This window comes from Columba livia, chromosome 6 (assembly GCF_036013475.1).
Source record: "Columba livia isolate bColLiv1 breed racing homer chromosome 6, bColLiv1.pat.W.v2, whole genome shotgun sequence".
NCBI lineage: Eukaryota > Metazoa > Chordata > Aves > Columbiformes > Columbidae > Columba > Columba livia.
The window spans coordinates 10,592,287-11,145,800 of record NC_088607.1 but is presented as its reverse complement, the minus strand read 5'-3'; the positions used below and the strand labels follow the sequence as shown (position 1 = coordinate 11,145,800).

Genomic DNA, 553,514 nt, shown 5'->3' with positions numbered 1-553,514 from the left:
CAAATATCAGCTCTGCTGACCTCAAACATGCAAAAATCCTGAGTCAACACACATCCCTGTTTCCCTCTGTGCAGGATTTCCATGCAAAGAGAATACATTGGGGTTCTTGTTTCCTTCTTCCATCAAAGCCTTCAGGTGACATGGTTTGCCTTTGTCTTTAACCAAAGCAGCTGCCTTGGGGTAATCTGTAGGACAACAGGAGCTGGGCTTAGAGACCACCTCACAAGCTCTGGCTTAGGCCCTCCTGGCTGGGTCACTGGGATTTTGTGGTTAAATCAGGGTCCCCAAACCCCGCAGCATCAAACAAGAGGACTGGGGCTAAAGCACTGTGCCCAAGTGGAGATGTGATGACGAGAGGACTGGGCAGGGGGGCTTAGTAGGCATCTGGATTTGGATGTGTTGGGGTTTTTTTTTCAGTTTTGTTTTTTTTTTTTCCCTAAGCAAAGATTCCTAATATTTAGGAATGGCTCTCCTATTCAGAAGCTTATCTCAAATGATCTGAGGACCACTTTGATAAATGACCAGCAGAACTTTACTGGAATGTGGAGCAATTCTTTGTAGAACACTCGCCTTCACAATGTGGAGCAATTCTTTGTAGAGCACTTGCCTTCACGGAGAGCACCTTAAATATTTAAATCAGATGTCTTGTGCTTTACAGGGATTCCAGACAGAATCTTAGATGAGAGGTTATAGCATGTGTGATGACTCACAGCTCAGATGGAGAGGAACTTGGGTTTGCCTTGTTGTGTTGTCATGGATGCTGATGGTTTCCAACTGTACCCCACAGTGGGGATCTCTCTTATGGGTTTTTTTTGGTAAGCATAACTTTTTTTACATTTCGTTTTGCAGGTTTGGTGATTTTTTACATTTTTACATTTCCTTTTGCAGGTTTGGTGAAATTCCATTTTTGCTCATACCAGCGTTATCTGATGTGGCTCTACTGCAGTTGACGTTTGTGCTTTGGAACTTTTAAAACAAATATTGCATTATTGCCCAGCCCTTCAACATATCCACCTATATTAGCACCTCCAGGCTGAGTTAACGACAACTTTTATCAGCAAATTCCAGTTTAGTTTCAATTTTGCAGCTGACATTACGCCATGTTGCCAATGATTTCAGAAAGAGCCTTGAGCAGTTTGAGATGAGACCTGTCAAGATACAGTCTTTGTGCTCGGTGCTTTTATGTCTCTGCTCTGTGTTAACCTGTCTGCACCTAGACTGCGAGCCTCTTTATTTACCTCAACCTTTCATTGTGGGATTACTCCTAATGGTGACGGGTCAATAGGGCCTTTGTAACCTTCCACCTTCCTCAGGTGCTCCCCTTTGTTTAATACCAGCTAAAATGTTTCAAACAAAGCACAGAGGCTCAGACCACTTGTACTGGTTGGGTAGGTGCTATGAATTAGTTGGCAGGTTTTAATCCAGTAAAGCCTAGTTAACGCTGTCCTTGTGCAGTAAGCTGATTATGAAAAATAGGCATGCTGTGTCTTAGCAGACGCCTGAGATCAGATCAGCCAAATGCAGTTAGACTGGCCAAGCAACTTTTTTTTTCTTTTTCTTTTTTTTTCTTTCCGCTTTTAACCCCCGCAGTGCTAACACTGCTGTAGCTTTGCAGCCAGGTCAGCTTAGGATGCAGTGATGGCAATTGGCTGCCATCCACCTGCCGAGGTCACTGGGATTAGAGGAGCTTCTGCAGGAATGCTGCGAGCTCACGTGAGCCCTTGGCAGCTGCTCCCTTGCCCTTTGGCTGCAGGGGCCGTGCAGCCCTGGCCGGGGGACAGGGGGTTGGGGTGCACGGAACCAGGGGGAAGGTGGCTGCAGTGAACCCGGATTTGTTCCTGCTGCCCACATTGGTAACACACCCACCACCCCTGCGTATGGGACAGGAGATAAGTGGGGTGCTTTGCTCTCCATCTTCCTGGCTGGCAAGTGTAGGGAAGGTTCTGGCTTCCTAGAGAGCAAAACATCCTCAGGCACCAAGGGTCACACTCTTGCGTTTCACCACCAGTGCTGGAAATGTCCATGTGCCACTGCTCTCCCACACAGGAGACAGGTCAGGACACAAAAGCTGCCCCCATGAACAGGGAGACTCAGTGGGTTTTGGAAGTCCAGTGCTCGAGGGGGACCTCTGAATCCACCCCTGGTTTGGGGTCTGAGAGTGTTTTCTGCGGTTCCCCAGGGTGGATCCAGGACACCTCAAGCCTGCAGGGAAGGTTTCCAGTCCCAAGCATGGCTCCTGAGTGAGTATTTTAGCATTTCACATCTGAATACAGGCTCTGTTGAGCAGTGCGGAGAATAAAGCTCCCATTTAGGATATTGCTGCTGCCTAAGAGGCTTTAGGGATTGTTAAACTCTTGTCTCTCAGGAAATAGTCTGGCTTCATCTGTTGCCAATTAGAGCCACGGGGCAGCGCGGAGGCCTGGGGTGAGTGTTTGCAGCTCACTGACCTCTCTGCCCACCTTTGGAGCTGTGCATGGAGGTAACGTGGGAGCACACAAAGTGGTGAAGCCCCTGCTGCAAGAAGCTGCCAAAGGCCATCTGTGGCTGTGAAGAAATTGGGATGTGGAGGAAGGATTGGGCATCATTCAGCTCAGCACTGGCATGAATTAGTGCTTCCTGTGCACGCACAGATTGGGGCTAAAACATTCCACTTTTTAGATCCGTTTGCTTCAGGGGTATTAAAACAGCTTTAAAATAGGAAATGGGACATCAGCTGGCCAGCAGGACACAACAGACTGTGTCCCCCTGCAATGACCTGTCTGCGCCGGTCTACCTGCACATGCTCCCTCAGTCAGCACCCCAAAGAGTGGGGCTCTTGGGGTAGTTTGGGCATTAAAAGAGACCAACTTGTGTGTGAGTTTTGGGCTGCCAGCAGCTCTGTCATGAGAAGGTGGCCATAACCTCTCAGCATGAAAGAGCACTGAGGACTTGCCAAACAAGAAACGTATAACAAATTCAATCTCCTGTGAGTCTACAGGGGAAACCTCTGAAGTGGTTGTAATCCCGCTCTCGGTTATTGCACAGCGTGTTGCTGGCTCTGTTCCTGGTGAGGGTGAGGAGGGAGCTGGGCAGCCACGTGCTGCACAGGTGGATGTGCAACCGCAACATGGCTCTCGGAGCCGGAGCTGTGTGGAAAGCAGAATATCTTCAGATACTGGGCTAGGGTTTGGCAGAGAACCGCCACTCCATGTCCTGCATCCACCCTGCCCAGGCACCCTGGCATCATGGGTGCATGGAGGGTGCAGCATTCGCTGTCCTTCCCAGCCCTGAACTTGGCAGACTGAGAGCTGCAGCAAAGCAAAGCAAATGCTGGTGTTCCATTTCTGGAACCTTTCGCTACCCAAACCCTGCAGTGTTTGCTTGGTGCTAACCTAAATTAGTGTTCAGCTCTCCTGGAGTACCTCTGAGTGTGTTATGAGTTTGTAGACCCAACTGTCTGGAAACCTGGTACCCCCAGGGGCTTGTTGACTTTGCTTTGTTGCTCATTTTGAATACCAAGTTTGAAAGGCAACCTGTGGCTTTGTACTTATTTCCAGCCTCTGTTGACCTACCACATTCTTCCAGCTCCAAGAGCCTGTGTTTTTTTTCATCTTGATCCACCGGTCTCCAGGTGACAGACTTGCCCCCTGCCATGCTGCCCCTTGCTCTGCTGAGGCAGCCTTTCCTCTGCAGCCACTCGTTTGCCCAGTCATATCTGCTTTCAGGGTCAAGTTCCCAGTTCGCCTCCCCTGGGTCCTATTTGGCTAGTAAGTGTTGACTCATCAGTGGTTTCGCTCCCCTGGTTTCATTCTGTATGAAATCAGGACATGCAGAAGGCTGGGTCACCCAGGAGGTGGGCAGGCTGCCCTCACTGGTCCAAGTGCTGCCCTGGAGAGCTCTTGGTGCAATCCAAAGGGGGTCCAAATATCCCATTTCTGCACACAGCTTTGGGAAGGAGAGTTCCTTGGAGGGACCTGGCTTTTATAGCGTGTTACTCTACCCTTTCCACTGTGCTTTACTAAGAAGGGGGAAAAAACAGAGAGAGGTCTTCTGGATCAGGGAAGGTCCTGAGACATCAGACATGCATTAAACTTTGCAGTGCCTGGGTGCTGGTCAGGTGGCAATACTGTCTTGATGAGTTAGGGAAGGGCAACCTTTGCAAGACATTTCTCTGATATCAAACACCTTTGGGCAGACTAGTCACTGGCCAGCAGAACAGGGGGTCCTGTGGTAGATACATAACGCCAGACACCAGGACTCTGTGTCACCTAAGACCTCAGTGTATAAGGAACATCTTCTCACACTGTACAGCCAGTGAAGTCTACATGGGGTTTCACAGGGGCTTGACTGGAAGAGGACTCAGAAAGTCCTCACAGATGAACTGACCTAAGGCAATGTTGGTTCTCATTCTTGTTTCTACGCACATGAGTGGAGGATCAGTGGGCAGGGGAGAGAACTGGCAGTGGAGAGTCACACATGCAACGGAAAAACACAGATCTCAGCAAAGCCTGATACAGGAATTACTGAAAGGGAATGTGAAGCTTGTTTGTTTTTGGGTTCTTCAGTGCCATGTTTCTCCAGCTAATTAATTACCCTAATGAGTGTGATGCTCTTACCAGACCTGGGAGGCAGTCCACCTGTGGGAGAGTCGGGGAGAAAACGAACAGTAAATTAGAGTACAAAGAGTGGTAGGGAGATGTAAAGTTTGCCATTGACCATGAGCAAATTCAATCAGGCTGTGTCTTTTCCTCCTCGCTTTGATGTTGAGGGGCAGATGCTGCGAGCTGTTTGCTCACTGCAGAGTCGCTGGGAGCATTGCTGAAGGCTGGGGAGGGAGCAGTGTGCACAGCTCCCTCCCACGTTTGCAGCGCTCACCAGGAACGCCATGTCTATACCAGCAGTGTTACCACATCTCTTCTCGCTGAAAACAGGAGTGAAATCTCAGGAGCAGGCGCTGTGACTCCCTGGGCAAAGGAGAGCAAGAACCAAATCTCCTCTGCCTTGAGAGCTGTAAAGCCCAGGTATGAGTGGTGATAGAAGATGCAAGCTCTTTCCACAGATACAGCTGTGAGTGTCAAATGCTCCCAAACCTGCTGATGTTTGTTGATGCTGCAAATGTGATGCTCCCCAGCAGGTCAGGGGCAGAAAATGTAGATGTGAGTGGGTGTATAATGAAACCCCTGCACCCTTGCACCACTGTCAGATTGCATCATGCTTCAAATGAGACAAACAGATTGACAGGCTGGGGAGCCCAGCCGTTCTGCCTGCTGACTAATCTCTCCTCCACACGCCTCTGGCTGCTGAGCCCTGCCGTGGGCTGTTGGTGTGGATGAGCCCTATAGCTTGGTTTGGTAGGGTCTTCAAGTGGCTTGAATGGCAGGAGGAAACCCAAAGCTGGGGACTCTTTACCAAAGCCTTACATCCACAGTGTTTTGAGCAGAGCGTAGCGGCATCGAGCGACTCTCTAGAGCATGTGATGATACAGAATAAAAGTGTGGGTGGCAGGGGATGTTAACATGCTGGCAGTAATTCCCAGCTCCGTGACAATGAACCACCGATATCATCACACATGCTGGGCCAGATCCAGCATTCCTGCTCTTGCCTGAGACCCTGATGAAAGCTATGGGAATTGCTATCTGAGATAATGATTGCAGGATCAGGCACATGATGACACCTTGCTTTTCTTATCTTGTTATCTCTGGCACTGTCTTTCTCTCTCTCGGTCTCTTTCCAATACTTGCAATGTTTCATTCAGTGCTTATGAAGTGAGAGAGTTCTAGAATGCACATGATCCCTGGAAACTCCACAAGCTTATAGGGAAAACGCTCTTCTGCTTTGTTTTCAGCAATTAAATTGCATCAGAAGATGCCCAAATCCATGTAATGTCTTGCTGCTCTTGCCCTGGGCAAGCAATTTCTGGATGATCTGCAGTGAGGAGCCACTGAGGAGGTGGGCTGTGCAGCAGGGCATGGGGAAGGGGTCCAGGGAATGCTCTGCAGTAAGATGTCTTGGAGACCACCTTTGTTTGGAGAATACTTTTGATACCGCACTCTTGACAAAGCCAGATACAGATTACATGGTGAAGAAATCTTATCAAGCATGTTTAGCCAATTCAAGTGTTTGTGTGATTGCTGCTGCCTCTGTTTTCATGCCCTTCTAGGAATCCCCACAGTGCAAGGCATAGCACCTTGGATCCCCACAGGTGGAGCTACACCAGTTCTTTCCCAGAGGATGGCAAAGTGAATTTGTCTTTCCTTCTGCACACTGGGAAGAAATGCAGGAAGCATGACCTGTGTGCACTGTTCACCTTTCAGCCTTCCTGAAAGCTGCAGCCTTGATGAAAGTGAAACATTTCCCTTGCCCAGGAGGGCATCTCTCCCCTGCTGACAGGTACCCTGAATTAAAGTGGGAAGTGTTGGTGTTTGCAGACAACCCCAGAAATGGCCTGGAAGTCTGATACAGCTCTGTAAGTAACACTGAGCACTAGATGAACAATGAAATCCTTCTAAATTTGGGTGAATTCAAAGGTAGTTGGAGTATTGGTCATGGCCTGAACTGGAAGATGTGCTACCGAAGCTGCTGGCGCTGGAGGACTCACACGCTGCTCCCCTCAGGACCGTGTGTCCCCCATGCTCAGGTGCAGCTGGAGCAAGTCTCAAGCTTTGTTGCTGCCTGGCCAGGTGATGAGGAGCACAGCAGCCCTGGGGCAGGGGCCATGCGCCTCCCTCCCAGGCAGATTTGGCAGATGCATTGCCCTTCACAAGAGGCCAGATCCCAATGTGGAGGTTGGCATTTGAAGAGGGATGGAGGAGGCAGAGCTGCTGCTGACCTTCGGGTGGGTCTCAGTCAATACAAAGTTTCCCATTTATCCTGGCTGAGGCTTAATGTAAGCATAACCCAGTTGAGTTTTCTCTTTGTCTCTAGCATAGCAGAAGGAGAGTTTCTCCTGCCCAGTAGAGGAGAAGTTACTGAACTATTTTACTTTGCATCAACCCAAATGGTTAGAAATGGAAAATTAATCTTAATAGTTTGTGCACTGTTGATCTCTCTGCCCACGGACAGGCAGGAGACTTGTGTACTCTTGCATTTGAATGCTCTTCACACCAAATGCAAGAGAAAATGAAGAGAAGTTGTAGATCATTACTTCCCCATAAGGGAAGGTGGTCCCTGGTTTGGGTGAAAGCAGAGATGTACTTCAGAGGCTGTTTTAAACAACTGCTAGTCTCAAGTGGGCTGTAGCCACAGCAGATGTAAATACTCAACTGTCTTCATATTTTTCTGTGTTGCCCAAGGATCCCACCTGTGCTGCACTCCTCATGTTCGGGCTGGAGCATGTACCTACCGGAGCAGATTGAGAGGAACTGTGCCAACAGGGACCCAGCAAGTACAAATCCTGCATCATTCAGAGGTGCTGAGGCTGGAGACATTTTTCAAGCCCGTTGGGTCAGCTTCATGTGAGCTTTATCCTCTGAGGTGACAGTGGCCATAGTGAGGTGAATACTGACTGTGTAGTGGCTTCAAGGACCACCATTCCCACCATCAGGACTGGGAAGGTGGGTTCACTCCTAGAAGAGGGCTGGTGGCACCATCCTGCAGTGCTGCTTGGTGCAGACCCTGGTCTGGGGACCAGGAGCTGTAGCATCCCCAACTTCAGCCCCGCACATGGTCACACAAAAGGGACAGCTCTGCTCCTCCTTCTCTCTATGCTGACAGCATCTTTTTCCTTCTCTGTTTCCCTTCTGTAAGTACTTTGATCTCTGTGTGGATTCAGTGCAAAAGCTGGGTGTTCCCATACACCTCTTTCTCACTTGCCATTGCAAGTATCAGTTGCTTTGATGACATGTTACAATTTTGTCTTTAAAAATACTGATGTAGTTTATGGCTGGTGTTGCAAGCATGCAGGAAGATGTCCTTGTCAGCTTTTAAACACTTATAGCTGTAAAATAGCTTCTTTCGCAGGAGACGACACCAGCTCGCCCATTAAAGGATTCACTCTCCTGCCTGCTCATTTCACAGCAATAAAAGGGCCAGTCTGAACTATTACAAACATGGCACATTTGTAGCTCCAATACAGTGAGTTGCCAGTAGGTTTCAGCCAGTGTGTCTGAACATGGGACAGCCTTGTGATCCCTGTATCTTCACATCACGTATGCAGTTTCATAATTTTTAAGGCGTGACGATCTGATCCAGCAATTCCAAAGCCAAACCCCGTAACTCCTACTTGACTAGAGCATTTTTTTATTTGAAGACCTCAAGCGAGGGGGGAAATTCCACCACTTCCTTCGGTAGTTTGTTCCAGTGGTTAATCATCCTCACTACTAAACATTTAAGTCCTGTTTCTCACATAAACTTGGTTGACTTTTGCTTCCCATCACTGCCTTTTTGTGCTGGTCTCATCCACCATGTACCATGAAAGCGGGTCAGATGGCTGAGAGCATTTAAAGTTCAAGTTCTAGTAACCCTGCAAAACTTTCTGTAAGTCTGAAACTTCTTTTCTCCTGGAAAGTGGTGGGCAAAATATTTTGCAGCAGCTGTTGAGAAATAACCCTTCTGACTTGGAAGAACTGACCTCCACACTCTCCTCCCTCTCTGCCTCTGATTCTGTCACAGATTTTTCTTCTGCAGCTAATTAAAAGGGAATCCCCTGCTGGAGAACGAAACAGAAATAGAAAATCCTTTTTCAGGAATAGGCACTATGTAGCTCATCAAGCTGGGATTGCATTGTTAGGAGGAAACTTTCGTAAATTGGGCCCACAGCACTAGCATCGTTTTTAGTTCTGCAGAATAAGCTGGCTGACAGCCTGCTGTACAGACGCAACCCAGTCCTTATGTGTGATAGCAAAAGAAAATGCCTCAGTATGAGTTTAATTACAGTTGTTTTTATAAATCCTTTGCGACGCACATTTCAGATAAAACAACCTTGCAATTAATCATGTAGACAGAAGCCTGCTGTAACCAAAATCTGACATCAAATCTGTCTCTACTTCCACATCCTTTATTGAACTCTGATATAAAAGGAGAATAAAAGTGTTTGAGGAGCTGCAAGAGAGAATTCCCATATCTGGATGTTTTGCAGTGTGGTAATGAGGCTGAAGTTACAAGCTGGAGCTATTAGCATTTAACAGCAAGGAAATATCAACACAATTGCTGCTTGCTGATGGGCTTCATCTCCCACTGACCTGTGCTCACTGGAGAATTAATGGGATGGTATTTGACGTGACAGCAATGCGCTTGTAATGTCTCGTAATCCCAAATGTCAGGGTCAAAACTCATGTCAATCATTCCTCTGACATGGGTGCCTGAACAGCCTGGAAGGGAGGGAGGGAATCATTTCCAGCAAAGTATTTAATGAGTGTCCATCACAAGACAGGGTTTATTTCTGGCAGTGTGGCCATCTCCTACTGCACTGAGCTCAGCATGTCACATCATCTCCTGCCTCCCCCATCCATGTCGGCGTTGTAGCCAGTGTGACAGACACTCACTGTATCTTCTCCCAGGGTGTCCAAAATGATCTGATTTAGGCTGACAGCTACAATACACAGCAATAAATATGTATTGTAATGGCCCCATCAGTTGTGACTGGACTGGAGAAATGCCTCCTCCCAAGTACTGAATTTGCAAAAAAAAAAAAAAAGAATGGAAGCTGCATAAATGGATAAGATTACTCACTGTGAAAAATGGTGGGTGCTAAATTCTGGCTACAGTTAAGCACTTTGGGGTTGGGGTTTTAATTTGTTTCCATTGTAGCTGACTTTTTGCATGTCTCTGTGCTTGTGTCTAGATACAGCAGCCTGGAAGATGTCAGGACCCACCTGTCCAAGTCATTATCTGGTGAGCTAGAAAACTGCCCTATTTATGGCGGGACTGAGACATTTCTCCCAGCTCTTTCAAGACTCGTGCCAGGTTATATACCTGTGTAGTCCTCATCACAACCTGCCCTGAGCTCCTCCTTCTCTGAGATGTACAAAGTGATCCGTAGTTCCATGTTCCCACCTCCCTCAGACGATGCCACAATTTTTCCTTTATCTTCTTAATTCCAACCCTTTTCAGCTCTATTAACTGAGAGGTTGTGGAACAAGGGATCTTTTCCACAATCCAGGAGGGTAGTCAAAGAATCTTGTCACTGTCGCTGACTGGCACAACTCCTGGGAGACACGGTCCTATTTTTGGTCACAGGTAACTGATGGCTTTGTGCATGGGATCCCTCCTATCTCACTGCAGGTCCTACTCTGGATTCAGAGGGATGTTTGAAAGTCCTCTGTAATTTCTTCCTCAGTTAGGAGTCTCTTGTCTTTTTTGAAGTGCAGAAACCATTTGGAAAGGACAACACACTGTATGTTGTCTTCTATAACAGACAGAGCATTGCCACCATCAGAGGGCTGGAGGATCACAGGTGGCTTTTCCAAACATCAGGCCCCATTGTTCCTCTTGTGCACTAGGGTGGATGTGCAATGTGGGGGCCTTTAACTTAAACGTGAAATGAAACACAAAATTATTATGTTCACATCTGCCTGCAGAGTATCCAGAGTGCTTCTATTGTTGATTTATGCCATGGGAAATGGAGAGGATCGGAGCACTAAGGCCCCTGGTGTCTCCCACTTCCGCACTGTCCCAGAGCACTTCCCACTGAAGGCAGCCAGCCCCGAGCCCAGCTCCGAAATCCCAAGTGTCTCAGATGGCGAGAGCGGACTTTGGCTGCCTCCAGCCCCTTCTTTCACGGGGTAAATTGAGCCTTTGTCCTGCCCAGCATCATGAGGCTGGGCTTCCCGCAGGCAGGGACAATGCCCTCTTGTTCAGGAATAAGGCTTGTAGGGAGGATGCTGAGCCTCACACCACCTTCCAGCACCAGCCCCTGGGGCCTGATCTAAATAGTGCAAAGGTGAGTGTTAAATGAAGGAAAGATGCCTACCTGCTGCTCCCTGCTATCTGCAGCATCTCCCTCTTGCAGGTTTCTGTCCCTGCAGCAAGAGCAGGAGAAGCAGACACATCTACCTCTCACCTGTTCTTTTTCTTTTTTTTTTTTTCACAACCAGGATATTACCTTAAAATAGAGACACCTATGCCACACTGGAGGAGATGACCAGCACTCAGTAGACACATGGTTTCATCTCTCTGGGCTTAAAGCTGCAGCGTGAAAAGGGCAAAGAAGGTCCAAAGTGTGAGCTGGTCGAGTTGAACCCTCTGGAAATTAAGTCTAACCTGTGTCAATCAGGGTAAAATGACACAGTGAAATGCCTTTCCTGTCTAAACTTATCACAGGTGTGCTCTGGGCAGGGAAGATTCATGTCTCTGGTCATGGCCCCTGGAAATAGCACTCTGTGGCTCCAGACCACCTTGAGGAGAGGGCTTGGGCAGGTGGTGGGAAAGAGGAGCAGATACTTAACCTGCCTTTGGGAATGATGTTTGGGATATTGCCAAAATGTGCAAATAGCTCTGCTATTGTTTTCCTGCTGCAGCGAGGGTGGTTTCTTCCCTCTTGAAACACATTAGTAGAAAATGTATGGGCAGGCTTGTCATGCTGCCCTTGTGACAATGTAGAGTCACCATTTGGTGCCACCATATGGGAAATTCATGCTGAGCTGTGACTCTCCAGGCCTGTCTTATCCTGCTGCTGCATTTCTATAGCTACAACTTTCCTCCTCCTTTGCCTTCCAACCATAAGAAGGGAGTGGATAGAGGGAACCCCTGGGAAACTCCATCCCTTCCACATCTCTGGCTGCTTTCCACCCCTGCCTCTGGAGTTTTGTGTTCAGAGGCATCACACCATGTCTGTGCTTCTTGGTGGGACACCTATGTTCTGATGGAATTTCTGGCTAGCTAGCAGCACATGATGCATGGAGGGCGCTGCTGCAATCTATGTGGTATAGGTATAGAAAAGAGAGTCCCCGTCACCATGCATTCGTAACTTATCACAGTCTCAGGCACAGCCCCAGGACCAGGCTGACAACATCACAAATGTTTTTTATTCCTGAAAAAGCTTTAGTTGTTCTTCATGGGTAGTCAGTTCCAAGGGTTGTTATGATAAAAAAAGGAGTGGCAGCTTCAGCAGCTTGTTGTCTGTAGGCTGAGGTGGTACGATAGGAGCACTGCGGCTGTGCAGTGACAAATCCTCTAGGACTGACCTCCCTTTTTGGAAAAGTTTCTAAAGGCAGAGCTGCTTCACGTATCTTGAAGCCCCATGGGTTCAGGTGCCCAAGATCTTTCCAAATCAGTGCAAAAAAATATGGTTTTCCCCTCTCTGGTAGATAAGCGAGGTATTGTAAACAACCAAAAACTGTCAGTGATTCAGACAGTGGAATATGTGTCAGATGTCCCTACTCCCAAAGTAGCACCGCTATGGTCTGAGTGGTGGTGTGTGTCAGCAACCAGCCTTCCCAACTGGGAAGCTGCCCCTCGAGCCACACTTCCCTGAGCGCTGTCTGTCGGGGGTGGCATTCCCAAGAGGTTCTGGGGGTGCAGAAAAGGGAATGAGCATGTCTGCACCACGCTCCTGGAGGAGGAGAGCAGTGGGAACGAGAGCTGAGCATCAGTCATGGAGGGTCGCTTCACCACCCCCTCCCAAATTTGGCTTCCAGTGTCACCACGAGCAATGCTGGACAAATGTTCTGGCAAGTGACAAATTGTTTCCCAGCTCAGCCCTGTTCCCTGCCCACCCCTTTTTCCCTGTGAGTTGACTTCTGCCTACACAGATGCTTCCAGAGCAGCCCGGATGCTGTCTTCATCGCATGCTGATGGAATGGTGAGTTTGCACTGATGAACATTTTCTTCCCCTGGATTTCTAGATTTTCCTGCATGTAGGCAGAGAGCAGCGTGATGCTGTATGACTGAAGCCCCTGCTCACAGTTCATGAATAATAAAGGCTGCCCAAGCTCACAGCCTGAAAGCAGTGTTTTTAAGGCCTTCAGTACACATTCACACAACAAACGTCTGCGGTGGTGTGAAATGTGACAGCTCTGTGCTGATCTTCAGCCAGAGGCTACACTGCCCACCCTGGAGATGGAGGAAGAGATGGTGCAGGATAGTCCAGCCCCCTTCAGCAAAATGACCTCTGGCTCAGGTGGGACCTTTCTGCAGATAAATTAGCAAAGTGAAGCAGAACCCTCTGGGTGCAGGAGGGATGGAGTGAGCAGCAGCTTATAGGGCTAGCATTTTCCTCCTGCTCTGGAGGACTAGCCATTACTCTCTTTATCAGGACCATAGGATGAAACTATCTGGAAGCCATAGGCCATAAGGAAGCCCTAGAGATCCTTCATCATGAGCAGTCCCTGTCGGAAAGGGTATTTCCCAGGACAGACTTGGGAAGGGAGTGGGGAAGGGCCTGGCTTTGAATTTTTTTTTTTTTTTAATTAAACAAGAAAGTCTTAATAGACCTGGAAATCCCCCTTTTAAATTTGATACACCAGCCCCTTGCAGACCCCCAAGCCCTCAGGGAGGAAGCCATAGGAAGTGAGATTAAATGCACATGAAGTTGAGGGACCAGAGAGACAGGGACCCAAGGCATGTCTGCACTTGGGTAAGACAAAGCAGTGACTGAAGGAGCTCATTTGAAATTAAGCCCATAGATGAACAGCCTTTTTCTCAGAGGAGACCACCCTTTCACAGGAATGTGAGATAAATAAAAGACGACTTTGTACCTACAAGGTCTTGCTGGTGGTGCAGTTTGCAAACCGAGGATCAAGGCAGTTTCTGTTGCAAGAGTTCCTGTGCAACAGGCTGTTTGCCGTATCTGCAGAGGAAATCAGCCCTGTCACCCCACGGGCTCTTTTCTGCCAGTAGGAAACTGCAGCGAAGACTCATACTACAAGCAGTAGCGTTGTACTGGAAGGAGTTTCCAATACAAAGTTGACTTAAGAGCAGCCAAGGTGCTGCACTGATTTGGCTGTGTGTTGATAATACCAGTACAAATCATCATGCAGGTCCTGCTGGTCTCAGATCATGCCTTTCCTACAGGACAAAGGTGAGCAAATGCATGGCAGGTATCCTCCAATTTTTGTAATCCTCCTGTTTTCTTAATGAACAGCATTTTTGTTATTATTTGCTTCCATATTTACTTCAGCTTAAATATGCTTACATATTTTATGGGTCAGAGTGTGATACCCTCTTACGTAGGCCTGTGAAATACAGGGGTGGAACATGGTCCTGCTGGCACAAACCAGTTTGGTGCACAGAATGAAAACTATAATGGGCTGAAAGTGATGGGGAAATTTTGTTTTGTAAAGATGCTCAAGTGGGCTATGCCATCAAAAGGATACAAAGTCGAAGCCACATCCTGCTGGCTTGGCTAATCCATAAAAGAGCTTTCAGTGTTTTTCCCTTGGAGTAACAGCTTTAAATTTTAATAAGCTGTAGTGTACTTTCACCGGATGTCATAAGCTGATAGAAAGTTTAAATAGGGTTAAGTAAGTAGGAGCCTAGGAGAAATGAACATAAGAGACATAAATCATTTCCTCTCTTTTACAAGTTTTTTCACTAGGTTTATTTTGGAAAAAAAAAAAAAAACAAATTATTTTTTTCTTTTCAGATGCCAGGGAAGGGAAACAACCCCTGAAGTAACCATAGAGCAACTTCAGCAGAAAGGACACTTGGTAAATGAAAGAAATTAATCAAATGATTACTTCAAGTTACTTTGTCATTTAATAGATTTTAGGATAATTAGCATGTTATAGGCTTGTGTACCTGAATGTGATCCACACAAGCCTGTAAAACAAAGACTTGTAGGAAGACTGCCTTAAAGTTTCTTCAGCCCACTCCTGCTGCAGGGCAGGATCAAGTCTATGTAAGTCTTTCCGGATAGACTTTTGTCCAGCCTATTCTTGGAGCCCTCAGTGCTGGAGAACCACAGCCAGCGACCCCAGCGCCAGCACTCTCTGCTGCCGAGAATCTTCCCTCCGCCTACAGCAGATGTGCCTTCCTTCACTTTAAGCCCATTATCTCTTGAGGTCTGGTTTATCTCCTTCCTCCTCACAGCTCTAAGCAGCATGTTCACAGCCTCCCCCAGCCCCCCCAGCTCCAGCTGTTTCCTCTGTCCAGCCCTGCAGCTGCCTTCTAGGTACCCTGCAGCAGCTCCAAGTACCCTCTGGAAATAGCATCCAGGGTGATAGCCAGGGGGTAGATCAAAGCCTAGATCTCCTTTTCTTTGTTTTCTCTTTAAAAAGGTGAGATAAAGAGCTTTTTGGGCATGGGATGTGCAATGCCATGCCTGTACTGGAGTAAGATACGGAGTTTGCAGTCTGCATCATGACCTACTGGTTGCCCTGCTGGTGCCTGGGGACCCCTGAGAACAAGCAGGGGCTGTGGGGTGGGGTTTTCTTCTGCTACTGGCAGTGATGTCAAAAACAGACATGCAAGGGGTTTTAGTAAATGTGTTTGTTTATATCTGCGTAGCCTACTAAAGTGACTCCAAAACATTCTCAGCTAAAAGCATGAGCTGCTCCATTTTGAGCTTAGAAAGTAATTTCTGTACCCAGGAGCTGTACTCATTCTCAGTGGAGTGGGCATAGTAACCCACACTGTGCAGTGGATTATATTTATATGATTATACCCTTTAGGCAACAACCTGGTACTTAAGAAATGAATCAGTCAGAAAGACCGAGGCAGAGGGAACAGGATTCAGCAATGAGAAGATTTGGTTCCAAAAGACCCGGACCAAAGTAACCAGCATTTCTTCAAGATCTGTTTGTCCTAGTAGTCAATGAAATAACACGTGTAAGAATATCTTATGTCATGTAATGGCTCCCAACAGTCTACAGAAACAGTAACCGCACACAAGGACTAGGATTTGCAGCATCAGATCCAGTTGGGTACCAGTGGGCAGGAATAGCGGTGAGATATGAGTGAGAGCCCAGACGGGCTGACCATGGCTGCTAGTGGGGAGAGATCTGCTGGTGTGGAAGAGGAGCAGGTTCCTGGGAAATATATCCAGGAAAAGGGAAAAGACAGGATGAGAAGGCAAGAAATGCATGTGGGGAAACAGCAGCAGGAAGAGGAAAGAACAAATGAGAACTGGCAAGTTGATAAAATAACAAAAGGGCTTTGTCTCATGTTAAAGGCAGCTAACCACACAAATTATTCTCCCGTGTAAGCAATTACTGCAGCTACCCCGGGGATGGTATGTGGTTGCTAATGGGAAGATGGGTTCTTTACATTCATAACTGGGTCTGGCAAGTGCTCCATCAATGTGTTTCCTGATGCTCTGGGCCATGTCAGGCAAGATGAGAAATTGAAACTTGATTGTGTAAATAGCAGGAATCCCTGTTTTAAAAATTGCCTGTCCATCTGTACACAGCAGTATGTCATCAGCAGTGGAACAGAAAGAACAGTGGCTTCTAAAAGGAGATGGGAGGTTTGCATTATTCCTCTTTCTCTCCTGACAGCGGCTGTTGACAGCAGCTTGCAGCAGTCAGCAGGGTCACGTAGGCGTGAGTCAGGTAAAAATCAGACGTAAGTCTGAGGTTCCTTTTCAGCCTGATTTTCAGAAGTGCTGAGCGCAGGCAACTCCCCTTTAAGCCAACACACCATTTAGCTTAATTCTGTTTTACAGCAGCAGAGCTGGAAATATAAACCAGATATGAGAGACACTGGTGCCACATAAACTAAAATTTGGTTGGTTCTTCCTAATTGTATAGTTTGTGGCACTCTTTTTTTTTTTTTCTATTTCTTTTGGAATAGTCACTTATGATTAATAATTGGTTAGAGAATGTAGAATTAAAGTGAAAAATGTATGAGTTCTTTTTTATTGAAAATGCTCCAGCAGTTACTAATCTTTTTATTAGTTTCCTTGGGGAAAATATATTCCTGTTCAATATCAAATCACATCTATGGAGCCATAAAGTGAGGGGGATGGTTGTCATACCACAGAGTCTGTGTCTGACAGTGCATTTCACCACCTAGCATCAGCTTTTGGTGACAGGTTATTCTGTTGAGACAAATTTGTAAGCAGGCTGTATTAGTTAATGATCTGATTTGTCAGACTTTGTCAAGAGCCACCAAGTCATTATATCGATGAGGTCTCAGCTTGACAATCTCCTGTTGCCGCTGCTCAGCTGTCATTAGCCCTGGCTATAAATTTACCTGTCTTCCAGATCACTCTATTTACTGGCACAAACTTATCTCACTGTTTGAGCTGTAAGTGTTTTGACATCAGCCACTCCAAAATTAGAAACTGATGTTATGGAAAACTTAATAACATTAAAGAAATGCCATCCCCTCTTCTCTGATGTCTTGTGCTATGCTTTGTTCGTCTGAGGAATTTCTTGCATTTCACAACCAACAGGAGGATGCGGATTCAAGATTGTGCCCCAGCAGTCATGATGCAGCTCAAGCCCCAGACTAGGATTCGATGGCATTTAGGTTACTCTCTATATACCACATCCCTGACCAATTCCTGTGTGACATGCCTTCCCCTCGGTCTCCTTTCCAGCAGCCAAAGCTCACTGGCTTTTGCTCACCTTTGGTCTTGCTGAGATTTGGGGTTAGCTCTGTGGAGTGACAAGCACACTTGTAACACCCAGCACAGGGTGTCCTTTGTCTCAATTCAGGCAACTCAAGCCCTAGAAACTTGGCTGATCCTGTCTCTTTTGCTTCCCAGGAAGCATGCATTTATTCACCTAAACCCCTCTTTAAAGCTCCTTTTGTGTTTCATTCTCTCCAAAAGGCAGCATTTTGCTCCTGAGCAAGACCTGCTGGATGCTGCCCCACGGATGCTGTGCCCTGGGGTGGGGGTCCAGCCGTGCCCCCCAGGAGCCGAGGCCACCCCTCCCCAGCTGCAGCAAGAACATTTCCCTTTGCAGCACTGAGAACAGGCAGAAACAAAGAGTCCGGAGGAGGCAGGGAGGGGAGAAGGGAAGAATGAGCTAGGTTAGGGGAAATACAGCCTGGAAGAAAAGGAAAGGACCAGCTGATCTGAAAGCCCCGATAAAAGCCCGAGACAAAGGACGAAAGAGCCTGGGAGATTATCAAGGGGAAGCGGGAGGAGGAGCAGAAAGATGCAGCAGAACCTAAGTGGGAATGATGTAAAGTGCTGCAGGGAGGAGGGGAGTTTCCTACCTAAAGCAGAGGGTGGTTTATGTTACTCAACCACCTCCATTTACAAGAACCGAGCCCCTTTCTCCCTTTTGTCTGAGGGCACCTGACAAACGAAGGAGCTGCTCCGGCGGGGAAAAGTATCCGTGACCATCCCACAGCCCTGACAGCATCAGCCCCGATTGCTCATCTGTTTCCAAGTACAACCGAGTCATTTTGCTGGTGGGCAGAGAAGTCAGGGACACTCTGCGTCCAGTACCCTGCAGCGGAGGAAGCATTAGCACTGCTGTTGTTAGCCTTGTTATTTTCTTCTAATAAAAAGGTGGTCATGACTCACTCCATTAAGAAACAAAAGCAGAGCTGTAATCTACTGAAAGACAGTTGTTTGGATGCTGAGCATTAGGTGTGTAAAAGGAGGAAGGTCAGCTGCAGGTCAGGTCTGGTGATACACATACACCCTGCTGCCACTACAGGCCAAACTTCAGGTATTTCTCAGAGAGGTTATTTTCTGGGCTGGTGTGATTTGCCCCCTCTGTCAGACTAGCACATCACTGGGAGGAGTGTGCGGGGGGTGAAAGCTCTCTTTCCCACCCCTCCACATTTTGCTTGGGTTTCCTGAGAGGAAATGATGCTCTCGTGTGACTGTGCTGGGCCCCCTCCTTCCTCCCAGGAGGGAGAAGCACACCAGCCTCTGCCCACGGCCCCTCTTCCCCTCCCTGTGCTGCACTGGGACCAGTTGGCCAGCTGGGCTGTTACTGGGGGCTGAGCCCCGAGGGAGCCGGGCTGCTTCTTGGGGAGGAAGAAGCAGCTCCTGAAGCTGGGGGCTGGGAGGCAGGAAGGGCAGGTTGTGTTCCAGCAGTGCCAGGGCTTTCCTGTGTGAGCAGGAACAAGTCACTGCACCCCTGCCCGTGCCAGGCTCCCACTTAGTGAAAAATAAAGTGGGGGAATTGGTCTGTCCATGGGTTGATGAGAAGGTTTTCAGCATGGCTGTAGCAATGCTTCTCATGGTGGGGATCCAGTTCTGGTAGGGACCATGCTGGCACATGGGGACAGCCATCCCAGCCGCATGGTCCCAGCCGTGCCCAGCTGCCTCCCAGGGTGGCTGCAGAAAGGATGGAGCGAGGCTGCTGTGATGGTGGTGGCCAGGTGAAGACAACACCCACGCCAAGACGCTCTGCGAACATCTGCCCCTACCCACAATCTATTTCTATTTTTGTTCTGTCTCATACCCTGACTGACTCAGAGGAGGGGTCAGGTTAGAAGGAGCCAGCTGGGGGCTGCAGTGGGGTTGAAAGAGGAAGAGGAGGAGGTGCTTCGAAACCAGTAGTTGCTATTCTTTCGATCAGCTTGAACATTTTCCTCGCAGACTCTCTTTCATGCTTCTCTGTTTCAGCTGCAGGCAATTTGAGGCAGGGATGGCACTTCCTGCCTGCTGTTGAGGTGAACATACTTTCAGGGCCCCATCAGAATAAATGACACCCTGCTCTGAGACAGCACCACTGTAATCTGCCCCGGCTGTAATCCTGCTTTGGCTGGAGCTCATCCTTCTGCCTAACTTCTTCTAGGGATTTCCAGTTCTCTTTTTTAGTCAGTTTGCAAAACTCATCTACAAGGAAAGGGCAAGTGCCAAATTTCCTGATTCCTGTGCGTCTTAGTGTAGAGACTTCTAGACACAGGCTCAGACTGAGGTCTGTACTGTCTCACAGGTCCTCAAGGTATAGTTTTGCGGCTTAGAAATTTACCACAAGGAAAGGGACATAAGATCCCTCAAACAGCCATGCCAGCAGTTTTTCTGTCACAGGTAGCCCTCCCATCCACAACCCCCCCTCCATAGCATTCATTAATTCTGCAGAAATGGCACATCTTGCTTTTTCCCAGGCTGTTACTCCTTGTTTCCTCCTTTGCTGCCAGGCTGTGAACCTTGGGCCAGGTAACCACATCCCCAGAGATGTTCCCCAGGCAGTCCACACTTCTCACTCGGTTACCTTCTTGCCTTGATGCAAACTGCCGCCCAGGCAGGGGCCCCAGCTCTTTCCGAGGGGGTCTAGGAGCAGGCAGCTCCCATTCCCTGAGCAGCGGTGCACTCGCAGGCAGGCCTGCCTGTGCTTGGGCTTTGCTGGGGGCAAGGACATACACAATGAGAGTGGGAATAAGGGGAACTAAAAGCACCTTTGCAACCTGGTGTGAGAAGCCTGTCCAGTGCTGCCCTTCCTCCCCTTTCTCCACCCCCTTCCCTCCCCCGGCACGCTTCCCGGTTTTGACTGGGGGGAGAGGGGTGATGCTGGGATGAGCCTCAGGCCGATGACTGAAGAATTTTTGCGGCATTTTTCAGCTTCCTCTGCCTCCGAGCCTGACTAACACTGCCTGCGCGGCCGCAGCCCCCGCCTGATGCCGGGGAAGGAGGGAGGGGATCCCCGCCAGGGGGCGGTGCGCCTGGCGGCGCGGGGCGGGGGATGCCCATATTTGGAAGGCGGGAGCGTCACTCCCCTTATATGGGCAGTGTCGTCAGGGCCCAGCCTCCCATTCATATAAATGCCCAGTGGCGGCAGCCGGGATTCCCTGCCCGGGCTCGGCGCGGTACCGCGGTGTCTCCGCCTATCTCTCCTGCCGTCGCTGGCCGAAGCGCTGCGGCTCCCGCGCCAGCACCGGGACTCCCCAGCGCGCACCGTCCTTTTCCGCTCTCCCCGCTCCTGCCCCGGCTGCGGCGGGGCGCGACCCGCGGCGGCATGAAAGTCACATCCCTCGACTGCCGCCAGCTGAGGAAGCTCCTGCGGAAGGAGCCCTCCCGCTGCCTGGTGCTGGACTGCCGGCCGTACCTGTCCTACTCGGCCTCCTGCCTCCGCGGCTCGCTCAACGTCAACCTCAACTCGGTGGTGATGCGGCGGGCCCGCGGCGGGGCCGTGCCGCTCCACTTCGTGGTACCCGACGCGGCGGCCCGAGCCCGGCTGCTGCTGGGCGGCGGCGAGGGACCGGCGGCGCCCGGCCGCCTGGCAGCCGTGGTGGTGCTGGACCAGGGCACGGGGCACTGGCAGAAGCTGAAGAAGGACAGCACGGCCCAGATCGTCCTGAACGCTCTGCTCTCCAGCCTGCCGGAGGCCGGGGCCAGGGTCTGCTTTCTGAAAGGTGAGAGGGTCGGCGGGGAAAGCAGGGGGCGGGGGCTGGGGGCAGCGGCGTGGATTGACCCTCGAAACCTCTCCGGGTAACGGCGGCCTCGCCGTACTCCGGTCCCCTCTCCTCCACCGCCACCGTCCTACAGTTAGCCTGATTGTTGGTGCAGGGCAGGGAGGTAACGCCGGGATTTCGTTTCTTTTCCACCCACTAGAAGTAAATCCCGGATAGACTCTGAGGGCTGAGCTCAAATGCCTTTCCGCTCACCCCCGCCGCGCGTTTGAGGCTCACGAAAATCGAACAATATATAGGGAAGAAGAAAAATATTCGAACATTATCAGGAGGGGAGGGGGGCGAGAGGAATTGAGGCTGCTTGAAAAATAAACTCAGCCCCGCAGAAGCGAGGAGCGCTCCTTGCTCTCAGCCCGGTGACACGGGGCGACTCGTATTGGGTGCCCGAACCTGAGGGGTCGGTGCCCGCTCCTCCACCCAGGGCAGGGAGGTTTATCTCTCCATCGGGCAGATCGAGGCTGGAGGGGGAAACCCATAGCGGAAACGCGGGCGCTTCTTGGGGGACATAAATACCTTCTCCCCCACGTCTATTATAGCCCTTTGATTGCCGTTCTCTGTTTTCCTTTCGAGTAACCCGAGGATAATAAAACGATTAAAAAAACAAAACAAAACAGCCCGCCCTTTCTCTGTCCTCCCATCCCTGCTTCCCCTCCATTTCTCCCGGTAGCGCCTTTGTCCTTTCGCCCTCTCTGTTTTCTCAGCCCCGCTCTCTCCGGGACTGCCCGGCCGGGGCCGCTCCCGCCCGCAGCACGGCGCACCCGGCTGCCGGGGCCGCGGGGCCCCCGGAGCGGGTCCACGCCGAAACAGGAGTTCTCAAACACACCCCTCGCCATATCCTGAGGCCATGGGGAGGACAAACGAAGGAGAAAACCAGGCGAGGTTTCTTGAATGAACTGCCCATGCGTCCTCAAGAGCCACGGTTAATTCACTTTTATTAAGTCTTTCATCGCAGTAGTTTTTGTCCTGATGTGCCCACTTTGTAGCTCCTATTACAAACGGTGCCTGGAGGGCTTCCTGCCGGGCAGAGGCACCTTCAGCCTGGGTATTGCCTGGTACCAAGGCGGGGGGAGATTTCCAGGGTGGTTTGCCACCACCCTGGCTCTGTCCGGTCACTGCCAGCCTGCCCTGGGCTCTGATGGTCACCCCAAAACGACCAGTTCTACTGCTGCAGGGCAGAGATATTTGCACTGTACTGGGCCAGGCAAATCCTTGGGGACCCTATTAAAGCAGGGATGAAGAAACATCTCCAGGGTCAGGCTGGGAAAACTGTGGCAAAGCAGGGTCTGCGCTAAGCTCTGCTGACTCCCAGCTTGCTTGTGTAGCCACAAAATCGTCCTTACCTCCTCATGTACCAGCCCCACACTTTGAAGTGGTGATTGTGGCTGTGGGCAGTTTATCTGGGGTAGGGTTTTGATGGAGGCTCTGCTTTCTACCTTGCGCATATTGTGACGTTTCTTATCTTGAAACCTGTTGATTTGAGGCTAAAAAGATTCCCCTTTGGTGGATGAGAAAGTTCTCTCCTTTTCCTGCTGCTCTTCCCCTTTGCTTTGCTGGGAGTGCTCTGGGTCGCAGGATCAGGCCTGCGAAATCCACTGCTCCATTTCAGATCTGGTGTGGTCTGAAGAGCCAGTGACTCACTGGGCAACGCTGGTGATTCACTGGGGCCACAGACCCCCCCAGGAAGCTGATGTGGTCTGGGGGAAGATCTGACAGTGGGAGTATAAATCACCCTGAAGCACTGGGCACTGATCAGAATAAAGAGTCCTTTTGGGGTCTGTAACACCAAACTTGCAAATTATGGGCTGCAAAACTACCAGAAAGAAAAAAATCCTTGAGGTTTCCCCCTTATATTCACATTCTTCCTAGGTGTGTGGGAACTGAGAGGAGGTGCTGGCTACTTAGAAGGTTAACAAGGCCTTGGTCTTGTCTTGGAAGTCTCGGTGATGAGATATCAGTAGGTTGTCCTCATCAGGTCAAGCATCCTGGGGACCTGGTCCCAGGCAGGGAAGCTAGTGCAGAGCAGTTGCACACCAAGTTGCATGCAGGCCGTGTTCCTTCCCCTGCTTTCTGGCTTCCAGGGGCTGAGTGTGTCACATCTTTCATCTGTGTAGGTGCAGTTTCATTCTGGGTGAGCTCAGCCCCAGCAGGGTGAAAGCGGTTGTGTGGCAGAGGAAGAGCTTGCAGAACGATAAAATAACGGATCCTCCCTTGGTGCTGACAATGATTCTATTATTTATTGATTAAAACCGAAGTGCAGCCCAGCTTTCTGTGGTGAGCAGTCTAGTATTTGCAGAAATGACCTCAGGGAAGTTAGGTTGAGTGGGGAGGGGGAAGAGGACATTGCTGGAGGATGGGATGAGAAGATGACTCACGGTAAGAATGGCCTGCAAATATCCTGATCCCCAAGGCTTGTAATTAACCATTCACCAGCTGTGTGCGTTAGGTGCCCCAGAGACATGAGACATGCATGTCTGTTCAAACACACACACTGATTTGGCTCAGGCAGATTTCTATGTTCATTCAGAAGTAAAAAACACAGCACAGGGCACAAATAGGGATAATGGTTATTTATATAAACTGGATATATATTTCCTATATGATGGCAGTGGCTGGGGGGCAGGGGGAGATAAGGTCAGCTATGCAAAAGAAGAGGATTTAAAAGGCCACCCCATGAAGGGCAGTTGGAGATCCGGAGAGCATAGAAACCTGGAGAACTGGTTGTGTTTGTTGGCTTTTCACACTGCAAGTTGATCATTTTATCAACTCAGCTGTTGTGGATAGCATTTTTATCACCCCCGTCATGGTCTCCATGGTCACTTGGCTGCTTGACCCACTCCCTCGCGCTGTGAGCTCTGGGGTGAGCCAGCTGAATGAGGCTCAGGAGTAGGACGAAAGGTGCAGGTGCTGAGTGCCAGCTGACTGTAAAGTCACCCTCCTGCCCTCCGTCATGGAAAACAGAGTTTCATCATGTTCAGTGGGCTTTGGATTGTGCCAGCCACTTGTAACACGAGGACCCCACAGCAGGAGTGAGTGGGCGACAGCAGCACGTCACGAATTTGAGCACACATCTGCTCAAACATTGCAAACCAATGAGACACCCGCGTTAGGGGGCTGAAATGTCAGAGGTAGCTGTACCGGGCTGCCCTGGCAGTGTGGGTGGTGGGGTGTGCGGCTGCTCAGATCTTCAGCACTTCCTTTTGTTTTGAAACCCTTCCTCGCACTGGGGCACCCACATCGACACTGCTTATCAGGGCGAAACAGTTGCAGATGAATGAATCACAGAGGGTTTGCTTTCTGAGCCTTGTTTACTTGAAGGCCACACTCTGAAGGATTATTCAAGAGCTTTTTCTGTTCATTTCTGTTCTGAAAAAGCACAGGTGGTAGACACTTGGCACACCACTGTTTCCAGGCTGCTCCTGCTACCTGACTTGTTCATGTTAATTTTGGAGACTGTGTGCTTTGATGCAGCATATTCCTAGCCTGGAAATAGGCAACGATTTAGCTGACAACAAACTTTGAGTAACGATGTAATAATAGGATTAATTCCTTTTCATTAGCAGTGCATTGAATGAAACGAATGCAGTACTTAACCATCCAGAATAGCTCATGTGGGGCTATTCAGTTGTCAAATGCTGTCACAGGATTTCATTAAGTTTTATAGCTGTTATTTAATAGATTGGTTTCAGTGGGGCTGTCTTCATTACTTCGCTGTCTTGTGCATTGTGGTGATAATTGACACAGTCACAACCATTCCCCTCTTGTGCTTGTGTCCATTCAAAAATGCAAATAAAATATTTCTTATGTTGTCACAGTAATAACAGATTTAGAGAGGATGACTATTGAGTACAAAATCTCCATCTCAACTGCTGGAAATATTGCTCACCTATAAAACCTGAGGGAGGTAGTTTAGCCCCTGCTGTACTGGAGTTAATGGTTGCTAGACTCAACAGAATTATGTTCGCTAACAGTTTTAATCTGGATCCAGTGGCTGTTGGCGAGTTAATAATTGTCAGTACTATCAGACATTTTTCTTCAGCAGTTCCAAGCCTTCTAAACAAACCTTTTTCCCCAGGGGAGCACTATCCCTCATTAACCCCCTGGGGCCCATTGCCGTGCAGCACTATTCCACTGCATTGCAAGTGCCAGAGCTTCATTTCTCCTCCACTTTAATTAAACCAGTTTTTGGAAGGCAAACCATTCATGTCTTTTTTTTTTTTCTCCCTTCCCTAGGGGGATATGAAACCTTTAACTCGCAATATCCTGAGTGCTGTGTGGATGGAAAACTCATTTCCCTGGAGAGAACAGAGGCCGAGAGGAACCTCGCCAACCACTGTGAGAAGCAGAGTGCCAACCACAAACCTGCTTATGACCAGGTGTGTGTCACAGCTGTGGTGGGTCACCTTCCCCTTGCGTCTTGTTCCTCCTGCCACCAGGCTCAGGTGGAGGCTGGCAGGGTGCTGGGGGGGCCCTGGTGCTGGCACAGGCTGTCAGTACATTATCACAGTCCAGGCTGGCAGCCCATGTGTTGAATAAGATGCTCTGTGTTTGCTGTTGGCCAGTGCCTGTGCCCCCGCTTCATAATTTGGCAGTAGAAGGAGGAAAAAAACCTGTCTAGCCCCAAAACTGTATTTATGACTTGTCCTTATCACACAGCCAGGCAGCATGAGCTGTGAGCAGCTCGTGCCTCCCCAAGAGACTTAAAATGGGCAAGAGAGCGTCTGCCAGAAGTGTCCTTTTTCTGGCAGATGTGCTTAGCCCATGCCTCCTCTGGGACCCCAGGAGGGCTCTGGCACTGGCGGAGGGAGGCTGGGGCCATGGGGCTGCTTTTGAAAAGAGGCAGCTGCTCTGGAGAGTTGCCCTCGGCAGGGGGGGAGCGGGGTTTCCACAGGGGAAGTCATCACACCCCCTTGCCTGCCCAGCCTGGGGAACACGAGTGCTCTGAGATGTCACCTGCGGTTGGGCTGCTTCCGCCACGACACCTGTTTCCTGGCACTGGGGGAGGCCCCAGGCAATGCCCCTCTGTTCCCAGGGGACCTCCCACGCCGGGGATATCTCTGTCCCCAGACTCTATCCTGCCACCTCTGTGGTCCCGACTGTCCCCTGTGCATGAGACCTGCAGGCAGCTCGGGGGGTGGAAAGCTGGTTTCTTACAGCCGGGAGCTGGCAGCAGCTCTTGTGCATCATGGAAAGTTACCTGCAATCTCCGAAACCCTTGTGTCAGGCGGTGGCTTTTTTTCTTTTGCGGTCTCGTCACCCAGGCTTTGCTTGCGCTGCGGAAGGAGGAACCGAGATGACATCTCAGGGCGGGTGACGCAGCGGGTGCTGTGTCCCAGGGAGGCGCAGGGGGACAAGGAGCCTTGCTTCAATTTTTTTTTTTAACTTTCCTTCACCTTTAGAGGTGCGAGTGGAGGGGCTGAGTCCTGGACTGAGCTAGAGCAGCCTTTTTCTCCGTCCTCCTCTTCCTCCCTGCTTCCTCCCCACCTTGCCTGTATTTTGGTAAAGCCTCAGAGGGAACGGGCCTCACATATGAAAGCGCTTTGGGGCCGTCCTGAGGGGCAGCGCTTTAAAGAAAGCCAGAAACGTACTGCACGCGAGTGGGCTGGATCTCACTTTGTACCTCACAGATGTGGACAAGAAAATGAAAACCTTTTTCCTGCGTGGGCTTTGACATCACAGTGATTCACTGGTCAGCAGCACTGGGGTCCAAAAATGCCAGCGAGGGAGGGAGAGGGTGCCCACGCAGGCTCCCTTGCTGCTCTCTCGGGTATCAGGAATCAAATACCCTTGAAAAGGAATTACATGCTTCTGTTCCTTTTCTTCCAGGGTGGTCCAGTTGAAATCCTGCCTTTTCTCTACCTTGGTAGTGCCTATCACGCTTCCAAGTGTGAGTTTCTCGCCAACCTGCACATCACGGCCCTGCTGAACGTCTCCAGGAAAAGCTCAGAGTCCTTCAAAGACCAGTACTGCTACAAGTGGATCCCGGTGGAGGACAGTCACACGGCAGACATCAGCTCACACTTCCAGGAAGCCATCGACTTCATTGGTAGGTCCAAATGAACAAATTTCCAGATCTTCATGTATTTTAAATCAATTTAATTTAAATTGATTTAATTCAATATACATGAAGATCCGGAAATTGGCTAATTGTTAAATTGATTTAATATAGAATACACATTGGTGGGAAGGACACATTATCTTCTGTACGCTCCCAGATGTGACAGCAAAAGTATGAGCTCCCTCCCTTCCCCAGCATCTCTCCTGGCAGAGGGATTTCAGCAAGGAAGGAATGAAGTGGGAAATTCAGAGCAAGGTCTTTGTCCTTCTTTCCATGCTGGGAGGCTGAGTGAGAAAAATGCCTCCTCTTGCCTCATGTGCTCAAGCAGTCAAGTGAGATGGTTAGCTTTATTCTCAAAGCAAGCATAAGCTTAACTTCAGCATGACAGGGGACAAAGAAGTATGGTTGAGTAACACTAAAGTCTATTGATTTTTTTGTAAAGGAAAAAAACATATTGGTTCCTTGCACTTGCATGCCAGACCCTGTAAAAGCCAGGTGAAGCAGAGTCAGCTTGTTGCTTTGCTGTGCCGAGATATTCCAGAGCCAGGATCTTAGAAATCCAGTGTCTCCCCTCCTCTCAAGAACTGTTTCCATTTCTGCTTTTGATCATGTTGGTAGCTCACCCTTTAATCAGACAACTCAATGCAAAAGAAAAAGAAAACTTCAAGCCATCCCCTCCCAAATCTTCCCACGCCAGGCTGGGCCAGTGACCAGCACGCTGGCCATGCCAGTTAGCACGAGGAAGAGGCTCAGGGTGGTTTGGTGGGGTGGAACAGCCTGAGCCCGGGTGGAGATGGTGTTGAAATTGGTGCTGTTGCTCTCCAGGAACACTTGAGAGAGAAACAGAACAAAACCCCAGTTACAGACTTGCTGGACTCATTGCTCGGCTGAGTTTGAGTCCTTTGACAGTGCAGGCAGAATTCCAAACACCTGATCTGAGGGTGCCCTCTGAGCCCTTCCTGGTAAGGGACCTCTCACATCTTTCAGGGAAATGCTAATCCACAACACTCCTCTGTCCCATCCCAAACCCCTTCTGATAGTTGTTGAGTCACTTGGAAATTTCCTGGATTTTGAGGATGACTTTAGTTTTCACTTTCTTTTAAAACTGGGCATGTGGTTTAGATGCTGTGTATGACTCAAATCCATGTCTTCTTTATTTTGTGCAGTAGTTAAATATAACTGGTCGTGATGGCACCAGACCCCTGGCAGACAATCGAAGACAGGCAAATGATAACTTGCTCAGCTCTGTGTTGTTTCAGTGCCATGCACTGAGCACTACATTCAGTACAGTTCTCCATAAATTGGAGCTTGAACATATTGCTCAAGGCAATAGAGCAGAGAACATCTATTTTTGAACTGTATTTTTGTGTGGAAAGGGCTTATTTTAAGCACATTCTCTTTAATCTAATAACAATCATTGTGTTGTGTGAGTAACCACAGTGGCTCCTGTTGTGTAAAATGGGTGCTTTGCATAAGCCTTTTATATCCTGACTTAAGTCCAAACGTCCTTTAACCAGGCTGTAATTAGCAACTGCCTACCAGCCCTATGTGCTTTGTGGTGAGCCCCAGGGAGTGAGCTCAGCCTCTCCACCCAAGGGTACCCACCAAGGGCTCAGCTCCTGGCACCACCACTTGCTGTGAACCAGCCGAGCAGGGAGTTGGGTTTGGACTTTAATGAAAAGTCCTGTTTTCTTAGCAAAGCTGATGAGAAGAAGGTAGCCCAGCTGTTCTCACCTTTGAAAGACCTGATGGTGGGAGTGCTGGCAAGGCTGGGCTTGGGTCAGTTCTTTGAGCCATAGGCAGAGAAATGTAGTTACAGCAAACCTGAGCATTGCCCAGATAGCTGATATCTATCTTGCAATGCTCTGCAAAGTGAGTTGTTCCAAAAGAGGAGGAGATAGGGGAAGGACTTTCCTAAAAAAATGCAGAAAGAACCAAATCAGGATACACAAATCCTGAAACCACATGTTATCTGCAGATCAGCTCCACCTCAGACTGGCTTTTGTCCCCCTTTTCTTTTTAATCTCCATGTTACTCTTAGTACCCAACAGAAGAGCAAGCCTCTCCTTGTTAGTGGACTGGCTGTGTGCCATATTCCACCTCCAGTTCTGGGTGTGTGTCACAGTGTCTTCTCCATCCCCAACAACAACTGATGTCTGGAATTACTTTTTTCCCCTAGATTATGTCAGACGAACTGGGGGAAAAATCCTGGTACACTGTGAAGCAGGGATTTCACGCTCTCCCACCATCTGCATGGCGTATCTCATGAAGACGAAGAAGCTCTGCTTGGAGGAAGCCTTCGATTATATCAAGCAGCGCCGGAGCCTGATCTCGCCAAACTTTGGTTTCATGGGCCAGTTGCTACAGTACGAGTCAGAGATCTTGTCTTCCACTCCCAGCCCTCCTGTCACCTCGTGCAAAAGAGAAGCTGCATCTTTTTTTGCAGAAGAACTGACATTAGGCAAAAACTTTGAAGGCTCATGTTTTGCCTTTCCTACCTCAGTGTTGAGTTCTGTCCCCATCCACTCTCCTGTCCACCAGCTGAAACTCAGCCCAATGACAGCATCTTCATCCTGCTGAACATCCCAGGGAGACCAGAGCTGGTGAGGTCCTCTGATCCAAACTGTGACCCCAACAAGAACATTTCATGAACGTGCAATAGAGAAACCTCATCAACTTAGTCTGAGATGGAGTGGTGGTTGTGGGTCATACTTGCCATATGCTGTGACTGTAAGATGCAAGTGCTCTAAGTGTGGCAGGTTTTCTGAATTTTAGTGTCTTTTTTTTTTAAAAAAAGTGCTTTTTTAGGTTTTTAACCACAGAGTGTGTACCTACTACTGTATTTCCAGATTCTTGGGGAACAATGAGAAATCCATTTAGTATGTTCTCAGTTCCTATCTGCTTCCCTTCTTATTTTTTTTAAAGACCCTTATTTAAGGTTTCAAGCAATAAACAGCAGCAGTGGGGAAGAAAGCAAAAGAAAAAGCACCACCTTTGCGATGGCAGAGGTGGTGGGAGTGAATATTCATTCTGCTTTTTCTCTGGCTTTCCTCCTCCCCTCTCCTGTGTCACACTTTCAGGGAGCGAAGGGCTGGGGTGGCGGGAGGGAGCTCCTTTCCCAGGACACCATTGCACAACCAGGTGAAAATCCCCTCCCCTGCTCCAGCCTCTGAAGTGTCAGGTATTGACCACAGCGTAACTGGATACCAAACCAGCCCGTGGATCCATTCAGGTGTGGCATTTCCTGTACGTCTGCATTTGCCTTTGTACTGGATGTGCTTTTAACTAAAGCAGGGAACTTAACTGAAGCTATCAGGCTACCCTGCTGAGCTATTATCCTCCCATCTGTTGTATAAGAACAGCCCTAGAATACTTGAATGTCCTCATACCAGTTACTTCCCATCAGATGATACTGTAACTGATGGATTTTACACCAAAAAAATAAAACCCTGACAAGCTCAGCTCTAAGCCACCTCTTCCTCCATCCCTTCCCAAGTGTTCCCGATCTGTGATCTGTATTGTTTGTGGTCAAGTGGTCTTGTTCAGTGTTATGTGACTTGCTCAGTGTGTGTGGTCCCACCTTCCAGCCAGCCTTCCTCTGTGAAAACTGCTCGCATTGGTTTCTGTGTCTGCAGGGAGTTCAGAACAAGCAGTTCACTTTGTCTTGTTGACCTTTTTATTTTTTTAAATATGTAATATGTATGGGAAATGGCAATAATTTCCAGAAGATCTTGTGAATGTGAAAAAACCTGCAATGGTTTTTATGGAGTGTAAAAAAAAAAATAATAATAATAAAGAGAAAAAAAAAAAAGCCAGGAAACCAAAGCTGTTTGTTGTACTTGGAGTGAGGTGCAGAAGTGCTTTTGCAGAGCTTGGTGGCAGGAGAGGTCACCTGAGAAAAATCCCATGGCCCAAAAGTGATGTATGGGGGGAGAGAAGAGGAGGGTAAGCACCCCTGGGCGCTGTGCTCAAAGCCTCCAAGGTGCATCTCTACAAAGGGGAGAAGGTGAGGGGGAGGATTGTTTTAAACAGCACGACATGAGTCACGGTGGCGTCACTTCCCAGCAGTCAGGCAGGCATTTCTGTTTTGATTCATGCATGTTTTATATAAGATTTACCATCTTGCTAAAGATGAAAATCTGAAGTAGACACAGCCCCCACTTCCTTCCCAAGCACTTGCCATGGGATGTTGCATGCCCTGTGCCACAGGCCACCCACGAGCATCACGCCAGGGACCAGGGCATGTGGGTAATGCTCATATTTTCCCTTTTTTAAATGAAAAAAATTAATTTGAGGTGGCAGCATCGCTGAGCCATTCAATACCCCTTTTCAGCTGGGAGTTTTTAAGCTCTTACTGGCTCATCACTGCAATACATTTTAATTTGCATTTCCAAGTTATCAAGTTGAAAAACTTATGGTAGATGTCTGGTGAGTTACAAAGCATTTCTGCCCTCTGGGGTTCATCCAATTGTAATATCCTCCCCGTGGGAAGCAAATCTCACAGGTGAGAAGCTGTCATTGGAGACAGGCTTTGAATTTTCTCCCTGTGTCGGGGCGCATGGCAGGAGCTCTGCCTGGGCTCTGGGAAACCTGAACACAGGAGCCAGCAGCTGGGGAGGTCAGGCAGGTGATCCAGTAAGAGCTGATCAATTAATTTTCTGGAAGATCTGATTGCTCCCCTTGGGGAGCCCTGGAGAGTGCTCTCTGTTTCTCAGCTCTCACAGCAGAAACGCTGCTAGGCTTAGCAAGAGTGGCCGTGTACTGACCACAGAGACCTGCAACCTTGACAGAAACAGAGCAGCCAACAGCTTTCATTAAACAGCATAAAACATCTTCTGGGGGGATGACCAGCTTTGTTTCTCAAGGATGAGGAGGCTGAAACCCCCTGCAGAGCTGATGTTTGCCATGAGAACCTGCAGAGCACAAGGCAGCAGGCTGAAGGGGTTAACAGAGGGACTGCTGGCCTTGGCAGGTTTGACCACAGCAGCTGGAAAGGATCACAGGCCGGGCGGAGGACCAGGTATTTAGCAGGGAGAGAAGGCAGCTGCTCTGGTTTTGGAGAGGGACTCTGATCCTGGCCTTTAGCACAGTGTGTTGGTGGATAGTGTTGGCAGAGAGAGATGCTGGGCTGGGATGCAGCAAGGATGGAGGATCAGAGCCCTGTGGGAGCCTGAAGTGGGGCTGTAATTCATGCCTGGGCACAGGAGCCTGAGGCTTGTTCTCCTGCCCAGGGCATGGTTCCCTTTGCTTGGCTGGTCCCAACCCACGTCTCCTCCCTGCAGGAGGACACCCTGACATCCAGGGCACTGGGATGTAAATGCTGCCTCCTAGAGGGACATGCTCTTGTGCCTGTTCATGCTTTGCTGTTCTAGTGCTAATGTAAGATTTCTGACCCCTGCTCAGCTCTTCCCTTGGCCAGTTTGGCAGATCTCACCTCTCTGAGAGGACATCACAGCCATCTGACTGCAGGGCTCTGGAGTGAGAGTATGTGCTCTTGTCCCTCCCTGCCCGTGCTGCTTCAACGGGCAGGGTGGAACTGAGGACCCAAGCACCAATGAGTGAAGGTGAGTGTGACAAATCAGGATGGCACTTAACTGGGGGATGTGATGTATGATTTTGAACCTGCATGGACAGGGTAGGAACCCTAATTCTCTGCTTCCAGATACGAGCAGAAAACAGCTGCCTCCGTCCTTAGTGAGAGAAAGAGCTCCAACAGTGTTTTGTGGCTTGTGTGCTGAGCAAATTCATGAGATTGGACAGCCTGGAAGACTTAGACCAGATGGTCTTGGTTCTGGGTAGGTCAGTCCTAGGAAATGGAAGTTCAGATCACGCAGGTGAGTTGGATATGTCAGTGCTGAAGGATGGCGGCTGACATTGACAGAGGCTGAACTGGCTGGTTCAATGTGCCTGGCAGAGGAACAGGGATGTCAAAAACAAAGATGTGATGGAAAACAGAGACACACATAGCTGTAACAGCAAGGGGAAAGCTATGGTACGAAGCTTTCAGACATCAGAAAAAGCAAGTGAGGGAAAGATGCCAGGAATGTTGTACCCTTAGGCAAAGCTTTGATTAGAGCTTATCCTTTATGATACCTGAGTCCAAAGAAGATGAAAGGAAATGTCACAGAAAAGGGGATTTTGCAGGTTCTGCTGCCCTTGGAAGTGCTTGTTCAGGACTGTGCTGGAACGTAAGCATCTCTCACCATTGACACACTTATGTTCTGTACTCCCCAGTGTCAGAAGCTGCTTCAGATCCTGGTGTGGGACTGAAGAGGGCTTGTGCCACATAAGCTTTTGGTCCCATGCTCTTAGGCTTATGAAGAGCATGGTTGTGTTGCAAGAGTGAGCACTGCTGCTCAGTTGGTCTCTGCTTTGCTCAGGCTGCCTTTCCTTTCAGCCTCCAAGACAAACAAATTCCTCAAAAAAAAACTGCCACAAGAAATACATATCTTTACATGACTGCAAATCAGATTGTGAAGTGATCTGAGTTGGGGGTGGATGGGTGGGTGTTGTCCTTAAGTGTCCCTTTGTGTTCTTTTAGTCATTCACTAGTGCGATCTGCAGCCTATGCTGGTTACAATATCTTCTCCTGCTTCTCTGATTAAAGGACTTTCCAAAAGGTAGAAATTACATCCTGACCAGTAAAACCCAGGTAAAATTCACCTGCTTCATGGGGAGTTTATACTGAGATGCCCATCCCTGGCTCCTGAGCAACACTAGGTAGGTAGTTCTTAGCTTCTTGCCTTCTGGTAGCAAGTTTCTTTTTTTCAGAAGACAAAGCCTGAATGAAGAAGGTATTCTGCAGGCGTTGTTATTTGTGTGCTAAAACCAACACTTGCCTTACCAGGAAGTCAAAGATCCAACTGTGCCTGTAACACGGCAAAAGTAAGCGAGGCTCCAGGTGTGGTGAATTTGACCCTACATCTCCATTTTTCACGGCTTCATGCTAATTGGAGAGGAGACACGCTGCCAGCTCACTCTCTGGGGAGACAAAGACAGGAATCAATTTGCAGAGCCACATAAATATGGAAGTAGGATTTTTTTTGGCGTGGGAGGTGTTACCAGTGCCACACATTACGGTTCCTTGGCTTTATCACATCGTAGGCTTTTACCGAGACGTGAGTAACTTCTCTAAATAAGGAATATGAAAATAGCTTGTGAAATAGGTTGAGTCATCAGAGAAAATCAAATTAAGTACCAACACTGGGGCCTCAGCTGTGAAGTCCTACTTTGTTTTACTGTTGCATTATAAACTCTGGGGTCATTTCAATCTGTTTATTTCAGCTTCAAAATTCAAAGTACTCTGACATCTAAATAAGGCTTACCAAATGGGTTCATTTTTCTGTTAGCAGCAGTGCTGCATCCCTATGTGTCCTGCCTATGAACACTTGCAGGGAATGTAAAGATTATCACGAGAAATGGCTTCTGTGGTTAGAGCTGAAATGCTCAGCACTTCTTCCAGCATTGTCTAGTTATTTAAGAGGATTTATGGCCCCTAAATATCCCTTTCAAGTACTAGTCTACCTCATGGAAGTTATTTGTAGCTCCTGGGAACCCTAGCAAGACCTGTTGTGCTGAGAGCTGCACAAACACCAAACCAACCCAGAAAGCCAGTAATTCAGGACCAGAAATGACCATGGTAGATAGAAAGGGAGAAAGAAACACAAAGCCCCAAAGGGATAGCACTGCTGTGGGGCTCTCATGTATCTGTCAAGGATTTTTCTTGGCACACCAGGATAGGACCCATGCTAGGGAGACCACCCATGGAAAGCACCTCTAGGAGAAAAGCTTGCATGGGATCCATGGGAACCATTGGATGTGCTGTATGTGAGAACAAGTGGGAAGCACCCACAGCGTAAATCCTACAGCTACGTGACACGCAGGTCCCCACCCAGGACCAGGCTCACTGCAGTCACAGGATTTCAGGACAGGAAGCACATGAAGGTGCCTGATCTGCTGGGTCTGTTAGATGCTCAAAAATGACAGGCAGACTGATAAAGACCTCAAACCCCTTTGGCATAACCATTTTTCCAGACTTGGTTTTGCTGAGCTGCTCATGTTAGTAAAGTTACTCACATGAGTAAGCGTTCATCAGACAAGACTTAAGTCTCTCAAGTGAAGCGATAAAGGGGTTTTTCATTGGCTCTCTTGTGTGTCAGAATAGTGTTTTATTTCTGTCACACAGATACTCCATTTCTGAGACTCCTTTGTAAAGTAGACAGAGTCTGATAGTGAGTCATCTCTGGTTATTAAATTGTCCATACATTGCAAGCTGCCTCCAGGCCCTGATCCAAAGCCTATTGCCTTCAGTGGGGAGGACAGTTCCTGAATGCAATGGGCTTCGGATCAGGGCCTGGATGAATCTTTGCATAAAATCTTCTAAGGAATCATTTCTTCTAATTGGAACTAGACTTGACGCTGCATTGAAATGGAATATGAGGTCTGCAGGACTCAAACTGGAACAACGGGTATGTCCTCTCTGCTCCGATGCCTCCAATCATGTTAAGTCAAGTTAACTGGAAAATCAATTGACACGAATTCCAGCATGACCATTAACTGCCATCCGGCTGGGCCCTGAGAGGCTGGCCAAGATTAGGCAGATTTCTAACAGGAACGGAGAAGAACTGTGTGCATTCGTCTCCTAGAGATGCTTTCAACCCATGGCCTCCCTAGCAATGTCCGTGTTGCCCCTAGTAATTACTGTGGCTAATGGAGGGACCAGGGGGTCAGGCAGCCTGGGATCGATTGTGGGCTCTGCCCTTGGCTTTCAGGGCAAGTGATGCAGCTGCACTCCTGCTGGCACAGTCACATTTGTCAAAAGCATAAAGGAAGTGAGTGAGAGCTGGACTGACCGAGCTGACCAGAGGGATCCCCTGAGAATATATAGAAAAGAACTGTAGCAGCAAAACTGTGTTTTCCGCAGCACAGATCATTTCTCCCACAGAGGATGTTTCTGCTCTGTTGGTACAAAGCAAAGTTTTGCTGATGTGGCTTTGCTCACACAAGAAGCATTTTGCTGCTAGAGTGGACCTGAATTTCTCTCCAAATGTTTCTTGTAGGCTTATCCATATGTTTTTGCATCCTGCCTTGCATCAGGGATAATGACATCAATCTCATTCTGAGAAAGGCTTTTTTCATATGTTTGCAATGCAAATTAGACCCATGGACAAAGGCTGTCCTAAGCACAAAACCTCATTAACATGATGCATTTATTGTACTGTGCTTGTAGGCCCATATGTTCCCTATTACAAGAGAGTTTTTAGGTGTGTGTTTAGTTTTGGTGTGGTTTTTTTGTGTGGTGTTTTATTTTTTCTCCCCCCAGCCTATAACGTTTTATTTAGTTATAAAAACAAAACCAATCAGACAGTGTTTCAGACAACCATGGTGCACTGGAGCAGCCGCTCTGGCAGGAAGCAGGCGATGGGAGCCCTGGGTGGGTGGCAAGAAAACCATGTGCTACCGAGAGCTAAAGCATTGATATGGTTCAGTTTACTAAATCCAGCTGTGAAGAGCAGCTGGTTTTCTGGCAGCCAGCGTGACATACTCAGGCGGATATGCTTGAGAGGATGGATCAGGGGCCACCAGTGGGGAGAAGGGGAGGGTTCCCTGTGCTACTAAGTGCTAAAGTGGCTTCTGGCAATTCTAATTACCAAACGCAGCTGCAAGGAGATTTTCTGGACCTGAATGTGACATCTGACAGGGATACGCCTCAGCCGTGTGTATGGGGAGGACTGGGTAAGGAGAAGGGTTCTGCATAACCAACTACTGCCCTGCTCGGTGCTTGGGTTTGGGGGATCCTGGGGAAAGGTCATGGGGACAAGTGGAGGATGTCTGCAGACATCAGGGGAGGCTGCCAAGAGGCTTCAGGCAGTGTTCCCATCTTGGTTTCTCGGTTTGTCTTTCCATTTCCTTCCCTTCCAGCCCCCCTACAGGAGGGAGCTGAGGACACGAGGGGAGACAGCAGGCACAGCAGGCTGGGACAAAGGGAGATCAGGTAGAATAAACAGCAAGACACCTCTTTGGGGGGCTGAAAAAGATTAAAAAAAAAAAAAAGATGCCTGTTATCTGGACCAAACTGCGAAAAGCTGCAGCGGTGAAGCCTGCCAGGCTGGGTGTGATAGGAGAAGGATGTCCTGCTGTCCCTGGGCTCAGCCTGGGAACAGCCTGAGAAATGATGCTGAGTGTTAAAACTGGGGGGGAGGTTGGTCGGAGATAATCTCTGGGGTAGTGGTCTTAGTTACCATGATAAAGCTGGAAGTTATCTTTGCTTTCTTTTGATCTTCAAAGGACAGGAGGAAATTTCACACTTAGAGGAGGCCACCCGGTGTCAGGTGAAGTTTCTGCAGCTTGTGAACGTTGGTCAGATGCCGTAAGGCCAGCAACTCACCTGCCTTAGTGTGAAAATGCCCCGTGGAAAGGAATCTGCTTTTTCCTGGGGCTGGTGTTGGTGCCAGAGCTAGAAAAATCACATTTGCTTGTGGGTCCGGAGGCTGCAGACGGGTGGCTCAAATTGAGAGTAAAATCCAGGCAATGTGATTGTGATGTGGTTCATCAGTTTGGATGTGTATTACTTTGTTGGATGGATGTGGTCAGCCAAAATAATTATTTGTGTTCTAATCTAATTACAAATTTACTGCGGCTGTCTCCTTCCAGGTGCTAATGAGCAGTAGAGGCAGGAGGAAAGGGATTTTTCGGTATTTCAGAATGCTCTGTGCAAATCAGATGTCTAGTCTGGCATCTCTGTCAACATAATTTTGTTCATATTGGCCACAAAGACTGAAAAAGCTGCCCTGAAATGAGGTGGCATGGGTCACAGACCCAGGCGGGCTCTTTCTGCCCCTGGCCCCACAGCCTGGCTCACCACACCACGTGTGCCCAGCGCAGGCGTTTGGCCACTTCTCTGCATCCACCCACCAGTTCCCACAGGGAGTCTCTGTGGCTCTCGGTTAGTCTGTGTCCTGGCACTGCTGGGAACTGGTTGCAAAATATCCATTTGGTCAATGATATCATCCAACCAGCAACACCTCTGGGGCCTGGGCAGGCACTGCCACTTCCCCTCGGTCCCTCACCCACTCTTTCACAACAGCAAATAATCAGTTTTTCTGCAGATGCAGCTTTGGAGTGAGCAGCCAGTCCGGCAGATGGGATGTATATATTTATGTCTGAGTGGCTCTCTTACTGCCAAGATCGCATTTACTGCTCTCTTGAACATGAAGAGATTCTTTGGAAGTAAAATTGACTGGTTTTAATTCACCTCCTGATCTCCCAGGCTCGTACTGCTGCCTGAGCTGGAGGTTTTTCATCTAGAGTTTGCATTAGGAAGCTCTCCAGAGGTCACCCTCACTTATGATTTATTTTTACGACAACCAGTTGATCCTGTCCTCCCAGGGCTGTGAGTGGCAGGTGCTTCCACCCCCCCGGCATGTGATGCAGTCCCCAAAAGCAGCCACCCACCTGGCCTGATGCGGGTGAGCTGTTGCCAACCCAGCCCGGCTCCGGGGCAGCATCCACCAAAGCCAAGGGTGCTGGTGGCTGCCACCCTCACTGCTGGGGCAGCCACTGGTGCAAGGGCTCTGCGTGGTCCAGGGTCCCTGATTTGCTTCTCTTTCACACCTGGCCCACCCAAAAACAGGTCTGGGGGTACATCTGGGGGTGTCCTCCAGCACAGCTGACCCCATAAACAGCCCACTGCAGGGCTCTTCCACTGTCTGAGAGCGAAAAAAAAAGAGGAAAAAAGAAACAAACAGAGCAATAGTTTATTTTACAAAATTGCCAAATGCAACAATGCTCTTTGTTGCATCAGAGCAAAGGAAAACATAGAAGGTTTCCACCCTTCGGCAGGATGCAGACCCTCTCGCCCCACAGCAGAGCTCCTGGCACGGCCCTGCTGCAGCACCCGGGTGCGTAAATTCATTTCATGTGTGTGTGATGGCTTGCGTTATAAAATTAGCGAACCAAGTAAAATTAATTCAACCACAACCACATTTTATTCATAGAGAGGCTCAGCTGGAAGATGATGAGCAGAATAACTGCTTTCCCTCAAAAAACCTGCAGCAGATTCATTCATAATTAAACACACCTTTTTTAAAAAGGACCTTTTTCTATTGTCCATTTTATGCCATTGCTTTACCCAGCCACTATCTTCTTGACAAGTATGTTAGCTCTCTTAAAATGTTGGATGAATGGGTTTACGGATGAATACTTAACAGTCAACAATCATTACTTATCTGTACACATTCAGAGAGGATCATAAAGATCAGGAAACTTTTCTTGAAAAGGAAACCTCTGTGTGTCTGACTTGACTGTTTTTCAGAATAAGTGCTCCTTGTTCCTCAAAAGCCTGTCAGGCTCAGCACACTGAGACTGAAGTGTATGCCCAGGCCTGTGAAGAAGGGGCTGCTTTTTCTCATTTCACCTGCTAGCATAACCACTGAATTAAAAGGTGAGAGAAAGATGCACTATGGCCTTGCTGCCTCAGGATTTGTACTTGACCTGGGCAGTTCAGGAGGAGAGGTGTTGCTGGCTGTCCCACTGTTACCCTTCTTGACCTTGTGCAAGACACTTTCTCGCCCTGTTTGTTTCACAAGCTGAAATCAGAATATCAGAATATCTGGCCATGTGTTCAGAGTGCCATTAAAGACCAGTTTCTGCGAGGTCTAACCAAAGTGTCTAACCAGAGGCCTGGTCCTCAGTTTGCTCCTGGGATTTTGCTGTGACACCAACACAAAGGTGAAGTGTCCCCCCAGTGCTCTGCCCCCCCTGCCACTTGCTACCGACTTCAAGTGCTGAAGCACAAGTGACTGATGTTGTGATGAGCCTGCTGATTTCTCCAGTCATTTAAAAAATGGCAGTAAATACCTCAGTGATTGCAGCCATTCATGAATGAAAGCAGCCTACACACATGTTGGTTCACAACTGAAAGTGGTAATAGAAGAGGTTAATAATAGCCTTTAACAGCCTTTTTCCCCATAACACATTTAAAAAGTTTTTTCTAAGATAAATTTTACTATTTGAGAAGAAAAAAAAAAAATAGACTTCAAATCCCATCTATATGTTCCTATTAAGCTTCATGAAAGGAATGCCCAATGTATTTTTATGCCAAAGAAGCCTAGATGAATTAAAGCAATGTTCCCACTTCGTCCTTTCTAATGCTAATGTTTCATTCTAGCATATTTATAGAAAAATGCTGCTTATAAAGCAGAGACATAGAATAAAGCTCTGAAGCACCTACTGAAGCGAGGTGAACTCCATGCACAACAAGTACTGATTATATGTTTCCAGGTTTTGAATAAAGTGAGCTGTTTTACTTGCTGCCAGCTTCCTGCAGTCCCACGGACCTGGCAGCTTGACAGAATAAAGATGACGTGCATTGCCCTGGGGTTGGGTGCATATATTCAGCATGGACTACAAAAATGAAAGAATAACAAAAAATGTAATACCTACCCCACACCCATGCTCCCTCAAATACAAATCTCTAAAAGCTATGTGACAAAACGTCTATGCAGGTGCCTGTATTTGAAGCACCCTTTGAACTAGACAATTGTTTGCCACTTAATCCTTACTGAACGCAGTTGCTATTTTTGCAAGCACATCACACTGGAGGGAAAGTTTGTTGACGAAATATCAGTGAGATATTATTTTATTCCTATGAATAAATATAACCCAGTGTCTGTGCACATCTGTACGCACACATAAGTCATGTCCAAACTGCAAGAGTATGCTGTATATCCAAAGTCTTCAAGAGGGAATGAACACCTACAGATGAAAAAGATCTCAGGTCTTTACTTGTGCCTGTTCATAATACAGAGGGTGATGCACTTCTTGGTACACCTCAACAGCAAGACATCTGGGGCATCAGGCGTGGACCAGCAGGTTGTGGGATCTCAGATCTTAGAGCTTTAACTTGAGCCGGGGTTGTAAGGAGGATTTGGTGCCTCCAGGCACAGTAATGTCAGTGCAGCAGCCAACAGAAAAGGCAACATATTCTTCAGTAGACGGCCACCCTGGTGACTCTGAACTCGCTTTTTAGGGGAGGAAGATTAAATCCATGCTCCGGGAGTCTATGATTAAGTGAAAATAAGTTTCTCAAATACAAAGGAAAGCTCGAAAACATGACTCAAGGCATCCTATACCTCTAAAAGTGGAAGGCAAAGATGAATGAACTTTAAAACAATTTAAAAACATTTCTATGCCTATTACTGCCCTCAGAAACAGATGAGTAGCACAGGGTGGTCCTTCTACCCTTGGCCTTTAGCAGGAGTAGAAGGCTGTTAGTGAGGAGACATCCCAGCTGCTTGTTGTGGCAAAACCTTTGCTGACATGTTTCAGCAGAGGTCAGACTGCACTGCCTGCCGTGCCGTGCCCGTGGCATCTCAAATGCATAAAACATGTTGCTGCTTCCTCTCGCCTGAGTGCTTTATGGGTTGATTTTGAAAATTACAAGTTTATATAGAATTTTTAAATCTGTGCAACTTATTTACACACCAATACTAATACAAAAAATAGATGTAAATAATTATTTTAACCAGATATAGGATTGGTTAAGTGTACTGTGAGGAAAGCAGAGAATTCAACTTCACTTTCTTAACTCTCTTCTCGCCCCTGTCAGTGGGTCCCTTCAGATGGGCCAGGCAGCTGGGGCCCAAAGTACTAGCATCTGTAATTCACTTTGCAGCAGAAAAACTGAGGAGTAAATTCCATTACACAAACCAATCCCAGAGAGATGTTGTGAGACTCATTTAAGGATTTTAAGTTCCCCAAAACACTAAAATGAAAGGGATTTTGAAAATGCAAATGAAGTAAATGTTTTTTCTCTCCCAACTGCTACTGAACCGACCTATTTCAAAATAAATGCACAGCAGTCAGGCAGGAAATTTTGTTTGTGGAACAATCATTAAATACTTTAGTTTTTTAAGTGCTGTGTTTTCTGAAGAAACAATGAACCATTTCTTAAATGGTGCAGGTAAAATCTGTTCCAAAGCCTCCTGATGGGTGCTCAGTTAATACCATTTCATCACATGGCAGTTAAGAATGGTTGGGGCTTTGACATTTTCCCATTAAGCAAGGAAATTAATTCATCCGCTTATTATTCTAGGAGAGGTAGGAACTACACTGTTCTGTTCAAATTTAATTTTTATTAGTGTTAAGACGTTAGGTACAGGAATTCTATCACATGTATAGAAGTGTTGGCCACAGCTGCTTTATTTGACTGTCAAATTGAAAACTGTTTTCTCTGAGATGTTGCGCCTCTGCTGTTGTCACACTAACACCTGAAATTACTGTAACTGAAAGAGAATAGAAGTAAATTAATGTTTCTCTTCCTTCATTTTGCTTATTTTGTGTGTTTGACAGCTCCTTTGGGGAGACGAATGGCGGCTCTCTGGGAGATAAAGGAGTGGGTACAGACTCCAGCTAATCTTTCTGTTTTCCTGAGGTTATTTTGCACCGTTCCTGTTACTCAGCTCATTCTCAGCACATAGTTCGCTTTGCCCAGGCTTTTTGGTGTGGATGCAGAGCTTGGCGCTCAGATCTCGGCCCTCAGAGGCACTGACGCCACCCAGGGTGCCCAGGCCCCTCACAACGGGAGGTGGCTCAGCCTGCTCCAACACCGCGTCAGGTTGCCTGGCTGGAGGGGCTGGAGTCGGCATAGTGGGAACAAAGAGCAAAAAATTGACATAAATAAGCTAAAAATTGGATAAGAGACCGAAATCCGCACCTCCCAGCCCTGGTGGGATGGCTGGGCAAGGGGGCACAGAGGGGCGATGGGGCATACTGGCACCCAGCCAAGGGCCCTAATGCTGCCAACTCCTTTTTTCTTTTTTTTTTTTAATTGATTTTCTATTTTCAGATGCTCGAATAAAAGAGGATCTAAGAGCAAAGTTCTATTTCATGTTTCTGGGCGAGCACCTGTACCTCCCTCCACCTCGGGAGAGGACACTGGGCTGTGTTCTCTGCTTTCCGCACTGGGGTCAAACCTCCGCCATGTCCCGTCCCCGGCCCCCGCGCCGCCACTTTCCCCGCTCCCCTCACACTTGCCTTTGGCGCCCAACCCGCCTCCCAGGGGGAGTAACCACTTTTCCCAAGTCTCTGGGGGGACCCTTGCGGTGAGGGCACGCGCAGTCTCCCGCTTTCCCTTCTTCCGAGCACCTTCAAATGGGCCCATGAGCATTTCAGAAGCTGAAAAAAATTGTACTCTCTACCGTCCCTTGCGGTGTTCCTCTCTGATGGAGCAGGGGCGCGTTCTCTACTCCGCATCTCCCCCTCCAACTGGTGCTGAATGGTTCGCGCCAGGCCGGGATGGGGGAGTCTCCGCCGCCATTTTGTTTGCGTGAGGGGTGAGCGGGGCGCTGTGCTGGGGAGTCTGGCGGGGCTGAAGGGGCGGGAGACGGCGGAGACCCAGGGTCACGCCGAGCACTCGTGCCGGGCAAAGACGGTGAGGGCGGGCTGAGCGACGGCAGGAGGCACCGCTGCGGGCGCCGCCCCCACCCTCCGCAAACATGTACATCAAGCAGGTAAGTCGTCGGGGTCTGAGCCGCCCGCTGTGTGCGGTGTGGCCTGGACCTGACTGGGGCGGTTTGGGCCGGCCCGCTGTGCTTCGCCCCGGCGCCGCGGGGGTCTGCAACCTCTGGACAAGCAGCAGAGTCAGGTCTCGGCCCGCTGGCTGGTGGCGAGACCAAAGGCCTTTCCTTGGTTCGCTGCTGTCCCGGGGGTGAGACCGCGGCCCTTGCTGAGGGGAAGCGGCCCCGGCCCAGCCGCGGAGCTGCTTCGTCGTGCAGGCTGGCGGGTGCCTTTCCTCACACTGCTCCCGTGGCTAGTGTCATTCATTGCAGGTGTGAAGTGGTGGTGGGGAGAGGCCCTCTTGGGCCTGGGACTTGTTGGCGGGCTCTGCGGGGTTCCTTCGGACGGGGCAGCCCCAGTGTCCCGGCCCTCCAGTGGCGGCCGACCCGAGGCCGGGGAGCTGGTACAGAAACAAAAGGCGTTTCTCAGCTGTCAGGCGGCATCTTTCAGCTGTTAAAGTTGTGGGTTCTCTTTTTACTTTTTTTTTTTTTTTTTTAATAAACCTGTTTGTGGTTTTGGTGGAGAAATATGACTGTATTTGGGGTTTCAATTCAAACTGGTTCTATCTGCCCCTTTCCCCGGGAGAAACAGCAGTTACTGTTTGTATTGGGGTGATGCCTTAGGCCCCCGGGCATGGACCATTTAACCTTACACTTCGTGCTTGGCAAGTAGTCTGCAATTAGTTCGGTTAAAAAGGTTCTTTTATGAACCTTTTCCAGACAATTTTTTGGATTTAGATGATCACTAATGTTACTTCCGTATTATATACCTGCAGCTGTACTGCATAGTATGGTTGAATTTTTCTGGTTGATTTTGTACCACTGTCTATGCATGTTAATACAAAGCCTACTAGGATTCTCATTTCTCTCTGAGCTCAAAATTTGCCTGGCTTTCTGACACCCTACATGTGTCTTTACGAAGAAGTATACTTTATAATCTTTAAAAGTGCATGTTCTACAAAGAAATCACGTTCTCATCAGTTCGACTCACTAGGGAGTGTTTCAGTTGCCTTTTGATCGCATTTTAGTAGATCACTGGCGTTGCAGGTGCACACATTACTTCAAAGTCTTTGAATAAGAATTCTTGTTCTCCAGATTTGAATCACACTAAAGTAAACAGTAGTGAAGATATATAGAATCAGAGTAAGAAGTCCAATTCAAGTCAGAACAAGGGAAATGAGTTTCATCTGGAAAAAAATAAATTTAGGTGGTCAGTAACCAGTACTGTTCTAGGACCTATGGAACAGAGCATAACAAGCTATGAACATGATAATAAGGCGGATGAGGGTGAATTTGGTTCCTCCAGTATCTCTAGTTCTGTTGCTCCCCGGAAATCATTCTTGGAGTTTGAAAATTAAAAATATTTAAGTCTGAATCTGAGGCAAGAAAGAGGTTATGATGTTTCAGAATATGAGGGATGGATGAAGTAAGAAGCTATCTAGGAAAAACTTTAATAGGGAGGGAAATGGTGTTCAGAGTCTGCCTGTATGGTGTTCTTGTGGTGCCTGAGTATGTGGGTGGTAAAAGTTTGTCCTGCTATAGTAATATCCAAGAAATAACGATCACTTGGTTTTGCCTTTTTGTAGAGGCATTCAGGTTCTTCTGAGAATAAAGTAGATTAATTATTCAATTCTGTAGGTTTTTTAGAATATTATAGGTAAACTGTAAAAATGATAGAGACCATTTTTTTCCCCATTCTTTTCATTTTTTTTCCTTGAAATCTGATGAATTGGGAAGCAGCATTGTTTGCCAGATTTTTTTTTTTTTCTGTTTTGTTTTTTTTATTTTTCAATATCAGAATGAATTAACATATTTGCTGTGGCCTAGAGTTGTTGGCAAGACCTGAGTAAGATTTACTGTTCCTGTTTTTTAATTTGAGAGCCATTGATACTGAAGCTGAGCTTACTGTTACTGTGAAATCTCTGTCTGACAGATAAGACACGTTGATTTTTCAGGCGAGGTGTGGGTCTGTGTTCACAACCATAGTGACTGGGTAGTCTTCAGTTAATACATTGTCTTAAACTTGCTTTCGGTAGTTTGGACCATGAAATTCTGAAATCCTTAATTACTCCCAGTGCAGGTTCTTTGAATTTAGGTCTGAATACAGTGCAGGCACTTAATGAGGACTGTATCTTGCCTGTGGAGAGGGAGCACAGACAGTTGAAATTTAAAAAAAATGTTTAGATATACAAAGTACTGGAGGAAGTGTCAGAGTATTCCTTTTCCAAAATAGCTGCTGTTACTTACATCAGGTGTTTGACAGTCCAGGATTAGTAATTTTCTGCCTATACGTGTTCTTAGCTTCAGATTCCAGTAATGAAATAGTTTTGCAAAGAGGATTTGACAAGGAATATATAGTGCCTGTGAAGAGAATGACTGTGATTTCTGACTAAAAGTTAGTTAATGCTTTTAAGTTTTAATTCCTTTCAGGTTTATAAACTCAGGTGTTTAGTTTGAAATCTGGCATGGCATTTTCCTTCAGTATTAGTGAGATGGGTTTAGTCCATTAGTATAAACAGGTGGTAAAAGAGTTTTCTGTGGTAATCCCTGACAATGGGCTGTCACATAGTGGGAGAAAGACTTAAGAGTGAACTTGACGTGAATTAATCAAGGCACTTTCTTCTCCCAGTCTTTTATCTAGTAAGTTTTATGGATAGGATTTTTTCCCCACCATTTGTGTAGTGCACTACCAGAATATTACAGAATATGGATGTGGTTCTGAGGGTGATTGTCTCTTGAGCTGCTCAGGTGTACAGTTAATGTAGACTTTCGTAGTAGGGGAGAAAGGCTTGCTTTAATGTTTACAGTACTACTTCTAGGCTTTTTGCTGAAGTTTTGTGTGTGCTTTGCAGATACCAAGTATCATGCTTTTATCTTCTGGAACATGAGCTCTTTTAATACTTGAAGATGTGAGCAAAGGGTTGACGTGTTCAGAAAAACAGACAATGTTGATGGGATCATAGACCTTACAAACAAACCAAAGTCTAAATAATTTCACATTCTGAACTTCAGCAGTAATAATATTGAGAAATATCATGTAAAATGTTTTGCTGTCTTCCTAACAAATAATTCTCATGGTGAGACATTGGCATTATTTCGACAATATCTTGCTTCTGCTGGAGAAGAGCTGGGTGAAAGACATAACTGTTAAATGTCAGCTCTATTCCTTTTGTGAAGTGTTCTTGCTGAAAGACCTGCAAATATTAAAACTTTTCAGGTGGCTGCCGTCTTTTTGCTGTCTTGCTGAACAGAGCAAAGCTGCTGTGTAGTCTTTCAGCATGGATTTAGTGTTTGGAAAGGATTGCTTAATGCTGGAATATGTGTGCTGGAAGTTGTATCAGTTCCACCACTGTGCAGAACTGATGTATTGGAAGAATATTTTTTGCTCTGTAGCTTGTATATTGCTTGGCCTGGCAAACCTCAAATCACTACTGAAATTGAATAGTTGAAATTCAACATGCTGCTTCTAGATGAATGTTTGCTGTGGAGCTTCTGAAGTTAAATGTGAAGGGTTGTATTTGTCTACTTAGGAAGTGAATTCACTAGAACCAAGATAGCATGCATTTTTTACTTTTCCCTTTAGGTTGTGCAGTAAAAATAAGACTGTATTGCATGTAAAATAGGTAAAGTCTGGTTTAGTTTTTGCAGTCTGTAATTGCTCTACTTGAAGAATTTGCAAATAGAATTCTTATGCTCTATGTGGATTGCATTATAAGCATTGAATATAGATCTGGCCCTGCTAGGATAACTGCCCCTTATATTGGGGTTTTCTTTCCCATATGTACTATTTGATGCAAATACACATTTTTGTGTAGTTTGTTACAAAAAGACCCTCAGAATTCTCTTGTTCATTGTGCTTTGGCCTAGAAAATTGCCAACATCTCTTGTGATATGGGTAGAAAATCTGTCCCTAAACTGTTGCTTAGGTTAGGGGCAAGTTTTATGATGTAACCTGCTGATCTTGAGCTGGAAGGTTGAAGTATGTGCAGGAAGGGCAGGGAAAATCAAGTATATTGTGATTGATATAAATATTCTGTAAAATAGATCAAAAAATGGTAAAGAATTGAGAGAACTTTGTTAAAATAACTTGCTCTTCTCATTAGGTTATCATTCAGGGCTTTCGAAGCTACAGAGACCAAACTATTGTGGACCCGTTCAGCTCCAAACACAATGTCATTGGTAAGTTCTGATACTTGTCTTTTAACACTGACAGGAGCTGTAGTGTTATTTCAGATGATGTTCACGTCGGAGTCCTTTATGGTTTTTAGTATCTTGCCTATGTTTGACAGCTTTATTTTCTGTTTCAGAAACTTCTTTACAGTTGTCTGTAACATGTCACAAGGCATACTCTGCTTACAGCAAAGTAATGCTGGCATTCAGTTTTACTGTGGCAATAGTATGACCAAGTCTTCAGTAATTGAGCAATGTCTGTAAACTTCTTCATTGGCATAGATCTCTGTATCAGCCAGACCCCCTTTAAAGGCTGTCCTTGCAGGAACAGCAGCAGAAAATTTGTATAGGATTTTTTTTGTGGTGTGTGTGATCGTTTTTTATAAGTAAACACACTGCTATACGCTGCTGCAGAGATGATCTTCTTTCTTTCAACTTTGGATAAATGAATTTCTGAAATGTGGACTGACAAAAAGTATAATGTAAGTTTCAAAGTGCAGTTTCATAAATGACACCTAATCTAACATTGTGTTGTCATCCACCCTTCTCATGCCTCTTCCTATTTTTGTCCACAGATGCTTTGTCCTGTCTTTTCATTTGCATTGAGTTTAGCGATTATGCAGCAACTCTAAGATTGCTGACCCAACGGAAAACAGTCAATTTTGGACGTAAAAACTTAGTAGCCAGAGGCTAGAAAAAAACGTGCATGTGACTTAAATAGCATGTCTTATCATGTAATGTTACTTCAGCTGAAATTTTATATAGGCATTTCCCTTTTTAAAAGGGGGAAAGAAAAATTAATCTTCGCTGTTTTTTGCCTTTTTAAAGAACTGTTAGGAATCCCAAGTAGTTTTGGGGATGAGGTGAATCTGGAGGGTATGCAGGCAGGAAGAGATTAAAAGCCTGGGATGCTCATTGCTGCTGGAAGGCAAGCAGTTCTGAAATTAATACAGTAGATGCCCATCTTAAAGATAAGGCACTGAGCCTTGCTGAAAAACCCGAGTCAACACTGAGGTTACTGTATGTTAGTGTAGTGCAGCATTCTTATACTTTTATTTTTTTAAATAGAAATAGTACTTTTTCCAGTCTTTTTAAAACAAAGCATTACTGAATTAGTAAGTGGAGTATTAAGAAGTTGAAACTCTACCTGAAGTTCATACAGTCAATCTGAATATACAGGCAAATGATTTCTTTTGGTTAAATATAAAAAATTTATGCTGGCACCAGAATTTTTATCCCACCAATAGATCAGTATTTAAAAGAAAAGTACGTGAATAAACGGGATTGGTTTAACCATTATTCTCATTGTGGAGTAGTATTGGAGTTTGTAAGTCATTGCAATGTGTTTGAGAAAAGACTGCTCTGTTCTCAGGCAGTGACTAAATGATCCACCTGCTAAGTTTGCCTCATTCCACTGAGGTTTTGTTTGTGTTATATTTGGGTTCTGTTCTTGAATATTTATATGCAGAATTTAATGTAAATTGCAATGTTAACTTATGTCAACCTGAGGTCATGCTTTGTGTTTTAATTTTCAGTGGGAAGAAATGGATCTGGAAAAAGCAACTTTTTTTATGGTAAGCGTGAATTTCATCACAAAATATTAATAGCACAGGGATGCTGATGACACCAGGTTTCTTGGTTCATTTTTGCCAGTAGCTGGATTAACAAATGTTCTTCCTCAATAAGGAGTGGCAAACCGAGCATTACTTGATGATGATGAAATGCACTTGTTTGATACTTAACTTTATGTTTTTCCCCAGTACTCAGCTTCTCTTACTAAAGGGCCCTTTAAGATTTTAAAGTGGCAAAAATGTATTTAGAGGAGGAAACTGTTTCTAAAAGTCACCTACCTTGAAAGCTGGTTGTGATATTTGCAGTTCCTTTAGACATTCTTAATGGCTGAATTCTAAGCTGATTCTATAGCAGTATGGCACAGCTTATACAACCCTTTAACATATGGTTATGAAGGGAATTTTGTGGGGTGGGAGCATCAATGGAGGAACAAAGATGGTAGTCAAAGGCGGCCTTTGTGATAGTAGTCTTCATAAATTACCAAGTATTGAAGCAATATTTTTAACCTAAGCTGTGCGCTATGTATTTGTAAAGGAAAGCTCATGAATCCCTACCTGTGCAGCATTGTTGGTGCTTGTACAATGAACTGGCCAGGTGGTGACAATGAGATGCCTTCAGAGAAATTCTAATGTACACCAGACTGAGTCATTAAGATCCAGCGGATTAATGTTTTTAATGAAGAAACATTGTAAGGTATTAGCAGAAGCATATGATACAACAGTAAAACAGTATGTTTGCAGTTTAAAACAGTATGTTTTGAGTTGAAGAAATTGCTGCATATCTCCCTAAAAGAAAGATTAAATCTTGTGTTTCTTTACTATTTTATTACAGCAATTCAGTTTGTCCTCAGTGATGAATTCAGTCATCTTCGCCCAGAGCAGAGACTGGCTTTGTTGCATGTAAGTGAAGGAGTATAACAACAAGAATAAAAATAAGCTAATGGATTTGAATGTTACTAGGAAAACCATAAATTGCTGGGCTGTGGATATTTTAAGCCAATTATTTTGGAAACATTCTTAATTTTTATGTTTCCCTTTGGCAAAAGAAAAAATATTACAAAGTAATAATGTTATGCTGATAATGCACACTAGTGAATGTGTATCCAGGATTTTCAGAAATAAAAATATATGTACTGGATCTAACTTAGATGCTCTTGACTTTCAAATCCTTGGAAGGAAGGGGGAAGTGGGATTGCCAGGGAAAAGGGGAGATGAAAGAGCTCAAGATCTTTTTTAAGGTGGGAATTACCTAACCGCAGTATCTCCTTTCTTAGGAAGGTACAGGTCCTCGTGTCATTTCTGCATTTGTGGAAATTATTTTTGACAATTCAGACAACAGGTTACCGGTAAGTTGAAGGCATTACTTCAGAAATAAATGATCATTTCAGACTGATATCTCAGTATTATAGTAAGTCTTCAGTACGGTAACTGCTTTTGAGTCGGTTCTGGTAAAAAGTGCCATAAGCATTCTGGATTAGTTTTACCTACCTACTGCAAGCAGTTAACCTTACTGGGTTTTGTTTTCTTAAGATTGATAAAGAGGAAGTCTCACTTCGCAGAGTTATTGGAGCCAAGAAGGACCAATATTTCTTGGACAAGAAAATGGTGACGTAGGTACTTCTTTTCCTTAGCTGAATGAGAGTAGTAGTATTTCTGTAATATTAGCTAGTCACATTGAACACTTGAATCTCTACCCTGAAATAAATTCTCATGACTTTCGTGAGCAATGATAATTTAGTTGCATAATATTGAGTACCAGTAGTTTGACAGCAAGGACAACAGTCCTTGTCCTTGTGCAATAGAGAGCAGACTTTGAATTTGCAGTTTAACCCATTCATTAACATTGTGTTTAACTGCTTATATAATAGTTCTTTCAGGGCTTTTTTTTTTTTTAAATAGAAGAGTTACCAGACTTTAGGTTGATTCATATCCTTCCTTGTGATATCTTTACCTGTATTTGTTTCTCTTTGCTTTGAGGTGCTTCTTAATCTTTTTCCAGTGCTGTTGTATTTTTAGATATTTTTCATTTTTTTGGTCTCATTTCATTTTAGAATTAGCTATTAGCGAATAAAGAGGCTTCTTCAAAGAGAGCATGCATTACACATGGTGATTATATTATGTGATGAATAGTTGTGATACTTTACTGAACTTTTACAGCTGTCACTTTTACTGTAAGTGTTTTTAATAGATGCACAATAACATTTCAGGAAAAATGATGTAATGAACCTTCTTGAAAGTGCTGGATTTTCTCGCAGTAATCCCTACTATATTGTCAAACAAGGAAAGGTAAGATTCTTGTTCACAAAGTGGAAGAAATCACTGTTGAGAGCATCATGCTTCCTGGAAAACAAACTTAGTTTAGTTATTGCAGAAGTAAACCAAAGACTAAATAAATCTTAGTCTTAGTTAGAAACAGTTCTTGTAGATGCTGCTTTTGCAAATACTACTGTCTTAGTAGTGTATGTTCACAGTATCACAGTATGATTGGAAGGGACCTCAAAAGATCATGTAGTCCAATCCCCCATGTTGATTTCAAGAAAAAAGTTTTAATGTCTGTAATGTTGATATGTAGAAAAGTGTTTTTTCATGGTAATCTCTGCAATCACATGCTTTTCTTTATACTTAAATACAAAGCACACTTAATTTATATGACCATTTCAGTGTAGATTCGTAGATTCCTGGGCTTTAAGATGGGGTGGTAAAGTCATTCTGCAGAATTTTAAGAGGTTAAAAATACTGTCAATGGAGAGTCAATGGAAACATGTGGAGGCACCAAAACTGAACACACAGCAGGGAAAGGGCTCACAGCATGGCCTGTGTGAACTGGTCTTCAAGACCCAAGTACACTTACCAGACCTTTCAAAGGACACCCAGATCTGGAGAGGAAGGGCAGATTACTTGTAATGGCTCACAGGGTGGGCCACCATGGAGACACTAACTGTTAGCTCCAAAAGATTACTGAAAGGCTAATTAAAAGGGGAATGCAAGAGACTTGTGGAGCACTTGATGGCAGAAATGCTGACCCAGCAGTACAGTCTCTCAAATGTTTAGCAAGATAAATTTTCCTATACAGCTGAATGTGTGTTTTTGGAAAAAAACAACTTCAGCTGGAAAGTTACTTGTGTTTTGAAGAGGGGATTGGTGCACATGACTCTTACAGCCAAAATACACATACTGGTGTTAATTTAATACAAATTAGAAACAGTTACCTTCCTAAAAATGATGCAATTACTGAATTTCTGTTGAAGGAAAGTGAATTTTACGTCAGCTTTAACTGTATGACTGATTTAATGTTTGATTAATGAGTGTTTCATGACCTGATTTACTCTAAGATTTATAACCCGTGCATTTTGGTGTGATTTTTGTGGAGGCATTTAAACTAATAGGTTTAGCACTAGGCCTTGAATTTCTCTAAAAGTAATTTTGAGTGGGTAATGATTTCTTCTGTTTACATAATATTAGTATCTTGAGTTTGGCAATAGCTGGTAGCATTTGAAAACAAAATTTGTTACAAGCAGAGTACTTGCCACCCTAAACTAATTGTCTCAAAAAGAAAGCAGTATGGTATGTACTAGATATCTGAATATTCCTGCCAACACCTGAGGCAAGCAGGCACAGCAAAAAAAATGCAATCTTTGATCTGTTGTGATTAGCCATACATACAGAGCCAGGCTATTGAAATCGTAGATCTTGAATTTTCAGATCAACCAGATGGCCACAGCTCCCGACTCTCAAAGACTGAAGTTACTAAGAGAAGTAGCCGGTACCAGAGTGTACGATGAACGTAAAGAAGAGAGTATTTCACTAATGAAAGAAACAGGTAAAATAGTTTAAGAAAAAATGCTTTACAGTAGTTCTGTTAACTCTAAAGGCTTATGACTTCTTCAATAAAGCTAATTGCTAGATAGATTTTATTTGTGGTATGTTAAACGATACAGAGCATTCATATTTCCTCCTTGAATTTTAGATACCTCAACAGATTTAATAAGTGACTTCATGTGTGTTTTTAGTAATAAAACTTTTTAGCTAGGCTAATTGGGATATTTGTACTGTTCAAAACAGTGAGTGGTGTCAGCTGACAGTGATGCAAAAAAATGGGGATACCTACTGCTATGCAAACACTAAAGTGTGTGTAATATAGTCTATAATTATTTTAAGTGTGTGAGCCAAGAGAGTACCTGTTTGTGTTGCCTTACAGAACAAGAGTTCTGCTGTGGGAGAGTTTTTTGTACAGAGGGGGAACTTGTGGACATGGGTTCTCCTTTTCACATTTCATAACTGTTGACAAATAGTTAATCACTGGAGAACACTGGGTAGCTTTAAGGGTGAGAGAATGTATTACAGTGTTTAACTGAACTTCAATCCTGTCATCTGTTCTAAAGAGGGCAAGCGAGAGAAGATCAATGAGTTGTTGAAATACATTGAAGAGCGACTGCATACCCTAGAAGAGGAGAAAGAAGAGCTTGCTCAGTATCAGAAATGGGATAAAATGAGGAGAGCATTAGAATACACAATTTATAATCAGGAACTTAATGAAACCCGAGCTAAGCTTGATGAGGTAAAGTAGCTTAACCAATACAAAATATAATGTGAGCTGTTGATTTGCTTTTTGCCAACGTCTCCTTGCACTCCTTGATAGAATCCTGTCAATGTTTTTCAGTAATTTAACAAATAATTTTCATTCTTGAACTACTGCAAAACGAGAATCTTGCTACTTAAGCTAATGCTGATATTTCTATACAGCTTTCTGCCAAACGAGAGACAAGTGGAGAGAAATCCAGGCAGCTGAGAGATGCACAGCAAGATGCTAGAGATAAAATGGAGGTAAAAAATACTTTTAACAAGGGCTCTCCAGAGGTGTGTTTTGCTTTGTGGGTTGTTATTTTTTTTTTTTTTTTTTTTTTTTTTTTTTAAACAGTGCTATGCTTTCATCCTGTTTGGAAACAGGAGAAGTTTATCACACTTTTCATGTATCTTGAGCTGTTATTAACGGTCTTGTGAGTTTGGATAGATACTGAAATGTGCATGTGTTATTTAAGATAATACATACTTAAATTTGCATAGGAAATAGAACGGCAAGTTCGAGAACTGAAGACAAAGATTTCGGCAATGAAAGAAGAGAAAGAACAATTAAGTGCTGAAAGACAGGAGCAGATTAAACAGAGAACTAAATTAGAGCTGAAGGCTAAAGACCTGCAGGATGAATTAGCTGGCAACAGTGAACAAAGGGTATGTAATAGCGCTGAAGTCTTAATGTCATTGGCATGAGGTAGTATACTTGTGCGTTGTTTTGATTTTTAGACTGCAGCTTTTCATTATTGCTTAAGGTTTGTTAGATATCTAAGTGTTTGGTGCTTGTAGGGCATGTAAACGTAGACTCGTGTTACAATCCCGTATTTATCACCCTGTGTGTTGCAAAATCGAGCACTTGCAATTCTCTTCATCTTAATTGCTGCAAGTATTGGGATGGAGGGTTTGCACTGACTTGAACTTTGGGCCATACAGACCATCCTTGCTTGCATAGTTTAGCTTCATGAGAATGCTTCATTTCATTCCTCTTTGCTGTCTTGATTGGAATTAAATTCACTTCTGTTAAGTATTGAAACAAGATAGTATCAGATATGCAATGGTATCTTGCAATCTTACAATTTAATTGTTCTTTAGAAACCCATATCTACCTAATAGTCCAGTTGCTTATATTGCCTAACTTTAAATACTGCTTTGTTTGACTTTCAGAAAAGACTGTTAAAAGAAAGACAAAAGCTTCTTGAGAAAATTGAGGAGAAGCAGAAAGAATTAGCAGAAACGGAGCCGAAGTTCAACAGTGTAAAAGAAAAAGAAGAGAGGGGAATCGCTAGGTCTGTGGCATTTTACAACAGGAAGTCAAGCATTTAAAAATAAAGCCAAGATAATAGCAGTACTATCCAAATGTGCAACTAATTTGGAGTGGTACTTGTTGCTGGAGAATGGGGTAGCTATATATATTTAAAGATGGTCTGTAAAAAGCTGCTTTTATTGTTGGGGATAACAGTATTTGGTGAACTTAATTTTTAAACTTAACTTTTGTGGGCTATTGTGGACTTCTGGTTTCATGAAATAATTTGAGTGATTGTATGTATGGTTTGTAGCATGATCCTTTTTGTTATTGGTTTGGTGCTTAAATTTTAGAGGCTGGTTTGACACTTTTTGAAAACTCTTATGGTAATTCTTACTGCTTGCTCTTAATATTTTAATTCAAGGTTTCTTTATAATACAGCATCTCTTTCCTTTCTCAAAATAGACTTGCACAGGCTACACAGGAAAGAACAGATCTTTATGCAAAGCAAGGTCGAGGAAGCCAGTTTACCTCCAAAGAAGAAAGGGATAAGTGGATAAAGAAAGAACTGAAGTCTTTAGATCAAGCCATCAATGACAAGAAGCGGCAGATTGCAGCTATACACAAGGATTTAGAGGATACAGAGGCAAACAAGGAGAAAAATTTGGAGCAGTACAGTGTAAGTTTTCAGCTTATTATTTCCCAGTATTTTTGAGAGAAGAGTTAAACACTCAATCTAATAGGACAATTAGACTTTGGTGCCTGTTTATAAGGAAGATGAGACTTTCTTGTTGGGTGTGATCTTCTAGAAAGAGATGATTGCAAATGTCTGCAGATAAAGTCTAAAGCCCCTTTAGCACTGCATCTTCACTGTATGCTTTCTGGTACTTCGCTGGAGTTTTTGACCTGGGTTTTCAGGTACAGATATAGATCTGCCTTGTTCCTGGTCTATGTTGAACATGGCCGTTTCATATAGGTAATGATTTGTTATGTTTTTGTAGAGGTTTACATTGCATTAAGGAAGCAATGTCTGAAGACAAGAGGCTTCTGAAGTGGTGGGCTAGGGATCCATCAGGATCACCAGACTGTTCAGGAAGTTTCTTTTCCATAGGTTTCCTGATACAGAGACTCAGGCATGGATTCCAAAAATTTCTCTAAAATAATTTATTTATTTGCAAAGTACAGTGTGTAGAGCAGCTTGAGGTAGGTGCCTCTGGTAGAGGGAACCCCAGCTGAGAAATTCTTGGGCAGTTGTACCCTTAAAATCTAAGCTTCACACTCCTCACACATCAGTTCAGGCCAGTTGTAAAATCAGAGACTGGAGTCTCCCCATTTTTATTATTGGGTCTGTTGGTTTTCATGAGGTTGCTTATCTCTGTGGGTAGTTAATTGTCTTTTTTTTCTGAAAATGTGGTGTTGGTTGTTTTTGTGGTGGTAGGTTTTTTTTTTGCACCTGCAGTTGAGGAAAAAAATAAGTTCTTGGCATAACCAAAGCATTCTTCTGTTTGTCCTCTTTTAGAAGCATCGTTCTGTTCCTTTTCTTATCTCTGGGGATACAGCTTCTTTATCCTCTAGATTGAACAGTCTCTGGGTCCTTTTTTGTTTAATGAGTCAGAAAGTTCAAAGGTTCACAGCTTGCAGTCTAAGCAAACTTACTTAGGCTAAGCAAATTCTATTTAAGCAGTTTCTAAACAAGTTCTTTGTGAAGCAGTATACTAAATAATTCAATAAGCTAAGGCAGTCTATTGCCTAGCAGTTGGTTGTTTTCACTCTTTTCTTATATTCCCTAAACAGAGGATCTTTTAAATGGTACTGCAGGTGCTGCACCTTTGCACCACAATTGCAGATGGTTAGAAGCTGCATCCCTATCTGTTTTAGAAGATTAGTTTGTATCAGTATTATCTGCATCACTTTTAGACTTTAATTTCCATTTAGAAACAGCTTTTACACTGCAAATACAGCAGTACAATAAAAAAAAAAAAATCTCTCCTACAGGAGTGAAAACTTGCATTTATGGTGGCAGAGCATCCAGTGCCAATGCTGCTACCCTGCATGTGCTGATAGACAGTGTTGTTTTTTTGTGTAATATATCTACTGAAATCAAGGATCAGTCTGACAAAATCTAGGAATGTAGTTGTACAAAGAAGATGGTGTTCTGCTAAAATACTGTTTTGATCAGGCCCTTGTTAGCAAAATAATGATTCTGTGACTTGGTGGATGAAAGAAATGGCATTTATCACTCACTGGCTGTTTGTAATTGTATTGTTTTGCTCAACAGGAATTCTATAGAATTGAAGAGGTTAAATTTGAGATGGCCTTTGATTCCTCTTAAAACATGTATCGATTTTCTCCTTAAGGAAGGTCGATATATGCTCAGGCTGAGTTTTATATCTTTTGTTGTTCAAAGGGGAGATGTCTTGGGTGAATGTGATAGGGAGCTTGCGAAGTCAGGTTGGAAAAACTTGGCTGTGTTTTGAGAACACAGCCAGTCCTGTACAAGTGGCAAGTGTTAGATGGGCAAGGGGATTGTGTCTGTGCATTGGCTTAAATAGCTTGCTGCTGACAGCAGCTGTGTTAAAGTGCTTGCCCTACTGGAGAGCAGGCTTAAGGTTTTTGATTAATAGCAGCATGGCATGGTATGCAAGACTAGTATGTGTGTTTTTATCACAAGTGTTAGGTCAGAGCATGGTTAAACATAATTATGTGTATGATAGTTACTGCTTTGATTCGGTTTCTTACTGTGACTCAAGAGTGAGTCATTTCACTGTGATGCCCAGATGCACAGTGCAACTTAGTGCCTGCCTTGCAGTGTGTTGGATAAATTCACCTTGTTACTTCTCTGTTACAAAGATGTATTTATTCCTAGAGCTTTTGCAGTTTGTTGTAAATTAGTTAAAATGTTTGTAGGAATTGTTTCTGAATTTTAAGTAGTAACTTAGTATTGAATTAAAAAAAAAAAAAATGAACCTAGAGAGCTGTAGTTTCATGCTGTTCTTTTTTGTGTTAGAAACTGGACCAGGATCTTAATGAAGTGAAGGCTCGTGTTGAAGAACTGGACAGAAAATACTATGAAGTGAAAAATAAAAAGGATGAACTACAGAGCGAAAGAAAGTTAGTAATTAATTGAAATATATCTGAATATCACTTAATGTGAAGGACCCCAACTGTGTAGTTGTTAACATGGCATGTAGGTATGTTTTTTAAAATATAGCCATGTATGAACTCCTGCACTTTGCCTTCCTGATTGTTTATTATTATTACTTTCAAAGACTGCTAATCTATCTTCAGACTTCATTCACTCTTAAAATATTTTAATTATTTTCATTCTTTAGTTATCTATGGAGAGAAGAGAATGCAGAACAACAAGCACTTGCTGCGAAACGGGAGGATTTAGAAAAGAAACAGCAGCTTCTCAGAGCGGCAACTGGAAAGGTAAGATACCTCATGTTTGAGAATTCCTTGTGGAAGCTTTTCTTCTCATTCTTAAAAGACGTCATAGTCTTATCAGAAAGATGTGATAGTTATTTCTTTTGGTTATCATGTTGTTGTCATAATTAATATGGAAAAATTATATTTGTAAGCTGAATTTTTCAAATATTTTTAGCTCTAGGACTACTTGGAAATTAGTTTTGTAGGCTCAAGGTAATTGAGGAAGGGTGAGGAAACCAGGTAGAAATGGAGTAGTTCTAAAATTTCTGGTATCTTCTTGTCTTTTTGTTTTTTTTTTTTTTTAAAAAAAAAAAAGGACCCTGAAGAGTGGCAGACTCAAATATTTAGGTATCATCTCTTACCTGTTAGAGCTGTAGGTTAGTTAGCGGGAACTTGTTGAAAAGATTATGGCTTTCACAGAGTTAAAGTGGATACTACTTCTGCAATACAATAATGATCTGTGTTTTAACAGGCTATTTTGAATGGTATAGACAGCATAAACAAAGTTTTGGAACACTTCCGTCGAAAAGGCATAAACCAGCATGTTCTAAATGGCTATCACGGCATTGTGATGAATAACTTTGAATGCGAACCAGCTTTCTACACCTGCGTTGAAGTTACTGCAGGGAACAGGTAATTACATGCTGTTCAGTGCTAATTAAGTTAAAACAGCTGCAGTGTTACAATTTAGTTGTTGGTGTCAGTTGCTACTCAGTGTTTTATTCTTTTAAACTTGAGCTCCTGTCCTTTTTTTATCAAAGTGCCTTCTATATAGCATGGTCAAACTGCTACTCCTTTGAGACGGAAGAATTCTGCCTATTTAAAAAATAATCGTAGCTGCTCTTGATCTTGTCTAAGACGATCCTAAAAATACAACACAGAGACCACCCAAAAAGACCCCAGACCATTACTCCTGATGTTTACCAGAAAGTTTGGTGGTGAGACTGAGCTATATTGAATAATGTGGACAACATCTTCCAGTATGGAGAATTCTACAGAAAGCGATGATGATGTTTCGATGATAACCACCGATAAGAATTATTTCACTTACACTGGAAAACCTCTTGAGTGAAGGTGGTCTCTAAACTGTCAAAAGCTGGTGTTTAAAAGCTGTCTGAAAAAATGTGGGGCATTAAGGAGTCTGTTTGTAATGTATGTTCTAGAAGAAGTAAATGCCTATTGCATGATCCATCACTTTGTGCAGCATCTGACACTTCAAGTTATATTATTTTTAGTGTGATCAGTCCCCTGTCCTAAATTCATGAGTAGTCATGCAAATTCTTGTTCTAATGAAATGTAGATGGTGGCATAAGGGCAGGAAAGAGGACAGAGGTGACATGATCTCGCAAACCATCACATAAAAATGTTGATGCTACCACAATTTGAAATGCAGTCCCTCCTCTGAAATGTGTGTCTGTGTGAACAAGGGTGTCTCTTCAAAGTTACTTCATAGTTCTGAGTCCTGTTTTATGCCACATAGTTTGGAAGAAGCAGTAACAAGCAAACTAGTTCTACTTGCAAAAGAAAGATCACTTATTTCAATCTGTCTGATGCTAGTCCCAGTCACTGACAGGTAGATAGATGTGGTCTCTGCTTCTGTTGGTTGTGTACAGAGGCATAAGATGCAGACGCTGTAAATCCATGTGAAGAGGGATGAATATTGTATAGTGAAATAGTATGGAGGACAAAGGTTTGCACTTGGACCAAACGGGCTGTGTACACAATGATAGCATATGCATGTTGAGCTGCTCTTGTGACTGGAGGGTGGAATGTAAGATTCTTGTCTGATCCCATTCTAATGAAAGTGAATGGAATGTATCCACTTGCTTATTCTAAGGCACAGAGATGTGCAGATATTTATATTGATATATTACTTCATAATACCTGTATGCTTACTGTTCCCATACAAATATGCTGTTGCTTTTAGCACAGTAAAGTTTTGCTTGTTTGTTGGGCTTGTTAATTAGGTTGTTTTATCACATTGTGGATTCTGATGAGGTCAGCACAAAAATCCTAATGGAATTTAACAAAATGAACCTTCCTGGAGAAGTTACTTTCCTCCCTCTGAACAAGCTGGATGTTAGAGATACTGCTTATCCTGAGACTAATGTGAGTTAGAGTTCCTTTTGAACCTTCCTCTACTTCCTAATTACAAAGCCTAGTGTTTTTAATTGTGTGTGTATATTGCTTATTGCCCACCACTTGCTTTGGTGGGCAGACTGTTGAATGTCTTCTATGAAATGCTACTTCTAATTTATGCTTCTCAACATAAAAACTCTGTTGTAGGAAAGTACTTACTTTCCTGTCAGGCAGTTCCTCTTTGAAGTTTAACTTCACCTTCCAAGTAAATAAGTGATACTAAAAAGAAATAGAATTTTCTTGTAACTAGATAATTGCTGGAATTACTGAATTTTAATTCTTTTAAGTTGAAATTGCTGCCACAGACAAGCTGAAGAGGAAGATAGTGTTATGTTATACCTGTAGACGATTTCTCAAAGTTATTGAAAATGAGTTGTGGTTTTACACTTAAAAATGCGTAAATAAACCTTCAGTGACAATCATTTAAAAAGTAGTTCTGAAATATATTTCAAAAAATATCTGCTCTTATTTGAAATTTCCATAGTGAATTAATTGTGAAAATGTTAACTGCTTTCTACAGTAATCATGGTAGAATAATTTCTTTAAAATTAGATTTATTTTTTTTTCCTCAGATAAACATAGGAAAAATAAACAGGAAACAATCGGACTTTCAGCATGTTTATTTTGGGAGGACTTTACTAGTAAAACAGTGTTAATATTTGCATTCTCTCTGCAGAAACGAGTATTTTTTGGAGGAAAAAAAATGTCTTCCCATTTTATGATACTTATTTGATTTGTTTCAGTAGCAATTTAATACTTAGATGAGATTTCTGGCAGACCCGTAGTTGACTTAAGGCTCAAGCCGAGCTACTAAAAGCTAAAATTGCAAAATCTTGCATTTGATTTTTATGTGCTTGTCAGTCAGAATGTTGTCCTTCCACCAACTGACAGCTTTTAATTTCCAAAGTATCATTCACAATATTGTGCTTTGAGTTCAGGGTTTGACATCCTGGATGCAATTAATGATATACACAGCTCAGGAGTCTTCATTCTGGAAGTTTATTGATTGTGAAGACAATGTTAATATTCAGTGCATTAGAGATGTGCCAGACATTTACAAATTCTTGTTGTGAGACTAGTATGTATTTTGTTTTTACTCTTGATGGTAGTTTCTTTTTTCAGGGCTCTCTTAAATTTTGTGTATTAATTAGTTGCAATATACGTGCCATATTTGTATCAATATGCTCTTCTCATTAAAATCACTGTCACTTCAGGATGCTATTCCCATGATTAGTAAACTGAGATACAATCCAAGATTTGACAAAGCTTTCAAACATGTTTTTGGGAAGACTCTAATTTGTCGTAGCATGGAAGTGTCTACCCAGCTGGCCAGAGCTTTCACTATGGATTGTATTACTCTGGAAGGTAAATATTGCAATTTTATAAATGATTCATTGTGAAAATGGGTTCCCTGGAATGCGAGGCTCATTAAACATAGTCTGTTGGTGTTGTCAAAATAAGTTTATTTTAAATAATAGTATACTTGTCTGAGATGCACAGGGTTGCACTTGTTTAAGTACAGTGCTTAAAAATACAGAATTTCTTCACAAGCCATTGAATTTTCTATGGTCTAAAAGTTAGTAGCTATGTATCTCCATCCTGAGGAGTGGTAAAGCGGATTGGGTTTGTGTTTATCCAGTTTGTTTTATCAAATTTAACAAGCGTTTTCTTTCCTGGAGTGTTGATGGTGTTTTCCACAAACTTAAACCGGTGCCTAGGGAGCAAATGTATATCCTTAATTACTGATAAGTGTAAGGTGAACTCTTCCGCATAACAGACACATTTACATGTTTTAGTGTCTGAAATAATCTATATCTCTTGTTAATTGCCTATTCTTGGAGGGCACATTCCCTGCAGGTTTATTGTAGTCTCTTTGTCTTTTACAGTCAATCTGAAAAAGTTGCTAAGAACATCTGAGGAGGAAATTATTAATTTTTCAGTAACAGGATCCTCTACAAGCCACAGATGCTGCTAATTACTCAGCCTCTATTTTATTTTCTCTCTCATGGAAAATCTGAGGGATTTCTTTTTTTTTAACTGGTTGTTCTAGGTGTGTGCATTTTTCCCTTAATAAATATTTTTTTTTCTTCAAGCTGCATGGTTTCAAAAGTTAATTAAAAACAACAACAACAAAAAAGCTAATGTTTAAAGGAGATCATAGCAGTCTGTGTTGGTCTTGAGAATGGAAATGCACTTTAAGATGAATCCCAAAATAAACATTCCCCTAATTATTGTAAACATACATAGATGGTTCCTGACACTGATGCAGCACTTCCATAGGTTGATTTAAATCTTCTAGTTAATCTGTTAAATTGCATTGTTGAAACTGCTTTGAACATTATGGAGAGCGAATAGTGTGCTGATAGCATGGAACATACAGTCTCTTGCTGTTGTTCTCCTAGGTGACCAAGTCAGCCATCGTGGTGCTTTGACTGGAGGTTATTATGACACAAGGAAGTCTCGTCTTGAGTTGCAAAAAGATGTTAGAAAGGCAGAAGAAGAACTTGGGGAACTCGAAGCTAAACTCAATGAAAACTTACGCAGAAACATTGAAAATATCCTTTTGCTATTCTTGGGGAAAGGTTGTGTGATGACAAAGTTTTTGTTTTGCGGTTACAGGAATAGGTGGAAAACAGTAGACCAACCTAATGTTACATGTTAGCTGTGGCATTTGTTTTGACTGTTGCTTGTGCAACCTGGTTCTATATTTTACTATAGGGATTTTAGTAACAATAAATCAGTGGTGAAACAGAAACAAGCAAAACCCCTGCATGAGAAAATGGGTGTACAACCAGTGAAAATAAGATTTTTTTAAAAACACCCATTGTTTATGTGCTTGATTGCATTACATTTTAAAAATCATTTTTAGATCAATGCAACTTTTTAAGAAATACTTTCTTTACTACTTTTATTTCTTTGGTAAAATGTCCATACTGGGGAAAGTTGACTGAAAAATAGCAATTAAAGCACACCTTGGCTGATAGTTTGCTTCAGAGAGTGGCTGACACTGCAGACTTCAGGAAAAAGGAGCTTTAGTAATCTGTCCCTGTTAAAGTTATATCTTGATCTTTAAAGCTCAGAGGTGGGATTAAACCATAAACTTTGCTTTCTGTTCCTTCTAGAGTTTGTTGTAATAACTACTATAACCAGATATTCTTGTTAACTGTGTTAGTCTTCACTGCCTCTTCTGACTCATGCTGTATTTTTAGTTCTTGTGTCCTGAATTGGTGTGTTACATAGTCCACTTATGCTGTGGGGAGGAGATGCAGCACCTTATATTATAACTAAGCGCTGAGGTGCTTGACAGTCTTGGTCTTTTCAGTCTCTTTGTATGGAAGGTCAAGTAGCTGTCACCTTTTTTCCTAACCTCTTTAACGCTATAATGTCCTTTCGAGATCCAGTATCTAGAATTCAGGGGCAGGGAAGGTTTATACAATTTTCTTCTCCATTATCTAGGTCATTGTGTCCTTGGAACTGAACTGCTTTGGTTTTTGACCCATAGCAGTGCATTAGAGATGTTTCAGGGGCAGCATATGCTTAGAGCCACAGCTGATAAGCAAAACTTTAAAACTATGTGCCTGCATCTTGTTAACTCAGTGGAAGAATATCAAAACAGTATGTTAAATGTGAGTTTAATAAGCTGAATTTGCCAGCGTGCTTTACTTGCACCAACGGTAAAGAATGTCTTCCAGCCTTCTTATTGTTACCTGTAAGTGATACGCAGGACTCCATTTGTGTATCTACAATTAAGTATTTATTAAGTGTTGAATTTTCTCCATACTTACATCTTTTTTAAAACTACAAATATGTAGGCATATGGTTTAAAAGGATTTGTGCAGAAACTAATTTTAACACTAATCCTAGTGTGCGTTGTACAGGCAACCTGCTTTTTGTAACTAGGAATGGCAGCTTGAATTCCTGCTGCTTATAGTTAAGTTCCCCAATTACCTGTTAAACACCTTGGTTTCAGTACAAATTAACTTTTAACCAGGACTACTCTTTTGGAACTGAGGAATCTTTCTTGCTCTCAGTCAAAATCTTTAGGCCTGGGTTTCTTTCTGAGGAGGGATCTATAGGGGATGTAGGCAGAGTGCTCACCTAACTGATAGAAATTCCTATGTGGCATACCCTTCAGCTGTGGTAGGTCAGTGACTGTGATGTGAGCTGTTACTGCAGTCTGACAGTAACTTTGAGAACATACCACAAACAGACCTAGTAGTTTGGAAAATAAAAAATTCTATTCCTGCTACCTTCTGTTCTGTAGCTCATTCAGTTTTTGCAGAATGAGTATGTGGCAAAGTATGTTACTGTAACCTCTGCTTAGGGGAATTACTTAATTTTTAGGGCATTTAAGTTGATGTCATGCTAAAATATACATTGTATTAAGAGTAACATGATGTTAGCAATTCCACATAAATTAAAACTAATCCTCTGCATGCTCTGCACCATGACATAAGCCATTATATCAAAATTAGCACAAACAAATTACACTTTTTGTCTCAGAACTAAGGGATAATTGTATTGTTTTAGTATTTGTTTTTAAATGTAAGCATCTGCTCTTCTATATTTTTGAATATTTTGGGTTTGTCTTTTGGGGTTATTTTTGTCAGTTTTTGGTGGTTTGTGGGTTTTTTGTTTGTGTTTTTGTTTGTTTGGTTTTTTATTTTTTTCTAATGGCAGCTGAATATGCCAAGGGGAATAAAAATTCGAGGTACTAGTAGGTATAAACTGCCTTTTGAAGCAGTAACAGAGTATTCCTTAGCCCACGGTATGGATTAATAATGAGATTGACCAGCTAATGAACCAAATGCAGCAAATTGAGACACAGCAGAGAAAGTTCAAAGCTTCTCGAGACAGTATTTTGTCAGAAATGAAAATGCTGAAGGAGAAGAGACAACAATCTGAAAAGACATTTATGCCTAAGGTATAGTATGTGGATATTGAAAGCTGTTAAGGGTTTTATATTAATTGTATATATTAATATTATTGATAAACTTACATTCCTTTCTGGTTAATGTCGTAATATGAAATATAAAAAAACCCCTAGAGATATGTCACCAAAAATACATAAACAGAAAAGTGAAATTTGTATAAATCTACAGATTGCTCTGAGGAATGATTCTGTCTAATATCTGTTCCATAGCAACGCAGTTTGCAGAGCTTGGAGGCAAGTTTGCACGCTATGGAGTCGACTAGAGAATCATTAAAAGCAGAACTGGGGACTGATTTGTTGTCTCAACTCAGTCTTGAAGATCAGAAACGTGTGGATGCTCTTAATGATGAAATTCGACAACTACAGCAAGTAAGAAAGTGGAAATTTCTTTCCATTGAATGTGATACCTTTCTTCCCCATAAACTTCCTTATGTCCTTTTGTATGAAAAGTCACTCATGATGAATATAGTGTAATTAAAGAAGTGTTACATTGGTAGATGTGTTTGGAGTTTTCTTGTCTGCAAAGTGTGTTTGTATGTTTTTTGCAAATGCTGGGTGAATTTTATTAGCTGTATTGTGTGAGAATTATGGCTATTTGTGTTGGAATCATCAGTTTCCTTGCTTCTTCAACTTCACAACAATAAATGCAAGTGGATATCATCTGAAAGGAATTATGCAGAGTGTGGGGAGATAAAACAATGCCTTTAAACACGTGATAAATGAGACAAAACTACAGTTTTATCTGATACCCATGTTGTTGAAAGAATACTGCTTCTTAAGTATAATCTCTAAAGCTTTTCTGGGTTTAAGAATTGGATTCTTATGCTAATACAGTTCAAGAAACTTACTGATTTGTATGATTGACTTTAAAACTAGACAGACACAAAAGTATTTACTGTTTGGTTCTTCCTACCTGTTAAAATGAGAGCAACAGTCCAGACAGCTGTGTGATATTTAATGCATGGAATTGTGTGAAGAGTGGGGTTTTTTTGTTTGTGTGTCTTATTTTTTTTTTTAAAGAAAAAAAAATAGTTGTTTAGGAGTCAGTTAAGGCAATTAATATACTTTTTTTTTTTTTTCAGGAAAACAGACAGCTTTTGAATGAGAGGATTAAACTAGAAGGCATTATTACAAGAGTTGAAACATATCTCAATGAGAATCTGAGAAAACGCTTAGATCAAGTGGAACAAGTAAGGATTTTCTCTTAAATGTACTTTTGCAATCTGTTTTTGGTTTATTTCTGAGGCTTTAACATACTAATCGTTTGATAAATACTCATTCATTACCCTGTATTATCTGTGGTGGGTTTTGCTTCCCTATATCCAAGCTAAGTGTGTTATTTAAATTTCAGCATAGTATTTTAGACGTACGAATTTTTGACATAAATCCTCCTTTCAATATACAACCTATGGATAAATAGGGCCACCATAATGACAGATTTGTTTGAAGATCTAACTTTTCTAAAACTTCACTAAAATATTTAATATAGTTGTATGTAGAGTAGCAGAAGATAACTTGTTTGTCTGGCTTGTACTTTTGTTCCCCTCCGTGCTGAAGCTTGGTGGCATTTACTTTGTCCCGTAGGAACTGAATGAGCTACGGGAAACAGAAGGTGGCACAGTTCTTACTGCCACCACATCGGAACTTGAGGCCATCAACAAACGAGTGAAAGATACACTGGCACGGTCAGATGGTGGGTAGCATAATTTTTTTTCAAAGAAAAGTCCTGATGGTTTTGGAAGTCCACACACACCACATTTTGGTTGAGAAGTAGACCATTATATGAGAAGTAATAATTAACTTCAGATACAGTTTAGTAGTTACATAGTGTGTAACAGATTTTTGGAACTTACTTCAAAAGATAAGTGATAAGATTTTGTGCATGTTGTACATAAATGAAAGTGTCTACAGCTGCACACTGTAATACCAATAAATATGTGTGGGTTATTACAGACTTAAGGCTTCATGGCATAGTACTTTTGAAGCAACCTTCATACAAGCGTGATGTTATATAGTTGTTCTTGAATTTTGTCTAACCTATCTAAAATTTAAGTTGCTGTCAAATAGGAAATAGCATCTGTATAGCTCAAACTTTTCTTCTCTTTCTAGACTTTAACAATATGACCTTACTTTGTTTAAGGTGTTTTTTAAGCCATATACTCATGAGGAAGAAAAGAGATTTTCAGCTTTTTGTCTTAAAGTTACCTTTCTGTTTCATAACTGATCTTTTTCATTGGATTACCTTTTTGTTTCATAAATACTTGACTGGATAATTGCTGATTTTATGCAGGCGTGTAAGACTTACCATTTTGGGTTTTGTGTTCTCCCTTGATATCTCAGATCTGGATAATTCTATTGACAAAACAGAAGCAGGAATTAAAGAGCTTCAAAAGAGCATGGAACGCTGGAAGAACATGGAAAAGGAGCATATGGATGCCATCAACCATGACACAAAAGAACTTGAAAAAATGACTAACAGGCAAGGCATGCTTCTCAAGAAAAAAGAGGAATGCATGAAGAAAATTCGAGAGTTAGGTTCACTTCCACAGGAGGCTTTTGAAAAGTATCAGACTTTAAGTTTAAAGCAGGTAATAAGTGTACTTGGTTTCATGTTTTATGACTTGAAATTTTAGTGTTGTGTACATCTCAAGTGTCAAATGTGGGTAGAATTGCGAGTCACTTTGATATGTTAATATTTTCCGTTTACAGTTATTCCGCAAACTGGAGCAGTGCAATACGGAACTGAAGAAATACAGTCATGTTAATAAAAAAGCTTTAGATCAGTTTGTGAATTTCTCAGAGCAGAAGGAAAAATTGATAAAAAGACAAGAGGAACTGGACAGGGGCTACAAATCCATTATGGAGCTCATGAATGTCCTTGAGCTCAGGAAATATGAGGCAATTCAGCTGACTTTCAAACAGGTAATAAAATGGCAACAATTGTTAAGACTTGGTGCTGAAATCAAATTGTCCCATTGTGTAGCAGCTATATGGGCAGAAGCAGATATGAAGTACATCTATCCTATATTAATAGAAGGCAATATCATGTGGCTTGAGGTTTGAATTTTGCTTTTAAATTCTAATAAAGAAATAGGTTAGCATTTTAAATAGATGCTCATCTTGGTTGTGTTACAACTCTGGCTTTGCTTTATACCTCTCAAATACTTCTTTCTTTCAAATCTCTTTACAGCCCTTTCTGGGGAATGTCTGGTAATAAGCTCTGTACTAAATCCATCCTCCAGATTTAGTGAAAGTAATTCCTAATGTTAGCAGAGGATCTTAATTACAAAGTATGTGAAGTCTTCTCTTAAAAGATCATTTGATTAGCTGAGATCTCCTCTGATGTTTACTGAAACAAGTAATACTTGCTTTTGCTGCTGTTTTATATTTTAATTCTACCATTTTCTTGAAAAAGTGAAACTTCTCATATTACATAAACAGTTGGCTTAGATGTTTTTAAACCAAACTCTGTATAGCATGTTTCTCATTTGTACTTGTGTTTAAGAATGAATGTGGGAATGCAGATATTTAGTATGATCATGTAAAAACAGCTGTTGTGTGTAATTGATTTCATTATGCAAAAGTGGGCCAGTGTATTGATTGTTTCTTTTTCAGGTTTCAAAAAATTTCAGTGAGGTATTCCAGAAGTTAGTTCCTGGCGGTAAGGCCACGTTAGTGATGAAGAAGGGAGATGTGGAGGGCAATCAGTCCCAGGATGAAGGTGAAGGCAGCACTGAGAGTGAAAGAGGATCTGGATCTCAGAGCAGTGTTCCATCTGTAGACCAGTTCACTGGAGTTGGCATAAGGGTAAAGAAAAATACATGGTTTGCTGCTGGGAATACTCATTTAGATTGCCTTTTAACTCTCTTTTTTTAAAAAGGAACATTTAATTGGTCCTTTTTATTCACTATAAAAGCAAGTGATGCTGTGGCCTGATATTTTGAAATCATCTTGTTCTTGCATTGTTTTCTTTAGGTATCATTCACAGGGAAACAGGGTGAAATGAGAGAAATGCAGCAACTTTCAGGTGGACAGAAGTCCTTAGTGGCCCTAGCCCTGATATTTGCTATCCAGAAATGTGATCCAGCTCCATTCTACTTGTTTGATGAAATCGACCAAGCTTTGGATGCTCAGCACAGAAAAGCTGTTTCAGGTCACTGTCTGCCTTTATTCATAGTCATTTTGATTGAAGGTGACAGTCTGTCTTCTCATCCCTGATATTTAAAATAAAAGCTTTATCCCAAAACATGTATTAGAATTTAACTTTGTGCCTTCTGAAGCTTTCATGGATTTGGTTTTAGCTCTGGGTTTTTTTTGTGTGTGTGTTTGGATTTTGGTTGGGTTTTTTGTTGTTGGTTGGGTTTTCGTTAGGTTTTTTGGGTGGTTTTGTTTGGTTTTGGTTTGGTTGTTGGTCTGGTTTGGTGGTGTTTTGGGTTGTTTGTTTGTTTTTGTGGGTTTTTGTTTAATTAACCAAAACCTCATTTTGAATAAGGAGTAGCAAACTCTTTGCCTGTCTCACATTAAGACCTGTCCTGCTTTATTGAAAAGATTACATTAATAAAGAATTACATTAATAAAGATTACAATAATAAAGAATTTATGTGTTCTTTTTTAGATATGATTATGGAACTAGCTGAACATGCTCAGTTTATTACAACAACTTTTAGGCCTGAACTGCTTGAGTCAGCTGACAAGTTCTATGGAGTAAAATTCAGAAACAAGGTAAACAATATGTTTCAGTTATGGCATTTACTGAGAACCTTAAGTTGTGCATTTGAGACTCCACAAGAGTTGAAAGCGGATCGGTCGTATTTCAAGTAATGGGTTTCTAGTTACATTGCAGTCTTATTTAAAAGTTCTGTCCTTTCTGAGAAAGAATATAAATACAGAGATTTGTTATGTTCTTCTCATATTCTTTAAAGGAAGTTAGAGATTAGTTATAGGCCTGTTGCTGAGTGCTTGAGCCTTTAGAAATAAGGCTGTCTTATTCTGCTGGAGATACTGTAATAACTGTATACTTCTTTTTGTTCCACCAGGTCAGTCATATTGATGTGATCACAGCAGAAATGGCCAAAGACTTTGTAGAAGATGACACCACACATGGTTAAATGAAACTGTACTTACTGTTTGTTTGGAAGATGTGTATAGTGCTATGTTTATGCCAGGGACCTGTAAATTTAAAATATGAAGTATTTAGTCCTTGTTTAAAATAGTTTTGAACATACATTTTAACCAAGATCCCAGAAGGCTTAGTTTCAAAGGAGCTTGAGTATCCATTTTGTCTCTGTTGCTGTATTTTATAAGATAATTGTTAATGTTACCTTTATACAGTAACTGTAGTTTGAAAATTTTATTCTCTTCCCTCAAATATTTTGTAAAGTGTCTGTTGCTGTTTTAAAGCTTTTTGGAAAGTGCTAGCTATTCTTTCTTAAGTATAATTTTATCATTTATATTGCCTCACATGTTTGTTTGGTTTTTTTTAATGGCTTCAATTAAAGGGTTGGTTTTATTGCTGTAACTTTTATATGTTAAGTTTTTGGTTTGTTGTCTTTGTTTTGGGGATTCCACTGAGATGGAATAAATAGTATTTGATCATATTGGAGCTGCATATTTCAGAAGTATGAGACAAAGCCATTCTTTTAAGCCATTTTTACGTCCACATTTTCCCTTTTTTTGCAACATTGCCACTGCCAGTGGAAAACCACCCCAAATCTGTGCTTGTCCAAATTGATAGTATTTTGATTGTTGCACTGAAAAAACCTGTAAGTATCAGAAGATATTGAGAAGTCTGAAAAGACCCTAGAGCTGTATCAAGACAAATCACAGCCCCCTCTTTTTTCCCTGGCATCTTGGCCAATGTAACAATTCCTCCATCATATCCCTTGAACCTGAAGGACCAGCATAACTTGAGACAGGTGACAGTCACCAGTCAAAATGTGAATCTCTTCTTACTGTCTAGACTTTTGGCAAAGGGCTATTGAATAATTTGATATGTTATTCTGGAGAACTTAAGGTTTTACCATGAGCCATACATTTCTTAGGTAGCAAAGCAATTGTAAAACTGAATTTGGTTGGTGTTGCAATAGTATAGATATAAATAAAATAACATTAAACAGTAACTTAGTAACTTTAAATAGTACAGTGAGAAACAGTGAGCTTTTGTATACTGCATTTACTCTGTAGGGCACTTCCAATGAAGCAGAAAAATAGAAGTGTCTTGGGTTTTCATATGCAAGCACCCTTACTCTCCACTGAGAACTTCAGGCAGAGAGTGAACTGATTACAAGTCTCCTGAGCTGAGGAGTGCATGTACTTGCCATACCAGGCAGGGTAAGAGAAGAATACTAAACTTGGTATGGAGTAACTTCCCCAGGGAATTGTAATAATACAGGTAGTAATTTTCTACAGTAAGACTTAAGACAGAAGGAGGAGGATGCTCTGTGTGGCACAACCAAGCTGGCTATAGTTCTTAGGGAGTCACTACCTGCATGGTAGACTTCTCTCAGTGAAGAGAGGTTAAGGTAGAAAACGAATTTGTGAAGCCACGTAACCCCGATGCCTCCAAAAGTTTTAGCAAGTGAATAGATTTTTGAGAACCCCGAAGAATTTGAAATGTGTCCACTGCATGCGGAGCTGTGAATATGCATTTTTGGTGGCTACAGAGCAAAGCATTCCTGAATTACTCACAGGTGAAACAAGTGAGTTCAAAGTTTAGAGAAGGACCTAAAGAATGTAGCCACTGATTCAGACCTACTGTTACTGATTTCATGCCATTTGATCCAGTGTGTCTAAGAACATACTTGAAGTGTCTGTGATCTATGACCATCAAAGGCAGCACTTGCCTGTGGTAACAGCAGGCTGCAGTCTTGGCTAACTCGTTAGGATTGACAGCGCCAGGGCTCCAGCTTGACAGTTTGCATTTTGGAAGATATAAGCAGTGCATAGGCCATGAAGCTAATTACTGTGCTTGTTAAGTGTCATACTAAATTCATCCAAGATTGATAATGAATTTCATCAAATAATCTCATTAAAGTGCAAGTAGCAGAGCAGGAGATTTGTACGGTGCTCAGCATAATAGAGCCTAAATGGAGCTGGATAACTTGAGTAACTTCAGCTGTGTTAGGAATTTTCCTCTGGGTTGAGTCTAGCATTGAGTTAGTTATCAAGCAAAGTAGGAAAATGGGTAAATCTAGCAAGCTGGTGGAACTACAGCTGAATGCTGGGTTGATACTATGCAGGGTAAGAATAGATAAGCTTTTGATAGCTTTTAGCTGTCACAATTTCTTGTCTGCTAAAGACCAAGGTTTAGAACTACTTGCACAAAACTTGGGAGATCTATCAAGACTTTCAGAATCCTTTTTCAAGGTAAGTTTGGGGGGATGGTGGTTAATTTTTTGTTTAAACCCAAGCGACTACTCAACTTTATTCTGCCCTTTAAAAGTGGAATTTCTGGAGAGGCTACTTTCTAAGTTGGTGCCTTGTTTTCCTGTGAGTATACCCAATCTCAGCCTCATTCTCACTGCTGTGATGCAGCCACATACTGCAAGAGTGAAAAAAATGGCATCAGTTCTTTATCTGGTTAACTGAGTGTATTACCAGTGATGCCAGCGTGCTTGGGACTGGAGTGGGAAGTGCTGCAGATGACATACTGGTGCTCTACAGTGAGCTTGAGTTGATGAATGAGAAGCTGTAGTTGGAAGCTTTAGTTAAAATTGAAGGGCTCAGGTATGTAGTAAGGTAGGTTGTTTAGCAAAATCCTTACCAACTCACTACATTGGAAAATAAATTGTATGAGAGAGAACTGCATGAAAGGAAAACCAGAACCTCATCCCTTGCTGTATGTTTTAAGGGAAATCCTTGTACAAAGGAGGAAGAATTGTCTTGATAAATTGCCAATACGCACAACCTAGTGGAGGATTTTGATTTTTTTTTTTTTTTTTTTTTTTCCCCTATCCTGGTTTTGGCCACGATTAAGGTCAGCAGTGGCAGAAAAGTTTCCTGTCTGCCCCCTCATGATTTGCTGACAGGCATTGCAAAAGTCAGTGGCTGGAGTAACAGGTTTCCAAGGTTTTTGTTGTGTTGTTTGTGATGGTTCATATCTGGTCCACTCAGTATCATAGTTCACAAGTTACCTTTTCTGTTTGCCAGTCCTTTACATTCTTCCTTAAAAATAAGCTTTCACATTCTTCCTTAAAAATAAGCTTTGTTGGGAGATACTGTGTCCTTGCGATTCTTCATGTGTGTCCTGTTTTTTTCCACCTGGAAGTTTAAGGCAGAGTTCAGTGAAACTATACACTTGCTCTAAACCGCAGGTCATCCCAGAAATTGTAGAAACCCTGTGTGCCCCGTGGTGCACCTGCTCTTTATGCCCAAGGAGTCTGGGCTTAGATGTATTGACTGCAGGATCTGTATAGTGACTCTGGTAAGTGCTTCTCAGAAACGTGGCAGCGCAGGCTGTGGTTGTGTTCTGGCTCAGAGTCGGGTGTTACAGCTTCTGTTGCCCAAGTGTACTGGGAGAAGATTGCTGGTGGGAAGACCCAGAAATGTGAAACTTAAGAATGTTACCATTTTATTCTCATTTCTCTGGTTATACTTGTTCTTCTAGTAAAACACAACTATTGTTTTCTGGGTGCCCAACTGGGGATGTGTTTCCTACTGTAAGCTTGAAAGTCACCTGGGAAATACTGATATAACTGTTGAATGTCTCCAATACAGGTGTTCAACTGTTCATTTTCTTAATTATCAATATGGAAAACTTTTCAGCTGAATCACTGATAATTTCTGATATTTCAGGAAGTTTTCATCTCTAGTAAACATTCTTCAAAGACTTTGTAACAGTAATGTGTTTGAGTTTTGTATTTTTAATCTTATGTAAATGTTACAAGGTGTAGTTTGTGACTTTGGGCAGCAGGTGGAGCTGAACTGGACTAAAAGCAAAGATGAAATTTGCTTTATTGTTACAAATTGAGGGTATATTCAAAACTTTTTTCGGGAGGCTTTTGGAATCCCAAAGACTGTTTGAATACTCGTGAGGATCCTGAACAAAAAGAGAAATAAAAATAGTTTTACATGGATAAGAATGTAAGTAAATGGGGAATAAATTACATGGTTTGCTTTTAAAAAATTATAAAAGCTCTTAAGATTTTAATAATTTGCTGAAATGTTCTTATTGGGTGGAACTGTGCCATTCCAGGAAAATCTATGCATAAATTTCTGTAAAAATAACCACTGTACAGGTAAAGCAAAGAAAAAAAGCCAAAATTGACACAAAAGTATAAGAATCTAGTTCCTCTGTAGAAATAGCTAATAATTATTAAATTAAGTCATCATTCTGTCCTTGTAGCTGAACTTGTGGGCATGGGAGGTGATGATTCCCACGGCAAGGATGAACAGAGGGGACGAGCGGCTTCTGTTCAAACTCTTCCCCCAGGCTGGAGGTACAAAGTGAGTCGCCCTGACTGCTGAAGCTGGCAGCTGCTGGGACCCTCTCACAGCTCCCGTCGGAGCGCGGTTCTCACAAGAGCACTTCTGAAGAGCAGCTGCCCTGCTTTTGGAGCACGGGGTTCTAACAGATACCAGCTCTTCACCTTGTGGGGAATGGCACATTTTTATTGACTCTTAGTGGAGCCCTGCTGACTTTACAAGCTGAGAGCCTTCGGATATTGTTTCAAAATATTTTCCTAGGGAAAGGTAACCTTAGAACATGGAAGGTCTTTTTTTTCCAGCATCTGCTTTCATTCCTCATTAGACACAATGGGTGATTTTACTATCTCCCTAATAGTCAATAAAAGCATTCCCAGTAACAAAATCTAAATCTTTTCACATGTGCAGTGAAGTTCATTTCAGTAATGATACTGGTTTGTTTTTCAAAGAGAGTTATAATAGAGTGGATTTGGTTTTGTAGAAAAGCAAATATATAACATTTCCTTTTACTGTCATTATAAGCATATTTGGGGATTATTTTAATTGGAGGCATTTTTCACCTCGGTCCTGGCATGATGTCCCTGTTCTCCCTCTTACAGTCAGCTGAAGTGTAGAGAGAAGCCGGTTAGCCTGAGATCCTTATTTGTAGTTATTCTGCCTTGCTCTTCAGTGTAGTTTTTTCTTCTCTTTCATTTGCTGCCTTTGACTGTAACCACGAGGGGGCATCTGTTGTTTTTGTTAACCTTGATTGCCTCAAGTTCAGCTTTTTCATTTTAGTTTTCTGCCTACATAGTTTGTTTCGGACAATCATTTCATACCTAATGCAGCAACAATGATGGACAAAATCCTTATTCAGTAGTCCTTGGATTCCTCTTGCTGCAGTTTGAGCCAAGTGTTATCTGTGTTCAAGGAGGATACATTTAGCATAAAAATCTTTGTAACAACACTGAGCCCGGCATGTTTTCAGTTTTACTTAATCAGCAGCTGCTTCGTGTTGCACTTCACTTCTAGGAGAATTCCATTATTCTTCTGAAATAACTCCTAATGTTTATCTGCTAAGGCAAAGAAGAACTTGTGATTTATTTTTTTACTATAGTCATGGCTTGCATTTGGGATAGCTTTGCTCTTCTGTGTGGAAATATAAAGATGAGAAATGATATGCACGTTCTCGGGTTCCGATGCCTGACAGCTCCCACCATTCTAGAAATGAGATTTACGTTGGGTAGGATAAGCATTTAGGAATCCACTTCTGCAACTACACCCCGAGAGGATGTATCGGTAAAATGGTAAGATGTTTGTTGGGTTACAATGATATGTCGTCTGCATATACTATGCTTTAAATAGGATGCATTCCACACAGAGCGTGTGTGTGAGTCAGAAGTAAAATATCTAATTGCTGTTGAGTTTATTCAAGGTTTTAAGCAGATGCTGCTAGACCCTTGAGCACAATGAAAATCTGCCTCTGACTCTCCAGAAGAGCCCCAGTTTTTCTACTTAAAGTTTAAAGATAAAAATGCATCCATGACCTTTGGTGTTCAGATCACCCAAATAGCATCAAGCCAGCTGGATGCAGGCCCTCAGTGCAGGGAAAACCCTTCACCTCCCCTTGCTTCAACTGCGGGAGTCTGAGCTTGTAAACGAATTTCTGGTCAGTTTTAGAATTCAAGCTTGTAAATGCTGAGTAACTGGAATCTCTCAAGTACAGCTCTAGATAGCAACACTGGCTACTTGGGAATAAATTGCATTCCCATTGCTTTGTAATTGCAGATACTGTAGAACCCAAAACTGTACTAGGGGTCCTCTGTGTAGCTGCCATAACAGCTAAGAGGAAATTCTAAATTTTAGAATATATATGTATATTGTATATAATATACATTACAATATATTTTTAAAATAATGTAATATACAATACAAATAAATATATTTAGGATATAGAAAGACATATATTAAAGAAATACTCTTTCACTTTAAGCTAGTGCTATGTTCAATATTTTGTCTGAATTGAAACCTGAATGGCATGGTTTCTGCTTGCTTACATAATAAAAGCACTGTAACGTAGAGGACATATTTACGCAGTTATTACAGTGCACAGTGGTGGTATCTAATACTTGTTTTTAAAAATAAGGGGTTTTTAATTTTATATGTTCTTTTAAAAAGGTTCAAAACACATGTGCCAGGACAGTTATGGAGTCCTAACCTCTTTTTCCAGTTGTACTTGCCTACAATGCTATAATGCAGATTTGTCACTAGGTAACAGTTTTGAAGTATTTCATGGGTTATGGTGCTGTTTATTTGTCTCAAACTGATAGCAAGTCACCCATCACTTACAGTTGCAGCCTCTTTAAAAACAAAACCAAACAAAACCCCACAGAAACAAACAAACAAAAACACATACAAAACAAAACAAAAACAGTCTTCTGCCAAGCCTCTATGTTTTATGCATGACAATTCTTTAGCCCTCAGGATTTTCCCCTGGCCTTACTGGAGGTGGCAGAGAGCGAGGATGAGGTTCAAGCTGACCTGCCTTGATTTTTGTTGGATCCTGGGCACTATCAGCTTTGTTTTCTGGTTCATTCAGAGAACAGATTTCCAAGAGAAAAACACTCTAGTGGACCAGGCAATGCTCCCAAGGCCAAGCTTAAAATCACATGGTCTCTTTACTTTCGTGAATCCTCTCTGACCCATAAAAAGAATTATCACAGTATCACAGTATGTTTGGGATTGGAAGGGACCTCAAAAGATCATCTAGTCCAATCCCCCTGCTGGAGCAGAAACGCCTAGGTGAGGTCGCACAGGAACATCTCCAGGCGGGTTTTGAATGTCTCCAGAGAAGGAGACTCCACAACCTCCCTGGGCAGCCTGGTCCCGTGTCTGTCACCCTCACTGAGAAGAAGTTTTTTCTCAAATTTAAGTTGAACCTCTTGTGTTCCAGCTTGATCCCATTACCCCTATTATGCTGAAGTTTGTAAGATGGCTCTGATGCTAAAGATTCAGATGGGTACCCAGGTAGGCGGATGGGTACATAAGTTGGAAGCACAGCAACATTAAAGTCTCTTGTTTAATAAGGGATGCTCTAATAGGTGTGTTCATGACCGTACTTATAGAATATTTGTAAAAGCTTTCGTGCACAATGGTCTGTTTATGTAGATGAAGTCTGTAAGAGGTCTGCTGCAAATTTTAAGATAGAGAAGGGAACCTACTCAGCTGTGCTCCTTCAAAAGAGGTGGGGAAATAAAATAACTTGGTGGTGCCGGTGTGTCACCTGAACCCGTAATGAACTTGTGGAGCTGTCTCCTGGGAGACAGCTGGCCATCAGCTATGTAAGACATCAAGGGTTCCGGTTGTAAGAGAATCACACCTAGGTAAGATACTCAAAGTAGATGATGTAAGTATTCCCTCAGTGTCCAGGGTAAAGCAAGGAGATCACAAACTGGATGGAAGAGAAAGACTTTGTTTTCATTAAGTAATAGCCTGATTGGTAGCTGGAGTAAGCTGGGAAAACTGGAGACTGCCTGCTTGCTGCTTTTAGTTCCTCTTCTCCACCTTCCTCAGGAGGTGGGGGCACTCTCTGCATGTAGGGTAGTTTTTCAAACAGCAAGTAAAGTGTTCAGAGTCAGAACGGGGTTCAACTAGCAATATCCAGCACAGTACACTTGTGCTTTGTTGTCTAATTCCTCCTTGTTTGCGAGTGGCTGAGTGAGGCGACTTGGTCTGATTTCTGGAATGTGCAGCGAGATGAGGGGAAAGCATGGACAGAAACAGCTGGCACGATAAAACTAGAGAGGAGGTTCCCAGGACAGCCGGTCTTTTATTGTTTTTGTGTTGGTTTTATCTTGACTATGTAAGAGCTCATGAGAAGTGGCTTCACTGCGAGGCCCTTGGGGACTCTGAGGTAGCAGAAAGGTGTGTTGTGCTGGTTCTCTGGTGTACCACTGGCTTTGAGGAGAGCAACCCAGAATCACAAACGTGGAAGCTTGGCAGTCAGATAAGGATACCTGCATTGTCTGGGGTGTGTGCTTATTGAACCTGCTTGCACAGAACAAGTCCCATCTCGTGTCTGAACCTTCCAAGGTCACCTGGTGATAAAAGGAACGACTGCTCAGTGGGTTGCAGTTTCAGACTGGTGATGAGAATTTGCAGAGTTATTCGTACCACGCATTCCTAAGGAATCCCTGAATGGAACCCTAGGACCTACGTGTGGGTTTTTACACTGGCTGATTGTGGAAATTGTATTAATAACTCTTTGTTGTATAAGTCCATAGATGTTGGCCTGTGCACAAAGGGAGCCAAAGGGCTGGATGAAGGCTGTGATCAGGCTCTCTGGCACTTGCTTTCTGACATTCAGCAACTCAATGGCTGCTGTTGTCTTTGTCTGTAGGGAGGTTGTGCTCACAAAGCTGCTTGAAGCACTCAGCTTATGCTACAAACAGCATGACCAATACCACTCTGTTTCTTTGCTCTCTGTGAATTTCTAGGTGCCAAAAAATCCAAGGCAGGATCCAGGATGCTACTTCATTCTCTTTGCAGAGAAACCAAAGAATGTGGTCTGGGGAAACCTCCACTTGGTCTGCATGCTGTTCCTCCTGAGCAGCGTCACCAGCATTGCCAGTTCCCAGGAGGTACTCTGCTTGGTGACTAGAGAACTTTATTTAGCAGGACACGCAATCGAGCAGCTCCAATTGGGAAACTATTAAGAGCAAAACAAAAAAAAAAAATGGTGTTGTAAGAAGCTAATTAGGTACATAATATCTAGAATCATATCCATGGATAACTTAGTTATGCATTGCATAAACGCATTGTTTATGAATATACTGTAATATCCTGTCAGTCCCTGACTTCTACGTGCTTTTCATTCCACCGGGGCTTGGATAATCATTTTATGAACCAATTTCCTGAGGGCTGAGCTGAGTACCCTCTATGCTTTGTGGTTTCTCCTGACTTCACCTTTCAGGAACCGTGCACAATGACTGCAGTATGGGGCTGTGTATAATGGTTTGGCAGGTCTCCACAGTTGTGGAATTTACAATCATCGCTGTGTGTAATGCTTGGAACAGCTTTTTTTTTATTTCTGGTGGATGATGAATTAGGCCATCTGTCTCCAATGTCTGCTGACCCTTCCCCCCACTCTCCTCTTTCCTGGTATGTTCACACTGTCGCACAGTCAGCCAAGGTCAAGGTCTGGAGCCCAGGTCTGTGACCTTCACCACTGAGACCATGATGGCTCAGTCCTCAGTTTCCTAGGGTAATTCTCCAGTATGTTATGCACCCACAGGTCTGAGATGCCATGCAAGGAGGAGGGATCCATTTACAGTCACATTAAGAATGCGATAATAGGAACTTCCTTCACACGTGTAGCTAGTACATGAATACTACTTTATTTAGACCTAAAGTTAACAAGTGGGCTAGTTTTTCAAAATGTAAATGGAATTTTTCAAAATGTCAATAGAATGCTTCCTGGTTTGCACCAAAAATGGCAGAGGACACACGAAATCAAATGGATCAAACATAGGTCTGAAAATGTTAAATGCAAACACACTTAGACATCACTGAGACAGATGGAGCTTTGACGAAACAGAAACAGCAGGCCAAGTAAATTTGTCATGGCTCATTCCATTTTGCCCCTTGCCTGAAATAAAAATATATGATAGTAGTAATGTAAGTATGGGCAGCCAAACAGATACGAAGGTTTACCCATATAAACCAAGGTAGTATTAGTAACTGTAGAACTTGATCCAAAGCTGTCTGAGATTAATGGGAATTTTTCTACTGAGTTTACTGGGCTTTGGATTAAGTGCATAGATACAAAAGACTTCACGTAACAGCTTGCATTGGTAAAGATCTCTGCAAGCACTTGGGAAACTTTTGGGAAGCTTTTCTGTAAACAGCCAGATCTTTAGCATGAGTGTAAGACTGGAAGGCTTATTTACTGCTGTTGGCAGTCGTCATAGGGATAGATGAGTGCCTGTGCAGCTCCATGGCAATGGGACTTCTGCAGTGTTGCCAGTGGTATTACAAAATGATGAGTCAAGTATATAAAAAAAAGTGAGACTGTATGGAAATCATGGGACTTTGTTTGTTTTTAAATAGAAGGCAGTGGATTCTTTTTGTTTGATGCTTCCATATTGGCCTTTAAAGGTGCATGCACACGATATTTCAAAGCAGTTGTGTGTACCCAGGAAGGGCCAGGAACTCCTTTTTAGTGAAAACCTGAAACTCCCATGCAGTGATATGACTCCATCACACAGGGCTGAAAGATGGTAGAGAGTACAATGAGATTTGCATTAACACCTTTGGAAGAGGTGATACTGCACTAGCAGATGGAGTAACGGAATGAGATTTAAAGGAGTTGACCAGCAATGAGAAAGAAGGGGAAATTCCTACACATGGAAAGTAATCGAAATGCAACATCTGATGGCAGAGCAGATGTAGTATACCTGGAGAAGAGTAACTGTCTTGTGATTCTAGATTGAGATTACCTCTGACGAGGAAAAATTATGAGTAATGCTATGCAAATTCTACACACAATATTATTTAGCCCAACAACTCCAAGGGGTTGTTAGTTTTCCGCTCTTTTTTTCACTTGGCTATTTCAACTATGTAGTTTTGCACTTGTTTGGGCTGCAACGTTCAAAGGTTTGTCTTGTGGGTCCAAGCAGTCCTGTCTGGAGCTGAAGCAGCTGAAGAAGCTAATGCTGAAGGATGATAACTGCAAATATAAATAGCCGTTCTCACTCCTTGAAAAGAATCCAGCCTCTTTAAAAGATCAGAGCATGCCTGGACTCAACTGTGGCTGTCTACTGGCATATGAGATTGCTGCTCTGAGATTAGGCCCTGCCCATGCTGCCCCAAAAGGTTGGTCCTAGGGCGGTCACAGGTACCTGAGTCTCAGCTGGATGCTGTGCTACCCCTCACGTATGGTCCTGAACGTACCTTCACAGGCATTTGCAGGACCACAGAACAGAGAATGAGTAGATCTGCCGTGAGGGAGGCTTGGCCCTCCCATGTGGCCACGTCTGTGCTGCCTCTCAGCTTTTCCTGCTGGGATTTAGCTCAAGAAACCCTGAAATTATTATGGAGTGGCCTGAAGGAAGAGGAAATGAACAGACTGCATGTAAACTCATTGTGAGGAAAAAGGGATGTTGGTGGTGGGAAGACTAATAAAAAGTTTAATGCCACTGTTTTCCTGATGCTTTTATTAGTCTTGAAGTGCTAATGAGCCTTTGAGATTGGGCAACTCTTGATCAGTTGTCAGTGTATACCACAGCATAAGGGATCTCAGTTTCAAGAACAGAGATGGGCTTGTGAGTTGATATGAAAATCAAACATTCCTTTCATTGTTGTTATAATAGTTCCTCTGTCTTAATAATCCTTCAAAGACTGAAGCAGAAAATGGTTTGCTCCTTGTATGGAAGAGAAGTTTGGAACCATAAAATTCAGATTACTTTGAGACTTCTGTCTCTCAGACTTAAACAACTGGCAGAAAATTAGATGACATCAAAGAATCACTGGAAAGGGGCTTATTTAATTTTGAAATTTATTGGAAATCGTCACATGCGGTTGCAATGCTAACAGCTGTTTTCATGTCACTCTACAGCAAAAGAGAGTGGCAGGATGCCTGGATAAGGAACATAGAAGTTGAAGCAGTAGATAGTGATAGAGACATAAATGGAACTTTCTGGGATATACAATCGTATACAATTATGCTGTTTGTACTACACAGGTTCAGGGCTCAAAAGTGCAGGAATTTGATTTTTTTGTTTTGTTTTTAGTAGCGGTACTGTTACAATGAATTAAAATAAGTAATTTTACTTGAAAACCATTCAGATGAGATAGACAAATAACAATCCCATCCTATCAAAGAGTTGGAAAAATACCTTTTTTCCATACTTTTTCTAATCAGATCTCAAAAATACCTCTATTCAATTTGAATTTTCTCTGTGCAAACTTGGGATTTAGGGAAAATACAACCCTTTTTTGAGAACAGAAGTGGGAAAGACAAATCTTCAGGGAAAGTTTGCCTCTAACGAAGCAACAAGATTCAATGCACAGTGTATTTCTGAAGCATTACTGGAGACCTTGTTCATGTGGTGAGATACAAGGCTGTAGGTCAAGAGCTTTCAACCTCTATCAGTGTAATAATCCATACAAAATGTGTCCTTATCCATCTCATTGTAGAATTTGCAGAGAAAGAGAATAAGAAATCAAACCCAAAACTGTCTAGGGCGTATCGATAACCAGTCTTAAAGCCTAAACTGTTCCCAAGTTTTCATATATATTCTATGACCTAAAAGACCAGCTCCTTAAAAAAATACTTTTAAAGCCAACTAAAACTCATGGTGGTTAACAGTTGTCTGTAGTAAGACTCTAACAGAACCCGTGGTACATAAATCATGTTCATTGGGAGGATCCCCTTTGGAGTGTATCAGAAATGGTTATCAGTTTGAGACGCAGGTAGAACTTGTCTTAACCTTCTTTCCACCGATACTGACATCCCTATAACAGCACCAGAAACTATGCCATAATGAAAAATCTTACCATAGATTATTCAAAGGAGTTTTAGGACTAGTCATTTATTGGTCATTTAAAGGAATCCCGTTTATAGCAACAGAAGTCCTTTCTTGTTAGTCCTTGAGCTGTGATGGTGACAAGAGGGAAAGATCTGGCTGCCCAGCCTGTCAGGAAAACTGTCTGGGAGGTGGAATAACAAATGTGGGTTGAGAACAGCCTGGGGGAAGGTTTCCAGCTGGAATGAAATCATAGGCCTGCCCGTCCCTCGCCTGTGTGCATAGGATGTTGTTAGTATTACAGTTTCCACTCAAATTCTTCCGGAATATTCAGTGAAGATGCTGAAAAAACAGCTTCCCCGAGTGTATTATGCAATCTATTATGTGCAATCAGAGCTGAAACAGCCCGTCCTGTGGGAATGTGTTTGTTTTGTGTTATGCTTCCAGCAGGGGTTTATCCATGTGTGCTGGAAATTACAATATTAAATGGTCCAGCATGGAAATTTTGTGTGAGGATTATCAGACTTAAGCTTTCTCAGTGCGTTGCAGCCCAGGCCTCCTGCTGGCACAGGAGTCCTCTGGAGCTTCCAGTGCAAAGGTTTTGCAACACTAATGCCTGAACTCTGCTGAGGAGTAACAGAAGAGAATATACTCTCCGTTTCACTCTTTCTGCATGACAATGCCTATTAAAAACCTTTGCTCTTCTCTCACTTCCCTCAAGCGATTTGTTTTAAGATTCCCTGCTGAAAACAGAGCTGTAGCGTTGTTCCAACTTAGTAGAATTGCCATCTCCTTGAACAGCCAGATGTAAACCCTGGATACCAAGAGTTATCTTTCTATTGCTTTTTTTCCCCTTTTCCAGACTTAAGCATAAAATCTATGTACACAGAAGACTGAGGTGTTGCAGATACTGTGTGATTTAGCACCCTCCATGAGCTGGGTCGAGGATGGTTATCTGCAAATGAAGCAGAGGCAGCTTCCCGGCTGCTGCCTCTTCCAAGCAGAGTTTCAGTCCCTTGCTGGTGCCACCTGCCTTTTGCTGGATACAGCTCAGCATATTTAAGTTCAGTCCTTCCCATTCTCGCTGTGAGCGCTCACATCTGATTCCTTGGGACTGAATCCCTTCTCTAGAGCTGAGACCTGTCCAAGGGTTGACACACATCTATTCTTCAAGTAGATCCACCAGATATTTAATATCTGAGTGCAGTGTGATTATTTAGTCAAGATTATGGGTTTTTGGGCAGCAGCACAACTGCGCTGTATTTTTAATTCTGTGATCATTTCAGTGAGTGCACCCAGTGCTGCAGTGGTGGAAGGCAGTTGTTTCTGACTCCATGTGATGTATCATTACCACGTGCTTGGTGCCTTGCTACCGGCCCGATCCTGTGAGGTGCTCATCACAGTCCAAAAATAAAACTTGCTCACAATGTGATGTATGGAATAGTCTTACAGGGGAAGCTTTATTGCTTGTATCACTTGACATTGGGACTGTGTGAAAACTGGAAAATATTACGCCATAGTAGTAGCCTTTCAAATCACCTTTGGGTTTGCCAGCAGTGATTACAAAGCTTTACAATCCATTATAAAGGGCTTTTTCATCCTTCCATTAGCTTTTGTTTGGAGAACTCCTTTCTTCTAGTGAATGTCAGGTAGTCCTGCAGGCTAAGGGGACTGATTCTGAACAACAGTTGTTCACATTTCTGTCTGATTCTCATGGTGTGTAAAAAGTTATATTAATAAGCAAATGATTGTTAAAACCAAATTAACTTCTGTCATTCGGCTACAGAGACCTAGCGTTTCACTGTGATCAGTTTGAGCCTTCCTCTGCTGAGGCCGCAATGCTCATGCAATAAAACAATTGGTCACACCTCATTATTGAGGTTATTTGCAATACTGTACAAAGGACCAAGTAACAGATGTTTTGAAATGGTTAATCAATTGTTATAGATTTAATTAAGTTGATGCTCACAGATATTTCCATGTGTTTTTTTTAACCAAAGCTGGGGAAAGGATCTTAGTTACACATTCATTCAGGCCTCTCTGAGGCTCAAGCTTCAACTTCCAAGCATAAGTATTGCTTACATACAATTATTACGTTCTATCTTGGCCACTTACACTGGAGTTTTGTGCCTCTGAACTTCACTCTTGGAAAGTTACATTTGGACTTAGATGTATGACACTTGTTTGGAGAGACACACACAAATCCCCATACACCAGAATGAAAATTCAGCCCTAATCATCAAAGGGAAGTGAGGACTAAATGAATGTGTGTCATGCGTATCTGATTTCTCCACTGATCATCCAGAGAAAATAAATCACAGTGGATGTCCTTCCATTTCTTCTTTTTTTAAATAGCTAGAAGGAGCTCTATGTTAAAGTCACTCTAGGTTTCCCCAGGTAATATTAAAATAAATTAATATTGGCTGATTAAATATTTTGACCCATATTAAAGCCACTGGAAAGTGATAGGCCTAGTTTATCATGGCAGCACTCCAGCTTTTTTTGTGTACCACTGGAATCGGAGGATAAAACTGGAGGAGCACATCTCAGTTAAACCAATAACCAATTTCAGTCATTTTTAATAAATCCTTTTTCTGGGACTGTACTCTTAGGTTTCTTGTGCATCAGTCTCTGAGCAATGTCCAGTATCCAGCTGTGCTAGAATCCCATGTCATCTTCCCATTTGCATCAGAAAGGACAGCCAAAGTGCTCCACAGAAAAGACATAAAAATGGGGAAAGGCATTGCAGAAAAGTCTGGCCTGATTAAGGGGATCATTTAAAATGACACAAATTGCAGATAAGTATCCAAGTCACATTGATTTTTTTTTTTTTTCAATGAAAATAGGGTATCTCACAGTCCCTCATCTTTCTGAAATGTTCCCTTGCAGCCTAAGGCAATTCAATTTGGAAAAGATTGTTGGAAGAAATCTGATAGGTGTATAAAATGAGCAGTATAAAAAGCATGCTGTGACAGCAAGGGCCATGCCCTGAGACTCGGAACCTGCTCAGGAGTTAATTGAAATAAATCATAAAGACTTCTGTTGACTTAAATAAGCTCTGGATGAGCTCTTGGGAGAGCTACGTTCAATACCCAGGTTTACTGCAAATATCTTGAATGGTTCAGGGCAAGTCACTGAGGGCCATATCCAGAAAGAAGGACAGGTATTGTGATGGGATTGCTCTAAGTAAGGAGAGCGGGAAGGGTTCTCCACACAGTCTCACACTTCAGGGCTCTTGTCAGAGATGGGGTTATAAACTGCTAATGTAAAACAAATAATAACTTCTGTTTAACCTGTGGTGCTTACTTTTGTAGGATGCTGTCCAGACAACTTAAAAACATTTTGAAAATGAGGATTAGGCATGTAGGATTATAACCTGTAGTCAGATTAGCTTGGATAAAATGTCAGAGCACACCAACCCTCATGTTTCAGAGCATAAACTCGCCACCAGCTGGAATAACAAAGCAGATACCTCAGTGGAATGATGTTAAGCAATTTATGGTATCATTTAGTATGTACTGTCATACAGCCATACCTCTGTGTGGATGTCCCCTTTGAAAAGGGGGTCTGCTCTCACTGCCTTGGAATGGCAGAGCTGTCTGTAACTCGTGTGACTGGGGCCATTTCCTTGAGATTACGCACCTCCATCATCTCATCCTGATGAGTGCTGCACCCTCAGACACACTGGCCTGGATCCTTCTGTCTGCTCTAATCTCTCATAAGCTCTAGCGGTGTTTTTGGTGCTGTCAAGAAGGCTCTGCAAGCTATGGGAGTTGGGCAGTGCCCTCTGTCCTGGTTTAAATATATATATATATATATACATCTGTATGTCTCTCCGGGGTCTTTTGTTGGTATTGCCTGTTTGTGCTGAATTCCAGATCCAGAATGTTGTTTCTGCTGCAATGCTTTGTCTCAGGCCAGGGCCCTTGGGGTTAGTGCTGAATGCCTCTTGAGGCTCTGAGGAGCTCAGCTTCCCTGCCTTCAGTTTGGTTGGCTGATTGCTACTGCTTTGCCCAAAAGTACCCAGGAGACCCCATCCTGGAAGTCCAACCAGTCCTTGGCTCCCTACACCCTTCATCTCCTAACTTCTGTCCTTTTTTAGCCACTGCTGCCTCCCTTCTGGCTCCCAGCCCCACTTTAATCCTTCGTCACTCCAGGCAATAAGGTGCATAAACTGCACCTTTCGATCTTCTCCCCTTCAGAGGGCCCAGCAGGAAGGATGCTCCTGTCAGCAGGAGATGGGCTCGCAGTCACGGTTTGGGAAGCTGGGATGAGTGTTAGCAGCTCTGGGCTGAGCGCACCCGGCACAGGCGGTTACTTGCCTGGGTGTGCATCACCACCAGCTAAATCACTGCTGGCTCAGCCAAATCCTATGTGAAAAAAGCAAGAGATTGTTAAAAACTCTTTTACATAGCACTAATAAGGCAGAAGAATTACCAGGAAAAAGTGGAATTTAAGGTAATGCAACATAGAGATTGGATTTTTTTCCCCAAGCTTTTAGCCACAGAAGACAGGGAGAAAGGACCACCAATTTCTGAAAATATTTGGATCCTCTCTTAGAGAGGATTTTGTTGCTAGGTAAACATTTACTGACATTTCCCTGGGTTGCCTGAGGCTACCTAGTGAGACTGGTGCCAGCTTACTTCAGCATGTCTAACAAATGTTGTCTTCCAGGCTGTGATAATGGCTGTAAGCCCTATGTGTTTAAGTTAATGAAAGTTCAATCAGAGGCTAATTAGGGCTTTTGGCTTTTCCTGCCTACATCAAGAACAGAGCAGAAGAGATTTCTTGGAAAACACAGTTGAGGAAGAGGGGATAAATGTATGTTATCAGACTGCAATGTTTAGTAGACACTTGGAGCATCATGATCTGTGCCAGTGAAGCAGAATTTCTAGGGAGCTCATTGCCTAACTCTGACATGCCTCTGGTGATGACTCCACTGAACCTCAGGTAGCTGGGCCAGGATAAAGATTGAGAGAGATCGTGTATCCTTACCTCATTCCCAGCTCCCCGGAGTATGAGATGCCTGCAGCTGTGTGTGCTGCAGCCCCTGTGAGAGGACCAGCCTTGGTTCCTGCTGCCTACAAACCCCATGTGCCTGTCACAGGGCTTTCTAGGAAGGGTCCATGGCCGACTTGTCTGCTCAGTGTTGATGCTGAGGCAGATAGGGTGTATAATAAAAGCCATGTTGGGCAAACCCCCATCACCTGTTTCTGCTGAAGAGGTCTGCATGCTTGGTTCCATACTGATAGGTGTTTTTTTTTTCCCCACTGCCTCTCCTACTCCATGGTATGCCCTGGAAAAGCAAATATAAGAAGAGCAGCTGGATCTCCTGCCTTCTTCATGTCTCTCTTCCACAACGTGGAGCTGCCAAATTTCTTGATGGAAAGTTGTTTTTCACAATGTGAACCAACTCATATATTGTCCTGTAATTGTGTCCCAGGAAAAGACAAACTTTTTAGCTGGAGACCGTTGAAAATGTCAGCTGGAAGCAAATGCTGCAGCCAAAGAACTGCTTCTGGTCATTGGCCAAACTCCATTTTGTTTCAGCCTGGCCCAAAAAACAACTTTTGTGAGAATATTTTGAGAATAGAAGGGAGTTTTACACTTAGATATTCATTTCAAAACAAAGAGAAAAACCAGTGACCTCTGATCTTGTGAAAGCTTCACGAGAAGTCAGACCTAGGGAGTGGTGATGTGTGTATGAATGTTCTCCCTGCTGCTTTGCCTTTTGTGTGTTTATATTAGCCAAGGTAGCTTTGATACAAAACAAAAACCCCAAAACAAACAAACAAAAACCCCCAACCAACAAAAAAACCCAAAAAACTAGTCCTAGAAATCTAGCAGAAATATCAAGGTATCTTTGGAGAACCCTCAGTTCAAATTCATTCTCTAAAAAGACAAGAGGAAGAGTTGGAACTTCCTGACATTTCTCTTTATGAAGAACATATTTTAGTTATTCACACTTAGATAAAACTAGAACTATTCAAGATTAATATTTTGTTCAGGGGTCTGTCTTACCTCCCCTCTGTCCTTATCCCTGGGCCTTTGTTTCTGTCCCGGGTTTCCTTGAGCAGGTGACCTCACTTGTAATGTCTGTGATGCTGCATAAAGTTTTACTGTCTCTTTTGAAACTGAGCGGGTAAGGACACAACTGCAACTGTCAGAAAAATGAAGATGAATGACATAACTCTTCCAGGAATGTTACCTTGCTCGTGGGCTGAGTTCAACACGAGCTCATTGGTAAGTTTGCCTGAGGCTGCATTTTTTGGCAATTGAACCGCTTACTGGAAAAAATGTGTGAAATGTCAAGTTCTCTATGAAAAAACAAGTGGAAAAGGGAAAGAAAAAAAAAGAAGAGGAAAGGTATGATTTTTAAAATATGCCTTTTTTTTTCAATTGCTTTTCATCCAGCAGGTGCGAAAGGAAAGGAAAGGAAAGGAAAGGAAAGGAAAGGAAAGGAAAGGAAAGGAAAGGAAAGGAAAGGAAAGGAAAGGAAAGGAAAGGAAAGGAAAGGAAAGGAAAGGAAAGGAAAGGAAAGGAAAGGAAAGGAAAGGAAAGGTCTCTATATTGTAACTATAATCTAATTAATTTCCTTGTAAACTACTAAAGCTGAGGGAGCTTTCAGTGCCTAAAGTGGATTGTGTGTTGTTTGGTTCAAGGAAACTATAGTGAGTTTTCCCAGTTCTATAACTGAGCATTTCTGGAAATCAGAATTAATTTCATAGGTGATTTCAGGTAAGAAATTTCCCTGACTGAAGCGTGGTTTTGTTCTTCCTTGAATCCTGAGACTGAACTAATCCAATGGCTTTTTACTTCAGTCTGTTTATGGACTGCAGGGTAGTTCTTGCAGTCCAGATTGTACGTGTGCAATGTTTGGAAGATTAGTAATGACGTGTTATCATAGCCAAGGGCCCAAGTAAAACCTCTGTGGACTGTGACTGATGGGTGGGTTTTATGCCACTCCTTTCACCCCGGGATTACTAGCCACATTCTCATCACACATCTTTTTTTAACAGCGGAGAGAAAAGGGGCTGGGTTTGTGAGCAGATTAAAGCGCCTGGCTCTGTTCAGCCAGGATTCTTTGTAAGCGCAGGGTATCCTGACATGACAGTATTTGTTTTATATTTTGTATGTGCTGGCATGGCTTCTTCAGGGATCTTGCTTAAACAGACACTGCGTATTAGCTGAAATATTTAATAATTTTGACTTGAACAAGTGTCAGTTAAACTAAGCTTTCCTTAAGCTCTGGTTCAGGACTTTCTGGACAGATCTGAATGTAAGACATATTCCACGTGTGAAATCTTGCTGTCTGCTAGTGCCTGTGCCTGGATGAAGGATGCATTTCTTAGAGATGCACCATGACTTACCTTCTCACTAGGTACAAATACAAATATTTAAAATGTTTGGGTGATCTCTGCTTCTGTCTCCCTAATAAACTGTATTTTCCTTACTTCCTACTTTGACTGTATCTATTCATCACCTTCAAGACCCTCTTTAGATGCGTGGTCTTGCTATTTATTAACATCAACTGTTGACCGTCTTAAAACCTCCTGAACCAGGGATTTGTATGGGCTGTGAAGAACTGCTGGAGCCTGCAAACTACATCAACTTCTGCACTTGTTTCCAAGAGATTTTGCGTATTTCATTGCTACCCCAGAGTCTGATCACTCCTGCAGTCATACAAAATGAGGCACCTAGGAGTGATCTAATCCCTCCTCCTGCCCAAAAGGTGGATCATGTTTAAATCATTCCTGACAGATGTTTTGTGCAACCTATTTTTAAAACTGCTAGTGTCTGGGGTTTCAAAATTTGGCATACTTTCTCATTTGCCATTAGGAGGTTTAATCTGAACTTCTGTTGCTGTGATTTAAGCCTGATTTCTTCCATCTTTTCCACCCTGGGTATCGAAAACACTTTATTCCATTCTTCTTTAAAGGTTATTTTCTGCTTCTCCTTTCTGGACTGAACAATTGGCTTTTGACTAGCCCTTGCCTTTCTTCTGAATTGCTCAATCCACTTCCTACTTAAAATCCAACTGCCAGACTGGATGTCGTTTCTTACTGAGGCCTTATCACCACCAAGAGAAATAAGGGCATTACGTCAGACAAAATTCCTATTTGTAGAGCTCAGGTTGATGGATGCCTACTTTGCGACAGCATGATATTGTTGACTCATGTTCAGCTCTGATCCTCTGTAATACTCCCCAGGTCCTATTGAGAACAACTGTTATCTGTCTAGTCATTCCTCATCCTGTACTTTCCCAGACAATACTTTACCTTCCTAAGCAGAGGACTTAGCACCTGTCCTTGCTCAGCCGAATCCTGTGTTTTTCAGACTGTTTCTCTGATCTCTCCAAATCATTCTAAAATCTCTTTCTCTGCTCCAGCTTGCCTATATAGCGCCTTACCCCTCACACAGGTTTCGAATGTGTGATCTGTTCTGTTACTCAGACTGCCAAATAATAATATAGAAAAAGGACTTAACCCTTACAGATTCCCAAATCACACACCTTTCCGGTTTGACAGCAAACTGCTTACACCAGCTGTGAGTGAAGTTTTCCAAAAAGATGTGCATCCATGTTCTTGTAGCTTCAACTACAGTGTGTCACTAGTTTTCTTTTAAGAATTATTTTCTGAGGCAGTGAAGCTTTTGCTGTGTTACCTGTGACCATGAGTTACTGGTCTTCATGGGTTTTATCCCAACATTTGTGCTTGCTGTTCCTTTTCTATATCCTTTCTCACAAGACACTGATAAAGAAAGAGGGAAACTTGCTCCTAAAGTGGGAAGAAAGGAGAAGCGCCCATAGTTCAAGTCAAAGTTCTGTTTATTCTTGTATTTTCCCTATTCTAGATGTCATATGTTTCAATAAACAGATCTCTTGTCACAGATAATACTGGTTATTTTTCTTCTGTGGTTACAATAAAAGGGTTTTTTTTTTTTCCCCTCCACAATCATCTGTCTCTCAAGATTGCTTTGCCATTTTTCAGTCCATGTGATAAATATTTTCCAAATCTAATTTTACAATCCAAAGGAGATTCTTCAGATTCCTGGTAGGAATATGACTTAAAAAACCCTTTTAGCTTTTCTAAAGGGAAAAGACCTGGAGAAAGATTAGTAGCTGTGATAGTTCAGGAACTGTAGGTTCTGAACCGAAAGGCTCATTTTAGAAGACGACCTCCACAGGTGAGCAGATCATTTCGGGTAACTTCAGTGTCTTTTGCTCCTCTGCATTAAATGTCAATGTGAATTTGTCTGTTGACTCTTACCCTGAATATATAGGTCGCAGGAGCTGAGTTAGATTCCAGGTCAGCAAGATCATGTTTTCCACTGGCAGTGTTCCAGATGATGATAAACATCATCAAATAACTTCAGGCTCTGCATGAATGTCGATGAAAGCATACCTCAGACTCCAGGGACATAGAGTCTCACCTACCTTATCTGAATGCCATGCGAGTTGTTTGAAATCAGTGTAGTATCTGTGTAGCAAAGGCCTTGTGGATTTAGCACATTTTTGCAAGGTATCTTCTCTTTCAGCTGTAGATCTGGCTTCACTGCAGTAGTCTGCCTCTCCTTACAGGGCTGTGGGTCAGAACGTGAGAGGATTTCCCGCTCTTCTTGTCCACCCAGGGCCCATGGTTCCCTCAAGAAGGTTGTCTTAATGTAATGGCTCAGCGCCACTGTCTGGCATGCAGAACATTCCTGGTTTGTCTCTGGAGATCCGCAATGCAAGTGCTGACATGTAACACCACAGCTGTGCAATTTGTCAGCAGAGGAGGGGAAGGAGCCCTCCCCGGGTCCCGTCCCTGGGGAGGCGGCGCGGCTGCGGCGTCACGAGCCGTGCACCTTCCCCGAGTCCAGCACCATGGCAGGTCACCCCGGCAGACGGACCTCGGGACAAGTGGCTGTCAAAAACTCAGTCCTGCAGAATGTCTTTTGCAAGTGAGAGGTCCCCGGAATAGATCTGTTTGCCATAGGCCTGACCAGTGTGTGTCAGTCATGTTAGTCCAGACCAGCCTTCCTGACTGGGATATGTCTCATCCCTGGCTGCTTTCAGTGATATTTGTCTTTTCCTACTGTCTGTCACAGGCTGGGCTCTAAGGACACTGAAGCAGAACTTAGGTTTGGTAACTCCATCAGTCACCAGGTTTTAGCAATACGTGCATCTGAGAAAATTTCCATCAGAAAAATAATAGTAAAAAAATAAATCTGAATTTGTTTGTGTTGGGGACAGCATGCCAAGCACAAAACCCACAATGACCATACTTCATAAGGAAATGGGAGATTTTCTTGACAGCTATCCACTCTTCTTTCTTGTTTTAAACCCCAGATGCATTAAGTGCTCAGCTTAGTCCCTGCTGGTGTTCGGCATCAGTAGAAGTGTACAAGAACTGTCAACAATCAAGTGCATCTCTAAGTGAAGAGGGGTTTGGTTTGGATACAAAAATGACTTACAGCAAAATTAATGCAGGATTTTTACAATAAAATTAATATTTTGTTCCGTTAATAAGGACCCAGCTCTACATGATGATAAAATCACCATGGCCAAACACCAGTTATAGGCACATAAGATGTGCAGTTTTTGGTACTGAACTACTCAGGTGTACTTCTAGAAATCAATTGTCTTCATATAATATTGAAAAAGGCCCTACTTTGCATTCATGCATTTGCATTATGTTCAGTTTGTCCTTGAGCATCAGTAGTATTCATCCCTATCAAATGGTACTCAGCAGCTTGGCAAAAATCAATGTTTTTCCATGGAGAAATAAACCATTAAGGTTTAGACTTTGCCTCCAGCTCTGCATATATCCATAAAACTTGCATGCACGTAAAGAAGAATTGGTACTTAAAGGCTTGAAAAAATAAGCTTTTTAAGGGTTGGATACCATTTCAAATCTAATATGCTGAAAAATTAAAAGTGACTGAAGTAAAATCTGTACTAAGTATATTAATTATGGCTATATTCACTAATAGCAAAAGGGTATTAGTTAATACCCACAGCTTTAGGCATGAGAGGGAAAAGTCCCCAATTTAAGTACATATGCATTAGGAAGGGCTGGGGTAAACAAATAAATAAGCAATTATTTTTAATTATGTTGCACTTCTGGGGTCATGAAGGATGAGAACCAGAAGTGAGGATGACTGGAAACAGACCAGTTATGCCATGATAAGAATTCAAGTATGTAATAGTGAAGGCATGGAAAGATAAGTTGGGTCATTAACATGCATATTTTGGTTATCTCAAGAGCTGAAAGTAACATCAAGTTTTATATTCAAAGTACAGTTGTTCTTCACAGTAATAAAACATTCATCCTTTACTGTGCCCTTTATGCTTTTTTTTGCTTCCTTTTTGCTTTTATTCAAGCAGTTCACTACTGTAGTTAAAACAGTAAACTTTCGCCACTTTTGGAGCTAGAAAGGAGCATGACACAAGCCATTAATGACATAAGCCAGTATTTTGGGATCAAACAGCATGTGTAAACATCCAAGGTATGATCAGTTGCACATTCCAATCTTTTCTAAATTTACAGTTTGTGAATTGAGGATTACACTGTCACCGGCTTGAGGTGCTGAGGGGGTATACAGCTTTTTGCAGTAAATGCAAAGGGGCAACGTTAATTTAATCCACATTGTTCCGCATCAGGAATACAATTCTGCAGTGTTTGCCCTTCATCAGCTGGCTGCCCCAGCATATTTGAAAGTCTCAGCTATCCATGGTTGAGTGTTACTAGCTTGTCTCCAAAGGTTATTCTTTTGCATCTTGATCTGATTAAATGTTGAAGGCACACGATCATCAGTGCAGCGGTCAGCCCAGCTCCTGAGTTTTGTCTTTCTCTTTTCACAGATCCGGAAGCAGGCTGTCTTTCTCGGTGTGTTATTCATAAACTTGATTTTCTGGTTGTTTGTGGGATGATTATTCTGCTTCCAATCTAATGTGTTCTGTCAAATTCTTCAAATGATGCCGTTCCCCTATAAAAACATTAACTCTGTAGCCAAATACTTTCAAAGCACTAGATCTCCCCTGTATTTTCCTTTCAAACCATTGGGAAAATTTCTCACACTTTCAAATGTCAGCCAATTTTTTGTTGTTTTTTTCCTTATGAAGAAACCTGCAGCCCTGAGTTAAATTTTACTTGGTCCTTTGTAAATGTACCCTGGTTATTTCTGAACATCACCATCCCACTGACACACAGTTATGGGCAGTGCAGCCCGTGCAGGGGCAGAAAAAGCAAAGCCAGAGTAACCGCAAAAGAACCTGCCAGTTGTGACCACCTGTTTCCATTCACATCCAGTGAAAAGAAAATCACCAAAGAGGAACGAGTGAAAAGTGGTGCTGACTGAAATATTTTTTTCAGGAGAAGCTGATAGCAAAAGGTCATAGAAGCAAATAGAGACTTACCCAGAAGGCAGGTTTTGTATACCCAGGCACTGGAAAATTTTGCTTCAGTCTTCAGCTTCTTTATCCAAACAACGACCGGGGAGAACAAGCAAACGTGCAGAGTGAGCTCCGTAAACAGGCTTCAGCATAACCTGGGGAAAGCTAATGTGTTAATAATCATAATCTACCAGGCCTGAAGTGTTTTTCATCCTTTTCCTGGAATTTGCAGGTATTTTTCTTCGTTAGTTTTGGAAGTTGAGAGTGCTTTCCTGCCTCCCTCCACAGTGCGTTGAGGAGTACGATGTTGCTGTTCTCCCTAGATGAAGTCTTTCATTCCTGCAACTGGATACTTATGTTACTTCAATTCTATTTAAGAGCTGACATCTTATTCTTCTTGAAATTATTTTTGCATTTTAATGACTATTTTATTGATGCTTGCAAAACCATCACAACGCTATCTAGATCACTACATCACACTTTACAAACACGAATTAAAATTCCTGCGCACTGTAGTAACAGTAAAAACCAGAGTTTATTCTCCATTATTTCTGGATGCCTGACTCAGTTTGGGAATAAGCCATGTTAGACTTGCAGTGATGTCTAAACTGGTTCTGCACTTTGCAGCTTAACTGAGCAGGATGTTTACACTGGGGCACAGTGTTTATAAACAGGACAACTCTAGCCCAGAAGTTCTTCTATTATCTAGGTTTTCCATCTTTCAGTTTTTTCAACCCCGTTTCCCCTGATAATGGAGGGATGATTACATATTAATTTCACAGAGGATTACGTTTAGGGTATTTAATTCACAAAAGATTAAATTTCAGGTCACAGAGCAAAAGACAGGTTCAGGCATGGACCAAAGAAAGGCCTTAGCTGGACATATCGACTTGATATAATCTTTTATTCTTAGATGTGTCTCCTTGCTACTGTGTAACTCCATGGTTAATTGAGCTCTTAAAGCAATGAAGTTATAGTTATTTTTGTTATTTGACGCTGAACTATTTGGGGACACAGTATCCTCTGTGTGCCTGGCTCCATCACTTTTCTACTTTACGATCCCTTTCTTTTTCCTGGGTTCTGCCTTTGCCTTTGCTAATCTGCCCTCCTAAAAATTAAATGTTCTGGCTGTGAGTTCATGTATACCAGACAGCTGTTCCTGATTTATACTCATGCAAATTAGAGCAGCAGTCAGATCAGGATTTCAGTGTTAGCATGCAGACTCCTACAACTGGAAACCAAAAAAAGGCATTTTAAAAGGTGGGAGTTGTTTTTAGTCATATTTGGAGATGCAAGTAAGCAAATTAACTGAAATTATTAGTTAGGAGTGGGTTTTGCATGAGTGCTCATTGACAGCCATGGCATAGATACGTTGAAAAAATCAACAGTTTAAATCTAGAATCATAGACATTCAGTAAATTGGACATGAGCAACAGGGAAGTCAGTGTTTTGGCAAGTTTGTTGCCAAAATCACCATTTGCCGACAGTTACACTAACAGAGAATGAAGCTCTAGCCAGGGGAAAACCCTACAGATACAATTTCTCCAGATACAATTTCACCTTCTGTATTAGGAGAATAGGAAGCACTTGTACAGCAGTTTGTGCTTGTTCAGTTCTGTTGCAAAATCCAGACCCTAAAACTACGTATTCTGGCCCACCTGCTGTTCTTCCTCTCTCTCATGGATGGGTTCCAGAAATATCTCAAGGCTTGGACAGCAAACTGTGTTAATGTCTTGAATAAGAAAGTCCATGAAGCCTGTGGTCAGTCTGTGCTCGTTCACAAGCAGTAATACACCTACTCATCTATTTCCACGTAGGACAGCCAGTGAAATACCTTGGCATCTGAGGGAGCCTTGTGTTAGTGTGTTCTGGTAAAACAGGGACAAGCTCAGGGTGGGGGCCATGGGGCAGCACTGGGTTGTGCCAAGTCAAACACTGTGGATGGCAGAAAGAGAGAAAAATCCTGGATGAAAAAGCAGAAGTGGGGATGAGGACTGTGGCTTTAAAGAGAGTGAATGGACAAATCTTTGCAGAGTTTCAAGATGCCATGCTGAGTCTGAATTATACACTGAGTGCGTTAAATGCAGAAATAGTAGTGCCTAGTAAAACACACTCGATCCATTTTTACAAGTGATGTAATGTAACTGTCTGCACAAAGTAACACGTTCTTGTGAGTATCCACCTCCTAATCCAGGGCCACGCGGTGGTGTCATAGCTGTGCTCCTGCTGCCCCTGAGCCATGAGTCACCATCTCTCACTTCCTCACATAATTACAGGCAGCAGAACGTGGCTGTCGCTTCATCTCTCCAGGGCTTCCTCTGTTGCTGTAATGAGAAGGAGCTTCAAGCAGAGCCACTTTTTCTGTGGATGATCAGTGGACACCTGAGACTCATTTTGTACCTCAGGCTAAGTTAGAGCCACATGCTAAACTCATTTCCCTGCATTGCCTCACCTGCCTGCCAGATCTTACCTTTCCTTGAAGATCAGCCATCTAACAGCTCCACAGCTCTGACCACCCCTTGGCTCTTGCTGAACCAGAACACAAGCAATATTGCAAACTTTTCTTCCCCGGGGGAAAGGATGTAAGGTCTTTGTATTTCTCAGAATATTGTGTAACTCAATGTGTATTAACAAGTAGTGACTGCCATTTGTTTTTAGAAGGTGCATTTGGTGTTACACTTGCTACTAAGTAACAGTGCAACCAACATAGGACCTGATTCTCGACTTCCCTGCACCTGGTTACTGTTATCCATCTGCAAAGTACGTGATAAATGCAAATAACTTAAAATTTTCCAGTCACTGATTGTAGTAATTTGTACCCATTTATGAGGCTACATACTTGCAAATGACTATACCAGGTGCACAGGGGAGGAGAACCTGACCCCCTTCAAAATTTATCTTTCCCCTGAATTAGGGTTAATTGTTCAAAGAAGCCAGGATGTTTCTGCTTTCCTCGGTGCGTGTGTGTTGGGGAGAGGGTGCATGGCAGACAGAGGCAGCACAGGATCAAACACTGAAATGGTCTTTGACTCAGTTCTCTCTGACAGAGCACTTTACGAAGAAAGTAACAAGACCTGGAAGGAACGTTTTCAGTGCTCCTTATTTGGTATGAGCAGTGCAGTTTCTGCTCCATCGGTCATCTGAAATGTCCTCCCAAAACATACGCAGGTAACACCTTTTTGTCGCGCTGTATCATCATCCTGTAATTCTAGTCCTTAATCCTGTGTTATTACAGCAGTGGGTAAAGCCCTGTTGGGTAGGTCTTGATCCCGCTAATGTACGTGTTTGGAAGGAGGGAGCCTAAGACTGACAATCCTTTATTAAAAGCAGGTTCTTTGGTTGGGCCCAGACTGGGAATTTGATTTAGGGATGACTCTGTTACCCGAGAAGGTTTATATTGTTGTCTGGGCCATACTCCTCTCTGGTTTTGTATCAGCTGACAGAGCCTATGTCTGATAAATGACTAATAGCATTTCTGCAGAGGTGTTACTGGTGAGGGATTAAAATAATATGCACACTTTTTTCCCCCTGCCCTTGGGGAAAGGGGAAAGATTTTATGGTTGTAAACCACTGCCGGAGCCGCTCACTCTTTACCGCACTGCCCTTTCTGCCCCAAGGGCGAGCCCCGGGCACGGCCAGGTGCACTCCGGCCGGGACACGGAGCGAAACCGCTCGTTCCGGCCGCCGGGCTGCCTGCGGCCGGGACCGGGCTGCCCGGGACCGGGGTCCCTCCCGCGGGGCAGGTGCCGCCGGAGGGAGGGAGGGAACGGACCCGGCGCCCAGGTGGGGCCGGCGGGCGCGGCCCGCGGGGGGGCCGGGCTGGGGGCACCGCCCGCCCCTCCGGCCCCGCCAGCGAAGCTCCCGTGCGGCGCCGGCCGCCCCCGGCCGGTAGCGGCTGCCCTCCCGCAGGGCGGGCTCAGCCACGGCCGCAGCCGCAGGGGGTTGCCTGTCCCGTCGTCGCCAGCCCGGTCGCAGCCCTGCGGGGGGGGCGGCGGGGGGAGCGCGGTTGCCTCCAGGGCTGGTCCTGTGCCCCCTCCCTCCCGCCGCCGCGGCGGAGGGCTGCGCGGTCACCCGCGCCTCCCGCCGCAGGGGCCTCCCCGCATGGTCCCCGCCGCTGCCATGAGCCAGGCCCCGGCCCCCCGCGGCGCTGACCCGCCGGAGAGCGATGCCCGCAGCGGGGCCCCCAGCCGGGGCCCCGGCCGAGGGATGCCGCCGCCGCCCAGCCTGCCCCAGCTCCTCCACAAGTAAGAGCCGCCCCGCGTTCCGCCGGGCCGGGAGGGCGGGCGGGCAGGCGCGGGTCGCTTCCCCTCCCCGGCGGCGATGCCCCCCTTCCCTCCCCCGCGCCCAGACTGACAGCCGGGCGGGCGGAGGGTCGGCCCGGCACCGGCCCTGGCCGAGCGCTGCTTCGCGGGGCTGAGCCTCCTCTTCGGCGCAACGGCCGTCCCCGCTAATGCGGGGCACGTATCCCATTAAAGACCGGCACCGGTCCCGCATCCCAGCAGAAATTTACTGCCCGAAAAGCCGCTCGTGTCGGTCCTCCGGAGGTTCGCCCCGGCACCCCGTCTCCTCCAGGCAGCGGGTCGCTCGGTCGCGAAAGTTTTTCTTCTCCTTCCCGTGGTCGCCGCCGTGTGCCGGGCCCGGCAGCCGCTCCTCTGCTTGCGGGCTCGGGGGTCTCCTGGGGAGAGGGGTCGTGTTGTGCCCGGAGCGATCGCATCTCTGCAAAACTGTCAGAGAAAAAGTATACTGTGCATGCGTGGAAGGCTTATTAACGGGAGCAGTGATGCTAACGGCATTTTGCTGTTTTCGTTTTCTACCTGGAAAGGGAGAGGGAAAAGTACTTTTGCCACATAGATGCAGTAGTGTGAGCGATACTTTTCTGGCTGAGAAGCTTGAAGACAAACCGAATACTCCATAGTTAGTACGTGAAGCCTGAGTAACACATAAGTTGTTCCGTGCTGATTCAAGATGGTTGCATGCACTGTATCTACTTTTTCACAAATCGTAACAGGTTAAAAGAGATAGAGGCTTTTCACAGACCAGTGAATCTACTAACGAACGCCCCGTTATGGAGCCGTTAGAATTTGCCTTCTATTACTTTAAGATTTGCTGCTTGGCTTGATGAGCAGGACGCTGCGCAGTGGCGCAGGTTGAGAAACGCTTTTGTCATGATGTCCCAGGCCACCAACCGGCCTGAGCCTGTGTCCGGCCGCCGAGCAGGGCGACGGTGTGACAAAGCAGGGCCGGGCTGCGGCGGGCTCGCTGCGGGCCTTGCGCCGCTTCACTGCGACAGCCCCTCGGGAAAGGCGCTGCCTGAGGCTTCGCCTTTACCAGTTTGTCAACAAAACCCAGCAATGTGACTAACGGAGGACTTTATTCCAATCCTCTCACTTGTATTTTCAAAATACATACATACATGTATATAAATATATATACGCGTGTGCGCTTTATCTGTACGACAAACTTAGAGTATGACTTATTTTAAGTTAGGAATTGCGTTATCTTATTTATAAATATGTATGAAACTAGACTTTAACACTTTCTGTGGAATGTGGCCCATATATATATTGATGCCTGGTTTTCTTCTTGTATATTTGCTTTTCAATCGTGTTTTTGTAACTTAATCATGAAAACGTTAGCGGTTCTTGTTACCGACGTTTTTGTTCCTAATTGGAAATACAGACTTGGAAGTTTGCATTGAAACTGAAACATTAATGGTTGTTACCTTAGCTTGCTGGGCTCCCACAGGGCTACATATGAATTATTGTGCAGCAGAAGGTAATTTACACTGACTTAAAATCAGTCTTAAACTGTAGTCTCTAAAGATGGCCATTTTTTTACGTTTCAAGACTTTAGGCGGATGTATATTGCAAGTCAGATGGGCAAAGCTGTCAAGACGGCTTCACGATTCTATTTTTATAATAACACGGCGCATGTTACATACAAAGGCGTCACATTTTTGCTGGTCACGGCTGCTAGCAAATTATATGTATATGTAGGAAAACTTGAAATTAGTTTCCTTTTGAGCCTATCTTTACTGGAAGGAGAGAGGTGCCATGTTTTAACCATTCTTTATCAGGGTAATGTGGCGCAGAATGGCAAATGTCGAATGTCTCCATCTAAGCTTCTGTAACTTGATCGTTTGGTTTTGTAACTGTGCGGCACAATTTGATGTGTGTCTCTTTGTTTACCTGATAATTAATACACTTCCACCTTGAATTTAATTTGAACCGTGGGCAAATTATGTTCTGCTTTACTGGTAATAATGTGGTATTTTATTATCTGAATTGGATATTCAGTAATTGTTAGAAACGGAGATGTTAGGGAATATCTTAAATTGCTCTTCTGAATATATTTCTAATATGTTAGAACAGGTATTATGATGGGGAAAATAGGATGGGAAGGAAAGCAGTGATTCTTCTACAAAACAAAGTCATGGTCTCATTACTAGGAAGGAAAACATTGACCTTTTTTCCCAAGCATTTTGATTTTTTTTTTACTTTTTTTGGCCGTGTTTTTGCTTTGTGAGCCGCAGTGAACAAGCGTGCAGTTGCAGGATGCTAATTCAGAGCAGTGTAGGCCAGAATATTGTGTGGCGTTTAACTGTTTCAACACTTCTATTTTTCATTATACCATTGAAACTTTAAAAGCTCTCTGTATTCCTTCTTTCTTCCCTCAGTGCTTTTGTTACAAATATTTGCACATATTAGGTGAGGACCAATATAATTTTGAAAAATGACTTCCTACACGGGCAGCTGGTAAACGTCCACTGTGAACACTGAGCATTGAACAAGTATAAAAATTTGGTGAAACTGGAGATCTGAAATGTTTTTGGTAGCAGCTACATGGGCTGCACTCATTCACTGCAGGTAGCATGTACTGTACTGTTTAAATGTCTATCTGCTTTAACATTTATAATGTAATTTTAGTATTAAAATACAAATGAATACCTAGTTTGAAATTCCTTGCTATTAGTTCCAAAATACAAGAAGATACCAATTGAAATACACTGCGTACATGTTGTATTTTTCACCCCGAGTGACAACGTCATTTCTGTTGATAATAAAGGTCCAATCATAAGATTTACAGAGCAGTTAAAGCTTTCTATCTATGCAAGTTGTTGTGATGTTGGGTGGGAAAAATACTTGTTATTTTCCGAAAGGACAAGCCTTATTGCAGTCACAGCCCTCAGGTTGCAAAGCTGAGAATGAAAAGTGGACAGGGAAGGCAAACTTGAATTTACACCCTACAAGGATGACTTACAAAAATATCCATTTGCGTATGTAATAAAGCAGAAGACTGAGAAGAGGGAGAAAAACATTTGTAATGGTGTTGTTTGGTGTTTGTAACTGGCTTCTACTGCGGTTTTGTGGAAGGAGTGGAAATGTGGGGTAGGGTCTGCAGTATCAGCAAGTGAGACACGTGTGGGAAATCTCTGAGAAGATCTCAAATACCTGTTCTGCACAGAAAGGTTTGAATGTGTGGTTGGAACTGCTGGTTTGTTTTTTCCCCTCTCGGTAAGTTTGCTCTTATGAGAAGATTTTTGTTGATAGTTTGGAGGTTTTGTTTATAATTCGCAATTACATTGCAAAATGTACTTTTCAGCTGACAGCTCAGTGTGTGATGAGTTTTAGCACCTGCTGTTGGATTGACTGGAGTGCCTAAGCAGCGTGAGAGAGTGGAGGGTTCTATTAATAATTCCAGGTGTGTGGTTCGTTGCAGTCGGATGGAGCAACTAGCTGGAAATAAGTGAGATGAAGGACCGAGTGGTGGCTGTGGACTGACTGTAAAGATGTCGCATGAAGAATGATTTCTGTGAAGGCTGTTGCTTAAAACATGCCACAAGTAAACTCCATAATTATAGGAGACCTAATGATGTTGAAATGCAGTCTCTTTGTATGTTTTAATGGCTGGTTGCATGCTTTCAGTTCTAAGGATTTGTCATGGCTAATATCTGTCCAGTGGACACGGAGCTGTTTTTAACTCCCTGTGTTTGATATAGGGGTATGCATTTGTTTTACAAATTGAATAAAGGTGTTTTAAAACAACAGAGAGAAAACCAAAGTGGGCTGCTTTTTTTAATTTCTTCCCTCTTTTTCCTCCTGAGTGGTTGTGTCCTGGAGATTTTCAGTTCCTCTGGAAGGAAGATGGAATTTCCAACATCTGTGCCTGAGTCGTCATCAGCCTGTGCCAGTTTGGGGGCAGACAGGAGTGAGCAGGCTGGTGCTGAGTGCTCTCTGTCCTTCATTTCTATAGCAGTGAGGAGGAAACTTGTCAGGAAATAATAAACAAAATGACCTCCAACTTTTTTTTTAGGGTTAAACCTGTTATGTTTAAGCATGTGCTTTTTTATTTTTTCTTTGTGTAAAGTGTGAGGTTTTCTTTTCTCTTTTTATTTTTCTCCCCCTGCAACTCAAGGTCTCTCAGGAGAGATAAAATATGAAATGTACTCCCATTATATACATTAGTCATGGCAAATAGTTTGGCATATATGGCAAAGGCTAAACTGATACTTAACAAGGGGACATTAGGAGAAACACTGGTTTTACTGTTTCTTGTCTTACTGTTACTGATCCAGGCTTTCCATATTTATTTGCCTTTTAAAGTGCATCTCCAGAATCTGAGTTGTTTCTCTGCCCGACAGAGCCCTCAAAACACATCGAGTTTGTGTTGTAACAGCTGTAACAGCCCTGAAAGGCGATGAAAACAAAACAGAAAGCGCTGTAGCTGTTTTAGCGGAGCAGCCTTAGCAAAACAAGGGACAGGAGCTGACCAAGCCAACTGCGTGGTGTGGGACGCGCCACAGAACGTGGGAACCAAACCCGCCTTATTAAACTCCTCCTTGCGTTTCCCACTCGTCGTCTCTGTACATTATGAAACACACAGTGAGGGAAGATCTGTTTTCTCTGAATTGTCTGCCTCCTTGCTGTGTGGTTATGGAGACTTGTCAGACCTTACCTGACATTAAAATCAGAACTTTAAATCCGGGTACCAAACGTGTCTGTGCACAGGGGACAGGGATGCCTGGGGGTGCCTCACTTTTAAGTTTAGTTGCTTACAAAAAGTAGAATCAGTGATGATAACTACCTTCAAGGCAGGTAGTTGAAATTTCTCTTTTCTCTTAACATTTTCTTTTCTTATCATTTCTCATTTAAAATACTTGTTTTTTTATTGTCTTTTTTAAATGGAAGTCAGCAACTCCTCCTGTATACTGGGTGTGACCCATAGCTTAAAGATGAATTAATCATATGAATGTTCTCTGTTTTAAACAAAAATGACTGAAAGTGTGGGCTGCTTTGTTCTGAAATCTTTTGTTTGTGTCTGTTTTGGTGTTGTGTTACTGACCCCTGCCCAGTATTTTTTGTTTGTTTTGTGTGTGTGTGTTTGTTTCAAACTCTTTTAAAACCCAGCATCTTATTGGGAGAAAAACACAACAAAATTGAATTTAAGGCTTGAAGAGGGAGCACAGAGGTACAAAGTGGAAAGGGATCCGAAAAAAAGAATTTAGAAGGAATGCCTTGCGTGCAAATATCTGCATGTAATCTGGCTTGTATTATTAGTTATCAATCAATTCTTAGTTACTCAGAAATGTCAAAATTATTTCATATATTTTAGTGGAGAGAGAGATAACAGCAGTGATATCAAGTTTAGCAAAATGTTAAATAATACATACCTTATAAGAAGCAACACAAGTGGTTTTTGGACCACAACACATGGCAGTGGAGTCTTCTTTACTGTAACTAAGTTGCTTGGAGGTTGCTGTTGCTCATTTATTGGAAATTTTTTACTCCTATTCCCATCAATGGGAAGACTGGGAAATGTGTTCTTTTGGTTTTCCTCTTAATTCAGCCCGTGTCCATTCAAAGTTGCATGCACCACACAGTGAGTAGTTACGTGTGACCTGCTGCGCTGCTGCGGCTCTGCAGATGATGCTAAAACCTTTCTGACCTCATTTGGAGGAAAGGAAAATGGAGATGGGTAAAAACCTCAATACTTTTTAGTTCTGATCCTTTCCGGGGACTGTCAGAATGGGAGGAACTATGTCTTCAAAGGTAGATTTATACTTCATAGAGAACTTCAGAAATGTATTTAGGAGGGTAAAAAAATGGCTTATTTGCATGAAATAATAGTTTTAGTCACTTTAAAGTACTCCTTCAAATAGAATCTGCTTTTTCTGAAGAGTAAGCTGTCTTGATTATTTTTTTTTTTTTAATTTAAATGAACTGCTTTGATCTGATTTGCAGCTAGACACTTTGTCAGATCGACTTTATTCCCCTGAATATACTCCCCCTGCTATTTCCCCCTCTTCATGCTTTGTAACATTTTATAGTTGATTTAAGGATGTAATCGCTCTGTTAGCCTCTGCCCCTCTATGTCCAGCTGCTCTCTCTTTGTCACACTAATGACCCGTCACAGTGAAGCTGTCACTTGGCACACTGGGGGAAACCAGAAAACCTGTCCTTTTGGGTTTTAGAAACCTTTAATATCTGTCTTGTTCTGACAACTCAAGCTCAGCCTGTTTTACAAATGCCTCTTGCCTATTTAGAAAAAAATGCCAAATAAAAGCACTGGGTATTCTGTTGCAGGAAGGGGCTCAGGCTTGTTTTCTTAAAGGATCAGTGTTTGTGAGTGCACAGGCAGTTATTTTCTTGCAGGCTTACTGCCTTTTTTTTTTTTTTTGATGTGTGTATGTACACTTGTGAAATGTGAGTTTGACTGATGTTAACTGTACCAGAAGCTGCATATTTATCCCGTGCATACAAAGAACTACAAGGAATAGGGATTTGTTGTTAGTTTTCTGCATGTCTGTGTTGGGAGATGAGCTGAACCAGCAGGTGTGCGGCGCTGGGGCGAAGTTGTGCTGAGTGACTGTAGCACTAAATGATGCTGTTCAGATCTGTCCTCCATCATTTAAAGACATGCCGGTGTCTCAGCAGCCTTTGCCTGCCCGTCTTGGGGGTTGATAGGGATCTGTAGCTATATGGGTTGTGAACTGTAGTCCATCTCCTGTGCTGTTGTAACTCTAAAGCCTGTGTTACGGGAAGTGTTAGTGATGATGACTGCTTGAAGAGGGATGGAGTAATTAATATTTTGCTTCATCACTTCTGGATATACTTCTTACTAGGAGAAGGCAGGGACAGGATACAGAAGGGTTTAGCTGCTGTTACCTTGGGGTAATGTGTTCTGCTGGCCAGGATGGACACAGAAAACGGTATTGTGGGCAGGTTCCGAGCCAGCTCCCCGGCTGACTGTGGGTCACCTGCTCCCTTCCCAGGCTTACTGGCTTTTGTGATACTAGAAGCATCTGATGTTGTCTGGTCTTAGCTTTCCTCAACTTGCCATCATTCTTGCGATTCTCTGTACTGCGGGCTGCAGAGTATTAGAATTCAGACAATGTAGAATGTCTTGAGTTTGGCAGTGTCGAAAGCTAGGGTTTTATGTGTTGTGTTTTTTCTCCTGGAGGGGAGAGATTGAGTTGATGGTATCTGGGAGTTAGGGCTGCTTCTTTGGAGACATACAGATGTTGTTGCATTTTTACTTACATTTGAATCTTTGTTTTAAGAAGTAGGTTTTATGTATCTCTGAAACAAGTGACTTGGTGGTTGATGTTTCCTTTACTTAGACAACAAATAAACTTCTGTGGGCAAAGCAGCAGTAAATTGACCACAGTCTGTTTCTGCAGTAAGAAATATTGTTTGTCCCTGTTGATTAACGTGTTCTCATCTTAGGGGAAGATGTGCTAAGTAATTTTATTAGGATGATTAAACACACAATTCATTACACTGACCAACTTTCATTGTTCTCTTTCTGGCCTCATTTTTTTTAAAAAAAAAACCTGTAAAATAAAATTCTGAAATACTATTTGAGAACAAAATGCCATAAAATGCTTTAATAATGTCTTTTTTTAGTCTGTTTTCTGCTGTGCCTGGAACTGGAGTGAGAGCAGATTAACTTCTGGTGCAGAGAAGTTTGCTCCAGTCCCCACAGAGCTGTGTGTGTTTGTGTTGTTTGCAGTCAGAGATTTCCTCTGCTCTCCCCGTCATAAAATTCTTTGTCAGTGATTATGCACAGTTCAGACTGAGGATGGGATTTGGAGAAAAGATGACACTTGTCTCTTAAAACTGTGGAGAGAAATATTAGCAAACTAGGGTGAGGTTATTTTTTTTTTTTTTTTTTTTTTCAGCCCTAGGCTCCTCTTATCTTCCAAACTCTTCTATTAACACATCTTAACATTCACACCCCTGCTATCCATGTGCTCTACACCATCCATTTGTGCCCCACTCATGGCACATTCTTGTAAGGTCACCTACAGCTTTCCACTGTCCTGCCAACCAACAACCAAACATTGGGCTCTTTTCTTTATTTACCATTTATTCAAGGTCACTGTTCTACCCTGTGGCAAGACCTTCTCCTCATGGTACAGGCAGGGCTCACCCTGCTGCTGGCATCTTTCTGTTGACCATTGGAGATGGCCCAAGAGGTTTGCCTCGGGTTACTCTGAGGTGCCTCACGCCGAAAAGAGAGTCATTGATGTGTCTGGAGGTGAACGTGTTTGGGAGTAATACAGAAGAATAGTGGGTGACTGTGATGGTGTTTATAGATACCTCTATTGGCAGCATGGGCAAACAGGTTCTACGAAAGTGATGTAAATAAAAGAATAAAAGTTCTGTGGAACTCGGATCCAGGTCAATCTAGTCTTTCTGCACTGTTTTGGATTTTATTTGAACGGGTCTTTTCTCACTCCTGGAGAAGTAAAAAGCACTAACTACTTCAAATTCGACAATAAAATTTAAGTTATTTACAAATCAGTGTGTATTTTGTAGATCGGACTTCTAAAGGATGTGGGATTGTTACTGTTCAACCTAAGTTTTGTAGGTTTTCTGTATTGCAAAGTGTTAAAGGACTGAATTTCCTTAAAAAAGGAGTAAAATGGAAATTTGCAAGGGCTAGATGTGATTTATTTGGGGTTTTTTTTTGGGTGATTAAAGGATATCTGTGCAAAGTAAACCCAACATACCTTGTACATTACATAAATATGTTAGGTGGCCAAGCCCGTTCACTTGTCAGTGTTAAATAAGACTTAAATTCCTCCTTGGATATAGTGTATATACTATGAGATGGATCTTGCAAAGCCTTATCCATGCACATGAGGATTATTTATGTGTGTAAGGCTTTAGAGGATCAAATCCTATCACCTAAGTCTGTAAGACTTCATGACTATTGCTTATCTTTGCCAGGTCACTAGGAATCCTGCACAGAAATGTAGAGAACAATAATTGCAGATAGCAGAAATCTGATACAGGAGAAGCCAAATAAAATAATAGAAAGTTACCTTGTGTTCTAGCATTGAAATGTCACTTTTTTAAAAGAGAGCATGAAGCTGTGCAAGGAGGAGTATGAATCCATGCTCCTTTGTGCTTCTTAATAGTGTACTAATAGTCTGACATGTTTTAAGACCAATACTCTGTAGTGTTAAAGCCTTACCAGCTGTAGGGATTTGTAGAGTCGGAGGTGGAGAGGGTACAAAGAGCCCATCGTGTCCTCTGCACAGCGTGGCACTCAGACCGGCCATCACTGCTGGCTTCCAGTTTGTGTGGAGCATCTGGGAGAAACAAGGCACTGTCTTACATCCGGCATCTAAGTTGGCTACTTGCTTTGTTTTCTGTGTAGGTTCCCAGGATTTTTGTTGTTGTTGCTATGTTTGCTGCTGGTTTTTAATGTAATACCATGAAAATAACATGTACAGTTTTGTGGTGTTTCCCATTTTATAAGTTTTATGAAGATCCCATCTTACCCTAATCCATATGGCAAGGAAATAAAATATCAGCAACTAAGATAACTTTCTGGATTGCTGGCATAATTTATGGGGGCAATCTGCTCTAGAGAGCCATTTGTAGCCATTTCTGTACAACATATTGTCTCTTACTGTGCGTTTCAGCAGCACTTGGCACTGGTCTGTTTGTAATCTCCCCCTCTGTAGAATCTAAGACTCTTTTACACAAAGGTACAAACACAGAGAAGCAAAACTCCCCCCACATTTCTTAATGATCTGTTTAATATGATAATTTTTTCTTTTGTGTGTCCCTCCTTGAAGCATTAAAATCTACTATTTTGCTTTGGCGATTCTATCATTTCCAGCTGTATTACGTGAAAGTTGGTAGCAGTGTTCCAAAGCTGAGGACTTGATTGGCAAGTTTTAGCTGTGAGTAAATTTTCACAGCTGATCCATAAATCCCCGACAGACCATTAGGAGCTTCAGAGCAGCTCTGGCAAGCTCCCCTACAATAATTGTAGTTTTAAGTTTGTTATATTTAGTTTTCTCACCTCCTAGCTGGATGCCAGAGGGACCTCACTAGCAGTGAATCACTATATCAGGTCTGTATCTACTTTTTCCTCCCAAGTTGGTGGTTTGTATAAACAGCGCAGTGTGGGAGGAGGGCTCACTGCTTGGCTCCCTGTGGACAAGGCAGAGACTGTCCAAGGGTGTCACTTGTGACAAATGGACCCTAGATCTTGGCTTAGACATTTCAGTAATTCGAGGAGACCTGAAGTACATCACTTCTCACCCCCCGTCTCCAGCCCCTGCTTTTAAGAAATAACAGAATCACCAAGGGAGGCAGAAAAAATGCTTAAACATGACAGAGCCGTATATAACTCTGTGAGACAGAGAGATGGCTCTTAATTTAAATTCCCTGAGGTAATTTTACTTATTTATCTGTAGTGAAGCTAGCAGAGTGACCACGGCTCTAAGAACAGAACCGCATGGGTGGCCGCGGTGAGAGCAGCTTCTTTTGGATGCCAGGGTTTGGTGGTAACGATGCTGTCGGAACAGCTGGAATCCTGGCTTGGAGGCCACATCCCTTTCAGGCTCATTGCTCTATACATATGCAGTAGAGCCAGTGCTGTAGCAACTATATTGCATGCCCTGGAGAATGCTTCATATAGACGAGACCCCCACCTGGCTGCCTGATAAAGCTACAGGTGAAGTTCCTGTCGTTCCCCTGGATTTGGATCGTGTTGGATGGGCTCTGGGAGCAAACTCAGACTTGGCTGCTTTTTTGAGCAATTAATGAATATTTTGTACGTTTCCTTCTGAAATCTGAACTGCCTTGCCAAAGATGTACTTACTGGCCACTTGGTGGAGTCTGGTGTGTTACCCTGCTGAAAGGACAAGGGGACTGTAGAAGAAAGGGCTGTGTCTGCACGGTGGACTCTTCCAAAGACATATTTTTTCCCTTTCTATGAGAGGCAAAGATAAATTGAATCTCTATCTCCTGCTACACAAAACCAGCCTCTCATACCTACAGCTCATGAATGATTTCTTTACACAGGAGGGTGACAGAGAAGCACCATTTGAAATATTTTTGAAATGGAAAGGAAGAAGAATTGGTGGTCTATTAATTGAATTTTCAGATTTTTTTTTTTTTTTTTAGAGCAAGAAAAGCAAGAAATTTCACTCATTAAAAGCTCCTTCAAATAAAAACTCCTTCATGTCAAAATTTGAATTTGGGAGGGTCAGAAGCTTTGTTGATTAGGGTCTTGTTAGGATAAGGATAGAGTAAGTAACTATAAATAGTGATACAGTGAGTGATGACCTTGCCCTACAGACTTTGTGTTGAACTTAAGCAGGAGAAGGTGAAAATATCAGCTGACAACCTTCTTGCAAGGAGACATCTGATTAAAATAGAAGGATCTTTGGTAAAAGAAGTAGAATTGGTCACCTCTTCCATCCTTAGTTTCAAGTGCTTTAACTTCATTTGATGCAAGAAGTCAAGTGGAAGATGTCATTCCTGTGGTGGGATAGAGTGCTGTTAGTGCCAGGGTCGGTTTTGGTATCTGACACTTAAACTAGAAATGCTAGGAGTGATAAGAGTAAATGCGCTAATTACATGTGTGCAAATGAAATGCAGAGCATCCTTCAGCTGGAAGAAAAGACAATGCCCTTCAGCTGTATATCATAGTGGAAAAAGGTTTTCAGGACAATAAGAAACTTCTAACATGACTTGGGATCAAGGTAGGATTGGAAAAAATAAAAAGGCAAAATATTTTGAAGATTAAAACCAAAATATATCAGTTAGATAGCTGTAAGCAAACTGCTTCCTAGGTTCACCTGCATAAGTGTTGTGCTCTGCTTTATTTCCTCAGGAACTGAATGGATGGGAAGCAGGTCACTAAGAGGATAGCATGGGCTTCTTAGGCTTTTTGGCCAACGGTTCACCAAGATAGATCAAAATGGCTGGGCATCCTCGCCTGATACTTGCTGACCAACAGGATGTTAATGCAAATTTGCACTAGCTTGCATTGCATCTCCCTGGCAAATAAAATTTGCAAATGCTTATTCACAGAAGCAGCTGGAGAGAATCACTGACCAGTATTCACACATTTAAGAAGTTTACAGGTGAAGCCTGAGATGGATCTGTAATTACAGGCTAAGCATAAGAGGGGGTGGATGGATCCAGAGAGTCTTGCTGCTGACTGTTGCTCTAAAATACAAGTGAGGGAATGCAGCTGTGGAGCACAAGGGGAGAGTTTAGTTGTCTTGTTTTCACCACAGGGTTAACTCAGACTTCTGCCTAGGCTTCAACTGTTACCTTCTATCAAGCAAAAGTAGTCTTTGTTAAAAAGGCACTTCTGAGACAGTTGAGGATTTTGAGAAGAATCAGACCTTCACTTGGATAGCTATCACTTTGGGAAGAATATGTTGGAAAAATGATCTGCATGCTGATTATCCTCCATTTCCACCATTCTCTTAAGGACAGAATAGCTCTTCGTGTGATGCTATGGGCCAGGAAGGGTTTCAGTCCTGCCCTGCTGTAAGAATTTCCCAGACTGAAACAGTGTTGGCTGAGCTGGGATCTGCTCTGGGGAAGCTTGTGTTTGGGTCAGGTTAATCAGAGATGTGTCATGATGGTAAAATGTGTGAGGGAGGCGTACCCAGAAGAACCACCAATCTTTATGCAGAGAAAAGCCCATGTATTTCTCCCCAGCTTCTTTGGGAAAACCCAGACATCATGTTAGCATTACATCAAACAACTCTAATATTTTTTTCCTATCTGCAATGTAGTCTTGGTCTAGCTGGTATCAACATTTTCTTTTCCAGTTATTAATTAAAATAAGAATGAAATTAAATGTATTTCAAGGTGAAAACTCAGTTACTTGCCTTTTCCTCCTCGTGAGAGAAGTGACACATACAGCTTTAGTAATTGCAAGAGGTGACTGATGGGAAAAATAAATGAGTGTCTTGTCCTGTGTGGGTTATTTACCGTGAAGTGGCCGAGGCAGTCAGGAGGTTCTCCAACTCTTAGGTGTGTCTTTGAGAGTACAAGTCATTTGGAGAAACGAACCAGAACTTTTTCCTGATTGTAAGAGTGCCTAGACTTATCTAGGGCTACAGCAGGTTATTAATAGAACATACTGCATTTCCTTCACATAAAAATACGAAGGGCACTTTGCTGAGAAAAAAATCCTGCTGTGCCTTTCTGTCTTTGGGACCAGCTCATCACCCAGCTAAAATTAAAAGGTGAAGTCAGGCAGTTCTTGCTCTCTATTTTTAAACTGCTTCAGCATATGAATGTGAGTGTGAAATCTTTCTTTAGGCTCTCTTAACTTAATTACCTACTTATTCAAAATATTCTCTTCTCCAATTGCTGAGCTATAATTATATTCATCTTTTCTGTAGACACCCTGTAGCTACTTGGTGTTTGTTTAATTAGTTTTATGCTTAATTTGTAGTTCTGTAGTTATTTACAGTGATGGCAGGCTTGTGGCGTTTAGAATGTATTTTGATCTATTAAAAAATTAGCAAGTAGATGATGTTTTTGTATATCTGTTCCATGTTTTTCTTCTGGAAAATACTGTGAGGAAGTCTGCTTAAAAACAAGCAAACAAGATCAGTAAAAAGTTCAAACAAGTAATTTTTCATTTGACCTTAGTAACAGAAAATGGCATAATAAATGAAAATGTTTTGTTACCCTTTTGTTTCTTCAAATCTTTTGTTCTGTGCAGGTTTATTCCTATTTTGTTTATGCCTGTTCTTTTGTTTTTGTGGAAGGGGTGATGTGGCCCCAGTCCAGGAATTGCAGTGGAACTGCTTATAAACTCTCTTTTTTTCTGCTGACTTGGATATGCTGAATCTTCTTCCTGCATTTGAGCGCATCTATGAAAAACCCCTGTCAAGCACCTTTGAAATGAAATTGCGTGCTCTTTGCTTGCACAGAGAAGTAACGTTCTCCAGTCTCTTGGTTTCAGCCTGCAGAGGGTGTGCTTTCCTCCTGCAAACCATCACCTCCCCGCAGTGTCCCCAACACACCATCCCACCGATACTGTGCTGAGAACCTGGCATTGCACCCAGAGGTGTGAAGGGAAAAGGCTGTCTGTCTGTCCTCAGTGACATCTGTCCCTCGAGTTCGGTGACTCTCAGCTGCTTGAAGCACAGGCTGTGGGACCTCTTCCCAGCTGAGCCCTTTCACAGTGGCAAGGACACTCCTGGGGGAACACAGTGTTTCCTCTTTCGGGACTGGCTGTTGATCCTAAGCACAGTAAAAAATGGAGATTTGTGCTCTTTCCTCCTCGGGGTTTTCCTGGTTCCTTTGCTTTTGCCACTGGGAGCAGCTATGGTGTGGGGGATATTGAGAGTTGTCCCTGCAGTTTCCTGTGCTTGGTCAAGCAGTGATCAGGCTCTGCTGTGCCAGGTCACAGAATCACAGAATCGACTGGGTTGGAAAAGACCTCAGAGATCATCAAGTCCAACCCTTGGTCCAACTCTAGTCCGTTTACTAGATCATGGCACTAAGTGCCATGTCCAATCTCAGTTTAAAAACCTCTAGGGACGGCGAGTCCACTACCTCCCTGGGCAGCCATTCCAATGCCTGATCACTCTCTCTGTAAAGAATTTCTTTCTAATATCCAGCCTAAATTTCCCCTGGTAGAGTTTAAGCCCATGCCCCCTTGTCCTGTTGCTAACTGCCTGGGAGAAGAGACCAATCCCCACCTGGCTATAACTTCCCTTCAGGTAGTTATAGAGAGTGATGAGGTCACCTCTAAGCCTCCTCTTCTCTAGACTAAACAACCCCAGCTCCCTCAGCCTCTCCCCATAGGTCTTATGTTCAAGTCCCTTTGTGTCCTTTGTGTCTTGTCAGGTACCTGAAGCTGGGTGAGGTGCTGAGTTTTGAAAGGCGCTTCCTTCAGCATCCACATCCTCCTGGAGCATGCACGTGGGAGTCTAGATGTAGTCCTACCTTTGACAGCTAAATGAGTGAACCGCCTGCTGCAAACTGTCTTAGGGTGGCTGGAACCTGGGGATTTAAGCGTGGTTACATCTCCCCAGGCAAATCCCACATGTTGTTGATCTTACTGGTAAACTTCCACATACCTCCCTCTCCCGCTTACCAGAAATACTAGAGGTTTCACAGGCTTGGGTGTTAGATGACAGCGCATTTATATTGCTGGTGAGAAACATGTTGCTATTCACGGTGTTTAGTGGAAGTGTAGCTGGATAGCTAGACAGTGATGTGAAGTAACACAAACCTGGAGCTATAGTCTTTTGGACACATCTTCCCATGCCAGCCTTGGTGCTTGGAACAGTTTGCCCATTAATTTGCTCCAAGCTTCCACCCCCTCCCTGCCCTCTCCAGAAAACCCTTGGCAAACCTTCTCTTCTGTAAATCCTCCTGCCTGGGCTGGCCACTGCCCCTCTGCTCCTGCTGTCCTCTTGCCCATTTTTCACTTCAGATAGAAAATTTGTCAGCACAGAGATTTATGTGAGCATTTTATGTCCCATAAAGAAATACACAGACCCCATATTATTTTAGAAATGAAGATTTGCATTTTAAGACTGAAGTGTGTGGACATGGTGTTCACCTAGACAGTGGGGTCTTTATAAGGCTAGTTATAGATTTTATTTTCTCCAACTGGAGACTGCAGTCCAATATTAGAAAAATTACACTAACAGTATCCACAAAACTTCTGCTGCTGTCATCTTTGCTTTATCTGCTAATGTTTAGCTTTCAAAACTGATCTTTTTGGCATGTGTTTTCATAAATGAACACAGTTATTATGCATTAGTGAAACATATGCTTGACAAAAGCATAGTGACAAAATCAGCGGGTTTTAATGGTGTTAACATACCTCTGTGCTTGAAATGGAGCCTGAAAAATTTGTCCTCTGGAATGTTACATTATGTTTTGGCCATTGGAAATGGAGCACCTGACAGCATTAAGCTATCAGAAGGATTTCCAGTCATGGGCAAGCAGCCATCGTGTATATGTTAATCCACAGTAGGAGATTTGGACAGCTTTTGATTTACGAGATCTCATCTGTTCAATATAAGCTGGAGATCAGCAGAGCAGTTACCTTTAAAATTCATTGAAAGGCTCTGAAAGGGAAAGGAGAATTTTATGGGTATGATGCAAATCAAGTGGAATTGCTAATTGTGCTTCTAGATAATTTGAACAGTGCATTTCTCAAGGTGGCTAAATGAACTATTTTGTAATTGCTCTTTGTCTTTAAAAATATCTTACCAGCTTTGTCTCATTTTAAAGCAGCCACTAAATTCTCTAATGTTCTTTTCAATAGATTGGATTAAATAAGTGGAGAACTAGAATCTGTATCTGTTTTTTAGCAGCTTGAACATTTCTACATCAGTTTGAATGTTGCAGAATTTACATGAACAGATTTGTTAGCTGAGTTGAACATATGGTTTTAAAACTAGCCTATAAAAATTCCGCAGTTTTCTTCATATTGTGGCTTTAAATAGTTTTAATAGTAGTCTTTATTTGAAGAATTCGAAACATCCTCATTTTTATTTCCAAAAATGGCCCATGGAATGTATTTATTTAAGTGGGTGATAAAACTAAAGAACCAAGTCATAAAGTGGTGTTCACTAAAATGTACTAAATAATACAAAGATTCCTGTCATGGGACCTGTTAATGAAACCAGAGAAAATATCTTTCTTGTGTAGCATATCATGCAGGTAGAATAGAAAACATCTCAACATTAGTAATAAATATATAGGTAATGTATCAACATTTTTATGTGCACATGTGTTTTTTTGTATGTGTTTGTTTGTGCATTTATATACAGTTATACTTATTTAAGGAACTCTTATTTTAGAGATCATTCACAATTTAAGTTATTAATATTGCTAACCTTTCCCAACTTATAAATACCCCGTTGTGGTCTCCCACACATCTGTTGCGTCCTCTAAAAAGACCTGTGCTCCTTTAACCAGGGTATTGTGTAGAAACAGTGTCAGGACGATTATGTGAATTATAAACTGTGTTGTCCAAGAGGTCTGTTGGTTTCTTACTACATTTCTGGGGCAGTCTGGGTCAAAGCATTGGTATGATGGAAACTGTCTTTATATTTTCAAGGCATAATTTTAAAAATAAACCAACCTTAGCAGTTCCAAATTCCTGCCAGCACTTTGGCTTTTCTGTCAGCTGAGATTTCAGATAATTGCATGGCCTCTGGCATGACCTAACTTTTACAGCACCTTCTATGTGGTACTCCTTCTGTAGGTTTTACCACATTGATATTAAATACGTGATGAGGTTAGCGTGATCTGACTGTTTGGATGGCTGAGAATTGCATGGCTTTGTATAGAAAGCGCGTGTGTATGTATGTATACGTATTTATGCATATATACACATACATAAATATGTTTTCTTGAGCTGTGGATAACAACCCTGTTGCATATCTCCTTAGGGATACCAAAGTCTTGAAAGTAAGATGTGAATGGCTGCCTGGGAAAGCCAGCCCAGAGGCTTCATTTGTTGAGCTCTCTACTGGTTGCCCTTTCAAGGGCTTGACTTTGTCTTCCTGAACAAAATATCTCCAGGAACACAGTGGGATGTGTCAGCCCAGGGTTATCTGTGAAGAGGATCCACCATGAAACTAAACTGATGCATGTTGGCCCTTGTTGGCTTTCAGCCATGGAGTAAATTTTACAGAAATGGATCTAAGTGTGGTTGTATAAACTTTGCTTCGCATATTGGAAGTGGTGCTAGATCCTCGCTGGCAAGAGGCGTGTCTGGCCTCTCTGGCAGCGTGAGTGAGCCCTGCAGGATGTGCGTCACGGGCCAGAAGTAACACAGGTTGCTGCGCATTCCCGATGGGAGAAGTCGGTGATGCTAGAGGCAACTGTGACTACACAAAACACAATGCTTGGCTGCTGAGTTGCTCTCCGGTGCATTCTTCAGGCAGCATTTCTCTTCAGCCACTGACTGTGAGCACTGCCCCTACCAGCACAGGAATAATGTATAGCACAGGAATAACCTGTAGCCCCATGACTGCGGTGGCTCTGTCTGCTGCCAGCCTGTCCCACCCGCTCACTGAGCTGTTTGGGGCAGTGACCTTAAATTTCTGTGTTACTGTCAAATGCCATCACACTTTTTGATCTCGCTGCATAACTAATAGAAGTTGTTAACCAGTTACTAGGGAGTCTTCAAATCATTTTGCTGGTCGTGGGGAGCTGTATCCCAGTATGGCTTTGCTGAGCTAACTATTCTACTGCAGGAATAGATTTGAAGAGAATTTATTAGTGAAGATTTGTATCAGTATATAATTGGTTAAAGATATAAGCTGAAATTCAAATTTGTACTTAGATATGTTTTTTATTTAAAACAATATTGTAGTTAAGATTTCAGTAACATATTTTACAAATCATTCTTCAGATGCTCTTTCTGGAGCTCAAGTGGTTGTGTTATAAATGAAGAATGGATTCAGGATACTTCACAGTATTAGTGGTTATCTTATAATGTTTTCCAGATGGCAGAACATGATGTAATCCATACTGCTCAGTTTGTTTCACTGCACTGTATACTGTCATACCCAATAAGTAACCAAGAGACTTTAAGAAGCTCATCAGGCTGTTATGACGATAGCTGGTTAATCCAACTGTTCTTTATTACATTATGAAAACTGCAGATTAACAAATCACTTGTTGGTGAATGTAGGAAGATTGATTGCTACTCAAAGCTCTGCAAAAACTAGATATGCAACTCAGATTAGTTTAGCTCAAGCTACACTTTGGTGAATGAATTCCATTTTCCTCAGGGCTATGAAGTAGTTTACATCTGTTCAATTGTAAATTTCTCTAGCAGAACCAGGTAATGGTGATTCCCCTTTGGAGAAGTGAGTGGAATGTTTGATAGTTGTTGTTTGCATTGGTCTGAAATAAAACCACAGCACTAGCATCACTGGTTGTGTGGGCATGGTGACTAAGGTCAAAGTAATTGCAGCTTGCAGTTGCTCATAATTCTGCCAGTGTTTGTGCAATAATGTTGTTTACTAACTAGTGCTTTTATTAGGCTGACAGACCATCTTTTAAATGGCAAACCCATCAAATTTAAGTAGGTACTTTGCTCAGGATTTTCTCAGCATTAATTGGAGGCGCCAGGCATCCTGCATTGGGACAGGTGCAGTCGTGCTGTGCAGAGGCAGGATTTGAGGAGTACATGGGGCGCAGCAGCTCCCTGTGCATCCCTACATCCAGCTGTGTTGAGTTTCTCATTTGAACCCATGTCCAAGAAGTCTTCAGGGGACATAAAGGCTGGTGTAGTAAATCTATTGACAGTTATCCTGTAGGGTGGGCTTTGTACACACTTTTTTAGGCTATCTTGCCCTTTCGCAAAACCCAGAAAAATGGGATGGAGATAAGAATAATAAGAAGCATAAATACATGGCATTAACTAGCTTCCGAAAAGGAGGTGAAAATTTCCTGAAGTGGGTTTAGTATCTTGTGGTTGTCTCACCATCCATGGAGCAGCTGCCTTTGGTAGGACACACATCTCTGGGCTGGTTGATCTGATCTGGCTTGGCGCTTTCTACCCTGTCTGTATGTGTTCAGGCAAGGAGGGTTGAGCAGGAGCTGAGAAACTCTGGGAAGAAGAGCAGTTTCCAACACAATCGTCATTTTGACAGCTTGTCATGTTTACTTGTCTTACTGTTTTAACCAGTGACTTCCTCATCTGGTTTTTATCATGCCTGGTGTTGCTTGGCTGGAAGCTGTTTTTATTTTTCCTTTACCCTGTCTCTGGGAAATTCCCCAGTTCAGTGTCAAAACACCCCCATGGAGGGGAGGTGGGAAAGAAGAGAGTTTTACTTGATGCACGTCTCTCTTTACAGTTTCCTGATGATCTTCAGCTGCTTTTAAGGAGTATTTGTTGTTCATAGTCAGTCCACGCATGTTTGTTGACTCAGGTTGTCTTTGCTCACTGCAGTGTTGCTGGTGGTTAATGGGCTTTGCTGTTCTGATTTCTATGGCTTGCCCTGTGCAACAAAATAAATGATAGTGGCTTTAGGAAATTGAAGAGTAGCAGAGAGATAATTATATTTTTCATTAAATATTCCTCCAAGTCCAGGGGACTCAGGTCTGCAGAGCCTCTTCGCCTCTTTCTCCACATCTTTTGCAAAGAGTATGTGAACATGGGCTCTCCAGTGAAATAAGGGCTGGGAAAGGGGACAGAGAAGGGGAAAGAGTCTTGAAAGGGTGTTGTTTCCATGCCCTTCTTCCACAGCCCTTCTCCTTTTCCTCCCCTACTCCTCAGTAACTTTTCCTTCATGTTTTCTGCCACACAATATTTTTCTGGTATTCCTGATGCGCTGTTGTGCCCTGATCTGCCTGATCCCTAGTTTCTCCTCTACCAAACCTTTGGTTTTAACGTTTTATGTAAGAATTGTCTGCTTCTTCCTCAGCAGCTTGACCTTGTGTATAAAGCACAAATAAGAATATCCATCACTTTTTCCTGTTTGGAAGAAACACCATAGAGAATCACAGCAGATTTGACACCTGGAGAGGTTTCTGCTCAGGAATCCAGACCACTGACTTGCTTTAAGGTGGTGGGAATGGGAAGTCAACATTTGTTTGTCTGAGAGAAGCCAGAGTTTTTCAGAGTTGATAGAAAGACAAAACTTTATGTACTGGAATTGTGACGTTAATAAAAGGCCTGAAAATGCTCTATTAACGGTGTTTTTCTGGCACTATATGGTCTCTACTCCAAGAAAATTTGACTTTGATGAAGGAGGGAGCGACTATAAAAGACATTGCCTTCCTGGGAGGAGTGGGGAGCCCTTTCCTGTGTTTTAAAGAGCCTGTATAAAACAAGTTGAAATCCTGCCTGGAAGGATTTTTGGCGTGCAGAGCGCTGCTGTAAGCATAGACTTTGTGTTGGCTCAGCGCACAGACCGCGGGTCTCGGAGCCGTTAAGCGCAAAAGGTCAGGATTGCATTTAGCCCATAACTATCAACTCTGTGATACACTATTAGTCATAGAAACTTGAGAAATTTGTTAAGATGTTCCGAGTTTGGTTTCGATATGTTGGGACAGCTTTTTAAATTCCTCTGCAGTTTAAAGCGTCACTGCCAGTAGGAAAGTAAGTCGATCGAAATACAGCGTTTTTAAAAGATTTTACCCCCCTTATGCTTTTTGTGATTTTTACAGTCATCTTCTAATTTTAAGTGAAAGAAGTTGTCTGTAAGTGTAAAGGCTGTCTGGTTAGAAGTAAATTCTTTATGCATAATATGGTTACAGCACTTCCATGCAGCTTTTCACTTGCAGAAGTAGTACAAGATCATTTTAGCAGCAGTTGGTTAAAAAAAATTATTCAGATGCAAGTAAGATTTTTGTAATGTTACAAACATTCCTTTGAAATTCTTAATTATGTTTTTCTTCCTATCTCAGCCCCCAAGTTCTATTTAATTCAATTAGGCAATTTTTGTTAGTCAGTAATGCGGTACTGTATTTTGTCATTGTTTCCTAGGAGCTATGTTTATCTAAATCAACTATGTCAAACCGTAACTTTTATAGGAAAGCTACAGAGTAAACCATAAGCCACTTCTCCTGCATAAATCACTTATTTTAGTCTTTAAACGTCATGTTGTACATATTAATATTGCCCTTTTTCCGTTGAAAGGTGGAGGTCTTTATGAAGTGACGGGGTCTGTTCAGTCTTTTGTTCTACTTACAGAAAAAGAATATTTTTTGCAAAAATCATAGAACATGATATCAGACTCCATTACTTATTTATCCCCATTGATAACAGATAAGAGTAAACTGATAACCATGCATAAGTCTTGTTCTATGCAGAAACTCCTTTGAGTAGGTTATGGTGGAGTGATGGGACAAGCAAAATGGACAATCACTCATGTTTATCCATCGATCAACAATAACATACTGTGGCACATCAGACAATTCTACTGTAATTAAATATTTTCTATTTAGAGATCATTCAGTGAAATAGTATCTCACATTTGTTCATATTATAGCTTTTTCTTGCTTACCATATCAGTGTATTCTGTTCTTGAAGGTGATTGCAAAAATTTCCCATTTTTGTGCTTAATCTCTAGGTATGTTGAGCACAGAAATTGAAGTCATGAGCTCAAGAAGCTATTACCTTCTGAGAGATACTGGCTTACTTTTGGTTTAAATTGTTTCACATTCTTGCATATACGCACATGTAGTGCAGAAGGAAAATACATGTTTTTGCCTGTATCCCATCGAAAGGATTGTGTATCACTGAAAAAACTCCCTATCTTCCAAAAGCAGTTTACTTTTCTGGCAAAGGGAAGTCCCTTCAGGATTAGAATCTGAGATTAGAGACTGGCAGGTGAAATTATTTATCACTTCTAAACTAAAAATATATCATGTGAAAGAGATTTAGGGGTCTCTGAACCTCCATAACCTTGCGCTTTTTTTTTTTTTTAATATTCAATGGTTGTGGTTTGTTGATGTTGTTTGCGGGGGTGTGTGTGTGTTTGGTTTGTTTTGCTTTTGTTTAAATCAGGCTTGGAAATAACTACTTTATTTAAATTTGTGAATACTAATCTTTTAAATAAGAGGATAGACAAATTCAAGAATAAATTTCATGGAATAATGCTAATTTCATCTGGTGTCATAGGGATCCTGTTCTATATGCTGATACTTTGTTAATTGCGACTAGTGACATACAACTGAATAATACCCGTCATTTCATTTACTATATACAGATGATTTTGCCCCTTGATGTAATGAAATTTTGTTCTGTCTGCAACTGTTCAGTACCTCAGAATCCCACTGTACCTGAAGGTATTGAAACTCAAATGTTAGTTATTTTCTAAACCTTTCTGTTTAACATCAAGGTTATTGGTAGAATTCTATTTTACTAAAAATTCTAAGTAAAATGCAAATAGAATTTTTTTCTTGTGCAGTTTTAAAAACCATCTTTCAATATTTCTTATAGTGAAAATATCTCCATGCAACAATGTGATCTAGTAATGATGCAGAATTCTTGAGCTATTACAACTTTGCAAGGTGTTTTTAAAACTTGGTTTCTGACCTTGAATTTAAAAAACATTACAGAAACTGGTTATTGTATAGTCTTCGAGAAAAACCTATCAGTGCTCACTTTATAGAATCTAGAACATCCTATTTTTAAACAAAAGCAAAGGACTTTTCTCAAAAGAGAAAGAAAAAGGTTTCTTGAGGAAGACAATCTTGCAATGGAAAAAGCTTTCTTCTGCTGTTTTGCAAAGAAATCTACATGTTTCAGCTAAAAAGCACACCATCTTTTTATTAGTTAAATTGCGTATCTCAGAAATTAGCTTGTTTAATTTTGTTATGAAATTATAAAACACTGTGGTGAAGAAAATGTGGTCCCAACAACTGCCTGTTTGAAATAGATCAAATGAACTGATTAGTAATTGGTAACATCTAGTGCAACCTGGCATATCGTCTCGTAAATGTATTTACTTGATCGTTAATCTACAACATATAATAAAACATTAATTTACAGACTGTCCTGGCCTTAAGTTGTGTTTCAAGCATCCTGTTCCCTTTCAAAAGATAAACTTTCCATAGGCCAGTGCTTATCTTGCCGGGCTTGCCGGCTGTCGGAGATTTAAGCTATACTGGCTGGGACACCGCGTGCAGTTGAACCTTGCGAACTTACGTGAGCGCTCGGCAAGAACATGGGGAATTACTGAACTTCTGTCAGTAAGAGGAAAAGCTCAAAAGTAAGGATAATGGATCAGAAAAGGTAGCGTATTCATTTAACTTAATGATATTAGTTTGTTGTAATTATTTAGAATAATGTTTAATAGTTAATGAATTTTGTTTCCTATGGAAAGGAGGAGAATGTAGGATATCTTACTGCTGTGCGTAGCTGTTCAATCTTTTGATAGAAGCATTTGTGTCTCCAGTGTGTTATATTATTGTGTTATTAGCAAAGGCAGATAGATGAAGGTTTATGGGTTTTGGTTTTAATTCTTGTGAATGGGATAGCGGTGGCATTGGTAAACACGATATCTATTTCTGTTGAAAGCACAATGCACAGGCATAGGAGAAAGGACTCAGAGGTAGGATTTATTGTTCTTAATTGCTCCTATTGCCCTTGACAAATACGCTTTTTCTCAAGCATGATTCAGAGTTGTTGTTCCCAAGTGGGTTACAGCAGGTAGGGATGCCGTTATGTGAAGTGCTTAATGTGGTTTGCAAAACAACTAACAATGAGATAACTGTGGAAATGTTCTCCACTGCTGTCAGATGCAGACGGTCTATTTTTGACCTGGAGACCAATATCAAGCCCTGGATTTTGTCAGGGCAGGGGGTGGGCACTGAAGACCTTATCTTCTTTTTACCTTTGTTGACAACATATCCTTATCCTTCCCGGGTCTTGGAGTGACTGCTTGATAATGCTGGTATTTAAAACACCGAGATAGGAGAAGTCATGAACTTCTTTTTCTATTTTTAAGGATGCTCATTGAAGTTGCTAGTGAGGCTCAGTGAGCACAGGGCTGTGGGGTGAAACTGGGGGAGGACACGGCTGGTGGGACTGGGAAGCCATAGAAACACATACCGCCTTCCACAGTGCTTTGTTAAATAGAGATGTATTAAAATAATAAATTAGCGTTACATAAGCATAAACAACTTGCAAGTATCAAATATTTGACGCACCTCCTCATTTATGTATTTATTTATTTATTGCTTTTCTTTAATAGGTGTGCTGTCAGGAAAAGTACATTCGGAAAAGTTTTAATTAAACTGTTATTTTGTTTGTTTGTTTTAAGGAGAGCCACTGCAATTACATAGTGTTTTATTTAAGTAAAACTTTTTTACATGCAGTTTTTTTAAAGATTTACTATTAGCTAAGCAGCTAAAATGCAATTCTATGCCTTCCTAAAGGTAAGAAATTGAACGAAACTTCAAAATAGTGAATAGAAGGAGCACACTGAGTTCTGTGCAAACCATTAGAACACATGAAGAGTGCTTGGTGTGTGCTGGAGGCTGGTAGTAGCCAGATTCACTCACATTATGTTAAATTATTTTTTTTATTTAACCATTTAGTGTCTTGGGTGGACATTGACCCCTACCCCAAATTCTTGGAGCCCGCACTGTTGAAAGAGCAAAGCAGTTTAACTGCAGAGTTACTACTCTGTCTTTGTTTGTAACTAACACATTACATATTGTAATTGGCTTTATTTATATTGGGGTTTAAAACAGAACAAAGTAGTGTAAACAAACTGTAACACTGTGAAAATTTAAGAAATCTGCAGCTAAATATAATGCACAGCTTTCCAGAAGAAATTAGTGTCAACTCAAAATTAAAAAACAAACAAAAAAACTCCTAAGGTGTCATGCATAGCCTTTTATTTTTACACTATTACTATGGATAAATATTGGTGGTTTGGGCAGAATGGTAGTTTGTCATCTGTTTTCAGCCTCTTTCATATAATAACAACTCTTCTTTTACTGGAGGTAAGGAGGCAAAGAAAAGAAACAATTTGCTCAATATGGGTGTTTAACTTGTAAATGGTTCCCTATCTAAAGACACATTTGCAAAGATATAGCACGACTTTGAAGGAGAAGGTGCAAATGCATGAGCTTATATGTTAGCAGAAAAAGGAATACTCTTTAGTGCATTCGGTCCATATAAATATGTAATTATTAATAATAGTTAAGTTACCTCTGTCTCTTCAGCTTAATCACACCACGGAGAATATTACAATAATACTTTTCTCATGTAGCAACATGAAGTTTTCTTTCTGTCAGTGGTTACTGAGATTTTTTTTATGCTATTTGTTGGCACGCCTACTGACATGAAAAATCATTGTGTAATCAGCATTAGTGGTGAATTATACCTGAAAAACAAAAGGTGACAAATAATATCTATTTTATAAACTCTTAATTTGAGAAAACATGGTCACCACACTAGCAGTTCACACAGTCCTGTAGCTCATTTATGTCTTCCGTGGATATCTTAGGTGTCTTAACTGATGTATGTCTAAATTTTCATTACCTGCAATATTAGTCTTAGGAGGTTTTGTGTGAACTGGTTTAAAATGTTTGGAAAGAGTTTTATGAGATGTGACTAATGATAATCTGACTCAAAATATTTCTGTAGCAAATGAAAACAAGTGTTACGTGTTGGTATTGAGTAAGATTAAAAGTAGTTAAAGAGCTGAGCAGATATTCCTTGATATTGTACTTCTTATTTTTATCACTATAGATATTTCTTTCAGTTGCAGTCTCAGGTGAAAAACAGGAATTATGTTAAAACTAGAGAACAAATGGCAGCATAATTATGCCCATATTTTCCTGTAGTGGCAAAGATCTTCACATCCTTTAGGAAAATGTTGACAGTGTATCTTATTATTTGCTATAATGATAAATCATTTCTGTTGCAGTCATCCCCATGAGTGCCACTCCTGTATTAAGTAGGATACAATCCTACTTGTGTTAACTAAAACATCCAAATCACACAACTTGGTCACTCCTTGTCCTGGGAGCTTGTAGTTCTGGCTACATAGATTTATTAAATGCTCTTATAAAAATTACAAATTTAGCAGCACAGACTGCTCTGAAGCACTTTTTAATTTTATGGATTTTAAGTGTAGATGAATCCCTGGTGATGCCCAGGGCTAGATGAGTAGATACAAAAATGTTTAAATGCTGAAAAGTGTACTATCTGTTATTCAGAGGATTGTGTGTGTTTTCTGGTTCAAGATCTGCAGAGCTGCCGTATGGAAGTCTTTATCTTCTCTTGGTGTCATTCACCTGTCTTGAAACTCACAAAAAGAAAAAAGTGTAGAGGGGAAAAAGAGAAGCAAAAGGAGCTATGTTAAACAATGAGCTGCTTTGCTCCCAGCTGGATCCTTTCCACCTCTCCACTTGGAGAGCTGCGATCTCTTTAAGCCACCTACCCCTACCTTTGAGGATTAAAACAGCCAAAATGTTCTGTTTGGGTAGTAGAAATGGCTTAACATTCACAACATATCACGGTTGTCTTTGTTAAAATTTGTCATGGTGACTTTTTAAATTTACCAAAACCCAACTTTCAGGCTCTTAATGTATCAAACCAGTAATACAGGTCAGCAGAGTATTAGAATTGTGCTGAATGTGATGGATTACTTCAGTGGTATTTAGCTGTCCCTTCAATAGGAGTTTATTTTCTAAATCAGTGACCGGTGTTTTTTCTAGTTTTTATTTTACCTGAGGCGAAAGCTGTAGAAATTTCTTTTTAATGGATTTTACTGCTGATCTTCAGTATAGTTTGAGTATAAAGTTTCCCAGTAAATGGAGTGGCAAAGAAAATCCAATAATCTTGTTGCTGATGCAGCGTTGTATGTTTTAAGACGGGAGTTGCTAAACTATGAGCTAAAGCTTTCTAGTTCTCGCAGTGACCTGCTGCATACAGCGCCGTAAGGGAACCTGTGAAGGAGTTTCAGCTGCAAAATACTCATTTACGCAATGTATCAACTATCATCTTAATAGGACATGAGGTTTATTAATCTTTTAAAAATACTCTGAAGCCATTGTTAAGGTACACTAGTAAAATCAAGAAGGAATTCTATTCCTCAGGAATAATTAGCTCCGGAACAGTTCTTTACGTACTGGGTCAAAAGATACATGTAGGCATTATAGGCGTACAACTAAGCAAATAATGCAGTTTTAGAAATCTTATTATACCAACAAATATATTCCATCTTACTACCCACAAAAAACATCAAGGAGTGTTAAATCTTCTTTGTCAGCAACCTGCAAATACATTTTATATTCCTCCTTGTCTCTTCATCATGTATCATGGTGGGCTTTTAGAAAACAATATTTTAGAGACTCCTGTTCATTTCTATTAGAATTGTATTAATGTATGAAGTTTGGGGTTTTCTATTTGTTATTTGTTAGTCCTTTTTAGCATTAACAGTTCTTTTTCTGAATCTTTGCTTGAGCGAACATGCCAGGTAACCCTCCCCACACGCCCCAATATCTGAGCAAAATAGATATTAATGTCCACTATTAAGCTTTATTAAACAGCCTGCTACTAAATATCTCAGTAAAATGACTAAAGAAAGAATGGGAATCTTGGCTTTGTTGAGCAGGAAAATAATTGCATTGGATTCAGTTAGTGATTTCAAGTACTACTTTATGAATAAATGACGTGGGAGAATTTGAAGCCCAAGCCCAATTAATTCTCCATATCGGATCTTAAATCTTAGAGCTGTTACCTTAGAGGAAATTTGTTGACTTATATTTTTGGGCTTGAGAGAAAAGCAACAAAAAATGACCTTAAAATCAACCAACTGACGGACTTGTGGAGGTGTTGGTGATCTTGGCCGCTCTTATCAAAAAGTGCCCCTAAAGAGCCTGTGGCATTAGTGATTTTTTTTTTTTTTCATTCGTAGCACAACTGGGACACAGAAACCCCGTTTTCTTTAGCAAGAATACTTGGACGCCCTCCAGTCAAGTGGGAACAAAGAGTTGTCTGTCAGGGTCCCGGGAGCCCCCACATCTGCTTTTTAAAACAGGATGTGGGGAAGGGTAAAAATCCTCTCCATCTGTGATGCCAACACGGCTTTGAGAACACCTGGAATTACCAGACCCAGCATTTGAAGCTTGTCGCTGGAGCTGATTTCTGATCGACTAAATGCCTTTCGGGGCTCAGTTTCCATGTGCTGTGGAAGCAAAGTGTTAGGGCAGATTTTCCACTGAAGGATCTGCACCCTAAAATCTTAACCCATTCCTCCTCTCTTTGGAAAGCTGTAAAATAATTTCAACAAATAACTTCTGGGTGGCTGTTTAGCCTGATTTTTGTTTTTATTTAAAAAAAGTTACCAAAAAATCCTTTGAGTAATTTTTAGTGCATTTCAGTATCCACTCAGAATTTCATAAGCACATGTATATAATTTATGCCTTTATTTTTTGTTAATTGCCTTCAGTTTAAGTTGATTTCACTTGTGTAAATGTCCAACAGAGCAGAGAACACTAAGCACACAACCAGGTTGCTTAAGGAAATGTCGTTCCGTGCTTGAAAATGAACTGCGATAGCCGTGCGTTTTCAGTAGAGCCTGCAAGTGTTTCCTGCAATCAACGTGTGATGCAAATGGCCCAAGTGCATCATACTGTCAGTCAGCTTCTAACAGAATGTGATTCAGCAGTTTCTCAGATAATTGGCCAGCTAATTAAAAGAAGAAGAAATATTTTGGTGGAAAATTCGTGAAAGGAAAATTGTTTCTAGGCTTTGTCATATAAATTATTCATCTCTCTGTTTTCAACTAAAGATACTGTTGGTGAATCCTGTCAACAATTTCAAATGAGTAGTGAGGTTTCATTTGATTAAAGCTGCTTTAGGACTCTGTATATAACGTCAAGAAGATTTGTTTGGTTTCTTTTATTTTGTTTGTTTGATTTGCAATGGGGAAACAATAATGGGCTGCAATGTCCTGACTCTAACACTTCTAGATTTCAGGAACAGCAATAATAAAACTTGTCTGGGCAACTTACAAAAGCTCTGCTTTGTGTTTCAAAGATTGTTTGTTTCAATCAGTGGCCTAACTAGCTGCATATTAATAAGTGTAGAAATTCTTGATATAGACATAAAGAGTCTGGTTCAGAATACATGTTACAATATATTTTTAGAAAGGAGTCATGGTAAAAAAAATGTGGTTACAGTCCTCTTTATTTCTGGAATTTTAAAGTTTGCAGGAAAACACTGAAATGGGAAGGTTGAAGTAATTATGTGTTCTTGAAACTAGGAGGTGAGTATCTTAATGACTGCTTTTTGTATTCACTACTCATGAGTTATTGTAGCACGTAATCTTAAAAGTTCATCAACTCGTGTTTGATGTTTTTAATATTGAAATAAACCCCCTGCCTATTAAGGAGGTTATGCAGCGCGGATTGAGGGGCAACCGAGCGCACTAATTCTTGTTGTTTCATTTTTGTGGTAAATACCAAACGTTAAGGATGTTCATGGCTTTTTTTGGTCTGCTGAGTTTCTGCTGCTTTTTCTCAAATACGAATCTGAACAATGTGTTCAGAATTTTAAAGTTTGGTTGGTTTAGAAGTCAGTTTCGATTATTAAGAATGAAGGTTCAATTTAATCTCTTGTATAATTGTCATATTGAAAGAAAATCTTTAAATTCCCATGAACTACAGTAGAGTTAATGTGTCAGCTGGGCTGGTTACATCCTCCTCAACAGAGAAGTCTGCAAAATACTGAAACTCTAGCACAGGACATTCCTACTTAATCAGTTCAAATAAAGATAACAATAAGTTTGTTTGAAGGGTTGCTTCTAAATTTAAGAAGCAGAGAATATTTTGAATGGAAAAAAACCCTATGAAATTAGGTGGTGGGAGGAAAATCCAGGTGACAAAGCATTTGTGTTAATCTGGCTCACAGTTTGCCTTCACTCTTTCTTTTGACAGTCTTAACACTTTGTAATCCTTTGTAATCTAAAACTGGGTATGCACTGCTTTTTTCTGTGAAACAAAATATCAAGTAGAGAGGGTGTGGGGGGGAAAAGTAACAATTAAAATCCCAAACACTTGTATACAACAGAGATTTTTCTAATTACTTGGCAGACAGTAGCATAGAATATAACTGTATCTATAACTTGCAGAATAATTTTCCATTAGCGTACTGCTTGTATTCTATTCAACATTTAAGAAATTTGATTTTCTATATTGCTGTTCTGAGAGGTTTGAGCTGCACATGTAGTTAGAAGCTGCTACACCGTTGGCTTTTTGGAAAAATGTACAAGGAAATTTCCCCTAGAAGTTCACTGTTATAGAAGAAACAGCTTATTTAAAAGCCATCCCATTCTTTGTGAATACCCTAAAAGTAAATTCTTTATGTTAGAATATTGTTTTTTAAAAATAGTAAGACGTGGCTTGAATTGACACATTTTATTCTTTTCAGTCAAATATTTTTGAAGTAACTTTTTTAGTAGTTTTTAAGTATATTTTTCTATATTTCTAAGAGACACAGTATAACAGAAAGATAGCAAAGGTGAATGATGGTGAGGAAAAACACTGGATCGCTTGAACAGGGCACTTCAGCAGTATATGAGAGTAGTTAAAATGTTACAAAATTTCTGTTTCTTTGAGGTTAATGTGTTCATATTAATGCTGGCAATGAAGTAAATTTTCTTGAAATCCTCACTGAGTTCAGTAAGTCTTTTTCTGTGCTGTCCAGAGGGTACACGCAATGAATGCAAAAGTATTTGGATGTTATAACTCAATGTCAGTATAATACCACAGTTGCACAATATGAGCTTTTAATGTCAGCCAAATCTTTGATGTGTTTGGCATTAGATTTTTTGGGGGTTGTGTAAAAGCTGTATTACATAAATATTGTAAATTATCATTAATCCGCAGAAGTCAGCTAATGTTTATGTTTAGCTATTAAAATGTTTTTAATGTCAAATTTTAAAGGTTAAAAACTTTGTTTAACTTTGCGTGCATTTAAATATATTGAAAGGAGTTTAATTTTCTTTCAATTGTATAGCTATACTTTTCCTTTATGGAGCCAGTTTTGTTCTTCTAACTTAAGGGAAAGCGTTCACCGTACAAAAATTCCATAGTGTGTTACCCGTACCCTTTCAAACGGATTGGGAATACAGAAGCATTGCATGTGTCACGAATTCCCTGTCTAGATACACATATATCATACAATCTCTTCTTTCTTTTGTACGTGATGTTTGTTTTGGGGTTTTTTTGTTTGTTTTTTTTTTTTTTTTGAGGTGAGTTTAGGAGGTTTGGACTAGCTGGCTTATTTTTGAAAAATAGAGTTTGCATTAGATTTCTTTTGATTTTTTTTTTTCTTTTTAATTATTTTGGTTTTAAATATATCCCGACCGATTATCAGTGCTTCTTTTTCTAGTAGTTTTAAGGGATACACAAAACAAAAGTCCCTGGGAAATAGCTGATAACTCCTGTGAAGAGTAATGCCTGGAATATAAAGAATTAGGATATAGAGAGGACAAAATTACAGACAATGCAATAATCTACCATTATACTGCAATAAGTAATTAAAAATGTAATAAATCAGTAAAAATATTATCTTTCCCAGGTTGTTTAGGGGCGGAACAGTCTGTCGATGATAGAAAAAAGTGGGCAGTTGTGACAAACCTGCTGTGTGACCCACCTGGCCATAGGTGTGCGCAGGGGACCCCGGGCACAGGGGCTGCTTGCCCCTCGCTCCACGGCAGCATCGCTTGAGAGGTGCGGGCAGGACAGTCAGGACAGGCAGGGCAGTCGGGCATCCCAGGGCACGGGGCTGCAGCGATGGCCTCACAGCCGGAGCTCTCGGCGTTGCGGGGATGCGGATCTCACCGACGTGAGCGGTGCTGTTCCCGTAGGCGCTGTGCACATCTAGCGGGGGCGGCCGCCTCCACCTCAAAGACTTTGTCAAGGATTAGAAGGCTTTAGCGAGGATCGTGTGGTTTCGTTGCTCCGCGTGTTGGGAAATGCAGTTGTGGCTTTACGCGGGTAGAGGTTACAGTCCGGTTTGAAAGATGAGCTACAAGAGGTTCCCATAATATCAGGAATTAAATAATGCGAGTTGAAACACAATAGAGAAGATAATAAATGTGGAGAGAACAAATGGGAGGAATTACAGTGACAAGTGAACTGGGCTCACAGACTAGTTCTGGGAGTACTCAAGTTGCCTTGAGACAATAGTAAACAATTGAATGGTAATTTGCCAATATATGTATTTGGCTACTGGTAAGGCTCTACAAGATCTTGCATCCTTTTTTGTTTACATATTGATTAAAAAGAGAACATATTACTCTCTCTCACGTGAATGAACTGGGATACTCCCTGAGTGCAGTTTAAAAGATCAGTATTATAATTTAAACTGTAAAAAACACAGGTGCAAAGAACATAAATAAGATTGCACATGCTTTAGCCATTCCATATCATGAGCTGCTTAATTATCCTTCTTTGCTTGTAATTGGATATAGCCAAACCAGTGTCAGGTTTATGAACACCTATAGGTGACATTTCTTAGGAGATTCCTCAATGAGATTGATGAGATTGCCATATCGTCTGACACTCTGGACCAAAAGTCATTTTCTTACCTTCTAGCCTGTCAAGAGCAGCAGACTTTTTTTTTGCAGCTTGAAGACAGATGAAAAGAGTGTTCTGCATATGGGAATCTTCTTTGTGCTAAGATGTAAGTTTTATGGCAGAGAATTAAGAAGGCTTGAAGGCTTGTGCCTCTTGTTTTTGCTTTTTTTTTTTTTTTTTTTCCAGATGAGCATGAAAAGCATTGATGTGGGTCATTAATAGTAATAGTCAGCTCTAAGAAAAAGACACCTGCCTGGATTCTTCATGGGGATAGGGAAATGCTGCCTGTGCTCAGGCCATGGTTTTGAGTGTACAGCCTCATTGGAAATATCTGAGGTTGAGCATTTTGGGTGACTCTTGCACAGCAAACTGATAGGTCTGATTTGGATTCCCAGCAAATGAGCATCTGTGTCACAAAGCCTGGTTATTGGTCTCAGCAAAGGGAGACTGTATTACTTTAATCTCTAGAAGGAGTCAACATTCTCCATTGTGTGGGAATTACTTGTATTTACTTCATTTTCCTGGCTGTGTTGCCTCTGTTTGGTGGATCAGTAGGATCCTGGTGGCCTGGCTGGATTTCCCTGTAGACTGAGTGAGGACCTCTCTATTTCAGCTTTCTAGACAACCAGTATTTACCTTGGTTTTCAGAGGCCTTCTCAAGGTTTTGTTCTGAGGTTGCCCATCTCAGCCAGTCACAACTGGGGGTTCTCCATAACTCATGCAGAAAGTGTTAGGAAGGAAATATGAAAGAGGGATGAAACCCATGTTGAAACTAGTGGACTTCTGAAGTCAGTGTCAGAATTGTGGTCAACTTGCTTACTAGTAATTGAGAGTGACATTTGAGAAATACCCACCCTCCAAAACCAGACCTGCCATCCCAAACAACAATAGAAACATCACCTGTTCTGGAAGTTTGCTACCTGGAGGCAACTTACAGGCTTTTGCATATATTTTTTTTTTTTTTCAGTTTGTGGGAGAGTTAGGTTTATTCAGGCCTGCGTTAGGCTGGAGAGAGGTGTGTGAAGAGGTCACCAAGTTGTTGGGAGAATTACTGTGACATCGCTGCAGTTAATGGGCTTGTCACTTTGGGGCACTGGAGTGACAATGTGGCTGCTTGATCCCTTCCAGAAACCTCTGGACTCCAAGAATAAGTTTAAAGGTGATTATAGTATGTTGTATAATTTACATAACTTACCTATCAGTAACACTTCCCATATTGTCAAATGTGTGTGTTTATACACATCTATGCCTGCTGAAAGGATTGGGTTCAAAGAATAAACTCTGACAATGATGTGGACTCAATTTGACCTCGTACATAGTAAGTATCTCCTCATTGGTTGTACAGCTTTTCTTAAAAGAAAAAGCAAAACCCTGCACTGGCCATTTCTTCTTCCACTGCACAGGCTATGCAGGGCTTCTTGTAAGAAAAAGGAGCAAATCTGATTCTATCCCTTGACTTAAGATTTTGACAGCAATGCTTTGGGTTTTGTTCATAAGCATTTTCTGTTGCTGAAGAGTCATTGCTAGGATAAATGGCTGGAATAACAAGGACTTGGGTTGCTGTTGATAGTCAGCAATGTCCGTAACTGGGGCTTTTCACCCGGCTTCATGCCATATTAATCACAACGTCTGAGAGCAGTGGCGGGACCTGTCTCCTCGCTGTTGGTCCCCGCAGCCTCTGCACTGGATGTGTCAGAACAACAGCACTGGCAGGTGGAAGAGTTGCAGTAAATATGCACAGTTATGGTTTAAGTGAAAAAACTGTGGGAAAGGAAATACATTAATCCATTGCGGCTGGTTTTCTTTTAAGTAAGCCTCTGTAGTAAATTGCAAGTTTTTCCTGGACTTAATATTTCTAGATGCCTTTCTTGCATGGGGGAGGGAATGGAATAGAAATTTAACTGAAGCATTAAAAAATATTAAAATACAGAAGCAACTGAAAATTAAATTGTTGTGCATATGGAAATAAATCCTCACCCCTGTGGTCTCTTTCATGAACACGCTTCAGGAAATCCTGGTCTAGCAAATCATAAAACATGCACTATACATAGGAGTGCATTGTTTGTTCAGGTGGAGGTATGGAGGTGATGTTTAGGAAGTGCTTTAAAGCCACAAAAAAAGGGATCCCCAAATCTGGGAAGAGCTAAACTTAATGAATTATTGAGTGTGGGCTTGCTATTTGAATATACGCTAAACATTTTGTCTTTTCACTCTTTGGGTTTTACAGACTTTCATCCCACATAATCAGGAATTTAATGTCTGATTCCCTTTCTTTGATTTTTGCAGTTTTAAGAGCATTTAGCATATATTTACTCTGCCCAAAAAGGAGAGGATGTTGAGTATTATACAAAACATTTTTTAAAATTAAAAGCAATTAGTATAATTTCAAAAATCCTTTTGTTTCTCAGATGCTGAATTTTCATTTCAATTTTTATGTCATCATTTTGCTATTTTTCCAGTTGTTACAATTTTTATACCCAGAAGATATAAAGAAGAACCAGATATCCAAAGAAGGCACTTTCCTGTGCCATACAGATGGGGAGAAAAAGAATGAATTTTTCTCTCCCATTTCCACATGTCTCTTAGTTGTAAATCACCTTTGAGGTGCATAAAATCTTTAATCCTTACTTTTAAAAATACTGTGACCCCAGCCCAACATGGCAGGGATGCAGGGTGCCCACTGTTCCAGGACAGTGTCCCCATACAGCTCTGTAGTGTCTCCGTAGTGTTACGAGGGAGGGTTCAGGTTCCTGCTCTCTGCAGACACCACAGCTGCTGTCACGGTGTGCGGCACAGGGAACTTGCCTGTTTGATGCTGATGTGTGTGTTGCTGCAAGGGCTGGTGACAAGTGGTTGTGCACTGAGGACGTGGGTAAGCAGGAGTCTGCACTTTCTCTCCAGAAGTGCTGTTAAAGTTGAATAAAATGCCAGCTCGAAGATGGAGTAGGACAGCCAGAGCCTGAGCACAAAGCTGAGCTCAGAGGTGGGCACTGATCCAAGCCTAATGTGACTCCAAGCTGTGCCAGTTGCTTTTGGTCCTTGATGGGGTAGATGGAGGCATGGCAGAACTCCATGTTGTTACCTCTAGACCCATTTCTCGTGCTCAAGCCAGTTTATTTTAAGCTAGCTTGAAATATCTCTGTGCTGCACCATAGTGGGTAATGTATGCAAAGTCATGTATTTCAGTGGTATCAGTTGCAAATTACTCTTCTGTCACATGGAAGTCTTACAGGGAAAAAAAGATAAATACAAGCGAATAGCACAGAACTCCAGCGAAACTGTTGCTGACTCTTAAATACTGGTCTCTTGCTTTCCAGAAATTTTGTGGAAGCTGGAAATACTCTAGGAAAAGGTAGCCAGCTAAGGACACTTGGCTGAATTAAGTCATGGCTTATGTGGGTTCTGTTGTGTCAGTAATTCCATATCCTTCTAAGAGCTGGTTGATCTTCTTACAAGGGTGAACAAAGTTGGGGCAGAAGCTAATGCAAAATATGTATTACACAGCCAAGTCATGCACAGCGAAATGGGTAAACCCACATGCATTTGTCCTGCGGGCGCCTGCTTGTTGGTTAACTGTTATTTTTGCCAGGTCTTTCACGGTACTTATATATGCACGATCAGGTTTTTTTTCACCTTCTGGTGGCTTTCCAACATTGAAAACACGTTGAAAAAGTGTGAATATTACCATAATAATTTAACATTCAGAAAAACTGTAGCAGAGCTGATTTTTTTTTTCTTATGTCATTGAAGTCTTATACATAGTGATCAGTATTGCTTCAAGTTCAACTCTCAAAGCAGCTTTTGTCCTTAGACAAAAAATCCCTTCCAGAGGAAAACTGTGTGCTGGCTAGCGCTAGCTCTAGTGCAGATGTGGCACCTAATTCCCTCATGAAGGAGAAATTGTAGCCATGTAAATAGGAGGAAATGCAGATGTTTTCCATGTTCAGATCCGCTCCTCAGATAATGCTGTACTGTGCACCATGTGTGCACCATGCCATGGGGACCCTGCAATTCTCAGAGGGACTTTCTTTAAACATACATTGCAGCATTCCAGAGCTGTGCCCATCATAACTTTCCTCTTTCATGCATCTTTTCTGGTGCTTGATCCATGTCAGATACGTAAGTATGTTAGGAATGAAGCTTTTTCGGACTATTTTCCCCTACTGATTATTTTCTCATGTAGATTTTATTTTTTTCTTGCATGTGTTGTATTTGTTCATTGTTAGATAAAATGTGCGATTTCTTATTCACAACTGAAGGGCTGCAATCTGAAGTTTCACTGATGTTTGTGCAACTTTCCATCCCCGTTGCATTTTGAGATGCAAAATGTATGAGAGTAAAGGAGAAGTTTCCTTGACCTCAAGAAAACAGATACCTGTTTCTCTCAAGAAACAGCCTAATGTTTTGTTGGAGCAGTAAACAGTGATTCTGGCCTCTTGTCCAAGTGCTTTGTGCACAGTGTACCTAATGGAGATACCTGCTGGCATATGTGGATGCTGAGAGGAAGGATAATACCATGTTTCTGAGACTATTTCAGTATCAATGGAACAACTTCATCAACTGGAGGAATGAAATCCTCATTCTGTTGTGTTTTGGAAAATAGGCTTCAACTTAATTATTTAAAAACATTTTTAAAGTACTTTTTATTGCATTGGGGCAGAGACCATAGCAATCTTATACCAGCTGTCTTTTTGATAAATGTCCCTACATAGCCTAGCAGAGGCTGTGACATTCCTCTTACCCTGTCTTGATAATCTGAAAATCTTCTGTGCAGGAGCATCTGCTCCAGGACAGTAATGCAGGAACGTCGGATTCTGTATTGCATTCCTGGTGGATATCGTAGCCAGCAAATTATACAACAAGCCTGTGTGGGGGAAAAGGGTTACACCTAAGCCTAATGGGATGTCTTCCCTAGGAATCAGGAGATTAGGAATGTATTAATGACAGTGCAGAAATATATTGATGACTAGAAGAAATGGGACTGACTCATGACATGGTTATATTATCTAAGAAGGAAATCTTATACTAATCTTCAGAAAGAGTATTATAAGCCTGCTGCTTAATCCCTGCATATTGTATCAGAGCCTTAGCTCTGCTGCACTGGAGCTGGAGAACTCCATTCTGCTGGATGTTCAGTTTTCCGAGGACTCTAAATATCAGAAGCTTTTCTTGGGCCGTACTGAAATTTGGGGCCTCATCGCATGATAGGATTAACCTTCTAGGTTTGGGGATCTTCTGCTGTTGTGTTTCCCAAATACACCATCCCTCCACTATAAAAGCTTTTCTTTCAGCAGATTTTACTGCTTTATTTTATAGGAACATGTGGGAATAGTGCTATTGTTCTGAGCACACTCCAAAAGCAGCAGGAGCTCTGCATGTTCACCTGTGTATCTTGGGACCCCTTTCATCCTCAGCAGAGCAGAATGGAAAGCTTGAAAATGAGTTTGGGGGACAACAGAGGCAGAAGCCTGATGTGCAGGAGATACAGAGGATACCTGCAAAGATCATACTGCCAAAAGGGCTTTTAGTCTCTTGGATATTGTGTGAGCCGGATAGTCTGAGGAGGTGTACAGAAGCCAGTTTAACATCATTTTTAACCAGCCAGTTTCAGTTCCTTACTGGTGGTTGTCTCAATGTGTTTCAGCATGTTCATCAGAGGGCTGTGAGGCTTTTAGCATTCCTCTGAAGAATGGACTGTTGCTGACAAATATAACAGAAGGTTTGTTTATCAGTAAGTGAACATTCATTGTAATGAATGAAACCAATTATGCTGATTAAATAGTAATTGCAGCAATCAGTAAATTCTAACAAAATTAGCAACAAAGGCCCTATTTTCGCTCTTGAGGAATCAGATTTCTGAATGCCTGTTAGCACAGTCTCTTTCTTACAAGTTCCCCTGCTTTTCTGTAGACACCTACCTCAAGGTGTCTATGACATCTTGCCTTTATTCACCTCTCCTGTGCTCTCTTAGCATTCAAAAGCTGCCCAGAGCCCATGGCGTTGCTCTTCAGCCGGTTGTTCAAGTGTGCTGGAACGCAAAGTGATCTTTGCTCTTAGCTAATGCTATGGAGATCAGTGGAAATGCAGCAGCATATCCCAGCAGTAAATCTGGCATCCTTAATTTCAATTACAAGTATTTTTCTAAATCACTTGTGCAACCAGACTGAAGTTTGGTCTCCGTGTGGCTCAATGGTGTAAGTTAATTGTGGAATGATGGACAAATCATATTTTTCAAAGTATTTTTCAGTTTAGGCTGGGTTGACAGGAACATGGATTTTGAAGATGTTTAACTGTGTCAATAAGCAAGTGAATGCAACAGCCTACAAATTGATTCACTTAAAATATTTTTGTAATAAACTTGGCACAAGACCTTGATAGCATAAAAGTATGTGAGAATGATGCATGATTATGTTGTTGTGCAATCCAAGGTGTTTGCCAAGGAGTGGAGAGCTATAATCTTCCTAGAAGAGGGAGACATTAAGCTGCTAATATATCTGTTGTCCCATCTGCTAATATGTGCAAACGTCAGATTATTTTGACAGGTACATATGTATGTGGATATATGTAATAAATAATTCGTTCCACGTTCCATTCCAGGACAAGATGATTATAATGTGCTGGATTTGGCACAGAACATGAAATCATTTAGAAGATAAAGCCAGTGCAGAATGTGTCAGCTTGCTTTTTAAAGCAGTGTCGCTCCAAGGAAAAATGCAGCCTGTATTCTGTGATCTGAACTAATGGGCTTTTTCTTGCAAGCACTTAAGATACGAAATTTCTGGCTGGTCATTTTTTCCCCTCAGATGATCCAAGCAGGACCTCCCTGCTTGAGGAAGGCACTGCACTGTATCTGCTGCTGTGTTGCCACTGAGATGTTGAGTTGCTTTGGCCCTTCGCCTCAGGCGGCTGAGAGTGGAGGAGCTCCCTGCAGAGAAGCTGCAGTTCCTGGTGGCTTCAGCAGCATCTTCCTGGGTTCCAGGGACACCCAGCCTCAGGCAGGAGCCGAGTCCTAGCTGCAGCTTCAGGTTCCTGCCTCCACAAATGCTAGACTCAATTGTGCATCGCCCAGCTCTTTGCTGAACATTCAAAAGACCGGCCCCAACAGCCTTGTCTACAGCCAGATGCCCCAGGGCTTGGTAGTTTTGCTGCTCGGTTGTAGAGAACCAGCAGCCTGACCTTGGAGGCTGAGGACTACCATAGTCTGGCAAGAAACCTCAGGAGACCTGCCGGTGTTGTCATGCCCAGTACTTGTGCGCTGAATATTTTGATTGCAAATGAATTAAGGACTCAGGGGTTAGAGACATTAAGGTAGGAGTGTATGATTAAAAGACTTGATTGTTTTCCATAGAAATAAACAGAAATTTTTCTCTTGGCTTCAGCAAGTTTTGGAATAGCATCAGGATAGTTTTTTTTAATTGCCCCGAGTATCCTGAGGAATGAAGTTGAGGAGGTCATGGTAATTATTTACATAGTAGATATTAATTCACTGTGTAAAATTATTTACATTAGTATTCATCTAAGCATGACAAGAGATACAGACCATGCTTGGGTCCTCTGGACATTGATTGCTGAGGAATTGTATCCACACAAATAACAAATGAGAATTCATCAAGAATAATTTATATTTGTGCACTGGACTGGGTGAGAAACAAGGTGATAGTTCTGTTTTGGAAGTCAGATTTCAACATTTTTTTCTATGCTTGGAGAGTGGATTGCAGGTGAGGTTGTGTAGCTGGTCTAGATGCAATATGATCTATGCTTTATTTAACATGAATTAATTATGCAGATAAGAAAAACAAGAATCCAACTGTTTCATCTTCAGAAGCTCAGATTCTGTTCATTAGCCTTATAAAGAAAAGACCAAACTTGTTTATATTTGTTCTGGTAATTAGTCATAGTGAAATGTTACATTGTTCCCAATCTAGGCAATTGTTGAGCATCAATTTTGTCTGTTGACTATGAAGGAAACCAAGGATGACTATGAATCAAGGCTTATCATATTTGTAGTGTGGTGGGCAACTATAATAATGCAGTATTCCCAGGGAGAATTACCTTGATTTGAAAAAACATGCTGTTTATTCCTCCATCCTTTGTGTTATTACTAGATTAAATGGTAGAGCAGCTTTTCTGGGCTAAAATGCAGTCACTGTTTAATAAAGCAGAAAAGACCCACCACAGAGCAACTGAGCCCTGATCCTGTAAATCGCTCCCTGTGGTCAAATTCTTGTATTTGCCCAAATTTGTTGAATTAAGATCTTGTTGCCCTCTAGAGCTTCCCTCAGCCTCCTACCCAAAGTAGTCAGCAAGGGGGAGGTGAGACAGGAGACAATTACCTGCAGGGTTAATTTGAGGTGAAATAATACTGAAATTTATAAATTGTGAAGTGGTAGATATTCAGTAATTTATCCAGTTCTCTGGTCTGGCTTCTTGAGTTCTTTCTGCTGTCTTCTGCAGATGGGCTTGTTTTGTTTTCCGGATAATTCCTCTGCTGTTTCTGGGAGGTCTCCTGGGGAGTTTTGGCTCTGCGTGTCAAATTGGCACTTCCCATTTGAAGACCTGAGCAGAGCAGAAAGCTTGTAAATCTGGTCAGCAATTCCCCTGTATGTTTCTGTAGGCACAAGGATTAAAAGACATACTTGAGAGACACCACAAGAGTCACTGCAGCAGTGTTTGCTGGGGAGCTTTATGACTGATACAGAAGGGTTAAATTTATTTGCCTGTTGGAGAGTAATAAACAGTTGTCACTGATAATAAATTATCTAAACTGCAGGTGGTCTTTGGTAATGACAAATGCAGACTTTATGACCTATGTTCAAGCTAGTAAACACTTCAGTGCATCTCTGTGCTAGATGGGCTAAAAATAGCCCCTAACCCCAGTAAAATCTACTTTAAGGGTTCCTGTACTTAAATAACATTTGTGTTCTACTGTCTGCACTGCAAGAGAGAAATGAGTAAGGGGGAAGTTCAAACTAGGTAAAATTATTATGGAAAATTGGAAAAGTCTAGGAGAGAAGTGATTGCAGCAGCCGTGTGTGAAGGCTGATGGGTAACACTATAAAGATTTGTTTATATTTGTATCTTAAAATTATGGCAGTGCTAGAAGCAAGGAAGCAATTTCCATGTAACATCTGTAAAATCTCAAATCAGCAAGACCGCCATTTGCTTTAAATTGTTTCTCAGTGTTTAGATTATTTTTATGCTGCAGGATACTTATGCGATGATGATTCCAATTAACTGTTAGAAATCTTATAACTTCTGCATAATGCTATTAATTGTAGCTACAAGACAAAGAAATGCAACAAGCCTTAGAATAGGCAAGCAGGCCTCATTTCCTGGGATGTTTCTAGAAGTTGCAGTTACCTGCTGTGTGCATTCTTTCAGTCTGTATCTAGATAAGCTTAAATGAGCAATGAACACCTTTGCTTCAGAGCACCATTTATTTAACTTGTGGAGGGCTCCCTGAAGTCGTGTGGGTACAGCTCCTGCTAGTTAAGCACATGTGCTAACCCAATTTGTTTAAAAAAATGCCAGGGTCATGGTTCTGCTTATAGTGGGTTAGCTCAGTTTTTGTGTCTTCCCTCTCTTTGCTCACCTGTAAAAAGTATATTACACTCAATAGTCAACAATCTAAAACTGTGAAACATAATTGAGCACCTTGGAATTCTTGAATAAAGAAAATACTTTGGAAAAGACTGAAACACCAAAGGTTAATTTTGGGGAGGCAAGATTAGCAATACAAATCTTTAATGTGGTAAATCCAGATTGAAATGATTACTTAACATCTTATGATGTTGCAAGAGGGAGAGGAGCGGGACACCAAGAAGTTCATTCATTGTATGTTGGCATAGTACCTACCAAACACTCGGCGTTTCACCATGGCTGCTAGGTGCTAGGGCAGGGTGAAATATTTTGCCTGGAATCTGTTTTATTATTTCACCGGGAAGTGCTACCCCATGCAAACAAGGATGTTTGCAGAAGGGGTGGGATTCAGTTGCATCTTTCTTCAGCAAGATGCTGAGGCTGTTGCTTATCTCCTGATGAGAGTAGGAAGGAAGAAGAAAGGTTTCTAAAACTCAGTGTAGGGAAGTGCTGAGAATATTTCTGAACAGTGTGTGATTTTGTTTGTTTTGAGGATTTTTTTGAATTTTTTTTTTTTAATTTGCATTCTCTACATCTCTATTATGAATTAAAATTTCCTGTAGTATTTGGCCTAACAGACGGGTTTGTCTACTCACAATTCCGTATTCTAAAGACTCTCTACCTGCTAGATTGACACTGTGTTTGTTCCAGTACCTAGGAGAAGTGTGTGTCCATGCTTCCCCTTCTAATGAACAGTATAGGATGCCTATAGTCGTTGATAGGCGTGCGGTCCAATTCTCTGTGGTTCTCAGTAATCCATGCCCAACTCTATCTACAAAACTAAGTCATTGTATCGTAAAAGCAGAAGACACAATATATGTTAGTTGGAGTTATTTAATTTGGGTTACATATGCCCAGTTCTGTAAGTATGTATGTACACCTGCTCCAACAAGGATCTGTAAGACGGGTTGTGGGAATAAAATTATTCCTGTGTTTTTGTCTCTGCAGGGTAAGATTCTAGGTATTGAACTACTCACAAATGGGTTTAAAATAACCCAAAGGGAAGAGGGGAGGTATGCCATTCCTATTGTAAGGTTGCCCACAAAGAATTTTTGATAAGGGTTACTTAAATTATAGCACTCAAAATAATTTCTCTTCCAATAACTACTCTGAATAGGGAAATGGAGAGAAAGAAAAAGGTTCCTTACTTTTTTTTTTTTTGGATTTCTGTTTTGTCAGTGTACTGAATTATCTTATTCGTTATGCTCTGTAGCTTGTAACAATCACCTGCTGCCCTTTTTGTGGGAATGCGCAATCCAGTTCTATTAGGTCTGTCCTGACTTCTGGGAAGCTAAAAACAGCTTGCCCATCCATGCGTAAATGTTACACACTGCAAATTGCCCAGGGGCAAGTGAACCCCTTTTTTGCATCTGTTTCTCTGAAAAGGTTTGATGTTCCAGGTTATTTATATCCTGCAGTTATTGCCAAATATATGATGTAATTTCCTAACTTGCAGCCTCATGACTACTTGCTGATGTTATTCCATTTCACAAATAGCATGAATGAAATACAAACTTCACACACCTAAAAGAAAACTTGTCTCGTCTGCTTCTCCCACCTGTTGTCTCTCTGTACCCATAGACGATGCTGGTGTCATTGCTGGCTTTAGAGATCACGTGGTGAACTGCTCCTCCAAGGACAGTTCCTGTAAGAAATACAAAATACCTCTTCTCTTTTGTGGTTATGTGTGATGTAGGGTCAGGGTTTGAACACATCCCGAGATGCTGGTGTACATAGTTCTACCCATTGACGTATGTATTTCTCTTGGTCCAATAGCTTTGCATTTCTTGAGTTGGCGGGGTCAGGCAATTTTAAATCCACAGCCTTTGTAAAAACAATACTTTTACAGTTTATAGCTATGTGGCGTGTGCACAGTAGGCTAAGCTGATTGGTAACACCAGGGTTTCCCGTGAAGCTGGTGGGATTGACAGCCACAGCTTGATGATGCGGACAGATGGAAATCTGCTGTGTCTGCAGGCAGTCACGCCCAGCAGGTTTTAAGGCTGCAGCTCTGAGAACACCCGTCACACCACGAAGTCAAGGCCCCAAACCCCAGGTCCCTGGAACCGGTGGGATATGGAGGAATGAAAAGAGCTTTCCCTAAATGCCTTTTATTGTTACGCTTCTTGGCGTGCTGCTCTGGAGAGCTAATGCGAAGATGCTGATGTTAAGACAAGCTGCAATTAGTGCAGCAATGGTGTGAAGGTGAGGAGTGAAGTCTGGATATATTTATCCTTCTTTCCCCAGTGAAGATGTAACCTACATCTGCTTCACTTCTTTTGTTGACTCATTTGCTGAGAACATGTCAGGAAAAACTGCTGTCATTGGGCTTTGTTTTTCTGGGACAACTGTCACCTCCTCCCCTGAGCTGGGCTGGGGTGGGTGACAGCCAGGGTTAGTCAGTGTTTGTATTTGGTGCTGTATCATGGTTATCTCTTCTGAGGCGGTGGGACATTAATGCCTTTTTTAATCAATATGAAGAAAGTTTTATCTTAATCCTCTGTGTATTTTAAGACAGATAACCAGAAGTGACACGTTTTTCCCAGCCAAGAATAGGAAAAATTTTGTTTCATGCCCACCTCTCATCTGCAAGAACATTTTAAAAATATATCATTCTCATTTTACTTTGTTTCACGTATTTTGTTTGATTTTTTTGCTTTCTGCCAATTTTAAATCACAATATGGGCCATGTCAATAGGAAAATACATGTTTATTGCCTCCTTCTTTTAACATACAGATGCAATCACTGTAAGTATATGACATTGTGATGCAATGAAGTTATTTACCTTTACGCATTACTATCCACCCCTCAATTCTGGTAGCTGGCTTTAGTCTATCATCTTGTAATTTCAGGTTTGCAGATTGGGCCCTTTAACCTTTCTACTCTTATCCGCACAAGATGCCTCCACACATAGCTAAGAAAAAAAATCTTGTCATTCTTCTTAGTTCTGATCTATAACTGAAGGGTAATTGTCAGGAGAAAGGAAGAAAAATATGCTCAGCAGCTTATAAACTGTTTCCTTATAAGCCCAAAAAATTAATCCAGATAGTAGAGTCCAAGCACTACTTATGTTCCAGGGAGCTGCAGAGCTCTCTGTGTGCAGCAGTCTGCACCTCAGAAACTGGAAGGCAAAGCCTGTCTGGACATTGTAAGAAGCAAATATGAAAGCATTGAATTAACATTTAATTGACAAGATTCTGTGCTGTTGCTAAGTCAAATGTACAAACTGAGGTCAGCTTGCTGTGAACAAATTGATCCCTGTTACAAAATACATGAGACAGGAATGACATAGAACTGATGGGCTGTGGAAGTCCAGCAAGAGGAAACTGATATTCTCAGTGATTTTAAGAAATGTCTATTGCTGAAACCTTGGGGAGACTACTTGCATGACTGGGGTCATAAAACTTACGGGATACTCCAACAGTTGAGCCAGTGCCAGGTTGGGTTGTCTTGGAAGAACAGTGGTGTTGAGCACTAGATGCACCTCTTGCAAGGCTGCTTACCCAGCCCTGATGGAAGAAAATTTACATCTGCTTAAGCTGGGGCTCTGTCATCACGCTTTCTGGTCTTTCTACATGGTGCCCATTCATTTCTCATACTTTCAAATGTACTGCTTGTTTATGTGTGTCTGGTGCAATGAGGTTTCCTACAGGGTATGCTCTGTAACTTCCCTCTTTGCTTGTATGGTCTTAGAAAGAACGAACATGAAAAAAGGAAATTGTGCTATGTGTTCTAGTATTAAAGAATTTGTTAGTGACTTGTATCCACTGAGTTTTGGCTGTGTAAGGATTAATTTGATAACCAAGTTCTGGAAAATAATCCGTTAAATAAAACAAGAGACTGGTGGGAACTAGTCCATTGTATGGCAGTGTGTGGGAGGAAAAGGAAAATGGATATGGAATATTTAAAAATGGGCCATTCAATATACCAGAGATCTGATGCAGCCAACAGCAGCATACTTAGTATTGCTAAAAACAGATAATAGTCTTTTAATATAAAAACCACAGCACACAATACCAGCTGCATCCATTTCAGACGTCATGAACAGGGATGCAGATGAATTGATCAAGGGAGTGAGGTTCGGTGGTTGCCTAGGGACCAGCGAGCATGACCTACTTCACGTCGAAGAGACATATGCTGCTTTGGATGGGTAACACACAGATTTGATGTTTCAGAAAGGCTAAATTTCATGACTCTGGGGAAAATCGTAGAGCAAAGTTTGTTGAGAAGAAAAATTTGGAAGTGTATGAATTAAATTTGGATTTTTGTTAAGAAGGACTTGCAAAATAGTAATTGCACTCCTCCTACTCAATAACTGAAAAAAACCAACAGGGGTGTTCTGGCCGGGAAGTTAAAAATAGACTAAAATCAATGGTTGATGGAAGAATTTAAACATTTCATGAGAATGAAAGGAAGGAGACCCAGTAGCAGATAAAGACCGTGAAGGGGCTAGAATTGGTGCAAAAAAAGGACAGAACTGTAATACATACTGCATTTGCTATTTGGAAAGGAGCAGAACAACATTTGTATCAAATGTAGCTGATAAAATACTCTGAAGTCAATATTTAATGAGGCCATGATAATGTTTATCCTAGCAGAACTGCACTAACAAACTGTCTGGTTAGCTGCACCAAAGAATCCTAAGAATTGGATCCAGAAGACCTCTGAGATGTTTGTTCTGATGGTTATAGAATATGGAAATAAATCCAGATGTTGACAAAGGTCTAACAGGTGAAAAACAGTGACTGGGCTGGTCTGCGTAACTAGTGTGGTTAGTCTGATACTAACAAGGGACAAAATAACAGGAATGTTTAAAGTAAATACAATTGAGAAAGGGTAAAACAACAAAAGCTTAGAGGGTAGAAGTATAATTTTGTCAGTCATCATAGTTATCTCTTAAAAGGAGTTTGAATATTTTATTCTTTGAGATTTTTAGTTTTGTTTGATGCAGGTAGGTAAATAGATAATAAGCTTTTGATTTTTTTTGCAAGGTATTTTGCTTTTTATCTCCAAGTCTTCTGAGTTCTAGAGAAAAAACACATTATCAGTACAGTAACTCCTAAGTGGAAGAAAAAATATACAACACAACCTTAAAGAAATGTCTGAAGGCCATTGGTGGTAGTGAATTTTCTTCAAATAGGGATCTTTTCAGTGTAATACCATAGAGACTTGGAAGCAGTCTTATTTGCACCAGCAGTTATGAGTAATCCTAGATGCTGTTCACTAGTGGCATAAAGATTACTGCAGTTTTCAATAACAGTAGGACTGTAAGCTCAGTTTGTGTGGCAAGTTGGGTCCTTGCTAACATGACGTGTTTAAACGCCAAATTGAAAGTAGTGAGTTTGGAAATGGATATTTAAATAGGAATAAAATTCTATTTTAATACTAAGAGTAATTAGCTACGGCAACATATCAAAAGGAGACAAACCCAATTAATTTTCCTTCTCTTGACCAACTTAAATCAAGACTACAGTGTTTTTTGGAAAGTCCTGCTTTCTGGCAAACACAGTGAGATGTGCCTGGGATCGCTGGGTGAAGCACCGCGGGCTGTGGCACACGGGGTAATGCCGCTGGCTCTGTGGCACGTCACAGTGTGTGATTTTGTGGAGTGCTATGGAGGAGGAGTGGAAAAGGCAAATGAGGCAGAGAGTGAAGATTGAACCAAAGCTTGCAAAGATGAGGAAAGCCTTGAACAAGCGGTTTCCAGGTGGGGATAGGAAACTTGAAATGTGTTTATCCAGCAGGGAGGCAGTGAAAGGATTAGAAAGACAGAAGTGGTGTGGTATAAAAATGGTATAAATCTCTCATTATCCCCAACTGCTTTTTCTCCCTCTCCTACTTTGTCTTCTGGCTCATGAACAGAGTTCGTCTTTGAAATCCTGTTTCAAATCCTTTTAATGTCATGGAAACAACTTGATCACTATTAGTCAGCACTGGACATGGACTCCTCACGCTGTGGCGTTGTATCCTTGTGTGTTGCCCATACCTGTGTCAGAACTAAAACTGAGACAGGTTGAGGATGACCCCAATTTGTCTGTCTCAGTAGAGCAAAACAAGCACTGGGTGAGGAATGCTGAGATATTTGACGGTTCAGGTATGCTGGTCTCCTGGCTCTCAAACAGGGGCTAACTTGCAGTGATTTGTTGTCGCCATAAATAGGGTTGTCCACTTGCTAGCGAGCTGCCTGCGATGAGCTGTAATCATAAAGGTCACAAGTCTGTGAGTCTGTCTGGATCTTGTGTGTTCGTTGTCGCAGTATCAGAGACTCGTCTGTAGTTTACTCACGGGCCAAAGATCTTTAGGTTCTATAAAGGCATTTGCTTGGACAAGTGGACGTTGCATAAACGCTGTATACGACTCAGCTGTCATATGCTCTCTTTGATATGGAGGAGGCTCATAACTTAATGGAGTGTGAAGAGATGCTTATCTAGCTCATTTTGTTCATACTGAAAGATTAGCTCCTCTAAACTGAGAGTGTGTACATGTCACCGCGAGGATTTCTACTTTCTTTTCTTGAACACTTTATCCTACAGTAAGGGTGGAGCAAATGCTGCTCTGGAGTGAACATGTAAATGTAATACCACGCTACAGAGCTCCATTGACTTGTAGCGACCAGGGCTTAAATCCACCAAGAATTTCAGTATTGCTTATACTGGAAGCAGCAGAAGTGGTTATTTGAGTTATTCCACTAGCTTAAACCTGTCAATAGCCCATTGAACATTAAACACATGTTTCAGTGGCCTAGAAGAATTAGTGGTTACGCAAATAACCACTATATATATATATATATTTAATGAAAGTGTACTACAGCTTTTTCTTTGACAAGTTTTCAGCTCTAACCATGGGTCGTAATGGTGCTTCAAAGACACTGGAAAATCTTGTGAGGGGATTTTATAAAAATTTAACAATGAAATCTTAAATTTGTGGGCCAAGTAGGGTGTTCAATTCAGTGTTTGGAAAAGGAAAAATGTGTTCGTAAGCTGTGAAATGTCAGAACACAATTTGTAAGGTTCCTCTGTGCTTCACCTAAAGCAATTTACACTGAGCTGAATGGGAGTCTTGGGCTGAAATTGCCCCAGTGGTGTAGAGGAGCCTTTGCTTTTGCTGAGGATGTAGATGTTGTGGAGCAGTGTGAAGCCCGTGGGCTTTGTCCAGGGACTGGCAGGTGACACGTTTGCTATTGGAAGACCAAATAGATAAGTTTTAATTCAGAGGTCTGAAATCTTTCACAGGTACAACCTCCACATTCTCATTAGGCGTCTTGAAAACCGTGAGATCTTTTGCACACTCCACTTCTTAATAAGGACTTAATTTGCAGCCTTCAAACAAGTTCTTCCTCTTTTCTCTTTTGACAATGCTATGGACATCTAAAGGAAGAGCAGAAGGTGCGGGTATCTAACACAGTGGTAATGAGTGGCTCAGACTGTACTTTGGGCAGGCTTATTTGGTGAAGGTGCAAGCTCCCTGACCTTCAGAGAACACCACGGTTCTACAAAGCATCACCCCTCAAAATGAGTAAAGCTGCCTGGGAGGACCAAGTTAGCCAGCGCTACACTGTCTGCAGCTACGCCAGGTGATCTGTGTACCTAAACATCATGTCTTAATGTATTTTGTGTATGTGTCTATAATTGTGTGTGTTATAGCTGTAGTTGTTTATGTAAAGGTATCCATATACATGTGCATATTTCATCACAGGGACTTTTCTATTCCATTTCTAGAATTTCTAAGAGGTATTTCAGTTGCTCATTGTTGTATACGTGAAAAAGTATTAATAAAAACCATCTTAAAATAACTTCCAGTATTTAAAACTCTGTCTATATAGAAAACTTCTAGAGTTTGCTTTGCACACATACTATTGATATCAACTTTAAATGGGCTTAGCCCTTTCACTGCTCCAAAGACAAGACTCCTTGTTACAAGCAGCAGTTGTTGCCCTGGCTGACATCAGGTGACTTGTCCAAATGTACAGCTTTTCCCTGTCCCTTAACAATTTCCTCTTAACTATTTTTTTTGGGTTCAAGCAAATAAAACTTGATGAGATACTATGCTGCATCCAGCCCATCTGCATGGCATCTAATGTTCTGGTGCTAATAGAGAGCTTTTCCTTTCCCTTCTGTTTCTGCAGTAAATGGCTGTTAAGCGATGGGTCTTTTAAAAAGTAGAAAGGGTCAAATATGTGTACAGAGTACTTCAAAATTACAAGAGAAATGAATCTACAACTTTATTCAGCTGAAGAGAAGTTTCATTGTTTGTAAGCATTTTCAGTCACTGCGTGCAAGTCCCATATTGGAACAGAGGGCACAAGGGCAGGATTGTTGGCAAGTTCTGGTGTAAATCTGTCTTTGCTGCCCCAGCCCTCTGGAGCGATGCGGAGGTGATGGCAGCGCTGTGGGCAAATCGCTTTTTGCAAGAATTTCAGCTGCTGCTCATGAGAAACAGAACCGCGGTAGTGATTGGACTGGCTTTCATATAAATTAAGCATGGTCAGAAGACATTTGTCGTGGGGTTTTGGGTTCAGAAGATTTCACACTTCCGCACTGCCCAGTGCACATGCCTGGGTCCTGATCCTGAATGTAAGCCCCAAATTCCCAGAGGGCTGGTGCCAAAGTGCTGGATGCAAGTTATGAGACTTCTACAGATGGCTGCAAGGTGGTTTTTAAGGCACTTTTGGGAATGCGAGAGCTGGCACCAAAATTATTTTGGAATGCAGTCCGTCAGAAAGACATTATATAAGCCAGATTGCTCTGTGCTGTTACAAGTTAGCACAATATTAATCTGGTTTAATTAGTATCATTCAATGTATAGAGATTGTGTTGTGGTTTCTCATTGCTTTTTACAAAAGTCTCTGAAACACAACAAGGCATAACAGTATATTTGGAGATGAGCTTTATTTGTATACTGGGTAGTGTGTGAAGAGAAAGCATTTAAAGAGCTGACTTCCTCCGTGGCGTGAATGGTACAATTTCACTGAAATTATGGCTGCTTAACCAATGGTAAACTTGATCAAAAAGCTGGTCTAACAAACCTTTGTTCATTTTGGGCCTGATCCAAAGACCAGACAGGGAACTGGAAATGGTTCTTCCAATCAGTGTTCTGGGTCAAACCCTCTACAAAAGCCATTATCTTAGCTCAATTTTTGTAGCTTCATGTGTCCTGTAAATCACCAGGAGCTGACATCCATGGGTGTAAAATGATTTATCAATGTACCTTTTGACATCTGGGACATGGAGTGTTTTAAAGTTTGAAACAGTATCTTTGGTAGAAGAGTTTAAACAATGAGCATTTGAGAACTTCAGTGAGGTTCAGAGCTTTGCAAAGGCTTGGCAGGAAGAGAAAGCTTTTCTGTGGCAGAAAGTCTAAATAAAGATAAAATTCTGTGTCCTAAAGAGCCATCCAAATCACGTGCTGCAGCTTGCTTCTCTTCTGGTAATGCTATTTGACATACCGTCAGCAACACCAAGTATGTTTTTTCCCTTCCTCACCCTGTATGTGTCAACACATACAGCTGTGATTAAGAATCCTCTGGTTTAGGTTTCATAGGGTTTTGGATTATGTTACACTGAAATAAGCCAGTCTTCATCCCATGGTGCTAAACTGCTTATACATCTAATTGCTTTTCTATCATAAAATAGCTCTGAGAATGAACCATGTGTGAAATAATAGAATCATATATGAGCATACCTAGGGGAAAGATAGATGAGAAAGCTGAAGAGGAGTATAGCAGAGCAGGAGTTTACTTCTATAGTGTGTTGAAAAATGCCACAAATGTATTCACTAATTCTTTCAATTTTGGAGTAAGACTGGAGGGTCTGTAATGTGAGAAGTGAAGATTTACTGCCATCTACCGTGCAGCTGAATGCTGTTATGCATAACGCATTAAAATAAAAAATAATAAGTTGGGTTAGTGTATGCTGTTTTGAAGGGGGATATGGGCTAGCATTTAAGTTGTTATCCCAAATAGACAGTGGGGTTTTGCAGTTCTGCTCCAGCGAATGGCAGAGCGATGGCATAAGCCACAGGCTGGTGCATTAACTGTTGCACCATGTGCGTGACTGAGTGGCCGGGTACAGCCCTGGGTGCACCCACAGGGGGTTACAGCTACAGATGCTGGGGGTTTCTTTAAAGACGTGGTCCTTCAAACACTAGAAGAACCTGCAGCTGTTTCTAACGGATCTGATTTTTATTATCTTCATAAGGTAGGTAATTAATCTTAAAAAGCCTTCTGCAGATGGTATCTCTTAGGAAATTTGTTGCTAAAAAGACTCTTACCCAGAGGTAGGGATTCCTCAAAATTTCTGAATGTTTGTTAAGGCAAAAGGTAAAACACTCAGTGGGAAGTAGTTAAGAAGTGTCTTGATGCCATGGCAAGGAGACAAAACCTAGAAAGTAGGCTCTTGTTATTTACTACCCTCCTGCGTGTATCAAGGAGCCTTTTGAACTTCTCTTGCACACGTTTTGCCATGATTTGTGACTTGTTACTACACCATAAATCTCTACTTGGTACTTAAGTGAACGGGCTTCTGGGCACCTGCATCCTCCAACTGGGGCCGTGGGTCCCTTCACATGGCCAGGAATAGCCCTTCGGGTTACTGAGTTCCTGCTGCCTCCCGCCTTAAACCTGCTTCAGGCTTCACCCTTCCTCCTGTCACTGCAGGCTTGTTCCAAAATTTGGAAGATGCAGCAGCCAGTCAGGGTGCCTGTGCTGGCTGCTGAATCCACACCAGCTCACTGTGGTGGCCGTCGGAGAGAAGCCAGCGGGTGTTTGGATGCAGGAGCTGCCATTCAGACTTTCCTTTTGGGATCTTCATTGTGCTTCAGACCTTTGCTAGACAGGTCTTTGTAATCTAGGAGAGAAGAGAAATGGTCCTCCTGTATTAATACATTTTTTTTTTTTCTTTACATCAAAACCCTGCATGTCTTTAAGAATTAAGAATTAGTTAATTAATTGCCTTAAAGCCAATTCTAGGCAATGGGGAACTTGCAGTGAAATGATCTCAGGTGGAACTCAGATGGCTGTGAAATACTCTTCCCTCTCAGGCACAGAAGACCCCAGACTTCTTTCCACATCTTCACCTATTTAAGTGCAATATTATTTGGGATCAAAACTTAGAACCTAGTTTAATACATAGAAAAACACCCATAGGCTTATATTCTTACAGTGGAAGGGAAAGAGTCATTTAGGCAAGAATCAGGAAGCTTTCTACCTTTTCCTTCTTGTGAGGTTGTAACTTCTTCTGAAAAATTCTTACATGTGGGCTTGCAAATGAGTTGATGCCTTGAAGCGTTTGGTGGAGTGAGTAGTTTAATTTTCTGCTGGTCAATAGTATCCTGCTTTATAGGATCTGGTCTTACTACAACTGTGTACTACTACAGCTCTTCTGCATCTAGTTTTACATCTTTTATTGTAAAGGTGGAGTAAATTCTAGTAGTAATAATGCTGATTATATTAAGGAGGAAAACAAACACAGGGCTGGCACTAGGCAGGAGTCCTTTTCTACACTCCTAAGACATCGTTACAGAGAGGTGAAATTTCTTATAAAATTGTGTGAAAAAAGTCACATCTCTCTCCTTCTATTCTTTCTACCATCTAGTGTAATAATTTATTTAGCAATTTGCTACAATTAGAGAAGATTTCTGAAAGGATAAAAATGTGTGGTTTCTATTTAAGGCTGCTCTCATCCTCTGTTGTGTTGTAGGATGTGTCTGTGCTCTTTGTAGCCCAGGAAAAATCAGTCACTGAAACTGATGGATACTTGTATGTGCATGTCAGATGTTAATTTAATTTGTCCTAATTTATTATCAAATTTCTTCATACATCATTCCTGAAACCTGTATATAAAGCACGTTAAAAAAAATACCATTGTTTCTAGAGAACAGATCCTGGGACTCTCATGAAGTATTCAGGTTGTCATGAAGGACAGTGTGGAAAGACAGATTTTTCTGGCTCAGCTTTATCTTAAGGCTTTTTGCTGCAGTATTGGAGTTCAGTGTGAAACTATGCAGTAACTATTATGTTATTAATATGGTTTGCTCATAGTTTGTCAAAGGAACAACTCGGGGTGCAAACTGTAAATAAGTTTCTAACATGTAGGACTCATGTTTTCAGGTTGTAAAGGAGCAAGAGGTACCAGAAATACCACTGTATAATTTTTGCTGGACTACTAAAACCAGTGCTGGTTAAGACTGATGAATATTTAATCATATTTTGGGTTTTCACACTCAGAACTCAGTAGTGTGAAATGCATTGATTTGGGGGGATCTTACAGCATCTGCTCATCTTTTCTCCCTAGCTGAGCACCCTGCTGCTGTAAAACCTGCGGTTCCCAGAGCACGTTGGGGTTGCAGCATCCAGATGTAGAAGAGGGACAAGGATTCTTTCCACAGTGGAATTTGTCTTTTTGGCAGGCGCTATAGGCAGACAGGTGTGGGCAACTTCGGAGCTGGCTTTAGGTCTGTCACTCGATAGGGCTGCTAATGAGCTGTTTTATGCTTCCTTGCTGTAGTGGATGATGTTGTAATTCCGAGGATGGTCTCGAGTTTCCTTTTGGGAGTATTGTCCACAGCTCCTCAAGAGATCTCTGCACAGGATCTTTCATGGAGCTATAGTTAAAGTATTTTCTGATGCTCACATATAGTTATTCTTCTAATAAATCGGAGTGGCCACCCGGATACTGGTATGCTTAAGCATAATGTACTGAATTATTTTCTTCATGCCTGATGGGAAGGAATTCTACAGCATAATTGATGGCACAGAGCAGGACCAGAGCGCAGGGCAATGCTGTGCCTTGCAAATGGTGACATGCCCTTTACAGTCAGATACACTATGTGTGAGAGTCCGTTCCGAGCCTGTCTGAGTGCTCACCAGTGCCAGTCAGGAGGTATGGAAGTTCTAGAATTGTAACCAGTGTCTGTAGCTGAAAACAAGCTGGAGGAGCAATTTAAGACATCTTGATGTGGTCTCAATCACTTTATAGAGTGACCTTGTTTTGAGGTTTATTCTGAATATGTCTTTGAGAAGCAGATTAAAATGGAGTCTTTTATTACCTAAATATGTATTCTAAATGTATTTTTAATTCTAGTGATTCTTTTTTTCTATCACTATGGCGTGACATGTTGATGTGCAAATTTTGGACTAAATCTTGCATTGTAAGTGCACTGGGGCTCCCACGTGAACATTAACAGCATCTTCTCAGATCTCCAATATGTTACAGCAGATTCCCAGTGGAGGCTGAGTCTGTGCTGCTGAGATCAATACATATTTTATCTTTGGCTGAGATGAATGGTAGATCAAGAAGACAGCCTGCAGTGCTTTCTGTATTTACCTTTACTTTCCAGTAAGTTGAAAGCCATGGCAAAACATATTGGACATTAACTATTTCTTTTTTGTTGTTTTCTTGGAGTTTGAGAACCTGACAAAATGTGTCATCTCTGAAATGCAGCTTTAGAAAAAGTCCAAGATTTTGCACATGAAGTTGAGGGAAAGGGGTTTTTTAATAACCGTTTTCCTTAGTACGTTACCATTTTTCACTCTCACACAATGGTGTTTTAAAAAGAGATGCCCAGGCACTTTCAAAGCAATAAACAGTGGTGTTCTGTTTGTAAACTTCTACTTTGGGACAAAGAAAAACAATCAATGGGAAGTTTCAAAGATCGGATGTATTTTTTTAGTGCATACAAATATTGGTTAGAAAGTTTTTATGTGAGTAAATAGTTTTTAGCTGGGGAAAAAAAAAGAAGATGGAGATCTGGTTTTCTTGAAATATCCCCAAATCTTCCTGTATTTCTCAGAGGATTCCCCAGGTGTCTTCTTTGGGTTTGTTCTTAGGCATACGAAAAGCTGTTATGAACTTCTCATGTGCTTATTTGAAGAAAGTAGTTATGTCCAAGTATATATTGTTCCTGCACATGGTTGTCTGCATCTATGGAAAGGCGTAATCAGATTTTCCTTCAATTACAAGCGAAAACCAACAACATATAAAGATGAGTACACAGGAGGAGTCTGACTGCAGTGTGCATCCTTCTCTTGACATATACAAGAATTTTTAAATGCTGTATGAAGTACTTCAAGTATCTCTAAGTAGTTCCCATTTGATCTACTCCTCTGTGTTAATTTGGCCACTTGCTTTTAGGCACTGGGGAGAGGGAAACATTACAAGAGGGGATTTGGAGATGGAGGGAAAAGGGCCCTTTAGATTTCAATGCAGAGGGCATTGTGCTCATGAGGAGAAAGAGGGACAAGTAAGCAGGTTGGCTCCAAACCTGACAAAGTGGGGAGGAAAAGAGTCTTGCCAGTGCTGGGAAGAGTTTGAAGGTGAGGACTAAGACCACAGGCTTCACGCCCTGGGACCTACAGAACTGCATGAAGAGGGGGAACACATGTGCAGAAGCTCTGTCTTGTGTTGAAAGGGTGGGGGCCGTGCAAATGTTACAAAGGAGTGGGGATCCCATTAATCAAGCCAAGAGACGCATGTCAAAGTTCTAGTTGTAACCTCAAAGGAAAAATACATGGGGAGGGAAGCAGGCTGGAAGGGAGAGGAGAGGACCCATAAGGGTAGCAGGTGGAAAAGACGACAAGCAGACAAGGAGGACCAAGAGGAGGTGAAGTCCCCAAAGTTACCTTGTCAGAGAAGAGATGGGGGCAGGAGTGTAAGAATCTGTAAGGAGGTCAGGGGAGACGCATCAACAGTTTGGTATTGTCCGGATATTTGTTGAAGTTGTTTAGGAATACACACATTAACCTGTGCTGTTTTCTACCTATTTTATCTCGTACTGTTGTATAGTATCTTTATCTGTCCCTTGCACAATATGAATTAATTAATTGTTTTTTCAGTCTGGAGAAAGACAAGGAAAAGGCAAGTGCATGGACTCTTTCCTCTTTTCCCTCCCCTCTTTTTTCTCCTCTTTCTCCCCCTCTTCTCCCCTAATGCTCTGAAAAAGCTTTCCCAGAGGGTGACCAAGGCTCCCCTTGGGTTTGTTACATTTTGAAGCCAGACATCCCCATCTAGTGGTTGTTCCACTTTCACTCACCAAGTACCAGTTTTGTGAGAAGGATGCCCCGCACACACACACACCACAATGAGACCAGTTGTAGCCCCCCTGTTATCTCAGTGTTTTCCTTGTGGATGTCTTAAACTGCTGTGAATATAGAGTAAAGTACTTAAATTTCTTTTCCAAAAGGAAAATAATCATTTTTTACTGCTTATAATTTGTATGTGGGGAAAAAAAATGCTGCTATATTGAGGGGAATTATTTCACTGCTGTTTCAGACACAACAAATGTGCATGAGAATGTTTGACTGTACGTAGACTGAGAAAATAAAGCAGGATCAGATCTGTTCATTAACAACAAAATGACAAAAAGAATAGGCTACCTAACAGTACAGTACTTTGTGAATTAAATTATTACATTAAAGTAAAATCACCGGGACCTTGTAGCATGTATAATAATGCAGAATCATATTTCTGCTGCACGTAGCCCTTTGTGGCCTTTCAGAGGAAAACATAATCACTTGTTTTTCTTGTTGGAGTCCTGCTCCCTACAGGTTTCACCACAACTCCCATGCTCCTGGTGGGTGTTGGTGTTTACTGTGAGTCAGGAGCAGCTCGAGGCTGGTGTTTATCTGAGATTTGTCCTGGTGAGGGCTGCGGTGGAGCCCGCTGGCCCTCCCTGCCTGCAAGGGAAATATAATAGTGTTCAGAAATGTGGTTGTGCTGTCATGTCCTAAGGTGAGGAGACATTTTTAGGACCACTTGGGCCTGGAAAAAGAAACACCCTTGTTAGGCAAAGGCCAACTCAAGGTGTGTTTCAGGTTGGCCATGATAACCTCCCTGGCTCCTTTTGTAGTTCTTACTCCACCGTGGGGTCCCCACCACCTGTGGGTGGGCAGCATCTCCCCATGGGACACCTGGTTCAGCAGGGGCTCCTGACATTCCCCTGGGAGGGAGCCACCACAAAGTGCCTGCCTTTCCTTCCTCCCTTTGCCATGGGCCCCTCTGTTGGGTGCTCTTTGCTTGATGATGAAATCCTCAGAAGTAGAGCTAATATTTTTCAGCCTTTAGATAATTAATTTATGCCTAGCCAACTCATACAGTAATATATCAGTGTGAACAGAGCCTGGCTTAAGGCACTAATCCTGTGGGCAAAGAAGTAAATCTCTCCTGGACTTGGTTCCAGGAATGAAGCCAGAGTTTTTTATTTCTCCTCAATCTTGGCCTTTTAATTCCTTTCACTTCTCTTCTTGAAGACACCCTTTTTTTTTTTTTCTCTACATAGAGACAATATTCAGAGATAACAATATAACTTGTTGGATCCTTCTCTCTTCCCTGAATTAAATCCTCTCAAGGGCACTCAGTGTTTGCTTTATGTCCTGTAGGGCTAAAGTGCAGCCAGGCTTACAGATGCCTGCAGAGTTTTTGGGGGTATTATCCACACAGCTTTCCCTGGCTGATACCCAGCGCCTGGCACAGCACCTGGGAATAAGTGTTTTCTTGCTGCATAAACTGAGCACTGAGTTTCTCCGTCTGAAAATTTTGGTTGATTCTTGAATGTCTGGGGCAAAGAATTGCCTGGAGGCAGCTGCAGTCACTGGTGAGGGGTTGGGGTGCAAGGGGAAGGAGAAAGCGGCTGCTCATCCCTTCTCCTGCAGTGTGGGAACATCTGCAGAAGTGCTGGCTGAGCACTGGCTGCAATAGCTGGTGGCCGAGCGAGTGAATCACTCACCCGTGTTTATTGTTGGAGATGAGAGTAAGAATATTCAGCTGAAGTTCTGAAAACTTGCTTCGTTTCCATCTTCCGCAAATGAGTGTTTTTAAGGTGTACTTTATGTAGCCGTTTTTAATAAGATCTGTTTAGTGGACGTGTTCTACCCAGGCACTTTCTGTTCCCATAGCAGTACCAGAACTGGTTCCATATAACATATGTGCTTTTTATTTTTTCCTTTCTTTTTTTCAAGCTGTTAACGACTCAAAAGCCATTGGGTGGCAGCATCAGCCAGCGAGCATCTCAAATTGTTGCTGAGCTAAATGCAAAAGTGTAGGTAGGAAAGATTAGAAATGACGAGTTTCTTTGTAAGGAAAAAATGCTTTGGTTTGTATTTGAAGAGGCTGTGTTTAACTGCACACCGTGTATGTTCTGAAAATATATCTTTTCATTAGTTAAAATTATTTTAAAAAATAATACATTAGCTTTGTAGTTGCATGTAAGGATTTTGAACCTGAAGTTTTGTTCTTTTGTGTGCACAAATTCAAGCAGAAAGTAAGAGAGCTTCCTCCGATTCTTTTGGTCTAAATGCAGTGAAGTGCTAAAAAAAACCCAACAACCAACAACAAAAGGACCAACAAAACCAAAACCAACCAAACAAAAACCCCACCAATCCCACCCCCCCAACACTCGAAAACTCAAAAACAGCCCCAACAAAAACCCCACCAAGAAGAATATAATTAACTTTCTGATTATATCAGATTTGGGAAGGTAGTTACTACCAAGACATATGAGTTCTTTGGAAGGACTTGGCAATAAAAAGTCAGCTGGTGTCATTACTTCAGAGTTGTTAAAGGAATTATTCTGATGCCCAGAGCTCAGACCCAGCTTTCTATTTTTAATCCTTTTTCCTCAAATTTCTTCAAAAGTAGAAGCCTTAATTTGTAACCTTGAGGTTTTTGGTTGGTTGGTTTTGTTTGTTTTTTAAGTCCCTATGAATGTAGCATAAAGTGAATCAGATGCTGAGGATAAGAGAAGCTGCAATGCAGGAGCTCTGAGTGGTGAACGGGGAATCTTTAGGCTGCGCTTGCACAGGGGCTAAAGTGCTGCTTGATCTTGGTGTTCCCGAGCTGTGCGCACACAGCAGGGTAACAGCATCTGGGTTTCACATCATACATTTATTTCAGTTTTCCTTTTATTCACTTTTCAGTTAATGCAAAGCTCAATGATGTCTTCAGCTTTGGGTTTGGAAAGTAGTATTTGTGATAACGCACTATTTCATCCTACATTGGGAATGAGCGAACTTTAAATATCCATGTATTTGTAATGATGTAAAACTTGCAAAACTGACTAAGAGTGCCCACTTTAGGCTTTATTTCTGGGTAAGGATGTGTTTTCTGTAGTAGGACTTGTAGTTATTTTTGTCCTGGTATATGGTGTCAGCTCAATTATAGGCATTTTCACAGAACTGCTGTTCTTTATGCTCCTGTTGTTAACTCTCAGCACTCTCTTCTAAGCTCAGCCTGGCAAGACTATAAAAGCCACAGATAAATTATAACTTTTTCGTAATATCCTTCCCTTCACAAACCATATCCAAACAGGAACATTTTGTGTGGTACCAAGAAAAGCCTCACGATCATGCTGTTCACATCTTGCTTTCAAATGCACCAGATAATACCACTTGTTTAAGCTTAGTCACGTCTTGGGGAATGTCAGAAGTCTGCATCACATGAGCTGCTCCTCAGATTTCCCAGCCAGCATCAGCATGTTTTCCTGGGGAGAAGCAGAGTGGAGATCTTATTAAAATGCCTTATCCTATACATTAGAATTTATATTCAAATTTTGGGCTTATCCCTGTGATTTTCATGCAGTTTTTCACACTTACGTTTAAGCTGCTTTATGTAAAAATACCTTTATATCTTTCTTTTCTTAAGGTGTAGGTATCAGATGGAAGAACATACATTCTAACTAACCTTGTTGATGTTTTCATTTCATGCTCAGCCCCCAGACTTGCCATCTTAGGGCATCTTTGAGCCTGCCTTTAGTTTAATTTTAAACACTTCTATCCTCTCTGCTGCATGATCTGTTTATAGACCTGGTGTTGCTTGTCCCCCTTCCCTCCTTGGAGCTCAGGAGGCCAAGAGGGCCACTGGTGTGTCCTCACTTACGCTCTGGGTCAGCAGCCTTCCCCAGAGCAAATATAGCATGTGATGGACGGGAGAAGTGCCCGATACAACCTGGCTTTTTTCCCCTCTTGTCTCCTGCCTTCCTGCTGCTTGTGATAAATGCACCACATACAGAAAGTGGAGGTGCTCCAAACCAGGGAGATCATTGAGCCTTTCCTCCTCAGCATCACTTTCTGCTGCTCAAGGGCCACTGTACTCACCAAATCAGCTGTGCAACCCCTAGAGAGAATGAGAGATGAGGAACCAAAAAGGCTGGCAGCACTGAAGTGCTGGGCTGCCTTACACCTTGCTGTCGGGAGACTTTTACTCAGGACAAAATCTGCTCAGTGTGTCTGACTCTGCCCCATGGGAAGGTGCTGGCCCCATTCCCAGGGACTCTGATCCTGTTTCAAGAGTCAGAAATGGATTGGCGTTGCTTCCCAAGGCCTCCAGCGTGTGCTTTGTCTGTCCCGCCCCCCAGGTCCTCCCCCGTGGTGCGTATGGAGTTGGACGCACTGCATGTGCCCATATAGGGAACGGTGTCAACTCTCTTGTTGACACGGGCTAATCCAGCCAGGCATGCACAGGGGCAGCAGGGTGTGATGCTCACGTGTAGCGTGGCAGATGGCACTTGGGACTGGCTGTCTCCATCACACCCCTGAGACAGACACACAAGACAGGGAAAGAGTTTTTTTGTGTGCCTCTGCATGTTCCTGGCTAAGCTTCTGAGGAGCTGGGCTGTGGTAGCCCCATCTATTGAGCCACACTCATTCCTAGAGGAGAAAATAGGACAAGGAGGCATGGGCCAATAGGACAAGGGGGCATGGGCTTAAACTCTGCCAGGGGAAATTTAGGCTGGATATTAGAAAGAAATTCTTTACAGAGAGAGTGGTCAGGCATTGGAATGGCTGCCCAGGGAGGTGGTGGACTCGCCGTCCCTAGAGGTTTTTAAACTGAGATTGGACATGGCACTTAGTGCCATGATCTAGTAAACGGACTAGAGTTGGACCAAGGGTTGGACTCGATGATCTCTGAGGTCTTTTCCAACCCAGTCGATTCTGTGATTCTGTAATTCTGTGATTCTGTGAAAATTATTGACTCTTTCCTATGCTGCAAATTAATGGCAGCTCTGCAACACTTTTAATTTGTACAAAGTCTGTGCATTGTATCAGGTGAAAAGAGCTGAGCAGGACAAGAGGTCTTACAGCAAACACTTTGGTGAAAGCCTGGTTGACCACGTCCTTCTTTGCCAGATGTTTGGCCAAATGGGATAAATAGCAACTAAATGCCTTGTTAGTGAGTTTTCATCAATGACATATAGGTAGCCCTCTTTAAGTTATCCACATCCTAATGTTGGAGTGGGCAGCAGAGGTTATTGTGTGAATTATTCTTTTTCAAATTCCAATGATGCAAAGGAACCCACTACAGGAATGGAGACACCGGCTTTGCCTTCAATAGACAAATCAAGGGATGAAAGCACTGGAGAGTATTGCTGATACAGACACCACAGGCCAGGTCACAGCCAGAAGATCTGACTGAAGGTTTATTGAATCTGATGAGAGACTTCGAGACTGATCTGTTGTGCTGGAGGTAATGCAATTAGGTAATTAAAAAACAAAGTACTTATAGAAAGTACTCAAGATCTCTTTGTAATTGTGCTTAACACACGATCTTCAGCTGCCGTCCCATCCACCAGATTGTTTCCTTTTGTAGTAACAAACCACTGCATTCACTGTGGACTACAGTACAAAACCCAGCAGAAATTACAGAGAAGTAGGCAAAACAACATTAAAGCAGGTGACAGTTCCTCTGCCTGTAGATGGGAACTGGCTGGCAGTACTGCAGGAGGCCAGCATTTCTCTGTGGTGAAAACTGACCTTCCGCTCATGTTGCACGCATGGGCAACTGGTCCTGTTTAAAAATCTAACTATTTTCTCTTCTAATTAATATTTTTTACAGTGCTAAAATACTTGTGTTAAAATATTTGATTAGCTCAAGAGCTGAATCAGCTGCAGAGCGAGTGTGGATGGTGACATGCAAGCAAATCCTGCATGCTCTCTTTTTCCCTCAGCTTCTTAGAGGTTTTTTTGACTAGAAAAGACTACTAAACAGTCTGACCTTAAGTGTAGCACAGATGTCTCATGCTGCAAGATTCAGAGGGTGCTCTGACCCTCCCCAAACCAGGTTTTACCACTCATCCCAGCAGCTCTGATGCCTGATCCTGGCAGCAACGCTACACTGTGGTGTGAATAGTGTATATCAGCAATTAGATTTGGTGCTGCCTATCGCTGGAGCCTCACTCTCTACAGACACCTGAGCAACCAAAAAAAAAGAAGAGAAATGCGGATATGGGCTTGTTTTAATATCTAACAGCAATTGCACCTGTAGTCCTAGCAGACAATGATAAGGTTTGTCACCGTTCCTTGATATCATGTTAAAAAGTATTAGTGAATTTTGAATGCGTTTGCTAGTGAACCGTGAAAAACATCGAGGCCCAGGCACCCAAAACTTTTGGAATCACAGTTCTGTGAATTATTTCTGGTCTTTAATTTATTAGTTCAAATATAGACATGTAAACCAGAGATTCAGTTTTCCTGTCTCTCATAAAGAAGCTGTAGATGAAGTTGTCTGATTCTGGTTCCAGTAAGGAAGCTGCTTTGCTGTCCTGGGTAAATCAGGCTGCAATGCTGGTTGCAAAAAGAATTGTAGCTGGATTTTTTCAGTAATTTGTTTTAATATATATGGAGCAGGATGAGAACTCAGGAGGAGTGACTGGCTGCAAGTAAAAGCAGGAAAAAATACATGTGAAGTTTGCTGCATGAACTGTGAAGACAACTTCTTTCTCTTCTTTCTTCAGGGAAGAAAACACTGCTCTGTTTTATGTATATGTCATAAAAATTGAGATGGATATAGCAAACTCATTTAAAATAACGTATTTGATTGTTATAGAAATACAGGAACTCTTATAGCAGATCCAACCACAATTCTGTCTGTCTGCCAGTGTCTCATTTCTTAGGGTATTACAGAAAGAAAGACTATAAAGCTCATTTTTGTGGAATATGGAGATAATCTTCTTCCAGCCCCTATCCTGTAGATGGTGGTTTATGCATGGAGATTTTCAGGCTCATGTTCCATCCAGACATCAGGATGTGTCATTTATTCAGTAGTCTTCTCTGAGCGGGGATGCTCTAATATCTGGAGATCTCTATCCTTTTTTTTTTTTTCTTTCTTTTTTCTAATTCTGCTGTTTAAATATTCAAATTGATCCGTCACATCCCTGCTTGGCTTGAATTGATGCATCTGACATTTCAGGATGTTTTCCAAATGACGTACTGATGGGTTTTGTTACAGTAATCCAGAAGCTCTGGAGATAGGAACAGAATCTGAATTTTTTTGTGCTTGCTGTAATAAAAAGAGATTTTAAAAAGCATTAAAAGATATCAGAGTCCAGAGATGATGCTAGGCAATTGATATGAAAAGATTGACCTCTGAATTAGAAAGTCATGCCTAAACAATCCCTAAGGAGAGTGCTAGAGAGCAAAATTTCCTGAAAAGCTACACCACTGGACTTACAGCATAGGACTTATATCAGACATATTATTGCCTTTGACTCAGTGATTTTGCTCCACGTGTGCCATCTGCTCAGTTAAAAGTTCTTCTCAGCTGCATTACTTCATCTTTGCTTCCCAACCCCCCTGTGATGCAAGAGATCTGAATGATTTATTTATTCATTTATTCGTTTTTTTCCTTACCCCCACTAGTACCCAAAGACGAGCCTTTCTAGTCCCACCAGCCCCTGGAAGCATCATATTACCTTAGCAGAGGGTGGCAGGAGGTTGGGAGGGAGACCTTGCCTGTGCCTGCAAGGTGGGTATTGAGACCAGCACATCCTTCCTCTGTGAAAACAACGGAGAGGGTCCCAGCCGAACTTTAACCAGTTGAGAAGCTCCACTACCTCACTCTCAAGTGGATTTACTTTTAAAAGTAACATTGTTTTTGTTGCTTTTAATTAAGGTGGCACAAACACTGGAAAAGGCACATTATAGCAAAAGTTAACTGATTTATTCTGAATGTCGGGTCTTTCCTTGGGGGGAAAAGAACTAGCCGCTGGTTAGTTTAATTTGGTTGGTTTGGTTTTGTTTTCTTTCTCTCTTTTATTCTGTCTTTTCCTTTTTTCTCCAGCTCAGCAGATAGATGAAGCAAAGACATGCCATAGGGATGAGATTTGCCAGATTGCCTGGAATGCTGTCGATTTGGGGCAAGTTCTTTCCCTGAGTGTGAAGCGAAACAGGAGTATCTGATGACAGATCAAAATGCAAGTTAGGGGAAAAAAAAAATCGAGCTGAAGCAGTGAATCTTTTCCCCCTCTGTGGAGATGAACAAGTATGCAGTCTGAATGCTAGGTAGCATTTTCTAAAATCAAGTTGCCTGTGTTACTTACCTCGCTTCCCTTGGCTTTTGGCCTGCTCTGTCTCGGTGGAAAAAATGCACGTCTATCTGCTGACACAGTGCAGTTGGCCGCCCCTGCCCGTCCTGCCCGTTGTGGCGGCAGCTGCAGGCAGGGAGGAACCTGCAGCCTTCAGTCAGCAGCCATATGCGGGCAGCGGTGAGGATTAACTCTGCTCCTGGCCGGAAAGGTCCCAATGCGGTTCCCAGGCTGAGCTCACCATATGTGTTTCACGTGATTGTCCTGAGGGTGACACGAAATGGAGAGTTCAGATTCGAGTGAAAGTCGGTTTGTGTTTCTTCATCCCGTTTAATGCAATGCAGATGCAGAGGAGAACGTGAGGACGTCTCTGCCGGGTGGGGGGAGATGTGACAGGCTGTAGAAAAGCCCCGTAGGTTTTACTAATGCCTTCTCCTTCCTCTGAATTTTCTGCTGTTTCCTGATGGGAGTTGCATGTGTGAAGGAACACCCTTGAACCACCTGTTAGGCGCCTTTCCCCTTTCAGTCACAGTCTTTGCCATCTCTTAAAGATATGGGGCTTTTTATTTGGAGAAAAGGCGGAAACTTGAACAGCAGTTTTCTCCTTTGGAGAGGTGGGGAGAGCGGTCTGACGTGGCATGGAAAGGAAGAAAGAAGGCAAGAAAGAAACTAGAAAACAGGGATAAAGACCCCTCCAAGCTCCACTTGGAGCGAGTGTGAAATATTGCAGAATTATCGCTATTTTTTTTAAGTGAAGTGCGCATGTTCACAGGCCAATTTAATTTGTGGTTTGCCTTACTGCAAAGTAATTTTGGAAATGGCATCTTCTATAGAAGGATCATGTCAAACATATAGAATGCCACTGCTACTGTGAAAGGTTTCCAGAGTAATGCTGTTAATTGCAAAAAGAAGGTTTAACGAGCTCTTGCTGTGTCCCAGGAGGGTAGTAGAGTGGCCAGCTAAACACTGAGTTTTCTGGTGGGCTCAAGGGGCTAATGTAGCCTAGGCAAAAATAGGAATTGTGTTTATCTTTGGGTGGGGTAGAACAGCTCATTTATTTAATAGATGTGTATACTGTGATATGTTAGGAGTAGGGACAGGAAAATGGATTTTTTTGTGTGTTTATGTTAATTTTTGGATAACGTGAAATGTAGGGAAGATCAATAATTCTTCCACTCAGATGTAAAGCATAAAATATTCTGGTTTAGGAAGGTGCAACGCTTTGATTTTATAAGGCTGGATCAGCAATGAGAAGACACGTGCCAAGTTAACTCATCAAATGCTGCATTAAGGATGTGCAGGTTTTGCATTGCCCCTTGCCCTGGCTCTGTAGTCCCAGCAGAGCCTGTGATGCAGGTCAGTGCTCGTGTGTTTTTGGAGCAGTGGATTAGCGCTGGGTGATGAATTTCCTTTCTGTTGTCTGTCTCTGAGCTGGCAGATAACTGACTTGAGCAGTAGTATTAGCCCAAATAACATTAGTGTTTTTCGTCAACTCAACTGTCCTTAGGAGGCAGCCAGTCTGAACATGGGCAAATTGCTCAGGGGCTAAAATATGATGTATTTGAGTGCGCGTTTTAAGAAATTGTTAAAACTTTAGCTGGGTAGTGCTTGTTGCCTTCCAGAGCAAAGGCTTGCTTTGTAAAAGTCAGTGCCTCTTGGTCTTCGTTAGTGTGCCGTGATTTTTCCACTTCTTGCCAGATTAGACTGTAACACTCTCCCTGGTGGGATCCCATGGCGTTACACTGTGTAGAAACAGGATTTTGGTGCTGATACGCAAAGAGACCGAGAACATATGGCATAAACATCAACTGATATTGTTTGCCATCCACACTTGCTGAGTGTAACGCAACAAGACCAGCTCCCGGCAGCCACGTGATCCGCCTTCCAGTCCTCCATTGGGGTGGGGTGGGTCTTTTTTTTTTTTTCATTCCTAAAGTTGTGACTTTCTGAAAGGAAGCTTGTAAATAGCTGGGGCGCAGAGAGCAGGTAGAATGTCAGTGGGATGTTACCGGGAGGCATGTGCGCAACGCTGACATCGGCTCCTGGCCGCGCTCCCTCCGCACCGGCTCCCCGTTCCCGGCTGCCCTATATGTTGCAAGAAGGTAGGATCGCGTCGTGCCACCCGCGTCCTCCCGCCATCGCCCCAAAATGCCTGGCTCCCCCGGCTCTAGCAAGGAAGGACGCTAGTCTGCCAAGCAGAATATCATAGTGATCTTTAAACTTTAATTTTAAAGTCCAGCTCTTTGCGTAGCGAGGTGAAAGGCAGGCATGCGCAGCTCTAGCGGTAACAGCTAACTGGGATTTCAGATCAACGATACGATCTGGTTAGTGCAGTAGCTTCTTATAGTGCTTAGCTTTTTTGTAATACCGGGGCTTTTATACTTTAAAGGACATTCCATACTGAATTGAATCCCGTTAATTTGCCATGGTTAACCACCCTGTAATAAGCCTCATAGTGTATGAGTAGACACGAAGCAGAATTATATTAATGTCATTTGCAACCAGTGGGCGCAGAATTATTTGCAAAATGTGAAAGAAGTCAAAGTACCTAAATGTTTCAAAGATGGTTGAATTTGGAAATGCTTTCATTAGTCTGTGAAGAAAGAAAGAAAGAAAGGGAGAGAGAAAAAGAAAGATAATCAGAGCAACATTATTAATAACTGGAGTTTTCAGTTGTTTGTTTTGTTTTTTGTTTTGCTTTATAGTTGGTACTTTATAGTTCAAGACAGCTTTTTATTTTCAAAGGTAAAGCCTGGGAAATAAATAAGGTAATTTTAAAGAAAATAACGTTTTTTTTTAAAACAAATAGCACTCAACTTTCTTAGACATCTTTTCACACAGAAAACTGAATCTGAGTCCCCAAGTGTTTTGAGAGTAAAAGATCCATCAGTAACACAAGGTGAAACATCTACTATGCAGGCCAGCGGAATGAATTAAAACCTATTTTCCCTTAGATGTATAAGCTGCTTAGTCATACAGACTGCAGCTACTGAGCAGAGCATGTGCATTATAGTAAAAATGGACAAAACCAGCAAACAGAAGTTAAGGGGCAATAACACACTGCTTAACCAAAAAGTCGTGGCGGCCGCCTGCATTGACAGTTTTGTCAGCAGGGCTGGGCAAGTGCCCAGCTGAGTGTTGTGGACGGGCTAATATCTTCACACTTTTCCCGTCCCCACAGCTGCCACACGCAGTGCTCTGAAACCTGATATTTTTCATCAAAAACTGATTCTTATTTTCTGACTTAGCACACTAATCAATTTTACCATGCAGAGCTTGGAGCATATTAACTGTCAGTTACTCCTAATTAATACTGAAGGCAGACAAAAAGGGAGAATAAAATAATTGATGTTATTTAATATAAAATGCCTCTACCAATTTTATTTCCTTTGTGCAAAACTCTTTTGGTCCCTGTTCAAGATTTAAGCACCGTCCTGTTTCATGTTTTGTTTCACAAGGTTGATTGAATGGCAGTTTATTATTCAAGACAATAAATTAAACTTTTCAAAGCCAAAGAGTTCCAGCAGTCTGGCACAGGCTGTTTTCTGCCAGAAGGAACATGCTCAGGTCTGATTCATCCCAACTGCTTCCCTTTAACCTAAGGAAAATAAATAAAGCCTCCTATGTATCTTTCAAGATTCACATTAAAATTTCTTTAGCATAGAAATTGGGATGCATTACAGAAAAAGTGAGCAACATTCATTGCAAAATAGATAATGAAAGCTCCTAGGCCACAATATGCCACGTATTACTTCCATGTAACAATATGAATATTATGGCTTAATATTAAAGGCTGATTTCAAAGAGATCATGAAAAGAGAGCAGTATTCTTTGATGTTTTATGTTTAAATTAAATATAACCAAAAAGGGATACAGAAGCCTTGCTCTGCTCCACTGAAATCAGGAAAGGCTTTGCAGCACACTTCAGTAACAGCTGAATTAGATCTGAGCTTTGTAGGATTCATGTGTAATTTATGTATACCAGTAATGTGTGTGGGTATGTAAACAGTGGGAATTTGTACCATTTATGTCCTTTTAAGATATATATAAAAAGAAAACTGAAAAACAGGCCTAAGTATATAGTTATGTAATATATATATATATATATCTTATGAAATCCACAGAGGTTCTGTTTTTCTAATCAGAAAACTGATTTTAAAATAAGTGAAGTTTTCTTTCTTGATTTATTACTTTAAATTTCTTACTTTTAAATATTAGCAGTAAAGAGAATCTAAATCATACCGACTGCTTCAGGTCGGGGCTATTCCAGCATTTCTCCTTGAGTACTCCTGCGCTGTGGTGGTTTGTAACACATTTAAACAAGCTTTTAGAGGAGGTGGTGCCCCTAGATTAATTATGAAATGATTGTCATGCTCCTGGGTGACTTTTGGTCCCAAGCTGTTGCTTTTCAGCTGACTTAGGGTACAAAGAGAAGAGCTCAGGTTTGTGCGCGATTTCTGTAGCCTGTGCCATGTCCATTACAAATGCTGACTAGTGTTCTCTTAGAGAATTTCCTAGTACGCTTTTTCATTAAACTTTTCAAATAAATCATTGGGACTAATATTTAAAAAGAAAAGGATAAAAAGGGGGAATTTAATATTTTTGTGGGGTTTTCTCCATTAATGGCAATCCTTTCTTTGAGCACGAATAAGCTACTTAGAAATAAAAATACTTCTTAGTGCCTTAACCTTTCCACAGTTGTAGGTTTTTTCTGTCTACAAACTGAAGATATTACCTTTGTAAAAAGGCTTTTATATTGTGTAATATTACTGTGAAATAGAAATTATTTATTCAAATGAGGAATTATCTTCCTACCACATTATGCTTCCTACTTTCAACACACAAATGAAAACGGCTGTGCCTCCAGGCGGTGCGAGATATTGATACACTCAAACTTATTATTTTTGTAGTGGTTAACAATACCATGCAGAAAACACATTAGCAGAAGGTGCAGTGAGATATTACTGTAATATCTTTTCTATTAAGTACTATATGCCAAGGATTATTTTTCAGTTGGGTATTTGCTTATGTGCTCATATAAAAAGCCTTTGAAGGATTCCTGATTTGATTTTTTTTTTTTTTAAGGCTGCCTTTTTAATTTTTTTTTTCCTGAAGTTATAATAAGCTTTCCAGATAATTTATCCCCAGATTTCTTCTATTTTCAAGGGGAGGCTGTGTGCAGCGAGCCGTGCGGCAGAGCAGCAGATGTGGTCCCTGAAGCCGGGGCGCATTTGCGGGAGCCACTCGCCCTGTTCCCGCTGGGGTTACCTACCTGTGCCAATGCTACTCCCTGTCCTTTCGCTCACCCTATGGACTTACGTTACTGCTCACACCACCTTTTCCCCTGCTCCCCCCTCCCAAAAGGCTTCCTGTGCCCCTCAGTCTGCCGGCACGCCCTTGGGAGCAGGAGGGGGCTCGGGACATGGCCGCGCAGCTCCTAGCACCGTCGTCTGCATGGGGTGCACGGCTGTTGGCATGGTGAGATTATTGGGGAGCCCCATCACCCTGTCTTACAGGAGTCCTGCTGGGATGCTGGTGGGTAGGGATAGTCTGGCCTGAGGACTTTGTACAGTAAGGGGTATTTAAAACCTAGAAGACAAGAGCTGTTGCAGGGAGGTGCTGGGGAGGCGGGTGTGGGTAGCAGGGCACTGCCAGGCTGTCATGGCTTGCCCTGAGAGATCCATAAACTGTGACATGAATTCTCTTTGCAATGTGTTACGGTGGGGACTGACCTGGTGCTATAGCTACTTTTGATGTTTTTTAGCATACATTTAAAATACATTTTTTAAAATACATTTTTTTAACTTCAGCAAATAATGAACTATGTTTCCTTGGGAAGCAGTTGCAGATAGATGGTTGCAGTATAGCCAAAGGAGTTTGTATGGCTCCCTGTTGAAATTTAAAATGTAGACCTGTGTTCCTGTGCATGCACTAATCCTCGGAGGCATCTTTGACATACTGTGGCACATCATCAAAACAAAAGAACATTTAAGTGTCATGGAAGAAAATGATAGGTTTTCCAACTTCTGAAAATCATTACCGATAACTTTGCCTTTAGCTGGTACATTCATTAGACTACGTCACTTACTTGAAAGAAGTTGAACTTTGCCTAATGAAATATTTATGGTGAGATGCATTGCATAAAGGAAAGCAGAAATAAGCGCAGTATACGGTCTGGAGTTCAACACAATATGAGAAACATATTTCTGGGGTCAAATGTACTGTATAAAAGGGGGGTGAAGGCCAGTCCAGGCTTTGGTGATGCCTCGTTTTGTTATTCTTGCACTGTAAGTGCAAATGTTACTGTGAAGAAACAAGAATATACAGTTGGTTTTAAACAACAATCCAAAACAATTCTCTCAGAACTATAGAGCAAGAGTTGTTAATAAGAAATCAGTCTCATCAGAGATCTCCACCCTTTTATTCTTGCAACTGCAAACAGGCCAGTTGCCTTTTTTTGGTTTGGTTTGGTTTTTTTTAGCAGAAGTGACTGTCAGGGTGTGGTCTTTTCAGCAAGCAAAGCAGAGCTGCGAGGTGGATAAAGATGTTCTTGAATTACTGGTGTTTGGAGAGAAAATGGAAAAGTGCATCACTGTTCCCTTCTTGGGAACAGCCTTTACTCTATTTGAGACTTTCATTGATGACTTGGTTGAACAAAACATCCATTAAATCTGCAGCTAGTGCCAAGAGGAGAGGATTTACAACTGTTCTGGAGGCAGCATGGGAATCCAGAGTAATCCTGACAAACTGGATCTGACATAACCTGGATGCAGTATTGATGAGGACAATATGAAATGGTGATGCTATAAATCCATTGGACAGTCAAAAGGAGAAAGGATTGAACTGGCCTTCCCTGTGCGGGAAGTCAGACCTGCTGACCTCCAGAGATCTCCCCCAACCGACATCTCTGGGCTCTCCAGGACAGGGGCTGGGTGTAACAGGGACCTCAGGGCTGTGCTGTTATGAAGAAAAGCAATCAAACTGGGCATTGTGAACAAATGCAACAGCAAAATGTGCAGAGAAAGGAGCTGGGATGGTTGTAGAGAAGATTGATAGCAGCTGCAGGAAGGTAAGAGTAGCCTTTCTCGGTGTGCATGGGAAGAGTGCTTGGTGCTGTCAGCAGAGAGTCACCATGGGCTTTAAGAGGAGCTTTGCAAGACTAAGGGGATTTGAACAATTAATTCTTCCTAGAGGTCATGAAATCTCCACCAAAGAAGGTTCCTAAGAGCAGATTAAATAAACATGTCACGAGTGGTTGAATTCAGGTTGATCTTTCCTCAGGAGCTGCTCTCACAGTCATCCTAAGATCACTTCCAATTTTATCTCGGTGATCACAGCCATTATGCAAGATACAGCCACTGTGTCTGCCCCTTCATCTTGTCCCTTTCCCAGTGGAAATTCTGACACTCTGCATGTAACCAAAGACAGAGAACATTTTGGCTGAAAGTTTCATTTGAGCGAAAAGGATTCTCAGTAACTCCTGTCAGCTTTGTAAACCTTGAATTTAGCAGCTCTGTGATAACATTTTACATTTCATCTTCCAGCTAACTGTTAGGTTGGATGATTGTCCAGATAATGGAGTTTATCATTGCCAAACATACGCAAAACTCACTTGGCAGAGCACATGTATACGTTGGCTGAAGTTTTATTTTATGCCCTCAATAGTATAATGGAGGGATTTAAAAATCATTATTTGGGATAAGAAGGGTTTTACTTGCAGCTTATAAACATATTAAAGTAGCTTAAGGTTTTTAGTGCTCCCCATCATTAGCTGAACTTACTGTGAAAAATGATCTCTTTTTTTAATTATTTCCAAACAGAAGTCAGCAAAAAAAGTTCAGCGACAGATGATTTCAGAGCTTGAATTATAAAGGTGGAGGGGTTTTCTTCTTTCAGCAGATTTTCCAAGCTTTGCTGATCAAGAAGGTCATTTTACTAAAATTCAGAGAAAATACTTCTTGTGGAGCTGAAGAGAAAGTAAATAGTCATCTAGTATCAGCCAGATGCAGAGTATAGGAAAAAGTTCCTGTGTCCATTTTTTTAACCAATGGTCTTTATTGATGTGAGCGCTGGGTTTATTCAACAAGCAAAAATGAACATAAACCCTGTATTCTTAATGGGGTCAGTGAAACAGCATAACGTATCATTATAAAGAATAGTTATTCTAATAATTAATGTATGTTGTTGGGATTGCTGAACTTTGGCTATAATTCTAGCTGTGTTTGAAATACAGCTTTGCAGTTCCCTTGAATTCAAGAGGCTGAATTCTGTCCTCACATACAAACATGCGATCTCACTGAAGTACTGTCAGATGGTGCGTTTTTATTTGAAGACCAAGTTTACCCCTAATATCTTATTAATTTCATCTGTATAACAATTATTTGTTTAAGTTTTTTTTTTAATTTGCTGTTTCAGTATTGCAGCAATTGTTTTGGATGCATTTAAAGGAGGCAGCCCCATGTGTTTTGAATAAATAATACATTATAGGGCAGGGATGTTCACACTTCTGCATAACAGAATGTAATTGATTTTGTGCTTGGATAATTAGGAAACAGATCTCTTTGATGTATTCAGGAGTCCTGAATTAAAAACATAAAGTTTGCTAACTGTTAGAAAAATGCATTCAGAAACAGCTTGAATGGATGAAAAAACAGCAAGCTATTGCAAATACGGTCTCAAATCTAATACTGGGCTGATGCAGAGTAGTCGTATATCTAAGATACTTGTGCATCTCAATATCTTTGGCCATTTTGATTCTGAAATCCACACAGTAATATAGACAGACTGGGAAAAAGTGAACATTTTGGAACAAAAAATATTGAAAATATATCTTTCAAAGATTTTGACAGATAGATGTAATTACATGTAAAAGCAAACATGTCATAGGGTAGGAATGCAAAAATTTTAGAAAATGTGCTAGATTCAAGGAAAGTGGAAGAAAACAAATTCTGAACTGCTATGAATTAGTCTTTTGTTAAAAAAAAAGTACTCAAATTCATACCCTATGCAGCATTTCAAAAATTTGTGAGTATAAATACTTCCTAAGTAAATAGTTGCAGCTAAGATAATAACTTTACTAATTCATATTTTTAAAGTTATTTCCTAATTTTTAAAGGTGCTGGTCAGCACTTTAAAATCCTTAACTTTATAATTTGAAAATCAAGCTCCAAGTTGTTGGTCTGTTCTAATAAACATGTTTTGTGTTCAGCCTTTTCATCACTCTTGTAGACAGGATTACTCAAATAATCCAGCCATCTAGATACTTCACCTTCGACACTGTGTGCCACTCGCTGTTCTTGGATGCTAAAAGCATAATAAGGATGACAGGGGTAGCAGATGGGTGGAATTGATTTATAGCAGTATAGCCTTGCCAGTGCTTGCAACTTCATTGTGAGTATTGCAGTAGTTGATGCACATCTTCAACTCCTATTTTCTGGAGCTGTGTGAAAACTCTCCTGGTTAAAGGGTTTCTTTGTGAAAACTGTACGGCAGCGCTCCTGCCTGTCATTATTTAGTTAAAAAAAGACCATTTCTGCTTTCCTAGTTGTGCAAAGAGACTGCTGGTGTAGTCCAGCTGTATAGCTAATGTTAAATAAATAAGTGAGGAGGGCAACTTCTGTTTACTTTTTACATCGCTGACCTTATAATTGGGAATGTTTTGCACGGCACAGAGCTAACTTGGGCTGACGCAGGCTAATTCCCTGGGTGCTCAATGGGGAATGAGAGCTTCATTCAGCTGCTTTGAATCATCTTGCAGCAGAGACCCCCCACGAGCAGGCAGGGGCTGTGCTTTGGTAACCCGAGGACGAGCTGGGGTGGGAGGTGTGTGTGTAGGAGTGGTGAACGGCCCCCACAAAATGCCTTAGCTGAGTGCTGTCTCCATGTTTGCAGTTTTCAATAGTTTAGTAAATCTGTAGCAGGGTTATTTGTAAACTTATGCTGTCAAGTACATAAATATTATGATTGTAGAACAGAAAGAGGGAAAGAAATTTTCAAACCTGTGCTTGCCAGTCCTGTGTGTCTCTTATGTCCTGTATTTCATAGCAGAAAATGAATCTTCAAATTCGGATGTTGCACTAAAAGGTGCTTTATACACAGCTCTTCTCCCAGCCTCCCATCTGTGCATCTGCTTTTCCCACTGACCCATGAACATGCCCTTCCTTCTTTGCCTTGATTAGATGATAAAATATTCCATTTCTGCTGTGGGAGAATAGAGCATGCAACCCGAAACACCCTGAAATCTGGAAATTCTTAACAGACATCTGGATTTTGAAGCTGTGGCTGTTCCCAAACCTATCAATGCATGGGAGCGACCCTCCTTCACTAATTCTGTCTCCCCATGAGTGGCTTGGGAGCTGCAGCTTCTCCTTATGGCATTCATTTTTCTGCAGGTAAGGTGGGTCCCCAGTTCTCCCAGCTGCTGACCTGCAGTTTCTTAGAGACAGTGCTCCAAAGTTGATCGAAACATGAGGACACTGAGGGAGCTTCAGGGCTTGCGGTGGTGTCAGATAAGCTGGTTTCACTGGAAAGAGGGAGCCCACGCCCGCGTCCAGCAGGTAGCTGCCAGAGTAGGGAAGCAGCTGCAGCTGTCGGGATGTGCGCGCTGCTGCGTAGGCTTGCAGCACGGTGGAATTACATTGGTGGGAACAGGAGTCATCTGTGGCTCCTGAGCCTGAAAACGTCATATACTGGCTTCTGGCTTTTCTTTTTATTTTAAGACCACCAGGCAGTTCCTATTTGCATGCTCTATAAAACTTTTTAAAAGAGCTTTACAGCTTACTTAGCATTAAAAAAAAAAAAAAAAAAGAGGTATAACCAGCTATAGAATGAAACATTTGGCAGGAGTGTGGCAAGTCGCATGCAGCACATGGTAAGCCAGGACACTCTAGATGCTGGTGGCACAATACAGCCTGGGCACTGGGTCGTGCCGTGTCCCTTGACAGCCATGGCAGTGCCTACACCACCATGTGATCCTCTGTTTGCCGTGATCCTCAAACAGCACAGGGCTCCTCGGCAGATTTTCTGGGTCCTCAGGATCTCACAGACTGTGGTTTCTGAGTTGTTTTCATTGTGCTTGTGCCCTGGCTCTCATCCGTAATCAAATTAATAGCAAACTGCACTGTAAGTGCAAGTCAGAGAGAAAACGATAGAAACCACACAGGAAAACAAAGACACCTCAGCCCCAAAGCGCTGGTGTCAGCTTGTGCTAGCAGGGATCTCGTCATTACATAATGATGCACTTATCCAAATGGCGTTTTGTATTTTGGGAGACAGATGTGCCTTGCAGTTGCTAGTGGAAGTTAAACGTTAAATATGAAACCCATTCATTTTCTCTTAGTCATACTTTGGATTTAAGCAGATGTTTTCCTAATTTGTGGTTTTCAAATGTAGCATGCTGACAAGACATATATCATTAACTACAGCTTCATCCATGCAGCTGAGCAAATTGGCCAATTATTAACAGTGAGGGTTGCATGGCGGTTGATGCATAACTCCTGCTGCTTTGAAAGGCCTAAAAATTGAAACCAAATACATTTTTACAATATAAATTAATTGAGCTTTGGACCACATCCCTGTTATTTGAGTGCTCTCTGCTCTCATTTTCGGAATGAACAGCCATTTGTAATGTGCTGAGTAGCTGTGCCGTCTGTGAGCAGAGGCTCCTGGTGGTGGAAAAAGTGATGGCTAACGTTTTTCTGGTATGGGCATGAAAATGGCTGATAGTATCCAAGTGTAGGCAGCAGGACATACAGAGGGACAGTGCCCATGGGATACTGTATGTACATGTGGACCAGGCTGGCTCTGCCACAGATGATGCAGGAGGCATCCCGTAAGGGTGCAGGGGGAACAGGAACGGTAAGGTGGGTGCAGCTGCCTGGAAGCTACTGCTGCCTAATAGTTTTCCATTATAACATTTCACTTGCTTGTAACTTAGCTAGAGTTTACCTGCTTTTATTTCTTTTTTCCTGGTTTGTGTTTTCAGGGCTTGACAGGGTGAGGGGAGGAAGCGTTGGTGGTAGTGCTGGGAACTGGGGAGATGTCCCAAAGGTGCTTCCCAAACCCATATGCCTGAAAATATCATCTCCTGTTTTCCCAGCTCTAGAATTCAGGCAGCCAATCTATTCATTATTTATTCACCCCATGTATGAGACTTGAAGGAGAACATTCAATGCACCTCTGATTTCTAGACAGTATAAAGACCTTGACTTTCACCAGCTGGCACTGCAGAAGTTTTATCTTATGTTCCAGCTGAACTGGGAAAACTCTTTGGAATGATTTGTTCATAGTTGCTCCAGCTTCTGTAAAATCATTTGGTGGTTTTTTTTCTCCTCTATATTTGCATCTGGACAACAGGGGAACTGTACAATTTGTTACAGAACAGGGTGACATGCAGATTAATTAATTGAGAACTGTAAACAACTAAAATAAATACATTGTGGTGTATTGAATGTTGATTTATGCAACCAGATGTGCTAGATGTGATGTAACTGTGTGGCTGGCTTTACAATCCCATTTGCTGTCCTTTTCTTTACATCCCCCTGCTCTGCGGGAAAAGGGAGTAATGGTAACATCACAAAATCGGTCAGGGTGGTGATGTCACAGCAGGGAGGCCAAAGGTTGCATGAATTGCATAAAACGGGAAAAACTGTAGATTTGGGGATTGTGTGGGATGGCTTGTATTGCCTCTGTTTCTAGTCTGCATCAAAGGCATGAGTCCTACAGGTCCTTAAAATGAGCTGAAGGCCTGATCCAGAGGTTGATGAGGGATACAATGGGGGTTTTAAAGAGAGATCTTTGGCATAGTTGTTTCCCTAGTAGCTTTTTGATTGAAAGGGGTGCGGCAGCAGGTGTGGAAAGGAAGACGTAGGCTTATGACTGCACTGTCAACCACCACCTTGCTTTCACTGGGTTTAGATAAGCTACATCTCCAGAAGTGGCCATGTAACCCACACCAGGCTTTAGTGGGAGTGCAAGGTGACATTGGGCGAGTTCAGCTAACCCAAGTCCTGATCCTTTGCAGTGCTGCCAAGCTCCTGGAGAAGAGTCCATTCTCCGTTGGTGCCCCAAGCCCCCTGCTCCCCTCGCCGGCCAGCCTGCAGCTGGCACAGCTCCAGGCGCAGCTCACGCTCCACAGGCTGAAGTTGGCTCAGACTGCCGTCACCAACAACCCGGCTGCCGCCACCGTCCTCAACCAGGTGCTCTCCAAAGTGGCCATGTCCCAGCCACTCTTCAACCAGCTGAGGCACCCCACTGTGATGAACACCCCGCAGGGACACGCTGCGGGGCCGCAGCAGGGGCCCGGCATGGCTGGCGCGACGTTCCCCTCCGGCGGCATCGCTTTTCCTGCACAAAACCCAGCCTTAGCTGCGCCAGGGGGCGGCCTGGGGCCTGTCCAGGCCCAGACCCCCAACGCCATTGTCATGAGTCCCTTTGGCGGTGTCATGGCTCCCACCTCCAGCCAGCAACTGGTGGTGGGCCTCAACAAGGCAGGCACTTCCGCCTCCGCAGGGGGGTTTTACGAGTACAACAAGCAGAACGCTGCCAACACCGCCCCTCAGGTGTACGCCTCGGAGGGGGACCAGCCCGGCCAGCACGGCTTCCTCACTGGTGGGGCCCACGCGGGCTCCTCGGCAGCAGGGCCACGCTATGAGGGTCCCTTTGGGGCTTCCACCCAGCTGCAGCATGAGGCGGCGGCCGCCTTTCCCAAGGAGGCCTACGGGGCAGCGCGGGCCTTCCCCAGCGACCCGAACACGGGCTCCCATCCGAAAGGAGATCCTGGCCCTGTCTTGCATGCCAGCGGTGCAAGCAACCAGTGGGAAAATATCCCTAATTTTGCCAGCCAAAACAAGCCTGACCTCGTGCCCGGTGACAGCCTGTGGCCGTCAGCGAGTCAGCAGCAGTATGAAATAAGAAACGAGCTCTACAACCCCGAAGAGCCGACACCTGACACAAAGTTCAGCGCGGCCGCCCCCCCCGCCTTCGGCCGCCTCAACCACAGCCAGCAGAGCTTCGGCAGCCCTCGCATGAGGCAGAAGGAGGAGCGGGGCGGCGGCGTGCCCGACCTGCCTGCCCGCTCCCTGCCGCCACACCAGCTGGGTGACCTCCGCGGCGTGGCCCCCCTCCACTTCCCCCACGTCTGCACCCTATGCGACAAGAAGATCTTCGACCTGAAGGTGAGTTGTTTTAAGGCATCCCCGGGGCACAGTGTGGACCCTTGAACAGTCTGTCTGGTGATCAGTCTGGCCACCGGCTCCTGCCACCATTTGTCAAAAGCATCTGTCACCACGGAGGTGCCTCGAGAGAGGAAGAGACAAAGGGCCATAGTTTGGCTTAGGGTTCTGTATGTCTATTTCATGGTGATTGCCGGTTTTGTTCTGCATGTCATTGTGAAAAGTGGCTACACGTGGCATGAGAAACGCGAGGTCTAGGCTGGGGTCGTGGTTCATCTCTTGGGCCCTAGTGAGGGGAGGAGGAGCTCGAAGCTGATCCCTGGCTTCTCAAGGCAGTGTTGTAACCACACATCTGAAGTTTCATCTGCCTCTCCCTTTCTCCTGGCACTTCTGAGCCCAAAGGCTTCCCCCTAACAGCCTTGCGGAAACAGCTTGCTTAAACAAAACAGTGCATTTTGATTAAATGATTTTAATAATTCCTCTGTCGGGCTCTTCCTTCTTCTAGTAGCTCTAAGGAAAATTTAGGACTCAGGCTCCCCAGTGACTTTGGCCTGGAAGTAAGAAGCTGCTCAGCACGTGTGGTGCAGACAATGGTCCCACTTCTCTGTTCATACTCAGCCAAGGCAGGTCAACCTTATCCTTGAGAAGAAGTTTCCTGGTTGCCCAGAGAACCTGTGTGCTTGGCTGTGTTATGTAGGTCAGGTCTGGAGAAGGCCATTTGCATGGTCCTCTGAGCCCCACAGCCATTCATGGGCTCTGGCTGGTGTTGTTCTGCCCTCCTGGTGAGCCCCACTCAACAAGTCCTCAGGACCTTTACCATCACATCACCTAACTGCAAAAGAGTATGTTTTCATGCTGATGGTGGCCTCACAAAAACATTACAACAGAGTTTATACAGGAAGGAAGATAGCAAATTAAATAATACCTGATATTCGCACACCCTGGGGCTTTGGGATATTTGAATGTATTTGCTCTTTCACGTTTCCCCTTTACTCTCTGTGCAGCTGCTTGCAAAAGCCTTTGCTGTGCTTACTGCAGCTGCAGGGCTGGTCTAAAGTAGCCCCCGTCTAGGGCAGGCTGGCCATTTCTTTTTTTCACTAAACATTTTAAAAGGACAGGGAAAATGCAATTACAGTCAATTTTGGTTGATCTGTCTGTTGGTGTTTAATACACTGCCTCATTTGGATCATACAAGTGTAAATAGATAAATGTACTTTGACAAATTTCGCTGATCTATTGAAGTGAATAAGCATTGTCCTGGCTGCCCCGTGTGCTGAGCACCTTCTTAATGGACATTGCAGGAGTCGAGGGTGCTGAGGGCCTTGCAGGATAAGCTCTTCAGGTTGAACAAAGTAACTGAATTAATAGAAATATACTGGATTTAAAAACCAATACAGAAAAGCTCTCCTTTTTTAAAGTAACTCATAATTTAACCTACAAATGACAAATCAGTAAATGCATTGGATGAGGGTGCGCTTGGCTTCAGCATCATACAGTTTGATCTTCAGCATCTCAGTATTGCTTTCAGAATCAGGTAAACTGAATGGAGAGGCAATCTCATGCAAATTTGTCTCAGGATTTTTCTTATGCTCATCATCTCTTTTGTTTCAACATAGGACTGGGATCAGCACATTAAGGGAAGTCTTCACATCCAAAAATGTATGGCTCTTTCAGATAAGTAAGTATTATTTTAGAGAGTCTCTTTCATCTGTATTTCTAACAGAGCATCCCTTACTTCAGTGGCTTTACATTGGGAATTTACTGTATGATAATTATGCTTTAATATTTATGGCACATTATGCATGGTCCTAAAGTTCTTTTCTTTCTTTTCCAGCACTGGTATCCGGTGTGTATTAAGCTCAGCAGATGGAACGTTGCATTTATCACCAAATAATGCAGCAGTTTTCAATCCATCTAGTATTGAAGGTGAATTGGTTTATCTGCAGCAGTTTTTTTTTTTTTAAACTGAAAGGGAAGTCAGTCTCTGGGGAAAAGTGGACATTTTAAATGAAATGTGATACAAGTTTCCAACAAAAACTTTTAGAGGTTTTGCACAGAAAGGCCAAAAGCCAGCACTGTGACTTTCAAAGTATGAATTTATTTTTCTTTCAAACAATGACTTGTTTTCACAGTACAACGAAACAGTGTATAATTGGGCTAAGAGACTATGAAATTAATTATTATGTAAATGGTGCATTACTTGCTAAGCACACTAATGCAATTAATATGAATCAAGATTTTAATGAAATGTGTATAATCCGTTATTTAGATTATCCACCAAATGTTGGCTCATCTTTCATCACTACGTCAGCAAGATCCTTTGGCCAGCCGGGTCCTACATTTTCTTCTCCTCTGTCAGGGGTAAGAGTGAGTACCTAAGCAAGCTGATCTCTGTGTCAACATTCTTGTGGAAACCACTTCTGCTTACTGGAATTAAAACTGTAAAGGCTTCCTTTTAGACAATAATCTGAATATTCAGTTTGTTATTTCAACTTCCCTGAAGCTTTTATACTTTTGATTTTGGCCAAATCATAACTTGATTGCATTTTCTTTTTTCCGGTGCTAAAAGTTGTTTGCCTGATAGAGAGATTTGGGGAGGAGGGTAGATGGTTTTCTGTGTCTCTCATCGACTTTTTAACTCCCAATTTTCTGAGTCTTTTCAACCCAGAAAGGTCAGCTTCAGCTTGGAATGAAGATTTATCTTAGTTTTTACTTTCAGTATCGATCCCAGCAAGCAGCCTGCTCTCTATTTATTTGTAGTAATTGCTCTCTGCCTCTCCCGTGCTGGAGTCCAGGTAGCAATAGTGGCACAGACAGTGGCTGCACCTACGCTAACCATTACTCACCCGGGAGTCCCAGATCAATTAACTATACTGGACTAATTTTTTTTTTATGTACTATTTATATCATCTATTGCCACTGGTAACCTTTCAGCAAGTTGCTTTAGTGTACAGCCTTGCATGATTTAGGTTTATCCGCCTCTCCCGCATTCAACACAGATCCCCAGTTATATTGCTCTAATGCACACTGGAATTCCTAGCCAAATAATCAAAAAATGACAGAAAAAAAAAAAAAAAGATAACAATAAAAGAGGTTCTTACACTGACAAAGCAGAAAGATTCTAAGAGAAAAAAAAAAAAGGCAAATAGAAGCAAATCATACATAACGGAAACACAAAGTTGTTAGGGTTAAAGCTCAGTATATATTGGAAAGCTACAATTTAAAGCTGGAGACATCAGGGACTCATGTTAGGGCGTTCAAGGAATAGCAGCAGTAATCCAGGGGTTCAAGTTTTCACCTTGTTAGCTTTCGTGTTTATATTCCAGTGTGGTCAGACACTCTGGAAAGCCAGGCTGAGCTGCATCCCTGTGTCTCGTCAGGCATGGCTTATAGAAACATCACCCAGATTTGTTTAATCCAACCAATTTTCTACTGTGTGGTTTTGCTATGACAGAGGTTATTTAAAGGGGTTTTAGCTTCTGTCTGTCACAGACACTGTGTGTGCAGGGGAGCAAAGAGCAGAGCCGCTCATGACGGCTGCCTCCAAGGTCAGAGGTGGAGTAGCAGCGGGTGCAGAGGAATGTTCCTTTTCATCATGTCTGTCAGCCTCACAACAAACGAAATTACTGCTAATACCAGTATCATTTCTCTTTAGAATCTGTCACTATTTATCATTTGAGCTGCCTGCAGAAGTACTCCTGAATGACCTGCAGTACTATAAGAGAGAAAAGAAACAATAGCACTGATTTTCCTGGACACTGTAAATCCTCTTTTTCTTCAGGACCTCATCGTGTGGACGGGGAGCTATATTAGAGGTGTTAAGATTGAGTTTGCCAGCTGTCATTCATCTGCAACCCAGGTGGCTTGTAATTTATTACACCTTTGCACGGCAGTATTCACTTTCAACATAGCTGCTGCCATTTAACTGAGCAGTGGGAGATTATACTTGACCCTGCATGTAATCATAAACAAAGTGTTCAGATTTCTGGAAGAGCTTGTTCTGTGCTATCCATCTGCAAATAACTATCCCTCTTCAAAAGGCAGATACAGTGGTATAAGTCTTCACTCAGGCATGGAAAGCCATTAGCACTGGAGGGATGGACTGTCAGTTTCTTGTTATCTTTAGAAATAATTCATGGGAAGCTCAAGAAAGGGGTAAAGAACTTGAAAAACAAGAAACAAGAACAAAAAAAGCCAAAACAAAACACACAAACAAACAAACAAAAAAACCCAACCAACCAACCAAACAAAAAAGGTGTAATAAAAAACAACCAAACTGGGTTGGTGAAATAATATGGCCAATGGTATGAGGTGCATTTCACTGCTATGCATCAAATTATTTTCATAGTAGTTGTAAAACTGCATTGATAAACCCCTGTAGACATGGGCTGCAAAGAAAATTGACTTAGAATCTTATTGAAAATTACATTCAGCACTTCACAAACAACAGCTCTTCTAACTTCCCAACTGTGGATATGGAAGGTGTATATTCCTTTTCTGGCCGTGATTTACAGCTCTGTTTAATGAATGGATCCAATTTAACTTCAATCAGATGACAAGATTATTGCTTGGTACAGCCCATCAACTTCTCTTATGAGTGTGTGACCACTTCTTAAACATAAATTACAGCAGATTTATGGCGTAGCATTTTAATTTAAGCCATTGCCAATTGTGGGGAGGTGGTAACATCTTACAGTCATTTGATTTAATGTACTGCAGAGCGCGTGTCTGAACACGCGCTCTGGAACCTCTGCAGGGAACAGCAAAGTCTTTCTAGTCCAATAGTCTCTTAACTTACCGTGTCTTAATAGATCTAACAAAACAAACAGAAGGTACCAGGTGATTTGGAGTGTTGCTACACTGGGTTTGTATTTGCTGTCAGGAAAGTTTCCTTTTCCTCTGCTAGCTGTAGTTGTATTCTTCTGTTGTGTGCCACCTGCTGCCTTGCCAGATGCACGCAGCCATCATTTCCTTTTCTATTCAAGTGAAGTTGAGTTGCTTCAGCTTTTTCAGGATCAGGTCTTTATTATTTTTCTGCTAGAGAAAACATCTTATTTCTGGACTTTGGCACTTCTTCGACTTACCTTATGCACCCAGGCAGCCTCTGTAAGATGCAAGCTAAATACCAGATCTCTGTATGATGCAGGGTCTTGCTGCAGTAAAAATACACAAATGGTTAAGTGGTGAAGCCTGGAGGGAAGGTAATGGGATGAAGGTGTAAATAAGATAACATTAGCTCTGTAACTTGTGAACTTGCTGACAAGCCAAACATTTGTGATGGCTCTGGTGAACTTGATCCCACAAGATTACATGATTTGCATCTTCCCTTGAATGGCACAATTTTAACTGAAGGTAGAGTTACTACTTCAATAAAATCCCAATAGCAGAGGTCATAAACAAGGAAGCAGTCCGGGAAGACTTAATCCCATGTAAGCGATGTTTCGTGTGTCATTGGCTGGGGTAAATTATGTTCCTCTCTGAGTATACCCTGATGCCTCTTTGCACAAGGAGTATAGAGCCTGCTTTCCATGTCAGGGAGACAGGCAGCTCTTTGGGAACTGCCCCAGCACTCCAAAATAGACTTCCACCCTTGGGAAGCAATTACCACATCCGTGGCTGTGTGCCTGTGCCAGCCCAATTTGGAACATCAGCCTCCTACGTGTACAGTGGTCACTGTGCCCCCAGGGAAAAGTCCCTCCTACTGTGTGTTGTTGCAATGAGAGGGGAAAGTAGTAGGGTTTACAACCTGAGGTATAGACATGTGTCTTCTCTCAGATTAAATGGGGTCACTTTTACCCCTGGCCCAGTGTGTTCTGCCAGGGCAGGAGGAGGATTTAAATTCAGCCTCGGCTATCCCCAATACTTCTGTAGTCACCTAAACTGATTTCTAACATCCTCAAATTCAGCAGGGACTGCTGCAGGTGAGCATCTGTTTCAATCCACTAGCACCACATAAATGGGCATTTATGGAACACTTGAAAACACTAATTTCTGGTGCATTGCTTGCAAATTATCTGTTAAGGGCTTTTTACTCAGCAACAGTGTGTGACGCCTTTGTGGGCAGGGAAGGCACAGAGCAGTGGGGCAGACAGGCTGGGGAAGGCTGTCTGACTTGGCAGAGGTGCCGTAGGGGTTGTACCAGATGGGTACTGGCCCTGCAGGGAGCTCGTCAGGAGGGGCTGGGACCTCCCCATGGCAGGGGCACCCTCTGTCTCCAAACTCTTGCTGGTGTTTGGTACAGTCCAGCAGCCTGTGCCCGTGGCAGCCCAGCCCTCTGCTGTGACATGCCAGGGATTTGAAGCCCTGGAGTCCATAAGGTTTGGATTGGCAAGTGAGATTTTGCAGCAGTACTGTTATACCAGTTTGAACGAGGGCATCCCTTCTAGAAATTTTCTCTGGACTTTGTAATGTCCAGGGGCAGAGACTTCTTTGCAAGCTGCACTACAGTTAAATGTTTCCCTTCCTTTCTAAACCAGGATGTTAATATACAAGGTTTTAAAGAAGGATGTTTGTCCTTAATAACAGGTATGCAGAACAGAACTTATCAATTTTTTGCAGAAATATGAGGTCTTACCTAGAGGCTGGAATATCTGAGATAAAAACATCATTTTGAGTTATTTCTTTTTCCCCAGTTTCCCCAGAGGAAATCTACACTGGGTCGAGTTGTACACATCTGCAACCTCCCCGAGGGAAGCTGCACAGAGAATGATGTCATTAACCTGGGCCTCCCGTTTGGGAAGGTCACCAACTACATCCTCATGAAATCCACTAATCAGGTACTGTGCATTTGGAGTCACTGGTATTGACATCTATTGACATAAAGACAATGTCTTTTGGGAATATCTCTTATTTTATAAAAGAAACTAAAATTAAAAATTAAAAATTAAAATTGGTGCTCACTGAACGAGATGATGGCATTAATATGACCACTGCCTCGTAGTTCTTGTTAAAAATCCCTGGAAACCTCAGTGATCAAGTATTGTAAAACTGGTTTGTTGTTGTTTTTTTTTTTAATAATAATAATTTTGAAAAACCTATTAATTTGGCCTCTCAGCCATTTATGCTAGTTAACCTTGTTCAGGTTTTTTAACTCTTTTTTTGGCTTTGTTCTGGCTGCTCATGCTCTGAGGTTCTGCTTTTGTCTGGATCTCTTGCAATTCTGCAAGACACAGCTGACATTCTTGGGAGCAGTGCATGCTGCAGCACTACAGTTCTGCATCCTGTCAGCAGCTGACCACGCTGTAGAAGCACCAGTGAGGAAGTGCAGGAAAGGTTGTGTTTTTGTACATTGAGAAAGATTTTATTCCAGTCATTTAGTTTTTAGCTAATTTAGCTTCTGAAGTGGCATATGGGCTTGCATAGCTGTGTTGAAATGGTTATTTGCACTTAAAAAGAGGCTGAGTGTTACTATTTCAGCTCCAGGGATGGAAGGTTACCCAGCTTTGTACTGTCAAGACATTTTGCATGAGAATAATCCAAACAAATATTATTGTCCTGCCTTTTCTCTCTTATACTTTGTATTTTTAATTCTGTAGTAGATTTAAAAGCTCTCCCCTTTTTTGCTAGGCCTTTCTGGAAATGGCTTACAGTGAAGCAGCACAAGCCATGGTGCAGTACTACAAAGAAAAACCTGCAATGATAAATGATGACAAGCTCCTTATTAGGATGTCTAAAAGATACAAGGAATTGCAGCTGAAGGTAAGATAGTCATTCCTGATCAGATTTACTGAGTTTCCATGGCACATCCTGGAAAAATCTTTGTACATCTAAAAATCTTTGCTGATTACTGATTTCTAATTAGTGTTTTAATATTATGGAAAAAAAAATAAGAAAGATAAATTAATGAATGTAGGTTAATGGTCTTTTATATTTAGCTACTTGTTCTTGTTCTAGATATTAACTCTTGGAACAGATCCCGTTTTCTCTGGTCTTCTCATGCCATTATTCCAAATACCTCTTCTGACCTTCTTTCTGACCTGCCTTCCCACATTGCTTGGTCTAACGAAGGTCTAAACCACAGCCATGTGTAATATACAACATGTCAGCAAAATAAGATGGTCCTATCCTTTTAGTCAAGCATTAAGCTTTTCACTGCTTGCATGCTTGAGCCATAGTACAATCTCTATACTAAGCAGTGATGGCAGCAACAAACATCACCCTGATTTCTTTCTCTTTCTTTCTTGTCAATGACTTAAATTAAAAAGCTAGATTTTTTAAAATTTTTTTACGTAGAGTCAGAACAGAGCAACAGTCTTTGGACATTCTGTAGAGTGTGTGACACCTCTGATGTGGACACCTGAGTGATGTCCAAAAATCAGTGTTCTTGTGAACATATTAATGGAAGTTTATGTACTGCCATTTGTAATTCTAAGAAAGTATTTTTTTTTTCATGGTGACTTGAACTGAAAATGGCAATGCAGAGCTGAAAAGCTTCATATTATATTATCTAACACAGGACAAAGTTATTTTAGAAAATAACTCTGTAATGTTTCAAGTTAAGAGGCTAAGCGGCCTTTTATGGGCCTTGAGGAAAAACAAGTAATTCAGATGGTTTGGTTTGACCTTTGGAGAAGTCTCTTTCTCTCCTGTATGTGTATAATAGTTTAAGGAGACTTCAAAGAATTACCAGAAGTCCATAAACCAGGGCAGTCTTAGTGTGGTGGAGTGAAGGGGTTCAAATGTAAGGTGGAACGGGAACTAATTAGGAGAGTGTGGGAGCTTGCCTGGATTTCAGGAAGATTTTCAGCTTTTTAGGTCATGGAATTATTTTTCTATGCACAAGCAAAAGCCCTTTCTCTTTGTTAAAAACTAAACAAAACGAAGAAAGTGCATCATTGAAAGGGGAATATGCATGAGCTCTTTTTATCACTACAAACTGCTCTGAGTTCCTGCATGATTATGTTGCTCAGCTGTGCATGCTCCAAGTGTTTGGTGAATTGCCTGCACTCCAGCCTGGAGTAGTGCATCTTTTGTAAATGATCTTGAAACTCAAGTAATCAGCACTTCCTGTACACATCTTTCTTGCACTTAGCGTTTCTGAAGCTCGTGTGTCTGAACAGTCTTTTAGAGCTATGTACTCCAGAATGAGCTAAACTCTGAGATGGAGATAAGGCAGTTCAGTCCTAGAGGCTCAGAGATAGAATGCATATTCAACTCAGATACTAGAAAACTTACTTGATTTGTTTCCTCTTACATCCAATTCCTAGAAAATACTCTGTAGTGAATGTGTATCAGGGAAGGACAAGCTAGTTTTCAAAGCCCGTTAGAGCAGCCAAGTGTGAAGCAGTGCTACAACGTAATGGAGCAAATTTTCCGTTTGTATCATTTTACTGCTTTGATCGTGTTATTGAGTGCCAGCTACAGGAAGGACTGTAACCACAACACTGAAACCAAATATTTCTTAGAAGTAGTATGATTAAATGATATATGGATGCTGTTTCTTGAAGGACAAATCACCCATACTAGCTTGGAGAGTAGTGCCACATGCTAAATGCTGTCTTTGTCTTATTTAGAAACCAGGTAAGAACGTGGCTGCTATCATCCAGGACATCCACTCGCAGAGGGAGAGGGACCTGCTGCGTGAAGTGGACAGGTAAAGCTTCTCCATAGTTTGGAACTGGGACCTGGATAAGTCTGTAAACCTGCAGGTAGAAAAGGCATTATCTGTGTGCTTCCTTCTCTTACCTCATTTACTTTCTTAATTTGGATTTAACTTCAAATCACTGTAAAAATATAACTGGGTACAATAGTAGGTGCAGGACCCCTATAATGAGATCAGATTGAAACTGTGCATATTATGAAAATACATGAACTCTTTCCTACTGATGATGGTAACTCAGAAAATAGGCCTGGCATGCGAAGAACACACAAATGAAGCCATTTGCGTCTCCTTCCCCTTGAGTGAAAAGTGCAAAGGCAGGGAGTGCTGTGAGACCTAAAGGCAAGGAGCCGGTTCACATTACAATGTATTTGGGTGTATTTCTGATCTGCCTGCCTTCTGGACCTTCCAACAAAACCAAAGAGGAATCCACAGACCTACAACATCTCTTTTAAACAGGTGAACTTTACCACTTTTGTCACAGAGATGCCCCAGATGGGTGAGTATTAAGAGTACAGACACTAGGGTCATTGTAGAGGTATTAAAATATTATAAGCTTTTAATGCTAAACCCCTAAAAAATGCTTTTAAGAACAAATGAATATATTCTTGACAGATCTGGGGGGATTTAGTTAAGCTCTGTGGATATGACAGTGCCTTTTCTCCTGTTCACTGTGTTTGCAGCTGTGTGGTGCATGTCTGTGAAAGGCCTGGGGTCTCAGGTTCGCTGGGCAGTCCTCATGTGTTCCCAGTGTACAAGAACTCGGTAGACCACAGTGGGTCAACTATTTACAGATGCCTTATCCCTCTGCAGCAGGTACGGCACGGAGAGACCCCGCTCCCGCAGCCCCATAAGCCGCTCCCTGTCGCCCCGATCCCACACTCCCAGCTTTACTTCCTGCAGTTCACCCCACAGCCCGATGGGGACCAGCAGGACCGACTGGGGAAATGGGAGAGAGTCGTGGGATCAGTCCCCATATTCTCGACGGGAAGAAGAAAGAGATGGCAGAGAATGGCGAGAAAATGGGGATGAGAAGAGGGACAGGACTGACACGTGGATACATGAGCGGAAACATTATTCCCGACAGCTGGACAAGTTTGATTTGGATGAACGGCTTGAAGGAGGCAGAGGGCACAGAGAAAAATATTTAAGGAGCAGTTCCCCTGGCTCCCTTCACCCTTTATCTGGCTACAAGAGCAGGGAAGATGACTATTACCGAAAAAGCTCTAAGTCAAAATCTGACAAGTTTCAGAGGCAGCTGCAGGATTTACCTGGGAGATCTAAGAGAAAGGAAGAGGCAAAGTTAAGGGAACGCAGGCATTCTTACAGCGAGGACACTGCCAGGGAGGAGGCAGCTGAACAGAAGCATAGCAAAGCATCCGAGGGCTCCAGGCAAAAACAAAGCGATAAGAATAAGGTGAAGAAAGCTGAAAAAGACCAAGAGGAAGATGCTGCTGCTGAAGGCAGTGATGTGAAGGAAACCAAACCTCCCGAGAATGAGGTAAATAGACATCTTGAACTGTATGTAAGAAGGAGGTAAAAGCTTAGCTAATATATCTTCTGAAATATTTTAGATAAGTTGTCGTGAGTGTGGTGCTGTTGATAAATAACATTTTGCCATGATAGAATCAGGGAAGATAGTCCTAGAAGAGACCTTGTGAGGTCATCTCATCCACCTCTTTGCCTAGATTCGTGAAGATCTATTATTGCACTGTTGGGGACGTGGACATTGTATTTCTGTGTCAAGCACAGAATCTCTGGGTAATCAGACAACTGAAAATAAAACCACGTGCCAATCTGCTGTTTGCATGCAGGTTGTGTGTGAAGGGGCAATTGGTTTACTGCTCTCTCTTCTAATTCTGTGCAAAATACCCCATAGCTGCTGTTTCTGCATCCATTACCTCCTTCCACTGCCTGTGATGTGGATTGAGTTACGTGGGAACTAAGTGGTATTTTACAGGCACATGCAATATTTTTAGGACAACACAGGGACCTCGTTCAGCTGCTAAAATGGGGAATGAACTTTTAATAAGGAACATTTTTCTTTTGGTCAGCTCAGCAATTGGTTTCTGTTAAACACGTGGCACTCCCTCAGCTGTGGCAGGGATCATTCACAGCACTCCTTTCAGTGTGCTGGCAGGAATCACTTCCCATAGCGGAACCACTCAATCAGCTCACCTGGAAAATTACGAGATCTCTGGAGAAATACTCCCAGTTGGTAAAGCAGCAGTGTTTGTGGATTTGATCCTCCACTGCGAAAATGTGGAGAGTGGCAGACAAAGATGCCTCATTCTCTCAGTCCCAGTACAGCCCATGCTCATATCTCCACCCTGCAGGGATCTTGTTACTGGCTTTTGGCCACCTTGCCGCCCCCAGACCCCCTGGTGATACACGGCTGCCATCCACCCCCAGGGATGCTGGCACGGGAGGCTGCAGAGCTGCTTTGCTGACCATGGGTCCATCTCTAGCTTGTGACTTAGTGCTGCCAGGGCCACCTTTGGTTGTTTTTAGTTGACCTTGCATTCATTATTCCCATGTAGGGGCAAGGTTGGAGGAAATGTCTAGATCTTGTAACTCAGCAAGTGTCTGTAACAGGCAGCAGCACCACCTCATGCCATAGATATGTGTGCCTGTACCACATTTCATCATCTTTCTCCTTTGGCTGGTATTTCACTGTGATGGATGGTTCCTTGGGAGGAGATGTCAGAGGGAAATGTCAGGCAGCATCCTAAATCACCAGTCTTGCACATTGCTCTGCATGTTTTTCAAGTTATTTTAAAGTTCCTTTGTTAAAGGCACACCTCTCCAGGGACTACTGCTAATATATTTTTTAAAAGGAAGTAATAGGTTTGAATGTCTTGAACTCACGCTTTTGCTTCACCCCTCTTTTACCAAGTGCGAGTCAGTACTGTGGTTTTGTTCTTCCAAAGTATGAACTGTGCAAGCAGTTGCATTCGCGATTGATCTGACATCAATAAACAAAACAGTTGAGGTCTTTCAGAGTTTTAGCACTGCTGCTCTCCCTTACCATGTCTGAGCCAACGTAACAGATGTGTGTACAGAACAGAGGAGTGGAGGCTGGAAATTTTAATGAATTCACATTCTCCCCCACCTGTCTCCTAGCCAGTTCTATGATATAAATTACATCTCTCTCATTTTGTTTAAATGTCTTTTTCTTAATTCTTATTGGCGCACTTTTGCTAATGAAATCCAGTTCTTGGGTCTTTTCCCACAGCCTAGCTGACTTGCACAAACTTTAGAAATAAAGAATGTGACCTTGTGAGTGTCTTTGCTTCCCTAAACCCAAAATAGAAACATACTAGAGCACCAATGTGTTGCTGTACATGTATATGTTGTATTTATTTTAGCTTGCAAAAGAGGAGCAAGTTCCAGAGAAGAGCTCACCTTCAGCTAATAAACAAGGAAAAGAATCTGGAGAGATTCTGGAAAACACAAGAAAAGAGAAGGTGGGTGACACATTGTTGGTGCAGCTTCCACAACAAAATAAGTGAAACCACAGGTTTGGTTGCGCTTTCTCCCAAATGAAATATTAAACCCCAACGGAAAGGCTTGTAAAGGGGTTATAGAAGGGGGTTGTCTAAATTAACTTGCCTTATCTTGACTTCTGCTGTAAGAGAGAGCTTTTCCTGAAGTCTCCAGAACTCTTTTTTTAGTTGCTCTTTGCCCACATACATTGCTTCACATGCACAGCCCTTGGCACTGACAACTCTAAGTAACATAGGCCTGTGAGCTGTGTAACCATGTCCAAAACCAGGACATGTGGTCAGTTAGTGGAGAAGGAGGGAACTAATGATGGAAACTTTTCAGAACACTGGACTTAGATGGACTGTGGATAGTAGCCTCTTCTGATTGTCTCAGTTTTTAATTAAATAATGTCTTTACAGCACCCCTACTGCAGCATCACAGTCGGGGACAGCAATGTCCTTGGAATTCCTCCAGCTTCATATCTGTAGGGTCACGGGCTGATGGTCAGATATGGAAGCTATTGATATCAGTTGCTGTAGAAAACTGATCTCCTGGCAAGAACAGTGTCAACTCCCAGAGTTTTCGTGCTGTTTTAGGATTCTAGGAGGGGAAGTGTGGGAATGGCCAAACAGGAGGAGAATACAGATTATTAATAGATTATGTGCACATGATGAGTCTGGGAGTTGAAATCTAAGCTGCAAGTACGTCTTCAAAGTAACATATACCTTATAATTTCAATACGTCTGAAGTCCAGTATTAGCGTCTGAGTCCTATAAGTCTATAACTGCACGGATGAGGTATTTAAAATTATAAGCCTTGGAGTATAACTGCAAAACTGATTTTTCTCAAGGTCTAGGCCAGTCTCCACCAACACAGTCCCTGGCAGAGGGCTCTTGCTGGTGGAAGGCAATAAGTACAGAAGGTAGTAGCAATGTTTTCTCAGTCACCGTAAGAATTTAAAGGACCCAGTTCAGCAAAGTGAAAGCCACAGTGGCTAGACTGGGGCTCAGTATATTCTCATTGTGCTGCCTATTTCTTGCTACCCTGAGCTGGAGGTAGAGGAAGGGGAGAGATTAGTTTCCTTGGGGATCACATAATGGAGTCAGTTGCATAATAAAGTATAAGAGATTGTGCCTTGTTCTACTGCTTACAGAAAAGTAAGAAGCAGAAGATTGGAGAGACTGTAATCCCCAAGGGAGTTACAGCATCTACACAAAGTGAAGTTTATGTGATAATTAAAAAGAGATTGGTTGTCCTTTTACATAAGGTTTAAAATCACAACACCAAAGCGTATTGTTCTTTGAAATTAAAATACAAAAGGGGGGTCGGCAAGGCCAAGTCAAGTTCTTCCTGGTTACTGATGTTCAAGGCCCGTTTTTTAACTATGATGATCTGTAATCACTGATCTCTCAAATGTTTTACATCTTCATGACAGGACCGAGACTGGGAGAGTGGAAGTGAGATAGAAGGTGAGACCTGGTATCCTGCTAACATGGAAGAATTAGTGACAGTAGATGAAGTGGGAGAAGATGATTTAATTATGGAGCCTGATATAACTGAGCTTGAAGAAATAGTACCAGTTGATCAAAAAAATAAAACTGCTTCAGAAATGTGTGCCTGTATGTCAACCATGTTAGAACTGAAAAACGATCACAGCCACTTAACCAGGAGTGAAGACAAATTTACCCATAAACCTTTAGAAACAAACCTCAGATCAGCAAAGGGCAGTGTAGCTTCTAGCGGCTGTCAGGATGATGATGAGGATGATGATAATGATGATGCTGTAACTGAAGCATCAAGCCTAAATCTGGACCCTGAGCAGAAGCCAGAGGAATTGCAAGAAGACCAATCTGCTAAGGAGTCTGATCCCCAGCAGAAGGAAGGAAAAATTGATAAGAGTTCTGACACTCGTTCAGAGCCCGAAGATCACCATATACCTTCTGTTCATCTGAAAGAAGAGACACTCCAGCTCCCTGATACATTTATAGATGATTACAAACAGATGGGATCACAAGGAGCTGAGAGCAGAGAAGTTATGGAAATGCTTGTTAAAAACGCTAGTGAAGAAACAAGACACGGAAGCCAAGAGTGTCCGGAGGCCAAGGGTAACTACTGTTGTTTTCTTTTTTCCTTTTCAGCCCACAGAGAGCCTTGCATGTTTTCTCTGACAGTAGACTGAAATTTATTGCTAACAAGACTAAATGTTGCTAATAGTATCAAGACTTGTCCTTGGAGCAGCTCAGTAAAAGAACTCCAGTGCCTTTCGCCAAGCTAAACCATTAGAGGCTCTTAGCTGAATAGTGTAAAGGAAATATGATAAGCAGCTTGCAAGCTTTCTGAAAGGCATAAGCTGCTATAATTGTCATGTCAAGGTTCACATGAGTTTAGCTTGAACTCTTTCAGTGCCCTGCTAAATTTATTTTGAATTGTCAATGAAATGAGTGACAGTCTCTGAAGGTCAACAGAAAAGTATCTGTAATGTCTGGCTGGCTCCTGGACAAGGTGAGTATTCTTATACACTGTACTGAAGCGTTAGGAACATGGAAATCACCTGCAGATCGTTACTTCTCAATCCCTCTTCACTCAAATACGTGCTTTTTGTCAGGGCTTGCCTTATTATCTCCTGTTATCAACTGCATGCTGCCTTTAATATAACTGATAGGATATGCTGTGAGGTAATGCAAATAAATGTAATCTTAGCTGCCTATTAATATTTTAGCTGCCTGGCAAAAAGAGATCTTGAGTGTCTGAAAGTGAGTTCAGTTCCTCACCACACTTTTAAATGAAAGTTGAGTGAATAGGCTGTGTGTAGTGAGGTGAAGTGGAAAACAACGTAGAGCATGTTGGCCTGGTCTTTTTTGTTGCTACCACAACCCATGTGATGCAGAAGGATTTGTGAAAAGAAGTTGCTGGAAGATTTTTGAGGGTGCAATTTTCCACCAGAAAATGCTGGAACATTTAATGTGTATGTCTGATTCTGAACTAACTTATTGCTCCAGGACAGATATGAAACTTGCTTAGTTTTCAATATCTACCTGTTTGGCCTGAAGACACCTTGCCAGGCTTTGCATATTAGGAGATGATGCTGCCATGCAAACTCCCTGGGACTGGGGATGGCAAGGCCGTCTCCCCTGGGCTGCCCACTTCACAGACAGCTGACGAAAGAGTTGTGTATCCCAAGAGCATAGTTACTTCAGTGTTTTCAGCATCTCAGCTTCCAACATGCCAGCATGGAGCCTGGAAGCTCCAAGGGAGCTTCTGCTTCCTGCATTTTGTGCCACAGACTTGATATCTGGAATCTGCAGTGCAAGGCTCTAGGCTCTCTGCAAATGCAGTTGCCAGCTCAGAAGCCCAGAAATCAACTTAAGTGGCGCTTAAGTTGTCGCAAAGGCCCTGGGTGTCTTAAAAACAGCCAACTGAAGCTTGTGGGTTTTACAGGATCTCTGCTGCTGATTTGGAAACCTGGGATGGGCTAAAGTTAACTTGAAAGTTGACCAGTCAGGATGGTGTATTATTTTCTTTCAAATAATGTAATAGATGTGCTTAAAACAATGAAGAAAAATTCATTCTCATAGCCAGAAATTGCAGGTCTTTGAACTACAGACTTGAAAGGCAGGAAGGGTTTCGTTTGGGCAAAAATATGTTTGTTTTATGAGAAAATGTATCCCTTATCTAGGTGAAATTTGCAATGCAACAGAAATTTTGTCAGGGGAAGGGAACTAGTTTTTTGATGTGGGAACTGAAGATTAGGAATCAGACCAGTTTGTCAGTAATTCTGTTGCTCTGTGATAATAAATTTCTCTTTTCTGAACTAAAAATTCACATGTTGGGAAGGGAGAGCATCTGTTCTTTTGACTGGCTTTATCTGCCTCAGCAAATCAATCCACTGTTTCCCACACCTTGAATCTCCCACTTGTGCCCATTAATGTCAGTTGGCAGGGCCCAACCATCCCATCCCTACTGGCCAGGAACCAAAGTCTTCAAGTGGCCAAGAGCCATAAAGGAGAACCTGTCCCTTGGAGACCTGAGGTTGGGAGAAGAGTGGCTGCAGGGAGAAGATGATAATGATGCTGCAGGGTCCTACAAAAAGCAGATTTGCATAACACACCCAGCTCTTTAGGCTGTTGGGGGATTTGCTCTCAAGAGGTCCTGCTGGCCCTCACTTTTTCAGCAGCCCCTGTGTTAGCTAACGTATGTTATAGATCTATTTAGAGATTAAAATATGAAAAGAAAAAATAGAATGAACATGAAATTAGAAATAGAAAAGTAGTCTACTGGGAGAAATAGGGTGATTGCACAGCGTAGTAAGGCTGTTGGAGTTGCACTGAGTAGGCCCCTGATTTGAATGGAAAAGCATTTTTTGCAGGTTTTACTTCATTTATAGATCCACCCAGAAAGTGTTCCCAAGAACTTTACAAATGCCTCTTTAAACTAATAAACTGTTTTCATTCAATACATTTATTCATTTGTTAAGCAAATTCTAGGTACCTGGAAATGCGATCTCTGGAATACCCGGAGGTAGAATCTAAAGGAAGGCACTCACCACCAGGCTGGGAACAAGAGGACGTCTTCACCGAACTCAGCATTCCCCTGGGTACGTTCGGACGTCCTCAGCCTGCGATGCCGCCCACTGCAATACCTCGAGCTTACAACAAGATGTCACTTTAAGGCTACTTGCTGTATTTATTTTTCAGAACAGATGTGAGGCTAGTAGAAGGAACAGAGGAGTTGCTGTTGAAAGAAATGGGCTTTTGGTTATAGATCATTGCTAGTTTCATTTCAGATGAATGGCAAAAATGTAGCTGTAAATGTTGCTGAGGAGATGAAATAAATTTCCTTGGACTATATGTGAAATGTATGTGAAAAACACTTTGTAATTTAAAAGACTTTGTCATAAAAGTATTGCTTATACTTTCAGTATAAGCAAAAGTATTGGTTTTACTTTGTAAACACCTATAATGAGTAAAACACATGGAAGAACTACATCCTAAAGAGCAATCCATGTAACTCAAGCGTGGAACTTACTGCTAATAAGTACTATCACTACTGTGTGAGGTTGCACAGGGAATTTTTCAGTCAATATTATGCATGAGAAGGTACATTTTTAAATATGTATAATCTCTGAGGGAGAGGTGGAAGATGTATTTCCAATGCACAGGATTTTAAACTGTAGCTCAGTATTGCAGTATTAGGGAAATCAGAGAAGTAAATCCATGGTTCAGCCTTCATATCTATGTCATTTAACTAAACAGCAACTTTTTTCTTTGAAAGCAAGTTTATTGCGGCAGGGAAGGGTTTCAAGTGACATTTTAATGTAATTCAGAATTTCTCAACAGGTGTGGAATTTGTGGTCCCTAGAACTGGATTTTACTGCAAGCTCTGTGGACTCTTCTACACAAATGAAGAGACAGCAAAGACAAGTCACTGCAGAAGTACTGTTCACTACAAAAATCTTCAGGTAAAAACGCACTTGAAACTAGCTAATAACTAGCTCATGGGGTGGATTGTGCATAAGATAGATGATGCTACAAAAAATTAGTTTTTATTCTGTGGACGGAATTCAGACTAAGTGAAATTTAGATAAGCAAAACATTTCAGTAGTTCCAAATATTAGCACGCTAATTTCTTACTCCCAGATCCTTGAAATCAACTTCTGGATCATAAATAAAATGGGACCAGGTGATAATTTTGTCTTCTCATCTATATTTTATTCTTGTCAGTAGCACAGCATGCAACTCAGATCTTTAATTCTCTCTTCTTGAGGGTGCCAGACATTTCTATCACTGGGAGCAAGCCCAGCAGCAGCCTTTCTTATTTCTTTATTTCAGGAGCACTAAGCATGCCACTTGTTTAATAATGTCACCAGACTTATTTTTGCATTAGCGTGAATTTCTGCAGCGTTTCAGCATGCAGTTATTTGTGATGCACGGGACCTCCAAGACGTTTCCTGGGACCCACTGACATCTTCTCCCTGTGCTACAGAACAGTGCAGTGGTTCAGCCACACAGAACACCAATGTTGAATCATTTCTATAAGGATAAGGAGAAGCTTGTATGGTTTCCATAAGAACACACCATATCAGCACTTGATAGCAGCACACCAAAGCCATGAGTGCTTGCAGTTCAATCAAAAGGCCTCACCTGATTTCTTTTCAGATGCAGAGTTAATAGCATCAGTCATGACAGCATGAGCATTGCCTGCCCTGTGCTGAGGACTCCTCAGAGGGGACTGACTTCCCTCTCATCTCCTTGAGTCCCTGCCTGTGTGCAGGGTGTGTACACTGTGCAAGACACTTTTGTTGACATTCACCTACTCTTAGCAAAAGGCATGAAAGAGCAAGGCTGCTCCTTCTTTCTCCGTTTCTTCTGCCCATAGTAAACACTGCAGCTCTGCTTCTCTTCTCAAGTAGTAGCTATCTTTCCCCAGCTGGCAAGTAAGCATTGGCTTTGCTGGTGACGCTCAGAGTCAAATCATTTCTCTGGGAGAATTTTCTTCTTGACTTTCCTGAAGTTATGTGGGTGTAATCATACAAAGGCCTCTGGCTTTCAGAGACTGTGCCTGCAGAGCTGTGATGCTTGCTAGTAATGGATCCTCCAAGTGGAAGCTTGAAAAACAGGTGCCCAGTTTGCATGTCTGTTTTTTTGCTTCACACAAAAGAATCCAGAAGGATCCACCAAAGGTGATACCACTCAATGTAGTCTGTGTATCCCGTGCGAGTCTGTCCCAAAGAAACTCATACTAAAGCAGAGATTGTAACTCCAGTCCCTGCCCGTGGCAACTGGTCCCATGGGAAGAAGAGGTATTTTTTTCATTCTCTAAGTTATTTTGTTAAAGTCAGGAAAAAAGATCCAACTAAAACTGAGTCAGTGTGAAAAAACCTCTTTTTTTCTTCTCCTTAAGACATTTCCCATGAGCACTGTGGTAGATATCTAACACTGACTAGAGATAAAAGAACGAAGGCCAGAAAAGCTGTTGAAATTAAATCTGTCAAATATGGTAATGAAAACAGACTGTTCTGTCGAGCTGTACCTCTTATCTAACTAAATGGAGGATGTAAATGTCTCATCCAACTCTTGCCCACTCAAATGGAAACTCAGCGTATTTTAAATAATTGTTCCATATTACTAGAACACTTTTAGTTGCAATTATGCTCATTTATGCACTCTGCAAGAAATGTCAGTCTTCTCCTATGATGATGCAATTTAGTGAGTGTATCCACTGACATAAGGAGTACAGAGTCTCATTTTTACTGTCTGTGAAGCTACAGGACTGCTGCTGCAGACTGTCTTTCTGTTTTCTCACCTACATGACAAATACCATTGTCCAATGACAACAACATTGTCCCAAATGCTCTCATGGCTATGAGTCATTTATAGTTTTTTCACTATTTGCCATCTTTCATGTGATCTCTTTGGAGCCACATCCAAAATATACATTTGGTGTTTGGATTTGAATGCAAACCTAAACAGTTTGGTTACAAGTTTACTTCCAAAAGCCTTGCTTAGGTGATGGGAATTTTGTCTTGAAGTAAAAATAATCAACTTCATCTGAGTATGGTGCCTCTTAAAGAGCAGCAATCACTGAAAAAAAATTCAACTGTTTCTTTGTAAACCTTGCAAAATTCTTGTAATTTTCTATTCTCTTCAGCTTAATACATTATTTTTCCCAGGTGGTATTTGTATTTACAGACCCACTGCATTTTCCACATCCAAAAAAATCCGTCATTTGGCCATCCCTCCCACCACTACCACAAAAATCTGTCAGATTAATCTGGTGTAAGCTACCTTGGCAACCTGCTGCAGCATTTTACCCCATTTTCCACTGTCTTTCTGCAGTATTCATCAAAACTTATATTTCAATGGAAAAATACTTTTCCCTGTCATTCTGCTGTAAATTGACCTGAATGTCTGGTCTGTGAACTTCATAACTGATGTTTGTGTTACTCATGATAGCTGATATCAGCTCAATGTGGTGACTAAACCTCAGTTCTATTTTGGTGGGTAATCATTAAAAACCAGAAATGCCTGGGTTATCTGATCCCATGCCAAGCGTTAGCGATTTATTACAGTTCGTGGTGTACAGATCACTTCTCCCAACCATTATGAACCCTATATCTCTGTATACTACTGTAACATTTACTCTGGCTTTCTGCCACATGGAATTTTGTACCCAGGGATCAAGATTGAGAGTTATGTAATTTCCACAACCAAGTCTCTATGTTCAGAGCCTCACTGACCACATCTGTGTTTTTAAATCACACTGTGTACTTAAAGCACCAAAAAGTCTATCTTAGTGAAACACAATAAATGTAAATACTCTAATCAGACTGCTAAACTGTGTTAATTACTACTGAATTTCTTTACTCAGTGGAGTTAGTTCCTGCCCTATAGCATATGGGGGTAGAGAGTTTGCGAGGATAAAAGGTGAGGTCTAGTTACACAAACTGATGGGGAGTCATGGTCCTCCTGGTTCTGTCACCAGCTTCTCTTGTGGCACAGATTAAATCACTGAACTTTTGAGGCTTTCCATGTATTAAGCTAGTTTGCCAGACACAGCTATATTTTCTGGCTTGAATTTTCACCAAAATGAGGCTTTTATGTATTTTCTACCTTTTTGAATTGCTGGGAGAGTGTAAGAGCTCTGAAAAGGCATAAAGCATCCCATGTCAAATATTTTCAGTTTTGGTAATGATGCTTTGTTTTTCATGTGATTGCAGAAGTATCTATCCCAGCTTGCAGAAGAGAGTCTGAAAATGAAGGAAGAAGGCAGCCCTCTGCCGCAGGACGACACTGGCATTGTTCCTCACTTCGCAAAGAAAAAACTATGATGCAGATGAACTGGAGGAGCTACAAGGAGTGAATGCTGATACCTTATTTTTTTTTTTTTTATTTCTATGATATAACTGTCAATTTGCACTGTACAGAGGAGGGGAAATAAAGAGCATGTTCCATGCATCTATGCCCAGAGTGCCATTAAAAACCAAAATGCCTGAAACTGTTTCCCACGGTGAAGCAATGCTGGCATATCTGTAAGAAGTGGAGCAATTCTTTCTCACACTCTGCATGCTGGGAGTGGTTCCTAGATTAAATCAGAATTCTCAGGGATTCCTAAAGTTTTAATTCTGATGTGACACATCAGGTCGGGCAGAGTATTTAGAAGCACTCAGCATCCTCCAGTGGACGCTGGAAGGAAAGGAGATGTGACTATAAATAGGCTTTAATATTGCTTTAAATATCTTCAGCCATTTTGCTCATTGCCCCAGTGAGAAGTAGGATTTGCATCAGACATCTAAAGCCACTGTGCTAAAACTAGTCAGTAGATGGCATGATACAAACCCCAGCAGCATCCACCTCCATGTGTCCTAGAGCTTGGTGAAATGATAAGTGTTTGTGTTGTTAAGCACTGACTGTGTTGTACGAACGCAGAGGGAGCCACAGTCTGTCCCAGGGACCTTATAGCCTGAATCCAGCACAGCGAGAGCAATTCAGACATGTGCTGACAGACAGCCAACCTGCTCTGGTTTTCAGCATTTTCCATGGTGTGATCAGGATGTTCTCCAGGTACCGTTGTGTTTGAAGCTCTTCTTTTTGATAATTTTAAAGGGTGCCAACTTTGAGTCTTACAGACTTGAAACTCTCATGAGAGACTTTTTAAAGTGCCATGGACCATGTCTCTTTTGGACGTTTTCTTCAAGATCTTTGCTTTTAGGGTCTTTTTGTTTTCCTTCAAGCTTGCTTTTCCTCAGCTTGGCAATGTTGAATTTTCCTGGTTTTCATGGAAAGATGCCAGACTTTTAATATTGTTCTTGTATTTTATTTCCCTGAATTTTTTAGGGCAAATACAACAACTGATGGCTCACAGACTGCTGCACTGAGAACACAGGATGCACCAGCAGCTCTGGCATTATTATGAGCTATTGTTTCTGCAGAGTTGTTGCTCAGTATTTTGCAGAGTCCCTTTGAAATGCACGGCACAAGTTTCTGGTTTATTTCAATAGGGCTTTGTGCAGTAAAGTGAATACATAGTCAAACCGTTGCCAGGATTGATCCTGGAGTTATGCTTTTATAAATACCCCATGCAATCTAGATAGATGAGGATTTGCAGATGTATTTCCATTTTTATCTGACTCTAATATTCATCACAGTATTTTCTGTAAAAATTGCTGGTGCTGGATGTCCTGTTTAGATTTGTGCAGAGGAAATAGTTTCCCAGAAGGTTCTAGCCATGCCTAAGAATGACATGGATGTAGCAAAATATTGCAGAGTGACTAAACTGCCAAAACTCTTTCCACCAAAGTATTTGTTCCATTATGCTTGTGCCAGCAGCAATGCTTGTTCTCTGAAGTACCCTGTAGCCAGAGGTGCCTGGTGTTGTTGCCTGAAGCCCTTGTTCCTTTTCATGGCCTGTGCTTTCCACTCATTTTTTACCAGAGGTGCGTTCGGACTTCATATTTGGAATTCTAGCTTCTCACAAGTTGACCGATTCATTGCATCCCAGATTCAGACATGGCCTATCCAAAAGACAAGGGGAAATGAAAAACATTACAGCCGAAATCCTCCTTTGTCCAGACTTGAAGTATGTTAATAATTGGGTCCATCTGTCATTTAAAACAGCTTTTGTTGTTGTTGTTTTTCCCTATGGAAAAAAAATAACAATATTGCAAACCAGGTATTTTTCCTTCAAGGTTTGGGGTTTTCTTTGACTGTTTGTTTTTCACATTGCACTGAAATTTGAGCACAGGGCTCTTCTGGCAAGAGCTTGTATTGCAAGCTGTAAAAATATGAAAATGGCAGTAAAGATTGTGAAATTGTCTTCTAAAGCACAGCTCTTAAGCTGGTAATGTATCATCTGAATATGAAGTTCCCTTCATGCCCTTCAGCACAATCCGAGCACAAGGGAAGGAAATCACTACAAATGCAAGCATCAAATCTTTGATGCTAACCCTGCTATCAAACTGGGGCTCTCACCGGCCTAATGGGAGCTTGTTAAACCATGTGGTTAAGCTTAATTGGATGTGAGACATAGCTGACTGTATATCAAAGTCATATGCCTCCAGCAAACTCTATCCCCAGATAACCTCAAATGAGAAAAGTATCACTGTTATTATTCTTTATTTGTATTGCAGTAGAAGCTACAGGTCCACTGTCTTTATTATAGGCATGGCACAAATCCACAACAAAGACTTTCCCAGGCCAAAGAGCTTTAAATCAGACTTTCCAAAAACAGACAACAGGTGGATACAGGCAGGCAGGGAAATCAGTAGGTAACCATGAGATTTTGACTGGCAGCAGAAGAATAATTAAAATGAGTGTTTACCCAGGGGCCTATTTTTGGATTTACGGGAGGTGATTCAAACTACTTTCTACCTTCTCTGGTTCTGAACCAGGTTCACTCCCATTATACACAGCTTGCATATTTAACCTCCTTTTTTTTTTTTCCTGGCCAGTTGCATTAGACATGCAAAATCCCTTATTGAGAGAGTGGGCCTTGGCATCCTTCAGTCCCCGATCGCTTAAGTTCCAGTCTCCATCCAGGGCTCCAAAAGCTGGAGTCCTGTCTTAGGCTCACCAGGAACTGCCCTGGCTCCAGGTACCTTGTTTGGGTCACAGGGACAGGCCGTTGCTTGCCACGGAGGAAGGAGGAGGCTCCAGATGGCATCTCTGCCCTGTGAGTTTCCTCTTCTGGAGGGTGATGACTCAGGTGAGTGATGCAGGTGCAGTGCCCAGCCCCACAGACGTGATCAGACCCAGACATTTGGAGAGGTGGTTTGGACACCCCATCCCTTTGGGCTCTGTCCTGACAAAACAGCAATCTGCAAAATCCTGGGTACGGCCAAACACGCAATTCCCCTTTTGAGAAGGTCTTTTCTTCCTGTAAGGCTCAACATTTGAAAGCTGTTAAATGCAATCCCAAGTCTCAACTAGCTCCTGACAATCCCTGTGATCAGTTTTCAGCCTGATGCACTTTGAGAACGCAGAGATAATCTCCTTCCCTCTCCAACAGCCCATCATGCAATGCTGACCGGCACTCAACTCCTCAACTTCTCTCTACTACCTATTCTGCTGAGGAAGAAGGCCACTCTAGGCAGCCGCTTACCTTTCTCAGCTTGTGTAAAAATGTGTTCTTTCTTTTGGTTTATTATATTTAAAATCTTGACTTCTTTTTTAGCTGGCATAATTCATCATCACTATAACCCACGCTGTTTATTAATACATATATATATATAGCACAAAGCAGGCTCAGGTCTAGCCAAACAAATATTGATATTTAAAAGGAGCTTCCTTAATATATTCAAACCATTTCAACACATCTCAACCAAAGATTGCACTTTTTGAATAGGGACTATGTTTTTCATCTTTGTGAGATCTGTATTGATCTCAAATAGTCTTTAATGTCAATTTGAAACTTACTTGCTTTAAAGTAAAAAACAAAAAAATTAAACATTTGCCCCATAAGGTGAGACAAAGTTTCATATTGGCTTAAACACTAAATTAGTGTTAGGCTGGTTATATTCAGGGTTTTTCTATTCTCTAAGGATTAAGGCTGTGATTTGTTGAATTATACTTGAACTGGACCAGATGTACTATTTATTGAGCTTATATATTCTTGTTAATTTAAGTTTTGGCTTGTAAACAAATTGAATTTGTTAGTACTTGTTTAATTATGTAGGAACTGTCACCAATATTAACTGATCTGTGTAACTGATTGCAAAGTGTTTCAATTTGTGTTTCTTAAAAGGAAATATTTTAATAAAGAGAATCATAAAGCATTGGTGGGCAGTTGTCCCAGCAACAGCATCCTTCCAGCTTCCCAGGGGATCCACTAAAAAACAAAATGAATAAAAGATAGTTCGGGGGATAAGAAGGAAGCAGAAAGCCAAAATGTTCACTTTTAAATATAATTCCCAGAAACTGTGATTCTTGCCAGGTAGCTCCTGCCGTACAGACGGCAAGTGACTGCCGTCATCTGGTGCTGAAGTTGAAGTGAACGTATCTCAGCAGTTCGCTCTGTAATTATTATTAATTCTTGTTACTCATTCTCATCCCTGTATATTTGTCCTCACTTCTTTCTTATTTTGGGCAAGCTGTCTTTTCCCCCTCACTTTTCTCTGTCTCCATACAGGTTGTCTTATCCTCCTTCTGAAAGCACCATATAAAACCACTCCCAGCCAAGCACCTTCTCCAACTCACCTCAACACCAGTCTCCCTGTTTGCCCATTTCCCTTGTTTCCCTTATGGTCTCCTTCTACCTTTGCTGATTTTTCTTCTTCTTTTTGGCAGACTGACCTCCCCAGTGCCCTCCCAGCTTCCCAGGGACCTTTCCCACTCCCTGGCCTTCTCCCTGGCTCACCTCCATCACCAGCAACCGGAGCTCCTGGGAGGAAATACCCAACCTCAGTCAGGGTGCTGTAAAGACATGCTTGTACTAAATATTTAAAGAATGCAATGAGGACAAAAGCCAAGGGGAAACTTCACCTTCAGCTTGGATGAATTCACTCCGTGGAAAACAGTAGGGGAAAGCTGAGGCAAGGCAATGTCCAGTCCATGTGCAGAGCACCACCAAAGCATGAGCTATGCTTCTCACGTCACGCTGAGGGAGGAAAAGGGGTCCTTCTGCCCCACTGAAGGGAAATGGGTCATGGGCAAAAAGACTGGCACTCAGGTTTTCTGACTGCCCGGTTCATTAAATCAGTGCTTTCGCATCTTTTAAGTAACTGTTTTGCAGCTGAGGCACACGTGTAATGTATTTTAAGCACAAATGGTTTTGGTTCCTCTGTCCTGGATGTACTGAAACCTTCATACGTGTGATTTTAATACCAGCTCATTGCAGGTATGAATCCACCTTGCTCTAGAAATTGGGTAAATCAATTTTGTAAGTGTTAGCTTGGCATCATACACTCCTAGCAAAAAGAATCCAGACAGTGATGTTCAAAGCATGATGAGTTTCCTGTCCAGATATTGTCACGCTTAATTTCCTTGGTGAACTCAGGTGTGAAAGTCTCCACAAGTGAACACCAGCCCACACCCAAATATCAGCTTGGCCTTTTGACACAAGGCTGTGACCGACCTTGTGTGGACAGCCAGGCCGTAACTCCTCCATCCTGCCTGACTGGCAGAGTTGACCAGGTCAAGGCTGCCCAAAAACAGGAGCCAACCCCGAGCAGCTGGCCGGGAGGGCAGGCAGGGGTGTGCAGGGGGCCAGGACGGTTCTGCTTGCTCTGCAGGGCTCAGCCGGTGGACAGGCAGCCCTGGAACATGGCAGGCTGGGCTGGTGGGCAGCTTTTCATCAGCTTTTCAGCGCTGATGCAGCCTGGGACCCTGCCGTGTTTGTGCAGGTGGCAGCCCAAGAGAACAGGTTTGCCTTTGCTTGCTTTTCTACATCCGACTCCGCCAATCTCTGCTTATCTGTGTCAATACGTTGGGCACTCCTCATGTGCTTGGCTTGCCTGATTCAATGTGCAATGTGAAGCCACGCGGTACGTGTTCCTGGAGGAAAAGTTCCACCTGTTGTGAAGAGGGAAGCTGGACAAGAACTGGGGATTATCCCTACAATGTCTTAGTGGAGCTGGGTAATGCATTGGTGAGACTAAAAAAATACCCTTTTCCCTTGCACAAAATAAATATCCATAAGGATCAGCCTTCTCACTGCAGAGCCCGAGCTGGCCTTACTGACCTGCTGATCTGGAATCCCTTCCACCTTCCCCAGTGTGTCACACCTGCCCTTTGCTTGCCTCCCGCAGAGCTACAGCGTGTCACAGCGCTGGCAGCCTGGCCCCAATCTTTATGAAACACAGTCTCATACTAACCTAATATATTCACAGCACCATGGAAACACGACTCCCCAGATGTTGAAGTGAAAGCAGCAGACGTAGTTTCCATCTCTTCCTTCTTAGCTGTCCCCTTTTATAGCCAACATGAGGCTCAGAAGGGCTCTGCTGGGTGTCACTATGAGCTTGGGAGTGGTGGGGCCAGCAGGACTCATTGTCCATGTTGTGAAGATGGTTTTCTTGTGGCTCATCTGCACACAATTGCATCAGCCTGCTGCAGGGTGAGGTTTCTAATCAGACACCTAAAGTGATTAAAGCCAGTGAGCTCTCTCCTTTCAGTTCACATCAGGTTTATACCAGTTAAACAGCCATCTGTTGGGAGCAGCGTTTAGCCACCTGAAGTAGCTTAATTTTAACCGAAGTAGGAGCATACGTCAATTTTTAATTAACTGGGTCAGATGTGAATGAGTGGGCATGTCCAGAATCTTTTTTGTGAGCTAGAAAGCTGTGTAGGGCAGGCTGAATCCAGCCTATTAAACGTTTAAATAATTGCCAGGCAGAGTCTTGGCCCATATTCCTCAAGGTAAGACAGTGAGTAGCAGCAGCGCAGCCCTGGCTCAGGAGGCAGCATTTCCAGCCTGATTTCTGCCTGGTGCCTCAGAAATGAGGGTTCCTGTTTATAAGCTGTCCTCCCCTTGTTCCTGAGCCTTGTTTGAGGACATGCATATTAGTTCCACCTCCTTAAACACCATCTTGGTGTCTCTAGAGGACACAGGAAGCCTGTTTTGTTTGTGGGTTTCTTCTCCAGCTGGGCCGGGTTTGCATTGCAGCTAGTTTATCTTTGGCAGAGAGCAACGTGTTCTTGGCAGCAAACTTTCACCTTGAGCTCAGGGGTGTAGCCACACTGTGTTTTGCACACCTGTGGTGGGGAACCAGGAAAAATTTGCCTGCTTGTATCCCTGCTGAGATGTTAAAACCAGTTTCACATAAGTGCTATTAGTGCTTCACAGAGGTCCCAGCTCCCAAACTGTGGGCATGATGGAGGGCAGCAAGCACATGTGTGCACAAGTAAGACTTGTGCTGCCTCGCATGGACTTTAGCATTAAGCAGCTGGCAATCAGACCTACTTTGCCAACATTACAATCACAAGTAATACTGTTTTGGTGTGTTTCCTTATTTACCCTGTTTTATTATTACTTCCTATAATGCTCTCTCTGTAGGTATGAACTACCATGGTGAGCTTGCTGAGCCACTGGCTGCACTGAGACATACACGGGGACTGGTATCGCTGTTCCCTGAGGTGCCCTTGCCACAAAGTGCAGGGTCTCTGGAAACAAGGCAGCCCTTAAACAGGCCTGATCTTAGCAGATTTGGCTGAGTAAAAAAAAAGTACACTGAGACCAACAAGAAGAGCTGCCCAGGTCTGTCCAGACTGCTAATGGAGATCAGCACTGCTCCAGCTGGGCTATTGCAGTGCCGATTTCCATGTGATTGCAATTGGGAAAGAAAGATAACTCAGGCAGGATATGCTACATCTTAGTGTGCCAACAAATCAGCAAGGCAGCCAGGATGCTGTAAATGATCCCAGATGCCTTCTCTTTCCTTTTCTCTCACGAACTAGCCTGGCTGGGGGTGGGGGGGGGGCAGCAAGGGGTACTTCAGTGAGGCAGGGTAGGGATTTGGGGTTGGATGTTCCCCCCTGTGCCAGGCACAGAAGGAAGCTCGGCTGCCGCAGCAGCACACAGAGACCTGGCAGTGCCTTGTGTGACTGGTGCCAGGCTGCGTGTGAAACGGACCCAAGAGGTCTGAAATAAATCAGTAGGACTGTGTTCATGGGTATTTCCCACCAGCAAGCTGATGTTCCTGTGACCGCACGTTCGTAGGCTGTGTGTTATCTGCTCTGCTGCTTTTCTCTTCCTGCAAAGGCAAATGCTGATTCATGAGCTGCTGCTGTTCAGCCATTGGCAATGTCTCTTCCCAAACCCCCTCCATGGGGTCTGATCCCAAAACCAGTGGCGAGGGTCTAGTTGAATCGAAGGCTACTTGAGCCTTAAGGTCAGTTGAGTACTTCTTTAAAACAGCTTCAAACGCAATCAGTGCCGGGCAGTGTTGAGAAAGCACTGGGCTCCGCCAGCTCAGCCAAATGAGAAAAAGAAAAAAACCAAGTGAAAGAAATCTGTCAGAAATACGGTTTGGGTATGTTCCCCCTAGGAGCTGTTCCTTCTGTCTACACTCATTGCATGTTCACACCATGGCAAGAAATGGCGTGAACTCACTTTCATGAATTACTTCTTGTCAGCCAAGCAAAGAGGGAAGTAAATTATGTTTGCTTAAACCACCATGCTGGTGGTTTGAGTGGCTGTTAGCTCGGAAGAAGCAGGGGAGGTATGTGCATCAGAGCTATTTTGGGTCAGCTGATGCACGACAGCCAGCACCACCGGTATATTTTGGTTGCTTGTGACTGTGTGAACATGCCTGAAGATGCAGGCGATATAAAGCAGAGCGATGCTTATGAGGTTTTTGAATCTCACAGCTCTTATTTGGTCCTGGAGGCTTTCAGCAAAGTCCACCCCCTGAAATGAAGAAGAATCATCTTCCTGAGACGCAAGGGAGCAAGACATGTGTTCAACCTTGTTCAACGCCTGTGATCTTGTGGAGCCTTTGAATTCCTCGTTACCTACAAGAGGTTTACTACAGTGCAAAATGAACTCCTGGAGCAAAAAGACACTCCTTTCTAAAGGAATATGGGTTGTTGAGGCTCCAGGTATTCTGTCTTTAAACATTAGTGCTTCAAGGTGAGTTGTCACAGGTTGCTAAAATAATCTTTTCCCACCACTTTCCTCATGTCAGCACTTCTACAGCTCCAGTGCGTTGTGGCTGCTGTTGTTATGTAAGGATTTATGAATGGCTGCAAAGTTCAAAGGCATATTGGCAACCCCAGTTCCCGAAAAGCCAGGAGTCAGCCCAAGCCCTGCCCCATTTCCCAAGAAGTTGTTTGCCAACTATTTATTTTCCCAACTTTTTTTTTATTATTATTAGCCAGCAAACTTTAGGATCTCTTTATTCATCTCCCAGTTTTTTGAGCATTTAGGTTGCACAAGTTTCATGTTTTCAAATCTTTCATCCACATCCTTAAGGGCTAAGGACATACTTTGTTTATAAATGAAAGCTATAATTCCTTTGTTTCAAGGAGCTGGGATTTTAGGATAAATTCCCCAAAGCATAAAAGTTGTGATAAAATCACAGGAACTGCCAGCAGTGCACAAAGTCTCCTCTGTTTGGAAGAGGAGGCATTGGACTGCAGCGAGCTGCAGGCATCACTGGCTACTGTCGTGTTAGTGAGTCAAATTAAAATAACATTGTGGTTAAACATCAGCTCTTCAGGCCTCACTAAAGAAGAGAAACTCATCTCTTTCTAGCTTTGGCGCTTCACAAAAGCACTGCCTTTGAAATCCTCCGGATTAATGTTCCCACTCAAGCTCTCTGCCTCAGAAGCTGCTGCACCCCTGGCAGAGTGCATTTCGGAGTAAAAAGCCCTCCCTGGGACGCAGGGGAGGCTGGTGCCAGCCAGGCACCTCCTGGGACATGTGGCTGTGGCTGCTTCCAAACCAGGAGCATTTCAGCCCAAGTGATCTTGCTTTCTTCCGTCTCATTCCTCTTCACTGTTGCTTTAATTTCAGCTTCGTGCCGCCTTTCACGTAGCCCCCCTCAGCTTGAATCAGATCCCTGTTGCCTGTGTTGTCAACACAGCTGTTTAAATCCCTTCCCCCAAATACCCCTGCTTTACAGAGAGCTCCTGCCCACAAAGGCCAGGCGCTTGTTCTGAGTTTGCAGCTTTTTGTCAGGTCCTGGGCTGAGCTCAAATTCCTATTTGGACCAGCATGAGGTCAAACTGGAGATGAATTCAGGAAAATCCTCCACTTCAGCAAAGCCTGATGCTCACTGGCTGCATGCTGGTGGCTGCTGCAGCACCCCAGCCCGAGCAATGCAGGGCGAAGCGAATGATTAGCATTATTTAAACGGCTTTGCAATTATACAGCACCTTTTCATCTAAAGATTTCAAAGTTTCATAGCACTCACACAAAGTTACTTATTATCCCTGGCATTTAGCAGAGTCAGGAAATGAAGGCAGGCAGCTCAGTGACTCTTGCCTTAGGTGGTGCAGTGAGTCGGCATCAGAGGTGGGAACCCGGCCCCGAAGTGCTGACTCCACGGCTCATGCCCCAACGTGAGGGCACACCTCGCCTTCTCCTGTGCCAGGACAGTCCTTGGGGGGTGCAGGGATGGGGAAAACACTCGGCCCACCCAGAGGGTCAGGACAGCGTGGGCAGTGCTCAGCTGGGAGCAGCACCTCCCGTTCCCAAGCCCTGCTCCTCCCCCGGGCGCCCCGGGCACAGCGTTGAGGGGCTGCCGTGGGCTCTGTTGTGCCCCAGGCTCTGGTCTCACTTGCCATGGCACAGTGTGGCTGAGTCCACAGGAGACAGTGACCTGGAAGGCAAGAAGTGCTGTGGTGTGCCCCTGTGCTGTAACACCCCTGCAGCCCCTGTCGACAGCATGCGCCTCCAGCCCGCTGGCTGCACGCACGTAGGAAGGCTACAAGGACCTCCCTTGATGAGGACACCTCTAGAGCCACTTCAGCCTTGATACCTGAGAACACACTGTGCAGGATCTGATGAGGACCAGAGGTGGATTTGTTTATCTCAGCACTACACCAGTTGCTACTCTCCCACCAGCTGAGCCCTGGCTACAGTGGAGATGTGTCAGCACTGGCTCCCTCCAGACCAGGTGGTCCAAGCCTGCCAAGGAGCCTCAATATACATGCAGACACCTGCCAGGAGACCAGAAATACATTTCTAAGATGTAACACTCTTTGGCTGGCTCAGCCGGCTGTGCTGTGGGATGCACTCGGTGCCAAACCTCTGTGCCTTGCAGCAAGAGAGCTGAAAACGTCAAGCCCTTGTACACCATCACTGCTCTGACTTCAGCCCAGTGCTGGGACTTTGGGACAGTGTGTCAGCAGGGAGGGAAGGAGGACTGAAGAGGAAGAGTGAGAGGAGGCAGAGAAAAAAGCAGATGTGTTAACAGGGTGAGGAGAGGCAGGCAAACTACTAGACCTCGCTGGCCAGGAGAAGGCCTGGGCTGAGGTAAAACACCTTTTTGGCATTTACCGCAAAAGGTGACTTGCAGTTATAAAGGAAAAAAAATCTAAAAAGAGCAACTAATCTACTTCTGCTCTTCCACTGTTGCTTATTTTTACCACAGAAATATCAGGAAAATCCACTTAAAGTTTTTTTCTGAGAAACTTGAGATGCTTCAGGTTTTCTAATGATAAACAGTACTCCATTTACACAATTACAACCCTGTGATCAAGGCAGGTGTGACTGATACACCTTCAGATGTCCAAGGGGTGAATTTAAATGAATAATAGAAACCAATCCATATACTCAGCTTTTCTTAGGAATTTAGGGATTTGCACATCTAAACTTTACTGGGATGAGACTCCAGGACTGGGGATAAAACTCTAGTTAATTAAATATAATTTCAGTGGGGATAAAATCCAGGAAAGGAGAAAAACTTAAAGGCAGAGGCTGCAGCTGAATTGATTTCAACCTCAGAAATTACACTAAGCTGTCATTACAAGGGATCAGTTTAAAAAGCAGAATAACCGATCGGATATAAAAGCTATGTCTCAAAACTGAGTCTGAGTTTCATCTTTTAAAGTATATTAATAAAAATGGAGAAATGTTTTTCCTGGTGACATACAGCTGAAGACAACAGGGAAGGAAAAAGAGAGATTACATGGGACAGGGTTTAATGTACAGCAGGTGTGTGCAAATCCCAAACTCATACTTTGCCTTAACTTTCACTGAAGATGGGGATGTTAATCATGTGGCTGTGGATGAGAAGGATAATGGGATGGGGGTACGGAAATGCTCACAGCCAGGATAGAAGCAAATCTCAGGGCTCCTTCCTGCGCTGGCGGCAGAGGAACGGGCTAATCTGCATGCCAGAGCTCTGGAAGAACTGGCCCGATGTCTTTAACAGGTCCCTCAGTCAGGGACAGGAGCACTGTGAGCCTGTATGGGAGAAGTGAACCGATCTGGACAAGAACAGGCATGAAGGTTTCAGCCTAATGGTGTATGGAAAACTTCAGAACAAACGGTGGAGGAAAGGCTAGCAAAACAGAGAGGTAAATGGCATGAGATTAAATGGGTTTATCAAACCCATTTATCTTTCTTGGGTAAGGTAAGCTGCAAGCCATTTGCTTAGTGAAGAAAATGAGGTCAATCTCACCTATCTGAACTTAAATTGCACATTTCATATGGTGTCATTTGGAAAGTTCTTAAGAAAAGGGAGAAGTGATTTAACACAAGGTATAAGTCTCATAAAGACCTGTTGTGAGAGCAGCACGGCTGTCAGGCTGGAGGGCAGTTACCGGGGGAGTGTTAGACATCACTCCTGGAGATCTGGCAAAGTGCATTTGTAAATGAGCTTGGCACTAATGTTAGTGGAGAACTGGTGAAATTGCTGATGGCAGAAAATATGAAGCAACCTCAAGACAAAGGAGGCTTGAGATATTACACAGAAAAAAAGGTGTCAGCAGCAGAAAGTGATGATCATGGGCACAAATGACCAAACTCTTTCCTACAAGCTAGCTGGCAGCTTGCACTTTGGTCACCAATAGCTGACATGAAGTGAGAAATGCAGTTCTGAGGGCTGCAGGAAAGGTGCAGCCCAGGCTGCAGCAAGGGCTGGGGTGTGCTGGAATAGAGTCTATGTCTCACTTCATTTTTGAACGTGAATGCCAGGAGCAGGAGGGTTTCTCTGCTTAGATACTCCCAGGAAGGTAGAAGGAAGAGCTGATGGTGCTAAGGGCCAGTGCTGGTACAGAATAAATGATCAGCAAGAGGTGTCAGACATTTTGGATAGAAGATCGTTACTAACCATTTGACAATATGGTTCTGGAATAGCAGTTGTGCATGCAAAATACTAAACCACTTTGAGGACAGAACTCAAGACATTTTTGAAAAGGATTGCATCAGGCGGTGCCTGTGATAGGAGACCTGGTAGCACAGAAGTTCCTGCCAGTCCTATGCACAGAGGTAAATATTCTGTAACCCTCTGTCAATACAAAGATGGAGCATGTGATTATACACACACAAAAGCAGGCACATGATTTGTTAATCACAGGACCTCAGCTTGTTAAATAATAATTACAAGGCAATAACACACCTTGTTTTAATAAATGGCCCCATAAGATTTTCTCCCACAGTAAACCAGTAAAAAAGGACAATTATTCTGAGGTAAAGGCAGTATTTCATGTTTCTGATTGTTACCTTTTAAATGAACTCACTGTCTGGAACTCTTAAATCAAGTACTCCCATTTTTCTACACATTTCACAAGTTCAGCCCTATCCAGTAAAGCATCTTTTCAAATGCGTGATTACCTTTTGTTAAGGCAAGAACGAACAGGTGACAACTGCAGCACAGAGACATGCTCGGAACAGTTCGACAAAGCAAACCCAACTCTAACGCTTCTGCCAGGAGGGCGTACTCAGAAATATGAAGAGGAAAGGCTTTTTGTGAGGGGCAAGTCCTGGAAAGCCACACTAGAGACAGGCAAGCTGTGGTTCAGGAAGGTGTTTGTCCAAAGCCATCACAGTGGGTGATACTCCTGTTTCCACAGGCAAATGTGAGCCAATCCTCCCCCAGCTCCCAAGGGTGCCCAGGTCTGCAGCACAGCCCCGTTCCCAGCTCACAGACAGACCTGCAGGAGGATGTTCAAAAGCAACTCTAATTACTGAGCATCAAAAAAAGAGAAGGACTGTTTCAGTATCCTTTCAACCTAAAGCTGATGCTGCCGGATGAGGAAGGGGACTGCTGTGCTTGCAGTTCATTTTATGAAGGCACCTTTGCAGAAGACGCAAAAATAAAAGTAGGGTGAAGGAAAAGAAAGCAGAAGGCCAAGAGACAGGCAACTGAACAGAGCAGATTGATTTTGCAGATAAAGATACACTTTTGCTGTCTGCATTATGTGTGGAAATTCATATTCCAAGCGCCACCGTAACAGACTCGATTGTAATCAAACAGAACTGCTGAGGTGTCAGGAGCACAGATGCTGCCTCTCAAAAATATTTCAAGCAGAAAGTGAAACTTTGAAAAATCCGCAGTGCGGAGCGGAACAAAAATGTGATATTTCTAAGCCAACACAACTCTCTGCTTTTCACAGCTCTCTCTGGTGCTGGAGGTCGGGCAACCTACGTGAGTCACCCCAGCTGCAGCTCAGATAAACCCTGATGAAAAGCGAAGGCCGGCAACAAGCCGGAGACACGCGGTGCCCATTGTGTTCCAGCCATGGGTCGGGGGAAGGGCTGTTCCACGCGTTTTGGGGAACCTCAGCCAATGGATCCCTCCCCTGGGTGTTACGGGAGGGCTTGGCCAGCGTGTGAGAAAGGGAGGAGAGAGTTTGAAAACAACCCAGCAGGCTGGAAGGAAAGGAAGACGGCTAGAAAGCGCTCTGCTCGCCTCCCTGCGAAGCCTTTTGCTCCAGGTGGTCGGTGGTGTCCGGGCTGGCAGCGCAGAGGGGCCGGGAGCTCCGGCGAGTCCCGCGGGGCGCGGGCGGGCTCAGGTACCGGGGGGCCGGTGGGCGGGCGCGGAGCCCGCACAGGTTGTGTGCGGCTGCGGAGTGGCCAGAAACGGTGCAAAGAGGGTCTTTTGTTTTGTTTTGTTTTCTATGGGACGAGGAATTCTGCTCTTTTGATGGAGGTTTTGGTGGTATGTTTGCTATCAGTGTGGCGGGGGGAGGGAGCAAGCGGGTCTCCGCAGCTCAGAGGTTCGCATGCGATCAGCTGTCTTGTAAATGCGACAGGCGTTTTTGAGGTTAGAAAGGCAAGAAGAGGCAGTATCTGTTAGTAGACTGGTTGATGCAATGGCAAAATACAAATAATCTTTCGTGTGCGTTCAGCCCTTTTTTTCAGGTCACGGTGTTTAAAAAATCAGAAAGTCCAAGCAGTCAAATCTAGAGGAGATTTTCAGTGATTGAGAAGCCAGCTGCTAATAGAGACATTCAGCAGAAGAGGGAAAAAACACACTATTTTCTTATCTGGAGGTGTGCTGGATGGCTTAGGGGTTTTCATCTTTTGATTACTGAGACAGCTTTTGGGCCTCTTGAAAGTGATCCAGTCCTAAATTTTACCACAAAATCCTCAAGCAATTTTCCACGGTGCTTTAAAACGTGTAACTGGCATGATGCACTGGTGTGGTATTTTGTGACATCTTCTCTTGTGCAGGTTCTGGTTACTGTTTCAGTTTCTCTGCCTCCTTCCTCTTCCTTGCAAAATCTTTTTAAAGCCCATTTGCATGGGAACCTGCTTCATGATCTATATTATTAGCTAGGATTTATTTTCCAAATGTCACTGATGACACTGTAGTGGTTTGTTTGGTAGATGCTAGTCAGTGGGGCTGCAAAGCACAACCCAGAAAATAGTTTTTGATTGATGGGGAAACAACATCTTTTGAGGCTGCCTCCAGGTTGCATGTGAAAAAAAGTCTTGTGTGAGCATGTTGAACTGTCCCGACTTGAAAATGTCTGCAACTTAGTGTCTTCATGAACAAGAAAGATTTTCTTTCTGTCATTTGTCTGATGGGGAAAGTATTTATCATTAGAAATACAGCAATCATGTTGCACAGTCTTTTAAGAGATCACTGTTGTTTTAATTCTCGAACCCAGTGTTGATGATTCATGCAGAGCTTGGCCAGTAAATGAATTTAGAGGCTCTCACACCAGGAAAGTTTGGCTCTTATTGCAGTCAAAAGTACACTGATTTGGAGTAGAAAGATACTGAAAATATATGTAAAACTGCTACAAAAGACAAGTCATAATCTGTTAACTGAGGATTCTTTTGCTGGCAGCTGAAAAATCCTGCGATGCAAATGTATTAAAGCAGAAGGAATCTGTATTTTCTTCTCTCATAGCACTGGACTGCTATTGCTTGGGGTCTCCAGAGTCACAAATTACAGAGAGAAAACAAAGGGTTTAGCTGAGTGTTTAGGAGAAGACTGTGAATGGAGGTAAAATACATGACAGTGAAGGGAGACTACCATCTCTAATTAGGTGTCTGGCCTCAGGCAGCGCATGTAGAATAAACAGGGTAAATGTAAACTAAAAGAAGGTAGAAAGTTTGGAAGGTAGTGGATGGATAGGCATGGGTGAGCTGTCAACCCTAAAGGCGCAGCGTGTTAAGGGTCTGAGCAGTGGAGAAGGCAGCTGCAGCACCTTTAATCTGTTGGGTGTCCTGACCAGTAGGGATCCTGTCTGCCAGCCCCCAGGCAGTTGTGTCTCCCCGTCCTCCTGCCTCAACCCCTCTCCTCCAACACCCAACGCTGAAGAAGGTGCCAAGAGGCAGCAAAAAGTCCAAAACCCAAGTTAGCTGGGAGCAACACAAATACAGGATAATAAATCGTTTTTCTGATGGTTTTGCTTAAAAACCAAAAAGTTTCTAACTAAAGGAGGAGGACACAGCGTTGAAGAGGAGCCCAGCACAGCGGCCGCGGTTCCTGCGCTGCCCGTGGGTCTGGGGACACGGGGCTCTCCTCGTCCCACTGCCGATCTGTCACTGCACCCCCAGACGCCCTCCATGCCCTCACAGGGTGCCTGCGTGCAGCCGATTTTCCACATCCCGGGCTCTGTTGTTCCACATCTCACCTAAAACCTGCCCAAGGTGTTGCTGCTCGACACTAATGATGCCCCTTGATGTTAATGAGTCAGATGATGGCACCATGTGCTTTGGCAAGTAGGCTGGGTTATGTTAGATGGGGAAGTGCGTGTTGTTGGCCTGGTGTGTGTGTGACAGCCCCCAGGGACACTTCTTCATGCACCTACACAGCAAAAAACAGCTTTATTTTCACCACCAGCCCGGAGGGCCTGCAGGACCGGGCTTGAGCATGAGGGAGCCAAGCACGCAGCGCTACAGGGAGGAGTCTCTCTGCCTCCCTCACGCACCGAGGCATTTCCTCCACCTCCGCCCGGGAAGGCTGCGCTGCCCGCGGGTTACGGCCGGGCCGGGCCGGGCCGGGCCAGCAGCCGCCCAGCAACCGGGCACCGCCGAGCGCTGCGGGGCCCCTCTCCGCACGAATGGTTCCTTCCCACTCCCCCACCCCTACCCCCCGCCGACACCTTCGAGATGGTTTCACCCTCCCCCTCTCTCCTGTTCTTTTCTTGAGGGCTGAACAAACCCACTGTCCCCACCCACCGGCACCCCGCCCGCCGATTGGCTGCGACGGCAGGCGGGAGCCAGCCAATCCGCGGCGTCGCTGGCTGCCGTGTCGCTGGGGGGAAGAAAACAACAACAAGCAGGCCGGGGCGCGCGCGGCTGAGGGGGCGGGGCGGAGCGGCGGGGCCGCCGGTAACGGTCCCGCGGGTGGGGTGAGGGGACGCGGCGGGGCCCGGCCCGGGCGGCTCTGCTGGGTGTGTGGAGGCGGCCAGGCCGCGGGGCGCTTGGCACCGTGAGGAGCTGCTCCCCCCGACTGACCCCCTGGCCAGGTAGCCCGCCTCGCTCTCGCAGCCCCGTCGCCTCCGGTTTCTCGCCGGTGGCAGGCGGGCTTGGCTGCCCAGCGAGCCCCGGTTCGGCGCCTTTGGCCGTGGCAGCGTTGCTGAGGGCGCGTCCCTTGAGGCGCGGGTGCCGCTCGGCCGCAGCCGGGCTGGATCAACGGCTGCCGGGCCTGAGCCGTGCGGGCGTGTGGCGGCGGGGCCGGGGCAGCCGCTCCCGCCGGGCCTCAGCCCCGCTCCCGCCCTCCCTGAGGGCCGCCTGGCTCCGCCGATCGTCTCCTCCGCACCACGGGGTCGTAGGAGTAGCTAGGGCTTACCTGGCTGGTTTTGCATGTGGTTGCAGAATAGCGGGTGGCATTTGCAGGTCCCGAAAGCCTTAGTAGTGAGGAGTGTTGGCTTAGGGGAAGGACAAAAATCCTGTAAGCTGTGTGGAAGCTCTTCAGGGATGTTTTGTATAGGTGTGAGGTTTTGAGAAGTTTTGGAAGCTTTGTTGGGCAGCATGTGTTGTTCCTAAATGTTGGTGTGCTGGTATGCACCTCCTGGGGTAAAATTGCTTATTTAGATGAAGTACCTGCAGTGGTGGTGGGTACAATGTATGTATGTAGCTGAGTATATTTTGCTGGTGGTTTCCAGTGACTTAGAAAAATACCCTTGTCTGCTGAACTACAAAAGTACTGTTTGTATTGCTGAGTAATCTTAAATCTCTTTGTGGTGTTCTTGTTCTGCAGATACTTAAATTATCTCAATTTTGTTCCTGTATTATCTCTTCTAATATAACAATTTGGGGTTATTTATTCTGATGTTATTAAAGCAGGTTTTCAAATTGTGTTCTGTAGTTGATTTGTAGTACTGTGTGGTATAGCTCTGCAAAATATAAAATGATTTTTTTGATAACGGTGATAAATACCAGCATCCTGAAGTTCCAGCAGACTTGTTGGCTTGAGTTCACAAGAGGGTGCATTGCTAAATTGTGATTATGTCTTCTGATCAGTATGACGACATGAATTGTAAAGCTCAGTTATTCCCTCATCCTTGTTACAAACAAAACAGGATGCTGCATCTCAAAAAGACAGCATATGAACATTGCATTGTTATCTATTACATGCTATAGATGGAGAATCTCAACTAGGGCCCTATATGAGAAAAATAGATTTCTCCATTTGAATGTTAGTACTTGATTACAAATTATGTAACGCATTATTGTTATTTAATACAGGTTTTGTCCTTTGTCTTCTTTTTCAAAGAGGTGAACAACTGATGGAACATTACACTAGGAAGAATAAAACTGTTCTGACAAAGTAGTTTGCTCAGATTAGACTGAGATCTGTACCAAAAAATATCTGTCAACAAACTGTAGCTGGGAACACTTGAGAACTCCTGAATGATTGATTGAGGTAACTTAAATAAATTATGCGGGGCAGGGAGGACTTCTTGTTGCACAAAGCTGTTAACTGCTTGCGGTGACGTTAGGAAATGCAAGATCATGACAGCTTGATGGTGTGCCCTAAACCAGAGTTTCTTTATTGCCAACGGTCTGTGATGAATCATTGGGAGTTAATACGTTTGTGGTAGGCAAGTGGGCTTAAGAAGGGAAAACAAGGAAGGAGAAAAAAAGGGGAAGGGAGTGCTGTTGTTTGGTGTCACAATCTTGCCACTCAACGGTAAGCTGTTTTCGGGGCAGAAAAGGATGAGAAAGGGGTAAAAGGAGCCACTAGAGTCTTATGGGGTGGACACAAATACCAGTGATATTCACAGCACTATAAAGTGATTTGTGAATATCTTGCAAATGAAAAAGTGTATGTGACATTCTGGAGCTGCTGATTTTTTTTTGTGTAAAGGAGAGGTGGATGATGCCATGTCTTTCACAGTGGCATGGGGTTGTTTTTATTATAGCAGCTGTCAGGAAGAGGGAGAAAGAGAGAGTAACAGAGAAGGAGAAGTGTTGGACTTTCCTCCTTGCAGATTGAATGGTAGTTGTAAGGAGTGTTTGAAGGGTGCAGAAGCACAGATGTGAAAGCTTGACAGCTGTATGTACACATACAGTAAAACATAATGTTCTCAACAGAAGGAACAAAAAACAGCTTGTTTTCTAAGGGCTGGCCTGAACTCGATAAATTGGTACCATTTTATCAGTGTAGTTCACCTGAAGAATATTTCTCCTGTGGATGCAATTGTAACATTGATATTGTATGTTCAAATAGATAACCACTTTGCAGAATAGGATAGTCTAAGTTGATAGAGATGGCTTTTATCAACTATAAAAAGCTGCACACACAGGGCTTTTACCCTTAAAATAACGGCTTTTATCCTCATGTCTCCTTTATAAGCAACAGGACTGACGGCTGCTAAGACATTGAGGCTTAGATGTGTTTGAGGGTGGTGCTGTCTCACATTACACCATTTACTTTCCCAGGAACTTCTCAGTGGTTACTGATAGTTAATTACAATTAACAAAAAAAAAAAAAAAAAGGCATTGTATTTTGTGAGTGGAGCTGGTGCAGCTTTTTACCTCTTTTAAGATTTGGTCTAGTGCTTTTCTTCCCCTAAGCTTCTCTGTTTCTGTTTAGGTCTTGGAGGGAAAACATTAAGACTCTACATTTCACGGTCAGTTCTGTTAAGCAACTATGGAAGTAGAAAAGGAGCACATTTATATTACCCCAACAGGTGAGTAATTAGTATTGTTTTACTTATAGTTGCTTAGCTGACCTCAGGTGTTCTCTGTAGAAAAATTGTTATCCGTTCATTTTTTAACAGTGCTGGTTAAAAAATAAAATCTTCATCAGAAATTTAAAGAATAGTTCTTTCAGTTATATATCATAGTACCCTGTTTGATTACATTTATTTCAAAATGTGTTAGAATCATGAAGTTAACATTTCTTTAACTTACTAAATAATACTGACTCTGGACTCAGCAACTGACTTCGGTAGGTCTGGTGCAAAGAAATGAATAAGCTCAAAAGTAAAACATAAAATGTACAAATTCTGTATATGTTTAGCTTAAAATTAGAGGAAAGAAATTATGAAAGGCTTGACTGGAAGTGAGCTGGCATGGGAAAAATTTACCAAATAAGTGTTAGAGACTGCGCTGAAATTGACTGTCTTGTCCATATCACAAGGTGTATTATGATGCTTAGTCAAGTTAACACAGTTTCAAGTTATTCTCTGTATTCCGAAGGTTGTGATGATCTGCACTGACCTTTGTATACCAAAGAGTTTTTGTAGCTTTTAAATACTTTTCAGAAAAAAATCTTGTGTTAAGGTAGCATGTAATGCAGTTGAAGTGGCAACATGCTCCATATGACCTCTTATTTTAAACCAGAATTAGTTTGGTGTAGAAGATACATTGCTTCACAGCATTTTAGAATTATATTTGGATAGTAGGTGGGATACTGGTGGATATCTAAATTGACCTGGTTTGGTCAAATGAAATGTGTGTGTAGGTAAGTATTTGCTGAAGGCTTTGTTAATTAAGGTAGCACCATAAAAGCACAGATTTTAAGTGTACCTGCTGGGCTTAATAGCAGAATAGTAAGATAAATTTGGAGAACTTTTTAATATGTAATAAGCATAGTCTTAAATTTTATAGAGCCTTGTTATTGCTTATATATCTATATGTTATATCATGTAAAATTGAGGAGCTGAAAGGAATATTTGTATCATTTTATGTGTACTTTAAAAAAAAACTAATTTAGAAATTGTTGAAAACTAGTACATCTGTTTAACCTGATTTTTCAGCCTAACTGGGAAACTAGTAGTGTAAGGGCAGTTGGTTATGGCATTATGGAGAAAGAGGTTGATAGTGTCATATAAAAAAAATAGTTTAATAACGCATTGAGAAATATTGTCTTATGGGCAGGATGTTTCCTGTGGAGGATTTCCTTTAGTCTGGAACCTGAGATCAGGCTTGTGTAAGGAGGTTGGGCTGTAGCCTCCCTTTTTATCCTTAGTTGTCAGATTCTGGACTGACTTGTGTTAATTGTTGGCCATTTTCTTTGGAGATGGAGACAGAAGTAAATGGTCATTGAAGAGCATAGTTTTTGGACAGCCAGATTGCAGGTCTGAACTGGAGAAATTAATGGGAAGAGTTTAAATTCAGTTGTCTGAGATGTGCTTGTTGTGCCGATGTGGCCTCCCAGGGGAGCGAGAGGAAGGAAACCTGTTCTGTTTGGTTTTGCTTTTTTCCCCTGCTGCTAGCTTTATGCAAATCTCTCATTGTTTTATTAAAATGTGAGACAAGCTGAGAAAGTTTGTTGTGGGGAATCTTTTCCTGGACATGATGCATGCTTTTCTTTTTTCACTTGCTGGAAGCATAAAAGGAATGCTTTTGTGGGAGTAATGAGTGGAAAGATGAAGCTTAGACTGGAGTGGCTGCATTATTGTTCAGCTGTAGCATTCACATCTGTGAACACTAGTGTCTGAATGTTACTTCTTTGATCGTGAAGGAGGCAGTTGCATCAAACTTTATTCGTTTTGTAGTGTGATATCCTCTTTGATATGGTTAAATACTTTGAGGCTGCAAATATTTTATTAGTGGACTTCACTTTCAAAACTTTTCATGAACCTGTTTTGAATTGAAAAAACACAGTTCTGAGAAGTATTGCCAAATGATGTTGCTAATTAGAGTGTATTGGAATGGTGAAGTAATACATTCAGCTAAGTTCAAATACAAATTTAAAATACTGGTCATATTCTGGGCTTATGGCAGTGAACTTTTCTGTAAAGCAGGCTTGGCACAGCTGGAAAAGCAGCAGCTTCTGTGTGCCTCATTGTGCTTCTTAGGGTTGGGGCTATAGGCTGGATCTTTAAGACTCCACTAAATCCTCAAGAAAAGAATGGCTATGGAACAGAGCCAAGGCTGTTACCTTTCCATGTGTGTTTTTCAGTTTGTGAGGGCTCTCAGGGTATTCACTGCAATGTAAAGTTGTCCCCAGGTGCTTTTTTTAAATCTTGATGTTTAAGAAGGGGAAGAAGAACCTAAAACGGCTTATGCCTGTGATGCTCTCAGTACGACATTCTGCTGAACCATACAGCTCAGGTGGGAGACATCCTAACTTTGTGAAATAAAAGACTTTATATCCAGTTTTAAATGTCCATTAACTTCCCAGAACAGTGAAACTGTTGCACTTCTCAGTGCTCTGAGACACTTACAGATCCTTGTTGTGAGGGAGTTATTTGTTGAGTATGAAACAAAGCTAGTTACCTATTATATATGATTGTGCTGGGGAATAAACCATGGCCATTTTAGAAAGAGTCTTGACAGAAGCTACAGTGAGGGGCAATCCATAGGGGAAAAAGAAAGATCACACTGTTTCAAAAGACTTTATTTATTCTATGAGCCTTTGTTACTGAACTCCCCAGGCTTTGTACTAAACAGCATTTTTTTCCCCATAACTTCAAGAACAAAAAATAAAAATAGTGATGGTTTTGTGTTCTTATGAGTCTAAATCATTGCTTTTCCAGCTGGCAAGCTGTGCTTGAAATTCTTTGCGTGAGGGGTATGTTGGTTGATGATTTAGGAAATTAATTTCACTTTGGTGTGACTAGCCTGTTAACATTAGTGAGTTCTTATGGAATTTACTGTGTTGGCAGTTTTGTTTGTTTCTAAATCATGAGATGAGTGGGTGGAGTGAGAACTAGGCACTTGGATCTTATGCACTGAGGAGTTCTGATAGTTTTTGTTTAACAAGGGTGGGGTCTTCTGTGGTTTACCTGTTTATAAATGGTTTATTCATTCACTTTCCAGCACTTGACATATGCTCTGTTTAAACTGTGGATAGTTTGTGCTGGGGAATAAGGAACTCCTTATTGCTGCAGTGCGTAGACATATTTTAAAAACACCACCATTGCCTTAGCACTTTTGGAAATAAGAATTCTGTTTAATGTCGTAATCCTTTTAAAATGCAATATGTTTGGGTATTCTAACATAAAACCGTTTAAAACTGTAACAGTTTTTTTTCTCTGTCTCCTTTTTAAGAGCTTGAGAATCTAAGTGACGCTCCATTTTCCGGTGATGAAGAAAATGGTGGGTCTGAGGAACGAAAGACTGAAATCAATGGAAATTGGATTCCCGCAACTTCAATTACTGAAGCCAAAATAAATGCTAAAGCAAAGAGACGATTGAGGAAAAATTCTTCTAGAGATTCTGGGAGAGGAGACTCTGTTAGTGACAATGGAGAGACACTGAAGATTGGAGCTGTACCAACGAGCCCAAAGGGGAAACTCCTGGACAGGCGATCCCGGTCTGGAAAGGGAAGAGGTCTGCCAAAGAAAGGTTGGTGTAGCTTAGTGAAGAGAGTAGCGTATAAAGATTCTGTCCAAAACATTTATTTTTTTTTTTCCACTGCGAATAATTTTCATAAACTGCAGCCTCTGAGGAGGCATTTGTTGGTACTTTATGTTAGATAGTAAGTGGCATTCTTATCAGAAAATTTTATATATGTATTGCCAATTAACTTCTGTCTTTAAGTAGCTTTTCTTAGCAAATTTAATACACAAATTTGAACTGTTGGTGGTTTACAGGACTGTTATTATTGCAAACTTACAGCCTGGTTATATTTAAAAGTACAATTTCAACCTTCAGTAATTCTTCCGCAGTTTCACACTGTTTCTAGTATCTTACTGAAAAGTGATTGAAAAGACTAGTTGCTGAAGTGGGAACATGTCATACGAATACGTGCTTTTCAGTGTGTTGTGTTAGAGTCAGGAGTTGGGCACAGTGATCCATCACTCTTAAGTGAATGAATGTTGAGTTGAACTCAGAAGTATTCTTTGTAAACTGTCCCATATTTTGCCAGGTGGAGCAGGTGGTAAAGGAGTTTGGGGAACACCAGGTCAAGTGTATGATGTGGAAGAAGTAGATATTAAAGACCCTAACTATGATGATGACCAGGTAGGCAAATAATTTCTTTGCAGTATTGGCTTTGATTTCCTTTATTAATTTCAATTGCCGTGATACTTATATTAATGGAAGTTTGACCTTGTGAGTTATGTGAATGTCAGCCTGGCTGTACTAAATGTTCATTTTTATGTTGAAGAATGGTTTATTGGCTAGTTAAAAGATAACTGGTGTTAAAGTGTCACAGTCAAATACTCACAAATCTTACCACACAGGCCCTCTTTCTGTGCCTTTTCACAGGCACGTTCTTCACTGCTGGTTCCCATGGAGGTGAATGTTGCAGTGCTGCTCTGTATTGCAAACAGGCACCATGTTAAAAATGCAACACAGACTTTATGAAGTTGGGAGTTCAGTCTGTGACTTCATGGATTTTTCTCTTCCATGTGTTCCCAGCCCTCACAATGTCATGTGTCTACTTGGTATAAACACATCAAACTAGTGCAAAGTTCATAGCCTGCATATTTTGTCTACATTTAGAATATGTTGTGGAAGATTGCACCTTATTATGTATTATCGGGGTGGGGGGATATAAATATAATTGCGCAAAGGGTGCTTTATAACATTAAATCACTGAGGAAGGGAAACACTGGTTACAAATAAAAATTACTAAAATCTCCGAAATCAATACAATTGTGAGACTGTAAGTAAATTCTGTATAAATTAAGCAGAGTGACGGCAGTGTCCTTTGAGCAGAGGCTGTTTGCTGCACCGATAGCCGCTGAGAGGATGGTATGTGGGAATATCAAAACCTTCTTCCACTATCATTTTTTTCTTGCAATTTAGCACTTCACATGGGCAGAGATAGCTATTAAAAAAATAAAGCTCACAAGTGCATAAAAGACAAATTTAATGAAGAATGAATAATCTGGAACTTCTGTATGCTTAACTTTTCCAAGGTTGTAAACTAACGTGGTGGAAGGATAGGCTTTTGGACTTCTGCTATACTTCTTTGTCATGGAAAGCTTCTTTCCACTAGCCATTAGCTGGAAAACTTATTTTTTCAGATTTCTGTAATATTGCTTTGAATGTTACTTCTGTAGTCTGTGAGGAATAAATAGGGAACTGAATTACAGCAGTGGGATCTGGCCGTGCTGGAACTCTGCAGGACGTGGTTATACAGGAGGCAGTTGCTCTGTGATTCTTTTTTCCCTTTATGGAATGTCTTTGCTCACAAATATTCTGAAAATGCCTTTTATTTGATTTGTACATGCTGTCACCTGCCTGGTCACGCAGTTGTTAAGGAAGAGGGAAAACAGGCAGGCTGGGTGTTAGGGACTGAAGTGCCACTTGCAGGGAAAGGTGCTGAAAACTAAATCTGGTGCTGTGGCACAACTGACTGCTGGTCTGGGCCGGGGGTTTCTGTCGCTCTGCCTTCAGTGCACAGGCAGTTGGGCTGTTTTCGTGTGGTGTCAGCAGAATCCTAGGAACAGTTCGGAGCGGTCACCATTGTTTAACAGTAAATTCAGCCTTTCAGTTGAATTCAGCTAACAGTAAATCCAAAATATAAGAAGCATGACAGTTAGCCAGCTTGTCCACACTTCAACTGTAGAGACCATCTGATGTTTTCTGGCAGAACACTGACTACCAAGACTAAAGCATTAAGGATTTCGAAGATAGAATCATAGAATGGTTTGGGTTAGAAAGAACCTTAAAGGTCATCTAGTTCCAACCCCACTGCCATGGGCAGGGACACCTTCCACTAGACCAGGTTGCTCAAAGCCCCATCCAGCCTGGCCTTGAACACTTTCAAGGATGGGGCATCCACAGCTTCTCTGGGCAGCCTGTTCCAGAGCCTCACCGCCCTTGTGGTGAAGAATTTCTTCCTTATATCTAACCTAAATCTGCACAGTTTAAAGCCCTTACCCCTTGTACTGTTGCTATGTGCCCTTGTATAAAGTGTCTCTCCAGCTTTCTTGTAGGGCCCCTTTAGGTACTGGGAGGCTGCTATAAGGTCTCCCCAGAGCCTTCTCCAGGCTGAACAGCCCGAAGTCTCCCAGCCTGTCCTCATAGGAGAGGTGCTCCAGCCCTCTGATCATCCTCGTAGCCTCCTCTGGACTTGTTCCAACAGGTCCATGTCCCTCTTATATTGGGGACCCCAGAGCTGAGTCCAGTATGTATTTTGATGCTATTAGCCCTGCATGAGATGTGAGAAGGGGCAGTACTTTTTACAAAAGGTTATATGCTTTTGTTGTCTTTTAAAACAGGAAAACTGTGTCTATGAAACAGTAGTTTTGCCTCTGGATGAAAGAGCATTTGAAAAAACTTTAACACCAATCATACAGGAGTATTTTGAACATGGAGATACTAACGAAGTTTCGGTACGTCACATGTCTTTTTACTTTTTTATTGTAGGGGGTAAACCTGTAGCAAATGAAGGAATCCCAACTGCTAGCTATAAATGTGTGTATAGAGATGTTGGCAAGAAATGTGCAAGAAGGATACCTAAGTAGTTATAGTTATTACATAAGCAGAAGCATATATGTAAATATATAAAAATAAGCGTATATATAAAAACATATTTGTAATGTTATATGTTATATAACAAAATTATGCAATCTTAATCTGTTTTGTTTTCCAAATCTTATTTAGGAGATGCTGAAGGATTTAAACCTTGGCGAAATGAAATACAGTGTGCCAGTGTTGGCTGTTTCCTTGGCATTAGAGGGGAAGGCTAGTCACAGAGAAATGACATCGAAGCTTATCTCTGACCTTTGCGGGACGGTAGTAAGCAAAACTGATGTGGAAAAGTCCTTTGACAGACTGCTTAAAGAGCTACCTGAATTGGTGTTGGATTCTCCCAGGGCACCACAGGTCTGTTTGTAAAGTTTTATGCCAGTAGTCAAAAGGTTTTCTTTTAATTTGTGGCTAAAATTGATCAAGTAAGCTGAAACAGATGCTATATCTTGAAAAATCTGTATGAATTATCTTGCTGTCTGTAATCCCCTACCAATTTCCCAGGCTGTGTTTTTACTTTGAGATGCCTCATTTAAATAGAATCTGAAAACCAAGCACGTTATAGTAGTCTACTTAGAACTACTTTGAAATTCAACATTTGATTAAAAATTCTTTTGTTCTGTTTCAGTTGGTGGGCCAATTTATTGCTAGAGCTGTTGGAGATGGGATTTTAAGCAATACCTACATAGATGGCTACAAAGGCACTGTGGATTGCATCCAAGCTCGGTAACTTTATTGTTTTCTCTGTATAGCTACAGTTTTCCAAATGCCAAAGGCAATAATGATCAGGAATTTATGATTTCAGAAAAAATCATGTGGTTCTCTATAACTTCTTATTTTTTTTTAATTTAATATGATAAAAAAGAAGCCTATAAAGTCTGCAACAACAACAACATCTAGAATTACTCCAGTCACAGGAGAAATATTGAAAGTGCCTGAAAATGTATAAATACATTTGAGTTCAGTTTGTCGGGTTTGTTGTCCAGCTTATGTTTGAGGGTAAAAAAAAAAGGGAGCTGAAACAGGAAGTGATTAGAGAAGGTTTTGTCTTTAGAAAAAGCTTTAAGGTGATTACTGGGTAAATATAGCATCAGGACAGCTGCTGTAAATATGTTGTGAAATACAGAAAGGATTAACTGTTTTGCCTTATAAAGGTTTGAAGCTCATGCAGTGCTTTCCCAGATTTTCTCTGTAATGCTTTATTCCTCAAGAAGCATAATTGTTTTCCGTGTCAGGGTGAGAAGTTTGAAGCAGCAATCTCTGACAAAGAGGGACATTTTAATAACTAGCTGTGTTTTATTACTTTCCCCTGCGAAAGCATATGTTTCAGGCTTGATGTGGAGGTGTTGAAATCTTGCAGCTTCTGAAAGCTTCATTTGTAACAATCATAGCTGGGCACTTTCAGAAGGAAGGGAAATGCTTAGCTGCCTGACTTGGGTGTTCAAGTTGTGAAAATTATCTGTCAATTCTAGAAATGTCCCCTGTGATTTGAAGGGTTGTAGCCTCCTTACTGCACATCTGGGATGCTTTGCTGCTTTTGCTATTTCTTGGCCAGTCTGTTCTGCTCGTTTAATCTTGGTGAACAGAGTTATTGGTATTGGCTAGCCCCCAGTATGAGGGTTGGAAAAACTGTTCCTTCTTTAGCTGGATGGTGCTTAACTGGATCTAAGATTTCTTTTTTTTCACCTTATTTCCTTTTTTCATTCTTTCCTCAATGAACTGACAAACTTCCCTAGTTCACACCATCTTTTTTCAGCTACATACTTGCCTTCTGAAGTGCTGTTTTGGCTTAAATTCTCCAGTTTTTGTAATTTTTTAGACCCAAACAGAAGAGAGTATTTCAGTAGAAAAGCTTCTTCAGCGTGGAAACAACTCAACCCTCTTTTGTTTAAGATACACATGCCAAGCTGCATTCTTGGAGGAGCCTGGATACAATGCATAAGAACATACTAAATTCTTTCTCGTGAGGGTGTTTCAGATTCTGCGCTGATGATTCAGATCTGCTGCCATCACAGGATTGTTAGCTGTCCTTAGCATGGCATAACCAGAAGTGTGAAGGTGGCAAAAAGAGATGTGGGGGGGTAGCTTACTGGCTTCTTGATACACATGTTCCCATGGGGTTGCTAACCTTGATCTCTTCCCAGGGACCTGGTCGCTTTGTCCAAAAAGGAATGGCAGTGGGGGAAGCCACAGATAACCTTTTAATGAAGTTTTGTAATAACTTTTTGAAACACAAACTTTGCTTTCTAGAGCTGCACTGGACCGAGCTACTGTGTTGCTGAGCATGACAAAGGGTGGAAAGCGTATAGACAATGTGTGGGGGTCAGGAGGTGGCCAGCAGTCTGTGAAACACCTTGTCAAAGAGGTAGCTGACTTCTACAAAACTCTTCTCTCAAGTGTTTAGTTTGTCTAAGCTTATCTTGTTTGGCATGGTGCCGAGAGATACATCCTGTAGCAAAATGATGTCTTGAGTGTTTTGCCTTTTTTGTTTTTTTGTATTTTTTTTTTAATTTATACAAAGTATTTTTTAAAAACAGTTGTACATCATGTAGAGGTGGTAGATGCCCCATCCCTGGAGACATTCAAGGCCAGGCTGGATGGGGCTCCAAGCAACTTGATCTGGTTGAAGATGTCCCTGCTCATTGCAGGGGGGGTTGGACTAGGTTACCTTTGAAAGTCCCTTCCAACCCAAACTGTTCTATTAATCGTATTCATATTAACCTTTTATGGTGATAACACATCTAAAACTATGTTTTGGCGCTTGTGTGTCTGTATTAACACTATGGATAGGCATTTGGCTGACACTGTTTCAGGTCACTGGTTACGTCTCAATTTAATTACATTGATAAAAACACTAGCAGCGAGTTTCAGGAACTAACTGCTGGGCTAATTGCAGATTATCAAAATAGTTGATAAATTTTATATCTAATTAGTGTTGGGCTTTTTGTTTATTTTAAAATTCAATAGATCGATATGTTGCTGAAAGAGTATTTGCTTTCCGGAGATGTACTGGAAGCTGAACGCTGCCTTCAGGAACTGGAAGTACCCCATTTTCATCATGAACTTGTATATGAAGTAAGGAGAAATCAGAGTCCCTTTAATAATTGTCAGTAATACCAACAGGTTTGGTTTTGTTTTGATGTGGGCATGCAAATAATATAACTGGGATCTGACGCTCAGATTGCAAGTTCTGATGTTATTTGAATAACTAAATTGTTTCATGTAAAGTTAATGGTTTACGTGCTCATTTGTGTGCATGTTATGCAACAAGTAAGCTGCTGCTAACTCCACAAGATCCGGAATTAATTTTTGTTTATTGGGTAAACAGCTGAATTTGGATTGATTACTGAAAAAGAAGAGCTTCATTTGTTTTCTGCTGAGGAATATCAGCAAAAAGCCATGCTTTGTTTTGGTGTTTTATTGCCTTTTCATTTCAGATATCTCAGTATTCTAATGGGTGTTACCTATTTTTGTAAAGTTGCAGAGCTTCCTTTTCAGGGTTGAATTGTTCCATCTCTAGTGTGTTTGTAAAAGCTCTGAGATATTTCAGAGCCAGACTACATGAGAGAAAGATCATCACTGCTGGATCTGGGAGACTGTTCCCTCATGTACTCTTTTGTCTGCCAAATTGGGAAATGGTTGTTCACCATAAAGCTGAGCACCCACAATCCACAAAATTTTCTTTTCAGTAAACTGACTCCTTTTAGAAAATTCCTTCACAATAGAAAACCAGAAGCCTTTTAGTTGATGAGGGTTGTGGAGATTTGTAGATTTTAAACTTTTAGGTGTTTCTAAAATCACAGATTAAAAAAATCATAGATACAAAATTAATGAACTGCCATCTGTACTGCAGCAACCATATGGATATAGTCACATAACTCTCAAACCAGAGCCAGAAAATGCTTTTCACTCTCTCTAGTCCTTTCTGGTTTGATGTACCTTTTATCTTTATCCAAATGATTTTAATCAAGTTTTTCTTTTCAAATAAGGTACTGAAATTGTGAGTGCCTGTAACAAATGAACTTGTCTTCTCCAGAAAATGCATAATCGTGGTCTCCTTTTGGCACCTTATTCTTATACAACATGTACTTGAACCACTTGTATGATTTGTTTTTAGGCTGTTGTGATGGTTTTGGAGTCAACTGGAGAAAAGACCTTTAAAATGATGCTGGATTTATTGAAATCTCTCTGGAGGTCTTCTGTCATTACTATGGACCAAATGAAAAGAGTAAGTGTGGCATTCAGAGAATTTCACATAAGGTCTTCCAAAATTTGTCTAGTTTTTACCTTTAAGTATCATTTGTAGTCTACTGCTGACTCTCTTAAATTCTCCATAGTCATTCTGTATTTCATACAACTAATCTGTCACTGAGGTAGGTACAATACTTCTCATCTACTGGAAGAAGTACAAATTCTGAGCAGAACTGTGGTGTACAGAATATTTCCATCTTCAGTCAAAGATTTCCAACTGCTTTTATGCAACTAAATGGTTAATACTTGTAAATACTGCAATATAGCTTCATTTTTCTTAAACTTAATTTTCCTTTTTATCCTGTAGTTCTTCATAGTTGAAGTACGATAAGAACCCACTTAATTACAAATGGCTTCTAAAGAAGTTAAAAGTTCAGTTGGTGTTTTTATGTAGAAATAGGTGTGTAATGCTATGGTATTGTCTGGTATTATACTGTGTTTTTCCACTGACTTGCAGCTGCTCTCCTTTAGGTTTGTTGAAACTGTCCATAGTATATGTGAAACTATATTGAAAAGGAAATCCTGGAAATGCAAAAGGGTATTAAAAAAAAAAGTAATAAAAGCATAGAATAACCAGATATATTGGTAAAATTTTTACATTGCAGGGCTATGAACGAGTTTACTGTGAAATCCCAGATATTAACCTGGATGTGCCACACTCCTATTCTGTGCTTGAGCGGTTTGTAGAGGAATGCTTTCGAGCTGGAATAATCTCCAAACCACTCAGAGACCTGTGTCCTTCAAGGTACTCATTTTATTGTAGATAGGTGCTTTTTGTCTCCATTGTAGGTAACTGAAATCAGGATTTTATGACCAAAGTACTACAGACTGGAACTGTAAACTATGGAGGATGGAGAAATAGAGGGGTTGAACTGGTAAAAAGTTTATTAAGAAGCTGTGCTGATGGGAAACCTGTTATGTGGAGGCTGGGATAAATACTTGAGGAAAGTGAGCACACCTGCGTGCTCTCCAGAGCATGCGGTCTGGCCTTACTCTCTTTTGCAGATTTGCTTGGTAGAGATCAGGGCAGTTCTGAGAAGGAAGATTCAGGGGTCACAATGATCCATGTAGGTGACAGTGGGGAAAAAAACAACCTTAATTTTTTAAACATACCGAACTGCATAAATAGAGTAACATAAGACAACCAATTCTAATGTTTATGGTCAAAAGGAGCAGGACACTTGTGTGGAATAAACTCTACACACCTGATCCCTTTGTATCTGCCAGGTGGTTTGTATAGTACTATAGTACTATAGTACATAAATGATGCTCTTTGATCTGTAGCTAATCTGTTCTCTCCTTATTGGTCACAATATGATTCGCAAGTTTCATTTCCTGTGGGGAATACATGTAAATTTTAAGATACTTTGTTGAAACTATTATTAGCCATTTTATGTATTGGGAATACTATTTGTTAGACAGATCTTTTCCAGTTTGGGTGCTTTGTTGGGCTTGTTAAACCCTCTTGACAGATTGCGGTAAACTCAGATTTTGAAATGTTATCAAAACCAGCCTCTATTTGTGGACTTTGAAAATGAGTTTGGTGTATCTTGGTATCAAGTATTTTGCAGGCTTGGGATGTGAGAGGTTGAAAGTCACTGCTGCAACAAAAGCTTGATTACATTTCAGTTACCCTTAATACACTGAAGAGACATTTTTGGCTTATGTACTTTAGTTTTGGGTAGAAAAACACCATTCCTAGGCTTTCAAACCTTTTGCAAATGTGAACATTAAAATGTGAGCAAAGTAGAAAGCACTTGACAATGCAAATTTTTAAAAGCTCCTTACAAAGAAACGTAGATGTGAGATTTTAAGCCATTTATCAATGATCAAGAAATCAGCTAATTTTACTGAAGTTGCACACCTTAGACTTGGCTCTCAAGACCAAGAGAAGATTCTTGTGATGGAAAAGAAAAAAACAAGCAATGCTACTTTGAACTTACTGAAAATGTACTTTTTGCTTTCTTACAGAGGCAGAAAGCGCTTTGTGAGTGAAGGAGATGGAGGTCGTCTTAAACTAGAAAGCTACTGAATGTGAGAACCAGCTCCCGAAGCCTTAAAGGGAAAAATAGATATCTACATATATACAAACACACACGTGTTTTTGGTGTGTGTATGTGTATTTGTATACACATATATATACACCAAAATTTTAAGAGTTGCTTAGCACAGTTCATATTTTTTTAAAAGCACGTTTTGGGTACAAATCATTTTTTTTTTTAAAATAGTTTTATAAATTTCAGGAAGAAAACTTATTTCTTTGGGCATATAGTAGAACAACTGGCCACTCTGCTGTGGTGGTGCCTTCAAATAAGCTACCTTTTTAAGTGCCATATGTTTATGACCTAATCATTCCATGTTTGCATTGATGTCTGACTGCTGCTTTTCTCTTTCAAGGACAGTGTTATCATCATAAATCACTGGTTTATACTAAGCTTTATAGAAGGGTCAAGTTAAGCTGCTGTGATCCCATTTCTATTGCTGCTGAAGAAATACTGTGCTTTGGGAAGAAAAACAGCTGTTTCTTTGTTTTAAAGAGCGCAAGAAAATGGGAGTTGGGTCATAAGAAATTCATCTGTTTCAGGGGTGAACACTGGTTGGTTTTAGCCCCCATGTACCAAAATTGTCTCGTTTTTTTTCTATGTAACTGGAAAAGTGCAAAGTTCTGGTAAAGCATATTAAAAATATTTTTTGTGAAGCTCTCCTGTCTGCCTTTTTTTTTTTTTAATTTAAACAGATCGAATTTAACCACATTCAGATCTCTGAAGTGTGTGCAATTAAGCTTTACCTCTAACACTGCCCCCTTGTCTTGTTCCAGAAAAGCACTGAGTGATTAAACTCACAGTAAGTATCTACCAAATGCTTTTGAAAACAAGCGATTGCTGGGAGTGTCCAGGCTGGCAGGGAGATGTTTTGGCTGCGTCTATACAGCGCAGCTTTGCCAAGAACAAGACGGATCGGGGGCAGACTGACAGCATCACCGTGCGCCCCTGCTGCTCGTCCCGTTCTGCAGTTGGGTGTCAGGCTGCTGGGCAGCGCGGGGCCCGGCCGGGAGCACCGGGCGCTATTAGGCTATGGGGGGTGGAACTCGCCTCCTCCCGTTGTCCCTGGAGCAGCGGCTACCGGGGGTTTGTTACGTGTCGGGCTGGGCCAGCCTAAAGACATTTAGAAACGTCGCCTTGAAATCGGCAAGTGGAACTTTTACTGGAAAACGCCAGAAAAGGAGCCTCCCGCCGGCCCGCTCCCCCGCCCAGCAGGACCCCGGTTCTCGGTCTGTCTCCGTCACAAGGCCAGTCCCTCCCCGAGGCTAGGGCCGGGGCGGCGGTGTCCCCTCGGGCGGCCGCGCCGCCTCCAGCGCCGCCCGCTGCAGCTTCTCCAGCTTCTCCAGCGTCACCGACTTGAGCGGCAGCACCTTGGGCTTGCACAGCACCATGGAGGCCGTGTCCTCCACCGACAGCTGCCCTGCAAGGGGAGAGAAGCGCCTTGCGTGAGCGCCGGGGCCAGGCCGCACCGGCTGCCGGGGCGCGGCCGCCGCCGGTACCTTGTTTGGGCAGCACCTCCCGGAACGCGTCCTTCCTCTCCTGCATGGCGGCTCCCGCACGGCGGCACCGGGCCTGGCACCGCCTGCTCGGGCGTGCGCGCTGCTCAGGGAGCAGGCCGGCTCTCCGCTAAGAAAACTACAGTTCCCAGCGTGCACTGCGCGCCAGGGCGCGCACAGCCCGGCGCTCAGGCCGGCTGGTGCCCCAGTGCATGCTGGGAATTGTAGTCCTTCGGGGCGGAACGGCGCTCGGCAGCCAGCTCCGTGCTGGGAATTGTCGTCCTCTGCGTGGCGCAGTGCACGCCGGGAACTGTAGTGGACGTGTTGGGGCCGCGCCCCGGGCGGGGCGGGAGCGGCTCTCCCGGGCCTGCCCGGTCCCTGCCCGCCCCGCGGGGCGACGGGGGTTGCGGGCAGCAGGACGCGGACCCAGGCCGGCCCGGGACCGGGGGCTCGGTGGGAGCGCGCAGACCCGAGCCCGGCCGGGCCCGCGTCCCCGCGGAGCTCCCGCTGCACCGGGGCTCTGCAGTGGGGCGGCGCCGTTCGACCTGCGCGGGCCTCCCCGCCCCGCCGGGCGCGCGCTCCTCATTGCCGCGAAACTCGGGATTTGGGCCTTTTTTTGGGTTGTTTTTATTTAAATAAAACCCGCAACAGACCCCCTCCAACAGGCGGCTTGGCCGGGGCGGCGCGTTCTGATTTTCCTTCTCAATGTCAATCGCGGTGCTGCTTAAAATGTAAACAGCAGCAAAATCCGGTGTCTCTCCTGGCGCCCAGGGCTTAAGTGTCGTCAAACCGGATCAGCCGGTGCGCCCTCGGTCCCCTCCTTGCTCCGCGGCCGGCGTTTGGGAGGATCCTCCCCCCGCAGCAGCTTCCCCGGGGCGGCGGGGAGGATCCCCCCCGTTCCGGGATGTGCTGTAATTTCAGATTTCACTAATGAGCTTGCCTGTGTGACCTGCACACCTTGTCTGTGTTGCCCTTTGCTTTGGGGATTGATGGTTGAAGCACCTAATCCTGCCCACCCGGCCTCTGCCTTTAATTGTTCTGAGATTTGAGAACTTGCTCTGTATCACCGCACGGGGACTGGCCGTGGATGAATAAAATTAATCACAAGTAGTGCTAAGAAACAGAAAATGAGGGAGAAAATTGTTTCTGCTAATGATTCTTTTCCATTTTGTATTGACATGGCCGGCTGCGTGCTTCCCTCTGCCAGCTCGGGCACCGTGCCGTGGACCTGTTGCTGTGGATTCAAGGTGTTCCTGGGTTTGCTGGGAGACCAGTGCGAAAAATTTAGATTCCAGTAAGCAACACCTCTCTGATAGTTATTTAAAGCTTCTGTCTGCATTGTTCCTGAACTATTTCCTTTTTCCTCTAAGGCAACCTAGAGAAGGAAAGCAGCCGTCCCTCAGGTAGCCTGCTCCCACCTCACTTGGAGTCTCGCCTGCTTGTTGGGTTGGAGGCCAACAGAGAACCTGCGGAGGCTGAGTGTGGATCTCCCACCTCCTGCCTGTTGTGGAGTCGGCCTAAGATAACACTTCTGGTTTGGTCCAGGGCAGCACAGAAGTGGGCTCGTTTCTGGTGTGATTCACGTATTCCACTTTCAGAGCAGAAGATGGACGTTGATGAGACTATAAAATGGGCATGCTTGCTTGAGACATCCTTCCTTACCCTTTGAAGTGCACAGAAGTGTTCCCACTGATTCCAATGCGAAAAGCTGCCTCTTTGTCTAGTGTGTTGGTCCGTATGGCAGTTAGTATTTCATAATGATTGGAAGGGAAAAGGACCAGGGACTGATTAATGAAGACTTTGGATGCTTGAAGACCAGGGTATTTTAAACAGTACATGTAATTTGCAGATCAGTAATTTAGTAGTTTGTTTGGTTGTGTGTTTGTTTTAAAAAAAAACACACCCAAACTGATCCAGTTAGCATCTTAGCGGTGGCTAAAATTGAGTGTAAAAGACAGCCAGTTACAACTGAAAACCTTGCACTGTGAGACCACCTGTTATTCCTGTGGTAACAAAAATAGCCTGCAGAACAACTGAAGATGAGCTGAAAGCAAGACATTGAAATCAAATTGCAGGCTAGGTTATCTGACAGCGTCCTTCACAGTGCCAGTGACCACCTGGAGTCCAGCATTATGTGAGGACTGGCATGCATAGCAGCCAGAGCCCATCTCAGTCATGTAGGGAATCACTTTCCAAATGGAGTTTTCCTGCCAACGGGGTTTGTTTGCTTGGTGATAAGAAACAATGGTCAACTCAGTTTGTTACTTGAGCATTTTAGTGACGGAGAAGTGGAATCTGGCATCGCGTGCTAAATCCATTTTCTTAGCTAATCAAATGCCAACTTGGCAGCCTCTCTAGAAAGCTGATAGCACTGGGACAGGCGTTATTGTGGGAATTGTTTTCAACAATCTCTAGTAAGTCTGCTTTTAAGACACCTCTTTCTGTTGGGGAAAAAACACAGTTATCACCTTCAGGACTGGCAGAGAGAAGAAAAAGGCATGGGCATTGTCTGCAGCTTAATATTGTACTTGTTGAAGTACTGTAAAAACAGGAATGGATCTAGCTTTGAGTAAGCTTAGTACATATTTACTGGAGTGGTGTTAGCCATAGCTGAGAGCAGGGAAAAGAATGGCACAGAGGACCTAATTCCCCTTGTTTTGTTGGAAGAGGGACAACAAGAGGAGACACGACTTTTCCAATTACAGATGAGGGATTCGATCTGTTCTTCTGCTAAAAAATATGTAGTTATACCTCATTTTTTGCATCTGGGGTCAACTTAAACTAGAACATAAACTCATTTCTCTCACAGGCCTTTCCAGTTGTCAGAAATAGCTAGAAAGCAGAAATACTTTGCCAAAACCCTTCGATCTGGGAAAAGCACCGTGCACTTGCAGTGTGACGGTGCCGAGTTGGTGCACTGTCTTGGTGCCTCTTGGTGCCACCCCGTGTGGCTGGAGAATCAGAGCAAGACTGTCCTTGAGCACAGCACAATAACACCCAGGTCTCAAGTTGTGACCCCGTGGTGTGCAGCTTCCTAAAGTCCTGAGACTTGACCTTTGGATAAAACTCGATGCTACTTGACAAAGCTTGAGAGTGGTATCCAGGGAGAGGACAACTCGATCTAGGTTACATATCCTTACTTTACTGATGTCACAAACAAGTTGTTATTCTTGTAGACTGCAGAAAGCCTCACAACCACAAAACCAGCAATAATTTTATAAATGATAAGCTTGTTTTCCTCCTCCTCTTCCCAACATGCTCCAAGTGCAGCAGGCAGCAGAGATGCTGGAATCCAGAGAGTTTCATAACATGGCAGCCGCTTGCTGAAAGCCTTGCAGATACAAAACAACACTTATTTTCAGTCTTGAGAAACATCTCCTACTAAATAGAAGAAAAAAGCATTTAGGTGAAGCAATGTTGCCAATCCCATTTGTTTGTGAGGCTTGTTTTCCATCTTTCCACATTTTAAATGCTTCTTATTTTCATTCTGCCTTTTGAGCCGTTCAAGTTCATGTTTTCCATTTTTTTCCGTATGACAAGAAAGTCTGGAATCAAGTCCTTACTTTAAAACCGAAAATCTGGTTGAGAGTCCCATATAATCATATAGCTCGAGACATACGGTGTTTAAAAATAAAGCCACTTCCATGAGAATTACCCATCTTGAAGGTGTTTTTTTTTGTTCTCAGTTTAAGTAAACACTTTGTTGACAGTTTAAGAAGCTTTTAACAACACCTAATCTGTGTTTGCTTTCCAGGCAGATCTCTCTCTCTTTTCTTCTTCTTCTCTTCTAAAGATCTAGAGCTTGTATTACCTCTATACGTGCTGACGAGGTCAGAAATGTAGTGTGACTGTGATGTGTGTTGAATAATGCACACCGATGCTTTTAAAAATAGACGTGCAGATTTCATGCAATTGTCCCCTTAGCTGCTGAGTGGTAGCACGGGATCCAGAGCCCATCTTCTTCAGAGAGAGGAGGAGGAAGGTGGCTTGGGTTTACTGGGGGTGGGTAAGGTGGGGAATGGAAAGTCTCGTGTGACTCCTCCAGGGAATCACAAATGCCTTCAGAGCCTGAAGCTTGGTAGCTTGATGCTTAACCCAGCCCTTGTTTTTGGGAGTAGACAGATGAGTGATTTCTTTTAGTTGAGCTTTCTGAATATACTCATTTAAAATCTGTCATTGTTTGATGCAGTGGTATCCTCAACCTGTACACACAAGGCAAGAAGGAGATGTCCTTATTCACTGTGAAGATTTGTCTTTCACCGCTACATACGTGAAAGTGCCTGGAAATGTGTTATCCAAGGAACAGAGGAACAGCTGTTTGATGGGCTGCCCTTCCTGCTCCATCCCTAGAAGTAACGTCCAGTAAATGCAGAGACCTGCCCATCGCATTGCCCTGTCTAAGTCCCACTATGGGCTCCCAAGCCAGAAGCTCTAAAGTGGCATTTCTAGGACTTACTGCTCTACTTGTGTGGTTTGAATCGCTCAAGTCTTTGGCCTTGTGCCTTCAAGTGCCAGCAGAGACATGCTGTAATTGCCTGTAAATGCACCATCTGTCATATTATTGTTTAATTATTCCAGCTTCTCACCACCATGCACTGCTCAGTGTCTCTCTTGCTATCTTTATTTAATTGAGTGGAAAAAAATCTGAGACTTGCGCTTCACTTAATGTCACTTTGTATTTACCCAGCATCACTGGTTCCTACTGTGAAGTCCCAGCTTTTGTGTGCAGAAGTCAGTCTTCTATATAGAAAAAATAATGTCAATATGTAAAGCATATGTTAGAAAGAGAATCAATATTTTAACACACAGTAAAGTCAGGCCATAAATCTCTTAACACAATCAAACTATTGTATTATTATCCCTGCTGTTCCCTGAGAAACAAGAGGAAAGAAAAACTCTTGAATAACCAAGTCCTTGTCCTCACAATGCAGGACTGTTCTTAGCCTGTCGCTCTGTCTGCACGACTTCTTTCTTTTCTGTCTACTAGCTCGCGTTTTCCTAGTGTGTCAAACACCTTCCCGTTCAAGATCCGTCTTTCCCCGGCCCATCCCTGTTGATCTGGTTCGGAGTACGACCGGGATGTCAGCTCTTTCCTGAGATCAGCTTGCGATTACGAGTTCCACTGCCTCCTTGTTACCATTTCCAACATCTCTGCACTTCCAGCTTTACAACCCACTCCTCATTAATGTGTGTTGGAAAAATCATCTTTCGGAGCTCCCTCCAATGCTCTCCTTGTCTGTATGGCCTATAAAAATCTTGGCAGCACACTGACTGCTTTTCTTTCCTCAAGCTGCCCATGTCTGTGACAGATGCGTGTCATTTTTCTGGTCTTACGGCTAACTTCCAGTCTCTGAATCAGAACAATCTTTTTGTACAGCACCCCGCACACAGGAGCAAGACAAAGGCTCCTGCACACTACCACAATAAGAATAAATATTCGAGTTGCTCACACTCGCTCTGCTCTAGCTTTCATGGCTCTGGGCAGAAGGAGTTTCTTGGTGTCCTTTTGGAAGGTCATTCTGCACCTGAATGATCTAATTTTCAGGGTTTTTTTTCCAGAAATCCTCAAGCGAAATTTTTCTGTACAGGTGCACTCTTTGTATCACCTGGCTCCCTGACTGAGCTGGCATCATTGCTAGGGTTGTTCTTCTTGTTTCCCGTAACTGAACTGTAAGATTACTCATTTTGTACTATTTTCTGATTTGTTTTATTGTTCATCCATCTCTTTCCTGCAGGAAAGAGCAATTTATGTAATGATTTCACTGTGGAATTGACTTCAGGCTTTACTGCTATTTGTCACCATTCAGGAAATCCATCCCTGGCTCCAGGAGAACACTCAGTCCCTGCTGATAGCCTGGAAGAGAGAGAGAAAATAGATACCAGAGCTGCAGCTATTAAGACCAACAGGCAAATATTTTATTCCAACTCAATTTTCTCTTCACTAATTACTTTTGAAGAATTTTTTATCTTTGTGAGAGTATGAATGAGGGTTTCTTTGTTTCTTTTCTTGGGGACTCTCCTGTTCTGTTGATCTTCACTTTTTCCCACATTTCAGACAGTGGAGCTTGCAGCAACGGCAAGATGTAATCCCGAGTAAAACTGCTTCTGCCCGTGGCCTAGGTTAACCTGCTGGCAATGATACTTGCCTGGGCATGGGGCAGCTGGATTTTTAAACAGCTCAGCATTGATGTGCTGCCACTCCCAGTCACTTTTAGGGCACAGTTGAATTGTTTACAGTAATCTTAAAAAAAACCTCATAATAAAATTGTTCTGCCTTCCTGGGGCCACCACTCCCAGAGACCTTTCCCTTTCCTTGGTGACTGCCGGAGCCTCTTTGCTTTGGCTTCACACCTTTAGCAGCTAAAACCAATAATGTACAGAACTGGTTGGCTTTGGGCTGTCTCTTTGAAGGACAGGCTACAGTGCTAGCCTGTTGTGGCTGGTGAGGACTGGAAGATCCGAGAGGACCGTGGGGCAGTGGAAGCCTGCTCCCTGCTTTATGCAGAGTGGGGGCAGGATATGCCCTTGTATGAAGTCCAGTAGAGAAAAACTTGGGCTACACTCGCAGTCCTTCATACCGTGCCACACCAGTCAGCCTGGTACTAATCTTCATGGACCTTTGGAGGCATGAAATGACACGCAGTGTAAATAAAATCTAAGCCACACCATACCAGCTTATCGATGCCTGCCAGTTCTAGAAGGCTGACACGAGAGCCAAGTGAAACAGGTACAGCGGTAGGAGATGTCGTGTACCACCTGCAGGCACACAGAGCTACACCCCTCGCGCAGCACCGGAGTCCCACAGCAACGTGTGGCATGAGAAAAGCTGGTGAACCCATGGCCACTTAGGCTTGAATGCACTTTCCTGGGGAGGAAGTGGCTTTTCCCTTGGAAAGCCCAACTCCCCAGGGTCCACATGAGGTCAATGGAAAAAGTGATTTTTTCAGAATATGATTCAGAGTGCCTAAGCACAGGCTCATCTTATTGACTACAGAGAAGGCTTAACCTCTGTAGATTTAAACTAGCTTTTGTGAATACCTATCCTCTCTCTCCCCTTGGTTTTGGGAATTATGCTAGTACTGAACATGGTTAGTCCTTGGTGGGCACGTTGCTACTGAAATCCAGGTGCTGCAGAGCCAAGCTAAGAGATGCTTGTCCACCACAGCACAGAATGTCCTGTTGGATCCTGCTTTGTCCTTTTGTGTTTGCCTGGGTTGTCAGAAGTGGATTTGCAAGTACCAGAAGAACAAAAGGAACTCAAGAAATGTTGTTTTCTTTAAGGTTGGCATGACCAGAGTTGGAATAATCAGCATCTGTTTCAGTTTAACTGAGTTTTTCATTCCAGCCTTTCTCCCCTTTCAAAGTACAGACAACTGAAGCCTTTAATTTGCCCTTTCACTGTAAAGTAAGAGTTTCTAACAGCTTATACTATCCTGTCTAGAATATCTACACTAGAAAATACAGTTTATTGTCTGTTGTGAATGAGAAAGCTTTTGCTTGTTTCTGTTGTTCATAGTGTTGACTTTGAAAGATAAATTGTTTGAACTGGTTGACTCTCCATTTGTATAACTGAAGATTAGCTTGCTTGATAGCCTGCTGGATTTGCAGTTTTCCCTTGCACTAAATAAACTGAAGAACTGCTGGCTCTGGGGCAGTTAGGACACAGCACATACTTGAAAAAGTTTGTATGCATACAAGTAAATACAAGAAAATGATGTGATGCATAGCATTTTGGATGTGCTGTTTCAGCATTGGTATGTCCTGTCTTTCCACCTGGAGGAGCTCCTGTAAGACAGAGGAAATCTGTTTAAAAAATTGCTAACAACCTGACAGACGTAGAGAGGTGGCTACTGAGTTGAAGGTTTACAACCCTAAATCACGCTGCTTGGTTTTGAGAACATAGGTACGTTAATCAAATTCTGTGCTTTTATCATATGCTTGCTTTGTAGAACCAAATGGAGGAAAAAGCAAAACTAATTTCTTGTCAGTCAAGTAGGCAGACCTGACTCTGAGCACATAAAAGGAACAGACAGTAAAAATAGCAACATCTTACTGTACTGTAGTCCTCCAAAAGAGAACCACATTTTGAGGTTCCCCTTCTTTGTATCCTTCTTTGTATTGCAACAGCATCTCACACCAAGCAAAAGCTTTCACTCTGGTGGGGCAGTCTCTGTTTTCAATGCGATGGATCTTGTCAGCCGCTCTGCTGCAGTATTGGCTTCTAGACATTGACAAGGGCTCTGAATGTCTATGTGAATCCTCCAGATAGAGTTTTGGTGCTCAGCAACTTCCTCTCTCCCCTTCAGCTCCTGAGTTGTTCCAACTCTTCCAGCCTTCCCAGTTTTTGTATGCTCATAATAAAGGCAGTGGAGCCAAGGTGACTTTCGAGGGGAAGAGAGAAGAGCAATGATGGAGGCATACACTATTTTTGGGATTGGTATGATGGTCACACATTGAAATGGGCTTTCTTGTGCCATCAGCCTTCACAACATGCTTATCTCCCCCAGAACAACTAAACCCGTTGCAACCCTTCACTAAGAGACTGAAGCCAAACCTCGGGCAAACCGATGATTCAAGAGAAGGGAAAGGAGTAGGACAGGGCAGCCTGGGTAGATTGAGATGTAGAGGAGAGGAAGAGAAAACCTAGGACTGGGAATCTGGAGGTTTAAGATGTGACAGAAGGAAACTGAGGTTCACAAAGTGGAACTGGGACTTAGAGGAGTTTTATGCTGAGACTGGCTGGCAAGGAACTGGCAGCAGGAAAGGGACAGAATACACAGCAGAATTCAGCTTCTCAGTACAAGGAGATGAGAAGGAAGAGACAGGAAAGTCAGGGGATCGGCAGTGAGATGAAGAACCAGACAAGAGACTGAACTAGGACCTGGTGTGAGGAACCAAAGTTGGAGGCTCTGTTGGAGGATGAGAAAGGAGAGACAGCCTGGGGAAGGGACCGGTGATGGATGTCTGAAAGCGGAGGTCAGGCAGAGGGGTACGGGGAGAGCTGCGGGAGGCAGCCCCATGCAGAGCAGAGGGGCGCAAGGGTGGCAAGGGGTGCAAGGGGACATCCTGAATTCCAGAGCTGGAAGTGGCACAGAGCTTCCCTGGGGCTTGGCCTTCACCTTGGCTCAGCCAGCAAAGAATCTGCCTCTTGTGCTGTCTGCCCCAGCCTGCAGTACAGAAACGACCAGAATTGGGTGTCCTTGGACGAGGCGGCGGCAGCTGCCTGCCTGGGGGAGGAGAGCGGGTTTCTTGTAGTTAGATGACAAAAATTTTACAGTTGGGAGGAGGTAGTGAAAAGGCCACATGACCAAGAGATAAAGGGCCAATTCATTAGTCTGGCAGCCACTAAATTAAAAAAAGGCAAGTGGGGCTATTATGTCAGAGGTATCTGAATTCAGTCAGGGATGATTCTGATGTTGCTATATTGATCTTGTGGTCAGCTTAAGCAAGCTTAACTAATTAATTGCTTTATTGTAGTTCATTGTGTAAGAGCTATCTCCTAATAAATCACACTGCTTTGTAGAAACATGCTTGAAACAACTATGCAAATACTAAATAGCCTTAGGAACGGTCTTATGAATCCACTGAATAATCCAAATTCCAACAATCATCCCCCTGCGCTGCTGGTCCAGTTGGAGGATAACAATTTGCTGTTGCTATTGGTTTCTCTTTGAGTTGGAGGGCACACAAAGGTACCAGCATGGCTGATGACCCACAGAGGTGCTGCAGTGCTGCGTGGTCCTGCACTGACAGTTGCCCTTCTCAGGAATGCAGGAGGTGCTACAGGTATTAAAGGAACGCTATGACAGTTGCAAAGCCAAGCATTTAGAAGTTGGGCAATGTCCAAATGAAATTGTCAGTGAAACCTTAATTCAGAACCTGTACGCATGTAGGTTATGAAATGCTCGTTAATTATATTTTCCGTCCTGTTAATTTCAGTGTGGATGGCAGTAATTCATGATCCTCACACACTTCTATGGCTTTTCTGCAGCAAGAGAGTCTGAGGAACCTCTGACTTACTGTCTGTGGGTCTGTCTTAAGGAGAGGTACTCAGTTGCAATACCACAATGTTCAAAATACAGGCTTGTCAGCGTAGTCTCCTGATGCTGAGGCCCTTAACTAACACTTGGCCTTAACAACACTGTGGCTCTCACACTCGCCTTCTACACTGGGCCAGGGCTGTGTTGATGAAGATCTGGGGACAAACAGTGCTGATGGAGGCTGGGAGTAGGTTGGAGCTGAGCTCTCCAGCATCCAGTAGGAGGGTGTAAAATTAACTACTCTATTTGTGCAGATTAAAAACAAATCTTGCATGTATGAATTTTGCCTTTGCAAAAATGTCTGTTAGTACTGATTGTTGGCACAAGTATTACCTCGGTATTGGTCTAATATCATAAGACATATTTAAGGAATTGCAGCAGAAGGGTGGAGTTATCAGTGTAAATTTCTTGGCTGATTCCTTGTCTAGTGACAATTGTCCTGCTTTGCTTTATATCGGCTTTTTAGTTTTATGTTTCATCATGAAAAGAGCAAACGAGTTTTTCTGAGTATAAATAACTTTTTTTTTAGATTTCCAATGATATTTTTGAAAGCAAAGCAAGTAGAAATAGAAGTAAGATTTCTAACAGAACTAGAGTACATGTAGCATGTATCTTTGTACATAGTTCTCTAACGCTAAAGAAACTGGGTACGCAAAGAGCCTGAGAAATGTAAAGTACATAGTCAACAAAACATTCAGATCTGCCCTGTGCATGGTGAACACACACTATGATTTTTAATATAGAATATGTAGTTTTATATATGTGTTCAAATAAGCGACACATGGAAAAATTCTTTCAGACTCCAGGTTTTTCAGGGTAAAGTATTTCCATGTCTTGTGGGGGACTGGTGCACTGAAGGTTTTATTGAGTAATAACAACAAACAAACATCCAATCATTGTAAGAAATATGGTCATTAGGAAATTATACCTGGTTTCTGCCCTGTGACTCACTACGCCAAAAAGCCATTTCTGCTTTTAATGCTGTTCGGCATTTATCAGTAAAAAAGCGTATAACCACATTGAGCTGTCTGGTTGCCAAAGAATCCCACAAAGGAAAGTGGCAGAACCCAAATAATCAGATGTGAGAAGCCTTGTTTCAGTGAAACTAGCCCCGATGGCTGACAACACTTGGAAACGACTGATGGAAAGAGCACATCTGATACAGGAAACGGCTCCCAAATTCACCCATGGTTTTGACTGTGCTGAGGTGTCAGCTTTCTCTTTCAGGTAGGGGTGACCCATGGCAGGAGCGGGGTGATGCACGTACGGCAGTGAGAAGCGATATTTCATATGAACTCGTTATATTACAATTTCTGATCCTGCCTGTCCTGGGCGGCAAACTCTTCAGTTAAACAGTGGCCTGGGGGGAAACCAGCTCCTATTTGTAATACTTCAACGAGCTGCTGTCAGAAACCGCCTGCCCTCACTGAGGGAAATCTTGACGAGTTTCTCCTCCGTGTCGCAGCGGTGACGTGCCGAAGGTTTCACCGGGACGTGCGGGGTCTCCGGTGTGAGGCAGCGCAGGCCTGGCTGCCCGGTGAGGTGCCGGTGTCTCACGGGACCCCGAGATGAGCCGCAGAGGCAGCGGGCGCCCTGTCCGAACGCGCCTCGCTGCCGCTGCCGCTGCCGCTCCCGCCCCGGGAGGCCGGTGCGGCCCGCCGGGCCGCCTCGCCGTCGCCAGGGGCAACCGGGCCACTTCCGCCCGCCGCCAAGATGTCGGCGGCGCCGTAACCTGGAAGCGGTCGGTGGCCCCGCGCCTCGGCGGCCCCGCCCCCGTGGTGCCGCGGGAGGTCTGTGGGCGGGGAGTCCCGTGACGGCTCGGTGCGCACAGACGGTGGCCGGCAGGGGCGGGCGGGGAGGGGGGGCGAGCGCGCCGCGGGAGGATGGCGGAGCCGCACGGTACGGGGCGGCCGGGCGGGGGACGCGGTGGGCCGGGGGGCGGCGGGGCTGGGCTCGGGGGCGGCGGGGCGCGCTGAGGCGGCGGCTGACAGCGGGCGGGGTGGGCCTGGCGGCGGCCGGGGGCGGCGGCGGGAGGCCGCGGGCACAAAGGCGGGGAGGGCCCGGGCGGCAGGTACCCGGGCCGGGGGGCGCCCCATGCCGCCCCAGCGGGGGCTCGGCGGCGGGGCAGCCCAGCCTAGCCCGGCCGGGCTCCGCGCACCGGCACCCGGCGAGTGCGTGTGTGTGCCTGCCTGCCCCGGCGGCTGCAGCCCCGCCCGGCCGCCGCGGGGCCCGGGGCAGGTGGGGCGGGCCGGGCCGGGCCGGGCCGGGGCCGCCTGCTGCGTGCCGGGGGGCGGGGGTGGCCGATCGTCCCGCCGGGCTCGGCGGCCGGGGCTGCCCCGCTCCTCCGGGCTGCCGGGCGATGGCATCGACCAGCCACCGCCACAACAACAACAACAACAAAAAAGAGAAAGAAAGGAGGAAGCTCCGCTTTACAGCCTCACCTCTTCTCCTCCCCTTCAGCCGCCGGTACCGAGAGCTGGGGAAGAGAAATTTAAGGGGCTTCGCGTGTGTGCGGTGGCTCTGACGCTCAGGGTAATGATTACCGGCGTCCAGGGTAATGATTACATCTGCCGCTGTGTGCCAGGGCTGTCCCCCACCCTCCTGTGCAGGCGTGAGGCTCCTTTCCTGTTTCACCCCGTGGATTTGGTGTGGCAGCTCAGATGGAGCCGAGGAGGCAGAACCTCCTTTCCTAAGCCGTCACCTTCCTGCCTAGCCAGGTGATTTTCCCCGTATTTAAAACGGAGAGGCGTCCCAGAGAAAGTGGTGTGACAACTTCCCGCCTCTATTTGTGGCTGCGGAAGGTGTTTTCACCAAGTTGTACGTATCTTTCTCTAGGAAAAGGTTAAAAAGCTGTAGTAAGCGTAGCTGAGGTGGACGGCCGTGTGTGTTGACTAAAATTGCAACTGTGCATGAGCTGTGCAGAAATTGAGCAGAACCGGAGTTTGGTGGAACTGTGTTGCTGCTTAACTTTAACGCCTTATTTACGAGCAGGTACGGAGATGGAAAAGAATGTCGCAATGTGTGAGAAAACAGTTACAAAGTACTGAAATAGCAATAGCAATTTTTAACTCAGGTATTTGAGGTGGGACTATGGAAGCATACGTTTTACTGAGTTCTGCACATGTGCAGACACTTTTGAGGCAGAATATTCATGACCAAGGAGTTGTAATTGTGTGTATTGTCATTGCTGCAGTACTCAGTTGGGATTTTTTTGACTGTCAAAATAGAGATTAGGCTGGTTTTAGTAATTACCTCAGGGTCTTAATTTTCTACTGTTTCTTGTCTGCATGTTTGCCTTTCTACTTATTGTTTCTTCTTTTTGCCTTCTAAACTGTGTTTTTTTAAATCGCTAGTCATTATTGGATGCTTCTATTTATAAAGTCAAGGGCTTAAAGTAGGTGGTGGTCAAATTAAGTCACACTTATTTACAGCCATATTTCAGGCATATGTTGTGTGATGATCTTGATATAATCCTAGCCTGGTTTTGGGAAAGATTTACTGTATCCTATGAATTTGTTATTACACTGTTGTGCGTATATTTTAATTTTAGTAACACCCTTATCCTCTTAATTCCTGCTGAATTATTTGGCTTTGACTGTTTTGCTTTTCTGTGTAATTATTCTTTGCTGTGGATGAGTAAAATGAGAGATTATTTTAGTAATTTAAAGCTGGATTCTTTTTAATTTAGGCTAATGTTTGTCAGCCATAAGGTTGTCTGTATGTGTGGTAAGGCAAAACATGTACATCAGGCAAAATTAATTTTATGTATAATCTTGTAGTACAGAGAGATAATTCCAGACAAAGCTTTCCTTGTGTCCACAGCCTTCCTTTGAGGAATAATGAGGCATCCTCAAAGAGGATGCTGTCTTCTGCCACATTCCTTTATTCTGCTCTTTTTAGAAATGTTAAACAATCCCCAACATTTTTTCTTAGGGGTGATGCTGAGGGTAGGATTGATAAACAGTGCTGATTGCGAATAGCTGCTGTTCCCGGTCTAGTTTTTCCTTCCCAGGGTGACATATCTGTAAGGCAGGAGGTGCTGGGAGGGGCGTTCCTTTGTTATGGTGACACTTAAATCGCACTGACGGGTATATTCTCCTCCAGGAATTCTGTGTGACTGGAAGGATTCTTTCAGACGATGAATATTTTCTGCAGCTGTGTTCCTGCACTCTTAGCCTGTGTACTGAAATTAGTTGCTCTGAAGATCGCTGTTCGTGTGCCTTTTAGGAAACCCTTGGATTGATTGTTACTTGGCTGTGGCTTTCTAGAAAAGAATGTTTCTGCTGAAGTGGCGTGTGTGTGACAGTCCTGGCTGGTCACCGTGCGGGCTGGCTGCTGCCGACCTCTCTACAGCACCCACGAAATAGGTGGATGTATGTGCTTGCATGTGTGCATGCTCCTCGGGCATGTTAATTGAATTAAGGCTGCTAAAGTATCCTCTGTTTGTTACGAATGAGAAGGATTCGCATTTTGTGATCCCTTCTTGTCAAGGCTGACGAAGCCCTGCGAATAACTGGGCTCTCTCTTGGGAAGGCTTAGCCTGATGATGAGGCAACAAAACCACATTCAGAGGTCTCAGATGTTTCCGAAATACAATCGAGGAGAATTTGGCTGGGTGCTAAAAAGGAACAGTTTCTTTTCAGCAGCATCGTGTCTGAAGAAGGATGAAAACTTGCGTGTGTGGAGGGGGGGACGGCAGCACTCGCCCCGTCCCCTCGCCCACCGCAGCCATGGCCGGCTCACCCAGCGCCCACCTCACCCGGCTCTCCTCCGTGGGGCATTTCGGGTGTCTCCTCGCCCTCTCGCTCAGCTTGGCTTTTGGCATTTCCCACCCAAAGGCTCGCTTTTTATGTTTTTGTGTGTGGCAGCTTTGTGGATGCTCTTATTTGAAGTGAGGCTTGCTTTCCTCTCCGTCATTGCAATACCTTGTGTTTATTTTTACTGCGTGCAACTGCATCTCAGGAGATATTTCTTTGTCTCTTTTTCTAGTGAGTTTATGTGTGTGTGAGAGAGAGGGCTGTGGAGGACACAGCAGTGCAGATTAAACAGCCAGTTGTAACTAGATGGTAGAGAGAAGAACACTTGTTTACATCAAAATTGTACGGGCTGATGTATCTGGTGTGTTTGATACAGTAGTCTTGCTATGTTACAAACCGTACCGGGATAAAATGTAACAGGTTGTATAATAAGGAGGTAATGTTTGCGGTATTAGCCATTGACCTTGATTTGCTTGTTTTTGCTGCATTACTTGGGCTTGACTGTGTTGTGAAATTCACATAACGTACTATTAAGTCTGGGCATCCTCCGACACCAAAATTGGTTCAATAAAGTAATTTTCAGTATAGCAAAACAGTGGTATCTGAGTAAAAAGGGAATTTTGATTACTAAGAATTTTTCTGTCATTAACTTCTGGGTAAGGGATATGTTTTGTACAGAAATTATACAGTGTTTATAATTTCCTTTAAAAAAGTAATTTTATAGTGGGTAGTTAATTTTAGACTGTTTTAAAATCGTTGCAGTCTAAGAAGCACTTTATCTGTGTTACTCTACAAGAGAAATACGTATTGAGAAGAGAGCCTCTGGTATGATTGTAGACCGGCTGATCAGCCTGAGAATATGTTAAGAGGCTGTGAATTGGTGTAGATAAATACTAGGAGACATGGTCAAAGAACTTCTTAAAACAATCTGGCGTGCCTGTACACTTGGTTCTTTTAACATTGTTTTACTCTTAAGGTGGACACATAAAAAAAAATAGGAAAGGCTTGAACGTATGTGTTTGCTTCTCTACAAAAGTGTTGCACATTCACTCTGAGAATACAGACATTAGATCCTAATTTGCATGCCTGCCGCCCTTTTTGTTACAAAAAGTACTGGAGAGTATTTTTTGCCACATGAATCTGTATCTGACTCTTTTATTTATTATTTTTTAGCGTAGTTGAAAGTTTGCTGCTTGTCTGTCAGCGGTGTTGGGGTTTTGCAGTCCTGGGTAGATGAGCTGTGCCCCAGCCCAGTTGTTCATCTTGAGAAACAGGCGACTGGTGCTCCCAGTAAATTGGTTGTAGCTTGCTCTTACCCCTTCCATGCTAATCCTCTACAGGCTTCTGTATCCTACAGTGCATCATATTCTGCTTGTGAGGAAGATGTGTGGAGCGATCCAGCAGACACTATTTCCATGGAGCCCTGATGATCCCGTAGATATTGTATCCGGTTCAGTGGACCTGCCTTACCCTGTGGTCAGCGGGGTTTTGTTACACACGCATCCTAATTGTTCTTTCTGTTGGCATTGTACACAGACTGAAGGGGCTGTGCACCAATGCAAATAGCCTTTCTAATACCTTACGCATTTGCATTATAATGGCTTCATAAATATTACAGCACATCTCAGTTCACTCTCTCACTGCTTTGACTGCTGGGGTTTAAAATAGGTTCTTTCTGTAACACAGATCTTGTTTGGGTTGGTATTGCTTTGGAGAGGGGTCCTGAAGTGTATCTGTGTTAAAAAGGGAGGCCTGTTTGCGATGAGGTGCAATTTTAACTCATCTGTGTTCTAGTCTCCCACTCCATTGAGCCCACAGGTTGGTACAGGCGCTTGGAGGAAAAAAAAAAAAACCCTGGGTAGTTTTTCACCAACAATTTCTAAAATCACTATATTTGCAGAACATGTTTGTTTGAGACTTGGGTTTGCATTTATTTCCGGAAATCCTATAGGTGTTGGTGAGAATATTGTATGCATAAGGAATGCGAAATATTGTGCCACCAGTGTTTTAGTGCCAAAACGTTTGATGACTTGTGACTAACTTTACCAGAAGTACCCCGAATTTCCTTTGAAAGTGTTGATACAGTGATGTGACTGAAAGCAGACCCTGTTTTTGGGAAGTGGTGGCAGATTGCCATCACCTATCTGTCAAAAGTTTGCTTTACAAAGTTCTTAAACAGAACAGGGATTAGTATCACTGCCTTGACTCTTAGTGACTTGTAGATGCATAGAGGCTTTTAAAAATCAGCGTAGAATGCCATCTTTTACAGGTTTGAATTCATTTCTAGTAGCTACAGCCTTGTTATTAATGTATTGTGTCAAATTTTGTGAAGGATAATATATTAAACTATTCTTTATATTTCTGGCTGATCAGTTGTAATCCTAAGGTTTGCTCTGTCTTACACAGTTCAGTTTGTGAAAACTGCAGCAGGAAATGTATGTATAAATCCAAGTGTTCAGTTTGGTTTAGACATCTGATGTCCCTCTTTCACTTGTTTGCACATATTGAAGTGGCAGTAGTTCAGTTCAATGATATAATGAATGACTCTGTTGGAACTAAAGTTACGAAAACAGTTTTCTGAGGCAGTGGTAGTATTCCGAGAAACCATAAATGTACTTATAACTTCTAGATGATGATTGATGATTCACTTAAATGTGAAGAATTCTGCTTAGTGCTGCAAACAACACACATACTACTGTAATACAGTAGATATTTATGTTTTTATATATTTATACAACTAAATATATATTTGATATATATATTTATGTAATATTTATACAGTATATATATATATACACGCATCCTGTCAAAAACCTGTGCGTACTAGAAGTTCAGAGTAAGTATTTATAGCAATAGGCATGGAAATACCAGGTTAAATAATGTTAAATGAAAGAATAAAAATAATCCTGAAGCCCTGACACCTGAGACCTTAAGCTGTAGTGTATTTATACTTTATATGTACTTGGATTTTAATTATCCATTAGGTATTACAAATAATGTTGGTTTAATACCCCAAAGAATCTGGCAAAACCACTTTAGGATTTGCTGTTGTATTTAGATCTATGCTTTTGGTGTTTCCATCCTAATAGAAACTAGTATTAAATCAGAAATCGAAGAGGTGATTCATGACAGTCTGAATGATCCATTGGTCTATCACGTTGTGTTGACTGGGAAGAAAAATAAACATATTAATTACTTTTACGAAGAAATACTTGACTGGCAGCCAAAAAGACTAAGGCCTGATACTTATTTCTAGCCAAGGTACAGCAAAGATCGTGGGGAGTCGGGCTTCTTGCTTTTCTCCTCTGTGTCCCACTCATCGAAATCCTGGCAAATAGGGGATTTTACTCTCTCTTCAGAATGAGGCAGGAGTGGTAACCTGTGTACTTGTAGCATGTGAACTGTCCAGTCTTCTGTATAGTAAGATTTCACGCTGTTGTATATTTTTGAGGCTGAAAGTTAGGTTATAATCTGTTTGTAAATCACAGGATTGATTGTGTTTATGTAGAATTATCCTGGGAGGAAATGCTTATGTTGTGTCAAAATACTTAAAGCAAAAAAATACGCTTTTTTAAAAAAAACTCTTTTAACTGTTACATAGGTTCTTTATTTTTGAATGAGAGAGCAATTCAGCCTGTCACTGAAACTTAAAGCTTGTATAGCACAGCAGTGAAGGTCCTAGTAAATTTGTACGTAATTGGCTAAAGCCACATATACTGTGCAGCCAGGTGCTGAGTAAAGTTCTTAGTGCTGTGCAAGGGTTCAGGATCTTAGCTTCAGTCTTATTTTTCCATCATTTTATACCTAATCCAGCAAAATACTGGAGATGATTCCATCCTCATTAAGGAAAAAAAAAAATCCTATAATGCTTCCCCCCACCTCAACAAAAAACCCCAAATCAACCCTCAAGGCAAGGAAATAATTGTATAATTCTTATTCTCTTAATTTAACTGATTTTGGAAATTGTGATGGTAGAGTTTTGTATTCTTTTCTATTCCCCTTCCACCTCCTCCTTGAGTCAGCTACTGCAGAAAAGCAGAACTGTGCGTTTCTTTTAATTCTAAGGGATAACCGCGCAGAGAAGAGTCTTCAGATTTCCGTAAATGCCAAGTCCTGTTTAGAAGCATTTAGTTACACCCGGTCACCGTGTGGAGCAGAGAGAAAATGACTTCACTTGCAAACTATATGGCTCCTGGAGGCATCAGGTGGCTTAATATGTAAACAAAAGTCCACAGCAGTCAGAAATAGATCTTTATAAAAAGAAATAGTGCAAAACAAAAGTGACCTCCTAAACAAGGAAGTGAAGGACTATCAGAAAATCCATCTATATCGTCCTGAAAAACGCTGATTGTAGCAGAATATGAAGGACTTATCATGAAAACCCATTTTGCTGTTGCTTCTGACATGGCAGTTAGAGCACATGACTTTTTAAATTGTTTCTTGTAGATGAATTATTGTATAATCAAAGGGTTTAAAGCCAAGAAAAGTCCTATAAAATATGCATAATTTGAAGTGATTTGCACAATTTTCTCATTGAAGGGATGAATGAGATAAATGAAGCCTCAGTTCAAATATTCTTAACATACTAAATCTGTGACAATTACTTTTCTAACAGATTTTAAAGTCTAATGGCTACTGTATGGTATTTGCAAAACCTAAAATATTTCTTATTAAAGAGAATTTTGTAATACTTGCATTTACATGAGTTATATTGAATTTAAGATTCTGGATTATTTCTTTTCAGGAAAAGGAAAATTTCTTAGTAAAGAACATGAATTAAGATACCTGGGAACTTGTCTTTGTGCAGCCAGTTTTGTTCTACCAAGTCCCTGTGTCTCTCTTGGGCTGTTGGACAGTGTGCAGGTGATGGCAGATTTCAGGCTATCGTATTTGTTTTTCATGGTGGGCTACATATTTGCTTTTTGGAATATTCAAACAATTGTTTGGCAGCTTTCTTGATAGCATATTGTGTGTGGCAGGCCTAGTTAGGAAGGAAACAAAAGTTTAAACATTATAGCCATGAGTTTTAATTCACATAATAAATACAACACCCTGTTGTGTGCTTCTATTTTATTTTATTTTTTCCATGACCTCATCCATAAATTTATTTACTCTGTTTTAGGTCATTGTTAGGCACGTTTTTACCGTGGTAATTTCTCTTCCCAATAAGAAATCTTCAGGGAAATGTCGGTTGTTATTCCTTGCATTTAAACTGTATAGTCTTGTCTTTGCAATCCAGCTCTTTCGAGAAGCCCTAAATCATACCCGAACAGACACCGAGGTTTCAGTTGCATGCTCTCATGGTAGTCTCATGTTCTCTTCTTCTTCTAAACCGAGATGCTCTTTATTGAACCAATTAGCTGTTGGGTGCAAGCCAGAACTTTCTCCTGAAATCAGAATTAATGAATAAACAAATGGCACTGGAAGGATTTCTGTTCTCAAGGGGTAGTGACAGCTAATGTGTGACAAGGATGTGGTTTGTGTCCTGCAGCCCCGGTGCCCCTGTGTGTCCGTCAGTGCGTACTTGGTCCTGTCGAAATCAGTGGGGTAAGCTTCTGAACATGGAGCATGCGTTCCCATCGAGTATTTGGTGGTATGTCTGTCTTGGAATGTTTTTGAAGCCATTCCAGCTCTTCTGTAGCCAGCAGATGGGATGCATACGCCTTCATTAACAAGCAGTTAACTCCGCTGGTACGGCTGAATTTTCATCACGCTCTGGTCTCTGACTTGGCTCTTTCTCCATTCCGTCTCCCACTGCTTGTTCTGCCCTCGCTAAGAAGAAATCGGCACCAGCATTACATGCTCCTGCCCTCCTGTGGTAATGAAAACCTAAATGTTTTTCTCAAAATCAGGTGGTGTAAAAATAAAAGAGAAAGAGAGGAGAATAAATCATAGAATCATAGAACGTCCTGAGTTGGAAGGGACCCACAAGGATCATCTAGTCCAGCTCCTGTCCCTGGATATGACAACCGCACAGTTCACACCATGTGTCTGAGGGTGTTGTCAAGTCTCTTCTTGAACACTGTCAGGATTGGGGCTGTGACACCTCCCTGGGGAGCCTGTTCCAGTGCTCCAGCACCCTCTGGGTGAAGAACCTTTACCTAATGTCCAGCCTAAACCTCCCCTGGCACATCATCCTGCCATTCTCTCGTGTTCTGTCGTTGGTCACTAAAGAGAAGAGTTTGGTGCCTGTCCCTCCTCCTCCCCTCGTGAGGAAGCTGTAACCATGATGAGGTCTCGCCTTAGTTTCCTCTTCTCCAGGCTGAGCAAACCAAGTGACTTTAGCTGCTCCTCATACGGCTTCCTCTCCAAACCCTTCACCAGCTTTGTAGCCCTAAGGAACTAGTTTTTCTCTTCTGGAGCAGCTGCTCGCATCTTTCAAGATGTATTGCTTTTGGTGAAATGTTCTGCTTCAAAAGCCCTGAGAAAATCAAAGTAATTTCTAAACTTGATGTTACGGTATCAGAAAGACCTTGCAGCCTTTTATAGCTTTGAAGTAACCTTCTGACCTTTTGACATGAGATGCACTATCCCTTTTGCATCTGCTTGGAGAAACGAAGGCACAGGAATTGCAGGGAACGTTTTTACCAGCAGCAATGGCAACGGGGTTGCTCTACCTTCCTTGCTGGGACAAGGGGATCTGGAACCCAGTTCCTGCACATGCCGAGGGTCACCAAACCAGCTGGGTGACCCATGCCAAGCTCCCTACAGGTGAGGAGTGGAGGTGGGTCCCAACCCCAAACCCCTCGCTCCTTCTAGGGAGGCAAAAGGTGGAGCGAGGCAAATGGGTGCAAACCCGTTACTGCCGTGGAATGTTTGTCGGTAATGAAAGCCCCGCAGAGCAGCGTGTTAGATCTTGGAACCTGTGGTGTGAGAACAAGTAGTCATGTTGCCTGAAAGGATCCTGAAGTGATTGTGGTCTGTATGTGACCTCTCATTTCTTTAGTGATCCTCTGTGTTACTAATACTAAAAGAAGGCTGCTCTCATCTTGGTTTCAAAGCTAATGGTATATATAAACTATGGACACACAACTTCAGTCTCTTCAGGCAAATGTTTTTGTGTTATTCTCAACATGTAAAGTCTTGGAACGAGCAGTCTGTGTTTGTAACAGCTTTCACTCTTATGACTTCTAGTGTCTACTGAAACTACTTAAACCTGCTTCATGTTAACAGGAACACTATTGCAGTTTGCACACCGTTGATTCTTTGGGCAGCTTGTTGGCTGTCTTTCAAAAATATTTAAGGTAAACTGATCAGTTGTACACCACGGTAATCTAAAAATATGCTTTAGAGCTGCATCTCCTGATTTTTCCCCATCATTTTGTACTATTACAATGTCATTTTTGGACCTCCTTCATCTGTGAAGCCCCTTAATTAACAGTGAAAATACACTACACAGAGTTCCAACAAAAAAAAATTGCTCCAGAATAAGTTTCTGTAATCTTTGCTGTAATTTCTTACTTTGTGACAGAGAAAGCAAGTTAACACAGGGTAGAATGGTGTGGAGAGTGTGAAAGCTGCTCACTGCAGCTGCTTGTCTTTGTTCCCGTATTTTGGGGTGACATGAGTTATACTGCCAAGGAACTGGTGTGCTGGAGCGTTTGGCTATGGAGTTACTCTGTTGGTGAATCTGTCTAGAGACACAAGGTTTGCAAACAAAAGTAGACAGAGGGAGCATGGAAAGTTTGTATGTGAGTGCTGCTTTCAGAGTGCTGCTGATTGTTACCTGAAGCTTTTTCTGAATAGGAATCTAATAATGGTTTGAGCTGTTCTCTTGCACTTTTTCAGTGATAAAGCCGTGATGCGTTTGTCGTGTTTGGACATAACGAGCAGAGGATAAGGAGCTGCAGAAAGAGTTCTGCATGGGTTGTGTGTGGCTCATGGACTGAATTGCAGGTTCTGTTTAAGCGCAGAGTGTAAAATGACTGTTCGGACTCTTGTCTCCCTATCAAGAGTTAAGTTTTCTTTCCTCTCTGAGCAACTTTCTCAAGTATTGGAAGGTGAGATGAGCGACAGCATTGGTTATCTGTTTTAATTATGATTTTTATATAAATTTAGTGGTTTATGTCTTCGCTTATGAACTAAATGAGAGACTTAGGAACTAGTTAATGAGTTTACATTTGTGAGATTGTACTTTGATCGCTCTTCTATACGTACTGCAGGTGTGTGTATATATTCATCCAATACAAATGCTTACTGATTTTCGATTTTCAGATGAATAGAATTAATGCCAGAACTGTTACTTTTTCCCCAGTTTCTGACCACTTTTCAGGTGGCTGCTCTAATATGAGGTTTACAATGACCGGTTATGAAGATGGGAGTTCCAGAACCCCAACACTTAGGATTCCTTTGGATTCCAGTTTTCATTGCTGCTAAAACTCTTAATGCTAGCGAGCACTGTAATTTGTGTTATCAGTCAGATGAGGGGACTGGTTGCATGGTCCTTTTTCTTCATGTAATGTGACCATGGGCACTTGACATTGGAGCGTACTGCTTGGTTTTGATTATTACTGATATGCAGCTTTTAGCACTGCCCAGTCCTTGCAGCCTGGTGTAAATAAAGTATCCTGGCTTGAAAAGCAGTGACAAAGTCAAATGAGTTTTTCTGATATGAAAACTTAAATATGTGATCACAGAGCAGACTAATTAGCCAGTGCTAGGAATTTGGTTCTTTTAAGTCAAGCTTTTTATTAGCCTGTAAGGTTTGCTTCTCAGTATATGTTCTGATATGCTGACACCATTGTAATTGTACCATTATAAGTGAACACTCGTGCAGTCTCTCTCTCTCTCTATGTGTGTATATATATATATATATATATATATATATATATATAAAGGGAAGATTACTTTGCACTGTGTGTGAAGTTTACCAAATTCACTTCTGGGTCACTTCCAGCTTTATTTTAGTGCTTCTGGTAGCATGAAGTAATACTTGAAGAAGTGATATGACTTTTATGCAAGTCTTTTGATATTTGAAACACTATCTAGAGGGAATAAATAACAAATGGAGAGCTCCTGATGATAAAGTAGATGAGGAAGAAATTTTAACTGGAACAGATTATTTTTTCCAGCTTAATTTAGATTTGCTGTTTTATCTCTCTTTTGAATTGTTATTTTAAATAAAAATAATACTTAAGGAGCATGCTTATTGTAGTAGTCTTGCTCTCTAGAAATATCTGATTTTTGTTGTTGTTTTTTCTCCCCTGTGCTTAGGGCAATTATTTTCTTTGGGCTTGATGTATCCCTTAAGCTAAGCAGCAAACATTTGGTTTAGTGTTTGACAAACTGCTTAAAAGGAAAATCCAGGAGATTTGGGGCTGATGTTGGGGTATGGCTGTAGCTTCTACTTCTTGTAGTGTTTGTGTTAGTTCTCCTAAGGAGACATTTTAGGTGCCAGGTCTTAATAGTTAATTTTCAGTGAAAGTAGAGATTTTAACAGCTCAAAAAACACGTAACCCATCATGATTGTATTTCCTTATAGTAGTCTCAAAGTTTAATGTTTTTCTTGAGATACCTGTGGTGAACAGCTGGTCATCCTACCATAGGATGACCATCCTTTAGTGGAAAGCTTTAGGTGTCCTCTGGCTTCATGCTTTGTCTTTTGAGTGTAAGGACATGTGCAGGTTTTTGAATCTTCTTGTAAAAGATAAAAGAAAAGCACTGTGTCACTTAGATGAAATAGTAAACTTTTCCATTCTTCTTTTACTCTAGCACTACACTAAATTATTTTATTGAAAAATAATCTAATTTCACTACTGATTGAGTTGCTGGTTGTTGCATTTTTTTTTTTTGCTTGAGAGCTGCTCCCTAGTTCTGTGCCGGTGTTCGGGAACTGTACCTTGGTATATGAAAACATCCAAAATATAGTGATCAAACAAAATTACTATTTGGAATTATTTCTGATCCCAGAGGGGAAACCCAAATAGGTGCAGCCTTTAGGGGTCTTCCTTTGCCCTGGGGATCTGTAACAGTTCTAATTTTACAGTATATTGGTTTGTAGTTGAATTGAATTGGTTGTTTGCTGATAACTGAATTCCGAATTCAGAGAAAGATCCAACTCTAATTAACCGATGCTTTGCTTTTTCATAGATGAGAGGTTTTCTTTTTTCTGATCTAATGTAGTGTGGAGAGTGAAACAGCCGTTTCCCTCTTGCTTCTTCTGGTCTCTCCTGGACATTGAAGCTACTGCATTTGTGGTGCTATGTGCAGCCATCCCAAGTCTGATTTATGGTCACATGAACTCTGTAAAGCTTGTTCTTAAAACCCCAAGCCTTTTAAGCTTAGTTTTAAAACAACTGATAGTTTTCTGGTTTCATTTCTGCTGACGTTACTTTTATGGATATCTTGCATTTCTTTGTCTTGCTCGCATTCATGTGGAAGAAGGTCATCTACTAAGTGGTGAGTGTCAGTAAGTTCTGTTGAATCCTAGAGATTTTTGTTTCTGTTTAACTTTCAAGCTTTTGTATCTCTGTTAGCAGCTGCATGTATTGTAAATGCAGGCATGAAGATGCTGTTGGAGCAGGGAGCCTGCTCGTGATCCACAGCCCAGAATTCCCTTGCAGGGCAATGATTTGCTTCCTTTTTCTGAAGGAAGGGTGGAAAGGCTATTTGGGCAACAAATACTTCAAACACTGAACTTTTTCTTAGGTACCACTTTGGAGCCTCATCCAGCTTGCTGAACATACTGGTACCATGGGCAAAGGATGGAGGGGAAAGGCAATTTTCTCGCAGATGCTGCAGAGTTATGGTGTGATTGTAAATATAAGAGAGGAAGTGGGCCCACAAAACATCCCTTGAAGATATCGCATTATTCTGGGGAGAGATGAAGAGCTCTTGAATTAAAAATGATAGTTTGTTAATCAAGCTCAAAGTGGGAAAGCGACAGTGCTGCATAAGATCAAGTGTACCAAATGCAGCCTGCTGTAATGAGCCTGACTATGGCAGGGATCATCTGGCCTGGATTTAGTGGGAATGTTACTTGCTCTGTAAAATATGATAGAGCTTGGTTGTGAGAGAAGCGAGCAGTGAAATAGTATCATCTGCACAGATCTGACGTGAGGAATTTAGGAGTTAGAGGACAGTACACGATGTGTCAAACAACAGAGGTTGTGATTAAAACCTCTTTATCTCAGTCGTGCTTCCAAAAATTTAGCCTTAGCAAGCACAAATAATTTTAAATTAGAATTTCCTTGTTTGCATCATGTCTGAATTTGATGCCCATAGGATGCTGTTTTAATATAAAGTGATTTTTATGCGTATCTTCATTTAAAAAAAAAAAACCAACTAAAATGTCTGTTTATAGCATTGAATTATACTTCAATACGAAGCCAATACTGATAATTGTCAGACCAGTTACATTACTCACTGTCTGTAATAATTTCAGAAGCTTTTTGTTAGGTAGAAATTTGTGTGATACAGACAAGCGATATTCAGCTCTTCAGATTGCAGCTTCTCCTCCCCCTTCTGTTTGAAGAATTATTGTCAGAGAATGAAAAAAGGGAGGAAGGAGGAATCGTGGGGGAGAGAAGCTGCGCCCATTTGCACCACCTTACATCCAAGAATCTCAGGAGCTGGAGACTGGTGGGGTGGGGAAAGTTTCATCAGACACACGCTAATCCTTCAACCCTGCATAGGAATAACAGACTTGATGTGATTTGTTTCTTGCCTTGCAGCCAAGGGAGGGATGGAGAAAGGCTTGGGGTGGCATGGGGGATGGAGAAAGGCCTGGGCGGTGTCGGCCGTGCCCTGTTACAGGGGACAGAGTAGTTGAGGTCCTGCTCCCCATGTGTTCTCTAGTTCTGTCATCCTGCCTGTCTTCTACTGCTCTTAGGTCATTATTCCTTTACATTGTCATACTTATAGTTCCTTGCAGTCCATACCCAGTATTCCTGCTCTCTCTCCAGGTAGACGCTGGTGGTTATTGTCTGTCTTCTACCTGTACCTGTGCTTGTGTTCCTTTCTGGTCATTTCTGTTTTCCTTGCAAGTGTCATTCTGTAGTTGTGTTCAGTGTTGTTTTTTTTTTTCTTCCTTTCCCACTATTTTCGGAACAGTTGAGTAAAAAGGAATAAATATGTAGCAAGTATTTGTTAAAATTAGTTTATCAACTTCCTTGTTAAACTAATTTTTATTTATTTATCTATAGAGGCTCAGGTGCCTCTACAGCATTTCAGTTTCTTTTTCCTTCTGTTCAGGAGTTCTTTTCTCACTTGCTCAGATTTTTTTCTCGCATCCCCATAATGTTCATATATAAATATAGTACCTTGATTTTGAACATATTGTTCTGAAGCATATTGTCATACTAAAATTTGTTCAGTCCTTCTAGTCGGTTCATCAGTCTGTATACCTTTTCTCAGCACTTTATGTGTATGTCCAATACTTTCTGGATTATACTTGTTTTTGAAAAGGGCTAATTCTCTTTTAATCTGGATTACTTCAACCTGTACTACTTGTGTGAATGTCACCTGGCTGGCTGAAATGCTCCTGTGTGCATGGCAGGGAACCTCCAGGCTGGGTGGTTTGCGGGGTGTGCGGTGCGGGGACGTGCTGCCGGGAGCTGAGCGGTGTCCTCACCTCTCTGTAAGTCAGAAAGGAGCTGACACAGGCGGTTTCCATGCGGTGAATCACCTGTTCTCAGCTTGCCGCGGCTCGTGCGATCCTCCGGTCTGTTCCTTTCATACGCGCAGATTTTGCAAGGTACGAGTATCGGGGGACCAGCAGGTCTGGTGAGGCACAGTGTTGTGCCTGAGCTAGTGTAGAGGTTGCATTTCCTTAGTAATTTGTTTTATGATAACTTTTAAACGTTCACAAATGGATCAGATGATTCCTTGCTGAGTTACTTAATCATTTATAAATGACATCTGTTTTTTGTCTAAAATGAAGGCAAATAAGATGCAAGAATGTCATTCATTATAAATGGGCACACAGTACATTTTTGTTTTAATTTTTATTTTGCTAGGGTTGTGAGATGAGCTTTCATCTAGCTTTAAGCTACCTTTTTCACATTTTTATCTTATTTCCTTTATTAGAAAGGGAAGAGGTAAAAGACTTACTAATACATGATATTTGTACAGTGTGGTTTAATTACCTTTGTATGTCTGAATTTTTTTGATAACTTTTTTCAGATTAACATTGCTACTACTTTCTACTTTTACAATACACAAGCCTTTGAAGCATACTGAGGAACGTATCATCCAGTTGGTTTTTGGCAAGCAGAAATCATGTTTTTCCACTATTTCTAGTAAAAATGCCATTGAAGACTTTTTTTTTCTGTAGAACAAAAAAAAAGGATGCCTCATCTGAACAGATTTTGAAGAATCTGCTTGGAAAGGATCACAGTGTTTTCTTTTCTTTTTTCTTTGAAGGAAAACATCTTGTTCCTGTGAAGATGCCCAATTTATCATGCATTTTGCAGAATTGTTAGTATATGTGAAATAATCTTTTAATTGGTCTCCTAGTTATGAGCAGAATAGTATTCGGTACCGTTGGGAGTCTTTTGGATGTCAGGCTGGAGCTTAAGATGTGTGGTTAAGGCTCCTCGGCAGCAGGAATGAGCATGAGGAGTATTTGGCAGATCTGGACTTCAGGTGGTTCCTTCACAGGAAGGTGAACAGAGCTTGTTTTCTCTTCTCTGTTTCAGTTTTACCTTCTGTCCTGGGAAAGAAATCTCTGGGATCATCACTTGCATCTGTAGGAATGTGGATGAGCTTGCAAGAAATTCAAATGTTGTCATCCTTTTTTTTTAAAGCTAATGCATTCAATGTTGATTGAGGAAAAGAAAACACGTACTAACTAAGTGCAAATTTGCAATATAAAGCAGTCAAAATTAGACAGGTGTGAATGAGATGGCTTCTGGTGGTTTAGATGACCATGCTTATCTGAATGTGTTGAATAAATATCCAATTACTACCTTCTCTCAGACCCTTCGTCCATGTAGCGTGTAGGAGCAGGAGTGGTGTTTGCTGACTGATTACTGTCTCAGTATTTTTAGATCTGTGATATTCTCTTACGTGGAGTTTCTTACCAGCTGCTTCCTGCCCACCACCCATGCTCACCAGCCCCGTTCTCGTCCCAGCTTCTGCCTGTTTCTCCATTCCCTGTATTTCTCAGCTTCCTCATGCTCTGGGCAGGAGCTTTTCTCTTCTGCCTGGTTGCTGTGACCCCACGGAAGGAGAGGCCTCTTCAGCCCCTGCCTGTTTGGCTTGTGCTGGGGGAATGCCTGATACCAGAAGAAGTCAGTGTGTAGGAGTCAAGGACGTGAAGCAGGCTCGGGGTTTATGAAATACTCAGCTTTTTGTTGCCAGAGGAATTCCTCGGAGTTTTCTTATTAGAGGTTGCAAAGTGGCCAGGAGTGAATACAAGGTGAGATTCACTGTGGCACTAGACGTCTTCTTAATGGATTGCACATCCCTAATCTAAAATAAAACCAGCATGGTTGTTGGGAAATCAGTGTTAAGGTTTACCTCCAACATGAACAAAGCAGCATGCTTTACCAGGTGAACCAAATAAATTATCTTACCTTTTTCCCTGTTCTCATGTCCCCTCAAGGCCCCTTTCCCCAGCTGCAGGACACCCCAAGGCTTGGCAGGCAGCTGCTGGTGAACATCACCTTTGAGGAGCAAGGTCTCAAAAAGTTCAACATGATTGAAGAAGCCGTTGCCACAGAATATTGGCTGTATATAGCTGTATGAAGTGCTTCTTGAATCACCTGTACTACACACCTCCTGGCTTAAATAATATTTCATTGCTTTATGTCATTGCTCCTTGGGGGGAAAACAGTTGAAAGCTTTGAAAAAGGCTTGGGAGCAATTTTATTCTTCATCACCTTATTGGGGTTTATAATGAGCCTACATTTCTATAGTGCCTTTAATTTACAAAGTTCCCCAAGGTATTTCTAAGTTGCTTTGGCTTCTCCAGCTGTGGTTGAGCATCGTTCCAGGCAGAGGTGCAGGATGGTTGTCTGTCTGGTGGAACGTGGGGGCTGTTTAACCATGTGCAGGTTAAGGACGGGGAGGGAATAATGCAAAATCCCCTTGAAACTGTAGGGAAAATCTAGGTAGGCAGAATGTATTTAACCTTAGAAATACATATAGTGGCTAATGATGAGAATCTAGCTGGAGTGGACACACATTGTAAAGGAAAAATGCCATTTCTTTTTGGCAGTTTGTAGTTCTTGCATCTGAATAACAATACTTGGAAGGCAGAAGTTGCCCATTGCATCGTGTTAAGGTAAATGTTTGCTGGAAAAAAGCAATGAGAATATTGTAACTTACATCCAGTTATCTAAAACATAGCGGTTTCCTTGTAATCTCATTCTATCTATATTCTAACTTGGCCTGAATCAGTTTTCTTTCATCAGGTAAAATGCATTTATGTGAAAGGGTCAGATTACAAAACCAATCAAAAAACCTCACTGGAAGGTTGGTTAAACAGTAGTGGGGAAAGAAGTGTAGATCTTTAAATCATTCTAAATTTGTTTTGGTTTCCTGTAATTTTTAAATATATAATGTAAACTTCTGGAAAAATATGCCATCCTAAAGAAAACAACCCAGGCTGATCGTTGTGCAGGTTTCAAATAAATTTTATTTTTATTTAATTTAGTTGTAATGAAGCAGAAATGTACACGTGAATTGGAGCAAATTTGATTCTGATTATGGTTGTTGTCTTTGTGAAGAATGTGTATCTGTTCAATTAGATACTTATTTTCTGAGAGCAGCTTAAATGCAAAATATGTTAATGACTTCTAAAAGTGCAGAGATTTATAATCAGAAACTTGTAAGTATGTATGTTTTTGGACTTTCCCAGATACATGTGTATCTTCCAAACTCATGTGTGTTACTTGGAAAGTAGATGTTAGTGCCTATGTCCTTTTCTGTACATTAGTTGTATTTCAACTAGGTGTTCAGTAAAACAAATATATCCAAGCTTTTCTCAGCTGAAGATCAAGAACTGCAAATAATCTTAGCTAAGAAAAAAAAAATTGAACAGAGGCCAGATATTGTGCAGTGATGAGCTGCCATAGGTAGTTATTGTGGCTTTGTCTGCTAGAGCATAGAAGCTGAAGAACCATCTCTCTTTTTGATGTTCAGGATTGTGTTAAAAGCGTGTCTTATGCTGATTTTTCAGATTTTTTCCTAGCATAGTAACCCTCTGCAAAGGGAGCTTGTGATTTAAACAGTCACTAATTATGGTCACAAAATTCAAGGGACTGAGAGTCATCCAGCACCGAACTTTGCAAAATGGTCATAAGTATTACATAAAAACATGTTGAAGACAACAAACTTACTGCGTGAAATTCGGAGACAAAGCAGCAAAGACAAGTGCTACAATAAACAATACTTCTCCTTTTTTACTAGTGAATTCTGTGTTGCTGGCAGACGCCAGAGTAGTATGATACCCTAGATAGTAATAGAGCAATGTTTGATTTGGCTGAGATGGGATTTAGCATGTGGTTTGTCCCAGTTTCTGTGGGATCAATGTAACGTAAGTTGTTGATAATACAGATAATTAATAGAACATATATTACTCTATTGTTGTCTCGTGTGTTTACTCTCTCTCCTGCCCATCATTCTTGTTTTGTCTCCTGTTTGTTTGGGTTTGTTTTGGGATGTTGTTTTTATTGCTCAGCGGAAATGATGAATAAAAGAAAAATATTGGATGCTGGTTTCCAGTTTGCATCATCACCTTTGGTGGGACCAATGCCATTTGCTATCAAATCTGTAACAAAGCTGTGTGTGGCAGGCTGCTTCCTTTCTTTATAGGAACTGTTGAGAGGTCTGAGTGGTGGTGCCCGGTGCCAATAGCAAAGTTCTCTTTATAGTGAAAATCAAGTTTTTGCTACAGCAGAGGAGCGTGTTGGGTAGGTGGGGAGCACTTTCTTTTGTGGAAGCTTGTATGCCACTGTAGATGCAATTTTTATAGTCACAAAAATGAGAGATTGGTAGATCCATTTAGAATAACCTGTTTGCAGGCATATCTAGTTATCAGGACCTGGACTGAGACTTGGAAATTTGTTTCATCTAGCAAGTTACAACTTCAAAATTCCACATATACTGCAGGGTTACACAGCCCGCTGATAGAGTTACCATGGAAACAGAGACACGCGCCCAAAAAGTACATGCTGGGAGACCACACATGCAGAAAGTACCTTTTTACATATTAAAATAAGCTGCTGCATGGAGTTAGTAGAGTTCTTTGTACTTGCTCTTGGAATCTATTTCTACAAAAACATGAAATGGTATTTTGTTGGCCAAAACCTAGGGATTTTTTTCCTGGAGGGGAGAAAAAGAGAAAATGCTTCATAAAAATAATGTTGGAGCACGTAGAATGAATCACAGTATGTATATTCCTGTACTTGCTAGATGAGTTCAAAGGCAGGGCACAAAAGATTATTTCTGCCCCCTCGGAACTTAAGGCATAGGCGACTTTCTGTCTGCTAGCGTGGAGCCTTTTTGTCACAATAGAGCTGGACTTTGGTACGTGACCTGGCGTTGAGTGTGATGAAGTACTCCCAGAGAGCAGCAAATCTGGTGACCAGTGAGCACAAAGATGGGTTTGAAAGCTTTGAAACAGGCGGTAATATCCGTGTGCTGTGGTTTTGCTGTGGAAGGGCTTGTTTGTCTCAGGAGCTGGGATGGGATGTCCTGGGAGATACGCCTGGTTCTGCAGATACCAAGTGATCAACCTCCAGATGCCTCTTGAAACTGATTTGCTTATTTATAGTAACTTCACCTTTAATTGCACCTGGGTTTGTAAATGGGTGCTTACAGTTACAGAAGTGTCTGCAGGTCTATGAAACCACAAGTAAAGTGTAAGCAAGCCTTCCAAAACAGTCTAGTTGTCCTCTTGTTCTGATGTTTGTTCAGTCATTCCCTCGACCTCCAGGTTTTGCTCGAATGCGAGATCGGGTTTTGCTCAGCTGTTCTGCAGCCGTGGCAGCAGCAAGCAGGCCGGGGACGGCCTTGGCTGGAGTCCCTTGGCGGATGAAGATATCCTGAAGGGCTTAGCAGGCTGTCAGGGTCCAGACCTCCTTGCTGACCCAGCTCCGCGGCCTCGGGCTGTGCCTGCAGGGAGGCAACAAGCTGCTCCCTCCAGGTGAGGGGGAATTAGGGCCGAAAGTGGGGTCGCATCCAGATAGATCAAAATCAGACTAGATTGGTGGTCTGCAAGCTACCGTCTGTTGGCTGCTCATGTACTGGACCTAGATGAATTTAATGGTCAGAGCCTTCAGTTCAACAGCCTCCCTGTTGAACAAACCAGCCATCGCAGCTGGCACTAAGGGCCATTACAGCGTTACGCTGCTGCCGTCCACCGTCCTGCGCTCTGAAATAAAGGAGTTTTCTTTCCAAAAAAGAGAGAGTCTCTAGCTGATGTATTGCGGGAGCACTACTTTCGTCGAGTTATTAGGCAGCATTTTTGCTCTCTGGGGGTTCAGGAACAACAGCTGGTTGTTCCTGCACTGCCTCGGCACCTCTGGATGAGGTTTGTGTTTGGAGGGGCCGCGCGAGCCCTGCTGGCTGACTCAGCACTTTGCTCCCAGCTGGGCTGTGGTGGCTGCAATGCACTGACGCAGATGAAAACTCTGTGGGTCAGATGTTTGAAGCTAGTAAATTGTAGGAGAGAATGTGCTTTGTTGGCAAGTGACTCGTTGGCTTAAACTATTTGGGTTTTGAAATGAAAGTGGTGACTGTCTTTTTTTGCATATGTGGTACTGAGAATGGAAAGTAGCCACTTGGGCAAAACTTCCAGTTTAATCTGTTGCTTATTGATGTGTTCATGTTTGTGGTGTAGTGGAATATGAAGTGCTTTTGATATATGCCATGCTATTCTAAGTAAAAGGTAAATACTTCTAAGAAGGTAGATTGTTTGTTTGTTTGTGAACAGGTGTTGCTGCAATTACTAGATAGCATTTGAACTCTGCCTTGTTAAAAGCCACTTAGGTCTGACTAATCAGAATTTCCAAGATCAGAATTACGATCTCAAAGCATTTTTATTATGTAGTGGAATCATTGTCTACTTATTCCAGAGTGCCAAGTATGAGCGGATTCCTTATTTCTTTGACGTGTTTAATATTTGGAATGATCCTCTTCTGTGACTTGGGTTGAAAAGCCTTCGGCATGCCGTGTGCCCTTTGGGTTAAGTTTAGTACAAACACAGAATAAAGGGAAAAATCATTCCTATTCCATGGTAAAATTATGCACGTAGTAAAGAGCTTTCAATTTCAGGCTTATAGGTTTCCTACTATGCTACAGGAGAAGTAAAATTCTGTTTCATTTGAGTGCGATATATTAGGCTTCAGTGAAAATGATGCCTTAGCTATCACATGCTCAGAATATTAGAAGTGTTTATGACTTAAAGTGCCTGTTTTGTCTGCCGAAAGACAAAGCAGAAACCTGCAAGTGTTTCAGTGGAGCTGTGAAGTTATCATTTTGTAAGACAGCACGCCACGGTGATGTTCCTTTGGCAGAAAAGACTGTGGCTGGTTAGCCCCATCACTCGAGAGGGAAATGTTTCAGCAGTGGGAGAACATTGTATTAACGATTTCTCCTTCAAACCATCTCTGTGAACATACAGGACACTTTCACATACTCGCAAGTCACAAGACACATAACTCAGGCTGCTGAGGGACTGCTGAGAGTAACTCCTGCAGGGCTGGCCCATTGTGGAGAGGGCCCACTGCCCCGGGCCAGGGCAAGCGTGGCTTGTGGTGCCACCGTGGTGCTGTTGGTGAGGTGAGCTTGGGCCATTCCTGCCGGCACCCGCGCTTGTGTCACCGCGGCAGCCAGGGCTTGGTCACCTGGACTTTGCTCGCCGCGGCTCCAGCGCAGCCCTGGTGCGGTCGCCTGGTGCGTCAGTTCGTTAGAGACCTGCATGCAGACTGCTTGCAAGTTTGTTCATGTGAAATCAAAATTAAAAGATGTAACTGGAGGGAAGTCTTTACTAACCTGTGAAGTAATATTGGCAGTGGTTATTTTTTGGGGGGTGGAGGGAGTTAGCAAAATTGCTCAGCAGTAGTGGGTCGCAGGCAGCTGAAAGTCTTTTACAGCCTTCTTTGACTGGTAGTTGGGGGAAATCCTTTATCTCAAGCATCATATTGTATTAGATAATGACCAGGAAACATCAGTATTTATATTACCAAGCTGCAGGTGATTAGTGTTATTCCTCAAATCACAGACGTGATTGTTCCTATGTTACTATGTGTTTTTTATAAAGCCTTTATTGCATAAATGGTATGGGTTGTATTGCTCAGAGTAACTGAAATCTCTTTCAATTACTTGTACATGTTAAAAAAACCCCAGTAAATTGTACTACGTCTGTGTTACTGTTTTTCGGGCAGCTAAGGAAGGCGATACTGTTTAAGTTGCTTGTGTTTCTGAAGTTTCCTCAGTTACAGTTGACAGAAAAAAATAAATACATCTGGATTATCTTCACCAGACATCAGGAGAAGTGAATCAAAACTCTGATACTGGTTATTTATAGCTATTTACAAATATTTTATTTTAAAATAATGTTCAGAACAATTAAGAATTTTCCTTAACTTCTCTAGAAGTTTGATTTTCATTCATATGCCACACCAAGCAAGAATTATTCAGTTTTCCAATTTCTCCAGCACATAATAGTTAAATGTTTTAATGTCAATTAATATTGACAGGAAGTCGGTTTGAACAGCATTGGAAAATGGAAGTAGTTGGCAGAACTCACTAATTTCACTGAATTTCCTTTGGCTAAAAATATCTCTAAAAGAATCTCTCCTTTGGAGATACAATGGATGCTTGTTTGACTCTAGTTTAGAATTGATGATGACTCTTGTCCTTTACCCAAAAGGGCTTGAAAAATATGAATAACCTTTTGAAACATATTTAGCTTCCTCTGTAGTGTATGTAATTATGCTCATGTCTGCCAAAAGTTTACATATGTGCTTCATTTGATGTATGTGAATAACCTCATCAGCTTGAATGATCTGCGATAGAAATGAAAGTTCTGTAGAGATGTTTATGTGAAGCTGCAAATTTCATTTGTATATGTGTTGGTAGGACTAAGGAGTTCTGAGTGTAGTTGCCCTGTTAAATTTTGAGATGCAACTCCGTCATTAATGTAGGAAATGGTAATATTTTAGTCATGCTAACTGAAAACGTACAGCATATAGATGGAATACATGTAAATATAAATATGTATTTTCATTTATATACATGCAAATATGTTAAAAATAATTTTAGGTTGCAGTGGCAGTATTAAAAGTTACAAAATACTAGAAATAGGATGAGTTTCTTATAGTTACTTAGGTCCTGTGCTGATGCTGCGTTGTGATACAAGAACGTCATATTGTACTTAGAGGACAGCCTAGAACAGTTATTTCACAGGTTTGGCCAATTTGGGGAGTAAGTCAGTATTATTTAGCTAGGAAGACTTCTTGCTTGGACACCTTTTGCTTGTGGCACAAGTTGGTGACGTGTGGCAACAGAGGATTGTAGGAAGAGGAAGGGTTGTCTCATGAATTACGGTTCTGCCCTGCCTCTTGTACGTGCCACAACTTTTTCCTTCTGGAAAAAAAGCAGGGGACAAAATGTTGCAGGGATGTCAAGTAATGGGAATCACCAGGACACAAGTGTTGCCTTGTGCCAGAGGAGTTCACAGCTTCCCGTGGTAACGGGGTGGAACCTGGCTGGGTGGTGAGACCATCGGTGGTGGGGAGTCCCAGCCCTGCTGAGCTGCAGTGACTCTGGAGGGGTGAGGCTCTTCCAGCTGAGGTATTTTGCATGTTGCCCCTGCATTGGCTTGTGTTGTGTTTCATCTGGAAAAGCTCTCATCGTAAGCTTTTTTTCTTCTAAGTGCCAGTTGGAGTCATTCTAGCTATTAGAGTGTTACTTCATTTGGAAAGAAAGAGGCTAAACCTTCTCAAACGACTTTAAACACGTTTTGCAGTCTCGGGCAGTAATGAAAATCTTCAGTGTAGAGATAAAAACGACAAAGGTGCAGTACATTTCAATGTTAGCCTTTTGTCACTCGGAACAGGGAGTGTATTTGGAAGGCCGGCTGCTGGGTGAGCTTGGCTCCAGTTCCCAGGTGTTAGAAAACCACGGCTGCCCTTGGCTGCCTGCGAGTTGGCCGCATCCTGCCATCTTCGGCTGTGAGGTGATGTTGGAGTCTCTGCTTATCACCCTTTGTATTGCTCTGAATTTTCTTTCTGTGCTTCAGATGATGTTTTAAATGACTATTAAGTCTTTATCCTTTGGTATAGGCAAAAGATTTTCTTTTGTTACCAGAAAATGAAATGTTAAACTGGCATATTGAAACAAGGAGCTTTGCCCTGCCTTTTTTTAGGTACAATTAAAGTAATTGCAAACCAAGACAGTGAAATGCATGTGGATTATTTGGAACATTTGCACTACTGAGCTTTCAGCAGTTCTAATCCCCAGCCGTCTTTCCTTTCTGAGGCTCTTTGAAAACCTCGCTCAGCTGCAGCGCACATAAGAAATGGAACAAATCGCTTGGCGGGTCCGAAATTTGATTAAATTGAAAGCTCATAAGAGCAGCAGCCCTTTGAGTATTTTGCACTTTAGGGGCTTGATGTGGTGCAGTAGCTGCTTGGCACTGCTACATAGCTGAGTTTTCTGTGTATTACCAGCATATAGGAGCTTTTGTACTGAAAACAAATTATCAGGCATTTTAGGCTCCCACCCTTGAGTCAGCTGCGTTTTTGTATTTGGAGTCATTACATTTCCTATTGCTGGAGTTTTACAAGCGTGTAGATTATACAGTGCTGAGAACAAGTTTTAAAATACAATGTAGTGAGGTGGGTAATCTTGAGGAAAAGTCAGGTTAGTGGATGGAGTAGAAGCTGGGTGGAAATATTTAGGATGCGATAAGAAACCAGCTTGTGCTTTCTCAGACAGAATTTCCAAGTTAAAATTAAAAAACGTTACTTGAGCTTTGCTAGAAGATGTTTGTATTTCTAACGCTTGCTGTGCAAAATATTATTTAAGTGATTTTGATTACGAGTTTTATGAACATGTACAGAAGATAAAATGCCAGGACAGGGACACAGCTCCTGTGGTGGTTTTAAGGGTATTTTAAGGCAGGTCGTGTGGCTGGGGAAACAAGGTACCCTTCCGAGATACAAACATTCTTCATCAGTGAACGTGCATAGCAAAGGAAAGTTGAATCTAGGCTAAAAGGTGGGCTAACATGGAGACACAAAATTATTGTTGCCGTTGATTGAGCATTTATTTTCTTCCACATAGATATATTCAAAAACCTCTCCAGAGTATTCAGTCATGAAGTTCTTGGGCATGTCATATGTTTTGAATTAAAAAGCTACTTTCTATGTTGCATGATGATTTTATAAAAATGTAAATGGGGCTCTGTAGGTTTCAGACATCTGTTCACTTATTAGGCTGCATTATAGTCATTGAGGGGGGGTAAAATTCAAGATACTGTTTAAAAAGATGATATATCCTACTCTCATGAGAAATTCCTTCCTAATGTTGCTTGTCTTGAAACAGAAGATATTATTTCTTCTGAGCTTTCCGTTGACTGTTTGATAGATTTATTTTTTAAATCCTTGTGTTTGTGTCTTCAAAGCACGTGAAGCTGGTGACAACGTTGTGCTCCATGTTAAAAGCAGAGACCTGCAGTTCAGAGCCGGTTGGAAGGGAGATCTTGAGGCAAAGTGTTCGTGTTACAGTAGTGTTTTAGATTTCACTGTGGATCTAATTGAGGCTCTTTCGTGCTGAAAGAATAAGCCTATACAGGTTTGTTGAAGAGGCAGGCACTTAAAATTATAGCAGATCTTTATTGACTGATTGGGTGTGGACAGGAGAGAGAATAATCATGTTGATGACCAGGGTGTTATGCCAAGAACTAGCTAAGATGCAAGATGGTGACTCAAATGTAGCACTGAAGGCAGTACTATGTTAATGAATTGTAATTATTCTCTTATCATCTGTACTAATTAGTATCAGTCTTCCAGCACAGTGGGTCTTCTGAGCAATATGTGTAGTATTTTTGTTTTAGCATGGGGTTTTTCATTGACATTTGAAGGGAAGGACAAATCATTAACTTAGTGAGCACAGGCTTGATGTAGATATATTCAAAATTTAACTGGAAGTTAAGTTATATATTTACACTAACTTTGGCTTCTCTTCTCTCTCTGTTACAGAAATACTAATACGGAGCATTTGACCTTCTAATCTCTCCAGCTGAATTTCCTGATACCTGGACTAGGAAAGAGTGCCTTCAGAACCAATATGTAGCAAATGGGTATCACACCTCCGAAGCTCCTCCCTTGGTTCAACGCTTGCATGTTTTAAGGATCCTTGTCGCCTCAGCAGTGAATTGTTCTTGTGAACTTCAGAAACGGATTTCATGTGGTGCTTGCTAAACGTTGAGTCACCATGAGTAGTAATCTAGGAAAAGAAAAGGACTGTAAAGAGAAGGATCCGAAAGTCCCGTCGTCAAAAGAAAGGGAGAAAGAGGCAAAAGCCTCTGGAGGATTTGGGAAAGAGAGCAAAGAAAAGGAGCCTAAGACCAAAGGGAAAGATGCCAAAGATGGAAAGAAGGACTCCAGTAGCACACAGCCTGGGGTAGCTTTTTCAGTGGACAATACGATAAAAAGACCTAATCCAGCCACAGGTACCCGTAAAAAATCCAGCAATGCTGAAGTGATCAAAGAGCTAAATAAATGTCGGGAAGAGAATTCAATGCGCTTGGACTTGTCCAAGAGATCTATACACATGCTTCCATCAGCTATCAAAGAGCTAACGCAGTTAACAGAACTTTATTTATACAGTAACAAACTGCAGTCCCTACCGGCAGAGGTGGGTTGTCTTGTGAACCTGATGACACTGGCCCTGAGTGAAAACTCACTTACCAGTTTGCCTGACTCTCTTGATAACTTGAAGAAACTGCGCATGCTTGACCTGCGGCATAACAAACTTAGAGAAATCCCCTCAGTGGTGTATAGGCTAAGCTCTCTCGCCACTCTTTACCTACGCTTTAATCGTATAACTACTGTGGAAAAGGATATCAAAAACTTGTCAAAACTCACCATGCTTAGCATACGAGAGAACAAAATCAAGCAACTACCTGCTGAAATTGGTAAGCGATTACACCGATTGAAAGTTGCGTTCTGTGCTTACGTTAGTTTTGCAGTTCAGTTAAGTATACGTAAACTGCCACTTCTCCAGGTGCCCTTTGTCATTTCAAACTTCAAAAAATTATGCTCTTGATCATACTGTTGCAATGCTAGCTTATGTTGAGAGCAATCAATACCTTGGATATATTTATTTCAAAGCAAAAGCTCCTTTTCTTCATCTGTCATCTTAAAATCAGATGTATCTTGTTTTCATCTTTGCCTTGTGCTTTCACATATTGTGTCTTCAGAGCCCAGATGGTTTAAAAAAAAAACAAAGATACAGGGGCATACTTCATCTTAAGATTTCTTTATAAATCATTTACGAACTGTTGCAAGTTATAAACACATTATGGGGATGTTACAGAGGGGTGTGACCGTGGTAATACAAGGTAGAATAGGCAGCTACATGCTATTACCATGAGCAAGCTGTTGGATGCCCTAACAGTTAATAATGTAGGTTAATGATTTGTGAAAGCCTCTACCTTTTATAAGTCATGAATATATTAATACATGGGCTCTTAATATAAAGTGGCCAAATGTTGAATGCATGGTAGATGAATCTTAGGATTTTTTAATGAATAATATGTGTTTTTCCAAACATTGTCACACACGTTTGAAAGACGGTGAAATAGTATGAAAGTGGCTTATTGATTTAAATACTTTATTACAAAAGGTACGCCGGAATAGCCGTATATCAAGAATTCCATAATTTGTTCCTGATAGGTTCTGATTCATGGAAAACATCTCTTTATCAGACTGTACGTGACAAAGTATTTGAACGATGTATGTGCCTCGTAAAAGGGAGATTCTATCATCAGCCATTTCTTTTTTCTATCTATGTTTGTTTAAACTGCAAGGATAGAATCATGGAATCATAGAACAGTTTGGGTTGGAAGGGACCTTCAAAGCTCATCTAGGCCAGCCCCCCTGCAGTGAGCAGGGACATCTTCAACCAGATCAGGTTGCTCAGAGCTGTGTCTGATACCTGTGCCAGAAATGGAACTTCAGGACAGAGGTACCTTCCAGGCCTCAGTTTTCAAGTACTTATATACAGTCGGTTTGGAAAATGCTTTGAAGAGCTTCAAAACATTCAGCATGCAAAGTGCTACCAGTATAACTACATCAGTTAGCCGTACCACTTTCAATGCTCATTTTAACAGATACAAGCAATATGAACTCCTTTGAACTCCTTTACACTACTATGAAGGCGCTATGGAGTTCACTTTCATTTCTCAGAGCAAAGCACCAGTTTACTGGTCTAAACATTTGTATAACAGGTAGAGTTTAGTCCCTTTAGCGGGAGGGGGAACATAAACTTCAAGCAGTTAAGAAACTGCTTCAACTTTCTTCAAGAGTGGACAAAAACTTGTAAAAGCCCTTATAACACTGTGAGCAGTAATTCCTGTGGCCTCTTTTTAAAAGCTGATGTGGGACTTTTCCCTGTTAACCAAACCAGTGCATGGGTATGTTGAAGTGTTACTGAAGTTGGCCCCTGTGCTGACTCATTTTGCAAAGCTTGGGAAATGCTCATTTGGAACCCTAAATAGATCTGTTTCCAACTAGCAGTGTTTGCCTCTTTCTCCTGCACCTTGATATATGTAAGATATCTAAGATAACATGCCCTTGATGGCAGGAGCTCCTGGGCACGTCTGAAGCTGCTGATCACATTCCCTGCGCTGCCTGGCACAGCTTCTGTATCTGATAACAGCAGCGGAGAGACGTGAAGAGGCCGTCGGTTGTTGGTCTGAGTCTTGGGCTCCCTGTAGCTGCAATCGGAATGGTTTCTGCTAGAATCCACAGAAACACTTTCCCGCTAGGCAGAAATGAAATGGTTAATGTGGTATGTTTTCTGATCAACATGATTTTTGAGTTGGCACTGACATCTGAGCAATCCTGGGGATTTCCCTGGGGAGAGCTAAGGAATTATAATTTTGACCTATTTTGCCACTTCAGTTTTAAGTCCAACAGCTTCCTTGAATCTTGTCCTAATCAGAGGATCATACTGGAAACCATGTGGCTGATGTTTGCAAAAAAACCCAAAAAACAAACCCAAACCGTACTGTGTATTTCTATATACAATGAAGAAATTGTGACCGATGTAACTGGTTGAACTGTGTTACACAATTGTCAGTACTTTACCTGGGTCTGTTTGTGTCTCAGTTATCAAATGTAATCTAGCAAAGAGCCAGCTTCTGAGGTTCAGCTGGGGATAATACTGCATAAATTTAAATTAACACTAGTGTGTGAAGAAGAACTTTTGTGAGATGTTGCATTCTAGTGCTTGGTGTTGCCCCGCTAAACTTCTTGTAGGTGTGTTTGATACTGCAGGCATTATTGCTAGTGCTGGAACCTCTTTGTTTCTTAACTAGTTTGTTTGTTGAATTTTTATGGTTAAGTTTACATTAAAGTATATAATTTCTGTATGTCTGCTTACAATAGTCTTGAAAGAGATCATGTGTAACAGTTGTGTGGAGAAATTTGGTAGATATATGTATCATGAAGGAATATAACTTGCTTCTTTCTTTTGTGTGTGCGTTGTTTGTTGTGTTGTTTTTTTGTCTTGATATGCATTTAGGCAGTGTTCCCGGTTCTTTATCAAACCCTAGCTTGACAACATTAGCTACTTTATGTCTGTCTTTGTATCCAGCAGTTAGTGGTGCCTTTATTTGTACTGTGATGATGCCCGTGTTCCTTGTCATGGGTCAGCACCTCATTTTAGAAGGCACTTTAGAAGCACAAATGCAAGAGGAATGTCACCTTTATGAAGAATTTTGAAGGGAAATCGCTATGTTCAGCAGCGTCCCCTTTTATTTGAAGTAGATTTTCTCTGACTAGGTCCCTTGCAATTTAATCAGTTGAAAAATAAAATAATTAAAGGATTTCGAAGTGTAAGTAACACAAATAATTTTAACTGCCAAGACACACAGAACAGGCATTTGGAAACCTTTTTTTCTCAAATAGTAAAAACAGACGAGATAGTTTCACTTTTGTAGCTGTTTTGTACTGACTTTCATGTATCTTTGCTCTAGTACAAAGAGGAAATATTTGAGTTGGAAACACAGCTGAAAAATGAAACTGCTGAGAATTTATTTCTTTTAGATGGAATTTCTCTGTTTCTTTAAACACTAGTTATTTCTCTACATTTTACATGTGCACTTGAAAAAAAACTTGCCTTTTAAGTCCCAATGATTTTAATCCCTTGTATGTTTATAGTATGGTTGCTACATACTATATACAAGCAAGCACTGTTATATTATCAGCTTGTAAATAACACAGAAGGTTTTGTTGCTGCAAAGTGGGAAATAAAACGAGGCTATTATTTTTTATAAAGCAATATCGTGTGGAGCATTTCAAATTATTTTTCTTAAAAATACCCTATTGTTGTAAGGCCTAAGGCTCATGTATCTCATGGCAAGCTAGTGTGCTTGTTCATATTTTTAAAAATTCAAAGCTTATGTAACCTGCTGAGTTCTCCAGCAAGGCAGAGTCTCGCAGCAGGTAGCTGTGATGTGTTCGTGTTGCTAATCTGACACACAACTATGCGAAGAATCCTGGGTTTTCTTTACTTTGTCTTTTGGAGGTAGATCTGCTACAGAAGTTTGACCTGGACAAAAAACAAACAAATAAACAACCCAACAAAAACAACCCCAAACCCCGAGAGTTCAGCTGGAAAGATGCAATGTTGCTACTGTTCCCTCGAAGAGCCAACATTAAGTGTGATGGCATTAAAGTCTAACCTGGTGCTAGACGCTTGTGTTCAGTGGCAGTGAAAGCCATCACAATATATCTGTTCTGTATAATTGTAAAAGGCTTTCCAACTGAAGGACCTTGCTGTTCTAAAATAAAGGGTCACCTCATTTGTAAGCAATCATCCCATGTAATTTTCTAGGATTCTTTTGTCTCCAGCCTTAGAAAATGAAGTTTATTTTCCTTCTGCTCTTACGGGAAGAAATTGGAAGTAGTCCCTGGAGTCTAAAGTGCTCTGATATTTGAGACCTGTCTTCCAATACCCAATATGTCTATGGCTGGTTGATTTTTGTGCTAGTGATGTTTCATTGCTTGTAGACACAGCAGTTTGCCTCCGTTGCTTCCATTTGCTCTCCCATTGTATGTGCGGGCAGCAGTCGGGTCTTCTCCCGGGCATTACTCACACCACAGCTTTTAGTCCTGCATAAAATCTCCGTTCCTTCTGTCACCCTGCTATCCTTTTTCTGTGATGTCTTATGTTTTGAATGCTGAGCGTGCTTGATTAGCTGGAATACACCATTCCAGATGAGAGTCTCCCTCTCTGTGCTGGAGATAACTCTGTCCGTGCATCTGGATCCCGTTGCAGCTGTGTTAGACTGACCACACACACGCATTTGTGACCACCCAGGACACGTGCGCTCTTTGCTGCCTCTGTCCTCCCTCTCTGCCAGAGGTCAACCCTGAGATCGTAGTAGCAATGTGCTCTTTTTTTACACTACTAAATTTCATACAATTTCCATTATTTTTATTTACCTATTTATTACTATTTTCATAAGAGTCTTTGAGAGATAACCTCCAGCCAAGCTGGTGTGTTATATTCAGTCGTGTTACATCCATAGCAACTTGTAGTCAGTTCCTCGAGTATCTTGACATCTTCTACTAGTCACCTGAGTCTCCTAGTTATTTTCTACACACTACATCACAGATCTTTGTGAAGTCTAGGATCACTAGACTGAATAAAATAGATCTTCCATATCTTTGTAGAAAACTGTTAACTCTTTATGCCAAACTAATTTGACATCTTACTGATATTTTTTCAAATCACTTTTTATTTGTCTCTCTTTTAATGACTTTTGTTAATGTTTCATGCAGATTCTGTTGGTCTGCATTGTGTTTTGATGACTCCGAGGTCATCAGAGTCTTCCCTTGTTATTTCTCCTATCTTGAATTTTGAATTGATAGTTTCCAATCCTATGGTCGTGTTCCTTGTTTGATAGATGACATATAGAAACTATACTCCTGATCATGGTTTCAAAATAAGATTCTAGAAAAGCTTATGTAGGACATCTACTGCTTGCTGTGCCTGTGTACAGTAATAATACTTGTAAGAAAAAGATTTCTTTTAGGAAAGCCAGAAACTAACTCAAAAATGTTTCTTAAAAGCCTGAGTGAAGGTAAAACATTTAACAAAATGTTTGCAAAACACATGGTTGATGAAATTTTAAGTGGCTCTGAAAACTTCTTTAAAACAAATGATTGGTTACGGTGTGTCTTGTCTTGAGGGAAACCTAGAAGTGGTGAACAGTTCTATTTTGGGCTTCAAACTGTCTTGAGTAGTTAAAAAACACAAACTTAAATGAGGTGAATACACTGGGGGAAAAGTTGCTTTGCATCTAAACCAAATATTTTAGTGAGAAAGAAGAAGTGTTACTATCTATAGTTAGTAAACAGATGTGTGTGTTTCTGGTATGTCCTTTTGTTTTTCCCCAGAATGCAGTAGCTCTCGTTCCCTTGCATGCAGCTGCTTTGCTGTAGGTACAATGATGGCAACAAGTTTTCCTGTCTTTTCAATATTCAGAAAGCTTCTTAATTTTAGATAGCATTTTACTCACCTGAACACAGTAAACCAAAAAATGGAGAAAATATGATCTGTGCTTTGGAAGAACATGGTATTTTAGTAACTTGGCAAATTCAGGCTCTAGGCACCTAGCAAGTCATAGAATAGTTTGGGTTGGAAGGGACCTTTAAAGCTCATCTAGTCCAACCCCCTGCAATGAACAAGGGCATCTACAACTAGATCAGGTTGCTCAGAGCCCCACTGATCATTTATTGGTCTTCTCTTAACACTTTTCCAGCAACATATATATTGCTTCTACATTTTTAATGCAATTGAAGTGATTTTAATAGGCAGTATAGTAAGCTGAGGTCTTCACAAACATTGTTGCGTTCTCAAATATGCCTAGACTTGTTTGAATAAGATCTAAAAATACTTAAGTCTATTTAACCTAAAACATATTCCAAGGTTTTTTTAATACCTTTTTTTTTTTCTCTCCTTATGTTTAGCTAAAAGCTCTGTTCAAAAGTAGCTGAGTTGTGGGGAGTTCTTGTGAAATGGCTGTGCTGATGCGTGGCAGCTTCAGGATGCTGAAAGGGGCAGTATCTGATCCCTTCCTCACAGCTTCTGAGCTGCTCCGTCCTTCTGCCTCCGTCTGAGCCCATCTCTCTCTCTGAACTAACAGAGAGACGTTAATGGTTTTGCTGCTCTTGTTGTCTGTTGAAATCGGTGAAGTTTCAGATCAGAGCGGGGCTGGTGTGGGAGGCCATGGGCTGGGGCTGGGGAGCACTGAGCCCTCACAGCAGCTCCATCGCCGCAGCTCCCTGGTGAAACCTCGCAGGTAGGATTGCTCATGTCGTGTAGAAGCGTGTGAAGTGCTCTCCAAGTGCTTTGAAGAGGGATGGATTACTGTCTGCAGAAAGACATTGAAAATGCATCAGATTATATTTTCAGAATCTCTCTTTTTTTCTCCTTCCCCCCCTGCTTGTTGCACAAAACCATGTACAGCTTATTAGTGTTCTGGTAGCGTCAGCTCAGCCCCACCTTCCTGAAGCATTTTTTTACGATGTTTTTTATGTGTAATTGTAAGAATTAACTGATACAAGTTTCTTGATGGCACAGCTACTTTGTGTTGCTCTTTGTGAACCTTCAGTTTCTTATAAATTGCATCCTACCTGACAATGGTGATAAATTTTCCAAGTGCATCTTGCCCGCTATCCTGCTTCTGATAGTAGCCCTAAACAAATGTCTGCATAAAAACAGGGTAAGTATAGGTATGAGGCTTAACCTGACTCCTTTCCCAGATCCAGCTATTTTTGTATCATGGATTTCCTGAGTCTGGTGCAGCTTGTCTCTACTAATTCTCAGTAGACTTATCTTCTAAGAGCTTGACCATTTTTTCCTTTAAACTCCTATAAATGCTTTGCATCCTTGGCAAGGACCACAGGTTTGCTTTGAAGTCATCCTTATCTCTGTGCCATTCACGATTCATATGTTGTCCCTCCAGATTTTGCTTCTGAATGCTAATGGATTGTTTGAAGTCCATCACTTCATACGTGAAGCTCGATATGGGCACCTGGTCCTCATATCTCTTTACATTTTATATGCCTAATTTTATCTGACGTTTTGTTGCCCAGGTATTTAATCTTGTGAAGTTTTTCTGCAGTATCTCACCCTGCCTTTGTCCTTACTGTCATAAATAATTTGGTATCAATTAGCAGACTTCTGTTGCTGAGCCCTAGACTAAAAGGTCACTGTTACATGGATGTTGAACATATATATATATATACACACACACACACACACATATATGTGTGTGTGTGTATATACATATATACATATATATACACACACACACATATCGAGTGCAAAAGCAGAACTTCCACAACAGCCAAGTGAACAGGTATCTGATGGCATCCATGCAATAAAACCTTAATGGAAAGGTTTCCACGTGGAAGATTTTTCCGAAAAACAGTCTGCAGGGATAATTGTGGAAATGAGTTCGCAAGGTGGATTCCAGCTTCATCACCATATCTGGTAGATTGTCCATTCCACTGAGATCAAAAAGTCGAAGATTAGAATGGAAGAATGCAAACGCTTTGGTGAGTCAGACAGCACGAGAAGGATGAAAAGCAGAGGAACTGTTTTGGGATGAGGCCAAGCAAATGCTTCAGTTTGCAGGCTGTTACTTAAGCAAGCCATTTGCATTTATTGTGTTGAGAGTTTTATTGTATGCCTGCATGGTGTGTTGAAGGGATCATTTTGTACGATCAGGTTGATAATATATTATTTGCAAAGACAAGCTTGCACCTTATACCAGTTTGGGATATTTTTTTATCTTCTTAGAACACACAGCTCAAATAGAAATAATATAGTCAACACGGTTGAAATTACATTTGCATAGTTTCTGCAAGTTTCTTAAGACTCCAAATATTGTGTTTTCTGTCTGTGGATGCAACTCTTATTCTATGGAGAATCTGGTCAGGGCTGTTCTGCAAGGGCAATATTTTTAGATTGTAATTCAAGGAATCTGCCTACACCAGACTTGGAATGTCTCTGAGACTTTCTTCTGTTCTTCCCTTCCCCCGTCTACCCAATATTTAGATCATTTGTGGTTTCTTCACTACTTTGAAACTATTTTTTATAACACTTGCACCTGTTTGGTTTTCAGTAGCATAGACAGCCACCCAGATGTGTGCAGCTGCGTTAGTTCATGTCTACTCACTCCATACTGAATATAGTGTCTCCTTATTAAATGACTTGTTAGTCGCAAAACTTTTCAGTGATGCTCTGAATTTAATTTCCCCCTTTTTTTAGGAGACCCGACAATATAGGGAAATATTTCTTTACATTATTTGTCTCTCAGAACACCTTCTTCCTTTTCAGCAATTTGAAGGAAACCAAGTTGTGTTTCTTGGCTGAGCTGGCGTGTTGATTTCTGCAAACACAGTGGTTTGAGATTATTTTTGTATTTTAATGTGATAAGATCATGAAGTGGTATGAATATAGGTGTTGATACAGAGCAAAATGACTGCTTATTTCATGCAGTTCTGGTTACTTTCTTGAGCTGCAGGAAGGGTGAAGAACTTGATTTTGGCCAGCTTTAGATTTGGTGTCAGGGTCCTGATTCCTGTGAAAGCTCTTGTGGGGATGCAATCCCATCTTGTCAGCTTCCTTCTTGTGAAATTCCTTCTGATTACATTTTCTTCAGACAGTCTTTAAGATAGTGATTAAGTAGTCCCGCCTTTTTGATCTACTTGCAGAGCTTATTGGGATGATGCCCCAAGTGTAATTCCAGTAAATACTGGCAGCTTGCTAGAAGTCCTACTCTCTTTTTTTAAATATATCAATGGTGCAATTATTTTAACTGTTTTTATACTTTCCTAAGTGCTGAACAGAGGAAAATCTGTTCCCTCAGGCTGCCCTTGCTCACACAGCCCAGGACCTGGTTACCGTTTATTATTTGGGAGTGAGCACTCTTGTTCCACACTGAGAATGGACAGGAGCCAAGATGTGACCGAGGTTCAGCCTCAGCAGGACCCCCTGGTCCATCCCTGCCGAGCTGTGTCCTCACCGGCTGTCGTGAGGCTGCACCATCTGCTTCACAAGCTTATTCCATTCTGGGTGCAAGACTTTGCCTTTTTCTTGGCTCTTCATGAGGTTCTCTTGGTTTATTCTACTGCCCTTCTCAAATCCTGCCTTGAGCCCTTGCTGATACTGTTTCTTTTGCAACTTTCATGTGTTTTAAATGTTGTTTGAACATGTTTTAATTTTATTTATATTTGTTAGTTTCAGTTATAAACAATAAATAAAGACTGTTTTGCTGTTGTGTCTTGCTGACGCTTGTTTAAGACCAGGGTTTGACTCTTTCCAGTTGAGCTTAGCTTCTGTGTTTGAGAGGTTTGATAACTAGATCCTGTTGTGCATTCTGCAAATACTAAACATTTTACTATGCTTATCACTCACCTATATAAATATTTTAACTTTGGTACATAAGTCACTTGTAACCATATTAAAATCGCATGCTTTCTACTCTGTCATACTTCTATGTAAGTTATGGTTGTGCAGTAATAATTCAAAATAGCTCTGACTGCTTAAGTGTTCTTTTGGGCAACTGATAATGCACAGCAAAAAAATTCAGGTTGTCTGTTACAGTGATGTACTCAAATCTCATACAGAGGGAGAAGATTCTGAAACTGTAAAATTGTTGTGTTTTGGTTTGTTTTTCTAAAATCAAGACAGAGTTTGTTTTTTTTTTCCAACAGAGAATCTGGTGAGAGATTGATAACTACTGAAGTTATGGCAGTGGTTTATAACTCGTCCCCACCATTGCTGATTTCAGATAATTATTCTTTACAAATGAGCTCACAACCAGTGTTCGGACACACCAGCCTGAAGTCCCACCAATATTTGCATTCTTCTCTTCCTTGTCCTTTCCATGAGTCTTGATCCTCTTGCTGTGTCATCTGGGCCAGGATTTATCATGTTGTGAAGGATTTCGTAATTTTCAATCTGTTTAAGCATGGGCAGGGACGGAGTTAATCCAGTGGAAAACAGACTGTATTTCAAATTGCGTTTTGCCATCCAGGAGTGTTGCCTAATGTGAGAATTAGTGGTAGCAGACACTGAAGCGTCTTTGCTATTGACCTAAACTCTTTCCATATACGACTGTTAATTTGTGTGCACTTTAATATATTTTTTTTTAATGAAGCCGTATTTTGTTTTTTAAGTGGCCAAGAAGAATTTTCAGAGTTACGTAAGTCAGGGCATGTAACTTGGTCCTCTTGCCATAACAGGCTTTCAAGGTTGGCCATGTGCTGAGACTATAATTCTGCCTCATTATGCAGAAAACATTAGTCATTTTGTAATGTTGTTTTTTTCCAGCAGGTATATTTAGCTTTGTCATGCTATAACATTTAGTCTCTGTGCATATGAGAACAACAGTGAGGTGATTGCTCACCGCACCTTTTTAAGGATTGTTGAGAAGTATACTTAGCTGTATTTTTAACAGTGTTTTTAACTGGAACGTGGTTGGGAGTCTTCACAAACTATTTAGCTGAAAAATGCAAGTGAATAGTCTGAAATTTTTATCTTGTAGGACCTTTTAAAATATACGTTTTTAAAAACTACATAATAGGATGTAACTAACCATTTTGTGAAGGTTATTTAGAGAGAAACCACTTTATGTATTTCATATGGGCATTACTTCTACTACAAAATATTTTATTGTCAAGCCAGCTAGTACACACAATTTCTATCTGCTTTCTTGGCAGACTTTGTGCAATATAGTATTTAAACATAAAAAGGGTGAAAAAAGAAAGAGTGGGGGGAAGGCAAGACTCAATCCCACACCCCAGCACCTTCCTAGTTTATTTTCTAATTCTCCTGAGGATGCTTGTCCCTTCAATGCAGTTGCACGTAGTTCAAACTGAATCCTTTCTTCATTACTGTGAGCTTAAGATTTGTCTATTTTGGACATTACTTGTGGTGAAAAGAGTTAGTTCATTTTACCTGTCACTTGTATTTCCCTCAAGCAGTGCTTGCCTCACTCCAGTGATTTCAGGTGTTCGAACAGTCCTTTGAAGTGATGCTGGAGTTGTCCACATAGTAAATGGGAATGGATTTTTCTTTAGTAAACTGCTTTCTGGGTAAGGCTGATTTTGAGCTGCAGCACATTTCTAGCTGGCATATTTCTGTTTAAATTAATGAAGAAACAAATGTGTTTCAGCAACGTTTATATAGTACCCCAGAAAAGAGCAAATGTTGGTTCTTTTAATATGAATAGGGTCATGAGCTCCACACTCCTTAGCTGTTTTTCTTTTAATACCTGAGCAAATCTTTAATTTAGGAAAACTTTATTTTTTATTTTTGAGATGAATTACCCTGGCCAAGAAAAAAAGCCAGATTTCAGTTGTATCTTGGTGGAACTTATTTTCACTTTTTTTTTTGAGAAGCGTTTCCTTCAGTACAGTTGCTGCTGTTCAGACAATAAGAAGGACACTTTCTGTCACTGAAACAAGCTGGCTTTACATCTGCTCCTAGGAACAGCATTGTGCAGATGGCCTCAAGTTTGGCCTCTTTGTTCTTGCAGATCATTATTTGTTGTATCGATTGTTTGTGCCATGTGTTTCTTTTTGAAATAGCTGCTGTTGTGCAGCGGTGCCATGCACAGCGTCTCCATTCACGGGGTAAATCACAGCAGTCTGTCAGCTGGGGAAAGAGCTGCCCCTGTTCTGTAGCTACTGGCTTGGAGGCAGCGTGCTCTCTGTGTCCAGAGTGGTTCTGGTCTCATGTACTGGGATGTTTCAGCATGTTCTTTGTGTCCAGAGTGGTTCTGGTCCCATGTACTGGGATGTTTCAGCATGCTCTCCATGTCCAGAGTGGTTCTGGTCTCATGTACTGGGATGTTTCCGCAGTGTTGGTCACATTAACTGCAGTGTTGCTGGTGCTCAGACCTCCATGCTCACAGAACAGAGCCTCTCACCTGGGAGAACAGTGAGAGCTGAAGGAGAAGACAGAACAAATGGTGCTGATCGGGCACAAGGTGTGACCAGCAATGGTTTGTGGAGGACTGGGCCCCTTGATTTCCTTATCCCTCTGTTTTCCCACACTTGTTCCCAAACCACATTGATGCCTCCCTTTCCCCTTCCCTAAAGATCCCATAGCAACTCTTGCCATCCCAGGTTGCTCTTCCTTGCACCCCACAGGAGGTATTCAACCCCCACATGCAGGAGCAGCCTGCAAGGTGCCCTGGGGAGCATTTCCATGTACTCACTGTGACAGGTCTCACGCTGGCTATGGGGCTGATGGCACTCCTGGGACAGCCAGTGTTGAGTTCTCCCACCCACTGCTGGTCCTCCCTGTGCCTTTGCATGTGGAGATGAGCCTCCACCACATCACCTAAACATTTTTCACCTTGTTAAGCATATTGGATGTAAGAATTTTTTTCATACGTCATGGAGAATGACAGGAGAAATGTACCTTGAGTGCTTTTTGTTGACTCGCGCACTCTGTGTTGTGTCTCAGCAATCCAAGTTAAGGTATTGGAAGAATTTTAATGTCAACAGCACTTCACCTCCCCTCTGCTTCTGCCCTTAGGGGAGAAAAATAACATTTTGGTAAGAAGCTGTCAAACCATAAGAATCACTATGTCCAAGAGCAAGATTCTTTACTAAGCAATGTGAACTAAAAGCTGAATATCATAATATCTATTGAAATTGCTTTCCTTAAGGCACTGTACTTCATGATAGGGCTTTAACTTGATTTCTGCTCTGAAGTCTAAAATTGTTGGGCAATCCTCAATCTATTTTAACATTCAATTTTTTTATTAAATGTTTTTAAAACAATGCCTGCATCTTTAATATAACGAAATTAAGTATGACTATCCAAATCAAACCAGTGTGAGCTTGCCCTTAATTGGCTAAATGAACATGGGCATCTCTTTTCTCTTTTTCTCTCTCCAGAATTAGCTAGTGAGGTGTTTGTTTCAAACACGTAACTTGCCGTTGTCAAAGTTTTCAGCAGGTGCAAAAATGAAGTGCAGCAAATGTTGCTGCAAAAACCCGAGTCTTTCTTCGACTTCAGCAGATGTAGAGTGGGAAGAGTCAAGTAAATGAGAAATCAGTGTGATGAAATGAAATTTATGCCACATTTCAAATTTGACATCATTGGTTTAGGTCTGAAGGGAAAACAAATCAAAACAGTAATCGTGAAGCGAAAACTACTGCCCCAAAGTGTGCAAAGGTTCTTGAGTTATCTTAGTAAAGATTTATGAGGTTCTTTTTGGTTGGTTTGTTCAAAGGGAGGGATTTTGAGTTTTTTCTCAAGCTTTTCTGCCTCCTGTTGCCTTCTATGCATTGCCCACTTGCTTCCACAAATAATAAGAAGACACTCCTGCTACAGAACATTAACTCTTGCTCAAATTTTTCTTAAATTTGCTTTCTTCTGCTTATTAATGGCATTGAAACCCGTGGCTTGTGCAGTGTGGGGTGCAGCAGGTTTGACTATTGACTCTGGCTGCCTGCAGTACACTTGGACACTGGCTTGTGAAAGGGGGCGCACAGAGGGATGGAGGAGCTGCTTAAGCACCACCTTTACATCTCCGTCTGCCTGGTTTCTAGAAAAACATGGCAATTTCGGTTAATAAATCCAGGAAATAAGATCAGTTATGTGTTAACAACCTAAGAAAAAATGGAATAATGAAGCTGTTGGGGTTGCCTTTTTTTGCTAGCCTTTCACAACTGTTTTGTGATATGTACTAAGTATTGTACATGACACCTGCAACTCAATGCAGTGTCTGAATTCATAAATATTTTATGATTTATTAAATCACCATTTGTGATTGTCTGCTGATCTAATGGGTAGATACTCCACATGCCAGAACTTGCCCAAGCTGGTCCTGCAGCCTGCGGGAAAATCCTTAAAGGATTATGTCAAAGATGCAACACTGAAGCTTAAAAATAGACATTTGGTCCTCCAAAGGAATTTGCTGCTCTTCCAGCTTTGTTACTGAGCCATGCTCTTCTACACAAATACAGTGACCTCATCTTTACTGGATAGAGTTGAAGCTGTTCAAATCATTTGCATTAATTTCACCTCCATCAGATGCAAATATATGTGAGTGCTTACGCCCCTGTATTCATGCATGCACGCTCTTTTTTTTTTTAAACAAGCCCAACAAGCTGTTGCTTGGAATACAGTATGTTTACCATTTAAATACATGCAACTACTGTACATAGAGAGATGTGCCTAGCTGTACTTTTAAATTAATGTGCAAATGTCAGGAATGAAGCAGTTCAACATAAAGTAGCTCTAAACTCTACGCATATCCAATCTTTTTTAAGGCTTAACAGATAAGCCTTTTATTTAAAACTTATTTGCTGTAGCTTTGCTTGCATATGTAAAATATAATAATCTGCGTGAATAGGTTTACAATTTACTTACCGTAAGTTGCCTTTTTTGCGATGACTAAAAATGATTAAAAACAGCACTCTGGGTGAATTACCTGGATTGTCAGCCAAATCATTCTGATGCCTCTTAATTGTTGATTTTATGCCTGAAAGTAGTTTGTGCTATAAAAGCAGATCTCAGTTTCTCAAAATGAATACAATCCACTCACTCTGTGATGTTTTAAACTTCTGGTCAGCCTGAAACAAGTGTGAGGTACTGGTTTTGTATCGTGTTTCACAGCTTCAACTGTCAGAAGAAAAACAAATGTTTCTTCAGAGAGTCTATAAAAGCTTTATCTGAGTTTTTAAAAACTGTTAATTGGGTTTTAGATTTGCCTGATGAAATTATGAACCTATAATGCCTTATTTTATATGTATAAGCTTATGGTAGCACTAGCTTTTTCTCAGATTATCCAAAAATCTGTCCAATTCTCTTAATCTCTGTGTGGAAGTAATTGTCTAGAGCTGTACGTGAAAGAACTTGATGTTTTGGTTTTCTTGTGTGCTTTTAGGTGAGTTGTGTAACCTCATAACGCTGGATGTAGCGCACAATCAGCTTGAACATCTTCCAGAAGAGATTGGAAGCTGCATGCAGATCACCAACCTTGACTTGCAGCACAATGAGCTCTTGGACCTGCCAGAAACCATAGGTACGTGAAGAGGCTGGAGAAGAGAAAATAAATCGCTTTTTCCAAATGTTCAGTAAAATGAACAAATTTAAGAATGAAGTTTCGGTTGGTGGCTGTAGGATGACTGGTGTTCAACTCAAGGTTGATCTCAGTTTCACGCTTGAGATCAAACGCAAGGTGTGCGTGTTACCTTAAAGGCTGTTTAGAGCTTTCTGAATTACGTAATTAAATTTAGCTGTGCTGCAGTCTCTAATAATGAGACTTATAAGGAAAAAAAATTCATCACTTCTACCTCTGATTTAAGATTCTGTGCTTATGAGTAAATATCTGTAGTTTGTCCATTCTGTGATGAAACTGAGCATAGAAATGAATAAAAGGCTAAAAGACTCATAGTTTCGATATATCGTACTTTGGCAGAGAGCTTTAACATCTTTGGCTAAAGAAAAATAGAACTAAAAAGGTAAATATTTTAAATTAATTGTATATATTTCATGCTCTTTGGTAGAGTGACTGAAAGAAAATCTTTCAAGTCCACAAAGTTATCATACACTAATGCAATAAAATACAGGGGGTTTGCAACTTAGATTGAGAGTAATAGACTGAAAGAAACATCTTGGGCGGTTTCAGGATCTCATATAGGACGAAACAACAAAATATGACTTTTCCTGTTTAATTAAATCAGTTTTAAAGAGATACGATGAAAGATGCGTGCTGTGGTTTTTAAAAAGACAAAAAACAGAGGCCATCGTGATTTTAAGCTCTTATTTGTCACCAGAATGTACTCCGCAGAATGAACATTATCACTTGGACAGTATTTAATATGGAACATTTCATTAATGTTCTTTAATGCTAGGAAAATGAATGATCAGAAGAGTGAGGAACCTCTTAGCACTCCAGCTTTTCTTCTAGCAATAGATTGTTGAGTGTGGAGTTACTGTGGCGTTTTGTTTAGAACGTTTGACCGGAACAGAGTTTACATCGATGAGGTATCCACTGGAGCTAAATTTCCTTCCTGGGCTGATGATATTTTTAAACTCTGGAGATCCCGCTCCATCTGGAATTTGCATCTAACTTACACAATTCATAAGCTCAGCCTTTATTTTTGTAGCTATTTTGTAAATCTTCTTCAAAGTCGTTTTACATAAAACTTATGTGTAGTGCACATATCATATTTAAGAAGTGAATGCTCCAGATAAACTGTTAATTATAGGAAAAATTCTCTAAACAAGTGTGAGATTTCCATTTTCAGGGCTTATAGACTACTATTGTTGATTCTTGTGCAGAACAGTAGCGTGATTTACTGTGTTGTATAGTGACCGGCAGTCACAGAGCTTCTCAGAGAACCACAAAAATCACTTTTAATATGATGCAAGGCTGTGCTTACACAGAAAGGCCTTTGGGTAGGAGAGGCGCAAAGTTACTTAGGCAGTTAGGTCATTTGTTATAGGAAATTGCTGACTAGGCAATCAGGATTGTTTGGACTCACCTATTTCTTCAGAAAGTTATTGTAAGATTAGGTGGTTTGTATTGAGTCAGGCTCGTATCTGGTTGGACGGGATTTCTGCCTGTTTTCTTTGTTTTGTTTTTCCATAGCACTGTCTTCATAGTTTTTTGAAGTTAGATATTTTTAAATGTATATTATATAGCTGTCTCTTTATGTGCTTATCTGAACTGAATAGCAATGCTATATAGCTGAAAAAACCCACCAAAGACATGAATAATGGTAAGAGACAGCAGTGTGCTGTCATGCCTTTAACCTTACACTGGTTCAGTTTTTGCTCCGCTGGAAAATACCTGTTGTTTTTATTGACGGATGTGTAGTAGCTGAGCATTCCTGTTTAGAGTAATATCTTAAAATCAGAAATTGCTCTTTGTGCCACATATAGTTCACAAACAGCCAGAGCTGAATACTTAAGGGAAAAAAAAAATTAAACTCCAGCTTAAATGATAATGATCAACCTACATTTATACATGTTACAGAAAAGGCAGCCATAGCCGGTTCAGCAACGTTGGCTTTATTTCTTAGTCGTTGCAGTTTTGATTCAACATTAAAGCAAGTTGTGGCTTGATTTTCAGATTGCAGCTTGCTTTGTGGTTAGGATTGTTCAGCGAGAGACTGTGAGTGCTGAGAAGAGCGCAGCGAGTACATGGTGCATAGCCCTGGCGAGCGGCGCTGCCCGACGGCCCCTCCAGCCTCTCCATCCCATCCCATCCCATCCCATCCCATCCCATCCCATCCCATCCCATCCCATCCCATCCCATCCCATCCCATCCCATCCCATCCCATCCCATCCCATCCCATCCCTTCCCTCGCTCCTCTCGCCGCCTCTTCCCCTACTCAGGGGTATCTACCCGGTGTTCAGCACAACTGACTTTTCTGCCAACATTTACATGCTGCCAGCTTTCAGTGCACTTAATATGTAAGTGCTGTTAATTTTTCCCCAGTTCAGTCAAACTGGGGTGGGGTCTCAGACCAGAAGCAAAAAAAACCAAGCACATTTACTCGTTATAGATGTTTATATGAGGCTTCTGTTATAGAACAGACTTTCCATTACTGACAGGTCTGTCCCCTCCTCTCTCACCGACACTGTTTTGATGGAGACCTGTTTTTGTTTTGTTTTGTTTTCCTTGAAAGGGATGTTTTTGCCAAGCTGCTTTGAAAAACAAACAGCTCCCTTCCTTTTCTGTTGCTCCCTCCCTCAAAAAGGACCCCTTCCCTCCTCCCCTCACCCCACCAGAACTAAAAAACCCTTGCAAAATGCTTCTTAAACTCTCTTCTGGATTACCCAACCAAGTTGTGGTTTTACCACAGAAAGATATCTGAATCTGCCAATTAAAAAAAGCTTGTTTTCTAACTGACAGCACTGCATGAAATGTGCTGGAGCTGTGAGGAAGGGATGCTGGAGGGTGACATGCAGGGGAGCGGCAGGGAAGGGATTATGCACTGGCAATGATTACAGAGGTAGCAGAGCCAATATACCCACTCTGTTCTTGTTTCAGCTAACGCTTTATAAGCACACTGTTGTGCAGTAACAAATGTCAATTTTAGATATTAGTTGTCAGGAAGTGACCTAATGTCTTGCTTTATAGATATTGGCTTAATACATTCATATCTGTATTTCTGTTGATTCAAAATTGTAAAGTACTTTGTATATGAGATCACTTCCTGTAAGAAAAAAGAGCTTTGTGGAACAGCTTAACACATTCCAAGAGTCTCAAGTCTAGAATCAAAATCAGAGTGGGATATTAGCTGCTTAGTGTTTTAATTGCAGATTTTTTCCCCACCCCCATTTTTTTGGGGAGGGTGAGGGAATTATGAACTATTTCTATTTACACAATGTTTTATCTCTGTATACTTAGCTGGCATGCTAACAGTTCAAAAGATATATAAAAGAAGGTAAAGAACATACCATTTCTATTGAGATGAATAATTGAACTTTTGAGAGAGAGAGAGAGAAGGCAAATTTTGGGTGGAGTAAAGTGTTTCTTTGGATTACAAGCTAGCTTAGAAATTTTGTGCTGTAAATACCACATTGTGAATATTCCCTCTTTGAACTTTTAATTTTAGCATTCTGTACAAATGTGTTCACAATTTCTTATTTAAAAGCACAGAAACACTTATTTGAGAAAGAAATCCAACAGTCACAGAATTACAGCTTTGAAATAAATCAGATTCTTTATCTGTTTTGTAATTTTCTAGTTTTGTGTGCTAACGCGTGGAGTTCGATTGTAGTCAAATGTGCCATATTGATGGACATTTAAGGCAATAGACATTTTAGTAAGAAAAATAATAGTCAGTTGTAAATGTTCCAAAATGATGCTTTAAAAGCACAAAAAATTCTGTCACTGGACACACTTTGCAGTGTCTGACATGGCACCGTTCCGAAGAGATGGTTGGGGAAATGGGAGGCGTATTCAAAGCCCTGCGCTGCTCTCCTGCCCTTGGCTGCGGCGCATTAGCTCAGAAGCTGAAATCACGACTCTCACGAAAGCAAATATGTGGAATAGCTTTGCCATTTTTGCTGGTTGAAATTGTACTGTTACACAAACTAGGCTTTGTGCTGCAAACGTTTGGCTCTCGTGTACCTCTGTGTGCTCTGTTGGGCTTTTAATACGTATAGCTGATAAAACGTGAAGCATCGTGACCAGAACCGGGCATATGTAATTGGTACAGCTCAGGTTACACAAATTGTGGTTGAGAGCTTTAAGTTCCTAGAAGTACTAGTAAAGAAATTTCTGTAGAAAAGTAGAACTAGTTTAAAATGGTATTTTAAGTTTAGTAGATTTAGCGAAAACTGGAGAGGTCTTACTCAGAAATGCCTGACAGGTGCACTGGTCCTCGTGAGACCCAGCAGAGCCCCTGCAGCTCCCTTGGGGCTCAGGGATGATGTTCATCCGTGACCGATGGGTTCGATGTTACTAATTGCTCGCCACTCTGATGAAGCAAAGTGCACAAGCTCCTGCTTCAGCTTTGGCAATATTCATATTCTTAACATTTAAGCACGTGACCTAGTACTTTGGTCTGTGAGCATTCAGTACGTCGCAAGGTCGAGCCCGTTTCCATAGGCTCACAGTAGATCTGATCAGTGTTCACTGCTTGGTCTAAAGTTTTGTTCTTGGACTGTGCTACTAGTGAAACATTTTTAATTACCTTCTGCTAGTATTGGGAAACCACAATTAGCTCGGCCTTTGCTTTATCTGGTGGAAAGCAGCGTGTCCTACTTTTATTCTGAATTTTGGACTATTATAAGCCTTTGCTAGTTCTCATGCTGGGATCATAAAGGGAATTAAGCTTTTGGTTCTTGTTTGCTTCAATTCTAGACTTAGTAAACATAAAGCAGTGACATTGGCTAGAAAATAGAGAGTGGCAGGATGGGGTCAGTGGGAAGCAACTGCTCAGTGCCTCCTCCAAGGGCAGAACAGTGATGGAGCAAAGCTGTGAGGTGGCGACCTCATGCCAGTAAAAACCAGGCGGTTCTGCGTGCGATGGGTCGGGAACATGGGGGTGTCAGTGTGCGCACAGGCTGCTGTAGATTATAAAAGCTCACAAGGCAATGTGACAATTATGCAGGAGAAAAATGTATCAGGTGCTGCTAAATTTGGTTTGTGGTTGAGCCACACGCTGTCCAATCTCCCCCAGCTCTTGGGGAAGTTTCAGGCCGGGCTTTCCCTTTCTTTAGGTTCTTCTCCTGGTATCTGCTCTTGGGCATTTTTTCCCAGAGAGAAAATAGTAGGTGGATCTCTGTCTGCATACAATAATTCTCACATTCCTTAATTAGCTAAAATTATAAATGTATATTCATGTGTTATACATTTTATGTTTACTCTATATGGCAGGGCAGACTTAAAAAATTAAACCCATCTATCACTTAGGAAAGGTTAATGTTTTTTCTGCTTTGCCAGTTAGGTGTAAACTGTTCCTACAATGTGATTTACTTTTATATAATTCTTTAATTTCACAGAAGGTTTTAAATAGTCAGTTGAAAAGGAAAGTAAGACTAACAATGAAAAATGAAATTAAATAAATTTCAGTAGGTCTGTGTTATAGTATGAAGTATGAATTGAGTAAAATCCAACACTTTTGTTGATAATTCAAAATAAGTCCCAACTGTCGCTTTTGACTCTGTTGCAGTGTGAGGTGTGTTTATATTTTTGTATAATTTTCAGCTAATTCAACTTTCCTTCTTCATTTTAATAAATAAATCTCCGATGCAGGCCTGATATAGTTAAATACATATGTACTGTTTTTCTGTAAAAGTTAGGCTACCTTCTGTTGGCTTATTCATAGAATCATTTTGGTTGGAAGAGACCCTCAAGATCATCAAGTCCAACCATAACCTAACTCTAGCACTAAACTGTGTCCCTAAGGCCTCATCTAAATGTCTTTTAAACCCCTCCAGGGATGGTGACTCCAGCACTTCCCTGGGCAGCCCGTTCCAGTACTTTACAACCCTTTCTGTGAAGAAATGTTTCCTAATATCCAATCTCAACCTGGTGCAACTTGAGGCCTTAATTTTTAATTAATTCCAAGTTTATTGTTTTGATGTGTATTTATGAAAATAATTTTAAATTTGTATTTTGGTTGGATATTCTTTCTTGTAAGACTAGGATGGGGACAGTTTATTTTAGTGAATGTACATACCATCACACAGTAATTAGGTATGGAGACCAGCATGTACAGCTATGTTATAACTGCAGCTCAGCATTTTCAGAATCATTTCTATACTGCAGAAAGAAAAAGCCCATAATCTTTCTTTCTTTATGTAAGACACAGGCACAAGGGAAGAGTGATTCAAAGGAACACATCAGAATTGAGACAAGCGGGTCTTTTAGTTGCATGCATCTTGATGAACACATGTTAAAAGAAGTTGAATTTTCATAGCTTAGACAGTTTTGGAAACATGTCGCTTCGAGTTTGTGCTCCCTGGCCTCATGCAGGTGTTTTGTGTGCTGCGTGTCAGCCCCTGTCACTTGATTTTTGCCAGCATCTTGTGTGCATCTTTCACACGTACGCAGTCAGCAATAACTGCGGTCTTGAATCACAGCTGAAAAACAAATCAGTGCTGACATGCTCACACCTTATCCATAATTTTGAAATAGTGAGGGAAAACATATCTTTGGTTGCTACTTTTAGACTGAAAATAGAGAGGAATCTCTTAGCTTTCTTAAATGGTATTTAAACCAGTAAAGGTGTTAGAGATTAATTTTACATTTATGTTAAATAGCTTCTAATAGGTAACATCTTTTAGGAAAATTCCTGGACTTTGCGTAAGGAAGATAATGCATTTGGTTTGAGCGGGACAAAAAATGATGGATTCTGCTGACCTTGTAATTTGTGAGTCTGAATCTGCCTCCCACGCTGGTCTGATCTATCAGGAGGTATTGGTGGCTGAAAAGAAAAATTAAAATATATTAAAAATCACTTTACTGTTAAACCAGTAAAACCCAGAGTTTGTTAAGTCAAGCTTTGTGCTGTCTTCAAATATACCTTTGTATTTGGAAGAGTATGATTATACTTCCTACTTTGGCTTCAGTAGTTGGTAGCAATGATCAGGAGGGATTGTCTTCTACAATTTTCCTGAGTGCTTGCCCTCCCACCCCCCGTCACCTTTCTGTCCCCATTCCCAGTTTTGTGAAAATATCAGCCTTTAGCTGGAGCACATTAAGCATCAGGGATGTTCCAGCCCTGCAGGCTGTAGAAAGGATTTGACCTCTCTCGGATTATTGATCAATGGCACTAGTTTACATTCATATAAACCTATAGGCTTTGGTTTAGGAAGAATTTGCTCCCAGATTAGATGAGTAATGACTACGGGATTTTGTTCTGCTTTCCTCTGCAACTTGCCGACCGAGATCACCTTCAGCATGTCTTGCTGGACCAGTCACTTGGTGCTGCCGCGGTGCTGGACGTTGGCAGGCATCATCTTCGCTTGTGCAATGCAATTGGAGCTTAAAGCAGTTTATTTGAAGCCGTTTGTTTTACTCTACAGCTATTGGGGGAAATGTTTTGCTTACTGACAAGAGATTAGATTAAACGTGTCAACGGCTCCTTTCACCTAAAAATCTGTGAAACTGTTTAACAGCTGTCATGCAGCATGGCCGACATCTGGAAAAACTAATACATAGGAAGTACAAAGTGTGATACAGGCATCTTCGGACTTGCATCTGTTTTAGGCTGGGAGCGCTGTTGAAATATTTGAGTGCAGTGTTTAATCACGATCCATAGCTGGCCATCTCTGGCTTCTCTAGTCTCTTCTACACAGCTTTCAAGTCTTTCAAAGCCCTTTGATCCCACTTGATTTGTAATGTATTGGTTGAACCTCTTTTGGCTTTTTCTTCCATATTGTCGTCTTGGTTATTCTCATTACAACATTAATGTGATGTGGTGTATGAAATTTAAATGTCGTATTTTTTTTTTTTTAAAGTGACATTAAGCATAGTGGGTTTTTGTTTGTGTGTTTTGTTTTGTTTTAAACTTTAATTTTGGCTGTACATTTTTCTTTCTATTTGTTTAAAGTGAAATCTGGTACCTCTTGTATGCAAACCAGCAATTTATCTTTCTCAGAAGTTCCCGTAGTGAATTAAGTGAACTGAGTTGTAAAACATGTTCTTTAATAGGTGGCTACTCATTGTATGCAAAGTTCAGTCAAATCAAAATTTAGGAATATTTACAGAAGTTAGACCATCAGAAATACTTACTAGTGCTCTGTTGCTTGTAGCAAATTCTTGCAATTACCTATTCCATGATGAGGTTCACATATACTTTTGATTACAATCTTACAGGGTTTTGATGTGCACAGCTCTTACAAGTCCAATTTGTGTTTTTAACATTGTCTGCAGGAAAGTCAAGAGACTTTACATTGATCAGATGCTTCTGGCTTATTTAGGAGAAAGTAACTGCTCCTGGTAGCAAAGCAGCTTGACGAACTAAGCTATATAAAACAGACTAATTATTCGATCTTTTAGTAGTGATGCAGTAATATTTCACACAAAGTAATGACCCTTCATCTAAGGATGGGGAATTTGAAGGATTATTTAAATTAAGGGAGGGAGAGGAAGAAATGTGGTAAATCCCAGAACAGAGCATTTGTCACTCCCTTTAGAAAGCATTAGTAGGATTTTGATTTAGGAATCTGGATTTCTTTATATTATTCAACATACCAGTTCCTTTTTCTCTTGATTTTGAAATACTCAGAGGTGTATTGCTCCTGCTTTGTGAACCACTTCAGATGGTCTTTCTAAAAATGTGTGCTTTGGTAAGCATGGTTTTCTGCTTTATTTCCAGTCTTCCCTTTGTTTTGGGATTGGCAAACACTTGTTTTTCTTTGCCTAATATCTTTGAGGTACCTTTAATGAAGAATTTAATTTAAACCATCTATTTAGAATCCCTTTTATAGTAACAGAATTTAATTTAATGTTTCTGGATTTGCATGCTTCCAAGTATTTTTTGTTCATTTCTGTGTAAATTAAGCAGCTAACCCTGAGCGAGTCCTGCAGTCCCTCCAGTGAAGTGATTATGAATTCTGCACTTACGTTGCTTTAAACCTGAGCGCTGGGCGAAGCGAAGCCCCCTGATGGGCATTAAAATGCTTTGCTGGTGAGAAAGTGGACCTGAAACAAGGTGTCTGCATGAAACCTGATTCCCAAGAGTGACTGTTCACACGAGAACTAAAACAATTTTTCAGTGACTCTCTAGGCCCAGCATAAGCGTAGGGTTTAGTCAGGTTTTAGTATTGTATTTTTAGAAGTACCAATGGACAGGGCAGTTGAGTTTACAAGGTATTTTGTGATGGGCTCCCTAAATAAAAAGTTGGAAGGAGTTTTGCTTGTTACTTTTCCTGCCATTAGCTGCTTTTCAGTTGTGGTTGTCAAACCGTCATGTTTGTGAACATCTAGTGCTGCGCTGTCTGAGTCGCTCTACCTGCGCAGGGCTGTGTTAGAGGAACCGCTGAGCTACGGTTTCAGTGACAAAAGTACAACCGCAGATGATCCTGATGACTATCTGACTGGGTTGATTGCAATCAGTTGTTACCTTCCTCGCCTTGATTCGTAGACTAATATGCGGCCATCTCAGAACCAGTAGCTGAACTGGAGAAGATGGAGAGTGCAGGCGCTGTAAAGCAGCTCTGAATATGAGTATCACCTAGGTAATCCTGAGCTCAGGGAGCTGTAAATGGTATCACTTTTGATCATGCAGTACCTAAGATGTGCGATTTAGAAACTTTTAACTGTTTTCTGTTATAGACTGGAATTTGCCACTTTGCTGGTTGGAGAGCCTGTGAGGAGGCCTGAGCATGTTATCTGTTTGGTGGCTGGGCCATGGGATATGGAGGCAAATATTAACATTATTGTACTGATTATTGCTTTTTATTAAACAGAAATAAACAACCCGACCCAAACCAGATGAACAACAGCAAAAATATGCCACAACACACTGATCAGAGAGTGGAGCTTTAAGGATCATCCTTTTTTGTGAGGAGGAGGCAAAGAACTGGCTCAACCAGCATATGAAAATAAAAGCTGATAAAAGTTTTCTCACCATGGCACGTTTACAGTGGGGTGTGAATATTAAATCTGTTGAGGATGAAAAGATATCGAAGTCTTGTTGACAGAAGGCTAAATGGCAATAAATTGGCTATAAATACATTCTGGCCTGAAGTGAGAAGGTGGCCCAAACGGTCTGCACCAGCTGGATGCAGGACAGCCCCCTCAGGAACAGTGGCAGAGGTGCTACTGATGGAGCTCCAGCTGAAATCTTGCTGCTTTTGTTCTCAGGTATAACTGTATTTAGTGCTGTGGTGTGTAAAACAGTCACAGGGAAGGTGATACATGCAGCATTTTATGCCTTTCCCATGGAGGAGAAAGATGACTAGGAGAGAAACAGTGTAAACTTTTATGGAGAAATGCTACTTACAATAAAAAAAATAATAATATTAAGAGCTTCTGTTCATGCCTCCTTTCTGATAATGCCATAAGGACAGCCAGTGTGTGTCATTCTCTCCTGAAACATTATGGCACAGTTTGATTCTCTCTAATGGCTGCGTTGTTTCGTTTTTCCGAAATGCCACGTTGCTGGTAGGAAGAGGAGCCACACACGTACAACCTGTGCTTGCAATCTGGGAGCTGGCATAGCGACGTTGGATTGCTAAGCAACAGTTGGCATCATGCTGGCTGCTAGAGCCGTTCCCTCTTCGTCCAACTGCCTGAAAAATCCAGATCAGCATCTAGCTCAGGGTTTAAGTAGTGAAAAAGAACACTAGGTTGATACCTTATTCTGTGTAAAGTTTGCCATTCGTCTTGTTAGTAAAGCATTAAGTAACAATTCAGAGAAAAGCAGTCAGGATGTGCTTTGTTCATCCCTAGAACAGCGAATCCTCACGATCTGGGTGCCTTGCAGGAGGGTGGCTGTCGTGTGAAGTGGGGCCAGTTTCCGATACAGCCAGCAATGCCACATCTCGCCAAATATGGCATGAAATAGCTACACTACGTAAAATTTGTGCTTCTTTGTACTAGTGGATTGTAGGCTCAAAATAGGTCCTAATTTTTTTTTCTTTAGTACATACACGCACTATAGGATTTGACCTCAGAAAGGAAGATTTGTGCACTGAGAACCGTATTGATAGCCCTGGATTTTAAATGCCTTTTTTGGTTAAGGGAAAACTTTCTTTGCTGCTTCTGCGAAAGTGAATTGTATACTTGCTCAGAAAGAAAGAACTTAAAAAGGGAATAAAAATCCCAATGGGAGATACTACTAGTTAAGCAGCACCAGGTGACTACCTGTTCTTTTAACTTTTGTTTTGTTGTTGACAATACTAAGTGAAATTTGTTGCTAAGCTTTTTTTCTTTTTACTTTCATTGCTCTTATGCATCTCCATTTTAGTAACTATAGTGAATCATACAACATTCCCAGTTTCCAGTTTCTATTAGCTACATTTCCAGCTACTCAGCGATGTAGGGTTATTCACAGTATATTTTGACCAAGTTCAAGAAGGACGTATTTTGCTGCTTTCTTTGTTGGGGTTCCTTCTCTGTCTAGCAGATCCCATTGTAGCAGTTGTATTAATTTTCAGTCTTCGTTTCTTTTTATTTTGTTTCAACCTTTGTTTCCAAGCGTATTTCATAGACTACATTTGTGTGTTCCTTTGCTGTGTTCCAGTAACCTTTGTATAAGTACGTATATATTGACATTAATATATCCTTTATTTAGTGAGTAGACTGTACCTATTAAGCTCCCTTCATATTTTAAAATTATTTCTGATTATTTTTGCTGCTGTTTGTTAAATCCGATGTTTCTTTTCTAATGTGTCGTTCTGGTACTTCAATTTGCAAAACAAATGTGTTGTGGCATGAGTAGTTGTAAAAATGACTGTAAAAATAGAAAATATTTTGCAAGGAACCGATGGATTGTGTGAATCTGTTCCTGATCTCCACAGGTGTGATGTACATCCGTGCACAGACATGTTTCTGATTGCAGGATGAGCCAGAAGACTAAACACTGTTCTTTGTACTATTTGCCAGTTGACCTTTCAGCGAAGTTCAAGCTCTTAAAACCTGTAGGAGAGGCTGAATGCCGCAGCACCGTATAGTTCAAAGGCATCCTTAAGCAGTTGATTTTGGTCTTGAGTACTTGTTAGATGGCAAAGGTTGGAGCTAAAAGGAGCTTCAGATGGGAGATTTTCAAGTCAAAAGTTTCTCAGTATTATTTTTCCTGACACAAATACATCTCGACCGGCACTGTTAGCCTGGCAATATCCAGTAAGACTTTTACATGCGCTATTGTCTAGACTTTTGCGGACTTCCTCCAGACTTTTCCTTCAGTATCATTCCGAAAACTTGGAAGTTTTGTTTTTTTCCTATGACTTTTTTTCAAGACTTTGTTGCTTTTAGAGGATGGCAAAGCTTTTTTTTTTTCTTTCTTTTTTTTTCTTTTTCACTTCACCGTAGAGGAAATTGTTTTGCTGGGACCTGAGCTGTGTGATGTGTGCCCAAGGTCTGGTAACATGACTCATAGCATTGAGTGATGCTGTCTGTAATTTTAAAAAGTCATTTTGGGGACATCTGGAAAATGATAGAGTTGTTTGTTGGTGGAGAGATCAGGATAGAAGGACTTCTACAGTAGGACATAAGCCTTGCTCGCTTACCATATTATGCACAACTTAAGAAAAATATTTAATATGCACAATCTACTTCTGCTTGATTGGCTTCAGTGTTGTAATCTGTGTATCTTGTGTTTGGGGATGGTAGCTCCATTTCACCGTATGCAAAGTTTGAAGTGTAGAGTGCGAGACAGCAGAAGAATCAGAAGTCAAACCTTGTTTTGTGCCTTTGTGTTAATCTAACGATATATTAATACCTGTTTCCTACCTGTAGGAAATCTGTCCAGTTTAAGTCGCCTTGGCCTGAGGTACAATAGGCTGTCAGCAATTCCGAAGTCTTTAGCGAAATGCAGTGAACTTGATGAACTGAACCTGGAGAACAACAACATTTCTGCTTTACCAGAGGTGAGAATTAGAGGGTGTAGATTTGGGAGGGAATCTCATTGTAAGGCATTGGAGTTTTGCAGAAGGATGGGAACATGGGAAATTATTTTGTCTTGCATCGTAAGTCTGAGGAATTGCCACTGTTTTAATCCACATGTGTGTAATGTGAAATATTGCAATTCTGTACAGTTAGGTATGTCTAACTAGTATAGAAGAACTGATGTCATATACATGTGATTGTATTTGCTGTCCTCAGTCCCTTTAAAAAACCTTGAATAAGAAGTCTGGTTCCCACCATTGAAGCTAGGTAAGAGCTTCTCAGTATTTTTGTTTCATAGAGGTAGGGACGAATTAGAAAAATGAAAAATGGGATACTCTTTGCCATCTAATTGAGACAAGAATGACCTTTAGGAGAATGGCTAAAGCTTTTCATGGCTGCTTGGCTTCAACATTCTCCTTTTAATTTGGAAAAGTGTGCTATTGACACCAGTGAGATATTGTCTCGCAACTCATTGACATGCCTTCTGCCAGTTGTGAAAAATAAAAATGTGCATAATTTTTGAGTTTCCAGTCACTTTCTGAGGATCTTGGGAGAGAGAGGAAGAGATATCTGTTTTCATAGCTGCTGCACTTGGTTGTCTTACCTTTGCCTGTCTTGCTTCAAGCTTAGTGTGGAACCAAGGACAATGTCCATAGTTAGAAGTTCTGGAGCCACCTTGTCAGGCTCTTCAAGTAACACGTTCCCTGCTCTGCTGGCTCTGGGCTGGGGAGGCAGAAAGCCCAAGTCCCCCGTGCAGCTGTACCTTTTTCCGTACCCCTTCCCTGGAGTTCTCTGAAAGGTGACCCTCTGGGCTCCAGTTTTACAGTCCTGCAGTGGCTGGTTACAGACCAGTTTTTAAATACAGCTTTGATGTCTGCAGACTTGGAAACTACTCCAGCTCTTGGTTATACCTTTCATCCCGATTCTCCTTTTCTTAGTTTCTTGAGACTGATTTATCAGGGTAGCAGAGTGTGAGATGCTTGGCTACATAGTGTGTATTTTTGGTGCTAATAAACATTTACAGAAAACGTTTGACTTGAAGTATTAGTGCCTGGGCAGAATTGCTCTGATGACAGAAAAAAATCCAATGTGATTGATTCTTACTTTAGATATTTCTTCCATTACTCTAGAACTATTTGAAGATGAAGGCTTCAGGATACAACAGAGTTTTATTCTGTTCTAATGATGGTCAAAGCTGCTTTCCAAAGCTGCTAACAAATCAAAACAAAAAGAAATGTAAATTATTAGTATCAAATGATTCAAAATGTATCTAAAGAAGTATATAGGAAACTATACATAGAAGAAAAAAAAATGCATTTGGAGTTAGACAAAGTATTCATAGTAACAAAGTGCAATAAGTAACTACTTTCCCTCAGATAATTTTCTAAGTTCGGCAATGATAGACTGAAAACAGAGAATTTAATAAATGCTTGGGTAAAACTATCATTTAAGAAAATGCTACAGACTGAAAACCACCAGGCTGCTTTTAAGATGAGAGCTAAGCTAGCCCACCCCACCCAGACATTTTATAAAGGCATCTGCAGTATAATTACAGAAAGCTAATGTGAGGGATGATTACTTGCTTTAAAATATGTTCAGCCATAATACAAAACTCTTTGTGACTGTGCTGCCTTTTTCATGTATATTTGCCAACAATATGTTAACACTTAAGCTGCTACCTTGCAGAAGTGTATAGTTTATACTGTAATCTGTTTAAAGTAAAACATTCTGTGCTAGAATACAAAGAACTGTGTTTGTAGAAGAAACTTCAGAATTTCAAAACATAGCTGAAGCTGCTGACGCTATGCCTAATAAATATTTTATCTTAAAAGGATGGGCTGGGAGAAGGCAGCACTGCCACAGCTCTCATAGATGTAAGAGTATTGTTCTCTTTGTATTGCCAAAGCTCTCTTGTTTCCCTTCAAATGTGTTTAATTACTCTAGGCTATTAGACTGTATTAGCTAACATATTTTTAATATTTTTTTTTGTATGGAAGCAGACTTCAAAAATAGCTTTTTGAAATGCCAAGATCCATTTGAAGCAATTAAGTGTGTTTGTAACAGAGCTCAGGGACTGTCTAAGCCTAGGACAAAGAATTTCTGTTTATGAAAGTGTAGCTAGAAGCAGTATTTTCTAATCAAAGATTATAGTAGCTAATGATTAGGTTAAATTAATACTGATTTGAAGATCCATTATTTTATCTTCAGGGGGAAAACTGTTTCACTGATATTTGCTGAGATACCCCCAGAATTGTATTTCAATGCTTGGAGTTTTATCCATGACATGTAGACGAGTCCCTATTAAATCTTGTTTTATTTACAATAATGTTAATAAACTGTTTAGAAAAGTAGCCAAAGTTTTCCTGGTGAAACAACAAAGCCATGTTCTTAGAGCTTTTGTAGTGAATGCAGCACTGAAATTGCAACCCAGAAATACTGACATTAAGAACACGGTAGGAATCATCTTGTTACTGCTCATTCCTGGTTGGAGATGTTGCATTATTTATGGTGTGTAATGCCACACATAAGTCTCCAGTTTCTGTAATACTTGAGTAAATAGGGCTGAATTCAAGTTAGCATAGTAATAAGCAAAGGTGATACTTCAGCAGTAGTTTAGATCTCATTATTTGTCCCACAGTTCCAGCAACGTGGTTGGAAGGTAACTAACAGATAAACTCTGAGATCTGCATTGCTGAGATTTTACAATCCAATTAGATTGTGGCGTGAGACTCTGAATTCAATAGGAAACCATTGCTACCCAGTTTAACACCAGGCTTCTTGCTTTTTATTTCTTAAGGGGGAAAAAACAAAACAAAACAACCCAAACCAAACAAAAAACAATAAAACAAACAAACCAACCCCTAACAAACAGAGTGGGGTGAGAACTATTTAGGAATATTTTGAAACCAGGAGAGAGGGGAAAAAAAAAAAAAAGAAGGAATTTCCAAAACTTACCTTTCCATTCCTTTTCTCTGTCCTGTCTGGTTACCTCAAAGTGTGAGAGTCTAAAGGGAAACTTCTACCAGAGGTGTTCACCTTAGGGATTGTTATTGCATGAACAAAGTTGTGTGCTGGAAGTACCAAACGCAGCTGGATAACGGGTGCATGCAGCTGGTCCTTCTTTGGGCCCCAACCTCAGCTGTGAGGAGACACCGAGATGGACCGAGCTGCGGTGTGGTGGCCTTGGCCAAAGCTGGGACCACTGTGCGGGACACCAGCCGCTGCCCCCACGCTCCTCAGAGCTGCCCAAAGCATCATTGTGTGCTACAAAACCTCCCAAACTTGTGCTGTTCAATGTGATCTGTTTGTGCTTTTTTGTATCTGGCAGTATGGGAAGGGGGAAATAAGGCAAAGCTGACAACTCCAGGCAAAGCTTGTTGCTGATGGATGTTTTATCAAATGTAACACTAGTTTGTGTATTGGAACAGTTATTGAGGGGATGGACTTGGGGGGGAAAACATTTCTAATTAGAGCCATGAGGGAAAAGAGATGTATTCAAATAAATCTGTCCTAAGTTCCTGGGTGGTTTTCTTCTCTCTACAGGGTCTTTTATCCAGCCTTGTCAAACTGACTAGTTTAACACTAGCCAGGAACTGCTTCCAGTCCTATCCCGTGGGTGGCCCGTCCCAGTTCTCCACAATCTACTCTCTCAATATGGAGCACAACCGCATCAATAAAATCCCCTTTGGAATTTTCTCTAGAGCGAAAGTATTAAGTAAGCTGAACATGAAGGTGAGGCACAGAAACACGCTACTGTGTGTAAAATCAATGAGGAGCACTGTTTGCTGCTCCATGAATTCTGGCAAACTTAATGATATAAGGAATGAATTTATCACCCTGAAGTGGACGCTGATGCTATCACATATAGAAACAATTCTATAACAGTTTGAAAATGTACTATCAAGAGTTTATTTATCTTTATTTTTGTGAAGCTTTTGTCACATTTGCTCAATTTTGAACAATGAAACAAGAAAGTTGTTTGCAAAGTTCTTGAGTACTCAAATGAGACCTAAGCATGTGGAGTAGCTTATTTGTTCCCCCCCCTCCTGTTACAGTTTAGATTAAAACCAAAGTTATGTAAAATATCTTTTTTGAATACATTATTTCAAAACCTAAGTTTGGAGAATTTTGGCACTAGTTGCAGAGCATGGAAAAAGAACATTTAAGTCTGTGCTATGTACACTTAGAGTGAAGAGAATTAGGGAAAAGAGATGATGTTTTTCTATGAATGAGTTTTTTTCAAGTTCTTAAATTATTTTTTTAAAATAAATAATGTTTGAGCGGTGTCTAAACTCAGCTACTGTTTTAGAATATCTTTTGGATTCTCAATTTGCATTGAGACCATTTTTTATCACGTACCTGTTTGTTACTTTGCATGTTTACCAGGACTTAGTATGACCTAGTTGTTTAAGGGATATTTTAGTGGTTTTCTTGTAGTTACATTTTGAGCAGTAAGAGGTTCAGATTAATTTCAGATGCTTTTACTCTGAGCCGTTAAGGTATATTTCCTTTGGTGTGTTCAGTGTAGTGCCCCCTTTATTTTTTTTAAGCTAACACTCTATATTTTTAGGATTCTAGTGTTGCTGATAGCACATTTGTACGTTATGGTACGTTTTTGTTAATTTTTCCCATCTCCCTCCACTGAATTCAACAAAGAAAGGACAAAAAAAAGCTTTAACCACTGGGATGCATGAAACCTTGAGAATTATGTGCTTTTAATTTTTCCACTTCTGTTCATATTAGTAACACAGAGTCAATTCTGTTACTGCTTATTATGTTTGGAGGAATTTAAAAATATTTGGCCAATTATCAACATCTTATTCTTCTGATTTAATTATCTACTGCTTGGTTATGAAATGTTTTGTAAGCACTTTGTTGAATCTCTCAGACGCCATGCTGGCCCTAATGTTTGATATGTTAAATCACAGGACAATCAGCTGACCTCTCTCCCCTTGGACTTCGGGACTTGGACTAGTATGGTAGAACTGAACTTAGCGACTAATCAGCTCACAAAAATCCCCGAGGATGTATCTGGACTTGTTTCCCTTGAGGTGAGAAGAGTATAATTGAACAACTAAGTGAATCCCTGCAAATAGGTGTTCTGTACTTCAGATTTAAGTAATATTACTTTTGGGTCACATAAAGCTGTATAAATAATGTGTACGTCTGCTATTTAATTAGATGTTTTGCATCTGTTTATGGTTGTTTTCAATGTTGCCTTTTCAATGTTGCTCTTTAGCCTCTTGATGAGCATCTGTGCACAAAGAGTTAAGCACATATATAACTTTAACTATGTAGAAAGACAATTTTTCTCAGCAGAAAGTTAATGTTGTAAATGAAATGGCACTGAACTCACTTCAGTTCCTTGAGAGACTAGCATGAAAACAGCAGGGATCAGAAAAACATCGTGAAATGGTCTGCAGCCAGAGGTGGTTTGGATGTAGCACTATGAACCTGGTAGGGAGCTGAGTGGGAATTCTCAGCCTTTGAGGCAGAAGAACTCGTAGGTTAAAACTGTGAACTAAACCTGTTGTGTTCCCCGGTCCTGTTTCCCAAGGTAGCATCAGGAGAGACAGTTCCCTTGGAGGGACGTAAAGGCAGAGGTGCTTGTTCTGTCAGTCAAGGGGACTTGGTCACCTCTGTGAGTTGCTGGGAAAAATCTGTTCAAGTACAATAGCAAATGGCAGATTTGAAATTGCGAATTTCCAATGTGACTGCTGCTCTGAATAATTAATAATTCCTGTAGTTTGGGGCAAAAAATATATGGCAGAGTAATAGCTATTTAGTGGCAGAGTTCCCTTTAAGTTAAGGCTGTGATTGATGTGATTGGGAAGTTAGTAACTAATAACTGGATTTGCTGAGGGTCTAATGAAGCTGGAGAGCTGCATGGTCCTCAGACCCATTGGCGCTGTTTTTCTCGGTAATTAAAGAATCACATACAAAGAACTATTTGGGCAGTGTTTACACAAAAGTGAAGGTTCCCACAGCAGTGCTAAGTCAGCTGCATTGCATGTAGGTAATATTTTTTGTTCCTGCCTTTGTTTCTCGATACGTGATTAAAACGTTACTATTCTTATCGTTCCACGTGTATCATGGCGCATAAAGGAAGGCCACCAAAATACTGCTTGTGCTAATGCTAAGATGTTGGCTTTTATTCATTTTGATTTCCACTTTGATTTTAGCTTTGTTTTCTGTTCTGTTCCTGCCTGCAGTGTTTCCACGTGGTGGGCGCTGGGTTGGTAGAAGCCCCAGCATTGGGGTGCTGTGCGTGGCTGGCCTGAGGGTCCCACTGGGTGCTCTTTCACATCCTCGTGTTTCAATGGGCCTTGTTAAATAGCTAGATAATAGCATTGCTTAATCGGTAATTAATTACCTTACTGCTCGCTGTGTTGATACGAGCCTTGATTACTTTTCAAGACTGCTAGACTTCTCCAGAGGAAAAATGGTATATTAGTATAACCCCTGTCAATTTGCTTGTGGTATAATAAATAACTCTTTTAATTGACGTTGCAAATAAGGGTACATTTCTTGAACCTGTGGTGCCTATAATTCAACATAGGAGGAGAAAAACAAGAGGATGAGACTGTAGTAGGGGCAGATGTGTGATGGGGAGACCATTTTGGAAACCAGTGGATATGTACTCAGTGTTCTGCCCAGATGCTCTAATTTGTATGTTTACTCGCTGCTGCTCCTAACCAAATGGACACAGGGAGAAGAGCAAGTATTAACCTTTTAAAGGAGGACTTGGCAAACACAGTAAATGGTATAAAACATGGTTATGAGATAGCTGTAAGGAAGGATAACAAAAGTGAAGGGAAGGCCAGGAAGAAACTGTTTTTCTATGGTCATTTGAAGAAATAAGGTGTTCTTTGGTTTTGCTCTGTATTTACTATTATGTAAAATAATATTTGTAAGAATTCTGTCATAAAACAATATATTTGTATCATTAAAGACTAGAAAAATATTTTAATAACTGATTTTTAAAATATTTTCAGTTTGTTTCCATAATGTGAATGTAGACTAATTTTGGACTTAACTACTTGAAAATAAAAAAGATCCTTCCTTAATCGTTATTTACTAATTGCGTTGCTGAAATTCTCTGTGTGTATTTTTTTTTTTCTGAGGTTCTTATCTTGTCAAACAATCTCCTAAAGAAACTTCCCCATGGAATTGGAAATCTACGGAAACTCCGAGAGTTAGATCTAGAGGAAAACAAACTGGAATCCTTGCCAAATGAAATAGCTTACCTCAAGGATCTGCAGGTGAAACAATAATTGGCGGAGATAAACATCTTACGCCCTTTATTTACACTGTGCTGATTTAATTACAGCTAATTTGAGGGAAACTCTTTGGGACTGGACATAGAACCATAAGTTAAGAATCTTGCACAACTTAATCCACAGTCTGTGTTACTAATTCTTCAACTTATCAGTTAATATTGAACAACTAATTTTGAAGTGTTTAACTGTTGTACCATGAGTACATACTGCTACAGGAATACTGTCTGATTTCAGTTATGTTCATGAAAGCCTTTCTATTTAAGGTACACGATTTACTGTGCACTATTTATTTTTATGCTTAGTGATGCTTAATAGAGGGCTGAAATGTTGTTTAAGGGTAGGATTTTGTTTTGTTCAAATGCTGGAAAGCCGAACTTAACAGCTATATATCTTGTTCTTTGCTGTCATTCGAAGCAGAAGTCATTAAGCTAATTTTTAAAAATGTGTTTTTTCCCTTAGAAATTGGTTCTGACTAATAATCAGTTGACCACCCTTCCTAGAGGTATCGGTCACCTTACCAATCTGACGCACCTTGGGCTTGGAGAGAATCTTCTCACACACCTTCCTGAGGAAATTGGTAAGATCCCTTTTCCTGGTTTTGTGTACTGTGCCTGAGCCAGAGCAGTTGCTGACACAGACGATAGGCATCTACTGTGCTCATAAGCAGAGGTCACAAAATTCACGGGACACTTACACGTTTATACAACCTCACCTGAAGTGTGTGCTACAGGAACAGCACTATGGGCCGTGATCTTTGTCTTGCTGAACTGTAGCGAGAAGAACACTCTAGCTTGTTTTCAGTTCTTCTGCAGAAATCTGCCGAGCACACGTTAACTTGGAATGGTGAGATGCCTTTCCTCTCCAAATCGCCTCACAGGTTGCGTATTACCAGTCACTTGACTTCATAAACCTGTTCTTAGAAAGAGGTTTGTGTCAGAAAGGAAACTGGCTGGTCCTACTCTAATTCCATGGTGTGGGCAAAAACCTTGTGTAAACTGTAGACAGCTGAAGGAAACGTTTCTGCTGATAGTCCTTCTCTGCAAACACCTGTGTTTATAGAACATCACATTGTTTTTCACCTTGATGAGGTAGGAAAGGGAAGTAAAGAGGAGGAAAATTACAGAAATGAAGGGAGGGATATGATTATTTTTGTCTACTCGAGACATCCAGAATAAGTGGGCTTCAGAGCATCTGAACTGAGTTTCTTTTATATTTGGTCGCAAGTACCTCCAGAGCATGATTCTGGGCACTTACTTTAAAATCTTAAAAAATTAGAGCTCATTGTAGAGGAAAGGTGATGTGACAAGCTACACAAGGCAAAATGTGGTCAGAAACAGTGATTTGCAGACGGGGAAGGCTGGGACGTGCTCTGTCTCTCCCAGCATCTATAGCAAAGAGCTGCTACAGCTTCTGCTCATCTTGTATGTGCCTCAGTGTGAGAAGAGCCTAAAACAATCTAGATCTGGAGCTTTGTAATTGAGTTAATAAGTTAATGGAGAGAATTTGGAGGATGTGGAAATGGGCTGTGGAATGAAAGTCAATAAGTACACTTGAAATACTATTGTAGGAGTACAATTTTGTTATTAAAGCTGCTTGTCTTAACAGATTAGAGAATAGTTAACTATTTTCAAATGTGATTGCTTCTTGCATCATGCTATCAGCTATTTCTCATTATTTGTTCTCCAGCCTTTCCTTTTTGTTGGTTTTCCATGCCTTGAGCCCTGGCTACTGCATTCTCTTGTGAAATATTAAATAGCCTTTTAGATTATAGGAGATGGTTTATAAGATTGGGAGTATTTTGAGGAGGACTTGTATGTTTGGAGTGCATTTCAAGGACATGAATTAATTTTGATATTTGACTGCTATGCAGAAATGGAAGTCTTTAGAAAGAAGGGATTACAGTTTTCCAGCTTCTGGTTAACCTATATTGCAGTATCTGTAGTAGAGACAAGTTGTAAAATTTGAATTCGGGAAAAGATTTGCACACAGGTTTGTTCCATTTAATAAATTCACTGCTGTGCAGAGAGATCTCCTGCTTTCTTCCTGTGGCACATCGCAGTTACAGCTTCAGGTCTTTAATACCAGGGTTCTAATTACATAAAAGGTATAGTAATAGATATTTTTAACAAGATAATAGTTACCATACGGCATAAATATTTTCTAGGCCCTTCTATCTAGATAGCCATTCAACATTGCCTGGAATTGAAAAGCACTTGTCTGAACAGCTATGGTGAATTCCCTCTCAGTTCTCTTATTTTATGTATTCTCAGTACAGGTTTTTATCTAAAGGAGATGTAGTAATGGATATTTTTACAGGGAAACGGAAACAAATTGCTTCTTGCTTAGGTACCAGTGAAATAAAACTTGCTGTGCTTGAAAACAGGAGTTTAGATGAGTCACTGAGCTTCTATCTAGAAGTTCTAAATTGCATGTATTATTTTATTTTATCCAGGTACACTGGAGAATCTGGAAGAACTGTATTTGAATGACAACCCCAATCTGCACAGCCTTCCCTTTGAGCTGGCTCTTTGCAGCAAACTGTCAATAATGAGTATTGAGAACTGCCCGCTCAGCCACCTTCCACCTCAGATTGTTGCAGGAGGACCCTCCTTCATCATTCAGTTCCTAAAAATGCAGGGACCATATCGTGCCATGGTCTGATGCGAATCGGATTGTCCAATACACTGTACAAAATACAAACTGCGTTAATGTTGTTATTGTCTGTATATGTATATATAATATAATATATGCGGTTTATATTATATTATATATATATATATAAATATATAAATAATATAAAAAGGCAAATTTAAGACTGCATTATGTGTTTCTGCTAATAGAGGAATCATAGCCATTTAGATTTTTTTTTTTTTTATTCTGTAAAAATGCTTGTCTAAGTTTTCTTTGCTGAATTTGATGGAAGTTGTCTGAATAATCTGGAAATGCCAGTTCATTTAAAGCAATTGCCAATGAACTCAAAGTTTAAATTTAAGGGACAAAAATAGTTTTGCTTAGATTTACTTTCAGTTAAGAGAAATGTATAACCTTTATATAATGAACTTTTCTGTTTTCCTCCCTCTTTTTTTTTTGTCAAAACCTGAAAGGGTCATGTGTCCTGAGGTTGGGATTTTCTTTTAACTTATTTTGAGATTTGAAGCAAATGGTGTTTTTATATTGTTTACAGTCAGAGTAAATCACTGGATTCTGTTTTATTCTGATTTGCTCTGTTTTAATCAATCATATCTAGAATTTATATGCCTCTGCTGATGAATTTTTATCAAGCGGTTTGTATACTAAAAACATACACTCATCAGAACAACTGGCAGGTGAAAAGGATGCAGTCAAAACAAAAGAGAAGAAAAACAAGCTTGAATTCCTTTAAGTCTTGCTTCCCTGAGTTATCAGTTGCAGACGTAACATATCTGAACTGAGCCTTTTGCAGTTGGTCTTTTCTAGCACAAGTCAAACCTATTCGGATTGGTAAAAATGTTGAGTATACTCAGTGAAGAGCGGTTTTCATTTTGTGAAGTAACAATTCCATGAGGTCTAACCGTACAGTTAAGTGGCAAGGAAATAATATATATGTACATTTTTATTACAATGTGGAGTCGTAAACTACAACAGGCAATTTTAAGGATTCCTTATAGTCCTTGTACAATAAATAAATGAATGTGTCTTACTTTTAAACACTGCAATATATGTAAGTTTTAAGGTTGGTTAACAATGTACTATGGTTTTATATCTTGACTTGCCTTGTACCTCCTTCCATTATGGAACTTCTGTGTCCAAGCACAATATCTTCACACTGTGCTGTTTTGCTGCTGAACTAAATGCACTTTTCCCCACAGCTGGGGCACTTGCTTCAAAATACTCAGTTCAGTATCTTGATTATTCTTTTTTAACTTTGCCCTATCTGTTTCAGTATTAAACCGTTCTGTTAAAAAAGAGGCACCTTTTTCATTTGTGCATAGATGTCGGTAGCTCCAGAGAAACACTGTATGTGGTGGACATCCGGTTTTATCACGACTTTCTTGGTTGTTTAAAAGGCAGAAGATGCTTCGGGGAGATTTACACTATTGCTGCACTTGCAGGGCCACTTGTCCTTTTTGAGGAGGGCAGGAGCTCGAGGTGGTTGCATTCCACACTTACTCAACAACCGTCCAGTTTGTACTCATTGGAATTGCTGCTGGGCTAGTGCGACCTAGAGGACTGTACCTTTTGAACAAAATCAAATCAACTGATGCCGTGGGAAATCTGTTTCACATGCAGAAGTTTGGGGAATATTATTTCTGGCTTTCGGGCATGCTTACTTAGAGATATCGCCTTGATCTGTTTGCATTCTGGTCTGTCGTACGTCTTTTCATTAACAAGGAGTAAGTTTAAATGGAAGGCAGGTGGAGATATAAAACCTTAGAGGGCTTAAACATGCTGTAAAACTATTGTAGGTGTCACTGGATTTTACTAAGTAATGTTCTGTTCTTTCTCACACACTCTGTCTCTATTGCCCCTCCCCCTTTTTTTTAACATCTACTGTAGCTTTTCAGTTTAGACTCTAGTTTATGAAAGGCTAGTTCCTTGCAGTTCTGCCTGAAGTTAATCTTTCTCAGCATTAAGCTGTTAAAATGTTAAGATGCTGACATGCTTAATATCAAGACTGTACTCTCACTTCTGAATATACTGCTAAATTCGTGTTTGTGCCCTCAGGTCACGAGGGGAAACAGGTTTGATTAATATGATTCCTTAAAACAAAGGTGGCGACCCCTTGTGTTTTCAAGCATCTTGGTCTCATTCCATGTCTGCTCCTCAGTCCCATTTTTATAAGAGGTGACGGGATCGAATTTGTTTAGTTTGTAAATATGTTGATTATTCACCTTGTTAAGGTACATGGTTAATGACTGTATGATTGGAGCTGACCCTCTCTCACATACATTCCTGTGGAGAAGTTGGCTACCAAAATAGCGCTCGTTACACTTGCTTAAAACAAACTATTCTTTTCAGTACACTTAGAGGAATAAATAAAGCTATGTTTTAATTCATTACTGTATTAAAAACAGGATATTTTTTCAAACTATCTTTGTACTAGTATGGTTGTTGCAATGCCAGATAATCCTGAGCCCTGTTTTAGTTTAACTTTATAAATTCAGAGGTGCACGTTTATTTTTTCGGTGTCTCTAGAGATTTGAATAAAAGCCATGAGAGAGAATTTCAGGTACAGGAGAAATCAACTCAGAAAAATTCGAAAAGTTCTTTAAAATTATGCAAATTTTAAGTATTAAATATGTAGCATGGATTTGGAATAGATGCATGAACATCCATGTAAGTACATGCATGGATTTATATCCAAATCTATGCACAGATCCACATAAATCCATCTGTTTTCATCATTCAAACCAGTCTTACATCCTGATAAAACAGACTTTGGCATTTCACAGGATGCTGGATTGTTAACTGGTGCATTTTCTAAATTGTGTTTAATGCCTGATGGCATTCAGTTGGACACACGTGCTGGCTTATACATGTTTAAGGATTTTGTCTGGCCTAATCAATCAAAGTACAAATGGAAAGAATTTCATCCTGACAAGCGTATGTATACATACATACATATATATATGTGTATCTATGTATGTATGAAAGCATAGACAAGGTGGAGGATTTAATTCTTTACATCATCTTTGAGAACAAGACAGAGAAGCAGGTGATGCCCAGATACCTGTATTAAATCTTTATCCCCCTTGCCATACTGGGGGAGATAATTTAGAAGGGTTATCTAAAAGTGTGACAATCTTTACTTTGGGTGAAAATCATGACCTTGATTACTTGCCCATAGACAAAACATAAATTTTGTATGTGTCTGTGCCTATGTACATAAGAATATGTACATATATACGTGCCCCATAAAGAGACTATCCTGAATCATGCCTTGATTTAACAAGCTAAATTACTGTACTATAGACTAAATAGTATTATGGAAGTTTGGTTAAGGTGTAAAGCAGATTAGGGATTTCTTAAATAATGAGAAGAAGGAATAATTGCTGTTGTGACTCACGTTGGTCACATATTGCATTTAAAGATACTAAATAGAAAGTTGTTTGGTAATTCTTTGCAAAAATGTTTTCTTTTTAGTAAAATAAACCCCATTAAAGTTCTGTCTCTTTCTCTCCCATAATTAAGTTCATCACCAAAGTTGTCCAGTATAAACACAGTGGAAATGCTGCCTGTAAAGTTGGGTCACACGGTTGTGTAATTGGCACTTTTCCATTTGCCAGATGCTGTTGGAAACTTGGAAATTCATACACCCCTTTTAGAAAGAGAAGTTGGGTTGTAGAATATTTGCTTCAATGCCTCTCTTGGAGTTAAGGTTTTCTCTGCAGTTTTGTCCGTCTTTTGCTAATGTTGTGTGAGAAAGTGCATGTTCAGACTTCTTGAAGGTTGTATTTGCTCATGTACATGATTTAGTAAATTAGTACTCAAACTGTCTAGCTGGTTAGCGCTTAAACCCACTGTGTCACCTGGAATTCAAGTATCATCTTTAATCCTGAGAGTTTGAAAAATACCTTTGAGTATCTTTTATTTAACAATTAGAAAACTTTGAGATTTTTTGGCTTTTTTTTTTTTTTAAATAAAACCAAAATAAATTGAATTTCTGAATCCATACAAACCCCTGTCAGGGAAGTCTTCATATCTGGATGCAACTAACAATTTTCACGTAGGCAGTATCATACCTCGGTTATATCAAATCGGCATACCAGAAAAGCTTCAAATGAGGAACGTGCAGTTGGCAGTAATTTGCACAACACAAACTTCAAGGCACAGTAAAGACAATTACAAAACAAATGATAGTATCTACAAATGTTTTTTGTTTTTATGTTAGCAAAAATCAGAAAATGATGTTTATTATTCTGATGTTTAGGTCTTAACCAGGACTGCATAGGACTTTCGCTGTGGAAAAATACCAAACCACGCTAATTTTGTGGTTAAAAGCTAAACAAGAGTGTAAACAGTCTACAGAAATGTACTTTTAATCTGAATTATTGTAATGTTGATTGTTATGTCTATATAAAAGATTGCCTTGCTTTTTTTATAAGAGTCATTCTGTATCAATGCATTCATTATAAATAGTATATTTGTAAATAAGCTGCCACTGAGTCTTTTGGAAGTTTTCTAGTATTTCTAGTCTAAGATGAACTTGGATTTAAAAAAACCCCAGCGGGTTCCCGCAGTGTGCAGCAGTCACCCCTGCACTGACCTGGGCGCTTCTGTCCTTACCCCAGGTCTCTGCTGATTAGAATCGGCAGAGGCTCTGACCAAAGTGCCTGAAGGTCCAAGTCGAGTCCACCCTGGGACCACCAGTGATCCAGCGACCTGCACACGAGCCGCAGAGCTGGCCGGGATCGCGGCGAGTGACGCTGGACCACGGTACAGACCATCCTGTCCCACGGGGCTGACTGGCAGGTGGGTACGGAGCACAACACGGGGGTGCGGTTCCTCCCCAAACTGCTCCAGGCCTCACCAGCCACAGCTGGAAGGGCTTGTGAAAAAAAAGCAGCATCTGCATCACTGCATCCCGTAGCCCTTGATAGATTAGGGAAATTCACAGAAGAAAGTGCTTTCTTTTTTTTTTAATTCTAAATCTCTTTGTATTTCTAGCCTCTGCAACAAACATCCTGTGTCTAATAATTCTACAATATAATTATGTGCTGGGTGAAGAAGTACTTCCTTTTGTTTGTTTCGAACCACACCACCTTATTTCATTTGGTGACTGCTAGTTCTTGTATTCTGAGAAATTTATGAACAGCCTTTTTCCTGTTCACCTGTTTTTTACAACTTTTTTTTATTTTTTTTCATAAATGGCAGTGTTTTTTCTCCAAGTCATACAGTACTAGATTTTTAGCTTCTCTAAACACGACCTCTTCCATTCTGTGATCATTCTTGTAGCCTTTTCCCATAGTTTTCTAGTCCTGGTTCTGACTCTTTTTCCTAATTCATAGCCTTTAGTAAGCTATTTTGTTCTTTGTGTACTTCTCGTTTGTGAAATAAAAGTGCAACTCTGTTATGAAAATTAAAGGTGAGCGGGTGATGAAGTTGAGTGCTGAACTCCAGTGGGGAATAATCTCACCAGATTGGGGTTTAGACTTCAGACACCAGCCACCCACTGCAATGATGGATAACCGACTGTCATCATCTCTTGCAACTAGGTATTGGAAAGAAAATTAATATTAAGCTTTAGAGAAGTATGCTGATTGAAATAATACCAGGATTGTACATACTTTGCTCATGCTAGTGAGAGTGCATAGTTTTGGATGATGTGACTTGAATATTTCAACTGGCCTTTTTAAACTGTCAAGGCTCAATGTTTTCTGAGAATAATAGGAAATTTGTAGTGCTGCTGTATCTTTGGAAGAGAAGTTGAAGACTGACAGTGCACTGGTTGAGTTTCATTTTCCCCCTCGAAACCTTTGCAGAAAGCGACGTAAAAACTTCCCATAGTGGTTTTGTTTGTTTGTTTTTAAAAAAGAAAAGAAAAGGTGATTTCCCGGGCCCTAGTAGCATCCTGCTGGTAATCGGTGTCGTCCAGACAGCGCTCGGCAGCCACTGGGAGTGGGGGGAACTTGCTGGTCGTGACCACTTTCTGATCAAGTGGTTCAAGTCAGCACCGACAGATGAGCCCGGCCTCTGAAGAACAGTGCACGTTGGCTCTCATTGGGTGAAAAATGGAGAAAATGTCTTGTTTCTGGCACCCTGTGTCCTAAAGGCTGTATTAAAGGCTTCAGAAATGTCCGGGCGATGTCTTGGGCGACCGTTGAGAAAAACAGATTACACATCTGTGTAATTAATCCAGCCTAAGTGCTTCAGGATAAAGAGTCTCCCCACGCTGCTCTCCAGTGACAGGTCCTGCTTCCCAGTGGTGGAAAGTAGCAGATTTAGATATCTGCTCTGTGTTGAAGCGTCTGGTGTGCAAATACCATATAAAATCTTAATACCCGGTAGCTTTACAGAGTGTAACTGGTGCTTTGAACTGTGTGTGGTGGCAATGGCAGAAAAAAGGTGTTAAAGGGCTGGAGATAGTTATTATAGCTTTGATACAATTAGAAGAGGCTGAGTGCCTTGAAAGCTAATTTGTTTTGTTTTCGCAAGCCATCTCAGTCAAGTAAAATACGCCATCTCTTTGTACAAGCCTTGCTTCGCTTAGGATTGTAAGAGTGGGAGACAATTCAATTACCAAGATCAAATGATGATGTTTTAGAGGAGGAGCCATCTGGAGTATTTGAGTGAGCAGCTGGCAGCCTGGGCTGCACCGTTAATGATCTGACTGTATGCCTTGCAATTATTTTTTCCACTGCAAAACCTTTTAAGAGTCTTTAGAGATCAATCTACCCCGCTGCCTCTGAGTAAGATCCTATCTGCAAAATTGCACACAAGTGTTCCCTTCTAAAAGCTCTTTCCACAACACCCTCTTTTTCCTTTCTGTTGGTAAAGTATTTCTTTGTTAAGACTCGTAATGAATCCTTAATTTGCTGTAGTTTGGTAGTTGCTTCACTTGACCTAGTAATAGCTGGTTTGCTTTTTGCCCTGCGTTATTATAGCCATGCTGCCTGAAGTGATTTCCAAACTTCATGTGGATGGTTTTAATGGAAATACATTTTTCCATTAAAGTCTTAAAACGTTGTTTGAAAGCAGCCATGATAAGAAAAACACAGTAAAACTGTTCTCTCTATACGACTCAAGTTTTTTGGGTGCCCTTCAGCTTTTTTCGGTCCTTGCCAAATATGTAAACTGAGTGAGAAGTTACAACTGAGAAGTCTGAAATCATCTGTCCTTGCCAGCGTAGCAGAGGGCAACAGATTCAGCTGGGCAAGGAGCTGCTGATTTCAGGCTTTTTAATCTTCTCCAAGTAAAGCGCTTCTTTTTAGGCCTGCTGAGCGTTTCCAGCCTCCCAAGGAGCCACATCAGACAGTGCTGGATGGTTCTGCTGGGGGGACCAGGGGAGATTCCTGGCAGCTCCAGGGAGTCGGAGGTTTGCCTGGAAGCAGGGAAAGGCACTGCAGGAAATGCCCTGAGAGCAAGTTGAGTGAAGTGGTAAGCAGGTCCCCTGGTGCCGTGGGTGACCTCCACCCAGCTGTGGCTCAGGGACAGCTGGCCAGGCTGCAGAGCGCAGCCAAGGTTCTTGGGTCTGTGGCTCCCGCAGAGGATGGTCCTGGAGCCAGGCCACCGCTGCTTGTCAAGAAGCTTTTGAAATTTGGGAGGGGGTGATGTTGCAGTAAAACAGAGCCATATTTAGAAGTAGCAGAATCCTCCATGAGGAGGAGCTTTTCCAGCAGTGTCTGTTTGTTTTATTTTCTGTGAGCTCTTGCAGTGTCAAGTCTGATCTCATCCTCCACTTGCGCTCTCACCTCCCATCTCTCCTACTTCAGATTTCCCTCTTTTTGCAAACACTTGTTTTATCTCAGATGCTTCCCACACCGTGCTGAGCTGAAGTAAGTGGAGAAGGGCAGGAAAAGCAAAAAGATGATGAACCACTTGCTTCCAGTCCTTGATGCATCCGGTTCCTCTTCTGAACTTGCTTTGTATTGGGTACAAGCCCCTTTTCCCTAGTTCTGTTGCACTGGAGACACCAGGAGAAAAACAGACTTTGGGATCAGATGGCTGGGAGAGGGAAATATGAAAGATGGATCTGATGCACAGCTGTGCATTGCTCTACAGCTTCCCTGTTGGCACCTTGGACACTTGGTTTATAGAGCCCAGCCAGGGTTTTACGTGGTGTCTCCGAGTCCCCGAGAAGGGTTTTAATGTCTAAGTACTTAGCAGATAAATGACTGGGCTTGGGGTACGTGTCAAGACTCAGATAGGAATGAATTTTGATTAAACGACAATTTGGTCACAAATCGTTTCTCCAAACTATTTAGGAATAAGGATGAATGTCCTAGTTTTTGAAGTGACATGGAGCGCTTAGCAGTTCGTAAAGAGTTCTGAAATATGTGTAATGCTTAATAATATTAATCACTTTTGCTGTAGGAAAACCCACATGCTCCCACAATTAAACTGTTGGTGAAATATTAATAAGAAAATGACATTCTCATTTCATACAGACATTTAATTCCCCAGAAACATTAAAAAAATTTAGATTTTCTTAAGATATTTGTTAAAGTTACAATGATTGCTTTTTGTAACTCGTCTCTAGATCTGCTTAAAGCAAATTGCAGTTGGATTGTACTGAGGAATCAATAGTGATCTTCAGTGACTTTGACTCCAGAGGACTTTGCTGGCCTAGCGAGGTGTTCCAGTGCTTGGAGATGCTGGGAACCCTCCTTGGTGGCACCTGAGCCCGGTTCCTGGCTGGTGGGTGGGTGGTGGATCACCCACATGGTGGCTGCTGGGCAGCAAGGAAGGTCTTCTCAACAGGACACTTTTGAAGGGCTGTCAGTCTAAGCCAGCTGCCTTTCTGAGGGTTTGGGGGGATATTTTTATCCTAGCTGAACTTAAAAGGTGCTCTTAAGTCTTGAGATTTTGGTTGTGCTGTTTTCCTCTTGATGTGTCTGATTGCACCAGGGCTGCGCCTCCAGTAATACTTGGATGCTGTACGGCGATTTGCACTTCTTCATGCTTGTGACCCAGCAAATAACTTGGCCTTGAGAAGTGGAAAGAAGAGTTCAGGGCAGGTTCAATGCTCCGCATCTCTAGAGGAGCTCCAGCATTTCTCACAAAGTTCGCTTTCCCTTTTGTCCTTCTGCCCCTGTATTTAACTGGCACTGACAGGCTGAATAGCAGAATTGTACATGAAGTAGGGGTTTCTCCTGTCCCTTGCCCCAGCTGTAGCTCCCATCAGTTGCTCCCAGAGTGGCAGAGGGTGCTAGGGACACCAAGCCATGTGAGGATGAGGATGGCACCCTGTGCTGATGACAGCAAAGACCAAACTGTGGCAGAGGGATTTGCTGGAGTTGCTCTGCACAGGGTGGAAATGACTTTCCCAGGAAAAAAATGGAAGACACTTTGTTTGCAGCAGCAGAGATTAGTGCTTGTTGGTATGTGTTTAGTTTTCTGTGACGTTTTGGGGCAAGACATGGATTATTTTCCTCTTGAATTTTGTATGTCAGGAATTTCCCTTGCTACCTATGATCTTTCCAGGGAAAAGGAAAATCTGAGTTGAAAAAGCACAAGTGCAGATGTATTATACCCCTTCTCTCAGCATGTAGTATATCAGCCTGCCTTCTCTAAGTGCTTTGTCCTCATTACACATTACCACCCTTGGTATAGCATTCCCAGATAGGATAAATGTTTTCTGGGGAGAGAGCTATTTTGTATTGCTGAAAAGCAACTGACAGTGCTGAATAAGCAACTAAATCAAAAGCTGGTATTTAAACTTAATTTGAGCCTCTCAGAAAAACAAAACAAAAAACCCCAGACAAACAAAGCAACAACACAAAAACACCCAAACATTGTGCCTTGCAATCTGCATGGGGATAATTGTTTTGTAGCAATGAGGGAATGAGCGCGGCAACAATGATGGTTTTCTCTCTGCGGCAAGTTGCATGCAGGATCTGCAAACAACCGTGAGGATGGAAACCCCGGCTCTGGAGAGAAGAACCCTCCCCGCTGTGCCTACCAGGTGATGAATGTTTCTGTCAGCTTTCTGCTCTCCTGGCTATTATCACACAGGCCGGGAAGGTGTTGGACCATCCACCAGCTGGAGTTCAAACACGAGGCGGCCCCTGGCCCTACTGCGACCTCCTCTCCTTCTCTTCTCCCTCTCCCTCTCCCTCTCCCTCTCCCTCTCCCCTCCTCCGACAGGTCCCTGCTCCTTCCCTTGGTGTGATGTCCCCTCTGCATGACCTGATGGCAAAGGGGCAGCACGGGGAGGAAGCACCTCTAGAGAGCTGATGAAGGCAAACTCTCCCCAGCTCCGCAGGTGCCTGTAACACCTGGCTGAGTCCACAGTAAAGGTACAAATACCTTTCCTTGAAGGTATCTGTGTCTCTTTCCAACACCCTTCCTCCTCCACCCACAGCAGCCCTGGCTAACAGTTCAACTGAGGTGGAGAAGGGAAAGCTTCAACTCAGAAGGACTCTGCTCACCCTGACATCTTTTCCTGTGGGCTTAGCTCAGCCTGTGTCTTTAGCTAAGCTGGGTTTGATTACTAGGAGACCTGGGTTTGCCCTACCCAGTCTTGCTTTTTTGCAGCTGTCTTTGCTTACTGTCCCCCTGGGGCTGAGGCTTCCCCAGAGTGAACAAGCCGGTTTTGGGGAGAGGCTGGGGGCAGGAGGGGGGAAAAGTGGCCACTGATGTCTTTGGGAACAAACTACAGCCTGTGTGTTCCAGCTGGGGTTTGGGAACAGCAGGGACACTGGAGCAGGGTGGCTGTGGGGGATAACTGGGAGAAGCTGGTGGAAGGAGAGGTCTCCTTCCAGAGCCGGCTGCAGCTCCTGGATGGCTTCTCAGCGTTATTTACTTTTGCCACTAGATGGTGAAATAAGTAATAATGGAAAACACGGCAAGTCTTGCTGCATTCCCTGGTGGCCTAGTCCCTGCGAAACTCCGCTGACACGCTCTTCTTTCTGGGAACCTGACAATTTCAGGCAATTATTCCCTGGACCTTTTATACTGCTCAGCCTTTAGAGCTGCTGCTGCCACCCCAGCTCTTTGATGTTTTTAACTCCTGTGTTGCCACCCTGGGTTCACACAGCAAACCTGCCTGATGAAAGCACCCGTCGAAAGCTGTCTCCTGCTGTAGCAGCTCTCTGTGCTCTGGTTTTTGAATGAGGTGTATGACCTGCTCCCCTTTTCCAACAACGTCCTGAACCTGCTGTGAGACCCACACCTTGCTGGGTGGGAATTGCAAACTCCAGTCCCTGCTTGGCTGCTCGCTGTTGCACCCTCTCTTTTTAGGGCTGTTTGCTTTGCTGGGAGATTTGCGCTGGCCATGCCGAAGCAGGTTGCTAGGTATGTGCAACGAACCAGAGAGTTACAGCTCACCTGGGGCACTTCTGCCTTCATAAGAGGGATTGAGTGAATATTGCTGCCTGCAGATCCTGGCCCAGAGGTAGCGTTGCTGTGTCAGTCTCAGATGGAGATGGTGAAGATCAGGGAGGGAAAGAGCAGAGACACGCGCTCGGGCCTTAGGGAGTGAAACTTGAATGAACGAGTTACTTCTCAGCTGAGTAATTAAATGTTAACCTCTCCCAGCTGGGAAATTAAATGCTTGAAAGTGAGGCAGCCTCGGTTTTGCCTTAAAGGTGGGCCAGCTCTGCTGATGAAAGGTAACTCATTGAGCTGCAGAAACTTGATTTGTTTTATTTAGGGAAGGTTGCAAGGAAAGTTAGTGGTGCCCAGCCTTTCTCCTCCCTGAATCTGGGCACCTCTCCTCCCCTGGGCACCTCTTCACTTGCCCAGGACTACTTGTTTTTCCTCTGAAAAGCTGGATAGAAAATCCCTTCTGGTTGCTTCTGTGCTGCCTGTGCAGGCTCGGACAGATGTTCCCTTTGCAGATCCTGGCTTGGGTACCGCTTAGTGGGGCATCACTGCTGGGGGAGCGGATCAGGGAGCACCTACCAGGGGTGACCTCTGGGATGAAGGCGGGGGGAGGAATTGGCTTCTTGTGCTTTGACCAGGGCTGGAAGGACTTGGCTGTGTTTTCTCTGTGTTTTGTCTACATGGCTCTGTATGCATGGCAAAGCCTATTGTAGTCTGGTGAAGAGTTCTATAGGAGGCAGTGGGTCAGTGCCCTGAGCAAGAGACTGATGGTGAACACTACAGAATGTCCCTGTAATATGTTTGGAATGGTCCATAGACTCTGGTTTATTTTTTATTATTTTTGTGTCACTTTTGGCTAATTTTGGCAGGTTCCATCTTGTGAGCTGGCAGGACAGGAAGCCTGGGGATGGAGCTGCTCCCTGGTGCTGAGGGATGGCCCCACAGGTGTTTGGTTCTGGCCGTGTTGCAGGATGCAGTGAGGAAGGCGGATCCCAGGTGGGAACTGGATAATGACAACTGAACTGCATAAAAACACATTTGCCCATGCTTGGAACAGAGGAACACGAGTGAATGTACTTGTGGGTGCTACAGAGAGAAAATGCATGTTTCTCTTGCCCCTTCTTGACACGCAGACAGCTGAGGAGGTTTCTTGTTGTGCATAATTCCTTCTGCAAAGGTGAAATGAGCCTTTAATGCCAGGGAGGCCACTGTGACACCAGGCAGAAGCAAAAGAGGGAAAATAATGAATAAATAAGCCAGAGGTTCACGTTAAGTGCAGTCGCCGTGTCTCAGCCTCACCCCCGCCTCTGCCACGCTGTAATCTGTAGCGTAGAAATGTTTCTCTTGGCTGCTGGTTTGGGGCTGTGCAATCAAACCTGGTAGTTAAAATCCTGCTGAACAGGGCAGGCAACCTGAACACCAGCTAATGAGGAAACGCAGGCAGAGCTTACGAGCTGTTTGCAAAGGAAAAAAAAAGCACCAGAGGAGCAGGTGGTCACATAGGATCCATCTTCTGCTGGTTTGAGCCAGCTCTCTGCACATGGGGGGGTAGTGAAGAACTGCCACCATAGGTAATATTCAGTGTGTCTCCTTTCCTTCCCTCTGAACATCTGATACTGCGGCAGCATCCCTGCTCACAAGGGGATTAGGTGCTAGCACAGTCCGCTGTAGCAGCTATCTATTTCCTACTGGTTTATTCAAATAACTTGGAAAAGTACATCCAGCAGCTGAGTCCAGACAAATTCTGTTGAAAAACACGGCTCTGCAGAAGTCATTGCTGTGAGATGTGTGAAAAGAGCAAACCCCGAACCCGCAGGAGCAGCAGCAGGCTGCTGTGGGTTTAAATGTGTGCGCAGGAGGAAAAGTGTCAGGGGTCCCGAAACAGCTGGAGGGGTGGTCAGAGCAGCCGTGCTTCTGACAGTCTTCTTCTTTTAAAAAATTAATTTAAGAAACAAAATATAGGAATTGCGGCATTTGAAGCACCTCTCTGGAAACAGCTGGTGTGCTTGATGTATTCCTTTGCAGTGGCACCATGATACACCCAGCAGCACCAGGTTTGCCTGCAGAAGGTCTGTGCCTCTTCCCCAGAGAGCTCCTATGTTTGTGTTTGGTTTGTTTATTTTTTCCTCTGGAGTTTAACACAGTAAAGGGGAAAAGCATTATTTTGTGTGATTTGGGTGCATCTCTACCAGCTTGTTCTGGGCCTGGAGGAAAACTGTCAACCTGAAGCTGCTGTAAAGGGTGATTCACCAGGCCATGGGGTGTCAGAGGCTATGGGATTTCAGTGCGTTACCCCCAGCAGAACCCAGTTACTAAAGCAAATCTTCCTGTAAGACACCCTGCTATAATTTATTCAAACACACCCAGTAGCACAGTTAAAATCCACAGCTACAAGAACAGCTTCCTGCCATGGATATGCAAATATAGAGATCAGTGCAAATGAGGAAACTACAGCTCTCCTGACAAAAAGCAAACTGTGACTGTGAGGTAAACATTACCTCTGGCCACAGAACACCCATGGCTCCCAACCCAAGGCTCTCCTCTTGGATGGCTTGTGTCCAGTCGGCACAGAGATGCCCTTGAAAGCTCCTGCCAAGAAATAATTTCGGCACCTTGTTCTAGTGGTTGCCCTTTTGTGTGATGCCCCCAGGAGTCTGTGCTGCAATGCCTTGAGCTAGCCCTAGGTTTGCCCAGCTTCTGTAATGCTGAACCAGGCTGTCCAAAAAGCAAGTCTTGTTTCTTCAGCAGCTCTTATTACTTTTTTCCCTGCCAGAATCTCACTGCTTCTCTGGAAATAAACAGTTCCTGGGGCTGCTTGTTCAAAACACACATTTTGCAGCCTTATTACCATAGCTATTCTTTCCAGAGATTATCTCCCGGTATGTGATTTTCTCTGGGCTGTGAGCAGCCCTGAGACTTCACGATTATTTCTCAGCTCCCAGAGGCAGCAGGAGAGGGTGGTCCTGGCTTCCCCCGCGATGCTGGAAGCAACGCTGGAGCCGGTGGGCGGAAGAGATGTATAAACATGGAAGCAGCGTGCCTAATTAATGACCTGAAACCAGCGATAAAGGTCAGCTTGTTTGCGAGGGACACACTCGGGGTACACGTGCTGAACGCGAACTTCGCTGCGGAAAGGGCATCGCTACCCGCCCGGGACGGCGGCCGGCGGAGGGGGAGCTGTCAGAGGAGGATCAATAGCCTTCAGCCTTGCTCATTAGCGTGCACCCAGGCTGCCCCCCTCGCCTGGCAAGCCTGGCTCTTCATGGGGCTCTGCTGAGAAACCAGGCTGCTTTTCCAGGGAAAGGGCAGGCTCCTGTGGCTCTTCGGAGCGCGGTGCCGCCGGAGAACAGGCTGTTTTCTGGGTTGTCTCGTCAGGTACTTGTTGACTGAGTTTGAACCGCAGAGTCGTTGTAACTCGTATCAATGCCGTCAGCAGTGCGCATTCAAAAATTCAGCATCTGGATGCAAATGCCAGGGGATTGATATAAAAATTTTATTTACTAGCTGTTTCCCCCCTCTCCTGAAGCTTTTCTCTACAGTCTTCCAGGGGCTACAAATTCAATTTTCTTGCCTAATCCCAGGACTCTGGGAATTGAGGCTTTATGAATATTACAAATTAGCACCAGGCACGGTATAGACTTGTAAAGATGGCTTTCCTGTAGGACAGGCCATGCCACGGGTTGTCATGTGACAGCTTAAGGGTCCTTGCCATCCGGAAAGCTTCTGACCACCTTTCATCTCAAGAAGATGACCTGCAGACAAAAGTAAGGGAAGGCTTGGTGTTAGTGAGTCACTTTTCAGACAGTGCTGAGTGCTGATGATGTCGATAAAATCAGAGATGCCACACGTACAACGATGGTGGCAGTACAAAACAGTGCCTTTGATGAGGCAGGTTTTCTCCCTCTCTGAGATGAATACAATGACATCCCAGCTGTCCTCTGCTTGCAGAGCGCTCTATTTCCAGTACTTGCTGGAAAAAACTCTTCAGGCTTTTGGTCTCATGTGTCCCTCTCATGCTCCTTTTCCCTGCTAAGAGCTCTGATCAAAGCTCTGCTTTTGAGATGTGGTGGCTCAGAAGCCGTGTTGTTGGCTGGATTTAGCTTCAGGCACACTGAGGCTGTCCAACCACAAAAGGAGACAGAAAGTCAAGGCAGATGGTCATGTTTTGTAATTTAAATGAGCTTGTGTAGGGGAACACAGCTTGGCTTTGCAGGGAACTTAGGGGCATGCAGGGTGTTTCCAGAAAGGCACGAGCCTGGGTCCAGCAAAGCATCTTGGGCAGCTGGTGATGGCAGGTCGAACTGGACCAGAGAAGGGGTTCTCCACATCAGGCAGGGCATGGCATGTGCCCTCCCTCTCTCCAGGTGCTTCCATCCAAGCAGTGACCAAGGAAGGCGCTGTCAGGGTTCTGCTCCAGCCCCTGCAGATCCCACACCTGAGGGAGAGGAAGATCCATTGCCCGGCAGAACTATGCGTCCTCCTGCATGCGCATAAGGCAGGAGGTGCTAACAAAGTTCAACATCAACTCAACCTACTGCCTGGCTTTGCCATAGACTTAGGTGAGTCCCTTCATCCTTTGTGTTTCCACTTGGTCCTTGCAGTGATATTCGTGGTCACACATCACTTTTGCCCTCAAACAGAGATCTTTCATGCATGCACGTCAATCATCCTGGGTTCAATTCACAGCTTTTAAATAACTCCCTGTGGATTTCTCTTTTTCCAGACAAGCCCACACAGTGGGTCCTGCACTCCCTTGCTCAACAGTGGGATTCCCCCTTGTTTTCCCTTGCTCAGCCTTGTGCCAGCTGCAGAGGCTGTGCTCTCTGGCTCCCAGACCCTGTCTCTCCCACTCCTGCTCCCTCTCTCCCAGGCGTCATCACTCCTGGGCCTGGCTTATAACATGGTGTGTGGCGCAGGAACAAAGATGACAAGGCTTCCTCCATCTCGCAGGGGAAATATGTTCATTGGCCTGGGCATTCAGCACAGCGATTAATTGAGAGCTGCCTGAATCTGGAGCACCAAGTGAGTACCACTAGAGCCATCTGAAAATGAGGGAGAAGAGACCGTGAGCGAAAGAATCAGAGCTGGAGTCCATGCACTGTACCGGTGAGTAATCTGTACCTGCTGAGAGCTGACAGTTTTGGGGGCCAGGCGGGCTACCAGGTACATCACTATTGCTCTTTTGCTATTAAAACGGTCCTGTGTTGCTGTTACAGTCGTGCAGGTGGGTGATGCCAGCCCCTGTGCTGCTTGGGGAGCACTTGGGGATGCTCCCCAGGGCTGGGACACTCCATGGGGCAGGGTGTGGGAGCAGCTGCCTGCCTGGGCCTGCTGCCCACATCCCCATCCTCCTGTGCATGGGGCTGGGGAGAGCCAACGGGGAGCATGTGGGATGCAATGAGAGGGGCCCCAGGAGGAAGATAGTTGGGCCTGGTGCTGTGGGATGGGAGCCGTCGGGGGTGCTGCGGGCCAAGAGGGGCCATGCAGCCGGGGGTGAGCCAGCCCGGGGGTCTGAGTGGGGACTGGCAGCACGAGGCTGCCCCATCCCTGAGTCCTCTGCCCAATCCCTGGGTGATCTGCCTCATCCTTCCTTTGTGGGAGCTGCTGCTCCCCGGAGACTCCTCGGCAGGAGCGTTTCCCTGCTTGCGGAGCGGGGTGCTGGGGCTCCCCCTGACTCCCGCGCGGGCTGCCTGGCGCCGCGGTGGGGGGCGGGCGGTGGGTGCAGTGAGGCGCCGCGGCCAGCAGGTGCCACTGCCCCCCCGCGTTGCCCGGGGCCGCCGCCGCCCGCCAAGGCGGTAACACGGACCGGCCAGCGCCCTGCCCGCGGGGCTCCGCCGGTCCTGCCCGCCCCGCTGCCGTGACTCCCCGCGGGGCCGGGACCCCAGCCCTGCCCAGCCGCCCCGCGGGTGAAACGCTGCTCGCGGGGCTTCCAGCGAGAGCTCGGAGCGCAGCCGTACCGCCGCGGCGGAGCCCGTCGGTGCCCCCACGCACACGCGGGACGGGGCGGCAGGTTCCACACCGGCGCGGCACGGGAGCAGCCCCCAGCCGCACCGCGGTGGGTGCCAGGAGCCCTGCGGGCTGCGCAGCGCCTGGACGGCGAGGGCAGGTGTCCCCACGCACACCCGCTCCCATAAACACGCACTCTGGCCACGGTGCTTCAGCTTCTCCATGCGCACCCCCTCACGGCTGTGGCCCGCCGGGCTCCGCTCCACTCCTTCCTGCGGGCGGGATGAAGCCGCTCCCGCCGGGGGCTGGGCGGGGAGCCGGGCTGGGCGAGACCAAGGGGCAGCGGGCGAGGGGCTGGGGCTCCGTGTGTAAGGACTGACGTGCCACGGGGGTGAGCGGGTTGTGCAAAATACAGATGGGGCGAGCAGACAGCGTGTGTGTGCGCTGAGGGAGGTGAGTGTGCGTGGGGCGGGGGTCGCGTGTGTCCGGGTCGGAGCGGCGGGGGGAGCGCAGGGCTGGGCGGAGTGTGTGTCTGTCTGTGTGTGCGTGTGTGTCCGTGTGTGTGTGTGCGCGCACCGGGGGCAGCTCCCCACGTGGGGCTGACGCGGCAGCCCCGGCCTGATCCGGGGCTATAAAGCGGCTCGGCGGCGAGCGGAGCAGAGCAGCCGCTGCCGGCTGCAGCCTCAGCTGATCTCCGCGCCGGTCCGCGCCCCGCTAAGCAGCTCCGGCCGGGCAGCGCCCCAGCATGAGCCGCGGGTGCCCGCAGCCCCCCGGCGGCCGCCGCGCAGCCCCGCCCCGGCCAGAGGCGCAGTAGGAGCGGGGGTCCCCGCGGAGCCCGTTGGAGCCCCGCGGAGCCGGGCGCGGCGCGGGTGGGGCAGGGGGCGAAGGGCGGGGGTGTCCACGCAGCCGGGGTTGATGTTTAACCTGGAGCGCCCGTTCACGGAGGGGGGCCACTTCTTCTCCTCCATGGAGTACCAGCGGCAACTGGAGGAGGAGGAGGGCTACCCGCCTCCTGGCACCAACGGGACCTTCAACGAGAGCGGGGCTGGGCTGGGCTGGGGCACGCCGTACCCCCTGCACACCACCATCACCCTCATCAGCCTGGCGGGCTTGCTTATGCTCTTCACTGTCTTCGGCAACGTTCTGGTCATCATCGCTGTCTTCACCAGCCGGGCGCTCAAGGCCCCCCAGAATCTCTTCCTGGTCTCCTTAGCCTCAGCTGACATCCTGGTGGCCACGCTGGTCATCCCCTTCTCCCTGGCAAATGAGGTGATGGGGTACTGGTACTTTGGCAAAGTCTGGTGTGAGATTTACCTGGCCTTGGATGTGCTGTTCTGCACCTCCTCCATTGTGCACTTGTGTGCCATCAGCCTGGACCGTTACTGGTCCATCACACAAGCCATCGAGTACAACCTCAAGCGTACCCCACGCCGCATCAAGTGCATCATCTTCATCGTCTGGGTCATCTCAGCCGTCATCTCCTTCCCACCGCTCATCTCTATCGAGAAGAAGACTGGGCAGCAGGCTGACCAGGGGGTGGCGGGGTGCAAGATCAATGATGAGAAGTGGTACATCATCTCTTCTAGCATCGGCTCCTTCTTTGCCCCCTGCCTCATCATGATCCTGGTCTACATGCGCATCTATCAGATAGCCAAGAGGCGAACTAGGGTACCGCCAAACAAGCGGGCAGAGCGCCCTGAGAAGAGGCAGAACGGCTTGGCTGACAAGGAGGATCTGCCAGCAACAGCCCAGCTCAATGGGGAGAAGGCAGCAGGAGGTGGTGGTGGGCAGGAGGGAGAGATCAACAGCATAGACATGGAGGAGAGCTCTTCCTCTGAGCACCAGGAGAACAACCAGTGTAAGAAGTCAGAGAGACCATCGAGGGGAAAGACTAAGACTAAACTGAGCCAGATTAAGCCTGGGGACAGTTTGCCCAGGAAGACAGAGGAGGAGAGGAACACCAAAGGGTCTCGGTGGAGGGGCAGGCAGAACCGGGAGAAGCGTTTCACCTTTGTGCTGGCGGTGGTGATTGGGGTCTTTGTCATCTGCTGGTTCCCATTCTTCTTCACCTACACTCTGATGGCTGTCTGCAGGAGCTGCTCTGTGCCTGACACCCTCTTCAAGTTCTTCTTCTGGTTTGGTTACTGCAATAGCTCCTTGAACCCTGTCATCTATACCATTTTCAACCATGACTTCAGGCGGGCCTTCAAGAGGATCCTCTGCAGGATGGAGAGGAAAAGGATTGTTTGAAGTAGCCTTTGGTATGGGCAGGACTAACTCAAGACTTTGTAGGAGAGTAAGGCATGGTTCTCGGGCTGTGCTTGCATGGGATGGTTTCCTTCAGCTCGTGAGCAGGAAGCCTTTAAAACCCGAGATGAGCCTATGGAAATGGCGAGCAGCAGCAGCGAGGAGCAGCAGGCAAGTGGAAGCCCAAGCCGTGGCATTCGGCTTTCCAGGGGAGGATGGCTTTTGACTTGCTTGGTTTATTTTGTTAGGTTTTATTTTTCTTTTGCCAGAATCTCTTGGTGGATATTTTCATGACTGCTTAGTTTTGACTCTTTAAAGATAAGCAATGTGCAGCTCCATGAGATGAACAACAAAGAAGGAGTATGCCACCCCAGAGGTGTTGGCTTCTTTATTTTGTTGTAATTTTTTTTCTTGTTGTATATGTAATTAATTTTAACCCCCTTGTAAAATACAGTATTGTATCCCTGAATCTGAATGTCTTAATTTTTGTAAGGCAAGCAGCTTTGAAACTGTGAATGCTTTAATTATCTTTGACACCTTATAGTCCCTCTCTTCCCACCTCCCAAAAGCCCCCTCACTCAAAACTGTTGAACAACCAGAGCCATTCCCTCTACCTGACAGTTTGTTAATGTTACCAACATTTCCAATATCCTGTCATTTCTTTGGCTACAAGAGCCAGACCTCACCAGACTGGCTATTTTTGTAGTTATTTTTTATACCGTACCTGATTCTGTTTAATTTCTGTGTTGCCTGTGATACAATACAGCTGAGGTGGTAGCTGCCATCTCGTTATTTGTTAAAGCAACACCTGGTGTAGCGGTGGTTTTGCCTGTGCAGGCAGGGACATCCCTGACATGGACATGGACTGACAGGCTGTTCCCCATGCAACTTGGGGCTTGGGACCCCGCCAAGCTCCCCAAGAGTTAATCTCGGTTGATATTATACCACACTGCAGCACCGAAATGTGTTCAATGCTAACTCGCTTCCCCCTCCTCCAACTGTAAATAGATAACATTTCAAAGCAAATAGCAGGGCTCCGTACATCATGTTATGTCATTTGTATTGATTTGTGATGGTTTAGCTCCTGCAGGATTTCCTGGGTTGTGCACAGGGGCTGTTCCAGCTTTCTGAATTAAGGGAGAAGAGTTAAGTTTTTCAGTCTGCCAGTCTCATCTTTCCTAGGAAATACAAAAGCATCCCTCTTTCAGTCTTATACAGGGCAAAACTCAAATGGGAAACTTAACTGACCATTTCTTCAGTATTTTATAGTGTAATTAAGCTTTTGTTTTTCTGAAAAAAAAAAATAAGTATGTGTAAATATTGTGAGATTGGAGCAGGAGAGGGAGTTAATACTGCTTTTACACTCCTCTCCTGAAATGTCTTTCAGCTCTTTCTGCTAAAAAAATATACAAAAATAGACAGAACAAACTTAACGTCCTTGTGCCATGAAGATATTTCTGGAGAATATTAAAAGGAAAACCTTTTGATTCATCACAGTAAATGAGTCTGCAAGCCTTTTAATGTTATGAAAATAGCTTTATCAAATATTGACAAGTCACAGAAATTGTTTGGAAAAAGCAAAGTTTGTGTAAGTCTCATGTATAAGACGAGTTTGCCTTTTCTGGAGTAGTAAGGTGCACAAGAAAAGACTTTTTAAAAAAATACCTTTTTACTTTTGGGAAGTGTTTTGTTGATTTTGCTCTCTCTTTTGACTTTGTAATGAACTCCAAGGGTCCCTGGATGCATCTTGAGACCTGGAGAGCAATGTTTACATTCACTTGCATTTTCAGAATTGAATCCTCAAGGGGTGAGGAAAACAAACTGTGCTTTACTGTAAAACAAAAACAAGCCAAACCATGAGCAGAAGTTGCTATAATGGATGATTATTTTTATTAAATAAAAGAGCATTTACAGATCAAATGTGAAAACCCTCTGGATAATCTGTTAGCTGTTTTGTTTTTGTTTTTTTTTTTCCCAGCTGTTCACCGATCGTCTGGCAGCTTTGATCTTGACATTTTTTAAAGAACACATTGGGAAAAGCACTCGTGTTTTCTGAAAGGCGTTATAACCACAGGTAGGGAACAATGGCTCAGTTCTTTGTGCAGTGGCATAATAACAAATGAGTCCTTGATATTTATTGGGGTTTTTGTTTTCCTCCTTTCACGCCACAGTAAGAGCATTCACGTGTTTTTTAATGAAAAGAGCTTAGGGTTTCAGGGTGTGATTTGCTCCCTGGAAATGCAGCCTGGCACTGTTGCTGGGAATGCCTGTCTGGTGCAGCATTTACAGCTCTTGAGTTGAGAAGGTTTTTAATAATTAGGTTGCAGATGGGATTAGGAACAATTAGGCTGGAAGGCGATATTTCTTTATACATGCAGGAGTATCCATCTACGTGGGGCTTTGTTTCTAGCCCTGAGAACCGGCCAGGCTCGCTTGCCCTTATGCCAGTGCTGCCAAGACCCTCCCTTGCAGAAGGATGGTGGGGATGGTTCTCCCACGGAACGAAGTGCTGCTCCTGTGTGGCCACCTGCCTTCCTGAGCACACCAACACCAAGGTCCACTCACCATCGGCTTCAGTAGGGCTTATTTGCCACAAGTGCCAGGTAGCTCCTGAGGTGGGGGGACACGAGGTGTTGATCCCACGAGTGCTTTGTCGTGTGCTTCATTTTGCCCAGCAGCTCTGACTCCTGGTCTTCCCGTTGTTGGGATGCCTGGAGTCACCCTACTTCCCTTCTCAGCTTCTTGTTTGGTGAGAAAATCAGTGGCCAGACCCCAGTGCTGGAGGTGCTGGTCTCATGGCCCCACTCTGCCAGTGCTACCAAGGTCATGGTTGGAGGTGCTTGGTAAGCTGGGAGGTGGACCAGGGCTGGCAAGCAGCATCGCTGCTGGGTGTATGGAACCTGGTGATGGTCCGGAGTTGGACATCTTGGTCAGCTTGTGGTGGCCTTTGCAGGTCAGGAGAGCTTGATCTAGGCAGAGTGTCCTGCTGTCTGTCCTCTGATCTCAGCTGGCCCTGTTGGCCTTGGAGGGTTTTACAAAGCAGACCCTGTGGGAAATGCAGGGGCCAGTGCCTGGGACACGAGGTAGTGCAGCAGCCATTGGTTATGCTTGCCACATCCTTCTGGCTGTCTGATGTCCTTGTAACCAAACCTCCAGTACAGTGTAGGATTTCGGTGGGTGTGGGTCTGGGGGATCAGGGCTTTGGTGCCCATGTCTGAACTTCCACCATCCTGCTGCCTTTGCCACCTTCCAACTCAGGCTTTTATTTCATTTTCCCTGAGCTGTTGGTCATTTTGGTTTCAGCTGTGTCCTGTGCCCTACACACCTGCTGGGGATGGGCACATCCAAGCTGCAATGACCTCTGGGCACTGTGGGCTGTGTGGCGGAGGTCCCGAGGTGAAATCACCATCACTTTCCCTTTGGTAAGCGAGGACCAGCCATGCTGCCTCTGAGCCAAGGTCATGTTGCTGTGGGCTTTGCTGGGATGCTCCCTCCAGCTCTGCTGTAACTATGTCCAGCTTTGCTGTTACCATGTCCAGCTTTGCTGTCTCACTCACCTCCATGCCTGCCCCATCTTCCTGTAGGGCTGAGTCCCACCACCCTTGCCTGGTCCCGGTGCCCAGCTCTTCTCCTTCCCCCTCCTGAATCCCTCCCTGGCAGGAGAAATCTGCCTCATTGCTCCCAGCTCATTCCCATGCAAATGACACAGTAGGGGATGTAATGAACTTTGGTTGTTTTTTTTTATAACCTTTTATTTTGGGGCTGAAAGGTTAATGATGCGAGGGTGGGGAGGGGGACCTGCCTCCCTGGTGGGATGGGAGCCACCTGAGCTTGCACAGCAAACAGTGGGCAGAGGTGCCACTGCCAGCTTTGTCCTAGGAGGGCTTTCTCCACCCTATGTGGGGTAGCCCTGCACCCCAGACCTTGTGTGGGAGGCCCTGAGGACAGCCCAAAGGTGTTGGCTCAGGGGGCATACAGGAGGGGCCCAGATGAGGTGGTTTGGTGTGTCAAGTGTCCCAAAATGTCCCCAGGGATGAGGGCACGAGCAGCAGGGTGTGCCCTTGCAGAAATCCGTGACCCCAGGGCTTGTCCCTGACCCCCTTGTCTCACTGACACATATGTTTCTTTCCATGGGTTTTGGTCCCTGTTCTCTGGGGAACAAGGAGTTGATCACACAGAGGAGCCTCTCCAAGATGTTCCAGCAAGGGATGGACTTGGTCCAAATCACTCTGGTCACACAAAATGAGTTTCCTGTACCTCAGGGAGCCTCTGTGGGTTTCAGCCCATGTCTGTCAGTCATCCCGTGCCATAAGTACCACCAGTCCCACCCAGCATCTACTTGCTGGACCTGGTGCCCTGTGGTGTCCTTCTGGGTTGGGCCTGTGAGCTCCCATGTTACTTCTTAACATTCCCTGCTCTTTCACCACTGGACAAGTTCGAAGTCTGCCGTGATTGCTCCTTTATTACAGCCAGTGCCCTGGCAGAGAGCTGCGCTTGGAGCTGTCTCACGGTCTCTGCTGTGAACCACTCTTTGCAACCGGTTTATAGGATCATCTCTGTGGCTTGTTAAATATTTGTAGCTGTGATTGCTGTGCCTTATCCCAAGCTGTAGAAATGGAGTGAAGAGAAAACAGGGTTAGCGGAGAGCCCGCTCCCCACATTAGCCACTAGTACGCAGATCACAAATGCTCCAGGGCCAGATCCTGACCCCTCGCTGAACAGAAATGGTTGTAGTCTGAATCCGGGGAAGTCCAGGTGAAATTCCAGCTGGTGGTCACACTGTTGTAATCCTGCTCGAGGCCACAGTGCACTCCCAAATGTCCCCGAGGCTGAGCAGAAGGGATGGTGAACAGTGCTGGGGGGGGTCAGACCATAGCTGGTCCCAGGAGGGAGGTTTGCTGCAAACAGAGGAGAAGGTGACCTGCTGTCATGGGGCAAGGTGTGCTGGGAGGTGTTGAATGGAGGTCCTGATGCCTGAGCTGGTCATTCAACATGCCTTCTGTCTCAGGGGACCTTCTTGGCCATTTGAGTTGTCCCCTAGCAGTGCCCATTTCCCAGACAGGACCACCGATATCTGAGGACATCTCACAGTTAGGTCTATAGAGATGTGAGATGAGTCGTAGCACCCAAATCCAACAGAGAGGCATCAAGACAAGAAGGAGAAAGAAGGCAACTCCCTCACTTGAGCCTAGGTGTCTATCATCAGTAAAGGTGTAAACTTGCTGGCTTAAACTAGCTTAAAACTGCTTAAGCTGCCTCTGGTTTAATGTTAGTGTGATGGTCAACTGCATATTGGCTAAGTTAGGAGAGACCATTTGCACTGGCTTGGATCCAAGGTCCTGCTCTCCCTCTGTGGCTCTGAGAGTGGCCTGTTGAAGATTTTAGAGAACAGGGAAGAGTAAGGACCCTTCCCGAGTGGCTTGGGGGTCATTAGGCATTCAGGGGTTTCCTGGGACCAGTGGTGCCTTTTGCACTAATGGAGAAATTCCACTGACATGTGCTTCCCTTCAGCAATGCTCTGCGTTGGGAGGTCTGGATGGCTTTCAAAAAACATGCTTGAGTCCAAAGCCAGCAACTGCCTCCATGTGAGAGCAATGACGTGAGTGGGATTTGTCAGGAGGTGGGACAAGCTTATCTAAACATCCCTGCTTCCCTGTGTGTAATGCTTGCGGTGTTTGGCCCATGTCGATTTGGGCAGAGCCTGGGGCACTGCATCTGCAGGAGCAGCCTTGCGATCCTCCAGAGATATGTGACCTGCTGTAGGGTTCGGTTCCCTCTCAGAGATAAGCATTTGTTTCAAATCAGCTGCTACATGAAAGAATTGATTGCTTCTTTGCTGGTTGAAACAGTTGTGTTTTGCTGGATCATGACTTTATGGCATTTTCCCTGTTTGTTTTTCAATTGCTCTCCACAGAAAAAAAAGGAAAGAGCCTCCCACCACTGGACATCTCTGATAAAATAATTCATGCTGGAGGCTGCTTTGCCTTCATCTGCACATGTGGAGCTGCTGCAAAGCATTCATCTGAAGAGGGAAACTTCAGGGTGTTACTGAAAAATTCCTTGAGTAAAAAAAATAAATGTATAGATAAATATTTAAGACACTGCAGCCAACCTTCTGCTTTTCTGAATCGACTGAACTTTTTCTTAAGAGTGAAATGCTGAATTCTGGCTTTTTATTACCAGGATAACTTTTGCCACCAGGAAAATTCAGACAAATGATTCATATTGCAGATCAAGAGGTGCAAGGTTAGACCCTGAGTGCAGCAGACCCGCGGAGCTCAGCTGCTGTGATGCTGATTTACACCCTGGCAGAACATCCCCTCTCCCAGCAATTATCCCCGTAATCATGATCCCTGGGTAATCGAGTGACAAGGTCTCTCTGTGTAAAGCTGAGTTTGTTCTTGGTTTTGTGATGCAGATATTTGACCTGAAATGGCTCCTTGCACAAGGTTTGCCACAAAGAGCTTCCTGTTAATTCTGTGCCTGGTGCTTTGCAGCCGTGCACAAACGCAGTCTCTGCCTGTTTGTCAGCTCTGCTGTGCTGTCACCAGAAAGGGCACATTTTTGCAGGGGACTCCAAATGCATTACTAAGTTTTTCTGTTTCCCGAGGGGGTACACAAAATAGAGAGTAGTGACATGACCCAAGTCAAGCAAGTGGCCAATGTGAAAAGAGAGTGGGGTCCCCCTTTTATCTTTAATCTTCAATGATGTTAGGTAAAAGTAATCCTACATTTATTATTTTCAAAACATCTTGTGGCTTCTAAGCCAGCCTCAAAATTTTGTGGGTCCAGAAGAGTTAAAATGGCCAGCTTAAACAGAACAATCTGACTTGCTTACATTGAAAGATGATCATAGGACCTTTGGCGTTTTTGTCTCAGGATAATGAAGATGCATCTGTACATTTTAAACAGCAGTATAATTACTTTCATCAACACTGGCCATCACTTAGGTGAAATGGCTCTGAAACAGTGAAGCAGAGAGGAAAAGAAAAGCTAAATGCTGCTCTGCTAAATCGGGCATGCAGTGAAGAAAGCCAGGTAAGTAGCATTGCATGTAGGGTAATCCTTCATCACTCTTGGCTCTACTGGGGCTAATTAGAAAATGTGTTTCTGGCTGCTATGAATGAGGTTTGGTCCAAATAGGGTTTCTTGTAGTAAAATAACATGGTTGTAGTAGCAGATGCAACAGTGGCATCTGCCTTTATAGCCCAGTGTTAATTGGCTTAAATCCTTTGCAGTAGAAATTATCTGCTCCTGTTGTAGCTGTTGCTCTTTCTCCCCAGAAATACCTGTTCCTGGCCATGCTGCTGGGTAATGGTCTGAGATGGGCAGCTGGGTCAGGAGGGTCAGAAACGATTCACATCCACTGCGTCCACCCATAAGGGGCCTGGGTTTCATTTCCCTGTGGTGAAATAGCTTTTCTCATCACTTCAGCTTCATGGATTCCTACTGCTGAGGATGTAACAGTGTCTGAGAGTTGGATGAGGGCACACATTTGTGGGGATACAAATGAAGTCCATGGAAAATGAAAGATAGTGAAGCAGGGTGTAGAAATGGTTGGTATAAACCAGGTTATGCTACTGTAGATCCAGTTGCAGAAAGATTCAGCTTAAAAGGCTGGAGGAGGTCAACAACCCACCGCAGCAACTCCAGCAACTGGGAATATAAAAATGGGATCCCTCCCTTATTAATTACCATCTCAACTGGGATGGCATAAACTGGCATGTTCAAGTTATCAGATCTTTGGAAGAAGAGGTGAATTTTTAGCTGTTGTTTATTCAGACCAGGATTTAATTAATATTAAATAGATTAAATATTTGATGAAATAGACTGAAATTAAATATTTAGCTCCCTCTTTCCCCCAGATAGCAGCCCCAGTGGATGTTTATGTGGGCAGTAAAGCTAGAACATCTTCTGAATGCCAGAGTATTCAAAGACCAGAACTACATGGAAGCATCATCTGCAGATAGGAATTAAATTACTCTGGGCCACTTGTCTTTGTCAGCCCAGCTGGGAACGTGGTCCTCCTTCCTCTGGCTTATTCAGCCACAACCCACTGGGACTTCAGGTACTACTTCGGTGTGGGTTGTCACCCCTGCTCTCTTGCCATGTTCATCTTCCACTGGGAAAGAGGCTTCATGGGGAAGGGTTTTTTCCCACGTGTCCCATTTCTCAGGACAGTGGGCAGGCAAACCCCAAATGGGAAGCAAACAGCATTGCTTTATGCAAAGTAATTACATCCCAGCTCCCGAAGAGGAGAAAAACTTGTAGAAAAATGGCATTTTGCCTGAGGAAGCGCAGCTCATTCCTCACCACTTGTGCAGGCTGGTGCCCCTCTACATTCCCCCGCCCAACTTGGGGTGCAACCCCAGTCCCCAAGCCCTGCTGGCAGGTGAGTTCGGGACAGGTGAGGCTGGTTTGCTGAGTGTCTGCTGGTGCTTTGGGCACCGTAACTTTGTGAGCTGCATGCTGGAGAAGGGCATGGGGCTTGTCCTGTGCTCAGGAATTCCGTGTTTGTCCCACTCATTAAAACCAAGTAGTTTTGAGGATTTATGACTTAAATCCTTTTATATTAGTATCCATTCTAGTGCCTCTGTCATGAAGCATTTGCCTTTGCAGCGAGGAGGGAAGGTCTGTGCCTGGCTCAGCACATCCTGCAGCGGCAGGGAAGCCTCCGTGCATGGAGCATGCCATGCAGAAACTGAAGTACTTTGTCAGCCACAAGAGCAGCTGTGAACCAGAGCTCCTGGGAGGAACCTCAGCTTTCCCAGGGAAATATGGACAGCTTTGGGCAGTGAGCGAGACAGCAAGGGGAGTAAAGGTGATACAGTCTATGGGACTATGTGGGACGTGGAAGTACAGTCACAGGTAGCAAAAGACATGAGAAAGTGTGATCTCTTTGTGTAGCAGATGTGCCCTATGCATGTGCTGAGTGGGATCTTCTTTGGCATTAGCAGTGCTGAGAGGCAATGTCTGCTCCCAGCTCTGTGAGGGGAGCGGGGCTGGGATGCTCAGCTGGTCCGTACAGCACCAGCAGTGCTGCTGATGGGGACAGAGGCGGATGTTGCAATAAGCAGGTGGGATTCCATCCTGGCTTTGGCAGGGAGGAAGCAACCTGCCTGTGTGAGCGGCAGGTACTCAGCCCAGTACCTGTGCTGGGCTTGTGCCCTGCAGGGGTGGTGGTGGCGTACTTGAAGAAGAAAACAGAACATAAAACATGAAGAAGCTGGCGTTTCCCTTTTTGTCAGACCCGGGGAAGAAAGCCACAGCAAAACCAACCTCTGAGCCTTCAGCTGTTTGCCTGTGGCACAGTTTGAACAGACCAGAGATAAACCAGAATATCTGGAATTTCGTTATGGACTTCAAGTACAGTCTTATAAATTAGACATGGGCCACTTGGAGCCCTGTCACCTATCATGCTGGTCAGTTTGTGTTGGATGGATTATTTGTCATGCATTCTTTCTGTATAAAAATGAGTTCTCTACAACTCTCATTTGGACAGGGCTTAACTTGTTTTGTATGGGGTTTATAAACTTTGCAAGTATTAAGACCTTACTCTCTGCCTTTGTCACACCTTCCCCCTGCCCATGCCTCTGTATGTATCTGTCAGAAATGAGTACCCATGTTGGAACTTCGCAGAAGGTGGGATAGCAAAGATTTAAGACTGGTCTGTTGGGGCAAGAGACTGGATTATAATATTTCCCAAACTCCTTAGCATGAGATTTTTTAACCTATATATGTGTGTGGAGGGAATTTTGATGGCATAAACCTCATTTAGGTGCTTGTATCTCAAATGTAGATGCTCAAAACTTAGTCCCAGAGCTGCCTGAGCCCAAGGCCATAATCTTTGCTCTCCTGGCACCTCTGCTTCTAACTGGGCACAGATATCACAGTCCTGGCACCAATGCAAGGACTTTCTGCCACATCTCTTGTTGGCGGGATGGGACTTCAGAGTGGCTTGCACTGCACCTGGGGGACCTGGGGTCTTCTGAGCAGGCATCTCCTCTACTGGGAGTGCAGTGCTGTGGGCAGCTCCAGTCACATAGCCAGAGGGCTGGCCAGGGGTGGTGATGAACACTGGAAAGGGCTAGGGTTATGTTCCCTTCAGTGCCAAAGTTTTAGTGCTGGTGTTTGGCCTCTGTGCTAGTACTGACAGTATTTTAGCCAGGGTTTGCTTGTTTTTTGGTACACTAAGCTTGCTTTAAAAGTATGTGCAATATCCTAGTGGGAGTGTTCTAAATAAAAGTATTGTCATAACCCAGAAATATGTTCTGTGTGTTTAGACAAGACCTCCCATTAAGCATAAGAGTAAATCCAGTGCTCTATTTATCCAGCAGACCACTTTGGTCTGCTGGCATCTGAAACATTTCAGAAGCAGTAGGAGAGTAGTGGCTTGTCCCTCTCATTACCTCCAGCGTAACTGTGTGGGAATGAAGCTAGTGCACTCCATTCAGAGCGGTTAAGTGACTTGCTAGAGGTCGAGTGAATAAAAGCCGCGGTAGATTAATAAAAGATAGTTTTAAATAATTCAGCGTGGGCCAGTTGATGAAGCTTACCAGGGCCAGAAAGCTGATCTCATTCAGCTTGGTATAAAGCAGTGCCTGGCCAGCCCTTTGGCAGAGGGTAAGCCAGACCTGTGCTGAGGACCTCTTGGGTGTCTCAGGCTGTGTGGGCATGTTTGTCTATCCCCTTGCTAGTCCCTGCTGTGCTTCTCGGGGACTGGTTGGGGACAGGGAGTTTGCTGCCCATCTATGGGTTTGGTGTAATGGCAGCTGATCTCAGTGCCGTCTGATGTTTTTAGGTCAGGAATGGTTTCCCTTTTGGTTTCTTGCCCTTTGGTTCCCGTCAGCAGGAACCCAGCCCTGGTGCTGTGGAAGGGCACCCCTGGTCTGTGTGAGCTCCTGGGGCTGTGGTGTCCCTGACTGCCCGGGAAAGACAGGTCTGCACGCCACTGGTGGTGGGAAGAGAGGTGGTGATGGTCCTTGCTCAGGGTAGGCGAATGCTCACAGTATCACCAGAGAGGCACCTTGTCATAGAGATCAGGTCAGTCAAGCAGGACCTGCCTTTCATAAACACATGCTGACTGGGCCTAATGGCCTGATTGTCCTCTATGTGCCACGTGACGGCACTCAAGATGATCCTTTCTGGGCACCAAGGTCAGACTGACAGGCCCCTAGCTCCTTAGATCTTCCTTGCCTTTCTTGTAGATGGGCATCACATTTGCTAACCTCCAGTCAACTCTGACCTCCGCGGTTAGCGAGGACCGCTGACAAATGATGGAAGGTAGCTTGGTGAGCACCTCTGCCCATTCCCTCAGTACCCCTGGCTGCATCCAATCTGGCCCCATAGCCTTCTGTGAGAGAGAGAGAGAAAATTAGGTTATGGCTGAGCTGATTTTATTTTTGCCGTGCGACACAGAAAAAGACACATGCAATAGGAGCCCAAAGAGAGCCTGATTAATGTGCTGCTAGAATCGGATTGTTTAATGCAAACAGGTTTAGAGATATGACTAAAGTAGGAAAAGAAACTTGGAAAGACCCCATTTGGGATAAAAGCAAAGCAGCTATTTTTTGCAAATACCAGTATAGCTTCTTCTAAAAATATAATCTTGGATGTCTGTTAGAAAATGAGAACCAAATGTGATTCTGAACGGTCTAATGCAGCCTGTCATTTTGGAGGAGGGTGGATGGGGACCTCTCACTGGAGGCAGGAGATGTGCTTGCAGGCTCTCAGAGGGAAACCAGGCTGCGCAGAATCCAAAGCCACCAGCTTTGGAGGGAAACGTAGGTGCAAGCCAGCAGTGTTTGCCCACGGGTTGCTGAATTGCAGGTTCACACTTTGCCCTGTTGGCAACCATCTTCATTCCTAGTTCTGGGAAGATTTTGGGGAGTATGTGAGAGTTTCTAAGAATCAGGAGAATGGTATGTGGATAGCCATGGTTTCCCATAAGTGCTGGTATTATATTTAGTTACTCAAGAAAAGGAGTCACGCACTGTTAACTTTTAAATTATTATTATTTTTTTTAATTTTATTTTTTAAGTAGAAGCAGGAACAATATCATGTATAGTGGAGAAGAAAGAATGGTCCTTGTGAGAGAGGCCACATCAGAGCTGTTCAACTATCTAAGGCCCTTTTTGCTGTCCTTGCCTCTCCACTGCACTGCTCCTGAGATTCTCACAGAAGCAACGAGGTGGGTTTCTCTCCTTTTCACACGTCTTTGCCTCAGCCTCTCAAGCAGTTTATTTCTTCAGCCTGTAGCAGCAATGGTTGCTGGGTACACTGTGTTCAAAGCGAGTTCAGGTTGCAAACATTGATGCTGGTGCCAAAACCCTATGAATGATTGAAAACCTGCAGGATACCCTTCAGTACTAAACTCAGACAGCATACAAGTGGTTTTGGAGTGTTTTCCATCTAAACTTCTCACTTATCTAATATTAAACTCTGCTCCAACTTTGCCCTTTCCAAGCAGTGATCCAGCAGTCTTCTGGCCCTCCTTTTAAAAGTTTACAGGGGGATTTTTTTTCTTTGGAGCTGACAAACACAAGCGTGCTTTATTTGAAATGTTCTGATCAGAGCACTCCACCTCAGGTAATGGTAGAGGAACATGCACCCCACAGAGTGCATGCTTCTCCAGCTCTGCCTGGTGGTTTCACCTCATCTTTGTGATGTGTTGGCTTTACGTGACCAGAATCTGTGGAGAATGCAGTGATGAGAAGGCCACCAGCCTGCAGAGTGTATACATCCGGTAGCATTGGAGGCTTTCCTGAGCATCAAAATCAGTATGTCTGCAGAGGGAGAAATTTATCTCGGACCTACTTGTTGGCATTCAGTTCATCTGCCTCTGCCTGTGTGAAAATGTAAATGATGTCATGATGGGACCAAGAGTTCAAGATCACATCAGGAGTCTGCAATGCATGATCTAATGGAGAAGGTCAGTGGGTGTCAGCTGCATTTCCTGAGGGGCCTCAGCTATTATCACCTTTGTTAGACAGTTACACAAATCCTTTGGTATGATGCCTGACACCAAGAGAGCTGTAAGGTGGCACAGGGAGGGCCAGGCAGTCAGGTCCACCAAGTCCCTTGGTTCAGGGTGGTGAGCAACACAAACTCTTCACCTTGCAAGTTCAGAGCATCTTCTTTGCCGTTACCCGGCAGGCTGGTCTCCAAGGTGACTTTCTCAGTAACATATTAACCTGCGTGAGACTTAAATAGACCCTGCAAGCTGCAAAATCCCGTGTTCTGCACAGGGCTTACAGAGAAGTCCTCAGTACTAAAGAGAAGAGCTTTTTCAGCAAAACTATGCCTGATCACTCTCATAAAGAGAAAGCTGTGATGTATCTTTGAGCTGTTTTAAACTGATCAAATAACTGATGGGAGTGCTGTGAGCTTTTCAGACCCCAACTGGGATGCCCCTTGCAAAAAACAACAGAACACCAGAAGGTGTTTTTCTTGTGACATGTTTTGGTTCTGTCACTGTGTGTGATTTTTGTGATCAGTTTGTTTTGCCTGACTGCTTTGCTCTGGGCATGATGGGGAGGAAAATCCATCTTTCAGTAAATACTCCTCAAGCCACCTGCTGTCACAGCAGATTGCTGCACGTTTCTCTATTCCCAAGAACAAAACCATTGCAAGTCTGAGATTTCAGGCCATGTTGCATACCTGCTGCTGGCCTGATCCACCTCACAGCGCAAACTTTTCAGCAGGTTTTGGATGCAGCCCTTACAGCATTTGACAGCTGTAATACAGAATGCGACCTGCCCATGCAAAGGCTTACGAGGATCTGGATTTCCAGGCTGGAGGAAGAAGAGCATCCTTCAGCAAAAACACTTCTGCAAAGGCCTTGCTTTTGCCTCTCTCAGACTTTGCCAGCAGGAGGAGATACTTTTGCACTTGCCTGGGAAGAACTCAGGCTTTGTGTGCTAAGTCCTCAGACAGGCACTGGCATCTTAACACTTTCGCTGCAGGACATGAAACCTGTGTGTGTTTCTGCCTGCTCAGCTGTATTAAGAACCTTCAAAGGCTGTTTATTTGAACTCTGGGTTTCCCCCCTTCTGGGTTCCTACTATCTAGCCTTCCTCTGCAAAGGTAGGGACTAGAAACATGCTCCTGAGCTTCTCAGTGACTGTATTTATGTATGAAGCTGCTAGCTTTGTAGGTGAACCTTTGCCCATCTTTATGCCTGTTGCAGCTTATTAATGTGTGGCGTGACCGCAATGCACCTGGAAATGGCCCAGCACTAACTGCTTGCCTCCTGGCCTTGCTGCCCAATTCTTCTGCCAGGTTGTCTCTATATTCTCTATATCTGCCTTCTTTTGGATGCCTTTTTTTTTTTTTTTTTTTTTTTTTTTAATGACAGTGCCCTCAAGGATTTTGGCAAAAGAAACGGAAAATGGAAAAATCTTCCTGGCAGAACCTATTCTTCTGACGCAGCAGCAGCTGCTGTGGAGGAGAGCCAACAGCAGGGATCCTCTTTGGAGGAGTTTACAGGCTGAGGATCAGAGCTTGTGCTTCTCTCCTTGCTTGGTAGCACAAGCTGCCTCCCTGCAGAGAGTGGTGATGCCAAATCAAGCTTGAAATGTGACATTCACGGCTCTAAATTAGGCATATGCAATTTCACTTTGTCTCCAGAATCCAGGCCGAGCGGGTGACTGTCTTCCAAGGGTTCCCAAAAGGTGGTCTAGGAAACTCCTTGGTGATATGTCCAGCCAAACCAGGACTCAATGGATTCAGGCTGTTTTAGACACCTGCATTAAGGCAAGTTGGATCACCCTGAGCACTCACTTTCTCTTGGTTGGTGGTGAAGGGAAGCTCCTGGCCAGCTCTAGGGGAATGCTGGCTCTGTATGTAGAGCTGCAAGGTTGGGAGTCAGAAATCCAGTCAAGGAGGGAATAACCTACTTTCCTCCTACCTTTTGTCCTGGTGGGCTTCATCCCAATCTACCGTAATAGGCTGACCATTTGCAGTAGCTCTTCATAAATTATTAAGCCTTTACTGAATATTTTAAGACACAGAGTCACAATGGAAAAAGATAAAACCTTGGCAGGAATTTCCCGTGCACCTAATGTTTGGATGTATGTGTGGAATGGAGCTCTGGACAGGGATGGGAATAAGGTTGTGGAAGGTGACAACAGCTGCCCACATACTTGTCTGGATTTTGTGAACTGGGGAAACTCATGGCTACAAGTGCAGAATGCTCTTAAGGTTTTGCTCGCTTTCTGTGATAAGTCAGAAGCCACGTCTAAGTTTTAAGGAAGGGTCTTTTTCCTTCATCTTCCTGTCTCCTTCTTTTCCCCATTTCACACTGTTAATCACACTGGCAGGATGCCCTCCAGGCTGAGACTATTCTGAGAGCAGGGTGACAGGAGGGTGCTGAGAGGGAGCAGCAAGCTGTGCATTTTCCTTCACTAGCATGATTTGCCTGTGATTAATGCATGTAGAAAATAATCAGCACATTCAGCCTAATTCTGCAGAATTATTAAAGGAATGATAGCGAGAGGAGAGATTTTGCTGCTTTTATTCAATTTTTAGGAAGGAGGTCAGGTGTTGCGTGAACATGGTCAAGTAACATTAGGCATCTCAAAATTAAGGCAGGGAGCAAAATTTGTAGGTGTTTTGTTTTGTTGTATAAAGGCAGTGTTAGTCTCAGCTTTGGATTTCTCCTGCTACTTCCCTAAACAGGATCAAAAGAAGCCCATTTGTCACTAAACCAACATAGTCTGTATTAAAGGGAAGAGGAGTTGTAAATGAGGAAAATGAGATTACTATGCCTCACCCTGAGCTGATGATCATGCCTCAGTCCTTCACTCTCCTTTCCACTTGCTGTTCAGCCCCTAATGCTGCTGGTTCCTGCACAGCAAATTGCTGCTGGTTCCTGGAGAAAATGCACCGTGCAGGAGCTGGGTCAGGCAGATGGTTGGGACCACTGCTGCATTGCTGCACTGTGGCACCCAACTTCCTCACACCCATCACCAAAGCTATTTTGTTTAAACCTAGGTCATATATAGCTGCTTATAGCGTGTCCACATGTTCAGAAAGAGCATCTTGGAAACCATTTCTGATGCTGGCTAGTTCACCACCTGCTGGTATAACCTTTCTTTATCCAATTAGAAAGGAGGACATTATCTTGTATAAGCTGCAGGTTTTGTAAATCTTTCTTTCCCTTGTGTCTTTAAAACTAAATAATAAGACATAAGCTTACTGAAGAGATTGTAATATATCTCCAGATTTTATAAAACACTAAATAAAACACAAAAATGACTGATATGAAAAATGTTAGAAAAGCTTACATAGTGATTTTAATCGCCTTCCTTTCTGATGCAGGAAAGTATGTCAGCTACTTCTTTTAATTGTGCTTTTTTATGACTTTGAATTTGCATTTTTATTTATTTTCCATTTTCTTGTAATTCCCATTTACCAACACAAAATTAACACTTTTTGTCCCTGCTGAGCTTACTGCTGTTGTTTCTTTTCTTTAGTTTTCTAATTTTGCAAACATAGACTAGGGTTGTTTTTGTTTTTTTTTCCCAGTAGGTTTATACAGGTGTCCATGCCTGATCAGAGCGATTATTGCCCCTAAGTGCTTAATTCCAGAGTCCAGAGATATAATTTAAGACAGAGGTGGGAATCTTTTGATCTCTGAGTCAGACTGTAAAGAGTAATTGTATGCCATGGCATTTATCAGTCATGCTCTTGGATATTGCCCTGTCTGCCCTGTCGCAGCCGAGTACGAGGTTGAAGATGGCTCCTGCTTTGCTGGAGAGCTGGTGGTTGTGTGGGTGTCCTGCTGCCTTTGGGGGCATTGGAAGCAGTGCGTGCAAGAGACTGCAAAGCTGTGGGAGTGAGATGTCAAGGGAATATCCCCCAAAGCCTTCCTGCCTGCTGTGGGGCTGGCACTGCTCCTTGGAGGACTTTGACCACATAGCTGAGAATTGGGGATGGCTCTGATGTTGGTTCCTGGGGATGTGACAGCCCCAGGAGGGCTTGGGCACAGTGCAAACCCTGCTGGGGTTGGGTCTCTGAGGGCAGACTGACAGTGTGAGACCACCTGTCACATCATTGTTAGGTTTCTTCTCTCAGATTCTCAATAATAATCCCTTTTGAGTAGAGGGTGGACATTTGCCTTTGCTATTGACCCATCCTTTCCAGCCAGGGTGCCCAGGCATGGCTGGAAGGGCACACAGAGTGGAGGGAGAGATGGGTGCTTTGTCCCCACAAGTAGGAAGCAAAGTGAGGGAATGGGGGGTCTGGACAAGCCCATGAGACGATGCTCTCTATACTTGCAGTTGTGCAGCTCAGATGAGAGCCCCTCATGAGCTGTGGCAGTGGGGGGCTTAGTGCCAGAAGAAGGTTCAGTCAGCACCTTGTGTGGGCATCACAGTCATGCCAGAAGGGGACCACCTCACATCTTGCAATGGCAGAGGAAGGATTTCACTGTAAACTAGAAGGAAATTGTGGCAGTTCTCAGCCACTAAAACCTCAGTGCAGGTGTCCCTTGTCTTGCAGAAACATTGAAACAGCTGCAACATCACAGGGACCTTTGAAGAGGTGCCAGAGCAGGGATTGTATTCCACTGGCAGTTTAGAAATTGGCTATTTTTCTTCTGTCAGGTCAGCTTCAAGAGGATGCTGTAGGTATGGGAATTTAAATGGAGATTATAGTTTATAATTTTAAGCTTTAGGATGCAAGAACTAAACCTATGCTGGCCAGACCTGAAGAGCCCAGTCTAAGCAAACAGGACAATCCCATGGGCTTTGCCATTTGATGGGACTTTCTCAGGAGGCCAAAGTTGCTCAACAGTTCAGGAAAGAGGAAAGAGATGTTTTCAGGGGCTCTGTCTTTGGAGTTATTTTGCCCAGATGGACAGTGGTGAGTCACCAGGTGGCCCTTGGGTGACCCAAATGAAGTAGCTCAGTGCTTCTTGCTGGAGAGACGTCTGGCCAGCAGTGAAAGCATTCACGTGATCCCTGCAAAGAGACGCACGGAGAGAGACGTGGACTCCTGCTGCAGACTTCGGGCCTCGACACACAAGAACAAGCACAGGGGTTGTTTGTGCAGCTGTTTTCCAAATGGACGAATGTCAACTGTCCCTGCAGGGCATGTTAGTCTGGTACTTGCCCAATGTATTAGAAGGGAGATTTATTTTTTATTGGTGTAACCTGCCATTGCAGAATAAACCTGCTGACTTTTTTTTTGCCTTTCATGATAAGCTCAAGAGCCTGCGGTGGTCACAAGATCGCTTCAGCAACATCCTGACTCACGCAGCTTGTTGTGTTGTTTGTAAAAGTCCAATTTTCTTTTTGAGAAAAATCAATACATCTCATTAGTTAGCTGAGAAAAGATCCCCATGTCAAGCAGCTACTCATTCCACTGGAAGGCAGCCTCTGAGCAGGCTCAGCCACTTTTCCTAAGCTGTACAGCAGGTTGACAGCCTTTGCCTTAAATTATCCCTTCTGAACTAAAACTGCCTCACTGAGAAGGCTGACCAGCTTCCTGCAGACCACCAAAGAGCTGTTCAACTAGTGAACATCAACGGCCTTGAGCAAAATATGCACTGGAAAAAAAACCCCACATCAACACATAAGACAATTTTTACAGCTGATGTAATTGTAAGTTCTCACACTGCTTCTATGTTCTATCTTTGGGGCTCTGGCTACATCATTAAGCTTTTTGGTTTCAGTGCTAGGATGTGAGATTTAGTACTATGAGACTGACTGGTAGCAAAATAGTCTTCGTCTAGCCTGTCTTAAGTGGTGAGATGGAGCTCAGGTGCTTGACACAAACTTATGATGAGTTTAAGACATTTATGTGAGTGCACAAAATGTTTTAAAGCAGCTTTGGAGTCTGAGAGGGTTTGAGTCTGTTGTGTGAACAGTGCCTTTGCTTACTGTGTGTGTATGTGTGGCTTCGGGGATGGCACTATTGGTCACTGTGTTTAGGCAGGACCTGGCTTGGGGACATACCTGCCTTCCCTCGTAAATATTAACACATACTTTGACTACCCATGTGAACATACAGCTTGTGAAAATTGCATCTTGCTATGGCCCAGCTTCAATATCCAGGACTCCAATCTCTTGTCAGAAGTTTGCTAGTTTAAAAAGTAAGAGGAGAAGTTTCTCCTGTATGAAATGGATAATGGCGGAAGAAAAAATACACATTGTGGCTGCTGGGGAGGAGAATCGGGGAATAAATAGTCATGTTTTCACTTTTTGGTTTGAGATCTGAAAAAGGTTAACGGAAATTTAGCAGAGACAATTCACTGTGTAAGTTAACTGGCAAGGTCAGTGAGATAAGAAGGTCAGTGCATGGAGAATTATGGAGAAGGTTATCTAGGGGTTAGTGCATATGCTCAGTTGACCAGGAAGAGACATGAAGAAGGATGCAAAGCTGGTAAATCCTGTTAAACAAATTCTCTGTCTTAACTGTTCACAGGCTGCTCCAAAACCAGAGTGGATAACAAAAGGAATAGTGAAGTGTATTTTAAGAGAGCCATTGTCCAAGGAATCTATCTTGTCTCTCCAGATCACTGCTCCAGCCCTATGTGGTGGTCACTCTCAAGAGCAGATTCTGGATGCACAGACTGCTGACAAGCTTGGCCCTTCTCTCCCCATCTCTCCTCCATGAAGTGGTAAGGGATGAGCAGGGTGCTCAGGGCCAGAGGATGTGTCCTGGCAGCAGGGAGTGGGGCAATGCTTATGACAACGTTTTGCAGTGCATAGGCCTTGAGACCACCTTCTGTCTACACATGTGCAGGTCAGGAAAACCACAAATGAAAGAGATTTACATCCTTGTCACCATGTGCTTGTCTGTAAAATTTCTTTTGGTCTGAAGTCCATCACTGGTCTCTTTCCAGTTTGTCTCTGTGCTGAGACCTCGATATCATGAGCTGTCTTTAAGAACTTACTCCAGATTGTAGATAATTTTGGGTTGTGGAGGCTGTGAAGAGACATCGTTGCTTGTATTACCAGACTCCCTGGGTGTTTGATGATGGCTATGATTGCGGTGCATATAACATTGTTATTTGACTGCAATTACAATAGTATGGGTGATGTTGTGCCTGACTAGTTGATTAATCATATGGAGCAATGAGTAAATCTCCCCCTCTTTTATGATAATTACATGTAGAGCTGGATTGCAGTCAGCTGAGTGTGGAAGTGATCAAGGCAAACAGAGAGGTGTTTGGCAGCTTTAGGCTGCAGGAAGGATAAACACATGGAGCAATTGGGGCAATTATTTCCTTCGTGATATGAACTCTGGCTCGAGCCAGCTCTGATCCACCTCAGGGAGCTGCATTTCAGTGGTAAGTGGCCAAACCACTAAAGACAAGTTGGTCCAGTCAGAGTTATGAGGAGATATTTTGGTGTGTAGGGATGCTCAGTAATGCCTTGTTCTCCCTTCTTCAGGTTCCTCCTAGGTGCTGCCTCTGGCTTTCTCCCTTCACGACAAACATCTGGCCAATTTTTGGGGGTCAGAGACCAGAAGGCAGTGGAGGCTGGGTGGATTTACTGGAATTTAGTGTGGTTTCTTGGAGGATTTGCATGGGACGGACATGCCCCGAGTATGTATATGCTTTTTGTATAGCAGGCATCCTTGTTTCTAGTTTGCCTCTTGTTGTTCTGTTTGACTTTGGCCCAGAGCCTCTGTTTTCCTTCCTATATTTTCCTTCCAACACTGTGAACTTTCTTGGGCTGTAACTGTCTCATCCTATGTGTGTGCACATTATTTACACCAATCATAACTGAAAACCATGCTGTGCTGTTTAAAAGGTCTGGCTTTAAGGATGGAGCCATTTAAGATTGTGGGATGCAGAGCTCTTTCCTCATTGCAGTGGTTAACCAGAGTGCCCTGTGCCAATATGTCTGTAGCTACCCAAGAGTGAAGGGAGGAAATTCATTAGTACTATTGGATTAAATACCTGCTGTGCTGGGGACCTGCCATGATGGCTTAGTGCCACTGTTGTCTCCAAGCAGGTGGAGTGGCTTTCTGGTTCTTCCTGCAATCTGGGTCACATACATTCAGGCAACAGCAGTACTGATTGTCTGAAAGTAACCCATGTTTTTGCTTGTGAGAATTTACAATTCAAATCAAGAGAAGTTGCATCCTCTCTCTCCCTCATATAGTGATTTTCTTTACTCTCCTGATACAACAAAGATCAAGATGAAATATTAAATGTCCTCCACAATGTAATTATATCTGGCTGGTTGCAATCAGTTCCCTCTGCCTCATGTAGTTTGCTCTTGCTTCTCCCTTTCCTTTCCTTCCTGTAAAAGACATGGGGCTGATTCTCATCTCCCCTGTGGTCTGGAAAAGAGACACTGCCAGGTCCCACAGCGACCTACCACCTTAACAGGAACAACTTATGGAATTGATTTCTCATCAAAAGCCCCAGGCAGTGCAAAGTTGGTTGCAGAGAGACTGGACTCCAGTTTTCGTAAAGCCCAAAGTGATACTTTATCTATTAGCCTGCAATTAAACATAGGTTTCCAAAGCTCAATCTGTTTCAGGCAAGTGCTCCTTTAAGGATACAATATATTTAAAAATAGCCTTTTCTCTTTTCCTGAGCATAGGTTTGGAAAGTCTTTATGAGGCAGAAAGCTTCATATGAATTTCTCCCCTGCCCAGCAAAAAGATCGAGGTTATTAGTATACTCATCAGCTTTTTCATTCTCTACCTCTAAACATGTCAAGCAATATCCAAGACAAATCCCTATTATCAGGTGCGCAGGCTGGTACTATCATTAGCAAGTCTCTTTGGGAAATCAAAGGCCATTATTCTAGACACCCATGATCAAGCATTAGGGTCTACCTCTCTTGTTCCAGGGAGCAGAGAGAGAGCCAGAGAGCTGGCTCCGGTCTCACTGGTGTGGTCAGGGACAGGCGCCTCTGCAGCTGTTGGTGGGGAGGGGAAATCCTGAGCATAGGCAGGACTGATCAACAGCTTATGGCCAGACACACACTTCTGTGTTTTGCTGAATCAGGTTTTCAATGCCAGTGGGTAGTGCCTTCACAAAAAAGAGACTTTTTTTTGTTTTGCCTTTTTTTTTTTTTTTTCTTTAAAGACTCTTCCTGGTGCTTCCTGATTGACAATATGATCTGGGGGTTAATCCCAAGAGATGTGGTTTTTGCCTTCACCACCAACCCACAATATTTAGGCTTCACTTTGCAACACTTTATTTATAAGCACTTCACCTAAGTGCTGTTTCGAGTTCATTTAATATATATGTAGAGTCAGATATCCAGACATGGGGAAACTTCCCAGGAAGTTGCCCAGGCTATTGTAAACATGACAAAGGTTGAAGTAGAAGGACCAATCTGCCTTCTGTAGTTAGGAAGCTCATCTTCATTGGGTTTCAGGGCTTTGAACCTTCTTCTGGTGTGGGATACTGGACTTTTCTACCCATGCAACAGTATAATCAGTGCCTCCTTTTGCACCCAACAGTACATCATCAAGAGAGAGACCAAAGTTTGATTTCCACCTCTGCCCAAGAAGAGTTGAGATCCCAAATCTCATTTTGCACAGAATAATTCCTTTAAGGTGATGGAGGCAAGAAGGCTGAATGGAAACACAACCCTGCAGTTTAGTAGACACTGCAGGACAAGGAGGAGAGATCAGATGCTGATGCCTGCTACAATGGATGTTAATCCACTAGATAAATCTGTGAATGAGTAGCTCTGGACCTCTTCTGCCAGAGACGTGGTTTAGTCCTGCAGGATACAGCTGTGTTCCCATCTGTGTCACTGTAGCTCTGTTTACATTAAGCTTAGCAGTTCATCACCATGGGCTGAACTTGAGATCATTCCTCTGCAAGCAGAGAGTGTTGGCATCCCGTCAGGTAGGAATGGGGCACCAAACAGCCCCCCAGTCCACGGCTCCCTCCTTCAGTGCCTCTGTGCAGGAAACCTTCTACCACTCCTGTGATACAGCTGTATTAACACTACGACGCTTTTCTTCAAAAACTGATCAGACCTTCTATTGCACTTTAGTCTTTGCCTTATCTGTTGGAGCATTACAGGTTACTGTGTTTACAGATGTTCCCACTGCTAATGTGGCTTTGTTTATGATACAGAAGAAAACATGTCATTTTTTATTTTCTGATTGCTAGTATTGCTTCTTCTGTTTTACATTCTTTTCCACATCCATCTAGAAGACCGGAGATAACTCAGATGAAAAGGAGTCAATTATCTGGTGCCTGGGATACCAGAAGTCTGGACTTTATGACCCAGGAAGTTTCTTTCTGCACCACGCTCCCAATTTGTTGGATTTTTTTTCTTCTTTAATATCAACAAATAAAATAACATATCCCGGATACTCTGCAGTCAACAGCACTTGCTTTATTGGTGGTAAGTGACTTGGAAGCTACTATACCTCTGTGATTTTTCAGTTTTATGTGTCTATATATATTATTTTTCCATCAGCTAGGATTTTTTTTTTGCTTTTGCTTTTCATCAGAAATTGAAAGATTGCTGACACCAGATTTTTAGACAACTTCTGAAATGAACCCAAGCTATGAATTTTCCATTGTTTTCCATTTGCAAAGAACACAATTGTGTTTTTCAAAGCTTTTCTTCCCACTTTATCTTTGATTGGCATGCTACCACTGATATGGACAGGAGAAGAACTGGATCAGTCCTAAGTCCTTGGGAACTTTCTGCCACTGGCTGCTAGGAATGTCAAATTAGTGATGCAGTAGATTAAATTTACCTATGATGTATTGCTGTTGTCTTCAGAGAGGTCTACACCTTGGACAAATATCTCCTGTTAATGTGACTGCAATTTTCAAGTCTTCCCTTCTGAACAGCCTTCTGTCTAAAACGGCAAGCAGCCAAGCAATAATGGCTGTGCTTAGGAGACTTTCAGATTTTTATTAGTTTCTTTTTTAAAAAGATGAACCGACAGTTATAAATGTCAGTATTAGAATGTATTGAGAAGCAGAAGGCTTGAAGTAAAGCCACCATCCTTTTTGATTGCACCTTAGGATGCTAGGTGTGGGGACCTTGTAGGGACAACAATGTGCCTCATTGGAAAGTCCTGGAAAACTGTTGTCCTTCTGTTGAAGTTTCCAGACACTGAAAAAAACCCATTGAAATATCCTACATATTGTACAGTATAAGGCTATACGTTGTATCATTTCACTACCAGACAAGATTATGCAGAAATATTCTTCACTCTCTTATATTTGAGAGACAATTGCTTATTCCTTGTTCTTTATATTTTCATACCTGGCAGAGGGCTCATTTTGAATTTCCCTGCCTATGTTGAATTGCCTGTGTATCTTTGCACAAGCCTGGCACTGCTGGCAGGGCCGGGACCCAGTCGTGGACCTGGAGCAAACAGCTTCCCTTCTCCTAGGGGATGCAGCCTTCAGCAGTCACCCTTCCTAGGGGACACTTTTGGAGTACTAGTTGAGGGAGAACTGGTCTGCAGATGTGAGCCTGCAGGCTTCAGGGCTGTTAGCCAGCAGACTTTACCAGAAGGAAAAATTACTTAGGAAAAAAATTGTAAATAATGCAAACACAGTTGCCTTAAGTACCTTAAATTAAGGGGACTGAAAGTCTTCTCACTGTGCTACAACATTTTAAGCCGAGTCATTATAATTAATCTTATTTTAATATATAATAATAGTTAAAGAAAACACAACCCAACCCATACTTCTCTTGCTGACATGTATCCAGGAGACATAGTGGATTTAAAATAAGGTGATCTTTCTAATCTGTTGGAAATAAAATCCTGAAGGCAGGAATTGATCAACATGGTGAGTGTTGGGTGAATGTAGTAAAAATACGTGCTTTAAAAGGGTTGGATACAGTAATTCCCACGGGTACCAGGAAGCTCTTAGTTAATCAGACAGTGATGCACCATACGCTTCACTCTCTAGTAAAAAAAAAGAGAGAGAGAGCAAGGAAAAGAGAAAATCTCTAAGCATATGGTCAGCAAGTGACAAATGTGCATGCTGGGGCTCTCTGAAAGAGGGGAAAGCCATGGCTGAGGCTGTGACTCATTCCTGAATGACACGGGCTAATGGAAGCGGGGAAGCTGCTGGCTGGGTTTCATGATGTGAGCGGCCAGGTGGCCATGACACCCACGGCGGGCCAGCCCAGCGCTGCTGGGGAGCCTGCTCAGCTGTGAGAGCACGTCCAGCAGGTTTCGAGGAGCCAGCCTGTTTTCCCACGAGCATCGTTGAGGCAGTAAGTATGGGTGAGTGTTTGCAGAGGGCTCTGCCAGCCAGACTTCTTGGCAGACAAGAGACTGGGCTCAGCACCATCCTGCCAGGTGCTCAGCAGGTCCCAGAGAGCCCAGGTGGCCTCTGCAAAGGCTGAAGGGGCTCTGTGTCCAGCAGACTTGGCTGTAACCAAAGCAGCAGGAACTGGCAACAGCTAGAGACAGCCCAGCAGGTGTTAAACAGACCTCCGGGAGAAAAGCCATGTGTAAACATCAACAAGGGTCACTGATCCTGCAGGAACCAGGAACTCCTGTACATACCTTTGACCACCACTTTTGACACACATATATATGATGTATACATTGTACAGATTATATTATACTCCTATATAAAGACTGTATAGTATAGATCATGGATTATACTTTATTCTGGCTGAATTATAAATTCTGTTTTCTACAGATGTAGGTGCAGATTGAGAAGTGCATGGAAGCGCTGAAGTACAAGCCCTGTCTCACCAGTTTTGTGGTCTAAGGGTACCATAAGATTGGGGTAAGATCATCTCCTTGCTGTCTACTGCTCACTAAGCTTCCTTCCTCTTCAATCTAACCTTTAAGATCCTTCTATTTATCTGTGCAAGCACTGGCACCTGGAAGACTCTCTCTATGCTAATTCAACTCACTAATCCAGCAAAAAATAGTACAGCAGGAAAAAAAGTAGTTTGTTTAATGCTGACTTAATGAGTTGAACTTACCTCTGGTTTTGTTTACATAGGTGAGCTTGAAATCTCCTTGTACAATGGAGTGATGATAATTCTCATCTCTAATTTTAGCTCATCTTCTGCATTCTCTTTTAGATTTCCTTTTGATGCAGGTGGGTAACCTGCAACATGGATCCTGTGCCTTTTACCTCCTCGCTTGGAAACATTTTGTTGTCACTGCAGGTGAAGCTGGGACTGAACATTTCCTCCCCAGCACCATGTTGAGTCGGGCTTCAGGGATGCAGGCTGCTTGGAACGTGGATGAAACATGCAGCACAGTAAGTGTTGGCAAAACAGTGGTTAAATGAAGAAATAATTTTTTTGTGCATCTAATAGCAAGGGACTGTCTGTCTGTCAGGCTGGGCACCAGTGGGTTATTTGTTTTTCCTTATCTTCCAGATCTGTTTGTTTTTTTTTTTTTTGTTTTTTTGTTTTTTTTTTTTTTTTTTTTTTTTTTTTTTTTTTTTCTTTAAGCAATTATTTGTCAGTGCACAGTGTTTTAAATACATCTTCTGCATGAATGCTGGTCTGGTCTAGTGGTGCAGGGAAAAGCCTTCCCTGTAGGGCAGATCCTCTGGGCTGCTCGAGCCTTCTTGCAGGGCTTAACCCTGGGTCAGGGCTTGGGGTGCTCAAGCAGGACCCCAGCAGGGAAACAGCTCTGTTGGTGCACAGCTCCAGCTGCTGCTCTCAGGAGTGTCTTGTGAGCATGGTCAAAGGGACTTGGGCTTGATGCTAGGAGGACACCTGACTTCTGGGCTGTGGAAATGTTCCTGAGATAGGTTGCTTTCTCTTTGCTCAGCCTTCAGCTCTTCCTCTTCTCTGCTACCAGACATTTTTCTTCCTTCTGACTGAAGCCCTTCTGAAAACCCTCCCTGAATTATATGCCCTTTTTCCATATTCAGCCTCCATCTCTCTGCAGAGATGCCTGGAGCAAACTGCTTCTCTTGGACTTCAGCCTGTGAACTCACCTATGATCTGATTCAAGCACAATCATTAAAGGCTAATGATGCTGCATTATCTTGAATTATATCTATATTGCACTATCTAGTGGAAAGATATCAAACTAACCTTAAATGAATTTAGTCAGCACAGTAAGCAGTTTAGCCCAGCTACCATGGGGCTACTAAAGGGCTAATTTACCCCCTCTAGAATAAGATCAGCAGAGACAAATATTAATCTGGTGAGTGCAATTAAGATGTTCATCCAAAACTCAAGCTGAGTTAAACTTTCCAGAAGAAACAAAAAAAATAGCCTAGCCTGGGTAAATGTATGGAATAGGGAAAAAAAGAAAAGAAAAAGAAAAAGGTAAAGTGAAGCTCTTGTTTTGTAATTTCACTTTTATTAATCCCAGTGCTAAAAGGATACTTTGCATCTGTGTTTAATCAGCAGGTGCTATATTCAGTGTGGGCACACAGATGTTACAGTTAAAGCCATTGGTAGCTAAGTATGTCCAGTCTGATATTTGAAATAGGAATCTGCCTTTAGGGGAGGGAACACCTGAAGCAGCTTTACCAAAGAAAAGGCATGTGTGTGTGAGAAACACTGAGCTGGATGGGAGCCAGTGCATGACCAGATTGTGGGAGGAACTGTATGGGATCGTGGCTGTAAAAGCAAGAGACTCCTGTCCGACAGCCCGAGAGGTACCAGGAGTGAAGGATAACTGAGCCCTCAGGTGTTCCCTATGGTGAAGGCTCTGATCTCTTCTTGTCCCATTTTATTAGGATTCCCCATGGTTCCTCCATCTGTCATAGTCTGCATCAGACATGGAGGGATGAAATCACCCCCATCATTTCTCCTCCCAGTCTAAGTGAGAACGGCTTGTGCTTTGTTTGATTAAAACATGCTGTGGTTGTTTGCAGTACCCACTAATATCAGGATTAATCTGAAGCTATGGTACAATGTGTGCGTTCTGGTGCCTCTAACAATAGGTTTACTGTGACATTGTTTTCAGTTAGGTGTGATATCCAGGTTGGAGGACAACTTGGTAGAACTGCATCCCTGTGTATTATCCTCTCATCAGATAAAACACTGGCATATCCTCATTTAAATGGTCCCTGGAAGAAAGCAAATCTGAAGCGTTGAGCATCTTATGGCTCAGCTTGCCATGAGCTTTTTGGATTTTAAGAAAGGCTTGTGCAAGACGTGAAGGATTGGGAAGGAGAGAACCATGAAGCAAAAGACTGACTCGCTGCTGCCTAAGAAGATGAAAGTAGAAGAGCAGGAATACCACAAATACAACAAATCTCCTTTGCCAGGGAGCTTAGCATAGCGAGCAGCAGGCAACACAACTTTTCTCCAAATAGATACAAATTAACAGTGTGACGAAAGCAGTAGATATGGGACCATAGGTTAATGCTGTTAGAGCCTATTCTAGCTTTGAGCAATGACAAAGACTATGTTTGGTCATGAAACATGGAGACGTCACCACATTCCACATGCTGAGTGTGATTATGGAAGCAGTAGCTCTCTTGCTAGGACATGTACATGGGGAAATGTTTCCCATAGCTGGAGAGATTTCCATGTAAAGATTCCTTCTTGTCTTATGTGCTGTGCCAAGGAAAACACAGCACTGGGGCAAGGGAATCTCACAGCAGAAAGAAGCAAGTCCATGAATGAGTCCACTGTAGCACCCGTAGTGGGCATGAATGCCTGCTGGCCCTTTGTGTGTGGGGGGAACTGGAAATGGCTTTGGACATAGGCCTGCAGCTGGCTGGTGTTGATCTTATCTCAAAATTGAAGATGGAGAAAGCTGTAACAACCTGCCAGGCTTGGCAGTACTGGAAGAAAGAAGGGAAAATAAGGGAGAGGGTGGAAGGATGAAAGGAGGCAAGGAAGGATGTCAGGAGAACACTCTTTAAAGAAAAGCTTACATCAATCCCCGTGTTACTGAACCAAGACAGTCAAGTGAGAAAGTCCTGATTAGAGTTCAGCAATACTGAAGGTCACAGCAATGTCCAGCCTGTGGCTGGGGCTCTGCGTGCTGGAATGTAGAGACACAGCAGAGTACAAATAATTGCCTGTAGATGTGAAGGAGGTTGAAGAAGATAAAAACAGTCCCATGGGAAGAAGAGCAGTTAAGTGAGCAAGGTGAACAACAAATCATTGACAGAGATTTCTCTTCCTGGACCAAAGTTTGGTGGTGCATCATTGGAGAAAACGCCTCTTCTGAGTATGACAGATCCTCTCCATCTATTGTTTCTTAGCACTTCATATACGCTATTTTGCCATGTGAATTCTCAGCCATAAAGCACTTTATTAGCTGAGTCCTTAAATGACCCAGGAACGAAATCAACCTGGCTGAGCTCTCTCTTCAATACTGCATTTGCCCAAGAACTGCTGAGTCTAGTTTAGACCAATGACTGTCTAAGTTTATCCTCACTATTGCAAAGTGGGATCCTGGTACTTACGTAACAGCCCCAAAAGGGGATTTTCTCATGAGTTTTCTCTTCCTTTGCTTTCAGAGCCATTCCAATTGTCTTCCTGGGAAAAGAGAAGATCCACTCACAGATGGATCTTTCAGCCCTTTGCCCTGTAGAAGACCCTACTGTGTGTCTTGATGCAGGGTTTTCAAACCAACTGGGGATCAGAATCTAGATTTTAATAACAAAGGATCTTCAAAGGGAATGCCTGATCTTTCCCTCTGATACTCATGCAAATTCACTTACAGGCCCTGCTACTCTCAGCCTGCCCTGGCTACGGAGGCTGAATGAGAGGAATGTTCTCTCACAGAGCGCACCCTTCAGCCACTCTTGATCAAAGCCTGGCAGTTGGTATCAATTCAGGAGCAAACAAATACATGCATAGATGAAGAAATGAGGATCTGAAATTTGCCCTTGGGTAGCCAACCTTCTATATCAACACCGTGAGTATTCTCAGCTGTTAAGTAAAAGTTGAGCAGATAAATCCCAAATATAAGAAATTAAAATCAATAGAATCACAGAGTTGTGCATGCCACAGTTCAGATTCATAAAGAGATACAGCCATTAAATCCCTGCAGTGCTGCTCTTTCACAATTGCACACATTAAGAAAGGGGAAGAAAGAGTTATAGGAAACATTTGGCTGGGGATAGGAATCAGTTATCTTAGTGATGCAATATCAAAAGGAAATATTGTCTCATTTAAAGATCTACCAGCTACAGTCCCTACAATACTCCCAAAAGGATGGTAACTATTCTCACAGATGCCTAGAAATTAAGAATTATACTCTCACTATGTTTAATATCCTAGCTGCACTTTCAAGGCTCATCTATCTTAGTAAAGCTTTGGGGACCTAATTCAATTGCTTTTTGTCTGCCATTGCTTATTTATAAAGCACGTGTCTTTCTGGTGATACTGTGTTCCAGTGGATCTCCCAGAAGCTGGAATAAGAACTGATGAACAAGAAAGATCTGTTTTGCTCACCATGCCTCTAGGACTCCATCCCATCCTCAACTGTCTTGTTCTGCAAGCAAAGGACATACCTAAAAAAATGCATCTGCCTCAAGCTTATTCAGCCACATGGTAGAACAGAGACTTATCCACCTTTTGATATTTTGTGCTGATTGCTCTGCTAAAATCAACAGCTAGCTGTTGATTTATCCGCATAGCTAGCAATATCTGCAATGTGTGAGACGTTTGTTTCCCTTTGTGCAGACAAAGAATAATTCATAATAGACTATTTACAGGATCACATCACTATGGAACAACTTTACCTGGAGCCTCAGGGTAACACCAAAATTGATAAGCTGTGCAAAGACAGCTGAAATGCAGCCATTCCTCAAGAGAGGCATCATAATGCTTGGGAATGTCACATGCATGTGTTTGTGATAAAGGCAAAGTATCAGTGTAATATTTGAGGGCGAGAAAAAAAAGGACTCAATATAAAACTTTCCAACCAAATTTCTGAGGCTTGGTGGCCACCATGCTTTTTTGAGGGTTATCAGCAACTCAGCCGATTTGGGTTCCAGGAGTGTCCAGGCAAGCTTCACCAGCCTTGTGGTCAGTAAGTCTATTGTTCATTATGCTTCTAAATAGCAATTAACTGAATCCTCTTGTATTTTACTCACTTGTTGTCACCCAGGTTTGTGCTCAGTAAGTTTGCTGTTGAGTGAGTGTGCAATGTTGATGTAAAGGTGTGAATAGAGCATGAGAAGCTAAAGTGGGCACTTTCACTTGGATTTTACACATATCTGTTGTGTGTAGCAGTGAGAAGCCGGTGCTGGGAGCAAGCCCAAGGACACTGTGCTACAAAGAGACTGCAACATGGAAAGGTAGGAACTTGGAAAGTACTGCAAAGTGGATGGCAGGAGCCCCAGGGAGGAGGGAATGTTGGCGGTCCCAGGGGTGGAAAGCTACCTCTCTCAGTAGTCTAGAGTATATTGTCCTTCTGATTAGCAAACAAGATGGATTTCTTTCCAAATATCTGATGCCTTGTGAATAATTTTCTTAATCAAAATGAATAAGCAGGAAGCACATATTTTACCATTGTTGCTATGATACTGTGAGTTATTGCATTTTTTACTCAATTGCTCTTGTGGTTTTGTACAGTTCTAGGAAGTACATGAAGAAATCATTCTGGAGAAGGGTTTAATGTGATGCTGTAGAATTTTGGATTCAGCTGGCTACCAGATGCTGAGTCATAAAGAGAGAGGGGGATGTTTCAGACATAATGGATTATGGAGAGGGTTTGTAGGATTCAGTATTTGCTCTTATTAAAAATCAGTGATTTAAATCAGCAGTGATTTGTGCTTGTCCAAGATCACTGTCAGCTACAATTTCTGGTTGATGTGAGGGAGCATCTGGCCCTGGCACATCACCAGAGCCAGCTGTACAGCTGCTGGTGCAGGTCTCAGGGAAAGAGGGAGACAGGCTGAAAAACCAGCCAGTGCATGTAGAGGAAATAGATGTGTGAGTATCGAGAGTGAATAAGGGAAAAAAAATGGACAATTTTTTTTAACATTTATTGATTAAACCCTGCCCAATCTCTTCATGGAGTACAGCTGCCTGCTATAAAAGTTAAAAGCCAGCACAGATCAACAGCAGAACCGTGCAGGGAGAAGTGCAGCTGTACGGCTTTAACAAATCCAGTGGTACATGTGTGTGTCAAGACACAGAGCTCTGGGCTTTCCCAGGTGCTCTGGGGCTCTAAGCTTGATTTCTGCCACCGCACTGTGGCTGTAGAGCAGCTGCTGCAAGGGGAGATGGAGTGTTTCACTCCACCTCCAATTAGCGTAGGATCCAAGCCATGTCGCTAGGTTGGCTGAATTTCTCTCTCTCACACATATGCATGCACGTGCACAAACAAAATGATGATGATGGCAAAACACAGGATGGGAAGTGCAGCTGTCAGGAATTTCTTGGCTCACATGAGGAAGACGGGGAGCAGCCAAGAGAATTGAGAGGAGGAGAGCAAATATCTTGTAAAGAGAAAGAAAGTAGACAGAACTACAAAAAACAGGAGGTCTTTTAAGGCTTGAGAAAGTGAAGCAAAATAAGATGTAGTGGAGAGGGGAGCATGAGAGAAAAGAGAGAAAAGCCAGAGAAAAGCTGGGGACTTGTGGATGCCGCAGGATCATAGACATGACGGATGTGTGCTAATTTTGCTAGGTTTATTATAAACATCAAACTTCAACTCCAGCTGCATTTAGATGAGCTGAGAGCATGTTCCATAGCACTTGTTAGGGAATGTTGTTTACCTACAGAGACATTTCGTGATAGAGATGGGAAATGAGATAGTGGTCTCTTTGTCTGTCTTCTAACAGAAGTGAGCTGCCACAAAACCAGAAGCCCTGAGTTCCCCACTGAGCTGCTCTGCTCAAGGTTAGTTTTAATTTCTGCTGGAGAGTTGTGAAACCAAGCCCTAAGACTGGCAAGGTGTGAGCGAATGTGGGTGAGGTGTGGGTGACTGGGAAGAGGGATAGGATGGAGAAAATCACTCTGGGTCCTAATTCTGTCTGTGCAAATGCGAAGAAAATGATTTACAACTACAAAACATTGTAGTGACCTCTAAAATATGTCTCTGACAAAAAGGCTATTTAAAATAAAAGGCATTTGCTGGTTCTGGAACAAAGCATCTATATAAGGTCAGAGATGTCTCTGAGGATTACACAAGGTTTCCCTTGCTATGCTTCCATATGCAATACACACTTAGAGAAAAGAGGACTGGGAGAGCTGCAGTTGCCATTGCTGCATGGAGTTGCTGAAGCTGCATTCCTGAAGGAAGAACTCAGGAGTGAAAGAGAAGCAGTCTGTCTTGAGCAAGAGGATGAAGAAGGTGCTGACTTGGAAGGAGCCCCGCAGGTCCTTGGAGTGGGGCTGGAGCCACCTGGTCCTTGGCTGCGGGGTTGAGCCTGGAGGCCAGCCAGCTGCCGGGGGATGCTGAGTTCCCCTTGCAGCTTGACAGCCGAGAGGTGCCTCAGAGACCCCAAAGTGGGACCACATGACAGAAAGGTCAGTACCACGCACATGCTTTTCAATATGCTGCTATTTCTTTTTCTGTAACTTTTCAGTTTGGCAGCTGAGAGTTTAATTAACCTTTCACTGTGCTAGAGCACTTTTTGTCTCTAAGCTCGCCCAAAGCACATGCCTGAGCCCAGATCAGTCCCAGGATTTCTGTTGCTCTGGAAGCAATGAACCCACACAAGGCAGTGTGTGCAGACTGCACACCTTTCGGGTGCCTGCAAACCAGGAGGTGTTAGGAAATGGCCATACTCTGCTTACAACTATTAGGGCACACTGGGACCAACCCACCAGCCTGAAAGAACCAGCCTGGGGTTAGTACCACCAGAGACAGTTCACAGACAGAAATTCCTCAGGTTTGTGCTCTCCCCACCTATATTGAGCTAGAGAGATAGCTTAGTATGCCTTTTTATCCCAAAATGTCTCACCTAACAGAGACAGCCTCAGAGGCTAAAGCACATGGCACCATTATTAGGAAAAAAAGCCAGATGGGATTTTGAAATGGGACCTGACTCCAGCTTCGTACTTAAAAATCAGTTTTGAAGAGTAAAATGTGTGCAAATACGTTCTCTGCAAGGTGAGTCACTTCTGTCCCTGCGTTTTGCATGAGTATGATAATCACAGCTCCTTCCTTATCTGTACTGAAATGCAGCCGTTTCTCTACTGTCCTCCCTCCCTCCCTCCCTCCCTCTCCCGAGTTGTCATTCCCAGATGCCAAGTTCTTTCAGTCACTTATCTGGCAGGTGTGTATGAAAAGCGCTGTTAGTTCAAGGACACATACTAATAAAATAAACATATCACAAAAGGCACCACCTGATCAATATGTTTAACATTTTGTGCAACAGATAAACCCAGAAGGAACTGATGAAGCATCAAAAATTGTTATGTTTACCAAGTAGTTACACGTTACTGGAGCAACCTATACGAACAGGATTCATCCCTGGTTAGTCCTTCCTTGCTGTTATATCACACCAGGTAAGTGTGTTTTATTCAACTGCCCGTGGAGCTTGGCTATTAGTATGGGTGTAAAGTGCACCAAATTGGCCATTGGTGGCCTCATTAAGATACCTAAGTGCATTTTACTTGTTTTATAGCTTCTGTGTAATTTGAACCTTTCAAATTTCCCTTTGAAGTCTTAGCTTAGTTAGGTATCATCACCTTAAGCAAAGGTGATGAAGTTTAGGGACATTTTGCTGTTGAACTCCCTGCTGTAGGGTGTTGTTAGGGCTGAAAATCTGTGTGCAATCAGGACACAAACTACTAGAGACTGTGAAAGTGTGCTGAGGAAAAATCACGGCTGTTGTTAGACACAGGCTACTGTGTTAGATGGACTGTTTGTCTAACCCAGTTCACTGCGCTTATGTTCTGTGCTGTACCACAGTGAACAGCCCAGGTGAAAGGATATGGCAGCTTTGATTTGTACTTTTAATAGCGCAGCTGGAGAGAACTCCAGGCTAACCTAGGCTATTCTGAGGGCTTGCTGAGAAGCCTCCACCCTGTTCTAAAAAAGATCATCCTATTGACCATGGCTCCATCTCATCAAATATTGTTGGTTTAAGAAGGAACTATCAAAAGACAAGGCCGTCTGGCTGTCTTCTGTTTTGCCTGAGCACACCGGTGTTGTCCAGACCACTGGGTGGTTGGTCATAGTTTAGCAGAGCACTTTCCCAAGCAGAGGATCTGGGTAAGCCTGTGCTGGCAATGTGAAAATCACTCTTCAGAAGAAGACTATGCCTTTGGGAAGGGAAAAGTATTGTCATTTATTGGAACATAAGTACTGAAAATATATATACTTGAATTATGATGTTTAGATTGTACATGCTACAATTCTCCTCCCATCTGGCTGTGCAAATTCTGAGGACCCTGATCACCTTGGCATGAATTATTGAAAGGAACAGAATGGATGCTTAAAAACAAGAGAACGTGTCTGCGGTCCAAGATGCTTTTTAAGCATCTCATTGATTCCTTCTTCATTGTATTGCCTGCTGCCTCTTAAACACTGTGGATAGTCTTTAATTCCATTAGCTCTGCATGTAAATGCTTAAGCTGACCACTAGCATCCTGTCACTAGGAACAAACCTCCCTTAAGGGGAATTATCACACAATAATGGAAGTTTTGTAACCTTTCCTGAGGCATCCAGTATTGGCCGCTCAGTACAGACAGGACTTTGATTGATAAGGACTGTTGGCATGGCAATGTGAAGAAGGATCTTGGAGGTGCCTTGAAGAGGAAAGTAATGGTATTAAGTAGAGTTAGTACAGGAACAAAGCCAGAGGTTCCGCTTTTTGTCTTGAAGGTGCTGCAATTTAGTTTCAATTGGCATGTAGCACAGGAAGGTAATGAAGCAATTAGAGAGTGCGGTATATATTGAACAAGGCTGGAGCAGAGAGGTGCTGGGCAAGTTTTTTTCCTATTTTCTGGGGAGTGTGTAATATGTCAAAGAACCTGCTTTATGCTTCATAGCAATATATTGCTGATACTATAATCATATATATGATGTGTGGAACCGATAGAAAGAAAATGGGTTTCCTGTAGTAATAGGTGTGTTACCAGGCTTGAAAACGTGTAGAAACTAAGCAACATTTTGATTCTTGCTACCTGTCCTTTTGATCACATTAGTATCTATTGTTAAAGTAAGTCATGGCTCTGCTGTGCAAAGTGCCGTGCAAATGTAGCGCAGCAGACCTTCACCTAAGTTGTCACGGAGCCATCATTTTCATTGGAAAATCAATTTCATGGCACTCTGCCAGCTCTGTGATCCTTTTTTGCTGGGACAGACTTCTCAAATAGCTTGAAGGAATGGTTTAGTGGGGTGTGGGAGAGAAAATGTGCAACAGATGATGACTCATAGGCATTTTTTACCTTGTCAAAAACAAGTATTAGAGTTCACCTCATTAGAAAATGTCATTTCTGCTTGCATTTTGAGGGAGTTGAGAGATGTGTGTATGTTTGTGGGAAGATGGGCTGGTGACAGTGGTTTTGCTGTAGGAGTAGAAGCAGGTTGTGTCTGTGTGTGAATGAGGTTGCCATCTCAGATCATTCTGGGTTCATTGACCATCAGGGCTGTTAATACTGAGCACTCTTAACATTGGGATAAGGGGAGGCAAGGCCAGTGTTTAAAAAAAAAAAAAAAGAAAGAAAAATAATCTGAGATACAAACTAGTTGTACACAATTGAGCCCCTCATATGGCATCTCCTGTCATGAGAGCTTTGTGAAGCTCTTTTTTACAGATGTTAAGAGATTTAGGAAAAGGAGTGTCTTGGAAGCAAAGGAGAAAGTTGCAGATAATGAAGTCTTGCTGAATTACTGGGGAATATAGTCTCATCTCTATAGCACCTTGCTTTCTCAAAGCACTTCACGGAGACTAGTGAAAAATGGCATACTGCTAATATTTTCTTCTATTGGATTGGAATCTGATCTCTGTCAATTAAGTGTGTAAAGAAAATTTGCAAGGGCAGTATACAGACTCAGAACTGAAACAATATATGTACAAAAGGGAAGGGGTGAAGTATCAGTCAAAAATTCCTCCTGTCTGATTTTAAATTACATTTCTGTGTATCACATTCTCTTGTGTACAGGAAATGCAGAAAATAACGCAGCCTTAGTTTCTCTTGGACAGCCACAAAATAGCTCAAAGGGAACCTGGAGCCTGATCTATAGTAGAAACAAAGGACTGCAAATAAGAATTCAGTAAAATTCAGTATTACTTTTATCTGAATTCAGTTTCACTTATCCCACAATATTTTAAGTTCACTGTGTGAAAAGTACGTGGTTTGTGAACAAAAATGTTCATACAATTTGCTAATGTGGTTTCATTAATCCACTTTAAAACTTAAAACTCATGAATGTTCTTATATTTTTACATTAGCCCAAAGGAAGTTTAAAAGGATTCCTTGAAGATTTCCCTTTGAATAACTCAACCACCTCAGTTTATCATGACATATGGATCAGCTTGAGAACATTGACTTCAACAGAGAGTGGGTATCAATGGATCACTTTGCCAGGTGGCTCTTAGACAACACAGGAGATGCTCAGCAGAGGGAGGAGCAGCAGAAGACGACCAATAAGAGAATGCTGATGGAAGAAAAGTCCATAAAAAAGCATAGCAGGTCTATTTTGATAAGGAATTTGACCTCACAGATCATCACATTGGAAGAAACAAAAATCCTGGACAATTTCAACCTTTTATTTCAGAATACTGAGGTGCTGTCCATGCAGCTACTGACACATACCCAGTGCATTGAGAGGTAGTTCATCCCCTGCTATCAAGTTGGTAATGCAGAAGAAATCTGCATGGGGAACTTCGTGGAAGGCAGCCAGTCAGATCTGGTTTGCATTTGTCCAGAGCAAGAATTTCCTTTGCTACTTATTGGTGTCTGCTTAACATGAGTGAGATGGGAGAGAAAGGCTGTCTGCAATGAATCAGACTCACTCTGGACAGATAAAACAGAAAGGCAACAGCAGGGACTTCAGTATTGCAATCTGGAAAACAAAATAATAATAAAAAAGGGATTAAAGTGATAATTTTTAGCTGACAGACTTTGTTTGTAAAGCTACAGTCATCTAATGAATTTTCTGGATGGCATGTATATGCTTCCCTGGAGTTACTTGATTAAATAATTGATGGGAAATGAAAATACAACTGTGTGTAGGATGATGAAGTGCATGGACTGTCTCTGGCACACCCAATTTTTTTGTGTGAATTACTCCAGTCCCACCAACATGCTTCTGAGTGAAGCTTTGACTTCATCCATCAGTCCCCTGGGAGAGCAGCCCAGTAGGTGTGAGTCAGATTTATTCATTGCCTGGTAAGTCAGCCTGAAACAGTGATGGGACAGAAAAAAGCTGCTCCACCTGGAGCACAGTGTTATCTGGTGGATACAACTAACCAAAAGACATATAGCCATTCTGGTCAAGAGTTATATTAACTCTTCATCCTCCCAGACTTCGTCTCATGGAGCTGGTATGAGGGCTATGCTGGCTTCCTAGGCAGCCTGTTCATGAAGGAACTCAAGGAGACTGGGCAGTTATTTCCCCTTCTGAGGGCAAAAAATGCCCTCTCTGAGTCCTACAGACTGGGTTAGTCCAGGAGGCAGCAAATATGAAAAAGCTTTGTGGACCTCTTCACTATGTAGACTTTGAGACCTAAAAGTGGTAGGTGTGGGCAAATGGGGAGACCATGGTGTATTCCTGAAATCTGGGTTAGAAGCCACAGCAGCACGAAGACCACAACCAAGGGCAGGGCTTCCCTCTTGCTTGCCTCCTCAGTTCTACAGCCTGAGCTGACCCCTTCCTAGCCAGAGTGCTCTGCATCGTGAAAGAAGCAGAATTTCTTGGCATTGGAGATATACTACAAGCCTTAACAAAGGGAAATGATACCAGGGTTTAATACAGAATAAGCTTCAGCACAACCGCAGACTTCATAAATCATTATGTTCTTGGCTCTCATTTTGTAAGCAGACCTTCAAAGTCAGCTTTGGTTTATTTGACATAATTACTACAATAGTACTTGTCAGCTTGTTATGTAGAAGGCTCAGGTATTCGGCATTCAGGTCAATATATCATACATAGATATTCTGTATCTTTGCATAGCGCTCGTTAGTGTAACGCTCAGAAATGGACTAATGTTGTGTGAATAATTTCATCAGGGCAAGATTATTTAGATCTACTCACCCCAAACTCACATTATTTTTAAAAAACATATTTAAATTCATAGGAAGCAGAGAAGACTGCATATATGAAAGGCTGCCTCATAGCATCCGCAGTTTTAAAGAAAGTAACCCTTTGTGTCTTAATTTAATTTGTAATTTCTTTGCTTCCAGCTCAGTGGAGCATGGAAAAGATGCACTCGCTCTACCAAATCCACCCTAAGTTCTTAACATGAAAGCTAACTCAGAGAAAAGTAGAATGTAATAGTCTCACAAACTTAGAAGCTGAAAGGTGTGGTCTTAGCTTGGTCCCCATACTAATGATCCAATCTCTTCCAATAATTTCATATATTAGTCAAATGTTTATCACAGTTAAGTTTATAGAGCCATGGGGATGTATAATGGGTCCATAAATAACCTTCCCTAAGTCACTGTTAAACTGTAATTAGTTAGGAAATTATTTGGCTTTTCTGTTCTGTCCTTGGCCATGGTTGCCTTCAAAGTAAACACTTCACTGCCTTTTGAAGGGTCCTTACTGAAAACTAGCTGAAGACAATGCACATCTTTCTATTGTGTCTGATGAGGACTTTGTCAAAGAGCAGATTGTTGCCACTATACTTCAAATTATGGTAGTGCTTGAGTGTTTTCAGCTCCCATTAGTCGAACATGTCATGAGATGATAGCTGACTATTTAAAGTGGCTTGAAGGATTTTTTTGAGATATGTAGGACTGAAAACTTTGCCACTGTTTCCTTCTGATATGAGCACGGTTATGGGGCTCTACAGGCTGCCTTATTTCAAGATTTGTCTAATATCCTCATATTTACTTTAAACTGGCCCGGAAGAAGACTGAAGTAGAGGACATGGAGGCCCGACCACTGCGCATGATCCTGGATGGGAACCTGACTTAACATCGTTCCACGTTTACACTTGTTTCATTGCATTTTCAATACAGAACAAAGGTACTTCTATATTTGTAATGGTTATTTATAGGTCTGATTCTGTTTGTGTGAGGGGAAGTTTTATGATGTGGATATGTTATATTACCATTTATGTAACAACAGGCTGGTAGGAGTCCAGAGCTATGAACTAGGATTGTCCAAACAGAATGAGCAAAGGGTAGAAACTGAGGAAAGGCACAGATACAACCATAGTTGCCTGCTCTGCTTCAGTCTCTCTGTCCCTTCCAAACATAAGGATCAAAAGAAAATTTTTCACATTCACTGTGACTTGATATCAGCTAAATTTACTTTGAACTTATATCAGGTTGTAGAAGCTTTTTCATCTCCACTGCAACAGGAAACTTTCATTTGATTTCCAAGGGACTTGAGTTTGGGTTTCTACTAAATTAAGATCTTTGAGTATTAGGGCCTCTGAAAACTGTTACTCAACCCTTCCATTCTCCTCCATTCAATTTCATGCTTCTAATTTCTGTGCTTCTAATGAAGGGGATGTTTATTACCAGGCATCTAAATTGAATTGATCTGGCAAGTTGCTGAGAAATGTAAGTTGCAAAACATTTGAAATGAATGAAGTCTTTTCCATCAAAAAACTCTCATGTCAAAAGTGAAGACAAGTCTCCGCTTTACCTCTTCTGAAGTACTGGATGTTAGACATTAATCATTGAACTGGAAATCCAATTACATGATTATTAATCAGATGCATTTTTTTCAACTTGGGGGAAAAAAGGCCAAGTGAAACATGAAAGTCCACTGGGAAACACTGCCAATTAAAGCAATTAAAAGAGGATGTGGAGTTCTTAATTCTTACACTTGACTAGGAAGATGATTGACTGGGCTTGACTCTCCTGGGTATGGGTGTTCTGGGCAGTTTTTTATTTGCTTCTTAAGATCAAATGCTTCTGTTTCCTTTATGAGGCATAATTGATTTTCTTTGCAGGAAACTTTACTTATTATGATATGGATAGCTGATCAAGTTTAAAATGTTTGATCAGGTTAAGCGATGCCTGTCATTTAACATTCCCACTCATGGAGAGAAGCACATTATCCTTCCACTCTCATAACATTCTGCAGACAGACTTTCTGACAGCTGAAGTGTAGCCAGTAAATTTCTTTTCCATTATTTGCAAATTGTACAATAATATACTAAAGTAATTACACCATAAATCTTCTTGCCATGAAGTTAAGCTCTGTGGTGCACACTCATAAAATAGTGCAGTAGCAAATAAAATCACTGCATCGGCATATATTAGTCTTGCAGTAACTTTTCTGAGGGTGGTCAAAAACATTGACAAGAGTGAATTGGGAGGAACTGGAAGGAATTCAATGTTTCTTGTTTGGTGATTTGGTTGTTTTTTGGGTGGTTTTGGGTTTGTTTGTTTTTTTGGGGTTTTGTTTGTTGTTCTTGTTGTTGCTTTTTTTTAGGAGAGGTTATAATTCTTCACTAATTAGGGCTACCTTATAGCTGCATATGGGTCAGAGCAAGGATTGTTGCCAACAACCTCACCTCCTTACATGTGCAATGTGAACTAGAATATAATACTCCCTGGATCATCCAGGGTGCGATGAGTCCAAGACAGACTGTGTTGGAGCACCTAAAGAGTCTACCCAGTCTAAACAGAATATCTCTAGGGTAAATCTAACCATTGCATGGCTCTAAAATGCTTTGAAGATCAGGGAAACACAAATGAGAATATTTGCACTAAAAGTAGCTGCCAATGCATCAATTTTTTATTAGGTCCCTAGAAAAGAACAGGCAGGTACTGTACCTGAAGCACTCTTTGAATACCTGAATGTGAAGAGTCACCATTTAGCATTCACTACTCTATTGCAAACTTTGGCAATAATATTATGGTTTCTAGGCAGTTTTGTTCTCAAAGCCAAGGGCTCCCCTGGAGACAAAGCTGCCTGTAACCTTCCTCACACTCCTTGAACTGTGCAATAGGGAATTTCCTCCATTTTGGGGAGAGCATGGCATCAGCCATCCCATCCCATCCCATCCCATCCCATCCCATCCCATCCCATCCCATCCCATCCCATCCCATCCCACAATTTTTTCCCTTTAGACCAAAGACTCTAAAGGTCTCTATTTCCAGAGAGACCAGGGGCTGATGCAGTCTTCCATCAAGCTGTGATATGTGTTTGCACCCAGACAGCCATGGGTCTTCCCCAGAACAAGGACCATGTGCTTAAAACTTCTGTATTGACCCCAAGGAACGGGGATGTCCATGTGCACTGAGACTGTACGGCACCTGCTCTGCCTTCCTTCTTCTCCAGGCAGGCTGCCAGCCCCCCAGAAAGCTGGATGCCCTGAGATAAGAACTGCAGGCTGGATTTATAGGACCCATGTCAAATTTAATTTACTACAGTGGGTATGGCTCAGCACTCAGACCGTGTGAGCTTTGCTCTCTACCCAGAACAATGTCAATGCTGCCATTCACTCCTCCTGCATAAGGGGCAGTGTTTAGAGATGGCATGTTATTCCTAGGACTATTCATTTCTTGTGGTTTGGTGGCACAGGTGAAGAGGTGGATTCACGGTAGCGATCAGATTGCTGGAGAAAATAGTGCAGAGGCAGGGCAGGAAAAACTTATGCTGAAAAAGCCAACATTACAGCTTCTGATTTGGCACAACGCTGCAGCCACGGACCTCTGCCAGGGATCAGCCGTGACTGCAAGAGTATGCTTGTCAGTGTGGGAGCATGTCAGGTGAACTGGCTTTGCTATTCCGTGAATAATTACCCTTACATTACAGCATCCTTGACTGGGTCTCGAGCAACAGTAGTGTGAAATGGGCATTTGACTTTGATTCATCTGGGAACCGCGCATGTACAGGAGCCCTGGAGAGATACTTTCCCTGCACGTAAAGGCCCAGGAAGTACATTTGATTATATTCACTATATTTGGTGTGATTTGCTGCACTCAGATATTCAGCTGCAATTAGGTGGTTAGAGACTCAGCATTAATCTTCAGCTCTCTGCTGCCTATCATTCTGTTCCCTTACATATTTTAGCTTGTAGCATTATTCTGAATGTTTTCATTGGGAAATATCCCTGCCTTGGACTTGGTGGTGGTGGCAGGATTTCTGTGTGCATCTCCCATCAGTACCCAAATCTCTTCTATTCAAGGCTCTTCAGAGAACTTGTCTCTCAAATGACAATTATGATGTTTCTTGTCCAACCCAGGGACCTATCAAAACCCTGCTGAGTTGGTGCCCTGATGTTAGACCCTCAAGAAATTGCTTGTTCCTTGATGCCAGAGCATATTCTTTGATGAACTTTCTGATTTTTTTTCTCCCATTAGTATTTCTTTTGATGTTCAGATACATCTAAGTTATCTTCTACTTTCTTCCTTCTAAAAAGGCTCACATGCTTGGTGCTCTTATTATATTAAAAAAATATTTTGAATTTGATTCTTCACTCACTGTTCTTCCTGCTTTTCAGTTAATTTTTCATAAATAATTAAATAAGATAAAAACAGGGGACATTTAATTGTACTTGTGATGAGGAAAGAAAGTGTTAGAAAAGCCACTGTGGGGATGACAGTGGAGAACCTCTGCTCTTGAGGGAGCTCTCTTCCAGGCAGCTCTTAATTCTCAATGCTTTTAACTGATGAGAGAGGACAGTAAGTGGATGGACTTCTCCCTGTGTGCAGCCTTCTCTCTGGAAGCTTTAATCTTGTTTAGCCCTGGTCTGATATGGACACATTGTTTACCGATGATATCCCCTACTAGGGAGGAAGACCTCAATACACCACAGGTAAAGCTGATCTTTATCCATGTAGTGCTCAGCCACCCTGAAGAAATCACCCTCTACAGGTTTATGGAGAACATTTTACATATATTTAATCACTTTGTTGTATTCCATATCACAAGTGACTTTCCCTTTGAAATCCCCAGAATGGTTTCAGGTAGTTATGAACTTGAGGATTGTTTTCAGAACTACTAAGAATAAATTCATCCAGGATAGGAAATATAACCCAATCCTAATGCTATACCATGCTGAAGATCACCATGAAAGACAATAGAGAAGTGACAGACAGAATCCAAACAATTCTTCTATTTCTGTCTGTGCACAAATCACAAACAAACCTCAGTCTTAAGTAGTTTTTCATTCAAATCTCATTGTTTTCTCTCTCTAGAGTCAGCATATGTTTCACCTGATAATAGAGCTGTCCAGTCACTGGAGATGCTAATGTGCTAACCTCACTCTTCTACTTTAGATCTTCCAAGATTAAAGGCCTTCCTTAAAATAAAATTAAAAAACAAACAAACAAACAAAAAACCCCTGTTATTCAACTTATTGTTATTATTAGATATGCTGAATAATATGACGTGAATGGAGCTATGAAGAGATCGGACTTGGCAAGAATAGTATTTTTGAAATTTGTGGATCTACCTCTCAGTTATACCCTCCTGCTGCTGAAAAAGTGTTGAATGAAGCTGTAAAGCTGGGAATTTTGTGGAGTTTAACATAAATTATCATTAGCTCCTCTGAAGTTTTCTTTCCTTGGGTTTATCTCTGGTACATCCCTTAAGCATCCTTGAAGTTCAAAATTTTGTGTGTCTCTGTTTAAACAGATGTGGGTTGTGCTCTGCTGTTTGTGTCACAGATATAAGAGAGATGGGAAACTAGGCTGAGTTTTGAATATTTTTCCTCTATTTCTTTGGTGAGATATTGTATCAGGTTGATTCTAATTGTCCCCTATATATTAAAATTGCAAAATGTCTATTTTAATAGCTCAAGTCACCTACACAATGCCATGACCCAACTTTTAACCACCAAACTAAATCCTGTGGACATCTACAGCATAAGGAATAAGAGAAAAAAAAAAAAGAAAGAAAAGAGAAATGTGAAACGAGTAAATGCATATTAATTTTCTATGATAAGTATGTGCAGTTACTTTACTATATAGCCAAATTAATTACAAATGCTACAACTATAATATTGAAAGTAAACAATAGGAAGAGAACAGGACAAAACTAGCCATTAATCTTTGTGCATCCAAAACTGTCATGAGAAGAAAAGAGTTTTAGGAAGGGATCAGAGACTCCTCACTGTCTAAAGTTCTTGTTGTGCTTTACTTTCCACGGCTGGATGCAGAGAAGCAAATCCAAATAATTCACTGCATATTTTGCCTTGCTTTTATTTACATTTGGCATCAGGATGCAGCTGTACTGACTCTTTTCGCGTAAGGCAAGGTCATATTCATCATTCCATGTTTAAATAATCCTTGTGTTTTCAGTGTCTTGTAGTACATATCCTACTAGACCATCTCTGTTGGGTTTCTATGAAATTTTTCATTTTTCCTGTGGCTGATGAAATGAATTATAATGATGTACTTCCTACCAAAAGCATCTATCATTTAAACTCTCACAATTCCCTGAGCCGTCAGTACTGTTAATAGTCAACTTAACACCTTCATCCCTTCAGTGTATGAAGACTGACAACAGTGTTTAAATGGAGTACAAAGGCTACCTCCAGGTATGTGTTATTTGGGTTAAAATCTGGACTCCTTTGTCAGAAGTTCAGTTTTCTCTAGAGTTCAGGCTTTATGGTAATCTAGGTCAATTCTGTGCAATTATGGAAGATCAGATAAAAGTTTTTTCTATTAGCTCCTAGGAAAAAAATGCTTATTGGGCAAGGAAGCTGGGAAATTTTCCTTTATGAAATTGTGTTTTCTCTGTCTTGACCTCTTTCTGGGAACTGCACAGATATTAAGCATGAGACTCAATTTGTGTTCTAGTTCCATGGTGGAATTCACCTAATTGAATGAGTACTAAACAAGTTTAAGCTGGTCAGTTCTTAAGAAAAAATGACTAAGGTATTGGCTGAACTAATGCTGGTGAAGACATTATATTTTGTAACATAAAGGTGATTAATAAAGCTGGGAGAATACATGGAAAAAGACAGACTGCTTGGGAAAGGTGGAACTGGCTGTTATTGGCAGAGGTTTTTCCAGTGTTAATTCACAGTCCCAGCCCCAAACAGTTGCCAGCCACATCAGAAGCTTTCAGGAGGTTATTCTATTTTTTGTGTGATGTTTTACCCTCTTGTTTTTATACTTTGTCTTATGGTGGTTCCTGCAAGGATAATACAGGGAATTGCCAGTGGAAGGTGACACTTTGGGAAGGGTTGAGAGGGATTAAGTTGGTTCATGCTAATAGACTAACAATTAATGGCATTAAGAGCTGGAATAAACACAGTCAGCCTGTCTTGTGCCTTGATCCAAAGGACACGCTTGCCCATTCCTCATGTAAGTTGGAGTGTCAGGACATTTCACAGACAGGGTGGTTGTGACAAGCCCTGAGCATCACTCAGGAGGCACAGAGGGAGATGCTGTTTTTCTAGAAAATGCTTCCCTAGGATTTTTTCATTGGCTAAAGGCAATGACAATCTTAGCCTCTAAAAGGAATCCCAGGAAGATACAGAGAGGGGAAAAAAGAAAATAAAAAGAGTCAAAGCCTGTGGCTGAGAGACAAACTGTGCAGGAGACCATTTGGCAGGTTTAGCAGAAGACTATCACAGGTAGGACTGGGAATTCATGTTGACGTAAATGTCAATTTGCATGGTTTAATTTAAAACCTTCCAGCTGCTTGGTTCAGTATAGTTTGTACAGTCTCATTCTCTTTGTGTGTGTACGTCTTATACATACATTAGACAATTTTAGCTAAAGCAGATGAAGGGGTCCAGGACAGTAGGACTTGGGATAATTCAATTCCCATGAAGTTTTTGGAACATAGCTACTACAGATTGTGCCAAAGTGAAAACTAAGCACTCTGAGAAATTGTATTTGTTCCTTAGCTGTACATCACTTACAGGATATTCTCAAAAGAAATGAAGAGACCACAGGAAATGCTTTTAAGATGATATGCTGGAGGCTTATAGCCATGTTAGCTTTCTGGTACGGGCAAAAGTCACGTTACAGTGCACCGATGGTGTAGCAATGCTACTTGCGAGATGACTTGAATCCCAGCTTTTCTATATTGCCTATATTCTGCCTGGTAAAATATCACAAACACGGAGTAAAGCAGAAGAGTGGTCTCCACTAGAGACATGTCTGTAACATCAGAAACAGTACAGAAACAGCAAAACTCACTGTGCAACACTAAAATGAAGTGGAGCACAGCCTGAGCAGGCTGAGTCATGTCCTCAGCACTTACACTGCAGTCAGGGAGGTATGTTGGTCAAAAAGCAACTCTGGTGTTTCTGCTGTTGTTATTATTTGCATAAGCTCTGCATGTATGAGGTCAGTCATGGCTGATCACCCCACCAGCCTGCACTGTGCAGATGTGAAAAATCTCAAACAGATTCCACCTTATGACAATGAATATATTCTGCAGAATTTTTGTTTTCACTGCACATGTCACTGTTTCCTCATCTTTACTGCCTCCAGGGAGAAAAGGAAAGTATTAAATGTCTCATCTTGGGCAAGGGAGAATAATGCAGAGAGATTTTCACCTCAAGTACAAGCCTTCAGAGTTGGTTCTTTGTTGGTAAATAGCATCAGATACCTCAGGGTTTGAAGAAATACACTGAGATTTCAACTGCTGATAGAAAATTTAACTGAGAATTCCTTCTCCAGCTTGAGTGGATTTCAGAGGAGCCATGAGGTTAAAAACAAACCAAACAATGAAGCTGGTGTTGGGGGGGTGGGATGGGGAGGAAGGGTGCTCATCTGGTTTCCCTATAGATATGGAGCAGGAATAGCAGAAATCCTGGGGTTGAGCTTTGCACTGACCCTCCCAGAGGCTGTGAAACTCTAGTCTCTAGGAACTGAAAAGCAAACCAGGTGCTGATGTTGCAGCAAACCTGCAATTATGGCTGCACACTGACAGCTTCTCATAATGAATGATGTCTTTATTTTGCCACAGAAAGTGCTTTAGGAAAGCTGTAGAGTGTGACTGAGGGCTAGCTTCACCCTCTAACAGAACTGCAGATTCAGGCTATCCAAGGGACACAAGGGGACTAGACAGAAGCAAGACTTGAGGGAGCAAAATTTTCTTCTTCCTTCTGCTTCATGGCACTCCTGATTGAGAAAAGTTGTGGCATGTTCAGTTGTTGTCTGCCAAGACCTGGAATGCTGCTACTGAAAATGTCAAGGCGTTTCATATATTCTTCAGTATAAGAAACCACAAATCCAGGCATCAGCCAGTCTTTTATTATGCAGCATTAGGAAAATCATCTCTCTATTTCAATAGGCGAACTGTGCCGTTGATTGTACTATATTATCTTGCAATTGGCGCCAGACTTATGATCCTTTAAACCACACAAAGATTATCTTGGTTTCCTTCCAGCTGTGTAATTCATTTCTTGCCACTCACTGCACGAACACATTTGGGACTACCTGTCTTTCTACGTTCAAGTATACTATCAGGCTTACTTTCTTCTAAGAACTCAACATGTCCTTTTTTTTGGTGAACAACAAGGATTCAAAAGGCTAAAATGAAACAGGAAAATCTCCTAAAAAATATAAAATGTGTCTCCTTCTTCTCTACTGTAATTCTGGACCCTGCTCTAGTTCTAAAGAAGATGGGCCTTTACCTCTCGCTGTAAGGAAGGTCCATGTCTTCGTAACACAATGGTAGTGGGACACCTTGCGGTCTTTAATCCACCTGTGCTCACAGGAACCCTGGGAAGACAAGGGCTGCTGTTACCCGCTGTTTTAGAGAAAAGGACAGAGAAAGATTAAAGCGTCTAGGTAGGCTGGGCATCTGTGGCAAGCCTTGGATAGGAAGTCTGTAGGCTTCTGGTGATGGTCTTGCAGCAGAGGTGGCTGCAACAATGCTCAAGGCAATCTCAGCTCGGCAGTGACACACCATTCTCCAGGAGACATTCTGCCTTTGCTTGGAGCTAGTAGTGGGGAGACAATCATGCTTTCTGCTGCTCATTTGGCTCCTCTGTCCAGACTGCCTCGGGGGATCAGCAGCTAAATTTTTCCTAAGATAACATGTATCCAGTATTAAGAAACTGGGAGACTTCATGCCACCTTGCATTGTCTGGCAGAATATTACAGGTAAAAATAATTAAGGTGTGCTTTTCATGTAAAATACAATGGCAGAGCTGTGGCAATATCATGACTCACTTGGGGAGACACTTTGAGTCTTCATACAGTGTTATTTGTAAAAAAATGTCAATGGCTGGAATCACCTTGCAATAGTAACACACCTGTTTCTCTGGGGCCTTCCTTTGTCCATTGAACTTCATCTCTTTTGGAGTCGTTTAAGTCCTTGGGGCTTTGAAAAAACTTCTGGCAACTTTCTTTCGTGTTGTGGTTAAGCAGACGCATTTACTGCCAGAGGGCCGCAAAATTAAAGAAGTCAATAGCAAATAACAACTGTTTATCTTATTTGAGGTCTACAAAGCAACTGGAACTGAAATTGACTTTAAGAGACACAAATATAGTTTGTGTGATGAAGTTCCTTGTGGATCCCAAATCCACCTAGTGTCTCTTCCTAGTTGGAATACCAAGAGCTTGGATTTCACTTGGTTATGTGGCATAACATACCAGTTCACAAAGTGGTCAAACACACTGTAGATGCAGTTAAAAATATGGTCTAATACAAGGATTTAAAACCTATGTTTGAAGTTAAGTACATTGCAAAATTGTTAGAAACTGGGAGTTTCCCTTGTTTCAGTGGCTGGGTGCTGGAAACTCTTAAATATCTTGCAATGGTAGATAGTGAATAAGACAATTTTCTTGAATTGGTGCCTGTAACTACTAAGTCTGTGAGCACTCCCAGGAAACACATCCAAGGATTTATTTGAGAATCAGCACATCATAAGACCCTCTGGGAGCCTTCCTTCAGTCCTTTGTAGATTGTAAGGCTCCAGCCAGATGGATGTAAGTCATTAAAGCTCCTTATTCTATCCATTAGTACACTCATTAATATTTCTCAGTAGCTTGGGACACAACATTTCTCATGCCAAGCTTAGAAAAGTTTTCTCTTCCATCTAATTTTGACCTAGAGACAGCTGTAAGGATCAAAAGCTCACCACTGAGTGGAAGAAAAACTTTTTATAAAATTTATGTTTACTGAATTTGTCATTCTGGGCAAAACAGTAGAGGCATTTTACTTTAGAGATTAAAATCTTCATGAAGTTGTTGACCGTAGGGGTATTTAACTTTTGTCATTGAGCTCAGTGTTCCTGTCTGAAGCTTATTGAACTACTAACAGTAAAACAATGAGTTTTTCACAGCAGGTCTCAAAAAGAAAAACAAAGAAATAACTACTTCTTCTGGGACTAGATAAACATGGTGCTAAATTGTTGATGTACCCTAGAGATGGGTACCATTAGAAGACAGCCAACTTAAGAACAAGTAATTGCTTTTGAGTAGAAAAACAGAATTGCAGAATCACAGAATGGTTGAGGTGGGAAGGGAACTCTGAGGGTCTTCTTGCCCAACCCCACTATTCAAGCAGAGCCACCTAGAACCAGTTGCCTAGAAGCATGTCCAGATGACTTTTTAGTATCTCCAAGGTGGGATCCAAGTTTTCTTCTGTTGCATATATATATTCCTACACATATAGACATGTTTATCTACTTCTATACTTATATGAATATAGATTATATATGCACACACACGCATATATATACAAATATAAAAACTATCAGATATGTATATCTGACCATGTATTTTAACAACAACATCTGGGTACTCAGTAGGAATTTGAAGATTCGCATTTACAAAGATGTTCTGTAAACCTGAGGGAAAAAAACCTGAACTAGTTGATTCAACCAAGAAAAAAACACTTCAGTGCTTAACACAGCAGGAGCACTAATTGCTTTCTGAAAATCGTGAGGTTGTTACTGTTCTCAGGGCAAACAATGAGCAGTGGCTCCTCATCACTTACCAAGCTGTAGTTTAGCCTTGAGGTCAGAGGTTAAACATTTACTTTTTGCTCTTGGCCATACATGAGAAAACTCATTAAACGGATCTTTTGTTTTAATAAAGGTCCTTCATTCCTAAGAGGAATTTATGGAAGGAGAGACCTGGGGGTAGCGGGAAGAGTCTCAGAGCCCTGCAGGGTGTACACTGTACTGCCAAAGTCAATATTCCCTGTCTGTACACAAACCAAGGAGCACTCAGGCTCCAAAAACCAGTGCAAGAACTCACTTTCTGCAGGCTTTCATTTTAGCTTTTTATCTGGAGTGTCGTGTTGTGGTTCTTGCAGGCGCAACAACACTACTGGAATTTGACTGTCTCTTCAGTGTTTTCTATCAACTTGGATATTTTATGGCATGTCTCTGCTGATCAGAGGTTAATTATTTCTCCTTTCTCTGGTTCCTTTGTTGTGTTGACACTCATTGAAAGCTCAGTAGCACTCATTCTTAGTAAAGCCTAGACAGTGCAGGACTAGAGTAGTGTTGTAGTGTATCTGCTGAGCTGAGCTATCTAATCAAAGAAGACAGAGCAACATGGCCAGAGCAGCTGAAGTGAGGATGGGGCGGAGGTGGCTCATGGAGACAGTCCAGGCTGGAAAGTGTGTGTTGAACCCCATGTATTTGGAGCTTTTTTTCTTGGAGGACTCTCTGGGTGCACTATGGGACCCTGCTGATGAAGGTGTGGAGGGTTAGTGGGCCCCTGGTATCTGATACCTTCACCTGAGAGACTGATACTGCTGGTGTTTTGATTGCAGCCACATTTCCTCCTGTGCACAGCAGCACTAGGAACGATGAGCAGAACCTCTTCTGCTTGATGTCTCCCGTCCTGCTGTGTCCACCCACAGCCTTCCAGCCCTGGTAAGTGTGTTCTCACTCACTCTCAAGTGGGCTTGATGAGAGCCCATGAGGCCAACAGTGGCTGACAGGCTTCTGACAATGCCAATGCATTCCAAGCCAAATTCCCCTTACAGATTCAATGTGATTCTTGGTACAAGCAAAACTCAGAGGATTAAAGTAAACTTCTCTTCAGTCTGTGCCTCCTTGCACTTATACTCCTTCTCCGACATTGTGTGTACATCCCTTCCTCTGTCTCAGCCCAGAACTCCTTGTTCTGCTGGGGCTTCTGCGTAGATGAGGACTTCAAAGCCTTTGCTTAATTTGTGTTTGCACTTCTAAGTACTGAATGAAGGTGTTAGATAGAGGCAGGTTCTTTCAAAGTATTTGTGTATAAACATGAAAGTTACAACCTTCTGCTCCTTCCTCCTTTCATCTTTTCAGGCTTACAGATAAAATGCAGTTGGGTTTTTGAACTTTACAGAAAATTTTATTAAGAGAGTGACTCAGACTCAGAAGTTCTTCTGCTGAGCTCCTTTTCTCTTTCTCCATTTCTTTCCTTTTTTTTTTCTTCTTTTCTTCCTTTTGCTTCTGCTTTCCTTGTTATTTTCTCCCATTTAATCCTCTTCAGCACTAGCTTCAGATGGCTTTGGTGGACATCTTGTTGCATTGTTTCATTGCGGGACATCAGGGCTGTGAACCTGGAAGTCTAATTTTTTATAGCTCCAAAATCTGTCCACTGCACAGTCCCTGTCACCTCTGATGTCGACAAAAATTTGTGGAAAATACATTATTTCAGTAGTGTGTTGCCAAATTACCTCCAGACTGCCATGGGGAGAGGTACTAAGGTTGTCTCTCCATTGACAACAGAGAGAGCACAGAAGACTAGAATTCCCCCCCATATTTTGGTAAGTATTCAAGTTCAAAAAATATTTTGACAAAAAGGTGGGAATTGGAGCAGAAATTACAATGATCTATCACAAAGAGAGATGCTTTTGAATGCTTCTGTATTGTACAGGAATACAGAAAGAACTTCTACTCCCTCAGGTTCTCAGCTGGTTTCCAGCTTCCTTTTCATGGTCGCTCTTCAGGCACTTTGGTCTTTTTACACCAAGTTTCATTTCTTATATTGGTACCAACTACAAAGTCCCATTGACATGTAAAGTAGCACCAATGATTTCACTACTTTTACTTACATGTTTAGGTTACAGTGCCCTGTAACTGTAATGAAAATGTTAATGATAAAACCAGAGGTATGATCAAGGACTCCCAAGACTTCTTGTGCTTTACCCACCCTCAAAGACATAGAGCAACTGTAAATATGTAGATCAGTGATATATGATATTTATCTTGGTACGCCTTCCATTAGTCCCAATTTTCTTTTAATCTTCTGCCCAAAATCTGAGCAATGAACATCTTAGTTACAAATATCTTCTTTTTGGAAAAAGAGGTAATTGTCAGCCATCAGGACTTCCATGAGTGAATCACTCTAATGACTTCCAGGATGAACCCCATATGCACATGGCTCCTCTTGGAAGTTTGCATTATTTGATTAACTTGACTTTTGTGTCAGCTGGAATCTGGTAATTTAACTGATAATAACTTGTATTGGTACAGATGTTTGTCTTCCAGTACTCACTCTATCAAGTATTGTCAAAAATTTGCTGCTTCAAAAGTCATAAAGAGCTCAGGTCCTTGAGGTATGCTTTTCTTTTTTTTTCCCAAGTACTGGGAGAAGTAGTTACAATTTAACCTTTCTGTTCCTGAAAGAAAGCTTACTGAACTCTATCACAATGACTTTAATGGCTTGACTTGCAGTGCTTAGTCTGTATGTGGAGACAAAAAAACTTGGTATCCTGCAAAGTGATTAGGTCTTCTACATGATTGCCAATGCGACATTCATCCGTGGACTTTTCTAATGTTTTCTGAGATTAAGATACTGGCCGTGCTGATTGGACTGGACCAAGGATATAGTTTGTCAGGTGGAATTTGCAGCTTTTTCCTTTTAATGAGTGTTTTAATGAGGATTTTCCTCGTTCAAATTCTATCCACTGCCTTGGCATAAAAGTGCAATGCAAGGTTTCTTTTAAGGTCCACAATGAATTCCTTTAAATTATGGTCAGATAGTTGCAAGCAATGAAATTATCATCTCCCAGGTGAGAGGAGGCAACTTCTTGCATACATTTTCGCAGATCATTTCCAGAAAAGGTTGTTTAAGACAATCAATTCTATCTTGCATTGCAAGATGCTGGAAGTGCAGTAGCTTTCAATTTCTGCAGTTCAACTAAGGGTAGGTAAGTTCTTCAAACGTGTATTAGTAGTAGTATAAATTCAATATACATTAACAGAAAAAATGGTTGTGTATTGCTTGGGACCTGTGAGCCTACCTTTGCTAACCAGTGATACAGAAACCTTAGTTTGTTGCTGAAAGGAATGTACTCCAGATGCTTTTTTTTTTTTTTTTTTTTCATTCAGGTTTTTTAATTACTTATATTCTACTTAGCTGAAAATCTCCTCTGTGGTCTCTGCAGCTTGGTACAGGGAGGATCTGAAAGCCTGTAGGTCAATGTGATGCTCAGCTGAAGAGCTCCCTGTTCTCATGGAGCCCACCTCCTCCTCAGCCACACTGCATCCGGACAGCAGCCACCCACATATGGCACATGAAAGGATTAAGGCCTTAATGACAATTTTTAAATGCCATTATTACATGGAGACTTCCATCCTATAGAACACTTGAAAAATAACATTTGTAAAACTGCTTCCTGAGCAGTATATTCCCTTTTCCATTATCTCATCTATTTGTATGCTAATAAGAATTCTTCCTTTCTACTCTGTCTCTGCTTGAACAGTTCAACACTGAATTAATGATTCCATGTGTTGTGCTGTCAAGATTTTACATATATTTTATTAAAAAAATAGTATCTCAATAATTAATTACAAATAAATTATTGACAAAGCAGCAGTAGATGCAAAGGAAGAGTGCTGTGTAGCTGAGAGGCTTTTAAACCAGATATTTTTGCAATATACAGATGTACTTTTGGTGTTCAGTTATCAGAAATACATCAATGCTTGTCTAGCATTTGATGCTTCATGTGATACCAAAAACTGCAAAAAATTAGCATTTCCTCTCAAAGTGTATCCATAACCAATATGCACATCTGCTAAAAATGTCTCCCAAGAGAAAAATACCCTTGTGTATCTAGACTACACTTCTGTGAAGAAAGTCTTGCATATTTAGGAAGCGCAGCTTTGCTATCAGAGAAACTAAGTTAAGAGCAGACATATAATTTAGCAATTTCCTGCTTGTTTGAAAATGCTTATAGAATCTGAATGCTCACATATATTAGTAACAGCTCTGGAGTTCATTCAAGAAAGTTACTAAAACTTCAATGCCTGCTGAAAGAATCTTTAGCCAAAGTTTTCAGTCTTTTTTTCTGGTGTGGGAAGGGCTCCTACTGAGTTTACCATCTTCCTGTGCATCTCTAAACCTCAGTAAGGGTTTTTCGTTACCAGATCTTAGCCCAAGGTAACATGAGTTACACTAACTCCCTTGTGAGTCACTGACTCAGGGAATGGTTCAGGCTGGAAGAGACCTCTGGAGGTTGTCCAACCCAGCCTCCTGCCAGAAGCAGGCCAGCTCCAGGGGCAAGTCTAGTTGCTCAGGGCTTTGGGCTGAGGGTGGAGAGTCCACAGACTCTCTGATCCCATGTTTCAGCAATTTCCCATCTTTCATAGTGAAAATGTTTTTTTTTCTTTATATCCTTGCAATTGTTGTCTCTCATCCTTTCATTCTGCAGCTACAAGAGGACCCTGGCTTCTTTTTCGCAATCTCCTTTCAGGTGTGGAAGGTAGCGACCAAATTCCTCCTTAAGCTCTTCACCCCTAGACTGAACATCCCCCGTGCTTTCAGCCTCTCTGCATGCCATGCTGACGGCCATCTCCCCAGGATGTCAGCAATCCATGTTACATCTCATATGTGCCACATACACACAGCTGCAAACGTGGACTTGAACTGAAGCTCCAGTGACACACTCGGGTATGTCTGAGCTCTGAACAATTTTGGCCAGATCCAGAAACATATATATACTTTTTTTTCCCCAGATTTTTGTGTAAGTTTGTGTCAATATTATCTGTTCTCTGCTCTTTCACATCTTTGCAGAGAACTGGCTTTGAAGGGCTAAGTGTGGCAGGGAGAGTCTTCCTCTTTAATGTGACTGTAAAATATTTAAGAGTTTAGACTAGGGAAGTAATTTCAAGGCCTAGTTCAGCATTACATCTCTCTTCATGAAAACCCATCTTCAAAAAGCTGCTTCAAGGCCAAGGGATGCCAAAAAGAATATTTCCATTGACTTTTGTCTGCTTTGCTTTCTGTTCTAAAGAAAATCCAATTTTCAGCTAAGCTATCAACTCCATTTGGCATAAAACATTGGCCAATTTCACATCTTGGTTACTTCAAGGAGAGATGACTCCAAGGCTGAGCTTCTGTTTTCACAAAGAAAAGCATAAAAACCAGGTTCCTTGTTAGTAACACAAAAAGCTCTGCACGGGGAAATGAGCTGTCTTTGCAATGGCACAACTGATATTTTAGCCTCGGGATCCCTTTCTAAAGGTCAAAGCACAATTTTAAACCCAGAATATTACAATGCATTTAAATATCTGAAATCTAGGGTAAACAAGATCTGCTAATGTAAAACAGAAACGAAGAAATCATATCTACTCTCCTCATACCAGAATTGACTCATCCCAGGAATAACAATTCCAAGCAGTGAGAAAATGAAATTGCTCTTTCAGTGCCACAACCTTGGATTTAACACCTTCTTCCTCACTGCACAGAGGCGTGGTAGCCTCTACAATAAGGTGACTGGCTTAGTGGATGAAAGGAGAGCAGTGGATGTTGTTTATCTTAACTGTGGGAAGTAACTTTCGGCAGTGTTCTCCATTAGATACTCAGAGACAAACTGATGAAGTTTGGGGACAATAAATGGAAGTGACATGGGGAGAAACTGGGTGAATGGCTGGACTGAGAAGGGTGAGACCAGCAGCACAAAGTCCACCTGGAGGGCAGCACTAGTAGGGTATTCTGGGTCTCGATACTGGGTCCTGTACTGTTTAATATTTTCATTAATCACCTAGGTGATAGGACAAAGCGTACCCTCTGCAAGTTTGTAGATGATACAAAACTGACAGGATACACAGGATGACTGTGCTGCCATTCAGAGGGACTGAAGAAAGGAGTGGAGAAATGGGCCAACAGGTATGACAGGTAAGACAATGTCCTGTTCCCTGAGAGGAATAACCGCATGCACCAAGCGCAGGCTGTGGGATGACTGGCTGGAAATCAGCTCTGCAGAAAAGGTCCTGGTTCACACCGAGTTTGACATGAGCCATCAATGTGCACTTTAGGCAAATGAGGCAAGTAAGGCCAATGACACTCTGGGTTGTATTAGAAAGTGTTTCCTGCAGGCCAAGGTAGATGATCCTTCCCATCTGTTCAGCGCTGATGAGACACACCTGGAGTGCTGTATCCAGGTCTGGGCTCTCCACTATAAAAGAGAAAAGGACATACTGGATTAAGTCCGGCAAAAGGCCATGGAGATGGTTAAGGGATTGGAACATCTATCACATGAAGAGAGGCAGAGATCTGGTGTTGTTCAGCTTGAAGGTAAGAAGGCTCAGGTGGATCTTATTTATGTGTATAAACACCTGGTGGGACGAGTAAAGAAGATAGACCCAGACTCTTCACAGTGATGTCCATTGACAAGGATGAGAAGCAAAGAGCACAAACTGAGATACAGAAAGTCCCATTTGAAAGAAAAAACACTTTTCCTTGTGAGGCTGGTCAAATACTGGCACAGGCTGCCCGGAGAGGCTGTGGTGGCCCCATCCTCAGAGCTGTTCAAATCCCAGCTGGACACTGCCCTGAGCAAGGTGCTGCAGCTGACCCTACTCTGAGCAGGGAACTGGATGATCTCCAGAGGTGCCTGCCCACCTCACCTATTCTGTGGTGCTTTGATTGGAGTATACAAAGGATTTTTGCAAGACATATTGAAGAAAACAGTATGTTATATGACGTCAAGTGTCATCAAGGCCACTAAGAACTGATAAATCCTGAATACTACTTGGAGAGAAATTCAGAGCGTGACTTCACTGTAGCTGAGAATATGTGTTTATAACACCAATTATGGGTACATGTTAATTGTTCTTCACCAAAATGCAGGCTCTTTTACAAATGTTTTTGTCATAGAAAAAAAAAAGTCTTGATTAAAGTACTTGAACCTTCAAAACATGCCAGTCATTCTGTCTGTAAGGTGGTAAAGCCAGCAAATCACTCTCATGACTATTTCCTTACTAAAAAAAAACAATGAAATTGAAAATACCTCAGTATGTGTGTATTGACTTTTATTCCTAACACTGATTTAACTGTAAAGGTCTATTAAAACAGAGATCAAAGCATCTACCAAGGAGTTGACTTAGCTCTGTAAAAGCATACAGTACTTAGCAGAGAATATAAGAAAATGATAGAAAATACAAGTTTACAGTGTAATTTGTGATGAAAGTGTAACGGCTGCTCATTGTACTAAATCTGGCCTTGGACTTTGGAGAGAGAATAGGATGAAAGACAAAGTTTTATTGCACTTTTGCCTAATAGAAGGTGAATAACTGAGTCATATCAGAAGTTTGAATCAGTATTGAATATGAAAGCTTGATGTGAGCCCTAATCTGATGTCTTCACCATAAAATAGTCTTTCCTTGTGCTATACAGAAAGGGGGATATGCTATACTACAAATAGCCTCTGGACTGTGCACTTGAATTAAGGAACATAAAGGAGTAACGCCATCGTGCAAACAGCCATGAAGTGGCATGAAGATAGACGGTGTCTAGGATGACATGGGGCTAAAAGAAGAGAAGAAGCAATGTGTTTTTTTCCACTGTGGTGAGTCATGTAGAGCAGGAACACACACATAAACTGACCATTATTTCCTTTCTCTTTTAACTGTCACAAAGAAGCCGTTTCAGCAGCCATGCAATTAGAGAAACCTAAGCTCCTCTAATTCACAGCGAGCAATTGTTTCTTGCTTGCAGAAGGAAAGGCACACAGGTGTACACATGTGCACACACCCTTAAAAATGGTTTTAAAATGCCATATTTGACTTTATAGCTAGTTTGCCTGTTCTCTCAAAAAATAGCTTTCATGACTGCGGGCTGGCAGAGCTGTTCCTGCCTTGATATAGATGGGAAAACTCAATTAGATGTTGAATCTGTTGCACTGAAATGGAATTGTCTCTTGCGGGCAGGGCTCGGTCATAGACACAGCAGCATGAGCGAGAGGGGTTGGGAGAGGAAGAGGCCGTGTTTGTGCGGAGGGCACGTTGTGGGGGGCTCTGAGGTATTTGGGACAGGGATTTTCCATGTGCTGTCACTCTGGAAAGGGAAATTCATTGCTCTTTCCCCAACATGTTCAAGGAACTGCTGCTTCTTCCAGGCTTTGGCTCTCCCTCCATGTCTGAGGAGCCCTGCTGGCTCTGGGGGTGGCAGGGACTGGGCACTGAGGAAGCAGTGACTTGGTTCATGAGGATAATCTCTCTTTGCTTTGCCTCTCTGGCTTTGGACAAATCTCCACCCTTCCCCAGGCTCCTTCCCTCAGATTAAGGATGTAATTTGTGTTTCTGTAGTCCAGAATTATTTGTGAGGATCTTGGCTAGACTGGAGTTTAGTCACTGGCAAAATGTTTGGCTTTTTAGTGGCAGATTCACTACAGGAGAACTGTTTCCAGTTGTGAGGGGAGACACTTCAATACTGTCCCTGCTCCTGGGAGTCCTGAGCTGTCCTCCATATTTTTCCCATCATTGTTCACAGAAGCAAACCAAGAAAATGGCTTGTGAGCAGGTAGGATGAGGCAGCGGGCAGGCAGGGCTCACACCTGCTCTGATCCCCTGCCCTACCCTGTCTATGCCATTTAGTAACCTGGTTATGAACATCCACTGGAGATGTTTATGTACACTGAGTTGCCATTTGTCTGGGGCAGAAGGATGATAGTGATTGATTGTTTGTACTGAATACTGTTGTCTTTGGATAATCTGTTGCAGAAGTGTTGTTTAGGTCTTCCTTTGTGGATGTTGTGTGCAGGTGCGATTGGATGGACGTGAAAGAATTTTGACAGCCAGGCCTCAAACCCACAATTCGGGGAGTCCTGGGTAAGGGTTAGTGCCCTGCACAGAAATGTGGCTATGGACTATCTGTCCTTCAAGCAGGTGCATGTTAATGCTTTAAACCTCTTCCTGGAAGGCTTTTGCTGCTCTTGTGTACGTGGATGGATGCACAAGCATGGTCTGCATCAAGGTGTTATTGCATGTACTCGGATTATCTTCATTGACATGGGGCAGTTGAAATGTTCACACTATGGCAGGCCAGGAGTATTTGACAAACTTTGACAGCTACTGCAATAGCACTCTGCACACTCCAAGGAGATATTCCAGGGACTTTTGGCTTCTATGTGATTGTTGTTGTTGTTTTGTTGGCAAGTTCACATTTTCTTTGGAGTTGGTTACAAAAGAGCAAAGAAGAGATTTGGGGAAAAAAATGCCATTTATGAATTCTAAAAATCATGTTGTGGTTGGCAAAGGCAAGGCCAGCTAGCACGGCAAGAGCCATGGCTGTGCAGCAGGAGGGATTTTCTGAGGAGAATGTTCACAACAAGGTTATGGGGTGTCTGTGACACTTTTGCAGAACAAGGAGAAACCCGTCAAGGCCAAATCTGTGATGGGGTCAGCAGCTACCTGATGATGATAGGGCTGAATAGGGCTCTGAGCAAATGTCAGAGCTTGTTAGTGAGGAAATTGTTCTCACTGGAACAAATCCCACAGATTTGTGAGACAGGCAGGGAAATTTTCCAGAAAGGTCTCCTGAGAAAAACTAGCTGAGCTATGGTGGCAAAAGGGTGAAGATGAAGAATGACCTCATAGCTCAGGCTATGGCTTCACAGCACCTGTGAGAAACCCCAGGGTGGGGAATGGTGATGGGGATGAGGCCAGAGAGGGAACTGTTCCTGGCCAGGCACTGCATACACCAGCCACGTGGCCAGCTCTGCCTGCAGCCGAAATGTTGATGATCTCAAAAGAGAAAGAGCTAAAATGAAATCAAGAGCTTTGCCTGCTCTGAGGTTCTTTAGAAAGAGGTAGATGTGACTCAAGAGGGCAAGCACTTCCAACATGGCATGTTTGTAAAGCACATAATCTCCCTGGCCAGGTTTACTGCCTGCTCTGCTCGTTCCCCAGCTAATGCTGTGGAGAGGCATCCCAGTCCTCCAGTCAAGCTGAGTAAAGTGGTGGAGGATGCTGGAGAGAGCAGGGGAAGGGATATTTCATCCCCAAGCTGGGCCCAGGGGGTGCAGTTGCCACCAGCCAGTGGTCAGCAGTGGTGGCCTATTCAGAAGAACCAGATGAGGAAAAATCCATCCTTGCGTGGATGGCATGTGGTGAGGCTGCCTGTGTGCAGCCACAGAGCCCTCTTGTGTTCTCTGCCGGGCTGCAGATCAGCCAGGAGAGCATTTTCCTTTCACAAGACCAAGAAGGGTAAAAAATGAATGGCTTAGAGTTCTTTTTCTTTTTTTCCCTCTACCCTTAGGAGTTTTCTGCTTGTGGGTGTTGCTAGAAGGCAAAAATAGGAGAAATGAAATGATCCAAGTCCCTCTTGTCTGTAGGAGGAGAGGATATATTCTGCACATCTTCCAAAGAGCCATATACCAGGAGGAAGGATTTGTACTGGAGCTGTTCCCATGGTGTTACCTGTTATTAATTGGTTGATTATCCAGTCAATATTATGGCTTCTTGCAGAAACCCAAGCCTCAAGAACTTATTGCTTCAGTGAAAAGAAATCTATACAAAATTGTTTTTCTTACAAAAATCCTGTTCATTTTTCTCTTTTCCTGTGGAAAATAGACCTTTCTTTTTTCAAAAGTAAATGGAAAAAAAACACCCTTTGGCTGAACCATGCAATCTCTGAAAAGTAAAAGTTCAGGCATCCTTCCTTCAGGCGATGTTAGAGCTGCAATGCGCTGTTCTGCCCCATGTTTTTTATTCTGACCTGTGCTATCATTGCTGAAGAAGGAAATGTGGTTAGTGGAGAAGAAGAAAGGAGATAGGGTTTTACTCATCACCTTTTTCTTTTATAAAATAGGGGTTATATTTACTCTTTTCTGTGGTGCTCTATGCTTTCCTCCTGCTCCCGCAAAACAACTGAGTCTCTGCTTAAGTTCAAGGCTGCAAATAAGCCCTTTCACTGCAATCTCCCTTTAGGGGAAGCCACCTCAGGCACAAGGGCTTTGTGCAGTGGAGGCTGATGAAGTACCAGGGAGTCCTGCTCCAGTGGAGTCCCCAGGGAGACAATACCACCTTCCCCTGGCAGTCACACATCATTGGACAGGTTCCTAGAAACCACTAACAGCTCAAACATTATAGGATTTTCTTCTTCACAATGGCATGGGTAGGCTTTTCTCTTTCTTATTTTATTTCTTTTTTTGTTTGTTTGTTTGTTTGTTAATGGTTTCAGAAAGTCTAAAGCCAGAAAGGTCTATTAGGTCATTTTAATTTGCTTTCTGAAGGTTTTCTGTAAAGTCTTCTATTAACAGGCATTAATCTCCAGCAGATACCACCAGCAAGGAAAAAAGATGCCATTGAAGCTAAGAATGCTTTAGAACTGCTGTGGGAGGAAAAAAGTGTGGAAAGTGCTTACGAAAATATGTCCCATGCTACAAAGAAAGGTAAATGTTGGCTTTCCCTCTGTTTGCACTAAATTACACTGAATCTAAACAGGGAGAAAATTATTTCCTGCATTCAGAGCCAATGGTCTCCAAGACTCTGAGAATACAAACAAGGACCGTACGACTCAATCATCCAAATACAGTGCAGTAGAGGTCTTGTTTTCAACCACGTCTATAAACAGCAAACAGAGCTGCATATCAGAATCTGTTCTTTTCCTATTTATAATCTGTCAAATACACTCTTCTTGTATATGTCCAATAGGTTCATGATGCTAGGAGGAGGTTATGAGAGGTTAGGAAGCTGATGTGTGTTTTAGAATTTCCTATCCACTGAACTAGGTTTTCCTAATAATTCAAGATGTTGTTAAATGAAATAAAATCATTCTGGTGATGATGCTATGTATGTTTCAGCTTCAATTTGAATAGTGTATCCTGTATTTTGGCTGCTTAGGGTTGGATTTTTGATAGCAACTTCTCTTTCTCTACATTGCTGCCAGCATGATCCTATTTGATCTCATTGTTGGCAACAGAAATGTAAGAGTGAAGACCTGTTTTAACATCCCTTTAGTTTACACTGATGCCACTTCTAACCTGAGCTGTTGCGTTAGCAGATTACCAAAATGTTTGGATTTGAATTAATTTTTTTTAAAGCTGTTCCCTTCAGAATTTAAGTTTTTTTCATGAAAATATTTTATTTATTGCAGATTTGGGAAATATGCATTGTTTCAGAATAGAGCTCCTAAGTCTCTTTCTTCCCCATCCTCAGAACCTGTGTTCATAGAAGGTTGGAAAGTATATAGAATTGAAAAACAATCAAAATATCTCCGTGTTGCAGAGCAACTTTTTGGTGTTGCATTGTTGTGCCAAGGCAAACAAGGTGCTGCCCAGGGCATTCCCTGGTATAGCTCTACTTACACTTTTTGATCAGAGACAGATCCTTAGACTGGCCCACAGTAGACAGTTAATGTTTTATCTGTTTATTGATTCCCTCTCTCATTGTCTTCTTGCAAAGCCACTCCTTTTCCTGCTGACCATAATTGAATTGGCTGGTGGTATTGGGTTCCTAGATTCATCATATGCTCTCAGTCTAATATTATGTATTTGAGATTTACAGTGACAACACCAAAAGCGAGTGAATGCAAAGCCTATAAGAACAGTCACAGAGCATCTTGTTGTGCCAGATGGTGTTATAGCCATACTGAAAGCTATCAAGTGGGTGTTACATACACACTTACGTGTTCTTTACCTTTTGAATTTGAGGAAAACTTAAGAAACTGCTATGAGATGATCCCTAAAGCCTTCCAGTCTAGAGAAAGAGAGAAGTGCCATTTAAATGAACAGTCATGGATAGAAGCTGAAGTGCCTCTGCTAAGATTCTCAGGTGTAAAGTAAGACTGTAAAAATGGCACAGATTTTCAGGATTTATGTCTGAACTCTGATTCTACTCAACCCTGTTTTGGGAATGTTTTCGTGGATTACTTTTTTAAGAAAAGAGTGTTTGCAAGCTATCTGTGTCTGTTCCATGTTACCCTTGCCAGAAGGTGTCTCACTTGCATGGTCATTGCAAGAAACTGTAGGTTTGTTTACTGTCTATGAGATATCTTTAGGTGCACTGCATGTTGCTAGTTTGGTTTGAGGTGAGGTATTGCAGCCCGTCAGCAATGGGATTAATAGAATATACTAACCTAAACTGGGTAATGTGCATGCAAGGCTTGAACAAGCACAGCACAAATGCTTGTTAGCAGCAGAAGTATTTTTTCAAGGTAGATTATGTTGAAAAGAGAGAAAGCCAACAAAGAAAAGGGGCAAAGGGAAAAGGAGAAAGAAAGAAAACTCTTGACAAGCAGAAGGGGAGAAGGTACTCAAGTACTGCAGCTGTTGGCAGAGCTGAAGGAGATGGGAGAAGATGGGAATTTGTGTATTAGAGAGAAAGAGAGAAATGGAGGAGTGCAGTCTGGTCAGGAGATAAGATGGCTGTGGAGGGAGGAGATCTCTGGTCAGAGGGGGAACAAGTGTCTCAGGCTCCTGCTGGCAGCTCTGCCAGTGGTCACATCCCTGGGTTGTGCTGGTCCCATACCCAGCTGGATTCCATCTGCATGAGATGTTCTCCCAGGGCCCAGCCCTGTCCTGGCAGGAGGCCCTGTAGCTCTGATTACGAATTAATTAACTCAGTTCAGGATGGGAGATATGATGGAATGAGCGGGAGAGAGAAAAACATAGCCAAGTAGTTGCTTTAATGAATTTTGTTTTTCCCAGAGAAGGTATGAAGACATGAAAGATGTTTTCAAGCGAGCAGGAAGGCTTGCTTAAGGAATGGATTATTCAGAGATTAGAAAGTGCTGATTACAAATTGCTCTGTGTATGCTTTGGGTTGTTCAGTGTGAAGAGCTCTTAATAACTAAGCTAATAAACTCCTCAGTGTTTCACCTTGATATTTTTATTTACATAGTTGGAAATATGATAGTTTGCTGCATAAATAGCAAGACATATTTTGTCTTGGAGCAAATAACAAACACACTCAAAGATTTATTCAATGTAGCAAGAAGTGAGAATTTTTTTCCTTTACTTCATTGGCCTTTGGTATCTTTTGTGTTTCATGTCATCCACTGGTGAAGTGGGCACCATCTTTACCTGCATGATATTTGTGGAGTGTCTTCGATTGCATCCAAGAGACACATGAAACATGTCAACACTAATTAGGGCAGGGAGTGCTTTTAAATATGGACCAATTTTTAATGGTTTAAGATTTACAACTTTAGAAAAAATCTCTGCCTGGTTAATTTGATTTCTTAATTTCACCTGAAAGCTCTTGCCATCTTCTGTTTCAAAACCAATTCAGAGACTGAGATGCAAATAAGATCTTTTTCCTGAGAAGGTGAGAGTTTCAAGTGAGTTCCTTTTGTTCGGTGGGCAGAAAGATCTCTTGAAAAAGCTGTTACCCAGTTACTCTTACTGCCTGTCCCCTGAGTTAGGCAGGGCCTATTTTAATGGTACTAATTGATCTGTGTTATGAAAACAATTACAATAGCATTAACGAACCTTAAAAACCACAAGCAGAGATAATACACACACTTGTCTTAAATCCGTAAATTTGATGGGTGGTGCAATATGCCTATCTGAGCATAGCTTGAAGGAAATAATCTTGTTTTACAGTTTATGGTGTTGCAAAACCTCTGCTCTCTGCTGTCATGCACAGTGGCATTGGCTGGTCCCAGGTCTCCTCTGGCCCCAAGCCTGCAGGAATGGGGGAGCAAGTGCTCCCCCTGCCCTCCTCCTTTCTGTTGAGATGGCAAATGCTTCAGGAAGGAGCTGCCTCTGGCTGGCCCTGCACAGCGCCTGCTGGAAAGGAAAGTCTCATTTCAGCTGGGGCTTTCAAGCACTATAGTACTACAAATAATTTTAGGTAATGATTTCATTTTGTTTCCAGTCCCGGGCTTAGTCCAGAGACTCTCGGCGGAACTATTAGGCATGTCTGGAATTGTTATGAACCTCTTCCCTCAAAAGTGATTTATCAGACTGAGGATAACACAGTGTAATTGTATGCCAGCCTCTGACTATTCTTCTAAGACAGCTCAACTCCTGCCTCTCTGAAGATGAATAAAAACTGGACTGCTCTGAAAACAGCCACTGCCCTGTCAGGCTGGGCTGGTATTGTAGAAAGCAAATGCATGCTGCCTGGATGAATATGTTGTACACCCACCTCCAGTACCAACCTCCAGGAATCTCTGCAGCTGCTCAGGGCATTTGCCACATTTTCAGACTTTCACAGAATGTCATGTTGAAAATGAAAGGTGCAAAAGGACCCAAATTTGCCCAAGACACCAGGAGCAGTGGCAAAATTGAATGGGCACTGAGAGAACTGCACTGGGAAAGCATGGGCAGATTTTACAGAGCCAACAGGGCTGATGAACAAATCCCTGTCCAACCTGGCCTTGAACACTTGAGGGATGGGGCATCTACAACCTCTCTGAGCAGCCTGTTCAGTGCCTCACAACCCTTTCTCCCTTTGTCCTAGCCCTATGTTGCATGAATTTAATGCCCTGCAAAATACACTGGTAGGTTTTGGATTTTACTTCACAGAAGCAATTGACAGTGAGTCGGTCCCACAGTCATGCTGGGAATACCACACAATCTCTCTTTCCCCTCCTTCTCCTCGTCCCGTCTGTCTGTTTTTTTTTTTTTCTTTCCCTTTTTGGCATTGGAGATTTATCATATTTGAGATATAGATTTCTGGAACCATGAAAAGCAGAAGAAAACTTTAAAAGTGTGACTAGAAGCTCAAAATTCAAAAGCTTAAGCTTAGTCAAGGAAGAAAGTCTGAGCAATTAATGAGTGCCTGTGATCTGCTCTTTTGAAACGGAGAGCTATCTTAGTGGAACAGACTCTGCTTTAAAGCAGGTAAAATGTACTACTTCAGAAACACTTCACACTGACAGGCATGAGCTCTGTGCAGATTAGTAAAATCTGTCCATGTTTTCCCTGGTGTTTTTCTTGAGTGCAAGCATTTGTTCTGATTTTCCTTTAATTAGTCCCTCATAGTGTCACTCTGACAGACTAAATTAGGTGTCAGTAATAATATACTTTGTAAATGCAGTAATTTTTTCTGTACAGAAATTCTCCATGCTCAGGCTGTGATTGTTTTCCATGTCTATTCACTGCACGTAATTATATAATAATCTTCTAGAAATAAATACAAACTAATGGCTAGATCTTAAACTGTGCCATTTCTCAGATGTTATTCACGCTGTGTGACTGGCCAGCCAGTCCACAGGACAGCAAGTCTACTCCTCAGACAAGTGATAGAAATGTTTAATATTTGGGATAAGGAACAGCAATTAGCAATACAGTCTATTTAGAGCTGATCTTTTTATTTAACAGAGATGATCATAAGGTGCAGGCACTGAGTTTTTTTTGCAAACATTTTGCTACCAGCTGTTTCTTAAGCTGTGTTCTTCAACATGATACCCAAATCCTCTGTACTGTCCATGTACCCTAGTTAGGGGGCAAATTCAGTTCAAGCCAATACCTTTCATCTGTTTGTGTGAGCATCAGATGAGATACTTGACATGTTTCAGATTAAAGCCTTCATGTGAATCAAAGGCTTAGGGCTTGAGCATGAGTTCAAGCTGCAAGCTAACACAATGGGTGTCAAGTGAGATTTTAAGGTCAAAATGGACCTTTAAGATCTTTATAACACTGAACACAGAACTTCTTTTGATTACCTCTGTTTGGAGTCCAGCAGATCACATCTTCATCAAAGCAAGGCTTCTAGATCTGCTCCTGTCTTAATGAGAGAAGAAAAAGAGACAAAGCCCAACAATTCCCTTTGGTAATGGTTCTTTTTCCAGATCACCCTTACTGTTATACAATTGTTTATATTTTCCTGAAAAGACAATGGAGAACCACTAAAAACCAGAGCATTTGATCCATATTTTGGCTTGTTAGAAGCCATCCCCCTTTTTTTTACTGTTTTTTCTTACTTCAGCAGATGTTTTGTAGGAAGATGAGGTAAACACTCCTGTTCCTAACCGAAGTCCACTTTATGGTTAGGTTTTCTTGTAGCTGATAATGCAAAAGGTGGAACTGATCGCTATATTCTGGGACTTCTCTGTGCCATTTCTGAGAGAGGCAATGTAAGAAGAAGAGGAACATATGCTTTTTATCAAGAATTTTCATAGGAAAGCATTCTCTTTTTTCATACTTGATATACTTCCAATTTAGAAAATTTTGGGTAAATAACAAGTCAAAACACTAGTTTTTATCAGTTTTCTTTATCTTTTTTCTTTTTAATCCTAGTAGAAAGCAGAGCTATATCTTTTTCTGTGTTCATTGTTTTTTTCTTTTTGCTTTAAAACCAAATTCAATACTGCAGGGAAATGAGACAAGAGTCACATTTTTTTCTCGTGTTTTGTAATGTCTTGTTCTAAAATCTGCTGCTTATGAAACCCTTTGAAAATATTCCATATGAATGGGAACTCTATAGAAATAATGGACTTAAATTTGTCTAGTGGGCTGTTGCCTGAAGAGAAAATCTTATTGTGGCTTCTCAGTGGTGGCTGTATTCTCAATAATGAAACATGAAGAACAATTTTCTTACCTTGCATTTAAACAAAATTTAACAGTAGAAAAATGAGAAACTTAAGAAAACTTCCCAAACAAGTCTTCTAGCCATTCTTCAAGCCTCCCAGGCATCAAAGGGCTTTGCAGATCAATGCCATTATTACATGAATGAGAGGACTTTAGAAAACCATCAGGTACAGGGGGAGTCTATGGTTTGTGGCAGATCCTATTGCAAATGAGCATCCCTTATCCCTGTGTGACTTCCTTTGACTTTCAAAGGGTGTAGTTTGAGAGGTGTTTGGGATTCAGCATTTATGATGGAATCTGTAACAAAACCCAGCATGGGAACTGCAAGAACGTATTTAAGTAGTTTGAGTGAGAGTCAGAAACTGGTTTAAAAAGCATTTCCTGAAGGTACAATCACTTCTGGCACCAGGGTAGAAACACTTATGCATATTTCTGCACCCTGGGGCAGTATTCAAGAATGTAGCTAATGTTAAATCTGAACTCAAAGGGCTTTAATTTTTCTGTTTGATGGGGAGTACTCATTATGCAAATCAGATAGCCTTTGGGCAGCTGTCTGTTTTCCAAAGTTTTTTTTTCTTTTTTCTAAAGGATGATAGTTTAAAATGGAAATTTCCACACTGAATTACCTATTTAGTCACAGCTTTTTAGTGTGCCTGGGAAACGTGAAGTGGAACACAATCAGATACAAGCATGATTGGTGAAGCCCCATCCTGGCATGAAAGCAGCCTTGTTTCATTTCAGCACTGGAAGTGTCATAACTCCTCCTAGACACAGAAGTCACAGCAACTTCCACTTGTCTTTGACGTCAGGGCACAGGTAGAAAGTCTTTGGTTATCTCCATAGCTGGCCTCTGGTGGCCTCATAATTTTTCCTGATGTACATCCACAGCAGGATTTTGGAGCAGGGATAGTTTGGGTGAGAGCATCCTCAGCGTTGTAAGGGTAGCTAATCTCTGTACTCTGCCTTACAGTAGTCTTGCTGCCCTCCTGGCATTTGATGTTGTAGGAGGGACCTCAGTCCAGTCTTGCTGGACACCATTTCCTATGTGTCAGTGCCATGGGCAGCGGTGGGAGATGTGGCCATGAGAGAGGTAGGTGAACATTTTTGCCTATGTTGTCCTCCAGTTTTCCCATCTGATGGATCCCATGGCTTTCCTGAATGTGGGCATGCATCCATGCAGGCTTTGCCTGTGTGATTACATCAGGTAAGAGCACAGTGTTTGGTAAACGTTCATCACCAGCAAAGTCCAAGCGTTAATCAGAAGGAAATCTGAGGACACATCTTGTGCTTGTATAATTCACATGCCATGACCAAAACCAATGAAGTGAGAGTATTTTATATCTTCAAAGATTTTTTTTTTTTTTTTGCTGGTGATATCTTTCTTCTTCTAGCACTTCAGTCTCAAAAATCTTACGGAGGATGCAGGGGTTTTGACCCCCATGATCATCTTGAAGTCTAGGGACCTCAAAGACCATAAGGACAATGGAAATTGAAAAACCAGAAAAACCTTTTAGTAACATATTTTAACTTATTCCCCATTGACTGCTCTGTCCCAGAAGCACTTCACAAGAGACATACCACTTTGGGGAGTGAGGTAGATCTCATGTGGCTGCAAACATATGGAAGCAAGAACCTGGAAATTCATCTCCAGGAGCTCAGTGAGAGTTTGGAGCAACCCCTCTTTAGGAGCAGTGGAGGAAAAGAAGCAGCTTCTCCTTTAATGTGCTTCTTATTCAGACAAAATAATAAATTACCTGACTTGTACCTGTGATACATGCAGATCTTTCCTCCCCAGTCTGAGTTTCCTTACCGATAGCCCTCATTTCTTGTGCTGGTCTGGTGGTAAAACATCTGCTTCCCAACATCCAAAAGGGATTTGTTGTGCAGTGTTAAGGAGAGCTTAGCCTTCTGAGTTTGGCTTGCTTAATTAAGCAACAGTTTGTGAAATGCTTTGGATCCATCTGGAGGGAAGATCCTCCTGAAATGGAGCTCATTATCCTAACAATGCAAACATACCTGGGTGAGCAAGGCCTGGGGGACCAAACCTCATCTATAAGGAAGATGCATGATAGAAGATGGGCAGCTTGCTGAGAGGAAAGCAGGTGGCTCTTGTAGGTTGAGTGGGAGCTCTGCTCTCCTGGGGAGGGGAGCAACAGCAGTGTAACTGCTGAGTCTGACAGAAAAAGTTAGTGTAAGTGCTTTCCTATGTTGCTGGGCACAGCTGCAGCACAGCGCTTCGCCATGCTTGAAGACTTCATGTTGCTGAGCTTGCAGCTGGAGGTGGAGAGCTGCAGAGCCAGGCAGGGAAAGCTGTACACACTGAATTTCACTTTTCATCCATCTTTGTAAAATGATCAGGGTGCATGATATTAGGACTCCAGGCTTTCAGAAGTTTGGGATGGAATAAAACAACCCTGGGATATTTGTAGATGAAGAGTGCACAACCAGGTGCTGAGCAGCCTGGCACAGGGATGTGGCTCAGTCACTCCTTCCCAAGCACTCTGCTTGTCACATGTCATGGCTGTGTCTAAGGGTGGTCAAAGCCATTAACTCTCATTTTCCTCTCTTTAACTGTTATGCAGAGGAATATCGAGGCAGGGCCCCCAGAAGCATGCCAGGCAGCTCCCAACCTAATGGTCCATAGTGGTTGCTTCGACATTGTGGCTGCTTTCTGCTTGGGGTGAACACTGCTGTGTCTCTTTCTGCTTAAAGGTTCTTGCTCCCTCCTTTTTATTTGATGCCAGGAACAGTACAGTGGTCAGAGTGGCTTTCTGTGTTGGCAAGCATATTTTGGAAGGAAACTACCTTATCAGCAAATCATTTCCCACAGGCATTTTAATTTGTTGCAAAGGACAAAGTGAGCTGAGGTAGTTGTGGTTGGGTGAACGAAAGCTGACCGCTTCATACAGTGGATGTTTTCTTCTCTCTGGATTCTGAATCATGTTTGGTATAGTTGTAGGGCCCTTTGAAACCCAGCATTTTATTTTTCTAACACTTGGAAAAAATAGACCCTGAAGGAGGAACAACAAGCAAACTAAATAAAAACATATTTTCCCAAAATACACATAAACCTCCCCTCCCAGTAAGAAAATACCCCAAGGACATTGCATCTCAGCACTAAGTCCAAGCCTTTGGAAACTGCCTGCATAAGACAAACAAGGGAAGAAGTAGACCCTGCTGTCCTGCCAAGGTCAGCCACGTGCTTCTGGTCCCTTCGTTCTAGGAGGGAATGCTGGGGTCACCAGCAGGATCCACATTCCTGTGACATTTCAGGAACACACCAGGAGGAGGGGAGCAAGGAGTCTTGCCCTTGGTCTTGCTTGGGTGGACTGAGTGCTGCCCAACCTGGTGTCTCTACAGCTGAGCAGGTGCAAATCCTGCACAAGCTGGCTCTTCTCTGGTTTTGTCTAAACAAAAGTGGTGGGTATTTTCTGAACTGGGATGCATTTTTATACCAGCCCAAATAAAAACAAAGCTGTGCTTTCCCTTTTCCAAAGCAAACTGCAGGCCTGCTTCATTCACTCTCCCTGTCACTTTTATTCTAAGGGAATACCAGTGACTTCAGGGAATTTCCTGGTGTCATCACAAAATGAGATACTAATGCTGCCAGTTTACACACGGAAGGCACAAGTACTGACCTATGGTGCCTTATAAAGAATGGTTACAGCTATGTTTTAGGACAAGGTGGGTATTTTCTCGTGCTTTCTTTTCAAAAGTGATTTGACACAGCACTGACAGTGGTGAGCAGACATGCCTGACACAAACATACCTGAGGTTTCACTGTGCAGCCATAGCCTGCCCAGGGAAGCTCACTTCTGTCTGAATGCAAAAAAGTCCTGAAAGAGCATTCGCAGACATCAAGACTCCATTTGAAGAGACAGATGCCCAAGAACTGCTTTTATGATTTTTATTTTGAAAAGAGCCAGGTGCTTGATTAAAGGCTCAGCAGCTGGCATTTCAAAAGCCACAGAAGGGTCTTGACCTATCCACAAAGTGCAGAGGAAGAGAGAAGAGAGGTTAGCAGGGAATGAATTCCTTTTTCCTTTATGCCAAGAAAATGCCCTGGTGTGATGGTTTCTACAAGGTTATTGGAAAAGGTCCTCTGAAGAGGTGAGGTGGATGGCAGTGCTATAGGAGGAGATACTGACCCTGTGTCCCATTCCTGGGGGAATACAGAGATACAGAGATACTCAGTGGCATTTGACGTGAGCTTTCATCACTTTTCAGAGAGTCAGAGATCTAACTGGGGTACCTGGGCTCACATTTCTCTCTGGTGGATGAAATAAGCCTATGATATCTGAATAGGAATTGCACAGATTCAGTTTTCCAGGTAGCAACATTCACCATGCTGATACCTTATGGAGTGTTCCATGCATGATAACAACACACAGGTCTTTTATCACCCCCTATACAACGATGAGAAGCACTGTGGGCAAGAACTATGGGCAGTTATCTGAGCTGAAAATCAGGGCCATGCTGCAGAGTGGGATGAAGATAGGAAAGTCCACTTCACAGACAACAGGAATGAAACTCGATAACTTGACTGTCAAAGGGAATCAAGCTCCTGCTCCACTGTGGTATGATGCGGAGGTGCAGTACATGACATAGTTGGGCAACCTCAGTGTGCTGCCAGCCACAGCCATCTGGCAGGTATTTTCCTGCCTTTGACTACTCTGCTCTTCCAAATGTCCTCACACAACTTCTGGAAGTTACTGAATTGGCAAAGTCTGCTTCCTTGGGTCTTTCTCACTGTCTCCACAGTCATAGATGTGAGATGACTGGAACTGCTACAGGGTGAGCCCATATGCTGTAGACCAGGTTTCTGTCCTTTGCCAGGAAATGTCAATTAGTGCTTGATTAATTAAACTAAAAATTCAGGAGAAAATTCAGCAAAGGAAATAAAATACTATTTCATTATTAATTTGAACATCATCTATAATGAAATGTACAACTTTTAAAATTAAAAATCAACCTCATTAATCTTTTTGCTATCAGTCTCTATTTCCCAAGTTTTCACAACTCTGGATCTTAAAAAAACCCCCAATGAACCAAGCAAACCACCTTTGCTCTTAATACATTGGAAAATCCAGATAAAGACTCTAAGCTGAAAATCCAAAATAATTTTATTGAAATTACTCCAGATTTATAGCTGAGTTCACAGTCCTGCCTCAATTCCTATTTCCTTTTAAGATCTATTTGCTGTATACCATTCCAAGAGACTTTTAAAAAGATGTAATATTTTTTTCCACTGGTTTCCAGGCAGAATTCAGCATTTTAAATTCTCAGCAGTTTGGATAAGGTAGGTATGAATTCAAAATCCAGCCAATATTTGTGTAAACAACATCATTTAAACATAATATACTCAAATCCCACTACTATTCATAGATTGAGCAATTAGTAGATGGGCCAAAACTGAGCTAAAGTGTAATAACTTCACTGAAATCAATTGAACTTGGGCTAATTTGCTTTAGGTACAATCTGGCCCATTTTCTGCTTTAGCACTCTGTTGTCCTGCTTTATTTTCCATGACATCTCTTATGCTGGCCTCCAAATTTCTTTGCAAAATATCCAGGCTTTTGTCTGCATCCTTTTTGGTCGTAATTTCTACAGTAGTGGTTATTAGTGTCAGGACAAACTCACGATTTTTCTCATAATTAAAAGAGTCATGAAAGCTGCACCTCCATCTCCTCTATTGTCTTTTTTTTTTTTTTTAAAAAAAAAAAGATTTAAATCCAAGTTATACCAAACCCAACACTGGTCAAATATTAAACGGCACACAGCAGAAATATGCAGTCATCTGGGTGGTGTTTGCAGTTCAGGAGCTGAAAAAATGCATTCATACTTTGTGTAAAAGATTAAGGGCTTGATCCTGTTTTCATGGTGTCAGTGGGAGTTTCGCCACCATTCAACAAGGGATGGATCAGATCCTTAAGATATTTGTTGAAATGGCTTAGCCAAGCATTGTAACTTTCAAAATGCAAAAGCACACAAACTGTGGCCAAAATAAACTCAAAATAAAAAACCTGTCTCTGGTGGCTGAGCCATGTGTAAGATCCTGCTTTGAAAACAAGACTGTTGTATGCAAATGATTGAGCAAGTTCAGTAAAGAGAACACAGAATGACATTTTCCCCGGGAATATTTGATGAAAGGTTCAAATTTTGCTACAGAGATCTGCAAAGACACTAATAACACAGGAAGGGGACTTGCAAGGCCAAGGGAATTAACATGGATCTCAAGTAGTTTGGGTTTTTCTGACAAATGATGTTCCTGATGTGGTGCCCCATGTATTGCCCTGAAAGGAGGTTGTAGAGAGGTGACTGTCAGTCTCTTCCCCCAAGTAACAAGTGACAGGACCAGAAGAAATAGCCCTAAGCTGCACCAAGGAAAGTCAGATCCTTCTGGGAGAAGACTGTTAGCAAATACTGGCATTTCTAAGGTAATGATGTCTGCTATGTACTGTGACAACTAATGCTCCTGCACCTCAACGCATTTGCATGCTGTAGTGTCATTTCTATGAGGAAGGATGTGTTTGCAGAGATGCATTTGCAGGCACGCTATTCGAGTTCTCAGATTACCTTCTCTCTAAATGTCTGGATTACTTCCTCTCAGCAGGTTTAGTTGTGTGCCATCTTTGCTCCCAAACTGACTTGCCATAAGGTCTAACATGTACCTGTGGTGCGACAGGGACCAAGAGCACAGTTTCTGGTAGGCAATATAAGCCACAAGGCTGGCTTAGCTTTACCAGGTTCCTGCAATCTTAGGTTAGTCTGCAGTGAAGGAGGTTATCATTAGGAAAATCCCCAGCAGCTGCAAACCATCAACACCATCTGCAAGAAAAGGCCTGTTTTGTACCTTATTTAGAGAAATATAATTTACTTGGGCAAAACAAGGCCTTCACAAAGTGACTGTGGACTATCAACAATGTCTGCAGCTAAAAAAAGTAACGACCTGTCTGAGGTCAGTGAAACAGTCCAATGAGAAGCAAGAAGACCCCAGACTCAAATATTACTATTGGACTGAGTCATCATGTGAGGGGTGGGTAAATAGTCTCTAACGGTATAATTAGCCAGGGATTTCTGTGCTTGGCTTGGCACCCCTGAGAAAGCACCCAGCTCAAGCTGACCCTGCTGCTGTACTGCTCCATTAAATTATTTATTTCTACTAACTTTGATGCCTGAGAGCTTGCTTTGAGAGACCTAGGATCAAGACTTTGGAGCAACCTGGCACCAGAGAAGGTAAGCACATTGAGATATAGAATGATGAAACTTTGAAATACTAGCCAAGCCATATAAAGAATAGGATGTGCACATATAATCCTTTGGCCAAAACCACATGTAACCCCTTACCTGTTTTCCCTTACCTTCTGTGTCTCTTAGACATAAACCATTGACCAAGTCTGGGACTAAGTTTGGATTCAGCCACACCTAGACTCCTCTCTGAGTAGTTTAGAAAGCAAGGAGATCCTTTCCAAGCCTTGTGACTCAACAGGAGAGTCTCCCTCTGCTGTTTCACATCTCCTATCCCCATACAAATCACTCTAAAACAACTCTCACCTGATTCCCCTTGGCATATTTGCTCCATAAAGTAATAGAGTGAACCTTGTCATCAAACTGTTGAGTTGCACTTTTCTTTAAGTGATTTAAACATTGCTCTGCAGCAAACAGGGCCCTAAATCACTCCTTTGTGACACAAAACATAAGAAAGACTAATTTCTGAAGGTAGAAGCTGTCAGATTTTGTACAAGACAGCAGAAAATACTGCATGAATGTTATTAATGAAGCTAAAGAGCCAGAAAGTATAGTACTAATGTCGCTCAGAAAAAGGGATCATAGAATCCTAAGGTGCATAGATAAAAGAAAACAAAAGATACAATTCCAGTCAAAAACATAACTTTCTAATGAGCTGCAGAAGTACTGGTTACAGCTTTGTTTCTCATTAAGTGCAAGTACTTTTTTAATTACTTTTTAAATTTCCTTCTTGAGTTGGAAGCAGAACTGCTTTGTGGCTAAGCTAGATTCACAGCAGGGCAATTATGTGTCCTTGTGGCCTTGTTATTATTCATCCCGTGGGGGAGAACTGCCAAATACTTTGAGTGATAAAAGATATAGGATGTTCTGGCTCAAGAGCATAGAGACAAGTGCTGAACTGTCCCGGTGCTGCACCATGTGAATTCAATTCCAGCACAGTTGTGTAGCAGTGTGACTCAGTCATGAAAGCGAGTGCTCTCTCCAAAGGATGCCTTTAGCAGCAGAAGTCTTGCTGAGCTCAATGTCTAGAAGGATTAGACCATTAGCCACTGCTGCCTGTCTGATCAGTGGTTTTGGGAGGAGGTGAGCAGCGTTGTTCTGGTTACTTGTGGAGAAAGATCTGCCCAGGTGACAGAAGGCACTGGCACAGTGGAAAAATGTGTTGTCTGTCAGTCTTTGCAGGGAATTTAAGAGTGGAAAAGGTCCTAAGGTTCACCCCAATCTGGGATGGTTAGGCCATCGTGGCTGGTAGCATATTACTAATTGATGTAAATATATGGAACTCATAACACTGCTAAGCTTGTTCTTTGGACAGTGTGTTTAATTTCTGACATTTGCCAGTTGGGTATGTTCCTTGAAAATTACATTTTCTTGGAAAGAAAATATAGTAAGGGCTGGTAACAATTGTCAGCAGTGTAATAGGGTTATGAGACAGAGAATGTACAGAATTTCAAATAACCAGTTTTTGCAAATCTAAGCCTTTTCCTTCCCTGTAGCTGTCAGCATCTTAGCACAGAAAGATTGACTACAGGAACAGAACTTAGGCACTAAAGCTGCCATGGTGAGGACTTTGGGTAGGCAGAAATGATTCTTGTTTAAATCAAGGTTAGTGACAAATACAGAATCTAAGAGAAAAGCACAAACCCTGAAGAGCAAGAAAATGGTATTTGCATTTTCATTTTCATATAAGAGAGTTAGAGCTTTAAAAAAATTTAGGCTAGAGATCCTTTAAACTGTACTGTGTCGCTTGTAGTTCCTTCTTCCTTTCATTGAGATGGGGATTAGTATGTTCTGCAAATTTTAGAAATACACTGAAAACAGTGTCTTTGTCAAGACCTTCTAGAATGAATTTCCCTGTTAAGCAGGTATAGTTATATACATGACTCTGAGCCCATGAGTAAAGCACACAAATACTTATTTAATATGGATCTGAATCTCAAAATGGACCAAAGGAGGGATAGTTGAAGAGATATGGGAGATGACTTTTACACAATTTAAACTATTGCCCTTGTTTCTGACCTGAAACTAAATGATTTCTAAGACTGGTGCATTTATGTGACTCACTCCAGGGCACCACTATTTTATTTGCAGTGGCTCTGCATCTTTTCTGTGAGGATGGCAGTGAATGTAGGAACTTTAATGGCATTGGGATTTGATAAACTATATACTCAAGAGAGATGAAAGGGAATAGCTGTCTATTCTGGAATTTTGACATCTTTTTATCTCAAACCACAGCAGACTAACATATTTCAAAATTTCATCAAGAACACAATTTTTGAAAATGTATTACTTTGGATCTCAACATTTCCAATATAATCACTAAATTTACATTTTGCATCACTTGGTTTATTATTGTACAAGATGTCCCATGCTCCGTTTCCATTTTTGATGCTCGGTTTTACTGAAATCAATGTGTTCCCAGGAAAGAAATTCGATCTGTCACATTTTCTGACAGACAGATGTGTTTCCTTAGAAAATCTTTCACTAGCTTTAGACTTCAGCATATGAATGCGTTTAATCAAAAAAGCATTCCAAAAGATGGCTCTTTGTAATGCCAGCAAGGATACTAAGTGGTGCATGTGTTGCAATTTTAATCAAGTGGAAAAATTACACTGGAAAATAATAAGAGTAATTAATTGTACACAGTTGAAACCCACTTTTTATCCACTATATGCTCCTTCATACAGGATCCAGACCACTTCGGGTCCAGAGAATCCAGTCCATGGGTATTAAATATTTAAACAGCTCTCAAAAGGAAAGGAATTCATTTCACACTGTTGCCTCATGGCTCAGGAATATGTCTCTCTCAGGTGTCCTGTGATAAATAGTTCAATCAGAAGTCTTCTGAGATGTACCTTTAAAGAACTGCATGAAGTCCTTTTAATTTGCCTTGGCTTTACAAGCACAGACGTGTTAAATCCAGAATTTCTGACCAAACTTTCAGAACTGTAAGGTGCTTGACCCAGAATTGGCTTTGACATGAAAAAACTGCTTGTAGAAAGCCTGAATTTTATATCAGGTTTAATGCTAGTTACAGCTTCTTAGCTGTATTTTCCAACAGAGACGGACTCTAATGAAGTCTATACTGTTCTCCTCAAGTACCAATAAGAGTGAAAAAGAACAGATGGATTGACTTTTTGCTGGTATCCCTAGACAAAATGCAGCAGTGCACCAATTCTCTTCTTTCTGCCCAGAAAAATCCCTTCTGCAAAGATTTTGGCATCTAAGCATCATTACATGCTGTGTCTTCTTGTTAATTTCTGAGCACCTCTGTTGTAATTTTTGCTAATTTTTGCTTCTTCTCCACAGTGCAAGCTAATTATAGTGGGGATCTTTTATTCCTGTGCAGCACTGAAGAGGTTTCTTGGTTCCTTTTTTTTTGATTTCAGCAATGATTATAATTTATGTAATATTTATAATAACAAGTTTGATTTCTCTTTGCTAGGGCTGAACATCAGGGAAGATAATGACAGAATGAAGTCATACATTGGTAGAAATACTGCTCACATTTTGAAGACATACAAAGATAGAGAAATAATTCAGAAAATACTTTAAATAAACCCATGTAAAACAGCACATCATCTTTTCCCGGGGTTCTTCAAAATTTATTACAAATCAGCCAGGAAGCTCATTGCCAAGAGAAAGTTGATTTCAGCAGGAACAACAGCTGCAGATATACAACCAAGGGTCAGTGAGGTCCATCTAGCTCCACGTCCTGTCTCTGATCAGGGCCAGGGAAGGATTCTTAGGAAGCATTTTAACAACAGCACCTGTAAAGACTGATGCCACTCTAGGTATATTATTATGTTTTTTCCAAGCTGGAGAGACCCTGGGTCATTCATCCTCTCTGCAGATAGAAATCATCCATCCTTCTCAGCTTTGTCTGTTCATTTTCTATCACTACTGCTCAGTCTGTTGTTGGGTGGCCATACCACTAGCTGTACTGAAAGCACCAGAGGGTCAGTTAAAGTCAGTGAAAAGGAACTAGTGAATTCATTGAGTCTTTGGATCCAGCTTGCTTTTATGTAATGAAATTGAAAGGTACAGTTGATTTTCAGGAAGGTGATTAACTCTAACCAGGTAGATAAGCAAACCTATTAAATCATCAAATTATAGCATGTCCCCAAGTGACCCTATGAATTAAGACATATAAAGATATAATTTAATAGTTTTTAATTATTACTTTTTAAATTTCTGGTTTAGTTATGATCTAGAAAATATACAATGATTAATGACTAACTAGGCAAGTGCCCATAAAAATGTATTAATCCCCCTGAGAATGATAGATGTTTAAACGAATAGAGGCTGACAATCGAGGATCACATGTTCTTCAGACCTTTTGATAAATGTTCTTCCCATTATTTTCACTAAACTTTGATACCTAAAACTGGATAATTTATTCCCAGTAATTCACCTTTGTTCTCATGTGTATCAACTCCTCTCCATATTTTCTTCCAAGAGGAACACAGCAGAGGTTAGATCAGCATCAGTAACAACAGGCATAATAAAAACGAATGGGAAGATACTTTGTAAGTTCAAATTATTAACATGGCAGCTGCTTCACTAGATCAGAAAGAGTGTTAAAGAACCATGCATTGTGTCCTCTGTACTATGGAAATTCTGTACACCTGTACTATGAATAATTTCATTTTGTCCTTAATTCACACAATGCTTCACTATTGTACTGTACTGCTATGGGTGGGAATGTCATGTTATATGTGCTCTACATACCCAGAACAAAAGAGCAAGTTCTGGATGCATGGTTTTTACTTGGTATCTCTGCTGCTTGGAACATGGATTAGAAAGCTATTGGAGAAGAGAGAAATCTGCCTTTTTTGTTTAGGTAGATTTTCAGAAGTCTGTAGGTATTTGTATGATGTTGCTTATCCATGTATCAATCTGTCCATCCATCCAACCATCCACTTACTAATTAAAAAAAATCTTCTGTCTAGGACTATACTTAGCTCAGAGTTTTAAATATTTGGTATCTGCAGATTGTTTTGCAGTTTGTATAAAGTTAATTTGGCCCAGTTCAGTCCCAATAAATAAGGAGGACTAAAACTCAAAAATGTACTTTTTTGATTTTGCAAGTGATTAGGAATCTGCACCAGTCATCTCAGACATTCTGCTCTGGGAAAAGAACAGCTGGAGAATAGCTTTCTCCTTCACAAAATATAGTCTATCAGAAAAAAAAAGTAAAAAATCCCACAAACAAACACCCCCCCAAAAAGGAAACCCCAAAACCCCCACCATGGTGTACTGTCTCACTACAGAAGACAGAAATCTAGGTGAGATACAAAGACAAATCACTGCAATGCCAGTTGTTGCAAGCATGATCATAGAGGAATGGGGCATTTCCAAAGGAGATGCCATCCCTGAATAGACAGGAGTAGGAATGAAAATACGATCTTCTAGGCTCTATAGCTGGAACACTGTAAGGTGCTTGCTTCTAAGAGGACATTCAGAAGCATCTCTTGGAAGGCTGAAGACAGTGTATCATTTTTGGGCATCACTGGGCAAAGGGATCCTCTGGAAGGAAGAGCTTTAAAATACTTGTCAAGGTGGGAGTGGAGCTTAAAGGACTTGCCAGGTTGGGAAAAACATGCAGAGCTTTCTGCCCTGAGAAAGATGAGTAGTAACTTTACTGGGGAGCTGGGGGAGAAATCAGGGCTGATTAATGTAAAAAAGGATCTGTTTGGGTTGGTGGGTCAAAACCCAAAGGATTAGAGGTGGACAAGATGGATCAATCCTCTATGTAAACCAAATCAAAGGCCAGTGTTGTTTTTTTTTCCCCCAGCTTATCTGTCATTTCAGAGGGAAGAAACTTGCAAAGTACTGTGAACAGGGTGTGCTGTTCACTGCACTGTACAGCTGGGAAAATGCCTCAGTGATATTCAAACTGCAGAAACTAATGTTTATTCCCAGTTTTCACTCAAGCTGTTTCAGCTAAATATACTGCAGGACTGTAAGAAAATATATGATACAATATAAACTACCTTCTTTCTTTGTACAGATTTAATGGGATGATTTTAAGTGAATTTTTCTTCTAAGTAATCCATTTCTGAAGGGATTTACAATTTTTTTGCTTAGGTAGAACATTTATTCCCCAGTGATGGACTGCTTTGATCAGTAGAATAAGCTGCCACTACAGTGTTATCACGTTCTTTATCATTTATTCAAGGTTGTTGAAAGAAGACTAAATGCCTTATGAATATTAAGTATTCAGACATGCTTTTTTTTACTACCTTCAAACTATTTCTATTAAGGAAAAGTGGGGAAATAGTGACCTTATTGTTGTCAGTCCTATGTGTAGAATCAGATCTCATCTTTATTCTTTCAGCTCAGATGCCAAAACACAGGGAGGTGGAAATGGAAGATACAGGGGTCATTTGTAATGCGAGGGGTTTTTTGCTGCCTCCTTCACAGGAGAATGTCACCAGGTCAATCTATTAGCAAAGTGGAGGGGGGAAAAAAGAGGAGTATGTCCTAGCTGCTCTGAAACAACGGGCACATGTTCTCTGAGGCAAAGGCCACTGCAAAGCACGGCCCCCTGGAAAGGCCAGTGCAGGGACGGACCCAGGATGATCCATGCTGCTTTTATCCACAGCCTGTGTTCACTGGGGCGATGGATACTGAGTTCAATCCTGGTCAGAAGGAGACAGTTTATGCACATGAAAAAGGTCCTTTCAGAGTATAATTGATCAACAATCTCTTGTCAGCCAATGTGCCACACACAGTGAATGCTGTGTGGAGAAATCCATCTACTACCACTTCTACATCATGTGCTTATGTTTGTATGTATATAATACTCCACCTTCCTTTCACTGCACATCATGCAGTGATCTTGCCTCTGGCATCTGCCTTCTGCCGGAACATTTCTAGTACAGCAAGAAACACCTAAGATGAAGAAAAAGAGCTCTACTGCAGCCCCTGAACAACAAATGTTGTGCAACTTAAATTGCATGCCTTAAATCATAGTTTGTAGAGTAGTTACCCACTGAGCAATGGCTGGTTGTCATGGTGGGAGATGGGAATGGCTTGTTGAAGTGTGTGCTCACCTGCTGTTGGCATAACAGAGTGTCCTGTGGGGCCCACATGCATCAGATCCCAGAGCAATAATCCTCTATAGGAAGTGCTGCCCTGTGGATTTGCCAGTGCTCCAAACCATTTTCTGACATAGCTGTATCTGAACAGTGATATAAAGGCATGGTGACTACTGTGCAGGTGCAAAAGGAGCATGGTTTGGCCTACAGCTGTGCCAATATTGTCCTATTTCCAAAGTGCATTGGAATCCTTTGAGACAGCATGTGTCTATTATTGTACAAGTTAAATCCATACAATATTATCTTCACTATGAATAGGACTTGGGAGAATAAAACAATCATTGGCTGCTGCAATTTCTCCTTACCATAGTTAATAATTAATCCTTGGGGAAAAAAAAAGTGACTCCAGGTTTTTTTGGTCATCTATCAAAGTAGCTCTGGCACCATTTCATCTCTCTGCAAAAACTGAGGAAAACCAGAGCTGGAGATGGAAATGTACGCTGTTTCATATCGATAGTGCATAGCTGGGCTGGTTTGATTAAATTTCTTAATAGAAGAGCGTGGTGATTTTCTATATAACACTATGTTCTTGGGAACAGATTTGTTCTTTTGGAGGACTGATTTTTAAAGCCTGGATCATTTCCTTGCTCTGGTGTGCAGCATGTCCCCCAGTGACTAGCTGAAGGGAAGCCACAGGTGCTTGTATGCCTTGTTCTGGTTGCTCTTGCTTTTTTGGAGTGTTTGAAGAGCAATACTGCATTTGGGGGGGTGGATCTGGGACTGGCAGGGTGCATTGGCTTGGTTAGATTTCACCACATGTAACTGATATAATGTCATTGCTTCTAAGCATGTCATTTGCTTGGTAACAGTCCCAATTACTCAGGGGTTACTGACTTTGGCCTTTTAAAATGCACTAGCTACAGGAAGTACTATGACCCCAATTACTACAGATACATTCATGGATCAAAGACCCTGCAGTCAGACTTCTCCTCCTGACTAATAGTTAACCAGGAGGAACATTGTGGAGCTGCCACTGATTTTTCTTGAGTTACTTTAATGGCATGACCGTATGGTGTGTATCTTGCTCCTTTCATCCTTAGAGGACTTCTGGAAGGGACTTAGATTGACCTGGCAGAAATTGAGCTTGAAAGTACTTTGAGGTGCAACACCTGTCTGGTTTTCCCCATCCTTTTTGGTTGTTCCATTAGCACAGATGTATTATAATTAAGAGCAATTCTTTTCATACATAATTTGTGGGAAGTTCGAGAGACCTGACACTGCTGCTAAGTGTGGTTGAGGGAAGAACCACAAATCAGTTATTGTTTCGGCTATGGTCTTTGCAACAGCTTTCTAGATACCTTTAAGTATTGAGAGGGAGGATAAGGCATATTTATAGGTGAGTGAGATGAAGAACATCTCCCAAGTCTGTGAGTCCTTTCTGCTCCTCTGATTGCCTCCTGAGGACACAAGCTCAAAGGGAACTTGAACTCCTGGGACCTTTTACATGAGCTGTCCCTAAGAGTTCAGGTGAATGGAGGTTACTTCAGGCTATAAACAGTTCAAGTGCTGCCTTGGTATATGCACAAGTTATTGTACATTATATTCAAGGCAATAGATCCTCAACTGTATTTTTGGTGGGACAAATAATTTCCAGAGTGATAGGTATTCTTGTAAATAGGGGGGTTTTCTGAAGTGATCATCTAACATTTTTCACAAGAGCAGATAGATACCCCTGGCTGCATTTGTAGTCAGATCCTATTTTGTATCACCAGAACATGCATTCCTTTACTCGCGCAGTAAATTAACAAAACATACACATGTCTACAGAGTCATTAATATAAGCACTCCAAAATTGAGGTTGTCAGGACGCCTTGCATTAAAACCTTCATTCCTGATTAGAAGATGGCATGCTATGTACTTCAACTCACTTTACACTTCAAATCAAGCTATTATTAGGACATCTGTCCATTCACACTTTCACTTAATGAGAGCTGGTTTTCAGAGATGCAATAATGACGTGATATAGTTAATGCGGAAACACACCACCTCTTCACTGCAGATATAAAAGAAAATGATGTATAAACAAATGAGAAATCATTAAAAATGTTTAAAATGTATCTACAGACATTCTTGCAGATAACTCTCATTTAAAAACAAAAAGAGCAGAGAATATTTTTTACTGCAGTCTGTTCTTCAGCCATGACTTATTTAATTTTATGTCACTTGTATTTCCAGGGTGATCTATTCTGAGTCTTTTGCAACACCATTTGTTTTACATTTGAAATGTCAATTATAACCGAGGTGTCTTCTGTGAAATGTCAGCAAAACAAAAACCAAGGAGCCACCAGGATGATAAGAAAAGGCCTCTGATACTAAGGGGGGCCTGATTGTGCAGCTTTGTATTGGGATGGTATTTAGCACCTGAGGTATATGGGGACACCTGTACTTCTTTATTGATAAGGGGCACTATTCATCAGCACTGCCCCTTCCTGTGATGTGAACTCAAGTGCAAGGTGCCTCAAGGAGAGCCAGTGTGGGGGACACAGACCTCTGGCTGCCTCCTCCCTCTGGGTACATCTGTGTTTGTATATTACAGAGCTCAGTAGTCCAAAGATGCAAACTATCAATGTCCAAAATTTCATTAACTTGCAAGGCAGCAAGACAGAGTCCCCAAGGCCAAACTGCAGATCTGAAAACCATGGTGTAATGTAGGCTGGAATAATAAAATACAAGAAAAGGAGAACAGGGGGAACAGTACTGATGGTTCTCATTACTCCTTGCTGAGGCTGTTCCAAGTACCCACTGAAATACCCAGCAATGCAACCTTGATCTTTGGAGAACAGGAAAATGCTGAATCCAGCCTCTCCAGAGCTCCCTCTGTGCAGGAGATGTGCTGACATTGTCACAACCACAGCCTGAAGAAAAAAGCTACCATTAGGAAGAAAAATTTTCTTCTCCTAGGGGTATTCAGGGTTGCGATAGAGTAACTGCTATCTAGCTTAGTGTGTCTGCTTCTGCTCTGCTGCTTCAAAAAGGCAGGATTGTAAGAACAGTAAATGTTTCCGTTTTATACTAATATACTTTGAAAGTATTACCCAATGATTTGAGAATGTGGTTTTCTTAGTGGTTATGCCACTGATCACCTCCATTTTAATAGTAATGGCTTATTTTGTTATGGGAATTTTCTACATTTTAAAAAAGAAAGATAACTGAAAATAATTTGTGGTTTATGGATTTTCTCAGCCTCACTCAAAGTCCTATGGAAGTATAAGGATTTGATTTTCCATGTACTAAAATCAGAGGGGAAAGTTCATACATGCTCTGAAAAACAACACTGTGGGACTCACATTGCCAGCTTGTGTAATGTTTTCAACTCCATGGGTAATAAAGGATAACAGAGCAAGGCACTAAGAGATAACATAGCTTGCCAAAAGTGTGCAGACATAACCAAATTAAGACACTGTGAACCCATAAGTTTTCAGGCTACCTTGGCAACACTAATGAACTTTTAATGGCTGTAAAGTCTAGAACAGTTTAAGCTTTTCTTTTTTAAACAAACTTTTAGCAACCTTTACTCAAATTAAATGGAGTCCCCTACCTCTTCTTACTTTTGCAGCAAATCTTTTTCCTGGGCTGGACTCAATAATGAATTATTTCCTCTGATTTATGGGTAGAGAATACGTCCTCAAGTATTTTTCCATTTGACACCAAAAATGAACCGACAGAGTGGAAATCCAGGCTGAGTCAGCCTTCACATCCATTTCTGTGAAAGAATCATCCTTGTTTCCAATTATCTAAACCAGTGGCTGCTAAAGTATTGATACTTCTAAGCTACAGACATCAGAAATTAGCTACTGAGGCAAATTGCCTTGCTGTGCTTCCATTTTCAGATGTAATTCCAGTGAAGGGACACTTGATTTTCTCATTAAGTCCTTTTTTCAAAAGGAAAATCAACATGGAGAGCTTTTTCTTGGACATGCAGTTCTGTTGCACAGTGCAGTTTTATGGAGGAGGAATTAAAGAACCCAAAATATTGTGATTCTGTTTGAGGCCACTATTTGACCTCTCTCTGAACAGGTCTTCTACAAGTCCAGTTGCTAGGCCTTGTCAAGCACAGATTTGTTGCTCAGTAATGAGCTCAGGATCAGTATGGAGATGTGCTGTGATTAAAGGTAGGGTTTGTGGATGAGTCCCAGAGCTCTTAAAGCCAGCCTGGCACACTGTTTCTGGTGTTTCTAGAACATTCCAGGTAGTAAAACCAGTGAAGAGATCTGTAGGTAGAACCCCATAAATTACTTTGTTTAGCCTTATTCTTGTGCTTCTAGCTTCCTGAATTAGGCATCTCATTATCTCTAAAGTTTGTTAGGAAAAATGAAATTTACAAACCAACACCCTTATTGAGCAACTGTCATATACTGTTTGAGATACTGTTAAGTGTGGACTCAGCATTATCTGCCATTGGCTTAGGTGTCTATGTATGGCTAAGAAGGAGCCCACACCCTATTCAGCATGTGTAGCTCCTTGAAGGGAATTTTCTGAATTCAGTCTCTTCTTGTAGGTGAAATACAGTGAACAGGGGAGAGCTCTTCTCATCCTGTAGCCTTGTTGAGGAATGTGAAATCATCTGGGCTCAGGTTCAACCTCTGACCCCGCTTGCTCTAACTATAGCTGGGCTTTGAGACCAGCTCTCAGTGAGAGCAGTAAGGAATGGGACAGCTATTCTTCCAGAGGTGGCTCACAAAGTTAAGACCTAATATCCCATCAGCATTTATGGAGCAATAAATGCTAGTCATCTAGGGTCCCCATAATGGCAGCTCCATGGAGTTGTTCATCCCACCCTGAAATAGTCCAGCAGCACTTCTCAGGAGACTTAATGTATGGCTTTAGGACAATTTGAATGGGAAGTGCAAAAAATAATAATAGCGATGCTGACAAAATAAGAAGGATTTAGGGTCAATCTTAAACCAGTTAATCATTCAACATCCCTTTCTCAGATACTTTCCTTGATTTACTTTCCTATTTTCTGTTTAATATCAGACATTTTCTTTAAGTGCCTTAATTAGTCCAACCATAAATATGGATTGGCTATTACACATTGAAGTAATATCACTGTAATCATTATATTAACTTTCACCTTAAGAGCAGCCATTTCCCTATTTTGAATCAATTCTTTGTGTATTAAAGTTTTTAAAGTTTGGCTTAGAACTTTTGTGTAATATATGGCTTAAAAAGGACAGCTTTCTAACTTTTTGGCCCTGTTTCTTCAATAGTACTTTTCAAGTTTTGGAAAATTTCCACTTCAACTTGTAGTTTATATATATATACTTTTCTTGTAATCCAAGCACACCTTAATTTTATTTTAAAAAATGTCTTATGTTAAAAAGAAACAATAACACAGTCCTCATGAGGCTGAGGCAAAATCCCTGTACTTGACAGATGAGGCAATGGCTTTCTATAAAAAAAGTTGATGGTGGAATCATAGAAGTTACAATGGTGCATCACTGTGATGAAACCTAAAATCTGTCATTGGTATCTCCAGGTATCTCCATTAGCCAAGTTAGTTGTGCTCTTACATAGCTAATGTTAAATATACAACCAGTGCTTCCTTGTCAATATATGACTTAAGATATTCCCTATGGTGAGGGGCTTCAGAGGGTGGAAAGTTGGGCCTGTATGAAAGAGGCAGGATGGGAGGTGGGAGACTAGTGTCTATAAACAAACTGCCTATAATATGTGTATCTTTTATTTAGTAGCTGAGACATATCTAATAATACCTTATCAAATATAAGGGAGCATGCAGTTCATGGTATGATGAAGGAGCTATGCAGTGCATATGAGAGAATCCCTTCAAGGATGTTGCGTTCCTTTCAGTTCTTGGAACCCTCAGTGAATTTAAATTAATGCTTGCTTTCCCAATGGATGGTAACAGAATAAAGCACAGGTTCACCCATCTTGCTGGTGTATATTCCCACACAGAGTGGCAATCCGAACTCTGGGGATGAGATATCACTGTATTTATATCTAGTTTCTTATACTCTTGCACCAAGGATTTGGCAGGTAAAAGAAGTTTCAGTTTGCTAAAGCTTGTTTAGTTTTAGATTCTACCTCTGTGCAGCTAAAGACATCAATATTAATATATATTTAAAAACTTTTTATTTTAATCTAAACAAAATAAATAAAAAACTATAGTTAAAGGTGTAAGAAGGATTATATAAAGTAACTGTTAAATTCTGGAATTTTTTTTATACATCTGGTAGGAGAAGAAGGTGACATTTTCTTCAAGGCATTTTAAAGGAATAGTTATTTTAAAGTTTTTAAGAAATAATATACAAAAAGAGTGATAAGAAGCCTCTAAACCACCATATTCTGGGATTATAAATCCATTTCATTCAGCAAATATCCCAAAGTCCTACAATAATTATGAAAATATTGGGAGATATTGGGAGATATCTTTAAACTTTGTTTGTTTGTCTGTTTGGCTTGTGTTGCAATATACTGACAAAGGTAACAAAATCAATTCCCTTCCATTTCTACTGCTAGACCCTGCCTCTAGCTGAACAAATTCTCCAGAAAGGATTCAGGGCCAGTGGGATTTAGTGGACCTCCTGGAATGTGGCAAAAAGAGAGACAATATCAGATTCAGATAACAGAAAACATTTTAATTGAATCCAGCTATAACTCCTTCACTGCTCCTGGGTCTGAATGAGGAGGCCAATTGCTTCTGGTTTGCAGTTCCCTCTGGGAGTGCTCTCTATAGAGACTTCCAATTCATTGCTTTAGTTGGCTTCTTCCACGGGAAAAGTCATCTATTCATTTAACTGTTCTGAATGCTTCAGGGAGCTGGAAGCGGAGCAATATTATTTTACTTTCATGTTTTCTGCTTTTGGCCAGCAGCTGAAGCTCTGCATTGTTCAAGCTGTTTCCTATCGGTTCAATGCAAGACTTCGGTCAGACCATTAGTGTTAAGTCAAAGTCTAGCTCTGAATCAAATCAGGTCCATTTCAGGTCCATCCATTAGGTGGATATGATCTAGAAGCTAAGAAGGAGCTGCAGGGAGAGTAAGGTTTGAGAAAAATCACCTCCTACAGACACCATGTCTCATTTCCCCATCTCTGAGCACTTGATTTTGGCTATGACATTGTGATGAAGTACAGGACTGGAGCAATAAAGACTCTTTGGCAACCAAAATCAGGTGACATGGCATCTCCGCCCAGGAAATCTCATTCTAAACCCTTCCTCTTGGATAGAAGTACGCAGATTGCAACGATCAGAGAAATGTTGAGATGATGAACTGGTTATTTCTAATCTTTAGAGGACTGACTTTTTACACATTGCTGCAATATGGCAAAGTATTATGCTAGTTATTGTGAGAGGCAAAATTTAGAAGCTTTGATGGGACAGATGGAGCAGAACTCAGGGCCCACAGTGATAGCTTATGAGTGGGGTCATGCCGCTTTCATCAGAACTGTGAGAGCAGGAGTTTGTGCTTGTCTCCCCACACCCCATCCCCATTGCAGCTGTGTGGGGCACGAGATGGCACTGGCTGCCTGGGGTGGTCCCAGGACTTCTGGGCCATTTGGTGTTGCAGGGGTCTGCAGTCAGTGTGCGAGTTTCCCTCTAGACGCTGTGGGAATCTAGGGAAAGACAGCTTGCAGGGCCAGAATAATTACTTCGGTTCCTTTCACTGTATTTGGTCCTGGTAGAAAAGAAAGTCCGAGTTAGGAAAAAAGTAACAACAAGAAGTCAGCCATTTATACAAAAACGCTATTGTTGGAGCTCCGGTCATTCTCTTCATCATAGATGGCACCACTTTTGGAGAAGAGTATTGGCTAGATTTTCTTTAAAAACAGAGCTGGAGACCTTCAGGGTCAAAAGTACTTGCCATCACACATTTCTAGTATTTTTTTTCTTCCATTCATGTTAGTTTAGGAGAACATAAAAAGATTTTTGTTTAAATGTCATTAACAAAGAAGTCCAAGCCACCTCAGGTTTGAATTTGAAAGCCTAGATTCAACACAGATGAACCTTTAAAGATCCATTCATAATGCCTTAAAGCATTTGTATATGTGGAATGCTTTTAGTTTTTTTCACAGTCTTTCCAAGAATGTAACCACCCTTTTGCTTTAGACCAGGAGCCTCTTTTCTCCTTGATATATCTTCTCATTTAGAATTCTAAATCTAATGATTTTTTTTTACTCATGCTGACAAAGAGAATAAAAGATTCTACAGTGTTTTCTTTAACATTTTTACATCTCAAGCAAATCTGAAAACTGCAAGAAGCCACTTTAAAAGAGTTATGTTAAATAAATGCTGCAGCAGGATTAGGTCCTTCTCCCTAAATAAAAGCAAAATAAATGAAAAAAAGACTCTTCAAGTAACCATTGAATTTCCCCAGGTGGAAATGAAACACAGACTGTTATCTCCAAGGCTATTTACATTAGTTGAAGGGTGGACCCCTAAGAACCTGAACATCTTAGTGTTCGGAGATCAAATGTTGGTGCTTAATTTTACCTGGTGTCTAACCAATGGTATTATAAGTTGCCCAGCATGCTAACAGCTGCCTATTCAAGCAAGATGCATTGAAATGGAAAAAACCTCTTATGCCAATGACTCCAGTTTCTCATATTCCCAGGTAGCCATACACTATACATAAATCTATCTGCTCCTCACATCCAGTCAAACATTTCCCCATGCAGCCTAACAAACATATATTCCTTGCTACATAAACCCCAGCCCACAAAAAATGTGAATGACTTCCTTGTGATGCTCCTCCTTCATACATGCAAGTATCCCCTTCCAAAATTTCCTTGGTTTTGTTTTTGTCATTGCAACAGTTGCAAACAGAAATGCTGGAGTGAAGGTTTATAACAGCTTGCATTATTCCCTCTTGTATGTTTTTCCACACACATACAACTTTCCAAAACTTCCCATTATGAAAAGAAATTTTCCCAGGCTTGGTTATATTCAAAAGCAAAATTATTTGGAAAGTTTGAGTGAAGTCTCATAAGTGGCTTTTAAATGAGGCGAGAATGAGGAGCATAGGAAACTTGGTAAGGTCATAGCACATGATCTGGCTCCCACAGACGTCAACAACTATGTTCCCAAAGTCCTGCCAGAGGCTCTAGAACCAGGGACAGGGACTGTTGCTCTGCATTCCTTGTATAGACAGTTGCCAAGGAATCTTGGTGTAACACTAACGTAAAGTAAAAATCCCAAACCCAACATGGCACCATAAGCCTGTACACACCCCTAGGCTCTGGGTGAACTACTTAACTAACCACGAGACCCAATAGTCCAATATTTCTTAGTTGGTTCTTGCTCAGCAAAGCACTACCCAGAATTAAGGTGGGTGGGAGAAAGCCAAACACCCATCAAGCCCCTATTTTGCATCTCTCCAGAAATTTTCTTTTTCCTGATACCCTTCCATTTAAAAAAGAAAAACAAACAAAGCAAAAAAGAAAACCCCAAACAAACCAAAAGAAAAACACCCACCAAACAAAAACCCAACAACCAAAATAATTCCTTGTTCTCTGCAGAGATCAGCACCCTCTCAGTCTTGGTGCTGAAAGTTGACTCTGCTTCTGAAAAAGGAGATAAGCTTGTTTTTGTCTGTATCTGTGTTGTGACAAGAGTCTGTTGCAAAGTTAGCTTCATGTTCTATGCAATAACCCTCAGATGTCAATACTGTACAAATGGTCAATGCCTGAAAGATAGTGCAAGTTTAACTTTTCACATTTGCTAACGCAGTTGTAACCATCTCTGTTTTTCTGCACTGTCATGTTCCTCCAGAAGAGAGTTGCTTCTGCCACACTGTGTGCTGCCTTTCTCAACAGGCTTATTCAGCAGAACCAGAGAAGATCATCATTGGACCAAGACTGCAAAGGCATCAATTTATGTGTCGTCCAAGATGACAGATCAAGCAAGCAAGTATGCCTGATAAGGAATTTGAACACCCAACTCTTTTCAGATCTGTGAAAATCCTTATTTACAAAAATGAGAAGTGCATTGCTTCCAAAACTGACTGTAAGTATCAGGACAACAAAGTTATCCCAAAATCCAGAAGCATGGCTGGAGGGTAGAATAAGGACAATGTCACACTCCTGTTTTAAAAGGAATTGCTCCCAGTTCCCTAAAGGCAGCTAATTCAGGAGCTACCAGTTAAAAGTAACAAGGACAATGCAGTAGAAAGTGAGAGTGAAGGGACTGCATGAAAATCTCTGCTTTTTGATTCACTTTGTTTGAAAGGATGCTGCAATCTGCAATGCAACTAGTAATGTCCTATCGATGTATAATGGTAACTGCTACATCATCCTCCAGGCTCCTCATTGCCTGGATCAAGATGTAGCAAAAGAAAACCCTTTGATCTCATCACAGTTACTTGAGTGTATGAGGCAGGGTGAATCTAGGATGTCTTAGGCTCTAAAATATATAATGTTTGTATCTGCTACATCTGCTCCTTCTTTTAGTTTAATCATTCAAACATCATGAGGAAACTTGTTGCTTACAAAACACGTATAGTTTGTGTTGCAAGCAAGGACTACGTGTATCAAACTCCAGTATCTTTTTCTCTGTGCAAACATTTTGAGTAACTGTGATACAGAGATGCTGGCAGGCCTCCAAGAAGAATTCAGGATGGAAGCTAAACGGCCTAAGTTGTTATGGTTCAGCAAACAACATCTCTTTTGTCTGGTAGATCCCACAGTGTCTTAATAATTTCTGGACATAGAACAGTAATGCCTCATAGCTGGGTGCCTATGGCTTGCTGTAAGAGTCATCAACATAGGGAACTGAGTCCATGGACTTGGAAATCCTGTGTCCTTCCAGAGGGAGCTGAAACATATACACGTCCTGCTGCTACCAGAAGTTGTATAATACATGATGATTGCTGAACTATGCAATCTTCCTGGGTCTGAGTTCTTGTTCCCAATAAAAGATCAAGAAGAGAAATTATGATGTCTGTCTTGAGTCTTGTAAGGTGAAAAAGTAAGTGATGACTTTTGGGGATGTTAAGAAAAAAAGTCTGGGAGGAGACTTTCTGTTCCATCATGTTTCAGGACACCAGTCTGGTAGAGAAATCTGTAAGCAGAAACCAGTGGAGAACAGCTTCCAGGAGACACATCTGCACTCCCACCCTTTCCTGGAGCATAAGTTTTTCACTGCTTTATGTCAATTAATGGTTGTAAACACTTGTCAATCATTTAATGCCATATGATTCCACTTGAGAGTCAGGATTTTTTCTCTGATAGATCAGCTGCAATTGTACATGACAGCATAAGCTACGTTTCTTCAGTTTTCATCCTGGCTAATAGTTGTTCCTGCTTTCAATCCTGAAGCCTCATTTGTAGTAGATTAATGCAATTAAACTACTGCATTTCATTGGCAGGTGAAAGGATTCTAGTGCAGACTGTATTCCAACTTGTAAAGAGATTAGCAGTCCTTCAAAATAAAAGGCACTAATGAACCGAAACTAAGCAGTGTTCCTTCAGAGTAATACAGCACTTTCAGTCTTGCTTTTTCCTTGCAGCTTCTTCCTTTAAGTGACTTTAAAAAGCAACTTCTGAGGATGTTTTTATCTCTGCAAGTTGCTCAGAGGGAGTACACTGCTGAAGAAGGAGTTAATGAGGTTCTCAATCCATCTGCCAGTCTCCCCTCCCACCCCAATTTCTTGAGAACAACATAGCTCAGATTAGTGTCATCTTTCATTATCTTCCCTGGGAGCTGGGACAGGTCATCCCTTCTCTAAGCAGAATGGGTGATGAAATATTTTTTTCAGCTAAATTATCTAAGTTGGAGTCTGGCACGCAGATGATGAGGATACAGAAAGCAGAGTAAGTTTGCATTCATGTGTGTGTCTCTGTGTGTGTATGTGCACATTGCAAAAGGATGGGCAAATGCTTCCTTGGATCACAGGGCTGCATTCAGCCAATCTCCAAGGGTTAGAAAGGCCTTTGTTTATGCCAGTCACTGAGAGGTGATGATCTGAGCTGTGCTGGGATTCCCAACATTCAGCTGCATTGGCCAACAGGATGACAATCCCCCTCTGCTATTGTGTAATTGCCCTTCACCTGGTGGAGGTTTTGCAGTAGACCTGTTATTGTGGCACTGCAAAGGGCAGATCACGCTCCAGCAGGCTGTAAGCACAACCACCAGACTGATGGATTCAGCTCTCTCTGTTGGACATGCTCCAAGCACACACATTCTTCCTGAATTTTTGCTGTCACCAACAGTCATTGAGAGCATCTGAATGACCCAGATACTGTTCTCATTTACAAAACCTTGCCTGTCTTCCTGGAGATAAATGTAGTTGATTCCCATTTTGATCATGAGACATGAGCAGGGGTGGGAAAGAAGAACTTTATCCACTCTTATCCACTGTCATGTTAAAATGTCTATAAGCAAACCAGTTTTTAACTCTCTCCTGGACACTTGAGAGGCTGAAAAATGACAAATATAGTTTGTCAGTAAACACAGTGTCTATAGGAGTTTGCAATACCTCCCCTGAAAGAGGTTTAAATGAAAAAAAGAATCAAATATTTGCTGTCTCCAAGGGTGTGATACTAAAGAGGTAAATGGCCTCTATATAAGATATAAGTCTTTGGAGCTGCACTGGTTTTGGAACTGTCCTACAGAGCTGGTCCTTGCTGCTGTGCAATTAAATATTGGGGGAGATTGATGCCACTGCTTTCCTCTGCTACCCTGTACAGGTACTAGGATCTTCCACTTTTGTGTTATTCAGTGAACAATGTAGAATATTATCCAGAAGATGAGCACCCTCCTTTGGTGGCATCATGCACGCAGGAATTTCTGTGCTTTTCATTTTCTATTCTGTCCTTGGTTCCACACCATGTATCTTGAGAACCAGAAAAGGTTCTCCTAACACTTCTAATTCCACTAGAGCAATTTCTGTTCTCAGTAGTGGTTTAGATTTCTGTCTTGGCTCACATTCAAGGAGATCAACCACATCGTGCTTTCAGGAACCAGACCTTGAGCTTTTGAGAGCTGTCTCTGCTTAGGGAATCATTATGATAGTGTTTGCAAACCTGTGTTTTCTCACGCTTTGGGAAATAAAGACACGTCAGAACTCACCTTTTAAAACAAGCTCTAATTCACCTTCTAAAATAAGGTCTGACCTGTGGTTTCTATGTGGAGAATGAGGGAACTCTTCTTTGTCAAGATATACTTGAAATGAGCAATCATTTGGAGGGGCAATTGCCTCAGGGTCTCATTGCCTCACCTCTTTTCTTTACTATTGTTTTACACTGCAGTGGGCACCTTTTATTACCATTCATGGCTTTCAGGTTTCACATGGAAAGGTGTAAGAATACACGCCAGACATGCTGTCACGACCCTATAGATCAGGTCCACAACACTTATATCCCAGAGATTTCGTTGGAGCTAAGTGCCTCGATAATTGTGCGTCTGAGTCCATACACCTAAGAAAGATTTCAGCTGTTGTTAACGTCAGCCTCCACATTCTCACTTTCTTTTGTTAATTCAAGCGAGCAGTTTACAGAAATGTTTAATGCCCTGTTCAGACCCAGTGAACCAGGGTCATGTCAGCCTCTTGTAATGATTTACCACTGAATGGTGACTGTGTTATTGTTCTGTAAGCCAAGTATTTTTTATTTCTTCCCAGCACTCAGAAATGCAGTCCTGAAATATGCAAGAACTGTGTGTGGCTGAGAGTCAAACTGGATTTAAGACTTTTTGCTTGTGTGCAGGATAGCTCAAAAAATTAAATCAAACCAAGGTCATCCTGTGTGCCTCGTACAAGGAGGTTCAGGTCTGCTCTCAAACCCACTGGTTTCACTGGCTGTGAGATACAGAAAACCATGTTGTTGGTTCATCAGCCCACCAACAGACAGCAGATGCCCGCAGCTGATGGCTTGTGCTTTCTGATGCCAGTCTAGCTGCAGCCTGCAGCCCCCGCTGCTCTCCCCCCCTTCAAAAAGGGACTCCTGATGGGCTGATGATGTTTGTTATCTCCCCAAAAATCACAGTGCTGATCCTCGGTTGCACAGGCCCGCTGCTGAGAAGCTGCATTCTGCTAGTGGTGTGCCATGGGGTATATTTCAAGCTTTCTGTATTAATGGCATAGCATGAGGCTAAGCAGCAGGGGCTGCTGCCTGAGAACCTTTCAAGACACCAGCATTTCAACTTATTTATTCTTCATCTGCTTTTGTTAAAAGATCACCAAGAATGTTTTCACTGGTCCCAAAAGCCTCAGCTTTGCCTTTTATAAGAAGGAGTTGATTCCTCTGCCCCATATTGTGGTCATGCCACAGGAGGACAAGCCATTCCCTTCAGGTACCTTTTTCACTGTCTGTGCAGGTAAACAGCGAAATCTGTTAGCTCTCTTTTGTATGTGTGTTTGTGTGTGTTCATGTTGATGGCCAATGTAAGTGTCTCCACTGAGTATTGGACAGTTATACCTGTGCAGAGGAATTGGACTTTCTAAACCTCCTCACTAGGCTTTTTGGCTGGTTAAGTGTTGCTTGTAGCAGTGGGCAGTAACAGCTGCCTTCTGAGGAAATATGCATTTCTATCAATAATGCTGTGTTTGTAGAGTTTGCTGCTTAATTGACTTCAACTATGCATTCAGACTGAACATTTCTGTCCAGCCAAGCAAGATAAGCTGGTCATACTTCAATTAGAATACAAACTCTGTTTGCTGCTGCCTTGCATGAAGCCAAGAAGGAAGTCAGTGCAAAACAAGGAGAGTGATGTAAATTAGAAGCTGTTCCTCCTTCCTGAGATGTGGTGACCTCTTGCACAAATTGTTGTGTTCAACAAAAGTGTGACATATAGGCACCTGGAATTGTAGGAGGGTTGAAAGGCTGATGCATTTCTAGACACTCCAGGTTTCAGCACTTCAACACCATGAGACTGAACGGCCCTCCAAACAGTGGTCTTCAGATTTGAACCTTCAGTAAGACACTGATCTCTCTCTGCTTTTTGGAGTCCTTGAATTCAACCCAAGTTCCATAAACTGCTGAAGCACTTGCCATTCAGGAGGAGGAAATATTCACATTCAGGTGATTTAGGGTCAAGAGCAATTTGGAATGGAGACTATAGTTGAGGAGAGAATGAAGATGCAGGGGATTTCATAAAAGGAAAACACAACGTCTGTTTACAAAAAGTGGGTTGGACTCAATGGTGAAGACCTCGCTTACACAAAGCAAGTGTCAAGCAGAATTCTACATCTGATTCTACTGTCTTCATCTAATGATCAAATGGAAAAGAGCTGCAGTAACCAGAAGGTAAGATTCCTGGGAAGGATGCCCATCCTGTTCTTACAAGATGACTATCACAGCAAGTACCAAACCTCTGAAACAGCCCAGAGAAAATTCCCCAGGTGCATATTTTCCAGTAAGATTATAGGCAATACAATTATTAACATTTCAAACCAATTAAGCCATAATGAAAATTGGTAAACTTTCCCAATCCTTTTGCCTTTTTTTTTTTTTTTTTCCATTTGCCAGTCCTGACAGACTCCACCACTGAATTTTACTAAGAACATTTTTAAGTAGGACAAAGATCAGCAAGGAATAATTCAGGTAGAGCTGATCTTGTCTTAAGGTAGAAAGAAGGACCAGATGACACATTTAGATCCCTTCCAGACCAATTTTTCTTCTAAAACATTCTGAAAATCTGTTTTCTCAGATCAGCAGTGATTTGCATTAATTTTGCAGAGAGAGAGATGAATACACCAGTTTATTGCAATAGGGAAGTCAGTCTCTATTGCATTCAGGTCACCTGCATTTTTACATTATAGGGATCAAGATATTCAAACACCTCAAAAATATCTGACTGATGTAATGCATGCTGCTTTGTAGATTTGCAATAAGAAAACCTCCTATTTGATATAATCTGGCTCTAAAAAACTAATAGATGAGTAAGCTTAAAACATACACTGAAGTATTCTTTCTGTAGTCCAAAGTTATTTTCATTCTGCCCATTTAAATTCTTTCTTCTTCCACCTTTTTGAGCATTTCAATTGCAGTTCATCTTGGATGACTAAGAAGGAAACACTTTTGCAGAAAAGTAAATCATAATTTTCATGAAGTAAAACATTTTTTCTTTTTTTTTAGGCAAACACAAGCCTAGCAAGAAAACAGAGAAGATCTTTGCTATTCTTTCCCATATTCTCTCTGACAAGATGAATTTTTAGATTTACTTCCATTAATATTTTATGTAAAGAAAAAAGAAAAGTATCAAATTGTATATAAATTCTTTATAAACTGACCTTAAATACTCTTTAAAATACCTCTACTTGTGAACAGTAGGAAAAATTAGTATACAGAACAGTACCAAACAGTAGTAATGACTCAGAACAAGCCAACCAGCTTTGGGTTTTTCTTTTTCTCTGTGTGGCACTTTTATTTTTTGCCTGCAGAGTCATGGTATTGACATCTTCGGCAGATGCATCCCAAGCCCCAAAAGCAAGAGAAACGCCTAGGCTGGTGGACCACTGTGGTAATGTACACGCCCCTTCCCTTGACAGACAGAGCCTTTGACCAATGAGATGCCTCATTTCAGAGAAATTTCTGGACCACTACCATAAATGATCACAGCTCAGACTCGAGTAGGTATAAATGAAGAACCTCATGGAGTTGGTCTCTCGTGGAGCAGTGGGTCTGCAGCGGAAGGTTTTCCTGCTTAGGTGGGCCATCTAAGGCATGTTCCTCAGGGATAGGGACACCTTGCTGACCTGGTAAGTGATCTGGGTGTCCTTGAGAGTCCTCACTTTGACACAGAGTGGCAAAACATATATTTTGAATCATCAGTCTGGAGTTTTGGGATCTGATCCCCTTGAGTTTGAGTCTGTTGTGTAGGAATTGGACTCATAACCGATATCCAAACCTGTGTTTTATAATGTTGTCGGGAGTGCTGAATAATTTTGGATAGGCTCCTCAGTTTGTAGTTATTTTTTGCCAAACAGTTCTGGTTAGAAGTCTGTTTGGAGCTTGTTGCCTGCCTCAATTGACTTTTGGGGTGACACCATCTTCAACCTTAATTTAAAAAAAAGTCATAATCCAGCTAAGTCTGAGTAAGTGTTGCTCAAAATACTCACTTAAGCCAAGAAGTGGTTTTCAGATTCTTTAGAAAGAGTTTCAGAGGGGAACTGAGGAAAACAAGTTTTCTGAGAATAGCTTAATTGAAGGGTTTGGGTGTCTGTGTGTGTGGAACTTTACTGTTGAGTATGGAGGTTGGTGCAGCTGTATAGGGACAAAGGGACTTACACCCTCAGGTCCAAAGATGCAAGATGTTAACAAGTACAGATGGCACTGTTTGGGATTGTGCTCCAAGGATAACTTGGATAGCTGTGTTCTGGAAGGGTATAATTCCCTCTCACCTGTAGATACAAGAGTTTTGGAGAACTCTGTCATTTGCAGACAGTAGTTGCCCTTCAGTGGTTATCTCTACATGTAAGGAGTTCTGTGTATTGCCAGACAGAATTCGAGGACAAGTGGGGACATGGATAGATTAAGAAATCACGAAAGAAAAGGAATTGGGATTCCTCAGGGGAGTTCTGATTTGCCCTTGTAAATGTGAGCTGATGTTTCTTTCTCTCCTACATGGACATCTTTACCTTGCATGAAGCATAGAGGTAGAGATAGATAAAATAATTTTCATTCATTTTTTTTAAACTTAAAATCACTAAGTATCACAATCCATAAAGTGCATCAAGATCCATTTGACATATGTTTAGGTGGAGGGAATTGCAGTGGTACCTTTCAGAACAGATTAGTTTATAGATCCACAAAAGAGAGCATGGTCTGCTTCCTTCCCTGAAGCATACTGGATTTAGTCAAGTATACCTGGTACCAACAGATACTTCTTGAGGCTGTTGACATGTTATATCCTGGGACGAAATCAAGGGCTGAATGACTGAGAATGTTAACCACCTGTTGTGTTTTTTTGTGGCCACTGTGCTGAACAGTCACACTGAACAAAACCTGACAAAGATAAGGAGACATCCCTTTTCTTATCAGGCTTCTTCTGACCTTGCTCTTCCCTTCCAAGTCTATTTTGTAGGGTGATGGTGTGTCTAACTAAAACAAAAGAGAAGTGCTTTTCTTTTGTAGCTAGACACCCACTTCAGACAATCAAATCTTTTATTGATGATAAACTGGATTGCTGTGGAAAAAAATCACTTGCCTTGAACATCTTGATTTATGATCAGATCCTCACCCAGCCTAGGAGATTCATCAAGCGAGACAAAATTTACTGGGGGGCACTGTGTATAAGAGAGGTCTTGCACAGGGCATGACAGAGTTGCCTGGAATTTTATGAAAACGCAGATACTGAGCTATCAGCATGCTTGGTTAATTAACACTTGTTTATGTTCTGTTTCTTTCAACCTTGTTTCAACACCCCAGAACTGATTCTAATAAAATCCCTTTGCGAGTTCTTTTTCCTTCCACACACTTAACTCATGATTGCAAAAATCATTACAACTTTTGATTATAATCTTTAATTAGCAAGAAAATATATGTGTTGAATTATTTAGTTAGTGTTCATTTTCATCATCATGTTTTGACAGCGTTTGCATTAATAAATATTTCATAGACCCAGAGACCCTGGATAGCTTTGGATGGAGTTGTTTAAGGACTGCTGTTAAACATTTCGCCCTCCAAGGACCTTAAAGCTACCCAGGATTTTTCACTCCCAGGTGAGTTTCCTGATCACTGGCCTGCCTTTTCTGCTGGCTTTATAGCTTAATGAAACTTTAAGAGCCTTCCTTCTCAGTGGAAAAGTTCAAAAGGAGAGGAGTAGATAACATCTCTGCACAGCCTGTCATGCCAGTGTGGTTGTGTGGCTTGAGGCCAAATTCATCACTTGCCTGCTGCATGGCCTTCTGGGTTGGTTCTGAAGCTGCTCAATTGGTTTTCCACAGATAAAACCTTTGAATATAGTGTATTCTTTATGATGTTCTCAAAGGAGCCTTTACCTGCCTCACAGAAGTGCCTCAGGGCTTCTGAGGTTGATCTAGCATCCCTTGTGTCTTAAACCTATATTTTTGATGAGTAAAACGGCTCAAAGTATTCTCAGAACAAAGTATCCCCAACATCCCTGCCAAGGCCTTTGGGGATGCAGACAGCAGAAGGTAAGGGTATCCTATGGGTTGATCCAGCTTATATAAAGCAAAAGCTGTATCCTGCAATCAAATTCAGATGGGAGAATACCCACTTTCCTGCACAAAACCATGTTAGACCAAGAGGGGGTCCCTATCTGTGGAATTCACTGTGAAGTTATAAGAAAAAGCTTCTTTTCACCAAACCTGTTCTTGCTATTTAAGACACAATGCAGCCCCTCTTTGTTCAGCTCCAAGGTAGCTATCCAAGTTGGGATGCCAGGCTTAGTACAGCTCCAGTGAACACAGGTCACTGAAGTTGTCAGCTGCTGATTGAGTCTATCAATATTTTAAGCTGCGGATAGGACGCTGAGGTTTAGGTTTTGTCTGATTATTGTTTTGCTGTGATTTTTCTACCCAATTTTAATACAATTACAGTGTTTATAATTGCAAGCATTGTGGGTAGGTATTTCTGAGTATATATAATTCATTAACTTTAATGAGTAAATAGGCACCTAACCACTGTGGCAGGAGAGGATCCCCAAATCTTTGAATAAAAATAAATAATACAGCCACAGTCGAGCTCTCAGACTGGAGCGAGTGCCCCATGTGCCATTGCACCCACACAATGAACCATTTAAACCTGTTTTAAATGCTTCCAGTTATCACTGGTGGTGGGAAAATAATTTTCCATGGTTCATTTGCTACAGCACTTAATTTTCTTTAGTGGTTCTGGAAGGAGTGATTGTTATCAGAAAAACGACTGTAACAAGACTGTGTTATTACATGTTCAGTTTCTATCAGGAATGTCTCAATCCAAATAAAACTCAAATCAATGCAGTGCAGGAGTGTTTGCAACAGAATAGCACAATAGCGCAATTTGCTAGAAGCAGAATGGTGCTGGCTAGTCATCTGGAAACTGGTGAACTTCAACAGTTGTATGAGCTATGTAAATATTACTACTAATAAACTCTGGTTGTGAATGTGTTCTGAACAAACCACAGAACATAGACAACCTGTGATGTTTTGGTAGATTCTTGTTAAAAAATATTGTGGCAATGAAAAGTGGGGATTTTCTCTGGAAAGTTTTCTTTTGACATTTTCTGACCAACTCTAAAACAAATAGCCCCCAAACAAAAAACTTTAAAGGAAGCTAAGACGAAATGCAGACACTCTTATTCTAAGTAAGAGTATCCACTTAGAGTTTTATTACAAATCAACAGCTTCACTTAAAATTTCAATTCAGATTGGTGCTACTGACTGTCCCTACATTGCAGTGTCCTCAACTGAATGCAAAAGTATAAGCATTGATAGAAAAAAAATAACATGGAGCTAGAGATTCTCAGAGTTTTATGGTCTTGTTTTAAACAGTATAGCTCTTTCCTGTACCGTTTGAATAATACTTAACATTCTTAGAACCATATCGCTTTTTGAGACATCCTTGAATATGAGATCCTGCATCTCAAGGATTTATCTCCAGACTTCTATCCTGGCAAATTAATATTTTCAATTGCTTTTTCTTGCCTGCCACCTTTTTATGCTGGTCTTCCATTAAATGAGTTGTTTATACATATCACCCTTCCTTTTGCTTTAAGTAGATGTTTAAACTGTGATATTACTTTTTTTTTTTTTTTTAAGTGACTTGCAAGTGTAGCGTCTTTGTACGGGTAGAAAGGATTAGAATGGTATTCCTGACAGCAGAAATGATTAATGGAAGGCTCTTGAGAGTGCACTTGTGTATTCACAGGGTAGTTATTATTACGTTTACTGAGATGGTTGTTAGTGAAGCAACAGAAATGCAGAAACTGTGAGCATCTTCACTGCCTTTATCAAATTTCTAGTGTCTCTTTCCCTCTGAATACACAAATACCAACCAGGAGTCTGGGAAGTGAAGGAAACATCTGATCAGGACATAGATTTCATGGATAAGGGCAATGGTCTGCTTTGAAATAGCGAAAGTAAGTGAGTATAGCAAAGAACTATTCCCAAAGCTGAACCTGCCTCCTGAGCAGCAGTTAAATACTTTGGCTGATGAGCAGTAGGAATGCACTTAGTATGGCATCAACCCTGAGCAGCGTGGGAAACAGAGGTCCATCAGCTAGAGGAGCTAAAAGACAGCAAAGAGGTAGGAGGAGCTTTTATTGTGGCTACTTGGGCTGTGACTCTCAGCCTAATTTGCTTCACGTGTAAGAGGTCTGAGAGGGAGAACAAACATTTCTGAGTACACTTCTGAGTAGCATTTCTGTTACTGCTATGAAATTGACCCTCATGAGCCATACACTAATCCAGACAGGTGTGTCATCACCACCTAGCATCTCCCCATCTTGCAGGGAAAATGGGATCCTTACAGGACTGCCTCCCTGTTTTGCTCCCCTCCTTGCACATCACACCCCAAAAAAGACCCAGTGCTGGCTGCTGCAAGTTCTTGATGTGAGTGTTTTGTTCATGGTCTTGTCCTGTGTCTCCCCAAGGGAGTTTTTTTGCCACTGCAGCAGGGAAGGTGGTCACTCTCCCATGCTTGGGGCAGCTGGAGTTGGGAGGGGATGGAGAATCTGTCCCTAGAGACAACCCCAGCTGCCATGTCCCTGCTCTGTGCATGGAAAGCCCCTCATTCTCCTGCTTGTGCTAAGTTAGCTCCTGGGGTCTGGAATGTTCCCGGCATGTTCCTGGTGCCGCTGGAGGTCTCTCCCACTGCTTGTGACGTGATGTCCTTGGTCACTGCGTGCATGGAAGAGGAGCTGGTGAGGGGGAGAGAAAGAAGTCAAATTTAATGTCAAGTCAGTGGAAAGCAGGACAGGAAAGATGTGATTGGAGGAGGGAGATAAGGGATCTGCTGGGTCCTGGAGTACAATACCGACATGGGAAAACAAAGTACAAATCAATTAATTAAAGTGGAAGTAATTAAAAGCAAGTTAATTAAAGATTAATTGATTGATAATTAATTGCATAATCTATAACTGCTATAATTAGATTCATTGATTAATTAGAATTAACATCTATTAAAACATAATAAAATTTTAAGTCTGTTTGGTGAGTTTGCTGCCACTGATTTTTTTTTTTTTCCTGATAACTGCAAACCTTCTTAAATTTCAGCCCAAATTAATTCGTGGACACATTTAGCTGGTTTGTTCTTGTTCCTCTTTAAAGAGGAGCGTATGCTTAGCTTCACTTGGTATAGCCGCTCTGTCAGCTGAACTTTGTGCATGCAGATGCCGAGGTGTCAGAGGTCACCATGCCCATCTGCATGTCCCTTCCCTCTCGAGGTTCTTGTGTCAGCAGCCAAAATGAAACCAGCAGCTCAGCAATAAGAAGACTGAGCTGCCATCATGTTATGTTTTGTCAGGGAGTTCAGCACTACCTTATATCCCCTCAACCTGTTTTGTCAGTGACAAATTAGCCCAAATGTTTTAATTTGTGCATTCAACTTCTATGATAAAACGGAAGAAGATTTTGTGCCTTATGGGAGAGACCAACTTCCAGCCATCCAACCTGGCTTTACCTAGTTCCTTGTGTGATGTGCAGAAGTTGGAGCTCCTGGTCCTTTAGAGAGGTGCCACTCTATAGAAGAATCAGGAGGTGGCTGCGTTGATTGTAGCCAATATCTTGGTAGGCATTTGCTGTCCGTGAGTGACTGCCCCAAACCACTTTGCAGCATTTGACCTAGCATTCTGTGAGTAGAAAGATAGCATTTTATTCAGCTGGCATGCAGAACTCTGAACCTATCCACTGGCATTTGCAAGATATTTAATGGTGACAGTAATTATTATAATCAGTCCCGTCAGTAGCAAGCTTGTAGCCTACTCTTTCCATTGACATAGTTGATCTAACTGCGGAATAAGTCACATGTTAACAGCTGGACAGAAAAACCACCCACAGATGTTGCTTAATAGGAGCCTGAGTAAGTCCACCCACTGCTGGTACATTTAGTCCTCCTAGAGGAGGCAGGTGTATAATCTAGGAAATTTTCCAGTTCAGCCCTTAGAGACATGAATCATTAATGTTCAGTGCAAAGAAACAATGCTTGTTTTGCCCATGGAGGGAAAAAGAGAAAGACCACAAACACAAAAAAAGGCCTAGGACATCTGAGAGAGAGCTCACAAGCAGGAAGCAGTTGGTTTTCCTTTATGACAAAGCTAGCTACTGGTTTTCACTATAAGAAATACCACAGCAGCCTCTCCCAGTACTCCAAGGTACTTTTTCATGTGTTATCTAGAGCGTTCACACTGTCTGCAAGCCAGGGTCAGAGGCATCGGGCTGTGAATCACTGGAATGGCTGTTAATCACCTCTGCTGCTGGCGGCTCTAGGAAGTGTGTTGCTCTAGTTTTGCTTGAGGGAAATGGGCTCCTGGATTCACCTGGGGTGAATCTGAGCAGTGAAGGCAGCTATGGCCGGTCCCTGGTTGGCCTCATGGTCCCCTGCCTGCCTAAGACAAAGCCCAAAAAAAGTCATTCACGCACAGAGCACTGTGTATTCCCGTAACCTTGAAAATGGCTAAGTAAATAATAGCCTGAGAAAAAAAGAAAAGCTACTTTTTTTTTTTTCCTTTTCTGAGTTGTTGTCATTGTCTTTCTGGACCTTTTCCAAAATGGGAGTATTTTTTATAGGCAGTGTCTCAAACCTGAAACAAGTTGCTGTCCTGCCTGCTGCAGGCAATGGGGACACCGGGAGAGCACCAAAACAGCCATCCCAAACCTCAGCTTTGAGGACTGTCAGCCAAAAAACTTTTCAGTGGTACTGGAACATCACCCGAATTGTGTGGCCTCTTGAACCAGATTATTTTGCCTATGCAAACTGGAACTTTCTCTATCCAGCAGCTCTGCTGTTTTAAACTGGTTGAGTGTATGGTTCAAGACCACTGCTGCTTCAGTTCTCTTGCTTGGTATTTTGTTCTTACTTCAAAAAACTTCATTGAAGGAAAGAAACAGAAAGAAAAGGGCATTTCAGTTTTGATCACTATGATTTACTAGAGAGATGACAGGCTGTGGAGCTGCTGTCTGGTCCGTACAAGGTGTGCATAATGCAGTTAGGCACAGGGCAACATAAATAGACACTTTTGAACTGTAAGCACTTTTGTGACTGGTAAACACACTGCAGCCTCATCTGGGAAAATGGCACTTTTTTCTGGTGTTTACAACACAGCTGACAACAGCTCTAGAAAGTTTTCTGCTTTTGGCAGAGTTCTTAGTTACAAAGCCATGAGTTTCATTTGGCATTAATCAAGAGCTGAGTTAACCATATATTTTGATGTGATTGTTGACTTCATAAGGATATTAACTGAATTCTAGTTCCTTATCTATTTTTCTTGGAGTGAATAGCCTCGTCCTGGAAAAACTAAAAGCAAAAATCAAAATCCTCTTGGGAAAAATGCTTGACTCTGGGGATGAGAAAGGGGTTGTTTTCAGTTCCCTCAGTTGGGCCAACTGTTTTGGAAGATTTTTTCAATGACTTGTGACTGCTCTTTGTCAAACAAATGGGGGAATATTAACTCCAGCCTTGAGCCATTTTGGGGAGCTGGCACGGAGTTGCTGGGAAATATCCAAGGAGAAGCAATAGCAGCTGTTTGAATGCATAATCACATTATACTGTCTTGGGGAAAAAAAATCACCATTTTTTTTTTAATTGTATCTAAGAGTAAACTTTCTTCACCAATGACATCAAATGAGGTGGGAAAAGAGGAAGAGTTCTCACTGACCATGTGTTCATGCAGCAAGAATTACACTTTGTACTGTGATAGAAAAGATGAACCTTTGGATGACATTCACAACCATGAGGAACTATAAACACCATCCAGGGCAGACCTAGGTGAATTCAACATTGACATGCTTGGTCCATCCCTCCATAGGTATTGCAAATGAGGTAGCTTTTATTCAGTGCCTTGAAGTCCTGAGACTGAAGGTGTACCATAAAGAAGAGCAGATGAAGGCTGAAATACACAAACGCTTTTTTTAAAAAAACACATGTACTGACAGATGGCATACCAGAAGAAATGACCAATGTGCTATTCAGTTGCTGAAGGTCCACTCCAACAATCTGAATTTATAGGGAGTCATTTCCTTTTCAAATAAGCACATTTCCCTTAATCACAAATTATACAGTAATAAATAGTTCCTCTTTGACTGGCTTTGGCACAGATAAAATCAGACCTATTTTATCAGGAGAACCCCTCAGGATGACAGATTATAGAATCATTTTGCATGAAGGTCTTATGCTTTTTCATCTTGGAAACATTTTAATCTGTCATTTCCAGACAGTCTTCTAAACAGTTTGTCCCCAGCACAACAGATGAGCTCTGCATGCCATGTTTCATTGGCAAATTAACAAGAACACGAAAAAACTGCATCAACATATCATAAAAAATGCAAAAGCATTGAACACTTAATTACAGTTTGAGCTGTTCCAAAGGGCTCAGTAGCTGAAATGGTCAACAGTTTTCTAGAACTGATTGTCTAAATCACATCTAATTTTCTGGGATCTGTTTCTATCAGTAGTGGTGAAATCAGAGATAGATGAATTGAGCAATCCACTGTGGGCACTGGTGTGCAGGAGAGTGTCTGATTCAGCAGCCACTGATGTTTCATCTGGCAGATGCAGTTCATGAAGTCACCTGCCTCGAGGTGTAGCATGAGTGAGTGTGTGGTTGGTTTCCTTTTGACAATAGAAGCAGACTTGCTCAAGCTAGCCAAGCCATTTGCAAAGCTGCTCCAACAGGCTGTTCATACGTTTGCAAGGCAAGGTCTGATCATGACAGCTCTAGCTTTGCCATTTACCAAGACAAGAGCACAGTGCAGTCCTGGGGCCACTTTCTTCTCCCAGTTTTCTTTGGGGTGCCTGTTCCACAGCAGTTTCTTTTCAGTGATAGGACTGCTAGTGTGGAAACCATATGTTGTACCTCAGATATGCCTCAAAGCATGTGCTGGATGGGAGGGATCACTTCCACGCATGAGGAGGAAGATGCTGTGCAGGACCCATTCCAGGTTGCAGATGATGGGTTTTCCAGTGGGTGTTGTTTAACATCCTCATATGGACTGAGAAGATTCAGTCCCACTGCACTACAGACTCAAATGCATGACTGAGTCTGTGGTTTAGTGAGTTACTACCATTAGCAGATCTGTGGTAGGAAATTTCCATAGTAAATACAAAGTAAAGCATATCAGTTTAAACCTGTTGCCTTGATACTATCATTTACTCTTTAATTGTTATAGCCTAAGAAAGTAAAGTGTTTAACTATTATGACTCAGGTGTTGGGCAGTAATTTATTAAACTGAGGAACCTCCGTGTTGGATCCCACAGAGACACCTGCAGGAATTTTCCGGGGGCCTGCTGTACCCTGAGGAGTCATGATGGCTGCAACATCTCCTCCTGGGTCCATGTGGCAGATGTACTCCAACCCCAACAAAAGCAAGAGAAGCTTCTAGGCTGATGGACCAATATGGTCATGTATACACCCCTTCCCTTGACAGACAGAGCCTTTGACCAACGAGATGCCTCAGTTGAGAGAAGTTTTGGGACCACTACCATAAATGATCACAGCTCAGACTCAAGTAGGTATAAATGAAGCTCTGTTGAGTGGGTCTTCCTCAGAGCAGTAGGTCTGCAGTTAAAAGCTGACCTCTTTAGACTGCCTGTCTAAGGAACATTCCTTGGGGACCAAGAGAGACCTTGCTGATTTGGTGAGTGATGTGGGTGCCCTGGAGAGTCCTCACTTTGACACAGAGTGGGAAGATGTGCATTTTGAATCATCACTGTAGAGTTTTGGGATCTGATCCCCTTGAGTTTGAGTCTGTTGTGTAGGAACTGAACTCCTAAAAAGTATTCAAACCCGTGTTTTATAATTTTGTCAGAGTGCTGAATAATTTTGGATAGACTCTGTTTGTAGTTGTTTCTTTTTGCTAAACAGTTCTGGTTAGAATAGTGTCTGTTTGGAGCTTGTTGCCTGCCTCAATTGACTTTTGGGATGCTCTGCGACAGTACCATTGGAAGGAGCTTGGTGAGTGAACTCGAAGGAAAGCAGTCGTCTTTACTTTCTCCATAAATAACCTCAGAGCAAAGGAGGAGGTGTCGTTCCTAAAGATATGGAAGGGAGATGGGACCTTTGTTACAATTTATTTAAAGACCTTCTTAGGAAGAGGATTGAGAGTGAGTAAGACTATCTCAGTCTTACTTTGTAACAGCACAGATGGCAATGGTGTGCTTCATATCCCCAGGAGAAACTGCTGTCTCTTGTGGAAAAGGGGATGTCTGTCAGGGGCTTGCTGCTGACTTGAAGTGCAGTTGGAATGGGAAGGAAGGAAAATGTTGCGGCAAATCTTCCTGCTTGGGTGGAAGAAGCTAAACAGCAGCGCTTGAGTGTGCGCATTCCCGTGCCAACAAAATCTGGGAGTTGGAGGGGGTGACAAGCTGTTCGCTGTGCCCTGTTTGCGCATTTCTGTTTTGGCTGAGTTCATTTTTGGATGCCTGGAGACATGGCTACCGGGAGTGGTCTCATCTCTCCCAGGCCCAGCAGCAGTGAGAACAGTAAATTGGGTTTTCAGGGTGAGTATGAGCTGCCAAAGGAGCCTCGGTTCTCTAGTCCTTCATCTTTTTGCTCCATGAGCATTTTTTGCAGTATTTCCTCCTTTCAAGTCTTGAAAACAATTTTGTCACTTTTCTAACTTTAAAAAGCTGGGTCTTGATTGCCTTATTTTATGTCTTCCTGGCAGTTCCTAAATGTTCTCCCTGCAAAAAACCAGTGGAGTTAGTTTTTGAGACTGTAAAGAAGTGTTACAGAGTGTTTTTATATAAGCCAGATTAATGGTTTTAGAAGACGATGCATTTGTCATAAGGCAGCGTTTTGGCAGCAAACTGAGCTTCAGTGAGCAGTTGTTTTCAATCTTGTCACGCGTCTTTGAAGAGCTAACCTGAATTTTCTCCTGAATTTGGAGTTTCAAAAAAATCATGACTCAATCTTATAATAAAAAAAAAAAGGCAAAACTACCTCCCTACATTTTCAAAGTAAGTGTTCTGATTGAGAGAAGAAAGGATTTTTAAAATTCCTTCTCTGTACCTCTTTTGTCTTTATCCTCTTAAATTGCAGTTTTCCTTGATGAAGCTAAAGTAATCACATAGAGAGATTTATGCATTACAAATGAACACCCTGAAATTGAAAGTAAAATAGAAACTGGGAAATCTAGAAGAGAAATCTCTTTGTAGTATTTCTGGGGGTCACATATTGGAGTTTCTTCTTTAAAGAAAGCAAATTCCAGTGTCAGCACCCTATAGGAATTATAAAAGGATTCGGAAACAGCATTTCATCCTGTGTAAGCTACAAGCAGAGAAACTGTTCCAGTGATTAAAAAGCAAATATAAGTAGCTGGAAATCTTTATCACTGTCATTCTATTTCAGAGTAGAAGTCTGATAAACCACCCAAAATGGTTGCTTGAACCTGTCCCTTGGGAGCACATGAGGACGGCAGTCTGCAGGCTCACACTGGAGTGTGGGCAGAGCAGGAATTCTTTCTTTTAATGACACTGGCCCTGCGAATTGCAGTATGTGAACTCAGTTGGGCCCTGAATGACAGGCTTTCCTAAAAAAGACTTTTAGGTAATGTGGCAAATTCAGACAGTTCAAGGTTGTTCCCTTTGGCATATTTCCCTTTGTTTTTTTTCCCATCTCTAAAATGAAGCCTGACAGTGGTCCATTACACTTCTCTTTGCAGTGTTCAGTGAATCTCATTTGCAACTTAAGGGAGGTGAAAACCTGAGTGCAGAAGGACCAAGTCTGGAGCAGGAAACCGTGGTGTTTTTATGGGGACAATTAAAACCTAATGCATGGGGCTATTGTTCTTTAGAAAAAAAAACAAAAAGAGCATAGAACAGACCAGGAGATCCATTAGAGAAAATTTCTATTTCAGTAGCCAGCTCTGGAACTGTGCTAGCGATCACGTACACCAGAAAGGTGAAGTGTTTCATGCTGAGCTTCCAGGTATTTGCTTTTATAATGCAACATTCTGAAAGATGAGCAGGCTAGAACAGAGTAAAGAGGAGCCAGGATGACAGTGTTCACATTCTGGTTTCTGCCCGCCCCCCCATTCAGTGTGTTTTACCTGCCTGGATCAAGTATCTTAAATGCGTTGGTGCCCTTTTCTGTGGCATTCCCTGGCACTGAGCACAGACAGGTGTGGAGGTCCCTGGCACTGCTGGGGTGCAAGCTGCAGGGCTGGAGCTGGGCCCCTTCTGCAGAAGCTGTTTTTCTGGCTGCTAGGAGCCTCTGGGCTTACCTGAAGAGCTGCAGAAACACATGAATATTATCACTTTGAAGCAGAACATAGTTAGCTGTGAGGGAGGTGACACCTCGGTGCTGACCTTGAACTGCGAAAACCCCTGGTGAGTGCTGTGGCAGAGCCCGGGGCTGAGGCGGGGAGGGTGTGGGGGCCTCCCTGGGGTTGCCTTCAGCAGGTTGAGAGGGAAAAGCTGAAGCTTTCTATTTCAGCTGGCACAACAGCCTTTGAAAGACAGGGGGGAGAAAAAGCTCTTTTATTTCCCCACTCAGAAAGTCCCCTGTGAGCCAGAGTATTTCAGAAGGTCATTCCTAGAGAACACAAGGGACAGAGAGGTCCTTCTCATCCCGCTCCCCTTGACATGCGCAAGAGCAAAAGCCGGAGGGTTTCTGTGCTCCCTGCCTTGCTGTCAGTGCTCACCCCCTTCCCTTCCCTTCCCTTCCCTTCCCTTCCCTTCCCTTCCCTTCCCTTCCCTTCCCTTCCCTTCCCTTCCCTTCCCTTCCCTTCCCTTCCCTTCCCTTCCCTTCCCTTCCCTTCCCTTCCCTTCCCTTCCCTTCCCTTCCCTTCCCTTCCCTTCCCTTCCCTTCCCTTCCCTTCCCTTCCCTTCCCTTCCCTTCCCTTCCCTTCCCTTCCCTTCCCTTCCCCTGTCAAGAGGCTGAGACCTGTCACACCATCACATCAGGAGGCATCTTCCGGAGGTCAGGAGAACAGGAGCAGCCATATGAGCAGGACCAGTCTTTCTCCACAAAGTCTCCAGAATTAGACTGTAAACACACAAACTGCAAGAAGCTGATATATTATAGGGTACATTGCCCAGAGAAAATTGTGTTCTTTGTTCCCTTTCAGTCAAATTTGATTTTTATCCTTAAATACACAGATTTCTGTCTGTTCTAAAATCCCTTTAAAAGAAATTGGGCATTTGCAGGCGTGTTCTAGGTGTGAAAGTAGGTGACTGCATTTTGTTTAACAGATTGTTTCTTTGTCCATAGGCTGTGGGTTTGCTACAGGGACTCTGAAAGCTGTGGGGTCACATAGCGACTGTATATTAACTAAGGCATTTGAGGGTTGCTGAGATTAATGTCTCAACAGTATTCAGTGTGCTGGTCAACGTGCTGATCAACATGTGTCCAGCTTTGTTTTGTACTACCTGTCAAATGAAAAACCAGGATTTTGCAATAATTATGACTGTTATTCAGGGAATTGGTTATAAATTAAAGGTCATGTAACAAACCAAAACCAAAAAAATCCAGCCTCAGAAAGAGAAGACAGTGATGAAAACATCTAGTACTAGGAAGCTGAAAAAACAAAGCTAAACCTTAATGTTCATAGAAACTTGACACAGGGGTTACAATGTATTTGGTGACTTTCCTGGATCTTAGTGCCTGTTCCCAGCACTGAAAATAAATGCAAATCACTCTGGGAGCAAGTAATCATCAAAGGCTTCATTCCTTTTATTCCCTTTCTTGTCATTTCTCTTTCAAATCCCGATACTTGCTTTGCAGAGTCTATTATTAACAGCTGTGCCGGAGACTAGGGAGAGAGTTGCAGGAGGAGAAATAAAGACATTTTTTTCTTAGATAATGTCTCTTCTTTGGTGTCGAGCAACTTCGTTGTGGTGTGGCAGGGTGTGGGACTGAAATGGAACCGGTCATCTTTGAAAAATCACCTGGACAACCCATTTAACTTCCAGGCGGCTCTGTATTCATCTCTGGGGCCAGTTTGCGGAAGAGTAGTCAGTCAGTACAGCTGTTTGTGGTATCCACCATATAAGGCCAGCATTCAGTTAAAAGAAGAGCCAAAAGACACATTTCCATTTGACACCAAGTACACAGAAGACACAACACAGCAGGAACCACCTCTCTTTTGTGTGTTGGTTTACCAGGGATTTACCCGGCTTGGTAACTCTCAGCCATAATAATCCTAATAATATTCTTTCCTCCTGAGTCAGTCCCAAATTTTTCCCAGTGAAGACAGTCACTGAAGAAGCACAGAGCAGCTGCTGCACTGCTCCGGGTGCATTGTTGGGGCCAGCAGAGAGAATAAGGGCAGATGCTCTTTTCCCTGCATTGAGCTGTGCTGTGGGGCAAAGATAGAGAATACTTCATGTCAAATCAGAGCTGCCATTTACTGTTTATATGGTTCGAGAGCACCGCTGCTCTGGCTGACCTGTGTAGCCAAATGTCTTTTGGCAGAACCCAGAGGGAGAAGAGAGGTGATGTATGTCTCTTCTTACTGTGGAATCAGGGTGCAAGTGTCTGAGATTTCTAAACACAGGTTCAGAAATGTTCCTTTGCCACTATTTTTAGGAATCACTTAAGCCTCTTCTCTCAGAGAGCGGTAAAGCAAGGATAATATTGAGATGATTAGAATGCCTCATCTTCTTTCATTTAATGCGCCAGGTGGAATAGTCTCTGTTAAGTCTCTCTAAATTATTAATTATTTTTTTTCTTCCTAGCTAGAAATGTAAGTTTTTTTTCTCTACAACTTCCTGACAGATATTAAAACATGATAAAATGAAAATGGCTTTATACTATAGTTCACTGGGACTCCTCTCCTGAGAACAGAATGGAGCAATGCAGAATTAATGTTGATTATATCACTGCTGCCTTCTCTAAGGGCAAAAGCCCTTGTAGATATATGAGAATGTTTTTTTGTGTGGTAATCTTTGGGGAGTTGCACTGCCTGTCTTTAAGGTCTCTAGGGTTCAAAGTCCCTCAAGACTGCATGGAGGACAGTCCTAGATGAGGATCAGAGCAATTCAATATCATATCAAATTAGACTGGAAGAAGAGGAACAAGTGTAACCACAATGATCATTTAAAGGCTTGCTCCAGAGCCCATTAGCCACAACAAGCTTTGAACCAATCTCCATCCAGACTTCCTTTCTCAGGATTACAAAAGCAGATGAAAACATTGTGCAAGTGTTTGTGTTTCTCTCTTCCTTTCAGTACTTTCCTCTGCCCAAAACATAAGCTTACAGACAGAGTTTAGTGGGATTTTGTCCACCAGGGTCCATTCTAAGCAATGTATGCTTGCAGTAGGAACTTTCAAATACAACTTCCAGCCACAGGAAATGTTTTCTAGGTAGCTCCAGCCCTGGTTTTGTGTGCATGGCTCACCAAGTTCTGCATCCTGCATGAGCTGCAGGGACTACGGAGACAGGAATGAACAGAGCACAGACCAGGATTAGGTAGGTTATATAGAGCTGAATCTGACAGTATGACTGCTGGAGAAAGGAGGTCAAATGTGGCATTCATTACCTCATTCACAGCCTGATAAATCAGTCTCTGTCTTTATCCTCAACTGTTTGGCTTTTGCCACCCACAGCCCCCATGACTGCCATCATTATAATGAATGATTCAAGAAGTATTTTTAAACTCCAGCTATTATTGCCTGTTTAAAGCTTCCTACTTTATGGTTTGTGGGGTTTTCAGGAATTGCTGAGTGTCAGTTCTGTGTGTTTTTTATAGGTTTTATAAAGGGCACAAGGAAGAAAGTGGGTGGTGTTTGTAGCAATTTGTTGAAACTGGCATAATTGACAGATGGGAAAAATATAATTACAATAGTGGGTAAGAAAGGAGAAGAGACCAGGAACTCCTTGAGGGTCAGAAGCGACAATGAAAGAAGAGGAGCCATTAGTGGCATTCGGGGGTGGAGATATCGAGGGGCACTGAGGTAGACCTGAAGGAATACGTGCATGGAGCATCTATTGTTTGTACAGATTTGAGCAAAAACAAAGAATTGTCAGGCTGGAGAGTGAACAGGGACAGGAGGGCAGAGTTTACATTTTAGCTTGAGGGAGTAAATAGTCAAAATGAGATACTTACGTTGTGGCTGAGGGGAAAATGGAAGCAGAGGTGAAAGAGACAAGAAAGGCAGCAGTTCAAAGCAACAAAGCAAAGAAATACTGAAGTTGGCCTTGCCATCCCCTAAACCAGTTTTGCTCTTCTCCACTTTGCAAGACAGATCATGAAAATGAAGTGGTTGCCTCAGACACACACCATGGCTAAAGCACAGTGGCACTGCGTGTCCTTTTGTTCCTGCAAGGTGCAGGATGCTGCAGCATGAAAGGACATTTGGTGTAGTGGTGTGCAACAGCTGAACATTAGTGCAGCGTTGGACTTCTGCTCTAATCCTGTGAGATGATCTTGCTCTGCGTGACCACTTCATCAGAGCATGGAGTTAAGTGAAAGGAATCAAGTTTCTGTTTACGTTCCTGCTAAAGATGGTTTCTAAACAGTTTCCAGTGTCTGGAATATTTGACATTTCAAGGACATCACAACACACTGTTTCAGTTTCTACAACCCTATTCATTTTCCAAGTTTCTAGTAGCCATCCCTGTTCTCTTAAGCTGTGGGAATTTTTTACATGGGGGCAGAAAATAAGCTAGGAATGCAGACCTTAAGAAAAAAAAGTGCAGTTATTTCTCTCTCCTCCTCTTCTTCTCCTCCTCTTCTCCTCGTCTTCTCTCTCTTTCTTCTTTTCTCTCTCTCTTTCTTCTTTTCTCTCTTCCTCCCTTCTTCTCTGTTTGTCTTTCACTTGGGTAAACACTGATGAAACCGAATGGCAGAGAGATGAGTTTCTCACTGTTGCTTGTACCAAGAGATACAAACAAATTTCATTTTCAAAGCGTACCCTATGTGCATTCATCAAGTGTGGTGAATGCACAACTTTTTCCTGTTATCCAATGGGATATTTGATATTTCAAGTATTTGATATTTCAAACTTACTTCTGCTTTGTTATATTCTCAGACAATTTGGAGAAACAAGATAAATTAAAAAGAAAGTTTTGTAAGATGCTGAAAACATAATCCAGAATTGCTTTTATTCTAGAAACCTATAAACAGGTATTTGCAGTTCGTAGCAGGGAAACTGGATGAAGTTATAAAAATGAGTTGAATTATACAGATATGGGTAAATTTGGTGTATGAGACAGAGTTGAAACAGCTTTTTGTGAAGGAAATAAATTCTAACAGAGGAGCCAATAAGTACACAAATAATGGTGGCCCGGTTAATATAGCATATTTCAGTTACCAAAACTTTTTGATGAGGCATGTCTCCAAAGGCTTTTACAGTAACTGAGCTGCCATGGAATGAATGTGGATGTCTTCTCTTGAACTGACTGTCAAAAAATAAGAAACAAAATGAAGAAATAAGTGGATTGTTTTCTCTTGGAAAGGCCACCAGGGGACTCCTGCTGCATCTCTGTTAGTCAGTGCATTTCTAAATGGTCTGGAAAAGAAACTGAATTTCAATGCTACTGAACGAGAGTGAATACTTATGGAAAAAGCAGACCCTTAGCAGTTTGATGGAGAGACTGACTCAAAAGGAAATCAAAGAAGTTCAGTGAAATAATAGTGTAACTACAGCTGTCAAACACAACCAAACAAGTGCATCTTCCAAAACAGAATGTCTCCAAATCTCCACTGGAAGCTGAAATGATACAGAAAGAAGATGTCCCTATGGATGTCCTTTCTGCTCTCTCCCTAGGTTTCTGCATCCAAGCACACCTGCAGGATGCTGGCTGGAGTGACTGTGGTTCTGATGAGGTACAGGTGCTGCTACAGTCCTCAGCTTTTCATCTCATTCACTTGCCTTCTCCACACAACTCCCCTTCTGGAAGTTAGAACAAAATCAGTGGAGTTAAAGCAGATTACATTAGCAAAAAGAGGGAAAAAATTAGTTGGGGTTTTTTCTTTTATTTTTTTCTGGGATGTGCAGATGTTGTGACAGGCAGCCTTAGTTAGGAAACATCAAAAGTGTAATCGTATTAATAGAATCACTTTCTTAGGCATGTGAAAATGAAGATGATGTATCATTTACAAGTGAATGAAGACTCAGCATTGGTAGCTGCTGGACTGCATAATATGGCCACAAAATACTTCCATAATAATGAGTCCAGGAAATTATTGCACAGCTGTAACACAAATGTGGAGGAGATTAGTAGAGATTTTCAAAAGGTTTTTTAGGTTCTCCCTTTTTAAAAATATATTTTATCCTCAATGCAGCCTGATTACATACAGTAGCTGGTGAGAAGGCAAGAAGCAACTACAGCGAAGTCTTGTTCAGAAAACGCCAGCTTATTTGGATGTGCTGACAATGTAGATCAGGATGCAAAGGACTTGCAATATCCTATTCCCACGAAGGACAGGATCAGGATTCTGCAACCTTAACCAGGGGAGGAAGTCTTTTGAAGAAAATGCTTTACCCCTGTCCTGAATATTTATTACAATATTTTTCATGTTCAGTCTAAGAATCTCTTGGCTGTACCAATTAGAGTTTGATTATCAGTAGACAGTCCATGGTGTCATTTGTTGAGCTGTGATGCCTGGTGCTTTGTTTCTCTTGCTCTCTAGGGGAGAGGTTAGGAGGCAGCAGGGAATGTCTTTGGGCAGTATTTCCAGGTGACTGGGACAATGACACTGGGTTGGATATAGTGGTTAGATCTGGTTTTGTCTAGAAAATTTCATTCCTTGCTTACACAAGGCAAGAAAATTAATTCTCAAGACAGGTATCTGCCCCCTCTATCCCCTTCCCCATAACTCGAGTCAAGGCTGAAGCAATAGGTTCTTCCAGCTCTGGAACTGATTCTTAGATGTGTCTCCAAGAGCAGGAGACATGACAACAGAAGACACACATGTTCCCATTTGATGTTCATAGGGAGAAGACAAGAGGATGTCATTGTAAAGAGGTCTCAGTTTCAATATGCATTATGACCAGCTCTTCTACATCAACACACATGAATGAAATCCACATAAATTCCGTAATACAACTTTGGTGGTACAATCTAGAATAATTCTATCATGTACTTAGTTGATTTTAATTAAAACTGAATATAGGATTTACCCTGCCTGTCCGGATTTACTATGGTGGAAGATTCAGTCCCATGCTTTTTACTTGGCGTTGGGATTATGACATGTTAGATTTATTGGCTCATTTGCTAGAGTAAATGAGAGTCTCTGGACAGAGTTGCAGTCGATAGCAGAGTGGCGAACAGACTGGCTGAGGAGCGGGAATAAACAGAGAACATTTGTTCTGAAAGACAGAACCCAGTCCTCATTTCTGTCCTAGTTGATCAAGACTGCTTTCCACATCCAGTGAAGATGATCTGCTTTGAGACTTGAAATGAGCAGAGATTTTTTTCTGTTTTTTTCCTTTCTGAAATGAAAAGTGTTGTAATAAAAAGGATTTGACAGGCCATAGAATATACTGCAGAGCTTTGGTGGAGTGAACTACCTTTACTTTCACTAGAATGAAAAGGGATTTTCTGGTGCTAATTTATGTGCTAAGAATTGAAGTGTAAGGAATGCCATGGATTGTACAAATGCTTGCACAGAGCATGATGGTGTTTGGTTTTGTAATTACTGCTGCCCAGTATTGATATCTCCAGACATGAGCTGGGAATCACGAGAATTTGAGGAACTTGTGCCAGAGAGCGTAGGCTCCTGAAGTGGTTGATTTAAAAAAAAAAATCATACTTATGATCTTAGTGATAAATGAGTAAATACAGACAGATGAGATATGATGACTTCAGGTGTGACAATAATATGAAGCTGTTGAATGTGATGATCGTGTAGAGCAAATGAGAAAAATATTTTTTTCTGATTCAGAATTGAATTTTTTCTTGGATGATCACTAGCAGTGAGCACTTCAGTGAGGAGGAAGATTTCAGTGCATCTGCGCCTGAGACTGAATGCAGGCTGACTGCCAGAGGAATGTTTTTTCCTAAATTTGTTCCCTATTTTAGTACCTTATCATTAATATCATATTGCCTTAATTTTATAGTAATTGGTAATGATCATTATTACCAATAATAGAGTGAATTTGTAACAGACTCTTTCTAGTTTGCTATATGAAGAGTTGAGCTCCCAGGGAAGTCTCGTGGCTGCACAACCCCTGTGATGGAGCTGCAGGGTGGTGGCTCCCTCACAGTGTCAGAGTAGATCAAATGCAAGAAGGAGGGTATGGAGAAAGACCTTCCACTTAGCATCTGCCCAAACTGCCACTCCTGTCCTGCTTTGACTCCACAAAGTTTCTGTTCATATGACAGCTTCCCCTTAGGCAGCACCTTGCATCGCACAGACCTATGTCCTGAGTGTGTTATAATGAATTAACATCACTCTGCTGCATGTATGACATTGCCATTGACCTAGTCTGTTATATCGTCTGGGGAGAAGCATTTTCTACAGTGCTAGACCCAAGCAAAGACAGTATCTGACATGAGTACCCTTTTAAGTATAAAGCAACTGCTACCATAAAATGATTTATACAGTGTCCTGGCATTTACTGTTGCTAAGATGAACTGCTTTGGGTTATACGATAAAGCCCTTTATCAAAACTGGCTTTATGTGCCTGCTTACCGTCATAAAGAGCGATGTGTGAGAGCATGTCCTCCTCAGTCCTCCCCAGCAGGCACAAAAGGACAGCTTGTTCAGTACAATACTTGATGTTAGTGGTGGGATTTCTTTTTGGATTATCAGCTTGTAATTAAGGGAGTTATTAATGCTGAGCAGGAATTTTGAGTTCAGGCCATAACCCATTATCAACTTTAATGGATAAAAGTGGACTCAGCAGAAGAGAGAATACAAGCCATTGCTGTGCCAGTTACTCTACTGGTGTGACAAGATGCAGCCCAGGTCTGTGGAGCAGCGCTGATCTGCAGGAGCTGGAGACCTGGTGTGGCACCAACTGTTGGGCTGATAAGAGTCCTCAGGACAGCAGTGTATGTTTTGTGCCTTCTTCCACTGTGAATCTTCGGTGCTCTTTGTAGACGTAGCTAGTGGAGAGCATCCTTGGTCAGTACACAGGATTTGCAGCATTCCTCATGCTCCCTGGAATAGCAAAGCTTGCGTTTGTTGCCCTGAGTTCCCGTGGGTCATTTGTTAACGTGGGAATCTACCCACTTCAGTGCTTCTGGGGAGGCTAAATTTTGCATCTTTAGACACCTAAATACCTTTAAAATACAAGCATAAAACAGTGTTCAGAGAATCAATCTCCTGTTGACTCCAGAGCTTTGCATCTGAGCCAGTGTTAGGGTTTTTCTTTCTTTGTGTGAATGGATGTTCAGCACACCCTTCTGAACTATCCACCTATGGGATGGCTTCCTGTAACCAGGGACGTGAGCCTAAGTGATCCAGGCAGTTCTCTGAGGCCTGTGAGGCAAGGTGATCTCCCTAATCACCACTACCACCTTTCCTGGTTTCTTGTTTACTGACTTTGTACAACACGTGCCAGCAGTTAATTGCTGCTGGGCACATGACAGAGCCCAGGAGGGCTCAGTGGCCTGGAGGGAGCATAACTCAGTGACTGTCAATAGTGAGGCAACTATCAGCAAACATGGGAAAAAAACTGGGGGAAGTCAGGTAGCCATCACTTCCCTGACACTAAGGAAGCCTAATCAATTCACGAGAAGGATCACTTGTTTGCTAATTGCAATTACTTGAATAAATGCCAAGGAGGGTGACTTTCCTGACAATCAGGTGACTACACCACAGAGCCCATCCATCTCAGGGGCAGTTAATTAACTTTACTGCCTGCTCCCTTGCATTCAAGGAGGAAATGAGATAGCAAGTGTTGTCCTGTCTTCATAACCTTTTACCTCTGTTTATTTATTTCATTATTACTTTGGCAGTGATTCAGTTGACACTATCTACCTGACTTGTTGAATAATGACCTCTTTGGGATGGACCTTAAATATGCCTTGGAGGTTTGGGATTCAGACGACTTGTTTATTCCTCATCTTTTCCCCAAGGTGGTGTATGGAAGAAAAACACCATTGTCTAATGTTAGTTTTCAATTAAAATGCATGTGTGAGTTTGTCTTGAGGATTTTAGAGGCAGGCAGGTGCTATGGACATAATTTTTCATCTTTCCGTGGAAGAATTGCTCAGCTTGTTCAAAATATTAAAAAGAAAAATGTTCTAGATGTCCAGGAAGTTGAGTAAATTGCTTTTTCTTTGATTTCTCAATTCCCCCTCTTCACTTTTCTTTGTGTTTTCTAGCCCTTCTGTTTCTCTGTACTCTTGCAAACTGTTTGTACTTCTTCAAACATCAGAACCACTAAATTGCACCATAAGTCTGGCTTTTCAAAGCTAGTTAAAACTTTGTAAATTAGAAATTGTGCAAAGAAAACAGTAATTCTTCTTCAGCCATGCATTGTAGTCTTTTTTACTAGTTGGGGAAACTGACAAAGAAAGGAAAGAGGCAGAATCCTAAAATACCCAGTTGTAGCCAAAGCTGGATTATTAGTAATGACTTAAAGAGATGAATTGTTAACTCATTTCTTAAAAGCCATTTGTCAAATCTAATTTTCATCTTTCTGTAATAGTCACCAAACCCAGCAGTTCTATTTTTTTTCCCTTGGTGGAACAAAATAATGGGTATAGCCTTAACGAAAATACGAAAATATACTACTGCTACTAAGTGCCAAAGTATTAGTTTGATAGTATGACCCCAGGAGAAGAAGAAAATCCAGGAGGTAGAAGCCCCAGCCTGTCTCGTGATTCTTTTTGGGAATTCCTGTTAACACCAGTTCTTGTTAACAGGGTTCATGTTCAGTAGTGGTGCAGGCCTCCTGGAGAAATTGCGGAGTCCCTGTCTTTGGAGATATTGGAGGTCTAACTGGACAACGTCCTGAGCAACATGCTGTGACTGATGCTGCTCTAAGCAGGTGCCCACCAGCCTCGGCCGTTCAGCAGGCCCATTGCAGAGCAGAGGCAATGTTGGCCAAGGAGGAGCATCACAGACATAAGGGCAGTCAGGCCTCAGCACCATGGTCTCAGCACCATGGTCTCAGCATGCTCCCTGCTCTTTCAGCTGCAGTCCTCGAGGAATCTAATGACTCAAAGTGTGGAAAGCTTCATGACTTACCCAAGCAAGGAGCAAGAGACACTGTGTGGAAACACAGGGACCTGGACCTGCATTTATGGAAAAATGGACCATCAAGGCTCCCTCCTCCTGAGTGCTCTGCATGGACCACCGTAGTCCTCTCAGGACTGGAGTATCATAATTTACAGACTGTGCTCACTGCTGAGCTTCTGCTGCCCTGGAAGGCTTTTTGTCCCCAGCAGTACTGAAGAGAAATGACTGCATTACAAGTACATTAAGCACATGAACAGCTCTGACAAGAGGCAAAGTAATAATTTGTTTGGTAGGATCACTGATGCTTTATTGGCTATCCAACAGCTCCATCAGGCGCTTTTGCAGCAGCCAGACATAGAGACGACCTCAAGTCTGGAGTCAAGTCAAAAGGTCTTCCCTGCTTCTTTATTATAGTGGTAAAATGAAAATCAAGCAAGGAGAGGTGTCCTGCCACAGTGACTTAAACTGTGTGCAGTGCAGACCAAACATTAGCATTATTTCAGCAGCAGTAGCTAAGTGAGGCTGTGCCAGGCTTTGGCATGTTAATGTGCTTTGGACACACCTGAAGTGCCTAACAATTTGATGTAGCTATGTCAGGAAAGACAATTTTAATGGAATTTGAGCATTGTTCTCTCTCCAGGTGTAAAAGCTTCATGAATGTAACCATGTGTAACCTCTCACATACTTTTTTTCAGGCCGGGTGAATGCAAATTATAGTGTGTCTTTAGCACGCTGATATGATAACAAACTGAGACATTGCAGATTTACCAGTGAAATACTGAGGAAGAAGACATTTTGTTCTTAGAACTCTGCAAAGTGGGAGAAGCAGGTAAGAAAGAGGTAAGGCAAAGGTTGACTGGCTTCTACTGGCTTAGCATTGCTTTGCAACCTACACATTAAAAATGTATTGTACAGAATAAATGAGATGGGAATAGCTGATGAATATCACGGAACTGAGATGCTGAGAGCTTTGCTTCACTGTTGGATAATGCTGGGTATTTGCTAGTAACAGATGGTAGCCTTCTCATCCATATTTCTGTGCCCTGAATGGAGGATTGCTTGATGACACGTGCACAGTTACTGTCACTGTCAACTTTGTCATTTTGTGGCCGCCTTACAGCTTTGAGGGCCTCCATGTGTTTAATCATTTGTGCAGAGATTTTATGAGTCAGGTGCTTAAGAGTCTGGTAGGAGGGAAGATAAAGCAAATCAGTTCCAGTTACCCTTAATCCCAGCAAAGCCATAGCCTCTGATCACTTAGCTGTTCCTAAATGGCCTGTGTCTTGTATTCTACATTAACACTCATGGTGTTAACTGGTAATATGCAGAGGCCAAATAAACGAATATACCAAGGTGAACGCATGTATGGCCTGATTCCTTCCACAGTGGATGCCAGTGGGAAGGCACAATATGTGTTGAATACCAGAAAACCATTTGTGAGCTAAAAGATCCTTCAGACCAGTTTGCATTTTTCTGTTGCCCAGACCAAAAGCTACATGAGGCTGGAGGAGACTGAAGTTTTCTTTGCAGTGGCAACGCACCAGAGCTGTGTGTCCCACCAAGAGTACCCTGGCCGCAGGACACCCGTGGCTCTGCACCCAGAGCGGTTGCAGCCCCTGCTTCCTGGCTGAGGTCTCCAGCTGCTACTGAGAACTCCTCTGAATGCTTCTTCAGCTACGTTTTAAATGGCAGAGAAAAAAAAAAAAAAGGTATACAGAACAAAAAAGAAGGGTTTCTCTCATCTTGGAAGAAATTCAGGGATTTCACAGCCTAGACTAAGGCACATGGAGGTATGCTAATAGTGAGCTTTGAGCTGAACGCTTTCTTTTGCCTGTGTACAGGCCCCCCAGTGTCCTGGCTCCTTAAGATCCTTTTCTGTAGCATGACTATATCCATACATACCTGGGCTCTAGATCCTGGCTCCTACTTTGGGCTATGGAAGCAAGACCCAAGTCCTTCCTCTTGCGTGGCACTGTCATTCCTTCACATGCCCAGTGCCCCCTGTACCTGTGCAGGTGGTATATTTCAGCCACTTTCTACTGAGGGCAAATGAATACACCAGGAGAACTGCTCCACTGCACGTCCTTTGGATGCTTCATGAGCAAAGAGGCATATTACATCCTCTCTGCAGAAATCTGAGATAAAACAATTCCAACTTTCATCAGCTGAGGCTATAGCCTTAGTTTACAACTATCAAACAACACTTCTTTTAAACCCATGATTTTTGCTTCTCACTTCTCATCATCTCTTCCGTTGCTTCTAGAAGAACTTGATCTTATTTGTTGAAATATTTTCTATCTGGAGTGCCTCCAAACATGAACTATAATTAATTATCAAGGAGATCATCACAATTCATAATAAGTCGTGTGCTAATTACATGTACCCTATGAGTATTTTCCTCTCATTTATCTTGTGAGTGCTCATTTTGCAGATTAATAATGAACACGACAACTGCAAGTGAAACCAGTACTATGGACTGTTAAATAAAGGCATGGGGGGATTGAGCTCTTAATTAAAACTGCTATTTGCTTGGCATTACAAATGCTACTACCCATCTTGCTTCCAGGAAAGGCTATTTATTAAAAATGTATTATTCCCAAGAGACATAAAAGATGCTAAGGCACTCTGGTAACACCAAAAGAAGCACTTAGTATTGAAAACTGTTTCATACCCACACTGAATTAAAGAATCTATGAAAAATATCAGCCTGTTAGAGCTGAAAAGCAATACTCTCTCCTACACAGGCAAGCACAAATAAGCTTTTCTTCTCTGAGCCATAATCCAAAGAACACAAGCCTTAGTTTCTTTCCCCAGTCAGGCTTGGCCTAGATTCTCTTGCTAATACTGTCTGTAGGCCTCACAAATAATTTTCGTAATCAAGAGGTACAATAAACCTGGCTGTGAGTAGTCATCATGCAGAACTAACTGTTTTGGTCACTGCCAGCTTCATGAGCTAGATGAGAATCTGCAGTCTGGAAGTGAAAAATGGTTTATTTAGGTTTTTCAAAAGAGCACCTCATTCCTCATCACAATCTAAAAAACAGTACTTGTGCTTCTAAGACAAGAAAAGATAGGGGTAGAAATGCATGGTGTGACATCTCTAGATGTGAAGTTACAAGCCAGCACTGCAGCAGCACTTCAGAGAAAATGCTTTCTTTTGGGCATAAAAATTCCACTGGCTCTTCATAGTTTGATTTGAGGTGGAATTCTTGTGGCTGGATGTCGGTGTACCAAGGCAATTAGCTTTGGGAGTCATAACTTCATGTCAGAAAACCAGTCCTGGTTCTCTCAGTTCTGTTCAAAATCCTAGCCCTACCTGCTTCATTCCTTTTTGTAGCTTAGCTAAGTTTCTGATTAATATGTTAGTTTAGGTAAAAATTCTTTTCATTCCTCTAAAAAGCCTCATGTTAAATTACTACAGAGTTTTGTTCTTCCCCTTCCCCAATAACTTAATCTTAGGGCTAACATTTAAAAAAAAATCAATTTCTAAGAAGAAAAATTTCACTTTCTCACAACCCTGGCACTTGAGAAATAACAGGGATGAAGATGACCTCTTGTGGAATGGCTCTAAAAAGCCTTCTGGTTTTTTTTAGCCCTTTTCATACCCCAGAAGAGCTAATGACAGTCCATGTAATTTCTTACTCATTAGTTCATGACTCCATGACTCAGGTGCCACGTTCCGTTAGTCAGCTTGACGTCACGTGATTTATATCACAATATCATAAAATTGTAATTACAAACAGCTTGAAAGTCAAAGAGCTTCTCTCTGGAAATATCAGTTTTGCCCATCAAAGTGACTTTCTTTTGGTTAGTCAAAACATATTGTGGTAGTAACAAATCAGTTTGTTGTAAGGTGTATTACTTTATGAATACCAAAACATATATGTTCTACTATAAAAGGCAGTTCATTCATATATCTTACCACACTAGACACAATCAAAGATTAGGCCACTGCCTTTCTAAACATATATTCTTCTTTAACTAATACAACTTCAATTGTTAAAATGAAGGCCTTTCCATAGAAGAAGCAAAACTAAAGTGGTCTTTCGCTGTTAAATCTTCCAGTACTGAACACCTTTCCTCCCAGTGGCTGACAAGCTTCTGGACCAGCTCTTGCCCCAGTGCCTTTGTTTGCTCCTGTTTTCCTGCTCGCATTGTACCGCAGCCGCCTAGCATTGCTGGAAAATGCTTTTCTTTTCCTGTTGGTACCAATCTGAATACAGAGCAGACAGTGAGTTTGCTGACACCCATACTTAAATCAGAATAATTTTTCTTATCCAGTACATTTGTTTCTATGACCTTGGTGACATATTTATAGAATTCAGTTTTTCTGAGGGAGAGAGACTGGTTTGTGTTTGCTTGTGCAACAGCTGTGCTTTGTCCTTTAAAAAGACAATATAGTCCCTACGCCTGGCTATTTTTAAACTACATAGGTCACACTGGTCATCTAAAAATAAATTTCTAATATTCACATGTAGTGCACATAGAACCATCATTTGACCAAATATGGTAGCATAAAGGGGACCTTATCAGGTCTTTGCCTTCTATAGTGTCAATAATGATCTAAAAATACACAACAAAACCACAAACAGACCCTGTACTTCCTGTTTGCAAAACACCATGGGCAGAAATTAATGCTTTTGTGCAAATAGAGACTGGACTGGGGATACACTCAGACTTCTCCCAGCAGTAATAAAATAATGTTTTTTACTTCCCCAAAAGGATCTGGTTAATCATAACCCCTGTACAGCAAGAAAGCCCAGTATTTTGAAGGGAAGAATAATGCTGGGATGTAAAACAAAACTGATATTCAGAAATACCCATGAAAGATCTCTCTTTTAAATAAGCATAATCAAGACATGTTGACGTCAAGCTTTCAAATCAGACTTTAAAGACAAGCACAAAACTTCTAGTCTATCTGATTCCCAAGGCTTTACGGTTTCTTTTTTGTCATTGATGCTGGCTCAGAGGCCCCAGAGGACCTGAACTGCTCAGACCCAAAGCAATCTCCATAAAAGAGCAGACCCAGATTTTGGCTATCTAGGCTTTCTCAAAAAAAACATGCCAATCTGGCTAAGAAAAAGCACCATGGGTCAGCTAACATGCAGACAGCTGGAGTCTATAGGCTTTGGCAAGATGTTTTAATTTCGATTAACTGGGCATTTCTTTGACAAAAAGCAGAACAGAAAAGGTTTTCCAGGGACAAGTCCTTATGAAACCTCTATCTGTCATAGTTTAAAAGAACACCGTGAGCAGTAGAATTAAGAAGGTTTGGTTTCTCATCGATTTGTATTTCACAAATGGCCACCTCGGTGGACTTAATCATTTTTAGCACGGCATGAGCTGGTGGGTTGAACACACAACACACATCACTGTATCAAAAAGATTTTTGGTTACAAAGCGTACAGTACAGACATTTACCCATACAGAAAGCTCTGATCTTTTGCTTATACAGCTGTATAGCTAAATTAATGTGCTCCATTCCTGTGCTATTATTCTGTAGTTGGAAGCATCAAGTGCGTTGCACATAACAGTATTAAAACTAAATTAGCAGGAATTTTAATAATCTAAGATTTTAAGGATTAATCCTACAGACCTCAGTGCAGATCTTTGGTTTCGAAAGTAGTCAGGGCCACTTTATTTTTATGAACTGAACCGGAATATATCAGTCCTTGTTTTGAAAACCTCTCAAGAAATATTTCTGTATGACAGAATGTGGATGGTAATGGGATATTTTTAGTGTAATGTTTGAGTGCATCACAAGTCTGCTTGCATTCCTCCAGAAGAGAATGAGTCATTATGCGTGAATAGATACGCAATAAATTTAACTTGCTTTTCTGCTCATGCGGTACTATAAAGCAAAACAGAGTTTTCTGAGATATGGTTTTTACTGAAGTTCATTCTTCACTGAGACTATATTTTTTAATTTAATATATCTATCACCTCCATATCTAGTAAGTAAGGTAACTCGGTGGTTACCTTGGATCATAAAGCCAATGGGGCAGAAGGAACTCACAGAAAGCATAGGAGAAAGGTCTGTTCACAGGCAGAGATCTAATGGTTCTTGCACATACACAGATTTTAAAAGGCCAGAAGGAACCCTTCCATCATCCTGCCTGTTTTCTGTAGGAATGTCCTCCAGTGTCTCCCACAAATTGTATTTCAAGCATTTTCCAAAAAGATACTCTATATGTAAGGACTTAAAGAGGTGGACAATTTTATATTTGGCCTTTATGGGAGATCTGAAACTTAGATGTTTGCAAGTGTCCCAAAAGTGTAGCTTACACAGAATAACCTATTTAATGAGGTTTGTGGCATTCATTCATTTTTATTCTGACTGTTGAGATCTTCACAGAGAGGGGACAGGAAAGGAAAGGAAATTTGTGGTGATGAAGCCTAGTGTGTCTCTTTTGGTTACTGAATTAATGCTTCCAAAACATGGAATGAAAGCCAGTGAGTTTTTTTAAGGTAGTGTAGGAAAGCTGGAATATCAGAAGGCCTTCCTTGCTTTAGCTGCAGTGTCATTTTCCTGAGGCAAAAGAGACAATAAAAATGTAGGGCCAATAAATTGACCTTCATCTTGCTACAGTGATGTGCTCATCCCAGCCATTAATTTGACATTGTTCTGGTTCCTGCTTCTGGCTGAAGGTTTCAGCTGGGACAGTGTCATAGTTCTTTGACAGTTCAAAGTATAGAGCATCTCAGACACAGGAAGAAGAGCTTCTGCATTTCATTAAACAGCTTTAGAGGGCATGATGGAAAACTGAGGGGTATGAAGAGATTTCAAATGCCAATAGAGACATTTAAAGCAAGTTTCTAGGCTCCACTTTAAATTCCACTCCTGGCCTACCCGCGCTTGGCATCATCTTTGAGCAGCACAAATCTGAGGAAAGGAAAGGAATGTGAATGAGCCCATTAGCACAGATCTCATAGATCTTATGCTTTAGGGACTTAGAAATTGACAGCATATGTTGGTAAAAAGCCTGAGAGATCAGCCAGGACAATAAGTTCCTGTTAGGAAACAGCTTGCTTATCTGGCTTTAATTTGCTGCAACTGGGTTGCCTGTGTAAGTGTATGTGGCTACACATGCACGTAAAAATACTTTCACTGCCCCATGCAATTCCAACCAGACATACATGGCATCCTACACCCCTTGACTGGCATGCAGCACTCCTGAGTAATGGAACAGCTATTTCTCCTTTCAGATGCACAGCAACAGGAAATTTATTTTAAACTCATTCAGTTTGTGTAATTCCTCAGGTCTCTTTCCAGCTGGAAGTTGGTTGGCAGGCACGCATCAGCCTCAAGCCTTTCTCAAACACAGCCTTATGCAGTTCATCAGAGTAGGCTATTAAATAAGAAAAGTCAAGCCACAAATGAGGATGGATTGGCTGCGGATGCTGCTCAGCCTGTGCTGTGAGCACTCACTACGTTCCATCCACACAAGGGTCACAGCTCATTGCCAGAAAAGGGAACAATGCTTCAGAGGGGTCACAGCACAGGATGCAGTGGAATGTATGTGCTGGGTGGCATCACTCATTGACCATCTTGTAGTGCTAAAAGCCAGCAGACTCCTGCCTTATCATACATGTATGCCACACACAGGTGACCCAATGTCCTCAGCTGTGAGCTCCATAACAAAATGTTTGGTCAAGGAAAAACAAACACTTAGAGAACCAAGAACAGGAGGGTCCTGGAGTAGCTGCTCCACTATTGCCACATTGCTCTAAGAGGTTGCAAAGGTTGTATGGGAAGCTTGGTCTTGGGGAGCCTAGTGATGTCAATTAGTAGTTGCTGCTTTATTTCACTCTGCCAACAAGGATTTAAATGATCCAGTATTTCCCATGCCAGCACAACCCTGTAGTCAGCTTGAGACCCAGGCAACTCAAGCATTTGGCTTTTGCATTTGGCATGGTAGACATGGCTTGGCCAACTCTATCTCATATTTGTCCCAGTTCCCCGAAACAGCAGCCAGGGGATTTCTATTATATTTCCTGAGAGAAATTCCAGTATAACCAAAAAACAACTCAAAACGATTTCCTGTGAATTTTTTTATGGTACTTAGCATATCATCAATCAACCTAACCCAGTCATTTAAATGAACAACTCATATGGCAAACTATATGTTTGAAAATATTTCTAAAGGGTTAATATCTTTGTAAGTTTTTTTTGTTTGTTACAGAATTCAAGAAGTCAACAGGCTGCCTATAAACATCAAAAGCATCTGCTGCAGATGTCCTGAGAGCCATTTATAAACACATAGTACTCATATCTGCACAATGTTGATTATAGATATTACTAATATTTAAAGCTGTGTATTTAAAGAGACTGTCATCATTACTCTTGAGTGACTTTGTTGAAGATCAAAGTATAGCTGGTTCTCTGGTACAAGAAGGAGAGCAAGACTACTCAACTGGCCATGGCCATGCTACAAGGGTGGCACTGGGGAGGAATAGGAGCACAATATTTTTGCAGTTTTAAGGGCTTGAATGCACACAGCATTCATCAGCCAAAGGGTTGGTTTGCATTCACTGCAGAGGATAAGCCCTGTTACTGTTTAGGCAAAAGCAAAACTCTAGAACTAGAGTTCAACTTGCAAAGTAAAATCCGGTGTCAAACTGTAATTATCACAAAAGCCGGAACTGTGGTTCACAGTTTGTTGCCACCTCTTGTAACACAGGTCTGGCTGGACGTAAATGAAATTTGATTTATTTACTGATGGAAGAAGTTAGGGCATGACAACTACGAATACTGAAGTATGTTGAGATATTTGTGGGGCAGGGACAGGAAAAGAATCAATACATACAGGTACTGGAACGGACATAAAATTTCTCTCCCTTAGGAAACTCTGCTCCAGTTATGTCAGGAATACAAATCGATGCTTCTAAATTGGTTTAAGTTTTGTTTTGTACTTGGCTGCACTATACCACTATGTATTTTTTGGTTAAATAAATGGATAATAGTTTCATTTTATTTTATTGGTAGCAGTATTTCTGCATTTAAACAAACACTGATACCATTTGCAGAGCTTTCTGTTGGTGCAATATGGTTGTCTTGTCTCATAGACAACAATGTAAGGCTGAGAAATGCTTTCTGTTCTTGAAATAAAAATCAGAACATTTCTAATTCACTATTAATTCAACTTTTATTTTCAATAAGGAAGAGCCAAAGACTGGCATGCTGCTCAGCCTCACCTTGATCTCTGGGAAGACAATAGAAGAAAATAATCAGAGGAAACCATTTTCAAACATACTAAGTACAAGTAGGCTATTGGAAAAGGTCAGCATGGATTTGCAAAGGGATGCCTTCCCACCTCATCCATTCTGTGTTGTCTGTGATTGAAGATGAAAACTGATCTAACTCCTCTTAACCTGACAAATCCCATAATACCCCTTGTACACATGGGAATTTATTAACTAAAGAAGTAATAGATGGACTACTAATTGCATTCAGTCATCATCACATTTAACTCATTAAGTATCTCAATAAGAATTCTTGGTAGAATATAAAAACGCAGATATCCAGGTTCAGGAAGCAAAATGTGAAATTCAAGGTCCCAGAAGTAAAAAGGCAAAGAGGACTGGTGAGTGCAGTGTTTTGTTATGCCATTACTTGTTGTGCAATTTGCATTGAAAATGTGAAATATTAAACACAAAAAAAGCAGTTGCCAGGCAGAGGATCAATTGTGCACTTGCCTTAATACCCTGTGAATCAGAGTGCATCCATTGGTGTTCAGGAGCTGAAACTCTTAATACCCTGGCAGGATTACTTGGATTGGTGGCAGGGGAATGCGTATCTGTGTATATGCATGTTTAAAAATTTCCTACTCACTTCCTGCTCTGAAACACATCAGGGAATGTTTTCTTCTCATTCCATGGCTCTCAATGGGAAAATATATACCTTTATCTCCCATTTTATTACAAACACATTGTTTTGAGCAAATTACAGCTCTGGAATATTGACTGCCTCTCTAAAAAAAAAAAAAAAAAAGTGTAATGATAATTAAAGGTATTTCAAAGCATTTAGCTGTAAACCTGTTAAATAAACTTGACAGTGTTATTTAAATTATGTTGTGGTTTTGGTTTTTTTTCTCCTCCACATCCTCTCAAAAGTCATTTTGCTAAACATTTTCAATTTAGTGGTAAAGAGAAGATGAACAAACGACCAATATGCGGTTAGACTGTTATCAGAAGAAATGTTTGGCAAACAAAGGAATTAAAAATGAAGGAAGGTCACTTAGGAGTAGACAAAGGGGTTTGTGGAGAAAAAGTGAGGCAAGTGAGCTCTGTTTTTCAATATATATTCCAGGAAAAGTGAAAATGAGGGTGTGAGGGGATGGTAGGGTGGGGTGCATACTGAGTACCATATGTGAGTCCCAACATGAAGGAGGAACAAGATGACGTGCCTGTAGAAGTACAGGATGTTCATAACCCTTGAGTGAGTTACTGATAGAGTGATTTATGAGTGGAAATAGCAGCAGACTGAGGAATAAAAGGCCTGAGAACTAAGGATGGATATGGTGAAAATTCTGTGTTTTGAAATGTGTCAGGGTTAAGAGATCATTTGAGTTCCACAGATGTTTGCAAAAGTGTTTTACAGCCAGATGAAAAGGACAGGCTATTGGTATCCAGATACAGAGAGACCAGGGCAAAAAAAGAAATGAGAGTGTGAGAGATGGACAAATAGAGCTGAGGTGGCAGACTGAGATAAAGCACAGGAGTGTACTGAAGAGACATAATGGAGAAGGAAGTATAACCTACAGATAGAAAGGAATACTGATTCATTTTGACACCAGAAGAGATTAAACCTGTGGGATCATGGACTCCTTGTCAGGAAGGTGTCAGAAAGTATGTCCCCAGTGTCAGAGATCAGATGGACAGTCTGATGGGAACAAAGATGATGTAGAAACCTGTAATTATTTTTTGTGCTGAGGCAAATGACTGCTGGACTTGCTGGAATGGCTCAGAGTTGTCTGTGATAAACTGTGGTCCTAAGAGGATGGTCCTGGCTGTTTTCCCGGTCCCAGTAGAAGGCAGAAAAAGGTTATGAAGATTAGCATGGGGGTCTAGACTTTGTATTCTGAAGGTTTAAGATGTCTGACCAATGGGATACATTCATGGATTGCTGGTAGATGGGGGAAGCTGACAGACTGATTGTTTCCATGCAGTTCCTCTGCAGAAAATTTTCAGGACTTCCTTTAAAAACTACATAAAGAAAATGAATAATGTAACAACAGTTAGAAGAACATCAGCATACAGAAATACAGGTGTGAAAGAAACAAATGGCTAACGTGGAGAAAGCAGTTATCTGGACAATACTTTTTAATAAAAGACTTAATCTGATGGAGAAATTGAATGAGTTAAGATAAATCAATTTAAGATTCTTATTGTAAAGAAACTGGATGGCAAAATAGAAGGAACTAGACTGATTCATGTGGGAAATGAAAATACCTGTATAGGGTAAACAGAATGAGTATGGAAAAACAGTTGTGACTTGGACAGAGTTACTAAAGGACTCACTGTTCAAAGGGGGTAGAAGGAAACGTGATCTGAAAGGCTGAAGTAGGCATTATAGAATCACAAGAAAAAATGTAGGTTGAAAGAGACCTCCGGAGGTTGCTAGTCCACCCTCCTGCTCCAGGCAGAGCTAACTTCAAAGTTACATCAGGCAGTTAGGCTTTTATTCAGTTGAAGTCTGAAAATTTTCATGGATGGAGATTTCAACACCTCTCTTCAGAGACTGCTGGAGTTGCTTATGTGGACTTCTAGACACACTCAGGGTCAGATCTGTCTACCACTTGAAAGCTCTTTGATATTTTTTGATAGATCAATATTACAAGGAAATGTCTCATTCTAAATGACAAACTTTCCCACTGTAAACTAAGAACAAATATTACTAGTAATAGTAAAGGCTACACTGATTTCTTCACTAAATAGGAAATTGGAGTGACAGCATTCTAGGTTTGGCTTAAATAGATTATTACACATAATAGTATAATGAGAAGATGTTGATTAAAAGAATCTTGGATAGTGTGATCAAAGGTTGAAGATTAAACAGAAAAGAAAAAAAAATCCATCAGTAGAGGCATTATAGTGGAAAGGTTTGCCAGTGTGCAGGCTGATGCTGCCTGACCGTGTGTATAGAGAGAGCTGTCTCTCAAGAGCCCAGAGATGCAGTGAAACGGGGAACAGCATAAGACCTTGCATTCAAAGATGTACAGAAGTAGAAAGCCAGGTTTATTTTTTCCACAATGCTTTTGATGCTTGTAAATAGTTTTGGTAGGTTTTTGTTTGTTGTTTTGTTTGTTTCTTTTTTTGGTACAGCATGCTTATTAGATAGGTTATTTTGTTAGCATTGCTGACAGGCTATGAAGCGATTTATTGATATATTAGGAGAATATTTAGTAAATTGTATTTGATGGATGTAGACACCTCCCTACACATTTTATAAAGTAACTCTGAAGACAACATTTTTGTCTTGTGAATGGATGATGGGACTTGTTGGTCATATAAAATAAACAAAGATCCTATTTGCCACAGTGAAGAAGCTGGTCCTTTGTAATCTGTGTGACAGATGGACTGAGAGATGAGGGGTGAAACTAAAAGATGATGACAAAGCATGCAGCAGAAAAGCATGAATTGCAGATCTTTTCACAGCCGAGAAGTAATATATATAGGTCTTAATTCACTGTTTATTATCTGGAATTACTAACCTGTGGTTTATTAAAGGAAGAGTCTGCTGCACTCCATATGAAAAATGATATGAGGTGCATGAACATCGGAGGAACATCAGCCTAAATGAAAAAAATGTGCAAAATAAACTGAACTGTTGAAGCAGATTAACAGATAGGAAGGTGGACCATGAGACAACTTGATATCACCAATCAGAGGCTGCAGGATTGCTTGACAAGTGATATTCAGAAATGGATGAACCTCTCTGAAATGGAGGACATAGCAGCCATATTTGGTTTACAGGAACAAAACAGATATATGTAATCTGTGAAACTTGATGGTAAAACAAGGGAATCCCTCAACAAAACACTAGGGGTGTCTTCAGCTAACACATCCTTTCCCATGCTTGAGCCTTGAGCTGGAAGGGTTTTCCAGTAGTGTTAATGGGCAGCTGTGCCCAACCATGGGCATGAGGAGCAGCTGGAACTCCACGCACAGAGGAACCGAGAAAAGCGACAGGTGCATAAGGGTGCAGTGAGAAGAAACTTGGATTTTAGCCTATAAAAACCATTTCACAGAAGTTTTGAGTATAAGTGTTAGCTGAAAATGGGTTTGGTTCAGAGGGAAAAGTCAAGCTTTTTTTGTTTGATTGTTCTGCTGTGATCACAAAAGCAGGAATTTCTTTCTTTCTTTGACAAGACAGATGACTGCAGTGATATTTGATTCAAGATTAATTTCTTCTCCTCACGCAGATTTAGCTACTGCTTTGGCTATATAGGGATAACAGTATTTTTCTGAGCATATTCCTGCTATAAAGCCTATAAAACATCTGTGTACCCAGAAAGAAAAATATGGCATCTCTTTTATTACTAAGATTTTCTGATATGACTTAGCACTATAGAACAATCTGCCTTAAATGTCTTTATTGTATTAAATGGTTGAGTTTTGTTTTGTTTTCTGATTACAGCATTCTTTAAGGCAGAATAAAAACTTTTGCAGCAGAACCAGGAGGCCATTTTAAGTAGGCAACTGAGATCTAGAAAAGGGATTAAAAGAACATTTCCCTTCATTTAAATGGTTTACTTTCACTCAGGTCAGCTCACGCTCAACAGGTAGGATTAAAAGAAGAGCAGTTGCACAAAGGCAATGAACTACAGAAAGGACCTTCAGTTCTGGCACTGACAAGAGATCTTTTTAGGTTTAATAAGAAAATTGCAATGTAAAGTTAAGTAAAGCTTGGGATGAAACAGAGGAAACAAGTGTGGCACAACATGTAAGCAGCAATGGACATCTGATGATGCTCTGTTTAAGCTTGTAGCATTTTTAGATCTTGCCTTAACTTCAGGAACATTTAAGAGACTGTCAAAAATCACAGCAAATCCCACTCATTGCATAGAATTATGTGAAACCTTAAGTTTAAAACACATGCAGCCTAAGAAAGCCATTAAGATACAGCCTGAAGGGCTTTCCTCTCTATGTGGCATGGAAGACATGCCCATTTTCATTAACAGTCATTAAAAAGACTTGATATTAATGACTTACTTTTCACACTTAATTTCCTTTTCAGAATCATAAATTATCTATGATTTTGAGTTCTGCACTTGCCTCATTTGGTTTCTAATATTCTGTCCTCTGCGAGCACTTTATATAAAGAATGGAGACAATAAGACAAAACAAAAATCCCTTAAGGCTTTCTTGACCTCCTAATAGACTCCATCTTGCAAGGTCTCCTTGCAAAAGAGAAGAGAGTGCAAGTAGATTCCAAACAGCTTCTTGAAACTAAACAAAGTACACTGAGATAAAAACTTGGTAACAAATATGGCATGAAAGAGGAGATGCCTTGTCCCGATTCAATTACTGGCTTCTTACACTGTCTCAGTTAAGTCCCTCCACCGAAGTATTTCCCTTGGCACTTTACAAACTTGTCTCTCCCTACCCAAACTCAATTTGAGAAACGGTAAAACTTAAAAACTGTTCTAGCTTACTTTTCCTCTCACTGGAGAAGAACAGAAAATGCATTTACTGATGTCTGTTTAGCCTATGGGTATTGTTGCTTATGAGTCTTGCTGAAGGAGGAGACTCCTGCTAAATAATTTCTTTGTAAAACCAAGAGTCTACACTGCATTCAGGATGTGGGACTCTGATCTTCTGTTGGATATTCTGGACACTGTCATAATAATAGACAATAATATTCCCAAACTGTCACTCCACACCAGTAGATCAGGATCCAGATCAGACACCCAGAATCCTTCAGAGCACAAAGCTACCAAATGCAGCAATAAGGAGTCCTGCTGCAACTTGAATGTTTGTGTGTTTTCTTGCACTTATCTTCCCAAGGCCAAGAAAAGGCAACAAAAAATGCTTGTGTTTTGTGAGGCTGTTACAGTTTTCAGAGAGTACTAAAATAATGAGAAAAATTGTATAATAACATGCTTTTCTTCCCAAAACCACCTGTTTCCACATCGTGGTGGCTTTGTAGGCTGCTGCTCCACCTATTAGCACTCTGTTTTGGGATTTTGTGTAAAACTGGCACAGCACTACTACTTCCAGCCACGTTCCTTGGGTGATAACACAGAACCAGGTGCTTGCACTTCTGATGCTAGGATAGCCTTGGAGACTAGAGAGACTGGAGGGTACAGCTAAAGCCCTCACTGAGCAGACAGGATCTTTATGTAGACACTCATGAGGACAATCTTGCGGAGCACCAGCCGTTTGGTCAGAATCAAGCCCAGGTCCTGCCCCTGGCTGGGCTCTTTGCGAGCAGAATCTAACAAAATGGCTTTGCAAGATCTTTGAGAGGGCACAAAATGATCATACAGATTTTTGAAGGCTGTTCTTTGCTGATTGCAAATGGCAGTAGAGGTGTAGTTATCTCTTTTTGCATGTGTGAAGACAGACTGTAACAATCTGTTCGTACACAGCTATCTTTTTCGTATCCCAAGCGAGTGTGCAGCATTTACTCATGTAACCTGAGGTCAGCACTGTCATTACCTGGATTTCTGCCTGTGGTCTGCAGTGAAACCAAGAATGTTTATAATCCAGGTTCAGACTGACCATTATCCAAGTAATAAATCACAGATGTTAGTACTTTGGGGTTTTAGCCTAAATGCAGAACTGAGATGACATGTTGCCAGTTCCCTTGTTAGCTGATAAAGCAAATTTGACAGACAGGCAGAGGTTTTGAAGATGTTAAATTCCCATGTATGTTTTGAGAACAGTGGCCCAGATAGAGGGGAAAAAAGCCCAGTTAAAACTCTCCCTCACAGGAAGATTGCAGATCAATGACATTAGATACAGTCTGTCCAAAGAAGGGGAGTGGATGTAAGTGCCACAACCATAGAGCTCATGTCTTGCTGGACACAGGAGAATTTGTTTGAAAAAGACCAAAACAAACGCCCCACAAAAAGCTTTGAGAGGAACCAAGGTTTAGAAATTCTGCTACTCACAGAATTGTTTGTTTGGTTAAATCCAAGGTATGCAAATCTTTTTCTGGGATGATAATTCAGCCACCAACACATCTGGCAACACTTGGAGCATCTTTCACATTTTTTCCTCTCTCCGCAGCTCTGGTGCGCCCTGCATTCTCACGGCAGAACAAACGCCACCGTTGCTGTATTCTTTTCATTTTCTGTAATAAATCTGATGCACCCACAGGAGAAGCAGGGAAGTCTTTAGACATGTCTTTAAAAGAATGTCTCAGCATGCACTCCTGAGGATACACAGTGTTCTTGTCTCTTTAAATGAATCAGCTATTTAGCTGCTAAATTGGGAAAGCAGCCAAAGAGTTCCCAAGAGACCTGCTGGCAGAAACACATCATAGTCCTGCAATATGAAAATATGAACTCTATGGCATTAGAGCTCCTTTATTGTAACACTTTCAAGATGCTTTTTGGGTAACAAAATGTAACAGGGAGCACAAGATCATACGGGATTCAAGGGCACAGACAAAACCACCCAAGCCGCCCTCCTTTTTTCTGCTTCCCTGGAGGTACTCTCAGGTCTGTGTCAGCCAGGAATGAGGCAACAGGTCACTGTCGACTGGCATTTTCATTTGGGTTAAGTATCTATATTGGTCACAATAGGATTCCCAGCAGCGCAAACCTGTGGGTACACATGGGACAGGCACTTGGAAGCCCTAAACCTGAAGAAGACCCTTAGCAATCCCCCTTTTTCTGCTGTTCAGACACACAGAAAGACACCAGCTACAGTCTCAGGCAACAGATGAGGTTGGGAAAAAGCATTAAACAGTCCTTTGTTTAAATAAACATGCGGTATCTCTGTGGCATGAGTAAAGTACCTTACTGCATAAAGTAGAGAGGGTTTTCCTGGCCAAAACTTGGTGCAGGCAAGGACAAAAGATTTCTCCAGGCATGAGACAGGACTTGGGTAAAACTGAGCCCTGGAAAATAACTTTTGTGATTTTTGCCCTGAGGAAAGGTATTGAATCTGTGGCAAAACTGAAAAAAATGAACCCAGATGGATTGGGTCACAGCTTGGGACCAGCTATCCTGCTTTTCATGTCTGTTTGATGAAAACAGCCTCATACACAACTCCTGGGAGGTCATTCTTACAAGAGCAGGTTGGGAAGGTGTCACTAACTGAAAATAAATGGCTGCTACGGCTAGGGATAAAATAGCTGCTTTGAGATTTCACAAAAGTAGTGTTTTCTGTTAAGATTCAGCAGGAAAGTAACAACCAGCGCTCTGACTCTTGAATATGAAAGTTAAAAATCCACCTGACAGTCAGAAAAATAACAATTGTATTTTATATTTCTGCAATAGCCAGATGCTATGAATCTTGTGCAGCCTCAGGGAATATCAAGTTACTTGATAACATGTGATTTGATATTCCAAAAAGAAGAATAACCTGACAAAATGATTTGCTAAAGAAACATTACCAGAAGCATCCAACTGTTCCCATTTCTCTCTCATGCAATATCTCCATGGTACCCAAGGGGATGGACTGGAAGTACAAGCCTGCCACCAGATAGAAAGATTCAGAGCCATTTTTATAATATGCAGCCCATTGCACATGTAATATTTAATTCTAGTGTCACTAAAGGAATCAGCATCTGTTTATCACCCGAATAATAAACTAAATGCTGTGTGGGACATTAGTTGCACATGTACACACTTAAGTCTGTGGATATTTCCCACTGAAAAGTGTAATTTATGAGAAAAAATGACAGCTTTTAATTTATTCAAACAAAAATTCTTATCAGACAATATGAAGATAGGTAGCAGGTTTGGTAATACCAGGAACTTTGTGGCCTGTGGATAAAACCACTTTCTACCTTGATTTTTTAGAAATATTCTGGTCTGCGCATGAGCAAGGTGGTTTCAGCATACTCTTCAGGAGGCAGAGTTGCAGTGCCAGTGACTGCATGCTGAAGGGGTTTATTTGCTCAGCACTGTGGCAGCCAGAGATGTATTCCTGTCAAGTCACGGCCAACTAAAACAAACCTGCCTGAGAGAGAAGGAAGATCTTCCTTCTGTGCCACGAGCCATATGGTAACTGGGTCCACGGAAATAAACAAATAAAAACAGTTTCTCTCCCACTCCGGCTCCCCACACACTGAAAAAATTCCTGAAACAGCAGGGACCAAGCTTCCTAAAACAAAACCAGATTCTGTATTTTTATTTCTGTAGCTTACGAAGCAAGCCACTCTAATTTAGCTTGTAAAGCACAATCAGAGCTGAAATGAAATATTCCTGTTTTTTGCTACAATCCTTGTTCTCCAGTGCCTTGTCCCAATGGCTAGTTTAAGTATGACTTAGAAGGGTTATTAGTCCTGAATGCTGTTTACCACCAACCCTCAGTCCAGCCTTCAGGATGGAGCATCTAAAGGTGAAGTTGTGGGCAGGATCTAGCAAAAGATGGGAAGAATCACAATTTTCTTCCTGCTGCAGGTTGGGAACAAGATGTCTCTGACCTGAGATGGGATGTCATGCTTGCAGTAAGGAACACTGAGACACAGACAGAGCGCTGACATATGGGTTAATTACCTTATTTAACAACAGAGGTAGAGATCAACCCCTAAATAAGGGCTGTTCTTGCTGTCTATTTAAACTTCGTCTGGGAACAACATACAAAGAGATAGGATATTTCATACAACTTCTAAACCTTACTGAATCATGAACTGCCTGTGTTTGACCTACACTGGTTTTGATTAAATTTACCAGTATGATTCAGTGGTACAGAATACATATTTCAAGAAACAGGACAGCTCCCTTTTTAGTACCACCTTCTGACACAAAATCTAGATTTTTGTTTCCCTTTCAGCAGTTAGATAAATCAAGGACAATGCTTTGTGGGTCTATGGTTGTGACTTAGCTCAAGGTTAAGGATGGTTTTAATCTGAAAAGTATTCACAGTTATATGTCATTAAAATGAAAAAAGTATAATAAAAATACCATAGCTAATTTTGGACAGAAGCAAATTCTATTACTGAGCTCAGTCCTGTAAATGAATATTAGTTCCCATCATTTTGTGCAAAGTATCAGAGGTTCTAATACTTTTGGCTTGTACAGAAGGTATTTAAGTTCACTGACTGTCAGTGGAACAATTACCCCATGTTATTGGCTTTTGGTTTTTTGCGGTTTTCAATACCTAAATTATATTAAATGCAATTTTGTTTCACAAGGGTTTTTTATTTCCTCATTGTCATGCTCTCCATAAAGGAAATCTTGACACAAAATGCCGCCCAGGTCTGAGCTTTCTCTTGCAAGTTAATGGTAAGGGCTAAAGATGTGTGTGTAAAGACACACAGTCCTGTCCACCCTGTTCTAATGTCCTTAATTACTTTCTGTAGGTTCTCATACTGAGATCTCACTCTGGTAAGTTCAGCCAATAGTTAATCTAAAACTGGATAGGTTTTCTTCCTTTTTTTTTATGAATTGGCCCATACAATGTTCCAGCTCTGGACTTGGCTCCAGGTCGCATGACAGCTTTGCCAAATGCTTGGGAGGGGGTGAGTCCACAGCCCCTCGATGCTGCTCCGTGTACAGGAAGTCTGGAAATGAAGAATTTATAATTCAGAACAGAAATTGGTTTCTCAGAAGGGTTTTTTTTCTGTGCCATTTTCGTCAATCGCAAGGAGAGCCTTGCTCTGGCTAACAAACATGACATTTTTACATCGCTGTGGAAAGCCCTAAACCTCCATCTGTATTAGAGCATACTGGGTTTCCTTTCAGCATAAGGGATATCAGACCATGGATTCCCTGTGACAGGGAGACACCTGTAGTCAATTTTCATTTATGCTTCTCCTCATAACAGATATCATAAGGTCCATGGGCTGTCTTCACATAATTGCACTCTAATTTTACCCATTGACCCCTGAAATTGTTTTGCTTTCTGAATCACAAACTAAGATCTTCCTCTACTGGAAATTGCAGGTTGATTTCTGGCTGTCAGAAACTGTAGCTTCTCCTTTAGTTTTGTTTTTCATTCTTTCAAAGGGAAACACACACTGTGTTGGCTGGATATGCTCCCATAGTTTTTCATTCCCCTGTACAGATTACTGGATTTTAATATGTGTTTATGATTATTTTGAAAACATTTGCAGAGAAGAATAGAGAGCAACATGATGCCTGTATCATCTTTTCTTTTTCTTTTATATTGGAAATGGTCTACAGAAGAAGAAAAGCATCTAAAAATGAAACGCTTATCCAGCCAATTTTTTCCCCCTTGCTTTCCATGACCTTGGACTGCAGCATTAGCTTCTCATATACAGCAAAGATTTACAGTAACCAGTCTGAGAAAAAAAGTTAACTAAGGTCTTGATACCATGTGCCTAAAGAGTTTCCACATGTTTATGAGAAGGGAACTTCAAGTACTGAGAACACAATGCTCACATCATGCTTTTGCAAGCTTTCCACTTTTATTTGTTAAAAATATCTCCACAGACTTTCCCATAACCAAATGTTCATAGCTATACCACCTCCAGCTGTGATCTCATCAGATGTCCCAGACAGACCAAAGTCAGGCCTAGCTGGTTCATGTATGTAGAGCTTCCAAGAAAGGCCATGCTGTGAGAGTGATGCAATACCAGTAATGTTGGGTACCAAAACGTTGGATGACAGCAACCTCAATTTAACCTTGTGTTTTGCTGTTTGCAGTAAAAGAGAAAAGAGTTTAACAATGAATCTCAGCAGCAGTGAGGAATGCAGAAGCTGTTCATATCAACATTTTTCTGCAAATCATGCACACAAATTAAATATGCAAAGATGGTCTAGGTTGGGAACAAGAGCACTTTGCTTTATGCACACAGTTGATGGGAGAAGTGGCTTGGATTAGCAAAGAGCACCTGGAAAAGGAGTGTGTAATTTAAGATGCATTTTGACATAAGTATTCAATAACTCTGTAGAGCTACACTGGGGAGTTGAGGCAAGTTGAACAGTGATTGCTACTGAGTGTTTCTGTGAACAACATCACACAATCATTCACGTAGTATTCTGTCATTGTTAGGAATGTTGCAGAATTTCTAAAGGAGTTTTTTGGGCCATGAGAAGTCAATTCTGGGTGCTACCTCTGGAGTGATGCCTTGTTGGCATTTCCACAAGGACTCACTCTGTTTACTTGGCTAGTCAAGTCATGTGTTTGTTGAAATGATAAATAATAAACAAAACCCCTATGCTTTCCTTTAAAACAGGAAAAATGATCTTCAAGTATTGAAATGGCTACAAAATTACCTTAAGTTTGGATTGTCGTCAAATAAGGTGGTTTCAGGTAAAACTGCCCTCTTATTTGTCTTTAGGAGGGATTTGACAAGATTTTTCTGTTTTGAAGAGCCTCTAGTGACGTGAAACTTACTTCACACTGCCTCTGTTCAACAGTGAGAGAACTGAGGTGCTCGTCATTGAGGTTAAAACAACCCTGGTTCTGCCTTCTTAGCCTTTCAGCAGCATGTTCATACTCCCACAATGCCGTTTTATTAACTCGGGTGTTTCCTCACTAGCCTGGCAAGAGGTCCTTCGCTTTGTCAGCTCAAACTATTTTAATGCATAATGTCTCATCTGCATTTCTTTCATGATCTCTCACTATGCCCAAGTCTCCGTCTCCTCTTTCATCCCCATGAACCACAGTTTAACGTTTTTCCTGCTTCCGTTTCCAGTTCTCAGAACAAATACACTACTCAAGTTCACAGGTCTTAGTCTTTAGACCTGATGATAAGCAGATCGTCTCCCACACACATACATCACACCTGCCTCCCAGTCTCACAGAAGATCAAAGGGACAAGTGACCCATGAATTTGAGAGCAATGCCATTCATATAAGTAGCTCAACATGCCCAGAGGCTGTATTTTTTTAATGACTGAACCTCAGATTTGGGATCCATGTGACTGATCTCCACATTTGCTGCATAACTTGCAGCTCCCACTGACTGTAGCTGATCCTGAGAGTGCTCTTGCACATGCTTGTTAGGGTGTTTTTGTCTGAATGTAACTATTGAAGGGCTGGATAGAATACACTGGAGGCAGTGACACCTACTTTTCCATATGTTACTTCTCCTTAGGATCTAAAATGGTGTTGAAAAAGACAAAGCCTTTGGTCAGTCTGATATATTCAGAGGAGTCCAATTTTCTCACCTGCCTTATGGAGGACAATGACAAACAGCAAGAAAAACCTCAGGAAACTTAACTTTTTACTTGCCCCTGCTGAACTCAGGAACTAAGCCTGAAGTGCACAACCCTGACAACAATTAATAAAATCTTTGAACACTGGGAACCTGACAACACAGCACTCATGCCAAGCACAGCAGACAAAGAAAAGCACCAAAGTTTTGTAGAAATAAGAGGAGGGAAATAAGCAAAAAGAAATGGCAGGGAAACATTTTCTCTGTTATGGTAGGGTGTGAACTTCAGAAGTATCAGACCTGGCTTCTTGAGGGGTTGCTTGCTACCCTGAAAGAAAGGGGCAAGAATGATAACCTTGTTAGCAACATTAGTTTTATCTGGTGCAACAGGAGAGACAGCTTTAAGAGAAATGGATGAAATAGAATACAATAGATTAAATTAAAAAACATAATGTTAACTCAGCATCTGGATTTATCTCTCAAAAGACCAGAAGATGCAAGAAAACCTAGCAGCACTCTTTTTCAGTTGTCCCGAGGAAAAAAGAATAGGGACAGCTAATCCAGACAATAAAATAATGCTTTAGATGCTGTCAGGAATTTAGATACTAATAAACTGAATGGTTTAGAGAACCACCAATCAAAGAGTTAAATGTGGCCTAAAGGTAGCCTCAGCAATGCACGAGAACAGTGGCACCTAGATAACACCGTAGGTTTTTGCTTTTGGGGTACTAGAAATTGTGCCAGGTGAGCAGTTGGAAGAAGAAAAAATATCCCAGTCATATGTTTCAGTTTGGAGGATTTGTAGCAAACAACCTCCATCCGAACATTAATTTTTCAGTAGCCTTAAATTGTGTCCCAGACGCTGCTCAGGACGTCAGAGAGATTGAATGCTAACTCCAAGAACAAACTGCTCTCAACTGTGCCTTATTAAATTATACATATGCAACCACTTAAATAAACTAACCACTGTCCTGTTTACACTATGTCTTCCAAAAGCCACAAGAGATAAATCAAACCCTTTATCTTCACTATAAATGTGTCTTGCATGCCTTGTGATATGCTGTGGTCTGCACACAAGCCTGGAGACAAGTTGATTCCACATACAGGACTGAAACTCAGGGAGCCCGGTGTCTGCACCTGTGCTCTGCTTTATAGCTACACGGAGATTTCTTACTCTCCACATTTCCATTCTCAGGAAAATGCTGAATAATATGCAGGTATTTTATTAATTTGTACACATGACTCTCTGATCAGAGATTATCACAGTCTTTCCGTTCCCCAAGACAAGGCAAAATATAAACAAGGAGACTGAACATATATTCGTCTTGAAGGACACAGCTCAGTCCTCCTAGCTCTGTTGCTTCTCATGCTCACAGTAAAATAATCAGCCCATTTCTTGTTGATTGACAGAGTATTTTAATCAAAGAGACCCTCATATGGTGCCTTGGATATATGAAGACTATTGCTAGTATTGTAGCAGCAGTAGCCACCACAGCAGCTCTAGGTCCTGTGTGAGAAGACATGAAGGCAGGGGAAGAGAAAACTACTTGTTTGAGAAATGGTTGCATCCCACTGTGAAGGAAACTTTGTACTACAGTTTGAAAACCTCCAGGCAAATGCAAAGGATGTGGAAGTCAAATAGAAGGGTGCACAGTACTATGGCTGTGTTCTTGTGGCTCTGGGCAGCAGGGAAGTTGAGTCTAAGTCAGGATTAAAATAATCCCGTGGTGTCACTCCTGTGAATGCATTTCTGTGACACAACATGTAAATCTGGGCTTTAGAAACAAGTCTAACATGGAACAGTCTTTTTCCTGCCCTGCACAGGCAGAAGATGACATTTGGGACCCTTTAGCAGTTGGATGCTATCTGTTTGCTCTCACAACTTCCCCAAGGTTTTATGGGGGGTTTTTACCTTTTTTTAGAGCCATAGTAGCAGCAAATTCCTGTGTGATCTGCTTGTCACTCCCATCAAAGTGACAGGCTTGTTTGCTGCAGAAGTTACGATGGCAGATCACATAGCAGATGTCCTGACAACTCTAACCAGCTAAAGATCTGAATGTTTGATGTAACCTTGTATGCTTGAGTAGCCATCAGTGCCTCTTTAACTATGACAGAGAGTTTGATAACCACATTAAAGCACAATTCAAGCCTTATGCTCAGGAAGGTGTCTGTATGCAAAACCATAACGCACAGCTCCCCTACACCTAATCTACACAGACAGCTTGCACTGCTGAGGCCGAGCACCTCAGACAGTTGCAATCACAAGATCTGAAGCCGAGGGAACCAGCTCAGTAGAAACATCTGACAACTCATTTGAACTTCCTTGCCAAAGACAGGCAAGGGGTTCAAGAGAGGCCAGTACAGCTACCAATGAAGACTCAAATGGAAGTATTTGCCAGCTACCTCTTTAAGTTGCAAGAAAGACTCTTGTTTCATTTATCTTCTAATTAAAAATAAAATACCTAGGTGTCAGACTTGATAATGTTACCTTTGCTGGGCATCCGGAGTTCCCTTTGCTCTTGAATGGCGGTGAGAAATCCTGTGAGAGTATCAGTTGTATCAACTCTGCTTTTGAAAACTCCATCCCTTGAGCTTCTTGCTCCCAGAAAGAGAAGGCCTCCACACAGAAGGAGATGTGCTTTCTAGAAGACAGCTGTTATAATTTTAGAAATGAGTCTTGCCTCGAAATTGATCCTCACACTATATCTAAATCATTGGAAGAATAAAAACCAAAAAACCCAAACCTCCTGCCCCATTCCAATTCCTTACTTATTTTCTAGTGTATCTTTTCTCCATTCCTATTATCTCCTTAGCATACACCTTCCCTCATCCTTTATAAAAGTTAACTGTTCTTTTAATCAGGTTCAGCTGTAAAGATTCACAGGTGTCCTCCCTCCTCTGCATCTGTCAACACCTTCCATCTTCATTAAAGCTCTTTGGCTGCAAGTTTAGTGTATTTCCTATTACTTTTTGCAAATGCTGTTTGAGGAAACATTATTAGAGGGTTGCTCTACTCCTTTTTTAGAGAAAGAAATCTGCTGGGAGCACAATGTTTAAAAGAGGTCTCTGCACTGCCTGTTCAGTGAAGATCAGAGACTTGAAAATCTGACCAAAAATAATCTAGGTGGAGTGTAGTTGTGAATTTCAACCTACAGGCGATTGTCTCCTCTAGGAGAAAGTGTCTAGTAACAAGAGTCTTAGATAAGTGTATAATCGAATTTATGCTATAATTAAAAAATAGCTCATTTCCAGTAGTTTAGGAATTGAACTGTAGGGATTTTTTTCTGTGATTTTAATACTGACAAAGACAATACCGTCATTTGCATAAGAAAATGACTGGAATGACTCTGCATCTATTGAATATTGCTTTTAAATCTTAAAATGTAGTCTAGGCCCATGAAAACGTGTTGAGGGAAATAAATTGCTCTTTCAGCAGTAGACATTTAATGTTGCTGTCGACTCTGGAGCACATGCAGAAACCTAAGCTATGTATGAGCTACGCTTAATTCTCTGTTACCATGATATTTCCCAAATGACACTGCTCACAACAGGTAATTAATTCGTTCCTTAGGAGTTTGGGTGTTGTTTTTCTTACCATTTGTTGGTGAAGAGGTAGACAAAATGACCGTTCAACCATGGGCTCTGACTCTGAAATTATTATCTCAAATACTATGCTGAAAAGGTGGCAAACTGAGTCACAGAAAGTGTAAATTGATGTCTGAAGAGGAACCTGGACGCACTTTCTCGAATCCCCATCACATCTTCTAATAAGGTGAAGTTTAAAAACAAGTTTCAAGACCAAGCAATGCTACCCAAAGTCCAGACTATCAAGCTGAGAAACAGACGAGGTCCTGAATGGGGAACCATTTCGCTCATGACAGATACTGAATGATGGAGACTTGCCATTAATCTATAAACAGAATCCCCATTAATAATCTAAAAGAGGAGGACCCGGGAAATGAGTCAGTAGATGTTGCCTTCTTATTTTAGAGTTCTTCCGTCTGTAAAAAGGATCCACACACATCTGCTATTATGGGTTAGATTAGTCAGCTGGGACTAATTTTGTGGATTTATCTTTCTTTTTTCAATAGTGCTGAAGAATTTGCTTAGAGAAAAAGAAGAGGAATAATTGCATTAGCATTGAAAACAAATCTCTGTTAGAAAGCAGTGTTCTTTAGGTCTGACCACTTTGATAAAACTTAGTTAAACCACAAAAGCAGAGTGCAGAATTTAAAATTTTCATCTCATATTTTGTTCTATCCCTGTCTGTTTTCTCTTTCATGAACATACATATATGTGTATGTTTTTATACATATTTTTTCAGAAGCACATTGACTTATCAGTGTGTGTATACACAGTGACACATTTAATTTTGATGCTTTGGCAAAACTGTTTAAAAAAATTCATCCTTGTCTGAAATATTGCAAAGAAGTGGCATTGACTGCTATGTTTCCCAAAGAAATACCAGTTTATTAGAACTGAGAATACATTTTTTATTGCAATTGTATCAACTGACACTGTTAAGGCCGTTTTGGCCTAATGAGAACCCAATAAGCGTGAGCTTGTCAAATTGTCTCAAATTGTCCTGCACTCACCCAGACACTCCAGCATGTACCAGATGAGGAAAGCATGTTTTCCCCTCACATGATCTTTCCTGTGGAAATAAAGTGGTTTGACAATGAGAAGTCCTAGCACAGGCCCAGGATATAGTTTGGGAATGCTGCATGTTATGGATGGGTTATCCTGGATCCCCTGTCTAGAGATGTGTCAGAGGGGACTGCTGTTTTCTTAGGCTTCTCTGTGCCCAGCTGAGGACCTGCTAAAGCTGTAATATTCCTGATGAGAGCATGGACCATGTACATGTCTTACTGTACAGAACATGGCAGAAAGGAGATGTTTATTAACCAGCAGAGGAGACTCATGCTCTTATCAGTACTATGACGTATAAAAGGGATCGGAAGAGCCAAGTTAGAGACGAACCTTTTTCTGGGTGTCCAGGAACTTCTATTCCCATTCTTTAAAGTGTTTTGTACAGTCAAACTTTAGAAGCCAAGAAACTGAGCTGGGGGGGAAATGCTGGATGTAAGCTCTAGAATGTATAGGCTGATAATTACTGAAAGAATTCTGGTAAATTTTGTGCAAAACAAGAAGGTTTTCTATTACCTACCCATAATGTGGGATAAGAAGATATGCACTGAAAGGAAGATATGTCTCTTGAAAGTATTTTTTTTTTGCTCAGGATTGCATAAAATTCTTCCTTTTTGCTCTGCCCTCAATGTTCCAGTTGGCTTAGAGTCCAGATAGACAGAGTGCAAACCCTTCCAGCCTTGAGGGATGCCAGTTCTTGTATCTGGGTTTTTCTAGGAGAAGGAATCACATGGAACTTCCCTCCCAGGCTTGGTTTCTGCGGTCCGGGCCCTTTAGGAGCTTTAAAGTTTACCTTTCTTGTCCTCAATAAATTATAAAGAGTTGTTTCACTTTTCATCAAATTATCTCTTGGAAACTACCATTCTGCCTTGCTCCCTGTGCCGGTGTGTGGGTTTGGGCTGAGGGCGCAGTACACGGCCATGCTGGAGCATCTGCATTTGGTGCTGGGAGTCACCACGGACATGAGGGGCACAGGCAAAAGTGTGAAGTGAGAGTGAGTGGCATGAATCTGTCAAAGCAAAGCATTTAGCAGAGCTCAGGAAAGTAGCAAAAAGCTTTGGGTAATCACATAAGTAAATCTAGATTTGCATGCATATGTTAAAAATGAATTTTTTTTATATTCTTATGACTAGATGTCAAATTGTTTGGTTAAGTGTTACTGTCGGAATATTGTTGTGAGGCAGAGGGGCATTAACTGATTTTTTTGGGAGCATCCAGCAGGTTCCAGGCACAGCTCTGGAGCTGACCCTGGACTGGATTGTCTCAGTCACCACGTCCCTATGAGGCACCTGGTAACTTGAAAAACATCATGGTTCATGATTAAAACCCCTCTTCTAATGGCACATAACTTCTATAAAAACAAATGTCATCCCAAAATGTCAATATTTTAAGAAATAAAAAAATCTCTCAATAGGTTGCTATGAAGAACATTTTTTTATGAGGCTTACTTCCCTAATTAGAAGTTACCAGTGCTTTAGCAGAGCAGTCTTAAACAGTTTATTGGGGGACATCGAATAAAACACAGTCTTATGCTAACAGTGAATGTCTCCCATTATTAGTCACAGATAGTGGCAAAGTCTGTCCATTGTGTCTTGACATCCATGGATTTGCTACAGATTGCAGATCTGTCCTTTTGAGTGCAAAAGATGAAGGGAATATTTTTTCTTTTAGCTGAAGAAAATTGCATAGCACAAAGCTACTGTAACAGCAAAGCAGAGGGACTGTCTGGAAGAGGTAAATGCACTGGTCTTCCATAATAGAAGAAAAGTTCTGTGAGAAATCTGTGGCATGTTTAGAAGCACTTGTGAGCCTATCATGGCTTTATTAATGGTAGCTGAAATGCAAATCAGAAATGTTGCCACAAATCCCCTCTTCAAAACAGAAAAAGTAATTAAAGAAAAATAAAACAAAACAAAACAGCTTCACAATCTTTTCTGTTGCACATCAAATTCTCTGAAAAAAACAAACTTTGCCAGAACTATTTGCCTACCAATCTGTTTCTCTGTGTTGTTATTATAGTTTATCTTCCAACAGCACTAGACAGAAATGCAATGACTCTCACATCTGTTAGGCCATTATTATTTCATGTGTGGGGGTGACATTGCCACTTGATGATGCACGGTAACGATGCACAATGGCCTGGTGACGTGAGTGGGCTGGCTCATTGCTCTCTGTCACTGGGAGTCTCTGCAGCTGTGACTCTGTTGGGTGGGGAGAGAAAGACGTAGCTTTTGTTGAGGTTTCAGTGTGACATAGCAGTGGGATAATTTTAAGTGCAAGCAGAAGCAGAGAGGTGTCATTGTCTGCTTGCGTGGCACTGAATAAGCTTTGAGGGCATGAGGAGGAGCAAGCTAATGATAGCTGAAACCACTAAGCAGATCCAAATAAGCTGCGTAGGGTTCTACATCTCACTTGGTGCTTCAAAACAGAGACCGATGCCAAGTCTTCAAAATATTCTGTTTCTAGTCTTGTATGTGAAAGAGAAAGGCCCAAGCTTGATCTTGTTACAATAAAGGAAAGATGTGGGGGTTGTTGGTTTTTTCTTTAATGGATCTCTCTGGATGCTTCTTGGCAATTCAAAGGAGCAAAACAGTATGTTGAATAATAAATATATTTATCTTCTCTTTATTGGGAAGATTACAGAGGCCAAAAACCTTCTTGTTTTTATTCTTCTGCTACGTTCTGAAATTTTCCCCCAGTTTTGCACCATATTATTTGCCAGGCCAAGTAAGCTGAGCTGCTGTGTTTTTCTCCAGTGTGTTTCCTACATCTGCTACAATTGAACTCCCTCTTTCTCTAACCTGTGGAGATGAAACTGCTTGCTTCCCCACATGTGACCCCACACAAGCCATTTACAACAGCGCCTGTACTCTCCTACTGCTATTGCAAACTCAGGTATTACCGATACCTTAAAGCAGCACGTGTTGGTCAGTATATATAACCATCGTATAAGATATATTATAATCACAGTTACTTTTCTGATGGGGCCAGTTCTCCATTTTCCCTGCCACCCCAGCTCCTCTGGTGGCTGCTCAGAAGGGGTTATTGTCTCCCACTGCAGGAGATGAGGTCTCTATGGCCCTGGTGGGTGATGTCTCCTTTCAGAGTCATTGGCTTCTTTTTGCCTTCCCATCTCCAGTTTTGGATGGGGAAAATCCGGTGCAGTTCTGACCACCATGCCACTGCAGGCACTGTGCACACAGCTCTCATTTTGGGTACCCTTTTGTTGTACTGTGTGTGAGTGCTCAGTTGTCATCCTGGAGCATTTTGGTGCCAGTGATTTAATGGGAATAGCGTTGTGGTTGTGTGCAGTACCCTGGGTCAATTCTGCCATAAATACGGAGGGAGACATCTTGTGCCTCCCATGTGAGCTACTTCTATCCCTTAAGTCCCTCAGACAGAAGTGGTAATTTTCATTTCCAAACTCTCTTTTGCATTGCTTTTCAGCACTTCTGTTCAAAGGTTACAGCATCTGTTTTCTCTGTGGCTCCTGTGTGAATTGCCTTTATGAACATAATCTCAACCTGAACAAGATTTATTAAAAAAGAGAAAGAAAAGGAAATTAGAAAAAAAAGCAAGAAAAGGTTTATTTAACATTCAGTATAAATTTATCTACATTCCTCATGAGTTAAACTGTTCAGCTGTCTGATAAAAATAAAAAGAAATACAAATAGTTCATCTTCCATAAAAATCAATCTTCTGTGTATTCAAATCCCCTGTTATGATGAACTTTCTGTCTAGAGAGAGATTTGAGTATCCTACTTGTTTCTCAGCAGAGTTTTCTCCAGGTAAACAGAGTAGAAGCTGAATCCATCGTTTTCCCTGACAGCTGGCTCACTGAGGTTGTTATCTTAAGCGAGATTAACAGCTGCTTTTCAAATGCTCAGTTACCTCTTCCAGAGATTGTCTTGAAAAGGTTGTAACATCTCAGCAGAGCAAAAGTTATCCAGCTTTATCACATTTTCCTGTACATTATTCCTTTTGGGTCAATTTTTCTTGCACTCAAAATATGAACTATGGGCAGACCCTTGGACTCAGCTTAACATTTGTCCAGTCTGAGTCTTGTATTAAGTTTTTGATTGGTTTATAGGAGACAGGTCAGAGTTGGAAACCCTGAGCTGACTGCCTCAAACTTTCTGATATTTGAAATCTGAAATCAGGCTGAAGTCTGAGACATCTCTGCCACCATGAAATAGCACCTAAAAAGCAATTACTGTTTGTCATAGTAGCAGAACTTCACCTATTCTCAGAACTCCTAAAATTCAAGAGATAAAGTGAAATTACTGTAAGCATCCACCCAACCATGATGTGTGAGTGGCATGACGATCTGAGCTGCAAGGGAAGTGTGCGACTGAATGTTCTCTTCACCCACTGCCTTCTAAATCAGGCGTGAATGCACTGGACTGCTGAAATGAAGATACTTCAGTTAATGATGGTGCCTTGTCCTAGCCTGCCACAAAGTAATAATGCAATTAGGAGAGGCAGACTGTGATTGTGGGCTGTAGGAAGGTTTTTCTCATCACCTCTTAGAAATCAGAGGCAGTTTTTCTGTGTGGCTGAGCTGTACCAAACCACGTCCTCGTCAAGGCCAGGCAGAAGGCAAAGGCTGCGTGCTGAGATCTGCCCTGGGAGATGCTGACAGTGGTCTCTTCCAGAGGGCTCAGCCTCATCAATACTGAGTGTGTGACCAGACAAGCTTGGCCCATGGGCTGACAGGGAACTACATGCCAGATATTCCTTAATGTCTAGGAGGAGACATTAAGGACCTGTTCCCAGCTTGCTGGGCCCCATGCATGGGTACCTGCACAGGCAAAGACAGAATTTCAGTCCCTGTGCCTCTTACTGACTATTCAGTTTCCTCTTGAGCATTTTGGTCCTGGCCAGATGCCTTCAGGTATTATGACATTAAAAGGCAACTTCTCCCAGCCAACTTTAGCCATCTCAGACTTGGGTGTCTCCAAAGTAGTTGTTTCCTCTCTCTCCAATGAGGCATCTCTAGTAGGAGATCATTCTGTAACCTCATGTGAGCATATGATTAATATGTTTCTGCAGACACCTCTCTCTCACTGTTTGCCTTATTCAGCTAACCTCTCATGGGTAGTAAATTCAGATAAGTTGGGCTGAAGACCTGGGCTTTAGCTGCTTTTTTTTTTTTTTTTTTAAATCCCCTAGAGCAAATCAATTGGTCTTCTAAGTGACTTTGAACTGGGGAGGGTTTAATGGTGAAAACCAAGCACTCCAGGTGTGCTTCTCCCTCTTTTCCTGAAGGATGAGGTCTCCAGACCTTTGTGTGTGTCTCTTAATGCAGTTCCATTACTTTTACCAAGGCAAGAGTTGGCAGCTATTTTTATGGGGAAAGCTGTACAGCTTGCACATTAGTTTAGGTTTTCAAAGCAGGCTAGGGGATTTCAAACACATATCTTCCATTTGCTTTAATACACCCTCACTTTAATGAAAGATATGTGCCTGATTCCCCTCGGCTGCTTTGGAAGTTTCAGCTATAGAGTCTGATTTAAAACCCACTGAGATCAGATCTCTTCACTGACGTCAATGGGTTGTGGACAGTCCCAACGTGAAGGAGATTTCTTTATTGGATGTGCCTGTAAAAGGCAGAATATAAACTGGTTCAAACGGATCCGTTCTTAATTTCAGGCAGACTTTACTAGCCCTCACTAATGGCCACAGACACAGAGCAGCGGCCTTTTCCAGCCTGCCTGGTGATGAATGATTAAATGGCCACAAATACAATGAAATCTTTAGCACAATCACTATTAGAAATGGATTGGGGCAGGGAGGAAGGTTGCCTGAGAGACAATCACTGTGATTAAAAGGGTCAAACAGGATGCCTAGAAACAGGGGAAAGATTTTGAGATGATATCTTAAAATAAAGGCCAAACCCATGTTTTATACCCTCTTTATACACAGCTTGGTTTCTGGGCTAATTTTCTTCATCCACTTCTGAAACATCAAGATAAGTTTCAGCTAGAAAGAGAGCAGTAGGGGACAGTGATGTTCTCAGTGGTACAGAAAAGGGAACCTGTTTGCTTTCTCTTTCAAGCACTTAAGGTTAAGCTGCCTCTTAGGAAAGATTTTCCCCGCCCCGAGCCCCAGATCAGCCCAGCAGGGACTGTTTTCATTTGGAAATGGGAAGAAGGAAAAAGAAAGAAGGTCATGGGAAACATGGAGTGTTTGTTTTTCTCTGTATGTGGGATGTGGTTCTCCCAGGTCTCTGAAAATTTTCCATGCTGTTTCTAGGGTCCTAGGACAGTGGCAGTCCTGCCTGTTTCTCCTGCAGGCGGGAGGACATAGACTTGGTGTCCACAAGCTTCCAAAATGAAGGTCCTACATTAGCTCTGATCTGCTGGGGAGCATTTGATGTGTTTGGGCCATGGACCATATAAGATTTGAACCTCGTGGGTCTGGGGAGAGCTGTAGGGAGACAAAGGTGATTCTCGTGTTCCAGAGAATGGGGCAGCAGGCCAACCTGTCCGTGGCTCTGGCTGTGTTCACAGTGGAGCAAGTATTGTGTGACTGTTCAGCTGCCATTTGATAAGTTGGAGAGTTTAATTAATGATTTAATAGACTAAGTCACCACAGCACTGGGCTTCTCCTTAGCTCCCCGAGGTTATTGAACCTCAGGGTAATTTAGGTTATGCTGAATTTCTTGTCAGCCCTTTGAGAAAACCAAGAATAGCAGAGTTAACAGTTGTGTCTTGTATGAAGACAGAAAAAAACCTTCCAAAGTTAAAAAAAGTCTTTTGGATTTTAATTTGCTTTATTTCCCCACAAGGTTTCACATTCTGACCAATCAGCCACACTCATCTAGTGGAAATAACTGCAACTGAGAATGGGGCATCATCATCATCATCAGTAGGTATGAGGTCACGGTCTTCTGAATTTAAACTAGGCAAATGTATGTTTTCAGACCTCTTTGCAGCTCTGGAAACACTTGACAGGTCTGGGTGTGTGATGCAGAACAAAGAACCCATGTTTCCATGGAAAGATGACAACTTTTTGAACAGTTCTTGTGTTTCCAGTCTTTCCAGAGGGACTTACATCAAGAAACCTATTTAGGCATTTGATGTTATTTTCTTTAGCCTGATTTACTAAAAGAAATGTGAGTCATTTGAGAATTGCAAGGTAAGTTAATTAATCTGACTGAAACTGGAGACAGTTCTCTTTTAAAACAAATGCAAAGTCTGTTCAAAAAAGGAGTTCATTTCTTGGCAATGTGGTGTTACTCCACTGATGGTGCACAGATTAATGTAGTCACAGAATACAAAGGAGTCTTCCACGAAGCTGGAAAACAAAGGATGCCAAGCTTAGGACAAATATCCATCTTGGCACTGCTTGCTTCTGTCTAATTGTAATTCTAATGATTCACATGAGATATTTTGGATTTGTGTCTGTGTCTGTCTACGTACACATATGTACACACTTATATCTTTACTTACACACACCTCCCCCGCACTCTTATTTAGGAATATGAATCGAACTTGTGACTGCAGAAGAACCCACACATTTTATGTAAAGCAGCAATAAGCTGTCAGAGAATGGTGTAATAGATTGTTATGACAAGTTAGTCAGAAAATCGATGTGTTAGAGAGAAGAAACATATCCATCTGAACCTGCTGGAAAACTGACAAGAACACAGTTACATGTACAATTTGGAAGTATATGGGCATGTGAAATCCCACTGTAAGACTGCTGGTTATGTTCCAGTATTTCTTCATATGCCTGTACAATTGTAATATACAAGTCTCTTACACTCTGGATTAGTTGTCACAAAATAAAAACTAGTTCTACACTGTTGACTTGAACAGAGCTATCCAAAATCGTGCTAGCTGATTATGTATTATACTAAATGTATAAGATTAGCATCAATGCATATCTGATTTTTGAGGTATTTAGGTATTTATGTTGTAACTCAAACTACCTTTAAAATCGCAGAGGAGCTGTTAGATCTAATTTTTCTGAACTGCCTTCAGTGCAAGGTCAATATACTACCTGTGTGTCTGGACAACATAATTTGGATTGTAGCTTTCATGCTACAACAACAACAATCTTGATTCTTTCTAAAAATGCCAATTCGGATGGTTCAGAAAATTGTGCTTGATCCATACATATTTTGTCCCTAGACTGAAAAGTCTGCTCTTAGTAATTAGAGGTGATGGATATACTTGTTCGGTAGGTAAGTTTGATGTTTGGGACTTTATCCACACCCCTATATAGATATCACTGAAATCAGCTTTTTTTTTCTTAGCTCCCACAGAACAGAGATACAACTTCAGTGTGTCAGAAGATAGTGCTCTTGCTTTTCTTAACACATTTGTCCCACAGAAAAGCAAAAACAAAACCAAAAACCCAATCAACCAAAAACAAACAAACAAACAAACCCACCACCTCAACAAAAAACAACCAACAACAACAACAAACCAACCAAAGAACACAAACCCCACAAAAAACCCCAAACCAAACCAAAAATCAGAAACACCCCACCTGCCAAAAACAACCCAACAAACCACCAAAAAAACAACAAACCAAACCAAAATCAACAACAACAAAAAACTTTCTTTGTTTCAATTTAATTTCCGTGGCTGGTCTAAACTGACACACAGAGAAAAGCAATAACATGGATATCAACTGCAGGGGAAAGAAAACACCCACTCATCAGTGCTCCTTCATATTACTCTTGCCAGATTTAATTTCAGGCTATCCGATTTTTATCCCATCTCAAATATCTAATTTCATCTGAAGTTTGTACGGTATCAAAAGAAAGCAGAGCCAGAATCTAACATTTATAGACCAAGTCCCATAGCCTTTCTTTCTCATCCTTGTTTTTGTTTTTGTTAATTCCCTTCCTGTTTTTGGAGAAGCAGAGCCATTTCTCAAACAGTATTACAGTGAAGAACTACTTGAGGACTGAGTCATGTGCCAACATCTGTGCCAAGTCCCTGGTAGGACAGGCAGCTTTTGAACTGTCCCATTGCTAATTAAACAATCTGGTGACATCCTGCCAGCCCTGTCCTTGTCATCTGCTGCTCACTCTGCACACACATTCGAATCGCTGGGCATCACATTCTCCCTGCTGTGCACAAAGTTCCTTTTTCTTTGCTACCAGCCAAAGGAAGCAGGGATGGTCTGATTTTAAAATCTTGGCTCATCTTATCTGGCTCGTGACAAATATATTCTCAAATTAGTCTTGCAAGTCACTTTTTCCTAACTAGAAATTATTTTCTACAGTAGCCTGTGACATATTTTTATTCTGCTTCATATCTTTCTAGCCTGCTGGCCTGTTTGTCTATTCCAGGCTCATTTTCCCAGACACTTTTTTAGGTTTTGATTCTGAAAATGGGAACAGTTTGCCTTTAGGGAAGTGGTTAAGTGGACAAGCACATCCTACTGCTTTTGGACCACAGTTAGCTGTGCTTTTAAAGTTAAGCTTATGGTCAAGTACTGGGTGGCAGTAGGGAAAGATCTGTCCCAAAATCCAAACACTGCTAATGAAAGTATTAGTAGTGGTGTCTCCTTTGTATACAGTGGCTCCCAGAGGTTTATCTACTGTTCCACCTCCTTCTTCTACAGTTTTTGTTCCCTCCTTGCTTCTCCATCTCACCACAAAAAAAAAAAAAAACAGAGCAGGAAGAAGATTACGAAAGCAGAAATCCCCTTGGACAACTCAGATCAAGGATGAAGAACTACTGCTCATAAAGCATGGCTGGAATCATTCCCATGTGCATGGAAAGGTCAGGGAGTGTGAATGCCTGTGAAGAGCTTGTACACAGGGGTCGATAATTTTCGGTGACACTGGACTTCCCAAGATTATGCAGCAAAAGGAAAAGTGCCTTGAAAACAAGCGACTTGTTCTCTTTTGGGCTAAGGCCACCCTGTCAAGTTTGGAGAGCACAAATGGGGCTAAAAAAGAGTCTGTTGATTACTTTGCTATTAGAAGCAGGCCACATGGGTATGCAGCCTCATGGGGCTGGACATCAGGCATCTAAATATTCCTGTGTTTGTGGATAACAGGCATCAAATCAAGTTTCTGCAGCAGTGACTTTACAATCAAAAAAGAAAGAATTTTCAAAAAATAAGAAAGGGCTGAATCTTAAAAAGTTTAAGCCTTCACAATAAATATATGGATTAAGTATTCTTAGGGATCATGAAGCTAGGCTGCTGTACCCATCCCTGATACTACCTTAGATAATATACTATGTAGCGATTTGTCTAGTATCAGTGTGTACCACTTGTTTGCATTAGGTTGAACCAGAACAATGTGTGTGTGCCAGTAGTTTTGTGAAATTCGATATAGCAGAGATTCTGCTAACATTCGCTAGGGATAGAAGTCCCTTCCTGATCATCGCTGTGCTGCACCAGCTGTCACCACCACCACAATGAAGGGCTAAGTGATGCTGGCTGACAAGGGTGAAGTCCTTGAGAGGCAAACACCAATTTGTAACTGATCAGCCTATTTGCAGAGTGCTTTCTCTCTACCCCATGGGGCACTTGCTTCTTGTTGGTTATCTACAAGCCGGACATCTACTCTAACTTAGAAAGGTAGGGTAGATACCATATATATCATAATCAAAAGGGAAAGGGAAAAATCTCCAAGGGACAATTCATCACCTTTCAGAGGTTTCTCTTTCTGTGGACAGTAGAGGTAGTCAAGAACAAAAGCTAGGCTAGATACCCAACCTACAGACAGCTAGAGTAGAGAGTCATCTAACTTCTAGGTGTCTAAGCAAAACATATGCCCCATTCCCACTGCAGACTGCTCAGGGTGTCACAGCAGATGCCATACTTTACAATGTTCTATTGGTGTTTGGATCAGCTGCCCCTTCTCTCTCAGTATTTCATCGCAAGGTAAACTGGTTAGTTCTGTTTGATTCAAGGCTATGACTGTAATGCATGGAAATGTATGGAAAATCAGGTTAAAAATCTTCCCTCTAGGAACTTCGAAATAATGGGGCAAGAGTATTTGCAAAGAAATCCAGTGAATAGAAGGCAACATGTCAGTAATAAAGTTGTTACTGGAAAGAATAAGAAAGACCATGGATTTTCTGTTCAAGCTGAACCCTTCAAGTACAGCTCTCTTTTGCCTTCTGTTGAGTCACAGAAGAGGAAAAGCAACCAAAACCAAAACAGACAAACCCACCACAAAACCCCACCGGATATGGAGGGAAAAATCCCCCAAATTCTTGAAAAGACTGAGCAGTTAGAGAGAAATCTTGAGCTTGGTCAGCTGATTTTCTAGCTGCTGGACTAGGAAAGCTGCGAAAGGTCACTGAAGACAGAGGAAAGTCTGAAGCCTTCCGTGGGATCTAGTTAACCCTACTGTGGTAAGCATAGATTTGGCATTGACACAAACTGTGCGTTACAATTCCTTTGGCAGTAAGTCGTTCAGTAATTTCCCACCTTATCTCAATTTTTTACAGTCGCTCCGTAAGTTCTCTTCTACTTGGACCATTTCACAGATGTGTCATTACAGAGTTGTGGGTGCAGCAGTGGCATGGTGGATCCAGTAACTTCCAGCCCAGGAGAGAGATAACAACATCCTTTTGAGGCAGGACAAGCTTTCAGGCAGCAAGCAGCCCCTGGGAGGTCACCGGTGGTCACTGGCCACCAAAGGAAAAAAAAGGACATCTCACTTTCACTACAGCTGCAAGTAGAGAAACATAAAACTGCAGCAAGGCTGTTCAATGGCATAGTCCTCCACACCTGGGAAAAGCCAGATCTCATTTGTGAGCCATTTTAGATTTTCAAAGACTACTGTACTCAGAGTATTGTTTAGAGTTCAGCTTGACCAACTGCTTCGTGCCTGGGATCTTTCACAGACAAAAGAGGGAAGAACTGTCGTGTCTTAGCTCCAACATTGGAAATCTGCTGAGGCGTAGCTATTTTAGAGCATAGTAGCTGGAAGCTTTCCCATGAACTAAACAAGCTGTCTTCAATTTGCATGAAAATAATTAGGGGTTTGGTGTCATAATTCATTTCTGTGTAGTACATTGAACTTATCTCTGCAGGTACTCTGTACAACATCTTGTCAATACAGTTGACTTCTAAGCATTACAGTAAGTTCCTCTTAGGTGATATAATACGACAGTTCCTCCCTGAATCCTGGTGAATATGGATCTATGATCATATTCTCCCACACCGGGACTGTTTTACCTAGGTTTTGAATTGCACCAGAGAGCAGAAATTGAAGTACATTTTCCTCTGTAGTGATACACAGAGGGTGACTCTTATGATGAAGGAAGCTGATAAGGGATTGGGTTTGGAATCTGTATTTGTATTGGAGGTCACTGGTGATTTGCTCTTTGGCTAAAATCTTGTAATAATTTTGAGGGCAAGATGCAGCTTAATGTTAGCTCTATAAATGAAAATCATAGAAGGATGACTACATATATTTGTAGAACAGGCAAGCAGCTTTTACAAACATCCACCTATATTAAAAACCTTGAGACTTGTTTCAGTGATTCAGCTAATAAGGAGAGTGACTGACTTACCTGAGAACTCAGAGAAGCAAGTCGCTGCCGTTTGACAGCTGTGCTGTGTGTGAAGTGAGCTGGGATAACTCCCTCTGCTAGTGAACAGAACTGTTGTACGTGGATGCTGCTCTTCATCACAACAGATCTGCCAGCGGGTAGGAGCAGGCACACAGACAGGTGCTGAGGATCCCCCGACACCAGGTTTTTCTTGTGGCTGAGCCCCAAGCTGCACCCAAATCACTCTGCCTTTCTCAGAGCACCCTGTTTTCAGGCTGGACTGTACCCATTTTTGAGATAGCAGTAACTGCATGACATTAGGAATCCCTCTGTTACTCATTTACTTCAGTGATATCGTGGTTGCATACTCACCAAAAGGAAAAAAACACGAAACAGCTATAGTTGAAAAATTTGTTCATTTGTAAAGAAAAGTGTGGGGGTACTTGAAAGGGAACTCCTGATACAAAGCCCAGTGAAATCAGCGGGACTCTTCACAGACTTCTGAGGTTGTTGGGTCTTAACCATCTCAACTGTTGCTATAGCTTTGAGTCAGCAGGCACATTCAGACCTCAGGAGGGCTGTCTGCCCTCAGCGTTAGTTGGTTAACTTCTGTCTCAGGGAAAATACTGCCTGTTCATCTTGATAGGAGGACTCCATCTTGAGTTACACTTTGAACCCTTTCTGTACTGCATTTCCTTGCAAATAATAAAGAGCAATGCCCCTGTAGAGAAAACAGTGTCTTGCTTTCTTTGCCTACAGAGTGGTATGTTCCTGGCAAGTGATGATGCATTTAATACATTAAGCAGCCTTATAAGCTTACTTTTTGGTAGCTAAAATTTGTTACAGTTTGGATCATTAAGCAATTCTCCATGTAGCATTGTCTTTAAAGAAAACACATTAAAAGGCTATCAAAATTTCAGATATCACATTTCTTATTTGAAAGTAATGGCCATCACTGGAGACAGAGCTTTTGGATTTTGACAAATTACCCTCACAACTAACAATGAAAGCCACGTGTCTACCGAGGACCTAGTTTTACAACTTGGTTTATAGAAGTAGTTTTCTCTATGAATTTCCCGCTTTCAGTGATGGATAAATGTAGAATGTAAAGCCTCAAGGGTTAATGCGGACTTTTCTCCACCCAGGATCCTGTTTCTATGTGAGACTATAAGAACAAAGCAAACGTATCATGGTATTTCCATGACTTTGGGAAGGCTGCTTTCCCAACTTTCATTTGTTTTAAGTTTGCGTATTTGTGGAGCGGGAGGGAATGACCATAGCTCCCAAGGAATTTTTCTTCTCTGTACTTCTCCAGACTCCTTTTGAAGCCATAAACTTCTAGCACCCACTAAAGCATGTCCTGTGGCAAGGAGAGCCATAACTCTGCATTGTGTGAAGTATATTATTTTCTTTGTTTTACACCCTCTTCCTGTTAAGAAACTATAAACACCTCTTAGCTGATGATGTGCCAGAGGCAAACCTTTCTTATGCCACACAAGATTCAGCAGACCTTAGACCTTTTAGATTAGTAACAGTAAGACAAACCCTCATCACGGGAAACTCTGAGGTGTTGCAGAGCTTTTTATAGCAGCAGAGAGAACTTTAAACCTTGTTGAGCCTGTGTATCTTTCAGGCAGCGAACATTTAAGCTGCGTGATATTTGACGCTGCTTTCTGTAAACATGTAAAGGATCAGCCAGATGCTTTTGAGGTTGGAGCCTGAAATTCTAGGGGGTTTAGACCAGATGTTTAGCTCTATAAGCCATCGCCTGCTTCTACAGACACTGCAGAGATTTACTTTTTTACACTTTCAGCAAGTGCAAAAAGACAAATAAGAAACTGCCTACTTTTTACACTTGTCATGAAAAAGAAAGTGGGAGTCAGGAAAATGCCCATTCCTGGGCATTAAGAAAACCACAATGAACTTTAAAATGAGCTTGTACTGTTTTGAACATCTCAGGGAAGCTCTCTTCTGCAAATCCCATCTCTATATATGGATAATTCTAGTTTTCGTTCCTACTTTACATATTTTTGTGATCTGTATGTACAGATCTCTACGATGATGCAAAGCAAATATGTATAAACCCCTGTAGAAGAAACAGTGCTGAGTTAATCTGAAGCCATTTCAGGTCTTGCTGAGCAGCCGGAGAACTGAAAACCTGGACAGAAGCTGAGTGTCTTAAGACTACACTCTAGATTACAGCTATCATGCAAACCATGAAGAATGACAGCTAGTAAACACATTGCTTACATCATTCAACCAGGAAGAGCTTTGGTTCAATATCTTATGAAGAAGAAGATTACATCTAATACCCAGAAGAGAGGAAAAATGTTCCCCAGTGATTTTAGTAGAAAAGCTCACCATTTAAACTTTTCCTGTAGAAAGCAGGGCATTTTCCCCTTCAGAGAAAAAAAAAATTAGAAAAAATGTGAAACTTTTCTTACTTTCTTTAATTGTAGAACGATTCCCTAACAGGTAAAAAGCTGAAAAATAGCCAGAAAGTGGTGTACAAGATGTTTTCTTTTTGAAAGCACCATCATCACTTTTAAGTACACTAAAGGAGGGTGTGTTACTTTAAAAGTGAAAAGTAGCACTTAACCGTGAAAATGCTACTCTCAGCTATTCTGTGTTACAGCTTTTATAATGATTTTTAAGTGGAAAAAATAGTTGAAAAAAATGACCTTTTGAAAATGAGGTATTAAAATAGTGTTTTGAGCAAGAAAAAAAAACATTTTCCCTATGAAAACCCATTTCGCTGGGTGATTACTACACCTCTGGTAAGAGCATGATGCTGTTAGAACGGTATTTTGGACTTGTCAGCAGGGGGTCTAGTTCACTTTGCAGTATTAATATCATCACTGGTGATCATTTTCTTTCTGAAAAAAATACACAAAAAGTAGTGCTAAACTCTCTGGTGTTTCATAGCTCAGCATTAGAGAGGCATAAAGGTAAAATTGGCCAAAGATCCAACCCAAAGCCCATTAAAAACCAATGAAAAACTCTGCAATGGGCTTCTAGTGTGGGTTACCTCCCCAATGACTATAAATGAAATTAATCTGTCAGGATGCAATAATACAGTGATATCATTAACTTGCTTAGAATACAATCACTTTAACTTTTGTTAAAAGTGCTGAGTTTCTTTCAATTACCCTGCCAAGATGCATTTTGTTGTCTCTTGCTTTTTTGTTGTTGAAAAAATAAATCCCTTTTTTCTTGTTGTTTTGTTTTGTTAATTTCTCCTTGGACTGGTGATTGTTTTTGTAATGGAGTCTGACTTCCAGGGTCATGCTTGCAAATATAGTGACAAATAGGGACATCTGTAGAATAGGGAAATAACAGAGGTTTTCTTAGTGGAGCCAGGAGCATGGACATGTCACCCAGAAGTTAATGAGAACTCGGTCCAATATCGATTCTGCCTCAACAGCTATACAGATGCTAAGTATTACAATAAGAGATGACACAAGTTTTCCAAACAGAGATGTGCAAGCAAGGACACAGTGTGGCTCCTGAAGCACCCCAGAGACTGGAGAGCCCATGACTTTGAACCTCTCTGTTCTGCAAAATTTCCTGACAGACAGGCTGTTGTCTTGTACCTCAGGATTTCACTGGGCTTTGGAAACTCGATAGTTCTCATTGACTTCTCAGCACCACAGTTGAATTGGATTTTCTCTTGGGGCAGGAACTATCATTGAGCAGTGACTGTGTCCTCTGCTGCAGTCCTTCCTCCCTCACCAGACTCTCATGTTACTTTTGACCATCTAGTTGTGACTTCTTTCCAGCTTGAATCTCACATCTGACCAGGGTGATGGAGAGGTTTGCTCTTCTCCTGAGTACGTGTTGCTTCTTGCCTGCGCATCGTAATGGAAGCTACAGAGAAGAGCTGTACCAAGCCACAGCAGGGGAAAATGAGCATTAAATAAAGATGAGACTGTACCAAGTGGAGCCATGAGAAACTTGGCAGGTTTGATTCCCGCAGGTTCACATGAGCGTTTTCAGCTGCGATCCGCTGAACCTCTGCCAAAGACAGTGTCACAGGGGCTGTTTCAGCCTGGGCTACAGAGGAGAAGAGTTCAACTGGAGTGTGAATTTTCCCTGCATTCACTCCCTGACATATTTGTACGTGCATTAAGGTTTACACTTCTCTCCTCTCTCTTTTACTTTCAAATCTCTTTCCTGAACATTTGAAAAGAAAGTCTACATTATTCAATTTGAGACAGCAGTCAGGAGGAGAATATAGTCAGCTTTCAGAGTGCCCTGGGATGGACTGGTTTTGACCTAGTAAACTAACAACAGGTATTTCTTCATTCTTTGAAAAGTCTAAAGCAGATGTTTGAAAGTATGAAGGCCACAGTGCACAGTCACTGCAAAGCCATAGTACAGACTGTATTGTGATACTGACAGTTGGAAAAAAAGGTTCAGTTGCATCTTTAAGTGTAAATATAAAGCTAAATAAGTAATGGTCTTGTAATGCACAGACTGAAGAATCAGGGAAGGAATTTTGTTTTTGTTGACCTGGAAGAATTTAGAGAAATGGAGCAAAGGAGAAAAAAAGTATTTAAAAATTTTTAACCTAGGTGAATCTATTCTGTTTTCTCATTATTTGACAAATATTTTAATATTAAAATCTGGTTTAATTTTTAATGGAGTAAAAAGTCTATTTAGAAGGCAAAGAAAAGTTCTAGTTTGAGAGCACTGACATAAGATTGGATCATGCCCTGCCTGTTGTCCCTTCCTGCCCATTCTTCAAACCAGAAACCCACCATGTGAAAAGTTCACCCAAACATTTTCTGTTGCTCTGCAAATCCATTTTATGTGACATTTCAGTTCATCTGAGCATAAGTTGGTGTCATTTGCCTGGCCTGATGGTGCTTTGGCTGGTACCTGCAGATGGCTGAGCTGCCTAGAACAGCCCTTACAAAAGAAAATGACCAGGCACTGAGCACAGGTGTGAGGGAGTAGTGAAGGTAACAGTGTCAGGAGAAAAGATTAGGCAGTATCTTTCTCTAAAAAAGCCAGGAAGTATTTGCAGCTTTCACTTTTCAGCCTCAGTCTCATGTTTGCAGGAGCCGTCACTTACAGCTCCAATGTAAATAGCTCTTTGCTGTGTTTCTTGTCTTTCATAGTCCTTGCTTTGTGCTTGCTTTGAGTCTAACTCAGAAGGCAGCACCAATTCAGGTGTCCTGTTCTGCAGTGACACTGAATAAACTTGGATAATGAGACCAGCTGGCAGAAGTAAGCAGAAACCAGGATGAGTGAGCAGCAACATTTTGCTGCCTTGGTAGATACTTACAAGCAGGATAAATTATACAGTTCACCCTTTAAACTCTGATTTAGGTCTCATCTGCTTAGGATTCCCTTAGGATTTCTTTCTTCATTCTGTACAATCTTTAATGTATGTGATGGTTGCCAAGGAAATGCCTTGTTAAATCTGGCTTAGTATTCAGCAAATATCCAAAGGGCTGAATGATACTCTAATTAAAACCTATTTGCCTCCAACTTCCTCTACATGCATCAGCTTTCCTCTGTGACTGCAGCGTATCCTTTGGCATTATCTCAGATGTTATCCCACCCCATTTCTGCTGCTGCTGGTGGATTCATTCCCAGCTCAGCAGGTCAGTGTGCGTTTTGCAGGGAGCAGCAGGACTTCGGACTCTCAACTCCCTTGACCCATGGACTCAGCAGTCACAGGGCTTTTTCACCACTGAGCTCAGAGTCACGCACGCAAACAGCACTGGGCTTGCAGCTTGGGAAAGGGTAACTGGAGAATGAGGGGTGAAATGTGCTGTCATTATTCTGCTCCAGGGTGAAACCAGTCCCTGTGATAGAGCTGTGAGCAGCAGGTGCTCAGGGCTGTGAAGCCACTTGTAGTGGAGCAAGTGGTTTCATCTCACAGCATGTGAAACATGCCTGTGAGATGGGACAGATTTGTTCCTGGAAATGGGTTTGTTGATTAGAGCTACAAGACAGGCATGCCTGGGTCCCCTAGACACAGTAAATAAATCCTATATGGAGATTAGTGGGTTCTGAATGCATGCAGGATCACTGTCTTTTCTCAGATCTACTTGCATCTGCTGTAATTTAATTTGCATCTTTATTGTAATACTTTTTTAAAAAGCCCAAACAACCCTCTTCCCAAATATTTAACAAACAAAAAGGAAAGCTGAGGCCATGGCCTGCCATGAGGATGGAGGTATTGCTCTTCCCTCTCTCTGATGTGCACTTTCATCCTTCTTTTATCTTTTTCCTTATGATTTCATGTGCAAGTGACAGGGGCAAGTGATCACCTTTCCATCAAGTGCCTGGCATGGGGAGGTTCAGATTAGTACAGTGTCTCAGCACTGCAGCCACATGCACTGTGGGAATATGTAATTAAGGACACTAACTACGGCAGGAGCAGTCTCTCTCTCACAGTCCAGGATTAGTGTCAGAGAGGATTGTGTCATCACTGCTTTCAAGTCATAGCTCCTATCAACTTGCATGGGCATCTGAAGACTGTGTTGCCCTCCTCATGCTTTGAGGCCTTCAGGATATGAAAAAGAAGCTCAGAAATTATGTCCTGTATTGGAAAACTTGTTTCCCCCACCATTTCATTAAACATAATATTAGAAAATATAGGCTGTCAGGAAAATAATCCCACTGACATGAAGTCTTTAGGCCAAGTGCTAAAATTAAGTCATGACATTAACCTGAAACAGAGGCTATATTGGCTTCCTTATATAACAGGTTTATCTAGATTTGTTAGTTTGCCATTCAGGCACTCCTGTGTAGTGTGTCCTGGGCAACCTCTTCCCTCCAGCTAAGTTACAGACTGAAATTTAACTGAAATTCTTGAGAACAAAGTGCTGGGGAGGCTATTTCCTACTTACGCCTCCAACCTGGCACCCCAGAACACGTTAGTTTTCTACTATTGATGTTTGCACATACAAATTACTCATTTTTTTCTAAGACCGACAGATCAGCAGAAAAGGCATGCAGCATTTTGCTGAAAAACAGTAAATAAGGTTCAGGGGCTAGCTTCTTTCTGGGAAAATCTACACAAAGCCTTATTTAGTATCTTGTAAGGTATATCTACATTTACGGGTGGGCTGTGGAGCAGGTTTAGCTCTAGGTGCTCCGTGGCTCACCTGCAGCTGCACTTGGCAGCCAGACGAATCTCTTGGGAACCTTCCCTTTGCCAGAGCTGCTGAGGGGTGGAAATATGTTTTTCTGTCAGCTTTCTTTTCTATGCAATTATTTTCTACTTTAGTCTCAGAGAGCTCTTTGCTTAAATTACAATGGAAGAAACGTTTAAATCTCTTCCATGCTTCCCTTTTTAGTCCTGTCCTGCTGTGATTTACTGGAGGCTGTTAAACACAAATCTCTGTCTGGGAAACCCAAGGCTGAGCACTTGAGCAGAGAACAATGGTGGCTGAGATTTTATCGGAAGGGAACATATCTTGTTCCAATACAGCTCATACTTTAAGAGTGCTTGCCACCTTCTGGTTCGGGAAAGGATTACAATTGTTTAACTCTTGGACATACTGATGAAATCGACTGTAAAAACGCTGATCCCGGTCCTAATCCCCCTGAAATGGCTGAGCGATTTTCAAGATGTCGTAATGCCCATTGGAGAGTTTTGAAGTGAAAGGATGGATTTTTCCTTTTAGTAAGAATACTTCAGTAGTGTCACCTAGCAGAAAACAAATAAAAGTGATCTTTTAAATGAAATATTTGATTTGACACTATTGACATCATTGGAAAGCACCCTTTAGCCATTATATAAAGAGTTCAGGAAAAATATTCAAAGCAAGAATAATGAAAAATTAATCTTATAAGTGAAATAGGTACAATCCTTCAAAAGGAAAAGAACTTTGAAATTGGGAACCTTTTTTCTCACAAATCTGTTTGCGGATTTTGACCAGTCTGAGACACTTCTACTGAATCTCATCAGCTGTCAGCAGCCCATCTGATTTCAGTGCTGTCATGTAAGAGTATTGTGTGTGTCATTTATAGGAGAGGAGGATGTACATTACATCTAAAAAAACCACTTCACAATTACGGGTATTCAAATAACATAAATAGTATCACTACCAAAAATCGAAGTCCACCTCAGCCAGTCACCTGCAATTTAGCCAGATAAAAGAGTTCCACAAAGCACATATATTTCATGAGGGTTAGTACGTGCTTGTTCTAATGGATGTTATATTTGTTTGGATTCATGTAATTTATACTTAACTTCAAATGTCACAGCACTGTCAAAAAAAAATATATATTTAATTCTACAAATAACCTAATTGAAGGCACCAGAGTGTCTGAAAGAATTCCAGCAGTGTGCGAAGCAATGTGACTAACATGTGCCGTTTCTTTGTTCAATTTGTTCCTTCCGAGCAAGGGATGAATGGGCAGTGAAGCAGTTCTTTTTGTGTGTGCATTTTTATGACACACATATAGAATTATGCTTATATTGGAAAAGGGAGGTAAAAATCTATGTTTTGCACACAGAGAAAACAGCACTGAAGTTTCAATGCTCCACAGTTCTTGGGAGTTCACATAAGGTTTTTGGCCAAAAAGTGATTGGTCGTTTTCTTGAATCTAACTTGGCCTTGCACATCTTCACACTGCGATATAGTCCTTATTTGTCTTTGTTAACTGGAGCAGACTTTGCTGTACCCTGCCAGTGAGCACTGCCTGAGTGATGATGGTAGCCATGGTGAGATGAGCAGTAGCTATGTGTTGGGTATGTTCCAATAAGAAGACATCAGAAGAGAAACTGAAAATTGGAGGAAAGTCGGCAGGTGTAGAACAATTCAACGATGTGCGGAGGAACTCCTTGCTAAGAATGGCACATCTGTGTGGATGCTGGAATATACAGAGAATACATGAAGGACTAGGAAAGATAAAGTGAATGGAGTCATGGCTTTTGGGCTGCCCCAGCACTGCTTTTATACAGAAGAGAAGAGCTGGGGGTAAAAGCTCTAGTGATTCTTTCTGTCTATCTCAAGACGGCAAAACAGGGTCAGAGCCAGCCGAACAACAGAAAAAAAGGAACAAGAAGTCTCTGCCCCTTTTACATTCTGCAGCCTAAGTTCACATACTCCTAGGCCTTCGCCTGGGGCAATGGTCAGAGTTACAGTAACATCTTGAGGGTGAGCAGCCCAGAGACCAAAGCACAATTAGCTGAAGAAGCAGCTGACTGCTGTCTCAGGAGACTGAGTGATGGCCTTTCTGAGTTTTGCCCTAATCCCTCACAAATCTGGCAGGCCCATTTTGGAGCTGTGAAGTTTTGGCAGGGCTTCCTTCCTTGACCAGGAGATGCATCAGGTTTATGAAAAAGTGGGAGCATCCCATCCAGGCTAATTTCTCCCTTTCTCCCTACCTGGATGAAAAAAATCACAGCTGTTCATTCCCAGATTCTCTTGACGGAGCCCTAAAACACATGGGGCCCAAAGGGAGTGTAGCCTTGAAGCTAGAAATTTCTCCTGCACAGCCTGTTGCTGTGTAATGCAGCCTTGATAGCCAGGAGAGCTCTGCAGCAGAATGTGTGAAACGGGTCTCTACATCTCACCTTCAATGCATAAATCAGCTTGTTGTGTCTTTGCACTGTTTGAACCAATTGTCCTGCCTTCTGTTCAGCCATATGAGAATTACTAATGGAAAACTGCAGCAAACGTTAACTTTAGAAGCTTGTTTGTTGTGTCTCAAGCTCCATTCACTTGCCAAACCAAAACAGGGTACATTTTTCACTGAATATTTGAGTTGACTGTCAAAAACAAATCTGGCTGGCCAAGTTATAGACAGAACAGTTATGTTTGAGCCTTCACTGGCTGTGCGGTTTGTTAATTCAGGAATTAATTTTGCTACCCCAAGTAGATAAGATATCATGACTGCAGCAAAGAAAGCTCTCTACAGATCTGCAAGGTCTCAAGTATCTGTCACATGAGAGTCTGTCCATTGAAGACTAAGAAATAAATTCATTTGTCTGAACTAGCATTTGTACAATCCAGAACAACAACAACAAAAAAAATCTTTGGAGGCTGAATAGTCTCTAATAATGACTAAGTTATCTGCACATTTTACAGCTTTTTTTTTTTTTTTCATTCTTAGGATCAGTTTGCTGATTTCTCAGATTTATTCATGTGAATAATTTCTGCTTGGCAAATCACTTCATAACCATTTTTAGAATACAGTGAAACAAAATTTCATTGCTCTGACTAGCCATAAGTGATACAGTATGTATCTGTTCATTATTTGATTGGACATAATGTAGATTTTTAAGACAATAAAATTCCCTCTTGGCAAATGTTTTTTTTAATACTTTTAAAAACAAACCAGTTTCCATGGATGTTCCTGCCAATACAGTTATTCATTCAGAACTTTGGGCTTTATCCAAACTGACCACTTATTTGTCAGTTAAAATGGACAGATGCAGGAGGTCAGCATTTTCTGGGGTCAGGCCATAAAAAACCCAGAAATTTTAGCTTCCATCTTTTTCCATGCTGTTGAGAGTGCTTTTCGTTTTGAGCATGGCTGATTCCACAGCTTTGAAATGACATTTTCAGAGGACAAATCCTAAAACTGCTGTAGAATCTGTTGCATTTCTCAGCCTACGTGAGGCAACATGAGAGGAGGTACCACAGCAAGCTGAAATACCACTCCCATTAAAGGAAGGAATGTAGCTGAATTTATCTTGCTCTGCCATTTACAGCTGAAATGAAAAAGCCCTATAAGTATGTGGGCCTTTGGATGGTGCCAAATATGCACAATGAGATACCTGCTATCTGAAGACTTGTGCCCGCTGTAATGTATCACAGAGGTAAAAGGATGATTAAGTGTTGAGTGGAGCCATAAGCCAAAAGCTTCCAGATGAAACAGTGCTCCCCTTATAACAGAAGCAATTACAACGTAGATGTCTGTATTGCATTAAATATTGCTACTAAAAGAGAGCTGTGCTGCTCTCAAGTGCATGGTGATAGCGGCTGAATTTTTATGGGTAAGGAGTAGTTTCTGCTGAACACATCCTAAAGCCTCTGGAACTTCACAGGAAGCCAGAGAACATCCACTCAGGCCCCCAGAATAGGCATTTTGGATGCAAATACATAGTTTGCATTGAAGCCATGTATGCATATCTTTCTCTATACATACTTACACACATATATAGAGAAAAAAACACAGCCTTATTTGGCTTTATCTCTAACATAAACCACTATTTCCTTGGGATGGTTGGAAAAATTATGTTCAAAGTTCTTCTCCATAAGTTCCTTTCCATAAAACAAGCCTAGAACTGATAAACAGGTTGATTTTGTGATTGTAGTTTGTTTTGTGTTTTCTTTTGTAGTTTTCAGGAGGAAGTAAACTCACTTTTCCTTGATTTCAATCCAAATTATTTCTTGGTTTTTCAAAATAATGAAATTTTTTTGACAACAGCTAAAATATGGACATTTTTTAGCCATCTCTATCAGTTGCCTCAATGTGCTCAAGTGCTTTGCATAATTCTTAGCAATTTACAGAAAGATCAAAATATTTGTGAGATGACATCTAGTGCCTCCTGCACTGCCTGCACCATGGGGTGGTGTGGTGCCCCTTCACTGTGCCCTGCTCCTCCTGACCTGAGGGGGTCAGATTGCAAAACATGAGTGAATCTGTGCTGGGAACAGCTGCTCACAAGAATTCTGTGAGATCCACATTTTTACAGACATAAGGGTACATTAGCCAAGTCTTCCCACTCAGAGGTATGCCAGAAGTCTTAGCGTTGCCCAATAAATTAGTGTCAGGGTCATAATTTGATTTGGAGTCCTCAAGAAGCAGAGGGGTCACCACATCTCAAGACAGTTAATTAGATGATTAATTACCTCCACCACTTAAGCAAACATTGTCATTAATTTCTCACTAGACTATGTCTGGCTTGATAACTTTTCCATGTTAAGGAGGCCTCCACTGCATACTGGTTTTGACACTCTAAATTGTAGAAAATACTGCTCTGATACAGTCCCTCTAGGCAGGACTTCCTAGTTGCTTCTGAGACCTGAAGTTATATCTTTGTAAAATGTTTTGCTATGTGATCTGTATCTACAGGTCAAGATAGGTTTAATTCAGGGGTCTTTTGCACAGCATAAGTCTGCTTACTGCGTAAGATGTATTGCGTGATTAAATTCAGCATATTGTAAAAAGTTTGCTTACAAATGGTAAAGTCATTCCCTGTTTACTGCTTTTTATTCTTCTGTTTATATAAGCCAAGAATCATAGAAAAGAACTGTATTTCAGGAATTGAAGTAGTTTGTTCTTTTCTCCACATCACCCTAGGTGTAATACAAAATTCAAAAGGCATTTATGAAACCAATTCTTTAAGAGACTTCCCACAATCATTTCACTTTGCTGAGCAGTTATATCTATTTGTTTTCTGAATATGACTCCTAAATATATTTTCCTTTCTTTTTTTTTTTGGGGGGGGGGGGGGGAGGCAGGACAGGGAGAGGCTCCCTGTTTTCCATGATACCATAGAATACCATTTTGGATCAGGATATCTTGAAGTTATTTGAATAGGCCAGATGATAACCAAATGATCCTCTGTACTGTCTTGGCCTTTACTTAACAGGCTACCAGGCTTTGTCCATACTTTAAAACTTACTTTGTACTTCCCCAATACTCCTTGATGAAACATGTACAGCAACATAACCCTGGGGCAGAATCACTCCCAGACAATCTGACCAAGAACTACCCCTTTTTGCTAATAATTTCATATAGACAGATCTCTTTTAGGATTTGTCAGTCACTTCTTTGTCATATATTGTATTCTTCCTAGGTTCTGATCAAACAACCCAATTTTGAGGCAGTTCTATTTTGAACACTTAAAAAAAAATGTAACATCATAGATTAATAGAAAGTACAAGTAGGAGAGATAAAGGAATGATCAGTTCTTTCTCATACCCCCAGACAGGATCAGCTGTACAATATCTCATTCTAGGAATATTATAGTTTCAGAGATACCTTTATCATCCAGTCTTGCATCCTTGTCAAAGAACAAATTAGCTTTTGTGTAACAAGACCTCTTTTCCACAGAGCAATGTTGAATAGCATTGTAGTCCTTTTTCTTACCCATTACATTTTAAAAAATGCCTTTTAATTTCAAGTGTTCACATTTGAACATCCCTTCAAATGTAGAAATGAAGAATCTTCATTCTGCGCTGCAACAAATTTCATCTGTTTCCAGCTAGACTATATCAGGCTTTTCATCTCTATTCAAAATTACACCTTGATTCAAAGATCATTAAAGCCAGCAGGAGTATTTGCAATTATTTAATAAGGCAGATCTTTCCTACTCTTTAAAAGCTTAAAATATTTTTCAGTTTCTTAGTCTAAAGAGAAATTCCAAATGGGTAGATTTCATTTTACTGAGACAAAATAAGACCAGAGAAAGCAGGGAACAGTTGTCTTTTTCGTATTCACATGCCAACATGTTGCTGGAGAATTAGACTCCCTCTTATAGTAACAGCCAACAAAACACCCTTGTCTGCTGGAGAGAAAGCAAAGTTTGTTGTTAAGACCGAAGTCTCAGGTAAAGAAAATTTAAGAGACAACTTTATGCCTTAGATCTTGTGTTTATTATTCAAGTTTCATTCCTGAGAGATATGTATCCTAAGGACACTGGGTTGTTTCTGAATTTTTGTTGTATTAGCTCAGAATAAACTTTGTGAAAACACATTTGTTTGAGAGGCTAAATACCCCCTCCCAATACATTTCTTTTTCCCCAGTCCTCTATTCATTACACACATTGTTTTGTAAACTAGAGGACCTTTAGTAATGTTTTTGTTCATTTATTTGCTCTCAAAATTCAGCTGCTTGATCAGAGCTGATTTTCCTGAGCAGTTTAAAAGCAAACTATTCTCTATGCCCTTAGGGTGACAAACAACTGGAGTATTATTGCCCATTTTCATCTTTCATGTGGGAATTTGAAGATTAATGTGTTATATGCCGTAGAAGAACAGCAAGTAAAATAAGCTTCTTCAGAGGGAAAACCATGAATTTTGGAGAAGGCAAGTTCTTAGTAACACCTTTTGTATTCTTTTTGATATTTTTGTTTGTTTGTTTTACGTTTCTCTTTGCTACTTGAAAATGAAACTGTAACTTTGTTTTGATACAATTAGTTAATACAAGGCAACCTATTTGGAGTCCGGGGGAAGGGCAATTGCCACAAATACTACAAGTTCGTTAATGAAAACTTAGCTGCTTAAAATTTTAAGCTATGAAGCAATTGGCTTAATCTTTCTAATTGAGCTTTTTCAGAAATCTGGTAGACATATGGGTTGGGTAATTGCATGTAGTCTTTTCTACTTGGGATATTGGTAACTGCTTAGCTGGGGTTCTCATAGAAGAATATCTTCCACTTTGACACTCGCTTTGTGTCACAGGATGACGAGCTTGAAGCTTTTTCAGGGGAAGTGGATGTGCAGTTTCCTTCATGTGTATATGCACAAGAATGAATGGGTGACTTGCAGTTACACATGCAGATATTCATGGTAAGCGTGCTTGCTTAGCTGACAGATGGAAGAGAAAATGTATCAGCTGGTACCCCTGTCAAGTCATGCTGAAATAGATTACACTGTCCAAGTGCTTGTTAGTAATCAATAATAAAAAACATTCACAGGACCTGCAGAGCAATTCCAGCAGTGAGCCCGTTTCAGCACTGCCAGCTCAAGGGTTCTCAGGCTCCAGGGCTAAAGCTTGCAACCCTGAAGATGACGATCTAAACCCTGGCCAGGTCAAGGCTGCCATATAGACGAAGAATAGATGGGGGATCTGGCTGCAAGGAGTAGACTCGGATTTGATGTTCCTTTTGTCAGTCAGAGAATAAGCAGCTGTCAACCTATATATCAAAATCCCTCTCTCAGCTGCAGATAGCCCTGCTGTTCCTCCCACTGCAAACCAAAAAGTAGAGGATGCAACCATGGTTACAACACTGTCCTAATAGACTGCTGACCTGGATATATGCATATTTTGATTATGCTTATGGTTAACCCTCAGTCCCTGAGTTTTGTTCCATAGGCTAATGTGCATATAAGGAAGATATATGTGCAAAACAAAGAGAGGAGTCAGTAAGACAAAAAGTTGTCGTTTGTTTTTTTTTTTTTTTTTATAGGGACACATTTCAACTAAAACTGAAGAAAATAGTTCGTTTAGACACACGTAAAATTAAATAAAATTCCAGACCACTATTCATTGAATCATAGAATCTTTTTGATTGGAAAAGACCCTTAAGATCATCAAGTCCAACCATTCACCTAACACTGCCAAGTCAACCACTAGGACGTGTTCCTAAGCACCATGTCTGCACATCTTTTAAATACCTCCTGGGATGGTGACTCAACTTCTTCCCTCGGCAGCCTCTTCCAATGCTTGATAACCCTTTCAGTGAATAAATTTTTCCTACTACCCAATCTAAACCTCCCCTAGTGCAACTTGTGGCCATTTTCTTGTCACTTGGGAGAACACACTGACACCTCCCTTGCTACAGCCTCCTTTCAGGTAGTTCTAGAGAGTGATAAGGTCTCCCCTCAGCCTCCTTTTCTCAAACTAAGCAACCTCAGGTTCCTCTGCCACTCTTTGTGGGACTTGTGCTCCAGACCCTTCACCAGCTTTGTTACCCTTCTTTGGACACACTGAAACACCTCAGTCTCTTTCTTGTAACAAGGGGCCCAAACTGAACTGTTCATCCTGTTCCTTGTGTTTCACTCTGAATTTTCTGTTTCAATGAAACACCAAAAACTCAGAAAAGATAATTTTTTCCACTTTTCTAATTTTGAGTTGAACTAAAGAAACTGAGGTTTTTATAAAGTGTATGACCATGTAAACCTCACTGTTCTCTTAAAAAGCTTGTAATACCTCTCTCCTGCAAAACATGCTCATTTACTGCTACAAATGTTATAGTGAATACAGCTCTATATTGCATATCATTCAAACAAGAGAAAAAATGTGTGAATTACAGAAATGGGTGAAACGGATGAAAATCATGTAGCAGATTCACATAGCAGTTTTGTGGAAGAAGTATCACAGAATAATATGAAAATACCAGAGAGAAAAAGACTTTCATCCCCAAATTCTTAAAAACGGATTTGGAATCAAGAAGAAACCTGCTCTGGCTGAATTCTAGGGTTCCTCCTGGCTGCATTGGTCTTCATTGAAGAATCTTCTGTCTTTCATCCCTTTAGCTGTAAGATCAGGGTTATCGAAGGATCCGCAACTTTGGTGGCATGAGTAGCTTTCTGAAAACAGTGTTGTAACACACAGAAAGACTGGACAAAGACTGCTGCTCATATCCCTGAGAAGCCCTGTCTGACTCTTTGAGCAACTGTCAAGTCAATAGATAAATTACCTCATTAAATCTTCAGTGAATATCCTTGCAGTAATTGAAATACTTCTTACCAATGAAGAAAAATAGGATAGATAGGCAGATCTCAATGGATGAAAGCTATCACTGAGAAGTAAGAAAAACAAGCCTTATAATAACTGATTTTTTCATCTACCCAGAATGTGTTGCTTTGAAAGAATATTCTCAGAAAGAGATTTTAGAGAGAATCTGAAGTGGTGCTACATGCCAACAGAAAAGTGTTAATCCCTTATTTTTCTTGGACTCACTTTTGTATGACTTACCCCCTACATTTCCTAATTTTAATTACTTATTTGTTATTGCTAATTTAATGTTACCTCATGAACATACAGCTTTCTTTCTGATCTCATGGTTGATGTTAAAAAATAACTTTAGATATGATTTGTTTAAAGTTCCACCCGTAGTCAGTTATTAAATTAAATACTAACATTTCAGAAAGATTACAGTGCTCCTTCCCAGAGTGCTCTTTCTCTACTCCCACTTCATTCCAGCCCTTATTGACTCCAAGTCAAAGCCAGAACATGTGTCTTGCTTTCCTTTGGGCATCTCTGACCATCCATTTGTCTTACAGGCCCCACCTTAAATATACCTTGCTAGGCCAAACATAATTAGGCTCGTGCAATGCAGTTTGTGATAGCCCTACCAGAGACTGGTGAGACCACAGAAGACCTGGACAGGCCATTTGGAAACCAGCCAGATGGCAACCTGATTGCTATTCCTGCTGCTGGAAACAACAAAGAGTACCCACAGGTGACTGATGTGATCAAATTCAGACAGTATTTTCTTCCACTTCTTGTTGGTTGGTAATAGAAAGTATAGTCCCTGAAGGGGACTAACTTATTATTACAGACAATTGAATGTACCATGTAGTTATGTCTCAAAATACCCACGTGAGAATATATTCTAAGTCTTCTTAGGAGTCAGTGAGTAAACCCTGGCACTGTTGACAAGCCCACAGAGGGCTATTAAATGCAGAAATACACCTCTGGCACAGGAAGTCTCTCAACCACAATTTCCTGAAGGCTGTGGGAGTATTTTGGGAGAAGTATCATCATACAGTCATCTTGTTTTATATTGTCCAAAAGGTATCTGCTATTGGCCACTGCTGGAAGGGGGGACTGGAGCAGGTGGATGCAGCACAGAAATTGGAACTGCTGTTATTACATAGTGAAGCTGATGGGAGCTTTACTGAGCACCTCGCTGGGGAAAGGCTTCTCTCACAGCTTTCACAATGGAAAAATTTTATTACCTAACTGAAAGTTAGGTAATAAACATGTGAAGTATCCAGCTCATTCACACACAGCTAGTTTGGGTATCTTCATAATAAACTGAGGTCTTCTATGCAAACCAGCCTGATTACTTTAAGATTTCCCTGAATTGCTCAGTTATGGGAAACATAATTCTAGAATTCCCAATTTTGTTGAATCTGCAGAAAGTACTGCTAATGCCAAAGCCATCCCTGTGATGTAGAGATAGAGAAGGTCCAGCTTTTCTCTGTAGTCAGTGCTACAATCAGCACTCTCTTGTGTTAAGCACCATGCTAGGAAAGGAAGAAGAACCTGCCACTTTGCAAGGGGGAAGGTGAGTTCCATGGCTTTTTCTTTCTTCATGACTAGGTTTGGCAGCGCTATATCAAAGAGTCGTCCAAGAGATGTGGGACAACAGAGAAGATCCGTGGGGCGGGAGAACATCTCTCAGGAGAGTTTTATAGAACAATTTGTCTGCAGTCAAGAGATTAGAGAATTGCTTCTGTATGGATAATCAGAGAAGTTTTCAGAACCCAGATTTTGAAATGAAATATTTATTTTACCCACATGGAGTGAGTGTGCCAGAAGAAAGGTGGATATTGAACAGAGGAGCATGAGAAAAGGATAAAGATATATATATCTCTGAATGACTGTACTTGGAAAGAGACCCCTCCTGCAATTTACATGTACATCACTGTGCCAAAATCAAATTTTAAACCTAAAAAGTCCAATATCAGCTAAAGTGTCAGGGATGAAACGGAGTTGTTCCTACTTCAATGCTTGTGACAATAACAGTGACTAAAAACTCAGACAGTTAAGAATGCTCAAGCAGTCAAGTAATCTTCTTGGAAGAAAACCCAGATATCAAAGATCAGGCAACAGAGGCTGCCCATAAAAATGCTGTACTTTGCATTTTTTTCCATTCACCCATCATTCTGTCTTCTTAGATGCCACATAAATGTCTCCAGTGACTTTTCTACCATCCATAAAATAAAGCCCAGATTTTAGAGGGTATGATAGTTTCAAGAGGTGCTTGACATACATCACTGTTTTCCATTCCCAAATGTAAATTAAGTGTGGCTACTCCTGCTGTACAGTTTCTATTAAGATTCCTCTTCTGACTGTAAAGGCAAAATTGGGAAGAAAACCCTGTCATTTCCAAAGCAGCTCACTGCCTTGTGCTTCAATTCATGAGGCACTGAAGCACATGAAAACATTGGTTTATAATTCAACGTGACCTCATCTGCCTGTAATTTTTTTTCCCATCAGGGTGTAATGGAGCTGAATGTACTCTTTATGTCATTCCAAAGCAGATGTGCATCTGTTACTTGAGAAAGGTTCTGATTTCTATTTGAAATTTATGGAAATTTACTATTGACTTAAAATGGGAGATGGCTGGGCCCAAAGTTAGTATGACAGAAATAATAAACCACCCGCACTTCTATCTAAGCAATTCCTTGAAATAACAGCGCTGAAGTTCAGGAATAAAACCAATGTTATTTTTCTGGGGCAGAGTGTCAGCTGATGTAAATGTTGGTAGGGTGACCACAAAGCTAGTCTTGAAATCTGGTGGTGTGAATAAGCATCATCACCCTTGACAGCTTGGACATCAGCTTTGTAGCAAAACCATAGTCTTAACTGTGTGGGTTACCTCACATTTGGTTACCTATTTCTTAAGAGTTTATATGGATCTGCATTTGCTCTGGTCAGTTCACCCCTGTTCACCATCTATTCCTATTTCCCAGTAACTCCTGATTATGGTTCAGGTATATTAGTGCTAAATAAATTAAGTACTATTAGCCTACTAGAATCCCAAGTTTCGTTTTTTTACTGCCCCATGTGCCAAATCCAGAGTTGCTTTTAGATTGTCATGTCAATGGAGGCAGGATACTCTGCTACATTGCATAGCATATAATAATGAGAGAGCAGTCATTAAAACCCACAGCAGCATACTGACTGGTCTGCACTGCATGTTGTACATTTGGGTGACAGTAATTTCCAAAGAAAAAGATCAAAAAGTTATCAGAGTCAACTGGTCTCAGCTTTGCCTGCCCCTTCTGTCTCATGTTGTAAGGGAAGACAGGCAGAAAAAAAAGAAAAAGAAAAAGAAAATTGGAGTTGCAGGTCCTGCACCTCAATAACATTTTCTGTCCCTTGTTATCTCCCACTGTTCCTTGGGAAGAGGAGAGTGGAGATAGGCAGTGCCTGCTGGAAATCATATTTCACTAAAAGGAAGTGATGGAGGATACAGGTTTCTGAGAGCTGTGACCAAGTAACATGCTGGAGATTCTCCTTGTGTCAGGGGAATAAAGTCATCCTGGGATTGCTCACATTAAATTACAGCTTCGGTTTACCAACCTGTAAAATGTGGCTAACAGCATTGTCTTCCTTCATTAAGCTCTTTGATTTTATTGGGGAATGAAATACACTATATGAAAGCTTTCTTTGGTGTGTGTCTTGCTCATGTTTTCCTTCTCTCTGCACAACTGTTTGCCCTTTGTGTGCTCCATAGAGTGAATTCCTCTCTTACAAACTTAAGTCTGAATTAGGTCAGAGACCTTCAGTCCCTTGGCCTAGCTTTGAGGTATGCTACCTAATGTTGAAATGGAGTTGGACATAGATCAGGACACATTGTTTACTTTGCTTCTTGAAAAACATGGATTTTTATGTGTGGGATTTTTTGAGCTCAATTGCCATGGATTTTACACAGTTAATCTTGCAGCAAGGCTGCAAAATGTTCACAGGAACTGGCATGACATTTCAGGAAGCTTTCATATTTAATGCTATACTGTACAAAGAATAAATAACCAGACCCCATTCCAGTTCACTTTATATCCCACTAAGGTTACAAGGTTGGTTCATGTGACAACTTGTTTTGGGCTTGAATCGACCACAAAGCTTGAACTCATGACCTCTGCCACTGCAGTTATAATTTTCTATTACTGGAGCTAAAACCACTGGGTTCATCACCTCAAAGGCAGTAAGAACCTTATCAATCTCCTTTGCACTTCAGCCAGTGGAAAGGAAGAAAAAAACAGCAGAGGAAGCACCAAGATGAGTGTAAGCCACAGCAGAAAAAGTCTTCGATCTGGTTTGTCTTATATGCAAGCCTCACTTATCCATTGCACTTTACAGCTCATCATCAAAAATCAGAGATCCTTTTCAACAAGTACTACTTAACACAGCACCTGAGTTTTTGAAAATTAATTCAGCTGAGTCTATGTCTCATGTAAACCTGTGTGATTTTTCTCGTTAAAACAACACAAAACAGTGCTTTTCATTTCAGAGACAGACAAACAGGGACTAAGGGATCCTGTAATAAGGGTGTTGTGTCAGTTGAATGTTAAAACAGTCATATAAAACCTATGTGATAAGCTCCGCAGGAATGGGAAAAAAACAACAGTTATTTACAAATACATTCTTTGCAAAAGTCACAAAAAATTCCAGATGAAAATGTTCACCATTAAAAGTAGTCTCAACTGGGATGAGTGACTCAACACCATGAGGGGAGATTTTTATCCAAAATTTGGCTGAATTTTTTTTTCAGCTAAAATTTGTCTTCCAAGCTTTCCTTTTGTGCAGCAGGAACCACAAGGATCTGAGAGGGCTCAGGTCCTCATGGCCACTTATACAACAAGGTCCTGGCTGGTTGTACTTTGTGAGTTGCACCTTTCAGTAATAACTCTACTTTTAAACATCAGTGATGGTGATTAGGAACCTACTGTTCTCTCTAACTGGATCCAGCCTGAACACAGTCATTTGGGCATGCGAAGAGAGAGAGTTGCTTGGCATCTACTTGAAAAGGATCTCTTGAGCCCTCCTTTGCAAGGACTCAGATACTCCCCTGCACTGAAAACTTGGATGACTCTACCACACTTTATGAGCTGGGAGTCTGAGGTCACTCTCCAGTAACTACTCCCCTGTGTGGGGAGTGATTTTGAAAGGAAACTCTCATGGAAGGAACCAAAGTCCTTTGTAGTCACTGTCTTTGCATGGTAATACAACCAAGTGGTGTTAAAACAAAATTACACTAAGTTTAATGCATTTTCCTTGCTCACCTCTATAGCGGCTAATGAAACATTATGAATGCAAAGCAAATAGTGTGTTCAAGGCTAGTTCAGGATCCACATGGCATCTGAATTTGCTGCATGAATTATTCACACAGTTTGTCTTCACCAGTGTCATCCCTCCCCCATCACAGAATAAAACTCCTTTTCTGGACTTAGCGGATTCCTCTAAACCTGTTCCTGTTGCACTGAGGAAAGTTTTGTATCTAGCGTGTCAAAAAACATATAAGCCAGGTCACTTAGTAAATGAGAAGTGATAAAATATTAATATGCTCAAGAAAGAAGGGAGGAAGGGAAGAGCTGGCAAGGTTTCTCCCAAGTGTGGGTGAAGGTCTTCTTTCTCATCTTTTATTTTTTTAACAATGTATCCCCCAGAGTATTGTGCTTTTCTGTACCACTGTCCTACCCACAGCTCCTTCTTCCCTTTTAGCTCATAAATGAGCATCCTCTTGTCCTCTCACTAACTCCACATGGACCCTGGTACTCTCTGTAGACACTTCTGCACAGGGCAGAGGACAGAGCATGGGAATACATAGTTTTACTCTAAACACGAGGCACTACAGGTAGAAAATCACACCCCAGCTAGCTGGATAAACTGTGCTGAGCTGCTCTTGAGGCAAACACTGCCTGTCTGGGACAAACCAAAATTCCTCAAAAAACAAGGTGGGCTTAGTTCTGGTGTTAGCATTCAGAACCAATCCTGCTTTGAATAAGTATGGACTACCTCCCCAACACCTTTCCTCCAACCTCAGTTGCCAAAATTATTGTCATAATTACTGTTTGACCTCTGTGACCCTCTTGTTAATTTTTTCTAACAGAAAATAAGGGATATTCAATTCCGGCTTCAAAACCAGTATTATCTGTTTTTCAGCATTGACCTGCTGTTACCAGGAGGCAAATATTTGCAGCGATTTGGTAGGCATATAGAAAGCAGATTGATAGAGAGTCAATCAGTACACCAAATACTTTGTTATTTGCCCTCAAAAAAGGCTGGCAACATGCTTTTTGGGTTGCTTTTTTTGTTGTTGTCATTTTGAGTGTGCTCCTCTCTGCATGCCTTGTCTGCAGGAGAGCTGAACAATTTTTCAGCATCTCTAAATAGCTTGTCTTTCAAAACTTCCGGGGTTTTCAGATTCACACAGGTCTCAGCCTGACAGACCAAGATATATAGTGTGTCACAGCATTGATACCCATCAGAGAAAAGCTACAGATAGGAAGCAAGCCAACACATTAATTGCCTGCAAAATCCATTGGCATTTTTAGTCAGGGAAGAAATAAGAAATGTGTGTGACTGGAGGTTGGAGTGGTGGGGGTCCTACCCCACTCACCCCTAAGAAGTCAGAAGAGTCCAATTGGTTCTGCATTGAGAGAGCCTGAAAAAAACCCTGTGCCTCTCTCTGGACTCCTAGAACTCAAAGATGCAATAAAGTTGATCGTAGGAGTGGGATGTAAAGCCTGCGTGACAGGAAACCAGCAAAGTTTTGCACTCTTGCACTGTCTGGGGAAGTAACTGAGTATATCTCACCCTGACATTAGCTTTCCTGCAAACTCCAGTCTTCTGCTCCCATATTTCTTCATACTCTGCTATCTTAAGATATTGCTATTTATAGTTAGGTACTGTTTCCTATGCTGGCCCTGTATGGTGTCAGTCATTGCAGGTGAGCCGTGATAACACATCCTTGTGCTTTATCCTGACTTCTTCCAAGGCCCCCAGTTCACTCACACATCCCACCATACCTTAAAGACCATGAAATCTGTGTGGGAAAACTCTCTTACCCGAGGTGGATAAACAGTACTCAGGACTATAATGTACCCATGAGCCAGAACCATAATTAGGGCAGTGTAACAGTGATTTCTAATTACAGTCTAGGGAAGTTGCTTCTCTGAAACCTTTGTGGAGTTTTTGTGTTTTTGATTTTTCCTTTTTTTGTTTTCATCCTCTGTATGTGGAAAACAGTTCTACAGACCACAGCGTGTCAGCTCCTCACAAGCGTGCTGGGTCCATCAAAGTGTGCTTGATCAGGGCAATGTGCATCAAGGAGCACTTCCAACCTGCTGGATGAGTATTTAGTGGAAATCTTCTGACTTCTGATCAAAACAAAGTGCAGGTGTGAATCTGCCTCGACTTCTTTCCAGAGAAGTCTAAAAGTGGGTCCCCAAGTCCTTCCACAGGGGGAAAGCACCCTGCTGCCTGGTCAGAAATGAGCTGTGCTGATTGTAAACTGGAACCTGTTCCAACAAAAGACTCGGCAATTGTCCAGATGCATATTTTGATTATGAAGAACTAATTTTCTGGATGCTACGTTCAGAGAAGGATTCAAAGCTAGGACCAAGGCATGAAGGGCAGGGCAAGACACAATTCTGATTGTAGCTTTTTGCTGCCTCTCTGGTTCTGGGGATGTTTCAGTGCAGTTCGAAACATGAAGTTTGAGCAGATGGACTTGGAAAAAGGAAAAATTACCTGCCCTGCTGCTCCTCCTTTCTCCTAGACTATACAGTTGCTGCATTATTCCTTATTATTGTATTGAGCTTCAAAATAGAGGCAGAGAGCCCAGTAGGCAGTGTGCAATTACCTACTCTAGGTGTTCCCATTCCTGTCCTTTCTCAGCTATTATTCTTCCTCTGTGTAGGCAGCAGAAAGAAGGTTACATGTTTATTAGCTTACATTCAGCTGTGCTTGATTGATAACTACACAATAGTGAAACAGCTCTTCGCAACCATTTCGGTTTTGATGGAGGATGCTGTTTTAATTGTCATAGTTACTCTTTTGTCAAACATTTGTACCTTGCTGAAGAACCTAAAGTCACACATGAGCTGTTACAGCAAGATTAATGAAACGCATGTTCTGTTTACACAAAACTGACACTAAGTGACTACAGGCAAAAAGAGAATCTTGGCTACTAATTGGCTAAGGACTGAACGCAAGCGAGTCAAAGCTGCAAGAATCCAGGGTCTTTCTAAGAAAGAAGTCTATTTTTAGACAGGGAATATTTTACTCCTTTGGGAGTTATGATAATAATATTTGCTGTTCTCAGCCATTTTAATGAGAACACGATAGCAGCAGTGCTTTTATATTTTTACAGTGAGTGCTGAAGATATTGAACAGGGTTTAACGTGGAAGTAGGTTAATTTCCCAGACCCATCACAGACATTTTATAGTATAGAGCCCAATTCAATCATCTTTGAAGTCAAGAAGACATTTTCCACCAAATTCAATGTTGTTTAGATTAGATTTGAAATCTTCAGATTCAACTCCTACTTCTCCTTCTGTAATTATCCTGGTGGTGAGGGAGGCAGAAATAGAGAAAACAAAAGAGCTAATGAAGCTTATTTAAATGTGTGTGATCAAGATAAATGAACAAAAGCTGAGTAGTCTTCCAATACTCACCATGTAAATATTTTTATAGACAGCACATAAAATCTGTTCACAATTAGTCAGAATAAACTTTCTCTTTTGTTTTTGGCCAATATGGTGTGTACTACTAATATGTGACACTACCCTGTATTGTAGAGAACAGTCCGTGGCAGAACTTACATAAAACTGAGTGAAGCTCTTAGTTTTAAAACTTCATTCTTTGTAAAATGGCTCTAACTGGAAAGATACAAAAGGAATACTTAGAAAAAGTTTTTTAATACAGTTAGTGTATTTGTTTTTATGTTATATTTTTATTAATATATAGAATATATATTAAGTATAATGTTTAAGTATGATCTCCCTTTTGTGATAAATATTTTAGGTGAACAATAGTGCAGAAGTTCAGAAAGAATAGGGAATAAAGTTTCCTGAGGTGATTTCTCATGGAATAGTTAAATCTGAAATCAAGCAATCTTACAAGCAATGCTACAGGGAATAAGGCAGACACTGCCCAGAATCGACAACTGAAGTCAATAAAAATCAATTAATAAAATACACATTGGAACCCGATGCAAAATGCCTCCCCTCTGAAAAGCCAGGACTCAATCAGCAAGAGAAAGCCAGACATAAGCTGGCAGGTTATATTTTTCTGTATTGACACTGAATATGATGCACATCTTCTATCTTAGAAATATCTAAGGCTCCAGAAGAGGCCTCTTTTACATCTTGCGTTTCTGTTTTCTCCTAGAATCTCTTGTATCTGTCCCTATAGGGAACAGGAGGCAGAATGCCTGTGCCCGTAAATCAGTAACAGTGGCCCTTTGAGATGTCTAGTCCAAACACATGGCTAAAAATCTTGCAGTAAATTCCAAGTGTCTGGTACCGGCACTGATTTCTGTTGGTGCCAATGATTTTCCATTGCTGTGATAAGGGAATTGGTTCTTTGTAGCTGCAACACACCAGCTATTCTTGGGGGCCTTGAGACAGGAGCAACTGTGGCTTCAAGAGGTTTTTCGTGCAGTTTGTTAAGGCCAGCGTTCAAGGTAACAACGAGATCTGGGCTTTTTGATCTCTCTAAAAGAGAACCAAGAGTTTCGGGGATGAAGAGAAAGGGAGCAGCCTGAAGGAGTTTGGGGGAATTTTCCAACTCGTAGTAGCTGGAGAGACACTGGGGCCACAAACCCAGCTGTGATTATTCCCTAGATGTGAGATTGGTGTTTAGTAGAGCCTAGATTTCACAGACTGCATCTGTCTCCCATTTTCTGTTTCTAATCTTTCAGAATGAAATGACAAGTCAGAATATCCCCGAACCATTAAAGCTTTGAATTTGGAAGCTGAAGGTTTATCAGTTGATCCCCATGATAGCAGAAAGGATTCAGATAAACATGTGATGGTCCAGAATCACTAACTTCATTTGCTTCTAAGACAGATTCCTAGTTAGCATTTTTGCTGTACACTTGCATACTCCTGACCTAAATACTAGTTTATCTGCTTCTTAAAGGTAAACTAATTTCATTATTCATAAACAAAAACAATTTAGGGCTGTTCTTGTAAGTATTAATTTATCCCGTTCAGTCATCTGTTAAATATTTATTAATAGTGTTTTAGCATCGCTGTAATTGATTAAAGTTTGATTATTTCACACCCACTGAAAGTATGGAGAATATAACTATTAATGGCAAGTCATCTTATCCAGGAAGCAATAACTGATGTTCCATTAAGTCTTCCTCTCTGTGATGTATTAGGGTCCTAATGCATCAGCCGTGTGAAATTCTAATCACTGATTCTCATCCAACAAAAGCACTTAAGCATCTGCTTAACTTTAAGCCTGTGAATGCTTCTGGCAGGTGTCCTAAAATGTGGCTGAGCCAAAAGCAGAGTATTCAGCAGCTAAAAGGTATTGTCCTATTTAATGGCTGTTACTGAAGCACGAAAGAGACATCAAATGCATTGTGAAACGTTACCAAAAACAAAGTAGAAATAATTAATTCCTTTAATGCAATCGATAATAGTATTAATCCTAGGTGGGAAACACTTGGCAGGGGCAAAGATGCATTATGTAAGTCCACTGCAGCTTATGAATAAATGTTCACTTTGTTCTTATGTAATTATCTATCAGCAGAGTTCTCAAAGGGAGCTTCAGACATCTCAGATTGGGAGGAGTATTCAGGTCTTTAGTGGAGGTCAGGTCTGGGAGAGAACGGGAGGCTGAGAGGGGTCTATTTATCCTGGGAGAGGTTTTTGCTTCTTTCTCTCTCTCTTCCTTTGTCTGCCAATACAGGCAAAACTGTTCCTTGGTTTGCCTTCTGCCTTGGGTTAGTTTTGATAGCTCATATTTTTTGCAAAGTGATCCACAGGATGCTTTATTAATCTGAAAGCCTAGAAATCTGCATTTGCTGGCATAAAGTAGTAAATATACACATGACACAAACTGGTAGAACTCTAAAAAGGCCTTGGTTAACATGGGACTGTTCCAAGTCACCTGCCTGGTTTTGCTGACATTGAGCAAGTCCAGTGTTCAAAAACAGTTGTTTTATTCAGTGAATATTTTGTTAGATAGTGGCAAGATTTATTTGCTTAACCTTACACATTTCTGCTGCAGTGGCACAGACTATTAGCGTTCATCTTGGAAGTAAAAGAACATTTCTATTATGCTTATTTCTCCCTACAGCCAAACAAACAGAAGAGTCTCCATAGAGGAGAAGACAAACCCATTAATTTCATTTAAAATAATCTCAATTTCCTCTCTTTTACTAGCTGAAATGGAAACAAACCAAATGCAGCTCAGTATATTTTCTTAAACACTGTTCACGTTGCTTAATCACAATCTTTCTGTGAAAGCTAGAAATGCATTTGAACCCCCCCACTTCGAATGTTCAGAAGAAAAATATTTAAAAAAACTGGTAATTTTGGTTACTTATTTATCTAATATTTCAGAAATGGGAAGTGAAAGGAGGAGAGGCAATAACATTCTCTTTCTCCACTTGTTCATCATTCACCATGAGCACCAGGTTCCTTCAGCATTTCATGGGGAGGTCGGCCTCACTAGTGAGAAAAACCGATCAAAACCTTCCTGCTGCCAACACTGGTTTTCAGCTGTTCTGGGTCAAACAAACTCCTGGAAATACAGAGGGGGTTCTCAAAAGTAACTGCAGCAACAGCAACAAATGTCTTACACACAGACATTAAAAAATAATTCTCACTTTGATATGTGGAAAAATCCATCTCTCTTCTTCTCTTTCCCCAGTTGTTTCTCCTGTTCCTGTCATACACTTCCTAGTGGGAGAAAAAAACCCCAAAAACTACTGACATGCTAAAATTAATGCAAGATCGGGCCCCGCCTGTGAGTATCTCAGGTTGCACACAGTGCAAATAATCCATAATGAGAATCATGTGAGACTCGCAGAGCTTCCCTCACCCGTGAGAAGCTGACATTAAATAACACTTGTGTAGATAATTAGCACTCATCAGGGATAGATCCAAGTAGGAAGTCAGACAAGGGTTATGTAAAATACCTAGATATGGAAGATAGTAAGAAGCCCTAGTATTTGGAGAGGAAAATCATGAAAGGGAGCTGGGAGGCTGGTGAGCAGGGATGCAGTTCAGGGACCACCCAACCTCCCACCACCAGGTCTCTGCTTGAGAATGAAACCAGCTCAGCAATGTCATGAAATCACATACATCTGGTAGCTGTGATTTACCTCAGTCAAAGGGCCCAGCTCTCAAACAACAGTTTACAAACCCCACAAAAAAACACTCTTCGCAGCTGGTTTTCTCTACATCCACGTCATGTTGCTAAAGACGTGAAGGACTCAATGAGTATGGGAATGTAACACCACTTCCTAAATGTGATTATTAGGTGCAAACAGCAAGGTTGAAAGAGATGAGTTCTGTGTGCAGGTATTTCAGCTTCTGTGTGAAATTTCACAGTACTGTAGGGAAAACTGGGGCTTTCTACACATACCGTTCCTCTTAAGTCTTACCTGTAACAAACATCTACTTATCTATGTGAAAAATGAACAAAAAAAAAAAAAAATTAAGACACCTGCTATTGCTACTGTACTAAAAAAATGAGATATGGTTTTAAAACGTTTGATATATTCTTAATCACATAAGTTAATTAGCAGATTCTTACATTAAGAAGCCAGAAGGGATGGTGTGATTATGCAGTCCATCTCCCATATACCATAGTGTAAAAGATCTGGATTGATTTCTGTTTGAACTAGAACACCTTCATCAGTACATCAAGCTCATTTGTACGTACAGAACATATCTCCCCATTTTTCATACATGGGAGTGTTCTAATATCATAGCAATAACTGACGAGAGATTAATAAACCTGTAAAGAGACTTGATATCACACTCTTCCTTAGGTTAACTGAATAATAATAAAAAAAAAATACTACAGAATCTTCAATTTCTTTGTCAAGCTCATGTTACATAATTTGGGGAGCAAACTGCGAAGCTAACCCACAACTCAGTCACTCCTGAAACTACTTTCACCACAGAAAACCTGATTGACCCAAGGGATTTGATGATAAGGAATTTGTGTTAGAGCTAGACAGTGTAGGACATATATAAAAAATGAAAGGTATGATTAAATAACCTTTCTTGGACTTCTTCCCCCCCGCTTTTCAATGAGCACAGTTCTGCATTTATGATACAAGAGAATTTCTTACTTATTTCTGGAACAGCCTGACTGCTCTGACAGAATACCATTTGAACTCTTTGCTGGCTTTCCATAAGTAAATATCCTATAATATTTAGCACTCTTTCTAAAAACATTACTGCAGTACCTTAGATTAAATTATTCCTAGGCGCAGGCTTTTACAACTCCTTTTATAGAAGCCGAAAGTTTACTTCATGTAAGTAGGTATGCATCGATGTCTTAGAGTAACAAGGGAGAAAAAAAATATGATTAATTTTATAGATGTTCACTCCTGAAAAATCAGCTGAAGAACTGCTGCCTTTTAGCTATCTATTGAATTCTCAGTGATGGCTGAAGCAGAGATAGTAATTAATTAGAACACCCAGTTGACAGACAGCATGTTTTCCACTGGCTACAGTAGTACGAAGGTCTCTGAGGGCCCTTTCTGGTTCTATGGAAAAAAAAGAAAAAGAAAAAAAAAAAAGATTATTTTAACAATATCCTTTTCTGTGAGCTATTTCCTTGTAGGTATATTTATCTCATAGAAAGACTGCAATGATTCACGCCAAAGTCCCACCTACCATAGAGCACTTCATAAATCATCCTTATAATCACAAGTCAAGTGACCCTATGGTTTCACTGTTTGAAGAGAGGTTTAAACAGATTTACTTTGTAAAGCAGTGAACAGGAAAGATAATTTCCCCTGTCCTTGCAATTGTCCATCTTCATTTCCCTGTATGATCTCAGGTTTCCCTGAACCTTGTCTTTTCACATAATCAGGAATTCAGGACAGCTTGCTCTTCCATTATTGCCTAAATCTTTAATTATTCTTCGAACAACACCGTATCAAATAATCCCAACAGGGCTTGCACTCTGCCAGTGAAGGGGGCTGTCAGAATACACTCTCCTCTATTAGTTGCCTCATGGAGCTCCATTGTGTCGCATGTCTGACAAAGGCAAGAAACCCACTAGGCTCTTAATTAACAAGGAGAAATTATGTGAACAGAGGCAGGCAGAAGAGGACAAAAAGAACAGACAAACAGCGAGACAAAATGAGAACAAGGAAGCTTTCATAACTGACTGATACAAGGAAAGGAATAAGCATAGTTTTTGTTTAAAAGCAAACCCAGGTGGTGTAGTTTATAACTCCGTGCAATGCTGAGTGAATACAGCAGATGCTATCCGTGTGACTGTAGTGTGTACATTCACTTTTTCTTTTCCTACCTTTTCAGCACAGGCACAGCATACCTCCATGTTTTGAATTGGTCAGAGCTCCCTTGAACATTATATATTAAATTATGAAAATTCACAGGTGACAGGCAGCAAACCTCTGGCAACAACTCTTTATTCCAAACATGACTTGATTGAAAGTAATAAAAATATGCTTTGAAACTGCCATTTCATTGAAATTTGACTTTAAACATCATAACCATTATCATAAAAAAATAAATAAAAGCTCCGCTTGATGGGAATTGTTTGCTGCCTTTCTTTTTTTCCTCATTTCTAATGTTACTTGTTTTGTTCTTGTTTTTATGAAAAGGGGGGGAGGGGGGTGGGCGGGGAGGAAGACAAAGAAAAACACAAAACTACCACAAAAAATATGTTTAAAGTATATTTTCAACAGAAAAAAACAAACCTATTGTCTAACTCGTTTTACCAATCACCAGATCATCCAAACTCAAAACATCACTGACTGTAACCAAACTTTCCACCACATTTAGGAGTCCAGCCAAAACGCTGCAGGTAACACTGCTTTCCTTCATACCTGTCTAATGCAAACTCAAAATCTCTGCAACAAACAGATGCGTGTACATCCAGGTTTATGTGCATTAATTTTTATAGTGCCTTTATAGGAAGACTAAAACTTGGTGGGTTTGACTCATGAATTATGAAACAGCTGCAGTATAACACTTGGTTCATTAAGAGTTTGATCTCCAGACTGTTGATAACTTATGGCTCTGGTTTTCTCATCTACCTGGAAGAGTTAAGAATCCAGTCAATGGAAAACAAGTTTTCCAACTTCCAACAAAAATTCATGGACAGCTTATTCCCACTCATCACTTCCCACACACTCATCTCGTCTCAAAATTCTTCTTAGCTTTACTATTTCTTTTCCTTGGTATTCAATTCAGTCTCTGATGTGCTTACTGGCATTAACCACTCTCCTCAATCTCCACTTCGCTCAGCTAAACAAGCCAAACTTTTATGGTTCCCTAAAGCAGATTCTCCATTTTTATGATCTTTCTAGAAACAGCTATCTTTAACCATTTTACCCTGAATGCATCTTTCTGAATGCAGCTGACTGGGTTGCATGCTGCCTTGCATTTGAAGTTTTAATGTCAGCTCAACAAAGTAGGGGTGACAGAGAAGTCTTCTCGTTCCACACCAGTGCTTTCCAAACTATTTTATCACACTAATCTCCATCCAACCTCTGTGGAGAAGTTTCTGTCACAGAAAACATGACTGACATGATCTCTGGCTTTCTTAGCAAGAAAGAGCAGGTCATTTAAATAAATAAATAAACAAACCAACCAAACACACACCCCAAAACACACATTTTCTCTTTATGGCACAGCTAGCCCATCTCAATAGTGTAGGAAAGCAGATGGAGTGTTGCTGATGCCATGTTATGTATATATGCATGTATGTACGATCAAAGGACTCAATTTCTTAAGGACACTAATTTATTATACTCCATGATTATTAAAGCTCTGCTTGTACTTCAGAAATTTGCCTCAGGTACATATCTGACATGCACTGGCTTCTACTGGCTGCCCCAGCTACTTAATTAAAAAACACCACCACCACAATGAACCAACAAAAAAACCTGACCTGACTACACTTGAAATGTTATTTTATGTAACATATTGTGAAGGGTGGTACAGATTCTGTGTCTTGTAGTGGATTGAGTATCAATCATTCATGATGGTATTCTTCTGTACTTCTGGGGATGGATGTCAAGATTTTTACTGAAATTCTAGGCAGTCATAAAGAATCGTACTCTCACATCTAGTGCAGGTATTTACCTGATTTCCCACCTGGTCTCTGCTGTCCACTGGTACATATTAGCAAGGCATAGACTGGTAAGGAGCATACAATGGTGTGAAGTACTGATACAACTCTGTCTTTTGAAACTGCTTTTTTTTCCACTGGCTTTCCTTAAAAAAAGAAACTGCCTCGAGGGTAACCATGGTGAAGACAAGCCTCTCAGCGTGAGCAAAGATAAAAGTTGTGATGTTTTTTGTGTGTCTGCAGAGAGCTGGACAATAACTCTTGAGTGAACTGCCCCATTTGTTTCAATGAGGTTTTAACTCGGATACCCAGGGATAATAATGTGATATCGCCATTGTAAACTATTTCATTCTTCATGAAAACACAGATTTAAATGATTTATTTTGACAATCTCATTTTTCTCTCAGATCGTTGTCTGTTTCATGCAGTTTCTCTCATCTCTCCAGTACCTAGGTGCCTTCCCACCCAGCAAGCAATGCCTCCCAGCACAGTCCCCTTTTCCTCTCTTCCCCTTTCCTGGGGTGGGCATCATTTCCATACTGCCATGGTGGCTGCTAAGGCACCCTAGGTGTGACTGGCTGAGTTTGATACATTCTTACACCACCCCTGCCATCACATGAAATTTGCATTCCTGTTTGAGAAGTTAGTGAGTGCTAAGCTTGTATATTCTTTTGAGACAGATACAGCATTGCAGCAAAGCAGCAATAGCTTCTTAACCAGCCTCCTACCTGTAATCAACCATGTGAATGCTCCTAACCCCCTCCACCACAAAACCAAATGAGCTGAAACTCTTCTCAGCAATGCCTTATTGAACTCTGAGCACTTTGATGGGTGCACAGTCATTCTTGGGGTCTCAGGTAGAAGTCTGTCCTGAATATCTTGCAGACATTATGGGACAACTGCCTAACCAGGTTCTCAGCTGTGGCTGACTGCACCAGTGCTTTCAATGCAAAGTCAATGGTGTAACTTCCCTTAATATTAAAGATGCTTTAGGCTGGGCTGAGTACTCTCATTCAAAGCAGAAGAGATCTGAGACTGAACATGCACATCTTTGGTCTGGAATGACAACTAGCAGATGGGTGGGTAGTTTTATTTTTTGGGCTATATGCTGAGCACCAGACATTATGGAAAGGCAGTATGAAGCCCTGCCTGTGCAACATCAAGAGATTTGTATCAAGTATGAGATCAGTTCAGATGTGGCCACGAGTCACATGATCACACTTATACGGGTTTAGGATGGTACCAGCATCATTCTATAGATGTATTTTGTTTCCTTTACAGACATGCTATATCAATGAAGTGCACTTAGGAAAGGAGCTATCCCCCATCAGGGAAACTGAGGAGATTGTTTATTTAAACACACACTATGTACATTTAAGGTACAGATAAAGTCCTATACATGAAAACCAAGCCTAAAGAGATCAGTATGAACATGATGTTTCTCACTTGCGGGGAACCAAAAATTCAATAAGCCAGTACAGTTGTTCTTTGTAGCTCCGCGTGATATACCCTGAGGAGTTCAGGGAAGTAATGTCTGGGAACAGCTGGAGCTTACTGGTGGGTCAAGGTCAGATCAGTCACCTTGATCTCTCTCCCACAGACTGTTGCCTAGTAGCCTGTGCAGAGACCTTCTTTCTCTTCCTTACGACAATGTTGTATTTCTTTGCACTGGTAAAAATGAGAAGACATGTTTCTTATATTCCTTTTTTTCTCCTTGGCAGCTACAGATTGAAAAAGATAGGTCCATGCAGAAAACAGAATAAGGTCTTACCCCCTATAACGCCTTTGAAGAAAATAGCTTTTGGAAAGGCCACACTCCACGCACTAATTGCCTAGTATATTTCCAAGGTCTGGCAAAGGGCTTGAATCAATATTAAGTTGCATACAACAAGCTAGACAGGTTAAGTAGACTTAGAGCTCTTGTCAAAACACGTGACATTAATTAACGTTATGAAAGCAAGTAACAATAATACCCCATAAAAACTGCATTAGGAAGAAGACAGACTAACCCAGGTCATGTTAACTTACTGCATAAGGGAAAGGGGGGTTAGGATTTTTTTTCTGGTGAGAATTAGGAAACTACATAGCTCAGAGGCTACAAAAAGACTTCAAATATCTCAGGTCAGAAGCCTCAAGTGGTCCCACATGGGCAATCTGATGGACTTCAGTGAAATTCCACTGAGCAACAGTAGAATGTTACATGAGTGTTAGGTTCATTTGGGCTAAATCCAGTTGCAGTGGTTGGATTTTGATGCTTTCTTTGCTTTAGAAAAAGAAGGAAGGAAGGGAGAGAAGGGAGGGAGAAGAAGAAAAACAGAAAGAACAAAATTAATAAGGAAAAAAGAAAGAAAAGAAACAAGTGAAGTGGAAGAGACGCATTCATTCTGGGCAGACCTATGCCTGCCTTCTTTTCTTCCTACATCAGTAGTGGATGATCATGAGACACCAAAAAGAAAGCAAACAAGGGGGAATGGAAAAAAGGGGAGAGACTGTACCTTCATGGTGTATGGGATTGCTGGTGTTGTACGTACTACCCTCAGTGCCACTGGTGCTCCAAGTACTGCACTCCACACTAAGAAAAAGCACTAGTATCCAAAGCTGCCCATGGCCATGCCAGAATGAAATCCTGCCTGTTTTGAAGTGACCTGTTGTGTGAGCTATTGCTACAACCTTGCTGCTGATTTACGGTTTCTTGACTGAGACAGCGCAAGGAGTCATAAAAATCTTTTTCTTTTTAATTCCATACTGCTGCTATCAATAGTTCCTCCTTGAACATGTAACTCCCAGGCCTCTTGACCCTTATGTTATTTTCTCTTCTATCTGTTTGTGCCATGTAGGAACCATAAAAGAATAAAGAAAACTCAGCAAACTCTCCTGCCAGTTCATGATGCACTCTAAGTACACTTTTATAGCAAGTTTAATGTTAATGAGCACAAATTATTCTTGGAAATCATCATAAAAGGCATAAAAAGGCTGATAGTGTACACTTGATATCCTCTGTAGGCCATCTCCAAGACGGAAGTGCAATTTTAAGAGAAGCATACACAAATTCCCTCTGTGAGAGGATGATCATTTCTGGGTACATACTTTTGTGGTTTGGGCATTCATTCCATTTATGGGAGTGCCAGGGCATTACTCATCTTTGAGAGGATGGGATTTGCACCCTTCTGTAACAAAAATCACTTGATTGGGAAAGTGTCTTCAAGGCTGTTACTGTAAAATCATTCTTGAGTGCTGAATACTGTCGTTAAATGACTAAGGAGCTAATCAGCCTTTTTTCTTCTAGTGCTCAGTTGAGTAGACAAGGACTCCCTTCAGAAAACAATTAAAGTGGCATGAAGTGAATCAGCAAGGATGTAGAAATGGTCAATAGTTCTCTAAAGTAATAATAATAGTCTCAGCAAACATAATATCTACATGATAATTCATATCACAGTAAAGTTGGTGGAACTTTTCAGGGTTGTAAGAACCTGCTGAGCTGCTTATGTTTATTGGACAATCCCATAAACAGGTTGCAAATTCCACAAACATACTATCTCTTGGCCAAGCCTTTACAGAAATTTTTAAGGAATATTTTGTTGTTTAATTATGAGTCACATTTATCACAGAAGGCAGAAAACTATTTAAACAACAAATAACACTTATTTCTGCCACTATGCTCCTTGGTCTCCATGGTAGATAGCAGTCACATGGAAGTCTGTATCTGACCACTTTATGCCCACTGGTTTCCTTCAGATAAAAAGTCAGCATTTGCTATTCATCTATACATTAGTCCAGCAGCTGAGCACATTCATGTGTTTAATATTTCTTTATCATTACAATTCTCTGGCAAGTGGAGAATTTTGACCCTATTTTACAGATGGCAGGTAAAGGCAAAAAGCAGCTGAGTATTAATAACTAGGCAGGTCTAATAGTACATGTACTGACAAACTATTTTACTTTCCCTTGGTATGCAAGCATTTTTGGGATCACAATTTGGTCCCCTTAAATCTATCTGGTGTTATCTCAATTGACTCAAATATCACCAGTGCTTACAAGCTTTAAATTTGTTTGTTGGGAACCAGCAGAGAACCAAGCCATCCATCAGCCACATCTCCTTTGTGTGTGCTTCTCCAAATAACCTCAGTCCTCAGGCAAAGCAGACAATGCAGGAGACCCAGGGAGCTCATACCAACTTGTTTAGACTGATTCCAAAATAATAGGATTCAAAAGTGGATTAGAGGAGGACTGGACAAGTTCACAAAAGAAAAAAATCCATGGAGAATCAATAAAAAAAAAAAAAAATTATCAACACCACATCTGACTGACTCAGGAATGTTCAGAGCTGTGCTAGAGACTGGGTAACTATTAGAGATAAATTCTATGTATTTTGTAATCTCTATTCTTCCCCTAGCCTTTCTATTCTCTAGGCACCTGGGTTTGGGCACTGCCAAAGGTGGGCTACATGGATATTTGTTCTCACATAGCACAGCCGAGTAGTCTAATAGGTTTATGTGTTCTGGGAAAACAACTCATGGTTCACCAGGCTCCTCAGTCAGCTTTGTGTCTCATAAGAAAAACAAGGCAAGGGGAATTTCTTGGTTGTGGCTATAAAAAGCTTCTGTGAGCAGATAAGAGTGTAATTTTTCTCTGTACAGTCATGGCTAAGCAACTGGTAAATCCTCCCAGCTCACAGTTGTCCTGGGCCATAAGGTGGTGTCATATGATATGAAGAGCCTGAAGAGACTGTGATCATTCTGTGAAGACACAGACAGATTTTGCTTGTCTCATGTAGCCCTGCAGGTTGCCTGGTGTCAGAACAGATTTCAGAAGTGATAATTCTTTTAAAACAAGGTTGAGCAAGGATTAGTTACCAAAATCTTGTTCTGTTCTGCCTCAGATAAGAATGAGGAAATCAAATTACGGCCCTTCATTGAGATTTTATAATATCATTGCTGATGTGCCCTGCATAGGGTTTGAAAAATATCACCCTTTCTTATGTCAGCAAGTGGTGCGTGGGATACTGAAAGACAGCCAGCCCTCCGTCACCCCACAGCTCTCCTAATTAGTGGTGGAAAGCGCTGCCCCATGCTCCCCTCCAACACCGTGCTGTTCCCAACACCCAGAGCAGGCTGACATTGCAGACAACGTGCTAATTTCTTTGTCAAGTTTCCCTCTAATTCACTGTCTTTGAACATTTTATGGATAAAAAAGGTGATATTTTTCAGAGGAGCTGATGAACCACTGTGAGAAAAGTTATTTACAGAGAGTTCTGGGATTTTCTCTGATATTGGCTGTTTCTGCTTTATTCACAAGTAGTTTTATTTGTTAATTATCAAGACATGGACATGCAAAGAGGATGCATGCTGCAGTTAGAAAATACTGAAAACTTTATATATTTCCCCAGTTTCCCACCCCCACCCCTGTAGTACTGGAAGTATTCCTTGTGGGCTTTTGTGAACAAATGGAAACTGAAAATGCTGAAAATCCTAGCCTAAGTCCTTCCTAAAACATCTGTCACTGCGACCTGGGTTTATTTTCAATTCTGAAATTTCAGGTCAGCCTGAACTATGGCTTGAATAATTCCTGTATCAGTACTCCAAATAGAACTGATTTCTGTTGCTCTTCTCAGTTGTAATTCCATGAACTCTATGAACCTGTTCCCTCACTGACTCAAATAATTACATTTGTAGGCTGTGTATGTTAACATATGATGCCTCTCTCCTGTTTGTTTTGAAGAATTCACTCAGGGTGAGAGGGAACATGAGTTGGGTTTCTGTGCAAACTCATTTGGGTCCCTTGTATTACCCTGAATCTCAGAAACAAAGGTAAATGGAGCCTACACTGGCCTGGCTGCAGCTTGGGAAGCCATATCTTGGCTATCTTTAAACTCCTAATACTACTAGAGCCATGGCAACAAGATTTAGGATGAGCTGTAAGAATCAATAAGGAATCAATATTGCAACCATTAGCCTGGGCTGAACTTTAAGATACTGAAGTTCCCCTTCCTTGGTATATCTGGCTACCCTAAATGCAATTATTTGCATCATACTCCTGTGAGGTTGGGAGGTGCTATTACCCTTGACAAATGTAACATCAATTGGGACAACCTTCCCATGGAAGAAACATGCTTCATTACGAGTGCTGGAAGTCTGAGCAGACAGTGTAACATTGGTGGTACGGGGAACCCGCTGGAGTGATTGCATAAGTGGCTTCTCTTGTCCCCAAACACATTGTAATTTCCCATGAGTCATTTGGAAGTTATTAACATTTACTTAAGACACCCCCAAAATAACATTTATTTCTCCTGCTTTAAAAAAGTGTCATTTAATTATAAAGGAGAAATATAAATAAGTCTGAAATATCTCCAGCTCTGAAAAGCTCCTTTAATGTCCAGAATTAGCTGCCAGGTTTGTCAAATAATGTATCAAGTAAGAAAGTAGTAACAAATAGATCTCTGAACTAAGCACTACCAGGCACAAGCACCTTGTGTTTGGAAAGGATGATCTTACAGAGTGCTCAACTTCATGGCCGGCCAGAAAAATCCAGTTCTATGCTCAGCAAGAGGTTTGCTTTGCATGTTTCTGTACGAAAGCAAGCTTTCCTGTGACTTTCCCAGTTCAACCTCCATGCCACAGGAAACTTAGGACAAGATAATTCTTCCTGCTGTCCTTGAGGAACAGTCTCACATCACATACTGCTGGGTGCCTCTGACTGACAGAGATGCATTTGCACTTGCAGGCAACGCATAGGCACCAGAACTTGTCTGAACACACAGCACAAATATCTCTTATGCCCTACCTCACAAATAATGTCCCAGATAAGGGGTTGTACTGCAGCGGGGAAGTGCACTGTGCCATGTGACTGTGCCAGCCTGGATTTCCCTAGGTAGTTGTGCATCACACCATCACCTAGTATAAAGTGCAAGCTCTCTAGGTCTGGTGGGGAAAAGGGGGAAGACGACCTTTTCTGGAAGGTTCATTTTTTCCCCCCCTACAAATTGCCAGAGCTTTATACAGAGCTGGCAGGTTCCCCTGAACCAGCCCAGGTGATGTGCTGCCTCAGTACATCCCTTGCTAAGAGCTGTTCCGTTCCCAGACAGCTCTGTCTCACCCTCTGCCAGTACTATTATCCATCTTCCTTAGAGCATTCAGAAAGGAATGTTCCATACTGCTCACAGCAGCAGACATTGGGACAGCCTCAAGAGAGGTTTAAACATGGATTTGGACTATAGAACTGATTCATTTATGGGAGAATTAAACACCCAGTAGAATCAGTGGGAAACTGATGTTATCTACAGAGGATAGGAGTTCAGCCTGAGAATTTATTTATTTTTATTTGTAATACTCTTTACAAATATGTTAATAATTTAGTCACTTTTTAATACATAGTCCATGGGAAAAAACCAATCAAACAACAATTTTTCAAATAATACAATTAACTTTTTAAGGAAAGATTCACTTATAATGCACATGCTCACAGTGATTTATGTTTTAGTATCTTCATAATTTTGATTTCCATATGAGATCCTGTTCTGCAAAATGGCTTAGATTGTAATCTGTCTGGATTTGTGTCAAATCTAACTCCTCTTCAAATATTTCATGTTCATTCCTCACCGTAATACAATTGTTGCCATGGTTGTGGCATTAACAAGATGACAAGATTCTTTCTGTCCCATAATGAATGACAGAAAGGTAGCATAATGCCCAATAAGTAAGAATTGATCTTTTAAATCCAAACGTATTGCTGATAGCAGGGTTTTCTATTGAGTGCTTAGAGGCACTGCAGGAGGTTGGATTCTTCAGGTTTAGTGTTAACCCTCTTACAGTCTCTTCAGGGTCAGATTATTTATTTATTTTTTTTTTAAATAAAATCATAGGTATTTTCTTAGGCTATAGAGTTCTCCATCTGTGATTAGGGTTTGCAAAAAAAAAAAAAAAAGAAAAAGTGATTTCAGGAAAGAAACAAAATCCTGGTGTCTTCAGATAATAAATTTGCATTGGTGAAATAAGCTTTGATTTTACAACCACTAAGGAGGAAAAACAAAAAAACAACCCAAAACAACCCAAACATGCATTCATCAGATCTCTTCCCCCTTTATATTTCTCCTGTAAAAGTCTTGAATGCTTTCTCTTATATACAACTGTTATGGATACTCTACCAGTTACTGAAACAATCTACAAGAAGTAAGTGTTCCAGAAATGTTTTCTATTATGTACCTTTTTGTTGTACCCTTCTACTGAGACCATATGGAAATGGAGCCTTGAAGCCATTTGGAGGTGGGGGAAGTGGTTGCTGGGATTAATAGTCTCTGTGAAAATGGATTCAGTGCAGAGTCTATGTACGGTGTCTATGAAATAGCAGTAGCCTTGTGCTCTGCAGTTGAAATCAGACAATGAAAAGGAAATAGGAATTGACAGATTTCTGAGAAGAGCTGTTGTGGGCGAATTTTCAGTCACCTCTACTTTAACAAAGCCACACTCAAAAGGCCGCTTTGTTTGCATTGTGGCTTTAATAAAGCACATCTGCTCCCCTGTTTTGCTCTTAGAGGCCAAGCGCTCACATCAGTGCAATCATCATCAAGACTGGCAAAAATTGTCCGTGTCACTAAGGTACCAGTGGGACTTGGGGACCTCAGGAACAGAGTGTGGTTTGGCAAAGTCAGTAGCCAAATTCTTAGAAGCTTTTGGCACATCAGATGCTGAGTTATTGAATGCCTGAAAGGGAGCAAAGAGCCTTTGAAAATCTAATTCCAGCTGGGCAGAAAGACTGAGCTGGAGAACAGCCCTTTCAGGCATATGGAAACTTGCCCTATTGCTGTCAGGACTGGGCATGTTCAACAGGTAGTCTAGGTGTTCTGGCACTAAGACTGTCAAATCAGCAGCACGCACATAAGAAAAATAACATCAGTAGAGTTACACACACCTGCAGAAACTTTTAATGTCCCTGACGCATTTTATCACCCTTTCAAGCTTAAGAGAAATTGCCATTCACTTCTTGCAGTCCAAATGATGACATCTCACAGCTTCCTGCTAAGCTGTACAACTCACAGCGCTAAGTAATATTTTTATCACCCTTTGACAGTTATAAGCTCACAGAGCTCATCTCTCTTAACTCGTCTCCAGCTGCCCTCTGCACTTTGCCAAGGCTCTTGTAAGTGTCTGACACGCTTGGCTTCTGCCACGAACAGAAAAGATCTGGTCTGCCTTTTCAGAAAGCACCTGCCTAACTGTAGGGAAATACAGGATTTTGCCAAATAAATATAGACATATACACACATGCACTTAAAAGGAAATTCTGCCTGGCTTGAGAGCAATTGCTGGTTCTTGCATTTCCTGAATTCTCATATCTCCCCACAATGTTTTTTTGTTATTTACTGTCCTAACTGAGGCTAGGGCATAATTGCTGAAATGACAAATACCATAAGCTTGTTTTTCTAAAGCACTGGTTTGTGTTTCGCACTACTTAATTATCACTTCGAAATGTTCCCAACAATTCACTTTTTCAGAACTTTATTAGGAATAGCAGTGTTAGACTGAAGGAACACAAAAGTAAAGGCACATTGACTAAGGGGCAGACACAAGTAATTTTTTTTTTTTTGAGAAAAATAAGATGAAATAAGGTAAAGAAAAACAAAATGCTGTGGATTAGCTGTGCTGAACAGTCAGGAAACTAACTGGCACACCAGTTCTTGGCAGACTGACCATCCAGAGCTAGGGATTCAGACTCAGCACAGGACACAGAGGACAGAAGTACTCCTATTTCCCTTCAGGAAAGGACAATCAATAGAAATTATCAAATTTCTATCACAATCCTGAAATTAGAGCATAGATGAAAATGGTTTGAGTGTCTGATGTAAGGTTAGCATCAGTTACAAGAACCAAAATTCAACAAAATGAATAGATAAGGCCTTCAAGGTTGCATCTACCCATTGACGTCTCCACTGCTGTTTCAGATGTTACCAAATGGCAAAACACTGATAAGTTCTCAAATAGAACAAACATGGCCAGAACAGTAGCAACAGTGCTCTCTACATTGCCCCATGAATATTTATTTCATAATCTAATCTGTGTTGGTTAGGGGTGATTTGTGCTGTAGACCAGTATGCACTATAACAGACATTGGATAGAGACCAGTTCCTTATTTTAAAACATGATGTCCAAACAGGTATAATGCAGCAAAGGCTTCCTGTTGTTTTTGACCTGAACTGAATATAAAACCACGATTTAAATATATATATAGGCTCTATGCTTATATGGTTCTCCAGATATTTCCAACCAGAGACATTTATATTCTGCCTTGCTTTGGGTTTCTGTTTGTTCTTTCTATTCCTGAAACACATACCAAACATCTAGACTCTTGGAAACAAAGGTAAAACCTACTGCTTTTTTCTGAAAATAATCAACAATGAAAATGAAGAAAATAGATTCAGGTGGGTAGATTTTTAAAATTCATCTTTCTCTATCAGCCTAAGAGAACTTTTAAAAAAGAATCCTAATATGACCTGTGATATATATTTATTTTTAGAGGGACAGACAGGAAGTACTTCTTTTAATCCTAATTATAGCATAGAGATTTGCTAATTTTTTTGATTCAGAATATAAGCAGGCATAGAGACAAAAATCTCAGGACCTCTTCCAGTGAGATGGAATGCCAGACAATTGTAAGATTGTCTGCCAACCAAAAATGTTCACATGTCTATACAGATATCTATATATATATATATATATATAGATATATCTATATCCAATCTGAAAAATTACATTTGCTCACTAGCTAAAATAGTTTTGAACGTAGAAGATCAAATACAGAAGAATTAGTTAAATACTTGAATTTGAAATAGAAATTTAATATGAAACTTGAAACACACGGTTTTAAAGTCAGAATAATAGGCTGATAAAGAAAACTTATCAAAGCTGAATTGTTTGTCTCCGAAATCCTCCTCTGAGGGTCACATGCCTTTTAGGATAAACCTTTGCCAAATTGAGTCTAGTGATTTCAATAAAGGAGAAATGGGACAGAAATTGATGGCCCTTGTTTTTTAGACTTCCGGACCATATGTTCTGCAGGTTCTTCTTGACTTAAAACCTATAAAATTACCTATGGTCCAGGGGTAGGACTGGATAAGAGAGGTCGTTGTTGGTTCCTCTCGTCTCCTTTGACAAAGAAAGTGGTTATAACTGCAAGGATATTATTAGGGATTTCACAGTACATATAAAATCTAGTATCCATACACTGGTGCTTTATTTCTGTAGTTACATTCACAGATTCTTTATAAGCAGAGCTGCTTAAAAGCAACACTTTCACTCAGACACTTAGTTTATCTTGTCACTTACTTGTCTAAATCTATCCCTCTGCAGCAGAACATCTGCCACTCTAACATTACTGGAAGCTAGGCAGACAAGGTAGTACAAGGTTCAATATCACCAGCTATTACTGGGTAACCTGTAAAACTAAGAAGCATGAGGAACGTCACAAGGAGATACAGTTTTGCTACACACACCAGCAGCCCACTGGACTCTGTTTCTATGTATGCCTTGCCATTCTATATTGCATTCCTTCTGGACAAACTGTACCATCTATTTTTGCCTTCAGTTGTTGACTTTATGACTGGGAAATACATTGTGTTCTTTTGACAAGCACTTTGGATTCTATTGATTATAATAAAAAAAGCTACCAAACAAAACAAAGCAAACCAAAAAGCCCAAAGCAACAAAAGAGGCCTCTTCTTAAGAGTTTGCTATGATTCATTATCTGACCTCCAAGATATGAAGCACCAGACACAGGAAATAAATGTTACATATTATATTCAATACACAAAGGAAGAATTTTAGAAAATTTGATTTACACTACTGAAAACAAATATTAAAGATTTTAATCAATGATCATAAGAAATGCATAGTTTTGAAGGGAAAAGGCTCTGCACTTATTAAGAATTTCTGCTAGCATCCATCACTCAAGAGGCAATATTCAGTTGTCTTGCTTTTCTGCTCTTTTTCTGCTACTTGTGAATGATGCAACTAGGATCGAAGTTATTCCACAGAACAAATTCCAGCCAGCAAACTGACAGAGAAGTGAATGAGGCTCTCTACATGACAGCCCCTTTTCTCTGTGTAATTGCTAGACAAGTCTATTCATAAATGGCCCCTAGATTCCATTTAAAAGCCTATCAGCTCAGTAGGAAAGGTCTTCTAAAGCCTCTTGATTTATGGAGAAAAATCTTTGCTAGCTGGCCTGAGGGCAATTTTTCCCCTCGGTTTACTACTCCTTGAGACGCAGCAGCCCAAATAAATGTTCTATTTGTAAAATGAAGGGGAAGAAAAAAAAGAGCTTTAGAGCTGAGGCAGAGAGAAGGTCAAGGTATTGGACCCTCTGGTGCAAACAACATATCCGCCAAGGAAAACATGAATTAGGACCTAATCTGAGATCCACCCAGTTACAATCTCTCTTCTGGTTTTGGTGGAGTGAGACCCATACAATTTTCACCAGACAGTACTATTTACCTTATGAAAGCCTTTTGTTAGAGACAGGGTGGTGGGACTGCATGGAAAGGTGATGATGGGATCGGAGACCCAGTACACCTGTTCTGCCTCTGACTTTTTCTAAATCCGTGAAGTGAACATAAGGCATTGAAAAGAAACTCAGTCCCCACCTAGCCCAAACATGCAGCATGGACTAGATGAGCATCCATGCTTGCTAGCAAGGCATTCTGCTCCATTCATAAACCAAAGACCGACTTTTCTTCCTCCCAGCAAAATGAACCCCTGCAATAGCTTGGACCGGCACCTACGACACCTCCTCCACAGAAGAGCGTGATTATTGGGGATTCTCAGTTGATTACTTAGATCCCATCATGATACGTCAACAGGTCTCAATGAAAAAGACTCTTTCCACTGACAGCAAAAGACACGGAAGTCTTATTCAGGACAGGTCAGTCCCTTGGACAGCTTTCTTCCATGGGCATTTCAGCAAAATAAGAAAAACTTCTGGTTTGTTCTCCTTTTGAGCTCCTAGTGCCTATAAAACTTCAGCAGAGGACTTGCTGCAGTGGTCATTGCTGTGGTTGCTGTCTCCCCAAGCAGCCTCCCATGGTGGCACAGGGAGTTACTATCTGCCAGGCTTACATTGCTGCTATCAATTGACATTGCCACTGAGCTACTTAAAGCCTTTTATCCTCAAAAGAGCCGTCATCTGTCAGATATGGACACAGCAATGCTGAGCAAACAAGCTACACACTTCCCTGGAGACCCCAGGCTGTTAGAGGTGAACCAAATTATCTCCTCTATCCCCTGTGATGTGTGCCTTTGCCCCTTTTATCTCGTTACACCTTCAAGAGCTCATGCAAGGTGTCTCATTCCCCATCATTGCACCCCGTTCTTCTGTCCCATTTGCAGAGGGGAGCCTCAGCTAGGAGCCCCTCTTCTCCAACCCAAGCATCAAGCCTTCCTCCATCAGGCTTGTACACCTCCACTAATACCCCATTTCCTCAAAGAAACATCCAGCCCAAATCACTAACAAAGCTCCTTCCTCCCTAAATACCACACTCCATGGTGTGTGTGGGTACTGTCACATGTCTAGAAAGCTGCAGGTTTCATTAGGGGGCCTGTAGCCTGGTTACTGCCTTCTTTCTTCCTTTTATTACCATCTGAAATGGCTCATCTGAACATAAATGATTTTATAGATCTGCACTCATTGATCAGTGACAGGAAAACAAGCAGGGAGATGGTCTCTGGGGTGCCACAGTTGTGCTGAAAAATACATGGTTTCAGATTTCTGTGTTCTTCTAGAAAGACAGGCCAGAGCCCAACGTCACTTACAATGAGATGAAGCTCTATGGAGAAACTGAGGCTTGAAAGTAAAAGTAATTAGTCAAAGACACAGAGCAACTCACTGGCAGCTTGGAACAAAGCAAATAATTTATTGTAATTTCAAGTGGCTCATGAGATTCATGAGAAGAAAAGGTCTCCCTTGAGCCAACTTGCACTTAAGGCAGATTTCCTCCAAGAAAATACTTGGCTTTGGTTTTTTTTTATTTTTTTATTTTTTTTAATCAGAGAAAAAAAAAAAGGGATAAAAAAAGCTTTTAATCACTCTAAGGATCCTATTTAATCAGACTACTGTCTGGGTTCATTTCTTTAGCAGTGTAGAATTAACCTAATTACTGCTTGATTTAACTAGGAGCTTTGCTACTATTATTATAGCATTAAGTTTTGCAGATAGTTGCCCAGGTCTCTGTGTCTGCTACAACCTTCCTGATGGAAAAGATTTGGGAAGAGAGATCTTAAATGCAAAACCTCTGACCATACCATTTATATGAGTGCCCATGTTCATACATTGCTATTTTCATTTTCTGAATGTGCATATTTAAATAATTACTATGAATTATCCTATGAAGCACATAAAGTAATGGTTATGCAAACTTAAACCGAGTAAACAAATCTAGTGTTTCCTAACCAAACCAGATCTCTAAAGATGAAAGGAAGATAAGAATCTGAAGGAGTTAGGGCCTTTTTCTAGAGTGACATGATTTACGTCATGATCAGGTTCCCCACATTTGCCAGGGAATTCATTCAGACATTGGAATCATACCTTTTTGTTAGCTACTTTCAAGTGCACGAGCTAATTAAAATCAACACACTGTTGAATTTGGAAAGAAAAAAGTCACACGTAAGACACAAATAGGTTAATGTGAAACCAGATGTAACAATAATATTAGAGCAAGCTTAAACTCATAACCCAATGGAGTCATGGCCAGAGGATTTTTTCTGAAACCATATGGTATCTGCCACAACAACATGAAGAAATATTGTTCCTAGCTGCATAGCTGTCTGAAGCATGGCAGATGGAGTGAACAGTACATGCACCAGCATGTTAATTAGCTCAGAGACTGTTAATTCCTCTATTGCTTTTTAAATGCCACTCTTTCAAAGTCTGATCCAATGTTCACAGAAAAGGAGTTTTTCATGCTGACTCTTGTGGATGCTTCCCCCAAACCCACAACAGAGTGAACACAAACAAACAAAACTTGCTACTGACTAGGTGTAGAGTTATTTGCAAGACACAGGCAAGAGAAAGGAGTGGATCAAAAGCAAGGTGGAGATGGGGCAGCTTCTGATCATTAACTGCTCTGGGCTTCACTGTGAGCCTATAATGAATTAAATGTTTCCAGCTCAGTCTAGACTGGGAACACTCTGGGGTTTTCTTCCATTGATACACATGCACACACACACACACACACTGAAAGCTGGTCTCCATTTCTTTCCCTCTTCCTCTCAAAAAGTATTTAGTTTTCTCTCCCAGTTAAAGTTCTGTTACTTCTACATCCCATGCTCCTGCACATTGACATGCTGCAAGGCATCAGGCTGTGCCAGGGACCCTGCTGCCCCAAGGTGACTGTCACCTCAGTTGCAGGAATATAGCTGGGGGACAGACGCCCGCTTGCCTGGGTTGCTCCAACAGCTTCTCAGGAAGAGTTTGTCCTGCACAAGTGGAACACTTACTGCCATGATTCACAGCACAGCAGAGGCATGCAGGTTCAGCTGAGCTACAAGGAAATACCTCATTTTCCTTTGCTTTGGGATGGAGGCAGCAGACTGTGTAGGAAACCTCTGCCCCAGGCCAATACTGGCCTTGTTAATGGTGCCTGATCATGCTGGACTGGGAAGAGTTCCACTCCCTTCATCTGCCAGGGGAAGCCAAGCTGACAGCTGCAAAGACATCCCTCACACAGCCCAGTATAACCAGTCACATGCGTTCAGCTCTACCAGTCTGTACCTAGGGCTGAGCTAATCTGTGCAGAGGGATTGGTGACCAGTCACTTGTGCTTTGGTAACATATTTCCTCAAACAAACCAGGTGTTTGCATTGCTATTTCTATCTCTTACATACGGAGGTAGAAGTACATAGGTGACTATATGACACAGATCAGGTGAAATTGAGAGTTTGGGGCAAGACTCATAATGAAGTCCTAAGCATTGTCATTCAGCATCATGGGGCATCATACTCAGCTTGGAGAGGCATTTAAAGTAAAATCAGGTCCTGTGATTGTGAGTCAGCTGGTTACAGAGATGAGTGGTTTGGATAACTGTTCATTTTCACTGCTGTGTGATTGGATATATCTAAGTGTTAGAAAAAGGAGGAACATTTCCAGAAAACCAGTCTATTTTTGTTCTACCTCTTTCCTGAGGTCTGAAGTCTCTTCATGCGTCCCAACCTTGATTTGTTTTGCAAGGCAAGACCAGAACAGACACGGACTGAATCTGTCTTTCACTCGGGGCAAAAAAAAGATGCAGTTCAAGTCCCGAAAATGTAGGTTTTATGAAGACAGAAATATAACCCCTACATAGCACAGTTAAAACCACATAAAGAATGGAGGACTCAATGATGTACATTGCTGCTCATTCTTGCAACAGGAACACAACTAAGTTTGTAAAGGTTTAACACAATTCCTACACAAGAATATGGTCAGGAACTTTACTGTCTGGGTAGCTACATTCCCCCCCCCGCCCCAAGGAAAAATATTTTTGCTTTAAGGGACATTATTTTGATACTTTTAAGAGCACACAGGCATATTCACACATTATCTGGGCTGGCAGACAAGCCAGGGACTGTCTTGTTCTTCCCTGACCCACTGGCTCCAGCTCAACAGTTTCCTTTTTGTCATTATTACCTAATGGGAAGTTAGATTTTTAAACCCTTTCAGCATTCAACAAGATTTCAATTCAATATATGTTTTTAGTCTAAGTTTTGGGTTTACTTGAGGACCCTGCCTTGGAAAAATGGTTAGGAAACTTCTTACTCTCCAAAGATATTTGAACTGAGATGCCATTGCAGGACAGCATGTGAAGGCTGAGAACACATTTTCAAGGCAAGGATGTAATTCCTCCTCCATTCTTGGAGGATTCAGCTTTTAAAGTTATTTATAGCAACTTCTACAAGGTGATTTGCAAAGCAGCTAAAAGAAAAAAAATAAATAAAATTAGCCTGTAGCAGCAGGCCTGATTATGTTTAGATTTGGCCCATGAATAGTCTCAGTAAAAACTAAGAGATACTTTCCTTCCCTCTTCGTATAACTAACTACAGCCAATTAACCTCTCCGCCCCCCCCCCCCCCCGCATAACCAACCTCAAAACTCAAAGAGACACAACCTAGCTTTTTTTCAGACTTGCTGTTCAGAATTGTCTAGTTTGACTTTTATTTAAAAGATTTTTTTGGTATGAAAAATAAATCACTTGTTCAGGAAAGTTAAGTCCTTTTAAATAGACCTGCTTGTTTTGCTCAATGTTTTCTACTCTCCAGTTTTAATCACATTCATAATCCACTCATTGTATGGTAAAATCTGAGAAAATTCACAGTCAGAGAACCATTAGAGTGAGTAGAATAAGACACATTGCCTATTTAGCCTTATATATTGCCTGCAGAAATTGCTTCTCCTTCCAGGGAAAGAAACTCTACTTAGCATGTAGCTCTTCAATTATTAAATGTAATGACTTGGAAGAAAAAGTTGTTCTGTTCTGTCCCCTGGAGATAAGTAGTTTATGACTTCAAGAACAATGGTAAATATCCCAAAGCTTGAATTCTAGATTGCAGCATTGTATCAACAGCTTTGCAAGTCAATACAGAATTCCTGCTTCTTCAGCAAACCCCAGCATTTTCTTTATTGAAATGTGAAGTGACATGTCAAACACTCTCAAGGAAAAAAGGAGTAAGTATATTGAAAGGTGACAGCATCTCAGTGAAGGACTAAGAGGACATAAGTTTTTCCTTTGGTCGACAGCTCAAAGGCAGGTCAGTCACCAGACATAATCCAAAAGTTATTTTTGAAGTGCTTGACTCAGGTGGGATGTAGGATTCACAGGGATTTTGTCAGTCCTGGAGCCAAGTCTTCAGCCTTCATTACAACTATGTATTAGATCAGACCCTGGTGCATGCAGGTGCACAGAAGGTCTGCTCTGGAGAGCACTCCATGCTGCCACCCACCAAGCCTCAATGCTATGGTCCTACTAACAGCCCTTCTGGAAAAAATGTGGAGCAGATAGGCAGATCAGTTTCCTACTCAAACTGAAAAATAACTAACTCTTGATGTCAAATTCATCAGCACTTGTATTAAAATTTATGGTTCATTTTCCCTGAAAAATGTAGAAAGCAGAAAACTTTCTGAAAAAAAGCTGTCACGTATAATGCAAACTGCTCTACCCAGAAAAAAATGATTACTGCAAAAAACAGAAGAGCTTTATCATTGTATTCTTGACTGCACACTGTGCATTATCAAAAATTGAACTATACATACTCAGTAGCTTCCTTTAGCTAATTTGCTTCATCTTGAACTTTGATAGAATATTTAGAGTTTATTATACAAGGATTACCCTTGCGTTTCAGATAATACAAGCTCTCTGAGTAACATAATGAAGATGATAACACAATGAAACTGTTGAAGAGACATGCTTAATATCAAAAGAAAGAAATGCAACGTCTTACTTCCAGAGAGTTTCTTGAGAACCAGCAAAGCAAAGAAATAAATTATCTATTGGCTGGGAAGAGTTCAGACCTTTAATATATTCCTTAAGCATCAGCTCTAGGGATATCACTCAGTTCTTTGGCAGCAAAACAGTGATATCTCATTCATAGAAAAAATAAATTATGAAAGTGATCAATGCAGAACAATCCTGAAGTGGCAGGAGTCCAGAACATCAAGTTCTAGGTACAAAGTGTACACAAGATGCTCAGCAGTGGGCCACAGGGGCAACTTTCAATTATTTGAACTCAGAAAAGAGAGTGGTAATAAATTTTTTTCATATCAGGAATGTTAGATCTTTTTCATGCTACTTTGAAAAAACTATTTTTATGAAACTTGTGTTTACTAATCAACAAGCAAACAGCACCTGCCTACTACAGAGTCAACAATAATAAAATAAATCACAGCAGCAGTCAGGATAGCAGTTGTTGAGTAATGATGGTATCTGTGCTGAGGAGAGACCTATTTCCAGATACCATCATCTCAGGAGAGGTTCTGGAACAACATGAAGTAAATGATGAAGGGTGTCACTCCTTACCAATTTAGGCTGAGTAATAGAGTGTCATGGACAGAAACATGCTTTCAGGAAATGCTGCAAGGCTTGGAGATGATGTTGTGGAAATGACACCTGCTCTGAGGCCTCCTGGAAGCAGAAGCACAGGGAAAGTGGCTGACAATGAAACATATTGAGCCTCACGCTACAGATCTGCACTCTCTCTCTCTCCGTATGCCTCCATCTCCTGGGCCACAACTCCACAACTCTTTCAATGTGTTGAGCTACCACATAAGGCTTAAAGCCAGAGACTTATGTGACATTAGCCCAAGTATACCAGTATAATAACATGGATACAGGCATCCAAACACATCTGTCCAGATAGCTGTATATGAAGGTATGGCAGCATCTGCCACAAAAATATACTGGTAGCATGTTGACTAAACAGAGAAAGAACAGAGCCAGACACAGGTGACAGGCACAGTCTGGAAGATCTGCCCAGACACAGGAACTACAGGTCTCCAATGCCCTGTTTCACACTGAGCACAGAAGACTCACTGAGAGGCAGATCAATATCATCTTTTGGGACATACAGAGAGATGGACATATTCACCACATGGGGCTACTAGTGGAGAAGTATATTTCATGATCTAGACTTAAACTGCAGACTGAACAGTTAGTTCAGAAATCATTAGACTAAAAATTGCTGTGCTGGACTGTTGAGTCTGGATCTGATCAAGCTGATCAAAGAGCATACAGTGACAGATGTTTACCATGACCCAACACTCAAACACTGAAGAATGTTAGATATCTGTGTCTGTCTTAAAAAAAAAAAAACAACCAAAAAAAAACCCGCAACCAAACAAACCACACAACCCAAAAAAACCCCCAAAATCCCCCACAAATAAACAAACCAATGAACAAAACAAAAAAACCCAACAACACACACAACCCACACCAAAACTCCACCAAATAAACACTAAAAAACATACAAAAACAAAAACCCCACAAAACAAAGATCAAAAAACCACCAACCTGAAAGGCCTGGATACAGTAATGGAGATCTGAATGTAAAATTTCTGCTCAGGATACAAGTAATGTATCAGATAATAATAATGAGGAAAATAAGGATAACACATAGACTTGAAATATTTTAAAAATACACCCAAAAAAACCTCTCAGTCTGGAAATCTTCAAATTCTTTCAATTCTGGAGAGAAACAAATATATTTTCTTAATAGTATATACTGTAGTGCAGCAGAAATTGTCTTCCTTGAGGACAATTTCCTGCACTGGAAGAAGGGGTTTTGAAAGATCAAGGAAAGAAGAGAAAAAAACACCACCACCACCACAACACAAAACAAACCCTGAATAAAGCCTTAATTATACATTTTGAATAAGACAGGTCTCTGGCTGTTTTTGTTTTAACGTAATTTTAAAGCAAAGTCCTTCAAGCACTGTGGAGAGAATGTGGATGATAAATCAGACTGCTCCTTAACTGCTGCGATCCTAAGATATTTTGCATTTTCTGCTCAGATCACATTTTAGGCCCATTTTGTGTGTGCATTGGTGATTAACCTCTGCAGGGGAAATGGAAGGGGCTAAATGAATAATCCCAATTATATATGACAAAAGCATTTATCAGTCCAACAGTACATCTTTTCTCTCCCTTTCCTTGGGCAGCACATAGTTGATCTATGCAGGAAGAAACCCTCCAGAAAATTATCTGGTTAGCAGCCTCTCTCTAATCTACTTTCTGATTATTGAAGAACAGTGCAACTGTACAACAGGGCTTGTGTGCTGCCTTTACACTCAGGCTGCAAGGTATCAGAGTTCTTCTGAAGGGTCTTCTGCAGCCCTTGGCTTCCTTAATGTAAATTAGTTCATACATCAGTCTGCTGTGTGTGTGTATATCTATATATATATATACACGTGTGTATATATATATATATATATATATATATATATATATATATATATACACATCTATATATATATACATCTATATATATATATACACGTGTATATATATATATATATGTATACGTGTATATATATATGTCACCACGATGGCCATCCTTCTGTGAAGCATCCCACTGCCTGGGACAAAACACATGAGATTTTGAGGGAAAGCGTTCTTTGACACAGTATCTGAACACAGTTCCAGCCATTTTTTAGGAATGTGGTATAGCTTTCCTTTCCAAAAAGCATTCCCTTGACCCCAGCATTTTTTCCCCCTGTCTGAAAGACAGCCATGAAAAGGAACAGAAGGAAGAAATTAATCAAAACAAAACAAAAAATATTGATGCAAGGATTAGCACCAAAAGAAGACTCAGAGTTTCCACAAGATCCCTGAAATTTCACTACTAGTTCTGAAAAACATGTTATCTAGGGAGAGTTATACTAAATGGTTAGCACAGTTCTTCTGGCCTTTCGGTCTATATACCTAATTAAATAAAATGGAGCAGAGATAAATATGACTGAGTAAACATGGGTCTATAGAAACTCATCTATTCGGTAGGGAAGAATTAAAAAAAAACACAAAACAACAAAACACACCACACACAACAAAATCAAGACAGGTTCTGAGATGTGTTTTGTACCTGGTAACAACAAAAAGCCAACAAAAGTTTCTTACAAGACTGTTTGAAGATAAAATCCTCCACTAGGTCTACAGAGGAGAACTGAGAATTGATACCTAAATCACCATGGATCTACTCATGCAAAGTAGTTCAATGAAGGGGAAGATCAAAGGAAGCTTAAGGAACACAATGCTGATCTCCACGTGTTCAATAGACTGTAACAAAGAGAAAAGGAGTTATTTCTTTTCCAAGTCCATGATGAAGCTGCCAACCTTGGAGTCTTTCAGAACAAACTAGGCAGTCATCAAGCAGCAGTGCCACAGACACAACTGATTGCTGTCTGACAAGGGGACTTGCTCTAGATGAGCTCTCAAGATCTATTCTAGTCATACTTCTCCGATTTTGTCTGTTAGAAAGGATCAGGATGCAAGTTAGTTACTCAAAATAGAATTGATGTAATTCTTTGGTGTTCAGCACAGTCCTCCTGGGAATGAAAAACCAAATGGACTCTGGACATTTGCAGTTTGCTATGTAGAGCTCTTCGTGTCTAACTACAATGAAAATATTTGTATTAATTGAATTTCTTTCTAGTTTAAATCTCTTGGGTTCATATGCAGGGAATTTTGGATGAGATCTTAATATTTGAGATGGAAAATAAAATGCTTGTGATTGTATTTAATTTTTTACTATCTGTTCTTAAATGACATTGTTGCCATGTTCCTCCAATGTACTTCACCTCTGCAAGCTCAGTAAGAGCACTAGGGCAGACTCCAATCTGAGCATAGAAGTGATGTTTATGGCTACACACAGATTAAAGCTAAATGTCAAAGTACAGAAGGAGGCATGTTAAAGGGTAAGTATTAAAAAGTAATAACACACACAAAAAAAATTGCTCGGAGCAGGTGAACAGTTTCATTGAAATTCCCTTTGTGCTGAAATGCTTTTGCCCTTTGCCCCAAACACACTTTGAAAATAAAAATAAAAAAAAAAGAGCAGAGTTTTCTCAATTTTATCATAACCAACACATTCTCATCTCTTAAAAAAAGTTACCCGCATGTTCTTTACTTAGAGCTACTAGTGAATATAGCAAGCAAGAAATTGCTATGTGTATCACAGAAAATAAGTAAAAGGTTTCTTTCTGGTCTATAGTTTTAACTAATATTTTATGGGACAGTCTGTGAATTTAGGCACAAAGAAACATAAAATAGCTTCCCAATGGGGATTCATTTACTTTGCAGCATAGAAGACAGAAGCTAAGAAAGACAGAAACAGGGAGATAAGAAAGTGACAAATTGCTCAAAAGAAAGAGGCAGGAGATTAAGCAAGAGAGGGATGCAGACAAAGCAGCAGAGAAAGTCCTGCTCAAACAATCAAACCATAACCAGAAAGTGAAACTCTGCATCCAGTGAAAACAAAAGCTTCAATGACTTCTCACATTTACTGATTGAAGAATGCTTGGGCAGCTTGTTATTTCTCAAATGTTCCCAACACCTCCCATTATAATTCTCCCATTGAAAAAAAACTTCTCATCAGTTAAGTCCTAGTCACCTCTTCCCTCCAACGTGAGCCAAATGACTCTGCAATAGGTGTTATGAAAGCAGGTAAAGAGTCTCCAGCCAGTACTGAAAACAAAAAAAAGCAAAGAAAAATAAGGTGGCTGCTAGAGCAGTAGGGTGCTGGGGCTATCTCTGCTAAATACCTGCTCTCAAAATGCAATTCAAGGGAAACCTGCAGTCAAGAAACTTGCCCAGCTTCAAGCAGAAATTCTCTGGTTGCTGCAATGTCACAGGATTTTCTTGAGAATTCCAGCATGTCACTTAATTGGATTGTCTTATTTTTCCTCATCTGGAAAACTGTGTCAGTGATTTTTCTTTCATTTAGCTTTGCTATTCTGAGTAAAATTCTCCAAAACAGAGATATTCTTTCCTTCACTGTATTTAACTCTAGCTATAAAATTAAGGATATCCATTTTATGAACTCCTAGGTATGTTTCAGTTTTTCACTGCAGACAGAAGGGGCTGGGAACTTGGTGGGATTTCTTTTTTTTTATTATGAAAGGTTGCATAGTCATAGGGCTTCTAGGATTGCAGCTTTAAAAAGTTTAACCTGCATTATATTAACAATAATAAAACCACAGCAATTTCGCTCTGAGTTTACAAATGACATGTTGATTCAATCTACTTTAAGGCTTGTAGGCGCTATTTTGAAAAGTTATTAGGAAACCCTTTACTTCAGCTTTCCAGCAATGGAAGGCTTGCTCCTCAACCTCTGCTTCTCCCTTTTT

General features: G+C 41.9%; 7 protein-coding genes and 8 long non-coding RNA genes across 34 annotated transcripts; 9 read left to right on the top strand and 6 right to left on the bottom strand.

Moving 5' to 3' along the window:
- The first annotated feature begins 20,541 nt into the window (after positions 1-20,541).
- On the top strand, positions 20,542-31,060 carry DUSP5 (dual specificity phosphatase 5). The gene is made up of 4 exons (XM_065067038.1): positions 20,542-21,123; positions 25,411-25,553; positions 27,004-27,223; positions 29,415-31,060. The coding sequence occupies exons 1-4, from the start codon at positions 20,727-20,729 to the stop codon at positions 29,813-29,815; spliced, it is 1,161 nt and encodes a 386-aa protein (XP_064923110.1). The 5' UTR covers positions 20,542-20,726; the 3' UTR covers positions 29,816-31,060.
- A 7,916-nt stretch (positions 31,061-38,976) lies between these two features.
- LOC135579756 (uncharacterized) lies at positions 38,977-43,559 on the bottom strand. Its single transcript, XR_010473453.1, has 2 exons — positions 43,435-43,559; positions 38,977-41,295 (listed from the first exon to the last, which is right to left on the bottom strand). It is a non-coding gene; the product is annotated as an uncharacterized LOC135579756 (long non-coding RNA).
- On the top strand, positions 43,524-71,445 carry SMC3 (structural maintenance of chromosomes 3). The gene is made up of 29 exons (XM_005508556.4): positions 43,524-43,746; positions 47,895-47,970; positions 49,497-49,535; positions 50,365-50,432; positions 50,807-50,878; positions 51,063-51,142; positions 51,740-51,818; positions 53,235-53,352; positions 53,915-54,090; positions 54,276-54,356; positions 54,597-54,761; positions 55,269-55,390; positions 55,813-56,026; positions 58,355-58,458; positions 58,680-58,779; positions 59,249-59,409; positions 60,744-60,885; positions 62,130-62,280; positions 63,318-63,470; positions 65,688-65,839; positions 66,059-66,217; positions 66,931-67,038; positions 67,433-67,541; positions 68,189-68,436; positions 68,558-68,770; positions 69,464-69,655; positions 69,824-70,001; positions 70,464-70,570; positions 70,885-71,445. Exons 1-29 carry the CDS (start codon positions 43,732-43,734, stop codon positions 70,954-70,956), a joined length of 3,654 nt encoding a protein of 1,217 aa, XP_005508613.1. The 5' UTR covers positions 43,524-43,731; the 3' UTR covers positions 70,957-71,445.
- Positions 71,446-92,584: 21,139 nt separating this feature from the next.
- On the bottom strand, positions 92,585-99,635 carry LOC135579754 (uncharacterized). The gene is made up of 2 exons (XR_010473451.1): positions 96,176-99,635; positions 92,585-95,745 (listed from the first exon to the last, which is right to left on the bottom strand). It is a non-coding gene; the product is annotated as an uncharacterized LOC135579754 (long non-coding RNA).
- Positions 99,636-100,118: 483 nt separating this feature from the next.
- Positions 100,119-206,426, top strand: RBM20 (RNA binding motif protein 20). 4 transcript variants are annotated; one of them, XM_065067029.1, is made up of 14 exons: positions 100,119-100,395; positions 179,424-180,576; positions 182,190-182,251; positions 182,408-182,499; positions 182,843-182,934; positions 187,206-187,349; positions 188,140-188,271; positions 190,086-190,165; positions 190,988-191,672; positions 193,540-193,638; positions 195,093-195,762; positions 198,132-198,251; positions 198,994-199,115; positions 202,374-206,426. In XM_065067029.1, exons 1-14 carry the CDS (start codon positions 100,253-100,255, stop codon positions 202,482-202,484), a joined length of 3,705 nt encoding a protein of 1,234 aa, XP_064923101.1. In that variant the 5' UTR covers positions 100,119-100,252; the 3' UTR covers positions 202,485-206,426. The 4 variants fall into 4 exon arrangements, with proteins under 4 accessions (XP_064923101.1, XP_064923099.1, XP_064923102.1 ...); XM_065067027.1 differs by having other exon boundaries at positions 100,120-100,395; positions 190,985-191,672; XM_065067030.1 differs by lacking the exon at positions 100,119-100,395 and adding an exon at positions 100,460-103,665 and having other exon boundaries at positions 190,985-191,672.
- LOC135579757 (uncharacterized) lies at positions 108,011-109,755 on the bottom strand. The gene is made up of 2 exons (XR_010473454.1): positions 109,634-109,755; positions 108,011-108,270 (listed from the first exon to the last, which is right to left on the bottom strand). It is a non-coding gene; the product is annotated as an uncharacterized LOC135579757 (long non-coding RNA).
- LOC110363293 (uncharacterized) lies at positions 163,488-166,913 on the bottom strand. Its single transcript, XR_002421269.2, has 3 exons — positions 166,418-166,913; positions 165,791-165,872; positions 163,488-165,378 (listed from the first exon to the last, which is right to left on the bottom strand). It is a non-coding gene; the product is annotated as an uncharacterized LOC110363293 (long non-coding RNA).
- Positions 206,427-216,728: 10,302 nt separating the features above from the next.
- PDCD4 (programmed cell death 4) lies at positions 216,729-236,270 on the top strand. 6 transcript variants are annotated; one of them, XM_065067041.1, is made up of 13 exons: positions 216,729-217,053; positions 221,217-221,366; positions 222,540-222,636; positions 225,947-226,243; positions 226,767-226,861; positions 229,072-229,185; positions 229,457-229,678; positions 229,950-230,047; positions 231,572-231,686; positions 232,289-232,396; positions 233,439-233,549; positions 234,178-234,317; positions 235,544-236,270. In XM_065067041.1, exons 3-13 carry the CDS (start codon positions 222,597-222,599, stop codon positions 235,602-235,604), a joined length of 1,401 nt encoding a protein of 466 aa, XP_064923113.1. In that variant the 5' UTR covers positions 216,729-217,053; positions 221,217-221,366; positions 222,540-222,596; the 3' UTR covers positions 235,605-236,270. The 6 variants fall into 6 exon arrangements, with proteins under 6 accessions (XP_064923113.1, XP_064923111.1, XP_064923115.1 ...); XM_065067043.1 differs by lacking the exon at positions 216,729-217,053 and adding an exon at positions 219,734-219,829; XM_065067040.1 differs by lacking the exon at positions 216,729-217,053 and adding an exon at positions 219,814-219,966.
- Positions 236,271-236,751: 481 nt separating this feature from the next.
- On the bottom strand, positions 236,752-237,330 carry BBIP1 (BBSome interacting protein 1). Its single transcript, XM_065067046.1, has 2 exons — positions 237,114-237,330; positions 236,752-237,034 (listed from the first exon to the last, which is right to left on the bottom strand). The coding sequence occupies exons 1-2, from the start codon at positions 237,157-237,159 to the stop codon at positions 236,880-236,882; spliced, it is 201 nt and encodes a 66-aa protein (XP_064923118.1). The 5' UTR covers positions 237,160-237,330; the 3' UTR covers positions 236,752-236,879.
- Positions 237,331-237,363: 33 nt separating this feature from the next.
- LOC110360705 (uncharacterized) lies at positions 237,364-240,761 on the top strand. Its single transcript, XR_002416783.2, has 2 exons — positions 237,364-238,404; positions 238,481-240,761. It is a non-coding gene; the product is annotated as an uncharacterized LOC110360705 (long non-coding RNA).
- A 1,175-nt stretch (positions 240,762-241,936) lies between these two features.
- Positions 241,937-249,845, bottom strand: LOC135579755 (uncharacterized). Its single transcript, XR_010473452.1, has 2 exons — positions 249,592-249,845; positions 241,937-242,964 (listed from the first exon to the last, which is right to left on the bottom strand). It is a non-coding gene; the product is annotated as an uncharacterized LOC135579755 (long non-coding RNA).
- On the top strand, positions 248,841-319,569 carry SHOC2 (SHOC2 leucine rich repeat scaffold protein). Of its 6 annotated transcripts, none has more exons than XM_065067033.1 (9): positions 248,841-248,971; positions 276,063-277,000; positions 292,019-292,156; positions 305,006-305,136; positions 308,699-308,887; positions 310,084-310,206; positions 312,280-312,417; positions 312,895-313,012; positions 314,888-319,569. In XM_065067033.1, exons 2-9 carry the CDS (start codon positions 276,298-276,300, stop codon positions 315,094-315,096), a joined length of 1,749 nt encoding a protein of 582 aa, XP_064923105.1. In that variant the 5' UTR covers positions 248,841-248,971; positions 276,063-276,297; the 3' UTR covers positions 315,097-319,569. The 6 variants fall into 6 exon arrangements, with proteins under 6 accessions (XP_064923105.1, XP_064923103.1, XP_064923104.1 ...); XM_065067031.1 differs by having other exon boundaries at positions 248,915-249,049; XM_065067032.1 differs by lacking the exon at positions 248,841-248,971 and adding an exon at positions 249,481-249,867.
- Positions 319,570-326,663: 7,094 nt separating this feature from the next.
- LOC110360697 (uncharacterized) lies at positions 326,664-392,716 on the top strand. Of its 3 annotated transcripts, XR_010473450.1 has the most exons (19): positions 326,664-329,470; positions 330,765-330,959; positions 331,351-332,799; positions 336,572-336,667; positions 337,897-338,015; positions 340,508-341,631; positions 346,637-346,783; positions 354,022-354,217; positions 354,993-355,147; positions 357,734-357,929; positions 360,209-360,298; positions 360,603-360,784; positions 364,174-364,368; positions 364,850-365,487; positions 365,688-365,755; positions 367,247-367,304; positions 367,636-368,918; positions 371,814-386,294; positions 390,110-392,716. It is a non-coding gene; the product is annotated as an uncharacterized LOC110360697 (long non-coding RNA). The 3 variants fall into 3 exon arrangements; XR_010473449.1 differs by lacking the exons at positions 337,897-338,015; positions 340,508-341,631; positions 346,637-346,783; positions 354,022-354,217 and having other exon boundaries at positions 326,667-329,470; positions 331,351-331,506; positions 364,850-365,755; positions 367,247-368,918; positions 390,110-392,715; XR_010473448.1 differs by lacking the exons at positions 337,897-338,015; positions 340,508-341,631; positions 346,637-346,783; positions 354,022-354,217 and having other exon boundaries at positions 326,667-329,470; positions 364,850-365,755; positions 367,247-368,918; positions 390,110-392,715.
- ADRA2A (adrenoceptor alpha 2A) lies at positions 332,887-336,667 on the top strand. The gene has a single exon (XM_005505174.3). The coding sequence runs from the start codon at positions 333,262-333,264 to the stop codon at positions 334,594-334,596; it is 1,335 nt and encodes a 444-aa protein (XP_005505231.2). The 5' UTR covers positions 332,887-333,261; the 3' UTR covers positions 334,597-336,667.
- Positions 392,717-396,210: 3,494 nt separating the features above from the next.
- LOC110360700 (uncharacterized) lies at positions 396,211-467,630 on the top strand. 5 transcript variants are annotated; one of them, XR_002416773.2, is made up of 7 exons: positions 396,211-396,753; positions 396,913-397,030; positions 427,242-432,668; positions 433,805-434,122; positions 435,982-436,084; positions 458,297-458,430; positions 465,785-467,630. It is a non-coding gene; the product is annotated as an uncharacterized LOC110360700 (long non-coding RNA). The 5 variants fall into 5 exon arrangements; XR_010473441.1 differs by having other exon boundaries at positions 396,916-397,030; positions 458,297-467,630; XR_010473443.1 differs by having other exon boundaries at positions 396,916-397,030; positions 427,198-432,668; positions 458,297-467,630.
- The last annotated feature ends 85,884 nt before the right edge of the window (positions 467,631-553,514 follow it).

Excerpts from the sequence above, each read along its gene's own strand:
- BBIP1 (XM_065067046.1), bottom strand. The coding sequence starts at position 237,159 with ATGCAGGAGAGGAAGGACGCGTTCCGGGAGGTGCTGCCCAAACAAG. Across the intron at positions 237,035-237,113 it reads GGAGGTGCTGCCCAAACAAG|GGCAGCTGTCGGTGGAGGAC; the intron begins GTACCGGCGGCG and ends CTCCCCTTGCAG.
- DUSP5 (XM_065067038.1), top strand. The coding sequence starts at position 20,727 with ATGAAAGTCACATCCCTCGACTGCCGCCAGCTGAGGAAGCTCCTGCGG. Across the intron at positions 21,124-25,410 it reads CAGGGTCTGCTTTCTGAAAG|GGGGATATGAAACCTTTAAC; the intron begins GTGAGAGGGTCG and ends TCCCTTCCCTAG. Across the intron at positions 25,554-27,003 it reads ACAAACCTGCTTATGACCAG|GGTGGTCCAGTTGAAATCCT; the intron begins GTGTGTGTCACA and ends CTTTTCTTCCAG.
- PDCD4 (XM_065067041.1), top strand. The coding sequence starts at position 222,597 with ATGGAAGTAGAAAAGGAGCACATTTATATTACCCCAACAG. Across the intron at positions 226,862-229,071 it reads CTAACTATGATGATGACCAG|GAAAACTGTGTCTATGAAAC; the intron begins GTAGGCAAATAA and ends CTTTTAAAACAG. Across the intron at positions 233,550-234,177 it reads CTATGGACCAAATGAAAAGA|GGCTATGAACGAGTTTACTG; the intron begins GTAAGTGTGGCA and ends TTTACATTGCAG.
- SHOC2 (XM_065067033.1), top strand. The coding sequence starts at position 276,298 with ATGAGTAGTAATCTAGGAAAAGAAAAGGACTGTAAAGAGAAGGATCCG. Across the intron at positions 305,137-308,698 it reads ACATTTCTGCTTTACCAGAG|GGTCTTTTATCCAGCCTTGT; the intron begins GTGAGAATTAGA and ends TTCTCTCTACAG. Across the intron at positions 310,207-312,279 it reads CTGGACTTGTTTCCCTTGAG|GTTCTTATCTTGTCAAACAA; the intron begins GTGAGAAGAGTA and ends TTTTTTTCTGAG.
- SMC3 (XM_005508556.4), top strand. Across the intron at positions 50,879-51,062 it reads ATTCAGACAACAGGTTACCG|ATTGATAAAGAGGAAGTCTC; the intron begins GTAAGTTGAAGG and ends TGTTTTCTTAAG. Across the intron at positions 68,437-68,557 it reads AGACTTTAAGTTTAAAGCAG|TTATTCCGCAAACTGGAGCA; the intron begins GTAATAAGTGTA and ends TTCCGTTTACAG.
- ADRA2A (XM_005505174.3), top strand. The coding sequence starts at position 333,262 with ATGTTTAACCTGGAGCGCCCGTTCACGGAGGGGGGCCACTTCTTCTCC.
- RBM20 (XM_065067027.1), top strand. The coding sequence starts at position 100,253 with ATGGTCCCCGCCGCTGCCATGAGCCAGGCCCCGGCCCCCCGCGGCGCT. Across the intron at positions 100,396-179,423 it reads CTGCCCCAGCTCCTCCACAA|TGCTGCCAAGCTCCTGGAGA; the intron begins GTAAGAGCCGCC and ends GATCCTTTGCAG. Across the intron at positions 199,116-202,373 it reads TTCACTACAAAAATCTTCAG|AAGTATCTATCCCAGCTTGC; the intron begins GTAAAAACGCAC and ends ATGTGATTGCAG.